This window comes from Falco punctatus (genome assembly GCF_963210335.1).
Source record: "Falco punctatus genome assembly, chromosome: 11".
Classification (NCBI taxonomy): Eukaryota; Metazoa; Chordata; class Aves; order Falconiformes; family Falconidae; genus Falco; species Falco punctatus.
This window is the reverse complement of record NC_137591.1, coordinates 23,732,849-24,230,333: the sequence shown is the minus strand read 5'-3', so window position 1 is coordinate 24,230,333 and position 497,485 is coordinate 23,732,849. Positions and strand designations below refer to the sequence as shown.

Genomic DNA, 497,485 nt, shown 5'->3' with positions numbered 1-497,485 from the left:
CTTAACCTTCACTGGCAACATGAAATCATGATTTCTTAATTTGTGGACTATATTTACCTGTATTACAGCACCAATCTTTCTGAATTAAGACATAATTTTTTCATGCTAAACCAGTCCAATGCTGTGTGCTAGAAAAGACAAGTACCTATAAAGAAAAACATATGAAAATAAAAGAACCTGGATTTACTGTAGCTTGTTACTATATGATAGTAAGATTCCAAAATATGTTTTTTAAGAATTATTTTATAATGATAATTTAAAACTGAGCTAATTACATTTATATAATAAATGAAATATTAATTTTACCCTAAATGAAGAAAAAACACTGATTTTTTCCTGTTGCCTTTTAAATATTTATTGCCTTTTTGTTTAATTATATCTCCTGTGTGTGTTCTGAAGATTGTTCCTTCAGGTAACATGGAATGTCTGGATGTACTTAACAGACAATTTTTAAACCGTGATACAGAACTGGATTTGATCTCATAATTTAAAAATTGGTCAACTTCACTGCAGTCCCTGGAGTTAAGCCAGAAATTACTTTTGGCTCATGCAGTAGACTATTTTCATAATTTTGAGATTATTATTAAGTGTTTCCTTGCTCACAGAAAAAGAGCTACGGTATCTAGAGCAGACACTGAATCATGCAATTCAGCTGAGTTATCTTTTAGTCTATTAATAAAATATATCAAGTCTGCTTCTAGCCTCTGAGGTTTTGTGATATTTATAGCACTTCCTCTGAGTGGATAGTATTGATGTAATTTAAACATTTATTGTACATCTATTGATATATATACTAATTAAAAGCTCTTGTTTTAGTAAGTAAAATGTATATATTTTTCTGACATATTTTTAATGTTCTGATACTAATCAGTGCTGATATCAGAAAGCCTTACAACGCTCAATACAAATAGTATAAATATTTAAGATTTTTTTAAAAAAATATTTCAGATGCATATCTTGGGCAAAGATATTTCTTGACTGACATGTCCTTTGTGACTATGCATTTCCTTCAAGCAAGGTAAAAACTGGAGAGCAAGCCTCTTCAAAACTCCTTTTTAACAAACAAGGACTCTATAAATGATACAGCCCCCAAATCTGTCATCTAAGACCATTTGTAGAACAAATTATAGTTTTGATATTTCTGGCTTTCAAATACTAGGAAAGACTTATTTTCTTGTTAGAGATGTAAATGAGGGAGAGCTCTGGGATTGTGTTTGTGATCACAGTCTCAAATGTCACTGCAGTAGGTCAATTGGGCCTCACTAATGTTGGTATCTTTCAACAAGGGCAATGGCTTCCTCAGGTCGTATCTAATGGTTCATCTATCAACATACGCAAAGTGTTTGAGACTCTTGCCTCCATTTCTTATCTGGTATCAGCTAATCATACCAAAGTCAACATAAACCTTCTGCACAGCTCTCTGCTACTTACTCCATTTTCAGGGAGACCAGTGCAGATCTGGACTGACTCAATGAAAAATGGGTTTCACTGTTGTCACCATCGTGGATAAACAGTTGGACCGCTGGAATACAACCTGTACTTCCAACCTGCTGCCACGCACGTAAGTCAGCACAGAATCTGTTTGCAAATATGAATTGTCTATCCATCAAGCTCTATCATCTGCCTGTTTTCTGAGGCCTGCTTTTCCTACACAACACCTTACAGTATGACACACACTATATAAATTGTAACTATGCAGGACGCACTTATGGAAACCAAACATGCCAGAACTAGCTTTTCTTGCTTCAGGAAGAACAAGTGCATCTCTTCCTCTTTCACTTTGATTTTTGGACTATTGACAATAACTTTTCACATGTGTTAATGACAAATGCAGAGTTTTTAGAAAAAATGTCAGTATTCTATTGAGGTTCTCTTCTTGTCTTGATCTTTTATTTATGTCACTTCTTTCTTTAGTCAGTCTTCCCCCCATTGGGCACTACTTTCAACCCACACTGCAGGTAAATTACAGCAGATGTGCAACCAATCCACAAACTTGTATCACCACTAAAGTAATAGTTATAAGTAATTGATAAAAAAGATATTTAAAGTGCGTGTATATATATAATATATACATATTCACTCTGAAGTGGTGTCTGTCATTATGCTGCCAAGAAAACTATTACCACTCAATGCCTGCAGGTTCCTGTGAGTGCTTGCATATAGCTTTATTGATCATGCAGAAATGATTAGCTGATGTTGAACATCTAAATGACATTACCACACAATATAGGGTAAAACTGCCTGATGTGAATTTAATTGTATGCTTCAGGTATTTGATATTATTTTTGGGTGGTTTCAGTTCATACGTGGTGGTAATATATAAGTATATATAATATATGTGTTTAGTATGATATTAATCATATAATAAAATAACTGTACTTCATCAAGACCTGAGACAATGGCAGTGCTGGATATTAGGAACCTAGCGATATGCCATGGGAGCCTAAGGTAGCACCATTTCATTCCCGCTTAGGTCATATTTCTTTATATTGTACCTAGTAACTAGTAGAGGTAGTTATAACTTGCATGTTCCAATTAGTGATAAAAGAGAATGCTGCACTTGCTGTACTTCATTAGATAAAGACATAAGGATGATGGTATGGGTAGAAAAACAGAATCGAAGGCCATGCTACTTAGCAGTATTACATTGCTGGGATGCAGTCACCTCAGCAACATTTGCTGTCCTTATTCCAGAAAGGGGTAAAGTATATTCAGACTCTGCCTATTTCAATACACAATGTTAGCTGTACTAACAAAGTAACATTTATATTTGGACCTGTCTTGTTTAACATATTTGTCAGTTAAGTGGAGGCAGCAGAGCACGCTCCTTGAGTTTCCAGATGACTCCAAACTGTGGGGGACCACCTGGTGCATTCAATTGCAGGGCTGCTATTCAGAGAGCCTGGCGGAATGGGGTGACAGGGACCTTATGAATTTCAACAAGGACAAACATGCAGTACTGCATGTAGAAAGGAATAGCTCTTTGCAGCTATACAGGCTGTAGGGAGCAGCTCTGCTGAGAAGGACCTGGGGTCTTGGCAAAGAGCAAGCTGAGCATGGCCCTGCAGTATGTCCTGGTAGTAAACTAGGCTGGCAGAATTCTGGGGTGTATTAACAGAAGCATGGCCAGCAGACGGAGAGAAGTGTTTATCCCCTTCTACTCTGCACAAGCTAGATTGTATTTAGACACTCTAGTCCAGTTCTGGGCTCCCCAATATCTGAGACATGGATAACCTGGAGAGTTCAGCAAAGGACCATCAAGGTGCCTAGGGGCTGGAGCACTTGCTCTGTGAGGAGAGGCTGAGGAAACTGAGCTTGCTCAGCAGGGAGAAAAGAAAGCTTTGTGGAGATGTAAAAGGAGGCCTCCACCTTCCTGGTACCCACAGAGAGTTCATAAAGAAAACAGGGTCAGGGTCGTTGTAGTGGGGCATGGTGGGACAGTAAGAGACACCAGGCACAAACTGAAATGAGAACAACTCTGAGTGGACCACAAGGGAAAAGATTCCTCCCTGTGAGGACAGCCAGGCTGTAGAGCAGGCTGTCTGGGGACGTTGTCCGGTCTCCATCCTTGGAGGCTTCAGGACTGAATAAAGACTTGAGTAACCAGGTCTGAGTTCATGGCTGAGCTCGCTTGGAGCAGAACCTTGGACTACAGACTCCCTGAGGTGCCTTCCCACCTTATTCTGAGATCCCACTTATTCTGACATTCAATGAACCTTCAACATAATCTGGTAGTCTTTATGTATGCACGTCATAGTAGTGTCAGGCCCCTTTTTCAAACACCAATTAGTCTATCGTCAGACAATGAAGCGTATTAGCTTTGTCAATTACTTTTTGAGCAAGGCTGCTAAGCTCCTGCTATAAGGCTGAAATGCGCTTTCCGTGGTTGTATATTGAATGAATATGCACCAGGAAAGCACGACTCAATTCAGTGGTTCGTGTTTTTACTGCAGCGCTGTCACAGACAGCCTATTTGCTGACATTTTCTATCCATTTGTTCTTATACCAGCTGTGTCCTTTTCAATTTACTCAACTGATTTATTTATGAAGCAATTAAGAAGCTACAAAATATTTCCTCTTCCAGTCTTTGTTCAGTTAGGCCAAGGGCTGCCCCTAGACAAGGGGCTTTTCACACAGCTTCAACCCAGACCTCAACCGCTGGTGACTAGAATGAGCCAAAGTGTCCAAATTAGGTCTTTTGCAGCGTTGTCGGTATTTCTGGACTTGTACTGGAAACGTTTAGCTGGATACAACCGTTGCGCGGCAGGGAGAGGCGAACGAGCCCGAGGGGCTGCGGCCCGCCCTTTTCCCTCAGCAGCTGCTTTCCCGCCCCAGCGGCCAGGAGGCGGAGGGAGGGCGGGGCGTGCCCCAGGGCCCTCCTCCCCCCCCCCGCCGCTGAGGCCGGGCCGGGCCGGCTCCTCCCCGAGCAGCTGCGGGCGTTGGCAGCGGCACGGGCGGCGCCTCCCGTCCGCGCCCAGCCCGCGAGAGCCGGGGGGCGAGCGTCCCGCTACCCGTACTGCACTGCTCCGCCATGTTCCAGCTCCTGCGAGGCCTCGCGTTGCCGGCAGCCGCCTGCGACGGCAGCAGGGATGGCGACTCCCGCTACGCTAACCTCTTCAGGAAGCTGGACCTCAACGAAGATGGGAGAGTGGACATCGCCGAGCTCCAGACGGGCCTCCGGGCCATGGGCATCCCCCTGGGAAAAGAGGCGGAGGAGGTAAGAGCGGGCCGGGGGCGCGGCGGCGGCCCTTCCCTGGTCTTCAGCGGTTTCGCGCCGGTGCCGTCTCCCGGAGGAGAAACCGGTGGCGAGCGGTGCCCCCCCGGCGGCCGTGGGGAGGGCGAGGCGCGGCCTGACCGCCCCAGCGCGCCGCTCGGCTCGTGAGGGACGGGGCGCTGCCCGGCCGCGGCTCGCCCGGACGGCCTCGCAGCTGGGGCGGCGTGTCGGGGCTGCGCCGGAGCCGGGAGCCGCTGCTGGGCGAAGCTTCCTCGGGCCTGCCTGCCTTCGTCCCTCCCGGGGCGCCGTGCCCGCTCCAGGGGCCGCGCTGTACGGGCACGCCGCGGGCGGGCGGCTGGGGGGTCCCAAGGGCGAGCGGTGCTGGCGGCGGTGCTGCTGCTGGCTGCGCACCGCCGGGTTTATCCATCGCGCGTCCACTTTTGACTTCCTTTGACTCAGTGTTGCATGATTTCGCATAGCGTTATTCCTCCTCCAGCATGATAAAGGATGGTAATTTACAACTTTTGGCTGTCACACCACCTTTGTGTAAACTAGGTCAGAGTACGTTAAGGTTTGCTTTGGGCAGCAGGTAAGTAAATCAGTGTAGCGGTAGTTTGTGGTGTCAGAGCTAGTTATTGAAGCTAGGTCTCCACAAACACACAGACATGGAAATGAATCTTCTTGGTGTGGGCTGTGTCAGATAAAGAGGCCCTTCTGTTTAAAAATGCACACCTGTAACAGCGGCCATCAAACGATGAAGCAGGCAGCATAGTCTCTTTGTGCTGTGGATTCTGCAGTGGTTGGGTTGGACTATTACATTCCTTTATCCCCTGTTATCAATGTTGTGACCTCACAAGTCAGTAAAACTTGAGTCATCAAGCATTCCAGTGCAATGCTGAGTTACACTAGCAAATCTGACCTGTACCCAAAAGCGAAACTTCTCCTTCCTAGCTGTTTTCAGCAATCCCCAGGGATCAGAATATAAAATTGTTTAATTTTATATTATATAATAGTTTATAAGCTCTATATAAATATAAGCTCAAATCTGTAGACATAAGTATTTGTGTGGTAAGGTGAATCTGCACTGAAAAAAGCACTCATAGGTTTGGTTAGGCACAACAGGTACAGCTGAGGTCTGTGCTAGACCTATAACCGTAACAGTCCTATTCTTTGTTTCCAGTATAAATGGTTGGATGGCATTCTGCTGCTGTGCCTGTACTAGCCATTGCATACTTTCTGAAAGAGGTTCAGGAAAGTGAACTTAAATTTTGACTGCAGTGTTAAGACAGGCAATAATTCAGTTTCAGTGACCTTGTAGTAATTGTGGAACACTGCTGGTTCTTTCCTGTGGACTCATTATTTGGTGTCTATTTTACCTCTGTCTCATATACTTAAGGGAGAAGTATCTGGTAGGCCTTTTGAGTTGAGTGATGCTTATGTGAGAGTATGAATGTAAGCACGCTTTCACTTCGGTCCTGCTTCTGGTCAAAATCATCTTTACAATAAATACATTTTGTGTTCTCAGTTTTTGGTGTATAAAGGAGGGACAGTTGTTAGTATTAAGAACATGCTAGTTACAAACTTCAGTCACACGTTATATACACATTGTTGAAAACCCGTTGTACCAGTTTGACTGTAACAGTTGGGGGGTTTTACTTACACTGGATGACAGGGGAACAGGTGACCAGTTCATTTTCTGGTGGTTAACGAGGGTGATCTTCCCATATAATTCACTGACAGCCCTGAGACACAAGTAGTGCGCCTCTTAAGTTTTGAGCAACGTGGAATTGAAGTTCCAAGTTCTTTCTTGAGATTGATGTGATGCCTTTCATTAATAGTGCACATCTGAGTATCTATGAAATTCTTCTCAGTTGCTACAGGATAAACTGGAAGTGAAACCTGTGAAATCAATAGAGATAAGCTAGCCTTACCTGGATGTAAGGGAGAACAGGAACTAGCTGCCTTAGCTGCCTAAGAAACACAGAGTAAACAAAATAAGCCATGAGTCATGTTGCATGTTTGAGAGGGGTGGAAGAATTGTTGGAGTGCACTGAAACTTCTAGGTACTCGCTATTTTAAAGTTAGTGGTGGGCACAGTTTGAACTAGAAACTAGATTGGTTATATATAACTGTTAATAACTAGACTTCTTATAATAAGAGAGCTTCAGTAAGATTTGTCTTTACCTAGCTTATCTGCTTCCTGTACTTTTTTCCAGCTTGAGGCTGCCTTCTCCCACTTCAAGCTCTAAAGTGATGTTGAATTCAATAAAATGTCTTTTTACTGTCTGTTTACAAGGTATTTCATTAATGAAGTCAGATATTGAATCATGATCCTTGTGTTCGGTGAGGCAGGAGTAGTCTTATAATTACTGTTAACTAATGAGATCAAGTATTACACGATGTGGCAGTGTTAGCTGCTGAACTGCTCAGCCCTGCCAACATAGTGGTACCGTGGGGTGGGCAGATCTTGGGATATCCTAAAGCGGAGTAAACTTTGGTGCCTCATGACTGGGCTGGGATCCCAGGCCTTGTGCTGTTGTTATGTTCTAGGTCCAGGTCTGGGTTAGGTTTCCAGAAATACTCTTGCAGGGATGAAATCCACGTACGTGGTAGTGTTGGTCACTGTACTTCTGGGGGGCACAGCTGCTTGCTGGCTAACTCCTGGTAAGGGACCATGTGAGTGTTACTGTGTTTTGCTGCAAAGTCAGTTGACTCCTCCTCAGTCCTCATCTTCAACAGTATAAATTAGTATATGTTCTACTAATATTACTTTCCTTTTTCTTTTCCTTGAAATGGAATTCCACTCTAGAAGGAACATGCATGCCTTTAAAAGACGCAAAGCTGCTATTTATTTGAGTAATAGACTACTCGTATGCTCTTTTTATTTCACCTTTCTCATAAGTTATTTTTGCGGTTTAATGTATGATGAGACACTCATTTTAGGTGAAGTAATTGTAGATTAGATGAGAATTGATGTGAAACCATGTAAGCTTTGGAGGTAGGTTGCATGTCCCTCTAAGGAAGACTCTTTTTTTCCTCATGGCAAGACATCACAGCACAATGTGACAGAAGCTCCTGACTTTGTGTTCTACTTGACCTGCCTTCTCTCAGTATCTGACAGACAAAAGTAAACCACTGGAAAATCCAAAATGTGTGCTGCTTGGAGGCTGCCAGGATAACTCCTGTTTTATATTGTAGTATATTCCTCGCCAGGAATGGGTGAGTTTGCAAAGCTTTACAGGACATTCCTGACATAATACGTCAACACCTGTGAAGAAGGAATTCAGTGTGGTGGCAATATCAAATGGCACTTTATGAGCGACACTAACAGTTATTGTATAGTCACTTTGATTGTCAGAGCTGTCCAGTAGAGACACAAAATAGATGCTGGGATCAGATCAAATGATCTCATCCTGTGTCTTCAGATTGCTGTGAGTCTCTTAGGCGGGAGTACCATAAATGGTGAGAGTGGTTATATGAAGTACTATTTTTGTTCACCCTTTTCTTCTGTTGCAATCAATCCTTAGAGTAAACCTGTAGGAGGCAAACTCTGCATTTCAAGCTTTGGTGTGCGGTAGGAACAGCCAAGCACGCAAATTCAGGTACTATTTATACAGTGAGTCCTGGAGCTAGGAGTAGAAATATGTTATTGAAATAGATAACTACATTCTGGAAACAGTGTAGTGATCTTATTTGGACTGACTCTCTGTCAGGTTTTGATATAAGTCTTTGGCTGTGTTAAGGCTCCTTTAGATAAAGAAACAATGTGATGAGACACCTCTGTGTGGTGGAAAAAGGGCCTAATGAGACTAAATTCTGAGCAATCAGAATACAGTCTGTTTAGAGTAATTGACTGTGTTTATGAAAATTTTAGTCCAACAAAGTCTAAAAATACTCAGAACACTTGAAGTGTGTTGCTGCATTGAAACCAAAGAAAATTCAGAATTCTGTCAGACAAGGCAGGCCCCTGTGCTGTGTTACAGGGCTGTGTCTCTGTGGGTGAGAACAGGGTCAGGTGTGTGTTTCCTTTTGTGCTTTTCTCTGGCCCCTAGAAACTACAGCTAGATAGTGCTTCAGAGCTTGAACTTACCGTAGCTGTTCTTAGTCCAGAAAGTCACTTGTTTAGTGACTGAGCTAAATATGTCCTTGACTGTTTCTCTGCTGTTTTAACAAGATGTTTGCACTTTTCTTAATTTTGGTAACTTCCCTTACGTGGAAGGCTAGTATACCAAGTTAACTGAACCCTCTTCATTATGTTGTAGCTTGGCCAGAAACATACAAAAAGTATTTTAGCAACTTCTTAGAAGAAACATGGGCATTTTCAATCACACAGTACCTACTCTTAGAAATCATTATACGTAATATCCAAATTCACAGTCTTATAAACTTCGGCACTTTCATGTCTGTATGTCATTCTTTGTGACATTAAGCTTTCTCTCACCTTAATAGTATGCCAAAAACTGGTACTGTAGATCTAGAGTAGACAATCATCTTCAGGTTATTTTTTTACTAAAACAGATGTCACCTCATGTGATTGTGGAAGACTGGAACCACTTAGTTCCTTTAAGCTTTGCTTTTCAGGTCATAATAGTGTTACAGTTATGTCTTATTATGGGGACTCAATTGTGAAATACCACAAACATCTTCAGTAATACATCTGACTTCAGTTGTAAGCAAATGTTTCTTGCTTATTTCATTTCAATGTGTACAACTTCAGAAGCTTTTAACTGGTATGTGCTGTAGTCTCCAAGTCTCCATATGAAAGCAAGATGAATGTAAGTTTGTTTTCATAACACTTTAAACATCCAAGGAAATAAAATGGACTTTTTTAATACTGACTTGATAGCTTTTTTTCCTGAACAGTGACAGGGCACAGTGAATGAATAATTCTTCCTCTTGTTGTTGCAAAGTGCAAGAATGCCAGGCACTAAATATGGGCACCTCTGCCTCTGGAAGATCTTTTAACTGCATGTTGAAATACTTTGCCAAATCCCTGTCTTGAGGCAGCAGTGTGTCCCAGGTAAACAAACAAGGTAAACTGGTAAATCTTTTAAGGTGACTGTAAGGTGAGGATGCCTCTAGCCGAGTAGTCTTATTTAATGGAAAAAGTCAGTCTACCAAGTATGTTCAAAGTCAAAAATACTGGTGTTAACTTGCAAGGAATGATGAATGAAGGTACAAAGGATAGTTTGTATCTCCCATTTGTGCTGTTTCAGATTCTTTGAATCTAATTCATAGCTGTGAGTTGAGAGAGTTTATCCCAGTTCTGAGCGAGCGGCTTCTGCAGGGCATATTGGAGAGCATACGCATGACTTGCATCTCTTCCTTTTTAGGCTCATTTTATAGAGATTCTATTACCTGAAATGGACTAGCGAGAAGATCGCTGCTAGTGCTTTCCTGTTGCAGGGAAGAGTGGTGCTCAGGACAAAGAACAGGAAGGGGAAGCTTTGCAGTTGACAGCAACGTCTTTGCTACTGCCAAGGGTGCAAGTCTGCTGTACTGGATTGGGTGACTCTTAATGTCTGTCCATCTGGAAGGTTTAAAGAGCCTGCTTGGGTACTGTTTACGTGTTGATAGTATCCTCTGGGAGGGAAGTGAGTAAATAGGAATGCAGCATTTGAACAAGTCGGGAGATCTTTGGAGGCAGTGCATATTATTTTTTTGCTCAACATGCAGTGTTGTGTTGGATTTCTGGAGGTAAAGTGGCAGTCTAGCTCGCTGATGTGTTATGTGGACTCACTGGTTGGGATCTAATGCCATGTAGATATATCCTCAGGCCCTTTCCCTTTATGCTGGCTTTATCTCCCAACTGATGCTGTTTGACAAGACTGACTTTAATCTTCACCACTGATTTCAGGGTTATCGTTGTATGTCATAAATTTGTGTAGTCTTGGCAGGTATGGGTAGGAAAAGGACAACATTAGGTTTTAGTTTTGTAGTGTATGTACCCAGTAAAGAGAGAAGAGTTGTGTATACTTGAGCTGTAACTGAATTTGGCTTCCAATAAGATTACAGTCTAATAACTTAAAATCGTAGAATGCAGAGCTGGGTGAATGACTGGCACTAATTATTTTGGAGGTGAAGGGGAAAAGGATAGAAAAAGGGGAGAAGAGGAGAAAGAAATACCATGATTTGTTTTATATGTAGTGCCTCTGGTTTTAAAAGAAAATGTGAAATTTGTGAATGTCTGGGGACAGAATGCTGTTCTTACTGTCGTGCTGGTGTTTTCTCTGTGCAAGATTTGTAACTGTGCCCTATGGAACTCTAGTCATAGATTGCAGAGTAAGGAATTGCTAATTGTACCAATTATGTATCTTTGGGTGTTGTTTTTTCACTTGTGTCTTGTAGATAGCATGATATGAAGCTAGAAACACCCAGTAACTTCTTGATGGATCACTTCCTTTTAAATATTCTTTGCATTACATTAATAAGCTGAAATAACAAGCTAGTGAATAAATTATTGGTAATAATTTGCACTGAGCAGACCCACCTTTCACATACAATTCAGTTTCGTAACCAGAATGTGAAGGCTTACGCACAATACACTTTAGTTTTTATATTACTTAGTATCATTATTTGTGTGAATTTAAAAGAAAAGTCTACATAAAAGCATTAAGATTTCTACTGTCTCACAGTCTCTGTCTTTACATTGTAGCTATGAATGTACTGAAGTTCATAACTTTGGCACAGAGTAATCTAATAATTCATCAGGCCACTTAGAGCATCATGATTTTTAGGTGTGTATAAAGCTTGTCTATAACTCTTCTGATTATTTTTTTTTGGTTTCTTTTGAACAGACCTGCTGGCTTCAGTTTCCACACCAAATAAAGAGGTCTTCTGGGAGAGCAGGAATTCAACACTGCAAAATGCTTTATATAATTCAGAAATTTAAAAATAAAATTCTTCAGTGTTTCGGTCTACTTGTGGCCTTTCACATTGGTGTTGCCTTGCTGTGCAGGACTTTGAAAGCAGCTGTATTAACAAAATACCCAGCAGAAAAAAAACCCAGAAGTAGCAGAATTTGAGGAAAAAAAAAAAAAAAAAAAAAAAGGTTAAAAAGGCAGCAGTGTCATGACCAAACAGGTCAGCACAGGAACACTGTAGTCAGTGTGTCTGAAAGCGGATGGCATTAAAAGGAAAGATCATCTAAACTGTCTTCCTGTATCTATCAGTAATTAGCAATTCTTTGTGTTCACCATTTCATTTTATCTAGTGAATTATCTTTATTGCTTGGGGTTAAAGTTTTTAGACAATGAGAACAAAAATGGCACGCCTTGAAAATAAACATTTTCCTCTTGGGGCTGGGCCTACATAAAGGTGAGGTGAGGTGATCCCACAGTAGGTCAGTAACAAGAAATGGCAGGTTTTACGTGGCAGGCACACTGAACATTGTTTCCCAGGACTTCCAAGCGAGGACTGGCATCTAGGTTGGTTCCTGCTCTATTGTTGTAAGCATGCCTATTTGAAAATGCATCTGGTTCTCCTCCATCAGCGAAGCTGGTGAACCAGGAAGTAGCACAGTGACAAGTGGTTGTAACTGCAAAAATTGGTGGTATATTAAATGCAGAACAGCAGAGTTGGATTCCTTGTTGAACTGAAGTGAGAGTGATTGAATGTTGGAACAGGTTGCCTGGGGAGGTTGTGGAATCTCCATCCTCGGAGATATCCAAGGCTCAGTTGGGTGTGATCCTGCACAACCGGATCTAATCAGACATGCTGTGAGCTGGGGTTGTGCTCAATGGCCTCCAGAGGTTCCTTCCAACATGATTTATTATTTGATGCTGTGAACGGGCTGTTTGTACCTGGGACTTACTGTGCCAGGCTCCCCAGAGAATCAAGTGCGTGTCTTCCTGCTGGCTATGTCCATGGAGTATATAACCTCCCACAAGGGAGTTTCTACCCTCCAAGTGGAAGACAAGCTCCTTTCAGCATTCCTGTTTGTTCTACAAACTTGCAAATTACTTGGGTTTACTCTGAAACTTTAACACTCGCGTAATTATACATTTCATAGACAGCAAGAAGCTTTTGTTTGTATGAACTTTTAGATCTGTAATGTGAGGAAAAAATGCATGTGCCTGCTGAGGCAAAGCATACGTTTTTGTTCCATGACGCTGCTGTCCTGCTGCACTGAGAGTGGCAGAGGCTGGCTTGAAGTCTAGAAAATAACTGTAAAAACAAAAGCAGGGAATGGAGAGTATGTTTGTGCTTACCCTTTTCTAGTTGTTGCAAATGAGCAAAATCTGCTCGTTTGGTGGACGAAATGAACAGTGCCCCCCTTCACAGACACACTAATTTCCAGCTCACTAAACCTCCTAGGAATTTCCGTTTTCTCTGGCTCACATCATCCTCAGCCATGGAGGTTTTGTAATTAGAATGTAGTTGAAATTTTGCCATGTCAGTAAGCCAGAACAACACTTGCTTTGTTCTACATTTTTCTTTCTGTAGTTCAGGTAACAGTAGGGAATAGTAACAATTTGTCTTGATCAGAATTCACTCAAAGGGTGTGTATGACTGCCACATAAATTACCTCTTGGATATTTATATTACCCGATGCTCGGATCCTGCTGTATGAGGTGCCGTGCATGGAGTACAAGATGGGTTGAGATTGCCATGCCTTTGAGGAGTAGACGTTTACAACTAGACTAATTTTTAATGGTGCCTTTTGGTTTGGGTTTTTCTTGTTTGGTTTTTGTTGTTGGGTTTGTTAATTGGTTTTTTTTTTTAATGATTAGTCTATTAGCCTTCTTAATTTCTTGTTAGAAGGTCATGGTTAGGAATGCATCCATAAACTTCAATAAATGTAAACTATTTTTTTTTTGTAATGGGAAATTCTGAACAGCCCTAACCCTATTGGCAAGGGCATGAAACTGAATTGATGAGTATATTTTTATTGAAAGGTTATTAATAGAAATGACAATCAAGCTGGACTCATGAGTATACTAAGAACAGTATTTTTCAAAGCTGATACCAAGCACCTCTATCTGAGTATGCGGTAACTTGATTTTATTGTGCATAACTTGCTGTATCATGAGAGTTGGATAATTTGCTTCTTATTTCGCTGTGGTGTACCACATCATATTCCTCCCTTCCATTGAGAAAGCTATGATAATCTTAACAGATTTTTGGGTTTTGATGTTAAACATTAAAGTACATTTCTTTTAGTAGAGAGATCGGAGGGGTAAAGGAGGCAACATAAATGTATTCAGTTGTCTTCATTTTTTTTTTCAGACACCTGCAACAAATACACCAGAGTTTTCAACTTCCTTTATGTTTAGTTTCTGTAGGTTAGAATTTGTTGGACTTTGGTCTTATGAGGACTTCTACAAATTATAGTGGAGTAAACAAAATGATTAAACCCAGATTTTGCAGATTAGAACAGCAGTGCAAATCTTGTTGAGAGTTATTTTATTCAGAAACTAGAGTTGCGCAAGGCGGTCTGCAAAATGGAAGATATTTGGAAGAATTTTTGGCACATGCTTTACGTGTGCCCTGAAGTGGCTCTGGGACTTAGGGCAAATTAATGGAGAGACTGTGCTGTCAGGTTGGTCTCCTGTCCGTCTGTACAGGGTGCTGCCCTGTAGGATTTCACACATTGAGGGGGGAACACAGAGACTGATGCCTGAAGGAAAAGATGAGCATAATTCCCTTTAAATCTTGTGTTCTAGAGCAGGGTTTTGGGGTGGGTTTCCCTGGCCGCATCCTGCCAGAGGAAGACCAGTGCTGTGGAAGGCGCCTGTGGCCGAGTGCTGTGGGCGCTGCCTCCCCTCGCCCCTGCTGCGCCCTGCAGCCCTCCCTGCGTGGAGCAGCCCTTGCTGTGGCATAAAGCCCAAGCTAATAAATCCTGCAGAGCTTGTTTAGCCTGTGCTTTGCTCTTCTAGGGGCTTTGCCTTTGAAGACAGGCCTCAGCAGTTACAGGCTGATTCTTGGTGGGGCTGGTCGTTTCCCTTTTTTAAACAGCATGTTTTCACACACAAAGATAGTTAAGTATTCTGGCCCTTTGTTGATGGAGAAGTGTATGCCTAGGCTCTATTTCAGACTTGTTGCCTGCAGTGCTGGTGATTGTATACCATGCATTCATCTCGTAGTTAATTTTGCAGGTAGATGTTTCTTATCTGCAGGATAGTTACTAGGAAAAGTGCAAAAATGGAAGCTAACTTCTGCTTCTATATTGGAAGCTAACAAGTCTGTTGCTGGTTGTTTTAAATTTTTGTCAGGGTTTCAGTTTGAAGCAGAAAGCTCTGCCTTCTCAAACCCTGGAGGGTAGAAGTGCTGGTCAGGCAAGGTCTCTGTATTTTTTTGGTCAGCAGTTAGATAGTTAATTGATATTTGTATTATTATCTTTATAATTAATAGAAAACTGGATTAAAGAGGATAGTTAAGATAGTACTTGTTTAATTTTACTGACATATTGAAAAATTTCATGTATAACCAGTAAAGTCACAAGCTTTAAGTTGTTCTCTTTCATGATTTTGTCTTGTCCCCCACCTCCTTCACAAATACTTGATATCTGTAGCTGTAACTTGCCAGTGCTGGTAAGAAATCTTAAAATCTTTGAATAGGAAAGTTATGTAAATAATAAATAATGCTTTCTTATATCTAATTTGCTGCCAAGTGTTTTCTCTCTTTATGAAAATACTGAGAATATGTTAAATTCTGAAAACAAATACAGCTCTGAAGTGTATGCTTAGATGCTTTCCTCGTCTGACTCCCAAAGTGACCAATATGATGCTTTTCTTAAAGCCAGGGCTGTGCTGTGCAGTGCTGCTGTTGCTTTGTGATTTGCTGTAATTTGGAAAAGTCAAATGTTGAATTTTTCCTCAACAGAAAATTTTTAAAGCTGGAGACACTAACCAGGATGGACAGCTAGATTTTGAAGAATTTATGCGGTATCTTAAAGATCATGAGAAAAAGATGAAGCTGGCATTTAAGAGCCTGGACAAAAACAATGATGGTATGCCTTGACTTATTTTATTTGTTCAAACATGGTTCGAAGAAACGGCATTAAAATTTATCTTCCATTATATTCTTTGTCCAAATTGGAGACAAATAGTTCTGAATATGGAGCTCTTGTTTCTTTTCCTTAATAGGTTCATAATTACAGTTTACTATAGATTGAAGTAATAAATTATTATAGTCTTGTTTTCCTTTTTATTATTTTCCAGGTCTGTTGATCTGGGGCTCTTCGTTCCCCAGATGAAGAAGCTGTAAGGAAGTTTCAAAGTATCTATTAAAGATAAAACAGTTTTTAGCTCACTGAATGTTTGCATCCCATTTGGTTGCGTGATTTTAATGTACTTATCTTCACTCAGTCCTTATAGTAGACAATCAAGCTGTATTGTCTGTGTTTAAATTGATTTTAAATTATCTTTGCTGTTATGTAGGTGTTACAATGGTACTTTGTGAGCTCCAAGGTGCTAAGTTTATTAAGCTCCATGTTTTAAATATGTATCATCTTTCTTTTAATGTCTGAAGGAAAAATTGAAGCATCAGAAGTTGTCCAGTCCCTCAAGATATTGGGTATAAGCATTTCAGAAAAACAGGCAGAAAAGATCCTGCAAAGGTCAGAAATCATAATTTCTGAAAGTTTTTTAAGCTGCTTTGTAATGTTTATTATTATATTTTTATAATTCAGAAAACAGGATAAACGCGATTATAAATTTGAAAGGTGTTGGTTCCTTCAGTGGTGCCTTTCTAAGGATTCTCACATTCAATCTGTTCTTGGGTGATAGTGTCTAATCACTATCTTAGCATCTGATTCTGGGAGGAGAATGTTACCTCATTTCCCTGTAAATGTTGTTCATAGAATGAAGCATTATATTATGTTTTTAAACGGAATATGCCGGATGCCCTTGGATAGGTAAAACCTAGTATTGAAAGGCCATGGCAGATTCAGCCTTGAAGTCTCCACGTGCAATTTAGTCAGTTGTCACTGATGTGATGGTGAATATTATTTAAAAAAAAAACAAGCAACAAAACAACAAAAACCTATCCCTGCTACGGTTTCCTTATATAGTTTTGTTCCATTTCTTTTCAGTATTGATGCTGATGGGACAATGACAGTTGACTGGAATGAGTGGAGAGATCATTTTATGTTTAACCCAGCTACAGACATTGAGGAAATAATTAGATATTGGAAACATTCCACTGTAAGTTCAACTTTTATTTTAACTTGGGGCAGCTTTTAAGCTCATCTCTGCTGTGTTAATTTGTGATATTAAGTATGACAGCTTCACAGTTGTTACATTTCAAGCATACGTGTATTTAAAATTGTTTGGGTTTCCTTTTCACTTCACACTCCCCCATTTACAAGCATGATAGTGTTGCGTGAGTTTCTTCTGAGCAAAGAACTTCATCTAAACTTTGCCAATAATTATCAGTAATTCTTAGGAAGCAGTCCTTTTCTTCCTTTGAAGATGTTCCACAGAAAGATAAATACAATATTTAATATTTTTCTTTTCAAATTTCAGTAAATTCTTACGTTCAGTGCTTTTGATGTGTTGAAACAAATTATTGAAGCATTTTAAGTTTATGTTGAAATTTGTTCAGTATTTGTATTTATATAGTAACTATTATTATCATAAAATCGCCGCTGTCATTAGCGATGATTTTCTGTGCATGTGTTCTCATACTCTTTTGTGCTATAGAATTTCATTTAAGAATGACAGAATATACAGCAATAGGCTGTAGATAAATTATTTTAGTTATTATTGAATGGAGTTCTTGCCAGCTCAGTGACTGACTTTTAAGAATAAATAATAAGGTAGTGTATACCAATAGTAATCCTTTTAGCTGAATATCCTTCCTGTAGGTTATAGGAGCAATCCATGAAGTTAGGTAAAGACAGATTTCTTTGAACATAGGGAGGCCATTTATGTCTTTGGGGATTAGTCAGCATTTCCATGATAAAAAACAGTTTATGAAATCTGAAAGCTTTGAGTGTTCCACACTGTACAACCTCAGTTCAGAAATGCTTGCCAAAAGGGACATAGCTCCCTGTTTGCTGAAGGAAACACTTAGAGTACTGCTATGATATCAAATAGTCCCGGTCCCAGATTACTTATGGAAGAAAACCCCTTTCTTTGCTTTATTAAAGTGCTTCATATTACTATCGTTAAACATAAGATATTTTTATTTTTTTTAATTATGGAATGTCATTATTACTCCCAAGAAATAATTTTAGAAGTCTCTTGTGATCTTTCAGTGTTACAGTCAGCTGATGACCCAGTTATCACAGCAAGCGAAATCCAGCTATACGGCAGCACAGCTGGTGTTTCAGATAAGAGCAGATGTGAGACATCACATGCCTGGCTGGCATTGACAGCTCTTTTAATTTTGTTTTTATTGTAAAATTTTAATTGCTGTCAGACTCTTCCAAGCAGATAGCTGCATTGGCATGGAATTACTATGAGTTGATAGCTATGGCCTTTCTGTTATAAACGCCCTCAAATTAACCTTTTTTTTGCAGTTGTGTCTAGGGCTCAGTAGACACAAGGTTTAAACCCTGGTAGATATGCATAATATCTCTTAAGAACACTGAATTTATATTTTGAGAATTCTGATTGATATTTTTTTTATGATTTCATAAAAAATGACTGCTGACACCTTAATTGTAAACCATAAATGTCAGAAAGATGGAAGGATTTTCCAATCAATCTGTTCTATGTTCAATATCCAGAATAGTTGGTACTTAGCCTGTTTTGTCCAGTGGCTATATCCATAATCTGTGTCCTCCTGTTCCTGGTTCCAAATGACCAAGACAGTATTCTGCCTACTTAACAGATAGGGAACACATTGTAAGTTAGAGCCGTAGTGTCTACAATTAAAATCAACAGTAATTAAAAAGAGTTCATCAGTTAACACACTTTCTGGTCAGTACTTACCAGTCATTAAAACATTCTTGCTTCTTTATAGGTTTAATTTATGCATAATATTGGTTTTGCATTATTTACAGTGTATTTGTTCTCATATATTTTGGTTATAAATTACATGAAGAGCAGAGACCATGTGTAAGTGGTATGTGAGATTTCATTGTCTTGTGTCTTGGACAGCTTTATCACTAAAGCCTACAGTCATGGTCGTCTTTGATCAAATTGAATAGTACATGCACCTCAATGAAATTTCAAACTTTTATAGCTGAAGAGTCGTCAGTATGTCTTTCATTATAACTGATGATAAGAAAATGTATAAAGCATTAGTCAAACTTGTCATTTTTTAAGATAATACACAGCAGTTAAAACAAGTAGAATATTCCAATCTATCACAATCTTATCAGCTATAAAAATGCTACTTTAAAATGTTGGGGCAGGAAGGGGATATCTCCCATATGTGTGAATGAATTACCATGAGAGAGAAATCTCTTTTTAGCATCCTTAGGAGATTACCAAACTAATCCCAGAACGCTGTCTGGTGAAAGGTTAGCTGCAACATATAAGCATTTAAGCTTTAGTGCTGACTGTAAAGGTCTACTGATCATGACAGAATGTCTTTGTTTGGGCCATACTCAAGGCGGAAATTTGTCATAATCTTTAATGATGATGGTGCAGTCTTTGAAATGGTGGGTCTGTGGTATTATTATTCAATATCTATGTAGAAGTCATTAAAAGTTGCTATTCTATGAATAGAAATAGCAATCCATAGCATGTTAATTATAGAACGTAAATTAGAGATTTTTTTATTTTTAATGAGCATTTTGTTTACATATTCTCAGGTTAATTTGTAATTAGAACTGTTGATAAAATTTAGATGATGGAATGAGATAGTTATTTGCACATCTTCACTTTGGATTTTAATAGGTGTTGGATATAGGAGATAGTTTGACTGTTCCAGATGAGTTCACGGAGGAAGAGAAAAAGACTGGACAGTGGTGGAAACAGCTGTTGGCAGGAGGAGTGGCTGGTGCTGTGTCTCGAACAGGTACAGCACCATTAGATCGCCTTAAAGTGATGATGCAGGTAGGTGCAGTGTTCAAGAACCTTTTAGTTTCCCATGTATCACTTGAGTTTTTAGAGAGCTGTTACAGAAAACTGGTGGCCAAATAAAATATCTAGATTTTGGAGGTCTAGTTATGTTTAGACAACTTCCATATTTTGTGTTCATAAAAATTGTCTTTTCCATAGTCATATTGGAAAAAGTGTAAACAAAATATTGTAATACTTGTGCCACTAAAATTTTTTTCAGTAGTGGATGTATTTTTGTCGATTTATATATTTAAGCAATTTTACAGTCTGATCAGAGCACTGTTCTTTACTGTGACTTTGGGTTTTTTTAGGTTCATGGTTCAAAATCAAACAAAATGAATATAGCCAGTGGTTTTAAGCAAATGTTGAAAGAAGGTGGTGTCCGATCCCTCTGGAGGGGAAATGGTGTAAATGTTGTGAAAATAGCTCCTGAAACAGCTATTAAGTTCTGGGCTTATGAACAGGTAGGAATGAAAGTAATGGTAAATAAAATACTATATCACTCTCACTGTTCATTATTTACACTGTTGTGTTATATAGGAGTTCTTACCATGGGTGGGCATTTTGTCATAGTAATTTAGTTGCTTTCAGATTGGAAATAGTCTATTCTGTTAATAGAGTACTTGGTATTATAAGCAGAGTAAGTCTGGAGGAAAGTTTAAAGCATATGGCAGCCTGCATAATAGCTTCATGTGGAGTAGTGCATTAATATCTAATCTGTTGCTTTGAACAGACAAGAACCAAAAAACTTTGCATGTTTTTTGCTGAACTTTTACAGGATTCTTTTTAAGTCAAATATCATGGTGCTATGTAAGATGCCCTCATCCTGGATTTCAGAGTTATATTTACCTCTGAATCAGCTTTAAGCATCATGTTAAGGACTAATCCTGCTCTGTAAAATGAACTCTCGTTCTGGTGTAGTTGAATGATCTTTATTCTTCCTCTGTGGGGCTTTCTAGTGCCTCAGGTAAGACTTAATGAACGTACTGCACACCTCTGTACAACTATGAAATAAAAGCAACAAAAATTCAAGTAAACTTTTGGATATTGCAAGACTGAATGGCAGATTTCGATGCCACAGAGTAACCTTGAGCACATTATTCCTTACTCTTGCTCTGCCTTTTGGGAGCTGATGGCCCATTCTTGCATGATGGTGTCTGTCTTGAATGACATGGTCTGTACAGCTCTCTAACTGTCTCTGTGAACATGCTAGTTGATCGATCTTTCTTTCTTTGATTGGCGAACTGGATCTGCAAGGGATTCCGGTTGGCCCCTCTGTCTGGGGGCCATGGTATGGGGTACCCTTGTGTTGGCTGTTTGTAGAATACCTGACAGTACTGATGTACCGGGTGGCTGAGGTGTTTAATGCAAAGAATTTTTGCAGGCTGGAGTATTTATTGTATTCTTGAGAATCTGTGTCCATAGAGTTGCAGTGAGTGTACTGCTAAATTTTTTAGGTTAGTAAATGTAACTGTGAATACATGAAATAGTGAGTACAGCTTGAAAAGACATTTTGTACTGTATTCCTGCCTCTTGTAGTAACTCTTTCCCTACTAAAAAGCATGTGATACTTATCTGTTTTAACTATACAGTATAAGAAGATACTCACTAAGGATGATGGAAAGTTAGGCACTGTTGAAAGATTTGTGTCTGGTTCTTTGGCTGGAGCAACAGCACAAACTTCTATTTATCCCATGGAGGTAAGTAACAGAGAATCTGCTTCCACTGGAGACTGCCAAATGTCTGGTTCCTTTCTAAAGTAAAACCCATTTTGCTCTTGAAAGTGTCGTAGGAATTCCTCTATATTCTTACATCCCAATTTATTACTTTATACTGCTAACAACAGTGGTCATCACAAAGGAAATTTAAAATGGAAAAATGCAAAGCAGTTCCAAAGGAATAAGCAGAGAGTTACTGTGTTTTCCCTTGTTTATAAAATACATTAATACGTATGTAACTAAGGCTACTATTTTTTCCCTTTAGGTTTTAAAGACCAGATTGGCTGTGGGTAAAACAGGCCAATATTCTGGGATGTTTGACTGTGCTAAGAAGATCTTAAAAAGAGAAGGTGTAAAGGCCTTCTACAAAGGCTATATTCCTAATATTTTGGGTATAATACCTTATGCTGGCATTGACCTTGCAGTTTATGAGGTGAGTTTAGATCACTGAATGCATGTAGCTTTCATGAATTAATTTACACAAAGGGTAGGTATTCTTTAGAGTACTGTATCGTTAGATTTGTAATGTGTTTGTAGTATTATGGTTGCCATCAATTTAGAGTAGACAAATGAGAAATTCCACTAACCTTACTAGACTTTTTTTTTTCTTTGTTTGCCCCTTGCCCCTCCTGGGGGAGTACCTGTACTGATGGGCCCTTACATGCAACAGCACCAAACAAGAAATCTCATACAGCAGGATTATATAGAACTTGGCGATACAGTGTGCTTGCATACTTAACTAACCCTGTTGGACTGGAATGTATGTGTTTTATAGCAAATATAGGTCTTAAAAACCTGGTATGATACTCATATTAAGTTACTTACCCTGCATTTATGATACTTAATCCATTTTTTTTGCCATTTTCTCTGATTTATAATTTGATTGTAGTAACTTCAATTCCTTGTGTGTCTGTGCATGTCACCAGAATTCTTTGTGGCTGACATATAGTTGTTCTGAGCAGTCTGAAACACTGCTGTCTTTCCTTTCAAGAGGAACTGGTACCTCTTACACCCATCAACAACTGAAATATTTTACCTATCTTAGGTGCTGTGTGTTCAAAGTGTGTTAAGTAGCCCAGATGCACAAAATCATTTTTTTTCTAGTCTAGACAAATCTTTTTTTGACACTGCAGTGCTGATCAGCAGAATTGCTTGAGCAAATGTTTTCAAAGCAGTATGGGTGTTCTTTTCTACAAGTTTGCATCCTTGCTTCTGCATGGGGTGATATGCACAGCTGTGCAAGGCTTTGTTGCACCCTGTGGGGTGCTGAGTTGTGTTTCCCTCCTCCTCCCCACAAAGTGTTAACAAGTCTAGAACATAGGCACTGTTCCTGCTGCTGGATCTTTTAAGATTTCTCTTCTAGGCACTAACTGCTGTAGTCTAGTTAAAGTCCTTACCTGTGTGCCGTGCCAAGGTGTTTACCTCTGCACTTCAAAAGTAAACATGCAGGACTGGCATAGTGAGGTCGGTGCTTTGCCGGATTGAGCCCATAAGATTTGTTATGAATGAAGATGTATTTACTTTCTTGAACGCAGATCTCTTGTCTTATCATTTAATTTTGTGTCTTGGCAGCTCTTAAAGAGTACATGGCTAGAACACTATGCATCAAGCTCTGCTAACCCAGGTGTTTTTGTATTGTTGGGATGTGGTACTGTTTCCAGTACATGTGGGCAGTTAGCCAGTTACCCTCTTGCTCTTATCCGAACACGCATGCAGGCTCAAGGTGAGTCCTGTTGTACTGAAAGTGTTTCTGTGTGGTCACATCAAAATTGTATCATTTGGGATAGCTGTAGCAGAGACATGGGAGTAAAAAAAACCCCAACTTGAAAAACCAAGAACTTATGTGGAAAATCCTTCTTAACGTTGGTCCCATTTTCCTATTACTCCCAACATTGTTCTTTAGCATACTCAATTCAAATGTAACATTTCAGATGCTAGTGCTCTGTGTGATCTGAGAGCCACATTCCATACAAGACTACCAGGCATAGAGTACCTGTCATAGTCTGGGAACACTTCTAAAATTTAGAATGTTTCCTAAATTTTAGAGGTAAAATGAAAAAGGCTTGCATCATCCTGTGAAGGTAGATGGCAATTTTTGCTCTAGAGGACATTTCGTAAAGACAATTTCACAGCTGAGATTTTTGCTTGATAGGTTTGTGCAGAGTCTTAAGGATAGGAGCCTAGGTTCCAAAGGAATGTAGTTGGATAAATCTTTTCAGTGGGATTTAGACACATCTCTCAAATGTCTGAATTTAAAGAGATCTCCTTTCTTTGAGGACTCGTTTTAATCAGTGGCCCTAGAGATGATAGTAGGCTTACCACCCAGGTGTTTGATACTTGCTTGAGAATTTTAATGTTACTAGAACTGTTGTATAACGCATTATCATTTTCTTCTAGCCTCAGTGGAAGGAGGTCCACAGCTAAACATGGTCGGTCTCTTTCAAAGAATTATTGCTTCAGAGGGAATCAGAGGACTTTATAGGGGCATAGCCCCTAATTTTATGAAAGTGCTTCCAGCTGTCAGCATCAGCTATGTTGTATATGAAAAAATGAAGCAGAATTTGGGAATAGCATGAAATGAAGGAAAAAGGTGAGATGCTTCTAATGTTGGAAACACCAAACAAAAATGATTTCTCAAGTAATCTGTTCTCCAAATTAGAGATGGATCTTTGTGGAGAGATGCTGCAGCTTCTATTTTTGCCCTGAAATGGGAAGAAACTTCCTTAAATTCTAGTTCACGATTTCTAAACAGATACCTATATTGCACTTTAAAATGTCACTGAGTTAAAAAAAAAAAAATCAAGAAACTGTCTTTAAATCAGCAATATGTTTATATTTTCAGGAAATCATGCATATTTTACTCATTGGCTTCTTTTTGTTTTTGTATTTGTCTTCTCTAAATGTGTATTTGGCTTGGATCAAACCAAAGGTAGGAGAAGTTTATGTTGCCTTGATACCGAATATATAAAAGTGACTTTTTGTTTTGTCACGCTGCCTATACTCAAGCAATTCACAGGCAACATTTTGCATGCCTAGAAGTAAGCACTTAATGTTGTTATTTTTGAAGACTTAATGTTACATTTGTAAGAAATAGGATTTTAGATACAGACATGGATGGAATAACACATGAAAATGTAGCCCATTGCCTTCATCTTCAGGCTAATTTTTTTGTTATTTTAAGTGTAAGAGCCTGAGAAACTGCTGTTCTGTGGTATCAGAATACCTCAAACAAATTTACATGGTATTTTTGTAATACAATCAGTGATTTTTTCATAACTTGCTTGACTAGACCTGCTTTTCACTACACTTTTAAATGTTAGCATCATTAACCGTGACCAGCTTTGGGTTACAGCTGCACGTTTTACAGGATCATAATACACAGAAGCAGAAGAAGCTTGGTTACTGGATCCATTCCATACAAGTGCAAGTTGCCATGTAAAAATGGGGTGGAGGATCCAGTATTAAGCTGATAGTGATTGTAATACAGCCGATAGCGGAGCTCATCATAGCTGTCTTGTGGAGCAAAACACTTCTCACTTTGGACTCTCCATTCTTTCCCTTACTCAGAGGGCTACAGTCCACTATGTTCTTTTAGCCAATGGAGGACTGCATTATTATGTAAAAGTTTTACATGTTTGTCATGTGAGATGAATCCTCTTTCCCTCAGTCTTCTGTGCACACTGGCTGTGTATGTGAAATTCAGATAGTAAAATGCTGAAGCGTTTTGTCCAGGTGACCAAACGGGACTGCTGATCTCAGGTGCCCATTAGATTGACGTTAAGAAGCAAGCAAAGCATGCACACAGAACTTGTTAGTGCTTGAGAAACAGCTCTTCCTCAAAAAACAAAGCAGCACTTCCTCAATGCAGAAAGTTAGGTATTTCCATGTACAGGTACTTGCAAAGTGACTTCTTTTTGGGGGCTGTGGCATGTGTGTGCGCCACATTTCAGTTGCCTTCAGGCCTGAACACTGAAATGGAGTAACAATTATTGCCGAACTCATTTGTTATGCTTTTTCTGCTTTCTGCAATGTGTGGTGTTTTAATCTTTGTAAATTTGAGATTATCCTTACCTTGACCTTCTAAAAGCAGCTGCTCTTAGGCCACTTCCTGAAATTGGGTTACTGAAGGAAGAATTTTGTTCCTATAAGGTTATTAAGGGTCTTTCCCCACCCTCTGTTAAGCAAACATGAATAGCTGTCTGAACCTCAGTGTTCCACATACTATTCGGGCCATATTTTTCAAACAGCAATCAGATGTAAATCTTGTGTTCAGTGCTTCCGTGGCTGGTGTTTATTCTCCATAAACTGATATATAACAACTCCATAACATTTGTATTAGAAAATGTTGTTTTAATAGACTTCAGAAAATGGCAGCTTTAGCTGTGTCTTTTGGCCTTCCCTTTAGGGAAACCTTGGACATCGCACCTTAAAAAAACCAAACAACTCCCCCCCCCACCCCCCACCCACCAAAAAGTCATTCTATCCATATCATTGATATGTACAATGCCTTTCTGATCTGAATGTTTCTTGGCTTTATCAAGATTCTTTTATCTTTGTGGGATTTGTGAGATCAGTTCCCAATCATTTTGTTTGACTGTGACCAACGAACAAATGTGAGTGTGTGTGTGTGATGCAGAGATGACTTCAGCAGTGTCTGTCTTGTAGACTTGCTCCATTTTGTTTATAGTGTACAAGTGCCATTGTGAGTATTGAAAATGATGGTAATAATGTTTTCAAAGGTTGAAAAGATGGGGTCTTTCAAATTTAATTTTTCATTATGTGCCTTTATGATGACTGTTCACTTGTGTATTCTTTGTCTCTTAAAAGTATGTTTACCTTCTTAGCTCTATAAAACTGCCAGTTTCTAATAAATCTTTGTTTCCTTATCTGGCTGAGTGTACTGATGTTTTTTTCATGGCCTGACAGACAGATAACACTTCTATGTATAATATTCAATGTAAAAACTAAAGGTAAGTTATCTAAAAAACTAGCGTATGCTTTTCTATTTGATATTTAAAAGCCTAGTTTGAGATGAGTCGATTGTCATTCTGTTTAAAACTTTAGCTGCCTCATCACTTAATGGAAGATCACATAATGTTTAACATTTTTGTTTGTTCATTGAACAGTATTACACCATGATTTGCTTCTGTGTATGCTGTGTGACAGAACTCTTAATAATCAGGACAAACATGCCTGTATATAGTGTTTATCTTGCTTTGATGTTAATCTTACTTTTTAGTCAAAAAATCAATATAAAATCCATTCAAGATAATTGACTTAATTTACTCTGCATGTGTAGCATGGCTGTCCTGCTAAAACCGTGCTCAGTAGTCAGCCTTGACAACTCCTTGGGAGTTTTTCACACCAATACTTCAGATGTTAAAGATAATTGTAACAAATGAGAGTGGCTTTTCTTGTCTCAGATTCCTGCAGAAACAGTTCTTGTAAGATTTAGAAGTTTCCTGTTAAATAACGGACGAGGTAGATGCTCTGTGTGTGATTCCTGACTAAATGAAGCATCTGAAATTCCACGTTACGCGAGGCAAGGATGTTTTTAACTGGAAGTACTCTGCAGTTGGAAAGGCTGAGCTGTGAATGATCTCTCTCATAGTGACCAAGTGGTAAGGTATGCTCTCAAAGATGTCCAAATGGTCATGTCCTGTTGTCCCCGTCCCGTGTCCTGTGTGTCCCATCCCCACCCCACCCCTGCCCTGCAAAAAGAAAATCTAAAGTGTTACACAATGTAGCACAGGTATTTAAAATACTGCTTTCAAGTTAGCCCGTTGGAAAACTGAATTCAACAGTCTTTTATCAGAGACTGGTCCTGATAAGATGCTTTTTTGATGTATAGGAGTTTTTACACGGGCAGCGCATATGGCTTTTGAAACAGCTCAGATCTGCAATGCATATAGTACAGTTATTTCTAACTGCTTGCAACTACGTGCAGCTTGTGTTAAAATAATACTGAGGCAGTAAAAACATACGGACAAACACTCTGGGACAGCATACATCTCTCCCTTACAAAAAATATTTTTACTATCATTTTGAAATTTGTTGTGTTGACTAAGGGAAATAGAATGCTAAGCAAGCATCTCAACCTTTCTTCAAGCTTGTTCCTTTAGGTTTTAGTGTATTCCGCCAATGTATTTCATAATCTGTTGAAATAGTGAGTTTCCATAGTGCATTCTGAGTTCTTAAATCAGTGGTGACAGATTTGTAGGTTGCTGACTACTTTTGTCCTTTGTCTGTTTAGCCTGAAACTTACTAAATTCTACAGTCCTGAAAAATCTTTCACATTTCCTCTGTATCTTATCTTTTTTTGCTAGGTATTTTAATATTTTTCAAAATGTATGCAAAGATGGTGCCTGTAGATATGAGAAAAATGTTGATGTACAACTTGCTACTGCCTCTTTAGTTAAAGAAACAAGAGACATGGAGAGGATGTAAATCATGTAGTGTCACCAGTAATTTAACAAAAGGAATTGTGCATCCATGTCCAAACTGATCCCCAACAAATCTTCGCTTTTCTTGGGTGTTCCCTGAGCAAATGATTTTTCCTGAGCATAGGCCTATACCTATGAGGCCCAGAAGGGGAAAGGAAAAGCTTACTTGCTTTCCCTTCAAGATATGTAGGGCATGACTACTATTCAGTAACATTAACACTGGAAAACACTGCAGAAATGGCTTGGAATGTAAAATAGCACTGCCAATGTGCGCCTTTCCCTCTTGACTGTGATGGGCTTCCTGGCAGCGTACGCCTGCCGCAGCAGTGCCATTCCTCACAATGGCACCAGCCCAGGCCCAAGCAGTCTTGCACACCTGCTAGTGGAAACGCCACCGTGAACGCTGTGTACTGAAACCCGCTCGGCAGCTTTCCTTTCTGCAAAAGAACACCGAACATGGGTGCTGCTGCACTACCCAGGTGAGGCTGGCTGTGGACCTGCCTGGGGACCCTGATTAGCTTTCAGAGGCCCTGGCTGAGGTGCCTTCTGTTCTTTACTGTCTTTTTCAGACCTCGGAGTGAGCTGCAGTTGTTGGTATGTGGCAGAAGGTATTGGCATCTTTATTTCCCTTCTAATATTTGAAGTTTAGATATGGTGTGGGCAAGAAGTGCATTGAGTATGTGATGCTGCTACACATAAAATACTAAAATACCAAAGATGTCTTAACCTGCAGGCTATTTGCCATGTAAGGAACTGTGGTTTTTAAATGCTTCCACTTCTGATGTCTGGATGGTCTTACGGATGGCTTTTAAGGCTTACATTAAAACAAGATAGTGATCTAAACTGTATGTTGTGGTGAACGTAATTGGTGAGAACTGGGTATTCAACACAGAATGATTTTTGTAATATTGGCAGTCTTGCTGTGTGAATTATGTGTAGCTTCTAAGCCATCCTGGTGTCTGAAAAAGGGTAGAAAAAATACTTCGGATATATTTGTGCAATCCAGACTAAATATTATTTGTGTTCTGGCAACTAACTAAACATGTGAGTATTGTGCACCTAAGCTCTTAGACTGTGAATCTGTTTTGCTAAAGGATTAATAAGGAGTCTAGTATGTACTTGTGGTTTAACCCCAGCCGGCAGCCAGCAACTAAGCACCACACAGCTGGCTGGCTCGCTCTCCACCACGTTGGGATGAGGGAGAGAATTAGAAGACTAAAAGCGAGAAAACTTGTGGGTTGAGATAAAGACAGTTGAATAGGTAAAGCAAAAGCCATGCACAAGCAAAGCAAAACAAAGGATTCATTCACCGCTTCCCATCGGCAGGCAGGTGCTCAGCCATCGCCAGGAAAGCAGGGCTGCAGCATGGGTGATGGTTACTTGGGAAGACAAACGCCGTTGCTCTGAACATCTCCCCCTTCCTTCTTTCTCCCCCAGCTTTATATACTCAGCATGACATTCAATGGTATGGATTATTCCTTTGGCCGCCCGGGTCAGCTGTCGTGGCCATGTCCCCTCCCAGTTTCTTGAGCCCCTCCAGCCCTCTCACTGGCAGGGCCTGAAAAACTGATAAGTCCTTGACTTGGTTGTTGCTAAGTGATGTTTATACTGAAAACATCAGTGTGTTATCAACATTATTCTCGTACTGAATCCAAAACACAGCACTGCACCACCTACTAAGAAGAAAAAATAACTATCCCAGTTGATACCAGGACAGTAACATATAGGTGTATAAACCCACCCATGGTGTGTATATGCATACATGCATATTCACATACATATAGATAGACATGTATAAAACCTTTCCTTCTTTGCAGCAAGCTTGTGCATTGCTTTTCTGCAGTAAAGAAGAATTTCATAAGCTGGAGCAGCTTCCAGAACGGTCTTTTAATTGAATACTCCTGAAAGCAGTGAAACTGCTGTCCCTGCAGACCTTTCTTCTGCAAGCTGAAAGTGTGGGGTTGAGAAGTAGCCAATAGGTTTGCTTAAATAAAGTGCCAGTAATACTGAAACTAAAATCCAGAATGTTTTTGTCTGCTGTAGGCTCATGTAAGGCAGAATATCTAGTATCTATCTCATTGCAGTAACTGTAGGCAAAAACCCACAAAGTTGGAAGGTTGGAGTATGGTAGATAAACTTCTGAATGGGTACTCCTGCCATCTTAAACAAAGCCTTTTGCTGACCTATTTGACCTGTAGTTTAGCTCTTGCTAATGCACTGATATGGAAGTTGCTTGCTGTCTTTCTTGCCCTCTGAAGCAAATGCCGGATGTTTTTTAGTCGTTACTCGCTTGGGTCACTCACGAACCAGTCTCTGGTGAGCCTTAACAGCCCCTCTGTCTTGGCCCTGGAGGAAATGTGCGGACTCAGCTTGAATTCGAGCAGTGCCATCTACTGTCACGTTGTGATTCCGATTTGTACGGGGGAATGGCTTTTCTAGGCTGAGCATTTGAGTTCATCCCTTGGCGTTATCTGTACAGCAAAGGAAAACCAGTTTGTAACAGTGCAGGATAAACCCAGCTGAGCCGTATGTTTAGTAGTGATTGTGGCAGTGTGACCTAACACAATGTGTGGGAGCAAGGCACTCAGGTGTGAATTATACAAAGCAAGAATTGTCATCTCTTGCTTTGGATACGCTACTGAAAAAAATCTATACGGCGTATCAATTGACATAGCTATTTTTAGTTTTAGTGAAGACCATTTGAAATAGAAGAAAGAGTCTCTGTAGTGTTGTTTCTTTTTGCTTTCATAAAATGATTTTTGTGTCAACTTCTTTTAGTTTCTCAGTAAGATACACTCGCATGGAGGATAAAGGTTCTTTAACCATTCTTACTTGCATACTACTACAAAATGGTTGGTATGAAACCTGATTTTCTGATTTTTCTTGAGGAGTGAAAATATTATTGTTTCAATATTTCTTAATTATGCTGGTATCAAGGTCTGCATTGAGAGCACCACGTTTGTATTTCACAGTGTTAAAACTCAATTTAACTGAGCGCAGTTTCTCATGTTGCTCACTAAATGTTACAGATTTCCCCACTATATGGTGGTGCAGCCACTGGTTTGTTTTGTGGACACAGCTGTTACGTACTTCCAAGCTGAGCCAGTGTGAACATTGTCAGGCTAGCTCCAGCACTGCAGCATTCATTTCTACCTTTGGGCTCCTTACCAAAGGCCCTTCTGTTTACCCTGCAACCTAACTGTGTGTTCGATGCACCTCCAGGCTCCTTATCCTTCATACACATCCTAATCTGATAATCTGAATCTGTTTTTTTGTAGGAATTAGGCTTGTGCCTTTTCTGCTGTGGAACCAAATACACTTCCTTCAGTATATTGGAGGATATTGGACAAGTTAGTGATCATCGTGAGTTTTGCCTCCCCCTAGACCAGGCTGTGTCCCGAAGGCAAAATTCCCAGTCAGGGTGAACCTTGTCAGCTCCCTTGGGAGATCTGGAAGTTGAGTAGGTTGTTTGTGTATGTTCGTTGTACTCTGTGAAGAAATATTTTGCGTCTACCATCAGAAGCAGCTGGCCAGTTTGTGCAGGCCCAGCTTTGTCCGAACGTCTCGAATTTTATACGCATTTGTGCTTAGCACCTTGACTTCCACGTTCAGTCCTTGGATATTGCTTTGCTCTTTTCAGTATCTTCAGTTATTTTTGGAAAGTAGAGATATGCTTGGGCAGGGTTCAAATAACACTTTGCTATGGGAACTATTGAATTGCTGTAACTGCTAGCAAAGGCTCTCTGTGGTGGCATGTTCCTGCAGCCTCCCCCATTCTTTGATATCATAATGTGTGATACAGGCCCGCAAAGGAGCCGTTTTACCTTTCCCTACTTAAACAAATCCCTCACCTTTAACTGGCTTGCTGTGTAGATACAATCGCCTCTGCCTCTTCCAGCTGTTCCCTGTGTTGCATTGATACTTCTTTTACTGCGGATTTGTGTATATTTGCATGGCTCTAGCTGGGCACCTACTAGGTTAACATAGCACGTAGTTTCATGGATTTTAAAGTTGCCACTCTTAGCTCATCCTCTGATAATTGTAGGCCAAATAGCTTCATCAGGTTACTGCAGTGTGTGCCTTATCTCTGTCCTGCCTCTTCCAGTGTAAAGACGCTAAGCAAACCTTTCAAATAATTTGGGCCTGACAATAATTTACTAAAGGAGAAGTTCAGAGGCCAGGTTACGGCAGGGATGTTTAATAGGACTTGGTTTGCAAACAAGATTCCTTAAAATAATCTTGGTGGTACAGATTACTGTCTCAATCCTGGTAGTATCTCTGGAGCCATCCTTCTGAAAACAGACGCATATAAAAAGTGTCACCTCTGTCCCATAAATACTAAAGCTAGCAATTCACATTTTGGATGGATCTCAGATGTAAATGTTTCTACTGTCAGCTGAAAGGTTGCCTGCCTATATAGGGAAGAGCTACATTTTAGAATTCCTTTCCCAAGTTTGTAGCTTGTTATTTCTCTCTAGCTGGACAGATTTTGCAAAGGTTTCACTAGCGAAGAAAGAATGAGATGTAATTGTAAATTTTGACAGTGATGAGGAAGGATATAGAATTCTGACTCATCTGTCGCCACAGTTTGCTACTTCTGTTATGAATGAGATGATATTACTCTTTACAGGTTAGGAAGAGGTGGTGCTATGTGGGTGGAAAACTCCTGGGTTCCCCAAAACTTCTTGACTTGCTCACACAAAGCCTTCTGTTTCTGGGATGGCAGCAATAATGGGCGCTCTGCTTGTAAACCCATCCAGCACACACATCTGATCCCTCTGGTGTGTAAATGTTTAATTTTGGTTTTACTAGTCAGCCAGAGCTTGGCCGAAAATTGGTTTCTGTGCAGCAGATAAAAAGATGCAAGTGTGGTGTTGCATTTCTCTACAGGGAATTGGAGCTGGAGTAGGAGCACTTCCGAATCAGTCATGACACTGCCATCCCCTTGAAGTTATTTTGGCTTAGACATCAAATATTGCTCACTAGTCCCTTAAGGAGTATCTGGTTTTAGTTTTCTTCTCCAGCCTTCTGTGCTTCCTCTACCCTAGAGAAAAAAGGGATAGAGGAGAAGGTTTACTCAGTATTCTCACTTGTTCCTGCAGATTCGTACTTAATGTCCATACCTTGCTGTGAGGCATTTGCCGGGCTGTAATCTAACGGCGCTCATCACTTCCACAGTATGACATTTCGTAAGGAAACTGTGGTCCTGTAGATAGGAGAGTGGCAGATGGGAGATTTTCATCTTGGTTCTGCTGTTGATGTTACATACGTCCTTTCTTGGTATCTCCGGTCCTTGTACTTTCTTGCCTGGTAGGTGCTGAGCTTTCTGGGACTGCCATTGTGCTGTGATGGTTCACTGTGTAGCCTGGGCTTGTGCTATGATATAAATAATAATCTGATTAAAAATTAGGACCTCGGCCTAGAAAAACACTTGTTAAAGTAATGCAAAATTTATCTGCAGAGATTCTCAGTTAGTTCAGTGCTTGAGTAATAGTGCAGTGTGAAAAGAAACCTGACAGGAGCAGGAAAACAATTGTATTCTAACAAATGTTGATTGCCAAAGTTGCTTGCTGGGGTAAATTCATATTGATCTTACAGTTAGCCTTTCATCTCTGAAAAGAAATTTGGCTTCCTGCTTTATTATTGTTTTTATCTGTTTCTCCTAGTTTATTTTTAAATATAGCAATCTCTAACACTGCAAGCTGATTGTGTACATCTCTTTCTGTCTCTTGAAGAATGCTGAGCCCACTGAGATGCCGTAGTAAGTTTTGCTTTTAAAGGAAAACCAAAGCACAAAACTACAGAGCCTAATTATTTAAAATATTTTGGTTACTTGATCTTCTGTCTTCTCCCTGTAAGTACCAAAACGGTGTGGCCAGCAGGGCTGGGGCAGTGACTGTCCCCCTGTGCTCGGCACTGGTGAGGCTGCACCTTGAATACCGTGTTCAGTTGTGGGCCCCTCGCTGCAGGAGGGACACAGAGAGGCTGGAGCGCGTCCAGAGAAGGACAATGAGGCTGGTGCAGGGTCTGGAGCACAAGTCTGATGAGGAGCAGCTGAGGGAGCTGGGGGTATTTAGTCAGGAGGAGACCTGGGGGATCTTACTGCTCTCTACAGCTGCCTGGCAGGGGGCTGTGGGCAGGTGGGGGTCGGTCTCTTCTCCCAGATAACAAGGGACAGGACAAGAGGGACAGGACGAGAGCATCCTCCAGTTGTGCCAGGGGAGGTTTAGATTGGATATTAGGAAAAATTTCTTCACCAAAAGGATTATCAAGCATCGGAACAGGCTGTGCAGAGAAGTGGTGGAATCGCCAACCCTGGAGGCTTTTAAAAACATGTAGGTGCAGTGCCTGGGGACGTGGTTTAGTAAATGGATTTGATGTTCCCAAAGGTCTTTTCCGACCTAAATGATTCCACGATTCTGTGCTTCTCTCTGCCCCCGGAGCATATGTGTAGACCGAGAGGCCTCGTTCCGCTCAGTGCGCTCACAGTAATAATATTCCGTTTTGCCACAGGGCAGGAGCCTCCCCGTGCCGAGGCAGCGCCGCCGGCCGCCGCTCCCCGGCTTTTTTTGCTTGTTTTCCCGCTGTTTTTTCGCGCTCCCGGGGGCGGGGACGGCCCAGCAGGGGGCGCTGCGGGGCGGGCCGGGCGGGCCACCTGCCCTGCGGGAGGCGGGAAGGGGGGGAGCCCCGGCGGGAGGGGCGGGAAGATGGCGGGCGGTGCCGGCTGGAGGCGGCGGGGGCGCCGCGGTGGGCCGCGCCGGGGCTGCGGCAGCGCGGGGGGAGCGGCCGGGGCCGGGCGGGTGGCACCGCAGCAGGCAAATGAAACGCGAGGCCGAAGGTCGAAAATTTTTCCCTGACAGTGCAGAAAACCTCCCCGAGGGATTGCTATGGGGCTGAAGGCACTGTTTAAAAATAGATTAAATCAAATCTGTTGCAACATGTACCACAGGCAGCCCTTTACCGCTGCAGGTCATTTAGGACTGAAACAACCGCAAAGACGAAAGATTTTTTAATTGCCCTTTAGCGGGCAGCATGACAATGTATTTTGTCACCAGAAAGTTGATTCTATTTCAGTTTTCTGTGTGAGTTCAAGCACCAGAGGTGCCTGCGCTACAGGGGCCAGAGCCTACCTGAAGGATGCAGGCTGGTGTAAAGGCCCAAATCAGCATCTCAGGCTGAAATCTGGTTTTCCAGGCCCACTGCCGTCACGTCTCATGAGAAATTTTCAGTCAATAATTTGATATTTCGTTCTTGTTAGTTAAATGCTAATATTAAGCCCTCCCCCCCGAAAATATGTGAATTATTTTTTAGTAATTCTGTACGTTCATCTCCCTTAATTTTCCATTGTGATATAAGAAAGAAATCAAATAATATTTCAGATCCTGAAAGTTCTGGAAATTTCCCAGATGCTAGAAGGTGACTTTCATGTGGTTTGCTCCATGTAAAGATACTAGGGCTGGAGTCTGCCATGAAAGCCAATGCTCTAGGCAGCTCTACCTCCAGAAGTTGTTGCTCTGTGGAACTGCTTGAAACTTGTAATTACAGGCTTTTTGTTTAACTTTCAAGTATATCTTATTAATACTTGAAATATAAACACTCAAGGGTTTTATAATGCAACTGTTGAGTATGTGCTTACTTAAAAAATGGCCAAAACTCGACAAAAGCCTTTCAGTCACACTCATGGGCTCACACAGGTGAGGGCTTCACCCCAGTGGTTCTGTCTGGAAGTTGCTTTCCAGAGGGTAGAAAGTTACCTCTAGAGCCCTTTCTAAGTATGCTTCGGTTTTGAAATCCTTAGTGTCTTGATGGCTTTCAGCTGAATAGCCAGCATGGGAGTAAGGGTCGTTATCCTGTATTCCTGAAGAGGTTTATCCACCAGTGCAGGCTGCTACATTAGACAGATGCTGCTCTCCTGGTTTCTTGAGCCATATGTGAAATTGCTTATACGGGATCAAAGTGTTCTTGTATTTGTACTTAACAGCAGGGGTTGGTGGTGCATGTACTTATACAGTGATCAATCCAGTACAAAATAAGAGAAACCGTTTGTAAGGGAATTTTACTTTTTGTCAGTTATACTTTTAAAGGTGTTTGATCTGCCAGAAAGTGTGTTTTCCACTTTTAGAGATTGCATATTTTGATTCATCGTCATCTGATTATAGAATTAAGCACAAGTGTAGTACAGCTTCAAAGAGGTTTCAAGGTTTAAATTGATAATAAATATTGCATTAAATTGTCTTTAAACTGGCAAAGCAAGGAAATTTTCAGTGTTCAGGATTAAACTTACAGCATATGTTGTTGAACCTCAGCTTGCAGTTGTGTATAAGTACCTAAATGTAAACAGTGAAGTTTAAGGTTTTAAACCCTTAGTTGAAAAACTTAAAACCTGCAATGGAGATGCAAAGAAAAGATGTAAAAATTTGGGGTGTTTTGAATAAGGTCTTATGCTTATGTTCTATATGGTTCCATAGGCAATCTCCTTTAAAAAATGTTCAGAAAACAAAAAAAAAAAAACAACCCAAAAAAAGAGATAGAAAATGAATGTCTGCCAGCAGATATCAAAGCTGAAAGACCAAAGCAGCCTTTGTTGTATTTGTGTACATACAGATGTTTCAATATTTGACTTCAGACTGCTTATCTCCTGTTAATTTCTAATAGCTTATTTCCTAAGAATGTCAGATGTTTTCCCTTTCTAGTGAAAAAGGCAATTTTCGTGTACTGTGTTTTAAAACTTACAAGGGACCTTTGGAAAAGATTTCAAGCACTAAAGCGGAATGTGTTCAGCACGCTATTTGTCCTCCAGTAGGCACTGGCCTTATGAAGCAACTTAACCTAACTCAACTAAAACTCCTTTTCACCAGTGCCTACAGTATGCTCGCCCTTGGGACAAATCCATGGGCTGAAAAGTCCTTTCTTTTCAGATTGTCTCTACTCAGATCGAGAGTCTGGATGGTTTCTGCATGCAGATTGGGTTTGTATATGAAAAATGCATGAATATTCCCTCAGGTGTTAATTAATGCAATTCTTAGTTATTGAGAACTTCAAGCAAAAAATCAGAAGGTTCTCAGGCAGCATTCAAATGCACTCCTTACATCTAATTATTCAGTTGCACTCCTTAAAAGTGTCCAGCCGAAACCCCATTCTCCCTCCCTGCTATATGCCCGTGACTGTACTGTACCTTTGTAATAGGGGGAGCTTTTTGCTTTTGGTTTTGCTTAGCTGGATATAAAGTAGGAGATATATTTTGTTTGTTTCCGTTCACAGTAACTGAGTTTTTGGTTTCTAATTTGTAGGGTTTTAGTAGCTGTAGTGGTAAGGTAAAGAAGAGCAGCTTGAACAACCCCCACTTGATCACACTTTCAATACTTTCTTTGATGATGCATTTCATCAGTAAACAGCAGGAGTCTGACACTTACTGGGAAGTTTCTCAAATGATAAAAACAGAGAATGAAGAGTTAGAACAAAGTGTTTCCCTCAGGACAGTATTAATGAGCCTACAGATTGGGTGGGATAACACGCAGCAGCTTTGTGCGATCATGCTCTACACAGAATACGTGATGTTCTGGAGTGAGGGAATGAGAAAAACAAGTGTCAATGAATAGGATTTTAATGCATGTGGGGGAAAAAGTAGATTAATTGCTTCTGGTTCTGATTTTCAGGTTGACCTCCACATAAGGAAGGCCACAGTAACATCTCAAATTGTGTCATGAAAACAACTCTTCTCCTTCATTAGTAACAATAGCTCATATTGTTGCATTGAAATAATTTCTGAAAGCTGGTTTTCTCTTCTAGTCTCCATATTTATTATTGGAGCTTCTGGAAGCTTAGAAAGTAGAAATCAACAGAATTATTCCATTAACAGCTTCCATAATCTTTCTGCACAGAGCTGACTTTTTGACATTGTGCTGCAGCAAATGGTCATACGTTGAACAAAGAAGTTTTCGCTGGAGGGAGTGACTAGCTTGAAAGCAATGCTGTTAGTACCAGTTTGGGTGAGAATGAACTTCATTTTTACATAGTCTGTATTTTCAGCCACACAACATGACAGTTCAACTTGCCTTTCCTCTCTTAGTGTGGAAGGAAATACAAAACTGTGTGCACGCTTGCTATTACTCAGGAGATACTGAATAACAAAATAGCATTGTAATTGTGTTACAATTTCAGAGAAACTGACCTCAGTAGCTTGTTCGTACTTGGAGATTTACTCTAATTCCCTCAGTATTTAGTGATGGTAGTATGGATCACAAAACCTGTTAACCTTCTGCACACCCAGCATACTCATGCTAGTAGTGCACATGGGACTTCCAGATAATTCTGTGCATGATGGGCTTGCGGGTGCAAAAGTTTTGCATAGTAGCTCCGTGAACAAACCCAGAATGACTATATTTGCAACAGATCTGGAATAATTTCAGTAGAAAATCTGGAATAATGCAAGGCAGCAGAATGTTTTAGATGGCAATTCCACCTTGCTTCTATCTGAAAAATTAAAATGTGAAAACAAACCTGTAATACACTGCTTAATAGCTTAATTTAATATGAACTATTTTGGAAACTGGAGGCAAGTCATAGATAATGGTGAGCAATACAGTACTTTTATGAAAAAAAAAACACCTCTGCAATTCTTTAGGGTGATGTCACATCTAGCATTGTTAGGGTAGCCCTTAAACTAGGGCTGGAAGAGAAAAGAGGATGACGTAAGGAAAAGGAATTAGATCTCTAACATTTTCTCTCTCTCAAAACTAAACAAAACCCAAACAAAATGAAACCACCAAAACTTCTGTGTTTCAGACTGAGCTTATTTCCATCTCTAGGTTTGGGTGAGCCACCTGAAATTTGTTCTATTAAGTTAGGATATGAACAGGAGACCTGAATTTAATTGCAAATTACAATTCAAGGCTGACTGATTATTTACTTAAAGTAACATTATTTTTTTCTTTCTTTAATGCCAAGATTAGAGAAATTTATTTACTCCTGGTTCACATAGCAGCTACCTTTGGCTTTATATCAAATACATAGGATTTGAGGACTCTCAGTGGAAGCCTCCCTGATGCCTCTGTCAATCTGTGGAATTCAAACTTTTCTTAAAACAATTGTTTCCAACCTGCAGAAAATATTTAAAAATGTAGCCAGTGTGCCATGTCCTTGTGCATAATTTTTCCAGCCAGCTTTCCAGGTGAGCACATCACAAAGGCTCTGCACATCGGTTGGCCTGCTGTCAAAGTCAATGCTATTGTTGGGAATTAGGAGTAAAGGTGTGTGTACCAACACAGCTGCTCCTTCATTTGAGCCATGTAACTTGTGTCACTTAGCTAAGGCACGTTATTATACTGCACAGTGCTGGTGGTATCTCGAGATACGTCTATTAGAATTAAATGAGCCAGACATCGAAAACTTTCAGTAATTGTTTGATATGGACTATTTGTCTGACAGCAGTTGCCTGGAGAGGGATTTACAAGAAACACATATGAATGGCATTGTTATCTTTTTTCTTGAAATTACCTTAACTATGAAGGTGAAGCAGGAGTGTGTTTGAGATGTGCTTCCTTTGGTTGTGTTTGCCGCATCCCTCTCTTAGGCGATAGAAAATAGGTATGTTAAATGGTTATCTCTCTGTGACTTCACACTGTAGATAATATTCAGAAATAAAGGCACTACACATCTGATGAAAATTTTTCTCTGTGAGGAGAACTAAAATGCCACCAAATAATACCACCATGAAAACAATAACATTTTGAACTCTTACACTGCTTTCCATCTATCCCAAGCCATTAAGTTTTCCAATAGTATTTACATTAAAGGGCAAAATTTAATTATATTGTTATGTTGTATAGCAGACAGATATTTTGGTGGATGGAGAAGTTAGGTAACTCTCCCAAAGTCACAAGAGAAGTCGGTGACCACCAGGAATAGAAGCCACACATGCTGACAGCCAAGTCTGTGTGAGCCACAAGACCGTCCTTCCTCCTGCACACAGAGAAGCATCAGCACGAAAGGGAAGTACTTTCTGTGGGTTTGGAGAGGCTGTTCTGGTGATTCTAACTTTATCAGCAGAAGGACATGATTTTTACATGAAGGGCTGGCTGCATGGCTCTTGCTGTGATTGTTTTGTACTTTCGGCTGCTCTGAAACTGGACTCTTTTTCTGAGGGCTGGCCAAATATTCCCCAGGCAGGAGCAAGGAAGAAGGCCAAAGATGAATCTGCCATTTTTTGAGAGAGGGTAATTGTTGAAAGGGATTGTGAGTAAAAAAAACAAACAAACAAACAAACTGAATTCGTCCTGGGGTGGGAAGTCCTTTGGTCTGCGTCATACCAGGCACTCTTGAGCAGAATACATGGGCAAAGAAAGAGTTTGTAAGACTGTTAAGAAGAAATGTTCTTTAGTGCCAGCTTTTAAATCTAGCCCTGGTGTAAGTCATGGAAACTATCACTATGTTCAGCTATCTGTTTTATTAGCAATTCTCAAATACACTCATTTTTTCCATGGTTAACACCAGTTCCCAATTTTCAGTAATCATCTGCCGAGCCATCTTGTGTCCCTCGATTCTCCCTTCAGTCTGCACTGATAGTAATTCCAGCAGCAACGACAGCATAATACCATGTCAACAAGACTGGAGAAATAACAATTAACACTTAGCAGCACTAGTTTGATAGTCAGCTGTCCACTAGCCGGGGTAATACTGAGTGGATGTGGCTGAACTCCTTAGGATGAGGAGGGAAAAGGCCGGGAACACAGCTCATCTTGCCCCACACATGCAAAGGATGCTGCCCTGTGGGGGGGGGGGGGGGGTGGTAGTTGCAGAGAAACTTTTTTTTTCCTGTGATAATTTCTCCAGGACTGGGGCTTAGATTGTAGAAACATCAGGGTGTCTTCTGCAGGGGCAAGTCACAGCCATATGCTAAGCTTTATCAATATTAAAAATTGCCTGGTCCATATTTCTGTAAGTAACAGAAAGACAATAATAAAATAGCTTTCTGTAGGAGTCATTGTTTATCCACAGGAGTGTTTGGGGAGGTGAAAGAGGTTATTTGCCATCTTGTAGTATATTAAATAAACAGTGTGATTCTGTAATTATTCTGTATTTTCATCTTGGAATAAGATAGGAATGATGAAAATAGGTTGCATTTAGTCATCTGTCAATTAACACGAACACGCTTTTCTGTTGCATATGCAACAGAAGGCAAAAACATTGTAAATTTAAAATCTCATGTAACATTAATATTGCAATAGTGAACAAAGGCCTCAGCTAGGTTGGAGGTCAAATAGCTTTAGGTATTGTGCAAACAGTAACTATTTCTGTCTCAAAAAGCTTACAAACCCTGGCAGTCTATTTTTCAGACAAGACTTTTGATAAGTGAAGAGAAAGTTCTTGCTCAGCTGTGGCTTAGTTATCTTGAAATTGTAAAGGAAGCACAAGGTAGAGTAAGTGCAAATGCAAGATGAAGAAAGTGAAAGAGAAAATGCATCTGTGGAATAAAAAGCCAAAGAGTATGAAAAAGTGCTGAGCCCAACTTGTTTCGGTGGAAATTTAACTTACGTAGCAGCCAGTAAGGGCTAGAGGCATTTGGGTTCCCAAATGTACGTCACGCTCTGGTTGGCACTGCAATTTCTGATGTGGGACTGCACGGAGCCTTTTCTGAAACAACCTGAGCACTTGGGTACCTAGTGAGTAGTACTTGGGCTCTGCCGTGGCTTTATTACAATGAGAGAAAAGAGACTCTCCTAAGTACTTAGGCCCAGATTTTTTGAGTGTTGGATCCCCGAGTCTTACTGAAATGAATTCTTGGGCTGAATTAATTTCTCAGTTCTCTCAATGCTTCAGCCTTCCAATACAGAGTTTTCAGCGTCTTACTACATTAAAGACAAAATCTGTACCTTACTGCAGCATCAGTATTGGGTTCATATTCACATATATTCCCTTCTGGCAGCTTTTTTTTCTGTTAATGTTGTGCTGATTAGCTGTAAAAGATTGAGGATATATTCTTGAAATAGGCTGTTCCTAAGGGCCACTCTGATGTTTATCCTTTTGTAGTATGGCACAGCCGGGAACGGCAATTTACTCTTCTAACAGGTTGACCAAGGATCAGCTGCAGTATTAAAAGATTAGTACGCAGTTAATTTCCAGCGAGCTGTTCTGTAATAAACTCGGCACGTTGATGTGGAGTTTCAGTGTTTGAATGTCTTTCTCATTTACATAACATTTTATTTGAAGTCTAGCTAAAAACCCAAATCTCTGTGTTCTATTAGTTTATACTATGCCATTAAGAAACACTTTGATTTAAAATTTATTATTTTTACATATATATATACACATCTGGACAATAGCTGTAACAAAGCAAACAAGCTGCTCTTAACTAATAGGTTGCAGTGCTGCCAACCAGAACAAATGAAAAATATGTGGACTCTGTAATAAAAACATCAATCAGTTAATTTGTTTTCAAGGAATATTAATATAATTCAATCTTACTTATTAATGACCTCTGTACCTACAAAATTGAATACAGCTGTTACAACAGTGTTTGTATTTACTTAGTGACCCTGCTGTAAAGAGCTATCACTGTAGCATTGCAGATCCACTTCTGTCTTATTTTCCAAGTGCTGAGCTGCTACATGATTAAACTGATTTCTAATAAACCCAAGACTGTATTATTCTGTCCCAGTCAAGAATTACCAAAGCTCAGAAAATGTTAAGAAGGCTGCATGTAGCCTAAGTGCAATGTCTCAAGGAATCCGAGAGAAAATGAACTTGGGTGAGCGTTTCCTGACTAAGCTTTCATACCGTCTCTGTAGCAGTTTTTAATCCTGCATTCTTCACGATATCACATATACTTAATGCAGCACAGTAATTAGTTTCAACCAGGTTTATGGGGCAACAACAGCAGCATTACAATTCTTAGCTTTTAATTCATTAGGTGTATCAGCACCCTCATTCCTTGCTGCTCTATCCATACCTCAGAGTTACGGAGACAAGCACTTGCACGGGGCTTACGTATCACGCAACAAACATTCTCTATGGGAAATGGTAGGCAGGACATTTGGCGGCAGTCTGCAATGGAAATTCTTTGTCCAGTGTCTTGAATTCTGCCGGATCTTTTCCTGCTGCCCTGGATACAACAGCGCTTTGACACTACTTTGGATTGTAGCCATGTTGGATGCTGCAACTCTGTTTTTCTCCTGTGAAAAGATGGTGTTTTCTGATCAGTTCTAGTCATGTGTTTAATGTTAAGTTTTATATGTAAAATCAGTTACACAAGAAAATTGAAAAATGCCTTTGCCCTTAGGGTGAGACTATCTTTCTTTAAGAGCAACATGAATAGGAATCATGGTGTTTGTCTTTTGGACCTGGGAGCTGTTATAAGATCAGCAAGAGTTATGAGATGCTTGCAATGACTTTGTACTGCGTCCACAGTATCTCTGTGCCCAGGACACTGTGGAGTGAATGATTACAGACTTTCTGTGGATGCTGTGGCAGCTTCTTTTGAACTGCAAAAAGTTATGCCAGATCTGCTTAACTTAAAGCGTGCTGGATTTGCTCACTTGTGCTGTGTCTGAACAACAGATGAAGCCAAGTGGGTGCCTTTCCTGCAAAACCTTGAAGATGCATTTGTTTTGAAGCACTGGACATTGTGCTCACAAAAGCCTATGTTTTTTCATCCTTTAAACAATAGCATCTCTGGCTTATGTATGATAGGAAGCGACACTATATGTAACCGTGTGCATTTGCTTGCTTTTCTATGGGTGGTTCAAAAAAATCTGTTCCTGAAGGGTTGTTTTCCTTGTTTGCATGGCTGGTTTGTGAGGGCTTTAGTTGCTTGGTTCAGGTTTGCTGATGCCCCACTTTGCATCTAAAACGTCTTGGCAAAGAGCATGAAGTGTTTTTGCTCTTCTCCCCCTGGAGGCTCTGCAGAAGCTTCTGCACTGGCTAAGCCTGCCTTTCACCATACGCTTAAAAAATAAAAAGCAATTACCCCTGTTGTCAAGCACCGGCAAATAAAGTGCCTCTTTGCCTTGGAATAGGTTCCCAGCCCCCGCAATGCTCCTTGTGTATGGAAGCTGGGCTCATAATATTGCAAAATAAAATCCAGGACGACGTCATCAGCCTGTGATTGGCTTTGGAGGTTGAAAAAGCAGGGAGTTTAATGGACTAAGCTCTAAAGTCGATAAAAAGACTGTGTTTTGCCCTTGCTAGTCTTGGCTTCAGATAAAAGTAACTGTGGATGATGTATTTGGTAGGAATTACATGCAGTGGAAAGCACATTACCATTTCAGATTTATAGTGTTTCTAGTCCAACACTATGTGTCAAATGATAGCCAGTAATTTCAGCAGCAAAAGGAAAAACCATGTAAAAAATTATTAAGCAACAATATGTCCAGGGGGCAAGATATTTTGAGTAAGTAGTTGGTCTTTGTCCTTCCGTAAATGTTTTTAACTTTTCCAGTGTTGTAAGTGGATTGTAGATATATTTATAATGAACGTTGGTATTTGCAGTCAAACAGAAATCTTGAGCTAGTGGTAGAACTTATTAAATAAGTTGCAGGAAAAGATGTATCACAATGGATATGTCTTTAACGTGAAAAATAGGTTTTGTTCATTGTATTTTAGAAGGAAAAAATCCCATATTGTCAAGATAAATAGATGAAAGTTAGTGCCGAGTTGCATAAAACTTAACTTCAAGTCATTACTGTTTAGTTGTAAGTATCTGAAATCAGAGCTTGATAACCAGAAGACCATTAAAATGTCAAGCATCCTGAGCAGTAGCCACTACTCTGAGGTTTACACTGTAGTGTAAAATTCAACCTCTCATGTTTCCTGTGTGGAGATGCAGTTGTTAAAAATATTTACTGTATTTAAATTTTACAACAATAACTTAACATACCTAACTGTTAATTACATTTTGCCACCCTGCTGCAACAGTGTACAAGGCCTTGTAACTGAACATCAAACTTAAAAGCCTTCACTGGGCTCAGCAGGAACTCTTCTCCCAACCTATTTTAATGGCAGCAGCTGCCTCTCTTCTGACAAATGTATTGTTGAGGAGGTGGCTTCACAAGGACGTTTCTCCCACCCTCCCCAGCGGAGCACATGGAGGACACTGAGCCCAGTGTAGGGGTCCCCCTTGGGGACATTGTAATGCAGAGAAAAATGAGACTTGTCCCGGTGACAAACCGGTACCTCTGAGAATTGCATCATGCTTCTGCACTTTGTAATCTGGAAGTGAGAGTAGAGGAATTGCCTCCTTCCTCGCAACTGGGTCAAATGAGTGCAGCAGAAGCTGGTTGCATTGCTTCCTTAACCGCCCATCTGCCTGCAAGCCTGCATCTTCAGTCTAAAGGAGCCTGTGGGGTATCTTAGGTCTTCTTTGCCTCACAGTAAGTCCTGTGTCTGCCAACAGACGTTCACAGCATCAGGGCTTAAGGTATTTATGTATCACTCAAAAGGGAAAAAAAAGTTCTGCAAATTTTTTGAGGAACCTGGAATCCTTCTTTCTCCTCAGCTTTTTCCAGTTCTGTGTTTCTCTGTCCCATAGGCTTATTTAAATATTTATTTTGTACAATGATGTTGTGAGATGATAGAAGTTAAAAATTTTGACCAGGACCGGAGCAGTTGTATGAAGAGTTACTAAAATAGAGGCCTTTAAACTGCTGTTGTCTTTCCCTCCTAAAATCGTGTGTTTACCCACCTCTGCCACTGCTGAAGTACTGAAAAAAGAACCAAAACTAAGTTTGCCTGCTCAGGCAGAGAAGTGAAAAAAAGAGAGTGAAGAAAATGTTGCTTTGTGCACCTGAAGCTACAGTGCTGAGAATCATGGAGATACTAAGACAGAAAGACATTGCTATATACATGAATTGCAAATTATTTGCAAGTATCAGCAAAAGACTTGATTGCAATTGAAATCGGGGAATTCCTGGTCTTTTTGTATACGCAAGAAGTGATTTAGGTTCACAGGTGTAAGTTGCTGATGGCTCTTCAGGGCTGCACCTGGCTTCCTCAGCAGAGCTATGTGGACAGCTGCTCTGAGGAAGCATCTCCCAAAGTTATTTTAGTCGCTGTCTCAACTTTCCAGGCTGTGTCTTTCCATCTATCTTTGCTAGAATTATAACAGTAGTGTAAGACAGAGGTGCATGCTGTTCCCCTGCAGCTGGGCCTCACAGACCTCAGGCTGGCCACCTGCATTGTACCTTCCTTTCTAGCTGGAGAGCTATCTGAATGCTAACCCAGCCTTCTCGTAAAGATGCACCATAGCTGTCCAGATTTCTCATGGAAGTTTCATGGAAATTAACGCCAAACAAGTGCATTGCAAAGCTGTATGTAATGCATGCTGTGCTTGATTCTCGCTTGCCTCAAACTGCATACTTTCATTGCCACAGGGGAGAGTAAGATGTAGGAGTGGAAATCGCCACCAACACAAAACCATCACAGTTTGCACATTGGTGGAAATGACTAAGCAAGGTGCACAGCAACAGCTTTCAGAATGTGGTCTGGAGTTATTAATAGAGCTGTGGTTTTGCTAGGTCAGGAATGGCACAGCTGTTTATTTTTTCTTGTGCTCCAGTGGACCAGTGGAAATAAATGTAGTTTATTCTTTTAATCTTTCTCATAACCTTGTTATTTTTTCACTAGCTGGCATGCATCTCAGGGCTGAACCCTGGGCTCTGCCTTGATACAGCTAATGAAAATTGCCACTCCTATCTGCATCATTAGCCTAATGTTAGTTAATAGTACTTAGTATTTTGCACAGTCACTTGTATCTTCAAAGCACTTAACAGTTATTAACTAATTAATCCTCACAACATGCCTGTGAGTTGGAAGGTAAATAAATATTAACATTCCCCTTTTAGCAAAGAGGGAACCAAATAGGAAGATTAAGTGATTTGCATCACTTAGTGGCCTTAGTGGCAGAGCTGGCAAGAGAACTCCTGTGCTTTAGTGCTTGTGCTTATCCTTCCAGCCACACTGCCTCAGTGTGAATTACAGCTTTTGCAATTATCCTGCGTAGCCATTCCGATGGCTTTAGTACCTTTTCAGATATAAAGTTTAGGTCACATCTGCAATCTAACTATCATACTGCAGGATGCCCACTGCTGCCAACCTTCCTGTATCACATCACACAAAACGTGGGCAATACCAGGAGGGAGGCTACAACTCCCTTGTACATCCCCCAATAAATCCATGCAAGGCCTATATTTAGAATGAGACTATTGAGAAGAAAAATCCTGAGCCTTCTGGCCAGGCCTGATTAAAATATATGTAGTACCTGGCCGTTGCTTTTACAGAACAATATTAATTATTTATGCTGCTGTTTCACTAGATGCTGAATCAAAGCTGCAGCACCTGAAAATGGTAAATCTTGCTGTGGAGATGATTCTGCCACTCACACCTGCAGTCTTCAAGGAATATTTGTGAAACTACGAGAATTCTGTCTGATATGCTTAAATATAGTGAATATTTTAAAATGCTGTAAATTATTTTAAGCTGTGTAAATGATTTTTCCTTTAACCAAGGCCCTATACTTTCCCTGGAGCTCCTGTGTTCTGCAAAAATTTCACATCTTAAATGTGATCTTAAGTTACATCTTACTCCAGAGGGCTCTGGGTAAGTTTTTACAACGCCAAAGCCTACAAACAAAACTGCGGTCTATATACAAAAAAATATTTATGATAGTGCACATAAAGAATGCCATTTTTAATGATGTGTAGTTCAAGGCTGAGTTTACACCTTGTCAGCCTGATCTGCTGGAAGAATCATTTCCATCCTTTTACCAGAAGGAAGGTCACTGTAAGGATGAAATGCCTTGGGAATAGCTTTGGCCACACAGTGTCAGGTGGAGCACGAGGATGTGCTCTGGGATCCACTTCAGCAGCTGTGAAGAGCTCGTGTGGCTCAGTCGTAGCCCTTCCCAACCTGAGATGTCCTTCTGTGATTTCCCCACTCTGTAGCCTTTGGAGGTGGTGAAGGCTCAACAATGGCAGCTCTCCGCCACCCAGGGACACCCTGACGGGGGTGACGCTGGAGCGCGATCCTCTTTGCTGTCCGCCTGCCTGACATGGGTACAAGAAATGGGGAAATGTGGCCTTGTCGACTTTCACATCTTTCACTGTGACAGCATTTGGTCTCTTCCTTTTACCTACTCTGAGACACACCCTGGGGCTCTTTCACAGTTGGGACAATTAATACCTTAATTCTGCTGAGCTTTTAAACCTGAATGCAGAGGTACTTGTGTCTTATTCCCCGTGTCCTCGCTGTTTGTACTGGTCTGCAGCGTACGGGCTGAAATGTTCATAGCTGCCATGATGCAGGAGAACCCCAAGCTGTGGGATGAGGAGGTGCCAGGTAGAGGATTCCCATGTCCTCCAGTGTCACCTTATCCTAGTCATCACCACCTGCCTTTACCTGAACTGCTCCTGCTTGTCTTTTTGACATCTGTGAGAGGAATGGCCAGAACAGAGTTCAACATTTTCTTGAGTTATTATCCCTATTTCACACTTGTTAATTGCCTATTAGAGCTGGGTGATCTGCCAGAAAATAGCTTATAGAGACTGGAAGCATGAATGATTTTATCTTGAGCTTAGCAAAACTTTCAACCAGAGACAAAAGGCAGAGTTAAGGTACTCAGAAAACTTTTTAGTGTCTTCTAAACACTTTATCCCTGTACTGGCACTGGTGAGGCTACACCTCAAATACCATGTTTGGTTTTGGGCCTCTCACTACAAAAAAGATGTAGAGCTGCTGGAGTATGTCCAGAGATGTGCAACGAGGCTGGTGAAGGGGCCGGAGCACGAGTCCTATGAGGAGCGGCTGAGGGAGCTGGGGCTGCTGAGCCTGGAGAGGAGGAGGCTCAGGGGGGACCTGACCGCTCTTTGCAGCCACCTGGAACGAGGCTTAGGCAGGGGGGTGTCCATCCCTTCTCCCAGATAACAAGCGATGGGACAAGGGGAAACAGCCTCCAGTTGCACCAGGGGAGGTTTAGATCGGATATTAGGAAAAATTTCTTTACCGAAAAGGTGGTCAAGCATTGGAACAGGCTGTCCAGGGAGGTGGTGGAATCATCATCCCTGCAGGTATTTAAAAAATGGGTAGATGGGGCACTTAAGGATGTAGTTTAGTGATGGACTCGGCAGTGTTAGGTAAGTGGTTGGACTTGATCTCAGAGGTTTTTTCTAACCTAAATGGTTCTCTGATTGTAAACAGAACATTCAGTGTCACACACTGAAAATTCAAACCCCCAAAATCATGATTTTGTTTTGAAAGTGACTACTTTGTTGTAAAAAAACCAACATGTAAGGTGTTTTTTATGAAATCCAAGACTTAAAACTTTTTGAGCAACATATTTACTTTAACTCAAAGTGGAATTTTGGGTATTTTTTCCTGTTCTTCTGATAGTAAGAGTACTTTGCATTGAATGAGAATGCTTTGGATCTTTTCATTCATCCCAACTTTTTGGTCATTCAGCCACTAGTCCAAAAACGGTTGCTTGTACATCTTGCCTCTTAGTCCAGTTCTAAGTTCATTTATCGTATGCATCTAGGTGGGATTATTCTGATCTTTTTTCCTCTAATGGTTGCTTTGCTGATGAGCTTTTTTGCTCAGAGCAGTAAAATACCCATCTATTGCTTGTGCCAAATGGTTTCTATATGGTGCCTGGCAAGCAAGCTTTAGGCTCCTTCCCCTGCTAGCTTGGAGATACCTGCCAAGAGCTGGAGGAGTGAGGGCCACGTGGTTCCCTCTGGCTGTCCAGAGAAACACTGGGACATACAGCATGTCTGTAGTGTGAGGCACCCACCGTCTTCTCCATGGGGATTCACTAACTATCGTCTGATGTTGCTCATAGAAACACTTGGAAAGCTAACAAAGCCTGGAAAGGTCCCATGGAATGGTACCTGTATTCCTCCACACAAACCAGAGTTTAAGTGGATATTCAGCTCTCACTGTTTAGACGGTAGTGTGCATTTTAAAATTGCGCTTCAGATCACCATTCCTGGGACTCCCACCGGCATCCTTTGATAGCAAGTGAACCTGTCTGTGCTGCCAGAGGCAGGACAAGGTGTAGAGAAAACAGAGTGGCTTTTTACAAAACATTCTCCTGATTTTCCACCCAGCTAACATCAGAAAATGCTTTTCTGGTTCAAATACATATTTAATATTCTATACTTAAAAATTCTTCCTGCTCTGTTAAGCCAGTGTCACATCTCAATGGAAGCAGGCTTTATGCTGTGTTTTAAGAGCCCACACAGCTGCACTTATAAATGACATTATTTTTCATGAGTAGGTGCTGCAGCAGGATCCTCAGAAACCATGAGCTGAACAGATCGCTTCGTTTTCAGCTTAATGAAACTCTTACTATAACTAATAAATTGTTTTTTGTGGATTTTCAGAGGAGCAAAGTGATCCCAATTATCTTTCTTAGCAAGTCATTCCTTTGCCTTAGCAAAGTAGGACAAGTATTTGGCAGGGGCAGCTACGGAGCTGCCGGCAGCTCAGGTCAGAGCTGGAGCTGACGAGCTGTGGACATGAGCCTGAAGCAAGATTAAAAAAAAAAAATGATTAAAAGGAGTTTTCAAATGTAGGCTTTTGTCTGGAGATTTCTAGGTATGAGAAAGGGGGTGGGAGTGAAGTGAGCCTTATGACAGATGACATGGCTGTGGTGTTCAGGTACAGCCGTGCTTTCTGGGACAAAGATTGTCTTTTTCTTGTGTGTTTTTCAGTCTCACGTGAAAAGTCCTCAGCATCAGTCATGGGTAACAAATAACAACAAATTTAGCAAGTGTGCAGTCTGTAGTCAGCACGACACAGCCAGTCTCACGTCGTGTTTGCCACAGGTGTTGCAAAACTGTGTTTCATGTGGCCATGGGAAGGTGCAGAGTTTCCAAAATGTTCTTTCACTTTTTCTACTTTGATTTTTGACTACATCTGGAAAGGTGAGTGGGTAAGATGCCCTCCACATATTTTGTCTTTATCACCTGTAGCGCCTGAAAGTGCGCGCGTGGTGGGCACTGCCTTACTGTTTTCCTCACACGAGCAATGGCTGGGGCTGTAATAATCTTTCTTTCACTCTGCCCAAACCCAACTGCTCTCCTTTCGCAGGCACACACTGTTTGGGTGATTATCTGCAGCCAGTCCTCCAGCTTTCCCCGGTTACTGGTATGTTTTGAACAAACACAGATGAGGGGAAGTATGAGACACCACGTTAAAACGCTTCCTGCCCAGTCCCTCAAAGAAAGGTCCTCGTACAAATGCTTGACATACAGATCATATTCGACCTTTGATCATCTGTCATTTTGTTGTAAAAAAGCATGCCATCATTTGCCACCGTTTAAAATAGACCCAAAGGAAGTCAGGGCTTAATCTTAACCTCAAACACATTGAGCCCTGTATTTCCTATCCAGCCATACACCACGCTATCTGGTTTCCTACACTTCAGGCCTGCTAAGTTTAGTTCCTCCCAGTCAGCTGCTAAGAAGGAAGGGAAACCATGTTCACCATGGATAAAGCATTCGTTGTTCACAGCTCTCCCAACCTTTACATATGAAGCAGTAGGCAATACAGTTGTGAGGTTTCTTAGTTTATAAAAAAATATATATATATTGAACTCTTTTTCCTCTTACTATTCATTTGTCCTGTAGGTTCACACATTTAAATCTTTGATGCCCTGCTTTCTTGGGCTTCTCCAGGAAGAATGTTATTACTTGCATGCTTAGGCATAATCATTTAGCGCTGAGGAACATCATGTGGTTAGACCTTTGCTAAATTCAACATTGGAGTGTTGCGCATTAATTAATATTGTATCAAATCCAGTGCAGTCACTCAGGTCTTTCATCTTAGAAAAGAAATGGATTAGTAGGAATGTATAACGTACCATATAGGAATTGAGATTGCCTCACCAGGCATCTTTATTTATCATAGAAAGTAGCTGCATAAAATAGCTGCAATGAAACTGACCTATTTTCCTTTTATATCAGTATGATTCCTTGTCCATTTACTTCAGGCAAACAGATTTTTATCACTGAAGGAACTGGCTTTATTTCTTTTTTGGCGGTAGTCTCAGGCCCTGCTATGAAAGCCACAGACTTCTTTCAGTAGCGTGTCTTCTGGGGACCTTAAATATTTATTAACTCAATTGCTTTCCCCCCATCATTTTTAGTAGAATTACAATAATTTTGACCTAACTGTACCCGCTGGGTTATTAGGCCACATCTGGCAGCCCCACACCACAACGTGTGGGTGGTTCAGCATCCAGGAGCTGAAGCTGGCCCTTCAATCCTGGAGGATTTGGTGAGTCCGTACCCTGCTGTACAGCGATCTATTTTCCCAGTGATAGCAGGGCATTTCCTGGCAGAATTTTGGTTTTGGATGATTTACAAAACAAAAGTCTTAGCAACATTAGTATCTTTGTGAAACCTAGAGGACTGAGAGAGCTCACTCTTTGTCTCACTCTGGTTCTGCTAACTACTGGTTAAATTCCTCCTTTCCCTTGTGTTCACACATCTCCAGCATTTCAAAGCATGGAATAAAAAAATCCTTCTGATGGAAAGGATTTATAACACTGTTACAAGAGGCAGAAGAGCCTATGGTTCCATTAGAAGAGGCAAGAGAGGCTGAAGACCTTCCTTTGGTGTGTGCATAGAGATGCTGTATCCCTTTTCTAGAGTTGCATACAGTTTTATCTGTGGTGTTCCGATGTTTCTGTAACATTATATCCTTCCATCCCTGCTTGGTCCTTGCTTTTGAATGGCAGCACTTGTAAATTCAGTTTTGAATTCGGTATCAGAATTCACTTCTCTTAGCAGCTGGGTGAATAAAAACATCCAAATGAACCAGAAGTACAATAGACTTCTTTAAAATAAAATATGACAAGGAAAGAAAGGTTAACTTCTTCAAACTCAAAACAGGGTAGGAAGCGCTACCCTGCATTTTTATTTTAATACATGGATGTATCTCATTCCTCCCTGCATAATTACCTAATTGTCTTTTCATTTTACCCATTTTAAAATGGGATAATTCATAAGCTTCAACATTCCCATTTTCAATTATAGGCAAATTGGTCCTGCTGTCTGCATATATTTTTAAAATGAAGCAATTAAATGTGTGAAGGAAAAAGCAAAATGTGAAGTTAGAACACAGCATTGTCCTAGAGATAAGGACAGAAAACGCACAGGACGCACATGTAAAGCAAGTGCTTACCAAAAAAATTGTCTGGAGCATGTAATTGAGTTTATGTAATCCAGTGATGGAGACAGAAGAGCCTGACTGTACTGCTGTATTAGTCTGCTCAGAGATGGCTGAAAATATAAGATGAAATACCTGGATGCTAATGGCTCCAGAAAACTTCTGTAACACGTTTTTGGTCAGTCAGGACTGGTTAATACAAAGGAGCCAAAGGAGACTTCTATGATGAGGCAGCTCCTAATACACTGAATAACCCTGGCAAGTAGTCACCAAACTGACTGTGATACCGAATGAGAGTGGGGTTATATTTGTCTGATTATTTGCACAAGTGTTGGGATTTGTTATCTGCCATCTTCAGCTGGTGTGCATGTAGCTCATCTCACTGGTTTTAAGGCAAAGTACATTAGTACTCCGCCTAGTGAAGGATGGGTAAGTAGCCTGCGTTAAGGAGCTTTAATAAATGTTTGCTCCAGGCCCAGCTGTGTTGGTAGCAACATCTTAATGATGCTTCCCAATTACTGTAGACTTGGAGAACCAAGCATAATTCCAAAGGTAACGTACTACGTGCAAATGTAAGTTTGCAGCAGTAAGACCTTTTTTTTTTTATATCAGGAACCTTAAAACTTTATTTGTATTTTACTTAATAGGTTCAGAAACAGACACCATTCTCTGGAAAAAAACAATCAGCAGGAAAGTCTAACTCCATCCTTTTGTCTGTCATGTGCTGAGCAAATGGTGCTGACACCAGGAAATGTGCAGCACTTGACACGTGCGTTTTGTAAGTGCATGGATGCAGCCAGCAGGCATTGCATACAGTCAGCGCTTTGGAGTGCTGACAGCATCCTGACAGATAGTCGTAGTGGACTGAAAAGAGGATAAATGACTATAAAAAGCATATAATTACATTTTTATGTGCATAAATATGTACATTAGTGAAGACTTCAAAAAATTACCATCTATCACAGGCTAATGTATTATTTAAGCAACTTTTTGAGGTGTAAATAAATTTTAAACTATTTTAAGAATGCAGTATTTTTTAGGATGATAGTTCAGACTTTGAAGGTACCCGTGGTTGGGTGGAGGAGCTGTGCAGGCTGGCTGGCAAGTTATTGCTTTTGCAACTGCTGTCCCCTTTGTAACAGGAGACCAGAGTGGTGTCCTCTGCCCACAAACGGAGGGGCAGTTTGGCAAAGTGGAGCAGAAAGAAACTCCTGGGCATGGCCACGAGTTATGTGACTCCCTGGAGAGGTGGGGTGAGGTGAGACAGTAATGAAGGGAAGGGGCTGGTGATTCACGGCCATCTAAGGAGACAGCCTGATGGCAGACAACGTATTGAAGGGAGATGCTAGGAATAGCCACGTAACATGGCAAGCTTAGCCTCATCCAGCTCAAGTGTGGGTGCGTGGCCAGCCAGGATGTGCAGACCCTTTGCTGTCAGAACCAGGCCGTGTTTACACGAATGCCCTGCTGCTCAGGTACTCCTGTAGGGAAAAATACAGGTGGAGACTGTAGAGTCCCCAGGACAGCATGTCCAGCAGCCACCCATGAGGCAGAGCAGCCTGGCCAGCGGGTGACCCAGGTGGTGGCAAAGTACCTGGTCTGGTTCCATGGGGAGGTGAGCACGCAGCAAGCTGGTATAAATACGGCTCTGGATGAGAGAACAGATTTCCAAAACGGCGTCTAGGAAAAATCTCTGTGTATAAATCAGTTTATCCAGGAGCTTTAGGAGAATGCTGAATGTTGGGTTTCTGGAGATATCAGCTCCTGCCTCTGCTCTTCTGCTCATGGCTCAGGTCTCACTCTTCTTCTCAGGTCCTTCAGCCATTCTCCACATTGCTCCACTATATGAGGAGAAGAAAATCCCATGTCAAGATGCCTTAACCATCATCTCATCATCTACACCCTCCTTGGGAACTTGACCTGGTTGTCTAATGCAGCTGCAGGTGGGCTGGAGTGAGCCGGGGCCTCTGCCCCACTGAGCCCCCTTCCAGTTTTGCCGCTGCCTGTGACCTTTATGCTTTGGTTGGGGTTTGCACCCTGCCTGTGGGCAGGAGTGAGCCAGGGCAGCAGCCAGCTCACCGCATGGGTGGCATGAGGATTCGCCTCTGGGACTCTAGCACTCAAGGGGATCCTTGCAGAGATCGCAAAGAGTAACCTTGAGAGGTGAAAAGAGCACGGTAAGAGTTTTTTGAGACCTCCATAGGGAGTGATGCGGAACATTTATGTGTGTAGAGCATCTAGCTATCCATTAGGAAAAAGAACATGAATGAACTTTGATGGCAGGGCAACATTCCCGACATTACACTGATGAGTTACTGTGCACATTGCATGACATCCGTGCAGAACCTTGAGCAATGGATGACTAAGTATCAACTGATTCTCTCTTATTATAAAGTAGGTGATGTGCGTGTTTCACTAAGGAAGGAAATGATGAAATTGGGGCTACATACGTGGAAAGAACTCCATTTCAAAACGCTTCTTTCCTTTTCAAGGCAAGGGAGTCACTGCTAACAACTTCAGGTGGGGCTGGAAAAAGCCAAAATGATAAGAAAGTTTTTTTTGCTTTAATGTTTTTTTGGACTTACGATAGTGAGATAGTGATAGAAATTTTATTGTGCGTGTTTCCAGGTTAAAGCTATGGAGCAGGCAGAAGATTTCTTGCTGCCTTTAGTAAGAATTGGGTAACTTCTTGAACTCAGACGCGTGCCAGGTTGTGCTCTGAATTTAGAAATCAAGCATTGCTCCCAGCAATGACTTTTTAAAAAATTGATTTTCTTAATGTAAATCATCTTCTAAGGTGACCTCGGGTGAGGCAAATCAATACAAGACTGCTGAAAGCAGCACTTGCTCTCAGCAGAAATCCCGACGCCACAGTTGGGTGGCCCTAGCCAACGCCAGCCCCGTGGCAGCCCTGCCCACACCCGAGCCCAGCCGCTCGTCCTGGCCCCAGGGAGCTGCTGGCCCCTGGCACCCTCATGTGCAAGTAGGTAACACGGAGGGTGATTTGGACCCACGGAGGTCCTTTGGTTCTACCAAAGCAGCAGTCTCTAAGGGAGACGCTGCTGATCTTCAGCTTGCTGGACTGTTTTGTGAGACGGGCTCACTGGGACCCCCTGGACAGGAATAATGGTCTTCAATTAGTCTGTAGCATCCCCGGAATCCAGGGGATTGCAGGCTGAGCAGTCTAGCTCAGGCAGTGCTCCGAGAACGAAGCACAGCCACTGCTCACTAGAGGTTACTGCTTTCTGTTGTTTTAAATATGCACAGGGAGAAGAGCAGCTTTTGCTACTTTAATGCTGTCTTGATCATATTTGCAGGCTTAACTTCTTCATGACTTTAAATATTCCTGTGAAAAGCACAGGAAATAACAGAAATGCAAAATAAACTCATGAAACTCGATAGCCTGTGCATCACTGTAATTTCCATTATTTCCTGGGTTTGACTAGCTGAGAAATACTGCAGGAAGTGCTTTTTCTTGTGGTATTTTTGCTTCTTCCCCCAGCAGAGTGGAAGCATTACACAACGGCACGTGAAAATGAGAGAGGGACCGCCGCCGCCGGTGGGCCAGGTCATGGGATTTCTGCTTTCCATAGCCATTCCCAGCTGAGCAGCAGAGCGGCGAGGGCCGGTGTGGCAGCGCTCGCCAGCTCTCGGCACCGGGAATGCCTGGTCCCCTTTGGGAAGGGTGGCAGGGGCGCTGGAGGGTGGGCTGTGGGCAGGCACACAGCTGGCAGCAGGGCACTGGCATCACTTCTCTCTCCTCGTTACTCAGTGCCTGCAGAGAAACTCATCAACCCGAGGTGTCGCTTTGCAGCTTTAGGCCAATTTTTGCTGTATCTGAATGAATCTGCCCCACACCCACATACAGCTTAATAACCACCCAGGAGGTTCAGCCAATTCCTTGTGCATACTTCATCATTTTGAGACATTTTGAGATCTCATTTAGAGATGTGAAATGCCTGCAACCTTCCTTCACCTAGGCTGCACGCTGGCCAGTCAACATTTGGTCTGGTGAACCAGAGAATATGCATTAGATCCTGCATTAAAGCTCTGCTGATAACATTATACTTATTAAATAATACAAACATTTTTCCTGTTTGCCAAACAGTGGGGATCCCTAGTGCACACTGGGGAGGCATGAACTATAAAAGCCTCTATTCTTTTTTAATTAGGCCATATCTAATTAAAATTATTGCCTGCCATTACTAGCATTTATAAAGTATTTTCCAACTCAGCATGACTCATGGGGCTGTATGGAGACAGATTGCACTGCAATCTATTTGGGATGTGTTTGCCCGTGCTGTGCAATTGTCCTTTATCATCATAGGCAGGCAGTGTTTGTCTGAATTATTATTTAGCGCGTCCTGCCAGCCATCCAGGCCTCTACCATTCCTCTTATAAATTAACTGATTAGCCTGTTTTGCATACATATGAAATCTGGGTTTGCAATCCAGTCTGGGGCTCTGAACAGACAAATTAATTTGAAGGTAGAAGCAGGGCTGTCCCTAGAAGTCGCTGACGGGGAGTTTAACAGCTTGAGATGGCAGGCTAGTTCAGTAGTCAGCAGTTGCCGTCAATGTGGAAACACTTGCCGTCTTTCTATCGATCTGGGTGGGAATGGGAACCATTGCACGTGCTTCCAGCAGCCCACTCAGGCTCGGCCCAGAAGGAGTGACTGTTTTGGAGGGAAGCAAAGACCTTGGCCATTAAATGGTGTAGGATGCCATAGGCAACCCCACTAAAATCAAAGTTAGCTGCAAAATCTGCTGGCGAGGAGCCAGGCATTCCCTCTGAGGACAGAGCAACCATAAGCCAGTCTGGAGTGATGGGCAGAGGTAATGGGCTCTGGTGGTCGGAGGTTTTACCCACATTTGCCTGAGGAATAGAAGCATGGCTGAAGAGAGCTTGAGGTGCAGCAAAGTGTGCCCTGGGGGGCAAGCAGCCCAGGGGGGGCACTGGCCCGGGGAGGAACTGGCTGGGCAGTTTGTGCAGGGCAGGGGGGCTTGCAGGGGCTGTGCTGGGGCCGGGGGGATGCCCAGCACTCAGGCGAGCGTGGGGATCTGCCCATGCAGCTGAGGGTGGTTGCTGTGAGTCATGCAGAGGGCCTGGAGACAGCGTGCTGGTTTGGAGGGATCTTGGCTTGAAACGTGCAAAGTAACGCTGGAGTGCGTGGAAACCCCAGATTTTCAGGCTGAGCGCTGAGCTCCCAGGCATGGAGGACTGAGGTTTTGTAGGCTGTAGGGTTTAGAGCAGCAGCTCAAAGGGGTCAGACATCTCTGCTCGGGAGGTACGTCCGCACTGGAAGGACAGCATGGAGTGGAGCAGGACAAGCCCCCATGAGAGCCCTTGCTCGTGAGGTGATGCAGGCAGCAAAGCAGTGCTTCTGCTGCGGGACGTGCAGGGCTGCTCCCCTTCCCTCCCAGGCCACTGCTTCATTCCTCTCCCTGTAACCCTCCAGCTTTTGGCTGCCTCGGTGGTGTTACAGCACAGTCGGTACCAAAGTTGGAAGATGTGAGGGATGAGAAGTGGGTGAGGACACAGCAGGATGCTGAGTGAGGAGATAAAATAGCAGTGGCGGTCGCCGAGGGAGCAACTTAAAGTAAAAGGCTCAGCTCTGCAAATTACAGCTTGTATGGGTGAGCTGAGCTGTTGCTGTTTCAGTGCAAGGTTTACAATCATATTTCAGCTCTTGTTCTCTTTCACTTTCACAGCTAGTATTTTTGGTAAGTTTTTCTCCCAAGGGTTATTATGGTGTGTAAAATATAGGTATGATGCTATCGTCTTTCCTCTAAGTCAGTACATCCCAAGTAAGACATAACACAACATGAAATGAGGTTAAAATTAAAATTTTGCCATATAAATTTAGGGGTTTAGAATAGGCTTGCCCATCTGAAATTATAGCAACTTTACTCTGAACACTGTATCTAATACAAAATAAGATGTAATACCTGCTCTGTGAACTGATAATCTAAAAGGCGTTGCCTTTAAAAAAATAGGTAATATTTTCAGCTGTACTTTATAGATGAGGAACTGGGGCACAGAGAATCAGATTACTCCCATGTCATGCAGACTAGGAATTAACACGTGTCTTGAATATCCAGTTTTGTCTTAACCACAAAAACAAATTTTCTCTCTGAGTAGGGATGGTTTGTTCTGGATTGTAAAACTCCTAAATGGAGTTCTAAAATAATTTAAAACTCTTGCTGGGTTATGGTTGCTCCCTAGATGCTTGGACAACTAGCTTTATGACTGCATCCTTTTCTGCTGCCACTGTGGATCAAAATAGAAATTTTCTTAACTCATGCAGAACGATCTTTGCTATGAGTACTTCTTTTCTTCATTGTACCTTGAAGAACAGTTGCATGCATGATCTGTATATGAGCTTTGCACTATTTCTGGTGGTAAACCAGCAATAATAAAACCACCTGGCTCTTTCTCCTGAAGAAAAACACTGTGGTAATTAATATGAATACAATTATTCATCAGCTGCCACTCCATTGACTTTTATGGGTCATTCTTGTGCTCTTTTTATTTCTTTTTAATTACGGCAGGGAAAGAAGCAGCTGAGGTCATGCATGGGACGGGGCTAGTGGTTGCCAGCTAACAGGGATGAGCTTTGGAGTCATCTTTTCCTGTCACAGAACACAAAACAAGTCAACGATCCCACAGCCAGGTTAGGTCCTGCTGCCGTGGCTGACAGGTCGTTTTCCTCCTTTGAGCTGCTGGAGCTGCAGTCGGAGGTGCTGCCGTGCTGAGCTCCTGCTGAGCCGTGGCTGAGCCATCAGGATTGCCGTGCTCATGTCCCACTGGAAGCCTGGTCTTCCTTCAAGTTTAGGAATGTGTTGAAGGCACCTCGAGAGCTGAAAGCGGCATCCTGGGCAGATTTACCAGCAGAAAGCATCAGGTCAGATTGCCTGGATCCCAGTGCCTTTTCAGCAATTTGTTTCTAATTTCCTAATATGACAGTATTATTCTGGATACTTGAACTTCTCACAGGAAAAGCTTTGGGAGGAGCGTGTTAAAATGAAATCAGAGGGTAACAAGTTTATACTCGTTTCTTCTGCTCTTTCCCCTGCACGGCTGGAAGAGACAGGAAATTGAGTGAGACAGACCTTTGGGCTGAGGTAAAACGGTCACTTGCCTCTTTGCATCTCAGAAAACCAAGTTCCCTCGTACCTGAAGCGGGGTAGCACTGCTTACCCTCCATCGCTCGCCCGCGTGGTGTCTGGGTTTGCTTTTCTTCCTGAGCTGAACGTGCAGGTTCAATGAGAGCTCATACACCAAAGCACAGCAGAGAATGGTAAACCTGCCTGTTTGGTTTCATCTGGTTTCACCGGTTTGCAGTTGGTTTAAAAACTCTTTTCAGCCTGAAACAGCACCTTATAGCAGAGAAGGTACTTTTCGGTGCCCTTGTACATGAAATGGTCACAGCTCTTCCAAAGGAAGAATCCCAGCTCACCTTTCCCCCAGCTCTGGTCTTCCCTGGCAGCACTGGAAAGATGGACCTGCCTTAGTCTGCCTGGGCTTTGGCCAAAACAATCTGCATCTGAAAGGGAAATACTGCCAGAGCAGTTAAATTTAGCCTTATTAATTATTCCTGGCAGCTCACACAGCATCAATTAAGCAAGAATTTACATTCCCCAACGATTTTAGCATAATTTTCACTTACAATCTGTTTTAAGTCCTAAATATGCAATCTGTCTATTAGAAGATGGTTGCTTCCTCAAATAATTTACATTCATATTATTTCATGAATGAAAGGAAAGGATTTCTTTACTGTAAGAAATCATCGTTGGTATATGTACTTTTAGCTTGTTTTTTTTCTCAGCTTTACACATGCTATCTTTTGTTTGGCTGCTTTTGTTTACCTACTGCCAAACTCTAGAGACCCTTTAACCTTAGCTGCCTATTTGTCAGAGTTAACACAGGAGAAAATGGGGGGTGGGGGGTGTTGTAGTTTTTTTTTGTTTTTCAAACTGAGGAGTACAGCTGGACTGCAGGCAGGTATTGCTGTGTAACCACTCTGTAGACTTGTACCAGGAGCAGGACAGCAATTGGAACGCGGGTAGGTAAGAGGAGCTTATGCAGAAGTGTAGTGCTGCCCTTGCTTGCTATTAACCCTGCTGGGAGATGAGTGCTGCGTGCATGACAAATGGTGTACCATGCAAAGCTGGTCAGCAGCAGAGCTGTGTTGTCACCTTGTCCTGTGGCATGGACCCGGGCTGTGTGTCAGCCTTATGCCCTGGGTGAGGGCAGGGGCCGCACCAGCTGTACGCTCAGGCAATGGCTTTTTCCACGTGTGAAAGATGCATGAGTGGCATTGCTGTGGTGGACATTTCCATTACATCTAATACCAGCGCTGAAGGAATTTCTGTAGTGGCATCCATAGCGGAACTGAGTGTTGGGGATCAATGAACGTACTGAAAGCAGGACTGGTGCTGTGTTATAGCATCACGACATTGTATTATTGCCATGGAAAGTAATGTGATGATCAATGAAAATAATTCAGGTAGCTAATTCTCCTTCCTTCCATGCACTGTCTTGTATTGAACTGATAGTAATAATATTAAGCTTCTATTCTTGTCAGTGATAAAAGCAGGTCTCTGTAAGCCGGTTCAGCCATAAAAAGGGTAAACGTCTGTGCGCAGTAACTGAGCAGATGAGTAAAAGGAGCCCTCTGAGCTCAAAGTCTAATAATAATGTTTAAGAGGGTTTTTCTACGGTCAGTGTTCAGAGCAGGATTGCTGCTGCGCTTGAAGTTAGGCACTCACATATGCTCTCTGTGTTTGCCAGCACATTAACGCAGGGACAGTATCAACTTGTGAAAAGCACCATATTCTTTATAGCATTTTATAAATCATCAGAATTTCCAGACATAGAAGGACTAACAATTTTTTATGAGATACAAAGAAAATTGCTATCCAGGGATCTGCTGGCTGAGGCGATGAGGCATGCAAACGTGTTCTGGAGACATCAAACCTATGGGCTTTTGCAAACACCAAATACCTTGTAGTATGGATGTAACACATTCCTGTGCTACAGTTTGTATCATAATTGCATTGGTAGCTGTAATAGCTCAGTGGGTGTAACTGTGAAGTAAATATAAATTTGTTTCTTCTGTGAATAGGTAAAGCATGCGTTGAAAGACAGAAGCAGATGTTTCACCTTGCTTAATAAACACATTCCAAGCTGCACTTCTTCAATCTCTACATCCACCCCAAGAGATTCAAAGTGTAATGTCTGTTTGTAAACATGATCAGGTAGGTGTCAGTCAGCGAAAGGAAAAGAGTGCAGTATGAAATAGTAAATTGCATATTTATATGCTCATCTACCATAATATACTGAGTCTGGGAAGAATTTTACCTAGAAAAATCATCACAATGTCTTACAAACGAGCATCATACCTCTTTCTGTTCATGACGAGCTCCTAGGTTATTTCTCTGTGGAAAATATACAAATGTAACACTCATTTCCTTTGTAGTCATACCTGCCACCCCTTATTCTTACTGATTATCTTTCTGATGGTAACTAACATAAAGTAAGAGCTGGTATCTCCCAAGAAGCACTTCCTTTGTCTTCATCAATAAATTCATTTAAATATCCAAAAATACTCACCATAACAGTAAATTATCTCCCTAAATTCAAACCAAGAACATTTTATTCCTAATGTTTTGAGTGCTCCTTTATGAAAGAAGCTGATTCTCTACTGGTGTAGCTGGTTTTGCTTGCGCAGAGGCTGTGTACACCGTTCTGCTCCCATTCTGCTTTAGCAGCCTGTGAAATGTCCAGTGGTACCCAGAGGGATGGGTTTCTAGGGTCAGAAGGGGCAGGAACTAAATTATCTTGAGAATTTGCAGCCTTGCTTCGAAACATTAACTAACTTTGGCAAATAAAGAGTGGCCAAAAAGAACCCCGCTTGCCTTTTTTGACCAGCACTTTAAAACTATGTGTGGTCAACATGGGGAAAGGCAGCTTTTAGCAGCAGTCTCCTTGAGCAATCCTTAGCACTGTAGCTGAAAATTTCATGGGAAGTTTTTTGTTGTTGTCTGCAACATTTGGTTGCGGGCTATTACCTAAGTTTGTTACTGTTGTTCCCACTGAATCAGTGGGCTTTTAGAGCTGAGGATTGCAGCAAGAAAAGGGAAAGTGATCCCCATTTCATACTCAACATTATACTTGGCAGGGCTGAACACTGCCAGAAACATACTGAATACACACAATGAGCAAGGGCTGGAAATAGGTTGTCACTCATGCTTCAGGCAGATCATGTGTCAAGGATGCAGTCAGCTCACGTGCAAAAGGACAAAAGCGTCCCTGGCTCCCCTGCAAATTCAGCTGAGGAAGGATGCTGTCACGCACCAGTAAAAACTGCCTGTGCCCTAACAGATAGTGGACAAACCCTTATCTCTGAGCTCATTGCCTGGTATTTCATTTAAATATTTTCAATTTCCATTTATTTACTTTACATTAGAATAAATATTTTAGGCATTGACTATCCAAATGGCATTTTACTTGAATGGAGTACACTTGCATGGCACTTTCAAGACTTCCCCTTCCACAGCTGTTTCCAGAGGTTTCTGTGTCTTTTGATTTTTGAGAAGTCCTGAGTTGAACTTCTCTATTTCATTTTTAAATAAATACCTGGTGGTCGTCATCCATTGTGTTTAGGACTCAAGGGCAATACTGCTGAAGTGAGATCACTGATCATTGAACACTGATTGGCTTCCAGACAGCACACACTGCACTGATGTGAGTTATGTAGCGCCTCACGCTAATCGTGTTCTTAGGCATAAAATGTGATCACTACAAGAATTCAAATAATCTTTTCTTTATTTTCAACATGAACTTTGATTCATAAGTGGAACTCTTCCCTGCGGCAATCCTGTAAAGCTGAAGAAGCCCTGCTGCGAACTCATATGATGAAAGCCATCGTATCCAGCAAGTTTGTTTATGCCTGGGCTGTAGGGTCTGGCTGGCCTTGCCGATCCCAGGAATGATGCAGGAGCCTCCAGGTGAGGTGCAACTGACATCCTGGCAAGGAAAGCCTTCCACTTAGAGACACTGTCTTTAAATAATGTGTCTTACTTCTGTAAACTTGCCACAACATTACATCAGATGCCTTTCTTTCTCAGAAAGTTGAAGGCAGTCAGCCTCTAAGACATACTGGGTAGTTCCCTGACACAGCTACAGCTTTGTGCTTTGCTCAGAGTCACCTGTATCAGATGTCTTTTGTTTGCCTGGCTGTGCCTTGCAGGGAATGCGGCTTGTCAGCTTTGGGATCTCTCTGGAAAGAATTCTCTGTGACTGTAAGGCATCAGGAATCCTCTTTTTTTTTTTTTTTTTTTTTTTTTTTTTTACTGTAGAAAGATGAGGGAATTTGGCAAACACTGAATAGCACGATCAGATCATTTACAAGTGTGACTTTGAGTTTGTTTCCTTTCCCTGAGCTATTTATGCAGCACACGTTTGAAGGCAAGCTGTGAGTATTATGCAAAGAAATCTGCTAGCATACAATCTCCAAGAGGAGATTTAAGATTTAATTTCAAGCAGGATCTGGCTAACAGCAGCTAATAGAAAGAACTGTTACACTACTCTGACAGCCACACTAAAAATGTAGTGTGTTTAATGCTTACATTTCCATGATATATATTTCTGCCATGGTGAGAGGCATGCATGGACTGAATGAAATACCCACTGATGTGAAATTATTTTTTGTCATTAGTTGCTGAAGCTGAGGTGAATGTAGGAGGGAACATGGAAGCTTCACCTCACCCACCAGTGTTTATTGCCATAAACCAGTGATCTGTGTGGTTCTGCTGGTGAGCTCCAGTGAAGGGGCTGCTCTCCCGCAGCAGCGATGCCCCAGGGCATCAGGGTCTCACTCCAGAGCTGAGAAGCAGCAGGGAAGGGAAAGGTCTGATTTCCATCTGCCCACCCTGCATGAACATGAGTGAATTTAACTTCTATTTCTCTGGTTACAAACCTTTAATATAGCAAGAGCACAAGCTTAATGTAGTATCCTGGGCTACGCTGGTAAGTTCTCGTAGTCCAGCAAAGCCACAAGAAGTGAACGATAATGGCTGTCACCTTCTTTTCCATTTTTGAGCAATAGTCCCCTGTTTTAAAAAAACAGTAACTTTGCATTAAAACCCCCTCAGTTGTGACCTCAGCTGTGGTAAAGAAATGCCAGCAGATCTCACCACTCAGTCATCAAACATTGTCAATATTATCTTTTCCCAGAAAACAGCTAGATTCCCCGAGATCCCAACGGCTGTTGCTGATGGGGATGCAAGCCCTGGCTGTGATGGAGACCGAGAGGCACAGGTTGAAGGTACTAGAGAGGCTCTGAGGAGCTGGCAGCTCCCCGCTCTGCCTACAAAGTGCGACTCTGTGGGTTTGCCTTCCCTCTTTCACTTTGCCTTTAATGCAAAGTTACTATTTTTTTTAAAAGAGGGGAGTATTGCTCAAAAATGGAAAAGAAATATACAGAGAATTTGACAACTGCTCAGAGTTTCTATTAGCACCGGGGCTGGACAAAACTCAATACTTTGTGACAAATAACATAGCTAAGTGCATTCGTTAAGAGAAAGTATGAAGTAGCAGCTTTCCCCTGATAACGCAGTGACCCTTTCTGATCGCACTCTGGTGCTCTGCTCGCCGCCTGCACTGCAGCCAGGCATTGACCCGCTGGTTTCAAATGTCCTTTCATGACCTGCCCCATCACTTTGTCTACATCAGTGTCTTTCAGCATGTGATAAGTTAGGGCTTAATTTCTTGTGCCTGTCTCTGACTACATCCTTTTCCTTCTCATTCTTTGGAAAACGCTTTTTTATCTCACTTTCTTCTTTTTTTCTGTTGTCTTAGCCTCCCAGATCCTACTTCTGTTATGAAATGTATGCAAGAATATAATGGCAATAGTTCATGGCAGTTGGTACTATAAGAAAAACTAAATGTTAGAATAATATCCCTGGAGTTAGAGCTGGTAGCATGATTTATTTTTTTAGTTCAGGTATATTTGAACATTTGCAATTAATGCATTGCAATACCTAAAAATAAAATTATTTCTGAGAAAACTCCCGCCTGTCTTGGTGTAAGCCAGCAGAAGGATACGATCCAATTAAAAGGCAGAACTCGTGGCATGTCATGTCTGCATGGCTGAAGTCAATCCCAAGGCTCCAGCTAACTTCAGTGGGGTCAGGATTTCTCTAATAAAGCTGTGCTGCGAAATCAAACTGCCTTGATTGCTTTCACTGGAAGCTCTGCTGATTAGGCACAACAGAATTTGTGCTGTGGAAAGAGATGAGGAGAAAGGGAGAGCACAACAGATATCAGCCCTGGGGAAAAAAATCTGATTGTGAGGTGACTGGAGCTCATGTGCACAAGGCCTGATTAAATGGAGACTATTCAATCACACAGATACAATGGCTATAACGGGGAAGGAGTTTTTCATTAATTATTCAACAGCAGAGAGATCTATATTTTGCTTCAGACTGACACTTTTTACCATCTGTTAAAACCTTACTGTCTCATAACAACTATTATCAACATAGGGGTTTTTTTCCTCCTCTTAGCATAAACGTTATGCTGAGCTTCCAGATTGTTTAAGGTATCTGAGGTCCAAGTATGAGCATGCTGTTACAAATAGCTAATACTTATAATTGCTATTCATTTTCATATGATTGATTGGCAGCTGGTCAGTACATTTGTTTTGCTCAGTTGTAATTGTGATCCAGCAATGGCCTTGATCTTGCTAACTGGTATATCTGAGCTTAACCGCATTCCTTTAACTAATCCCAATAGGCTCATTTTAAAAGGACATAGTGACTCGAATTCATGCCTAGCGTTGAAATTAGCACTTTTCACCAGGGATGAATGTATCTCAGAATCTAGAATTGCCCTTAACACATACAGAGGGATCATTAGCAGTGGGGCCTGAACATAATGCAATTACATGGCCGAGCAGCCAGCTACCTAACTGCCTGACTTGGAAGGTGTCGCTTAAATGAGTTTTTCTGAGTGTTCCCTCCAAGGCTTCCCACGCCCCTCCTAGGATAAAACCCCCAAACCAAACCCCTACAAAACCCACATGTGCTGGATAAGGTTGTTGAGGGGGAACTGAGACTGATGCTAAACTCCGTGAGCAGCTTATCCTGAAAATGGGAAGAAAAATTGGACACTTGCTTTCACAGGCACTGAGATTCCAACACAAATTCAAGCAGACACTTCTTATATGCCAAGAAATATTTTAACAGTCCAGTTAATTATAAATCAAACAGAAATTTGGGCCTCTTCTGTGGTGACTGTGGCAGCAGAGGACTACCAGCCTCCCCAGTCCTGCATTTTTTGTGTTTGCTGTTGGGAAATGTGACATCCCAAAGGCCAATATGGCTCTGCACTTTGGCTAATCCTTCATCACTCTGAATACCATCCTGCAGCATGCAGCCAAGGCAAGGATGAGACCGTCTTCAGAATATAATCCTGCACAACTGGAGGGTGACATCTGCTAAACTCTCTCCCTAAAGGCTACCCAGAGCTGGCAGAAAGCGGGCAGCAAGGAGCCATGCCCCTGTGCAGCTGTGGCTCCAGCCAGCTGTGGGCACACAGGCAGGTGGCTGCCGGCTGTGCCACAGGGCTTCGATCTGGGAGTGGCAAAGAAGACATTTAAAAAAGGGATGAAAGACCATGCTGAACATTTCCAACCTTGTTCCTATCCAGAAAGGCAGCTTGTTCACTTAGATCTATACAATTATTATGTTTTCCATGCTCTAAATTTGGAGAAGATGGTGGTAGACTGGTCATGCAATAGAAAATACTTACTTAATCTCCAGTTGCAGAGCAAAACAATACCGTAAGCATATAATTGTGTGCATTCATTTATTTTGTACCCTTTTCTCTCAGATTAGTGAGTTTGTAAATTCCCTCTCTCACCCTCACACACCCACCTGGGTTTCTGAGCACAGGTTGGGATCTCGTAATGAGAAGTTGCGGATGCAAGGCAAGGCAGTGTTCAGCCAGCTTAACAGTGGCTGAATAGCACCTTATCAGCTCTGCTAAAACACAACACATCTCACCACAGGGGTAGCTGAAACTTGCTTCTGTCTTTTCAGATTCATGGCAGACTCTCTGCATATGCATCACCTGCAAACAGCTCCATGAGTGTTTGCTGTCCTTATTTCTGCTGTCTTCTGCTGCAGGGAATTGTCACAGCTGGTAAAGTTAAAGGCATCGATTATCAGTGTAGTAGTACCTGTTAAAGGAAAAATTTATGCAGATGTGGATACCACTAGGTCTCCTTTAATCACAGCTCAGAGTTGGGCCACCACCCCAGTGAGTGGCAGGGAACAAAGGGATACAGCACAGCTTATATACACTTATCAAATCATTAGTCAATGTCCAAAGTTTTTAGAAGTTTCCTTTGGTCTTGTCAGTTCTGCAAATCCATCACCTGACTCTGTCCCAATTGATTAATCTATTTGGTTCCAGTTTCTGTCTCAGTTGCAAGGTCCTCCTTGGATCATGATCTTCCTTCTGCCTGCTTTAACTCACACAATCCTTCAAGCACACTTAGTCTTTGAACAAGCAGTTCCTATTCACATATACTAATTTTTTTCTAGAAACACCTGCATTTCTGAGAGCACCTGTGTACACAAATTGATCATCTATTGTTTCTCTGTTCTCCCGCTGATTAACTTGACTAAGTTTTAAAGCAGCCTTGGATTAGGGCTATACAAGGGACAAGGCCTGGTTCTGCCATTTAGTGGCTTCAGCACTTTAAATTTCTGAATTAAAAATACATTTTCTTTATCAGTACGCATCATTCCGAATAATTCTGGATCAGTACAAATCCTTGTCTAGTTACCTTTATAACACAAAAAGTATTTGAAAGAAAAAACAAAAACCCCTTTATTTCCATATGAATACAGTGTTGACAAACTAGCATGGCAGCCACATTTGTAGAAGACTTGCCAATCACCTTGATTAATGCAACTAATAATTTTGTGTGAGGTCAGTGAAGTCTCCCTCTCTCTGTATATTCCTTGCATTTGTTTACAGTATTTTCATGATTTATGCCTAAACCACTCCAAGAACAGCCTTCAGACAAGTTTAACCTGACTTGTATTCACTCAGACACCTAACAGGGACCTCTGTAAGCCCCCATGAATCCTGTTTGGGGAGGTTTGGCTTGGCATAACTAGCTGTTAGGGCCTCTGGAGCAGTTAAGCTCTGGCTGGGCCACCTGGCCACCATTAGTTTCCCAGGAGACTAAGGACTGGCTTTTGGGGCTGGCTGATGCTCTGCCTTGCATTGCTTGGGGGTGCGTGCTGCATGCCTGCGGGGGCTCCTCAGCAGTCAGCCTGGTGCTTGGCACTTCTGTCTGCTCAGACCTGGCTCCTGCCCCAGGACCTGGGTCCCAGCACAGCTTCTTTGCTGCCAGACCTTTGCCTGGCCCCTACCAACGCTTTGTCTGCCCTTTGGTACCTCCCTGGGAAAAAGGGAAGTAAAAGCCAACAAATCAAGGCCTGTAATTCAGCCTGCGTTAATTTGTATGTCCTGCTTGTAAATCCAATGTAGGAGGCAATATAACTGCAGCTATTTGAGAAAGGAGTTAGTAGGAACAACTCTCCCTTAGAGCGAGGGGAAATACCCTGTTTGCGATGGCAGCCTTGGATTCTGCTGCAGTGCATGCTGATGGGCTGGCTTTGGGGAAGAGTTTGTGCTGGTCATACTTCTGGTCATGCTTGTGTCTTGTGTTACTTACTGGCACGTTTTTACTCCTTTAAAAAAATACTTTGCATTAGTTTAATTAGGCTATGAAACCTTTTGATATTGTATAATCATTTATTGCTATTAAAATTGTGCCTATGGTATTTGCATTTTTGGGCTGTTTTGTCTGGTACACAGGTGTTTTAAGTTCAGGTTTGTTTTCTTTGGTTGAACCTTGTGTACAAATTGTGGTGATATAAGGTCTGATTGTAGGAAATGTGGAAGAAGAAACATGGGAGGAAGGTTAAGCAATGCTTGGACAGTGTGTTTTCTCTCAGTTTCGTCTGCTAAATCTGCTCTTTAGTAGACAGATCTGTTATGCTTCTGTCTTTGGGCAGTCATATCTTTGGCTTACAGTGATCTTAAGTTCATATTATCTTGGTAAAGCTCTTTAGGACAAGTTACGTTTATGTTATCCCTGTGTCTTCAATATCACCCGCATGCTATCGGAGAGCATTGCTTCTTTACTGTTCTGTGCCAAAGCCAGTTTTGGTTTCTTCAGTGAGCTACTGACTGGCAACTCTCACTCTCCCGTAGGTAAGATGATGGCCCACAGAGCACAATACAAGTTTATAGATAAGCCAGAGGTAGCTGTTGGACTTTATGCAGCCAGTAATGGAACTTCAGTCCTAGTGTGGTGTTGTAAGAAAAAAAGGTGGGAGGGTGAAATAGTTTTACAACTGGAGTTTGCCACACAGACCACTCTGACCTCAGCTGAACATAAACCTAAGCTGCAAGTACACCTTGCTTCTAAAGCAACTTCTGTCTTCTCCATAAAGGTTATTTTACTGGCTCTTTTGTCTTTTAAGGTGTAACATACCTTTAAATCAACCACGGAGTAACATCTTTGTGTGGCTATTTGTCTTTATTCAGATATTAGGAAGCCAGCTTTCCACTGCTGCAGGCAGGGGGACAGCCAGCCAAGCTGGTACTGCTGGAGGTGGTGGTACTGCTCACCTGTGGCACTTCCTACCTTCATGGGACGGGTAAACCTCAAATGCCTTAAACCAGCAGATGCCTACCACTATTTCTAATGCAGTGAGAGCAGCATATTTTGTTTCTGAAATTAATCTATATGGTAGATCTGAATGTAAATCTTTTTGTTTCTAAATCATCCTTTCACTCTGATAATTTAATCTCCAGAGTAGTATTTTTCAACCAGGATCAGGGAAGTTTTGATATCAGCATAGTGGGTGGGACTTGATGTCTCAAGACAGAAGATATTTTCTCTGTCATTGTCTTGCCTGTCAATGATCTGTGGTATATATGACTTAAGACACTACTAGTCACTATTTTAACAGCGTATTTAATGTGGATACACAGCTTTATAACCCAGTCTGGCAGCCACAGATACCACTGACTTCAGCTGAAGTGGGGATCCCAGGCATTAAAATTAAAGGTTTGGGGTGAAATCTGGTTTGCTTCAGAATGAAAAAAAAGTTCTTGGCACCCAGGGGAGTGGGATCTCACACTGTGTCTAAAACAGCCTGCAGAAGTGGAAGTGCACAATATTAGGAGGACTAATTCTGATAATTAGTGTCCTGTGTTTGTGATGGCTTATTTTTCTGAACTGAAGATGAGGGTTTATGTCTCCTGTTACTTTCAGGCCCTAATCCAAGCATCGTTGTCCCTGCCATTGCAAATTCAGTCCCAATGGGCTGAATAAAGAGCCACCTAACTCTTCAGCCTCTGCTGATCCGCGATCTAGCACTGGCCCAGTCTCACTACACAAGCAGTACCCTAGGACATTCTCTCACTTATGAAAAGTTAAAAAAAAAGTAGGTAGCAGAATGTTCTGAAATATTTATATTTTTTATTCTTAAGGTGAGATGAGTATGCATAACATTAGAGATGAAGGTGCACTGCCTGCTGAAGTGTTTAGAAATATTCTGCATGCTGAGCTCTCTAAAAACAAATTTGAATGTTTTGTTGTTAAAAATCATTAATAGTTTTGACTTGTAAGTCTAAAAGGAAAGTTTTATTTACCAAACTTAGATTAGTATGTAAGGGCAGTTGTAACATTGTAAGTGGAAAACTGGAACAGTGTTTCAAGATATGTGACTGCCCTGTTTATTGTAACAGTTAACATACTGTAAGACTAGAGACTGATAGTAAATTTTGTCTTTAGGTTTTGAAAAATTCAATTGCCTAATACTATTAATTTTGAAATAAATATTCTATCAGTAGTAGAGTTATTAAACATTACTCCAGACATCTATTCAAACAGTGAAAGAATATTTCATGCGTGGCACTTCTCAGTTTTTCCATACTTCGGGTAGAGCAGAGATATTTTTTTTTTATTATTTTAATGTGAAGTTTTTTTTCCCCCTGGATTTCCATATGGTCAGACCCCATCCAGTGCATAATGTTTTCTGCAAGTGTCATACTGTCAGCGATTGATCCTTTCTTCCAACAGTGCAGGAAAAACTTCTTGGATTCTTGGTTCTGGGTCCCGAACCGACTATGAAAACGTAAAAACATATTTTCCTCATTTTCGGGCTTACTTGTGCCAATTTCTAGCTTTTTGTGTCTTGGTTATATGCACTTGGATGCCTTGACTTTCATAAATATCACTTTCTTGCCAGCTGGGACCACAATTTTTTTTTTTTTTTTTTTGTCAACATCTTCTTTTCTTCTGTCTTGACTGAAGAGGGGAGTTTTTGCTATCTTGTAACCCTGTCATCTGGTCTGGTTTTGTGTTAAAAATTGTCATCAGACTGTTAAGAACAACCTATGGAAGATAAGAAATGGAGATGAATTGGGGGGAAAGGGGTATGAAACAGGTATTTTGCCTAAAGGTGTCAAAAAAGTCAAAGGGAAAATGAACAGGACCTTCTAAAGCATGAGGAAGGGTTTGATTTAACTCAGTGTTTTAGGTCACTTGGTTTCTTTAGAAACCAGCCTTTTTGATATTTTGATTAAAATACATAAAGAAGTACATGACAACTTGCTTTTCTTTTTTCTGACCTTAAATGCTATCTTAAATGGCACGGCTGCCTGCTGGCAGGAGGTGGGAGGCTGGCGGAGTCCTGCATCCCCTTTTTGTTCGGCACAAACAGGTGGTACATCATCGGCTTATTCCTCTTGTATGAATGGGGTTTAGAAAGCTGAAACCTGGGCTTCTGCAAAGCAAATATTCTATTTTAGGAGTTCCACATAGGATTCTGGACTTGGTAAAATGGGACAAGTTTCTGTTGACTTCAATGAAAAGGAGATTTCTGGCAGGGGAGATAAGCCAATGCCTTCAAGTCTGAAGGTGATGATTAGGTAGGTAGTTGTTAGAGCTAGGCAGTCTATTTGACTGCTTTAATGTCTTAATTTTGACATTGACTGGTCTAGATCAACCTTCCCTTTCAGTGTTGCTTGTCAAACATTCAAATGCATTTTATGCATTCGGGCAGTTTTATACTAAAAACAGTGTCTTTGTGTTCTTTTGGTGTGTTAGTATTCAGAATTCTTCCCGTTTTATAATTATGTATACGCTTATATATCATGTTGTCTCTCTGCATCTTTCAGGTCTCTATTAAAAAGTAAATTAAATACAAAGTCCTTGTTCCACTCAGTTCCATACATCTCCCAGCTTACATCTTTTTATATTTTTTCTTTTGTTTTCAGTGCTTCATTTAGATTTCAGGTGACTTGTCTATGACTTCTTCTGTGCAAGCTTGATATAGTTTTGTGAAGTAAAATACCATGCTTTGCTAAAATTCAGATAGGATTGTTATTTTAGATCGCCTGCTTTTTAAAAGTCTGTCTGATTTGTAGTACAGGACTTTTCACAATAACACTAACAAGTAACTAGTACGCGATCGATTAGAAGTAGCACTACTTTTGCACTTTCTGCCACAGAGTTCACGGAGTAAATCTGGAACTGGAGCCTGTAGCTATAGGATACAGCCAGATACATCTGGGAGATCTTGATCCATGTTGATACTCATATTCAGTGGCAGACAGAACTTACTGAAGAAGTCTGGTCAGTGATCTTACCCTCGTTTACTGCAAGATAAGCAGGCTACTTAAGAAATGCTGGACCCCAGTCATGTCCCTATTATTTCCATCCAGCCAAAAAACCCAGAGCAGCCTGAGGGAGGCTTCTGGCCACGAGCCATGGTAGCCCAACGCATTTCCAAACGGAAGGAAGATACAAATGGCTGAGATGCAAGACTGGGTGTTCCTGCTCACTTGCAGACCACGTGTAACTGAATTTTCTTACTGGTATAATTAAGTGGGTCTAATTGAGACACGCTGAGCATGATCTCAGGTCTGGCTTAGGCGAGACGCAGGCTTTTAGTGCCCGCAAATGAGGACAGTTCTTCACCTGGGCTTGCATCGCTTTGTCCCTGTAGCATTCAAAAATGCACTCAAGTGCAATCATCAGAATGCAGGAAAACTTTAAGCACCAGGACGGATGAACCCATTGGTGAATAAGGGAACAAGTAAGAAGAGGCAGTGAGAAGTGATGCTTTTTGGGAAGAGTTATACCATTTTGTTATTGTTTTGCACCTCGCACAAAGGAGGTCTGTGCCTAGAGCTCATGGGTGCTATTATAGCTGCAGGAGTAACTGAAAAAAAGGGAATGTGTGTACATTTGTGGGTTTGTTATTTTTAAAAACTATTTATTTATTTATTTTCCCTAACCTGAGCAATGTAAGTAATTTAAACACAGCAAGTGTGGTGACAGTAGGGAATAATTATTTCAGAAAGCTTGCAAATGTGCCCTTATAAAACAAATTTAGGTGGGGTTTTTTTTGAAGTAAAGCAACAAGAAAAGAGTTGGAAAGTCGCCACCTTCATAGGATGCAGCACAGGGTGAGACTAACGAAAACAAATTTATGATTATGTCTCCAGTAAGGAGACGGTTGTCTCCTGAAAGGAGAGGAAAACCATGCAGAAGCTATTTTTGGGTAACTTTTTGTGAACAAGTCTCCTTCAGACTTGCGGCTCTTTTAATAGAAATGTATTTATTTTTATTTATGTTGATGCTTTGCAGTAGTTTGAAAGTGCGAATGCATGTCCAAAATGCTACTGGTTTCTTTATAAAAAATGTGAAGATAAAAGTGCTTTGGTGAACGGATTAATGATGTGTTAAGAAAAAAAGTATGTGGTGTACACTGAACCTTTTGAGCAATCTAAACTGAGATAGATCTAGCTTCCAGGTCCATAGATGTCAGTCTGTCTGAGTGAAACTGGAGGAGATGGACTGAGGTGACTCTTAAACCGCTTCCTTTTCAATCCAGAGGATACTCCAATGAGACAGATCTAAAGCAATTTTTGGAGTATGAGAAGAACAGAATGGAAAGAGCTCAAACTTCCAGTAAGACTTCATCAGCTGGTTCTTTTTAAGTACTTGATATTTGAGCTATAGGGGTTTCTGATTTTTGCATCTATTAGCACAAAAAAATTAGTCAATGTAAAAGTAGCTCTTGAACACAAACAAATTCAGGGTGAAGGGAAAAACTGAACCCGTTCCAATAAATGGCTGTGGACAGTGTAGGAAGCTGAAGAAGGCTGTGAAGAGTGCTGCAGGAGAGGAGGAAAGCAAATGTGCATATTCCTGAACCTCAGTAGCTGCCAGCCTCCTGCTCTAGCAAGGCTGTGCTGACTGTCAATTTTGTTTATGAATCTATTTGCCCCTTCCCTTCTTTCAATCATGTAACTACTTGTAGAGACCTAGTTTTCTAGAATTTATGTGAATATATGGATTCTTCTCCATTTGGAGAAATGTCACTCAGATGATTGATTACAACAGATACAGTAGAGAAACAAACCCACGTATTTTGAATGAAATTTAGCTCTTATATTGCAGTGTAACAGCCTATGATTTATAAAGGATTTTAAACTGTAATGTAGGTTTTCCAGATATTTAGAATTCCAGCCACAATGCTTAAAGCATACATATTTGAATGTGAAGTTTGGATTAAGGAGCGCTGGATTGCTCCCATTAAACCATGTAAAAAGATTAGATCCATTTGACCAACTACTGAAGTGCCTTTTCTTTTTTTTTTTCTTCTTCTGTTTATGGATGAGAATGATGCTCATTATTCTGTATCGCCGCAAAGGCATCCCAACAGTTTATATTACTTTCAGGTGCTGTAGCACAGATCCTGGCTGGAGGCAACTGGAGCGGAGATGTGGATACTGTAGTGCAGATTTTTTCTGTTACTTTTTTTCCTGCCTTAGCGTCAGTGTTATGGTTGTCAGTCTGAGAGTGGATAGCTTGTGGGTGTGACTGAATTGTTACTCATTACTTCGTGTTTAACTTGTCACAGATAAAAATATATTTTTATGAGACAGTCTTTTATTGTGTTCTTGATCAAACTGCTCTGACATTCATTTTGATGGATGATGATATCCAAATGATCACAGTGCAGGCTGTTAATTTCAGTCCCGTTCGATTTAATTTAAGAATTCTCTCTAAATCTGCCTGGTTGTGGGCAGTCGAATACTTTGATAGCATGTTCCCATTGTAAACTTCCCTCTCCTCCAGCTGCTCAGGCATAAAACAATTGAAGTGTTGTCTTGAGTAGGACAACTCGGGTACTTGAGAGGTATCTGATAGTGATGACTAAGTGTTTGGGCTGAGGTGGTTAAATTGAGAATTCCCAGCTCTACTGAGACGCGGGAGCTGTGCAGGTAGGCCTGGAGCAGCAGGGACCTGCTGGGAGCAGGGCAGGAAGGGCTGCTGGGGCAGCTCAACCTGAAGCCGTGCTCTCCTGTGTAAGTTGTTTTGAAGCTCAGCTGCCCTGCCACCAATCCTTGGAAATAGGGTTCCCTCTTTTCATTAACGCAAAACCACTCACTGCTAATTGGAGTTTGTATTCTCTTAAAATGCATTTCTCCTCTGTCAGGCTGGGCCTGTGCAGAACAGCTTTGCGAGCTGCCCCTGCGCTCGGTCAGGGCTGGCAGCCTCTTCAGTCGGTGAGCCCAGCGAGCCCAGCTAACACAAGCAGAGGGCTGAACAGCGAACCGAGTGCTTGCAGCTTCGTGCGCCTTTAGTAGATCCAAACGCTGTTCCCAGATGACCTTGAGCAACATTCATGCCTTCTAATGAGGTAGTAAGTCACATCTGTCCCATCCCATCCCATCCCATCCCATCCCATCCCATCCCATCCCCTGCTGGGTGGTGGCACAGGTGTTACATGTGATGGAGCTGGATCCTACTTACTTTGAGGGCCACGTTTTCCTCCTTGGGTGAATGCGATGCAAAGCGGTGAGCTGTTTTGTGGCATGTTCTGCAGCCCTGCGCTCATGATTTGAAGTTAATACCGCTGTCTGCTCAGGAAAATACCTGGGATGGCAGACATATCACCTGTTAAAAAAAAATGAAAAAGGGAAGCACCATTTTAAGCTTACTGAAACATGCAAATCACTTGCTAGGCCCCAGTTTCTGCAATAAATTCCCAGAACTCCTGTATTAATTCTTTCAGAAATTATAAAAAGCATTTGTGGGATTATTCTGAGCTCAGAAAGCAGTAAATGTCAGGCTTTTAACAGAGGAGATGTGAAAACCGGGAACAGTTGTAGACTATCTTGAATAATTATGTTAAGTGTTTTGCTGTTAGGCAGCTTTCTCACCCTGGACTGTGGATCACCCCCCACCCCCCTTTACACATTAATAGTACTTCCAGTGTTCTCTGTTTTTTTTAAAAAAAGTATTTTAATGAGGAGAAAACCAGTTTTTATATCATTTTAAGTGACTTTTTAAAAATTTATTTCTGAGAAAGGAAGTTTTCAGCACTGTATCAGCAATCCAAAGGAAATGCTAGCTTTTGAGGTGCGGAAGGCATTGTGAACTTGGGTGTTTGTAGGGTTTATTTTTGGAGTTTGTCACCTTTAGAAATGTCAAATGACTTGCATATTTTTTATTTGAAGTTGCTTGAATGCATATTGGAAGGTATCACGTTATTATTTTTTTTTTCTTCAACGTTATTTAAAGCGCAGACAAAATTCAAGAGTTAATGCAGAAAGCTTCAGGGGAGAGCGGAGGGGACAGTGACCTGTGCCGTGGGGCGTTCTCTGTCATTTCCAGCAGGAGCTGGGGCACCTGTGCGGAGCCCGCGGCCGGGACCCCCGAGCACTCGCCCCCAGCGAACGGATCGAAGAGCGAAAATAAAGGGCCCGGCCCCGCCCCGGCGGCGCTGCGGGAGCCACCGGGCAGAGCCGCTCCGCGGGCGGGACGGGCCCGGCACGGCCGCCTCCGCAGGCGCTGAGCGAGGCGGGGGCGGCCGGGACCCGCCGGTGCCGCCTCCCGGGGCGGGGCGGGCGCGGACACGGGGCGGGGCGGGCCGGGCCGGCCGCGGCGGCGGCGGGAGGGCGCAGCAGGAGCCGCCGCGGCCGCAGCATCGCGGCGCGGTGGCGGGGATGGAGCCCTGGAAGCAGTGCGGGCAGTGGCTGATCAGCTGCAAGGTGCTGCCGCCCAACCACCGGGTGACCTGGGACACGGCCCAGGTCTTCGACCTGGCGCAGACGCTGCGCGACGGCGTCCTGCTCTGCCAGCTCCTCAACAACCTGCGCAGCCACTCCATCAACCTCAAGGAGATCAACCTGCGCCCGCAGATGTCCCAGGTGCGGCCCCTCTGCCCGCCCGGCGCGGGGTCTCCGCGCGCTTTGTCTGCGGGGTGCGGGCAGCGCGGGGTGCGGGCAGCGCGGAGCCCCCGCGCAGTCCCCGCCGCAGGTCCCCGCTGCCGCCGCGCGGGCGGGCCCGCTCCCGCTGGGCCGTGGGCTGAGCTGGGGCGGCCGCCGGTCTGAGCCCCGCCGGGCTCCTTCCCTTCGCCCGGCGGCCGCCCGGGCTCGGCGCCTCCCGGGCGGTGGGAGGGGGCGCGAGCGGAGCTCCGGGCTCTCGGCTCCCAAACCCCCGTGAGGGCTCGGAGCCCGCAGCGGGGGGCGGCTGGGGGGAGCTTGGCCGAGCCCCCGCCGGGAGCCGCTCGGGCCCCTCACGTCGGGGCGGCCGCGCTGAGGAGAAGGTCCCGGCAGCGGCAGCAGCTCCAGGGCCAGCAGCGCGGCGTCTCTCTGTGCGTTACGATCTGGTACGAGGAGTTTGGGATGGAGACTGACCTCTGGCTTCTAGTTTCTCTGGTTACACCTGGGTACGCGAGGGGGAGGGAGACCGGGAGGGCGAGGGCATCGGGAGCTGGGGAGCGCGGCGGGAGCGGAGCGGAGCCTGCCCCGACCGGCACAGGGGCGGCCCAGGGGGCTGCAGGGCGAGCGGGGCCCCGGCAGCACTGGCCAGCTGGCCTCCGCATCCCTGCGCGACCCGCGGGGCCGAGCGCTCAAGAGTGACCAGCGACGGAAAACCGCGCTCCTGAGAGCTGGTTGCCTGTGCTGTGCTAGCTCCTTTTGTTTGGACCCTTTTGTATTTACCTTTTTAAATTGCTGTTGTGGTTAACTGATAATGAAGCTTAATTCCAAACCAATCTCCTTTTAAATGCGGGTTTTTTTTAGTTGGGACAGATGTTTTGTCCCTGTGCCCTGCACAGCTGGTGTCAGATACTGAGATGAGATGAATAAGGCAAGTGAGAAGGGGCTGTATAGTCACACACACATCCGTGCATGGCTGCCTGTGGCTGCGCCGCGCACACCTACGGCTTCCCCGGGCAGATGGCGGGGGGACGCTGAACTTGTGAGCCTTTCGTGTGTTTTGCAGCGTTGAGAAACTGAAACATTGTAACGCCTCAGCCCCGGGATCATGCTTTGGCTTCGCAGGAATAAAAATCGCCGTTCACTCTCAGGACACCGGCGAAAAGCGGCAGTAGACAATTAGGCTTTTGGGAAGAACGTTCTTTGTCCATATTTACCTGCAAAGCCGGTTATTTCCTTTCTTTACAATTTCTTTATATATATATATAAAGCTATGTTTTACTACCACGGGGACGTTTTCTGTAAACCCTCCGTGCAAAAAAGGGAAAAAAGTGTCAGGTGTATTTCAGCTATCAGACCAAAAACTCGCAGACCCTTGTACTAGCCGTGGATGGTCTACAGGCTGTCCCCTGGGACCCGAGAGCTCCAGTGCCTGCTTGCATTGCACATGCGGAGGCAGTCCTGTATCTGAGCGATGGAGAGATGCAGAGGGTGGGCTTCTCCGAATGGAGGACATCTGGATAAGTTCTCTCTCTGCACCGTTCGGACGCAGTGAGTTTCAGGACTTGCTAAACTGTGCCGGAGCCCTGGTTTATATTTTCATTATAGTTAGACTGATTGCTTCCAAACTGACCTTTTTTTTTCAGTTGAGCTTGCAGTACTAAAAATACTTTGCACATGAACTGTTGGAAATGGTTTCTTGCCCTGCTTAGAATGGATATAAAGTATGAAAACATATTCTTTTTTTTTTAATGAACTAGAAAGGTGTCCTCATGATATCACACAGTATTTTCTGAATAGCTAACTCATTGAATCAACTTCAGTTAGAGATTATTGTTGCTTGTCTGGACCAGTATTACTTAATTTTATTTTTGATGAATTAAAACCGTGGTGGTCTCCTTCTGTCTACTGAAAATAAGTATCAAAACACTCTGCTGTCATCTTTCTTAGAGCAGGTTTGGGAATAGATTAATATTTATTTCTCACAGTGTGTTTGAACAATGATTATAACTGTAGATCTTGGATTACTTATAATGCGTATTTTGAACTCGAGCTTTATAAATGTCTGGTGTAGCTACTGGAATTGTTTCACAGCTATGACAATTGCCTCCTCCTCTGTGCCTGAGGAACCTGCTGCAGACTGTTCTGTCCACTGGTGCATTTCTGCCCTACACTGATTTCACCCTTGAAATTGAGGAAACTGTTGCTGGATCAAAACCTATAATGAATAACTCTCCACAGCATTAAGTTTACTGGGAATGTTACCTTTGTTTTCTGTGAGATCAAGAGTTGGCCATCCTAATGAGTTTCTGTGGGGTTTAATGAAAAGCCTCTTGGGGGAGATATTTCTGCTGGAGAGGATCACTCAGTGAAAATTTCAGATATTGTTATTAAAAATGCAGCAGGTTGAAATTCTGCAAGTTGCTTGTAGTTTGTTGCTAAGGCTGCAAAAAGCACTTAGCAATAATGCTGAAGTCTCAGAAGCCTGAAGATTATTATTTGGAGAAATCTACTTGGAGATGAACTCTAAATTGTGAGTTTTGTCAGAATAATACTTGTCAGTAAGCTAATAAGTTTGCTGCATGATAGGATCTCGGGGTCTCATAGAAACACTAGTTAACTCTCCTGTTCCTTGCGGGCTAGTGACCTGCAGACATCAGAGGCATGGGGTGCCAGAGCAGAGTGGGCCTTAGGATGGAAGTCATCTTGGCCACCAACTGCTTAGTCTGCCTCAATATGCTGCTGTGTCTGCGCTGGTTAGCTGAACCATTTGAACCTCATGTGGCCCTTATCTGTCATCTTCTAGAATAGAGCTGCAGCTCCTGTACTCCCTGATCTGATGTTGTGTTCTGCTGCAAAATCTTAGAATGGCTCAGGGGATTCTTACTGCACAGGTTTTTGAGCAATAAAACCAGAATGAAAAGGGTGGCTGAAGGTTTCACGAATGGGCCTTGTGGAAGGCAGACTGTGTGATTTTAGCTTTGTCTTGTACTGCCGTTGACATTTGTCAGGCCTTTATGAACAAAGTTTTCATGTCTTGGGGGTTAGTTATAAGTGTAGCAGTGCCAAAGAACAGGAAAGTGAGAGATGGTGCTTCAGGCAGACCTGGGAGTAGATGTCAGGCCTCTGACACTAAAGAGTAGTGTCTTTTCCATTTCGTTACATATTTATTTTTTTCAGAATGAATGTGGCACATCAGATGTCAGTGATGCTCATCAGCTTTGCTCAGTAGACTTTGGTAACCCCTTATAAACTACATCAGAAATGTAGAGGGATTGTGACTGATGCTGCTGCTTCAGATGCTGCTTTTTGGCGGAGCCTTGTTCAGTCAAACAGAAGCACTGTTGCTTTGCTTTGTAAGCACCCGGCTGCTGCTGGCCCTTGGGGGCAGGAATAGAAACTGAGACTGGTGGTGCTCAGCATTGCAGCACAGACACGTGCTTGGCCAAATGGCAGTGGGTATGTTGTTTTTTATGGCTAGCACGGGAACTGCGTGCCTTTGTCCCACCGCCGGCCACGCACCTTGTGTCACAGCTGTTCTTGTGTGTGGGCTGTTTTATGTATTTGAAATCTGTGGATTCAGCGCCCCTACCTTTTTGGAGATAACAATGCCTGTGTAAAAGAAGTGTCTTTGTGGTTTTAGATTACAAAACATTGGGTTTAGGAGCTATTTGAATGCTGGCTGTTTTCATCTGCATTACTGTGTGTTTATGAAAAATTTATATTTGGTTAGTGGAAGTTGTCCTTTGAAGAACAGAAGCCGATTCAGTCAGTTATGCTTTCCAGAAAGTAAGCCTCAGATGTGAAAGTATAAACCTTGCATATGTAAAGGGTGAGGAGTGTTGTTGCTTTGCCCTGATGAAGCTTAGACCTCCAGGTTGCCAGCTGAATGCTGCCTGGCTCCTGTCTGAGAAGCTGGCACGTCTCAGTGCTGGGTGCCCTGTGAAAAATTGCACATGGGCTTTGTATGAGGTTGGAAACGCTTGGGTTCAGGGACATTTATGTCCAGGTTCCCCCCCCCCCCCGGTGACTGAACAGAACAGGAGAGTGTTGCCTCTACTAATTGCTCTTGTGGCAAGGCCCAAAACCACTTTGCTGTTTGACCTCCTGTAAGGTGGTAACATTGATTGTTATTTTCAACCAGCGCATGTGCCACCAGAAAACGAAATTTGGAAATTGGATGAAATAATGTCATTTGGCCTTTAACTATAGGGGAGACTGCCTGTTTCAGGCTCGAGTGTTGCTGTTTTGAAAGTAGTCTTATTTGCAGGCACCATGTGAAGAAGCACTAAACCTTGCAGCTAGTGGGAATGGAGCTGAAGAGGGAATCTACTAAAGGAATTGCAGAGATGTAACTGGTATGCTAGTGATTTGTAGGGTTTCCCCTACCCCTGAAGTGTAACATCCGTGCTTGGTGACAGTGAGATGGAGGATGGAGAGTTGTAGCTCAGCATCTGCATCTTTCATGGGAGCTGTTCACTGTAGCAATTCACTTCCGTCAGATGCCTCCTCTTGGCTAGTTTAGGCTGGTGAAAATAATACAAATAGAAGTGATCCATAACAGAGATTACTGATCCTAATATTTAATCATAAACATACAAGAATTTAAGTAATTTATCACCAGAAGTATAAAGCCTAAACCAATGGATTACAATGGATTTGCAGAAGATGTCATCTGTTTAATGCTTATCTTTAGTACTTTGCAAACTGGTTTTGAAATGGTTTTTGCAAGGCATTTGGTTAACTTGTGAGAGATTGCTGAACAGGAAGACTGCGCTTAATTCAGTGCTGGCATGGGAGTTTACTAAAGGGGATGCTGACATAGATTAAATATTAAAAATAACTGTTTCCTATTATTCTAATAAAAATAAACAAAATATCCCTCACTTTTAATACAAAGTTCAAATGTTTTCTAATTTTAGGGAGTTACTTTTTTTGGAGTAGCCATGTAGTCTAAAGGAAGTTCATTATCTTTGTCATCCACATTATATTTTTGAGTGGCAACTGAGCTTTTGAGTGCGAGTTTATTTTTCTTGGTTACAGTGGTATCAGGTAGCCTCAGGATGTGGGTGTGCTGAAAGGCATACCTCTCCGTTTCCTCTTATCCTGCCCTTGGCTTGGAGCTTCCCCATCAAAGGGAACCATGATCTTCTGCTCCTAACTCGGTGAGCGTGCATCCCACCATCCTACCTATGCAAGCTTCCCGCAGGTGGGTACGTTTCCCTGTGCTTTCCCTCATGTGTGCCTCCCCACAGTCATGGCACTTTCACCCCCCACCCCCACCCCCCTTCCAAATTTTAGCTTAGCTCTCATGTGCCAAACGTCAGGGTATCAAACTTAATATGCCATGTGGCTCTGCAAAGGAGGAAATGGGAATTGCCTCTTGACTCGGCATCTTATCTAAAAGAGGAGTGGGATGTGAGTGGATGTGCTGAGCTCTGTGCATAATGATGTCATTTAGGCCTTGGATCTTAGGAGGGACCAGGTGAGCTAAATGAGAAAATGAAAGAGATTCAGATTGGTGTTTGTGGCCCTTCCCAGGAGTCATGGGATATCAGTAACCTGTTTTCCTTGGACAGAGAGATCTTTGAGAGAACTGGTGTGCAAAATAACTCTTACTCTGTGTTTGCTTGTTATGTTAGGTGCTAGGTTATTAAGTTAAGAAAGTACCAGAAAGATACATTTAGATTAATACATTTTTTTCTGAAACTGCAAAACTTTTTGGGCTTGAACAAGAGTTTGGGAACTGGTTCAGTTTTTATCAGTGTGTAGAAAGAAGAGATGTGTTCAAAAAAACCCCATCTTTTTGAATTTTTAAAACCTGAGTGTATATATTCCATATAATTATTTGTAAAATAATTTTTGAATTTTCAGTTATTTTCAATCTCTTTGCTTACTTGCTGGTACTTATTCCACTAAATGTCTTTACCACATTTAACTTCATTTCTGTTATTCATCTAAATGAAAACTGTGTTGGCTATAAGATATAGATAAATGTATCTTTTATGGATAATATATATATATGTTACGTGCACATGTGCATATCTTACACATGTTGGACTTGGTAAAATATTTTGAACAGACATTTGTTCAAAACAAACCCTTAATATGACCTCTATGTTTTGTGCTAAGAAAAGCAACTGATAAAATAGTGACCCAGTTTTTTTAGGTAATTCTTCCTGCCTTAAGAAGGTGGAGAAAATAGTATTTGAAAACTGATGTATTGATATTTTTTTTTAATTGATTCATATTGACTCTTTGGTTGGGGGGGGAAGGAAAACTGCAGTTGCACTGTACTGTAAAGCTTATTTTGCATGCTATATTTATCATACAGTTATTAAATGCAGCATATGTACCTTGCCAAGAATTGTCTCAAATGTCCCCTCCTGCACAAGCTCTTAGTATGCTGGAAGCTGTCTAATGCGTTATCAGGATAAATATTTATACTGGTTTCTCACAGAGGCTATAGTGTATGCCAGCAGTGGATAATTTAAATTAATGTCTGTGTATGGCATGCTGCTGTATCATGTGGGAGAAGCAGAGTTATTTTCTGAGGCTTGTCTGACAAAGGTGGGAGACCTGTGATACTGGCAAGTTGAAGGACTGCTTATGGAAAGAAACTAATAAATCAAGAGGGCTCAAGGGGAGAGAGAAGGATATATAAGAAGAATATATGGGAAGTAGGAGGAAACAATCAAACAAATATGAGGTAGAGTGAATGGTCAGAAGTTGGGAAGCTGGATTGAAGGGGGGAGGTCAGAAAGCAAGACACTTAAGGGTTTAGAGAGAGGGCAGGAAAAATCAATTTAAGATTTATCCCGAGGTAAGTACAGAAAACCAGTCTTGGATATGCTGTTATTCTGTAATGACAGTGGCATTGTTGTTTAATTCTGGCGTGTTGCTCTTAGTTACAACGTACTGTCTTGGGACGGTGAGGTCCAGGAGGCTATTTACCAGGCTGCAGCACTGCACATCTGGATGGGTTAGTGCAATACGCTGGTGCAATTTGCGCACTAGTGAGACAGAGGATCTTAGAATTTTTGCACACATTCTTTTCCCCCTCTCCTTTGAAGGTCAAAAGAGTTCATGAAATTGTCGGTGTAAAGATTGAATCTTAGGTGTAAAGAAGGAAGTACAGAGGGTAAGGCAAGGGCTGCAATGTACGAGGCAAGGCAGCTGCTGGTGGTTAAGGGGTGATGGGGAGGACCCCGGAGGAGCGTGGCGGAGCGTGGTGGTGTGTATGTCATGGCCATATCGGTGGGGACCTGGCAGGTCCTGGCGTAGCTGAGCCCGAGCTTGGCACGTGTGGCTGTTGGGGAGGAGGGTTAACTGGGAGCAGCAGCTAGCAGGATGGTGAGAGGCATGGGCAGGAAGGACTTTGAGAACACACTTTGAAAGTGGTAAAATAGAGACGGGCAGGGAAAGAGACTTCTGGTGAAGTGATGTTGGCTCCTTGACCAGTAGCTGACCTAGATGGGAATGGAACAAGTGCCTGTGGCTGCAAAGGAAACCTGCTGGAGCGTGCTCCCCTCTGTATGCCTGCCGTGTGCCCCGGGAGATCGCCTCCAGACCCAAGTGCATCACTGCCTGTCGCAGGCAGGGAAGTCCTGGCTCATGCCCTGCATTACATGGGTGTCTCTGCGTACAGAGGAAGATGTATTATTTTTAAAGTTCAGCTGTCTTGAATTGTACTACAATCTGAAATATTTTAGGCCTGTAAATTGCCTTTGCTTTCAATCAGAATTTTATTTTATAATTGGTTAGTAGAGATTCAGTTAATCTGTCATTACCTATTTTTCACTAGTTTTATCCCTCTAAAAATCACTTGAAAGTTATTTTGAATGATACATAAAATATGATTTCTTTGCAAAAGAAACAAAATGTGTATTTGACATTGTTATAATGGTTTCTGAAAAAAATGCAAAACAAAAAACATTTCTTAAGGCATTTTTTTAACTGGTGTAGTTTAGCGGGGCAAGATGATTCATATTTCCAAAATCCTTAGATGTGCCCTTTAATCCTTGATACCATCAAGTTTACCTGTTTGTTTCTGAGTTCTATAAGGGTATGTAATGTATAATCTATGTTTAGGATACTTTGTACCTCTGCTTATTCCTGCATTCACATAATTTCTACACAGAAAGGAGTCTTATAGTCAACTAAAGCAGAATGATTAAAGCTCAGCCCTTGAAAATTTTGTCTGTCAAAGCAGCCTCACTTCATTGTTGTGTAGGACATTTGATGCTAAAAAGAAATTTTAGCATTTGGGCATTATTTTGTATGCCCAAACTAAATTAATAGAGTAATAATGACAGCATTATTGTGGCCTGTGTAGTTCGTTATGCTTTGTTGGTAGTCAAGATTTAAATTATACTTACGTGTTCCAGTGACTGACTTCAAATTCCCACCAACTACTACCCCATGTAGCAGTGATGCCTTACATCAGTTGATACAAGGCCATGAGGGCCGTGTTGTTTTTCCCTCTGACTTCCTCAGGATCTGTAATTAAATATGTCTGATTCCAGTACAGAGATGGTAGATGGAGGAGCACACCTTCACTGCACGTAGGTACCTGTCAGATTTTAGGTGTCTCTGGATGGAAGTATGGTGATTGCATATAGCCCTACCATGTGAACTGTAAGTCAGGGTAAACACTTATCAGTTGTATTTAGCTCAAGCTTTAAATTTCTTTTTCCTGGAGAATAAGTAAAAAGTAGGAAACACCAGAGAGAATGTTTGAACAGTTGCTGTTGCCTGTACCTTCTTTTACTCTCAAAATAGAAAGGCTGAGACTCCCTGAAGTGCCCTTGCTGGTTGATGCCTTTGGGCTCATGGTCAGTTGATGTCTGGTTGGTTAAAAGGGGATTTCTGCCAAGCTTTAAAAAAACCACACTGGTATTTAGGCAGCTATTTTGAAAACCTGTTCACACTACTTGGCAGTTCAAGTTTTGCATTTCAGAGCAGTACTAGTTTTGCTAAATTGCACCAAGTTGTGTAAGGAAACATTTAAGTTTCACTTTCTTTTAGTGGTTTACCCTTTCAGTGTGTGCACAGAGCGATGTAGGGTTTGAGGTTGTATCTCATACTACTCTGAGCTGGCAATTGTTTATTTTTAAATATTGAAAATTCCTGCTGAGCTTTGATTTTCCCACCTTCCTTTTTTTTTTTTTTTTTTTTTTGCGGATCTTGCTTAGGTTTTGGGATGCTTGATATGAAGTAATGGTTTTTGGACTTTGTCTGGTGCAGAGGGCTTGTTTGGGATGTGAGTGTGTCCTCTTAGGGCTGTTTGATTCTAGGGAATTCCCAGAACATTTTTAAAAGTGGAGAATATGTTAAAACCTTAAGTGATCTTTACCAGGTGTGTAAATGTCCTGAGGTTTCATGTGAGTCCTGAATGGGTTTCACCCAAGCCTTTTGAGTTCTGCTTGTCCCTGTTGTGTCCTGATCTTCTTTTTATCCATCACAAAGGGCAGCATGAATTTGCCTACTGCTGTGGCTTGGTGTGAATCGCTACAAGTAGTCATGAGAAAGTTATTCAGGGTCTGTGTTCATTCAGTTTGCACTTGTGGCTGGCAACACTGAATATGGTGATGCATCTTCTATGTGGATTGTGCTGAGGCTGCTGATTTCACTGTAAAATATGCTGAACAGATGGCAATCTTTGTAAAACCTGAGATTTAACTCCACATTTGTTGTTCTCAGTGATGCCTTTAAGCAATATTGCTGGTTAGAAGGACTGTGCCTTAGAAAAGGCTTGTAGCTACTGTCTCTGTGCTGTTGCAGGTTTTATGAAGAGTTACAGAAATTACTCCAGTAATCCTATTGGAATGCCTCTATAGTTGTATCGGAGTCCTAAAGATTTCTCTTCCTGCGGAAGACCCTGGTAAATTGATTAGTTGAGATGAAAGCCTTTGCTGACTGGGACCTGTGATTTGCATGCGAATGCAGACATGGTGATGGGAGAGGGTGCGATGCAGGAATGGCTGAGCCATGCTGAGAACAGGGGGGCTGCTCTTCATGAGAAACTCTTGAGCAGCAGACTGGTGCATATTTCAAATTTGTGTGTCTTTCTAGCTATAATTGCTTAGATTCATGGGACCCTGGGGAATCTGCTTAATTTAAACTATCTGCATTCTCTTTTCTGAGAATTTGGGTTTTTGTAGCTTGTAAGTCCCATAGCATATCGCACTATTTCAAGAGCACAGAGCTCTAGCAGTAATAAATGTAATGTGAATTATTCTCTAGTGTTAAAAATTATTTAACTATATATAAATATTATATATAAAAATATGTAACTATTATGAAAAAAAATATCTTTTGCAGTTATCTGTGGTATTCCTGGTTATAATGACAAGTATCCTTGGAGGGTGGTGTTTTTTTTTTTTTTAAAAAAAAGAAATTGTAAATTGTTTGCCATGGCCAATGGGAGAAACATAAGAAAAAAACCCTGTTAATAAAAAAAAAAAACACCTTCTGAAACAGGAAGGAAATGTATTTTAGAACATTGTCTCTTAGGTCACCTCACTAGGAATAGGCCTGAGGAGTAGATCCTTCTTCCATCAGTAGTATAACAGTGGCCATGAATGCATGTGGCCTCTGACTAGCGGCGAAGGAAGGCTGAGATGTTCTCCTTTGGGGCAGAGCTGGTGTTCTGGTGGGGTTTCTCTGTGTAGGTTTCCTGATGGTGGTTATCATATTAATTAAGGACATGGTCTTTATGGCTTAGAACTCATCTCCATTTCCATGCTGTAGGAGGGCAGGTGTGGGGAATGGCTCTCTAAGTCTTAAAGGTAGTTTCAGAATTTGTGGTTCAACATGCAGGACCACAAATATGTTTTGCTAACCCACTTAAGTTTGGAAATAAGACTCCTAAGTGATGTCTCTTGTTCATTCCAGTGAGGAACAGTGTTTTTACCTCATGCTGTTTGTAAAATTCATGGTGGAGCAGTTATACAGGAAAACTATTCCTCAAAAGGTTTTGCAGGAACGCCATTCTTGGGAGATGTTCTTTAAAATGTTTGGAAAAGAAATGCAGTAGTATTTACCTTTTCCTGTTTTGTGCTGAATATTTTTAGAGTTTGACCTCAAAATCTGGTGTTTCAATAAAGTCATGTTAAAGTTTAATGAAATTAAAATGCCTTTCATCTTGATTTGAAAAAGCAGCAGATTTTGAAATGTTAGGATTTCTGTATGATATTACACTTTCCTGTCAGCTCTTTTCAAATGAGGTGACAACCTCTTTTCAGTTTTCCCTGTTTCTTACATTTTTCTGCCTTGACTTGTGTGGCTTGATCTTATTTATCTATCAGAAACCCAGGCTGCTCTCTGATTAGTAAGTATTGCTCTGACAGGTTTGGGCTCTCCCCTCCTCTTCTCTCCTTCTTGTCTCTACTTCTCCCTCATTTTGACTCATCTCAGTTCTGCAGCTTGTTCTGTGCTCGTGCTTTCTCCTCTCAGTCTGGACTATATTACTTTCACCTTCTCCATTTGCCTTCCCCCTCGCTCTGGTATTTTCTTCTCCCTCCAGTGCATCTGTTTCCTCTTTCACTTCTTTCCTGATGCTCTTTCTTCCTTTTGGCTGTTTTCCCTGCTCTGTTGTCTTCACTGTTCCTGTTGGCCTCATCCCTCTGCAGATCCTCTGAAATATGTTTCCTACATGGATGAGGGCACGTCTCCTCCGGAAGCTGCTTCCCGCCTAGGTGAGAGCGCTGGGCAGGAAGGCTTGAGTAGAAGTTACATTTTTAGGACCAGCAAACACAGGGATTTCAAGGGACCAGTCAGCACTTGAACAGCGATCGCATGTTGGTCTATTTTAAGCTGCTTTTAAGTCACAACTTTTTGTAAATGGTCATTGCTTTGCTTTTTGTCCATTATTATAAAAAATTATGTCTCCTTCCTATTGCAGTCAGAGGTTTCCAACATGTCCCCCCAAAAAACTGTTCTGCTGCTTGCTACAGGTGATGGGGCAGCTCACTCTAGTGGGAAGTGGTGAGGGTGAAAGCTAGTTCTGGGAGTCTGCAGGGTCAACCAGCCGCTGATGCTGGAAAACTTGTTCTTTTCAAAGGCAGTGTCACTTGATTCCTGCCCTTCCCACCAAACTCTGAAGGTTTGTGCCACCATGGCATTGCTTGAGCAATATTTTTCTAGGGTTGAGTCCTGAGGGAGAGCATGTGGGGATGGGAATGTTAGTTATTTTTAAGCACTTCACAGATTGATTATCTATGTTGCTTGCAAGGCGGAAATACCCAGCCCTGCTAGCCAGTGTGCTCATCATGCAGCTCCCTTGTGTTAGGCATCAGTCTCCATGGTTTCTTTCTTTATCCGCTGAGCTCCACTCACTGTTCAGGGGCTGATAGATGTCATAATTTTATTTCTGCTTCCCAGGCTGGAGGTGAGAGAACTATTTATATTCAAGGCAAAACAACCGCTACAATAAGTGTCTATGTTGTGAGATTTGCACTTGCAGTATCGTGGTGTCCCTGAGGGATTATGTTGGTAGCTAGTAGCAACTATAAATCAGGTTAGATGGAAATTAAAGAAAATTTTATCAGAGATTACTTAGAAACTCTATTTTATTCAGCTACAATTTGTTTCTTCGGGTTTCTGGAGTTTTACTTGCTTGCTTTCTGTGGACAGACAGTCTTTATAGGCATGGTATAATTCGTAAGCATTGCAGGCAGAGAAAGTGGCGATGTCCAGCTGGTGATTCCACTGAAGTCTGTGGATGTGCTGTAATTGAAAGCTCAGTAGAGTCAAGGTATAGATGGTCAGTAAATGTCCTGTAAACAAGCATCTATTGTCTTCATTGGTTCACATAATTTCTCCCCATGTGATGGTGAAGCATTCTCATGGGACTAAATCACAATTCTGTCATGCAGTTCCAGGCTTAATGGAGAACATGTATTTGAATAATTACTGTGATATTTATCCTACTATGCTGGCCAATTTCATGGTTTCATATAATTTGAAGCACTAGAGCAATTTTAAAGTATTTGTTTCATGATGAGATACTGATGAAAACTTAATCAGGGTCAGTGGTTATTTTACTTCAGTATTGGATCCTTTAACTTCAGAATAATTTTCCTCACATGTCCCTTCAGAACTGAAATATGCTTCTGGGAAGGAGGTGGCTTTTGCGTAGTTTTTTAGCTGCATTGATGCTTTCCATCATTAAAGTTTTCCACTCTGAAGTCTGGCCCACTCTTTTATGTTTCCTTCAACTTTACTCAGTTTTTGTAGTTGTGAGACTGATTTTCGACTAGGGAAATTCCTTTTAAAATTTGTTGTACTCTTCAATTTAGTCATATTATTTTCCAATTATTACCATGTCTCTGTATTCATTTATTGATGTGTTTAGTCTTATAAGTCTCTGTGCAGGACAGGAATGAATATGCTGTTTTCCTTCTCTTATGGGGATGCTGCCCCTCCTGTATCACCTACACATACGGCCTGTTTCAGTGAATTCCTGATGCTTGCTTCTGTGGAATTTTCTCATTTTTAGGAGTCCCTTTTCCTGTAAACAAACATGTTAGATGTGGTCTATGACATTGTGAAGGTATTTCTGCATGTTGGGAAGTAATGTTGTACCCTAGTCTGTGTCTGATTTTTTTTTTTTCTTTTTTGGAAATATTATTGATTGAAAGTTTGTTAATGTCCCGAGGGGAAAGTAAACTAGAGATCTTGGGCAGCTACAGATTCACTGGAAAGATGCATGATGACCAAATACTTTGTGGGTTTTTCTATCAACATTAGAAAAATTATTTCTGTTACGTCTGCTCCCCTAGTATTAATGATAACACGCTGTTAATTGCCTTAGGATGATTAAAACCTTCTTTGGAGGTAGAAGTCTTCCAAGAATTAGAAGGAACAAATAAATGAATGGCAGATGTTTCCTTCCCACCTCCCCTGCCCCTGGCCGGCTTTGAAATGGATATGAGTTTTTAATCATCAAACTTAAAGTTTTCAAAACAGGAGTGGCTGACAAAAAGGAGAAGTGATTTCTGTGTTGTTAGGAGGTCCTTGGATTTCCTATGCATGTTCTTCAACATCCTCTATTGCATTCAAGAAATTACCACATTTAACAGACTTGGCAGTAACTTGACTTGCTTTAATAGAGATGGAGATAGGACAACTTATTTTTTTACTAGTTCTCTGCTGCTGTCAAAAAAGAAATATCAGAAATACCCTCCAGTGGCAAGGCATACTGGTGTTAAAGAGGGAATTTCATTTGGACCAGAGCATCTAAGACTTGTTTTGTACTCTAACTCTCTGCTGACATTACAGGGTTGACCTCAAGTCCATTATTTTCAGTCTGCTTTTCAGTAGCAATCATGCTAATTGATCTCCCCCAAAAATGTGCTTTGAAGTTTAAAAGTTTAAAATCTGTTGAGGCTGAAATTACTTCCTGCTGGTTAGATCTAGTGATTTACAAAAAAATTAAGTTAAACTGTTGTTACATGAATCATTTATTGCTTACATAGACTGGTAAATATTACTCCTGATATCTAGTTGATGGTTTTGCTTGTTTTTTACTTAAAAAATAAATTGTGTGTGGAGTAGTTGCATCTCTTAATTGTGGTGTTGCTGTCGTAAGTGGATAGGGCAGACATAGTAAAAAGTAATACAGAAGGTGGACAGCTTTTTAGTCCCCCTGCCATCCTTCCAGAGCAATTTTCTCTGTGAATTACAGAGAACAGACTTCTATGAACTTCAGTTTGCATTGCTTATCGCTGGCAGTGTATGCATTTAGCAGGTGTTTGGATAACTTTTGCCTCCACAGGTTAGACTGCTACCCCTTGCTACCTGGAGGAGACTTCTGAAGCAGGTGGGAAGGCTTGAGCAGGGTGGCCGCCGTGGGAGGGTTTGCTGAGAATACACATGGAGATGCTCTCCTCCTGATGGGGTGGCCTCTGGCTGGTAGGGGATCTCAACAGAGGTTTGGTAGACCTGTGAGTCAAGTTCAGAGGATCAGTCAGTTTGGTCAGTCATGTGTGGCACGGCCATTCTCAGTTGGGGAACAATGAGTCACAAACTTAGGAGTTTCCAGTCCTTGGTATAGAAAACACCCACATAGCTGCTCTTGTGGTTCATTCAGAAACAAATGAGCAGTGCAAAAGTTAAATAATCGGGCTGTATACTTCAGATCCCTTCTTTATACTAACTTCTAGTATTTTTTTAAACATATTGAGAGGTAGCTTATTATTGTCACAATGGAAAAATGCTGGTTTCTGAAAAAAAAAAGCAAATATTAATACAAATATTTCCTGAAGAATATAGCCAGAAAACTAGTTGCAAGGGTCTATTCTAATTGTTTTGCCTATTTACACTCCTGCCTTTGTTTCACATAGTCTCACTTATTCTGATCCATTCAAAAGGATGTTGCTGAATAATTTTTCTGTCCAGTTGTTCAGACTATATTATCTTCTTTCAACAAATCGAATGAGTTTGGTTTTTTTGCTGCAGGGATTCCATGCTGCTCTTCTGCTTATCTGACTTAAAGGCAAGAGTCAGCCTTGCAGTATTATTGTGTCCACTTGTCTGAAAATCACTCCTATTACTTGTCCTGTGCTGAAAACCATCTCCATAGAGAGGCAGAGGAAGATCTGTCGTTGTTATAAATTCCCAGTTACAAATTGCATTTATATTGATTTTGTTATTCTTTCTAATCTCTACTTGCTTTGTTGTCTTACCAAACTATTATACCTTTTAGAAGACAGTAACTCGTCCAGGATCATATTGTATTTTTTTATTTCATTGTATTGTTCTACAGACTATTCAGCTAAAAATAATACTAAACAGAATCAGATGTAAAGCTAGGTTTCCTAGATAAAATCTGGGCTTCCTAGACATTCTTACAGCTTAGCTCCAATGTTTGTATTCAATGTTATTTAGAAAAAACACCTAAAGAATCATTTGTGTTGTAGTGATGTTCTGTTAGGCAATTTAGCAAGCTGATGTCTGTTCAGAGGTCTGAAAGTATGTTATAGCAGCTGTTCGTATTGCTTTTGTATGTGTTCTTTTGTATAATAGGTTTTAAAAAATATTTGCCTATGGCTTGCAGACAGGCAGATGCTTTCACTGTCCCTACATTATGTTGCTACTTTTCCTTTATGTATGCATCAGTGCCAAAACCAGTAATAGGTTACTGCTCATGCAGATGTTTCTTTAGCTATGACAAGAGTGGCTGCTGATTTTTTTTCTGATGTAGATTTATGCTAGTAGCCAGTATCTTGCTATGATTTTGGTGAACCTTTTTAAACTTAATTTTGTTGAGTCTATTAAATACAATAGGGATGTATTTATAAAACCAAGTTAAATTCTGCATCCTGCTAGCATGCACTGTTGCTAAAATAGTAAATATTTAATTGATCTGTTCTTTGTGTATGAGTACCTCATGATTTTAATAGGATTAATTTTATAAATAGAACAGGCAGGATCCAGCTGCCTTCACTAAGTTCAGAAGACCAGCAGAACACCGCATGAGGACTTCCTATGTTAGTGGTTCCCAGGTCCCCTCTATGGTAGAACATTTCCAGCACCGATGTGTATATAATTTGTAAATTTGAGAAATGAAAATATGAGCACGAAACTGACAGTAGCCATTTACGCAGTCCTTTCAGGGATGGGGAATAACTTCTGTAAGTGTTTTAAACAGTGGTTCAGGAAATTTGCTTTTCATGAGGTCACCAATATATGTGCACTGTCATTCTGAAGTTATTTAGCTGGAAGCTAGTAGCATAAAGACTGGGATGAGTTCTTTAAATGACTTTAAAATGATCCTTAACACAGTTCATCATCTACAGACACTTGGAATAATGCGGCAGAACTCAAAGCACATTGTACTTTTATAATTGGAATTATTATTTTGTTTAGATTATTCTGTAGACCTTTTCTCAAGGTGATCATACAGCAAAAGTGAAAATATCTGGTGGCAAGGTATTTGGCAGTAGAGTCTCCTGGGTAGTTATTTAAGTGGAGCTATCTTATACACAACAACTCATTCTGCCCCCTGCTCCTTACAGCTGTTTCACCAGCACCCCTTGATTTTGTAATCTATATTGCAGGAACTGCCAATAGACAATAATATAAAAGCTTTTTGTCAGTATGCTGGTTGCCTTTTGCACTGCTGGAGGGTTTAGTTATTGTGGGATCTGAGAAAACACTGGAGACTGTGTGGGGAGGCATTAAGCTTGCTCCACATCTTGAGCTCCATGCTGCTGTCTTGTTGAAAAGGTCGCTTTCACGTGTGGTCTTGTACGATCTCCCATGGACTTTACCTGCTGAAGACTGAGGACCAGATCTTTCAACAGTTATGTTGCGTTTTTTACTGAAACCTGCCTTTATGTACGTTATAATGAGCTGTTTGAAACAACCATCTATATTACAGTAACTTAAGAATAATTTTCTGTATTGAATTGTAGAAGAATGTGATACTTGTATCTGAAGACTCAGCACGTAGTATGGTTCAGTTATGCAGACTTCTCACTGGCGCCCACGTACTCCATTTAAAAACCTGATTGTACTGTAGCAAATTGGCTGAAAGTCCAGATAATTCTAAATTATATTCTGCTGCAGAGCTTTCATAGTATTCGGGTTTTTTTGCCATTTTATTGTTTTGGGCTATCTGATAAATACTGACTTGTGCTCTAGGATTTTAATTCTACATTTTTTTTTCTTTTCATAAATATCCTTCCTTCTCAGGAGACTGCACTCATAGTTACATTTTACTTTGTGATATTCCAAATTGACATCCTCTGAAATAAAGTTTTGGACCATTCATTGGTGTACCTCAAATGTTGCTGTGAGGCAAGGCATCAATATGAGTCAGCCATGATATCAAATGGGCCACATATAGAGGTGACAGTTGAATTTCCATGAGCATTCACTCATTTGCCTCTGCTGAGATGATCACAGCTGTTAATTCATGCTAGTGGAAGTAGGTGTTTATGTCATTTTGACACATCTCCCACACAAATTTGGGCTGCCTTTAATGATGCATTTCATTTTGGCAGACAGCTGGGGTGAGTGAATGCAGCCTTTTGGACAGCAAGGACCTATGATGATGCAGAGCTGAAACATTTTGTGTCAGGTTTACCTTTCATTTTTTGTCAGCCGCCTTAAGGAAGGAAACCTGCAGCTTCATAAGGAGTCACCTGATTTTAAGTTGATGTAGTAAATTAGTGTTGCTGATGGTAGAATTTGTTCTAAAACTTAAGTCTTGTATTATATCAATGTTTGTTTCACTTTGAATTCCTGAATTAGGAAGCTTACATGTCACTGAAGAAATGGTGTGCAGTTTGCCTAACACTGGCTGCGTTTCAGAGTGAGTCTGTGTGGAAAACAGTTTGTGGGTACAAAGACATTAGCCTCTATGTTTTTAGAATTGTATTTTAACTGATTTTCCCCTCACAATTTTTGGAAGTTGAGAACTATTAATGTTTCTGTGTCCTGATTATCACAGGAATTGCAGTCATGGATCAAACCACTCTTTCATCTACTTCAGTATCTCATCCTCATCTGGACCAGATTTTTCAGTACAGTAATTTGTTCCGATAGATATCTGTGGAAGATGTAGGACCCAAGGGTTTTTGCAAAGTGCCTTTGCAGAGGCTTGTTTTGCACCCAAAACATTCATTATGTTACTATACATTGTGGCTCGTTATACCATTGCAGTCTACTGCATAAGCTACAGTGCTCCCATATTGTCTAGTTGTGGTCTCCTGTTTTGACAAGGATGTAATAAAATGAGAAAGGTGCAGAGAAGGGCGGTAGAGGTTTTCAAAGGTATGAAACAATAAGGAACAGTTCAATCAAAAAAGAAGGGTTTTTCAGCTTTGAAAAGGGGCAACATTGAGGAAGAATATGAGAGGCCCAATAAAGAGAAAATTATTTGCTGTCCTTTCTAGTGCGGAAACAGAGTTATCCAATGCAAGTGGTAGATAACCTATGCAAAGTAAGCAAGGTGGGAGATACTTCCTGACTTAGAAAGTGTGTTCTGTGAGATTTGTGCCCCCACCCTTAAAAAGCCCCCAAAACTTCAATTTCTGTGTGGTCTGTGTAGTAGCTTTTAAGTATTTCCAAAAAGCCATGTCATTAATACTGGAAATCTTTTTAACTCTCATTAGAGGTAATGCAATACTACAAATGATTGGACCAAATTAAAATCTGTCCCAGAAATCATTGAAATACATCTTTCCTCTGAAAGACTTTCTGTAGCATGTAAGATAAAGCATCAGTTTTAAGTCTTGTAAGAATTTATGGAACAAATGGTATTAAACATTTTTCCTCGCTGTAGGTTGAAATATATATATATTTATTTCACTCGAATTATCTAAGTTTCTGTACTTAGTGTGGATCCTGCAGGTCCTGGGGTGACACCATCTGTTTGAGAACATGTTCTCAGAGGCGAGGCACGTGCTGGTTAAAAACACGGTCTGTGTGGGGTTGTGAATTTAAATCTCATTGACAAAACACACTGTAGTATAGTACCCACCTGTGTCTAATACTGCTTTACCTGGTCTGTGTTAGCTGGAAACATTAAACTTTTGTAGGATTGTAGCGCCTTAGGCTTCCCTTTCTCAACAAAGCCTCCTAAGGTGTAGGTGGTGCTGGCAGCAGGGTCTGGACTTGTGTGTCTGAGCATGAGTGTCTGGGCTGAGGCCTCTGGTGGTGAGGGGGCATGAACAGCCCTGTGGTTCCCCTCGCGGAGCCGGGTGTTTTGGAAGGTTATGGTTTGCGGATGTTTGGGATGGCCTTGTCTTGTCCCAGCCAATTTATTGGCTTCTCAGAAGTTGTTTCATAAACCTCTGAAGTACGAGGCCTGCTGGGGCGCTGGAGGATTTTGCATCCAGTCCAGTCTTTCATCTTGATTCTGGCTAGCGTTCAGCCTGTCTGTGCTGTATGGGTCCTGACAGGCTCGCCAGGAAGCAGTCAGAGAGGTTTGGCAGGGCGGGTGGCTGTGGGAAGGGCAGCGTGCGGCCTAAAGGCCGGCAGCCTGGGCGAGCAGCCATGGCGGAGGCCTCCATCCCTCCCCGCGGGCAACGGCTGCCCCGGGGCTGTCCCCAGCCGGTTCCTCCTGGGCCCTCTCTCGCCCAGCAGTGGCCGGTGTGCTGGCGGTGCCCCATCGTCACCATGCCAGTGCAGTGGCCTCATGGTTGGAAAAGATGGAGGCCCTGTTTCTGCTCCCCGCCCCGCCCCCCCCGCCCCCCCCCCCCCGGTGTTTGATGTGTTGGGGGGCGGTTTTTCTGCAGGTAGGTGGTTTGATGATAAATAAATTTTTATTGCTATGTAAATAAAGTCATTAGATTACTTAGTAATGATTTATTTATAACGTAGGGCAATCATTATTCCCTATTTTTAATCATACTTAGAATTTCTTTTGCTTTAATCTTTATATATGTGCTGAAAGTTTATAGTTTAAGACATTTTAGAGGTGAAATCGCCTGAATACATGTATTAAAAAACCTTTCAGATAACAAATGATTTTTCCATTAACAATGGAATGGCATGTAAGGGTAGCCGCTGCTTTTTCTATCAATTTACTGTATTTTATGTAGTTACAATAGTCATATTATAAAATTGTATGACCTTTTTTCCTTACTGTCATGATGGAGAGCGATACAGATTTTAGGGCCACCCTCTTCGTTTTCTTTAATAGAAGGCAATGAGGCAGAAAGCTCCTCCTATAGAGTGGGGCAAACCCACCTTGTTAAATAGTTAAAAGGGTTGAGCTGTTTTGCTTTCTGCCGTGGTTTATTTGGCTGTTAGAGGCAGTGCTTGGTCTGAGCCTTGGCTTCACTGAGGACAGAAATGCAGGTGGAACACCTGATGCTCGCTTGGTAGGTCAAGGCAAACTTTCTGACATGCTCTAGCGGGTCATTTTCTTTTACTACTGAGCAGAAAAAGAAGATATAACTGGTACCCATTGCTCTACTTAAAATTTTGTGAGCATCTGGGACCAGTAAAGCAAACTCTGAATTAACTTTTAATAGACTACTCGTTACTGGGAAATGCTCAGATGCATATATGTGGTGATAAAGATTTTAGAAGCATGTAACTTTCTCAGCCTGATAACAAAGATGAAGCTCCATGCAAGTGTATGTTTGACCAGTTAAAAGAGTTTAACATCATTCCTCAACTTTTGAGATCTGAACTGTATGACACATGGTGAACGAAAGATGAGATTTGGTGCCAGGTCAGTACGTTGATGCTCCAGAGAATATCGCAAAGTGTAAAAGCGTAGTCATTACACACTGTGACCACTGAGTTTTCACTTCCTATCCTGTAAAATTATTGTTGGAATCTGTTCTTCATTCATGACTATTCCCACTCGTTTGTGGTTTAGCCTTCTGGACTTAGCTGTTCTACTTACTTGACTTGCAATCCTTGAGAAGTGTTATCTGAATGTATCGGAAATCTCTGTCCTTGCCACAGAGCATGGTGTAATAAACTGCAAACCTGAAGTGACACACCAGAAAAAATAGAACAGTGGATTTTTAGAATAGGTAACTAGAGGACAGCTGTATTCGTATTTGGCAAGTTGTAGACAGCTGTATTTACATCCTTAAAGCCTTGCTAGGAATTTATTCCAGTATCGTAAGAGCTTGGGAAAGACTACTCATGTGCAATTCAAGAAAACATTTGAAGTATTTAATGAATCATGTATGTTAACACTAATGAATGTTAGTAAGAGTATTGTTCCTTCCTCTTGGAAATAACAGACGTAATACATGATCTCCTGTTAAGAAATAGAAGAGCACAGGGGTTATTTTGGTTAGGTTCCACTTTAATAGACATTGACTAATCCTATGAAGATTTCCTGCCTGCCCCCTGTTGTGTTGAATTTCCATGCAGGATTCAGTGTTGACAGCTTTTGAGACTTGGAAAAGTCTTAGAAGAGAACAAGCCAGTACATGCTAACTTGAAAAGTGACCTTAAAAAAATCCATACTGTAGATCTTCATGAAGGGGTTACACAGTTGAGATCCAGGTCTGGCCTTGCAAGGCCTGTGTCTGGGGCACTAGGGCCACAGTTTATTCACAAAGGAGATCCAGTTCAGATGATGAGATCAATAGTGCTTATTTCTAGGGGTGGGGTAGAAATAGTGAAAGGGATTGTGTTTCTGTAGTGGAACTGAAATAAAATGTGGATCCTTCAGGTGAATTCTGTATCTGTAGCCTATATGAAAGTCTTTTGCTATACCTTCATAAGGGTCCTTACACCCCAAAATTAATTTCCCTTGCACAGGTATAGGCAAAGTAAGATGCCTTCTTGCTTGTGTTATTATACCAACACTAGAGACTTGTAAAAAACAAGCTCAGTCACGAATAAAAGATACTAAGACAGAGTGGAAGCAGCAATTTAGTGTGCCAAGCTAACAATGTGAAACAAATGTGTTAGGTGTTCTCTTTAACACCAATGTGAAGATCTGTGTTTCATACTCTAGCTGTAAGTTTTTTTTATGGTTTGAGTGTGGATGTGATTTTTATTTTTTCTCTGGTTATGAAAACAGAGTGCTAATTTGATGCTTTCCATTTATATTGCTGTTTCAACATATCAGATAGGCTGTAGGCTTTAGGGTGTTCCTGTCGTGTCGTCGTCCCCCCCCCTTAAGTCTAAATACATTAGATAAGTGTAGGTTTTGAGGTTTCTGTGTCTATAAAACAGTTTCATACCCCTGCTAATATTTCACCAACTAAATTGAAATGTGAGTGGTTAGAAACCCTATGCTAGGACCAATGACAAAACATCAAGTAGAAAATTAGTATCCTTTACAGTTCTGACTCTTAGAAAAGCAGTATTCCATGTCACAACTGTGAATATAATTTACAGCACAGTGACTACTGTCTTACTTTAAATGACAGTTTCATAAATAGCTTAGCCTGAAGCATTTTAACATAAAAATGTTAACACATACTTTTCTTGTGTTTGGCTTTTATTTAATGTTTTCCCATAATGTAATCATTAGCTAGTCAAGTCTCTTTTTACTTCAGTGGCCTTTCCTCCAGGATCTTTCTCTTTGGTGGCCTATTTCGATTTTCTTTCCCAACTTTTTTTCCACTGTGTGCCTGTTCCTTTTCCTTTGGTGCTCTTTTTATTTCCTTGCTGCTGTCTTCCTCCTATTCTTGTTCTCCTCCAGGACTGTTTTCCAAGTTCCCTTTTGGAAACACTGAGGTCCTTAGCGAAAAACATTTTAGGGATGCAACTTTGGGATGTAAGACAGATAAAGCTAGCCATTTGAAAAGGTAACTAAGCACAGGAACCCCATAGCTAATCTTGGTCTCCTTTGTGTACTTAATACTATGTTCCAATTGCTGTTCTTTTTGAAGAGATACTGCAGAATAAACTTGTTGAGTCTTGCTAGTAGAGAACAAAGGGCTACCCAAAAACCAGCCCTTTGCAACAGGATGCTGTCCTGAGCTCCTACCCATGCCTTTTGCCATTTACACTTGGGGAATTCCTGTAGCTGGGGCTCTATGATATAAAAATTCCCATCTGTTTAGTGACTCTGTGCTTTGCTGAAGCTGTCTTTTATTTTTTGTCTTGCAGTAGGTAAAGTCCTTGCTGCTTCAGGCAGCCTAGTGACTCCTGTTCTGATGCACATGGTAGGACGTGGAAGGTGTTTGCTGAATGTATTTCAGTGACCATTGACTAGAAGTTGCCAGTTTCATGGCTTGTAGGAGTGCTTTGACTTAAGGGACAAAGAGAATTTAAGTGTTTCTTTGCCCTCACTGGCTTAACCAATGCTATAGTGTCAGCATAGCCAAGGAGAGAGTCAGCAATGCGTAACAAGCCCTGAGCTTCCCCCCCCCCCCCCCCCCCCCCCCCCTTCTGTTCACTCCATATCAGTACTAATCAAAACTGAGCATTCTTTGTGTTTTCTCAGCTTTTTTTCAAGTTTCAGTTTCCATTTTCTTCCTTTGAAGGACAGAGAAGAGCAAATGTACATAAACAAACCTTTCATACTCAAGCCAAAATGCAATAGGCACAATTGAATAGTAGTCAGGAATTTTAAGAAGAGCTTTTCCATGAATATTTAATTACTACATTAACTGAGCAAATAAAGAACATGCTATTAATAGTCATACTGTTAGCAGTGGTTCAAAGGAATTTAATATGTTTAATAGTTTGTGCAGCATCCTATGTGTTGTGTAGGCCTTCAAATAATGCCCACATCTAATAAGCTAATAGTGTTACAGATCTCCCTAGCTACTCCTTACTTCTCTGAATTAAGGAATGCCTGTTGTTCTTTGCATAGCATATTTCTTAGCAAAATTCTTCACAGTTATGTAATGGTACCAGTCTTGCATATTTTGTTACCCAAAACCGGTTCTTAAAGAGACTATACAAAGAACTAAGGGTATAGGCTGTAAGCTGCTGAGACACTAATAATAAGCCTGCCTCTTCCAGAGCTCAGTGTGCTGTCTCCTCCATCTTTATTAATGTATCTGCTTTTTAATCTTTTGGAAAGCAAGGATTATGAGGTATTTAATATTTGGCTGTTTACTTCTGCTTAGAGCTTTGGAAATATTGGTCATCTGAATAATGGAGATCATTTGCAGAACAGGAGGCCAAATGCAGAACCTAAAACTGAATTCCTTTGCTATGAGTGATGTGTTCTTCCTGTGTGCATTAGTTTATTTTTAAAATGTAATTTGCAATTTAGTACGTTTTATCTAAGAGTGAGAAGAAGAATAATACTTGCTTGTGGTGTTGTGACACTTGAAACCAAAAAATCTCTAGACAGCCTTGTAGCTTTCATTTGCTTACTGAAGACAGGAGTACTCATCCTCTTGCTTTGACTTGGTCTTTAATTTCTTCGTCGCCCTTTTGCATTGCCTACCCTCAGTAAGACTCTGGATTTAAAGATCCTTACAAGAAAGTTGTCACACATAGAAACATTAAAACTTCCATTCTTGACTCTGATATTGCTCTTTTCCCTCTTGCTGGCTTAGGAAAAGACAGTAATAGATGTTGAATTAAGACTTCATCAGCGGGTCAGTACTTCACTCACTTAGAAATCCTTACAGCTATTTTTTACTGCATGTAGTGATAATTACTCCTGTTAGCAGAGCAGAACTAATCTAATCTGCTTTGGCTGCTGAAATCTGTGAAGGAGCCAGGAATGATTTCTATGTTGAATTGTTAACCCTGAATGTAGAATTCTGCCAGTACTACAGTGGGCCTTTGCTTTGTCTGAGTACCTAGTAATCTGTTGTTAATGAACTTAGGTACATTTAAAAAAAAAAAAAAAGTGTCATCTAATAGCAGTATAACATGCTCTTATCTCAGTAACTCTGCTTTTGGGATTAGTCTGGCAAAGATGGCATGTGTCAGGGAACCATCCAGGCTGGGCTATGGAAAGAAGCCCTTGATATGAGCAGCTATTTCTGAAAGTACCTGATTTTCTTCCATCTCCTATTGGATGTGGCTGAAAAAATGTAAAGGAAGGAAATGTTTCGTGTGTGCACACATTATGTAGGAGCTGATGAAACCCTTGGGCATGTATTTCTAGTTACTGTTGCTTTTTTATGTACATAGGTTCAAGGTACAATTTTTGTCTTGCTGCTTCATAGCTTCATTATGGTCACAGTATCTTGACTTTGTGTCTAGAAGGTGCTGTTTGGTCACAAGACGGAGTTTTGGGATCTGTCTCTCAGATTTGGACTTAGTAGGATTCCAACAGTGTTAGTATGGAATTTAGGTTACTCCTGTCAACACAGTTACAACAAATACTGAAACAAGCAAGAAGGGAAAAATCTGTAACCTTCAGGGCATTAACCAACTCTTTAAAGGAAGGAAACTTTGAGGAGACAAGTTCTTCTGTTTCTGTGCTTTCTTACACTGAAACAACTTGCACATATCAATCTTGGTGACAGAATGTAGAAAAGCAATTCTACCAGTTAAATCCATTATAACAATTGTCGCATTTCTCCTCATGCTTAAGAGGTATTACTGCATTATTTTCCTTTTTACGTATATTCTCAGGAACAGAGTGGAAATCAAATCAAGATATTCCCAACTAATCTGTTCTCATGAGCCTCCCAGAAATGGGCAGGAGAGGTCAGGAGCCCATGTTTTGCAGTAAGTACTGAGGTGTAGGAAGAGCACATAAGTGTTACGGCAACGATCTGTTCCTCTTCTATTTTTCTGCCTCCAGTTCTTGTGTAATTCTGCTTTTCTAAGACCATAAATGACTAATAGAAAAATCTATCTTCACAACCCTGTATGCACCTCCTTGCATGTAATATCAGTATTTCACAAATTAAAAAAAGAAAGTGATTGTGCCTTCTGAGATGTGTGAATTGAAGTGAAATTTGCTCATCTGATTACTTTTATATACTTATTTCGAATGTCTGGCTTTTGCTCAACTATTTTTGTCATAAAATGCTTGCAGTTACATAAAACCTCACCATTTTTTTTTATGCCTATAAGATTTTAAAGACTAGACAAAGGTGAATAGCTCCAGCTGTGTAGTTTATAAAGTGGTGCCATTTGGAGGAGGAAGAGGAGGAGAAAGTTTCTGGACTTTGCCTAATTGACATGCCTTATTTCTCCCACAGGAGGCAAAGTGGACTTAGTGGACAGTTGGCTAAACAGAGTCCTTCTTTTTCTATGTTTTTACTCTTTTATCATAGCTTCTACATGATGGTGGCTAGGAGTGACTGGCCTCGGTTCTTGTGCAGTTATTGGGAACCCCCTGAAATCTACGCAGGGCCGTGAATGTGACATGCAAAAAAGCCTGGAAACTGTGGTGATGAAGGAATGGGTATGCAATGTCAGCAAAAGTGAATCACACTGGAAAAAGACAACCTTCCCTGACATAGTGACAGTGATCTATTGTTTTTAATACCCCTTTATAGCCTATTCAGACTGTCTCAGATGCTTGGGCTTCAGTATGTTCTCTGGTTTGTCCTAAATGCCCTATGCACATCTGTTCATCCAGATACAAATATTAAGAAAACCATGAGTTACCCAAGCTTCCTTCCTTGCTTGTGACTAAATCACTATAATGAAAAGGAGGTGGAAGTTGAAATAAATAGAAATAGCTGGTTTTTTCCCCACTATTGGTAATTAAAATAAAAGAAGAAAGCTGAATGTGGATTAGATCTCTGTGTTTCCTTAGTACTCATCATTTCTTAGCCTTTCAGTTTTCACTTGCCTGACTGATGTTGCTCTGTTAGAATTTCATATAAATGTCTCATGGCAAAATTTGATCTTCAGAGCTCTTTGTGTGGGTCTCTTAACACCCTTAGGAGTGCTTTTAGTACAAAAGATAAATCTAGATACTGAATATTATGGTCTGTATCAAATAGAACTTTATTCCATTGAAGTACTTCAGTGCTGAAATGTATTTCATAAGATAGTATGAATAGAGGATATATGAAATTGAGTTTTGGGTTTTTTTCTTTTTGCATTTCATCTTTCACTTCATTAGAGGCCTGGTTAGTTAAATCCCTCTTCCCTGTGGGCAGTTATAGTCCTGCCTGTGCTTTTTGTGTCTAATCAGTCATTTCTATTCAGTACCCTTTTGTAAAATATTTCTACACATTTCTGTCAGCACACATAACCATGTACTGTGTTTAAAAAGCCTCAAATAAATGTTTCTTTGTGTCTGAAGTAGCAAATGTTATGGTGGAAAGCAGCATGCTTTTTCAATGGAACTTAGTGTACTTTGGTTTGCCCACTCTATTCCAATTTAAGCTCAGACAAATGCAGTACCAATTATATAAACCATACCTGCTTTTTTAGGTGGTAGATTTTTTTTCCCCCAAACTTACTTTTCATTTCAGTCAATGCTGTGTTTGTGCCTCTTACAAAATTAAAGTCAGCGCAGAACGGACCAAAGCACAGCGGTTTATAACAAGAGTTGTACCATTTCAGCAGCTCTGACAATGACATTAAATTGGTTTGTAGTAGTGTAACAGCTTAGTGTAAAGCTGTGAAACATTAGGGTGCTTCAGAAATATTAGGGTGCTTCAGAAGTGATAATCTATAGACGTTAGTATTGAAAATAGGCATTGGGATTTTGAATCCCAGCGGGTTGTGATTTTTGCCAGTCTCTGTCTGGGTGCTGTGTGTGCTCTCCTCTCATGGTATACCTGGAGATGAGCGAGGTACAAGCCCTATTTTCTAAGAGTGTAAACTTTTTTTCAGACTCGTGTCTTACACTACCCTACTGCAATATTTTTACTGATATGTGTATTGAAAATTCTGGACTGCTGTCTCCTAATACAGCCATGCAATTAACAAAAAAAAAAAAAAAGGGCAGCATTAACTTTTTCAAGAGTACATTTTAAAGTTATATTATCTTTTAATGAAGAGAAACTGGTTCTTGTACTGAAAGATATTTTCTGTGGAGGAGACTTTTTGAGATCAGACCAAGTGAGAAATGTCTAGCTCTCCTTGCATCTCTAAGAGAACTGGGTACCCAACTGCTCTTTATGCCTTTAATGGTCTCCCTTGTGGTGTGCCAAAGTATAATGTTTTTCTTTGAAAAAGAAACACAATAATTTAGTAGGTTTCCAAATATCCTGAGGACTGTACTTACTAATGAGAGACTGCAGACTGATGGTGCCTTTTTCTTACTGCCAGTGAGGAGGGTTGCCTTTTATAGAACTTCCTAGTTTTAGGTATATGCTCTTTTTTAATTTGGAGGTTTCTTCTACTAATTTGTACTTCTTCATACAATAACTACAGAGATAAAAATCTTTGTTTTCATTGAGGAAAATTGTTTCTTTAGATGATTGCAATATAAAGTTTTGGAAATATTTCTGAAAGTTTTCTGGGTAATATAAACAAATAGCATTTCCAAAATATGAATAGCATATAATGCGGTTCTTTTTTTTAAAGTTTTGCCTCATACATTTTATTGCAAAATGAGTGCGTATAAATATGAACACATTGTTTGTTTTATCCTTGTAGCTACTGTGGTTAGCTTAATAGTTTAGTAATAAGCCTTTTGTTTTCACTTAAGAGAAAATCGATGGATACTGAATCATGAAATGCCCATCTGAACTCTCTACATCTTTGAACGAGCAGGGGGGTCAGACTGTTTGTCAGGAGGCCTGTTCTGCTAAAGGCACTGTTTGGTGCTTACTCACTGATGATGTCCCATCTCAAGTGCAGGCGGATTTGACAAATGCTTAATCTGTGGTTTCTAGAGCCTACAAGAAATGTAACTTTTGTGTTGTCATATGGTTATTGATTATTAGATTATAATTGTCAAGCCTGTTTAACACGTGATGCACGTTAACTGCACTTTACCATAATGAATCAGTGAGTATTTAAAAAAAAAAAAAAAAAAAAAAAAGCTGGAGGTGAGTGGTTAGATTGTTGTTTGGTCTCTATGTTAGAATATTCCAAAGAATTTATTACTTACCATGTAGGTACTTTAACATTTCCTTTTAAACATGTGGGCTAAAAGAAACTTAATTTCTTGTAATACATTCTCCCATCTATTTGCATATAATTCACAGTAATGGTAATTTAAACAGAAAAGACTGATGTCACAAAATTCCCTCCAGATTTGAAGTAACCGCTAAATCTTGTTGAAAAAATGCTGACAGCTTTATTTTTTATTGTAGGAGACCTCTGTTAAGAGTAATCAGAGAAATTCTGCAGAATGGGAAGGGCATTTTGTGCATAACTACTGATACATTAAATGGTTCTTTTAGCTATACTAAGTAGTTAAATGCAACTCACTAGAAGACTCTCTAGCAAATCTAAGCCAGATTTTAGGCTGTGATAGCTCCCTAACTTCTTTCTGTTTTTAGAGGCAAACAACTTAATGCAGCTGTAAGCTTTCTTGGCGCTGGCAGACTTCAGCACTAACTAATCTAAATTCCAAACTTAGGTTTTAAAAAGGCAGCTGAATTTTCCAGGGACGAAAAAAATTGTCAGTGGTTTTAAGAATTTCAGTGTAAGAAAGTAAATCTGTATTCAAGTTGATCAGTATTCTACATTGGACAAACCTAGAGGCTTTTGAGGCTTTTAAGAAAAATAATAAAAAACTCGGGAGGAAAAATATATCAGAAAACAGTAATCCTTTTGTATGTGCCATCTTGTTTTTAAAGCTGTGGACTTCCAAACCAGTTCATCTTCTGGTTCTTCCTGGCAGCATCTTGGTGGAAGAAGCACATAGATTTTATGCCTTTTAGTCTTCTAACCATGTAATTTTGACTTGCAAACTATAATGTTTGCAAAATCAGAGAAGCTTGTGGTATCGACTAAGAAAGCTAGGCTCATTTTCAAATTTCACTAGGCACAAAAGCAGTCTGGCATCAATGCCGTCTTGTCCTTGAGCAGCCCAGTACATAGTCCAGCAGTGGCTGCCCCATGTGAGCTGGGAGCATGTGCAGACAGGGCTGTGTGGAGGGGAAGGAAGGGTGGAGGCTACAGCTCCATCTGGTACATCGGTGGCATCTTACAGTTGATGTGGCAGTTGGTCGTAGATGCCTTCCTGGAAGCTTCGGCTTCTGCAGGGTTTGCTTTTGTGATGTTTTGCAATGAGTTTGTTGGCTGTTGTCTTGATTTCCCAAACTATTTACTAGAGTTGTCAGCTCTTGAAGTTTCTTTTGTTGAATTGGTGCTCTCACACATGTAACCTTGTAAATCTGACCTACCAGGTGCTCTGCCTTTTCTGTGTCTAGCTGGTTAGTTCTGTGTCGGATATGAAGTAGGGCTCCCTGCTGCACTGGTGTTTTGTTGTCTCATGCTGAAGGTATAGCAGGGAGATACTTTACCTGAGTGAGCAGTTTGGGTATTGATTACTTTGCACTCAGGAAAGGTATGGCTGTGATACTCAGTATTAATATAAAAACATGCTGCTTTTATAAACAACATTAAGTTGGAACATAGAAATTTTGTCATCTGTCCTAGTGTAAATGATCCTCATTCTTATGAATCCACTACAACATGGAGAACTCTAAGAACTCAGTTTTAATATGGAGTTGCTGTATCGGTGCTTTTAAAATGCATGTTCAGAGCACAGTTCTGGGTCATTTGAAATACTGTTGCTTAAAGATACCGTATTTTCTTTTGAACCGTACTGCATAGTGGTTCATAATGCTCCACAACAGCATCTTTATGGAGCTAATGTCCTCGTAAGATATTAGTACCTTATGGTGCTAATTATTATCAAGAATGGACATTGCACTCTTTAGATAGCCCTCTTTAGTTACTGCAGTGCTGTGGATAGTTACTATGCAGTGCTATGGATAGATGTCTTTTGTACTAGTAAGGTCTTACAAAAAAGTAGTCTACAGGAAAATGCATTAAAAGCCTTATAAGGACAGCATTGTGGCAGAAGCTCTATTCTTTTCCAGGCTCAGATGATCATTGATGCATGTGAGTAACTTCAAGGGAAATAGACTGATAGAGTACAGAAATCAAGGTGGTTTGAAGATCTTAAGTCTCCACTAGATGAATTGTAAATGACTTCTCAATTGCAATTTTCGTTCTGCCCCTGTGTTCCTGATGGAGAATATGTATTCGTAATGTCTTTAGTGTGTTAAAACAGTGCACATGTGTTCATTAAACATTAAACCTAGACTTTTATTTTAACAGCTGAAGACAATGTATGCATGAAGAATAACTTTCTCGTTAATATAATTTTATTAAGGTAACTTTGTTTTGTTCTATCATGTCTGTAGAGAACTGAAAAGTAAGTCTGTATGTAGACTGTATCTAGTAGGGTATTGTCATTTCTCTTTTTTACATAAAAAGAGAGAAAATAGTCTGTTCACAAAGTGTCTGCTCAGAATATGGGTTAATCCTTTTGAGTCTGAAGGGAACTTTTACGGCTGTATTAGAACCAGTGGAAGATCACAGCATAGTGGAAGTGTTTACTTACAAAAAACTGTATTGGTGAATTTTGTAATGTATTTGTGACCAAAGTGAACACACAACTTGCTAATTGGCACACCTGATGCTTAGTATTTTTGTTTTCTTTCCTCTAGTTTCTTTGCTTGAAGAATATAAGGACATTTCTTTCGGCATGTTGTGAAATATTTGGGATGAAGAAAAGTGAACTTTTCGAGGCATTTGATTTGTTTGATGTGAGAGATTTTGGAAAGGTAAGGTTCCTTTTATTTGTATCCTGAGTAACACCTGTGTTCTGCTGCTTGAGTATAGAGGACTTTTATGGTAGATGTGCTGTAGAAGTTGTGACTGATGGATGAGCATTCATTAGTGAAAAAACAGTGGGAAAGAATTAAGAAAGCAGAAGAATTAGATGTACACTGGAAGGGTTAATAAAGGGCAGAGAAAAATCCTGGTAGGAGAGTTCTGAAAGTGTGAGAAGCATAGATAAATTAAAAAAAAAAGAAAAAAAAGATTGAAAGTTACTGAATTAAAGGTAAATGAAATGTGTGAAGATGACAAACTGTGTGAGTGCTGTCTGGTGAAATCACTTTTGACATAAATAGTCTGGAATTGGAAACCCTGGGCCTATACATGGTAAGGCAGCATGACACAGAGCATGTTTCTTTAGTCTAGAGTACTTGAAATTCACCCATGTATCTGCCCTTGTAAATTTTTGTCAATTATTTTTTAAATCTGTTGTTTTTTCTAACCTCCTGTAAAGCTCAGGGAAGCTATGGTGGGTTAGTGTGACTATTCTGATTTACACAGCCTGAAGTATATTCTGTAAGTCTATGATTAGTTATTCTATATGTAAAAGCTTTTTCCAGTCTATTGTTCACAACCTCCTACGTATCTGTTTGATCTGTCATTGCTAGCATATGTTCAGTTCAACTTCAGTTTCTGCTTTTGAGTCATAGGGTACCATTACCCTGATTTCACAGGAAAAGGTCTAAAAATTACCTGAAGTAGCACCAAAACCAGTTATTTATGCAAATGTAGTATATTTCAAGCATTATTCCTTTTTTTTAAAGACATCATGATTTTAATACCTAACTTTATCCACTTCGCTTTTTATAAGTAGACACAGAGGTAATGTAAGAGTGTGCAAGTGAAACAGGGCTGCAGCGCGACTGAGAATTTGAAATGGTTCAGTGATTACTGTTGACCAAAATATCTAATTAGTATTCTAAATCTTTTGTCTTGTTTAAAGTGCTTTGAGTATAACTTAGATAAACCTGGTAATTCCACTTACCCTTTAATTATGCTGAACATCTTTTGTCCTCATAAATCATATTTAAGGCAAAGCTTTTGTGAAATATGTTTTTCTTTTACAAGTTTACTTTATTTATTATTAAAAATGAAATTTCTTTTTGATTGTGCAAGTAGAAGAGGAATTAAAACTGTTGGTGTGTTTTTTTTCTTTTTAATATGTTAGCAATGTCTTATTTAATAAACCGGGTATGCTTGCTTCAAATCTTTAATACCTATGCCTAACACACAGAATTTTTTTAATATTGTATGTTTGGCTTAATTGCTGAGGTTTTCATATTTTGTGTCACATAAACATAACCAGCCTGTTTTTTTAATACAGTCCAGTTTTGAAGAAGTATTTTGCAGTGCAAATTGTTATTGCTGCATCATTGAGTAGCCAGTAAACAAGTTCTAAATTAAGGCTGAATGTAACCCAACAAGTATGTTTCTGGCACTCTTTACATTCCGTTAAAATTACAGTTATTTTAGAATATGAATTTATATAAGTAGAATAATTGGTTAATGCGCCCCACCCCCCCATCCATCATATTTAGTATTTCTCTTCCCAAAGTAAAATTGGATGCAGATACATGGATCTTTTTTACTATGTTTGTTACCACAGTATAGCACAAATAGACTAATTATTCCTGGTACTGGTATTTGGTATTTCAGTTTTAGTGATGGCAATACTGCTTACAATCACTGGTTTCTCTAGTCTTGGCATCTTTATGCCCTTTGCCACCTTTCTTGGAAAGTTACCAGATAAAAATGCAGTGACAAATTTGAAAGACACTGGTGTGTGGGATTCTTTAATAAGGGGAACTATGTGCGTGTTAACAGCTGCTTGTGCAGAGGTGGAGATGCTAAATTGAACAAGCCCGTGCAATCCTGGCAATAGCTGTGTCAAGCATGCTTTTTTTTTTAGGTGCGTAGTGGCTCTGCTGTTCAGCTGTTTCCATTGCGTGCTTCTGTGGAAGCTTGCCACGCACAAGTGGAGGTTGCAGTATGCTGTATTTAGACAGTATATTTTGATCTGTATTTTTTACTAACCTCTGCAAGTGAGTGTGTGTAATCGGCTTCCTAAAGCAGTTGGTGAACTCGAGGCCATTAAGAAAGCAGAGGGGAAAATTACAACTGTATTAAAATGTATAGCTAACCTTATGCTGAGTTATTTCAGTAGTTTTAAGTGTATTGTTTGTATGGTTAACTGAGAGTATCTGTTAAGTGCATGGATTTCAATTACATATCTGATAACCTACTTATTACTTTGGAAATTCTGATTGCTTGTAGCAGTGTGAGAATTAAAAAAGCTTATATTTTTCAAGTTGTTCTTTGCTTTTCAGCTTTTCTCTTCATTATTTTTGTCCTATGAATAAGAACTCCAATACAGTCCTAAATCTCCAGCCTTCTTGAACTGAACTTGTATATGTGCAAATGGCCAAAAACAGTGCCACAGATTTTTCCTGCCACTACAACCAAGTCATTCTGCCATTTCTAAAAGAAGTCTTTGAACTGCTCTCCTTAAATGCATACAAAATATGAATGATATTAAAATGAGTATAGATGCAAACAAAAAGGATAATGTGGTTTAGAAATGCTCTGTTTTCCAAACTGTTGACCAAATAGGTGATGGAATTAGTGTGTGCAATATCTCAGCTTCTAACACATTTGAATGTACTGGAAGATGTCTTGTAATGTCAGAAGTTGGCAAGTACTTGTTACTGGTGAGGTGTAAATAAACTGTAGCCAAGGTGACTCCATAAGCCTTATATGTCCAGTACTTTTAAATGCTTCAGTTGAATTTATACAGAAATGGTTATTGAATTTTTTGTCTCACAGTGGAATGTTCTGCTTAATATGACAGATTTCAATGACTATTTAAGCATGCTAGTGGAGGGAACAGCAGAAACATGTCAACTGTAAATGAAGAATGTGTCTTCAAGGAAGTAAGATTGAAGGGAAAAATCAGATGAGAGACGTGGTGATGGAAATGGCAATTTTTTGGAAATATTCTGATGTTTTTGAACTCCTTAAAGAAAATGACAACAAAACCCTGTACATGGTACAAGTTACAGCTGTACACTGCCTATATAGTCACAAGACTTTTAACAGCTTTGTGAAATACTGATTACAAAATGTTTAAAGTAATGGTGAAACTTGCATTTAATAGCTGGGGGTAAATGAGCTGTTTTCAGATGCTTTGACATAGTTCAAGTCAAGTTTTCATACGTTTTGTGCTCCAGTTTGCAGAGACTCTTTGATCTCTCAGTGATTAGAGAAAAAGAGGGGTGTATGTGGCATGGATGGGAATCAGAGGTGAGGCTGAATAGCAACATGTAAATAAAGAACAGGGAAGCAAGTAACCCTGTGAGTATGTTTTTAATGTGTACATTGTATATGAATATTAATATCAGCTTTTACAGGATTTTCTTCTGTTTCAGATATAATGGCACAGATTTTCTTATTTTTACACTGACTGTGCTTGAAAGAAGAGGGACTACATTATATAGAGATAGGAAGGTTTTTAAATCATGCTTTCTAAAATGACTTAAAACTTGATTTTCCTTGAGTTCTGCAGTATTCAACCATCCCCACTCATTCACCTTTCTATCAGTAAATTTTATTGTTGCTGCATTGAGTTCCTGACGGAGCATGAAATGCCCTCCCACGCACACGGGGTGCCAGACAGTGTTTTCATTATGAATTCCATGCTGGAGAGTCATTTTTCATTACCGCAGGGTTGTCAGGTTCTTCCTTTCTACCTGTGTGCCAGAATCAACAAATAATGTTGATACTTGTTCTTTCAGCTCTGTAAGCCCTGCACACTCTTCAAACAGCAGTCTTTGCTGTTTGGTACTCTGCAAAAAATTGTTGCTGTCCCTATTCTCTGAAAGAAGTTTACAACTAATGTGTTGCAGAAATGTATGGAAATCTGAGGTCTAATTTCAGTGCCCGTTGATATCAGTAGATGCTCCCTGGCCTCAGAGAGTTGTGTTTGGGGTGCTGTGGGGGAAAATGGTGTCCAGATATTGTCAGGAAAAGAGCTTTGTGTACTCTGCTTTTAAATATTCTAAGCAATGTATAACTGAGCACGGAGTGTTTTTTATAACATAACAAATCTAATATGAACATAGCCATAGACCCCCGTGTAGGGATCCTGTAATAGATGTCTAGAAGTAACATACAATATTCAATCATGATTTTAAAAAAACAAACAAGGGGATCAAATATCAACTGCTACCAATCAAACAAGTATCTAATTGTTTAAAAGCATATAAAGTCTAGTGTAGCTAACTCTCAAGTGACACTTAAAAGGCTAGTTTGTGTAAAAACAAGCAACTGCTGTGAAAATACTGAGTACATACTCTAAGGTCATGTAGTTTGTGATCATTTTGGTCTTTCTCTTAGTGCAAAGGAAATCTGGGCTATGATGCAGCAGAAAGTCACGCTGAAGTTGAGGATCGTGGTGTGTTAGTATTCCCTCAGGTTTAACAGATTCCAGGAAGATTGCGCAGATGTGCATGAGATACACCAAAATCAACACAACAAAGAACAACAGTTATTATAAAGACTTATATACTTTTCCAGGAAGAGGGAGGAGGAAAAATGTTTAGGCAATTTTCAGTAAAACTGAAGCAGTTGAGTTAACCTCAGTTGTTTCATGTTTTATTTGGTGAATTTAATGTGAGTGAGGTAATAGAACAAAATATGAGCACTTTCACTAATATATTCATGTTAAAACTGCAGAACATTGGGGGATCATGCCAAGACATTAAAAATGGAGAAAGAGAAATGAAATGGTAAAAACAAGACTGTCATTAGAAACAGAGCTCTGTATCTTCATTCTGTGAGCTTTTTTAGTGGTAGGAACTAAAAAAAACCCAAAACCTAGCCATTTGCTCAAGAAACTAGCTGTACAATTGCTTTTAGAAGTAGCATATTAATGTTTGCCAGTGTTCCAGTGAGATGGACTGCTTTGAGATGAATGATGCTTGAACTCCTTCAAGGCATACCTGTGAATGTGGGAGAATGAAGAAACAGAAGATATGGACAGGTTTCAGCTTCCTTCTCCATGGAAATGCTTTGGACAAAATGAGCATGAAAACACTAGCCTGTTGCAAAATTGTTGAAATGCTGGGCAGATATGAAAGACCTTATTTGTTAGATATTATTTGTGTTTGTATAGAGTTACATAAAGATCAAATACTCAGTAACTTCCCTAAAAGCCTCCTCTGAATCATAACAAAAAATGCCTTCCAAGTACAAAGAGTGTAAATCATGGTTTTGGGCAAAGTGATGAGGTAGGTGAACAAGTGAGGTGAGTAATGGTATAGCTCAGCAAACACCTTTCTGAAAAGTCCTTGAAAATTTATAGAAATAGGTTGCCATAGTGTCACACTGGAAAGCATTGCAAACGGTAGATAAATTTAGTGTATTTATCTGCAATAAGTTGTTGCAGTAATCATCATCAAGGAGTCTGTACAAATTGCTAGGCATATAGCTTCAAAAAATCTAAAACCATTAGCATGAACTTACAGCTCCTACAAGAGCTTGTATATTTAAGCCTGAATATTTCAGGATTATGGTCTTGAATGTTCTTGTGACAGAATACTAGTGGACTGTCGCCATGCTGCTCTTTCCTAATGAAACTTTGTGAATTTCTTAAAGATTTGTCATAACTTTTCAAGTTATGTTTGCTTCCTGTAGGTGAAAATGGTAATAATCCTTGGTTTTGATCATGTCACAAAGTGTTGAATGTACCACAAGTATTTGATCACTAATGCAAAATTCTCAATCAGGGTGTGCTTTGGATGTTTTGGAAGTATTGGAAGACTTTTAGTCCTTAAATAATATAGGCTGTGTTGGGTTTTTCAGCAAAGGTGAAGATTTGGAAAGTCAAGGTTAATAAAAAACTGCTAATATGAGAGAATCAAACTGAGTTTCTGAGCACATTTCTCTATTGCTAAGATGATTGTGTCCAATTGTTAGGTGTATCCGATTCGTGTATCCTGGAGACACTGAACTTCATAGCGTTGAATTCCGGTAGCGTGTATTTATCTTTGAGGTGGAAGAAGTTTTGGAGGAAGAGGACAGTTGGAGCTTGAGTAGGTTTAACAGGGCTTAAGACTTATGTCTTCTCACATGTCTGTCTATAGAAATATTTTTAAACCTTGTTTTTAAATAAGGAATTAATTCCCTGCAATACTTGCAATACAAGCCTTTCAGTAACCAAAAGGTGATTGTGAAACTGATGACTAAACCGAGAACTCCCTGAATTTACAAATGTTGGTCAACGTAACATAAACATAAGCTATAAATAAAGCCAGAAGGCAATAAATGAGTGACTTGCAGATGAAGTCCATATGAACTTTGAATAGTTTTGTGTGTATATTTTTTTCTGTGATAGTGAAATTGTTCACCTTTAAGAAGGGCAGGAAACATGGGTTTTTGTTTGTGGTGTTCCCCTTTTTTGCAAAGTCTGGAGGCTTCCAAAGAGGAAGAGCGTGACAGTTTTCCTTTAGTACAGTGAATAGATGGAAGAGGGAGGGAAAGAGGAGAAGTTAAAGTACCATTTGTGTAAGCTACTCCATGCTCTCTTATGCTTGCACTCAAGCTAATTTCTAAGGCAATCCCTCTCCTGCTTTGACCTAGATTCCCCTGCTTGCTGCCTGGGTTCTATGCTTGTTCTTCTGTCTGTCTGCTCTGGGATTTAGAAATTCAAATGACATAGGCATATAATTACAATGACTCTACAAGCAAATGGTATATGGCTATTGCAGTTGCCTGGGCCTGTTGGTCATTTTGATATTTCCAGTTAGCACATGAAATGGGCTTGACATCAGCCTAAAGAGCTTGTTGCAAATTGTGTTTGAATTTCACATCTCGTTAAGGTGCGAGATTGTTTTTTTTCCATGGAATTTATAAAGGCATGGTTCTTAATTTTTGGACCAATGCACTTCTTTTTTTGTCATCAGTGGCGCAAATTAAGTATTCAAGTCAGAGATTGAAGTAGGACACAGTTGTAGAACTAGAGGATTTACTGTTTTTACTGACTTAATGATCCTCTGCCTCTTTTGAGTTGGGGGACCTTTGCCTTCTGTTCCTGTTCCTCATGTCTGCTTGTAGTTATTAGATTCTGCATTAAAAAAATGCCACTGCCATGTGACAAAGGACATTTTCGGGTTTTTTTTGTTTTGTTTTTGTTTGTTCATGTCCCCCCCCCCTTTGTTTTTATTCCTGTTAATTCCATTTTATATTTTGGGACTGAGAGTGACTGATGAAGGAAAGAAAGAGAACTTGGTGTTGCTGCATGGTCTCAGCTCTGGGGAAGATCATCCATTGCACACCAGCCTCTTATTTCCCTAGCCAGGAACTGGGTAAGCTCAGTGTAGTTGTTTGTCCTGGTTTCCTAACTAATTTCCCACCATCTGGGTAGGGAAGACTTGTTCTGGTCCATAGAGCTATAAGCTTTAAGGCTTATAGCAAAGTTACATTAACATCTGTGGCAACAATTAATGTTTTACCGTTAACTTTTATTACTACCCAAAGTACCTGGTTGTTTTTCTGATTTAATTAATATTACTTCATGGTAGTGTCAGACTGGACTTTGCTTTGAGCTCAGGGCTTGTTTTATGAGAGTGTATGTTTTTAAGGTGCTCCTCATTTCAGACCCAAATTTGTGTTCCTCCTTTATGTACTAATTTTCTGTAATGGTATGCTCTGGCACGGGAAAAGACTGACTTGTGCAAGTCATGTTCAGGCTTTGCTTTGTCTCTGTTTGGCATTTATATTAATATTTCTAGGGAGAGAATTAATGAGTGGTTTGGACTACAGTTTCTGTCTGCTTGTAACAGTCGTATTCAAATCTAATGTTTCATTAAACCATGTGGACTCAAGTATAGTCTTTTTACAGTGATGGGCGGGTTGTTTTGAACACTTGGCTACTCTTGTACCTGAAGGAATAAGCCACTGTTATTATTGGATGATGGTAAAAGAAGTGACAGAGCAGCTTTGGTTATCGTATTTAAATATAAGCAGGTCACGGACAGCCTGTGTACTTGTCAGCTGTATGGGAAATAATAAATATCTCCAGATTTGTAGGTAATAGGGGACAGCACGCTGTACAAGGTGCTTGGATTCTGACATGCGTCAGCACTATAGAATGGTTTGTGTTGGAAGGGACCTTTTAAAGGTCATCTAGTCCAATCCCCCTGCAATGAGCAGGGCCACCTTCCACTAGATCACATTGCTCAGAGCCCGTCCAACCTGACCTTGAATGTTTCCAGGGACGGGGCATCTATCACCTCTCCAGGCAACCTGTTCCAGTGTTTCCCCACCCTCATTGTAAAATTATTTTTCCTTACATCGAGTCTAAATCTATCCTCTTTTAGTTTAAAACTGTTATTCCTTGTCATATTGCAACAGGCCCTCCTTAAAAGTTTGTCCCCATCTTTCTTATAGGCCCCCTTTAAGTACTGAAAGGCTGCAGTGAGGTCTGCCAAGAGCCTTCTCTTCGTCAGGCTGAAACCCCAGCTCTCTCAGCCTGTCCTTACAGGAGAAGGTGCCATCTCGCCTCATGATTTTTGTGGCCCTCCTCTGGACTGCTCCAACAGGTCCATGTCTTTCCTGTGCAGGGGGCTCCAGACCTCAGTAGTCCAGGTGGGGTCTCACCAGAGCAGAGCAGAGAGGCGGAATCACCTCCCTTGACCTGCTGGATGTGCTTCTTTTGATGCATCCAGGATACGGTTGGCCGCCTGGGCTACAGGTGCACATTGCTCACTCATTCCCAGCTTTTCATCCACCAAGTACCCCCAAGTCTTTCTCTGCAGGGTGGCTCTCAATTCCTTCATCCCTCAGCTGGTACTGATACTGGGGGTTGCCCCAAGCCAGGTGCGGGACCTTGAATCTGGCATTGTTAAACCTCCTGAGGTTCACGTGGGATACTTCTTGAGCTTGTCCAGGTCCCTCTGGATGGCATCCTGTCCTTCAGGAGTCTCAAATCAATTAGCATGTGGAAAGTGATCTAGTATTCTTGTTGAAAAATGAGTGTCACCACATGCCTTTGGATTGAGGAACGTATATTCATTATTTGCTGTTTGATGCTCTGTTTACTGTAAAAGTATTAATTCAACTTTTTAATATATGGCTAATAATTTCTTATGTTTATTGGGCATTTATGCTTCTTCCTGGTTTTACTTGTTTATACCTTTTTTTCTTTGTGTTTTCTAGTTTTGGATCTATCTGAATCAACTCATTTGACATATTTCAGTTCTACTTGTCTTATTGAGGTCTTAGTAAAGTCTGTAGAAGAGAATCTGAGAAGGTTTTTGATTTTTAAAAAAATTAATTTGTCTTGAAATAAGCCATATGAGGTCATATTCAAGATACAGTTGGATGCTTATTCAAAAATAATAAACTGGGCACCCCGTTTAAAATGGGACATTATTTTGTGTGGGGTCTACATAATGAAGCATTCACTTTCTTACTGGTGTATCCCTGAAGAGTTTTGATTACAACAAACTTAGCTTAATTACTATGATACTGGTAAACTCTTCTGCCTAATGTTTGGTGTCGTTCCCCTGTGTCTGGCCTTTTGTCTGAGCAAGAGACTGATGCCAGCAATGCTATGAATTACCTAGAGCACATTTTTGCAGTATTACCTACTTTTCTTAGTGTTTCCTGCAGCTTGCTTGAATCTTAGCTGACTGCATCTTGGTAAAAATCAAAGATTAGGAGGCAAAGAAGCAGAAACAAACAAAAAGGATATTAAGAAGTGAGCAATGTGAAATAGTTACCAGTCACTGTGCTGCTTGCCAAATTTTGCATGCATTATTGATGACCACAGCAATTCAATTAACTTGATACATTATCTATACATTGCTTTAAAATAATAAATTTGGTGACTTTCTTTGCTCCATTCCAATATAAAAAAGTTAGATCAAGTGTAATACTAAGTTAGGTTTTCTTCCTTCTTATTTTTCCCTTGTAATGATTTGAAATAGCTAAACTTCTTTTCCTGGAAGGTGTCTCCTAGACTTTTTGTATGAATATAATGAGTTTAAAATATTATTGAAGGGTGTCTGTGCTAAACCTCCACCAGAGAGATTTGGGCCACTCTTGAACTGCACCGGAGACACACAAATTGCAAGCTAGGGAGATGGTGGCTTAAACCATCTCTTAGACAGTGTTGGGATTTCTTGTGAAAGGTTAGTCAAGCACGTGTAAGGATTCTCCAACACTAGGTGCCAATGACATCGTGGGCCAAACCTGGGAGATGTTAGTATGCTGGTGGAAAGTCGGTCTGTGATTTTTCTGCTTAGTCTGTAGAGTCCCCCTCTTCATGCAGACAAGGGGGAGAACCTGCCAGCTGTTTACAGTTGGTAGCTCTCCTGTGTAAAGCAGAAGTGTACTTGGGTGAAAAGTGCCAAATAATAACCGATTTTTAAAGACAGTCATTGCTGCTTATAAGTATTTAAAATTCAGGGTTTGTTTACACTGAAGAATGCTCTGGTAGTTAGTTTGGTTGTAATTTCATTCACTGCTTTTTTTTTTTTTGTCCCATTTCAATAGAAAGTGAAACCTGCTGTGAATGATTTGCAGCAGGAAACGACATTTGAGTATTTCATAAGAAGGAAATAGATGTGTGTTAATGAGGAATGTTTACAAAATGCATTAGAGGCCTTTTACTTAACATATTGGTGACAGGGCTAGAGAGGTGCTTGCTAACAAAGGATCCTGTTCTGCTGTTTTTCATTCTGACACAGTAGTTGTGTTATGAATAAATATCAGATGCACAGCTACTGCATGCCTTTGAAAAGCATGGATACCTGAATAGTTTGGTAATGGAAAAATAAGTCAGAAGAGTGTATTCCAACATATATAACTATAAATCTGAAAAGCTTATATCATCTGTAGGTGATTGAGATCATAAAGACTGTCTTTGCTGGGAAAATTAACATATCCTTCTGTGCCAACACTAAGCTGTTTAGGGAGATGGCTTTTTCTTTTGGTCAAAACACATTACAGCAGAAATGCTGGCTCTTAGGTTTTGGATCTCAAATTTTTTAACTGTAAGGCATGAGATGAGGTTTATTTGTTCTGTTAAACATTGTTTGCATTTTCATGGCTTTCTTGATGAGATTTCGAAGGTGAAACGTTGGTGGTTGAAAACTGAGGATTTAATTTCCAAAATAACCATTCAATAATTAAACCATTCAGTGTAAAATTTTATAATGAATTTATTAGCTGATAAACTTAGGAATTGTAAATAGTGACAGTTGCTAAGTAGAAAGTAATACTACAGAAGAAAAGTATTGTCAAAACCATTGACAAAAGTGAAATTACTTTACAAACTTCAGCTACTGCTAACCTCTACAAGTAAAACAGTTATTAGATTTGACCCAGTTACAGTTTAAAACTGTAGTATGCCAGCATATGCACAGACCTGCCCCTAAAGGGCTTTTGATATGAAGTATCAACATAGGTGCACCGCACAATGCAATGTGATGCTGAAGGGGCCGACAAAAGTATGTTATTTGAATTTTTGGAAGGTGCTATGCTGTGCATATTTTGGATGCAAATTTTAACCTTAATAAAATTACATTTGCAAATTAGATTTGTGTATAGGTCTGAATATATCTTCAGCTGAAAATAATTTTGTTATGTGAGCCTGTAAAGGACACTTGGCAGAATTGCTTAAGAAAACCAGTGGAGGCTGAGTTCTCATAAATATATTTCATTCCCCAAAAATCAACTTTAAGATGCTAAAAGGTTTAAAGTGTTTCTAGAGTAGAATTGATTTGAGCAAAAATATCAGTGACATTGTGTGAGCACATGATGTGTGTTTCCTGCAGCGGCTCTTTGATACTAGTTGAGTAATTCAATGCACTATATAATCCAGCTTTTACCAAAACATGTAAGTGACTTGAGGGAGGATTTACTGCCTCTGTGCCCTTGCAGGAGAGTAGAGAAAAAAAATGAACGTAGGTCACTGGTGTGATGGGGAGTTTTCCACAATTTTGCATTCAGCCTTCACTGGGGTAAACTGTGTCCAAAATTTACAGTGCAGTTTGAAGTGTCCAGCAGAGATGCTGTTGATATCACAGTGACTCAGTAGTACATTATGTAGCTTTTTCCTCCTCCAGTGCTAGGTAAAAGGAGAATAATCTTCCTGAGTAGTATGAGGCACAGCAGTATCTGTATGCCCTCTGACTGATGCACCTGAATATACCTTAGGAGTTGCTTCTGGGCTTAGGGAGATGACTAGGAGGTGAGATCACCCAGTACCTCACAGGAGATTTGCAAAGTAAATGTGGCATTAGGAGAGGAAACAATGCCAAGCTTGTGGCAGCCACTGTCCCTAAGGTTGACTCTACTTGTTGTCTAAATATTGTCACTATTAAAGTCCTGATAAGAGATTGCAGTTTGCATATGGTGTAATGATGCCATGCAATGTATTCTTGTCTTCAAAAGCTGAAAAGCTGTCCCTTCAAAAGCAGTGCAACAAGGAGTGTAACCAAATGTCTTAATTTACTTTTTTTTTTTTTTTTACCTGCAAGTTTTCTTTTTAACACTTTCCTCACTTGGATAGGTAACGAATATGAAATTTCATAGCTATTTGAAATTAATAGTGATCCAGGAAAAGTTTTTCTTGAGATAACTTATGTTTTTCTTGAGATAACTTCCTTTTGCTTTTAAGATATTTGTTGCGCTTTCTTACGATTTTTTCTTATCTCTTGGTCACCCAGTTTATTTGAAAAGTACAACGTATATCCATCTTTTGAGATTTAAGCACTTGTGTATATGTCAGTCTCTTACAACTTATTCTGGTATACTAAATATTGTTGAGTAACATAGTTCTAGGCTTATTTTGAGACTGACTTTTAATGTGTTTTGATTTGGGGAGGGGGAGGACCTCCCTTAGAGTTTTTCAGCTAACTAAAGAGAAAGGTTAAACAGCCTTAGTACCCTACGTAGTGAATGGACACAGACAGTCTGTGTGATCTGTGGGAAATAATCTGGGTATGGAAACAAGCTTCATAATGAAGCTTGAAGTATTAGCTTAGTGAAGTTAATGAAAATTCTTAAACCACCTGATTAGAAATGTCATCATACCATTTTTAAAGTGGTAAGGTCTACATTTTTGTATACGCTAACTTGGAGGCTGGATTTAGACTGGATAGAAGATGGTTTTTCTCAGTTGCATATTTTGTGGCAAAAAATGTTTGTTTAAAGCATGATTGTACCTTAAGTAGAAAACAAACAGGTTTTCTGTGGCCAAATCAGTACAAGGTTGCTTTAAATTAGGATAAATATTTTTATTTATATTAATGTTATTAACACAGGTTAGCATGTGGTTTGTAATTGAAAAAGTGGATTCTGGACCAGGTACCTGATTTTAAATAAATAAAAATCCCAATATTGTCTCACTTTCTACAGTGAAATTAAACAAAATTAAATATGAATACATTTTCCCCCTGAACATAGGAAAAGCGAAGTAATTTTCCTGTATCTAGAAAGCATTAGATAATATCACCCAAAACATTGTGAAAGAGCTCAAATACTAGGGACTTAAGCATAACATGCACTTTCTGAACTTTTACAGAGTAATTCACATGTACATTTTGGGGCTTTTTTTGATGGAGATTTGCCACCCAGTCGTGGGTGGCATAAATTTGAAACCTGTAGGAGCCAGAACCAGACTGATTTTAAATCTTGCCTTTGCATGTATTATGAATTAGATTAACCACTGGTTCAGCAGCACTAAGCATACTGATGCTGGACATGGAGTTAAATGGGAGTGCATGAGAACATTTCTATTCAAATTGTGGAGCTTTTGGATATTTCCTTACATCTGTTGCCTTTGTGGAAGTGAGCAGTCCACCTGTGCCTTGAATAGGCCCCTAAACATTAGGAAAAGGTGCTACTTATAAACATAATGTTACAAAGCAATAACCATACCAAGCTGCAGTGCATGTCTCCCCCATGGTACAAATTCCAAAGTATGGGACATGTATGGGGTAAAATGTTTTCATGCTTTGCAGTTATAGCTTCACTGGGATTTCTTAAAATTAGTTGGTTTTCAAGTAATGTAGACAATATTTTACCAGTGCATTTTAAAGTGAGAAGGAGGAGAGATGAAGCATGAGATACAGGAAGGTGGTGAAGTGGGAAAGCAGAAACAGCAGGCTCCGACTGCTTGCCGCAGGCTCTGGGCTGCAGGGCTGCCAGTTTCCTTCCTCTGTGCTTGGCTTTTGGTACTGGCCTGTGTTCTCCCTTTCCTCTAGCCTTACACCTGAAGAACACGAGCTGTGTGACCGTTTATACTTAATTATGCTCTCATCACATAATGTTTAAGCTCATTTTCCCTGGTTAGTTACTGTTTGCTCTTCATCGCTCCCTTGTCTCCTTCACCATCTTCATCCTTTGCCTCTCATTGCTTTGCTTTGCAGTCCGGTTTCTGGAGTTTCACTTTGTCTCTTGTTCTTTTACCAGAAGACCACTGCTGTTATTCCTGTGCTTATTTAAATAAATCTTCAAATTTTTCTACCTACTAGATAAGTACTTACTACTTGCAAGAGCAGAACTATAGTCCTATTGGAAATCCTGCAATTCATCTTCCTTTCCTCTTATACATTTGTTACAATTGGGAGTGTCTACCTTCATTTTGTCACATAAAGAAATTTTCAAGTGTGGTTTCATTTGCTTCCTCTTGCATCAGATTCAGAGCATGTTTTTATATGGTGAACAGCACAGTGAGACCAGTCTTTGGTGTTGTCTGACACCAGTAAACCTCTGGAAAGGAAAAAGAATTCTTAGTACTGATGTACAGATAAAGTTTATTTCCTCTCTCTAAACTGACACCACCACCCCCCCCCCCCCCCCCCCCCGAAACTTGGCACCAATGAATTGTTCAGTAAAATGATTTAAATAATTTAAAACTTGCAAGGCATAAAATATGTTTTCAGTATTTTGGAATAACTCAAACAGATGTTTTAGGTCTGAGCTGTATATTTTCCTTTAGAACCATGTTTCCTTCTCTTAATTTTAAAAAAAAGTTGACATTAAAAAACCCCCTCAGTTTGGTATGCAGTAGATAAGTGTTTAGGAGAGATCATTCATGTACTGGTGTCTATAACATTGACCAATGCATGCATTTATGAACAACTGTGTCTCAAGAGGTCACAAATGTGGACTTACACAAGATTTACTTTTCTTAGAGTTCATTTATCGAATTTCAAGATGCAGTATCTGCTCCTTATATAAAACTGAATTGCGGAACATGGAATCTGAGAGGAGGGTTTAGCTTTCTATTTCTAATCAGATCAGTACTCACAAATGTGTTTGTGAAAACTACTACTGGTGTATGAATACAGAAAACAAGGTTTGTGTCATAGGAGATAAGGCAATAAAAAGTACCAGAGTGATGGCACTTTTTAGAAGCCTGGATAATGAACACCAGAAACCAATCAAGATCTTTCTAGAGAAAATGCTACACAGAAATTGCAAGAGGGTCTTCTGCCAATGTGCAACCCTGGGCTGAACAGAAAACGCGGTGCAAGGCAGGGAAGCGTTGTGTGCTCTACGGGATGTTTATGCTTTTATGGTGAATTTCTACTTGTGTGTGTGTGTGTGTTTGCAGGAACAGACTCCATGTAGTGCTGGCAGTCTGAGGCATAGAAAGGAAAAAAAAAAAAAGGCATAGAAAGGCAGGGGGCAGGGAATTCTGAGACATTGTTAATGATGTACCAATTTTTGTGAGAGTAAAACTTTGGTGTGAATTCAGGCTGCAAGGCCATTGCAGCGACTTGAGTGAGTTACCTTCTCCCTTTGCATGGAGAAGGCCACAGCTTGGCTCTTCAGGCCCTCAGGTTACGATGGAAAGAAGACCCTGGCTTTCTTCACACTGCTGGTGTGAGTGCGTTCTGCTGCAGCAGCTTCTGCCAGCGAGGGCTGCCGTTCCCTGTGCCAGTCTTACAGCTGTTTTGTCCACTAGCAGGGATCTGGGCAGTGTTGGCAGGCAAAAGGCATATTAGGTGTGTTTCTGTTCAGGGCTAGTATGGTTTCAAATCTCTGCCTAGATTGGGGGGGGTTAAGATAAGTGCTTAAGATAATGATATTTGCTCCTTTGTGTAGAAGCTAATCTGGATGCTGATGCATTGATTTGTTTAATCTGGGCACCTGTGTATAGTAGGCAAGGTTTGATGCTAAAAGACAGGTCTTCAGCTCCTACCGCTGAAGTAGATGTAGTATGTGGAAGGAAGCCAACTGGGAGTGTAGTTGGGATGTTCCTGGTTATGGCTAAGATAAAAAAGGTGTCCTATTTAGGAGAGTGAATAAGAGTGAGCATAAGCTTTTTTCTCCTTAGACACGTTTTTCTGGGAGGCATGAAATATGCTTTATTGCAGTACTTTGCTGAGAAATAAAATCCAAAATGTTAAGTTATTTTCCAAGTGGTTTCCCAGAAATGGGAAGTGAAGATAAATCCAAGTGCTGGTTTAAAGGCAGTTATTTTCACAAGCATTTAATGTAAGCTCACGTAGAAGTTGAACTGCTTTCTATGTTGAGTCATGAGATTATATTAAAAACCTTTTCAGTCCCCTAATATAACGAAAAATATACTCATTAATAGTAGCTAGTAGATGAAGCTACTCAACTAAACTTACTGATATTATACCTTGCTCTGCTATTTGTGTGCATGCTGAAAACATGCTCAGACAGTGAAATTGGTTATTCACATAGGTATAGTATCTGAGTAACTTGTGTTTCCTCACATGTTTGCAAGTGCAGAGCTCTGGGTATGCAGGGGAATTCAGCCATAAATTTGTTTTATAATGTTAGGTAAAATGTTAAAAGCAAGGTCAACATTCTCAAAAAAGTGTTAAGACTTGGCACCTTTGTATCAAAGCTGCTCAGGCAGTAGAAAAGAGTCCATCTGACAGAGGGCCTCAGACCCGATGGTTTTAAATTGATCCATGTTAGTTCACTTGGCAGACTAAATTCTTAAGGGAAAAATCCTCTTGTTGTGAAGCTTCACATAGCCAGCGGAGCCTTGAGCTAGCAAGGCAGTGGTGAATCCTGTCAGAAGCCGTTTTTCCTTGCCTGCTCTGTTGGATGTTAATAAGTCACAGGAGGCTTCTGAAGATGGAGGTCATGTGGTGCATGTTCCAAGTGTCACAGCCAGTGGGAAACCTACAGAGTAACATCAGTAATCAAAAATCCACTGAAAAATTAAACGTGCAGTAGCCTGGCCTTTTTGTTACATATGTAACACTAAATTTTGACCGAGAACTAGACCTTCACCTTAATATAAATAGTTAACAATTTGTTGTAATGAAGGTCTGAAAAGCTTTTCTCCGTAGTCTGCAGTACAAGTGATACCAAAAAATACTGTATAAAAGTGGTTTTAAAGGTTTGTGTTTTTCTTGAACAGCAGTAATTAAAACTTTTAAAAACTTGAACTTCAGAACAAATGCTGTACCTTATACTGAGCTGATCCACATAGCACACAACAGATTTTGTGAGGTGTGCATGCTGTCAGTACCACAGCTACAGTAATGAACTAACAACACTAATACAGCTAACAAAGAGGATTCTTACGTTGATGTTTTTTGTTCCTTTTTTGTGGGAAACATGCAGCACCTTTCTTGGAGACAAATTACTGTTGAGGGAACTGAGACTTTATTCACATTTCGTATTTCGTTCGCTTTTCAGGTTTGGTTTCAGATTTCTTATCTTGCTTCCTAGTTTGAGATGACATCTTTGTCATCTCAAACCCCTTCAGAAGCTGACATTACTTTCCTAGAATGAGATTTCTCCTTTTCTTCCACTGCCTCACCCTCCCTCCTTCAACTTCTTTTCTTACATCTTTCTCCTGTTGACACCTCTCATCTTTCCCAAAACTTCTCTCGCTCCAAACTCTGTGACTTCGCAGCTGTCTGAAGATTGTTTCACACACCTGCCTCAGTTAAGCATTGCTTTATTTTTCTGTTTTTGATGCTGTCTCATCCCTGAAGCTACTATTTTTGGTATGAGTGCATCAAGGGGATTTCTGTGCTGTTGGAAATATCTGCAAGCAGTAAAGTTAGGGCTTGCCAAGTAAAAAGAGACGTATTGAAGGGGCACAATTTTAAGAACCATTATAGTTAGTGTAGGATAAAACTACAAGCACTAATGCTTAAGAGCTTCTTTGAAATTTTGGCAGTGAGATGGTTTCCATCACTTAGTTTAGTATTCATCAACTTGCATACATTTTAACTGATCTCTGTTTTGGATTTGAAGTTTGATATAAGAAATGGAGATGGTAGAGGTGTAACTTAAGGTAGATTGCTGCTGTCCCAACCAGTGCTTGTATGTGAAGCTTGTGAATTTTGTTGCCAATCTGAGGAGAGGTTTAGGTATTTAAAATTCTATGCCATGCTGCGCGCCCCCCCCCCCCCCCCCAACAGCTGACCCATGAAAATGTAACTTTCTACCACAAACATTGCCTTGCAATGAGACCATAATACAATATGAAAGATAAACCTTATGTGATACCAATATTGTATGTTAGATAAAATTGTATACAAGGTTGGTTGATTGCAATTTATTTTTGCCCAGTTTTATCTTCCCAAAATGACTTTGTGCGTTGACTGCAAAAGATGTGAGAGCCCATTATTGATAAAGCATGGCCTCTTCTGGTAGGTTATTCTTGTCTAGGACAAAGAATAGTTATCAGCATCACTCATGGTGTGTTATCTAGGTGCATCTACTTGTCTGCAGTTGATCTTGTGTTCCTTTCCTGTAAGGCTTCTGCTGAGATTGACTGTAGCGGGACTAAAGAAAACTCTGGATATTGTGTTTGGTTTGGACATACCATCTGAAATTGGACATACAGACTGAAATTCCCAGCTCAATTCATGTGAAGAGTTTCATTGGACTCTTATGTGCTACTAGTGTTTTTGTCATGAATAATTAGGACTGAAGTCGGCCTTACATGAAGTTTTATAACCTGTTACCTATGTGGGATGTGTTCAGTCCTATGCCCTTTCACAAATGTTTTTAAGCACAATTCCACACAATATATTTGGAAATGCCTATAAACCCTATAGAATATAAGAGAGGGATAATTCTATGCACTCATAAGAGGCAATATTAATGCCAGGAGTTACTGCCTCTCCTTTGCTCTGCTCTCTTTTGTCATGCTAGGGTACCTGTTGGTGTGGTGGCTGAGCTAGAAGTAAGCAGAAGAGCTAATCTACCCTTTAGAATAACATTTAAAAAAATCAGTGCCTCCTTCTCTCTCTGCATATCAGTTTTCTGATGTAATTTATGACACGACCTCACTAACAGTTGGGGTAGCACAGGTAAGACAGTAGCAAACTGAAGTGCAGGGCAGAAACAAATGGATGAAGAGCACAAGGCAGAGGACAGAAATTTGTGAAGTCAATAGTGCTGGTGAAATCCCAAGAGACACCTTAAATGTTAAATATAACTAAATGGCTAGTGATAGGTATCTGTGGCTTGCTCTTATTTATCACAGTATCTACATCTAAAACACATAATGTGATCCCTATCATGTAGTTGAAGAACTCAGAATCTTCTTTTAAAATCTCCAGACAAGTGGAAGCAAGTCGCTGTCTGAAGGACGTCTTATATGAGTCACATAATATTGTTAGATATATTCTAAAGCAATTCGATTCCTCTCTGTGATTTAGGTTTGGTGTTGTAGCTCTTAACATTGTTATTAACAGATGTGTTGGCTGCCATGCATCTTCAGATAGCGATACAACAGCAGTCTTCAAAAGAGTAATTAAAGCTTTTTTAAAATTTTAATTTCTTGTAAGAGAAATAGAGTGCCTGAACCCCCACAGTTGTATTAGAGCATCCACGAATACCATGAACCCCCTCACCGACCACCACTGCCCCCACAATGACAAGAAGAGGTGTAAAGCAAATCCTGTTTTCCTTAACTAGAGATGACATCATGTCCTAGAGCACAGAGTGCTTAAGATGTACCTCTGTTTTATACTTGGTGGGGAGAAGGACTCGGGGTGGGCCAGACTGGGGGTGTAAATTTTTTAAGAGATCTCATTCTAACTCTGTTTTTTAGTAATATGGGCATAACGCCTAATACAATGTTGTGCCTGGTACAGAGGTAAGGAGTTTTTGATCTTCTGCAATTATTCTCATGTTCAAATATTTTTGTTTTGCTTGTATTCAAATACTTGTAGGTTGTTTTACAATATTTATGTGGCTAGCTTGGGAAGAAACATTGACCTAAATAGATGTGCATTTTAGATAAAAATGAAAATGCAAAAATTAAGTAATTTCAAATGAGCTACATTTAAGTGTCTTGCTTGTCTGTCTTGTCTTCTAAATGATCTTTTAGATGCTAGCTCTTTGAGGTCTGGCTGGCTTAATTTTGTCATAGGCAGCATAAGGACAGCATCAGTGTCAGTGCAAAGGAGGGTATGATGTCAGACACAGATTAGCACAGGACTTGTGTTTTGTAGGTTATCACTGCTAACTACAAATATACTACAAACATTTAAAAACAGAAAGTGATCCTGCTTTCCTTTGGTTGTGCAGTTCTGCAGTGGTGTTTTGGAAGTGCAGTACTCTTTCTGGCGGGAAGATATATACATAGATAATAACAACGTGCAAGCTGCTGCATGTTCAAGGGAACAAAGTAAGAGAATAATTAAGTAGTAGCAAATAAAATTAGCAAGTTAGTTTCTCCTATTCATTTTTTAATTTTAAGTATAAGAATCCAGCTCAAGGAGAATTTTAGGTATAAACATAAGGAGGTTGTAAATTTCACTTTGTATTTTCTTTTCACTACAGTAAATGTAGCTGTTTGGTGGTTTATTTTTTTTTATTATTTTTTTAATTTAAATGAACATATGATTAGGGAAAAACCAAATCACTGGTCTTATCAGGTTTCTATAATATAATTTGATGGTATTGCCATTCCCATTGCAGAATATCTTCTCAAGTATGATGTTTTTATCCTGTATCAAAGATAACTTTTAAAATAAGAGTGGAAGACAGTGAAAGTGAGTTATGCCATCCTGTGTCTTTTTTTTTTGGTGGTGTTGAAGGTAAGTGCAATTCTTTTCCCATGGACTGAACCATTCCCTTGTCTCTGGATCTCTAGAGGATGAGGCTTGAAAGATAGCTTTGGGCTTTTGTAAACCACGGTGAGCGAGTTGAGGGGTAATCAAAGAGAACAGCTCACTTCCCTCTGCACAGCCCACTGTAGCAGGGGAAAAATTTTATTCTCACAGAGTAAGGAAACATACAGTATGTGCTTACCCTTATAAATATTCTTATCTTCAGTGATTGTGTACTGGAGTAAATTCAGTTCATGGTTCAAGTGTGACTTGGTACCATTCAGCAAAGCCATGGTCTAGTTGAATTTATATAGTCAATGGTTAAAGTAAATTCAGAAAAGGGAGAAGTGTGGCAGTGACTGGTTCACTCAAGACAGGAAGAGAAAGACCTTCCTCTGCTTTTAGCAGTGCAGAGGAAGAAAAGGTCCGTTGTGTAGCCTCCTCCAAACACGCTTCTTGCTAATACCGTGCTAAATAAAACGTGAAATAATGCAGTGGGAGTGAAGAAACCACGTCACTTAAACTCCAGGATGCATACCGAAAACAATATTTGAGATGCAATCAATAATGAATACGAAAGCAATCATTTCCTTCTAAAACATTTGTATGCTAATTTTAAACATCCAAGGTCAAGAAGATCCCAAACGTGTACATAGCGTACAAACTGGTCGTTGCAGTTTAGAGGATTTGCTTGTTCTTTTCAAACATGGGAGAAGAATCTTTTGAAGCCTGTTGAAGGCCAGGGGCAGAAGAAATGTAGCTTTGAAAAACACAAAGCATTGATCTATGTCCATTCCTATTTTATAAAAAAATACTGTTTGACGTCTTTAAGACCTCTGATAACTCACTGTTAGGTTATTAAAGATTTTAAAATGGATGGTTACATTTAGAAAAACAATTAAGAATGTATTAAAATGTGCTGTTTAAAATGCAGGGAAAAGCTGGTTTTTTCCTTGATTGGTTAGTGAGCCATATAAAATATGGTAAAAAAATTGTGGTATCATCAGTAAGAGTGTTTACAAAGTACTGAGAGCGAGCATTTGATCAAAGCTGAATACAGTTTGAAGACGCCATTTGGAAGCATAGGTTATCCTTACAAAGTTTTTTATGAAGGGAACTAGAATGATTTAACAGTAGCTAGGTTTTGCAGTACTGTCCCATATCCTTTTATGTTTCTTTGCCCTACGTGCAAAACCTGAAATGTAATAAATGCACCAGAAAGGACAAAATCCTATTTCATTCTTTGTCTTCTACAAGGATAATATGCTTCAAGGCAGTCTGCACTCATGCTATTAGCTGCAATGTTCAAGTGCTCTGTTTATATCATAGCAGTGCTTGAAGTAAGGTTGTCATTCTTTAAGCAACATCTTAAAAAAACCCAAAGCCCAAACCCAAACCCCTGAAGGCGTGGTGAGGGCTGGAAGGCATTTGTAGAACCCAAACCCCGAGCAGCAGACAGGAAGCTGCTGCTAAAACTCCCTTCCCCTGCGCGTGCGTTAGGGAGTCTCTCGGCCTTTTGGACAAAATGAACCAAGAGATTAACAAGGCACTGCTGCTTGTGGAATTTGGACTTTTTCAGTTCCTTCTAAGAGCAGAACTGTCTAGGGCATCTTTCATGCTTTTGGACTAGCCTCTTCACAGACCTAAAGTTTGAAAAAATGGGATTTTAAGCAGAGCTTTTGTTGAATGTGTGTATACACTGTGTCCATAATCAGATACTGTTTATTAAAGAGTTGGTCATTATAGTCCCAATAATATGGCATTGAGTTTTATGAATTCCTGGAGAGCATTAAGTTTTGCTTCTCCCTCTCTCCAGTAAGCAATGTTCAGGAGCTGTGTGTGCAGTCCTGTGTAGTAGGTCTGCCAGGCCTACTCTTCCAGTTCTGGAGTTTGTGTGATCGGAGGTATGTCTGCCTGTAAAAGGGACAAAATGTTAAAGATGTTCCGTGGGTGAAAGGGGTGGAGAAACGGTTTGGTTAGTGAGGGGTCCAACCTGCCCTTTGCTATTGCTGGAAACTACATTTATGCTTTTAACTACCGTCCTAGAGAAAACTTCTATAGATACTTCACATCTGTAATGTATACATATGATATTGAGTGTTGCTTGGCATAATTTAGAGATGTGAAAAGAAAACAACAACAGGACTCTTCAGTTTTGGATGTTTCTAACTTAACTGTCAGCTGTTTCATTTTTACTAAAAGGGGAAGATATGCCCAGCCTTAACCTGGCCTTTTGGACAACAGGTCATCTGTCCTTTTATGTCTTCCACAGTGTTTTTTTCAAAATTATGTTCTGTCTCTCTGGCTCTGCTTGCCTTCCTGGTGCCAAACTGCCTTCCTCCCTGCCTCACCTCTCCTTACAGGGCTTTGGAGAAAATGTTGCATCATTTCTAGTTGTTGATTGCCTAGGGCTTTTGAAGTGTCAGCAGTTTGCATCTCTGTAGGTAGCTTATCTACAAACAGAAAGAGGCAACATCCAGGAGGTTTTTTGTTTTGGCGCCTTTTTTTTTTCTTTTTCTTCTTTTTTTTTTTTTTTTTTAAGTCTGGAGAAAGACTTTCCTGCTACTTTATCGGTGAAGACACTGTGGAGACACCAGAGAAAATCGATTCAACATGAGACTTGCCGAGGGCAATGCATGTAGGGTATGGAGGTTTGCATGCCTGGAGCCAGCCAGGCTTCCCCCCCAGCTGCACAGCAGCACCTCTGAGGTCTCCTCCTGCAGCTGGGAGCTGGGGCTCAGTGTTCAGAGGAAACACGGATGACTGCCAAAACCAGCTTTTACAGCAGCCACGTTACCCCTGCTGCCTCTGCATAAAAGCATTTGGCACCTGGTTTCAAACTGTTTTTCGGAGTTGCTGTCAGGCTCCTGTCAGTCACAAAAAAACTTGGCTTTGGGTTGTGAATTTCTTTGCCATGGTTCCCTAGGACAGTGAGGGTATCTTCCTTGCTGCTGCTATGCCAGTGCTAAGCCTTGAAGAGAAAGAAGGATGGAGTAGTCCTCAGGTGTATTTCCTGAGGATTTAGTTCAGTGGAAATGGAAGAACAGACATGGATGACGAGGGATGCCATAATTGGGGTAGCTGAAAGTGATGTCAGTGAGGAAGGAAACAGGCAGCATCCTGCAGCTGGTGATTACCCTTCTGGAAAGTAAATTTACGACTTTCCCTTGGATTGCAGCTATTGGTGCTCTACATCTAAAGCTTGGATTTCATTATTTGAATGAGATGAAAATCGGTATTCAGCTATATGTCAAGCTTTGTGTAATCAAAACCAGGCTATTACATTTCTACCTGCTGGAGGCCTGTAGACTATAGTGTTCCTAAAGAAATGTCGTTGTGGGTGCCAAGGCTGTAAATTATCTTTCACGTTTGTTTCTGTATGACTTTGACACTTCAATGTATGCAATAGCAGCGTTTAGTAGAGGCATATTTGCATAGCTGGTATTTGAATGTTTTTCCGGTATGTTGGTTGTTTTTAAGGGCCAGAGGTGCCACTATGTGAAAAGAAGGGTTTGTTTTTAGGTCATCTCTTCTCTCCCTCCCTTCTTTCCTTTATAATGAGTTTTCATTCATTTTGTCTTTTTTGAAAAGCCCTCATCCTTTCTCCTTCCCCTAGAGGCTTGTGGTTTGATTAAAACTGACCTGAACCAACACAGGGTACGAATGCGATACCAGAACAAGGCAGATAGAGATAAAACGTTCCATTTAACTTACTAACACCCTTTACTTGGAATACAGTGTTCATTAGATCAGTAGCTGTCAGCCAAGTTAAATGTAAATGTAAGTTCCTAGAGGTCCTTTAGTTCAAAAGTTAATGATGGATTACATTAAAATATTAAGATATGTTCCCCCCTTCCCCCTCTTCTGTGCCAAATGAAGTATTGATCCAGGGTTGTCTGGGGCCTTGGTAAACTGCAGAGTAGGAAACGATCAACCTTCTTTCTTAATATAGGTCATTTGACAATATATTTATGTATAGCAATTCCATCTTATCTGAGTGACAGACGTGAAATCATGATTTTTCTTTTCTCTCCATGCCCCTTCCCCCCGCCCCCGCTTCCCCATTTTGATGTATGAGTGAAAACAGCTTAATGAAAACTCACTCAGCTTGTGGGCATGAGTAGCAGTTCTGGCTTTAAAGCATCGGGGATATGACATATTTGGAATTGGCCTCTTAAGAGCCTTACCCCAGTGATGCAGTGTGTATGTCTTTGTTTTCTCTAGGAACATGGGATTTCTCTTTGCATTAGCTTTTTGTTTTTCATAATCTTCCCAGAGCTCTGGGGCAGTGTATGTATATATCCAGAAAATTAATATGTGCACATACATATCTTAAGACTCCCTGCCTTAATTGGAGTCTTTAAAAGATTCTAGGGTTAATTTCTCGAACTAAATTAAACCCTTTGATATTTGTCATATCAAACCAAATATGCTCTTATTTCAATCAAAGTTTTCAGGTTATGAACTGAAGAAAAACACAGAAAACGTAATGTAGCCTTGATAAGTAGTCTAAAGTATGTGTAATAATTTCATATTCATGGTTGTCTAGCTGATAAATATTGCTTGGAAACCAGTTGGAAGCTCATGTAGAATGGAGTGTAGTATTTCTCTTGTATAACATCCTGTATTAAATGAGCAAATGCCACTTTTGCCAATGGAAATTTGACTCTCCTTGAGACAGATGTTTAAAGGCATTGATTCTTGAAATGGCAATGATTAATTATACTGGTACTACGTGTAAAAGGAAAGGATGCGAAGATTCTGTCATGCATGCGGAGAAAAACATCCTTCTTTCTGAATAAAAAAAAAATACAGGTATGCTTGCTTCTCTGAGAAAGCAAAGGAAACTACAGAGCTGCTATTTGAGATGGTGGTACCTAAACCAGTCTTATACAGCAATCAGGCTCTCTTAATGCATAGACCTTAGCTTGAGAGTAGTTACAACTACATATAAAACAGGTTTTATTATTTTTATATACTATTTACACTGCTATACTTCTCTATAACTGAAAGTCAGCCAGCCAACTGGAGCTATTTCAGTCCGTTGAAAAGGGAGCATGTTAGACTTGTAATTAGAGATCTAAAGTTTACTTGAACATTAGAGTGCTTGGGATAACTCTTCCTACCCAGGGACTGGAATGGAGACAGAACGTAGCCAAGGAGCTTATCAACTCTCTGAAGGATTAATTTTCCTTTATAATTTCCACCCTCCTCCTCCCCCCCCCCCCCCCCCCCCCCCCCCCAATTTGATCAAGTAAAAGACCTGTTTGAGAAGAAACCCATGTGCAGGCATCAAAAAGTAGCATGTCAGAAGGTAGGTTGGTATTGGAAATATTTTTCATTGGCAAATAACATGCTTTATGTTATACTAATCTGTTTCTATGTATCTGCTAAATAAATTCACTTGAAGGGAGGGAGTAAAGCTAAGTTTTTAACAAAATACAATGCTCAAATACTAAGCTAGATGCCCAGATTTTGGAAAAAAAAACTTTAGATGTAACATGATTGTGAATTCTTGGTGACTTTTACTGTGTGTTGGAAAAACATCCTATTTAACTGCATACATGCAAATAACTGCTTTGAAGATCTAACCCACAAATGAATCTTTCTAGGTTTTATTGGCATAAACTGTGAAACTGTTGCCATCAACATTTGTTGATCACTTCATATTTTCAGTTTAGATAAACATCAGAAAAATAAATATGGGCCTAGTCCTGACGGCAGCTGTTAAAAGCGAGGAAATGTTGCTTGTTCAGGGAGACCGTGAGTTGCAAAATGATTTACTCCCGTTTCTCCTAAAAGTGGAAAAGTACTTTTAAAATGTGCTTTGTCTGCTCGTGAACTGCATGGGTTTTAAGTTCTTTTTTAGGAAACAAGATTAGAAAGTGACCCCCAAAATACTTAATAAATAAGGCACATTTTAAACTCAGACACACCACTGCTATGGAAAGAAGTAAAACAGTCCCTCTAGTGTTCTGCTGCTGTAAGTATGCATAGGAATATCTGATGTAATTTACTGAGGAGTATGGCTGCAGGAAATTACAAAATAACATTTCTGCAAGGGATATGAAAGGGCTTACATAAACTGGAGAGTTTGACCTACATCAGTAAGTCAAGAGAAACAGTAATAAATACCAAGGAAAAAAAATATCTGCTGTTAGAGTAATTAGTGAAGTAAAAAGTTAGTATAGTGTGAAACCGTTGCTCTTGCCAGCTGCGCCCGAAACATGAATGAGAGCAGAACCATGCACTGGGGCATGGGCTGAGGTGCACTTCCTCTTGCAGGGCCGTACATTTGAATCTCATGTCATATTTTGCATAAACTGGCTATATATTGAAAAACAAACTTGGATGTTCACATCTTGTTGAAGAGAGGGTGGCTTTGATGTGACTTCTAAAGACTTGCTTAACCTCTGTCTGACTGCCTTAGTCAGTGCAAAGGAGCTCTATTGAGGCGGGTGCAGGTGGGGCTTCCTTTTATGCCTGAAAGTCTCTTGCCAACGTCTTCCAATTTCAGGTTCATTGCAGCAACGTCGTAGCTACTGAGTTTTCCAGTGTGAAGGCATGTAGTCATTGCAGGATGTTTTGGAATAGAAATGTTTTTTTTTCATGTGTCACAGTTAGCTAGCACATATATACGAATCTTTACTCATTACCTAGTTTTCATTGCCTGTTCCTGGTAACAGCATGTGTGCAAAAGCCCCGCACTGCAACCCTTTGTACATCTGTTTGTTGCAGAGCAGTGCCAGCCACGGAAGTTCTCTTGTTCTGGATTTCGCACAAGCAAGGAGCACTGCTTCTGCACTTAAGCTAAGAACTAGTTTTTGCCTCATTCAAAGGTACAGGAGCATCTGTGCGAGTCCTTGCTGTGGAAGAGAACTAAGCAATCATTTAGGGTTAAAAGGGTAAAAGAGATTAAAGCTCTGCTGAAAGGAAGAGAGCAAGACAAAAAAAGCACGTGGAAAGCATTAAATAGCAATGTTATGGACTTTAATGCGTATGGTGCACTGTAATTTTGGAGTTCAGAATTGCACTATATTATAGCTTCTCTCGTGTCAGCTGTACAGGGCTTCAAACCAGCACTGCTCTGAAAAACTCCCGAGTCCGTCAGTTTGTTAAAAGTGAGACACTTTGCTGGGTTTAGCTTGATTGTTTTGATGAATGTCTATTGAATCTCTGATTGTTTTCTGACAACTCATCCCATATGTAACTGTGACTTTCCCCGTGGACCTAGAAATTCAGGAACTCTTAAGAGTTCATGTAGTGGCTCAGAACCAAAGAAGTGAAATTTCACATGGAGGGAGAATCTTTGCCCCACTTCGTGTTGGAGCAAATACATTTACATGTATGTGATGCTGAAATTGTGTGTTGACCAGAAGGGATAGTTTCACATATGATTACTTGTGTAAGTATTCCTGACATTTTCTCAGAATTCGTTAAGGAAACCACAACAGCAAGAAAAAGACACCTCAGTATAAACCATTCTGTTTCTTGACAGATCACTGTTTTAAGCTGTGCTTTAATAGGCATGCTCAATGGGCAAGCATTACCTTTTATTTTGTGGAAGTTATATTTGTTTTCAGTTATGTGTTTTACTCTTAAATATTGAGGTGGTTATTTGCCTTAAGTTGTTAATTGCTTTGTTTTGAAATAGAAGAATAGTGATCTTTGCCCACCCATTACCCTTCCCCTTTCATGATGCCAGGGTGACCACATACTTCTGGAGAAGGCATTGTGTCTCTGAGATACTGACAGCTGCTGTGATGATTGCCATTTTCTTCTTATCCAGAATGTAGTTTCTGATAAAAATCTGCACATTAGCTTCTGAGCATGTTGGTTTGCTCTTCCTGCAGTGCCAGACCTTCTCCAGTCTAAGAGCAGTAGTTTTTAGTAGCTTTCTGTTGTCTCTAGCTGTATAGTTCCTTTCTCTCTCCTTTTCTCTGTGTGCATGTTCTTGAACAGTCTTCTGGCTTCCTCAGTGTGTGGAGGTTTTTCTTTCTCCACTCCTCCCCCCTGAAGGTTTCACATCAGTTCCTGAAAAAGTTTTTCTATTCCTCTTAATTAGTAATTCTTGCTTTTGTTTGTGTTAGTGTTGATAGCTGTAAAATGTCACCTGGTGGAACATTTTAGGAGTAACATTTGCTAGTTGTCTTCCTAAAATTCATAGTTTTTTGTTGTACAGATTTTTTTTGTGTTATCTTGAAGCAACCATAATTTGCTGTGAAGAGTAAGCCATACTTCTACTGGGTTTGATTATGCTAGATAAGTGAGAATCCTTCTAAGGAAAAGGGTTTGTGTGGGTGGAATAGTTTGCAAAAGGTTTTCTGTGTACTGGAAAATAACATGTTGAAACAAGAAAGGGATATTTCGTTCATGAGAATTGCCCCTCTCTGGTTTGAAAATCATTAAACCTTCTTTGCTGTGATTTTGCCAATCACTGTACACCCATGTGTCACGACAGATCATTTTCCCAGCTACTGTATTTTCAGTTAACTTCCCATGGTGTCTTGCCTCATGCAGTTTAGCAGCCCTTGCAGTCTTGCACTGGGATTCTCACAGGTGTGCAGATGCAGGTTCTTGTATGATACAGAAACCAGAACTCACCTGCGACAGCAAGACTTCTTAAAGGAGTCTTTTTTTTTCCCCTTTTTTGCCTTTTGACTAATGTGAAATAGTTTTTATTAACTTACTGTTTATTCAATCAATTTTTATTCAAAACTTCCAAAACTTATTCTAGGCTGTATTACAGTTCTCCTATTCATAGGGGAATGTATGTGCCCATACCTTTGATTATATTCCTAGCATATTTATCTGATTTTATTATTCTTCGACATTTCTGTAAGGCAAAACCAGATTTTCTGTGACATAAATTTTCACAGCAGCTTAAATGAACCCCAAATGTTCCTTTCACAGGAGTAGTATAACTTTAGTTCGTTCTGAGTTTTGCTTGCCTGCATATGAGACCTGAATCACTTTTGGAGGCTTTGTAACTTCAGTTTAAGCTCTGTAGTTGGTGACTATTCTCTGTGGTTTTTACTTTGTCATTCTCCTGCGTAAATATGTCAGTGTCATTCCTTTGAGAGATGTACTTTTAGCTGTGTGTTTTATGGTCTGGTTAGTCTTGTAATTAAACTTCAAGAATAAACAGTTTTAATTGTAGAGATTAGTAATTCTACATTCCATTGGCATTTGGGAATATACTGAATTTTGATACTACCGATTAAAAACCTCCTTTGGAGATTTCAGTTTGGCTTAATACGGATTTTAAGCTGCAAAGACCCAGCGTGAAACTTTTGGGAAGTTCAGGGGAGCCTTGGCATCGGAAGTATGGAAATTCAGATGGTGTAATTTTGTCTCTCCCCGCGGCCCCCCCCCCCCCCCCCCCCCAGCAAGTAAGGCTTGCCAATCTGATAGTGCTCAAAATAAGAGAAAATACTTGTGACAGAGGGGACATGCTAGGCAGAGTACAAACTGGTCTTGGATTATTACAGCTGACAGCAAAATAACTCCATCTCTGTGACTGTATGTACATGTGTTCTGCCCTCCCTAATGTTCTCCCTCTCCTGTTGCGTAACCATGAGCACTTACAGAAGGTATTTTCTTAGAATGAGATCTTCCAGACTGCTACTAGCTTCTGAAGATAAGCAAAGCTTATGGGCTCAAATGTACAGCATCTTAACTGTTGCCTACCAAGAGATTACTTCTCCTTTGCGAGGCAGCCCTGAAGAGGAAGGTGGCTCTCTGCTGATTTGGCATTTGGCTCCCTCCTCTGGCCAGTGTTAGGAAAAGCTCAAAATTAATACTTTCATATTTTCTTTCTGGAGCTCCAATAATAATAATAATAAAAAAGTCCTCAGAGCAGTCTGTAAGATAAAATTTGATCCCAGTTGCAAATTGATTGTCTAATTTTTGACATACATGATCTGGTTTTAAATCCACTTAAATTGGCTTTTACTTGTGCTAAAACTTGTAAATGCGAGATTTCCCTTCGCCTCTCTTTGCGCTCCCGTCATATTCCCCAGTTCAAAAGCACTAAACACCAGCTCCTGGGAAATCTGTGGAAGTTCAACGCACTCAGTGTTTGGCACAGCCAGTTTGGCACAGTCTATATAATTCCATGTGAGATAACTTTTCTGATAATTAAGCAATCGAGAACAAAATATTTTATTGCTTCTGTTCTACAACTAATCATGGTTCTTTCTTTTCCAGGTGATAGAAACGCTTTCAAAACTTTCTCGTACTCCTATTGCATTAGGCACAGGAATAAGGTATGTTATTGCTCTAGTAAGTAGTGGGAACAATGCTTTTTGCATGATGCTCCTTGGAAAAGTTGTTACAGACAGTATAGGCAGTGTCCCCTGGTTATAAACCAGATTGCCCAGTGGACAGCTAACCAAGGCTATGCACCTTTGAGGAGCTCTGAAAGGTATTTTCTACCTCTGGCATGCTTACTGAAGTGCCTGAACTGCCTTTACTTCTTGTGCTGAAACACAAGGTGAACAAATGAGCAGTTAGTATTTCAGAACTTGTGTGATAGTTGTGACACATGGATTGTAAGTCAGGCTAATGCAGTACTGATCTATGTAAAGACAAATGGGTTTTCTTTTCTCCATTCTAAAATTCAGCAAAACTGCCAAGTTTGTGAGATTCTCATTTTCCAAAAGAAACCAGAAGACCCCAACCAAACCAAACCTAACCTCAGAAACTGTAATTGTGGACTGTGAAAGCAGGTGAAAGATTTCATGTTTTTGTGTTTTCCATCTTTTTGAATGGTTTGATTACCATAAATGAATGGAGGATGCTTTTAAAACATAGACAAAATACCCTAACCAGTCCTGTAAACCATGTCTTGTGCTAAAGAGAGGAGTTAATATTCTCAGCTGAAAAAATGTCAATGATGTGTATTCGTGGTGATTTATAACAGCTCCATCTAGTAGGGTTTTTTATTATATTAAGTATCAATTCATATACAGAATTCAAAATACACAGATATTGGTCCTCAGAGAAAGTGGGGAAAATACAAATATATTAACATACAGTAATCTGTGTGAGAATTTTAGAAACAGAACAAAACCTCACTGTGATTAGACTAGTGCTGTCTATAATTCATGCTATTTTTCTTTCCACAGGCCCTTCCCTACAGAAGAAAGTGTTGATGATGAAGATGTTTACAAAGGTCTTCCTGATTTAATAGAGTATGTTGTAAATCCATAGTTAAATTAAAGATTTTGGCTTTCAGTTGCATGCTATTATTTATATGTTATGCAACACATACTTTTTATGAGAATTGGATATTTATTTGATTCTAAAAGATTTTGTTAGCCATTGTGCTGACCAGGAAGAATTAATAATGAAAGCTTATCTGAATGATTGTAATACATTCGTATATGTAAGGAAGCATGTTTCATAGAAGGTGTTGGTAGCAAAGTAAATAATGAATGAGTTTTTAAATTATTTGCCTGTACCATGAGAATGCTTTCATAGAATTACCATACTAGTTGTAAGGGACCCAAGGAAATAGTCTTGAACTTGAAAAGAAAATACACTTTGGATCATAATTCAAGTGAGTCATTTCCCTGAAGTCAATGAAATTCTTCATATGGAATGCCTTTACCTCTCTGTGTCAGTGTTTGTGGGATGATTAATTATTGGCAGTTTTCACTTCAGCTTTGAGGTACGAGTAAGATATACATGAATGTACTGTATAGTATTGAACGGTAGACTGCAGCTTTATTTTGCAGACTGGTGAGTTAAATTTATCCGGGCATAAAAAATTTCCAGGAAGAACTACTCTTGTATGCTGTGGCTAGGATCTCTCAGGACCCATTGGGAATCACGCTGAGTAAGAGCTAGGATCAGAGCTCACTGTCCCAAAGTTTACCAGTGCTTACCTCACTAGTGCTCATCTGGCTCTGTCTTGGCTCTGGCCGTGTTGTATGTCGCTTGCTGCAATGTGGTGAGGTAGCTGCCGTTCACATGGTGGATTTGTTTCTTTACTGCCTGTAAGGAGGGGAAACCCTACCATGGCTGGTGCTGCTCAGTTTATCACCTTCCCTGCAAAGCTCATCCTTGTCTTCTGCAGCTGACTGGCTGTCTCGTAGATAGCTGGTTTTCACTCTGTGTAGCTGCATGTGCAGAAGGTAGGAGTTGCAGACACCTCTGACACCCAAGTGCACTAGAGGTGATGTCCTCATCTCATAGATGTGGTGGGATTAGCATTGTTTGAAAATATTTCTATCATCAGTTCTTGAACAGGTATACAGATTCAGTACTGGGAGACAGTCCTTGATGTAAAAAAAAAAAAAAAAATTAACAAATCATACTAAAGAAATTGAGATTCGTAGCTCTTCTTTTGCATCAAAATACAAATGTTATTCACTGGAATTTGATAGTTACATGTCTCAATTGTGGAGGAAGCAATTAAAGAAGTACTCTTTGTAAGAAAAGAAAGTGCTAGTGAATGAAGCAGATGGCCCACATATTTTAGTTTCTTTTAATTAGTAAGTGTATTTGACTAAAATTAATTTAATTGTCCTTGAATTTAAACGGTGTCTAAAGAATTTAGAATGAATTTAAGGCTTTCTGTCAGAAAGAGCTGCAGTAGTTAAATGTTTCTATCCTTACTCTGCCTTTTTGTTCCCTGGAGCGTAGGTGGTCAAATGAAGTGTATCTGCTGCACCTGACACAGCTGCCAGCATTTAATGTAAAATGTGAACACACCATCATCACTGGTGCAAGCTGAAATGTTAGACTAACCTGGAGCACCTGAGTTTTCTAGCTCTCCTGGGGCATGGTATCTGGAAAAGGAAGGGATGTGAGGAATTTCTGTTGAATTTTATGTTGAATCCCCTAATACATTTTTTTAATCATTCCATCTACTGAAACTTCCAATTCTTCCTTATTTTATCCTTCTGATGTTCTCAATTAAAAAACCAAACCAAAACAAAAAAACAAACCAACAAAAACCAGCCAAACAAAAAAACCTCAAAACCCCAGTAAACTAAACACAAAAACCCAAACCCACCAACCAAAATAACCCCACATGAAAACCAAACCAACAAAACAACCCAAACAAACAAACAAGACTATATTTTATGAGAAATTAAAAATACATTGGCTTTTGTATATAGTCCTGATTATAGTCATAGTGATTTTGTCTGGCATTTCCAAGTAGTCCAGGTGACAGCTGAGTTGTAGCAATTCTCATTCATTCTGATTCCTTTGAAATGATTAGTCTCTGCCCATAGAGCTTCTGATGTCCTGTTCTTGAGTACTGACAATTCACTTACAGGAACGGCTGCCCTTCCTAGTTCTAGTGGACTGATCCTCAATTTTTCACTCTGAAGGACTTCCAGTAGTAGTAATCTCAAAATTATCTAAATAAAAAGAAGTTGTCTTCCAATAGTAATCTCAAAATTATCAGCACATCTCATCAAGTTTCTGTATTACGATGACCAGACTACTTTCAGTATCTTTTAGAGTCCTTTTGGAGACCTACCCTAAGAAATGTGGGTGAAAGAGACAATTACAGGCTTGCTATGGTCCTAGTGCAAAGCAGGCAAAACTCCAGCAGGACTGGCTAACGAAGTTGAATTAGCTGTGGGTAGAGTTGAGCATTGACTTCATGCTGAGGTATTCCTGTACTCTAGGGTGTAGGAGGACACTTCTTGTGCATACACTGTTTTGTTGAGCTGTCTGACTTTCAGTTTGAAAGGTTGCTATTTTCATTTTGGGGTAGCTGAAGGTTGCCACGAGGTGATCAAGATGCTGGCTTACGGTGTAGGTGTACGGAGTCTCAGCTGCTGGCTCTGCAGCCTTTCATGTATTTTACCCAGAAACTCCTTTCTTTAGGCAGGAAGCAGACCTGTAGCAGTGTCTCACGTACGGGTGCAGTGGAAGGCCAGACAGTGAGGAGGGGCATCTCCCTTTCACTGGATGTGGTGGGGAAAGGGATGAAGGGAGCAGCTGGGCAGCTCCTTGTGACCCAGCTGGCCTGACAAGCTGCTTTTGGTGCCTGATTTTGATCCTGTGTGGTTGTAAATTCATGCAGTCTTCAGTGTTGTGTTGATTTTGTACAACTGTATTTTAAATGCATTGGGGAAAGAAAATTAATGGACTTAATTTCCCTTAATGAGTTCTTTTCATTAGATAGTTCTAATAATTAGTCCGTTTGTTTACTGTAGAAATGTTTTCCTATGAGGAGTGGTCCCACATCAGCAGAGCTGATGGCAATTTGCCTGTTCTGCACAGCTTTTTTAAATTGTGTTTTCCTTTCAGTGAAACTGGTGTTGATGAAGATGAGGAGTTGTATGATTGTGTCTACGGAGAAGATGAAGGTGGGGAGGTTTATGAAGACCTAATGAAAGATGACGCAGCACAGCAACCTGTATGTTTTCCAATTTCTAGCTATTTTCAAACAATACTAGTTCTATTTTTGAAAGTTAATAGTTGTGAAATTATATCTTTATAGCTAGTTTCGCTGAAACTTCACTCGTGCTCAGTTGCGTCTGGACCTGTCATGTACAGTGCGTTATTTCCCGTGTAAGACTTTGCAGGTTGTTTTGGCAAGGGGTCAAACACTAACTATGGTAATTTTTAAAAGAAATGTAATTTTGAAATGAAATGCAATAGTTACCAATTTTGTTAAGTTTCCCAGTTATGAATAGTAAAATTTATCGGCTATTTTAAGAGCAATTAAGTTAACTGCTTACTTCTAACTGTCCTGCTTCCAAAATGGAGTTATGCTTTTGTGAAATGCTGTTGTTTCAGCCATAATTTGGACAACTAATTTGACAAAGACAACTGATAAAATTGTTTCATACCAATGAAATTCCTGCTTATTCAATAATGTAGTTTTTGTTGATTGTTAGGTTGTTCTTACTGAGAATAGGATAAGTAGCTTATTTACTTTATCATATAAAGGTACCGTGGTCACTTTTCAAAACTGGCTTGAAAAACCCCTAAACTTAGGCAATAAAATTTGCCTGCGAATTGGGAGAAGCCTTAATGTATATGTCTGACCTTCCTCAGAGGTGTGCTTTCTGATCTGGAAAAAGTTAGTCTTGTGGCCATGACAGGATGTTTTTTAGGACAGTTGTTTTCTTCCTCTACATTGACATGAATGTATGTTGTGTGTCCTGTTTTCTTAAGTTGGAAACTTGCCGGTACTGTTCTGTGTTGCTTTTTAATAATATAATTATGTGAAGAAACAAGAAATTCTGAAGATCTTAATCTTTTTTTTGGTTGTTTTTGGTTTGTTGTTGTTGTGCAATGGGTTGACTGTGGCTGGACGCCAGGTGCCCACCAAGCTGCTCTATCATTCCCCTTCTCAGCAGAACAGTGGGGGAGAAAATAAGATGAAAAAAACCACTTGTGGGTCAAGATAAAGGCAGTTTAATAAAGCTATAGCGAGTCATGCATGTGGAAGTGAAGGAAAACCAAAATATGCTATTCTCTACTTGCCATCAGCAGGTGATGTTTGGCCACTTCCCAGGAAGCAGGGCTTCAGCACGCGTAGCGGGTGCTCTGGAAGACAAACACCGTAAACGATGAGTGCCCCAGCCCCCTCTTCCTCCTTGTTTCCCTTAGCTTTTATATCTGACCAGACATCATATAGTATGGAATATTCCATCGGCCACTTTGGGTCAGCTGTCCTGACTATGTCCCCTCTCAGTATCTTGCCCACCCCCAGCCTACTGGTGGGGGGAAGGGAGGGAGGTTGTAGAGACAGCCTTGATGCTGTGTGAGCCCCGCTCAGCACAGCACTATGAGGGCTGCTGTGGGGCTCAGCCAGACCTGATACATACTGTTTTGGGTTTGTTCTTACCTTGTGTATCTCTTCAGTACAAGTATAGGAGATAGCTAATGTGATTGGTGATCTCTGCTTTTATGATAATTCCCCAAACTTACCACTATCTTGTCTTTGGGAAGATCACTGGTTGCTTTAATCTCTATTGTTTTGAGTATAACAACATTGTTTTCAAGCCTCTTTTTCTGTTAATACAAAATCCTGCAGGTAATGCATGTAAATCAAGGATGAGATAAGTAGAAAGTTATCTTAGTTTTTCACATTTTGCTTCATGTTGTTTACCTCCTAACATTTGAGTTATTCAATAAAAACCAAATTAAAAAAATGAGTTGAAAAAACACTGTTCTTTATCTAATGAAGTCACATTCACTTGCAGGCAGGATGTTTTAGAAAAGTGTTTGAATCATAGGAAATCTTTACTGTGATCATTTTGACTTTTTATACTGAAACTCAAAACGCATTAAGTTTTGGCTTTCACATAATGAGAGTGGGTGTTTTCCCCCCCCCCCCCCCCCCCCCTTCAACTGTAACAGTTGGTAATCTCTGGCAGTTGGTAGTGTCTAAACTTTCTCTGATTCTTTCCTGTTGCAAATGTCACTCTCGCATATCTGTGTTTCTAGCAAATGATTATTATAGCAATCAGAACTCTCACGTTCTAATTTTAGTTGTATCTTAGCCTAGATACTTCAGACTTTCACTTGTTTCTTATAGAAAATAAATGAAAACTGAAAACATGGTACAGCAAAATATTTTTTCCACAACATGTAATGAATGGAGGCATTGCAATTGTTTTGCTGTGTCAGCTTTCTTGAATGCGGTAATTATTTCTGATATGTGATAATTTCCTCTCAGGTTTATAAATACACTGTATGATGGCTTTGCGCAGTTCTTCCTTTTGAATCCTATGTGAGAATTCCTTGCATGTGAAAACACTAGCTCAGGACAGTCTCCAAGTAGATTTTTAGAAGAACCCAATGCTTTTCAGAGTCTCCATTAGAAGCCAAAATGCTTTATATCTCCCTTATCCTTGATTTATTGTCATTATCTTCTGATGTTAACTGTTCAGGTTACTTTTTCTGTAGCAGTAGCTAACCTTCAAAGGCATTTTTCCTCACTTGTACTGGTAGGCACATGATTTCTTATTTCCTGTCTCCTTTTGTTTATTGCACTCAAATTCTAGAAGTTTTTGGTACGGACAGAAAGTTGATATGTTAATTTCTGCCTGAAGTGCCTATGTGAATGATCGGCTTTGGTTAGGTGAGCGCAAAACTGAAGTGAGCGGTTTTAAATGAAATCCCAGGATTTTGTTTGCATCACCTATATGAGAGTTGGTAAACAACAAACCGGCACATTTTGCAAATGAATATCAACTCCTACTGGGCACAACAACTTCTGTATTGGTACAAATACTGCAAGTAATTTGAACAGTATTGGGCTTCCAATGGTAAATGTGAAAAATAACAAAAAGCCTGGATAATGTCAAATTCTAGTATGTTATTGAGATTAATTATCTATGGCTAACCGTGACAGTGCCTTCTTCCCCTGCTAAAGAATTTGGGAATAAATGGTAGATTTTGAGATGAGATTGATCAGATGCTCACAAAGTATGTTTTTACTGATAATGACAGACTATATTTTTGCAAAATGGTTACTTCTATCCCCAGCTGATAAGGCTGGCACTTTAATGTTTGTTATGGGGAAATTAAGAACTGCACTAACTGGGTTTTAAAGAGTAATTTCTGAGACAATGCAGCACCTGGTAGATGAGAGTCAGAAACCGAGTTCCAGTTGCGGGAGCTGCTTGTAGAGTCACATGGAGGCAGAGAAGGATAAGGAGATAGATCAAAACAGCAATCAAAGTGTGAGCAGTGTTGAAGCTTTACATGCCTGTATGATTCACAGCTTGGTGTCTAGTTTAGGCTGTAGGAATACATTTCCCACTCTTCATAGGTGGCCAAGCAATATCATGGGAGCTGTATGTCGCTCATGAAGAGTGTAAGTGCTGCTTGCTGTTGGCTGTGGCAGGCTTAGCAGGTGTGTCAAGTAGACTGCTAGCAGAGAAAGGGGGTAGAAGCAGTCTAGCTCTTGGACATGCTAAGAGCTAATTGTTAAAATTTCAGTCTAGAAGTTTTGCTGTTGCTGGAGGAGAGAAGCCTTTCTTTCAAAAGCTAAAAATCTTTTCCTGAACAGAAAGAGCTGCAGTACTAAATTTCTAGTCCTGACTACTCCTGTATTTGAGTAACACCTATAATCAGGCATATTATGTGCAGTATGTGAATTCCCTGCATTGGGTGGAATAAAGGTAAGATACAGTTAGGGATATGCTGAAGGATGCCTTGGAAGGGTGTTACAAACTGATAAATAGGCTTCAGACAGGATGTGATAGTACTGTTGCTTATTAAGCCACTGCTTATTGTTGTTTTTGGAGAAAACATTTTGGATAAATTATTGCTTTTAATTGTAAGAGCCTATCCAGTTACTGTGTCAGATCTCCAAGCTGACGTACATGACTCCAGATATTTTGAGTCTTGCTTGACATGAATGCTTCCATACCTTCTTCCAGGTATTTACTCTTATTTGAAATCAGGTTTAGAAGTTATTGAACCTGTAATACTGTAAATCTGATCTTCAGTAACAGTGCCTGTAAACTGATTTATAAAGTCCTGCGCTCATAGTTAGTCCAATTTCCTAGAAGTCTGGTGATTTACTTGGAAAAAACCCCAGGGTCTCGTTGAAGACACATACATACCTATGGGGGAGCTGAACTTTGAGGTCACTGCACTGACTGGAGAACATACTGGCATTGTGTCTGAAGAGAAAGCTTCCCTTGAGAAAAGGGGAAAACTGTAAATAAGTGCAGGGATTAGACTGAATCCAATATTTATGGCAATGCAAAGTTACTTACATGATTTAGCCCCATTAAGTTTAATGGAATTATTAACTGCCGAGTATTTCAAATAAGATTTCTCAGTCTGGATGTAAATTAAATGTGACCTTGTATTTCAGCTTCTGGAGTACATGCAGAGAGTTTAGCATTTTATGTCTAAACATTAACTTTTCATAATACTCCTTTGATGCTGAATTTTAGTAAAACTCTTAAAGCCATCAGCTAATTGAACATTAAAATATTCTTGGTTATTGCTGTCATCTTTGGCGACTGCAGTACTCAGAAAATTTCAGGAAGCAGTTATCCTAATTGCTTAATTCTAAACAAGTAAATACATTTATTATCTATTAGGTGCCTGTTATAGACTTTAAACTTGACTCCATTGTAATTGCAGAAATATACTGAAAATGACATAAGAAGCTGTTGTCTTGCTGAAATAAAGCAAACTGAAGAGAAATACACTGAAACTCTGGAATCGATAGAGAAAGTAAGATACTAATAGAATCACAACTTACGTATTTTTATAGCAGTCTAGAAAATGTAATGACATGGTCAAATATATATATAAAATTATTTTCTCCTTGCAGTTTTTCATGGTACCATTGAAAAGATTTCTGTCAGCATCAGAGTTTGATACTGTTTTCATCAACATTCCTGTAAGTAATTGCATATTTAATGAACAGATACAAGGTGATATCTTTGTGTTGTATGTCACTGCACAAAATGATTATTTGAAATATGATGTACAATGCATTTATGTAAATATTAGGGTAGTTGATAAAAAAGATGTGTATTTAATTTTTTTTTTCTGCTTGAGGGGAATAGGATAAGAGAAATAGTATTATCATGTCAGAGAGTCAGTAGTTATAAACTGGAGTATCTTTGACCCTTAGAAGCTAATAATTTATAGAAGATGGGTGATCTGCTAACATATGCTGGTATTGTAGCGATGATACGAAGTTGTACTGTTAGGTTGCCTACCACTGTATGCTGAGTGATGCTTTTGTAAGGATTTCTATAGACACTCTGCAAATCCTTTTATCTACCCTGGCTCTGTCATCATTGAAGAAGTTTTAAAGTTAAGATAATTCACAGTTTTGGATTCAGAATCTGGCACTGGAAAGGATAAGAAAATTCTCTGTGAAGTATCTGGGAGATCTCTTTATTTGACTGAAAGCGTAAATGTTTCTGTGATTATTACTTTGTTCCATTTATTTTTCGCCTAATCATAACACATGACAATTTAGGTAAATTTTTTAGTTTTCAGCAGATGTTTTTATCTGACTTAAAAGGAAGACATCAGACATGGTCTGAAGCCTCTCTTAACACAGGCAAATGAATGTTTTTCAGTGAGGTACACTGTAAAGAAAGGGTCCCCATAGTGTGGACCATGGGCTGCATCAAACCTTTATTACCTGTAAAAGATCACCTCTGTTTTGGCCATCTCTGGCACATCCCACAGGTTCTCAGGGCTGTAGGGAAGAGGTGTTGGGAATTTTTTTATTCTGTGGGAACCTGGCCTTTCAGAATGTTTTAGTTGCTGTTGCAGCAACTGTTTCAACCTGACAGAAGTAAAATTACGAGTTGTTACATTGATGATGATACTTGGTACACCTTGCCATATCTGTCCTGCTATTAAAATTTTCACCCTGAATCTCAGTTGCTGTGATTTCCTTCTCTTTTTGAATATTAGTCCAAAATACTGCTGCAGATATCAGTAACCTACTTGTCATCTTGAAGTATGTTAGCTGCCCATAGAGATATCTTTGCTTTTGAAAAAAAAATAATTCTGTCCTACATTGTTTTTTATTCATTACAAATAAGGCCCTAGTGTGCCCTACCTAAGTTACTGTAAACCTCTTTCCTAAGGATCAATGTGCCCAGGCATGTTGTTGGCTTACATATATTGGAAGACCTAAAGCTAGCCAACGTGGAACACTGCACAGAGGTATAAAAAAAGGGCTTATATGCTGTAAGCACGAACTGAGAGGTCAGTCTACTCACTGCTCATTAAAGAAATGTAAGGCGATCAGGTAACAGGAGTAAAAAGAACAAAACCTATTTATTTGAAACTAGGAAGGCATGTAGTAAATTGTTACATATAAATTGTTTTACTTTAATTTTCATTATCAGCATTCTGTATTTGGGTTTTACAGGATGGTGCTAATTTCTGACTCCACTAACATTTCATAGGCATACAAAAACATTAAAAGATTCCCAGGACTTGCCTAAACCAAAAATATGTGCAAACACTTTGTCTGCTGAGACCTTGTCTCTGCGGCAGTTCCTCAGCAGGAAGGCTGGAGGGCAGTGGAACCTTGTTTTAAACTAAAAATAGCTGTTGCACAGAGCTCTACAGCAAACTGTGACGTGAAGAGCAAGTGCGGTGTTCTTAGAACAGGATGGATTTGCTTCTGTTAAAGGGTTGTGGTGAAGGATCGGTGCTTTAGGGTGATGCTGCATTCCTTATATAGACTCTGAAAGATGCTTGCTGAACAGTCATCTGCTGATATCAAAATATATTTTATTTTTAAGAAAAAATACCAACAAATCAACCACCCCAAACTACTCAGCAGTCTAAGAGCGTGCCTTTCTTTAGGGCTCAGATTTCAGAGTTCTGTCCTGTGAAACGTATGTATAGTTCTATATTTGTGTGTGTAGCTGTGTGCATATATATCTGTGTATATATATATATGTACATATATATGCAGTTGTATGTACATCTGTGTATGTGTGCACACATATATAGATGCATTTGTATTTACACCTATGCATGCATTTGAATTGAGACATATGATGTGGACATATTTCCAGCTCTTTCATTCTGTATGTATGTGTAACAGATAACTGAAGTGTTGGAACTTTCATTAACTGTTAATGATGTTAACATCAGTTTAATTTAAAACTTTGAATTGGAGATAGAAGCTCAAAAAGACATTTTGCCCCATTAGCACTAAGCTGTTTTTCAGGGGGGTTGCTTAGTTGAGTCCCTGTGTGTTCCTGAGAAAATGTTCTCCTGTAATATATTAATTGGGAAGCATTTCTGTAATTGGAAAGCATTTGTCTAATAATGTCTTTGTCTGCCACAACTTAAGAATCTGAGGGTATAATGGAATTACAGAATGGTCAGGCTTGGAAGGGACCTCTGGAGATCATCTAGTCCAACTCCCTGCCGGGTCACCTAGAGCAGGTTGCACAGGGTTGTGTTCAGGCAGTTTTTGAATGTCTGCAGAGAAGGAGACTGCCCAGCCTCTCTGGGCAACCTGTTCCGGTGCTCTGTCACCCTCAAGGTAAAGAAGTTTTTTGCTCATATTCAGAACAAACTTCCTATGCTTCAGTTTGTGCCTGTTGCCCCTTGTCCTGTTGCTGGCCACCACTGAAAAGAGCCTGGCCCCGTCCTCTTAACACTCCTCCTTCAGGTATTTGTAGGCATTGGTAAGATCCCCTCTCAGCCTTCTCTTCCCCAGGCTAAACAGCCCCAGCTCTCTCAGCCTTTCCTCATAAGGGGGATGCTCCAGCCCCCTCATCCCCTTTGTAGCCCTCCGCTGCCTGCTGCCCCCTGCCCCCAGTAGTTCCCTGTCTCTCTTGAACTGGGGAGCCCAGAACTGGACACAGTGTTCCAGATAAGGCTTCACCAGGGCCAAGCAGAGGGGCAGGATCACCTCCCTTGACCTGCTGGCCACACTCCTCCTGATGCACCTCAGGATCCCATTTGCCTTATTGGCCACAAGGGTACACTGCTGGCTTGTGGGCAACCTGCTGTCCAACAGAACTCCCAGGTCCTTAAGGCTATACAATTGCTATCAACTGAATTTGATCTGGTTTAATTTTTTTCTCCCTCACCTGTGATGTGATTGACCTTGCGTGTACTCTTGTACTCCTACTTTTCATCAGTATAAATTGTTTTCACTTAGTTTGCAACTCAATGTTGCATACTATTTTTGTGGTATATAATTTGCTGCATTAAACCATCTTCAATGGCTTTTTTTTTTAATGTCCTCTATTTTTTCATTACAGTGGTCTGTACATCACTTAGTCAGTTATCATGGTTTCAAAACTTTAACCTGTTTTTACTTTTTCTTGTGAATTCTTTGACACTATCCATGCAGCATTAAGGCTGATGTAATCTGCTATAGTTGCTTACGGGTTTTTGTCTAGTAGTGAACAAGTAAGGTGAGTTGCTGCTATACTCAGGGAGCAAATCCTTCTGCAATATTCTTGCCTTTCATCCATTAGTTGCCTGCTGTATTGGGAAACTCATTATGATTGCAGTTAACTTGGCACTAGAACATCACTAATTGACCAATGTAATGTACAAAACTAATTTTTCACAGCTCAGGGACATGAATTATTACTTTATCTTGTCACTAAAGCATTTACTTGACTTACTTAATTTTAAAATTATCATTATAAAATGAAGATGAATTAACAGCGCACGTTCCAAGCTAGAATAAATTAGTCTCTAATAGGTAGTTCTTGGAGTTTAGTTTTTCTTGTCGCACTATATGGAAGATGTGGCAAACCTTGAAATTAGGTACTACTCTCAAATGATCGGTTTTCAATTTTATTGAAATTAATGGGTCTAACATGAAATAACGTATTGTTATATTCAAAGCTTTAAGTTTTTCTGTTTTGAAAAACCTGTCCCCCTCCCATTGCTTTTTTTTAAGGATTTGGTGAAAATTCACAGGAATCTAACACAGGACATCAATGATTCCATTGTTAACAAAAATGATCAGAACCTATATCAAATTTTTATTAACTACAAGGAAAGGTAAGTTTTATGCACTTTTACTAATTGTGATAATCTATGCTCAATTTGGTAAAGTATTTTTTATTATGTTTTTGCTTGAGTATTTCTGAAACAGGATTGAATTCAGTGTGAATATACTTGTTAAACTAGTATTTGGTGTTCTGAGCCTGGAAGTCAAAACATAACCTCTTGCTATGGAGAAGAGCCCTCCCTCTTCTTACCCCTAGTTTTGGCAATATTGTTACTAGGCAGGTAACATCTGTATTTTGAACAAAACTTAAGTAGCTTCTTGTGCACAGCATTTTTTTTAATGCAAAGAATCCCAGGTATTTCATAGCATGTATGTGTACTGTTTAACAGGGAAAATGTTATAAAACGGGAAGGGGCAAAATAAGGCAAGGATATGTATTACGGCTATTCCAGGCTAAAGAAAACAGAAGAGGTCATAACTTGAAAGAAGAGAAAGCAGGTGCAAAAGAGAACAGGAGACTAGGGTCTTACTGTACCCTGCAGTCAAAGGTGTGACAGTAAAGCAAACACACTCTGCCTTCAAACTGTGAAAAACAGCCAAGCTGATAACAGAATAGCTGTGGCAGCATGCCATGCCCTGTAGGCTAATTGCCATTTTTTTATCCACCTTTTCACATTGTTTTTTCTGCCAGCACTGAACAGCTGCTGGACTGTACAGATGAACTTTTATGCCTGTGGTATTTAGCTGAAAAACACTTGTACTGTGGACTGCCTTGAAATAACCCTTTTAACCTGGGTAAAAATTAGTTCCTTCTGGGACTGGAGTGGGAAAGACGTGAGGAAGCTAACTGGATTTGCTTGAGGTGATGGGGAAGGAGGATTGTTGCAGTAATAATAGGTTTGTGAGAAATTCGACAGCAGCATCTGGAAAACATTGGAGTGGAGAGTTGTTTTCTGAGGGAGGAGGGTGCCCCAGGCTGCCCATGAACAGTCTTGCCTTTTAAGACCCTCTGTCTCAGCTTTTTTTGGAGCAGGACGTAGTTATTTCCCAGGCTGTTAGACTTTCTGCTGCTGTAGGAGGGAATCAGGGGACAAAAAATTGTTCTGGAAAATGCTTGTCTTTCAAAAGTTTGTCTGAAATGTGTGCTAAAAAGGAAATGAAGGGCACTGAGAAGAAACCTCAGATTTGTATTATAAAAAGAGGAAACAGACAGAGGTAGACTCAGTGTCTTAACCATGTAGTGATTAAAAACAATCAGAATTGGTAAGTGTTAAATCAGTATTATCACTTTAATTGTGGAAAAAAAAATAGAAAAAGAAAAATGGCAAAGATTAGGTGAGAGAAAAAAAAATTTGAGACCTCAATGGAAAGCTCATAGGACACGGCCCCCCTCACCCCTCCCCCCCCCCCCCCCCCCCCAAAAAAAAAAAAAAAAAAAAGGGATTTGAAGCACACAGAAGGAATGACCTCAAGAAATATTTGAAAAAGAGAAAGGAAACAGTGCTCTTTGCATTTGGACTAGCAGAAAGAAGTACTCCAAACAGGGGCAAGAAACTCCTGTCATAAAAGATACTCCTTGATGAAGCATTGCTGGCCTTGATAACTACTGAACATTTCTTGAGTTTTCATACACTATTATTTTTATCTGAGAGTTCACAGGATATAACATTGTAGAAGCTGATGGAGATGGATCAGTTTGGGTAACCTACAAGTTCTGTAAAGGATAGTTGTAATTAATCCTGTTAGGACTGTGTTACAGAATTTATTCTTTACAACCTTGGAAATCTACAGTGTTATAAATGCTACAGACTGTTGTTCTATTAAACAACAGTCGTGCTGCTTTTTAATGAGTCCTATATTTATCAGAACATATACATGTGAATATTAAAGGAAATTGCAATGATTGTACAGCATTTTGAAGGTAGAGCAAAATTGTATTCTTCTAAATATTTTTCCTTGTTAGTCGTGCTGCCTATTGTAAGTCTGTGGCTAAATCCTATCCTTGCTTATTTAGGCACTGTGCCATTTAAAAGGAAGGTTGTTAACCATGTATTTGTGAAAAATGATCAAGGATTTTTGCTAAATAAACATATGTGCCTTTTATTCTTTATCTCTTGTTTTGATTTAGATTGGTTATTTATGGACAGTACTGCAGTCAAGTGGAGATAGCGATATCATGCTTGGACAACATCTCTAAGACAAAAGAAGATGTTAAATTGAAGTTAGAGGTATCAGTATTTTTTAACTTGTATATATACATTTTATATATATATATATTTATACACACACACACACATGTGAATGTGCTGCTGCTTCTTTCAATTTTTTGGAGCCTCTGATCAAATGAATATGTGAACTGTTGTGGTATACATCCTGGCACTAAAGTGAATCTTTGCCACTGACATTAGTAGGGTTAAGTTTTTTTTTTTCCGAGAAGTGATCGTCAGCCGTCCCCTTCTGTTAATCGTGACATCTCAGAATGCAGAATTGCAGAACTGCTCAGGTTGGGAGGGACCTCAAAGCTGAACAAGCCCTGGTTCCGCAGCCTCACAGGGCTTGCTGTCTGCCACGACCCCTGAGCTGGTCAGCCCTCAGGGTTAGTGTGTCTCTGGTTAGTGCATACTAGGAAGGACTCAGCCTTCACCTTGTTGCCTTCGTGTGAGGTTCCTTTTGGACATGCCCTGAAAAGTGTCACCTGTACCTCCAGTCTGGTGTTCCCTGCAGACTTGCTGTGGATGTCCTCTGTCTTTTCCTGCAGATCACTACTAAAGACATTAAAATGGAGGGGTCCCTGGATGGGCCTCTGAGGAGCTATGTTTGCAACTGTCCCTCAGGTAGTGTAGGAAACAGGCACTGCTCTTTCTGAGTCTCGGGATCTAGCCAGCTTTTCATACACCTGGTAGTTTATTCATCTGGAACATAGCATCCCAATGTGGATATCGGGATGCTGCAGGAGATGATGTTGACAGCCATGGAAAAATCAAGGTAGACTCTCCCGACCCATTTGGAGTTCTAGCCATTTCATTGGCACGGAAAGCAGATAAGTAGGTCAAGCATAGATTTACCTGTGGTAAATCCATGCTGGAAATTTCTAGTCACCTTCTTCATGTGCCCAGAAACTGCTTCCAAGAGGACTTTGTCTGTAATTTTTGCAGTGGCTGGAGTGAGACTGACTGGCTTACAGTTTCTAGGATTATAGAATAACTTTTGCTTTTTTTTTGAAGATAGTTGTAATATTTGCCACCTTTGCTGTGCTTATAGGCAATGTCCTTTTTTTAGTTCAATGGAACGCCCAATTGCTGTTGTCTGTGATGTTTATTCTGCCCTTATGCAGCTGAAATACATAAGAATGTGGCTCTAGACCCAGTCTTTTTTTGCTTAGCTATTGCCATATCAACTGTTTTCCTTCATTTTGTTGATATTCTTTATCTTAAGCTTAATATAGTTGCTTGGCCTATGTATTACTGAATTGTCATATATAACACTTGAATATTTTTATTTTCTAAGTCTCTTGTCTTATTGTTTCTTCTGCTTTGAACTAGGAATGTTCCAAGAGGGCCAATAATGGGAAGTTTACATTGCGGGATCTTTTAGTGGTTCCAATGCAGAGAGTGCTAAAATACCACCTACTGCTCCAGGTATTTTATTTTTGAAATTTAAGGGGGCCGAGAGCAAAACTATGATTGTTTGTCACCAGCGGATTGTAAGAACGAGAACTATAGGTTTTTATCAAAGGGAAGTGATTGACATTTCCATAGATTTGAGGATGATTTGTTATGAATAAAATCCAGTCAAGTCTGGATTTTCTTACAGAGATCATTCCTCAGAGCTGAAGCATATCTGGGGGAAAAAACCCTGAAACACAATTGCATCCTCAGTATCTGAACCTTTCATTCTTGGTACGTTTAAAATGGTTAGTAGTACCAAACTATAATCGTGTTACTTTGAAATGTGAATCATTACCCCCCAAAAGAGGAAGCCGGACCATACTTAAAACATTCTTTTAAGACGCTTCTTTGCTGTCATAAATTACAATAAAGCCATATTTGTTTTGAAATGCTTCTTGTTATAACCCACAAAGCATTAGCTTTTGCAGTTAGCCCTGTAATAAGAGTGGAGAGTCTTATAAATTTAATTTGATAGGTGTGCCAGGAGACTCATTAGTTCAGCTGCAAAGAAATATATTGCTGTATTAGACTGTCAACTCTGCTGATGCTTGTAAAATGTCATTTTAAAAAGATCTACTACTTGTATGTGAAGCATAATTTTGAATTTGCAGAGCAACATACATTCTGTAATATTACATTTTTTGAAATATTTCTATAAATGAGTCATCAATATTTTCATCAACGGAAAATTGAAAAAAAAAAACCAAACCCCAAAATGAATGGTCCAGCTGCTTTTAAGAAAAACACTTACGAGATCGGAGTCATGATTTTATAATCAACCTGTCTGTTATGAAAAGATGATACACAATGTGTCACTATGCTCTGTGTGACACTATAGTATACATTGTACAAGAAAGAAATATTTTATAGACTTTGAAAGAAAAAACTACCCCAGTAAATTATTAGAATTGTTCATTTCCTATGATTTTAGCGAGTTATTATGTTAGCTGAAATGTATAATTCTCTTCTCAAATTATAAAGAAGAAATAACTTGTTTCCCCAAAAGGTTACTTTTTCACTTCATTAACACCAAAAAAACCCCTTTATTTTCCGTATGGGAAGCGGCCAAAAAAATTCTTTAAACATTTACATTTGATTAAATATGTCTTCTGAGTCAGCTTTATCTTGGACGTAATGAGACAGTGACGACTTCTAAGCAGTGCACAGTTTAGCAGAGATTTTATTGCCAGGATACATCCCCCTCTGCACACAAATGCATATTTTGGGATGGGATGATGTACTGTATAGTAACGTGCAAACGAACTCAAGTGTTTACCTGTGCTTTCAGCATGCACATATAGTAATGATCTGATTCGGCAAGTTTTAAGTCCTAGATGGACCAAATTAGCTTCTAATGGTGGTTCATTATCAGCTAAAGTCAGTGTTTGGGATACACAACATTCTTACTAAAACACTTGCCGATTACCTGTTTGCAGTAGTCCCCAGTCGGTTGTAGGCTGCTCACTATGGGGATGAAAATGTGAATTACTGGGTAGTGATGACAGGTTTTGGCTTGTTTCTTTTATTGGGGTGGTGGTGTGGGGGTAAGAAATGACAACTTCAATTTATGAACTGATAAGACGGTGGGTGAAAAGTTTTAACTGCTCTGTCCACAGGAGCTGGTAAAGCACACTACTGATCCCATGGAGAAGGCAAATCTAAAACTGGCACTTGACGCAATGAAGGTAAATATTCATGACAATGAAGTATTTATGTCTTAGTTGGCAGTTAAAATGGTAGCTTAGAACTGCATTTCCTGGAGATGATAATGTTCTTCATAGCAGATCAAACATGTTTTCACGGGTCACTGAGCTTTGTGAGTATGTCAGGGCAAGTATATATTTGAGGGTTTTGCTCAAGGCTGGGAAACAAGTTCACTAGTTTTCTGAAGTGGAGCGTTTATGAAATGGAACTTCTGCATTTCAATTTATTTCTACGTCGTTTTGCTGCCATAGAATGAGATGAAAAACAGGTGTTTCAATAATGTTGGTCTCACTTCCAAAAATTTAGGAATATTTCTACCATGGTAAGTCAATTGTAATCAAGGTCAGTAGTTTCCCAGTGAGATTAAGACAGTTATATTTCTTTACAAGACTTCTATTCTGTCATTTTAATATGGTATCTGTGGTGTCTTTCTGGAGGTAGAGTATCTGTCACTGTACATTCACCTGCAAGTAGTACCAACAAACGCTTTGTAGAATAGCTGTGCTGCCTTATATATAAGGTATTATGTGTTCCTCTGCACAGCTTCAGAAGGGAAGCACAGTTCTGCTTCAGTTGCCTTCACAGCATGAATTGTGACATTCATGTGCTGAAACTGAAATTTTTTCTATCCTTTGTGGGGAAGGCACGACATAGGTCGTATCTCGTCCACAGAAGATGCTGGAGTCAGACTAAGTTTTGGGTCACATGGCTGTCTCATAGTATGTGATTATCTGCCTTGAATGCCTGCAATACAGACCAGCTCACAAATGAGATTTTTGGTTCCTCTTTTTTGTCACCCAGTTTTGTGCAGCGAATGCAGACAGCCACCATGGTAATCTCCCATGGAGAGATGCCCTAACGGGATGGCACCGTGTTGCTTCCATCTAGTGGCAAGCCATGCATCCTGGCTGCTGCTGTTTGCCCTGGTTTGTGTTCCCCCCTTCCCCTTTCTTTTTCTTTCCCATTTCCTGCCTTGCTTCATTGTTTTTAGAGGCTGTTGAACTGAAAACCAGTTAAGAAATCTCTTGCCAGAGTGGCTGTGGCAGTTACGTGCTGGCTGGCAGGACATAACCAGCCAATTAAAAAACTTGCCCCCCTCCCCTTTGCCACACCGGCTCCAACCCACAAAACCCTCTAGGTCTGACCACCTCTCATTAAGGCCACAGCATTATTTCCCTCCCATTTTACTGTATCTTCTTACAGTAACCCTTACCGGTGTAGTAGAAGTAACTGTGCAGCTTCAGTATGTTGCTTCTATAAACCCTGATGTGTCTGCTCAAAATGAAATGTCTTTGGAAATCTGCCAGCAAAGTGCTACTGCCCCCCCAAGAAAGAAAAAATTCTAGGAAGGATTATGCTGTCAGATTTTTTTAGCAGCAAGGAAAGAGGTTATTTAATTTCCATACTAACTCTCTTTTGAGACTGATGTGAATGTATCCTGCACAGATTGATTTGGGAAGCTAGCATAATGATTGCAGCTATTCTTAGATTCTGATTAAAAAGTCTTAGGAAGAAGATGTATCTTTCTCCCACCCTCCAAATTTGTGACCACGTTGAAGGGATACTGCGAAAGCAAGTTGTGAAGATCAGAATGCCTTTTCCAGCTGCTACTCTCGGTAGCCCTGACCCTACCAATTACTGCTCCTTCTCACACCTCATCCGTAGCCATAAACAGAGAAGCCCCGGGAAATTGTCACTGTTACTCATGTGTGCTCAGAGCATTTCAAAGACTTTAGTGAAATGTGTACGGTACATGTTCTGGTAAAGGGGACAATACTGATCTCAACCTGCCACTTCAGGTAGTATATACCATTAAAAGCCCCTTTTAAAATCTGCTGTGTTATGGCTTCATGGCTTCTCTCTGCTGTGCAACAGTAAGAGCAAGGTCCTACTACTGGGGCAGTAGCTTCTCTCCTAATAAACGCCCAGACTTATGATATATTTATGCCTTACATGCTTCTTTTGAGCTACCTTACATACATTTTCTACTATACACTCTATTTACCTTCTGTCTTATTCTCAGATATTGGTTGTTGTTGACTGCTTTTTTGGCAGTGGGCTGCATAAGTTATATTTCTATTTTTAATCTTGAAAATAAAATATTAATAAAATTCAGAAAAAATCAGCCCCTTTTTACCATTTATTACATGTTTTCCTCTTTCCTGCTACTAAATTTGTGTTTCAATACGTGTGATGAAGAAAGTTTGAAATAATATTGAACATATGCAGAGACTTTTTTTTCCTTCTTTCCACATACATATTGGTCATTCTTGAACACTAAATATATATGTATATATATTTAAATAACTAAATATGGAGATAAGCCAAAGACAGAATCAGAAATAAACTTGCTAAAATAATGTATTAATGTGGTCTGTTATAGAAGAGGTTTTTTCCCCCTCCTTTTTTCTGTTGGTGCTCTAGGACTTGGCTCAGTATGTAAATGAAGTGAAGAGAGATAATGAAACGCTCCGTGAAATTAGACAGTTTCAACTATCAATAGAGAATTTGGTATGTGGTATCTTTAGTTCATGTACAGTTTTTAAATAAGTTTTGATCAGAAATGTTGATAGATTTAACTTTTCCCCATTTCCTATGAGAGTATACTACTCATAATATTGAAGTATAAGTATGCTTTGCTTGGTTTAGAATGATGTGAATATTGAAGTACAGAAGTTTGCTCTTTTGAGGGTCTGTCTAGTTAAATGTATTTCTATAGTTAAAGGTTTGCATTTGTACAGTGACTTGGTTGTTTTTGTAATGGGAAAATTTCCCATTTGAAGATCAAAATGAAATGGACTGAATCTTTATTGTGTTTAGTTTAGATGATAATGAGCAAAAGATGTTGTTTTCAGGCCTGAAAAGTCCTTTTTTGGAGTAAAAGGAGTGAGTGGTCTAACATTTGAATGTGTCATCATCTTGACATTTTTGCTATATTGAATCATACATAATACTTCTGTTTCAGAATCATTCCCTCTTACAGTATGGAAGACCTCAAGGTGATGGGGAAATAAGGATAACTACATTAGACAAACGTGCAAGGCAGGACAGGTGAGGGCATGACTTCTGATGTTTGCTGTTAAAAAGCCTGTAAATAACTCTCTTTAGATTTGAGCTCAGCTCAGTGATTCTTGAAACTACTTTCCGTTTCACTGTGGGTTCACAGAGCCTATCACCAAGCGAATTTGCAGTGTTTCACAGGAAGTTAGCTGTTACGTTATCATCTAAAATCACCTAAGTCCCTTGCAAGTAATAGGTTTCCAGCAAGAAAACTTTCAGTGGTTTTTGTTTTGTTATTCAGTAGTTGAGTTCTTCATGTTCAAAATTTTCAATGCCACAGGCTAAGGTGTGTAAAATAAGACTTTTGGTGTTGGTTTTCTGGAGTGTTTTTAACCAAATTTATATTGTATTTTCATAGGCATATCTTCTTGTTTGATCTAGCTGTAATCGTTTGCAAACGGAGAGGTGATAATTATGAAATGAAGGAAATAATAGATCTTCAGAAATACAAAATTACAAATAACCCCACTACTGATAAAGAAAATAAGAAGGTAAATATTTGTTGCTAATGCAGATAAAATAGTATTTTTTTTTGGCAGCAATTTGAAACATTTTGGTGGCATTCAGAATGTATATGCAATTTATTTACAAAGTTTTATGTGTCAAATGTAAGCTGAAGTTAGGGATTTCAACTTTTGTTTATTATGATGTAATTAAAATGTTTGAGTAAGTCATTCCTAAGTGAACACAATAATGTGGTTGTGCTGTTCCCCAAATCAGGGGATTAAGGAACATACAAATGCTGCTTTCGCTGCTGCATGCACCCCACCCTTCTTCATAACTGATGACATTTGTTTTGCCAATCTTTTTATGCAGTGGTCTTATGGCTTCTACCTCATTCATATCCAAGGTCAAAATGGTTTAGAAGTTTATTGCAAAACTAAAGACTTGAAGAAAAAATGGCTTGAACAGTTTCAGATGGCTCTGTAAGTATATTTTTATTAAGGTAGAATCATGTTTATCACTAGTGTAAGGATATCACTTATCTGAGGCTGAACTGCTTTTGTGTTTAGATTTTTGTAACGCAGTCTAGTTATCTATTTTATTTGACTTTCTGAGAAACAACTGGCTAACATCATGAGCAGAATATTTCCCTGAAACTCCCCTTGGAAAAGAAAGAGGGCACTCTAGGCTATGCATTACCTTCCAACTTTGCTGCTAAAACTGTTTTTAGTAATGCTGTCTAAGCAACCAGGGGGAAATAGTAATTATTTTAACAATATATATCTAATATAATAGTGACATTTTTCCCCCCTCCCATTTTTAATTAATTGAAATACATTTTTTGAAAGGTGATGCTGTGATTTGAGGGGATCCTATCATCTTTCCTGGTGGCTTTAAACTAATTTATTGTTTGGTATTTGGATCAAGTTGCTTGGCTTATTAAATTTGGTTTCAAAAGGCTGATTTCCTTTATGTTTTCAAGTAAAAGAGGAGGTTGCTTTAGACTGCTTGAGAAGTTGTTCAGATGCAGTGCTGCAGATTACATTATTATTGTGCAGCATGAGCTTTATTTCCATTTCTGATTCTTGTCAGAAAGGCAAATGTGATTATTGACACCTCAGGTACTCTGATTAAATTTAAAACATGTGAACAAGGGAATTGGATGACAGGGCGATGCCTGCTTTATGGTAAAAAAAATAAATAAGTGTGAGGGGAGTGAGATAGTCCCAGTGAAAATAGAGAGACAACATTAATAAAGATTTTTTGGATGTGATTGTAAAGGTATGTGGATTCAGAAAAAAGGCTATTATGAGCTGATATGAGTGAAACTTGCTCATAAGCTATGTATACGTTTTTTTAAAACCTTAGTATGATGAGTGCTAATGATTTACATGAAAATATAAGGGAGGAGAGGCTGCAGTGGGCAGATATTGTAAGGCCTGCTGCCCACTAGGGTTCCCTTCTTGCTGACTTTCATTGAAGATGAAAAATAGCATGTGTTTTGGCAAAAATTTCTGGGTAGCATAGTAGGGTGTGGGAAGAAGTATTTATTTGTATGTGAGCAGAAAGCTGAGTACTTTGCCTCTTTCTGTCCCTGTGTTCTCCCTGCTGCATTTCCTGTAATGCCATTATTGATATTTACTTAAACATAGATAAAATGTGTATGAAAAGCACAAGGCACTCAGATTTATTAGCTTTACCATTGCAACTATCGATCCGCTCTTCAGGCATCCTGGCCCAATGCACAGAAACACCCAACCAAACAAAACAGCAGTCAGTCAGGTTGCTAAGGAAAGCAGGAAGAGAGATCCTCAGTTCTTCCCAAACGTTTTTACGGTTCTGTGCAGGACCCCCCTCCCCACTGCTGGGTGTGCGGTGAGCCTTGCGCTGTGTTAAGCACCAGCCAGTGCTCATCAGCTGCTCACGAGAGTGCCTTTGCCAACAAACGGCTTACTGCTGCTGGTTGCCCTGTGTGAGCAGAACAAATGGGACCTGAAGGGCTGACAGGTTAATGCACCGCTCTTTCCTCTTGGGCAGATGGAGTTGGTCGTTGAACGTGAGTGGTGGTGTCAGCCTTGTCTTGCATGGAGGTTTGTCCTTCTCGTAAACCCATAGCTCCAGCTTAACCTTTTCCTGTGTGATTAAAAGCTGTAACGCAGAGGCAGGGGAGCTGGAGCAGCAGGGTTGTTGCAGGTCAGGGCTGAGGTGCAACATGATATAGTGGCATTATTTGCACTGGGCAATGCTTTTGCTCCCTTCTATTTATAACCACTAGGACTGAAAACAATGGGGAGCTTTTATGCTTTCTGAAGTTTTTATACCTTTCTCCCAACTGTGTTACATGGGTTTGACTTCACAGCATATTTCCCTCAGCACCTCTCCCAAAACATACCTTGGTATGTAGCGATAATTACGTTCTAGCACATGCTGAGGCACAGGAGTTTGTATTTGGGAGAAAACTAAGCCAAGTGGTTTGAACAATTGGTCGGTTGCCTACTGTGTAGCTTGTCTGTTCTAGTGTGATTCTACTCTGAAAAGTAGCCATGAATGAAATTATGCTGTTATTCATCATACTCCATTATAATTGCTGCTTCTATGGGCAAAATACTTCTCATTACTTAAATTTGACTGAAACTGCAAAACCAGCACAGTTGAAGGGCTGAATTACATTCTTTTTTGATTATCAGAAATAATGTTGTTTACTGAGTTGCACACAGAAATTTTAATGCAGTTTTGTTGTCTTTGAGATAGCATTCTGTATGAAGTCGGGTCTGTACAAGCGTTAATCTAAGAACATAACAAGAGAACAAATTAAGATCTCTCTTATTATTTTTAAATTAAGAATTAACCTTGTTGCCACTAGAACAGTTTTATTGGCATAACTACGTTAGCTAGGCTGTAATTTTTTTATTGGTAGCCTAGATGTTTGTAACAGTGTTAATAGTTATATTGCTGAAAAGGCACCTACTGTCGAGATGCTTGTGTCATTGAGATGAGAATTTGTGTCCAGATATGGGAAGCTTCCGTTACTGATGAAGTATGAAATAGAGGAGAACACTGCTTTGCCAGCTGGACTTGTTTTAGGTTTGGAAGGCAGGAATACATTAGGCACACTTGATATGGAAAATCCTTAAAGGAAGGAAGGAAGGGTAAAATCCCAGTGCGGTTTCCAGAGCAGTACTTCTCAGACTGTATGTTTCTGTTAGAAAACTAGTTTCACAAGCCTGTGAAAATATTCTACCTCTTGGTTAGCTCTGTTACTGTGGTGTATGGTGAGTTGTTTTATCATGAGGGAGGTTGGGAATAATGGGTTACTGGTCATAGGAAACCGAGTAAGCTCGTTTTATTCATAAGGTAGTTCTGTTGCTACAGTATTTATTTGCTGTTTTTTGAGACTATTGCTTTATTTAGAAAATACCTAATACTAAAACACCTCAATTTTTACTTTTCCTAAGAATGTCACAGGGGTTATTGATGAAGCCTGTTCGTATACTACATCCTCAGCAACAATGATAATGTGGGACAGCTGCACTGAATCTGATCTGAATCTGATGCTGTTGACCTATTCACAGTATCTTTACAGCTGAGGCTGGGTCATCTCCTTTACTCTTCCCCCCCCCCCCCCCCCCAAAAAAAAAAAAAAAAAAAAAAAAAAAAAAAAAAAAATTGTTTTGTATACAACCTTCAAAATTCCTTGCTGGTTACTTGGGAGCACTGGATTTTCTAGATAAAAATGAAGTAAAACATGGGCAACACAACATTGCAGTCAAGCTTTTGAAGCTGAAGCTTTGGTTGGACTTAGATCTTATAAATTTGGGAGCTTTTCATAAAGCTAGCAGGCAGAGACCGGTGGAGGATGTTTTTAACAGGAGCGATCATATCAAAACCCGCTGAGTTGTCTCTTGGTGTGTCTGTTCCCTCACAGATGTGAGTGGAAGTTTTGCATGCACAGGGGGAGTGTAACCACTTATTGCCTCGGAAGAGATGTGGCGCTTAACAGTGATAGTTTGAGCAGTTGCTATTTTGTTCTTGGAACTCCATTCGTAGTAATGGATGAGCCTGTAGCTGTATGAGTGAGTAAGCACCTTTTAAAAGATGGTACTACAAAAACTTTACTAGGCGTGGAATGTATAAAATTAATCTAGCATGTCAAATAGCATTGGTTTTAAATGCAAAGTAATTCTGTATCCAAGATAACATTAATAGAAGTGTATGGCCAAATTACTGCACCAAATTACTCAGCCAAATTAGAGACATCATGTATTAAGTGGAAGTTTGTCAGCAATGTGATAATGTGCATGCTTTATTTGCTGTAACTAAGTCATTAAAAACCCCCAAAACTGATCATGACTGTTAGACACAATTGTTTCAGATTTTCTAGCAGAATATCCAGTCTAATCTCTTTGCTTCTGTATTAAAAACAACCAGAAGTATCAGAACAAATATATAATGCCTCATAATATACCTACAAACTACATAAAATATTTGATACTTTTGTTATTCAGCATATGCTAAAAGGTAGGAGCACTGATTGGTATTTTTGACCCCCTAGAAAGCTGTCCTACAGATGCTTTTCTTATTTGAAAAATGTTTGGTTTTAAGTGTAATTGACTAATATATATGTCAATTAATTTATGCTAACCATTCTTTATTAAAAGAAAAAACTCCTTGAAATTTGAAGCTGTCCTCCTTTATTTTATGTGTGTATATACCTCAGTTATATGACTTTGGAACTACTTAGCTGACTAATTATCAGGCTTAATTTCTTATTATGAGGCAACCACTTTTCTTGGCATTGCTTGATGAATTTAATTCTCTTTTGTTTCATCATGAGACGGTAGAATAAGTGCTGAAAGAAAATATGTTGATTATTACTACAGCTGTCTCATGTTGCCACTAAACATTTGCTTCCATCAACTAAATATTTCTTGGTGTGTAGTTTGTTTCTTGATCACAGTAGAGCATGGAGCAGGTGTGTGTTGTTTTCCTCACAATGGCAGAGACCTTTTCCATGAAAGGCCACATATTGTATTTCCCCACTGACTTCATATCTGAATCCATTAGTGTAATAAGGCATGCAGTGTCTTATGCTGGTTTGTGCTGAATTTATTTTGTCATCGTGATGTCAAGTTTGCTAATTTAATTAAGCCTTTCTGTGGTTTCTCAATTGTGCTTTTTAATCTACTCTAAAAATGGCCATCAGCAAACTTGTCTTCTGTATATATTCCTAGATAGGAACATGTTACACAAATACAGAGTTTAAAATTAAATCACAGAAGAATTTAGGTGGGAAGGAGTGTGTAGAGATTGTCTACTTTAGTCTCCTGCAGGGTTTAGGTTGCTCAAGGCTTAAACTTGGGTTTAGTACTGCTGGATTTCAAGATGCACAGAACCAATATTGCAAAGTCTCATGGAACAGTGTTGTAACATGCTTTTTAATTAGCCTTTACTCAACATCTCTCTTTCACAAACTGAGAAGTGCATGAAAACATCTTGCACACCAAGGAAAAGGCCTTTTTGTTTTTTAATGTACTTAGTTAAAATTTCACCTTCAGGAAACTACTATGACTGTAGTTTTCGCTTTGACATTGTTACTGAAATTGCAGTATTAATGTCACGGCTAATTAGTAATGCCTGAAAAATCAGTGGCAAATGCATCATTTTAGTGATTAGGGTACGCATTAAGTGCATGGAGTTAACAAATCTGATTATTTTTTTTTTTAAATATCCAAATAAAAGATATTTTAGACATGAAAGCTGTACAGCCCTCAAAATTAGTGGTTTTTGTTTTAAGTTTGTGCAGCCGCTCAGGTACAGTCTAATATGTTTTTGAAAAATTACTGTTTCAGTTAGACATAAATCCACACCATGTAGCTCAAGGGGTGCAGAACACATCACCTAATTGTAAGGAAATAATCCTGAGATACATTGATTCTCAAACCGGCTAGGTGTGTGCACAACAGTTTAGATTAGGCAAGCTGCATAGATTGTAGATAGAGCTTGTTGGTTTTCTAGACTTTAAAGAAAACTGGTGCAAGAAACAAGGTAAGTGAAAAATGTTCTCTTACCTATTACCATACCTGTTGCCAAATCTGCTTTGCACTCTGTGACTAATGACATCAGTCAGGTTGAGCTCAAATAGATCTGTTCCCTCAGATAGTGCATTAATAATGCATATGCCTTAAGACTTCTGAGAGAATATTTGAGCTCTGACATATTGAACAGTGACATATTAAATTAAAGCTTTCTTATCAGAGCACTTTAAAAGCCTTAGGTATCTGCTGCATTTTTCAAATAGCCTGTAAAGGTGTTCCACTTATACCAACATCGCATAGGTTACCAAAGCAATAAACAAATATGTCTGCCTGGGCTTTTCCATCAGTATAAATATTTCAGTACTGAAAAAAATGGATGCCAAGTTGATGTCTGCCAAAGAAGAATGGTTGCTTGTTCTTTGCTGTGACCTGTTGGTTTTGATCGAAAGTTTTTCAGAGTTATAAGCAACTGCTACCGAAATCTCGGAATGAAGATGTGATGTAGATGTAGATAAGCAGACACTTCTTTATTAACGGCCGGGTGCGAGGGGAAATCCTCTCACGATCAACGCACACCAAGCTTCAAAATCATACACCATATATAGAACTTATTCATACATATTCATTAATTATTCATGCATAATCATAATATTTCCCCAAAATCATTAACATACCCTCCTCCCAAATCCGATTCTGCACAGTAAAGGTTAGAAAAATCTAGAAATGGGTCTGGGGTACGATTTGGGTAGGTGGTATACGAGTTGGTGGTTGCAATCTCCCCCTGCCAGAATTACCTTTTACTAAAGTTCACGATTTCTTGGCAGGTAACTATAAGTTGTTCCAGTTGACTCTCCCCAGTTCCCATTAATTCTACATTCTGACATTTCAATACACTTTCTACATACAGAAGACCAGTCAAATACAAAGAAATCCTCTCCCAAGTTCCCATTAATTTTACATTCTGACATTTCAATGCATTCTCCTAGTCTACCCGTAAATACTGTATCCAATCATCTTCAATCATCTTAAATCTTAAGTCTATTATCTAAGTTCTAATCATTCCTACTAGGTGATTCTGACCTATTCTTTTGGCCTTAGTGCAGGGCTGTACAGAGGATTTCATAGCAGCTTTTGTTGTGCAACTACTAGTTTCATTAAAATATATTTCTTATTCCTCTATATTTCTATTAAAATGATTTTATAAAATCAAATAACGAATTAATTCTAACTTATTAGCAGATCTGTAACACAACCATTCACAACGTATTTATAGTTGTGCAATTTCTTTAGATTTTTTCCCAGGCACAGCAAGAACTGTGTGAAGTTTCTGTATGTGATTAAGAGCGCAGTGTAAGAACAGTGTAGAATGTGAAAGCAAAACAGAATTTATGAAAACAGTGTGTAAACACTTGGAGATGATAAATATACTTTGATATTATGTCTTCTGGTTCACAAATATTAAAGATGGCTCATTCTTTATGTTTTTACAACTTATAATATGTGAAGTATATTACTATGAAAATTAATGTTTGTCTTAAAATTGAGTGAAATAAATTTGTAGTGACACTACATCGTAAAAATAAAGTACCACCATGTAAATATTGATTTTTGTGCAAGGTGTTAGTTTCCTACAGTCTTTAAACGTGGAACATTGCATTACATGTTTGTTGTGATACTTTGGGTATACGAACAGATGTCCCAGTTTCTCCCTGCAAACCAATGCTACCTTTTTTCTTATCCGATTTAGGTTTTTGTCTGGTAATTCACAAGTTTATGGCTATGCATGTACTGTATTTTTACATTTTTTACTCCAAAATGTAGATCTTTGTCTTCAGTTAAGTGTAAACATACGATAAAATATTCAAAGCTTATCAAGACAAGCAACTTTGTGAATTTGGATTTGTAAGACTTGGAACTTTCACAAATAAGACTCAGCCAGTGAACACAAAAGTATATAAAGTATTGATGCTTTTGATTTACAAATACTGATGTGCAACAGAGCTTTGTTCCTATCAGGTGGTGTTTAAAATTTTTGTACAGAATAGACTGCTTTAAGCTGATCTATCTCCCATGCTTTTCAGGCTAGTAGGCTGATAAAGAAAAAGGAAAGCCATTATTTTGTTTGAAACAATGCAGTACGTTTCCAAAAAGTTAACAAGATAATTTCCTTGATCTCAAAAAAGCCACTCATCATATGATCAAATAAGCAAATTTCCTAGCAAAGCCTTAGAAGTTGTGTGTTCTTGATCAAAAGCACAATTTACTTGTGATATGGTTAATTTAATTATATAACATGTCTTCTTGATGGAGACTCTTTGATGTGGCAAACCAGAATGCTTGAGTATTAGCATATGGAGAATTGATTGATTGATTAATTCAGTAAATAGCATCTTCAAAGATGATTCTGAAATATAACGGCCTAGCTGGAACAGAGAAAATGAATTAGCTGTAAGTAATCAGCATTGATCCTAAGAAGGTAGGAAAGCTGAAAATCGTCCTTTGTGAAATGACATTGCCCACGTCTAGTGAGAATACCTCTTAAGAATGCCATTTTCTCACCCTTTTATAGCAAATAAGAAAATCCTTTTAAAGATTGAAAAAGCATTATTTAGTTGTGGTTTTGCCACTGTTATTTTATTACATAAATGCTTTTCTATTAGGTGACAGCATGTTTTATGAAGTGATGAGTTGAAATGGTGATTGTTGCACAGAGCCATAATGTTTTGTGTGGAAAGAAAGGATGGTGCAAATCTAAGGCTGGTTCTGCTGTTTGCAGGGAACAGAATTCTAAGGGAAGTCTGCACGTCAGAGCAGAGAGTGAGTTTGAACATCTTAGAACTGACTTTGCATGAAATTCATGTGAGCTTTGGCTCGAAGCTTTTTGTCTTGTTTGACAATAACATTTTTTTCTGTTTTTTAACTTCTGCTGTCCATGTTGTTACTCAAAACATTTGAACATGTGACAAGTGTTAGCTATATTTTATTGCCTAGGTAAATTTTCCAAAATTTTCTGAGATGCTTAGTACCAGTTGTCATGGCTAACATCTGAGGTGCTTAAAATTTTGAAAGGAGGTCACTGTGGCACCGAGAAGGAATTTTAATGTAGGATGTCTTCATTAATATTTTCTGTTAGCAATTAATAACTAGGAAATACTTATGGCAGATCTAGGTGTATTGATGCATTTTTTGCAGTGATGACAAATATTAATAAAATCAGTAAAACTGGAATGAAAATTTTCAGCGTCCTCTGGTATTAACCTGTGCTATTTGCTTTGTAGGCTATACTGCATGAATACAGCATCAGATTTCATGTCACATATGCTTTAAAATGTTCTTCAGCAGTTTGTGCTCGGGGTGTCCATAATTTTGAACAGTTCTGTATGGAGCATTTAAAATTATTATAAGCATAACATGCAGTGCAGAATAATAACAGCTCTAAAATGCAGAGGTCTAACTTGGGGTTGAGAGTTGAGGAGAGTTCAAGGTATTGAGTTTTATCAGAGCTCCCTGTAGTATTTCTTCTTTTAATACTTAAAACAGTTGCAGACTTCTTATCTGATACTTCATGCATCTGCTTATTTGTTATACCTCTGGGCTCACAGGTGGGCATACTATTAACTGTTCTCTAAAGCAAAGTTTTAATTGAGTTGAAATGGCTACTCAGTTTCAAATACAATACACTTTTTAAATGACAGGATATTTTGAAAATATCTATGTACAATTGAACCCTGAATAATTTCTTGTGACATGATTGCATTTCTTTAAGAGACCGATACTGGAAAAAGATCTTCAAAACCTGACCTAAATAGCATTTCTCCAAAAATGATCCAAAACCAAAAATAAGAAGTATCATTAGAACTTCCTAGCATGCTTTTCCCTTTTGGAGGCAAACTCTCAACTGCAAAAACAGGGCAGCTGTCTCACTGTACTATTATGCAGAACCTGTGACTCTCCTGGAGAGCCTTTTCCCAAGCCATGAGCATCCATAATTGGGCTCTTGCTGCTGCACTCAGAAAAAACGCATGTGGGATTGCTGCTGGGGGTAGAGACCGTTCCTCTTCTATCCAAGTTGGCAGTCCCACCGAGTTATGATGATCTGGAACAACATCTCTGGGCTGAAATGACACCTGTGACATTTCATCAGTCCCCTGAGAAGAATGGCATGATTCAGTCAGTGTTTACAATGCCTTTGCTTTATCTGTATTTAACAGAAGTGATCTACTCAACAGTGTCTAGGTCAGCACCTACTCTGGTCAATAGCCTGTATTATTTTGCACCTAATTCACTTTTGAAAGGAACTTTCTTGAGCCATTTGTACAGGGTTACTTTTACATTTCCCTTTGTGTGGTGTATTTGTTCTTTATTTTCCTGTATGTGCTGCAATTCCTGCAATTAAGCGTATGTGTGCTTCTTGTGGTGGAAAAATGATATGAATATATCCAAAGAATATAAAATATTTTTCAGGTTTTTATTTTCTTTGTCTTTTTTTTCTGTAATACATTTTTTCTTCCAGTTTAAGAAAGATAAATTTAGTTTTAAAATACTTGAAGTCAGGGAAGGAGAAGTTGAGTTGTTAATTAAATACTCCAGAGAAGCCTATTTTCAACATTAATTTAAATGTTTGTAATGGGTGTAAGAACACCTTCTCAGTGGCCTAGATCCAGGGGGGGGGGGGGCGTAATCTGCACAGGTCTTAATTACTGAAGTCAAGCAAGTATGGAAAAGCTGCCAAGGAAGCAGTTAAAAGAAATATCCATCAAAATGTGGCAACAAGGACAGAAGAACTGGTCACTAGTGGAGGAGAGCAGTGGACCTTGCAGGCAGGTTGTTCAAACTACAGTTTCTAAATGTTAGCATTAAAGATAATAGTAAATAGAAGTAGAATAAAAGAAGACATTTTTTCTTTGTGCTATGTTTCAAAGTCTTCTTTTAACTCCTTGCAGAATATGAAGCTGCAAGATGTTAGACCTCCAGTGTTCTCTGCTGCTGGATGCCTTGTTGCCAGGGCTGTGCTATGGGATTGACAGCCGTAACTGGGAGCCAAAGATTGGAAATTCTAGTTGTTTCTACTCTTAACATTTTTATACCACTTCCTCCTTCTCTTTTGTGTGTTGTTTTTCAGTAGAGGCAGTGTGATTTGCATTTCATTAATTTCTTATTTAAAATTTAAACTTGCTAAAAGAATTTAATCAATGTAATACTTTATCTCTTTATTATATTTTTGTTAGGCTTGTTGGCAGCCAGTAGGCTTTCAGTAATGTCATGCAAAACAAACTTGAGGCAATAGTTCTTGAAGTCTCTAAGGCTAATACTGAGACATCTGAAGGGCAAAAGATCCACAGGAAGATGTACTTAGTATTCTAAAATTTGTGTAATAAGGGTTTTTTCATTGTTTTTATCTTTAGAAATGTGGTCTTTCTGGAAATGAAGACTAGGATTTTAATGCGCTTGTTTTTCACATGGGAAAATAGGAGGAACGTCCTATAATGACCTATCTCTTAGCCTTTTGTTTATTCTCTTGGGACACATCTGTAGTAATTACATATTTAGTAGAGATATAAAGAGTTTTGGGGCTGAAAGTGTAGTAATTTTCAAGATGCATTTTATTTTGTAAGCCTTACATGTGTAGTTTAAACTGACAGTAAAAGAAAGCATATTTATGCCTAGCCCAGTGAAGAAATTGCAATTTGTCTGTTTAGTCCAACCTGTTGTGAAAGGTACTCGGTCTACTTTGTCTTGCTGGAAACAAATGTGAATGTAAGAATGGTGATAAAAATTGAAATTGTTGCTATAGGGTATTGTTGTTGCTATTGTTGTATGCTATTGCTATTCAGACATGTTCTGATCTCAATGTTTTCTCATATGAATATGGTTTTAAGTAAGGAAATGACAGTACCAGATCCCATCCTAAGCTGCTTGATATTGATTTTGTACACTTTACCATTGCAGTATGCATCTTAGAAAGACTGTAGACCCAAGATGATCAAAGTTCAGTTTTGTAAAATGAGGTATACAACTCACATTGTTGGATGTGTCAAGATTGCCAAAGTTCATTGCTTTATTTTAAGTATTAGTGTTTTGATTTTGACATGTTTGTGTCTTCAGGGTTAAGAATTACTTTTTTTTTTTTGCAAGTTTTTGACTCGTTATCCCAACTGCTATAGGAAAGTGTTAGAAAACTGTAGCTTAAACTGTTTCATTTTATTCATATGCACGATTCTTTTGGCATTTTGAGGCATTGGAGCAAATTTATTTCTTATTCTGTAAGCATAGGAATAGCCACCTAGATGTTTTATCTGGCAAGATAATTTTGGGCTATCTGCAGCATTACCCTGTGGTCAGCTGTGCCATTAATCTAGGTGAAGATTATTACTAGAATGAATACTGACTGCAAAAGCTTGTGGGGGACTGTTGGTCATGTGACACGTTCTGACACCATTTATAAAGATGTTATGTGGGTGGCTGAAGAGAGTTGGCCTATGATCAATTTACTCTTTTGAGAAGTAAGAGTTGATAGAGGGAAGTGGCACTACAAACGTGGAGAAGTATTTTTAAAAGGGGAATATTGCACACGCACAAGGTCAGCAAAAATGGATTGCTCCAAAGTATGATGATATCAAGGGCAATCGAATAAGACACCTGGATAACTCTTTTTCTACACTGAACTCTGCAAACTTTACAGACAAGATCTGTTCAGAGGTGCAGGATTGGCTGAAGAAGATGGTCAATTCTGCTCTTTGAACGGTGGCTCCCATGGCTGATGCAGAGAAAGGAACTGCATGTCCAAATGATGGAGGCTAGCAAAACAAGCATCTGCAGGTCTCTGGGTTGATGGTGTAACAGTGAATTGCTCCCAGTGGGACTAATATTCTGCAAGTAACTTGGAAAGAGTAAGCTCTACTCAAAAGGCTTAGGGGCAGCCCAAGGATGTTGCTGTAGTGACTGGAGTAAATCTGGTTATGGGGATCCAGCACTATGCAGGAGAGGGCACTCGCGGCTGTCCCTTACAAAAACTCTGCTGCTGAATCAAGGAGAGAATTGGAAAATTTTTCCTAATTACAGATTCACTCTGTTTTTGTATCCTGACATTTTGTCTCTGCTACAGTGTAGGAGTTAAAACAGCCTGGGGAAAAAGTAGAAGAGAGGAAGGGAAACTACTTTTGACTCCCCACATTGCTTATAAAAATAGGAATCAGAGCTTTACCGTAAAAGGAGGAACATGATCTCTGTCATTTTTTACTTCAGATTAAGTATTCCTAGTATGTGGGTGACTTCCTGCTCTGGCCATTCATCAAGATTGTTCGACGGTGGAAATAGATAAAACATTTCATTTGTGGTGAGCCTGGGGCACCCCATTGTAGAAACTGCTGTGGAAGGAAGACTAAAGGAGCCTGTGAGATGCCTTGGCTGGTGACTGTTCCGCTGTGGTGGGGAAGGAACTTAATTAAGTTCTAAATTAGATTTTCATAATGCTAGCCACATAAATGACTTCATGTTTGAATTTTTATAACTATCGCATACGGGGTTGTGCCCCTTCCCCATAATAAATCCTCCTGAAGAAGAAAATATTCTTAGCATTAAGCTTAAAATTAATATTGAGCTAATATTCAGGTGGTTTTTTTCTCTGTGTTAGAACATGCTCACATGCTTAGAAGTAGAGGAGAAAAGATTTGAGAAGGATGAAATGTTCTTTTCACTGTGTGTTGGCAGCTCTGGTTTGTGTTCTCAGGGCATCAGTGTAAGGCTTGAATGCTGTAACTGAAAGAACTTCTTTATGGTTGGGCATGACTATGAAAAGTCGTATGCTGTGCTGTGACTGCAGTTTTTCCATTGAAGTTACCAGGTTTATTTACTGTATTTAAAACATTGAAAAATAGTACTTGCTATTCAGTGGGAGAAGTTTTGTGGAAAAAAATTTGCTGTGGTACAGTCACAGATAAGTTGTGCTTAATCTCTCATTGGAGAGTTTTGGGGTGATACCAAGTTGGGTTATTTTTTCATTATTTTCAGTTTGTTGAAAACCAGTATATTGAAAATTAAAACATCAATCCACTAGATTCATTAAGTTTCAGACTACATTAAAAGACATGCTACTTGATATATACTGCTACAGTGCATCATCTCAGACTTGTCTGATGTGATGTGAAATATGACTGCAGAACTGGATTTGCCATAATGGAACATGACCGATCAGGTACTAGAATGTGCAAGAGTTGTCCTGTCCACAGTTAGTACAGCAACAAATATTTTTCTACAAAGCCTTCCTTGTTCCATCTCTACATTTACAGTAGAGAATACACATTACCTTTTTATTTTTGCTGTATTTTTTTCTGGTTTTTTTTTTTTGTCATTAATTATCTTTCTGTATTGTGCTTCACTTCAAAGTACTCTGTCTTCAGAGTAAACATATTATTTCTTAGTTTGCACTGCTCTCTTCTACTGCTTTTATCAAAATATTGATTACTAGAAACTGCATGAAATGCCTTCTCATCTAACATGAATCAACAGGTAACGATATATCTAAATATTAATATTTTTAATGGACTATTTCTTTATGAAGAGACTTATGAGATAATGGGTAAAATCTTGATCTTTCTGAAATGTGATGGACTCTGAATTTGAGAAGGTATTTTGCTGATGTGTAAACAGAAATTAAACACATGACATTTTCCCATTCCTGTTTGACCTCAAATCTGAGACAATTAGGGTGAAGGATTAGCAAAAGAAAGGAAGAGACAAAAGAAAACTTGAATGTTGATGCTCTTAGCGAATGCAATGGCATTGTTAGTTTTGAGACGACTGCTTGGGAGTATTTTCTAAGTCTCTGCAAAAAGAAAGACTGAGCAGCAGGTTAGATTTCTTCTCTTTTTGATTCCTGCTTTTTCTGCACGGGATCCTCTGTAATATTCTGAGGCTGTAGTCCCTTCCAGAATCATTTAATCTATGGGTGATGCTTCTGTGGTGTCTCCTCTGATTTACAAAAATTTTGTTGTTAGGGATTTTTAGTTTTTTCCTTCTGTGGTGATGTGGCTTTGGGGAAAAAATAGAGAAAAATGCTATCTTCGGAGAAGAAGAAGGAAGGGCTAGCAAAATTTAAAAGGTCCTTTTGGTTTATTGTGTTTGTAACCTATTTGGTTGCTGTGTGCCCGTAAAAGAGTTACTCGGGCTCATGTCTTTTGAAAAAAAATATCTTTGTGTTAGCTTGGCTTTAGCTAACAAGGAATTACATGAGGTTAGATGGTAGTGAAATGATAGGGAGTATGAAAGATGTATAGGTGGTGAAGAAAGAACAGGTTTTTAGATAGAAATTTATTGAAGTGATTGTTAGAACCTTACAGTCACTAAACTAAAACCTGGTGGGATTTAAAGAAATGGAGGGATTTACTCATGATACATTTTTATGATCCTTAAGAAATGACTAGTTCTTGGAACCAAACTAATTCCTCCTATAACTAATAGCGGACAAGATAAACTGAAGTTTGCATTATATTCTGAAGTTTATGTTGTGCTGTATGTTTTCAGTATTGTATTATTTTGCTTATACAATTAGGACAAAGGTATCAAAATTTTAGCACATAGTAGAGAGCTGAAGTTGTAAGTCTGTTTACCTGGATACTTCTGTCTTGTATAGGATGTTATAATGGGATGGTTTAGTCCATAGGTGCAGTAAAACAACTTCTGTTGAAAGAAGGTGGAGGGTCTTGTAACAGCTCTCTGTGAGGCACAGCTCTGTTCTTTCCCATTTTAGCACTATGCTTTTTTCCTCTCAAGAGTAACTTTTTCTATTAAGGACTGTAAAAGGAAACTGAATGGCTTTATAATATGTAAAGAAACTCAAATAGTGCTCTTAATATAAAGAAGAATGAACACAGTGTATCATCTTTGTTCTGTTAATAGGAGGTATATTTTCAATAGTTCATGTATTTCAGTTCTTGTGGAAGATAGCCTGAGAGGAGAATGGAAAAGATTTTTTACGTACAAAAGGAAGTTATATAATCATATGCTTGTGTTAAGCAACTGTCTATGAGGTTGTAATTTTTTTTTCTTTTCATCCACTGTGCTTAGTATTTTTGAAGATTGATCCTGTTCTAATTAAATGAATGGCATTTTTTCTTTCGTTTGTTCTTGAAAAATGGTCGGGTTGTTCGGATTAATTTGATATGCTTTCAAATCTGATGACTCTTTGCACATTAGGCTGATACTTTTGACATGGTTTTGCAAGCTAACCTGGTCTGAACCAAATGGTCAACAAAAAGTATCTTTTGTTTGGAGTGTAAGTATTGTAACTTGCTCTAGGGAGTTTTCAGGATTATCCAGTTAACTGTATAGCCTAAGAGATTTTAGCAGTTCCTTGGCAAACACGTTGTGAAATACAGGTCATGTTCTGCAGAGTTAACAGCCCCAAAATAATACATTGCTCTCCTGGTTTAAAAAATTCTTTACTTTTTTTGGAATTTAATTTTATTCTGATACCTGTACCATCCTGCTGCGAATGGGTAGTATCCTCCATGCCTGTTTTAGTAAGCAGGAGCTGTGGTGTTGACACCTTGCATATCATAGCAGAAACAGATAGTAGTGAGCTAGTTAAAACAGTACGGAGTGTAAGGTTATTCTCAGGCGTAAAAGCAAAATTCCATTTGCTTTGGAGTACAGTTGCATTTTCAGCACGTTCATTTGCAGGTGGCAGATTAGAAGACTGACCTTTCTGACACTAGGTACTTAAACAGATTCTTTGAATGTTTTTTTCATAAGCCTTTTCATTCAGTCCTAGAAAGATTGATGCTTGCATGGTTGCCTATATTTATGTTTCATTGCATTTTGTGGCTGCTCTATGTTTTAGTCTAGGAGTTATTTATAATACATAAAAATGAAACTTACCTAATAAGTACCTCCAACTTTAATGCATGAATTTGTAATTTTTTGTGTTGGAAAAGCTTCTGGTCTTTCCTTTGAATCTTGCAGATTCTTGCATTTCTAGCCATCAGGATTTTTTTCCTATTTTACTTAATGCATTCTTGTGTTTTTGCTAGAAATATGCCAGAATTTTATGGAATTTATCCTAAGCATTCCAATATAAACATTATTTAAAAATACATTAGCTCTTACTGTGTGTGTGTATATATATATATTTATATATATATTTTCTTGTCTGATACTGTCTACCTTAATATTAAATTACACACCTAGCATTTCAGGGTACTGGTTTTGGCAGTGTTTAAGCTAGTTGAGGGATGTTACTGAATTTTTTTAAAAATAAAGGATAACAAATCAATTGAAAATTCCTGTTCTCCTCCCCCAATCTTGGAAATGGGGAAGATGACAGAAATCAAATGGCTCACTTAATAAAAGCTTAATAAACCTGCAAACAGTCACCAATGCAACAAAATGAGAAGTGGGTAATTTTTAAATTATACTTCTGCTTTTAAAAGAAATCAGTAGGGAAGATAAAACACAGGTGCAGTAATGGACCAGTGCTTTGTACATATTTTTGATCTTTGGGAATAAGTCTGCCAGTAGTGTGTCGGTATCTTAGCAATGTGAATAGTGATTTTCTATGTTATTTGTTAAATTAAGTGTGTGTAGCAACTGCTGTAGGCATTGGGCAATGCATTTAAGAAAGACTAGCCAAACCCCAGTAAATATTTTCTAATTGTTTTTGAAATCACTCTTGTTATCCAGTGTATTGCTGCATAATTGTGACCTAATTGTGACCTGTCCCAAATGTGCTGCTCCTGTTTTCAAATGCGGTGGTTCTCATTATGAGCTTGTACATCCACTTAGCAAAATATTTGAGAGTGAAAAAGCAAGTGTTCTTTAGGTCCACAAAATGATCCTAGTTACTTGAACAGGAATAAAACCCAGATGTATGTTTTGATATGTAGTTTTCTAGTTATTGTGACAACTAAGGTAGTTACAAAGTGTATTTTAAGGACGAGGTCTTCATAATAACATAATTCAGATTTCATTCAAGGTGTGTGGTGAAGTCTGTATTTCTGGTTCACCTTAGTGAAAAACATTAAAGTGTAAATAGAACTAGTTGTTTGTGGATTCAGATTTCCTGCTGTGAATGCCGCATTATTTTCTAGAGTTCATCAGTTTAAAGCAGATTTTCAAATTTTTTTTAGGTCAAACATACGGCCGGACTATGCGGATACAAGCTTTCATGAGTTCAAAATGCATACCTTCAGTCGTGTAACATCTTGCAAAGTCTGTCAGATGCTTCTGAGGTAAGATTTTTAAGGTGTTTTGTTCTGTGTTCCCCCTCCCTCCCTGTGAAATATCTGAGTCAAAGAAGTATGTGGAAACACATTGCTAGCTGGTTACCTGTCCAAGACAGGCAAGCCATGATTAGTAGTATTTCTCGTTGTATTAGCGAGTTATGTTATAAGGAGTTGCAAGTATAATTATAAATATTACTATATATTTATTACTATTAGCAGGAGTACTGCTAAAAGCTCAAAACCTGAAGATGCTGCTCATTTATCAGAAGGCTGCTTTATTATGATTCTTTTATTGAAATTGCTATATTTAATACAGGTGCTTTTCTGTAAGAGCAAATGACAGCCATTCTGTACAGTTTTGACTACCATGGCTGTTCCACAGGGCCCGTTGCTGTACACCACCAGTCACAAGAACAGATGGAATATTTTTTCAGAAAATCAAGATGATGACGATGCTCAAAAATATTTGATATGGGGAGATTGCTTTGTCAGGCATTAACAGAAAAATTGAAGATAGGTATTGCAAAGCTAGATAAGAAATGCTAGCAGACAAGTAATGCTTTTGTGAACAAGGATTTGTAAGGCTAAATTAAGCTAAAAATTTCCCTGTTTTCTGCATCTTTCCTCTGAAACACACACATGCTTGCACATCTGTAGTTTCTCATTGATTATTTGACTTATCTTTTAAAGCTACCTTTTTTTTTTTTTGTAAATATGGGATGTGCAATGGTTACTATTGAACCTAAATTTCATACTGAATTTGCAGATGCAGAAGCTTTGTAAACTCTGATCAGTTCAACTGCTCGTAACAGGCTGCCCAGAGAAGCTGTGGATGCCCCGTCCCTGGAAGCGTTCAGCGCCAGGTTGGATGGGGCTTCAAGCAACCTGGTGTAGTGGAAGGTGTCCCTGCCCATGGAAGGGAGTTTGGAAGTAGATGATCTTTAAGGTCTCTTCCAACCCAAACCATTCTGTGATTCTGTGATATGATTTGATGTTGCATATTGTTGATCTGAAAAACATAGCCACAGCATTTTAGAAAGGGCATTTGAAGTGTATGGCTAGTGCTTCTGTTAAACACAGGCATGAAATAAAATAACCTCAGGTATGTTCCTCCCTGTTGTGTATTTTTTCTTTTAGCAAGCTTTTTTCCTGACGTTAGACTGACCTGGATTTTCAGAGATTTTTTTTTTTTTTTAGATTATTTTTTTCTCAATGCAATAAGGTCTAAGTGATTATGAAGAGTGGTGCAGATATCCTGAACTTAGAGATGGCAGGGCTAATTTCTGGATTTGAAGCAGTAGAGTTAAGTCCTTGTGTCTCTTCCACTGCACTAACTGCTGTTGCTGAGAAATGGCTGTCTTGCTTTCAGGATGCAGCCCACATGGTGCTGCACTGTTCTGCACAGGCATACCAATTTACTTGAAGATAGCTTGGGTATCCCCAAGTGCTGCCTGGTGGTATATAGGTATGTCCCTGGAAATCTAAGTTCCATTGAAAGCCTACTTGACTTCGCCTCATAAAGTGCCTAAATCACTTCTGAAAATGGATTGCTGTTTTAAGCTTCAAATGTATGCTAAGGTATAAATACTTGAAAAATATCTGAACCTTAGTGCCTAATCTTCAAGTGGGGATAGTCTTAGAAGCATCTGTAGTGAAGGGTAACGTCATGTCCTATACTTTTATCTAGACACTCTTGCATTCCTGTGTAGCAATAGGGAAAAAAATAAAAATGGAAGACTACATTAAAATATTTTTATACTTTCTACTTATTTGTCTTAAAGTTTGTGTATTCTGATACTTAAAAATACTGAGCTTCTGAATATAATTTAAAATGTATATCAACACTAACAGTCAAGAAATCAGTGTAGTTAATAGTTGCTGTTTTTTAAGGTTTAACTTGTTTAATTGTATGTTCCATATGAGACACCTGATTTTCCTTTTGAAGCTGAAGGTGTCACATTATACTAGGATGCATAATCAGTCCAAACTGGTCAGGATAATCTTGGAGACACACAAGTCTAGTGTGAAGAGTAAGCAGATACATCAGCAGATGGAACTCATATAATTGCTCAGAGGTACATGTAAAAAACCTGTTTCCCTGTTAGCCATTCAGTGAACTGTACTTAAGAGAAAATCCATGCACGAATCTGAAAATAAACTGGCTTCCTCAGAATCAAATTCAGATTCCAGTTGATTAAGGGGAATTGGAGAACATTTAGAGTAAGGAAAGTGACTCCTTATTTAGCAACTCTGAATGTTAACTAATGTGTACCTGGCTATATAACTATCTGCACTGAAAAAAACCCAAACGACAAATTTAAAGTTAATATATTTGCAGTATAGCCTGTGAACTCCTTAATGCTTAAATATATATTCAGAACTTACAGCTCTTAAAATAGATCTTACTCGTCATGGTGTCTAGGCAAATTCCCATTGAGATGAAACTAAGAGTAGATACATAATGGTACAGTATCAAGCGTACTGTGCCAAAGTTGCTTTGGGCTAAATTGAAATGTGAAATGGAGATTGTTATTCTATTAGTAGTCCAGAAGAACTATCTGGTTGTGATTTTTAAATGGCTAGTAGTGACGAAAAGCAGATGAGGTGCTTGTCAGTTGTCACTTTTTCTCGAGCCTTTTAAGGACTACCATTATGCAGAAAAGCAAATGACTTTAATACTTTCTGCCACGTCTCTTATTTCCTTTATGTGTGGAATTTATCACTTCTAATGTATCACTACCTAATTTTATTTTACAGGGGAACATTTTATCAAGGCTATTTATGTTCTAAGTGTGGAGCTGGAGCACACAAAGAATGTTTAGGAAGATTAGACAATTGTGGCAGAGCTAATTCAGGTGGTAAGTCATTTTTATTGTTAGAATACCATTTTTAATTAGGATATAAAACTTGCTAGATATAATTAAGGCTTAATTTACCTCTAATTTGTGTTTATTGTAACATACATACTTGTGAAACTACCGTTTATAAGCACAATTAGAATTGCATTTAGAATTCATAGGGATTTTTATTGCTACTAAATTGAAATGTTCAAAAGGAGGAGAGAACTGTTATAGGTCAAACCCAATTTCTTCAATGTCGTATACAACAAGGAATTGCTCTTGTTCTAATCGTAGGCTGCTCATATGTAACACCTACTGTACAGCATAGAATCTATCATCCTTGTAATTCTTCCTTTATGTCTCTGTCAATTTTCATATTTCCCTCTCAGCTCCTAAAGATGTATGTTTGTGTTGCCTCAGCTTCCTCTTTCATCTCTTTGGTCTCCATGGTTTCTGCCCACTCACAATATTCACAAAAAGGTGATTGATGGCTCTCTACTTCCCACATCTAAGGACCATTTCCCCCCCCTCTTTTAATCGATTGCTATACTCTGTGTTTCTTCCCTGGCCATTGTCACTTCACACTTCTCTATTCTTCTTCTGCTCTTTGGGACCTTAAGGACTCTTTTGACTTTAGCTACCATTTGGCCTCCCTCAGATGACTCCAAATTTGACCTCTTCCCTTGCTGTTCAGTATTGTATCTGTAATTCTCTCTGACATCTTTGGGATCTCCCACTGCTAATGCCAAACGTTGGCTCTTGTCGTCTGCCTCCCTTCTCTTCCCTGTACCTATTCCGTTGGTGGCAGTGAGTCTGTACATTCCAGCCAGCTGGTCACATAACTGTAGTGCCATTTTTGACTCTTCCTTCTGTCCAGGTTCATAAGTATTCTTTTTTCTTCCTAGAGATGATTTGGTGCTGATGGCGGGGGGCAACTGACAAACACCCTCATCCCACCCCTCAAATTTCAATTGTCATTAATATGTTTTAATTCCTGTTGTGTGAATGTGTTTGAAAGAGAAAAGCCACTGGAACATCATGATTTCTGGAAAGTATGGTTGTATATGTTGGGGAAGTCTTCTAATTAATAGTCCTTCTTGCTTCTCTAAAACCTGTACGTTGCTTTCCAGAATTATTTCATAAGTTTGTGAAAGTTTCTTGTCTCACACACATCTCATAAGCTACTGCAACCTCCTTCATTGGGTTATTTTCTTTTTGACATTACTATCTACAATCTTTGCAAAATGCTGTTGCAGAGATAATCTCTCTCCCACTGCCTGAATTGCATCATGGCTTCATCCACTGCTCTTCGCTTAGCTGCTACTCTGAGATTTTGGTTGTAGATTTTTGTTCCTTTCAAAACTGTATAAGCTTGTTTCTGCCTTTGTCCCTGTTTGCAAGGACTTCCTGACTTCCCCTTGGCTTTTGGCTATTTGCCTACCTCATGCTTTCATGAAATTATCAGGATGGCAGGTACTGACTTCTGCTGCAGTCCGTGAACTTTATTTCCTTGGTTGCTTTCCTGTATTGGAGGATAGTATGCAAGATCTCCAAGCCTGGAATTTTAAAAAATATTATGAAGATCTACATGTATGCATACTGCATACAAGCAATCACAGCATTTTTCATTGAAATCCTTTTTCGAACACAGGTTTTTCATAGAACCCTCCTACGGATATTCTGAAGAAGATAAATATTTGAAATTATGTTAAAATTTGAATATTTAAAAGCAATTCCATTTAAATTAATAGAGTGGGAAAACAAGCATACTGTTCTTCACAAGAGAGTTATCTTCTGTAGTATAAACCACCCCTACTTCTACATTTTTCTTTCTTTTGCACCTTCTGTTTTAATTGCTTTTGTAGTTTTTTATTTTAATTGGGTAGCTGGCACCACAGGAGGCATGAGCTTGTCTTTCTATTTCTCTGTAAAGATCTGCGAACACATATGGTGCAATGTGTATCAGTAAGAATGACCGTAAATGCCTAGATAACACAAGGCCTGATTTCTTGTGGTTTTTGTGCACTTGCTAGAGGGAACAAAATAAGAAAAAAACCCATCATATTTCTGATTCTTTGTAAGTGGAATAAATTATCTTTTTAAAACTTCAAAGGAGCAGAATGTTATTTTGGATTTTACTTTAAATAATTGCCCTGACTTTTGTAAAATAATACTGTACTGAGTCTTTCTTTAGTGAAATTGGAAACAACTGGATTGTTAAGATACTGTTTTGAGTTCTGTGTTCATCTTACACCCAGGGGTTCTGCTTTCTGTTCTCTCTTCAAACTTCTCTTTCTCTTTTCAGCCTGTTTTTCTTCTGTGCAAAGGCTCCCAGACTTCTGTAGCTCTAGTACAAACGAGAAGAGTTGTGTATCTTCCACCTGCTCATGAGGCGGAAAGCCAGGAGGTGCTAGGCTGTAGCTTCCTTACAGCCTGCTCTGAGAGTAGGTCATAGCTGCAAAAACAAACTCTAAATTACAGTTCTTGCCGTGCTCCCTGTTGCTCTATGCATGAACAAGTATGGAAAAGACAAATGGTTTTGCCCGCTTTGCTGAAAATGTGTCCTCTCTCCATCTGATGAGGGACTTCAGCCAATGAGTAGGAAGGGAAATCCTGACATTTTCCTCTACTCTTTTTCATTTTTAGTTTTTATTTGCCTTTTTAAAGAAAGAAGTGCTGATTGAGCAGGGCTGCCCATTCATAATGTGCACAGAGAAGGAAAGGTTTAAGGACGAGACTTAGCAGTTCCTGCTTCCCTATATGGTCTAGAAAGGGATGGGACAATATAGACTCTTCTAAATACTGTTTTCTGCGATTTAAGTATGAATGACTTTCTGGAGTCATGTTTTCATTTTCCAGAGCTATGCCGAGAAATGAGGTCTCCAATACATTATCTTCCATGCCTGCTAAGTTATGAAATGTGATTAAAGCAATGCAGACAAAAAGAGACTATGTAAAATTCAATATTTTCACTGCATATTGCAGAAAAAAGTATGCTCTACGTGCACAAAATTCTAACATACTTTTAATTTTGAAACTTTTCCTTTTGAAATATTTAAAGAAATTATTTTACGATAAATTTAATTTTTCTAGCACTGTCATTTGCTGCTCCTGTGGGAAGTTAGTAAAGGTGGCATGAGAGTGCTATTAGATAACAAGTTGTGGAGCGTAGTTGGAATGCTTCAATAGTAGCAAAATGCCTGGAACGTTCATTGTATTGCTATTTATTTCTTTCGTTTCTAGGGGGCTGTTACAGCCTTTTTCATAGGGTACAGTGGACATGAAACACAGTCACCCTTTTAGGAAACTGGACATTATTATTCCCCAGTCCCGTGGTATTAGTTACAGCTACAGACATGGGGAAGTATGTGTGTGTGTTTCTGTGTGTGTGGTCTGTTTAATCTGGAGTTCTGTCATTTGGGATTTCAGATGCTTCACAGGAAAGTGCAAATCCTCCATGTGATAGACAATGCCCAGGAATGATGCTACTTTCTTTATCCTGTTAAATTTTCTTTTTATCTTTTTGGTGTTGTAAGAGTTTTTACATCTTGTTAATGCTTTTGCATACCTTCCCTGTTTTTGTTGATTGAAATAATCTGACTCTGTTTCAGAAGTTTTGGACCAGTGAGTTCTGTAAAGGTTTTGTTTGGCTTTTGTGTGTGTGTGTGTGTTTTTTTTTTTTTTTTTTTATTTAGGTTGCGTATAATTTGGTTATGTTGGTTATGTTTGACCTTTTAACCTTTTTAATTCAACATGCTACTTTGTGGGTTTTGTGAGAACAAACAATGGAAGTCTTGACTGATTGCCCCTCTGAACTGAATAGTCTTAAATTTTTTTATCTCTTTATAAGTGGAACTCTTTCTATACCTCAAATAATTTTCATTCCCATTCTGTAGATCTCTTCTGTTTCTAGAGGTCTATCTGAAAACAGGTGATCCGAATTAAAAACAGTGCAACAAGAATAGACCACTGGGTTTCTTAAACACATCTGAATTTTCCTCAGCATTTTCTGGTTCTGTACAGTTTAGGATTTTTGTTTTCTTTTTGGACCACTGAGCAGCTGTTTTTGCTATCCTTCTGAAATGATGCTTAGAACCTCCCTGAGTGGATTAAATCTCCTTGTATTTCATCTCAAGTTAGTTTGTGAAAATTCAAAAGACAGACATCCAAAGATAGATTAAACCTTTAGAATGACAAATTTAATAAGTGTCAGATCTAGGTGATACACTTATGAGGAAACATTGACAAAATCTGAAGATAAGTTGCTGTGTTGTCATGCTATGCCTTATACACAAACATGCATCTCTTCAGATGTTTTGCTTCAAAGAAGGCCAGTTCAACAGACTATAGAAGTTGCAGCAATAAAAGATGCAGAGTCAATCAGTTGAATTAATAAATAGAACAAAATGCCTGTATTTAGACCTTGTTTTTTGTAGTGTGGTTTGTTTTTTTTTAATTGTTCCTGTCCTCGTTGTAAATTGGCAGTGCTGGTTAAGTCTTTTGTGCTAGTTTCTGTCATTATTGATTTAACATTTTCTTCCCTGAAATGCTGCCCTGTGCATGCTCGAGTACTCCTCTGTATTTTCATATATTTTACTTTTATGTCCTATCACTTATTAATTTTTTTGTGACTTGAAATCCTCCATGCTCACTCTTTTTTGTTAATGTTCTGATGAACTCCTTTGACTCTGTGCAGTCTGAAACACCAGGCCTTACAAAATCCTTAAACAAAAGGATTACAGAATGGATGTGCATACTTCTCTGACAGGCCTATTTATAAGGACGTATGTGGTGTTTTTTTTCTCCAGTGGCTGATGTGGGGATCTCCTCTTCCCATTATACTACCTCTTCTGGCTTCTCAACTGCATTCCTATGTCTTATTTCAAGGCACGGGACAATTCTACTTATCTGGTGGTGCTCTCTTACTAGTTGGAAGAGTTTATATTTGGGAATAGTTAAGAATGGGACCTTTAGTAAGTGAGCATGAGTAAAACACACCTTTAGCAAACAAAAAGGGAAGCTGTCTCCCTTATTATTGCCACTTTTATTGTATAGGTTGTTCTGCAGCCCTTGCAATTGCTGCAGAGGTCCTCAGGATTGACAACATGGTATTACTCTGCCCAGAACATACTGCACAACTCCAGTCTGTTTCCTACTCTGAAACAGCAGAATTAACAACCCATTTCTGTTGCTAGACTGGAATTTTTCCAAGTCCGTCCAATTATATTGAATTAAGTATTCTCAGGCAAATGTTTGCTGGTTCCACATTCTGTTGAATATTTCAATTAGATGAACCTCCAGCAATGGTTCTAGAATCTGAAAATGTTTTGAATATTTTAAATATGATGCCAAACCCACAAAATTTTCTTCTTTATATCACTGTTCCCAGGGAGTGTTAGAAGCACTTCTTGTCAGGGCATAAATGGATTAGAGAAACATTAACTGGACATGTTTATAGTAATTTTTAGTTAACTCATACATGATTCCTTTCTCCTTCAGATAATTCCATTTGAAAAAGTACTACATTTCCTTAGGCAGAAAAGAAGTTTCTTCAACTGTGTGATGAACTTGAAAGAAAGTGTTACAATATGAATGGGTTAAGTTTAGAGTTGCTTTTATGTGGTAATGGGTATGTGCAATAATATAGTCTACGCTGTTTATGTAGTAATTGCTTGCTACAGCACATTAGAGATTATTAATAAAAAGCATGTATTTTTGACATCTAAAAAGAAATGAGCAGCTTTCACTGTTTACCTTTTTGCTGGCTTGATCAATAGTTGCAAAATTGCTGGCTCTCCTCCAAACCTACCATTGTATTATTGTTTAACTAACCATCCTTGCTCAGCCTGAACAAAAGTCACTTAGGGGGCTTGATATTTTGTTGAGAGTCCTACACAGTGGTATTTCTAGGTCATGATTTCTTTTGTTCTGATTATGCAATGACAACCTAAATGACTGGAAAGGAGCAGGTGGTCCCACAGCCCCTTCAAAGTGCCTTACTTCATAGTTCCTGCATTTTAAATATTTTGAATTTTTTTTTGAAACAGGAAGGTGAGTAGCTTACTACTGTTGTGGTTTAACCACAGCTGGCAAATAAGCACCACACAGCTGCTCTCTCACTCCCCCCGCTGGGGTAGGGGATAGAATCAGAAGGGTAAAAGTAAGGAAACTCATGGGTTGAGATAGAGACAGTTTACTTGGTAAAGCAAAAGCTGCACATGCAAGCTTAAATAAAACAAGGAATTCATTTGATACTTCCTGTCGACAGGCAGGTGCTCAGCCATCGCCAGGAAAGCAGGGCTCCAGCATGTGTAACGGTTACTTGGGAAGACAAAGACCATCACTCCAAACATTTCCCCTTCCTTCTTCCTCCCCCAGCTTTATATGCTGTGTGTGATATCATATATTATGGAATATGCCTTTGGTCAGCTGGGGTCAGCTGTCCCAGCTGTGTCCTCTCCCAGCTCTTGTGCACCCCCAGCCTACTCACTGGTGGGGTGAGAAGCAGAAAAGCCCTTGGTGCTGTGTAAGCACTGCTCAGCAGTAACTAAACCATCCCTGCATTATCAATCCCGCTTCTAGCACAAATCCAAAACACAGTCTCATACTAGCTACTATGAAGAAAATTAACTCTATCCCAGCCAAAACCAGCACAACAACCTATCATTTTTATTTACTCTCCATTTAGTTAACATGTAAATCTAGCTGCTGTGTTGCATTCCTGAGGAGCAGCTTATTCCCATTTTCCAGTCTCTGCACTCTCCCTGATCGAGGCCAGCTGCCGCTCCTGTTGCTGTTGTAGTAAAAGATAATTATCAAAATGTGACTCGATGGTATCATGGCCTCAGTAAATAATCAAAAAACTTAAAAATTGTGCTGAGCTGTGGCAGTAAAAGTAGCTTGTCAGAACTGAGAACTCACTGACTTGGTAATTTCATTGGCACATTGGTGATGAGCAGGGACTTGAATTAAAATTGTCATGTGTAAAATATCTGCTGGTAGATATCCTCAGACATTCATTTTTTTCTATAAATGAAAATAAATAGAAATGAGTTTTTTTGGCTCTTATGTAACATTTGGAAAAATATCTCATGAGGAAGCAATTCACATAATACAGATTATTTTGAAATACAGGAATATTTAAAATGTAATGAAATAACAAAACGAGGATGAGTCTTATATTTTGAACAGGCTTTTATGTGGAAATATAGATGCTGTTTATTTTTCCTATTCCTGAAGTGTTAATACTGAATACACAAATTGCATTTTGGTCTGTCAGTCTTGGCAAAGTTTTTTGCTTTCTTTTTAATTCAATCCCCTCACCTCCTTTTTCATGAACTTTATTTTATGCACATTAACAGGAATATGTATTACCGTCCTGTGTAGTGATTCCTTGAATCCAATTATTTGAAAGTTAATCAAGGAATTTCTTAATTATTTGTTATGAAAAGTGTTAGGATGCTGCAATCATCAAATGGAACTTTCATCTAGTTGGGTTTGGGATGTTTCCTAGAGGTAAAAAAAAAATATTCAACAGCAACCATTAAAAATCAGATTCGTTCATTCTCATTGGAGGATAGAATGACATTTACATTTCAATTTTTTTGATAAGAGATCCGCAGAACTAAATATAGCCCATTTAAACAAATATAAAATTATAAAAAAACAATAAAACCCTCCTAAGTCCGGATTTGAAGTTTTGGCCTCTCCTGGAAGTACTTACTTAAATGTCTTCCCTTCATTTTGAGTAATTTATAATGCTGAGATGAAACATTCAAGAAAGGTGATTTTATTCAGATTTTGGCAAAAAATTCTGCAAGATGTATCAGATTGCTAAAGTAAATACCAAAATTATATTGAATTTCAGCAGCACTTAGGCAACTAGTTCCCTCAGGCTCCTTAAAAAACCTCAGTAGTCTACCTGCATCTCCTCCTCTGGGGGTGGGCTTATTTTTCTTCTCTTCGCTCACAATGCAAATGCAAATTAATACTTTTGGAAAGGTTATAATCATAAAAGTCTTTTCTGCGGATGACAAGATGATGCATCTTTGGCACACTGTATGGGAGAAGAAACAATGACTGCGAGCGTACGTGAGAAGAGAGCTCTGCCAGTGTGAAACAGGCTGTGCCTCCTCGGCCCGGCCCAGCGTCTTCTGCTGGTGTGCTCGGTCTCAGCATGCCTTATCATCTTTGCATAAAATGCTGGAAAGCCAAAGGCTTTTTTTCCCACACTTTAATGTAATTTTTTTTTTTTAGCAGAGCAAAATGTACTTGCAGTTAAAGCTTTTTAATTGATTCACTGTGAATATGGCTTACTGTTTATGAGATATTACAGTAAAAGTTTTCAAACGTGATGAAGTACAGACCAGGCATGTGCAGTTTGTGCTTTGCCTTGCAGCGTGTGCAGTGCGAGAGAGTGCACACAGGTAAATACAGCTGGGTGTACTTTGGTAAGGCACTCAACCAAAATCTAAAGTATACTGAAATACCTGTTATCAGATTAGACATTTAAAAAACCCTGTAAAGATATACCTTTTTTATGTTTTTTTGTGATGTGTGATGGTGTGTGTGTGCAAGAAGCGTTATTGTCTTGGTGCAGTCCTTCTGGTTGCCCACAGGACCACAATACACCCCCCCGCCCCCACACCCCCCCTATTTTTAAATAGTACAGGAAAATTCATAGCAAAAGAGGCAAATAAAACACCAGTGGCTTCAGAGTCTGTGGTATACTAATGCAATGCTGAATTGAACTCAAAAACATGACATCTAGAAAATGTTGAAGCTAAAGGTATAATGGTCTTGATATATATTGGTATGCTAGGAAAAGTCAGAGCCAAGAAAAGGTGTAAAATCGACTTGCGATGAAAGACGTGTAGTAGTTGAATTCCTGATGAGTCAATATTTATAAAGTATTTTTGAAATGTTCTAAAAGTGTATAAAGTTCACAGTGGAATGGATTGCTGTGCTGCTACGGGAGAGTGCCCCGTGAGCTGCAGGCAGGAGCCCTCGCTGGCTGGCGCGGTGGCGCAGGCAGGGCCGGTGCGCGGGGAGGAGCGCAGCGGGTTTGCACAACAGGACCTGGCGAGTGCCGGGGCGGCTGCAGGTATCGGGGAGCTGGAGAAGGCAGCGGTGTTTGCTGTAAGGCAACACAGCGCAGGCTGACATTGCTAGAGCAAAAGCGTACGATTTACAATCGCAATAATGCCAATTTTTACTTATGTTTCAGAACATGGGAACCTGAAACATGAGGTAAGGATTTGTTTTCCTTTGCATGTGATGTTTGTTTTGTTGGTGATATAAGAGCTCCTTATTTACTTTGTGTACATGCTGTTGTGTTTTTTCTGTGTTTAACAACAGATTTATTTAGTGGTGGGAAATAATAGAAGTTGTCTAAGAAACATAGCATTCACAATTAAATATGAATATATTCTGTTCAAAGCAAGCAAATTTTCAGTTGTATGGCTTAATTCTGAGAGCCCTGGAATGGGTGGAGATGTTTTTTTTTTGTTTTTTTTTTTTTAAGTTACAGGTTAAAAACATTGCTTCACAACTGATGTCCAGATACTTTACTTACTGTGTCTAGATGAAATCTGGCAGTAGAGCTAAAAGTAAATTTGTTGGGTTGTGGTGTGGTTGTTTTTTTTTTTTTGTTTTTTTTTTTTTTTGTTTAATGTTAGCATGTCCTACTGGAGTAATGTACATAGATACCGGTCCCTGACCACACCACACTGTGGGGCTATGAAGGATCAGCAGAGCCGTGTTTGCCTGCCTCTTAATGTAAAAAAACCCTTCAGTTGCAGAGCTATCCAGTGGTTATGGAGTTCATATAATCTGGAGAGTGGTGGAATGGGCGCTGTGCAGAGGAGCTGCCGTGGCGCACGTAGCATACCTTGCCGCCAGCCCAAGAAGGCTGCAAGCTGCCTGGGGTTATTTTCTCACCAGCCGCTGGTGCCTTTCCACTGAAGCGGGCACAGCAACTGGGTTTTGTTTGCCTATTCTGACAAAAGAGATGCAGCACTTTAAAAATAGGGTATAATTGTTTCTAGTGTCTGTTTTACATCAGAAGTTTATGGTAATTTAACAGCTTAAACGACACACCGGTTATAAACAACATACAAGCACGTATGTTATTTCTTTCCGTAAGTGTGTACGTGCTTGATGCTATCGCTCAGGCGGGTCATGGAGTCTGAAGGATGGTGCTGCTGACCCGACTGGCGCAGAGGGCAGCCATGTGTGGGGCTGACCGCACCTGTGCACTCCGCTTGAGCCGCCCTGGCATGGCTGCCACCCCGAGGGCAGTGGGCGCTGGGTGAGGGAGCCCCGGCCCCTCTGGCAGCTCGGTGACAGGGGGCCTGAGGCGGACCTGGCCCAGCAGGGGCACAGCCTGCCTTGGGGGCCTGGCAGGGGAAGGGTGAGGTGGCCTGGGGAGTGCTCGGGGTGAGGAGGGGGCTGCGCTGCCACAGGCCATGCCCGTGCCTGGGATGCTGCTGCCTGCCCGCTGTCCTCACTGCTCCCAGAGCCGTGCCTCCTGCCGTGTGCTGCCTGGATTTTCATGTCTCTGCCTAGAAAGACCCGCTAAGTACGGGCACTCTAAAATATGGAAACTACAGCACGGTCCCTTTGCTAGGCTGTTTCCCGGTGCTGCAGCTGGCAGGCGGTGCTGGGGAGCCGTAGGCAGACACTTACTGGGCTGTGTGGAGGAGGCTGCCAGGCTCATTAAAGCTAACTGTAGTGAGCTGCTGTGGATGGACAACGGGCATGTGCGCTGGTGGTTGAGTGACCCCGGCCACTCCTCCACTTCTCACCCCCTAGCGCTGTTCCAAAATCTTTTTTGTGAGGAAAAAATGGCTTCCTTTCTGGAGCTGTTGATGTCATTGACTATTATTGAGTTGATCCAAAACATCAGGATTGATTTAATTTTTACCAAGACTCTTGTTCAAGTGCCTGCTTTAATTCCTTGCGCAAAAGGAAACTTGAGCATAGATGAGGATCTGTCATTTTAGAAAGCATGGATTTAGCTTTCATACCAGTAATGTAATAAAATCTACTGATACTGCAGTATAGTTAAGGGTATTGAGCATGTTTTCATACAGCTCAAGAATTAGTTCCTTAAAATTGTTTTCCTTCTGGTCCTTTGGTGTATATGTCTTATGTTGTCACAGAATTATTGTATTTTTTTTTCTTCTTAGTTAAATATTTCTGTGCCTTCCTTCATGCTTGCTTTTCCTGCTCCTGCCCCTTTCCCTCTTCTGTGCAAATCTGCAGTTATTCAGCACTCTGCATCAATCCTTATCAGCAATACATCCTCCGTTTCAAAAAAAAAAAAAACTACATTAGAATTGAGCCTCTTGTTCTTACTCAATAATATTACCGTCATTGTAGCAGCAGTTTTAAATTTTTCTTCTTTCCACTGCCGATGAAACAAAACTTGCATTTCCTCTCTTTCTTTAGAGTCGTGGGTAGAGCAGATAGAGTATGTCCAAAAACTCAAGAGTCTGAAAGCTGTTTTTAAACCAAGCTTTTCATTTTGCCAGCTTGCTACAGGGCTTCGTAATTTGGTTCTGCCTCAGGTTACCGCTTTCTGGCTCGCCTTGGTGTGTGTCCTGCATCAACTTCTATCAACTGAAGTAAATCGGAGCAACCTAATTGTTGCCTTTGTTATGCAATGTGCTTTTCTCTGCTTGGTTTGATTAAAAAATAAATAAATGCATGAACCTTCATGCAAGCTACCAGTTAAAACAAGTTTGCAAAAGCAGATCAGTAGTTCACAGATATGTGTCATTTCACACTGAAATTTTCAAGGATCCATATTAAGTGTCTTGGAGTATAAAATATATAAATACTTTTTTTTTTTTTAAAAAGTCTCAGTCCTGTCAGAGAGTTTCTGATTTCTGTACACAGCTTTGGTTCATCCAAATTTAAAAGAAAGAGGGAGCCAAGTTACTAAATATACTTAAGTACTTGCCCAGAAAATAAGAATATTCAGAATTCCCTAAGAAAATCTGGCTACCTTAAAGTACAAAGTAGGAATAGTGAAAGTTTCTATCTTATTAAAGCAACACAAGCAGCTTTGATACTTTTGTGTTTGCGGTCATTATCTGGGGCTGATAACGTCAATCTGCATATTTTTCCACTATCCTATTTATAAATGATTAAAAATAAATTTGTCTTGGTATCGAAAGATGTTGATGTATGAACAAACTTTCTATGGACTAAGAATCTTTTGAGGCTAGTGTCAGAAAAAATGGGGTAAATGAAAAAACTATCCTTGTTACTAAGAATAATTTTCAAAGTATGATCTTTCTACAAGATAAAGATAATTGTGGTGGTGGTTGGGGGAAATAACTTAAGAAGATGAGTTTTGCCTAGTAGATTGTGGGAATTAAGGGAGTGCAAAGTGCCTACATGAAAACATGTTTATTCATACCCTTGATTTGTATTTTTGCTATGCAGAAACGAACAAACGGAATTAGAAGAAACTCTAGACACGTGGACCCAGGTTTGTGTCATGGCATTTTTAATAGTAAAATGTCAAATAGAAAGAGTGAGAAAGCTGTAACTCCCTTTATCAAGTTGCATTTTGAATGCTATTGTAATGCATGCCATTTTGAGAACTTTGTTGCTGAAGTTATGAAGGTCTAAGCCAATTGCTTTGTTTGTGATTTCAAAAATAGGGTCAGCTGACTGAACTCTTAATTTTTTTCCCTTGTTTTTTTTAAGCAGTGCTTTAATTCTATCTGAACAAAAAAATGCCTCTGGGCTTTTTGTTAACATGACCCACCCTACTGTACTCTGCAGTTTTAAAAGAAATAACTAAGTGATGAAAACCAGACAGTTGCTTATAAAGCTTAGGTTCTGATCTGCAAAGTTATGAGTATTCCCAACTGTAGTGGTGCTCAGTGCTTAGCTGTACTGAATAGGAATTGCTCTTCTAAAAGGCATAAAGCAATTGCAGTTTTATGTAGAATTTCGAAGTGATTTTATTCTCCATGTTAGTTTATAGTAGATACTTTCGTGGAATCATGGCAGCAGCAGCCCTTAAGAAAATTAAATGCTTGCTTATAGACTGTGTACTCAAGTGGGTGAACATTTCCTCTGGAGACCCATTATGTGTCTCTGTAAAGTAGTCAATGGTTTTCAGTGTAACTGTGTGATATTTTTAGTGTCATTTTTTACTGTAATTATATTTCTGTCATTTATGTTTCTTCTATAGTTTAATTACTGGAGATTTGTTATGCAGATATTATTTGGAATAATACTAAGCTGTGGATTATTAAATATTTCTTACGTGGACACCTGAGAATAGTTGGAGTCAAACATTAAACAGGATGGCAACTCTCTACACTACATTACAGCCTGGCAGAGCTAAGCACTTTTCAAAAAGTAGGAATGCTGGTTATGCCACTAGCATTGCAGCTGCCTTGGCTTTGAGACTCAAAATGTTGTAAGTAGCTGAAGCAGACCACACCTTTCTTAGTCAGGTACCTTTGACATGTTTTGAAACACGTATCGTCATTTTTTTCCCCCTAGCAAAAAAAAAAAAAAAAAAAAAAAAGGCAGCTTCACAATACTCCTAAATTCTTTTCTGTTGTTAACTGTGTTAACTGAAGTCATTAATGAAAAAAGAAAAAAATGAGCACCCCGTAACTCTGAGAATTGATACAGTCAGAGGGGGAAACATGAAGGATATCAATTAAACAAGGCAGAAGAGGATGAGAATTCTTCCAAGTGTGACAGTTTGAGTTCTTCCCATTCAGTGGTATATGTCGCAGTGAAGTATGATGTTTGCTTGCAGAATAGTCCTTACAGGTCCAGCTCTTTAAACACAGCTGTTTCATGTAGACTCCTAAAAGGTTAAATAATTTAGCTGCAAGAACCTTTTGGGTATACCTGTGGTTTTACTTGCTGTTGAAGTCTGATAGGATTATTTACATCATCTTTGTGTACAAGGATACCTTAAAGTTAATTTTTATTGACAATTAAGTATTATTTAAATCCCCAGAGTAATTTAATTAGGCTTTTAAAAGCTGTATGTACAAAATGTCTAAAATATAGTTCTGCTCCCACCCCAACCCTGTCTACTTACCTACACAGAACAGTTCTTTGAGTTGTTGAAGTAGTCTTATTGAGTACAGTTCTTGGTCCCCATTATATTTTTGAAAGTCAGTAGAGATGCAGAACATCTGCACTGTGTTTAGGTCCCTTTATTAGAGATACTGTTGCAGAAGACTCTCTTACAGAATTGCTTCTGACATATATTTTAATAAATAATAATAATACTACATACTAACGTGCTCTGTACATATACTCTGTCAGTTTTCAAATGAAGTGAGCTTTTTTGTTTGCATTTTGTCAGCATATGCATTCTGAGCCCTGCTATAACTTAGTGGAGATAATTTTTAAAGACACGAATGTCTTTGGTAAACTCTTGGCATACCTTTTGCATATTCTAAGTAATACTGCTCATCAGACTGCACATTGCCTTGAGAGACAGAAGATGTTATCCAGAGTGCAGCATTTGTAAAAGATCAGTTATTTCAGGAGTACATTACTGCATTGATCCTAAGATCCTTTTTAAGAACGTGGGCATATAAATCTCTGGGAATCTTAGCACCATGGAGTTCTTTTTGCTGAGAGAGGTAGTCAAAGTCAGAGACAACATTTAAAGCTTAATGTTCTGCCTTTAAAAAAAACAAACAAACACAAAAAGGTCCCCCAAACCCCAACAACCTCATGTCTGCTGCTCAACTGGTTTGTCTTTAGGTTTAGTATGCTGCCGCTACTTGTATATTAGGGTGCTGAAGCGTCAGGTGTTTGCTGTGAATCAATAACTGGTGGAGTCTAAACATTGATAGATTTTGATATCAGCAGTAAATATGTACAAAAACTATTTTGGGCTGCAAGTATTTTAGCACAAACTTTTCAACATCATGTTCTGTCTTGTCTCTTTCTGTTGTCTGTCTTTGGCTATTTTCGTAAAGAAGAATGAATGTGGAAGGAGTACCATAGTTAAATTGATTCTTTGTGCTTCTCTTTTTATACTTGTTAGGGCCAAATTCAGCTATTACTGACAGAGCTTAGCGTTTAATTGAAAAATCATTTAAGTTTGATGAGAAGTACTGTGGGTAGAGGGATAGTCTAAACAAAACAATTGAGGATTCTGGATTAAAGTATCTCTTGCCTTCTGGTGGTAAAGGTTGTTGATGGAGGAACCTATCTAGTTGAAGTACCCTAAAAGCAGTAAATTGTTTATGGTTGTTTCAATTGTTTCTTTTTTGAAGTTTGTTAAGAAGTTTTGACAGTGACTGCTTCCTCTTCAAGATTTGCTTTGTACTGAATGAGAAGGAAGGGTAGAAGGATGATGAGGCAGAGAAATTCCTTTGAAATGAAACATTAATGAGAAAAGAAATACGTGCAGAAAGCTTACAAGTGAAGAACAAATTGGAAATCAAAAGAGAATATGACTATCTTTTCTTTATGCTACGTACTGTGACTTCAACCTGTGGTCAGGTTGCAGATAGCCTCCTGAATTGGTTAATCTACTAAGTTTTAGGTGAAACAGGTTTTAGATAACCTTTCCTTGGATTAATCAGCAGATAATAAAAGCCACTGAGAGAATGAACCTGGAAATGCATCTGCACTTCTAAAGCCAGGAGGAATTTGGTCTAGAGTTTGCATTTTACTGTCAAATAACATGATTCTGCTTAAATGTATTTGAGAAGTGATTAGACTGGTGTCAGTTTTTGCCTAGAATGGGCATATGGAGTGATAATTAAATAACATTTTATTCATTGTGTAAGGAATATCATGAAGATCTTTATGCATGTGTTTAGTTTTAAGCATGTGGTTTGAACTATTGACTTAAGTGACACAGACCATTCATATGTATATTCATAAGCATAAATTAAGGCTTTGCATGTTTTCTTAAGAAGGATGATGCAATCCAACCAGTGCTTTTAATATAAATAATTTTTATGTCTTCTAATAAGACTAAAAGTTATTTTCTTTCTCAGCTATTGGAATAATACATTGTATGTTTGCGATCTTTTGGGTTTTTTTTGTATAAAGAGTCTAAACATGATAGATTTACAGCTTAGTGTTTTTAAACTAGTTCTACCTAAACATTTCTGCTAATATAAATATCAGAACTTTAATCTCTAAAAGTGTGAAAGTATATTTCATATCAGAAGCATAAACTTGGTAAAAATAGAACACTGGAAGCCTTATATTCAAGATTCATTGCAGATTACACTTAAAATCTGATATGTGGAAGAATGTCACTGAGCATGTTCTGACTTCTTGAATAGCTGATTTCTTTATAAGCATGGATTAAACCTTAGAAAACCTTAATTCTGAGCTAAGGGATAGAACCAACAGGTCTCTTCCCTTCAAAGACAGTAAAATATTGACCAGTTTTTTGGGGGGATGCACACACAATACTAACAAGTAATGTATGTAGTGCTGTAGCTTGGACAAAGTTATTTTTCAGCCTGGGAGTTCTAAGTTCAAATAGTAATTTTAAAAAGAGTGTGTTTGTATTTCGGGTTGGCATCTGGTCCATACTTACTTTGTGAAGTGATCCTGTAATATTGATTTTACACAGATTATTTAAAAAAGGAAGAGAATAACTAGGTTTATGGCCTGAAGTATACATGTTAAAAAAAATAATAAAATCTGTGTGGGGAGAAGTACAGTATTGGAGATTTTTATTTAATTAGACAGTGGGAAATGAGCTACTGTGTGCTTCATATTTTGTTGAAATTGGATTGTGGAATATTTTAATGACGTTGTATCATTGTGTGTGTCTGATTACTAAGCAGTGAAACAACATTCAGATGTTTTTTATTGTATTAATGATTACATGTCTTCTTTGTAGTAAAAATCAGGGAATAGCATAATAGTGGCAGTTTAAATTTCCTTTTCAGTTAAGAATGAGGTATATTAGACTGAGATATTTCAACAAATTCTGACACAGTGCTCTGTGATATGCAAGTCTAACTCTGATTTCCATTTCAGTACCACTCCAACCACGTGCCCAGCCAAAAGCAAAATTTGGCCCAAATTCAAATATTGGGGTATCCCAAGCTGCAGATAATTCTTTGCCAAGCATATAGTTGTTATAGATAACACTGGTCTCCTTAACTGAGAATACGAAGCATGTCTCATTTTCTTGTCCTATGAACTATCCAGGCAAGTCCATGATAGTGCTGATTGACTGTTGCCTTTCTTCTTCAGCCCAGTGTAGAGAATACCCAATTTCATGGATGAGAAAAGATAGCATTCTGCAACATGAAGCCCAGTGCTGAAAAACAGGCATTCAGGATTTTTGTTTTCCTCATTTCAGCAATGGGGGCAGCTATTTTGGCTGCATCTCTGATCATCCATTACTAACTACCTGCCAATATTATTCTTGAGAGCAAGACTTTATCTTGGTTTTAAGCCATGGAAAAAGGTCTACCAAAAATAAAAAGGCAGTATAGAAGTCCCCACTCTTTACTTAGGAGTATTTAGTGAGGAGGTGGCCCGTATCACTAATAGTATCTCCTTATTATGACTATTTTCATCAAGATGGATTAGACCAAGGGAGCCTTTTTTCTGTTAGTAAAGGAGTTTGTGTATAGAATCAAGAAATTCATTGACAGGTGTTTTTCTGAGACATTCAGTAGTGTTACTTAATTATTTTTCCTGTCAATAAAATGTAGGAGTGAATAGCAATCCCCTTCTAATAGTTCTTGTCTTTACTTTTGGACTAAGTAGAGCAAACCATTACAGGCCTTTTGCTTCTGCATCTTCCCTCAGGACCTTGCTCAGAGTCCCACAGGCTCGTTTCTTTCTCTGTTAAATATGTGTGAAAAGCTTCTGGGGCAGCTGATGTGACAACATGAACTGAAGTACAAGTGTATATGTAAGGCATTCTTTTCAGCTTTAGATACAGTTTACATGGAATATAACCATGGATTTTAATGGCTGGTCAAAATCAATGTGTACGTGAAGGAACAGCTGACTGTAAATTAAATCAGGGAAAGCCTGAAGGAATACTGGAGGAAAGAGAAATGTTTCACAAAACTTCCTCTAGTGATGAGTTTGTTGTTTGACAAGTTTGAGGTTTCTCCCACTGCTTACTGGTATGGGATAACCTAATAAGGTTCATAGTAGTAAAACATCCACTGCATTCAGTAACTGTCCAGGAGACTTGCTGCACGCAGACTAAGCTGAATGACCTGCTTTTTAATGTCCTTTTGATTAAGTTTTTGCAGTTTACTATTATAGATACAATGCAGCCGTAGCTGAAAAAATACAGCCTATATGGCTTAAAAAAAGAGAAATTACTATTTTAGAGACTTGAAGGAATTCAAATGTCTACTTCTCTTGGAAGTAAGTATGTCTAAATATTAACAATCGTAAAGCATATGCAGTTTTGTGTGTTTTCGTTAGCGATGGTTTTGTAATGTTTGTGGAGCGGTGGATTTTCTAAGTAGCTAAAGACATCTCTACACGGTAATGTATTAAGTTACAGAACCAGAAATGAGCTTTGATTAGGCCTATACATATATGTACAGATATATAACGCAGATGCTTAACTTTTCAGTGGGTTTTATTGGATTATGAATGCTTTTTCCTTCTCTACATAACATCTAAACACTTTTGTTCAAGGTGCATATAAAGTATACGGCACATGTCTCTAGGAATCTCTGTGAGCCATGTGAACTGCAGGTAGGAACTGGTTTAACAAGGCAGCTAGGAGTGCGCTTGCTGCAAAAGGAAGGCTCCTTAGCAGGATTGGAGCAGTACTGCTTGCTGACGTGCTGTGTAATTCTGAACATTCTGGAGTCCTTCAAGGACTTGGGTTGCAGCTGTAACCTGACCAGCTCTTAGTATTGACAGATGTGTTTTAACATGGTTTACATCATATGGCTGGGACAGTGTTGGCGTTTGAGACCAGAGTCAGTGAATTTCTTGCTGGTCACCACATTCTTAGGAGCAGTTAATGGGACAGCTTCTTTCAGGTGGACCTCAGCAACAGTGAATTCAGAGATACACTGAATTGTGTGGCCTAATTTGTGAGATCAAATTAATTTCTCTCACACTCTTATTAAAAATACATATTATATTCAGGATCTTTTGCTTTTTTTTTTTTAAACTACAGCTGTAATGCTGTGTGCTGAGCTATTGTTGCTTCCCAAAATAATGAATTCATCTTTGTTGTGATACAAGAAAGAACATGTCTAATGTTTTGCACCAAGAATTTTTCCACTGATGCATTTCTGGAAGGCAAAGCAGAGTTTTGTGTTCCAATGAAGCATTTCAAATGCAGTTTAATGATTTGTATTTGGGTTGTTGTATTTTAAATTAAAATTATTTTTACATTCCTGTTGGGGAGAGGTATTTTTGATAGGTGCCTGTCCCTTTGGCATCTCAGCAGTGAGCTAACATTCAGAGAAGAACATAGCCTTTAGTCTTTTCTTTTAATTAAACATCAGAAGACCCAGATGCCAAAGGGTGAAATATATTTATTTGATCAAACTCTTTCATCCCTGTCTGGTTGGATTGCAAGATTAGTTTGTAGTTGAGTAATTTAGGCTCTTTTGTCTTATAGGATGTGTTTTTGGGACTATTTCTACATCTTGAGCAATTAACATTTTGTTTTTCTCTTAGAGAAATAATAGTCTTTAATACATGCTCAGTGTATATTAGCATAATTTTTAAGGTGAGTTGGGTTAAGAATCCTTAGTATCTTTCTCATTTTTTCCACATAAAAAGACTCTCAGCATGGACTGTTCTAAGCAAAACGTCACTGTTTACAGATATCAACAAGGGAGTTGGCAGGCAGAAAAAAGGAAGAGATTAAGGTAAGAGGATATAATGGGCATACAAGTATGATGAATAAAACAAAAAAAAATACTGTTTTGTGTTTTACACACACACAAATACTACAGCAGTATTTAAAAAGAAAAAAAAAAAAAGAGAAAAAAGAAAAAAGCATCTGCAGAAACCATACGTCCCAAAGTTGCTTTTAGTTTCCATGGCAAGTAGAAGGGAATTACATAGTGTGTTGCTAAAGTTCATTGGGACTTATAAATCTCTTATTCATCTGCTAGAAGAGTATTGCATTTAACCATCTATTTTCATATCTGATTTTAATCTTCAGGGTGCTGTCATTCTCGGAAGGCAAAAGAAAGATAATAAGGCAATGAATGATTAAAAATAGTCAAAAGTTACTGAATTTTAACAGTACTCTAAAGCATATGGTTTGTTTTTTTGTGGCTCATTCATTTAACTAAATCAGTATTTGATCACTACTTCAAAGTAATTCTCACACAAAGAATTTGGGAAACATTGTAAAACTGAAAGCAGCCATCCCATGGGAGAAAAAGGACTGCTGAAAATTCACCGAAGAGAAGCTCCCAGAACTGCCTCTGCCTTCTGCCTGAGGAAAGTTTTACAGCTTGGTGGAAAAGTTTTACTTCCCTTGGTGGAAGGGGCCAGAGGCAAGAGCCTGAGAAACTGATGCTGCTTTTCAGGAGGGGTTTTAATCTGCTCACCTCTTTGAGCTTCCCAGAGAAGAGAACAACAAGGCTAAGATAGGCTGCAGGCCAAACTAGCTCAGGATCCCTTCAGTAGCCAATTAAATGGATGCTTAAGGATAGAATATGAAGCAAGATGTTGTGGTACTTCTCCCAGTACCTCGTGTTCTTTTTCCTTAGCTCTTAATCTTACTTCCATGTATCTTCATTACCACTTTTTGAGCCAACCTAAAATCTTGGTGTTCATGATATCCTTTAACTGTTACTTTCATAATTGGTTGTGTGAATCAAGTACTTATTTTTGTTTGTTTTAAACCTGCTGCCTACTACTTTGATGCCTCCTATTTTTTGAATCAAAGAAGTGAATAATAAATGAAGTAACAATGAATACTTTTTCTCTGGTTGCTGTCTGTATGCTACTCATGAGCTGTCTCTGTCAGATATGGAGTCATTCTCTTCTAGACTGAAGAGCCACTCTCTGCTTAATTCTTCTGACACAGGGTTTTCTTGTATGTCTGACTATCCTGCTTGCTTCTCTGCAGGCTTCTAGGTCCAAGAGTGGTCAGTCTTTCTAGTTCTGTGGCCTGCTTGGAGATATTTCTTAGTATCAGTACATAGCAGAAATAGATTATAATCTTAAAAACCTGATTTTAAAGAATACTTAGCAATTACTCTGAGATCTGTTGTCTATATGATAGTGGCTATTTCAGAGCCCGTCATCACATATGGATATTCAGCCCATGTGTTATGTTGTATTTGTTAAGTTACATTTTACATGAAGTTATTACTAAATGGCCTCCAAAGGTTCTTCCAGCCAAAGTTAATCTGTGATTTGTAATCCTATTGTACAGGAACTTCAGTTCATGAAATCTTCCTTTAATTCTTTGCAGGTAGTGTTCTTTTTAAAGAAATAGTTTTGTAGCTTCTACAAGACGTAATCCACTCTTACTCTCATTTCAATACTGCTTATTATTTTTTTTTGAAGAACGGAAGTCCAAGCACGGATTCTTTTGGGTGACTGTTTTGGAAACCACCTTCTATTTGAAAAAAAATATTACTGCTTCAACTTTATACTTCCTGTCTTTTTGCTGCTTATTTAGCTGGGCAGAGCTTTGCCTCTCATATTGTGAAAACTGGAAGAGAGCCTCATAGTGAGTCCTGTTAAAAACATTTTGCTATTCCATATTAATAAATAATCTTGATTCTCACGTTCACTGTCTACTTCAAAGAACTCTAGACATGTCCCCAGTTTTCCTTTAAAAAGTATTTCTAGTCTTTTTGTTACATTTATCCATATATTGGCAAAGTCTGTTTTTATCGTGAGCTTTACTAATCTGCCTCATACAAACATCAGATATCTAATGATTGCAACCGAGTTGCTTTAAAATACTGCTTTCACACTTAAACTCCTATTTCTATGGTGCTGAGGCTGTTTTAAGAAATAGCTTGCAGATCACAATTAAACAACCCAGCAATTTTCATATTTGAATTTATTTAGTACTTAGTTTTTTCCAAGTAGTGACAGCATAAAAATTGATCTGATTGATTTTTTCAGTAGAATCAATTCATTCAACCCAGCTGTCTTAACTGTTTGATGTGGTTTATCCAGGAGAAGAGGTAAGGTACCTTTGTAAGGGATTCGGAGAAAGCACTTGAGTTCAGCCTTCATTGCTGCTCTTGCTGACCTGCAAATAAATAGAAGACATGTTCAGTCTTGCACTTCCCATAACTTGTGTTTCTTAAGCTTTAGTGGGTAACAGGGAATTAAATAGTAACTTCATTATCTGATACCTTGAAAATGTGCCTCAGTTCCATTAACCTTCAAGGTTATTCTTTAACCAGCCCATTTGGAACAGGATATGTGGGGAGAGGAGACCATGAGGCACTATGCCTTTTACTTCAGATGATAAAGCAGCATGTTTACTGTTCTTGGATTTTTTTCCTTAATTGGGTTTGACAGCAACAAATCATATGAAATAAGGTACGACAACAAAAGCTGCATGTACAGATCATGGCTTTCCTTCCAGAATAACATCTCTCCCCTGGCAGCAGCAGTCTTCTTGCAACTAGCAGTTAGCGTTTTAGTTCAGTGGAATTCACTGAATACTACTACAACTTCTAACATTTGGTTGGTGTGGTTTTTGGTTTTGTGGCTTTTTTTCCTCCTTTCTTTTCTTTCCTGTAAGACCCTACAGGTTGCCCTATAGTTTTCTCCCTCCCCCCTTTTTGCTTGATCATGGGGAGAAGAGAGGATAAATAAGGAGAAAGGCTCAAAAGGAAAAGACTACGAGACTTAATGATGGAGACTTAAATCTCTCACTGCTTTTGTGTATTATGTGCTGATTTTGTTATTTGTCTGTTGCTGGTGCTATTGATTTAAATCCTGTAATTGTACACTGCTCTGCACATGGCTCAGCATCTGAAAAACATCAAATGATCAACTAAGCTCAAAGAGCTGATGCTGGGATTTAAGTGCGTGAGGGATATTCTTTGTCTGGGCAGTATTTTTGAGAGAAAGAAACCAACTCTGGGTGTTCTTCTGGTATCAGTTTGATCTCTGGTGATTCTTTAATATAGCTACAGGCTGCTGCCAGAAGCTGTGGTGCTTTTTCCCGCCCAGGTGTTCCCTCACTGCCCTTTCTTTTGAATCTAATGATCATCTGGTCACAGGGCTAAGTTGCTTTAGTGAGATAATGGAAAACTGGTCATGGGAGACAACAGTGGTGGTGGCAATAGGGAAATAAGTGGTTTTCTTTCTGATTGGATTGCTGAACCGTCCTGAGGCTGCACAGCTAGTGCGGGTGTGACAGAGTACATTCATCCTGGGTTAGATGGGACATCAACACATATCCTTGATTGCTTTCAGGTATGGTTTATGTCCTGACAAATTACCCACTGTTTGCTGCAGTACATAATCCACATTCAGACTGGAAACAGAAAGCAGAAGGAGAACCTTCACTACTGCTAAGATGAATATGTGAGTGTTTTCTTGGCAGAAAGGAAAGAAACAAAAAGATTTTAAGATGAAGCCTGATTTATTATGGCAGAACTGACATCTTGAGAGGGGACTGATCTTGGTTCCCATCTTTATTGCCTATGATAGTTCACCAATAACCTCTTGATTTTGCAACAAAGATCAAGTGATCATGGGTGATTTTATTATATGTTTTAATTTTTATCTTTAAAACAAGACCCTCTTACTGCTTATTATTTATTCATCCTGTGATGTATTTTCAAGTTAGGGACTTATTTGTATGTAAACATGGAAAATTAGGCCAGTTAATTTTTTTCAACAATTTTTAAAGTTTGTACTAAAACCTGAAAATATTTTTCTTTGATAAAAAGGGAGGAAGTTGCAGAAACTTCAGTGCATCAGAGTAGTGCCTAATTTTTGATATGTCAGTCCTGCTAAAAAAGCAAGGATAACTTCTAAATGAAGACAGTAAGGTCAGATAATATGAAGATAGATACATTTTTATACTCAGTTGATACTTTAAACGTGGTCTGTTAGTCTCCATATAGGTGCGCCAACTGAATGAGGCTAGGGATACTACAGATTTATGGAAAAGCTGGAGATACAACAAAATACTATGCCTTTTGGATTTCCTAGAAGTTGTTTTAGTAGATTGCCAATGCTTCAATATGCAAAGTATGCAGCATAAAAAACAAAATCACAAGTACATATTATTTAGGCATAAACAATTTTTACTACATTGCGGTAACAGTGAAATATGTACTTGCCCTTTTTTACTTTTATAACACAAATATTTTGTGATGAAAGCAAGTTTTAACATCAGTTATTTGCTGTAACAGACCAGAAATCAGTAGGCATACTTTCTGAAAGCAGGTTCGTTTCAGCCAAAGCAAAAGTGTCTTTTCATTGCTAATATAATGCCATAATTCTTGGCAATGTTCATCTAGAGATGATTCCATGCAAAGAAGGTCTTTATGGCCTGAAATTTTTTTGCATGTAGGTTAAGAACTGTCAGTTAAGAAGTGAAAGAGGTATCTGCCATAATCAGAGTAGAGGCCACAGAAAAGAAAAATTGCTCGAAGAGGAAGATCACAGGAGTGTTTAACTTGAAAAGCTGAAGGATTACGTGGCGTTATGAAGACGGTGCATGCAGGCAAGATTATTCTGTCGTTTGCTGGAACCTGCCTCTTTGCCAGGCATCAGCCGCTTCCCCTTCATGTTATATAATAGTTTATAACTCCTGTCTTGCCAGAGAATTTATTTCTTGTAAGTGGCAGAAATGGAGAGTAAGCTCTTTTATCTTACAGGCAGATGCTATTAGTCGATACAGAGCACAAAATAAATTGTATGAAAGATAATTTTCAGTTTTGCAATGCTTGATGAATAAAATCTCAGCATGTTTTCAGCAATGTGTGCTTTTAAATTTTGTTTGAGACCTGTGAAAGATTCTAGGTGGCACAGGTGTGTGTTTTCATGGGTAATATTGTGCACAGTTATCATCTTGCTGCCCATGATTATTATTTTAATGTATAGTAGCTGTACACTGAAGTGTACAGTGTATTCAGCAGGATGACTAATTCCATTTGTGCTGAATAGACTTGTTAAAAGGTAGGGCTGCCATGCTTTCAGGCACACTGGAATGAGATTTCACTGTCATGCTTTTTACTGCAGTATATTTATGTTTTAGAAAGGACAAGGTTTATGTTTGTTCATACTTAATTGACCAAGTTCTTTTCAAAATTATTCATGAATGCTTAACAACAGAAAAATGCCTAGGTCCTGTATAAGATACATGATACTTCACAGTATTCAATTCAGTTTCCAAAGTGGGGCTCTTGCTCTCAAGCCTTCTTCCTCTTACTGCTTGCTGCAGAATCATCCCTGGGCAGGCAGAAGGTAATATTAAAAATATAGCTCAAAGTAATTACTTCTGTGGAATGATGGGTTTTTATCTGACAAGATTTGTCCCTGTTTTTCAGAGCCTTTTGCTGCACATAATGTACTACTGTCTGGACACACCTTCATAGCTCATCTATAGTATCTGCCCAATGTAAGTTGTTAGCTCCTCAGGGCAGGTACTTGTTAGAACAAATACACTTTAGAATGCCATGCCTGTCTATGGCACCACATTAAAAGATGTGATAATTAACATTGGTTAATTTTCATACCTTGAGCTTTTATAAAAAGCAGCACCTCATGTATGACACTTTTTAATTCATATGCCAAAAATGTAGTTTGCTCAATTTTGAAGAAAATAATAAAGCATCTTAGTTTTGAGGGAACTTTATATTTTAAAATTATATCCCTGTTTCACCTACTAGACTACATTGAAATGATGAGTTTCCATTGCTTTGTCAAAACAAATGAAAACTGTATTTTTGAAACCGGATTATTCTTTGTTGTTTAGTCACATAATAAGACATTTAGCACTCAGCCATTTCTAAGAGTTGTTCAAAGTGCTGAGATTCTTCTCTATCTAGATGATTCCAAAATCCTTTACTCTGATAGCTGCCTGTGTCACTGCAAGTAAGGATTAGTTGCCTGAAGAAGCATTTGAAGTTGCACAAAATAAGAGAGCTTGTCCTTAAGACTTGTTTGGAGGAAGACATGTTATGAAAGGGAAACCAAGGTCTGTCAGTGAAAGAAGAGTTTTTGCTCTGACTTATCACAAAATGTGTGTGGCTGTGACCATTATAAAGTCAGTGGCCTTCCTTGCTCTCTTCCACATTCAATGGAGACCTGGAGAGAGCCCCTTTTTTGCGAGAGGACAAACCATAGACATAAAAGTTTTAAATTGCTAAGTACCTATTTTTGAGTATAAATAATAAGATGTGATGTTGGAATTGCTCATTAAATTTCTGTTACTTTAAACACCATTTCTTGCATTTGCAATCCAATGTTATTCATCTAGGGTGTGCCCAGGTTTTCTAAATTTATGTGCTAAAGTTTGTGTGAAGCTTAACAAAACTCCAAAATATTTCACAACTGCAGCTGGAGACAGTGGTACTTGAACTTTCCAGTACTTGGTATTCTCTGAAAATGGATTCCTTTATTGCTGCAGTTACATATGGATGTACAAAACCAAATGAATGTATTTTAAGAGAGGACTTGAGAGTGATGCCTTGGACAGCTTCTGAAAATGTTGCTGTGCAAACAAGAATCAGTTGTCATTTGTATGTCAGTGGATTCTTTCTTCAGTGTACTTAACTAATTTTCAGATTTCTTTTGCTCTGTTGTAACATTTTGTCCCCCAGCTTCCCAAAATCTTCACAGTTCCTTTTCTTTCTTTTCTGTTTTGAGGAAAAAAATATAAAAAAAATTAAACCTGAGGAGTGAATCTGTGAGAGTTGCAAGCAGAACCACCCTTAAGGGCATGAGAGACAAGTGGACATCGGTCATATAAATAATGATAGGTTCATTCCTTTCTCAAAAGGCAGCCTTTATGGCATTTATCTTCATAATTTTAAAAATATGGCTGTTCAGAAACGTTTCTGCAATGGCTGTTTTTTCTTGCACAGAGGCAAGCTTCCAGATTCCTTAGAATGAATGTCACGATGTGCCAAATGTCCCTGCTTAGGAGTTAAATAAGAAAATGCCTTCTGTTGGTCTTTCTTTTCTAAATAAAATAAATTCTGAAACTTCAGTTTGGATTCTGAATTTTCTTAGCTAAATTGCTTATTTTTCATCAAAACAAATGCCAGCTGTATTTATAGAAGCACAAAGCTGAGCATTAAGTTTGGCCTTGACTTGGAAGACCTGAAGACTTAAAGCTGCTACTGAGAGGGGACTGTCACCTCTGAGTGTCCACATTCCCATGCTGCTGATTTTACTAACGCTGCTCATATTGTCACTAAGCAGAAAGAGAGATTTATCTTCAAATACCTTTGCTGAAAGCACATTTGAGCTAAGTCAAATGCTGATGTTCAGAGCAGGGGAAGATGTCTGTTTGTCTATGCATTGTTCTTTAAGCAAAACAAACTACTGTAATGTAAAAAAGAAATAATCTGTGTAGAAATATTTCAGAAGTCACACAATTTCAAAAATGCAACCATGGAAATTGAATAATGGAGCTAGACTTGTTTATTTTCCTTGCAATGAACTCCTGATGTGATCTGCTATGTAGTTTGCGTGTATGATGTGAGGCAGTGGAAAATGGAGATACATCTACTTATCAGAGGAATTTTTGCTAATCAGGTCTACAAAACCCAAAGAAGCAAAAGGACTTCCTGACTTGTGCTGTTTTTCTGTTTCTGATAACAAGTTGTTGATCAGACTGTTAGCAGACAGATTTTTCCTCCCACGCATCTTCATTTTAGTTGATAGTTGACCATTTTTGCAGATGTCTCTGCCAAGAATACAACTTATATATGCAGCATCAAAGAGAAATGGTGGAAAATTTGAGTCTTGGAATAATTATAGAAGTTTTGACAGGTAGTAAAGGACTGGAGGGAACCCTGAATGCTGCTTCAATAAGGTTCTGAAGGAGAGGTACAGTGGTAGGAACAGCCAAAGGAGGACAATAGAAAGGAGGGCTGTAAAAAAAAAAAAAAGAAAAAAAAAATCTTCAGCAGATTTGTCCTGTAGGATGACAGTCTTTAAATTTTCTGTTTCTGTGGAAATGAAATGTGAATATTTATCAGATATGGTTTGGAGTGCATTACAAATTTGTCATCTGAATTACGAGATAATGAAGATCTTTGGCCTCACCTCTGGTGCTTGTGAGTTCTCTGTTTGTGGAATAAAGTCCTGCCAGGGCTGCTTCACTTGTATGCCTGTGTAAGCAGAAGCTTAAACAGTTAGTTGAGTAAGTCTTATGGTAACTATTAAATGTTTAATAATCAGCCTTCTGAATTATTTTTTTACTTAAAATTGAGTCAAACAGCAAACTTGGGAGTTATGGTTAGTCGTATGAAAAATATTGAGATATTATTGAACAGTACTCAAAGACAAAACAGCTAAAGAAAAGGCAAACAAGTGAAATATTCAAACTGATTCTTAGGCGCTGTCGGCATTTCAGTCCTCTTGCCTGAATGTAAGGCTTATAAGATATATCTAAAATTAGAAATTTAATTATGATGATATAGAAAAATAATGACTTGAGACTGGGAGAATTAAAAGCTCAATTAAAGTATCTTCTTTGAGGTATGTCTATGTACTTATTCATTGTATTAATTTTGTCCGATAGTAATTATTTAAATCATTGCCGCTCTGAAGAGTGCACTTAAAAAACTGTGCTGGCATGTTCCATGTACCTGAGTTCTGTAATCTGTGGCATAAGTACTCGTAAAAAAAAACCAACAACCAACCTGCTTATTTTCTTTCATGCTATTAAGAGACAGCCCCAGAAACTGAATGTGGTTTTTTGTAAGTGATTATGTAGTGTTGCTTTTCTTATGTCTCCTCACCATCTGAGAAGTCCTTCTAGACAAGTTCTACCTTTGGCAGTAACTGTACAAAGCTATTGACTTTCACTGGCTGTGGGATAGTGACATTGATTAGGAATTAAAAAGCAGCTCTCTTGATAAATGCGAGAGAGAACCCAGTTTACTCTTAATTCTGCAATAAAATCATTAGGAACAGGAATTTCAAACACTGGAGCTAGCAGAGCTGATTTGATGAACATGCAGAGAATGCCAAAGGACTTTATTTTCATATAGTCCATGCTCAGAATAGAGCTTCCCTTTAGGCTTTTAATAACACTAGTGTTGGACCAAGATGTTGCCAAAAAAGGTGGCAAATTGATATTTTTTTGTGACACAAGTGCTCAGATTGTGGATATAACTGTCTACCTGCTTATCACGCTGCTGTCTTTATCAACCCATCTGCTTTCCTATGTTTTTTTTTTTTTTTTTTAATCATAACTTCTTGTTACTTTATTATCTGCAGTTATGCTCCTTGGTCTGAGACCTTCACAATCTAACTTCACTTGCTGTGGTGTAATTATTAATTTTGGATTTCTTCACTTTTATTTAAATACAAGGTCTCCTTTGCCTGTGTCTTTAGTTTGGCCATGTTTAAATAATTCATGACGCTGTGGGTCACTGTTCAGACACTTAATCCAATGAGATACTGCTGTGGGTTACCTTGCTTTCATTTCCTGGTTTTGGAGGGGGATGATGGCTGGAGATGCATCTGCTCTGAGGTTTGAGGTGTAGTATTTCTTTTGGTCTTTGCTATGGAAGGCTTATCAATCACTAAATACCAGTCTGTTCCTCAGCAGAGCTGCATTCCCTATTTTTGTAGCTATGAAAATAGAAACCAAAAAAGTTTAAAGCAAGTTCACTGTCCAAACAGACACTCAAAATGCTCTGTTGGTGAAAGAAAGGACAGAATTAGTGTCCTTTACTATAGGAACAGCAAATGTCATTGTGTTGAGATTCTGGAAGTGCTAAGAAGTGGCCTTGTTAGTCTAGAATCCTGTTTCAGAGTCAAAGCCTCATGAAGTCAGGAGGCTTTCTTCCATTACATTATTGGTTTTTGGATCATGTTATAAATATTTGGTGACTAGGCTATATTTTCCCTAGAGGAAAAGAAAGTCATCTTTCAAGGCTCACATTAAGTAGGAATGGTTGTTTAATGCAGATAAAGCTGTTCTACATCTTGCTGCTAAAAATATATAGCATATCCACAAATTCCTCTTTGAATCTTCTCCTATACTCTATGTCATTATTCTGTATGTTCAAATGACCCCTGCCCAAAGCGTAAACCACGTTCTACGTTGCTTGGAAATAACAGATGCTGGAATAAATTTTGACAGATGGAGGTCATCATAGGGTGTGCATTATGCATGTTGTTAGCAAAAAATAACATTTTTGTATCTTTCCATGAAACTGAGGGTTATTCAGTACCATTCATAAATGCAGAGCTGCTATAAGGAATACAATTAGTTCTCTCATATAATGGGTGTTCTAACTTATTATGTACTATGCTATTTCTCAAGTGTAACCTTCTTCGTTGACTCATAACTATGAGATTAAATACCCAAATGTGTGGTATGGTTTATGAAAGGTTTTATTTTTCTGTAATGTAGCCAAATTGGTACTTTGCAAACCCTGACTCTAGCATGCTTTCTGCTTTTCTCATGAGCTACAATTTAGATCATCAATTTGTGTTAGGTCTGTGACCAGAGCTTGACTATGAAGACTTTTCTCGTAATCTGGGGTTTTCCCTGGCTTTCAAGTGAAGTAAATTTCAGCTGTTTATTGGTGGAATAACTGGATCAGTTTGCTATTTGATTTCAAGGTGGGAAACTGCCAGGCTGGTTTTGCATCTTTAAATCAGGAAGTTTCCTGACAAAATCTTTTAGTCATGTGAAAATCTGACCTCATGGAAGCCAATGGTATTTTTAACATTAATTATAATAATGCATGGCTGAAATCCTGACCTTGTCCTATGTGTCTTGAGTTTTCTGCTTTTAAACATAATCATGAGTAACATTTTTGTGCCAGATAAGTTTCCAGAAGTTTTCTGTAGTTATCAGATACTCTCAGTACTGCAGCTATGTGCATCACAATGGCAGTGTCTCTAATGCTTATAATATTTCATATTTTACTCATTAATGCATAATGTTTCTATCACAAAAAATCCAAATTACACTTAAAATATTTCAGGTTTCTGTAACATATTGCTTTTTCTTGTCTGCATTATTATACTAAAGCAAGTACTCAGGATTCTTAATGACTGTATTTGTGATGACTCCATGTGCCAGTTAAGAATGAAATGTCAGGATAGACAAGGAAAATAATCTAGATCTTGTCTGTCTGAACTTCAGTAAAGCAGTTATACTGCCTCAGATGGATTGATCTGTTATGAGGGGAGGCTAAAAGAACCTGGCTCATTTAACCTATCAAAATGAAGGTTAAAAGGGATACGATTGCTCTCTGTAACTACATTATGAAAATAAATGCAGACAAGGAAAAGAACTATTCAGACTTCTGCCTCTAGATGTATGTGAGTTGGCCATGAACTAATTCACACCAGAAAGCAGAAGATTCTAAATGTTCAGAGAGTAAAGTTCTAAAATGGACAGTAGGAACAAACAAAAAAGTTTTAGGAGAAGCTTGCTAAACAGCTGGAAGATTGTATAAGCTTGTTCCTGTGATAAAGGTGGATCGGACTTGATCCATCACACCCCAGTGCACTTTGTATGGATTAGGAGGGGAAGGGCTGACCAGATTCTGTCCAGTTAAATGCACACAATCTCAATGTTAATCTGCTAAACAGTTTCTGAGCTGCTATTATCAAATCTGTAACTACATGGTGAAATGTAAGTTTGATATTCTGTTTGGAGCTCCATGACTCTTTACCTCAATTTATTAACTTGTCTTTATCTCCTTCATTTCTTTTGTGCTTAATGGTTCTCTAAGGGTAGTTCTGTGAGAAGAACATTTATCCATGGAAAAATAGCTATTTCAGAATAGTATGTGCTTGTTTCTGAGTGATTAATTCAAAGATTTGATTTAGTCTTTTGTTCCTGAAAACAAAGATTATTTTTTTTAAAAAATGTTTGAAATCGTGTAACAAGGACAGGTCCTTTTGATGATATTTTCATACAATGAGTAAAATATTAGTTGTACATTCACTGCTTTTATGTCTTTGATCAGTACAGGCTGCCTACGCATGTCTGGTATTGCTGATTTTGAAATGAATGTATTCTCTGTGTCTTAGACACCCCTGTCGTTGGAGAGTGACTTTACCTTCAGTTGTTGTACTTCAAGGTACAAAGTACTTCTCAGAATCTGCGTTGAATTTAAGGCGTGCTTAAATAATTAGCACCAGAAAATAATTTCCCTTGTTTATAGGTGCATCTTTAATCAGTGGCCCTGAAGCTCACACACAGTATCATTACTAAAGTGGGTGAATTAAAGTAATACAGTAATGAATGAAATTACAATGTTCTTCTGTATTATTGCAATGTATGGGATTCCTAGCCATGTGTCCCTGTTATTCCATGTGCTGGTTTAGCTAGATCTGGTGATAGTGTGTGTACATTGTACTAGACAGTGTGTACTCATAGCAAAGGCAGTGCCAAGCACAGGGAACTCTTAAGTACAGTAGAGACAACAACTGGATAAAAGTAGCTAGTAAAACTACAGTAGAGGAATAAAATTTGTTTGTCACCATAGTAGAGAGCAGCTGTAGCACATCGCCGCCGTAGTTGTCACAGTTGCTGCAGGCATTACGGCAAAGAAGTTTTAAGAAGGGATCTGAAGCAAGATAATGAACTCTGTTAAGACTAAGACCCTAACCCAAAAGCCTATTTAAATGAATAGGATTATTTCTAGTGATGTCAAGAGGTGTTAGATCAAATCTTCCAACATTGTATCTGCCAAGGGAATTTTTTTGCTGTAGGGTTTTACAGAATTAAGCATAATGGATTATACACAAGTATTCTAGGCATGATATGTTTTAACATGATTAATTCTGTGTTACCTTTCAAATAATTCTGCTAGTTGACACAGCATGATATTTTTTCCTCTCTTGGCCTGTTTTGCAGAGATGCCAATAATCATAATTACCAGTAAAATACAAAAAAAGTCATTTTACATTTGTTTATGATTTTAGCAGTGTAGTATCTTTTAAAACCTGAGGATTTGCACTGAAAGTACATGAGAGTATTTATGTTATGATAAGATCAATACAAAGGTGGTGTTTTAAGTATATTGCATCTGCACACTGAAAATGTGATAAACTAAATCACCTGATACAAGAATTCACAATGTGAATATTTTTTTGTGCATTTGTTTCAACTTCCAAGTATGTCTCTGAGTGCATGCTTAGTTTGTTTGTCACATACGCAAAGCTCTCAGTTGTATTGTGATGAGGCAGATTCCTTGGGTTAAGACAAAGTTGTCAGCTTTGAGTAGGTGCTTGTACGCAGCATTGCTTCTATTAGCCATGCAATAGATGCAGAATTTGTTGATGTTGAATCAGTATTTGAAAGCTTGAAAGCCTTCAGCTGAGAAATAAAGCAAAGTCGGTATTTACCAAAGTGAAATAATTGCTTATTAATAATTAGGTGCTTATTTTAAGTATGCCAGATAACTTGAAGAAATAGTAAAAGTTATGGTGTCATTTGGGCTGAGTAATTTAAGAGCTGGTATTTATGTAATGTTTCATCAGCACTTTGGATTCGTGTTTATTCTTAAATACAGAGAGTAGTAATTACTGAAGGTGATCTCTTTCATGTTTCATACAATTTAGAGGAGATCATGTCTATTTGTATTTTTTGCCACCTAAATTATAGTAGTGATCTTGCAACAGAAATCAGGCTTTTCTAGGTCTGCTGATACTTTGCTGTTAGAATTAAGTTAATCATAACTCTCTAGCAAGACACTGGTTAAATATGGCAGCCCCGCTACCTTGATTTTGCACGCTTTCACTCTTTATTTGTATGTATTACTATAAATTCTTAGAAAATCTTACTTAACCAAAAACTTTCTGGATAAGATTCTAAATGGATGTGCCCACTTAATTGTAGCTGTTTTTAACATCCTATGTGCAGTTAAAACCAGGTGAATTGTTATAAAAAATTATTTAAACTTTTATTTAAAGTTAGAGGAATAGTGATTAAAAATAGATCTGATCTGTTAAAACGATGCTTTCCTTGGCAGTATAAAGAATGGAAAAAAATGCTTTTCTAAGAACTTTTAAGTCTTTACTATGTTTTTTATGGAGTGGGTGGTACTTCACTTGATTTCAAGTATCTCACAATATCACAGTATACTGTTATAGTGCCATACATTAGCTGTCCATAATGCTTTAAGTGTTTGAGTTTTTTAAAATGCCATTTTATAGTTGTAAGAACATGGAGTTACAGTACCCACAGTTTTCTTTTCTGGCTGAAGTCCTTCCTCCCATTTGATACTTCTAGAGGGCTTTTGAACTGTAGTTACAAACAGTGAATTAGTTCTTTGTACAGGCAGAGAAACTGATCTTTGGGGAAAATATTTTGTTTTTCAAGAAGTAGATTGCTCCCTTAAAAACCCCAAAAAACAACCAACACACAAAAAAAACCCCACCCAAAACAAAACAACCCCCCAAAAAACCCAACCAAACAAAATAAATCAGAGATCAGCTGTCTAGATGCAGCCGGTATTGATGTGGAAAGATTCGTGTGCAGCTAGAGTTCTTGTCTTGAAAATGAAACCTTAAATTGATCTAGGCTTTTCTATGTGCATCCAAAAATATTGTCAAAACCTGAAAACTTGGGGGGGAAGGTCTTACGAGAAGCCTAGAAGGGTTGTCATCCTTACTATCTTGGACATGTTCACATCAGCAGTATGCTTTTTGGTACTAATAATGTAAAGCTGATGAGATTATTCATATTAGTGTGTTTTAATACTAGTTCATCACAATTTTTGCCTTAAACTACAAAGATAGCCTTAATATTTGAACCTTATGCAGAGCTAGGAGTGCATCAGTAGAGGAAAGAGCCTCCATAGACACAAAATCAGCTTTACCCCAAGAAGAGAAGGGAAGAAAAAGTTGTTTTTTCCAAGTAGTTCTTTTCTATTAGGTTGTACATGGTATGGTACTAAGGCATTGCCTCAGTGCCTTAGTCAGGTACCTATTAAAGACATAGCGTCACTTTGTTGATTGATTGCTTTTGTGGCCTTCAGATGTTGTAAAGTGTCATTAACCAAAAACATGTGCAGACTTAAGTTTTGGTTTTTTCTGTTGTTTTGTTTTGTTGTTCAGGTTTACCAAAAATGCAAGTCATTAGAAACTATAACGGAATACCACAGCCAGCAACTCAAGATGGTCCACCATTGCATATCCAGATTGGAGACACTATTGAACTAATTAGAGGCGATGCACATAGCTTATTTTGGCAGGTATGGTATCATTTATCAAATGGCTATATTCCATTAATTCCAGACATTAAATTCTTATTGATCTATTGCACTTGCAACTTTTTTTCCTTTCTGAACAACAAAAGAGTATCTTCATGTTTTACCCCAAAACAAATGTCTAACACAACTATTTTTATTTCTAAATTGTCAATAGTTCCTGTATTCTGTAAAGCTTCATTCTTGCAGCCTTAGAATAAAAGTCCTGGTGAATAAATCTGCAAGAACGTGGCATTGATAGCAATACTTATTGTGAAATTATAAGAATTAAGGAGAGCACTTGGCACATAAACAGCAAAGTCCTATGAATTTTCAGTCACTGTTTCTCTAACATAGCAGAAATGAAAGCTATATTGGGAAAACCTAGTTAGGATTATTAGATTTATAGGGGAGAGAAATAGCTCTGCAAAACAGAACTACACCTAAACTTCTTTGTGACCTTTCAATTCAGCTAAACACAGGTTTTTATGTGCATGGAAAAGTATATTCTATTGATGGCAAAATTCAGTATCATGCAATTCACATCACTACTGTTACTGAAATTTCTTTTTAGTTGATAACTATAAACAGATTTGAAATGCTGTCTAGCATTCACTTTAAAGATAAATGCATTAAAGCATGTCTCATTTTTCTTGATTGTTGTCTAAATTGTTCATACTAGAATCCTACGTACTACTGATGTTATTAGATAAATGGAAATAGAGCTAAATAAAAGAACTTTCAGTGTATTAATAGAACAACAACTGGGAAGCATCTGTTTTCTTGAATTGTTGTTCCTGTATTTGTCTTTGTGACTTTCTTATTTTTTTTTGAGACTGAAATAAGCTAATGAATATATTTATAAAAATGGCTAGGTCTGTTACATGAGTTAGATCATACTTTTTTATTTTCTTTCTTTTTTTTCCTGATTGCAGTTAGGATTGAATCTTCTCCAGATTCTTCAGGAATGAATCAGTGAGCTTTTGTTCCTATGCCACTGCATCATCCTGAACAATATTCAACCAGGGGAAGTCAGAAATAATAGAATTGATTTATCTATTAAAAAATTAGGTAAATAACTGTAACCCCTTACCCCCTAGAAACCCAAATCCAACAAATCAACGAACCAACCTCTTCCCCCCCCCCCCCGATTTATTATTTGGCACACCATAGATATTTCACATCTTTACAAAATTTTTACAAACGTTGGTTGGCAGATTCTGACCTATATCGTTTTATATGTATGGTTTGGTTCTGCAAAGTCTTAAGTTCTGATCCAGAGAAGCATTTAAAGACACTCTTGATTTGGGACTGGCTAGGAGGTAATCGTGTGGCTAATACAATTAGTATAAGCCAGAATTATTGGCATCTTGTGGGACTGATTCTGTTGCCATGTTTGTATACATCTGTCGACTCAATCTACTGGGATTTTTCTTAGATGTTTTTTGTACCTACTATGCTGAAGATTTTAGCTAGAATCTCACTGTGTTTAAGTAGCAGAAACTGGAACATGTGTGAGGCTTCTTCCCCAGAACTCTTAGTAATAAATTTGAATCTTCAGGGAAATTGTCATCTCCATTTGCATCATTCAGGATTTTTTTTTTCTTACAAGCTGACTTGTCACAGACTGCTTACTACAGATTTTCATAAGTCTTGTAATGACATCTGCATTGTTAAAATGCATATTAAGAAAAAAACTTGCAAAACACAGTTTGTATTAAAATGTGCAAGTTTTACTCAAGAGGTGCTTTACAGTAATTTACAGCTGACCTGAAAGACTAATATTTGAACGGACTTTTAAGTTGACCATCGCTCAGTTTAGAAATTCAGGTGCTTGTAATAGGTAAGTATGTCTGGTTTAAATATAACTTTTTGTCATTCTTTACAGTACATCAGATAAACACCACAAGTTACTAAGCAATGCTTAAGCTATAGCTTAAATGCCATCAAATGTGTTTTGATAGATGTTAATATATTTTATTTAATGGCTGGTCTTATTGACTGTAATATCACTCACTACTCAGATGAGATTAGTACTGTAAATAAGTATCACTTAGGAGACTGTGCCAAAGCTCTGCGTTTCAGTTAAATCTGTCCTTCAGGGGGATTCATGTTTCAGGAGTAAATAGAATGTATGGATGCAAAGGATAGCGTGTATTCAAGCAGATAGTGGGAAAGAGCACAAGGAAGCTTTGCTGAACACAGGTCCAGATCTATAATACTGTCACTTGTTTGTGCATAATTCTTTTTTCAACATTATTGGTATTCAGGACATTATAACTTAAATACTGCTTAACTGCTTTGCTCTCTCCTCTGCTGCCTCTGTATTTCTCTGTGTATTTGGTAATGGTGGCAGTTGCTGGGGTTACTATCCGTGTGTGATAAATTGCATAATGATCTCCCTAGGAAAATGATGCACTTGTTTATTATGCTTAGGGTATTACAATCAAAGAATGTATTCATTTTTTCATAAACCCTCATTAATCCTTGCTTTTGCATTCAACTCCACCCTGTTTGAAATTGCTGAATTCTGTTTTGTGTGGTGGTATTAGGGTACAATTACACATTTAGTATTACAGAAACAAAATGAACTAAAACCCTAAAGAAATTCCACGTCTGTTTCTGAAGAATTTTTCCCCCCATCAAAAATAAAAAATGAAATGTAATTTTCAAAAATACAATGCTTGTGAAGTACTCGTTCTTACTCTCATTGCCAAATGTTGATAGTATATTCTGTTTACAGTCAGTTTATTAAATTTAATGGAGGTTAGGCATTTATGTGCTTTTAAAAATCTGTTACATGAAAAAATTTGCTTGATATTTTGATGCCTTGATTTCTGTGTTCTGAAATGTCAGCTGGTGCTCTATTCTGCTCTGGAAAGTGTGGTAAGCATGGTCCCAGCTCGATGTTTGCTAGGACTAGAAAGGTGGTTTTATTTTGCTGCTCTGCCGGCTTGAGGAGTTCTTCTTCAGGAGAGCTTGGTGGTGAGTTGTGAGCTGCTGAGGCATGGCTCTGTGATGATCAGGTCACTTCTGGCCCTTAGCATTCAACTCTGGTCTTGCAACTTGGGGCAGCAGTTGTGTTGCGTAAAAGGTTCAGTTTAGGCCATGCTGGATGCATTTCTGCAGCTGGTCCCCCAGTTGTGTGGGTGCATCTATAGCACCTTGTGACTATATTATAGACAGAGAGTTGATCTTTAATTCTATTAGTATTATTGTGCTCACCCAATTTCCAGTGATTTGCATCACTTGTGGAAACCCTTAAGTATAGAACTTTGTGTCTGAATTGGCTGATGGATTTATTTGCCGTAAATTTGCATTGTATTTAGCATGATTTTTCAGGTGCTGCAACTGCCGCTGTGTGGTTGGGTAGACATTTTGGGGATCTGTAATGTTGCAGTGTGGCAACTCTCACTAGAGTGATGCTAACTGAGGAGGAAATAACTTGGAAGGAGATAATTAACAGTAATGAAGATATCAGGCACTGGCAGACATTGACAGAACTGGGAATCACAACGAAGGCTCTGAGCCCCCTTCTGACATCTCATCTGTTAGAGCTTTCAGGTGTTTCAGCCACAATTATTACTTAATTATATAAATTATATAAAAAACCCAAACAACCCATAATAAAAAACCCCACACAACTGTTAAGTAACACTTTATTAGAACAGCACTTTATTTTAAAATTCTTTGGTATACTCTTATTGTCCTAAATCCCTGTGCATATATTATTATTTACTGTTAACCCCCATTATAGCTCAAAAGTGAAAAATTTGTTGTTGTGGTTTTGTTTTTTTTCTAGGGCAGAAATCTAACAACAGGAGAGCTTGGATTCTTCCCAAGTGATGCAGTAAAGCCTAGCCCATGTGTAAGTACAATTGTTTAATTCTGTTTGTCATCTTACAAAAAAACCTGCCTAGTTCATGCTACTGCTTTATTAATCTTACCTTACAAAAATTATATTTTTTATCGTTCCTTTGTGTTTTCATGGTATGGTCAATATTGCTTAAAACATAACATTGCAATGCTTTTTGGTTATCGGAATAAATAGGACATCTCAAGAAAACATGTTTGAGAAGCAGATTTCACCTTTGGGGGTATTAATAAATTGAACCATCTAAACAGTTTTCAGAGTATAGAACAAAGACAGTTTATGTGAAAGTGTGCTTCCTTCCTTCCCCAGCAGTAAGATGAGAATGCTGTGGTTCTAATCTTTTCCCCAGTCACTTTGGGTTAGAGAGAGGGATTACACCATATGCAGTGAGTTTAAAAATGTGTAAGAGTAAAACTGAAGTAAAACCTTGAATTCAGAATACTTGATAGATTTTCTCTTATCTGTCTTTATTTCACACAAGGAAGTTCTCAATCTAGAAAAGTTCAGGATAGCAATAAGAAAAATTATTTTATAATATGTACTCAGGTTTTGTATACAGATGTGATGATACATTATAATAGGCTGTATGCTTGCTCCTTGATTCTCTGCCCTCTATAACACTGTGCATCAGATTACTATATGTCCCTTTGTTGAGGTTAATTGATGTAAACCCATAAAACCAGTACTGAATCATATTCTTTACCTTGCTTTAAGATAACTTTAACTTAACTTGATTCACAAGTCTGACTTATTCATAGAATTGCTTTCATTACAGCAATCAAGATATGCCACTTAAATGGTTTATAAGTAGGTGGAATCAGCTGTTAGTGGCTGCATTTTAATATGCCTTTAAGGTTTATATTCTGCCTTAGTTTCTAAAACAAATATACATGTAAACCTAAAGAGTATAAATACATTAGTATATCTTGAGACCTCTTCATTACCCTGTATTTTCAGGATTTTGTTTGAAGAGGGATGCACAGAATACTTGTAAGTACAAGGTATTTAGATTAGGTAAGAGAAGAGATCTGGAATAAATAATGAAAACAGTATGTGAATTTAGCTTTCTTCCCTGCACCCCTTGCTTATTGTAAAAGTTGTGGATTTCCTGTACCGTGGCATCACTGTCCTGGACACAGGCAGTACCTGCTACATACTGGTGGTAGGTTCTTGGAGTCACTCAGTCAGTTATTGTACAGTCATTGACAGCAACTGTAGCAACATTTTAGGAACCGCCACTGTACTTTAAAACAGAAGCAGTAGGATGTCCAATGTTAGGAAAAACACTACTAGGGCATTGTGAAGATTGCTTTCTGCTAAATGTAAAATATACTATTTAGAGGAGTATTGAAAATAATACAGTTTTACAGAAAGAATAAATATTATTCATGAAATGTTACCAACGGGTGTGATGATAAGAACAAAAAGATAAATTGATGCTTTACCACTGCTAACTTGGAAGGGTGAAATATGAATATCTTATTATGATAAATGATGCAGTTAAAGATACTGAAATATCAATCAGGTTTTAAACATGCTATAACTTTTATTAAGTCTAACAGTCTTTACAACCAGCTGATATAAAAATGCCCAGAAACAGCATAAAATACATACATCAAAAGACTTTAGGAATGAATATTGAATGAAAAACTGCTGAGCTCCAGGATATCCATATTCCAGACTTTTCATAGATGTACCTATAAACAATTGTTTCCTCTTTGCAATAAGTGTTATATGTCAGCAGACATTTTTGGTACCATATGAATAATATCTGGTTCTTTCTAGTTTTCCTCCAGTTTTCTTATTTCTATACAGGCATTGAATAAATAGCACAGTATTTTACTCTGTTTCGTGACAATGAAGAACACTTGTTATATGTATCTATCAATCTGTCCAATCAAAATTTATGAAAAGGACTACTTATCTATTGTTTAACTGCTCTGGAGGTTGCACTTAAACCATCTTCGAATTTTTATACCCTTTCCAACATAGCAGGACTACTTGACAAATTATGAATGTTTATTTTTTAAAAACTGTTCTTTATTTTCCTGCTGCTGGTAGAATGCATGTTATTTAATTAGTCCTGTGGGGGATAGTACAAATCATTAAAGGTGCAGTTCTTCTGTAGATGGAATCTATTACTGAAATATCTCACGGCATGTAAAAACTCTGTAAGTGCCTAACTGGCCTTGAAAGATCTCATTTGGTTGCTTCACTAAAACATTTCTTGTAGGAATTCTATGTCAGCATATGCATGATATGTTAACTCTTTCCCAAATCTTACACTAGAAGCAGAGGTGCATGAGTAACACCATCAGTAGCTGGAGGGATAGAAGAGCCACTGCTGCTGCCAGTGGTAGTACCTGGCTGTGTTAGGCCTCCTACACTTCAAAGGAGTTTGCATACTACCAGCACTACAAATGCTACTGTTTGAGAGCCCTTTGTCTACGATATTTGGGAGTAATGCATGTTTCCTTTTTCACTCTCAAGAACTAGACCAACTTAATGACTGTTTTAACACCTGGATAGATTTACTGTTGTGTAAGCTGAACACGTGGTCCTGATTTTATCACAGAGAACATTAATGTGTTCTGCACTAGTGTCTGCTTTATTAATTAGAAAAAAATGTGAGGTTTGGACTGTCCTACAAAATTCAGAGTTTCATCATATGGATCTTAGGTTGAGAGGCATTTGAGTAAGTGGTTATGCATTTAGTCTGAGTGACCATTGTGTCAAAGGCAGTAAGCAGAGCTTTCTGAACTCTGCAAATTTTCATTCATGGAAATGAATCTTAATTGTGCAGGGATGGAAGTTACATCTTAAGTAAATTTAAAGTTAGCCAACCCCCATTGTATCACAACATTCTGAGGAGCTTTTGTTTAATTTCTGAGAAAGAGAAGTTAGGGCAGATACTGATTTAATTCCTAATCTAAGTTTGTTGGAAACTTTCTCAACTAAAAAAATGTTCTGAAGTTAACTAAGAACATACTTAGCCAGTGTTTTAAGTGAAGTGTCTGGAGTAAGTACAGTATATACATCTGGTGTTGAGGCTTCTTAGCATGAAGATGAGACCCTTAAAATGGTGAAATTGTAACAATTCTTACTTGTTTCAATAATTTAGTAATTTGGCATTCTGGTAACTGCTTTTTTGCGGAGGTTGCAAGATAATATGTTACCAACACAAGTGGTTGTAAATATATTCTCTGTACATTCTTTAAACTTAGACTATCTTCTGTCATCTAGTTTACAATATCCTGGTTCAGTAATTGCTTCATAGCTTCCTATTCTGCTTTTTTTTTTTATTCAGAAGCTGCCTTTTACTACTTTAGCAATACTGGTAGAATATACCATAGCATTTTGGACAGGTTAACACAAAAATTTTGCATTCCTTGACAATTGCAACTGTAACTGCTGAATACAGTGATTAAATACACAGGGAGGTGGATTTTTCTGTTGACAGTTTTGGGGTATTTTTGTTTGTTTGTGTGTGTGGTGTGGATTTTTTTTTTTTTTTTGGAGGGATATTTTTTCACAGGAAGGGGTTGTCCTATCACTGGAGTTTATTTAAAGATCAGGTCTAGAGAATAGATAGATACCTTGGTTGATACCTGAGGTCATCTTAGTAGGAGTTGTAATTGATTGTAATTTCAATTGAAGTTTGTAGGCCTGTATAATATCTTCCTGAATTGATCTGTGTTTGGAAGTCTCTGTTGAAGATATTTCATATATGATAAATAAAATTTGTGAGAAGACTGTTACTGTATTTTTTCCGCTATTAGATTCCAGAAAACAATAAAACATTCTTTGGTTTTACTGGAAGAAAAAAAATAAATCATTTGCTTATCTAAGAATATACAAATTTAGGTTATAATTCTGCAAGGCATATATTAAACTTCCACTAAAATAATTTTTTCAGCACTTTGCAAGTTTCACACGTTGTTTTACAAGAGTAGGGGAATACCAAAGTGCCATACAGCAATGAGATGGTCAAGATGAAAAGCTGATTTTCGTGGGGATTACTATACAGTGCATCTTGTGTGTGTATAAATGTTATCTATACATAAATTTGCGTATATTTATAAAGTCCATTTTGCAAAGTGACTGTAGTTTGTTTAATTTTTTAAATTGAATTTCAGAATTAAATTCCATGCTTATTAAAATAAAAAACAAGAGTTATCAAAGTCAAATACAAAGGTATGAATGCTGTCACACTACAATCTGTGGATTATCCTCAACTGTCTTGGAATATTATATACTGTATTTCCTAGTAGACAGTCTTTCTAAAGCTATACAATCATGAAAACATGAAGTAAATTTTATACATGTTACTGTAAATTTATTGCACATTTTAATGATACTTTTCAATAATATGTAGCATTGGGCTATTTTATGTATTAAATTTGAATGTAGGCACTGTCAGAAAAACTTCTAACAGTTCTATTAAGTAAAAAAAATAATCTGTCACAGCAGCAAAGAGTTAAAATATTCTGGACTATTTTCAGAATTATAACTTCAAAAGAAAATAGACTTGCAGACTAATTAGATCATCTGTTTCTTTTAACTTGTTTCATCTGGATATTGACTATTAGATCAATGCTATCTAATTTGTGTTGAGTAGGAAAAAACCTCGATCCTTATTCTCTTACATCTTTTTATGTTGTAGGTTCCTAAACCAGTAGACTACTCTTCACAACTGTGGTGAGTCCTTGTCTAGTCTATAAAGAATCTCTTTGAAAGAAGCATTCATAGAAAGACAATTGTGTTTATTACAATTTCATTTGTATTGGTTTAATCTTTGTAGGCTTCTGAAGAAAGCAATGTGTAATGGTTTGGGAAAGCAACACCACGTATTGCCTAAAAGCATTTCTGATGTAATAAAGTGCTTAATTTTGACATTTTGTTTACAATTCTGTAGCTGTGCAGCCTTAGTCCCAGAGGTCTGAAATAGAATAGCGAGAGATGAGTATACTGTGAAGCGTGCAAGCAGATCTTACATGTTAAGTGAATAAAGAGAAGCAATAATGTTAAATACATCTTGTCTTGTCAATAATTCAGCATCACCTTTCAAAAAAAAAAAAAAAAAGACTGTAGAGGTATAAAAGGACAATGTCTCAAAATTAAAACCACTGCTTGTCTGGGGCATATGTAGTGTGTGGACTCTTTACTGGAATTCAGCTCACTTGAAAAGACATGGTGGTTCTGAGAGACCACAGTAAGCATCACTTGTTTTCTTTTACTGTTTTTATGCTTTGTCATTTACATGTGAGTTCTGATTTCCTCTAGTTTGCTAAAAGTGAAATCAGAATCAGGTCTAAACAAATACTGATTTTTCTTAACAAGCCAAATAGAATGTTTAATATTTAAAATTTGTATTTTAAATTAAATTCTAACATTTGCTCTATTTATAATTTTGTTAGAAGAAAGCATTTCATTGGGATTAGTCTTTCTCTTCTAAGAAATTGTAATACTTACCTGAAAAATGACTTGAGGATGAAATTTACTGTAAAAAGTCGTGTGTTTTGTGATAAACTTCAAAATGCATGTTCTCTGATGTGTTTTATAAAATAATTATTTTTTATTTAAAGTTCTCTTCTAATTGGTAATGATGTATTTGTATGAAATTTTGCATACTAGTGATCTGTGATCTTGACTGCCTTTAGACCACTTTCTAAAATAGTTAAAGAAGCATAAATTCCCTGGAAGCTAGGTCTCTTTCCTCAGTTAACAGTTTAACCTCTAGTTTTGCAAACAGATGTCTGCTCACAGCCTCTCATGAATTTCCATCCAAACCAGTAAGGCAGAGCAAGGGCACAAATCTGCTTATGCAGTCAGACTGCAGAATCGGCGACTGACTTGTCTTAGCTTTCAACCCTTAGCAACAGCTCTTTCAAATTTGGACGTATTAGGGTGATATTTTTTTTTTTTTTTTGCTTGTGAATGTTTAGTTTATCCATTACACTTCAGCCTTTAATAGGTTATGAATAATTATGAAACCAAATAAAATAGTGTGTTTGTATAAATGCCAAATTTTTGTATAGGTCTTTTTTTGACATAATAGTTTACCGGTGGCTAATTCTCCGCTCTGTTAAGATAAAGCCCACTAGAACTCAGGGAGGTTCAAAGGTTCTCAACTACTGTTTTATTGTTTCACTTGCAACACATGATTCAGAAAAACATTTGGTTTTATGAGCCATTCAAACCAGTAGTCTTTCAGCTAATGCTAAGGCTTGAGTACTTTCCTTAACAGGCATTGTATTCTACATGTGCGCAAGTACTTTTCTATTTAACAACCCCCCCCGCCCAGTGCCTAGTGGAATTTTTCATGTTTTATTCTTCATTCAAAGATCTGGAAGTGCTATTCAGTTGCAGCTGGTGTATTTTTTTTAGGTCTCCATCATATGCAGAATATTGGGAACTCTGCATTGCATATTTAATAGACCTTTCTTTGTGGCATTGAAAAAAAACATAGGCAATTTTTATTGTTCTCTGTTACAGGTTTGCAGGAGCAATGGAAAGATTGCAAGCAGAGAGTGAACTTATTAACAGAGTAAATAGCACTTACCTGGTGCGGCACAGGACCAAAGAGTCAGGAGAATATGCAATTAGTATTAAGTAAGTGGAATAAGATCTCCTGCAGAAAGTTTTCCTGTTCTCGTGTCTAGATAATATTTGAAATAAACAAGGAAAAGAAAAACTTGTTTCAATTTACATAATCATACACAGCCTTTAAGAGACTCAATATAGGAAAACTGAAGTTGCTGACAGAAATACCCAGGATTTATATTAGGAAGGTAGCAATGTTGGTGTAGCAAATGGGTCTATAAAAATGATGGTCTAGTATATTAGGTAAGAGTAAGCAAGTGTAATTAGAGTGTAATGTGATCTGCTTCTCTGAAGTGAATAAGAATGTTTTCCAATTCAGAAATTTCAGTGAAATGTGGGTTTCTAAATTCTGTGGATGCAAATTATTGTGAGGGTCTTGATTGCTTTCATGTTGTTTATCAACGTGAGTATAACAGTAAGAAATACATGGGGATTCCCAATAAGAATGAGCAGTTAGTTGTGACTTGTTTTCTCAGTACAGATTACCTCTCCAGCTATACTTTAATATATTTGGTTAATTAGATGTCAACTTTGTTTTGGCACAGATATACATTTTGTCTTAAGAATTTATTTGTGTGGTGTTATTGGGGCATGCCCTCAGGTAAATATTGATTGTGTCTGATTAAAAACACATTTATATTCATAAGTTACTCATTGCCCACAGGTACAATAATGAAGTGAAACACATCAAGATTTTAACAAGAGATGGCTTTTTCCACATTGCAGAAAACAGAAAATTTAAAAATTTAATGGTAAGCATTTATTAGGTTTTTAACAATGTGTGATTTTCTATGTAGCTGTTGCTGTTAGTGAGAGCTACTTTGGTTGGTCAAATTACAGAAGGCTGTGAGAGTGAGAGATTTGAATTGCGTCCATACCTACTAATAGGATATTTTTTTGTATTTATGGTTTGTGCCCTAAGTGATGGTTGTATGTATTTAAAACTGCATATTTATATATAGGACTAGACTGTGTCCCCTGCAGTGATGTGGAAGACAGGAGGCATTTGAATCCCATGCATCAGCCCACTATGAAGTTAGGCTGAATCTTGAAAGGAGAATTTGATGTCTTCGGAAATCTTTCTCTATATAGTAATGATCCTTAAAAGTGGCTAGGTGAAGGTTCCTTGCAAGCCCAGCACATGTACACTTTTACTGCTGAACATAATGATGCCCAGTGATGTGTAAATTCAGAGGGAGAAGGATATAAGGTGCACCTGTGTCAGAGAGGCCAGAAGAACTCAGGAAAAGCTGGTCTTCCTGGTCCTGGTACATCAGGCAAGGAAGTGCAGCTCGAGAATGGGATGTCTAAAGTTCTAATAGCTCAGAAATCCTTGTTGAAATAATAGTAATCTCAAGTCAATATTGACTAGTCTAAATTAAAGCAACTTTGTGGCTACTTTGAACTCATACTGTGTGGCAGCAAAGCCCTCGCTAGCAAACTATAGTAATAACACACAAAACATAGGTGCTCTCATTAACTTTTGCTCCAACTGTAGGCATAGTTCATTCCCTGAAATAGGAGTTTGGTGTCAGAGCTGCCCAGATCAATGAGTTTTCAATGTTACGTCAGAGTAATCTTGTACTAGGAAGAAATTACTTTTTTTGAACTTTAATTTGAAAGAGTTTCTTGGTAGCTCATTTTGCTCATACAAGACTCATAAATACAAGGTGTCTGGATCAATTACCTTACTGCATGTGTAAAATTTTACTGCTTAAGCATTTTCTGATGCTTAAGAGAACCTCATTCCATACTTTATATTTAGTGCAATCAGTTGGTTTGAAACTTATGCTGCAGCCTTCCTGCATGTATATCCAAGTACTCTAAAACAGTAACAATGAAGGACAATACAAAACAAGAGTAGGGAGAGAAGCTTTAAAACCAGGAGGCCTTACAAATTATTTTAATTTAAGCACTGATACTCTGTAAAGCAAGAGCATCCTACCAGGGGTAAAAAAATCTAGCAGAAATCTGTGCCTTGCCTAACTCCATTTGAAATAAGTGCATATTAGAATGGCAAGAACATAAATTTCCTATTGAAGAATGCACCAAGCTGTTTCCGCACTCTAATGTCTTTGTTTGATGCTTGAAGAACAGTGAGTGTTCAGTGTTACAGCTGGTAACCCTGAAATCTTAACATTGGTAGCAACAGAAATCATGGCGTTCCTCAGATGCATGAGGGAGGTGGGTACTTAGTTTGCAGACACGAGAGATGATTCACTGGAAACTGATGAGAATGTCTGACTGCTCTCAGGATCCTGACAAAGCACATGAGCTGGAGTTGCTTGCTCCAGATACCTTCTTACGGTGATGATGCCATTTAATGCATTGATACAGGTTTTAAAATGGAGCTGAATGATCAGAGATATAAGTATAGGACACAGACTGGGATAAAAAGGAAACAAAAGGAGTATGCATTGTGTCAAAGAATTGAGAGGACAGAAGAAATTTCTAGTGTGAAGGCTTTATTGCTACGAAGTTAGCCTTGCTAACATTCAGTTAGGAAAAAGTCTGTCCTTGAGAGTTAAATAGACAAGTGGTAGTGTAAGTACTGTTTGCATATGCTGTGGAACAACTGCTTTGTTCCGGGTACGTGCACGAGAAAAGCAATGTCTGGAAGAAGAGAGGAACAAAAGTAGTCTGAGTAGAACGGGGAGCAGAAGAGAGAAAAAACCAACCAGCAGCCATGGAAACCTAAAGTAGCGATCTGCGTTGACACTGTGCTCTGTCCTACTTTGGAGGCAACAGAAGCAGAACAGCTCTTGTACATAGTTTTCATAGTACATTAGAAGAACTTTCACAAGAGCAATTAAAATGTGCTGAGTGTGTAAAGCAGGCCAAGGTACAGCGAAAGGTCAGCTGAGCTGCTGATGTGACAAGACTCCTGAGGAGCCCCATCCATGCTGGCAGGGGCTACTTACCTTATTTATCTGTTTGTAAGCTTGCTAGTGATTTGTGCAATGAATGCTTTGGAGGCCAGTTGTTTGCGGACTTTTTTTCATGGTATTAAAAACTCAGCTTTTAAAAGCAACTGAATCTTTGTGACGCAAGTAAATTTTTTTGCGGTTTGAAACCATTTTACTTATTTTGCTAACGAATACAGTCTGCCCACTTGAAATTTTTACCAAACAGTGTAATTCTTACAGACTTAGATGGTGCAAAAAGGTAACAAAAGTTTGAAACTATTTTTCCATTTATCCAGAAATCCTACTTTGAATGCTGCTTACTTACAAATCACCCTCTCTGTTGCCTTGGTAATTGGAATGTCTGGCTACTCAGTGATGATATATGACAGAAAATTTAGTTGCTGACATTGTAGCTTGTGTGCTGTGCTGATACCAGACAACAAAGCCCAAACAGTTCTTAATCTCCTGGCCTTTCTGCTTACTTGGAGTGCCTAGCAGGTCTGTGATTATGAACTGTTAAAAGTAGGTGTAGATTTTACTTAGCTTTGGACTCTGCCTTAGAAGCAGTTTCAGAGACATGCAACAGCTTGCAGTGTGGGGAGTGAAGTACTCCAGAGTTCAGAAGATAATCTTCGGATTATTACCAAGAACTTATGGTTTATGCACTAGATCTTGAACTAAAAAAAATTGAGAGTCATTTTGTTTGGCTGGAATTAATGTATCACTGATGTAGGCTATTGTAGGCTAATTTCGTTATTTTTTTTTAACTAGAAGGAAATGATTGAACATAGTACTATTTCCTTATTTTACCTAAGTTTGGCTTGGTCAACTTTGATTTTGGAAATCTAGAAGTAAATAGAATGGAATGACTGAGGTACTGGTAGGAGTGAAAGGTTTGCAGTTAAGTACATTGCTTTGTGCTTGCATTTCTGAAGAGTGAAATCTCACAGCTGAAGTATTGTTAATCGAATGAAATATGTTTGCTTTGAATTATCTGGTCACTTTAATCTTATTCTAGGCTTTGTGTACAAACTGTGATATTGACATTATTAGGGCTAATTCAGAAGTAAGACAGTGGCAGGGACTGAAGATCACAACATGATGTAACATGTCAGTTTTGATGGGTGTTACCTTCTTTAGTAGAAACGAAAGTTACTTATCTCCTTGTTACATAAACTATTTGAGGTAGTTTTTTAAAAATATTTTCATATATATGTGTATGCTTATATAGAAAACTTGTGTGTGCATATGTATGTTCATATATATATGCACACATATACATACACAAGCAGAGACAAATTTTTATATAGGGCGTAAAGAAAACGTGAAATGCTGGATTTTAGTCAGTTTGCACTACCTGAAAAAAAAAAAAGCCCAACCAAACCCCAAACCAAAAAACCAACAACCCCACCCACCCACAAATTTTAATGGCAGACTTGAAAGTTTTACATGGTCCGTGTATCTGCTCGTTATATTGTGCTGACTTATATGCAAGCCTTATGCTTTATTTTGGATCTGTGTACTTACAGATACGTTAATGGATAAACATAACTTATCATTGCAAAAGAAATTGGAGAAAACAAAGACAGTTACTGTTATATATATAACAAGCAAGTGACCTTGCTTTCTGCCTAACTTCAGACAAATACACGCTCCGCCTGGCTCTAAGAGGCAGTTAAGTGTTGACTCTGACAATAAGGCTTTATTTTAAAAAAATGGATAACCAGCAAACCTAAAACCCCCAGTTAAGTGGCACTGTAAAAGCAGTTCATATTTTGGATACTTGATTTTTTTAAAAATAAACATGTACTGTGGGTTGTTGTATTATAAAATAAGATTACTTGTAGGATAAAAGTGTCATTGACTGTACAATAGAATGTCGAAAAGGATGTGATTTCAATTTCCAATGACATAATATTTTTCCTTTCTGAAAGGAACTCGTGGAATATTATAGGCACCACTCTCTCAAAGAAGGCTTTCGAAGTTTGGATACTACTCTTCAATTTCCATACAAAGAATCTGAAAATTCAGTGGGACAAAGGAGTAGCAGAACAGGTGGCAACTGTGAGTATTTTAAATTACTGTATATTATTTTCTGTCATGTAAATACTAAAAGGACAAGGTACTTTGAACATCTTCATTTTCCATTTTTGACATATAACCAATTAATATGGTAATACTTTTAGCTAGGATTTTTTGAAGCTAAGCAGATTCGGATCTGCCAGGAGGTTTATAAACATGTCTAGCAAGTTTGTCTTGCTGCCAAACTTAAAATCTCCATGATACTCAAAAATCTATTAGGCGTGCTCGTGAGAGATTAAACTGCATCCTGCTGAGTTTTTTCAGACATTTGCATACACGCAGCTACAAGTGTTAATAATATCTGTGGCAATTTCTAATCCTTAAAAGGGGATTTAAATAAATCAGTCTTGTAGTGTGGCCATATGAAGTAGCATTTCAGTAACACCACATATATTTCTCAAAAAAGCACATTAGATTTACTGTATCATCATTATTTTTATGCCTGCCTTTTAACCTTAAATTTTTATTACCTGCCTCTAAGCTTCTGAAAGTTAATGAACTACTGTACAATATAAATACCAGTTAAAAAGTTTTGAAGTTTAGAAATAAACTGAGATTTACAGTGCATGTGATATTCTTTATTTAACTTATTACAATTTAAGTGGAAGTTAGCGTGATTTTTAGCACATGTACAAGTTCAATATTAATGATAAAAACAATCACATGGCTGGCCTCTGGAAACTATATAGTGTTTCTTTCAAAGAGCAAATATTAGATTTGCAGTTCTGCAGACAATGGCTGTATCTTTCTATTGCAACAGATAATAAGAGGAAAACAAAACTTAATGGAGATTTTAACAGTGTGAAGACTGCTGTGAAGGGCCACAGAGTGCAGTGTAGTCTTTGTGATGAAGCTGGCTGTATTACTTTCATTTGCTGTGTTTGTGAGCTTTTGTGTATTTGCTTGCCTCGGCTCCATAACATTTCTTTAACTTTGGAGACTTTTTTCCTCTCCTAATTAAAGTGAAGATACTTTAGGACAGATGATTTTAAGAAACCAGTGTGTGTCTGTGCATTTCATGTGCTCTGTCTCTATCTCCAAATTCCTCTTTATTCCTTGCGTTTCTGTTTTCTTTCACTGCTTCCCAGGACTCCTGTCAGTTGTCTCCCTGCTATGCTGTATCTCAGTACATCCCTGTTCTTGGTCAATTTATCTGTTCCATCCTTTCTCCTTTGTGTAGCTGGCAATCTCCCTTGGGTTCTCTCTTGTCATCTCTTCTGCTTTCCTCCTCCCTTGCCTCCTCACAGCACTGAGGCTTTAATTGTTGAGAAGATATACTCTGCTTAATTTACTTTGCATTTGTTTTGGTTATTATTGACTGTGAGCAGAACCAGTTTTTCTTTACTGTCTTAGGCCAGTTAGAATGTATCTATACTGTCCACCAACTTCCCAGTTTGCAAGAACATTAGCTTTATGGTTTCATTCTTTACAAGACAGAAGACGTATGATACATCCTCAGTACCTTCAATCCATGGACAAAAGAAAGCACCTCCTTTAGCAAGGTGTTTTAAGGCAGTGCATGGAAGAGCAAGAGGAACGAGTGCGGGATGCTCTTATTTGAACCAAGGGGATAAAAAAGTGCATCTTTGCTACAGTAAATACTAGACCTTTAGTGTTACAAACTGTGCAGGTGGGAACTGGCAGGTTTTGTCTTATACCAGACTGATCAAAAAAACCTCTCAGTTCTCAAACTCTTCATATAAAATCTGAAAGATTTCCACAGTTCTGCTAGCCTACTTAGATTGACTCTGGATGGCACTTTCACTTAATGTATTTGACAGTTTCTTTTAAAGTGTTAGCATGTCCCCATGAATGTGTGTGTTTTGTTGTGTTTTTTTTTCCTTTGAAAGCAAAATTTCCATGATTAACAGCCCATCTGTGAGTTGTGCTGCTCAGTTTTAAAGCTGTGCTGTTCATTCTTACCAAGTTGATGTTAGAATAGCTATATATCTAGGCTGTGTGAACACGGCTGGGCTAAATTTGGAAAGAAGCTGGTAAACTTTAGGCTGCGGTTTTGTTTAGTAGAGGAAGCAAATAAGTCATGGAGCAGTGGTTGGACAGTGAGTTTACTTCACAGCCACTCTTAATCTGAGTGCAAGAAAAAGAGTTGTTGAAATGAAGCCAGACAAGACAGCTGAAGAGAGAAGGGCACTTTCCTTCCCCTCTCCAGTTGTGCAACTACTTGGTGTCACATTCACCGTATTATAACAAATGTAGGGCTGAAGCTGGTGAATGCAAAGGACTATGGCAATTTGAAGCTGATTTTAAGGAGGTTTGGGATTTCAGCTCAGTATTTTGCGCTATACTATTCACATGACTGTATCTGGATTTTTAAATGAGGCCATTTTTTGAAAAGACATCAGCTTCTTACTCAAAATGGCTGGGCTTTAGTATATACAATTGACAGAATAACTAGGAAAAGTATTTCTGAAAAACATGAGTTGAACCACTGTAGACTTTGACAGAATTGTATCATCTGCTGCCAAAGTCTTTGAGCTGCTGTGAAACTGAATGGCAATACCAAATTAACTTCGCTTTCTAGAACAATGTGAGAAAAAATTATAATCATTATTTGTAATTGTCATGTTTTCATTTACCCATTGAAGGAGAGAAAACCAAGTGGCATTTCAGCTTACTTGCAATTTCTGATATGAATCATAATAAATCAATTGTAACTTCTTAAATTTTCAGGGAATTTGATTCTCCCTTCAGCAACTACTAGATTTTTAGAAGGAAAATCTTCATTTTATGGAGATAGTTAATTTGGCTTCCCACTTTAATTAGAACTTTGCTTTTTAGTCTCATGGTCTTGCAGAAGTCACCCATTCTGTTCTAATATTTATCATACACTTTAATGTAGTTGTAAAAGCTGTCAGACTTTTTATTTTTCTCAATATAGAAATTCAATTTAATTAGGAAGATTTCTGGGGAAATGGTGCATTCTTTCTTATTAATTTTTTAGTCCTAGGCTTTTCTAGACATAGCATGATCAAATTTTGGTTTGCTACACAGAAAAATTCCATGTCTTACATTAGAATAGTGGGGTGATTGACGAATTAATGAAATAAAGGCAAAAATTCAAGAAAAGTTGATGTTCTTCTGCAGAATGGTTTTTGGCACTTAATTCCAGCACAATCATGTTGAGAAATCTGAATCTTTTAGAAATCTAGATTTTAAAGTAACCTTAATTGCAAGGTCAAATACTATTTGAGTGACTGTCATCACCTGTAGATCAGGAGTAGGTACATTAACTAGTTATGTCATTCTACTACTTAATGCATTAACTGCATAAAAGTATCTGTTCATAAAGTAAAATAAACCAAGTGTCACTACAGCCCTTAAGGAAACAAAAGGACCCAGCCTTTCTCCTTCAAAGCGAATGCTAAAACCCTCATCAATGACATTTAAAAATAGACTAGTTATCTAGTGGGGTTTCTTTGCCCACATAAGTTTATTTGTCCAGTATTTCACATGTAAGACCAAACCTCCAGTTATATTGGACAGGAAAATTCTCAAAAAATTAAGACAATACACAGACAGGAAAGGACCACCCACCCCCTATATAGCACCTAACCAGTCTTTACTCCTGCATGCTGCTTTTGCACACTATCATTGTACTTCTGTAGAAATAAAGGCAGTTATTTGTCTCTAAGCATGGGCACACAAGTTCAGCCCAATTGCCCTTTCAGTTCATGTAACGTATTTCCACACAAAGCTGGTGCCGGGGGTTCCTCGTTCCACTATAAAGGTGTTCCCCAGTTAACCTCATGCATTCTCAGATAGTCCATGTAATATTAGAGGCAGAGAAAGGATCATCACTGTGAAAGTTCAGAAGGGAGTTTATAGTGTGCAGGAGACCTAAACTGCTGTTAGTCTGTGTTGTGGTTTTTTTTTTGGTTTTTTTGTTTGGGTTTTTTTTTTTTTTTTTTTTTTTTTAAATAAATAATCTGTAGCTTATGAATAGTAAAATAAAGTATTGGTCCTGTTTATTTTATTTATGCTAGCATTTTCATTGTCACAAATGTATCTATTCTCATCCAGGTAAGATGCACAAAACTGCATCATTACCTCCACCATGGATTCTTTGTTAATTCCTTGCCTAAAATAGTTGTAGTCATCATTCCTGCAACTAGCAATTTTGAAGCAAACTGATTCTATGTGTAGTCACAAGGATAAATTCAGGGAAGCACCTGTATGTGGTGAATATAACCCTGCTACATTTTGAAGGAACACTCTTGGTCAGTAATTATAGATATTATTAGGTATAATTTAAAGGCTACATTATCATTTATGCAGTTGAAGATAGACTTCCCTTTCCAAATCACAGCTGGGAGCAGAGATCCCAACTTTATTAGACTTTGCATGCTATATATATATTTTCATTGCCTCTACAAAACAAGGACAAAACGTGAGAACATGCCAACAAACTGTAGTTCGATTTGAAGCAATTTTAGTTCTTTTAATCTAATTTTGTATTGAAAAATACGTCAACCTTAGGTTTGCTGGCAGTAGAACAAGTGTACCTCTTATCTTTAACCTGAGGAAACTGGTAGAGGGACTAGGATGATATGCTGGTTCTGCCTAGGCCAAACTTGTTTTTGCTTGATATCAAGGGTTTTCTCTCAAGTTGGGGAAGACTGCAAAGATGAGCAATACAGTTTATCTGTGGAATTCCTATTGATATTAATGACTATCAGGGCAAAATGCATTCTTTTTCCCATGCATATTATGAGTTCCCAGTTCAATTGGTACTTAGACTATATTCCTAATTAAGAGTGTGTGACTAGTCTTCCTGGGCTCAAGAAGTTGTCTTATGCATGCGTGAGTTCCTGCTTTTGTACTGTTAAGAAGTGGGGCATACAAAATTAAAGAAGAAAAATTTCTGTTAAATCTGAAAATATTTGCAAGAGTCTGCAGTTTTAATTTGCTTCTCTGAAACCCTGAATGGGTGTCATCTTTCTACTTTACTCTTTGAAAAATGCAATTGTTAAAAATTAAGTCATAGATCCAAATTTTCTAGTTATTATAGTCAATTTCCTTCCAGACATCCTTAGTAGGGAACTTTAGTTTCCTTATTATCAATGAATTATATAGTTAAAAAACGATTATTTAAATCTTGTGCCAGTATTTCAATGTTCTTTTGCTTTTCTCTTTTTCTCTTTCTTTCTCTAAGCCCCTTCTTTGTTCTGTGGGTTTTCTTTTGTAACTCCTCCAGACTACAGCTTTGTTCCCCCTTCCTCCACTCCTTTCTGGTCAGGTACTGCTTTACTGCTTTTATATTTCTTCTAAATTTGCTTCTGTTGTTTCTGTGTGCAGCAAGCAAGGGAAGGGACGAATCTAATACTTCAGTTCTTCTTGGACTCCAAAACCTGAATTATTACATCTTATTCTTGGAGTGTAACAGAAATCAAACTCTTAATCTTTTGAAAAAGTGTATATTACAATAAGCAGTTTGAACAGGTGTTGCAAGGCTCAATAGTTGCAGCAGATTTAATCAATGATCACTTGACTGTTAATTTGCTATGCAGTTGATGTCTATGAGCTATATATATTTTAATGTATTTGTTCAAATGCACAATCCCGAAAATTTCATTGCTTGTAGATAAACAATATATTCGTCCCATCCCTGCAGCAAACCACACTGCAGCAGCGTCTTAGAATACAGTATTTTTGTAGAAAATGCTTTCTTTAAATTCTGCATTAACATTGTTAATTAATTTTACCCATCTGTTCTCTAAATATTGTTTTCTTTATTCTCATTTAACCATGTCTGGCTTTAATAGATGCAAACATTTTAAACTAAGAGACTGCATAAAAATGCTTACAGTAGCAGTGGTAGTCTCAGTTAGTGCTTCAGTATGGCTGTGACTTGCTCTGGTCTCTGAAGACCTAGTCTTCAAAGAGGTGAACTGCACCACTGGACAATTCCAGAAGAATTTTGCTTGTAGGAAGGTAAATGCCTTTGAGGAGCGTATGGAAGGAGCTACTACTGTTGAGAATGCTATGTAACTCATGTTACACTGACACACCTCCGTGTACAAAGGGTGGAGGACTTGGTCTCGGTTGTGCAGATCGGGACTGAGGCTGCCTTTTGCACCAGGGAGGGGGAGGTGCATGGCACGCGTGAATGCGAGCGCAGTCATAATCAAGAAATGACTAGGAGATCTGAGGAGGCAGTGTGTTTTACAGTTGTCCCACAGAAGTTGTCCACATTGCTTAGTGCTCCAAGATGGATTCTTAAGGCTTTCTATAGTTTGTAGAAGGGAAGAGGATGTAGGTGGCAGCTCAGTAGTAGAATGGTTAGTGTGCTTACTTGTGCTGAGTGTCTCTGATGAGCCCTCACATGATTCAGGCCAGGGATTTCGATCTCAATATCCTATACTGCTCTTGAATGCTTTGCTCCTTGGTGGTTCACTGTTCTGGGGTGTTTCTTCCATTTGTCTCAATTTACATACAGATTTTTTTGGGGGCAAGATACCTTTACTTCCAGTAACCAGAGAGTAGAGAATCTAAGCCTTAAGGCACTCTTCAAACTGACATTTATGTAAGGGGACACATCTGTAGAAGAGCTGAATAGAAAGCCATTCTGGTATAGTTGTTCACCCTGTGGTTGTGACATTCAGCTGGAATGTCTGAAGCACTCATATCATGTGAATCAGAGAATGCAAAGGAGTTAAGTTTTGGCCCTTTATTGTCCGTAAATACTGTAAGCTTCTATTTTTTGGGGCAAGGATAGAAGATGCTGCTTTTCATTCAACTGCACAGTACTTGATTATAAAGTCTGTTCTTAATGAAACTTGTATCTGTTCCATGAAAATGAAACTCTGAAGTTGCCTACAGTGATAGAAGAGCAATCAAGACTCAGCATTACTTTAAGCCTGTCACACATTCCCATATATTCCCGTATGTGATTTCAACACATTTATAATTACACTCCTTTTTTCCTGTGAAAAACTGCTTTACTAGAAAATTCTTAAGTTACTGTAACAATAGGTAAGGATTCAGTGTCCTGCATATTGCAGTATGCTGTGTATTTATTTATACTATATATAGTACAAAAATAAAGGAAAATGTTGATTAGTGATTCTTAATTTAAGCTTATTTATCTGTTGGAATGGGATTTCTTATCCTGATAGGTAGGCTACATTACTTCATATGATCTTAGTAAAGCCATCTTTTTTAAAATAGCCAAAAAAATCACTTATATTAAATGCACAAATACTTATTTCATGATATTACAAATATTTTTTTTGAAAGGATCTTCAGAGCTGGCTTAGTTGTGCTGATGTGGAAGTTGGTAACAGAGGAGAAGGGCTGGCTACAGAGCGCTACCGCTACCGGAGGTGCTGCCCGTGCTTGTGTTTGGTTAAGCAGTGCAAGTAAATGTGCATTGCTTCAAGGAGCGTGGAAACTAATACACAAGAGCAACCCTTAGGGGATATGGCTGCAGAATGATGAGGAGGCCATACCACAAGGAGAGTGTAAACAGCTACTCACAGCTTTTATAATAATGAGTTGGCCTTTAGGCTCAGGCAGAAATGTGAGCTAGACCAGCTTGCTGTGATCACATGGAGCCTCTTTTGTTTGCATCCCAGTTTCCTTCATCAGTGGTCTAAACTAGTATTAAAATTCATTTGCAGCACATCTATCTCACTGTCAACGAGCAACTTTTCCAGTGTACTTTAGTGTAAATCAAAGCTGACTAATTCCCTGTCTCTTCTTAGCCTCCTGTTTGCAGAAGGAAAGGCTAGGTTAAGCAAAGGTATATTTTTCTCATTCACACACTTACCTTTTATTTACCTCCCTCAGATTTCTCACTATTTCCTGTTAATCCTCTGAGTATCTCCCTCCTAATAAACAAGATCTATTTATTACTGATTTCTCAACAGCTTCTTTCATTTCCCCCCCTCTTTAATTTCTCATTCTCATTCTCCTGTTGGGCAGTTCCTTTCCGTCAACCTCTGTTAATCCCATTCTCTCCTCATTCTCCCTGTAGCTATCCTCTTTCTTTCCTTCACCCAGTGTTTCTTCTCTCTCCCATCTGTGCAGATGTCCTTTCCGCATGCTGACTGTCTTCCTTCAAGTTTTGTTTATCCTGGGAGAGCTGTGATTGGGAATTCAGGGATGATAGTCTCTGTTCAAGTTGGTTTTATAACTATGTCACTATAGAGATATGGTTAATGTTTCCTCCAAAATTAAGCACTGTCATTTTCCTGTATTCCCTCACTCATCTGGCTTCCTTTTATATATTTCCTAGAATGAGCATCACTCTTGTTTGGAAATATGGATGTTGGATTCTAAATTAATCTCAATTCTGCCATGTTGTGCCTCAAGACTTTTGATATACATGGTTTTGATTTCTCTTGCTGCTTTCTCCTTTTCCTCTCTGGCTTTACAACTTGAAAAGGAGTTAAAGTCCTCTTTTTTCCCAGATGTGCCCCCCTCTCTATCCTAATTTTCCTCAGCATTTTCCCTCATTATTATTTTTCCATGCATTTCTTCCCTCCTTAGTTCTTTTCTTTCATGTTTTCCCAAATTTATTCATATTTGCCTCATGTAATCTTCTTCCTTGCCCCTTTATCTCCTTTCTAGAATCTGAAATGATACCATGCTCCCTCCTTCCATCCTGTGATGCTTCCCCAAATCTGCCAGTGATATTGCTGCACACCTATAAATGGTTACTGACCTTACAATCAATAACTGCTCTTCTTGTTTTTTTCTTTCTCCAAAACAATTGCTGTCCATGAATTTTCTTTCCCTGTAAAATTGATTACTGCAATGCTGATAAGGTATAGGGCATTTCACGTCAGGATCTAAACAAGTAGCATCTACATCTGACTTGCTTAGAGGGGAAAAAAGTATGTTTGAACTACAACATCTTTATATAGTAAATATAAGCAATAAATTGAGATGCTGATTCTCTTTTATATGGCATCTTGTATGTCTTGTATCAAGTATCTGATAAGCAACTATACATAAGCAGTGTGAAAGGTTGGACTAAGCTTTAATGGCATGATATAAAAGAGGGCATAATCTGTTGCCAAAAATAGATTTTTAGGCATTCCATTTTTGTGATACATCTAATAGTATTTTAAACATAGTATTTATTATTATTTTAAAGTAGATTTTTTGAATTGCCACTGTAAGATAAAAATATTTGACTATGATTTTCATATATTTTATACTATTATGCAAAAGCCTCCATTTCTATAAATGTCCCCAGTGAGGTCAGGAGAAATCTTAAATACAAGCACAACTGAAACTGTCAAGATTTTCTAGCCCATTTGCCATATTTTGTGTTCCTGATTTAATGTAAAGGCAACTAGCTATGAACTTTCCGTGTTACATTGTTGAAGCAATTGCATTGCAAAACTAGAACCTTAACGGTATTTCCTAAAGATGATAGGGAATTTCTAAGAAATTGGAAAGGGTTCTGAGAAAAAGGATTATTATATGTACATTCTGTCAAGTCATCCGTCATGCTCATATGATGAAATCTTCTGAAAGCTTTTCAGTAGGAAGCTTGCTTCTGCTTGTAAACTCCTGTCTGGACTGACTTACATAGGAAAACAATGGTACTGATGGAAAAAAAATACGAATGCTTTAGCCAGATTGGATTAGCATTCCAACTACAAAGTGCAATAGAGTAGTAGATGTCTTTTCTAAACTGCTCAAGTCAAAGGCCTTTATCTCTTAGGTGCTATGCCCACCTGTCATTAGAGGAGTTGAGAATTCCTTTTTGCAGTTTATATATTCTACATCAGGCTTGAAAACATAATTTCGTATAAAATTATTTGGTAGAAGGGGATTGGTTTTTGAAACGAGGCTTTTTTCACATTTGGTTTTTAAAAATATTTCACAACTTTTTATTGCTTAGAACGTCTGAGCTTTGCATTGGCATTTACGTTGATGTAGCTTTTAAGTATTAATTTCACTGAAACTTGGGAAAAAATCTGTAAGGATTTTTTTCTTCATGAAAAGTTTTGTAGAACAAATTCATGGGTGATTTACGGAATAATCTCCTGAAAAGAGTAGATTTACATCAGCCAATGTTCATGCAATTTGTAACAAATGATCCATACAAATTTTCTGTGGAAACTTCTACTTTTTTGCTCATGATGATGTTAGTTTCCAATTTTAAGTGCATTAATGTTTAACTTGGGAGTTGTTTTTGAAAGAACAGCACCTTATTCTGTTTGTTTTGCTTCATTAGAGGTTTAAAGTTAAATCAACTGTAAATGCTAATAATTCTTTTGGAAAGAAACTAGTGACCTGTAAAATATGTTGATGCACGTTAACAGGCAGCAAGTTTTATTATGAAGCATAAAAAAATATAATCATTTTAAATGTATGTAGAAATTTTGGGATGGGGGATATTTTATTTATGGTTCATCTAGTTTTGACTCTTTTCTAAATAAAAATGACTATTAAAAAAAAATTACATAAAATCCCTTCAACTTTTATACCATTCACCTATGTTTAAACCTTCTTGATCTCTGTGGTGTAGATGCTTTCACATTTATATAAAATTAATGCCAGTGTATGTTGTGAAATAATTTTTTTTATATTTTACAGTACTGCTATTTACATTACTTGAGTAGCCTTCAATTAACAAATGCTAAGACTATCAATGTCTGTTTCATTTCAGTGCTAAGCCCGAAGGTGATAGGCATTGCCATAGCCAGGTATGACTTCTGTGCAAGAGACATGAGAGAACTGTCCTTATTGAAAGGGGATGTTGTAAAAATTTATACAAAGATGAGTGCAAATGGCTGGTGGAGAGGTGAAGTAAATGGAAGGGTAAGGTGGTTTTGTGTTTTTTTTTTTTTTTCTTTGTCTCATTTCTGCCTTCACTGACAGTGATTTTGTAAAAAAAAAATATGTGTTCCTACATCATAAACCTTCTTTGTATATTTAAATCCACAACATACAATGTGTTCTCCTCTGTGTTTCATAGGAGCCGGGCAGAACACTTGCCAGGCAGCTTTCCCAGCATCTAAATTAATTGGTTATTTAACGTGACCTACAAGGCTGAATATTTGGGTGAGATTATAAGGTTGGAAAGTAACCAGGGTTAATAGTGCAGCTACAGATGAACTTTTTTGAAATGTGGTGTGCACAAATATTTGTGATGAAAACCTCAGGTTACTGGTGCTGTGGAAATCTGTTCAGCAGTTTAACAAAGAATGATTTCCACACCTTTCTGCCAGACTACAATGCAATGGCATTAGCAACCTTATAGAAAGCTGCTTCTTTGGTTTCTAAACATGTGTCTCATATGAAGTGGCATATTCAGCAGGGATTTTTACAAAGTCACTTTACACTGCACTCTGAGACTTGCACTGAAGTGAAGTTTCAGTTTTGACCTATAAAGCCTATATTGTTTCAAACTTAGTATATTGCTCTTTAATGCAGATCAGTCAGAAGTATTTGAGCTGCTGTTTCCATGTTTTCATGGGCTGAGATGCAGGGTCAAGGAATGCAAAGTGGAAGAAAGGAAATCTGCTGGAAGCTGGAAATGAAAGTTGCAGGCCCAGTTGAAGTAGATGTCCAGATTTACTGCTTTGTGCAATTTGGAGAACATTTTTTAAATTTTTTTTTTTAAATGTACATGAGCCTGGTTGTGCTCTTGAAGTGGAACTATCAATTAGGCAAGAAGAAATAGTGGTCATCCTATATACATTTTACATGTAAGAAAACTGAACGTCTCATTCTAATGCAAAATATCCTAAAGGATGTCCTGTTAACTGTGTTAGCATTCTTTCTGATGGCTTTCATAGCCTGGACTTGAGATCATAAGCTCATCTCTGGAGATATTTTGGCAAGGTAGTCTAAAACAAAATTTATGCAGTTACTCCTTCCAATCATGCTCTAGGTTTGGTTTTGAGGTCTTTCATGAGTGCTAAATTGACTTAGGTATGAAGAAGTCTGAGTGAAAAACCTGAAACAAATAGATAAGACAATAAGAAATATATTACGTTGCTTCCCTGTGTGTCTTATATAATCTTAGGCATATCATTAATTTCAGAATGGAGATAACATTATAACTTACGACATGTGAAACACCGGACTCTGCCTTCTGGTGCTGACATATTTAAAACTCCTGTTGGTGGCAGTGGAATTTAGCTCCATGTAATGCAACAAATCAGGCACTCTTTCCTTTGTAAGAGGATTCCCTGAACCTCATGAAAGCCTGTTAAATATTTAATGGCGTATTTAAAAAAAATAGCAGCAGCATCCCACCTTTTATAAAACTACTTCTGGTTTTGGTATTTCTAGACTTTTTTTTGTCCTGAATGACTTTTTTTTTCCTGAATGCTTAGACTTCTCATTTGGGCAAAAGTGGATTTCTGTTTGTGGGTTGGGTGGGTTTTTTTTTTTTGTGTGTGTGTGTTTTTGGAGGGGTGGGGAGTGGGGAGAGGGGGGAGGGCATGGGCGGGCAGGCGGGAAGGGAAAGGGAGAGGTGTTTAGTTTCCAGATTATAGTATCTGCAAGTTTTTCTTTGTTTAGGGTACTTACTCGAACTGTGACAAGTCAGTCAAGTTAATCTTTTAAATGTTATATGTACTGAGCAGAGCCATTCTTGTATTGCCTAGTTCAGCCATTTAAAAAGTAACTGTGCATCTCATGTGTTATTTTGTTCTGCTTTTCCCCTTTTTAGGTGGGCTGGTTTCCATCAACTTATGTTGAAGAGGACGAATGAATTAAAATCTTTCCTCTGCTGACCAGCAGTTTCAGGGATTGTAAAAATCTAATATCTTCAAAGTGTTACTGGTCTTGTTAAGTATTTAAACAGCAGCATTTTTGTCTGTCTAAACCTTCCAGTCTTAATGTTGGGATTTATACAGAAGTTTGTGCTGACAGATTATTACCTTGCTCAGAGCTGTGCAAGAAACAACCTGCCAGTTTGCCATCACTGGGGTTCAGTACAAAGCCCAACCTTCACCTTCCCAGAAGATTTCGGGAAAAAAATTGCTTTATGCTCCTTTTCATTTCACCCTGTACTACACCATGAATACTAGCAATGGCTGAATATTTAATAAGTCTCTTTTCTTCTAGCTAACATCTGTGATGGTACAAGGAGATGAAGGCTTATTATTCCTCCTTATCACTGCATTCAGAAAGCAGAGTTCAGTCATTCCAGTGGGCCTAAAGTATAGTCAGTAGACTTGTCTTGAAACATCAGACCACTTATCACCTTACAGCTCCACTCACAAACACTTTTTGAAGAAAATACATAGTAAACATGAGTAGCATTCATGCATATATAATTTGTTAACTGACTGCTTTGAGGTCCTGCTTAAATCTTCTAACGATTTGTTTTAAGACAACATTTGGAAAAGGTGTAGTGATGTGGTATGGCTTGAAAAAGCATCCAGAAAGTGGAATTGTGGGATCCGTTTTTGTCATCCCAGGTCTTTTTGTGTGAGGTTTTTTTCATTTAAGCAGCTGACCATAAAAGTGCAACTGAGTCATGGCCAGTTTTAAAGTTTTCAGCCTTAACATCAAATAAGTATTGTGGACCTATTCTGTGGGAGAATATACTAATGCAAGGTGATGTCAATTCTCAAGAAAAAAACCTGTTTATCTTCTTGATTGATTCAGAAGAACTTTGACACTTCCAACTCTAAACTGTCTTTTCCTAGTTAGAGAGGAGTTTCTATCACCTTTTGTGCTCTTATAAGGTAATACAAAGGCAACTTGCAGAATTCTTGGTGCCCTGTCCTCTCTTGTTCTCTGGGACGCTAAACAGCAGTGAGTGAGTGGTCTTGTTTCAGTGTTATGAACATCTGCAAGGAAAAATTAGTCTAGGTTAGACAGCTTGAAACATCAAGCCTTGTAAAGTGGTGTCCTCCCATTGGTGAGGCAGTCTTTAAATATATTTATGGAGGGTCAGAAGCGCTGTAGTTATATGTTAAAATAAATGTGGGTGGTATCTTTGTATGTGAACTTTTAAGTATTTAGATAATGTCTAACCTGACTTGAAAACTTCTAAGAAAATAAAGCTCTTTCTTTTTCTTTGCATTTTCTTTCTAGAATAATGTTGACCAATCAAGAAAGTTAATTCAACCTGTCCCACATCCTCTTTTTTGCTTTTCCCTTTTCTCTTTTCACATAGTCATCTTGCAATTAGTGTGCATAGACACTGTGTGATTTAACACTGCAGTTTTTCCCACTCTACAAGCAACATAATTAATGTTGACCAATCAAGAAAGTTAATTCAACCTGTCCCACATCCTCTCTTTTGCTTTTTCCTTTCCTCTTTTCACATAGTCATCCTGCAATTAGTGTGCATAGACACTGCGTGATTTAACACTGCAGGTTTTCCCACTCTACAAGCAACATAATATCCACTGTTCGTCCACGGAGCAGAATCTGCTAGTACATATTTCAGATTGTTTTTGGCTGTCCCCAGTGTTCTTTGCTTCTTTCTGGCCTCCTTCTGGCCATCAGAAAGAGCCATGCACAGCACAGAGGATTCATAATAATCCCCTGTCTCTGCAACCATCCTACCCATCTGCTACACCTAGCATGCACTGCTGTGTGACCAGGTAAAGAGAGGATCTTCCAATTAGAAATCCTCCACTTGTGAGATTCAGCCTTGCAGATGAAACTCTGCTGATGCTCTAACTTTTCAAGGATTTACCTCAAAATTATGTAAACTGTGATTGTGTTGAGTACATTACTTGTTGGAACAATTGAGAACATTTGTAAATATGTAGATTACGCATAAAACACATTTTGTAAATTATGTGTATAGCAGTGTAGACTAGAGTATGCCATCTTTGATCATGTTTTGCCATGCAGTTTTATTGTCCGTTGTGAGCTCGATCCTATATTCCTTAAGTAGACAAAGTTGATTCTTGCACAGTTTTGCCTGCTCAAGGGGTAGAGGAATAGGCTCTAGGCCTGTGAGGTGTTTAGTGCTTTGCTGTCAGGTAGTTCTGAGAAGAGGCAGTTTAATTCAGTAAGAGTTGAGAAATATATCAGTCATTTTCAACAGCTTGGTTTTAGAATAATTTTGAGTTGTTTTTCCATCCTAAAGTCACTGTAAAGCTTTTAAGCAATTGTTGAGTCCAATAATCAGCCTTTGAGAAGAATGGAAGCCATAGCTGAACTGACACTTGTGGCATAAATCTACATATCGTTGTCTGTGTTTAATGCCCTGTATTGATTGAGTTAATGCTGCATCTTAAACTATATTTTGAGTACCAAAGACTTCCTATCTATTCTGGAGTGTCTCTTTCATGTGCTGCTTTTGCCTGTATGGAGGTTTTGTTGTCATGCAATAATGGTTACAGTACTTTAATTTGTACTATTTTGTAAATATGTTATATATAATAAACTGGTTAAATTTTTGTTTAATGGTATGTGTCAAAATGCGTAGTTGGCTAGTATGAAGGTTGTGCTTCGTTTGTCGAACCACTTTCTCATTGTGAGCAGAAGTTGATAATGTTCTGTTTTGGTTTCCCAGATTTGTATAATCCTTGTTTAGCTGTAAAACTCAGCTGTCAATGTAAATGGGATAGTATAGCTTTCCTAGAGAGTTTTTTTTTTTGTTGGGATAATTTGCCTTCTGCCTCATCCAGGAAGGTGGTGGTTTTTTTTGTTTTGTTTTTAGCTATACAGGACATAGTGGAATCACTCATATACTATTGATTGTTGTCTGTCAAAGATGATGCTTGAAGATTTTTGTTTGAAAAGCTGTTCTTACAAGGTTTCCTTTTATGTGTCATGTTTCATAGCAATGTCCTTTCTCTTCCACCTTCTGCTTTCTTCCTCTGTCATATGTGAATTAACACAGAAATTCAGGTTGAATTGAGCTCAAGTCTTAAAATATAGTCTGTGTCTTATTTCATGGGCTACTTGATAACCTTTTTGTGGTGTAACCCATTCATGCATTTTTTATGATACAATGTTCGTTATTAATATGTTTATAAAAATATTTCTGGAGAGGTGGTTTAATTCAGCAAGGTCAGTGATAAAACAATTGCAATGTTGTTTCATTGTGTCCCTTCTATTTTTCAGTAGCAGAGAGATTCTTGTGGAACTGCCCTTCTAACAGATAATTATTAAACTTAATGAGGCATTTACACATCTCTACAGATGTAAGGCATAATTTTCCTGTCACCCATGAACATATCACATAACTAAGAGTCACACCTAATGTGAGATGCAAAAATGTTTCTCAATTAAATTCTCTTGTTAACAATATCACAGTCAGTCACAGACATTCTCCTTCCCCTTATATGTGAGATGTGTGTCCTCTGATGGGTGAGAAATTGAGAAAGCACTGTAATTAGGGCATAAGAACCACTTGTGACTGTGCTCTGAATATTTTTTTTCAGTTGTAAGGCTTGGAAGATTATTTGAAAATCTCATCCTGAAAAAAAATACTAATAAAATCTAACCTTGAACAATGAAAATTATGTCAACCAGGATATCTTTCTCCTTTACCTCACAGGCAATCTCTAGGTGCTCTATAAAGGAGAAGAAAAGGTTGATTCTCAAGGTTTAGCAGTTCATAAAGGCTAGAGTGTTGTTTAGGAAAACGTGGAGCTTGTTTATACAAAATACCCAACCTCGGACCCAGGTTTGTTCTGTTGACTTTGATGTTCACCACAAAAACGTTTGTTTTTATTTCATGGTCAGTATTGCCAACATTTTGGAAAAAGAGCTGCAACGGCTGATATAATTTAGGCACTGGCACTGTTGTGCAGTTCACCAACTGTATTGACACTACAGGAAATTAACTCTTGTCTCTGCTATGGACTGGGCTGCTGAGAGCTTTACATTAGTAATTTATCTGAAATCCAAGCTGTTCTGGTCAGAGCGCACTGCTTATTTGATTTGAGCAACAGAGGAAGCACTCCCCTCTCTCCATTTATTGCTGAGCATGACATTATATGACATGGAGTATTTCTTTGGCTAGTTTGGATCATCTACCTGGTTGTGTCCCGTCCCAACTTCTGTTCACTGCAGGGGAGGGCACAGAGTAAGGAACGGAGAAGGCCTTGATGCTAGGCAGCACCGTTCGACAGTAGGTGAAACATCAGTGTGTTGTCAGCACTGTTTTAGTTGCAAATGTGAAACAGCACTGTAGGAGCTGGTGTGAAGATAGCTAATGCCATCTCGCCCAGACAGTACAGCAGGCATAAAGGTCAAATGACAGGCAGAGATGCTGTGTGTATATGTAATGGACCGTGCTTTAGCAAGCCACAGTAATATCTGTTCTCATCAATTTCAGGTGAGGTCATCACTGGCATACAACTTTGAATCTTGGAATGTATTCATTTAAGAGAAAGAAGTTCATACATTCCTTAGCTTTTCTTGAAATGTGCCATGGAATTTTAGTTCTTACCTATATGTCCACTATATGGAGGAAGGGTAGTTTTGAGGAATTTAACTTCATAAAGTGTGGGATAAGATGTTAATGATATCCACTTTTTCACAAAATACTGAAATGTATGATTCATGTATAATTACCTAATAGAAATACAGAAAAGATTAAGCATTAGAAATTGTCTGCAGAAGGGTGCTTTGTTGCATTATCTTAGCAACTTCCTTTTCAAGAACAAAGAACCATTTGTTTTTATAGCAAATGAGATTTGGGTTTCTAATTTAGTTTTATAATTTCTGATCTGCTGTAGTGTATTCTGCCCATTCATTATAAAGATCTCTGCTGCTTACATGACTATGAAGCTAGATTTTATTTAATAAGGCCTTTGAAATGTTTGACTTATTGGTGACTTTATTCAGAGTTATAATTTTTTTACCTGGTAGCGTGCCTTTCAGAAAATATGTGAGTTCATTTTAAAATGTTGCAATCTGATCTTAAGTAAACTCATAGTTACCACAAATGGCAGCTTCAGAGGTGGCTGATTCCCCAGGGGCATTGAGGCTGGTTTGCTTTCTTCAGATTTATTTATTTATTACTTTTTTAATATTAGTAGTGTAATACGTGGCTTTAGGAAGAACAAAAATAGAGAAGATCAGAGAAGAAGTAAAAAGTTGATACCATACCATATGTATTAGAAGCAACCTAGTGCGTGATAACTTTTCTAAAGGATTGCCCCAAATATCAAATGTTTATTGATAGCATTGGATTGGAAACAGAAATTCTGTAATGCTTTTGTATGGGAAAAGTTTACTAATGTGGTAGAGGGGTCAAGGACCCTTGGACTTAGTCCCAGTCTTACCAGATAACTCAATAAGTCTGTCTTCAATTAGTTGTGTATTTTCCCAAAGCAATTAAAAGGTTTCATCAAGGACATGCAATATTATTCCTAGGATTATAATTCTTACTCATGCATAAGGCTAATGGAAATATGTGTAACTGAAGGAACCTTCTTCTCTGGTAGTTTTATAGTCAGTGTTCCTATAGCTTGTAAGCTATTAATAATGTGGAATGTGCCAGGAGTTCCTCACCCTACCAAGTTACTGAGTGACGTACAAACACCTTTCCTACCTCTTCTTACAGAATTTTGTTTTTTGAATCCTGAGTTTGTTTTCCCTTCCCCTTCCTGTCAAGTGTTATTTAAAGTTGGTATCTCAGAAAGGCCAGTTATTCAAATACATTTGGAATGCAGTGGCTTGAGAGCTTTTTCTCTTTTGCTTCCCTACTGCTCGAGATAGACTCAGAATGGCTATAAGGATGGTATTGACAACTTTTTGTTTTACTGTTAGAGAGGGGAATGCTTACCTCAGAGGAGTTTGTAGACCAGTTTGATGTATCTTTGAATATAGTTTCATTAAACTTGGACTCCCTTGTGTTTGTGATGGATGAAAAATTAAATTCCCTGGAACTGTGTGTTCTGTAACATTTCGGGTGTCGCTTTTTGGTGACATCTAATTTGAGTGTTTTGGTTGAAAAAACACTTGAATGTACTATGTGCTGAAGGGGAGGCTTGTTTTCATTCATTCTCCCCCACTTCCCCCCCAGTCACAAAGACTGTTATAAAATTCAGCTGAGGTGTGGTACGAGTCAACATGCCCAATTCCATAAGTCATCAGGAATATTAAAATGGAGAGAAGAATAATACAAGCAGATCACAAAAGCAACCATATCTGATTTTTGTTTTGGTAATACTAATTTTTATTGTTGAAGGAATGGTGGGACAGGGACTTTCTTTACCTATTATATCAACTGCTCTATTTCCACGCACAACTTTAAGTAGAGGATGCAATAGTGTACTCATATTTTATTTTAAAGAGAGAGATGTATCGGGTAAAGACAGGAATTAGAAAATTAAAGGGCAGAATGCTCTGCAAATGAGTACTTCACTAAGACTTATGACTTTTTCCAGACAGTAAGTTGTAGAAAATCAGGCCGCAGCAATCTAATCAAAATCTAGATACATCTTTTCACTCTTTGCGACTTTGATTCATGCTTTGGGGGAACATACCTTTTTTTCTACATTGTTCTGAGCATGGGAATGCAAGCTTAGTCACCAGAGTCTGATTGCAACTCCTCAGATTTATACAGTAAGACCAGATGCACAAAAACCTTCTTATTTTGCATCTTCTGGGACATGCTAGTTAATGCTCATGGAAACTATTTCTGATCACATGATTTCTTTTGTCTACTATCCCAAAGAGACGCGTGGCTTTAGAAAAAACAAACTTCCAAAAGCAGTGGTTCCCTGCTTGGACATTCTTTACTTGTAAATCTTTGAGGGTCTCAGTCTGTCTATAGGGAGTTAAGTTTTATACTGTGCTGAAGGATGTCTATTTCAAACTTGACCTTCTCTCAACAAAAGAATTCTTGACAAACCTACTTTCATGTCTAGAAAATATATTTAAATTAATTTCAGATGATGTCATGCAAGCATGGGCTGTGAGTGGGCTGGAGGGTAGGATTTTAACTTGCCTAGATAGTGATAAATTGGTTATTTAGAAAAGGAGATGCAATTAAACAACATTATTTATGAAGTTATTTTTACAGGTGGAAATTGTGTACACCAGTTAAGATGGGGCAAGTTCTGGCTAAGCAGTAGAACTGTATTAAAGGACTCAAAAGTAAAAACAAATCATGGACAGAATATAAGTTAACAGGATTTTACTGTGAAGGAAGGGTAAATATTGATATAGTAATGGGAACATCATCTATAAAATGTATGTAATAATTTCATTCATTTCTTGTAAGGCTTCAGCTGAAGTACTTTGTCCAGCTTTGGGCACTAGATTTTGATTAAAATACAATCTCATTGAAAATATTCCAGAAAAGACTAACAAAGAAGCATAAAGAAACAAGTTACTTGAACCATATTGTAGAACAGGCTAAGGGAGGTATTGATAATAGTGTCCAATTAAGTGAAAGGTTTTATGTAATTTAAGAGACTGAAGTATTCTCCGTAGTCGGTGTAATCTGGTAAATAGTACCAGAAAAAATCAAGGTTGAACTGGAGCAAGGAGATTTAGTCTTTAGGGGAATTTCTCTGAATATTGCTGCATTGTTTGGGTAAATTGTGGAATCTCCAACACTGGAGGTTTTTAAGATATGGTTAGCTAAACATACATTAGGGATAGTTTATATATAGTTAAAAATGCCCAAGATAGGTACCAGATGTTCTTTTGGAGATCCTGCTGTACTGCCTTTCTGTGATTGCCTTTCAGCTCTGCAGTGCTTCAGTCAACTGCTGGTGTTTGCCAAAATCCCATAGAAATGTTATACCAATGTATAGAGGAAAATATATATGACAGGTAATAAGGTGAACATCCAATGTAGAACTATCAGATTTCTAAATATGCAAAGAGTTTGAACTTTTATAAATTAAAACAGTTCACTCAGGAGATGCAGTTAGCTTACATTTAGCTCATGGTAGTGTAAAAAAGGTGTAAACCCACAGACCTAAAGAGTTGATTCACAGTGGGAAGCATGAACTAAATGGCATTATTACAGTTCATAAGCTTATTTTTGATAAACATATTGTTGTTGCAACATATGCAGTGTTGTCAAAATCAAAACTTTTCTGAAATATGCATTGATTTCAGGGAAGGTTAACAAGGAAGGCAGCTCAGGTGCCACGTCTTCCTACTGTGTTCCAAACAGATGGAAAATGAAAGATGTGAGAAGGAGATTACTTGACTTCAAGCATTCTTCCCTCAAATCATCAGAAACTACATTGTTGTAAAACAAAACCAGTTGATTTAGTTTTTATGCAGAATTTGAAAAAGTACTATAATATTAAAATTTTTCCATAAAAGAGAGAACAGCAAACAAGCTATCAGCTTGACTGTGATATTTTTTTAACATCACATGATTGAATACTAGTGCTAAGATTAATTCTACCTGGTGTCTGAGTGCATCTTTTTCTTGTTTGACTTTTTCTAAATTAATAACAAATAGCAGTGCTAGCTTTTGGCATGGCATCCTTTCTCTCTGTTCTAAATGTGTATAAAGTGATGCAGTGGTTTGTCTTACATGTAGCTGAATTTAGTCTCAGTTTTTGGATTGTCAAGAGTATTTGGTAGTTACCAGTGAAATAAATCAACAAGCATAGAAAAGAGCTGTAGTCCAAATAAAGTGCATCTAGTCAGTAAGACTAATAAACCTGGGTGTTTTCTTTTTCTGGCTCGTCATCAGGAATGCTCTGTGAAAAGTTTTATTTGAGTGTCACTGCACAAACATTTCTAATTACTAACAGAATTCATGAAACCATTTAGTAGTGCAGTGACATTAAGTAATAATTAATAGACGGTGTGATGTGTGGCTGCATGAAGTGACAATGATTAACCTGTGACACAACAATGTAACTGGAGAACAAGTGGCATGTGATGTGACACTGTTTGTTCTTCCATGTGTCACTGGAGTCTGGTGTGTCTCCACACACAAAACAAAACCGGGTTCAAAATCCAGAACCTGTTAACGTGACACAAACGTGGTGTTTGGAGCATATGCATGGTTCACTGCACATCAGCCTGAGCTTTGACCTGGTGGTTCAACCTCTTGTCATTTGGGCTGCTTATTTTGGAGCTGATACTGATGGGTCCTTGTGTGGCTCCACCCTGCCCTCAAAGAGTTGGCAAAATGTCAGGATTTGCTCTACCAATGTATTGATTTTTTAATAAATTCTAAACCCCGTATTACCTAGATACTGAAGTTACAGCTGTATCTGTACGGTAACATTGTTACATAGTACGCATTCAGATACTGCTTGTGGTATAGTTAGCCAGTGTTCAGAATCTTGCTGCATTTAGTAGAAGAAATTGGGTGTGGGGGGAAATGTATTTCATTAGCACAGCCAGTATACTTACAAAGTCTCTACATTTTTTTTTCCATTTTCCTGACCAAGAATTGGTTTCCTTTCCAGACATCAAGGTTTCTGGTGAATACTTTGTTAAAAAAACCCTGCTCTTTTAATTTCGTTAGTGGCTTTCTTCTCTGCCTGTATTATTGCTTCTCTGATTTCTCACACTTTGTTTCCTTTCTCCTTCTCCCTCTCCTCTAATGACATGAAAAAAAGAACACTTCAGTCACCCCCTTGTCCCTGTTTTAGGAAGCGATACCCAGAGAGGCCTTTTGTGAGCCTATGCTAAGTTTCTCAAGGAATACCTTGCGTTGGGCAGTGGTTTCTTATTATACTTGCCAGTGCAAGAAGCATTTAATGTTGGTGTTTCCCCCCTCCCCTTCCCCATATAGTCAGTGTAAAAAATGCTTAGTAAAGCATTAACCTCAACTTGTTGAAATATACGTACCAAAGCAGCTTGGAATACTTTCTAACACAGTAACACAGCATGATGCATATATATATATATATATATATATATAATATAAGAAATCCTATGGAAATATGGGAAGCAAATTCAGTGGCAAAACACACAATCAAGTATAATCAACATTTCCTCTGGGTTTTTTTTTCCTTTTTTTTTTAAATATTTCTTGTAGATACTGTATTTTTCATTTCTTTCTTTGGAAAAATATTAACATTCTATATTGAATGTTTTGGTAGAAACAGAACCCAAAATAGAATCACCGTATCACCTATTCAATGGTGGCATTTTCTTATACAAGAGTTTATAGGACACTCAGGGTTTGGCTTCTTGGTAGGCTGGGACGAAGTTTGTTGTAAGAGGGAACTGAACACTTGTTTTAACAACATTCTGTCAAGTAATGGAACTTTCTGGAGATTTGATATTATTTCCAGATAGTTTTTACAGTTCTAATTAAGTGATCTATTGTGATCATGCAACAAAAGAGCTTGTTGTAAGGAGGCGGAAAACTAAACTGAAATGTCCTTTAAGTGTATCGGGTTACTTTCAAGAACAGAATTCACTGTTACACTTTGTAGCATAACACTCGTATTTTCTTTTAAGAAAAAATGTCTGAAGCATGACCACATGAGATGTAGAACATAGCCAACAACCTCAGAAGCAACTCAAACTTGACCAGAACTGATAAGTTCAGTTGTAACTGTGGACCTTTCATGGTCAGAATGACACAAACTGGTGCAAACTGAAGCCATATGGATCAGTCAGGATGTGCGCGTCTGAGAATTATTCAGCTGCATGAGTTTTAGCAGTGATGGTGCCTGAGGCCATGCCTTATAGTAAGTCATAGTTCTCTGGCAATCACATAAAATAACTGTCCAGAAAATTATATTCCAGCTGCATCTCAAGCAAACTGATCATCAGTGTATAGGGGGGAACGCATCAGCATCCTTGTATCACATGCATGAAAGCTGAGGTTAAAGACATAACCCCAAAGTTGTGCAGAGGCCTCGACGTCAGCTGCTGCCGTGGGACCGAAGCATCCCTAAGCATGAGCCTAAAAGCTGCAGTAATCCTAAAGTGTCAGAAATAAAGTAGACCAAAAATCAAGATCTGTTGCTTTTACCCAGCTCTGTTGTCCATTAAAGGAAATGCTTTGAGAACAGCTTTTTGAAATTTGGATGCCTGATATTTTGGACAAAATTCTCTAGGATGAAGAATCTGCAGAAAAAAGTTTGATAAGCATTAAATGTGACTGCCTCCTCCCTGTTTAGTATTACTTGCTTGGGGTTTCTGATTCCAACAGTAAATGCAGAAAAAACCCAAGTATTTCCATATTTGACTGCTTTGTCTCTCCTTGAATTCTTGAGACTGAGAAACTAGTGTCATTCTTACTAAATGTGTTTGTTTTATGAATTAAAAACAAAACCCAAACAATCCTCCACCTATCTACTTCCACAACAATAAAAGATGGCCAACAGCTGTCTGCATGTAACAGTCAGGAGGTTCAAATTAAGCTTACACATCAATTCAAACATACTAAAATGAAAAATACAGTTACCAGTACTAAAGAGCTATAGTTCTATTTGTAGAAATGTTCTGCATTAGCCAAGTATGAAACCTGACATCTGAAATCTACAGGTGTGCAGGCAATTTGCTGACTTGAATGGAACCAGGATTTCATGATGATACTGCAGTTCCGGCAGTCTCAGACAAGACTTACATTCACTTTTAAAGACAACAAATGTTGCTGGGAATTTGTAACTTATGGGTATTTTAGGAAAGGTCAACAAGGATTCTAAGATGCTCTTTAAATCCCATAGAGAAAAGGTTGTAAACTGTCCGTGGGTGATGGCTGTGACAAAGATTCCACTCGCATTGGCTGTTTCCTTCCTCTGGTATGGGCAGAAATGGTGAAGGGCAGACTATTCTTTCAGTGGCAGAAAGCTTTTGACTAGTGAGTGCTGCTCCCGGGAGTTCCTCGGACCAGTGAGTGCTCACTGGTTAGTAGTTAAATAAGTGCTTTTGGATTTTTCAAGCAGAGAGGGCAACATAGCAGAAAGCTGCCTGAATGGTAAGTGATCACGTTTACCAAATTCCTTTTATTTTCCTCTTCTTTTATTTCTCCTTCCTTCATCTTCCTCTTAGGAGCTATTGAACAGCATGCGTTCTTTTGTGTTATTTTTATAGTCAGACTTGGAAAGTTCCTTAACTGGACAAAGAAAGTGGCTTAGTGGTTCCTGTGTGCTATATAAAGTGTTGATTTGTTCAGCTTGCTTCCTTTGAGGCGTGCTGATATGTCACGCTGGAGTCAGGTGACTGTTTACAGATACTATTCACAGTAACCATGAATCCCTTGTAAACAGCCAGTACTTTTGCCTGGTTTTACATACAAATCAATAGTCTTTTTTCAGTTGAGCAGATCATGTAATTTCTAATATAAACAAGCAGCAGCATGAAGATATTATTGCCTAAAACCAGGAACTAGAACTGAACAAATGGTTTTATTGATTCTCTTAGGTTTAATTAAAATTTCAGAAAATCCGCACCCTGTCTCTTTGGCCTTGTGAATTATCAATACGGTGTAGGCATGGTTTCCTTATTAGTTTCTGGTACGTAAAGAACAAGTAACATAGACTTAAGGATACATTCTTGCAATGTTTATACGTGGGAAAAATAGATCCTTGTAATGAAGAGATTACTATCCCAAAGGCTTTTTCTTTTTCAAGGTCTCCCTTTTCATAATAATGTTGGAAATTGATTGATTTTGAGAATTTGAGAATTCTGTTGCTGAAGAAAAGGATAATATTTGTGAGGAGTGGGGTGAGGGCTCTTGTGCAATGACAAAGCAATGGGTCTGAATGACAGAGTATTTTGAAGGCTGGGAAGAATGCAAAGGGATATTTTAAATTCACTTTTAGGAAAACACCTAATTCTCCAACTACTGCGAAACAAATAACAGTTGATCAGTAAGGCGATGTGTTAGTCAGTGGGTTTTGAAGAGCTGCTCTGATGTTTCCATCACCCATTTTTCCCACAGCGGGCACAAGGATCTTCTGACTTGTTTGGCAATGGTTAGTGGCCAGCATAAAAAGACCGCTTCCAAAACCTGGATTGCTCAGTGCTACAGATTCGTGGGCCAAGTCCACCCAGGATTTGTGTCCATTATTCCTCAGAGAGAGACAAGGACTACAACCAGTGCATTTGAATGTAGGAAATCAGACACTACAATGTTACAAATGCATGCTGGAAGATGTTTAAGTCTGTTAACTTGTTATGCTTAGTGCAGTCTTAGAGAGACAAGATTCAGGGGAAGCTTTTGATCAATATTCTAATAATTGCTGTGGTGAAAAACCTGTTAGTCAGAGAAGCAGGAGATCTCTGCTAGGACCAGGGAGAGATTAGTTCAGGGACCCCCTACAGGGTACAGCCTAAATTTCTACCTGAAGGAAAGAGACGTTTTAAAAGAATGACATACAATTCTAGCACGCAATGTCCCTGTGGGAAATACAAGTCAAAGTGCACCAATAACTGAAGGGGGAAAATGCCATGGAAGGCAGTAAATCAAAAAGTAATTGATTGGAATATTTAGAGAGCTTCATTTCAATTACTGAAAGTGAGACAATGGCTTACTGCAAAAGTCTGAGGTTTGCAAGGAGAGACTTGCAGTACTTACTGTTCAGCCCTCTTCATTACTTCCAAGAAAAGGGTTGCTGAAGGAGAACAGCAGCTGCTTCTGGAAGACACGGCTTTATTCCTCATTTTGGTACACAGTATAGCTTCAGGTGTTTTCAATAGCTTGACAGTTTCAAATTAGTGTAAAACTGAAGAATTAGGCCATTAAGCACGAGATTTGGTGGGAACAGAAGCTCCCTAGGAGCGCTGCTGTTCTCTGGTGAGCACTGAAGCTCCTTGGGCACTGAGGGCACCCTAGTCTCAAAGCGCAGTGACTATCGTTGCCGTTTGCTTTTGTGGATTGTACTGCATGGAACACTTATTAGGGCTATATTAAGGTCAGTCAAGCTACTGATAATTCCAGTGTAGTTATGCACTTCTGTCATCTTTCCTACATTTTTCACTAATAATTTCATGTTTGATTTCAGTTATATTTTAACATTCTCAATTGAAATGGCAATTATTCTTTGTCAGAACACAGCTATTACTCTTGTCAAAAAGACATATGATGCATTAGCTTAAGGGCAATTGCTAATAACTACGTAGGTGACATTCGGTTACATAGGATGGGCAGGTCTACATATATCTTTGTCAAGTGGTCAGGGTTTGCATACCCTGTAGTTTACACTGTTTGGGAGTGCTGCTGAACTAATCATGCAAAACCAAACCAAAACAAATTTCCTTTTGGCTTTGATACCATTTTGCTATAATTAACATCTGCTGTCTCCTGGGTTCATTGAAGTCTTTTTATGTTCGTGGTTTGTAGCTGCAATTGAAATGAGCTTGCTGAAAGGGGTAGGAGGGGGAGCATTTGGTTGTCATATCGTCTTTAAGCATTTGTGATGACAAAGCTTTCTGATTATTGGGAGGAAGGGACTGAGTGATATTTTCTTGTGCTCTTTCACCTTCTGCAAGGTATCCTTTGCTTTGCTAGACCCTACTATGCTGCTTGTGTTATGTTTGCTTTCACTTGTTACCTCTCAAGAATGTTTTGGAACATGATAAAACATCGTCTGTCTTGTTTCATTGCCAGTGGACCTGGGGGCCAGATTTTAGAGTATTTGTATGCATTGGGGAATCCCATGTCATATCTGCATCTTTGGTGCTTTAAAAATCAGGTTCCACTAATACAGCTGGAACAGGCCCAGCTGTTTCCTCTGTTATAACAAAAAGAGTGGGAGTTTGCATCAGCTGTGCATGAGGGAGGAGAATAAGTTAAGCTACTGTGCTGGTATAATGCAAATATATTTTGTTTCCCTGTGAAGAGAAAAATTCTCATGGCAAAGATTTATTTATTTATTTATTTATTTATTTGAAGACTGAGGTATGCAATGTTCTTCACATCTTAACACACTGGCAGGCCTCCATTTTCTCACAGAGTTCGACTTGATACATTTTCTGGATAGAATTGTGGCTACGCTGAAGTCACTGGCAGAACTCGGGAAAGTTCAGGAAACAGCATCTCACGTACTAAATACAAATGCCTGTTTTTGTTAGTTCTTCTTTCAATGATTAGTATACAGACATTGTTAGCCATTTAATTTGCCTTCAATTTGCTGCTTTGCCCTTCTTAACCTCATTCACCAAGGAGAAGGAATACCATGGATTATTTTGCTTTACTTTGTGGTTCCTTTTCATTTTATGCCTAGTTTTACAGCAGACTTTTATACTGGAGCAGCAGTCACCGGAGGAGAGCATTTAAACATTGTGACATTTCACGTCCAAACCAGCAATGAACAGTATGACCAATTTACATCTAATTATCTGGGCAAGTTTTACCTATACCTTTCCTTTAAGGATTCAGGAAATGCATATGATGCCCACTGCCCTCTTTATTCTGAAGAGATCCTTTCCATATCAGCTTGACCCTTTCTGAGCAAGAGGGTGGGGTTTGCTAATCTTCCTTTCTGCATCTCCCTATGCTGCTTGAGGGAATCCCAGACCCCTCTGACTATTTATCAGTATGTCCTGATATTAATGTACCTTCCTGCTTCCCAGTAGTGCTTGCCCAGGCCATGCTGTCCTTTGAGAGTCTGTCGTCAGCCTAATAGTGTTGATGTAGTGCAGTGTTGCGTCTTGCCTCTTCACAGGGACTCCAGGGGTACGTGTAGACCACTCCTTCTTCTTAGTCACATACTTCTTACTGACCAGTTCATGCAATCACTTGCCTTCTAAAAGCAGTGTTTCTTATCTATGCTTTTAATTATCTGAAGTAATCTAGCTAACCTGGCACTTAAACATTTAAAATGTCCCTTTTGGAAAGTAGCAGCTTTCACCGGATAACCAGAGCCCTTCAGTCATCTTTAAGATTATTTTCCAAGTGATCTTCCACATGGAAAAAACTGGTCTTCGGATGCACACACTGAGAACCTAGTGGCAAAAAAATCTCCATGGACAGCACTGAGGGTGTACAGGTTGATTTCTTCCCAGCTGTTACTGCAGTGCTTCCACCAGCATGTTTCTACCTCAGATCACCTCTAATTTGCATCAAGAAAGCATAAATCGTTCATGAAAGAATCCCACGTGTGTGTCTTCCGCAACAAGACCCAGAGGTTGTGAAGACAAACTGGCTGCAAAATTTGCAGATACTGAGTTCCTAGAAATGCAAGTGTACATAACCTTATAATTGCCTTTTTAATAAAATATGAAGGGGTAGTAATTTTTTCCTTTCTGCATCTTACAGTAAACCGCTTACTTGCAACCAAAGCATTTAGAGCTCTGAGATTATGGCATTTCTGTCAATATTAAGAAAACACCCTTTTTTATTTTAAAATGAACAGGGGCTGATCTAGTAATTTAGAATTTCTTGTAATGTGGCCATCTGAAAGCTGGGGAGTTGGTTTTCTAGCCAGTACTTGCTCTGGGGAAGTCTGGCTGAACCCATGGCTGTTGTTTTCATCTGGGAACAATCATGTCCATCTTTTGAGGTTTAATCAGTCGCTGGTACACTAATGAGGTGCAACTTTATAGTTGCCATTTCAAGAAATCTATGGTCATTAAAACTTTATTAACAAATGCAATAGTTCTTATCTGTTGTGATTCTTGTAAAAATTGTTTTGCCATTGGAATCTACTTAACAAAGAATGAAACCCCGGAGCCGGTCAGTGAATGGCTGCAGTGCCTTACAGTACCGGCAAGAAAATGAAATGGAAATCATAGGCTGGAAGAGGTGAAAGCACAGGTTTGTAACTGAGTAGTAAAAAATTTTCCAGCAACGTTTTCTGGCTGTCTCTGAAAACAGTGAGTGTGATGATGCCTTAACTTCAGTGGGAACAGGAGCAGGCCCCCAGGGAAGAGTGGTGGGATCCATAATGTAACCCCCCTTGCTAATAGCTCTGTTAAATAGCTTTGGTGTACAGAAGTACCAGCTGCACATACTCTTGGCTGGAAAAAAAGAGTTGAGGAGGTGTGAATATATGTGGGAACATCTGGTGTGGAAACTAATCAAACCACACAGATTATTTTCTCTGTGTTATTGCTTGATTGTTCTTTTCTATGCCAAAAAGGAGAACAGGAGGTGAATGTCAAACCTCTTCTGACAGTGCAGCAAATCCTCCTAAAAGAAAGAATCTTTTTCTTCCCCTGAGATTCAAGGTATTTTCCCTGAAAATTAATCAATAGACAATTTTTTTAGGAAAAAGAAAAGCATCTACTTTCATAGGGTGGGCATTTCCCCTTTCCCTGCCACACACGTACCCATGCTATGCCTGTGTATACAGGCAAACCCACTCCTCTTTGTCAGCCGCTAAATGTCTTCTCAGACAGGAAGATAATTTTCCCCATATAGTCTCTGCACTCATGTTCTGCTCTTGCAGCAGGAATGGTTTGGTTCCTGTGACAAAAATGAAAGTAATATTTAGCATGGCAATATCAGAATGATAACTGCACACATCTTGGCAATACTTATTTCAGATTAGATAGGCATATAGTTTTGAGCAAAATATTGCCTGCTGTAGTCTGGTTAACCAAAGCTCTGCATTATTTGTAACTGTGGTTTGCCTTTACAATTCTATCCCAGCTTGTCTTATCAGGACACAATGCTGACACCACGGCGCATCTAATTAAGTGAAGTAATTGTCTTGCATTGCTCAAGAGCTGTTTTGTATTTGCCTGAATTATATAGGCATTAGTATGCATCTGTACATCCGGCTGGTACTCAGAAATCTGGTTAAACGGCACGTTATGTTCCTTATAGCCACAAGATGTCAGGCTAATCTGCGTCAGGAGCAACCGAGTACCACGTGTGTATGTATGGGTCTGTACGTGTGTGAGTATATACGCATTTAAAAGTAAATGATGCTGAAGGATAACAATTAAATCTTGGATTTTAGAAGGCATCTAAAGAAGCCAGACAATCAGTTCTTTTTAGAGCCCAAAGACTTTGATACTTACTTTCCTTAGAATGATTCAAAAGTCTCAGCCCTTCGTGTTCTGTGCTAAAACACGATTAGGGAGTTCTGTGCAGTGAATGCAAGGATTCTGAGTTTGGGCTGTTGTCCTTCGGCTCAGTGGCCCCAGTGATTTCACTTGGGAGTGGAGGTAGGTGACTAATGAGTCTGAAAATGCAACCAACACATGGTTCTAAGAAGGCTTTATAAACATCACCCTCCTTCTCCACCCCCTGCTTGCTCAGCATTGTTGTAAGAAGCTTAGAAATTTCTTAGTTGTATTAAAAACAAGATGTGTATTTCAAGATTGTAGGGGGGTGGGGGGGAGGAGGCTGTTCTTTGTTTTTTTTGGGTTGGTTTTTTTTTTTGAGTTTTTGTAAGACCTGCTCCACAGCTTTTCTAATTTAGCAGAGAAACATTAAGAAAGCAGGTCTTATTAATCAGCAATCTGACCTGCTCTCAGGAGTAGCGGTGCGCAATGAAAAATTTTAATTGGGGGCTAAACTAGAAAATTTCTATGTAAGTCAATGATGCTTGTGATGTTTTTGAAAAGTATACTTGTTTCCCCTCTTGACCTGCCAGTAACCTTTATTTCTGCTGTCCACATCGCTGATCCTTTCACCTGCCCTCTGCCTATGTGTTTGCTCTCCCTGCCTCCCCCCCCCCGCCTTGCCCCGCTGCAGGTGGTGATCCCTGCGGTCCCTGGCTGAGAGGTGATGCAGCAGCTCCTCTGCAATGCACAGGTTTAGCCTCTGAGGAGTGCAGCTTTGGCTGCACAGATTGGCACCCCTTTCTCTCTCTGTTTTAATTAACATGGGTAACTATAGTCAAGGGACAGGCTCGGAGTGACAGAGACATCAGTTCATAAAACTGTCACAGACCGTGGGTACGTGCTCAGGTTTTGCACAGCATTTCATCCTATACTTGCTGCCATCATGCTTTTATGTGCTGCAGCTATCATTTTGGGTGGAAAAGAATGTTTGGTGACTCTTATATTTTAATATTCCCAGGCTGCATTGCTTTTTTTTGCTGCGAAGGACCATATCGATGCAACAGATTCTGTTGGTGAGGGACTCCAGAAGGTCTCTAAATCTTCTGTACTAAGAAGCAGATAATGGGCAGAAAACGTCCTTTAGCTGAGAAACAGTACAGAGGGTAAGACTGATTTAACTTAGGAAGTCATTTGCAAATGAGCAGGTGGGTGGATACTCAAACACAGTTATTACCCGTGTATGTTCACATAATATGCAAATACTTTCCTTTGTAACAGAATTGAAATATTTGAAAAGCCCTATAAAATCTTTGGTTAGCAAATACGATTAGCACATGAGCATGTATGTATATCCACCTGCATAATTCCAATGTATATAAGTATCTATTACTTAAATAATACACCTACAGCTAAGTCCATCTTTAAAGGTCGCCTTTGTCCTGCTGACAAACGTCTGTGCCTTCAATTTCTCCCAGTTTTTGCCTTTTTGCTCCTTTTGACTTGAGCCTTTTCTTGAGCCTTTTTGCAGAGCCTGTCCTTTCTGTATCTGAAAAATTTAGCCCAGTGTGAGAAGATTCAAGAATATGTCAGTTAATAATAACTGATAGGTGCTATGTCTTAAGCTGTCTCACATAGTTTGAGGACATGCATGCACTAAAGAGGCTTGCACTTTAAGACAAAGATCATACAGAAAGAGCAGTGGGAAACCTACAGGTAGACACACTAAAATCTTTATATATTGATCAAAGTACAGACTGTGGATGGAACAGGATCTGCAGAGATGTGGGAGACTGCCAGTCCTGATCTGGTGCGGAGCAGTGATTTAAATTGATGACACATTACAACTTCTAGTGTCATTCATGAAACAGATGTAGGTCTCCAGGTCCTTTTGTATATGGATATGTGCTGCTAACTGATGAAGCGAGAGGGAATTTGAGGGTATTTGCTTCTTGGGCACTTCTAGTAATTTTGATTTATACTATTTCTTCCTTCCTAATTCCGCCTCAGTCACGAAGCAGCCTGGGGGGCACCACGACCTCCAACACAGATTATTTGGTGTTAGCTCGCTTCGTGCATGTTTGGGTACTGGTTTCCTGACAACCCACTGACTTGTTCCTACGTTGGCAAAGATACAGAGAACGTGAATGAAAGCAGCTCTTGATTTGTGCCATTTTATATTGGGTCCATTTAGTTCATTTAGTCATGGAGTCATGACAAAGTGGACTGAAAAGGACAAAGTTTCATATATCAGCCTAACAACCTGAAATGTCACTGTTTTCCTCCTGTTCTGAACACTTGCTGATTTTGTACTGCTGCATGTGTCTGTCCTTGTGCCTTGTTCTCAGTGGATACCAAAGACATGCCAGGAAGCCTTTTACCAAATTTTAGATGTTTCTATAAGAAAAATGATGCAGGTTTAACAACATGTGTAGGTATTTGTAGAAAAGCAAATGTGTTTCCCTCTTGGCTGTTTAGTTGTCTGTAACAATAATGTCATAAATAAATAATGTTTCCGTGAGGGGAAAGAGGAGATGTTTATCAGATAGAATACATGCCAGTTAGGATAACTCTGAACAAAATGTTAACATGGATTAAACAGGAAAACATGCTGCTGGCAAACAAATTGTTGGTGAAAACAGCTTCAGCTAGGGAGTTCCTTTCTCTGTTGGATAGAAATGGTGCCTGCCATGCAGACCAGCTTTTAAAATTAAGACATTTGTCACAAGAACTGCTGGGTCTGTGGAAACATTCAAATGATAATAATTTAAGTGCTGCAATAGGATAATGCACAATAAATAGTACATGGAACTGTACAAATGTTGCAAATTATAGTAGGATCAGAGAGATAATGCCTAAGGGATTACTTTTTCCTTTCCTGAAATTATTTTTCAACTGAATTTAAAACCTGAATCTGTTTTGTTGAAATCAAGGTGAGGCTTTCCTTTGTGTTTAATGGATTCTGGAGCAGGTCATTAACGAAGACGAACTGGTCAGTCCTTGGAGAATGAATCCTAGTTGTCCAGAGAATAGATGCATCATGTACACTGAAGTTCTGTGGTTTTTTAATACTGTTTTGTCAATCTATTTCCTGCTCCTTGTTTTGAGACATGCAAGGCTAGCTCATCATCGTTCCACTTCCACTTGGCTTCCTTTGCTAAGATTGTCAGTTAGGAGAAAAAACAGTGATAGCTTTTGTTAATCAGTGTGCACTTCTCCATTAGCAGCTGTACTAAGACCGTCAACTAATTGCTGCACAAGAATTACCACTCAGAAATGTGAGTCAGCAGAAATAATGGCAAAGCCATGCCTGTCTAATTGTTGTGTTTTTTTTTTTTTTTTTTTTTTTTTTTTTTTCTGTTGTTTTATTTGTTAAAGTTGTAGAGGGCTGGATGACTAGTGCAACTCACAAGTGATGCTGCCTCAGAACAGTCCTACCTCTTTGTAGCCATTGCAAGCTCTTTGAGGAAAATAAAGTGGGCATTATAGATTAAGAAGGAAAAAATATACTAGTAAGCGGGCTTTGGTGTTATTAAAGTACATGCTCCAAGTTCAACATGTGCTTATGCTTTTTTTTAAATTATTATTCTTTAAGAATATGATTGCCATCCTGAATTGACTTCTTAATTAGTCTTTGGCATCTGTTAAAGGAATTGTACATTTGTAGTTTTCTTCTCCCTTCTTTTAGAGACACGTATTTGCTTGAGACTTGGCATATTTTTAATATCAGTAAATGGCCCTAATAAATAATGTGAAAATGGAAATCATGTAAAAATTTCTACTCCAGCATCAAACTGATTAATCTATGATTATCTGGTTATTGTTTATTTATGTACTTCATCAGCCCACTGTACTTCGTTCAAAAGACAGGAAAAATCTGGTGTTTAATAGCAAGTATGCTTATTGGTTAAACTGGGGTACATTTGAAGAATGGGAAGAGAGAAAAAAGCAGCAAGGCAAGGTTTGAAAGCTGCAGAAGAAAATGTAGAGACATTAGAGATAGCTGAATTATGAAGAAGGTAAGTGCATTCAATCAGTTGCTTTCTGTTGGCTTGAGGGTAATCTCTGCCACATTACAATGTACTGATTTATGGACTAATTAGTTGTACAAAACAAAAATATTTATAGAAAATATTTCTCTCAAGCCGCCACCAAACCAACCAAACAATAGAAGAACGGATTTTGTGTATTAAAAGATTAAATTCAATATATATTTATGAGCCCATTCAAAATGTCGAGTCTTTTTGCTACCAGATTTCCAGTAAGCAGAAATATCTATGTATCAAAAGCTAATTGTGTCAGTATCTAGACATCTATGAAAGACATGAAATGCCTAAGCTATAGGTATTTCAAACTATAAAAGATATTATGTATTAATTTATAAAGTCATAATGTTGTTATTGTATGAGATTAAACATATCCAATAAAGTCAGATAAGGAAGGGAAAAACACCCCATAGCCATCTTTTTCTTTTGGGCAAGGATTTCAGTGTTTTATTGTTTTCTCTGTATGCACATCTTTTTAATTTCTCAGACTGTTAGGATGCTTCCAATTACTTTGACTCACACATAACATTGCTTCAAAAAACAGTAGTTGTGGTTTCCTTCTAGCCTTAGACTGAAGTGCAAAAGAGAAAAACCAAAAACAGGAAAATCAAATGTGTGAGTTACATATCACAACATTGAAACTCCAAGCATGGTAGGCAAAGACAATGTTTTGGGAGATGTAATGTAAAATAGTCTTGGATAAGATAATTTGAAGTAAGTGGGTGGCAAATACATGCAGATGGAAGACTATTTAACTTCAGATTTGTGTAATTTGGATGGAGTAGGGAACTGTAGGTCTCGGTACTTATTGCGGTGGATGAGGTGTCAGAATTCATCTTTCTTTCTGTAATTGACTTTGTAAGTGTTTCAGCATCTTCAAGCTTCGGTCCCCAGGAATGAAATGGATTAGTATGTCTCTCTGCTTTGCAGTAAGAGTCATGAGGCTAACCTCAATAAAGTCTGGGAGATACTCAGATACTAGATATTGCCAGTAACCAAGAAACCTGTCAAAAAATTGTTCACCACTAAATCTACATAGTTTAGTCATCGTTCCTTACATCCTACTCAATGAGAGAATTATAAAAGGAGTTGTGACTCTCTACCAGATCTAGGGAGGCAAAAGAGCACTGTCAAGACTAATTCATAGGTACCAATCCACCTACTTTTTGCCTGTGGGAGATCTCTAGAGCTAAGTAATAAATATACTTTATGAGGGCATAGAAAAAAACTGACATGAGGAAAGAAAGCAAGCTGTAGAATGGCAAAAGAAAGCAGTATAATAAATGTAGTTACTGGAGTGCTCTACATGCGGTTCTCCCATCCTACTAAACAACAGTAATTAAAGGTAAGAGAAGTTAACAAGAAATGTATTAAATGAGTCAGTGTAGTCGTTCAGACCCTAGTTCAGTCCTGTGTTGAACATGGTGACAGCAGATGCTAGTAGAAGGTCTAGGGGGAAAATGTTCGCTTCTGAACACATTTAATATTCTATCTCCTTATAAGAACTACATGTAATGATTTAGGAGGTGTGTGGTGAAGAGCAGATGTAACTGCTTTGGTCTGAGGGAGGCCTGTGATGTGGTTTGTCAAAGGTTGTTGAAAAGCAGCTGCTTTGTGAACACCTGGACTAGATGGCCAGGCTAGTACTGCTAAATTCACAGCTGGAGCCAAAGACAAAGCAGAGGTGGTGCTGATGGGCTTAGGCTCTCCCAGAAGATAGGTGAGCAGTGTCTCACCTAGACAGGAGGTGAAATGCTGAAATCCTCGGGCGGTGAGTGTCCTGTCTGTGCAAGGCTGAAGTCCTGCAGTTTTCACGTCAGGGAGTACAATGCTAAATACTGCGTCTACAGATTTATGCATATGTACGTAGTATCCAGATTGGATTTTTCCCTGAGCTCCTGGTATATTTTTAGCCTGGGGACAACTTAAGTTCTCTTTCTTTTCACTTTCCCTGTATTGGGTTTCCCCTAAATGTTGTAACTCTTGAAAAACAGTGGATTTTTTGCTTTGTTTCCCTCTGGATTCCAATGTCTTTCATATACACTTCTGCTTTGGACTAGGGTAAAATTTGTGTCTGACTGGTAGTGAGAACAGAATTGTTAATTCTACTTTGTCTTGTTCTTGCTAGTCTACATTTTCTTTTCAGTAACCTCTGCTCCCACTGTGTGGGCTCCAACCTTTGTTTCTGTATTCAAGCTTTTACGTTCCTGCACTGGAGCTGAAGACGCTGTGTTAGCATTTGAATCCCATCTCCTGTGAATGCTTTTTAGCTCTATTAGGTGAGCAAATCTCAACTTACAAATGTGATTGGTATCATGTTTTAGCTTACTGTCTTTTGGCATATGTGCCAGCTTTGATCTGGGAATGTATTTAGCAGGCATCTTTTGCAGGAAGAATTTAATAGAGTTCTTATCCAGAAGGTCAGTAAAACTAGCAAAAAGTAAATAATAAACAAATTTATTTTAGTGGATGAGGTCCAAATTTGTTAGTGCATTTTTGTAAAGAACTTATTCTCCTGTCATTAAAATGACTTCTATTAAGATTTAGGAAATTATTTATGAGATAATATGATAGTTGAAAACTTGATTGCTATCTTTAATTTACCACCCACTATATGTTACTAATTGTCATTAAAAAATAAGTGTAGAAAAACGAACTTCTTTATTACCCTGTTGTTCATAAGCCTTAATGAAGCGTCACAGCTACCTGTTCAGGCAAGGGATAATTTCACACCATTTGGGATGCATCCATTTCGGATGCATATCACTTGTGAGAACACATATTGGTTTGATTTCCATTCTGAAATGATGTGTGAAGTAATATTTTGAAAATTGTCATATACCTTATGCATAATAATATTACAGGTCATATATATAATACTGTGTGTAGTGGTAATTATAACCAAAGCTACTAAGGAGTTTTCAGTACTCTGTAGTGTAATACTGTTCCTACTCAGTGTGATGTGGAGCTTGGGTGTAATGAACTTTGCCACTTGCTTTTTGGGTTGTTTCTGGCAACTTCATCTCTGATAAAAGATAAATGATACAGAATTTCTCTGCAAAGTATCTGAACATTTATAGGTTGTAGAGAATAATAATCTAGCCTGTTGTGTCTTCCTTGAAGGGTTTTTGAAGTATCTCAGTTGTGATAAATGGAAGTTCTTCGACATTTTGAGTATCATAAGAATCTTGTAAGGATGATTTTGCCTTGTGTTTTATTTAGTTACAGTAAGCAAATACATCTTTTAGTTCAACATGTTTACAGAACCTAGTCTAAGAGAGCCCAAGTTGTTGAGTGGGATCCCTCAGTACTGTCAGTTATAAACAACAATTATTGACAGCAGCCACTGATTTTGCATCCATGTTTTTTTGCAGGTGAGAAGTGAACCATGTTCTCAGTGGATGTACAAGGATTGAAATGTTTTCATTTACATATTCAGGTAACATTGAAAATGGTCATTGAGAGATGTGAAAGCATCAGCTAGATAGAGGCCTCTTAAAATCGGGGAACTTGAAATATGGCTTGCACAAACTGGAAGAGTAAGGGCCTGAATGAGTGTGCATCTCATAACGTGTGTTTGGTGGTTCTGTGGAGGAGTGGTGTTGCACTTCTGAACGTAGAGCATGCATTCATCTAAAAACAACTGATATCCCAACCAGAAAATTTTCTAAAAAAAAATAAATCCATTCATGCTATGGAGCTGAATCAGAATTTGGAGAACATGCAGAACTATTAAATTTTTAAAAAGATTTGTACTGATCTTCACATTACAGGCAGTATTATCCTCCAAATGTATCCTGCTGCACTACGTTAATGAACTTTGCATCTAGCGTAGTATTTGTGAGCCACCTTTATGAATGATGTATGAACATTATTCTGTCGGGATCACACAGGAATCTCTCTGACTTTCAACTGACTGTATGTAAAGCGGTTTGTGATATCACAAGTGGGTAAATAACCCCTTTTAGACTTGCTAAATAGAAAATCTTTGCTAAGATATTTTGCATAGTGGTATGCAGCAAAATGGTTTGAAGGGATTTTATACTAATTTTTGTCAATTTTGTTTCAAAGAGATTAATGCAAATACATATTTTTTTAAATGTTGTGGTTTGTTAATGTTACCTTCCACAACATAGCTAGAGAAGATTTTGTTTTGGGCATTACATTGAAGGACTAGAAAATACTAAAATTTCTGCAGAATAGGTGAGGGAACTAGGTTTGGATGCCACTGAAAACGGAGGGGATGAAAGAAAGAAAATATCACTTGTGCTATGACTTGAGTTGGGATTTACTTCTGCATTAATGAAGAACAAAAATATGTAAGATGTGTAGATGTGGCACTTTAGGAACATGGTTTAATGGTGGACTGGGTAGTGTTAACCTAACAGCTGGAATCAGTCTTTTACAACCTCAATGATTCTATGATCCTGTGTACAGGATGATGTTAACCTTTCCCATCTATTACCTAATTAATGTTAGAATCTGAAAAGAGAGAATTACTATGGCATTGTCACAAGTGTCTGATTACAGATTGAATAAAATCGATGGCTTCATTTTAAGGTTATAAAATAATTTTTGGAGTTACAGCGGTCCCAGAAATTGCATTTTGGAACACATGTGACTGGACAACTAAAGAGAACTTCACGGAATTTAAAAAGCCTCACTGTAATCATTACAGAGACTCAAACTTTGTTGGCCAATAATCTGAGTTCTCAAAGCTTGTTGAATTTTTAGCGATGTTTACAAACTTAACAGTTCAGCAAGCCTGCTAGATCAGGAGTGCTCATAGCACTTTCAGATCTAGGCTGCAGTGATGGTGCTGGAATTCAGTTTTGCTCTATTGGATGTGACTTGTGAACTTGCAATATTTCTTCTGGAGAAGAAATTTAAGCTTAAGCTCCTTTCAGAGTTCTGTCTTAAGGTTGCAGCTGTGGGCTCTGTAAATTCCATCACTTGGATTAGGTTAGTAATGAATAAAATCTTATTTTTATTTATATTTAGGCTTTTCCAAATAATAGAATGTTATTTTTTTTTGTAACTTTGTGTTTGAAGAATATTACACTTGAGATTTCTATCATAAACTTTGCATAACTCTTCTATATATTAAAGATTGCACTGATTTAATAGGTCATCATGTAAGTTGCTTTGCAAATTACAGCATGATGAGGAAAGACTTTCATTCACTCTTCCACTAAAGCAGAGAAGAGCCTACTTCACTGTATATTTGTTGTAATAACAGTAAGGGACAATCTCTGGGACTTGTGAACGTGGAGTAGTGAAAATCAGGCAGTTTCTATTTAGAATGCCAAGGCATCCAAGTTACAGAGATTTTGGCTTCAGTGTCGGGGTGTGTGTGTGTATATATATGCATATACACATGTTTAACTTTTTACACTTCAATGTAGGACTTCTCAAGTCCCTTTCACCCCTAGAAATCCTCTAATATTTCTTCTCTTTGAAGATGAGTGCTCTGTCTTGAGCCTACCTTGCAGTCTTGAACTGTAAAGACTGCTAGTGTATAGGATTGAACTGACGTCATTATTCTTGAGAGGTCCTGTTCAGGCATATCAAAGTCAGAATTAACTTAATAGTAATTTGTTTCTTGGATGTCACAAAGACATGCACAGAGTACTCGAGTGAAAATTACACTATCTGGGAAACAGAAAATGCTCATCCAGACCCAGTCTCATTTTCTCAAAATAAACAAGCAATAGTCCCAAACCCACTCTTGACCCCTTTTTCCCAGTATGCACCGTTACTACTTCCATTTCTTGACAATGGCTCACGTCTAGTACAAAAATTGTATTTCTGGTGACAACAGTACACTTGAACACCTGAACAACAATTCCATTGAGCAGCTTTGTGTAAGCAGCAGGTGTCTTAGCAACTGTAACTAGAACATGCGTATCTGTAAACGCAGACACAAGAATTTTGCTGGGGGAGTGATGCCCGGGGACGTCCCAGGGTGGGATTTGGTTGCCCCTGCTGACAGATGCAGGACCAACACCATCCTGTTGTGCTTTCCCTAACTAGGCTGCCACTTTGGTTCTACCGACTGCCGTGAAACTCTGATTCGGTGCACTTCGATACTGTGATCTTTATCCTGGTCCTTCTCAGAAATGAGTATTAGCCAGCAATGTATGCAGGAATTCAACCCCAAAGCCTTTACAATCCCTTTAGGTCTACAGGTTGCATAATATTAGTCATCTCTGTGTTCTTTGAAGCTGTAGAATTTTTGAGCAGTATTTCATTATGTATATGTGTGGGTCTGTTTTGATAATGACAGCCAGAAAAAAAAAGCGAGGGAAACGTACACTTTGTACTGGAATTTTATCTATTGCATATTGTGGCAAAAATGGTGTCTTGGTGAACATACTGTACCAGTGATAAACTTCAATTTCATTAAATGAAATGCACCATATGGTGCAAATTGCTGCTGTTTTACTTGTTTGTTTCGCATACACTTCTTACATCCTTTTCTTTCTGATGCTGTACAATGGTGGGAAATGCATTAAGTTAGTTAATATAAAATTTCTGATTTATAACGCCAGACATGCATTTTGGCGGATAAATGCTTGCTTCCATAAATAATTAAACTTACAGTTTTTCTTAGGAATGAATTGATTGACTATGTCTTAATACTTACATCTGTAATTTTGAATTTGCAAGGACAAATGTGAAAGCTGGGCTGGAGGTTAGCTGAAAATCTGGTCCTGCATAATCTATGAAAAATATTACTCTAATTTCTCACAGGTGAACAAACTGCATGCATGGATGAAGCTAGTTAATTCAATAGTTTAATAAACCTAGAATCCCAATGAGGCTATAACAAATCCCCCTGGTGTCTTGGAGTTATGAGAAAGATGTATAAAATTATATGCAAGCAGAAGAGGTCTTTCTAAATTTGAGGAATCTTTTGCACATTTTTTTTTTTTTTCTGATCAGTACACGAAATAACTTCTTATTTGTGGCTCAGTCATGATAAAGTACTAGCATTGACCAATTATTGGGCAACATCTGGGGTCAATTTGCATCTCAGAAGATTTTTTTTCTCCTTTGCATAGATTGTTTTTGAAACAGTTGCGCTGCACTAAGACAGATGCCTCTGTCTTAGTGTCCCTTTGAGAAAGGTGGCTATCTTGAAGTGGAAATTTCTGCAGCATCCTTGTCAGAGAGCAGCACATTGTCATAAGCTGCTCCATTTTCAGATGTTAAATATGTGGATCCTGGATCAGAACCAATTCCCTAGTTAGGAACACAGGAATTGCAAGCTGACTAGGACTGACTGATTTAGCAAATTGACTGGAACTAATAGAACTGCTTAAATTGAATTACGAATGCTAGGTTTAAGGTCATTGCAAACCGAACTGTAATCTGGACAACTAAGCAATGTGAAGCCTGGGCACTTCTTGGATGCTAAACCTTACAGAAAAGAAATCTTATACAGGAAATAGTAATTCCGCAGCAGGTTTGTTTTTTGGTGTTTTGATACAGAATCAAAATCCTAAGTTAGTGAGTGTGTTACTCTTGTTATTTTTTTTCAGTATCATGTATGTGTTTTTTATTTTACAGGCATTCACAAGGACAGGACACCCACTCCAAGAAACATAGACTATGTTGGAATATGTGTAGATATTTTCAGGTGGAAAATGAAGCAGATACTGCAGCTACATGTTATAATGCAAGGATCCTACCATATCTTCAGGAAAAGGAATCATTCTTCACAGCTTCTGAAATGGGGAACAGGTTTTGCCTTCATTTTCCACTGAATTAAAATAAAAAATCAGGTAAAGCAGTGATGAGTGATGTAAATCTCCTCTCTCAGAGATGCACACATAATTTTACAAATATACTTGGAATGCAGTAGTAGAAACTTATATTAAAAATTTTCAATTAGTGAAGTTCTGTGGAGTTCAGAGGAAAAAATAATGAAGCTGAAGAAAAGGATGATTGGTAAGAAAACTTTCCACTGAATGTACTCCTGTATAAAATTGTAATTTTATTAATAGGTGAGGGAGAATAAAATGCATGAAATGGTAGCTAAATATGTGGAAAGCCATATACTCTGCCCTGGTTTAGAAATCATAAGTATATGAAATTGAAATCCAGCTGAATTGATTGTGATCCGATATTCATTATACTTCAGCACTGCTGGTAGAATCCCTTCTAACCAGAAGTGCATAACATGCTTTCTTAGCACTTTCTCAAAGCCTTGAGCTTGTAATGACAATAAAATGCATCTTTTCCAGTAATTACACAATCTGAATTTGGTCTGTGCTAATAAGCTTTGAGAAAACTTAAATTTCACATTTTAATATCAGAAATCTACTTAAGCTCTGCATGTCACCTGTATTAGCATTTATATTCCTCATTGAGTTGCAATGTAATTTTCGGTTTATTGTTTTGAGCATCCTTCTAGTATATACCTGCCATCTCATGTAAGCCACGGCAGGCAACCAGGCAAGCTCTTTATTTATCTTTGCCTTATCTTATTTAGTCCACCAAAAGACATTGGCAGTGTGAATAGTAAACCTTCTACATGTAGGGCCAAGGTGAGAGCCTGAACAAGCAACCACCAGCTTGATGTCTTCATCGTCCCCATCTTCATAGGATTCTGCTAAAAATGAGGACCTGACCTGCCTGCCCATTTCCTAAGGCTGGGCACTGGCCTGCAAAGCTGCTTTTCTCAGCGTAAAGAGCTCACCCAAGAAGGTAGTGCTCTAAATTCTGCTCTGCTCACCACTTGGAAGAAGCAGCCAGGTAGAATTTATTTCCCTCAGGAATTTGTCTTTTGCTGATTAATTGTTTTCCATACCAGGCTATTATGTTGGTAAAATATTTATAGGCATTATGATGAAAATTGCCAGGAAATGAATTCACAGTCTTGCTACCTTTTGATATTTTTTTTTTTTTTTTAATTTTCCCAGGACAACACTGCTTTGGTTTTGGCTTGTCTCTATTCTCGCTCTCCTTTTCTGTCACACTCAGTAATTGGCCTAATAACAGGCAGAAACAAGAATTTATTACACCTTGGGCAGTATTTGAAACAAACTTTATTTGCTGGAGCAGCACTTTTTTTCTACTTGCTGCTGTGTACTTTGACGTTCCTTCTAAATATGAAATTTGACTTTACTGAAAGTTAAATCTGGTCCTTTTTTTTTAATTTATTTGTGATTGCTGCTATTTTTGCAGTTTCTTAAGACAGGCTAGTACATATATAAACATATCATTTTAATGAAGGTTTTGGAGAAACAATATAAACTGTGGCTATACTACTTCATTACTGCCAGAATCCACAAAACTGGTATGAATTAAGTACTAGCTTCTGTAATAGCTTGTAAATCAGTTTTGGAATAATTTCTGTGATAAGCTGAGAGAACAAAGATGAGAACTATTTAACTATTCCAAGCTTGGGATTTGATGAAATCTTCCTCAAATGATGCCCTTTACATTTAAAATTCTTTGCAAAGATAACGTCAGTAATGAAAATTAAACCGGGTTAGATTGTTATGATGTGATTTCCACTGTTAAGTCTGTTTTTTTTCCGCACGCTAGGTGGTAAAATAATCAAAATTTTTTTGGATTCTAAAAAGGCCTTAAAAAATAGCAATACGTCATCCTGGAACTGTTTATGCAGGAATTTTTATTCTTTGAAACCTTCCAGTGTTAAAGCAACAAGAAAACATTTAGAATGTCCTTTGGTGGAATCTTATTACACTCGTTATATATGTAAACTGATATTCTTTGATGCCAGCACGTTGCCCATACAGAGAAATCTCTGCACAATTAAATGAAAGGAAAAAGAAAAGGACTAAATAAAAAGTAATATTTTTTTCTGATCTGATTAGAATTAAATATGTTAACAAATTGTCTGGTAACACAAATAGGCAATAATACAAAAAATCTACATTGTACATTATTTCAAGAAAAATAACTTCATTTGAATACAAAAGGATAAATACACTTTTTTTCCTATAGCCACTCTTGTACAGTAGGTGAACACAGCATCTTACTGATGCAGTGCTGCTAAGGTATACAAGGATATGACTGGCTTGAGTTTTATCGAGGGGGCTGTTACACATGTGCATCACTAACATCAGACAAATCTTTCAACCAACAAGGGTTACAGAGCAACGTTCACTAAAGCACAGGTTGGAAAGGATTCGGGGACTGAAGCAGGCCAATATGGCAGCTTTTACAGATTTCCTTATACCCACAATGCACTGACAGCAAAGAATGCCTTCATTTGGTCGGCCCACGCGCCGGCGGAGGTACGGTAGCGCGCCGCATAGGAGTAGCAAATGTGTTTTAAATTCTCTTCCCGTTCTGGGGGCGGTCAAAGCTGTTTGAGTCCTGTGTAGGCTTTGCAGCTAGCATCGGTTTGACGGGATATGCCAGCTTGTCCCGAGTCAGAGGTGAACAGTCTTGACTTGCAGCCCTGTCCGTTACTGATTTATATGGCTTAGTTCAGTTCAGCCGTCTTCGATTGTATGTGTGGTTTTTTTTCACTTGTTTTCCCATTTAAATTTCGGTAGCAAATGCTACGACTGTTTTGTTGTCACGTGGCACATTCGTCTGAAGCAGTCCAATGCCATCGACCATATGGAGCCTAGCATATGCACAGTCCGGTTGCTCCTAGTAGAGCAGTCAGCAGCAACAGCAGCCTGTGTGCTATTGCCCCCTGGCCGGAGCTGTGGCTGCAGCCTCCCGGATCCCTTTCACACTTCAGCTTCTCGCATAAAATGCCAGTGTAAGCCGGAGGGCACTGGCATCGCACATTGTTGATGCACGTTCCTCCATTCTGGCAATGCAGTAGTTCATTGTCACATACGTTTGCTGCAAGATAGCGAGGGAGGGAGGGAAAGAAAAGCAGAATAAATATAAGTTCATCTACAGGAGAAACTCTGCACTGAAACCACTTAAAACACTACCTCCCGCCTCTTCCTGAGACACATAAACAGGGGACGTGGTTTTCTGAAACACTTCAGGTTTGAATTTTTTATTTTATTTGATATTTTCTCATGTCTTTTTTTTTTTTTTTTTTTCCCCCCACCCCCCACCCCCTTCAGGCTGTAGTCTTGGAGAGCTATATTGTTCACTTCAGACCACTGACTGATGATATTAATTAATGTATTAACACGAATAGTGATTAATAACGAAATAATATGAATATTAATACCTGCCTTGTGCCAGTGTTCTAGTTTTTGTAGTTACAACTGAACTGGAACTGTAGGTGGGTATGTTATTATTTGAAAGGGGCAACGTATCTAGAGCTGTGGGAAAGCATGAACAGTGGTCAAGAATGCAACATGACTTGGCTGAAGTAAAAAGATCTGTATGAGAAAGCAGGGTTTTATACTCAAGAACCGCATGTGTTAATGATCTGAAAAAATTATGTGAAAAAGATAAGGCAAGCGCAGGCAGGAAATTCAGCATGCCGCTCGATGGGGGTTACGTGGTATATACATATGGAAATAAAAGGTAATGTTATTTCTATTACAGATCGAATATTTCTTCTTAATTACATTTGCCACTTCAGTACGAGGGTAACTGCCATCTGAAAACTATCTTAGTTAGGTGGGGTAGCCTGGTATAATAACTTCAGAAGTCAGATTTCACAGAAGAGTTAAGAGAACATAAAGGCAAAAGTTTTAGAGCTGCATAATATTATCATATTTGAAAAATTGATGGCTTTACTTTGTATTACTTAATATCAATTGAAATATTTCACTGGGTAAATACGTAGAGATATGAAGAATATACTACTTAAACGTGTCAATCTGTGTGTCATTCCAGATGATATCACTAGTAGAATATGTCCTAGACTACAGCTCTGTCTTCCATCGGAAAGGCTATTTTATTAAAGATCTTGCACCTACTACCAGGGCAGAATGTAACAGTCAGAATTTACTTGAGAATTTTTCACTCGGATAATTAGGGAAAAGATTATCTGGTTTAGAAGCAGACTCAACATTACACACTGTTCATGCATACCTTAGCCTGGAAATACCCTAAATAATTCAGAACAGGGAAAATATTGTTACTCTTATTTTAAACACTGCTACTTATTGCTACAAAAATAGTACGGTTTGATAAGTGTTAGTTTACTGATTTTTAAAAGCAACCCAAATATTCTGAGAACTAAAACTGAAACAGTCCAAGTTCTTAAGTGATGCAATTCTACATAAATCTCTACAATTTTGTGCACTAGCAACCTCACCGGTAATTTTACCTGTCCCGGCTTGATTTCAGAAAAATAATATTGTCACTCTAGAAAGACTCTCTGACAGATGGTTTCTAATGTTCTGCATTCAAGTGGGCCAGATAATAATGCAGTGTGTTAGAAACTCATAGATGCAATTGAGAGAAAACAGTAAAATAGTTTTTTTCAGTGATTCCTTTAGTAATCAAAGATTTTTATTAAAAGCTATGGTTTTAATGCTGTTGTGCACTGTCTGAATTGTAATGTCAAAATTTCAGTATTAAGGTACAACACATTGATGACAGCCATATATCTGAATTTTAATGTTCTATATATACATTACAAAAAAGTTGCATTTACGTTATGTACAAGGGACAGTAAATCACCACCAAATAAATGTGATGAGATTAACAACCCAGGAAAATAGAACAGGCCAAAAAATTGAACTGGATTTTAAAAGCCAATCTCTTATAACTGAGGCTATGTATCTCTAAAGATGACTTTATTATTCATATTGTATATATTTAGCCATATCAATACGCAAACCCAAAATACTTTTTCTGATGGTACAGCTACTGAACCTGCTTTTTCTAGACTGCTCATTGTTGGGATGCTTCCCACAGTTCAGACAATGAAATGGTGAAATATTTGTCCCATCAGTACTGACCATTCTTCACATTAAGTAATTGAGTGGAATTCAGTAGTTAAATACTACTTCTTAAAAAGCAGATGAGATATTACACTTTGTTTTTGGCCAAGAATACATTATCCAAATTTTCCCAAGTATTCAATAAAACAGATTTATTTTTCCAAAAGCTTTCCTATTTGAAAACTTATTTTGACAACTATGGCTTGTTATTTTAAGAGGCCGTCAGTCGCGGTTCGGATCCGTAGTGACAGATGGCTGGTGATGGGTGGCTGAAGTGGTGCTTTGCTACAGGCTGGCTGCCCAGCCCGCTGCACTGCTGCAGGCTGCTACCAAACATCTCCAATCATTGCTGTCTACGCCAACTCCGGATACGACGCTATAGATGCTGGTTTTTAAAGCAAACCATTTATTTCTCGTTAGGAAGTTTTACAAATGTACTCAAAGAAGGGATGGGTCAGAAGCTTCTCCTTCATTATTCCTGCATGCTTTTAAAAGTTTGCCCACAGAAACATGTTAAAGTAAAACCGGGTAGACTTTGATGTTCTCCGCAAACGACTATGTAGCTGAATATTCTAGAGTTGTTAAGTCTCGTACTGTTACAGCTTGCTTTCCCTTAGTTTCATCCTTGTATCTCTTTCTCTTACACACACACATGTACACACATATATGTATCATGTAGATAGCAACTGTGGTGATTTGGAAGTTAAATAAAACAATTCTGAAAATGTTATGAAATCCCATTATTTACTTTTTGCCAGTTTTGTTTTAATCTTATCCTGACCAACTCTAATAGCATTTTGACCTTTCTGAAAGCATGGTTAGGATTACTTTTCAAACTTTAGTATTAATTATGTTTGATCAGTTTATGAATTGGATTAGCTACAACTAACGAGGTAGCACATCACCAGCATAAGTACTTTCACTGGAGCACTGTCACTGCACTTTAAAAGAAAATTTATGCCTTAAACGAAAGTAGTTGACATGCTGCCAAGACCAAAGCAAGGCAAGTATATTAATTATTATGAAAATCAACAATGTTTCTAATGTTAACACAGTATTTCTCTAGGATACATGTTATACCACCTTTTCTTTCAGACGATGCTCTAGGCTTTACTCGGAGCAGGCAGCGACTCGGGGGCTACTGAGCAGGGCAGGAGGGGCCAGGACCTTGCAGACCCCTTGCTCTGCATGGAAGCCCACAGCTGGTGCTGGTGGGTGCAGGTGGGGCTGGTGGAGCCCCAGCGTGTGCCTGGCCCTTGGCCTTTTTTTATTTCTCCAAGCAGCAGGAGCAGTGAGCCTGTCAATAGAGGGCTTTCCTGCCTGTTGTACCCCTCCTATCTTCTCCTATCTGCCATGCCCTTCGCCCCTTCTTATACTCCAAGCAGTGAAATGTTGCATCCACTGCTGAGAGGTGTTGGATGAGCTCTACCTTAGCTTCATCGTTAAAAGCAATAATAATGAAAAATTACTTTGAATTAATCTGAAAGGCATCAGGTATTGAGTTCTCATCAAAGAATGAGACGTGGAGAAGTGATGCAAGTAAAAAGACTAATTCTGAAGTAATCGCGTGTGATACTAAGGCTTGTATGGCTGAACCAGCCACGAGTTTGCTGGCAGATCTTCCTTAATTAGAAGACCGGACATCAAACTGATCATTTGAGAAACAAAAGAGAGGTATCTGATTTGCTGTGAAAGCTTTGCAGGCCTTTTGGGGGAATATTTCTGACCAAAGAGATTTCCGAGTCTCCGGATCTATGCTATTGCAGGAAGTGAAAGATTTAAAGTAAAATAAAGGAATTTTTTAGATGTTATTTTCATTTACATTTACATCCATTTACAAAGTCAGCTGAAGTCAGATTACAGGATCTTTAAAATGCTATACAAAGGAGACGGGGAAAAGCTACGAGTAGATAGACATAGAGAGCTATTTGAAGCTTTTCTGCCTTCGGGGCTAACCCCTCACCCCCTCCAAACCAACAAACAGCTGCAATTAGTAAGAGATGATGTTATTTTTAATTAAAATGTAAACATATTTTCTAAAATAATCACTAATAAAATACTGAAGCCTCTTTTTTAGGAGAAGAGTTCTATGAATGGTGATGAGAGATGCCTTGCCACAAGTCACACTGGAAACAGAATAAAGAAGGAAAACAAGGGGAAAATATTCAGTCTTTCAACTAGCTCAGGCAGCTCAAGGGGTAAGTGATGTGCTAGTATTTAATAGAATTTATATTGTGTATTTAATGAAATGTATTGAGAGTAGCACAGTTGTTTGACCAACGTCTACTTTCCCCTTAAATGTTCAAATCTGAGTAATACATAAAAATTTTGTAGTCTGTCCGAAACTCAACTCTACCTTCTTTGCAGCTTCTTGAAAGAAGGGAGATAGACATCTGTGGCTGATTTTTGTTCTGAAGCAGCAATATAGACACAGTAATAGAAATGCAAGTCTCATTGCCTTCAAATCTGGAGGGCCACCTCAGGCACAGCATTGTGCTCTTGGCTTATGTTCTTTCTGGTTACTGAGTGGGGAGCTTCAGAGAGCATGCACAGGGCTTTTGGTCTGCCTACTGCGCAGACAGAAAAACAATACACTGTTGGCCTTAAAACACAATTTCTTTTAGCCTCCTGTCTTTCCCCAAGGCCATCCAAGAGGGCAGAAAACACATTCTGTACTTTTCTTTGTGCTACCTTAATTTTTGTGCAGCTCACCTACAGTAGCATTTTAGTCAGGCAGGTCAGCCACATAAAATATAAGAAAGGACAGGCTGTTGACTTAAGCAAAAGAAATGAAGATATTCAAAAGGACACCTTTTTTGATCTGGGATCAATGGTGTTCACTTTCTGCACCAAAATCTGGGTTTACTATGAAATTTTCATTGCTTGTGGGAACAGCATAAAGACTATTAACGATGAAGCCACAGAAAGCAAACTTCTTAGTAGAGGTTCTTGCTTCCTTTCTTGAATTCTGGAGTCTTTAATTTCAAGTGTGTGATCTCTCCCCTCACTATTTTTCTTCAGCGTGCTCTTTTTGTACTGTCATTTTTTACAGCCTTCTCTCTCCCTCGCTCTCTTTTTAAAGCCATCTCTTCGCTTTTCTCCTTTTTGTCTCCCAGATCATGAGTATCATAGTCCCTGGACAGGTTGGTGGGTTGACAACTCTGAATATATTACACAACATTTTGGTCTATTCTAAAGTACTGATGCAAGCTTTGACCCTGCTTCTGCTGCAGTGAATTTTCTGTACTGTTTGTCAGTAATTTGTGTGGATAGCACTACTGAAAGCATGAGAATTTTCTGACCTTAGTTTCCACCTATTGTTCATAACTTTGAAAGCATGCAGGTCTGGTGGCTGAAGAAATTATTCTTGGCTGTTTTGTAATGCATCTGTTTCCTTGGTACTTCTTATCTAGTATAGAATGTTACTTGAATACATTTATGAGGAAGTTTTCAGCACACATGCCAACGGAATAGTCTGTCTCTGCATATTAAGTGAATAAAAACCCAAGCATGGTGAAACCCACATTTTCAGTAATGATGTTTATAGGTAGCTTCAATATATGCAGTGGTTGTCTGTCTATAGCGAGTTGTGAACAGCATATTGAAATGCTGTGAAAAAATTAGGAGGGTTCATCTCACTACATAAGTTCAGTAAATTGAAGCTAAGCACAAGCAATTTCTCATTAAATACAGAATTAGTTCCTATGAATACTATAAGGATTTGGTAACCAACATGCATTATTCTCTGAAAATGTGATCATTTAATCAATAAACAGTAAAAACAATCACAGAATATAAAAGAAATTACAACAAATGAGGAAGCTTGTGTGTATGCCTAAGAATAATACTGGCATCTACACGTACATATAGTATGTGTATTTGCATCCACAAGAAAAGCTCTGCAGTTGTGAAGGTATTAGTAATATTTTTCCCACACTTTGTCAAATAGACATTAATGGAATTGGGGAATGCAAAACACTTAATCTCATTCAAATGCAGATGTTTAAAACTGTTTCCAGTTGTATCAGAATATGTGACCATGATTGAAAAATTTTCAAATTGCCAGAGTTAGCAACAACAAATTATTTCCATTGTTTGGAAATGATCCTAAAAATGCAATATATACTTGTGAAAGATCTCTATGTGGAGCTCCACTGACTCATGAGATTTTACTCATCTAAAGTAAATATTAGGAATAAGGATATAAGGGCATGGGGAAAACTTAAAAGTAGTCAGGCTTCTTCTGAAATGTTACCACTATTGCTGTTACAGTCAGTGTTGCACAGCACATGACAAAACCTCGAATTTTTATAACTTAAGTATATTATTCCTTTGAATAACCAGTGGCTAATAACTAACTTGGAGGTTTTGTCACTTAGCTTTCTCCCCCTTCTAATTAGATCTATTAACAGAATTTATTATTCTATTACTGTACTTCTATTCTAACAATAAAATCTATTAATAAAAATCTGTTGGATTATTATTAGAATTTATTGCTACCAGATACAGTTACTGCCAAATCATTTCTAAATGTTTTGCTACCACGAATACACGTGCCAGTGTTGATCAGGTTTCTTCAGTGGTTTTAAATCACAGGCATACCTGATATGAAAACCAGCTACTGCTCTTTTAAATGAAATATTCATATTGATTTGTTTTTTTGAAGTGATGCCAATTCAGCATTTGCTGTAGTGGGATCAGTAAAACTGTACTGGGATACTGTCAAGTCAAGACAAGGTAGATGCTTTGATAGCATGAAAAGAAAAGTGGTTTGTGCTTATCTACCAAGGCACATTTGGAAGTTAAGACCAAATAAATCAGTGTAGACAAGTACAAGCCTAAAGCGTATCTTACTGTGTCAAAACCATGGTCATAAAATGACAAACATTAATACAAAGATCTCTGGTGCAAAGTTGAAACAATGTTGTGATTAATTATATTGCCAGCAATACAAGGAAATAAACATTGACCAAGTGAGAGTAGTTTCTGAAGGCAGACATCTCCATCTTGACTTGTCTTAGAAATGCCTGTAAAGGTACAATTGAAGTGACACTTGATTTTTTATCAAACTGGTTTTACTAAGTTATCGGAGAGTGAATGAATAGGTGGGTAATGGAGGTACTGAATTTGCTGAAAATTTCCACTAGAATTTTTGGATTGTTTTACTATGAGTAATTTCTGTTCTTTCTGCACAATTCTTACTTCAAAGCTAAGCCAGTTCTAACTGAACTGCAGGAAAAGCCTTCAGAGTTTCTACAAGAAGATGCAGCTACTTTTCAGAGTTCTCCCCAGTGCACAGCCACAAAACGGATGGTGATCTCTGTCTCCCGTAAAGAGGTACTAATTTATCCTGGCATCCACCTGGGTAAGCTTAGTTGATTATGTTTCACTACTGGAAATGCAAAACCCTCTACAGAACAAATTTTATTTAAACCATGGAATAAGGATAGCAGAGGTAGAAAGTTACTCAGTTTCACAAGTTGTGTCTGTGCTTTCTCATTTTCCATCTCTATCTTTGTCTAAAATCCTTGGATTTAATTAGTAAAAGATAATGAGAATACATACATCAAATCTGTCAAAAGGACAAAGGGGGAGAACTGGGTTTTGGAACTGATACTCTTGCGTGATAGAGAAGCCACAGTAGCTTTGGCAGAAACAACACTGGATTGCCTGTTAAAATGGCAGAAAACAAATCCAGATGTAGTTAACTAAGAGTTATGGTTATACCTTCCAATCCTCCTTGGCTTCAGGAAGTGATGGATTAACCTTTCTATTTTCTGATTTTGATGGTTCCAATGTTATACTTCTCAAAAAAAGGATGATTCCCAAAGCAGGGGAAGAACTTTTTCCCCACTCTTTTTATTGCTTTGCTTATGGAGGAGCATTGCTGAATTGGTATGACCCTTATCCTATTTGAGGATAATCTCAGGACAGCAATAAGCTACAGCATTGCTTCAGTTGCTCAAAAGGGACTACATACCCCTATCATTCATATCCCACTTACAAAGCTGTAAACTGCAGTGCCATTATTTCCAGCTTCCTGGAGATAAATGAACATCCTTACATGATCTGTCTTCTCTCTCCTTAACTAGGAAGAGAAGCAATTGAAACTACAGGGTTTTGGTGGTGTGTGTGTGGTTTTTTTTTTTGTTTTTTTTTTTTTTTTTTTTCATCCAGTGCCAACAGCAAGGTCAGAGTTTGGATGTAACCACTATCAATAAAAACCAGTGAAGCACAAAAACTCCTCAGGTCCAGAAGATGAAGTGGTCATCAAAAGGCCCTGTGAGCAGTTGGAGGGTGGGATTTGGTTCCGTAAATACAAGCAGCTACTGCCATTAGAGGTGCCGGAGGGCACTTCAGACATTTACATGAAGCTGGTAGATAGGTACGTTGAAAGACCTGTGAGAGAGTGAGGACTGTGGGAGTGGGGCAGGAGGGCTGCTAGGGGGATGCCCGTCCCCCTCGGGGTGTGCTGGCTGCTGTGGGCAGGGTGCACCCCCCTGCCTGCAGGCGCTCTGCCCAGCGCACCGCTTCCCGGCCTGTGCTCCACAGCTGCTCTGACCCGCTGCGGCCCTGCGACAGTGGACGCGGCTCCTGTGGAAGGCCCCGGGTTGTGAGCAGGAGCTGTGAAAAGCCTCACGCGAGCACCCTCTGCCCACCAGGCTGGGAGTGCCTTTGAACTCAGGCCCTCGCCTTGGTCCTTGTCAGGGTGACCCGGTGGGCTCAGCCCACCCTGGCCTGGCATGTTGGACCTCCTGGTGCGAACCCCAGACCGGCCTCACCACCAGAGGCTCGTCTGGCAGCCTGCAGGCTGGGACTGACCCGGTTACTGCCACCAGAGCTCCTCTGCTCTTGGCTTGGGCGCTGCCGGAGGGACTGGGGGCTGGGGAGCTCCCTGCCCTGCTGCCCCACCATCCCCCTTCCCCACACCGTCCCCTCCTGGTCCTGGCTTGCTGCCTCTCTAGGGAACCACCAGCTGCCATCGCTCCTCAGCAGTGGCACCAGGCATCTACGGTCAGGCAGTGCAATCCTCTCCAAAAAGCCAGCAGGATGGCTTTGCCTGAACAGCAGCATTTTCGGCTTCATGCATGACAGCAGCATTTTCTTAACAGTTTCCAAGAACTACTAAACAGACCTGCACAAATACGCTTTTAGAGAGCACAAAAAGGCAGAAGAGGAAACCAAAGCAGGAGCATGCAAAAGTCAGCAATTCAAATACATGATCATGAATTTTATAAAAGACTGATTCCTTAGCTGCTAGGGTGTCTGATTTGCAGTAATGTTTTGGGCATAAAAGAATACAAATAATCTCTCTTTGTTTCCAGACAAAAGTTTCTTTTCCTGCCATTCTTCCTTTTCCTGCCATTCTTCCCTACGAATGCTGCACTGAAGACTTTCAAAACCTGTGAAACAGCCCCACACACATTACTTTATTTGGCATCAAAAGCAGAGAAGATAATTGCATCTGAAAAAACTTCTTAATGATTTGGGGGATTACAATTATTCCAACAATTATTTTCCTAAATTCTTTTAGTAAAGGGGAGAGGGAGAGGGAGAGAATGTGTTGGTGGTTTCTCTCGATAATACTATTAATTCCACAACAGTACTAATCTAAGGACAAATACTGGGTGTACTGGTATTCCTCAAAACATCCACTTTGCCCTCGATCCTGAAGTTCTTCATTAGATGAAACTTCAAATCCTCTTGGAGAGCCGCTGAGTGAGAACTTTAAATCGTAATCTTATGTTATTTAATGACAGTATTTAAAAAATAACCATTCTCTTCTAATTTTTTGCTCACTGAACACACGATACATTTCTGCATGTGTCTGTATTCCCTGGCAATTTCAGCAAAAGTGTTCATGAGGTGTTTGATAAAGAAGAGGAGACCAATGAGTTTTTATTGCCCAAAGCAGCATAGTGGTTGCAGATTATTAACATATGTCCTATTTTTGGTGTTAGACACAGCTAAATTTTTGATATTCAGTTTATCACTCAAGATGAAGTAAGGTTGCTTCTGCAAATTTTATTTTACGATACCTGCTGTATACAGGAAACACTGTGTAGAAAATTTGTTTGAATTCAAAGTAATAATTTTGCATTGTAATGACTAGTTTTTTAAAGCTGTAAAGACTTAGTTGTATTTATTGTTTTTATACAGAAGATGTCATATACATATCAAATTAAATTTCAAACACTTCTGAAGTTATTTGTGATCTAAAATAATTTGAATATTGCAAACTTTCTTCTTGTTACTTTGGCTTAAAGCCAACTGCATGGGGCATTTTAAAAAAGTAGTAGCAAAACCTACTGGGAATGCATGTTTTGATCAACTTCTAAACAGCTTAAAATAGTGTTTGTAATAGGAACATCATCAATCTTTAATGACACTATTATAAAAGATATTAAAATGGAATGGGTATGCAACTAAAAAAAGGGAGTCCCACTTAGTAAGTGGGACTTAGTCAGCTATGTTACAGTGGCCACAGGTAAAGGTAAACCCAAGTTTCTATTTACATGGCATTATGTATTCCTCCTGCGTGCATTTTTCAAAACCAAGAGTTGTAAGATACTAGGATATTACTCTACTATAGGAGAGCAAAACAGCAACGTGCAAAGTAATTGGTGTAGAATCTCTCAGGAGATGAACATTCAGAGTTCATGTGAACGTAAGTTACAATGCAAAGGTAAAAAGGTAAAACACTTATATAGCTCCTACAAAACATGAAACATGAGAGTTGGGGTTTTTTTTTAGATTTTTTTTTTTTTAAGACAATGATGCTGGGCATCGGGAGATGTTTCTGAATCTACATTGATTTATTGTTTTGAATGTGGATGAAATACTTCAGGGTGCTCTTGTTGAGCTAGCTCTAGAATGGGCATAAAATCGCTGCCCTGTAGGTGTCTCAAAGCTCTTCAGAGCAAGAGTTGTTATTGCCAGTGAAGAATGGAGAACTTGATGCCAAGGAAAGTCAAATGATTTGCCTATGCTACAGAAGGAGGGAATGAACACCAGTCCTGTGAATTCCAGTTCTATTTACTAGATTGCACTGTTAATTAGATAAATGCAACTGCAGAGCTGATTACTGTTTCCGGGGGAGTCTGGAGACTCTCAACTATAAAAAGCCTTATAACTTATGAAGTTTAAAAAAGGAATATGCAGTCTTGTCCACTTAAGTGTCATGTGCAATTGCATAAGATGTTTAAATATTCTGACAACTAGAAATACCTCCTTCTAATCACAGCAGTCAGAGCTTTAGCAGCTTCATATTCATATATTGGGACCATGGTAAAGATTTGCAAAAGTTTATCCCCTCTGATTTATCTTGACCTTAAAAAATATTATCTATTATTGTCTAATTTTAATTATTGTAATAAAATTAAAAACTGACACTCCACAGCAGATTCTTATGTCATAATTCCTTTCTGAGATATACTGGATGATAACATGCTCTCCTGTAAGTGGGGTTTTAATTAGTGTAATGCTTTACTTTCCTACTCTTTTAATCAGAATATTAATAAGATGACTCAAACAGCTGGCATGTAGCACTCAGCAAAAATGAGAACTAATAAATTAATGTATCAAATAATTAAAGCTATTAGCTGCTTTGTGATAGTTTTCATCAACAATATTTATTGCTACGCACAGAGTTGCTCTAGGTATCATTGTGCATTTATCTTCATGACAGAGCAGCCATTAGATGGGAAAACACAGATAATAGATGCTCATTTTCCAACACAATCCTTGTCAGGCACACTAGATTTTCTGCAATGTGCTATGCAGGCATAACCAATGTGACAGATTTAGCCAGTGTTCTAGCTGAAAACACTTTTTAAACTGATTTATACTATCGCATCATTCAGCGAAAATGTCCAAAAGATGTTCACACCAAAACACAAAATAACTGTATTTGTTTATCTATCACCTCTTTTCAAGGCTCTGATTATTTATTTGTCTTTTCAAAAGTGATATTTTGATAAATACAGCATTAGAATTCATAATTCATTATTACACAATGACCAATACAGCTTAAGATTTCATGCAGGCAACCTACATATTTTTCAGGATATTACTATGCAGGCTACTACTAATAAGTTATTGCAACAGTAATAGGATTGCACTTTTAATCAACTTTACAGTTTTGCTACGATGTAGAAAACATTTGAATAACAGTAGACCTGCCTTAGACTTACAAAGAGAGCATACAACCCGTGTGTTTGGGTCTGAAAAGTTCTTTCTACACACGTATGAACTGAAGATAGTGCCTCTAAACATGGATGGTGATATTAATTACTATGACAAAACATTAAGACAATTCAGGATATTAAAAAGTCCAGAGTTAAAAGACTCTCATGAATGAGAACTTTTTCCCTCCATGCTTTGTGTGTTTTTTGCATTACTTTTGACATGCTGATTAACATACTTTTATTTCTGTTTATCAATCCTGATGCACAAAGGTGTTAAAATTTAATTATTAGTGAAGACTGAAATAACCTGAGCTCCTCAAGGAATAGATAACTGGAAAATATGATTTCACTTCAAAGTACTTGCTTTCTTTCATTTAAAATTATTTTCTCCAATTTTTAGATTGTCAGGTCATGCCAGAGTTGAAAAATAACAAAGATAGCTCCATTAATCTAGACATAATAATTTACTTTATAATCAGTGTGTTATATATTTCTAAAGATATATTGTATCAGTGCCCTTAAACTTCATGATGAAGAGAACAAGCTGTGCTACTCAGAAAGTCTGCTCACACCTAAGGCTGAAAAGCCAAGATCTTGGTCCTTTTCTCATGCTCCAGAGAAGTTGTACGTGTCACAATATTGCAAACTCATATACTCACCTCTGGCTTTTAGAGATGGAAGGGTCACACAAGAAATGCTCAGTTTTATGAAAATGTACTTCCAGAATGTTGTATATTCTTCAAAAAAGTAATGTCTGGCTATGTTTTAAAACTTGTTTATTTCTCTCCCCGCGTACCCCACCTTGCCTAACCTGAACCCTCACAGCTCCTACCACATGCTTGTCCTCGCTCAGCAGCCTTGGCAGCGATGGCCATGGACATCTGACTTCCCATCACAACTCCTCCAGAACCGCCTGTATTCCTCGACACCACCTCCTGTGATGGGAGCCGGCATGTGCCACGCGCCTGTGCAGTGTGCGCGTGACCGGAGGGCGAGAAAAAGCTGGAACTCCAGGTGGGATGACTTTTTGTGGGACTGGTCTATGCCTGGACCCTTGAGAGTGTCCAAACGCTGCGGCTAAACACCTAAAGCCTCCTCCTGCTCCGTGAAGCCGCGTGGCCAGCACAGGTGCTGGCAGGCGAGGCCAGCCTCTACAGAGGCACGTGGCCCCGGGCAGCCACCGCCTGCTGAAGTGAGCCCAGTGTGACCTGCCAAGGTGTGATGCTGCCTGTGTGAGACGGCGTTTCCTAAGCGGTAGCATGGCAGATCCGAGTGGGATGGTGGCTTTCTGAAAACTGCAGGAAAACTACAGGATGAGTAGCTGTTTAAGCTGAAAGACAGAAAGATGAGTGCTGGAGGGAAGTGGTTGGCACTGGGACAGAGGGGTTTGGGCCCCAGCCAGGGTGGGTGGGAGGAGGTGAGGGAGGTGCTCAGCACAGCTTAGCTGGCTCAGTGATTTGTATTTGCAAAACAGTCAAGGTCTTCTAATGGTGCAGAGCAGCGTGGGCTGCATCATCATCACTAAGTTGTCATGTTACTGCTGAATAAAAGAGATGATCTAACTAGAGTACATTTTTGCGAGGATCTTTTCAGTTGTGTTTGACATCGGTAATGGTTTTGCATGAACTAGCAAAGCTCTCAGGTTGTTGCAGAAAAAAAATTACAGCAGTGTATGGCTTTATTTTGGTAGGTGGTGCAAAGCTTGACCCAAATTTTCGAACCTTTGCAGAAGTTATGCTGTTTACATGCAGCCTTTCATGTTTCTCCCCAGTTGTGTACCAAATGGCATGTGTGCATATGTAATCTGAGGCATTTAAAAACATCTGGCTCAATTTCTGAGACATCTGTGTCGTAATCTGTCTGTAAAGAGAGGTGGAAGGGGATGCTTTTTTTTCTGAGACCTGAAGCCTCCTTGCAGGGAGCTGCACTTTGCTGCATAATGGTGCTGATTTAAGGATGCTTTTTGCTCTCAATACGAATTTCCTTGCACAATCTCCCCAGTTTAAATCTCATAGTGGGTTTCTCCTGTTCTTGAAATCAGTATGAAATAAGCCAGGTTTTTGAACCTTGTGAGAGTAGCTTGTTCTCCTTGGACGCTAGTCAGTGCTTATTGCCTCACTATCAAAATGCAGCTTCAGCTTTTTCTTTAAAGAGCTACATGTGGTGAAACACTCTTTACTCTCCTTGGAAATGAAATTCTAAACCCTTCAAAGTAAGAGTCCTATTTCAAGGATCTCCTGGCTTAAAAATGAGGTTCATTTCCCATTTAAAGTATGTGCAACATTCAGAGCTCAGCGATGCAGCATCTCATTAACAGAACACCCCGCTGAATTGTCTTCTATGGGCAACTACTTCTATACTGAGGATACTGGAGGTGTTTGTTCCTCCTACACCTCTCAGCGTGTATGGGGACTGGTTAGCTCATGTGGGTAACAAAGCTGGTAGCTCTTTTGATTGTAGCCCTTGTATCCCTGACCTATAGCTGCTTGGTGCTATTTCTTAAGGCTAACCTAAATAACTATTCAAGGAAGACTCCTCCTCCAAAGAGATTACTGCTGAGCTCCTTATAACCTAGTCGATTTGAAGTGCAAGAATAGTCTTTGTCCATTTGAAAAGCTGTTTAAGCAGGAAAAAAGAGTAAGGACAGGGACTAGCAGACTGGTGTCATGGAAAGAGGAAGGTGTCTTTGGCTGTTCAGAGGTGCCCAATATACAGCTCAGCCACTGGTTCCATAAACTGGAGTATTATTTTGGTTTACCCACAGGCAGACTTTCTTATGATTTATTCTTTGTACATCTGAAAAAAATACACAGTGTTTTCATAAATAGCTGAAAAGTGTGAAAGATTTGGAAAGTTACTCCACTCAGATTTCTAGAAAGGGAATGAAGTGAGTAAACTGGTCCATGAATAGAAGTACAAATCAAAATATCATCTCTAGACTCAGCCAGTGCCATCAGTGCAATTGTTATTACATGTTTTTTCCACTTCCACCTGGACAAAATGACAGATATTCATTGGAAAGAAAAGAAATAGCATATGAAGAAGTACTTGTCCAAGCTGTAGTTATAAAAATAAAAAATAGTTTTGAGCATAATGATCTAATCATTGTGGGCCCCAGCTGTATATTGAAATCAGTGATGTCAAAGAACATATTCTCTTGAATGTAATTATTTCAAGTTAATTTCAGTTTTAACTAATCTTCTACAGACATTAATTACCAACAACTGAATTACGATCAAACTCTTTCCCCTTTTCTGTAGAAATCTTTACACTTCCAGCACTGTCACGTCTTTCTCTTCACACCTGATGATTATAGGTAAAAGTTTTATTAACAATTTAATTATTCTCTTTAGAAGCCAAGATAATTATAATGGGCTTGACTTGGCTTCCATTAAAAGTCTCTTTTAATGATTTTGCCATTGACTATAGTCCAGTGTGAGAGAACAGTTTGTAATCAACAAAATAGTATCTCAGAATTGTGCAGGGATGAAAGAAATTGAAAGAACACTTAATACTTTTACAGAACATCATGGTACTTTTGTATGGGCTATCAGTCCCCTCTAAATATATATCGCCTGAATCCTGTAAAGCTGTATTCACTTCCATAGTTGTTGTTCATGTGAATAGCTTGACTAAAATTTGTGCTGTAAAGGGTAGTGGTCAAAGATATGACACAAAGCTGGACTGATGTTTCTAAGATCAAGCTTTTGTTCCTAACTTTATCATACCCATGTTCCTTGTCAGAATATTTACTTGCATGCTTCACTTAGAGATGAATTTGAAGTTACTGGATGGGCTAGTATGTATCTCAGGGGTATGGATCTAGAGGAAGAGGAGATGATCATGTAGGCACTTATTAGACAGAAAAGCCAGGAGAAGCTAAAGGGGCAGAAAGCTTGCAGATGATTTGGTGAGCTGGTCCTATTAGAGACGCAGAGTAAAGTCAGTATCCAAAAAAAGACCGCTATTTAAAAGGATTTGTATAAAAACTGCATTGTTAGCAGCACAGAAAAAGAAAACTTTATAAAGAAAACATTTACAAACTTTAAACAAAAATGCTGAAATTATGATGAAATGAAAGAAAAAAAAAAAAAAAAGAGTATAGACTTTCAGAATTTAGCTATAACAACATGCTAAAATACCAAGGAAGGCCAGTAATGATTGAGCAATGTACTAAAGTAATAATTGTTTTTTTTCTTCCTTCTAAACACATCAGAAGCAGAAACTTTCTAGGAAGTCTCTAGGGCAAATGCATGAGGTGGAAGGTAGGGGAGGGAAAAATATATGAAGTATTAACTATGGAAGAGCTTTAGGAGGTTACTAGGCTACCGCCTATGTTGATGGGGACGTGCTCTGGAAGTGTGTCTCAAAGTTTATACAGACATTCTTAAAAAATAGGAGATAGCCTGTTGCCTTAGATCACCAGAAGCAATTAATATTGATCTAAGAGTTTTGAAAAATTGCAGAAACAAATATCTGACTGTTACCTGTGTTTTTACTAATTTAATTGCCAAGACAGGCTTGATTAACCATAAGAAGAGACTATGGCAGATGTGATTTTTATAAAGAGCTACAAGGAACTAAAGACTAGCAAGTAAAACTTCTGCAGCAAGAAAGTGGATGTAAATTGTAATGAAGAATAGAATTAGCAGATAGATGAATGAGCATGGTTATCACGGAAGAGTGAACTTTTTGTAAGGGAAATAATGGTGTACAAACCTAGTAATGATTTTTTTAAGGGATAAGTAAGCATATGGATGCAAATGATCACATTAATAACATATCTGAATGTCCGAAAAGTATTCCATAAGATCCCTCAGCAGATCCCTCTTTTTCAAAGAAGCCACTAAGAGAGTTTTTTGGGTGTTTTTTTTTTCTTTTTGTTTGTTTGGTTTTGTTTTGTTTTTTTAATGGAATAATCATGGATTAAATAGTAGGAAACAGGGCAAGAATAAATATCAGAGACTACTAGTCAGCCCTGTAAGAACTGCTTCAAGACATTGCAGAAGTGCTAGAAAGGCAAGTGAAGAGTAATGTAATAAAGTTTGCTCACTTTACAAAAGTATTGTGGCTGTAAAGACCTTCAGCAGTATTTCCAAGGTACTGGATGACAGCACAATAAAATGGTAGATGAAATTCATTGTTCAAGAGTAATGCACACCTATAGATGCTTGGCTTTTACCATTTAGAAAAGGGACCTTAAGAGTAGTTCAGGGTATTTTATTGAAAATGTTGACTTAATGCTCTTCATCAGTCAAAAAGACAAATAGATTCTTGAATTTTTTTGGACAGGAAAAGAAGAATGAAACGGCAAACACCACAATGTCACCATAAAACTTCATGATGCGCCCATCTCTTGAACGCTGCATGAAGTCTTGCATATTGAAAAGGTATATAGTACTATCAAGAAAGGTAGAATGAAGAGCGGTCATAGATACAAGTAGTTCCTGTAAAAGGAGAGATTAAATAGATTAGGTTTCTTCAGCATACGAAAGGGAAGATGAATTGAATGAAAATAAAAATAGCCATCTACAAAAATCACAAATGTTATGGAAGTGATTGTTTATTTATTCTTATTATCTCTTCCTCCCCAAAACTAGGAAGTACCAAATGTAATTGTCAGCCAGCTAGTTAAAACAGAGAAATAATAGTAATTATTATTACATTTTACATAATTGTTAACTTGTGCCCAGGACATTTGGATAACAAGAGTATGCATGTCTCAAGAAGCGATTAGGCAAATTAGTGGATGAAAGGCTCATTGAGACCAACTAAATATGAAGATACTGATGAACTCTTTGGCTAAGAAAACTGGTAAGCTGTGGCTTTGTAGAGTTTGGATGCCTGTACTGAATGAAATACCACTGAAGCCCACTACTGTCAAATAGAGGACACGGGGGTATATTGATCCCTGGTTTAACTCAGTACAGGCTTGCTAATTTTCTACTGTCAATAAGCATGCAAACATGAAGATAAACACAGGACTCACAGGAGTGAAAAGGTTGTGAAGACCAGACCTAAAATGGGCTAGGTAAGATGGTCAGAAAGCAATAGCGTGAAGTGGGAACTGGGGAATGTAAAAAGGCACTTCTGCTAGGTGTTTTAATTAAAACCCCAGATCTTGAAAGGTCTTGATTGTTTTCAGAAATTCATTGCTGAAGTACTCAGCCTATTGATACTAAATAATAACTCCTTTAGTTCAACAAAATTTCTTTAAAACCTTTGGTCTAAGATATTTTTTTTTTCAACTCTATAGATTACTTATAACAAATAAAGTCAATGAATAAAGACATCTCAAATCTTTTGGAAAGTACCTCAAATACTAGTAGCATGTAATTAAAAATCCTTGAGTTCATTAGCTGTTAGATATTACAGTACTCGGCTCTGTAGGAATACAAACTTAGAAATCCCGATTACTTTAGGATTACATCCTTTCAGCATGTTCAAATTTAGGGCAGAAACAAACCTTAATATCAGGTGTGCTCCTATACTTAGAATAACTCTGAAATCCATTCAAGGTGGAAACTACTACTTTGAAATTTAAATTTACAGGTAGACCGAATCTTGGTATACCTACTTCCATGGCATCCATTTATTAACGCATATTATTAAAAGACTTTTTGTTTTGTTTTTGTTTTACTTTTAGTCACAATGGGGGAGCTTAGCTTTTGTTAGGGGAGGCAGTCAGTACCTTGCAAATTAAAACCTATCAGTTCCTTCTAAACTAAACTTTGGGTTTTGTATCACTATTGCTGTGATCAAAAATCTCTTGGGAGAGTTTTATTTGCACGTGTGCAAAGGAAGTTAAAAAAATAACTACTGAAGTCTTAATCAGCATGTGCTGGTGTCAGCCATGCCATCAGCTGCACCAATGTCAAGATAGGTGTTGACTATTTTTAATTACCTCAGGTCAGTAGTTTTTATCTGCAGTTAAGTAGGATGGAGATTACTTTACTTACTCCTAAACGATCCTTTTAAGGCCCCTTCATAAAAACATCCCATCTGGGCAGGTCTCTGGTGCTACTGGTCTCTTCATTTCTGTCCTCATAAAAAAGGCAGCGAGCAGGCAAATTGCATCGAAGTTATGGCCACTGAGCAGGCTTAAAAGGGAAATGTGACATATTTCTCAGAGGAAAAGCAGTCCTGCTCATCACTGTTCAAATGAACATTTAATAATTCATAACAACTGAGTTATAAGTTTCCCCTTCAATACGTTTCCAAATGTGAATAGATTAAATGGTAATTGCTATCAAGCTTTATGTTCTATTTCATGTACCTAATAAAAGTTTATCTAGTGGAGCTTACTTTGTATCTTTTTGATCTATTCCCAACTGACTGCAATATACTGTATTAAAATATTTATCATTGTGCTATCAAATATTAACCATTTTTAAATCATCTGGCTAAAGAAAACAAATAATGTTTCTTGTTTAACTTTTCATGAATTTCCTAATATTTAGTTGTTCAGAACTCTCCCATGATATAGCACTGAAGACACTGAAGATCCTAGAAATTGTATTCACTCTTTTTAAATAGGCTTGTTTCGAAATTCACTCTGCTCACATCAGCCATCACTGCTCGTGTTGGCTCTGCAGGCAGAATCCTAGCTTTGATTCTGTAAAAAGTTATGATTCTGCTCCAGTACAAGAGAATCTTTGAGAGTTGTTTGTTTTTCTGTAGGTTAGTGGCTGTTTAAAGTATTTTTGGGAGAGTACAGAACCTTTTTTTTTTTTTAAATTTAGGAAAAAGTTTTTAGGAAGCTTCCCTAATTATCCACCTACTTATCCATCTGAAATTATATGGCTTTGTCTTGTAAAAATACCAGCAACTTTCTAAACTATAATGTGAATGATCCAACAATGGAAAGAGGAGAATGCTGATCCCCCAGATGTGCTGCAGCTGCACAGCAGCCTAGCCCAGCCCTCCTGCTGGCTGCCAGGGGCACATCACCCCCCAGCCCAGGGGGTTATGCTCTCCCAGGGTGCTCCTGCTTCTCAGCCTGTTGCTGATTCCTATCACAGGACTAACACAGCAGAAAACTATTCTTTCTTGGTTAGTGTCCTGCTGAGTTAGCTCTGAAATGGTTCAATGAAAGGTCAAACCAGTGCCTGAGAGATTGCTAGGGGTGTGGGACTAAATAGCTGGGAATTGGGAGAAGAGGGATTGCAGCACTTGCAATTAGAGCGTTTTAGACAGCCATAGAATAACAGCTTTGAAGCTGACACCTAGGCAAGATCAAGAGGAGAACAACCTCTTTGCTCCTACCCAATCCTTCACCTTGCTGGGGAAAAATTGTTCTGTTAAAGGCCATGTGTATAAATGTTGCTACTGAACCATTTCTTTTCACTTTGGAGAAAGCAAGTCTGATCACCTTCAGGAGTAAATCTCCTGAAGTGAAGAGCTGCAGTCTGGTGCAGTTCCTGGTGCCCCTTCATAATATGTAAACTGCGCTAACTAGCCCGCCTTTCTGTGCCCCATTCTCTGGTTGTTTCATGACCCATTACTTTCTTGGCTTCCTCACACACAGGTGTTACCTAATTCACAATCCACATCCCGTTCACAGAAGCCTTCCTTCCAGCACAGAGACCCCGAGGGGATGTCCTTGAGCCCCTCTATATTCCTTCTGCAGGCTCTTCCATTTCCAAAGTATTCCGCTTACTTTGTAGGCAGCAGTACTAAAAGCAGCTTGAGACTCGATCCCCAACCTAGGCACGCTCCAGTAACTATGCAGATCTGCGTACAACTATCGAGAGAAAGCTTCTGATGTGTTCATCTTCTCCTCTGTGTTCTTCATAGAGAAGAGATGCTTCACTTAATAATTTTTATTAAATACAGTGTTTGTATTCTGACATGTTTATTCTGAGCAAAATATCCTCTTCCCAGAGAGATATCAGCCTTCTTTTTTCCCTCAAATCCACTATCTCATTAAATATTAATATCATTCCATGATATTCATACTTTGGTGTACATTTTCTATGTATCCCTGTATCTGTATGGTTATTCTGTGGATCACATATTTTGGAAGAAATGCGTTAATATGCACATTCTGTTTTTTCGCAGGTTTAAAAGACCCAGGATATCAGTATAGCTTTACACACGTAAGTCATCAGCATGCTTTCCCTAACTAGAGTGGAATCGGTGTTTTGCATCATCTGATGAATCAGGCCTGACGATGCTGTAATTTTTGTTTGAAATCTTGCCTTGCTTGTCTCACATATGTAAGCCGTACTTTGCCTGGAGTTTCAGCAGTGGGTTCTGGATTAAGGAGAATTATTCTGGGTTTAAATCTGGAGCCATTTGAAGCGGAGCCTGTTCCTCTTACATGCAAACCCCTATACACACATACATTTCTTTAGTCCGCATAACAATCATGCAAGACAGCCATTATGAAGCCAGTATTTCATGTATAAAGACCAGGGGCAGATTGTTCCTTGGGGACAGCAATGTTCAGCCCCATAAGAACAGTACCCTTTTTAATAAATGCTTTTTACATTTCACTTCCCTCCAGCTCCAAGCGTCACAGTGCACTTATTAGAACCAGTCCTGGTACCAGAACATACCAGGAGTGAAAGTACATACAGAACCTGTGCAGAGGGGAAATCCCGCTGTACCCTGGCCAGCTAAAAGCATTAAAACTGCTACTGGTAAAAAGATGTAAAAAGGTATAGATGGGTTGTCTGTGGTTCCCCACACAGGCAGTTGCAAAGGTGAACTGGAAGGCAGGGCATCCCAGTTCTGAATTTCTGGTTTTTACAGTGTACAGTTTCCCAGGCACACGTTCAATGTATAGGTATTGAAGGACTCACAGGGTACATCTGTGCACAAACATGTATAAAAGATTTCTAACTTTCAATGGGGGAGACAGGTACATTTATGTATTTAATCTGTCTAGAAAGAAGTACACGATGTGTTTCTTCAAGAAAGATTCTTTTTTTTTTTTGGTTGTTGTTAGAAGTGAATGGTAATATATCTTTTCTTGCTGAGCTGTAAACACAAACTTCCAAAAGCAGATGTTAATGTAAGTTCCAGGGCTACAATTTCAGGTTTGATTTTCTTTGGCAATTCAATCTGCATGATGATTTTGATCAAATGCCTTGGTTTCTAACATTTGTAACACATGACAAAATGCACACAAAAAAAAGCTTATATTTAAATCTTATGATAAGTTGAATGCACACTGTGACGGAATATGAATTATCTAACAGGCTGCAGAGTAACGCAACTTCAGTCTGGAAGATGGATACAAGCACTGAGCGCCATTTGAATATTGAAGATAAGAGTGCAATCCTTTGCCTGCTTTAATAAAAACTATTTAAAATGAATGAAAAAGGGTAAACTAGACTATTCAGAGCTTGACATAAGGCATCTGGCTGCAACCCCATTTGTTAATTGTTTAAGATTTATGCCACTGAACCTAGATGATTTAAACCAGTGACTCACAATAAATAACACAGCGAATTTAACTCGGGTACAAGCTACCACTGGTAACTCTTCTACGCAGTCCTGGCCTTTGTGGGGCTGCAGGCTCAATTGCTCATAGACTATATGAAGTGATATAGTGAATAATATTAATCATCGGACCTTCCCTCACCTTTTCCCCTGTGGGGTGATCATGCCTAATGAAAATTCGAGCTGTGCTGGTAAACAGATTGGCAAAAGAGTCACTTTGTCTTTGCCTGACTGGATAAATATGCAGCTGGTTTTGGAATCAATTCTTGTGTGCGTGAAATTAAAAGGTGTTAATTTTTAAATGCTCCTATATATATGCAACAGAACTTAGTCACCTGAAACATCACGACCGAGAAATACAAAAGATGTAAGACTATGAGCAGTACACTTGGAAAATCAAACGACTGTTCCTGCTTAATATTTTGCCTTCAAACATTTTTTTTTTTTTAACTCAGGCAGGACTTTTGTGTGTAAATGTTTCTGCCTTTTGTTACAGGTTCCTCTTATCACAAAGCACTATGTTTAAAGACTGGCTCAAAACAGCTGTAGCTGCTGCTTAAATTTCTTGCCAGGCTTGGAGCTTTCTCTTCTTTTTTAATGTTCATTTTAAAGGAAATAATTTAATTTTGATAAAATAGAAAAATGAAATACAGTGATGTATTTTCTCATGTTTCTGGAATTCTAAAAGGGTTTCAGGACCAGGCTGTTCTGTTCCTAATTCATTCCTTGTGCTTTGATCTATGTGCACATGCTGGTGAGAAAACCATGGTGGGTATCTGGGAGGCAGGTGGAGAGCTCAGCCCCAGCAGCTTCCCTGCACGCACACCGCCTGCAGCACGAACAGCTCTGGTGGGGGATGTGGGGGGGCTCAGAAGTAGTGCAATGCACAGTAGCATCAAATGTGCCTCTTTTTCTGAGGGCAGCAAACCTTCCTGTACCAACCAGACCCTGCTGACCGCCACGTCTATGCAGCGTAAACCTTGAATTTAAAAGATAACAGCTGTTATCACAGTGCTTTTTATCTGGGAGGCAAAGTCTAAAATTGCATCCGACCTCTGTGTGCACGGAGAAACCAAGTGATGAGCGTTCTGCTCGCATCCTCAGAGCTTTTAAATGAAATTAACAAGTGAGGTGCCTAAATGAATACTTCTGAGGATAACAGCTCTGTTTCTTTTGCCCAGGTGTGGTACAAGGTAGACTCCGAACAGTAATTTATCAAATGATAGAAAACACAACAGGACTTCAGCGCTGTTTTTTCCCACAGAGGATTAGTAATATATAAAACTAAGCCGCTCCATTTACTAATACAATCATATGAGTAATTAAACTAGCTATGGTATAGATTTAACTTACTTACTTATAGGTCAAGCTTCTTGTTGCCCTAGGTCAATGACCTTTAGCAACAAAGGTCCATAAAATTAAATTTTCTTAATAATGCCAACAGTCTATGTATAACAAAAAGTAAACACATATATATTGCTCTGTTGAGTGTGTGTGTATCCATCTTTGCATATATACATTTCTGTACAGCAGCTCGGGGAAACAGATCAAAACCACATGCTGCATGTCCAGGCAAATAACATTTCTGAGCTTTCCTAAGGCAGCAGAATCAGTTCTTATTTTTCTTGTATATTGAGGTCTGCTTGCTTGCCCAGTCATTTTTGTTTAGATTTTGATGGGAAAATAACAAAGCTAAAATTGCCACACTACAAAATTAAATGAATTGGAGTTCTGTTCCTCTATGAAAAGACTTGAAATAACATTTAAATCAGTGTGTGCTTGGCAAAATGTGGCGATTTGATGTCTGTTCCATAAAACTGACAACAGCACCTAGTTGTTTTTCTCCTGAATTTGATCAGGTAATTTGGTCATAGAACCTCAGAATGGTTTGGGTTGGAAGGGACCTTAAAGATCACCTAGTTCCAACCCCCCTGCCATGGGCAGGGACACCTTCCACTAGACCAGGTTGCTCTAAGCCCCATCCAGCCTGGCCCTAAGCCCTGCCAGGGATGGGGCATCCACAGCTTCTCTGGGCAACCTGTGCCAGTGGCTCACCACCCTTGCAGAGAAATTTAGAAAACATCTAACAGTTACATGGACCGAGGTTCGTTCAGAAAATTACAACACAGTGAGGCAAAATTAATCAGTTTTGACAGCAAATATAAAGGCACTAGCTAGCATTTCCAGAAACTGTCTAAAGCTTTTACAAATACTCTGATTCAGCTAAAATCAGGCTAATTGTATGTTGGGCTCAAAAATCCTCATTAAAAGAACATTATTGGGGTTATAATATCCAAACCTGAAAAGATATGAACTACTGCAATTAATAAGCAATTGGTTTGACAAGCTGGTCTAGATATTATTGTAATAATTATAAGACTGTAAAATTTGCTCCACAGACCTCCAGCCCTTTTCAATATCATGGCTACTTAATAGCTTTTTTAGACCCACTGTGTGGACATGGTGTTTACTGTACTTTATTCAAATTCTACAGAGAATATACAAATTCTCTGCAGAGAATCAAATTGATTTATTTTTTCATTTTTTCCCTGTGGTTCCTGTCACTACAGTATCTCAATGCTTCACAAATTCTAATGCTTATTTTGCCAGTACCAATGGTTAGGTACAGGGGTGGTGACAACCTCTTCCTACACAAGGGGTGCAAGGCAGAGGGAGATTCCATGATTTCTGACTGCTTTTTCTTTCTGAGATACCTAACATCTGATTTTTCAAAATATTAATAGAGAACTCTGAGATTTGAAACACTATTTTCCTGCTTTCTGCTGCAACTGTAAGTGCTCAATAATTTTGTGAATTAAAAGTCAAGTACAAGCATGCAGAAAATGAGAATACAGTTACCAACTACATGTGAAAAGCATGGTTTAAATAACCTGTCAAACACAAACAGGAGCTTTCTAGCAGAAGCTGAGGAAGTCCAGGTTCCATGCAAACTTCCTTTTTCTTCATATACTACCTTTAATGTTAATTGGTTAATTATCACAGTAGTTTCTGAAAAAAATTATTTATTGGTTTTCTTTCCAGACGTTTGCTGAATTGTCACAAGTCCAGGTACTCATTGCTTGGTGGAGAGGCAGCAGTAATCTCTAGCTTTGTTTGGGATTTTTTTTGTGGGTTTTTTGTTTTTGTTTGAGTTTGTTGTTGTTTGTTTTGTGTTTTTTTTTTTTTTTTTAATTTATGATGTAAGATTTGCATTTGTTTTAGAGCATTTTTAGTATTTGTGTGGCTACATGGCCAGTTTTACAATATTTGGCTAATTGGTGTCAGCAGTTACATTCTCTCTTGTGTTTCGCAGTGTTAAAAATCAAAAGCAGCCTTTCGTAGAAATCTGTCTTTAATGTGTGTGTGTAAGAACACAGAGAGGCAGGGAGAAAAGGTCAAAGAAAAACATGAGAGGACTTTCCAGAGTTTCTGAAAGTAGATGATCAAACCAGTCATAAAGAATAAACCTTAAGAATTTACTACAAAAGAAGTTTGCAATAAAGTCTAATCCTGTATGTACCGATGTGGTATTTCCAGTCACTTGTTTACAAGATCTGTTAACCAGAAGAGAAGCTAAATATACAACTAAGCATTGAAACATCTGGTCTAGCATGATCTACGCAAAAATTCAGCTGTTATTTTTAAGGATGTTAAAGTACACCTTCATTTTTTTTAACCTTTGGCTATTGTCTAGTTTTCACTAATTATAACAGGTAATGAGCCAGTGTTTTGCAGTTTCATTGTCTAGGGACATAGTTTGAAGATATAAAAGCATAGTTAAATTACTCAAGAAGCTGAAGTTTAATACAGAAAAAAGTGAACATGCAGAGAAATCACCTTTTGTCTTTTAGTAAGAATTTTAAATCTGGAGTTAACATGCTGATGCTTTAGTACACAAAACTTATTTCACAGTTGGCAAGACACAAATATTTACAGATTTCAGTGGGAGCTCCTCCAGGCGTTAGCAAGAAAGAGGACACTGAAAACATTGAAATAAATGGATGGCACTGTCAATTTTCTGTCCTCATCTGGGAGTCTTTGAAAAGGCTCAGGCAGTATGGCATTCCTACAGCTTGTAGAGTGGTTTGCTCATTTTCTGCTCTTAAGTAGCTGCACGTGATAGCATACAGATGCAGAGGCAGCAAAGTTGCGGGAGAAGGGCGACTCTCAGAGTTACTTACGTTGACAGCCCAAGCTGTGCCAGATATATCCCGGCAGACATTTATCACATTTAGGCCCTGATGTTCCCTCCTTACACTCACAAAATCCTCTGTCATTACAGCGATCATGGACTGAACCAAAAGGGTTACAATAACAGTCTGCAGAAACAAGACAACACATACACACTGGATTCAGGTCTACACGTGGTGACAATTCATTCAATACCAATAAAGGGTGCATTTCCAGTGCTAAAGGTAAAGGAAGACTGTCTGTTAAGGGTATCTAGAGTAGTGAATATAACTAGTATAGGTCCATTTGTTTGTTTGCATATGTCATTTCAGGAAGATACATTTTATGATGTGAAGAGAAAAAGTAAACAGGAAGATATAAAGGCAGAAGATACCATGGTCTTTGAGGATAAGTGATTGTAACAGATCCTCTTTTGGTAAGAATATTTTTGACAATTTAATGAACATTAGAAAAGCTTTGTATAGCATGGATATATCAATGTGCCATCAGGGTGAAATGGTTCGCATTATTAAAATAGACTTGTCTATATTACTCAATATTTCGGAAGTGCTGAATGCCTTTCAGGGCTATATAAATGCACTTTACTGATTTCCAAGATAGTCTTCCTTTATAGTTTTGAGCAGCAGCAAAATTTATGTGGATATCTGCTATTAAATTGATGAGATTGTATTTATCAGTGACGTTGTTAAACCTTTTACATATTCCACAATGAAAAGCTTGAGGTGAGCACTAATGTAATGCAAAACTTATCAGAACTGGCTTTATGCTGCCATTTTCATTTCTCTCACCTCCCAGTGGGCAGATGGAAAATGCAATGAGGCTCGTTACTTGCTGTATATTTTCCACATGTGTTCAACTAATTAAAAAATGACTAGGGTAACCCATTTCCTCCCACAACACTTACTGTGTTGTTCATTCACAGCCCTTTTTTTTTCAGATGTGATTACAGTATCTGTGTTCAGCTTTCAGCTAGCTGAACAAAGACAAGACAGTAGCTAGCAGAGCTCATTTTTGGCACTCCTGTTCTTCAGTTTTGGGTTGTTTGTGTTTTGTTTTGGCTTTTTTTTTTTTTTTTTTTTTTTGAAATTAAGGGCTGTATCTTATTTGTACATAGACCCACGTAGACCCAGAGTAACTCCACTGTCAACTGAGACCACAGACACATGTTGGCAGCATCTGCTCTCTGCTGTTATTGAAGGCTAAAGATAAACAAATCGATTCCTGAATCTGGGCAATCTGCTGTGAGTCTGGCTTTATATGTCTGTGAAGCAGTGCTACTTTGATGACTACCTTTGGCAATTGTTCCCTAGCATTAGGTTAAACCTCAGCGATACTGTAAACGACAACATGAAGTTGAACTGGGAAATAAAAGATAAAAAACAAATCCAATGGAAAAACTGTTAATAGGAAAAAAATTACCAGGAAGACATTTGTCATCTGTTGTCTCAGTGTTTATTAACTATAAATTACAGATGGCACTTTGAACATTTGGCATGCTGAAGAAGAATAGTTACCTTTGGCAAACGGAGTTCCTCAATAATAATAGTTAATTAGCTAGCAACATTCATTAATGAAGTTGAAAACTGACACGCCAAAAATACTGTGCAAGGCTGAGCAGAATTATAGCACAGTGAGTGCCTTTTGAAAAGCTGGCAATTCTGATGTTAATCAGATGGATGTAAACAGGCATAGAACTGACATAAATATTGGATGCAAGAAGTAAAATTTCCTTGAAGAGTTTTTATAGAAAACCTTGAAAGACAAAAAACTTGGAATTATGTTAGAAACAGAGGGCCCGATTCTTGTACATGAAAAAGAGCTTAGTTGGACATAATGGAGTTACAGTGATTTAAACCAAGTGTTTGCGAAAGAAACGTATGGACTATGATATTGAATGTTATAGATACACTATATTTACCAGAGAACAAGAAACTGACCCTGAATCAGTGGAAGCTTTCCTACTGAACTCTATCATAGACATACATAAGAAGTACTTGGCCCTTATTGTGCTGTTTAAGGGTGAGTAGGTAGTGGAAACAAAACTTTAAGCCAGGCCCTTTTACAAAAGTAGATGTTCAAATCAGAACACCAGACAGACCCAGTAACCTTTAGTAACTGAATCTAGCCTCCACCTTTCCCAATACACAGTTGATGCCACAGGCACATAGTCTACCGAGGTCCATTGAACATCCAGACTCATTGTCCAACACAGTATCACAAGTTTTGGAACTCTTCCCAAGACCTGCTAAATACTTAAGGCACTGAAAAGCTCAAAAGCAACAATTCCAGTGTACCGCAGGGAGGCAGTGAGTATCTCCAACGCCCTTACAACAAAAGGTTATTAAATAACATTAAATTAACATTCCAAATAAGCAGACCACACACCAGGTTCCAGGGCAAGGAAAAAAACCTCTGCAGATCTGAACTGCAAAGGAATTCTCCTCCTAATCTCCATCTGGTGACTGTCTGAAGGATGGGCAGATGACAGTAGTAGTCAACTGTTCACTGAGATTCACTGTATCAGTGTGATGCTGCCAACAAACCACAATGAAAATAAGTAAAAAAGAAGGTTAGGAAAATGGGCTGAAGCTTGCAGGCCTGCTACTTATCAGTCTGGGTTGACAGTGGCTACAGGACAACTCTTAGGGTTCATTTAACCATGTATCATTAGGGTTTCTAAAGGTCTCCTAGGCGTTAATTGAAGCTTAAGCCTAAGTGACTGCAAGGTTGGCTTATATGTGTGACAACAATTACCATTTCAGTATTTATGTAGTTAGGCAAAGGAAATGTTTTATTACTCTGGGTCTACTTGGTGGTTTCCATGCTATCCATGCTTGTCAGTGTGTGTATTCACTGAAATAAAGAGTTATTAAGACCTTGTAGAAATAAAAAGCTCTTCAAGTTGTTAAATTCTTTTTCACTGTAAGCATGTCGAGTGAACGATTTTTAACTTTAAAATACCTTGATTTATTTAGAAACTGTAGTTGCCCATATGAGGTAATTTTGCAGTTAACTGAGAAATCCACAGATTTTTGGTATTTCATTTTAGGGAATAAAATTTATTTAGCTTCTGAAGAAATTAAGGGCATAAAGTAATTAGATTTAAGCCCACTGTATAATGTGTTGCATTTAGTTCACTGGTAAAAACCTTCTCAGTACTTCAGTTCCTTGTAACTTGTTAGTTTTAAAACTGAAATATTCTAAATTTTCTCCGTTTAGTTAGCATCAGCTAAGATTCACAGATTTATTATCCATGTACTTACCATGTATCTTTACAAAAACTATATAAACAGTTCTGATAAATCAGAGACAAAGCCCTGTTAGCTGTCATTGAACTAGCTTACTCAAACATTCTTTACTTTCTACATATACGACTGAAGAGGAAAAAAATTAGCCTGGAAAAATTACTTTCATACAGGAATAAGATTTGCACAAGTCACTGGATATCTGCTTATTAAAATGTTCATGCCAACAGTTCACTTGTACTTAAACCCCCAAACACTGCTTTTAAACTCAGAGAAAAGAGAAATGAGCATTTCCAATAGAGCAAGACTCTTTGTGCTTGACCTAGAAGGGTGGTGAATCCATCAGCTCTCTCAGAGGTGAAAATACTCTACATTTTGCCCGATTAAACCTTAGGAGCCCCGATTCAGGAAAGCACGTTAAGCACAAACTTCTCTGTTTTCTGAAAAGTTCTTGGGTATCTGCTTCACTTCGCTGACTTCAAACAAGAAGTAGCAAGAGTCTTCTTAAGTTGGCAAATCAACTAGGATACATGCATTTTGTATGTAGGATGGTCACTATGATCCTGAAAACTTTTTTAGTCCAACGAGAATATTACTTATTTAAAACAAATTACCTAATATGTAGCAAATCAGGGTTTGATACTACAGCCATCTCACATGGTATAATTTTCATGGGAGCCCAAGAAGATTCTGTTTGCTTTAAGGTGGGAAAGTCAGCAAGTGAATTGTGTTACCATCTTTTTTTTTTTTTTTTTTCCTTCCTTTTTTTTAAAGGCTTTTGTTAAATTAAAGGTTTTTAGTTTTATTACTGTAGAGTCTGGGGATTTTCGAAGTGCACGGTTGTTTTTACCAAGACAGTTTAAATACATTACTTGCAAATTAATTTAAAATTTACTTATTTTTGACTCCTGGTTTATTAACAACCTTGCCTTATGTAGCTACAGCTGCTGTCTTAGCATTTCAGTGTACATGGGAAAACACTGAATGAGCTGATGAAAAATCCCAAATAGACTAATTTAGTGTCATATTCACTAGGCCTATTTAGGCGGCTGAAATTGTACAGCCCCGATGTCATATCAGTGATGTCAGTCACCTACATCACACAAATATGAAGGACAGCAGGTTTTTCCCAGGAACATTCGATTGGGTTACTCTCCTCTGCACAGTCATACAAAATCATGACTTGCTTACTGAAGTTCAGCTTAAACTAATTAATGTCAAAGGAGATCATGCATTTTCTGAATGTGTTGCCAAGCAAAGTTAAAAGGAGGACACGTGAAATGCAGTGCGTGGATGGATCTGGCTGTTTATCACGAAATAAAATGTAAATCTGTCAGGCTGCAGAATGAACCAAATAACAGCAACCTAAGCAGTTTCTAGCTTGAATCTCAGCAATGGATTATAAAGAATATTAAAATATAATTTATTCATCCATAGTCTGTTTTGGCATGAAAATATAACTACTCTTTCTTTCTGCTTCCTGGAAAATGGAAATAAAAGAAAAAAATCACAATGAAAATCCAGAACAGGTTCTACTGATGCTTAGGTCTATAGGAAACATCTAATGGAATTCTCCACCTCTGTTTGTTATTAGAATTGTGCCTTTTGTGGCTACGTATTAATTAGTGGCCATTGTATGAGGCTTCCTTTATTGTCTATGTTCGATCTTCACCTAGTGTCCTAACTTTTGCCATATACTGTCTGTCATGACATGAGAATAACGTGTATTCTCCTAGTGTGATAAAAATCTTTATTTTTTTCCTAATACGCTTTTCATATTATGTTCTGACATTTTCTTTAATTCTGCATTTTGGGTATGTAAAGCGGACGCTAGTTTTAAAGCACTGTTTTCACCTAGGAATCCCTTTTCTAAATTGACGTCATGTCAAACTGATTTGACAAATTCTTCTCCTAACCATGTGGGCATTGTTTCAGTTTCTCCTCTAAGGAGAGGGAAGGTAACGCTGCATTTATGGTCCTGTGCCTGGGAGGAGAACTAGCTGCAACATGTTTTAATGAAATTTAAGTGGATAAAAGGGGCTAATTAACACCACTCCTCATGTCCTACTGATGCAGTTGGCAACTTTTGTAGGTCTCCAGGCAAGTATTCAAGATTCTGTACTAATAATTCCGAAAGTTACAGTGGGAACAGGTATTTATGACTCAACCCTTCAGTTTTCACACGTGCAACTGCAGCGTGGCTCCCTCCTGTGGAAGGACAGCACGACCAACCTCGGGAGCTCCTGAGGAAAGCCTGCCCAGGACCCTCAGCCAGGGAGGTTCATCATCATACACAGGTTCAAAATACCTCCTCAGGGCTACAGGGGCAATGGAAATGAGGTGAAAAGTCTACACAGATGTTCTTATCCATTGAAAAAGCTCATTCTGGCTCAACTGGCAAGTAAGCAGCAGTGGTCCCTAGCAGCTGCCAGTAACTGAAAAGGCACAGAAGAAAAGCCGCAAGTATCCCGGGACTGACCTATGCACACATTTTCATCGTCCAGCTCTGCAGAAGCATTTCTGAAGTAGCCAAGCCTGCATAACTCACAGTGCTGACCTCTAGTGTTGTGCTTACAGCTCACGCAAATGACCGTATTGAGCAGCTCGATGTAACTGCACCGGTTGGAGTGCCCGAAGCATTCACAGTCTTTCAAGGAAGAACAGAAATGTATACAAAATGTATACAGCAGCAGAGTAATAGCACATTACATGCTTAGTAAAAATGAACCATGAGCAGAAGTATGAATGAATGGCACATACATGTTAATCAATGTGTAACATGGACAACAGCAGATGTTTATCTGCAATGAAAGTGAAGTTTGTTTCAGGCAGGTTAGCGTGACCTGACAACCATAGCATGACGTTGAAGGTTGGCTGTTGTTGGCAGACCTGATGGAACTGAAGCATTTGCAGTTGTAAACCTTTCAGGGGTACTGGAGGCTTGGTTTCCGCTGATAGAAATGCACGTCTTTTTGCACGTTTGAGATGAATATAAACCAAGACCCAGGAGAAACTTCCTCATATTAAAAATGTTAAATACAGTGGACAAAATTGTCAAACTTCATCATGCTTAAATCCACAACTCAAAGTAAAATAAAAGCTTTGTTCTGATGTAAATGGTGAGTATTAAAAAATACAGCTGAACTTGGGGTGCTGTAACTTGTAGAAACCTTGGGGACTTTGGTTTTAAGACTAAACAAATCTCTAGTTTGACAATTTTGGCCAGCACCTCCTAAAAAAAAAAAAATTAACAGAGAAGAATAGGAAGGAAAAGAGGGTGTTATTTGGGAGCTACTTCTACTGTACTTCTGAGGTAAGCATTAACCCATTTTTATACTCTGTGATGAAAAACAATTGGGCCAGACAAGATCACAACAATTCTGAAAAGTGTACTGAATAGAAAGCGTGCTTACTGCAGCCATCTGAAATGCAGCTGGCATGACAGTTGCTTTTTGAAAACCCCTTCATTAAGTGCAGAACGCTAGTGCCTTTTAGTCTTTAATGACAAGCAATGTTTGGGTTTATGCAGAAAGGAGAAACTAGAAATGTATCAATATCGTTATAGAAGGCACAGCTATGCTTTGTGTAGAAAGCCTGTGTAAGTCTGATCACTCAGCTCTGAGATTATGAGCCCAGAATGAATGCAGAAAAGGTTATTGGGATGATCAGAGAAGTAGAGAGCCTATTTAAAAAGTGAAGACTAGGATAATTTGGCTTGTTTAGTCTAGGAAACTGAAGACAGGGGATATCGCTGGGCTATAAATACATCAAGGAGATAGCCTTCTCCCATCCCAAGTGAGTATCTGCGCTAATGGACAATACTGGCACAAGAACAAATGGCTGTTAACTGGCCATTGAGAAATTTCAACTGGAAATTAGGAGATGGTATCTAGCTATTAGGGCACTGAGGTTCTGGAGCGCTCTTCCAATTCGTAGCAAAAACACTGATGCTTTAGAGATGTAGTTTGTTAACTGCTGAAAGAGATTACAGTGTGCTTCCTGCAGTAATGGAGTTCTGGATGCAGTGACTTGGAAGGGCTTCAAGGTCTTGAAGTTAACTTAGCCTGTAATTAGATAAGGCTGTAGCAGAGGGTATAAAATGTTTCCGTACATGACAGGGGCCAAGTTGCCCGTGCTGCCTTTCATATGGCACGCTGCCGATTATGCTGGGGCACCTAATGAGCCCACTGATTGTTGGCATAGGCATCAGATACAATATTTGTGCCTGTCTGTATTTTTATAAAGAAATAACAATACCAGGACACATTTATGAGTATGTTATACACGATACATATATATATTTTTTGGCTGTTGTCTGATGTAGTGGACTGTAAATAGATCACATCTTTTCTTATGCTGTACATCACTTAGCACAACATATGTTTCAATCTTGAGAGCTGCCTTTCTGCTGCCAGGAAACATTAATTCAGTTTATATATATACACATTGGGTTCACATATATGCATTCTTATTCTCTTCCATGTTATACTGCTAAACCAACATTTTGTGGTTCATGCCAATCTGATAGTTTTGATGTCTGTAACTGCTGGAGTACGGTAAAACATTTGGTGTATCAGTCTAAGTATGTTACCACTTGACATAACTGAGTGGGGAGGAAAAAAGTGTTAATGTTTGTTGTCTTTTGCAGCTGGTCAGTGTGATTCAGCATCTCAGCCAGCCACCCAGCAGCATTTCTTCCCTAGTATATCCATCTTGCTCGAGTAAAAACTGCCTGTGTGGGGCAGAGGCAACAGATCTAAAACTGGAAACTAGCACTAGCAAACAAGAGTCACAGGGAAAATTGTTACTATTTGTAAGTTTTTGTGTGTTTGGTTTTTAAAATAAGAAAGGCTGGTTAGTGATAAGCAATCTGATCCTTCTGAATCTCAGCCAGAAGCAAAGCTGTCTTCGTCTCTCTGGCAAAGGACTCGTCTTCTGTTACCATTAGGCAATTTGTTTTGGTGAGATGATACCATACTAGTGTGTTTGTCAGGCTTGCAGCTAAACATAATCATACTGTAGGTGAATTTAGAGGAAATAATCTACCTTGTTTTTCAAATCAGTAACAGGCTGCAGAATACTACATTTTTATGTTTCAAAAATATGCAGACTATAAAGAAGTGCCAGTAGATCAGACTATGCTACATCATCTTTTGTGTTTAAAGTAGCAGAAAGAAATTGAGAATGTTCTGTGAATGAATGGCACTACTTCCACTCTGAAATTGCGATATGACCTTCAGTAATATTACTGCTACACATAATTAGCCATTACAAAAGCACAGGAAACAAAGCTGCACATAAAGTAATTCACTCTGTAACAGGCCTTGTTACAAAGTTATGATTTGGACTCGAGAAACATCTATTAATTATGAAGGACTTAGTTTGATGTACACGCGTGCTCCTAACCATATGCAGAAGGACTAACCAAGTTCAGGTGTGGCTCATCAATGTTAAAGGTAAACAATGAGACCAGTTCTTATACTTGGCTGCATTCTTACTGGTCCTGCTCTTTTGTAACAACTGTGCTGAGTGAAAGAAAGCCTTAGTCTCCAAGTTAACTTATACTAAGATACAGGAAACGTCTATGAATCTTGATCATCTGACTGGTAAATGCTACATGGTGTAGAAAAAAAACCCAGTTAAGTGAAAAACAGTCTAACATCTGATCAAAGATTGGCAATGGTGCAAAGAAAAAAAAAAAAGCCATGGCAAGTAACGATTAAATCAAATTTTTAATAATTTTTGCTTCTCCCTACCTCTTCCCGCATTTTGCTAGTGCAGTAATATGAACCTGTTTTGCTTACTGCTCTTGGCCTGATAAGTGAATCATTTTTACATCCCTCTGTGTTTATTAAGAGAGCTATGTAAAGGGTCTTCATATGACTGAAATGGAATGATTTTTACCACTGGCTACATGAGTTGCCACACTAAACCAGTCAAACACAGTGTATAGATCTGCATTCAGCATTATGCCAGCTGGGATGCTGATACCTGTCAATGCTGTACGGCCCTTCTAGCTTTATCATGTGGCTCACCTTAACCAGCACACCAAGACCAGAAAAAGCCTGCTTATTAGAACTGTCAGAAACACAGCTTAAAGTTTTTGGGTATGTGCCTCTGGCGAGCAGCCCAAGCACCTTCATACACTGGCAAAGCCACACAATCACTGAGATGGGGGGAGAAGTATAAAAATCAGATGGTTTACCAACAATGAAACAACATGAGCTTACAGTGCTAGAAAATGCTGCTTTGAGTTTTGAGTACTGCATGTCAGAAAAGGCACAGATAAACCGGAGACGGTTTAAAGCTATTAACAATACGGAGTAAATGATTTGGCAAATAAAACCTCAGAGGAGAGGCAAAGTTAGTTAGATAGGTTTAACGTGAAGGAAAAAGGGAGAAGAGATAGCCACGTTAGATTTGAGAATTGGCTTTGGATGATCCAGGAATTGTCAACTTCCTTGTTGACTCACAGAAGGATTGGCTCTATGAGCCTGTAAAGACAATGCAGTGATTCTATTGCAACAATCTTGATCCCACTGTAAAAAGCCTGATAAAACTGCCCATTGAAGGAGGCTCATAAAGAGGTTGATCGTCTTAAGAGTTTTGTTTCTACAAATTCAGTACTTTTTTTTTCCCCCATTATAATGCTATGCATTTACATCTTTGAGGTGACATTCTATTGTGCTGTGGGGACAAGGTTCAGCTGAAGCTTCAGCTGCGACCAATAAAACACAAAACGTCATCACATGAAACAATGGTAAACACATACAGAAGGGAAGCATATTTTTTAAACTAAGACAGGTAATGCATGAGACATCTATCAGTGTCATTCTCTAATTAAAAGCACAAAGAGTGTTTCAAGAAAAGTGCATTCAGAAATCATTACAGTATTTTTCTTTTTCATTTTCCAGTAACTATGTGCTCCTCCCCTATACACTAACAAAAGGTAAACAAAGGAGATTTCACTGTAACCTTAGAAATGACCTGCTTCATAACAAACAGTATGGATCATCATCATGATCTCATCTAATGGGTCAAACTAAGTTCAATCATTTGTTAATATCCCTATTCCTTGTTAATATGTATTTCATGAATAATGAGATAACCACAATAGCTACAGAAAGACAAAACATCTGCATACATACTCTTTACAGATAAATTGATCAGGAAAAACAATGAGAGGATCTCAGGGTTCAGACTGTGAATGATAGATATGCAAATGAAACGGGTTGCCTGTAAGTCAGAGGGAATATTGGCATCCTTCATTATGCCTATATAATTCCATTATTTTAATAAACCACTGAAACATCAGTTCAAAATGTAATGCCTACGCTCTGAATTTGCACACTGTTACAATAAAATGAAGATGTAAGGCGCACTTACAATGCATTAAACGACATAACTATGCATTACACTCCATGGCATTTACAGACACTACTTGAGGATACGGACAATTGACGTTTTATGTATTGTTTGCCCTCAACAAATCTGCTTATGTATCCTCTTTTACAATTTATGCATATCAGTGAGGAAAACAAGACTCTAGCAAACATTTGCTTTCTAGTCAATGATCTGAATGGTCATATTCATACATTTAACTCCTTTAAAAACAAATGCCATGTCACTTCATATGCCAGCAGCAACTGTCTAAGAAGCGTATTTATTTTCCTTGTATGGCTTATGTTTATGCGACTTAATGCTTCTGTTGTTGTCAATGAAAATGCCTCACCAGTAAACTGATGGGTACACTTCACAGATATTCCAGATTCATACAGTGCAATGTTTTCACAACACAGAGCACTATGGAATCACTGTATGAATCCAAGAATTCCTACCTCTCTTGTGGTTTGCAACTTGAACAGAAGAAACAGTTGACATAGCTAATTTGGGAGCAACTGGACAGGTAATAAAATGAACAGTAAATTAGAAAAGGTATCATATAGAAACAAATCAAAAGATTAAAATAAACTTTTTTATTTTCTAACTTATAAAGTAACTTTAACCCTGGTTATTGTTTTATAAGGAAAGACTGAAAGTCAGGGAAAATGAGTTATGTACTATCTACTATTGAATCACTTGAGCTGTAATATCCAAGATAAAGAAAGGGAATGTAATTCACATCTATACACTTTGGCAGTTTTGTGTTAGAGGTTATTTGATGATTTCTCCCAATCCCTGACCAATGACTATATGGTAACCAGAGTGGTCTGCAAAGGGTTTTATTAAATTTGTAAACAAATTTATTCTGGCCTAATAGCATAAACAAAGAAAACACCATTAACAATATTAGGTATAGGCAGATTTCTGTAATTATTCTCTTCATATGCTATCCTTGACGGAAGTATTTTATCTACTATACATGTTAAACATTGTTACAATGTGCTGCAAACACAAAAACTGACTAGAAATGCTTGTAAGTTTTTGTGTTTTGTGCTCCCTCTTGAAACATCGGAACTAAATTTGCTATAACTCTTATTTTTGGGGAAGAAGGACTGAATAATTTTCTGTTCAAGACTCATTTTGTAATGAAGTTAAGTCTCAGATCACAAGCAGTATAATTAAGCTATGAAATCCATTAGAAGTGCTAAGTATCATTTAATTGGGAATGTTTTGATTTAAAATTCCTGTGAATAATGCAGGCTACTCCTTACAGAAAGCAGAGGAGCAGAGATCAATCTGTTGTTTTTTGTTTTGTTTAAGGAATACATGCAAAAGCTTGGAAAATGTACCATGAGCTAAATGCAGTTACTGAAAAGCTAAGCATAACTTCATCAGGGATATTTAATTTAAAATATATGTGAATAATGAGAACTAAAGTACATTGTTAATCCTTACAGAGAGCACAAATCAACTAGTATTTTCTGTTTTGTTGGGAACATAGAGATGTGCACATATAACATGGTAGATTTTATAAGTCTGTGCGTATGTTTTGATTTGGTCATGGTGATCAATGGCTTTAACTATGGCCCTTCCCATGTAATTCCCCCCCAGATTCCCAATACATCTTGTTCAGTTTAGCAGCTATTTTCTAGATCACCTTTTCATTAACATTATTCTCCAGTTGTATGTGTTATAGCACGGAAAGGACACCCTTTGAACAGTCAAAGCAAGCCACAGGCCAGATTTCTGCAGGGATTTTTTGGGGAGTAAAGGGCAGTAAATAAGGAGAACAAAAGGACATTTTTTTTGTAATGAACAATCATTTTGAAATGTGAAGTATAGGCGAACATAACTTCAAGTAACACAGAATCTTACTTTTATTAGTCTTCTGTCTCTTTCAATGCTAATAATCATGCCACAGTCTGTCAGTAATTGTTTGTGTGGCACTCCAGTTGTAGACTGCTATGAGTCTATCCTGCAGAGAACTTGCTTGTATTGTGGATGGCACAAAAGCTGAGAATGCTTCTCAGCTCACTTGGGAAAACAAAGTGGAAACGAGACATTAAAAATGGGTTTGATGTAGACAATGACAATCTTTCCCACTCAAAAATCTCAGAACTTAGAATACAGGCTGTGCTGTCTAAACAAGTCGAATGTTATCCAGGGCTTTCTGTATATCAGTACTTATAATCTGCACATCTACTTTTTCAGACTTTTTGCAGTAATGTGCACAATTTGAGTGTTGGAAGACTCCCTTTTCAGGTAAGGTCTCTTTTATGGTTATTTTCTCACAGAGTAGCATTACTTGGCACCAGAAGAAAAATGAGTTGGATTATTGTTGTTACTACTTTTGCCACCATGTGGGACTCCTTCAAAACAATTTCAGTAACTTTAGACCACTAGGAATTTTACAGCATCCTACCTTGGTTTGGTTTAGAAACCTCAAGGGAAGAAATATTCGGCCATATCCTATCAAACTTTGGAGGATCTGCATGCATCAGGAAAAATCAGGTTTTGTTATTTACATCTGTGATATTGTTCTAAACAGGCAAGCATATGGACAAAGACATAGAATACAAACATCCATTACTGGACTAGTCTAGGTTGCACTTGAACAGTACATGACTCCACAGTGAACAAGAAAACAAGCAATTGATGATTCCCAAAACACCAAACGGACATAAAATACTGTGCGTAACAATGTATCTTCTGTGGTTTAAAATACATTTTTTGGTGATAGAAGATATCCTAGACCAATATATATGGTTCTAACCACCAGGAACAAAACAGGAACATACTCTGGTAAAGCTGCTCTGCAGAGATAAAATGACAGTATCAGACAAATACGGATTTCTTACCAAAGACACATTATCTTACTGAAACATACTGTTTTAGGGCCTTTTGAGTGAATTATATATCTGTTATCAGAAGAAATACATTTACCAGTAGAGTGGGCCTTTTGCTTTCTTACTTCTGTGTGTTCTGTTTCCTGTCGTCTCTGCTGATGTATTTTACAGTTTGATTTTATTTTTTTTTTTTTTGGTAAAAACATTAAATGTCTACATTTCTTAAAAGTCCTACATAATGTGTTACTTCCATGAAACATTTTGCCTCTCAGTGAAAGAATTAGCTATGTCTCTTTAGAGCTTCATCTCCTCTGGTCGATGTGTTTTGGGGCTGGAGCAGTGGGCAGTGATAACCCTTAGCAGAATGGGGAGTAAGTGAAGGGGACGGGGTTGTGTGGGGGGAGGAAAGAAAACTTTCCCTGATCTGGGAAAAGGTATTTATATTCTCCTTATTTTTCTGTTATAATATTTTCTCCTTTTCCATCTGCCTAGCTTTGAACATCAGATTTGGGCCACATTTTTATCATCTTCTGTGAGTACTGCAGTGGTTGCATCCTTTCTGAGCTGAACAGAATTTTCCTGGACAGTCACATCAGCCTACACAGCCGTGATATTCATGGGGAGAGGAAGGTGTGTCTCACTGTTATGTCCATCTTACTGGAAGACCTTCAGGGGACCTACGACAAAAAAACATCTGATGTGGAAGGAGGGCATCCCATTCTGACCCACTTGTCAAAGGTGAAGACAAATTGGCTGAGTGAGGTTGGCTGTCCCCAAAGTGTTCCCACATAGAGAACCATTCAAGGAAAGGATGATGACCTGCACTGTGCCATTTACTGTTAGGTAGTCTTCTGAAAGTGAATCAGTCAAGTTGTGATACAATCACATCATTGCATCATATTCTTGCATTTTTGTGCTTTTCCCTATCAGTCAAGAAAACAGAAGGAAGAAAGACTGAGTCAGTTTGATAGATTCTCAAACTACGTATTGATTAAAAGATAACCTGCTTCTGCCGGTCAGATCCACCAATTCACACACATAGGAAGTGCAAACACATTAGTCAGAGTGTATGACAAAAGGCATCCAAAAGCCATACTTACGGAGGTGGCATGATAACCCTAGCCCACTGAAAGACACTAATTCCATGCACCTGAGAGACCACCTTCCTCCACCTCCTGAAACATTGGCTGGCAACAGTTTCAAGCATACGCAAATTACTCGCACAGTCAATTCACTGTTAAAATTTTGGTAGATTTAGGACACTTAAGCTACACGTAAAGATTGTAAAGGGACTGGACATTAGAGAATGCATGTAAAAGTCATCTGGTAAAAAATGAAAAGCAATCTTTATCGACTACATTGTCCTGCTGTCCCCTGAGCCTTTTTTTTCTTTTAGCCATTGTGCAACATTAGGGTTGTTGCAGAACACTTGTAATGTTTCAGACTGGAGCTTCCAGTATCCTACTTGTGTTGTTGAATACTGTGTAGGCATACTACACACCTACTACAAAATTTCACCTACTATAAAAATTCACATCCAGAATGGTCTTCAATTGAAATGGCCTAGGTATTAAGCAGAAGTAAAAGTAATAGCGTCAAAGCTTTGTAATGCCTTAGGACTAACCCTTGGAATAGCTGTATCGATAAACTGTAGGTCCCATATAGGAAATCAGATACTTTATATAATCTGATTCATATAATCAGTAACATTTCATATATAATCTTATTCTTATGGTGATTTCCCCAAGTAAACTTTTGTCCAAATAAAATAATTATTCGTATGACAGAAAAATCAGTGTTACATATTTCTTTGCAATCCTATAAATGCTATAGATCTGGGCTCATTTTAGCAAACTTACTTAAAACAAAGGTTGTGACTTACTGCAAAATAATTAAAAATTCCCTGACCCTTTAGATTAGATTGCATTCAGCTGAGTTTCTTAATGGGCACCCACAACAATAAAGAGCATATTTACAGTGCCTGAAGATTACCAATTAAGTATTATTACTAGCAATGATTACTAGTTACTAGTGATAATTATAGCCATCTTAGAATGGACTTCTGGAGGTCATTTTTTTCCACCTTTTGCTCATAGCAGGGTCAACTTCAAAGTTAGCTGAGGTGGTTCAGGGTCATAGCCAGCTGACACCAGCTGCTGTCGTCAGTGTCTCTGGGATGCCTGGTAATGTCGTTAACGCTCCCAGAGAATTAATGCTTCTCTTATGTGCTGCTGCCTTTTTTTTTTTTTTTTTTTTAAATCTTTGGTAAAAAGAGTATTTTTTTCTTATGTCCTTATTCATGAAATGTATTAACACCAAGATTACAGGTTTCTTGATAAAGGCCTTTCTTCTTATCTTTGAAATTTTCTGTTTTTTTAAATAATGAAGATGACTTCAGATGCTTTATCTGAAAAGGTATGTGAGACGTCCAAGTCAAAGAATGTTGACTGTCATTCCCACAAGAATATTGGAGCAGATGAGTCATCCTTTGAACAGGCACTGGGAAGATTCATTTAGCAGCTAGTTATTCTTTTATAGCAACTTGTGAAAATATTTCTAGTCCTCAATGATTGCCACTAAAGGTTTTATTTGTAAAGAAATTGACTAGTTAAACCAAGCTTTTCCAGAACAATTCCATGTATGGATACTGTACTGTGTAACTGAAGTCATTATTTGCCAGAGTAATTAATGAATTTTGGTATAGGTATTCTATAAGACATACTATGTAGATCTGCTGTAATATTATTCTATGACAGCTATTTTAGGTAAACAAGGGTACAGAAATGTGAAAGAGTTTCTAAAAGTGTATTTTAGTATTGTTATTTAGAAGTGAAGCTACTGTAGGCACCTGTGTCATATGACTGAGCAGAAAATTCCATGTAACATTTTAAATTTGCATTGGAAATTTCTGTATTTTTAGTTACTATCATTCCAAAGCCAATTGTATGCAGGAAATAACAAGTGGGGAAAAAAAGTAATAATCTTGCTTTTGTGAACTAAGGAGAAACTGATTGCATTATATTTACTAGGTGTATGATAATTTCCTTTGGTTTTGTTCCCCCCCCCCCCGCCCGGGGCCCCAATCCTTTTTTTGGATATACAGTATTGGAATTACCTATGGTATTAAATGAAGAAAATTTGCTCACATATTCACTGGAACTGCAGTCTGCACCGTGGGCTGCATCGTGGCTTCAGACTGGGGAACTAATGGAGATGAACGGGTAGTTCAGCCCGATGCCAGCCAGCCAGCTGCACGTGCAAAAGCCCTGTCATGGTGTTGGCAGAAATTAATCAGCACTTTGTTGGCTTCTCACTCCAACCAAGTACTGAGCTGGCAGTAAAATTAAAACGTATTCCCACCGGGAGGGGCTATCCCTTCACAAGGATGAAGAACGCAGGTGACGGAGTGTATGAGGTTGTGTCGCTGCCGGGGCACCTGCGCTCCACGGCAGACCAGCACATTGTCCTCTCCAAAACAGCTTCTGCTGACCCACTCCACGAAGAACGCATTTGCTGAAAATTGCTACTAATAAATCAGTAAGTCTTAAATAATGCTCACTAATGGCAGACAGGGAGCACTTGTGTTGACAACTATCATTACTTATTTAATTTATAATAACAATAAGGAACCCTAGTGAGAGATTCCGATTAATATTTTTTTTTAACTTTCTTTCAACTTCTATTTAAAACACAAAAAAGCATTTAAAAAACTGTCAGCATAAGCTTAATGATTCTAGCAGAAGTCCATGCTTCTAGTCACAGAAAAACTGGCCTTGGTACTGCCTATTTTAAACCACGAGTATTTGAGAGTAAATACCTACTCTAAAATACAAGTATATAATGAGCACAGTGCAGGTTTTATGACAGCATTTTTAGGTGTTGATATATGACAAAAAATTAGGAATAATAAAAAAATAATGCTCATTGAAATCAATAGCAGATTTAGTAACTGCTGGAATAATTGGTTGTGTTTATATGAGATGATATTCCATCACTTCTTGCAATGATCACACTACCATTATTACAGCATTTCTATCTCTTTACTTCTGTTAAGTCATGATAAACTACCTCACATAAAATTTTCCTTTCAGCACTTTTGTAACACTGCAAAATCTAACCCATCGAAAGAGAAGAAATGCTTAAAAAGTTTTTGTAAAAAATCACCCCTTTATTAAGTTAAAAAAAAAAATACATGGCCAATGTTAGGCAATCTGTTTTGGAGCAATGTAGGAAGTTTCATACCTGTTCCTTTGAAGAAAGGAGAATTCTGCATATTTGTGAAGATGTGGTTGTTTTATGGCAGCTCCTCAGCCATAACAGCTTTTATAACTGTTGGAAGAATTTAAATGCAATTAGTCCTTTATGTGTCCACTTGTCTTGGAGTAAAAGAAAGTGATTTTTTTAGAGGCTTTAAAAAAAAAAACAATCCAATGATCCAGCTTTTTTAGATATCAGAAAAAAATCCACTGATTTTAACAAATGTGTTGGCTAATTTTCAAACTAATGAGGTCTGAGGGAGTATTCCTCAATTGTGAGTATTTCCACTCAAATATTTGCAAAAGTGAACAATGAATTCAAGTAGTTTTGGAAGGAAATATTTAGATACTATCTCATGACAAAAAAAGTAAATTATTCTATTGATAGTTTCCAGGGGTTGTTCCTTTTTATTTTGATTGATTCTGCTTTTTCCTACAAAGATGCTGAAATTGGCTGGTTGATTAGGATTATTGTACAGTAATTCACAACGGAGAAAGAACAGTAAATCAAGATAATTTTTTAAAAATCAGAATGCTGATTTGGAAACCTTATTCATCCCTTATACTCTATGAAATGAACTGATTACATGCCTAAGGAACAGAAAGAAAAAGAGGAGAGAGTAAAATATAGAAGTGCATTTTTTGCTAGGAATTTCTCCCCAAGCTTTATTAGATTTTAAAATATCTTTATGGATCATGTCTGCTCTCTGTAAACTTCCTTGAGTAACTGCAGCTAAACTTGCATATTGCAGGTGCAGTGTTTTGCACGGGTACCATAGTACATATTGAAAAGTTGATATCTTGTCTTCTATAGTGTCCTATCACTTCATTGTTTATTAAATGGTTGAAACAAAGATAACTGTGAACTAAAGTAACTTCAGATATGTTACAGCAAATCAAAAAGGCATCAGAAAGACTGTTTGACTGATACACTGTTTCTAACTAACCCAAGATGATGCAGGTAAAGTGGGATAAGAAGGAGAAACAGTACGACACGGCCAGTGGCCATGTCTACTAGACTGGTGAGAATAGCTCTTCTTATCTGTTAAAATTGGTGGATCTGGCGAAACAAAAACTGAAACAAAGGCTCCCCCAAATTTCACCCCAACCCCCAACAACCTGTCAGTGCTCCCTGCAGCTGCGTTGGTCGTTTCTGACCCTGCACTAGAAATCACTGCACAAAGAGGTGGTCTCTGCTCAGTGCTGGGGCCAGCGTGGGTGCTTTGCTACTGAACTTCAAGGGTGAAATGCTAGCTATACAGAAGAAAATTGGCTTTGTTATGAATCCTACCTGGTAAAGAAACTACTCATAATTTTTTTTATGTGGAATATTAAATTTCTTTCAGATCCAGTATTCAAATGAGTGCCTTATACCGCATAGGCTAACAGTATTCTCTTTCAGCACAGTAATGTTTTAATATAATGGAAAATCTAATTGTTACAGTGAAGAATTCTGAGCGCTTCAAAGTATTAAAATAAAGGAGGGAAAACAAATACTGTTACTGGCTTGATCTTATAGTAAGTTACTTAGATAAGGTGATTGCCTTAGACTAGGAGCCTGATTAACAGTATTTATTAAAACGTCAGACTTGGATAAAATTGAATTTAAATGAGAACATTTGGCTACTATGTCTAAAATTATATATATAGTCTGAAGACAATTTTTAAGTGTTCTAAGAAGATACATATCTTAATGGTATCTAGACAGTACAGCTCTCTGTAAAACTTGACCTCAAATAATAATAGAAAAGTAATGTACAACCTAGTTATACATGTTTATATCCTACTGACACATGTGGATGTTGTGGATGTACTCTAGTCTAGAGCTTGGCATTGTAATGGCTTTGATCCCATGGCTGTAAATTTAATAAAAGCACTTCTCAGTTACCACAAGGGGGCAAAATCGGATCCAAAATACTTTGTGTTGTTATTAAAAAAATTAAAAAAATAAAAAAAAAATCCACTAGTATTTGCTCTCACAACCTTTTAAGACACATTAAAATTTCATAGCAAGTATGTAAAACAAATAAAGCTACACTCATCCTGACACTATTTTAGTTCCAGAAAAAAACCTACTAGATCTTTCAAGGTTAAGAAAACAATAAAATAAGAGTGCCCATTCAGTAGTTGGTGGTTATTTTTTACTTTTGCATCTTGCATTCGTTATGATTAAAAAAAAAAGTTCTCAATTTAAAATTGGCTGTAAAGAAGAATTAAAACATAGAGAACAAAGCAGAAAATACCATTTGATTATCGTGATTGCATCTTGCACTTGGGTGCATGGTCTGTCTCTAAACTCTGACTCATCTGCCACCAGCAGGCTTTAAGGTGATAATCACCCACACGGAGCTATTTGCACATCATGTCTATCCTATCCTGTATCTAATTATACCCTTTATAACAAACTGTTTAGCATAATTAGTTATAGAGTTATGCTTTACAGGAAAAAAGATGCAAGCTACAGTTTAGAAGATTCAACTTTTTGAAGGCACACACGTACAGTTTAGTAATTTTGGTATTTGATCACAACAATGAACATTTTGATGCATTGGTCTATGCAAAATTACACAATCATTATTTTAGCAAGTAAAATAATGTAATTTTCAGAATATTTACATACTGTATGTAAGCATTGTTTAAAATTATGAAATGGTTTTGGGACTCATTAATTGCTAACACTTTCACCAGTATTTTTCCAGACATGGCTGAAAAATGCTGAAAGGGCCAGCACTGGAATCAAGAATGCTGGAAATGATCAGAGAACCTATTATTCAATTGATAGACAACAGCAGGTACAAATGACCTTAATGGGAAAGCTCTCCCCCCCCCCCCCCTTCTAGATGATCCGAAAGGATGTTTACTTCATGACCACTCTCTGTGTTCAAACTTCAATGATGAGCTGCTTTAATATGAGATCCTTTGAGGTAAAAAAGGAATAGATAATGATACATATATGTGCACACAGGTAAATATGTTTTATTTTTCTTTGCTTGCTTTCATTGCAGTCTTAAAAGTGTTAAATGAATGTCGCCTGCAGTAGCATCTTTCTTGCAAGCTGGCAGTTTAGTCTTCACACCCCCTGCCCGAACCCCATCCTCCTTGTTTTAGAAAAAGCTTGAAGGACACAAAAGCCAATACCCCAGCCCCTGCCCTCCCCCCCAACCCTTCTCACCATCCCCTCCCCATCAGTGCTTGCTGCCAGGCAAAATAAACCCCAAACTGTATCTCCTGAGAGTACCTTCCTGGCCCCAGAAGGGGAAATACTCTGCTGATACGAACACAAACATTGTATTAGCCTAGACAAAGGAAGAAATCATGCAGAATCCATTAAAGCAGCCTCAAGTAATTAATCTGGTTAGTTTTTATGTGTTAATTGTACTTCTGTTAAATTCTCTTAGAGACCAGGAGAAGTTTATGGGTTCTATCCTCATTTAATGATAATTCTGCTATTCCTATCTTACAGGAAAGATGTTCAGAACATTGTGCAAGTGGAGCTATTTTCCCCGTGAGCTACTTAAGAAAAAACACATGAAAAAACCATGCAGAATATCAGTATTTACTTGTGCTCATGAAGAGGTGCTCATGCTTCATCCTTTCCAGCTAGGCAAAGAAATTTGTTGAATTCTACCACATATTATTCCAAGACATTTAGAGCAGATTAAAGGTAAAGCATAGACCTGTAGAAACTCATATTTCCTATGGAATGTTAAACAGAATTGTCTCCATTTGTAATAGATAAACTGTACTAAATCACCCTGGTGTAAAATACAAAGAGGTCAACAATGCATCCTTTCAGCTCACCATTATTTAAAAGGTGTTTGAGTTTCCCTATTAAGTTTTCAAAGGCCAACATCTGCTGATGCTCAGAAATGGAGGATGTGGTGAGGAAGGCTGTATGGAGTGTGAAGTGAAAACACAACCATATATTCCATGCAACACAGTACTAGGAAACTATAGCACAACCAGACTCCAAAGAGCTATTTTCCCATTCATCCCATTTCTGTTATTGATGGCAGGAATATTCCTGAGAACAGCGATGCAAACTTCTCTTTCATTTAGTTCATTTTTTGGTTACAAAATACATGTATAAACAGCAGATTTTGAAAACAGCATATCACTATGCATTTGCAGTCATGCAAACGCCAAAGGAGACACTACAGTGGGAAAATTACATTATTAAGATTGAAGGCTTTCATTTGCATGTTATTGTCCTTGCTGCTGTTTCACTGCTTAAAGCCACAAACCAGATGCCCTGGCACTCGGCTGCTAACGCCGCTCTTGTTTGCACGGAGGCTAGTTTTGACGGCATTTAACTTGCTGTCTACAGCTTAACAAATCAGCGCCATTCATGAGCTTAAGTAAACTGAGCTGATTTATAAATTGATAGACCTGACCCTGCATCATAAGAAGCGAGATAGTTTTACCCAAGTTACTAGAAGCTTTTCAGCTGGATATCAGGTATGGCAAATTGTGTTTTAGTACTGTGATATTTTATTATTGTGATAGTTCTGCATCACACAAGTTGCGTCTAAAGCCTCTGCAAAGCTGAGGCTGTGGGGAATATTTTTTCCGTCAGCCACAGCAGGATCCCATTTCCGTCTCCCTGCTTTATTTTTAATTAGCTAACATGCCATGACTATGGGCACTGCTCTGCTACGGAACTCAGCTGAGACTTACAGCTCAGCAACCTTGGTTCGTTCACGTGTTTTATTTAATTATTTACCTCTTTTTTTGATATAATAGTTCTTTACATAATGGTATTATGGTTTTGTTGTAGTTTAAGTGTAACATTTTGATGCTCTAATTGCACACAAGAAAGCAAGTTTTTGTGAAGGAACACAATTGTTTATTTTGTGGAGTAAAGCCCATTTCAAAGGTCGCTGGCGTTAAGGCAAATATTCCAGCAGGTACACTGCATTTGCTTAATGAAAACTCTTCCATTTATAAACTCTTCCGCTTGCTCTTTGAATTTACACACAGACATACATGGATGAAAATTAATGGTCGTATGCTTTCATTAGTAGCAAACACTTTTTTCTTCCTTTTTTTTTTTTTGAAAAGATACTCAACAAATATCTTCTGTGGAATAGTGTCTTAATTCTCTGTATCACACTCAGTTTTCATCTGCTGATCAGAACTGATCAGAAAATCTGTAGCTGAAGGCAGATGTGATGTCAGCAGTGACATTCTCTCTGACCACGTAATATGGTGACACGTTAATGCAACAGTGGAAGGGCAATACAGAGCCCCCCTGCACTACAGAGAACTTTTTCAGAGAAATATTATCTACAACAGAAAAGGGATGTTGGGAAATTAGATCCAAGAAGCTGAATGACAAAGCAAAACAACACCGGTTTTATTACTTACTACCAATACTGGAAATACTGGGTATACCTGTAGAGAAAGAAAACACAAAAAGCTATAGTTAACTGTTTGCTGCAGTTAGCTGAGCCATTACATCTAAGATTCTGAAAACAATCTTCTCCCACTTTTCAGAATATTTTATCAATACATAGTGAAACCCAAGCAACCGCCAGTATGTCTCCAGCCCTTTATAAATGCAGTCTTTAGATTTTTCAGTACGAGACTGCAGGGACCACTAAAATGTATTGACAGATGGGTATTTCTGGGACCTACACCAGCTCTCTGAACTTCATGAATTTGTTCAGAACAGTTTTGTATTTCAACTAACCAGCCATTAGGTTTAATGCTTTCGATAAAAATATCAGTCATGCATGTATTATGCAGATCTACAAGAATAATTTAACCAAGGGATAGATGCACTGCTAACTGCTTTGGCCAGCTGCTTAAATCAGTTGACACCTTCTGTTGCATTAACTGTATATAGCTATTTTTTTCCCCTCTTTTACCTGATGGTTATCTAAATTAAACTAGGGAAAAGGAATGTAATTGAGCGAAACAATCTAATGCATTAGGTTGGTCATATTGACTAAGCCTCTCATTGATTATTATTTTTTTTTTAATTGTGTCCCCCCTACTTTCATTTCAATTCCTAAGCTGAATTAATGCAAGGAAAGCATTCCAGAGGCAGGTGAGATTTACCAGAAGAGGTGGGGCTGCTGTGGAGTAAAGCTCCTCCGTTAGATTACCAATGCGGGATCTCATGTTGCATGATGCAGTCCCAACAAGTAACCTGCTGGTGGCTCTGTCTTGAAAGGTGTGTAGCACAAAAATATGGACATGGAATCTTTCCTGAAATGCTGTCTTGTTTAGATTAAATGTCATTGCTAATGGCAATATTGCGAGCCTATTTGGTTGAAGTCACAAATTGCAGATCAGTATTTAAATCCTGGATATTTGCATCTTCTCAGTTAAATACAGTTTGCCTTTTGGAAGTTCTATTGACTTCTAATGGCAAAGACTTTTACTGCAGAAATCTGTCTGTTTCTCCATTTAACATCTGCTATACTTCTTTCAACATCTATCTTGAAGTTCTGTCTTACACAGAGGTGGCATGGACTTCATTCTGCAGTTACGCAAACTGGAGCAAAGGAATGCCTTAAGTGTAGATGATACTCACTGTAAGCAAGGTTGTAGAGTCAAGGTGGGAACATTTCTAACTTGTGGCATGGCTAAGGCAATGCTGAAGTAATTGCATTTGCAGAATGGTGACCATAAACGGATCTTTTGTGTTTCACCCCATCAGTCCTGGAGCACACATCAGAACTGCAGCTCTCTGGTTTCATATCCTACAGAACCTGTGGTCTAGCAGAGCACCGGGCATCGCGCTGGAGGCAGCACCTGCTGCTAACCGAGCCCCAGGTGCCGTTTGCAAACTTGGTTATTTCTACTTCTGATGAGATAAACATGTACTTTTCAAAATTGTAGAATCACGAGGTATTAAAAGCTAAATAAAAATATCATTGTTCCAGAACAATGATGTTACAGTTCTGAAGGTAATGAAAAGTGCTTTTTTTCAGTTAGGATAATGTAAAAGGCCTTCTATCCCTTTTTCTTAAATGTCAAAAGGCAATCCATTTTCAAATAATTTCCCCTGAAGTTTCAATAGCAACTTGTTTACATTTTTGCAAGTCATTGTAATTGTTTTAAATTAGCAGGATTCGTTTTCCTTTATACATTGATGGAACCTGCACAAATATTAGCTAAAATACAGATACTGTGTTCTTGCATCAGACTTCCACTGTGAAATGGTATTTGTATTTCCTCTGGGTATACTCCCCCGCCTCAAACCTTCTTCTCTCCTACACACACATACAAATATCCTCTCCTTTCTCTCCTGAACAGATTGTAGCAAAGGGAGAGGTTTTCCTGCAAGTCTGCTTGCCTCATTTTGCTGTACTTCAAAAATTTCAATGAATTCACAGTGATAAATGTTTTCTGGGCAGAGAACAATGAAAGCGAGATGCCTGCTAGCCCGAAGGGCTCTGCATTAACCTTGCAAAGTTGTCTTCAGGTTCTGTTTGAGAAGCTCTTTTGTCATCGCTGTACAGGGTTTCTGGGTTGAAGTGATCTGTAACCAGCTTGATTTTTGCAATACCAGGTATCCATCCCTATGTGTGGCAACTGGCCTTGATAGTGCACTACTTTGTGTCCTTTCTGCTAAAGAAAGTGCGAATGGCACTTCTAAGTTTGTCTGGAAAGGAGCTGGTTATGTAGGGCCACAAAGCAGTATCTATTAACACTCTGTGAAAACTGCACATATGATGGGAAAATTATTCTTAGTACGAGTGTGTTTGTGAGATCTGGAGTTACATATTGAGACCAGCTCTTGAATTCAGCCGAGCAGTATTTGGTGCAAGCCCTTAGGTAACAGCACAGGAGGTGTATGTAACTTGTCGGCGGAGGCGTGCAGGGGCCGAGGGGGGTGGCTCCCGCCGTGGCAATGCCGCCGGGATGCTGGCAGGTGGTGGAAGCCATCCCACCGCTGCCGGCCCTTTGGATGAAAACCGGTATGTTGCATGATGGGGATCGTTTCCAGTCAGCCTTGTATTGAAATCTGAGTACTTTGCAGCATGAAATGATGTGAACAGGTTATAGACAGAAATGAAGAATCAGGCCCGTTACCTTCCCTTGATGCAGAACGCTATTTAGCTAGACATAAAGAGTAAATAAACCCAAGTGATTGCATTTATGTATATTCAGTTGTTAAACCAAAGCAATGTGCAGTCTAAATGATCTTCCGGTTGAAATCACTGGGATGGTTATTACTGGTAATAGTTTTATAGTGAGGAAACAGTGAGTAGAGTGTGCAAAGAAAGTTCAGGGGTAGCTACTGCCCCGGAAATGGCAAACATTGCAGAAGAAAGTCTCTAATACTTTTTATTATTTTTGACTTGACTTGAGGGTGGTGGTTTGGTGTATTACATGTTCCCTGTAAGTGCATCTAAATATACACGCATTACTTGAGAGAAAGAAATCTGGTGTTTTCCTTTTATAGGATCTTCTGCATCTGCCCTGTAATTTTCTCATTTCCCCTTTTTCCAGAAGCGGATTGTTTTAGCTGTTATCTACCATGGAGCTGACTATTGAGAATGGAGAGAAAAAAGCAAATCAGATGGTAGAAAAGAAAGCAAGTTTTCAGTTTCTCATATAGTTTGTGTCATTGGGAAATCCATAACACAAAGGAGGAGCATCAAGGTTTGGGTGAGAAGGGCCACACTGCTGCTTCCACTCTCAGGGTGGGTCATACCCTGCCGTTCCTCTTACCACCTCCATCGTCAATGCCTGCATGCGCTTCCCATCAGCAGCACAATTAATGCAGCCAGGACGCATCCCTTCCTGGGCAGGGAGTACATGTGGGGTGGAGGAATTACTCTGTCAACGCGTTCTTGGCTACCATCTTTCCCATGGTCTTCATTCCTCTTCTCCGTCACAAGTGGAATGTGCACCTGCCGTATGACAGGGAGCCAGGGACATGCTCCTGCTGCTATCCAGACGCTACGCTCAGCTCGCTCACATGCAGCGAAAGTGTCCCCAAGAGCACAGTGAGTGATCTGGTTTAGGTGAATGCAGCCCAGAAACTGAGGATTCGGACTGCCTCCTATGAAGGCATGGCAGGATATGATAGTAAATAATGCAGTACAAATCTGGATGCCTATTGATGGCTGAGCAAAACTGTGTGAGAGCTGTACTGGCAAAGGAGACATAATTGTACTCTGTACATCACATTTTAACTCTTAAACGAGAACAAAGTACAGAGCTTTCCATAGCAGGAGTCAGAGCTATGTAAAAGAGACAATTCTTAGGAAATTTCATGTGTTTCGCTGCAAGAGCCCTAGAACTTCTGCTACTGTTAATTTTGCAGTTGCTTGCTCTGTAAAGACTGAAAAATGTTTCATTCCCAGAAAATGAACTGCTTAGATTAAGTTTGTTATTATCCACTTTTGCTGTCCCAAGCAATACCACCACAAATAAATGGGACAGAGTTAACAGTTATTGGTTTACTGGGTTAACACCTTTTATAATCTGGACTTTTTCTCATGATGTTTTAGTGACTCCAAACCAGTACAGAAGAGTCTAGTAAACTCCCAGTGAGATAAAAATATTTTTCAAGGAATCATAATTTATTGATAAGAGTATTAGATATTAGAAAGTACAAAAAAAGCCTGAAACTCAGACAATTTTTAGAACTTTGAGTATCTTATAACAGACACTTGCCTTCCCATACTGCTGCTTATGGACTAGAACCCTCTTCCAGTGCTCGTCTTCACTGTATATGGTATAAAGAGAGTTGTCTGAGGCCAGTGATGGATGGAGGCAATTCATTTCCCAGCAACAGATGCCACTGTAACCAGCACAAACAACCAACTTGGCAGGGTCACGCAAGAGAGTAATATGCTGAAGAAGAATTTGTCAAGCCCCATTTTAAAAAAATACAGCACATGTTATTTGTAGTGCACCGTTTTTACATAGGTACCTGCAATGTTTTGCTGGCCATTGCACTGGATACCTAGCTGGAGTCTGACGTTTATCATTTGCAGGTTTTCCTGACACTTCTGTCTTCCCGAATGCTCTTGATGCACTGCAGTTTTGCTTCCACCACCAAGTTTCCCAGCCTGACACAGCTTTTGTGTGGCTTTTACATATTTTGTAAACTTCATGAGCCAAAACTGCTGTGTAATATAAAATAGGAACAGCAAGAAGCTTTGCTGTTTTGTAACTTACTCTTGCATTCATATCTTCCTTTTTCTCTACGGAAGGTGTTATCAAAATCATTGAGGAGCAACATTTTACATCTTAAACATGAGTAACCCATTCCTTCAGATCGAGATCATGTGGGATCACTTCATCTTCCGCAGTCATGCAAGTAGACACTGGAAAGCTCCTTCCATTTGTTTGGGGGAATTGGGCCCTTAGAAAATGGGACACCATGTACCTTATGCATCTGCTTTGACAGGACAGCAGGATGTGTGATCTTTGGAGTTACAGGGATCCATGCTGCTTGGATTCCTGAACAGAAAGCCTGCCATCGCACCACCCTTTGGCCAACTTCATTTACCCTGGTCCTTCAAGATGGCTTTGCGTTAGCAAATGCTTATGGGGAAAACAAAAAACACAGATGAAGGTAATCAATGCAATACTTCAGGTGCCACATTTTTTGCCAGAAACTGTGTGGCAGCTGTGCTGCAGTGATGCCTTGTAAGCCTTTTCCTATTTAGGGAGGATTAAGGCCATGCTGCTGAGACAGAGGCTGTACTGTCGGAGGAGGACCCGCTGCAGGAGAAATTCAGTGAAGTGATTTAGACTATCTGCCTAACTGTTGACTGAAAAGAACGACCGACGTTCCCCGTGTCCTGGTCAATCCTTTGTTTCATGTTAAACTACGAATTAGGAAAGTCATATAACAGTTGGGAGGTGGGTTTTGCTGAGTGTCAGGCACTTGTGGTACAGGTTATTGGTTGTGGAGGGACTGACAAAAAGTGAGCAGGCTTTGATGGATGGCAGCCCAGCAGTCTTAGACAGCTCTGTCTGATGGAGCAGAGAACATAAGTGCCAAAGATGATCTAAACAACAGGAGGAAGAAAAGGGCTAGTGCTGGCAGGCACATACGACTGCTGAAGAGAAAAGCTATCTTGTAATACCAAGTATAGAGAAATTTAGTTAAGTTCGCTCTGAGTGTCAAAACATATTGCAGAAAAAACTCTCCATAGAATGTGGCAGCACAAGGGAATAAATATAATCACAAAATAGCCAGTAAGATAGAATGAAAATACAAAATAAATGTGTGCAGGAGACGAATGCGGAGATATTGCTAGTGCCAGTAAACAACAGAGTACTCGGTGTCTTTCACAAGCAAAGCATGGAATAAACAATTTGTGTTTTCCTGAAAAACTCATGTAGAGTTAAAATGAGAAGGATACAGAAAATGGCTTTATATCAAGGTTTAGCCTATGTCTGGAGTACAATCTAGAACAGTGTTGTATTTCATGAGCTGTAGCTTGAAAAGCTACAATAAAGTCTTCTTGGCCACAAAAAAATGGCAGAAGCAGAACAGTGGAAACTACAGAAGCTTCAGCTGGGAAAGATTTGGAAACAGGCATTAGGCTTCTTGCTGGGTCAGAGGAAACTTCCCAAATTCAGAGAATATCAAGAAAAGGGATATTTTTGTTTTGTGGAAAAAAAAATATCTGTTTCATTTATACAACTATTTTTAGCTGTATCTTATTTAAGTATACTTATATAAAAAAACCCCAAACCTTCAAATCCATTTAAAATCTAAAATATTTTGGTCTCAGATGGAAAAGATAGTCTGAAAACTGCAGGAAGGAAGAGTATCAAAAGGACACTGTATTACCAGATTACACAAAGTGTCCCCAGGGAATTGAAGTAATATGTCAAGGGAAATTCAGGGTCAAACCAGGTAAGTTAATTCTATCAACATGTTCCAGCAACTATTTACAGAATTCATGCCTGACTGGGGAGTATAATGCTAGGGATGCATTGCTGGCCACACGATGGAGACGGTGACATAAATGCAAAGGGTAAGTGAAATTACATCGGCTATGCAGAGAGTTTACACAATAATGCAAAATTTCATATGCTCCAACACACGTGCCGTTAAATCAGCAAGTGACAAAAGAAATGGAGCTTTTACATGCCATAAATGATTGCTTCTTGGAGCAAGTGATCAGACAACCCACAAGAAGATAAGCTGATTTAGTTCTGAGTAGTACACAGGACCCGATTCAAGCAGTATCAGTTGACTTCTGGACTGAAAGTTAACATACTTCTTGAGAAGGAAAAGGATGAAAAAAAAAAATATCCACTGCAGTAATATTTAACTTCCACAGAACAAGCAGATAAAAATGAGGAAGTCAAAAGAAAAATGAAAAGAGCAGCTAAAAAGATTTAATGCAAACAGCGTCAAGGCAGGCTAGAGATAAAGTCTATGAGAGACTCAGAATAATCACATATAACCCATCAATTTCTAAAAAAAATATAAAAATCAGCTATCTTATAAACCAAAAAAACTGCCAACACCCAACCCAAAGCAGCTGAATGAAGATGATTTTGGAAAGACACCCTTCGAAAGTGTAAGTCATCTCAATGGAGAAAGACAGGAAAAAAACCCCACCATAAAATCTGTCAGGTTAAATATAAACCACAGTCTTTTGAAAATCAAGTTGCTACAGACATAAAAGTATAATAATTCTTTTTTGTTAAAATAACCACACTAGAAGCAGCAGGCCTCCCAGAGAGATGGTTGGGTAGATAGGCAATTAAGGTATAAAGGTACTGAATACTAAATAAATTGTTTTCACTAATGTTCACAAGAAAGAACGTTAGAGAGATTCTCACAATCCAAGGAAGTTGTTCTACATCTATCATCAGCTGAAGGTTTTTTAGAAGACGTAAATAATACCAAACAATAAGTATTGCCATAAGGTGATGTTACCCGAAAAATGTTATAAAAGAACTCAAATACGACATTTCTGAACTAACTACTGTAACATATAACCTGTCACATTTGTCAAGCATGATGCCAGAAGAAATGTTGTAACTGTGGCACAGGCTTTAAAAATGACTCAAGGGGTGATCCCTGTAATAACAAAATATAAGGCAGAAACATTTTTATGCTATTGTAAAAGATCAATGCTGTTCTTATGTCTAGAATATCGTGTGTAGTTTTAGCCCCACCAAATAAAAAAATGACACAGAACCAGAAGAGAACAAGAAAGCGCAGATGATCAGAGATGTGGCACGTTTTAGAAAGATAAGATTAAATAGATTAGGATTTGTCATTTATAAAATAGGTTGGGTGAGTGGACATATCAAGTCAATATAATCATAAACGGTATAATGGATGTAAGTGGGGATGCATTATTCTCTGTTTCTTTCTATCTAAGGAGGCACAGGCCTAACCGTATAAAAACATTTCAAGCAAACAAAAGGAAATACCTTTCTCTCATTGTGTCATTAAAATGTGAAATGCATTTGCCGTAAAATGTCACTGAGATTATGACAGCTGGGTCGGTCCCTGCGCTCAGCAGCTGGCAACCACTGTGGGGCTGATGGAGGGTCCGGCTCAGAAAGCCAGTTTATTGCTGGCAACTGGGAAGGCAAAGAAGAAATCCTTCATGCTTCTTCCTGTTTGCCATAAATTCCTGCTGCTGATCACTGCTGAAGCCAGGATCTGAGGGCAACTGGAGCATTTGTCAGCTCAAACGAGGTTATGTTTTCATGATGCTATCGTAATAACAGTAATAATAATAATAATAATCATAACAATAAAAGATTGCCTATAATTTGCAAAACGTTTTGTTGCTTGATGGGACTGTATATTTGATGGAATTCAATAATGTCAAAAGTTGTTTTAACAAGCTTCAGGCATCCTTTTGGTGGGCGCTAATTCCACTGTTCCGTCTGGTGTGTACTCAACTGATTGGAAATGATGTAACTGACACAGTAAGCTGCATTTAGAACGATCCCCGTTTTCATGTTCAGATGTATCTTGTCACTAGCTTAGATGATTGCTGGAATAGCAACTGCATTATATATATATGTGTATGTGTGTATATATACACAAGTATGTATGTGTATATATAGAAAATATAAATAAACCCAACCTGGTAAATCTCACCATTTTTCCTGAACGTAGGTTTAAAGTATTAATTCTGTGAGGCATGCTCACTTCTTATAACATGCAAAGAAGTAAAAACTCTTACAAAATGTTTTTCCCCTGCTTTTTGGAAGTTCATTTTTTTCTTCTCAGTAAGAATTTTATCATAATTTCATGCCCCCACACTTCATGGTTTGTTACTTGGTCTATTACGCTCACATTTAAACTTGATAAGGTCCTGCTTCCTATGATATTCATTTTTGAGTTTTGATTCTTCACAGCTGCTGCTTTGAAGTCTTAGATAACATTCTGAGCATTGCATATTGCTCCTGGTTTTAAACTTTTCATTCAACTGCAGTACATAGTTCTGTTTTCTCCCAAATAACTTTTCAGTAAATTTTTATATTCGAATATTCTAAAATGAATGTTTTGCTTTTAATCAGGGCAAAACTACGCACTCTTTTCTTAAAAGAATTTAGTAACTTCTGTCAACAGGTTTGGTGATTTCTCCTCATCTTCTTCAAAGGAATTTAAGTCTGGTACTCAGTTCAGGAGGATTCTAAATTATTGTGTGTTTCATACATGCACAAAAGGAAGAACTGATGCTCATGCTTGTCTTTGTGCCCTCTCTTTCAGCACCATGTTCTTTTTGACCCAGTCCTGCCCAGGACCAGGAATTGCAGCTGTCAATAACTTCCCTTGGAATATTGCGTCCTAGAATAGTGAAGCATGTGTGTCTGCCCTCGCTGTCCCCCTTCAACGTTTGCAGTGATCTACAAGAGCGCATGTGAATCTGGACCACAGGTCAATGTCAGGTAAAAACTTCCTGTAGCAACCTCAAGATCTTTAGTCATTAATTGGAAAAATTTGGTCCGAGATTTTTTTTTAGCTTTCTTAAATGTACAAAAAAGGAGCACGGACCTCATCACACACACTGAGCTGAGGTTATTTCGAATGTCAGGGCAACAGGATGTTTGAATGGAGAGCTGCCAGCACCACGGCTGGAGCAGGACTGCAGATATTGCCACCGGTTTCTCTCCTCTGTGTGTGCTTTTTATGTGAAGGGTCCTAATCTTTTCATATCTTGGCCCTTTCTTTGCAGTGGCTAGGGATTTGTCTATAGATACGAACATGCATTTCTCATGCAAGTTATTTACAACCATGTAAGAGCACAGATGAGGTATACTTGCAATTAACACAGTTTGACACCTCACCCAATTATATGCACTGGGTCATAAAGAAATGACAAACTTGCCAGCATTAATCTTCCTTCAGAATCATGATATGGGGCAGAATTCTAGTAATGAAATATCCTTATTATATGGAACTACTTACAGATATTAGCAGTGCCCTTAGGTATAGGCAGATAAGAACCAGGGCTCCACGGTCGGCCCTGGTAATTCTTCTTGCATTTTCCACAGTCTGGGCCAGTTGTGTTATGCTCACATTCACAAAGTAGTCTTTTGTTTTCTTCTTTACAGCCAGTAGCGTGAAGGTTGCACTTACACCTATTATCAAAAGGCAAAAATAAAAAAAGAAAAAGTGGGATATTATTTAAAGGTGAGTTTAAGTCTTAGTAAAGCATGTCCTATGACAATCATTCTATTTCTGTGTGTTCTGCCCATATCGTTTTAGCATGCTTGACTGGACATCACTTAAATAGCGTGTTGTAATATCTTCAGCTTCCACAGGTCTAAAAGCAGTAATTTCACCAAGACTCCAAGATGCTGAATTTTTTCTTGTTTTCACTAATGCAGCTCCACCGAGATCAACTAAATTATTCATAATTTTTACTACAGACAGGTCTATAATCTTGCAAAAACTCAGGAGTTACTCACTACTCCCAGGAACAAAACAAGTCCTCTGCTTATGTCCTTAGAGAATCTGGCCCAAATTAAGGTTGAAATTAGGCCCTGGAAGTCTAAGAAAAGAGACTTCCATTAAATATCCTCTGCAATGCCGCACTTCAATAGAAAGGATGCTCACTATAATGGTGTTTTGCCATTCTTGTTCAGCAAGTACTCCCTTGCTTAGAAAGGAATTTTTTTCTTTCTACTTTAATTTGATATAGTTGTAGTAGCTGAAGGTCTGAGGAAGTATTTTGGTAGGCACATTTATTTTTCCTTAAGAAAGAACACCTAATCAAACCTTGTGACAAAATCATTAGATAAACCATTCTGCATCTGGTCTTAGAACAATTGTATTTTCCTTAAATCTCCCCCTTTCCCTGAAACAAGGACACCTACAGAATGGGAAGCTAGTTTCATAAACAGTAAGGTATTGTCACCTCTTTCCATCTCTTTCCAATAGATGTCAAAACCAGCTAAAATCTGTTTCTGTTTGGGGCTGGAGTGAAAACTAGTATTTAACGACCCTGCCTGTTTGTTTTCCTAATGATTGTGCATCTAGTGATTTAAAGGGTTCTCGTGTGGGCATTTGTCACCTGTTCCATACAGTGACCAATAATGAGAGCAAAACAACACATCGAATGGCCAAGTGCAAATTAGCAGCTGTCAAGCTGACTTCCATTTGGAAGGAATATGACCTGAAGCAACTGGCCACATACTTATATATCCCCAGGGTAAAACATGCTTGCAGTTGTCATAAGTGGCTGCTGGAGAAAATCCACAAGAATCTGTAATACAGTAGATGGTGGAGCATTCTCCTCAATGTTACAAATGAGGCAGGTGAAACCGCTGTTATTTGAGCAATGCTCATCCTAAAGAAAAACAGGTTTGGCACCTTTTACGTTGAAATTACCAAAATGTCTTGAATATGCTAGAAAGTGTGATTCATTTTTTTATTGTTTCCAAAATATTGATGCTTAAAGACTGTATGAATTGCAAAGTAAATTTTCAAAGACTAGCCACTGCAGATTTTAAGATGCCTCTATCTGGGTGTCAGTGGATGATATATGCCTACTCATGTAGAGATTAAAGATTTTGGTAAATGGCACTGCTATTGAGACAAGTAATGGGTGGTTTTACTGTCTGCAGGAATATGAAAATGGAAGGCTCCCAAACAGTAGAGATACAATAATGACAAGACCAAGATGTAGAGTCAGAGGAGAAAGAAGCAGGAGAGTCTGTGGAGTCACTAGAATACATGAGAGAGAGAGGAACTGATTTGGTTTGTTTCAGGGGGAGATTTCTGTTTTGTTGGAGGGACTCATCAGTGTCAGAGGCAGCAAACTGATCTAGGCAGGAAGAAAAAGCCAGCTGATTCTGACGAAAAGCTCCTAGGGCTCTGAAAGGGTGCTGCAGGCTGCTGGGGGAGCTGAGGTGGGGGAAAATAAATGTAGGTACATCTGCTAATGGGTGTACATGTGCACAGCTCTTCCAATAAGCACTTGAAAATAAAGAATGGTCGCGTCAGAAAACCTTGTGCAAAGTCTGTCTGCACTTCTTAGATACGCTATACTTGTCCTACGTTCCTGAAGAGACAGACTGACCCTTCCTCAGTTTTGCTTGCACAGTTAAATGTCTTGGGCAGAGTCTGGCCATCTCCATCTCCCTCCGCTTCTATCCATCCTGTCCCATGCCTCTTCACGTATCTATATATATCTGTGTGTGTGTATATATATAATGTATCTATATTAAAACCACATGTATATATTTATATGTATGGAGATATATATATATTTACACACTAAGTTCTCATGCATATTGACTTCCTTTTATTGCCCGCATTTCCTAACTCCACTGTGATATACCTCTTCATAGGCTGCCTCCTCCTTTTCCTTATTTCCCAGGCAAGAGAGCATGGACAGTACAAAATATCTCCGTTGCCTGATCTGGTGCCCAGTTTTTTAATTTCTTAGGGCAAGATTGCTGCAGAGGAAGCGCCTCTCAGCCTAGAGCTGTGGCATCATGCCATGGTAGCTGTTCTGCAGTCCACATGGCAGGGCCCACGCCATTGGCAGGGTTTCTGCAGGAGGCATCTTTTGTGATTTTAGCCACCGAGCTCCAAAAGACAAAGTAAACCCAAAGATTTTGGAGGTCTGTGTTTGTACCAAGTATGTGCAGGTTTTCACAAAACCAGCAAAATGTATTTTCTTGTAGTTGGGAAGTAGTTGGGGACCTTCTTTCAAATTTTAAAACCTTGTTAACTGAGATTTAAAAAAATCATTGCTCATATGGGCATTCAGAACACACACACACAAACCAGATACTGTAGGACATCTTAGCCACTTAAGTGTCCTAAATGGAGGAAATGCTAAATGGTTCTTCCTGCCCTAAAACGGTAGAATAATCACAGATTCATTCAATCAGTGCCTCTCTGCAAATTAACTTATTTGGATGTTTTATATGCATTTTTGAAAGCTTTCCCAGAACAATCTCCCAGAATGCTGCATCCTGCCTTAAACAAAAATTCCAAATAATACCATCTTAAAGAGAATGGAGAGTAAGATTTCTACTCTCTCCAATTAAAAAAACCCAACAAAAAAACCCCACCCCAACACTTCCTGCCAACACCCCTCCCCCAAAATAAAAAAGAACAGGGAGAGAGGTGTAGCCTTTCACACGTAAGATTTAAAGTCAATGAGGGAAAACAACAAATTCAATCACTACAAAAAAAAAAAAAAAAAAAAAAAAAAGGTCTGATCTAAAACCTTTGTGGGCAGAGAATAGATAGTCAAAACCTAACATTAACAACAAGCCAAAAAAGAGACGACAATGCTGAATAATCCTAAAACCCCCCAGAATAAGTCAAACTTAGCTGTGCACAATTTTCAAGGAGAAGAAGGTAAGGAACAAATGTGGTCACTGTGGTTTTCTACAAGGCTAGCTAAAGATCAAAGATCAAGGTAAAAAAAGACATTTATATTAAAAATGTCAAATGTAGAGTTAATGAGAGCTAGTTAAAGCGGGCACAAAAAGAAATGTTTAGAAAAAAATAAACCCAGACCACAAAAGGTCAGACAATGTGTGACAAAAAAACATTACCTTTGTCTTCTTAGTGTGTAGGCAACATAAAAGTTGGGTTTGGTTCATGATCATTAGTGTTATACAAGTATGAAAAAATCTGAAGATTAATGAAATCTGAAGAGATTAAACTGGAGCTGTTGTTGGTGTCAGTAGCTATACACAGGGAGTAAAGGAGCAAGAGCAGAAAAAAGGATTCCGAAATGGAACCGCTGGGGCTCTGATTCTCCTCTCGCTGGCACCAATGTTTGCTGAGGTCACTTCACAGATCCCGGAGAGATTAATCATGATTTCCACAGCAAATCAAGGACATAGCTGAATACTGAATGAATGTAAAATGCAGACAGTGCTAAAACTGAAAGAGAACAGAAAGCAACTGTGGAAAGCAAACTGAACATAAGTTGGAGGGTACCAGGGCTGGGGAAAAACAAGCCAATGCCGAATTCTGTGTGGTATGTGGAGAGGCATTTTTACTGAAGCGGGGAAATAATATTTTGTGTACTTCTGGTGTTTCAGGAAGGTTGCACTAGGAACTTGGCAATCTGTCCCAGGGACCTCATCAGAGTGTATGTATGGAGAACCTCAGAGACTTCTGCAAAGAAGAGAAATGCCTGTTTTGCTTGAGGGACAGACTCCTCTGGATTAATGAAAGAGGTAAATGTGCGTAGCCAGGCTGAGAGATGACTAGAGTACAATAAACAACTACTTCTATTTGCGGGATAAGCAGTAAGGAAAATCGAAATATTTAAGATTACAGAAAGAAGACTATTTAGGTAAAAGTATTGTCCAGATGGACCATGTAAGAACCACTTTTGCGATGAGATATATTGTGAAAACAAAGCAGCAGAGCCTGGACCTCAGGCATTGCAGGTAACTGTGAAGCAGCCAAGCACCACTGATCTGGTAGCTGACGGGCTCCCAGCTGATCACCATCAGGATGTGGACAACAGCTTCCTATGGAAGACTGCTCAAGGTCAGAGTCCTCCATCTGTCTTGTATCTTTTTAAAGGAAGATTTCCTTTCTTTTCTACTCCAGAGGTAAGGAAATATTTTGTTACCTTATGTGAATATCCATGATGATAAATCATTACCGAAAATCCTAGGTACCATTTGTAATTTCTTTAAATGCTTGCTTTGAAAGGCTGTTCCTAGCTGTTCCTGCTTTAAATCTGAGATGATAACAAAACACTTAATTAGATTTACATACAAAAATTTTAAACACAAAATTTTGTATAGCCCTTGTAGATGCTTCCATTAGAAGAATGTGGTCACTTTGGCTGCATGTGTAAGAACAGAGAAATTCTGAAAACCTAAAAAACTGCTTCCACATCCTCTGTACTGAGTTCCAGGTGACAATATTTCATGCCTATATGGCTTCTTGAAATCGAAAGAAAAAAGTCAAAGTGCTTCACAAGGTATTATGTACACATGCCCAGAAATGCAATTACTGGGCAGCAGCTGTTTGGCACGTCAAGTGGGTTTGCATGTATACTGAGAAGGGATGATTGAGGGAGCTGTAATAAGTAGAGCAGGTTTGAGAGTACAGGTTAAGGTATGGCAAATGTAAGAGGATGTATGCTGCAGCCTTTGCACTACACCAGCAAACAGCCTAAGGGCAAAATCCCATGTAGGGATAAAGCAAATGTTAAGGGCAAAGTGCAGCTCCGAGATAACAGTATATGCTCACTGCAAATGGCACCACAGAGGTCTAATGCTTTGTATGTCTTTACAAAGAAACTCTGAATTCTGTGATTATAAATATCAACAACTCCACGAGCATTTAGGGTACGTACAGGGAGATGCAGGCCTTGGAACAGCTTTCTGCCTGCACAGAACAGCTGTCTGCCTGTTATAGCTGGTGACAGTTTTCCGAACTTTTTGTTGCTGATCATTGTGGGAACAGCTCTGCCAGCGCTGAGCTTGTGGAAGTGAACACTTGTGTCACCCCAACACTTGTCCGCATTTGGAAACTTCCGTCCTGATGTTCCCACAGCTCAGCTGATATCCATCTTCCCAGTGCAACCTGCCAGGACTCTTCCTGCTAAGCAGCCTGGTTACAGCACACGCAAGAACACATTTCCCTCCAATGTGCAAATTCAATTTTGAATCGCTGGAGATTGATATTGCTGTCCAACGCTATAAACTCTAATTGTGTGGGAGAACGAATTTGTTTTTCTGACCACTCATCTTTGACAGACTCATTATTTTGTCATAAAGCAACTGAGCCGACATCCTTGGCAGCTGCGCGAGGCGCAGGGAGCGCTCCGGCACGCTGAAGGAGCAGTGCTGCCGCAGGGGGAGCGGGAGCCCCCCACACGCTGCGTTCCTCGCAGACTATTTACATACAGACAACTGACATTAAAACGCTGTAAATATCACTAAGGTAATTGTTAATAGCGTGCTGATGCTCTTGCATGTGAGTGCCAACCAACAGACTGGGGGGCACATGAGGGGATCATTTACGTTGAAGAGATGGTTCATAAGACAGACAGACAAGAGAAGCTCCTTGATACATTTTTAACGACTAGCCATATGTTCCCTGCTCAAATACATCTTTGGATCATTCTAGGTCATCACCAAAGTTTAGAAACTTAAAACCAACTTGTAAGCCCCCCTGCACAGACTCTTCGCTTTCACATGCCAGAAGTCAGTGCTCTGCTCCCAGGTAAGCAAAGCCTGAACTTGCAGAGGAGTTGGTGTGTTTGCTCTTCGCATTACTGCCCACACAACGTGGTGCACATACAACACAAAATACCATCCCTGCACAGTTTTAATTAGGCATTTTAAAATGCTGTTAGCAATGTTAGGAGCCTTAGTCAGCTCTCCAGTGCTAGCAACTGCTTCTAGCACCTTGTTACAGTTGTCCTAAAGGACTTGGCTGTGTTCAGCGTGACATCAAACGTGTTAAGGCTGTCACCTACGTTACGGCTCTCAAGCTTACTAATGACCTTGAGGCAGCTTCACCAGTGAGATCTAGTTTTCTAATAAAATGTAGACAAAGATGAAAATTCCACATTGCAAATACATTTTAAGTGATACCTCAGACATGCAGGAAGAAGAGATTGTAGGTTGAGAAATTGAAAATATAAGCACCTTTAAAACATACCATGAAATCTTTGGGATAAAACCAGCTCTGGTTCTGAATCGCTCATTTTTGAGATGTAACTTTCTTCTTTTTTCTTTTTTCTTTTTTTTTTTTTTTTTGACACTTTATGAGACAAAGTCATTATAACTTGAGAAACTGTACAGGTAAGTGACAGAACTCTCACACCTTTGCATGTACAAGGTGTGAACATCACAAAAATATTTAGATAAGTCTGGTTTTCCTTTAAATTTCTCTCACAAGTGGAACATCTTTTCATAGAGGCTCACAGTCTCGGAAACATCACGTCTGCTGAATATTTTTATTCATTATATCATAGGATTTTTCCACATCATGTCAAAAAAACAAAGCATGCTGGTCCTTATCCTAATTTCCAAAGCGTAATAGATGTCTACACAGCTTTGCTATCGAAGATTTTGTGGGGATGAAAACAAGTAAAAAGGACACTGTTGTGAAGAAACAAAATGATTGCTGGCCAATTTATTTCTGCAAGGATGGAACAGACAGCGAGAACACACACATAAAAGAGGTAACAAGATAATTACTGCAATCTAGGCTACCAGTGCTCACTGCAGGGACTATCTGTCTGAAGAAGTTCTGAGCTAAAAGGGTCAAAAAAACTAAGGACAGCTGGCAATCAAAAAATGGCATGGGTTGCTGGCTGCAAGTAGGTCTGCTGAACAAATGTTCCAGCTCGTGTGAAGCAGAAAAGTAAATTCTGGTTATTATTCAGTATTTTTTGAGCCATATGAATGTCTTGAATCCATGTCGCTGTATGGAATCCAAGTCCAAAAAGGCACTACATCTTTTTTTCTGGAAGTTATGAATAAGACCCCTGTGGTCTGCTGGTAAAATGTAGCTACTGTAGTGAGAGTAATGAAATGTGAGTTCATTCTTTCATTTATTTATTTCTGGAAACGCATTTGGTCACCAGTCTTTCTCCCTGTCCCTTCCCCTGATTTTATCTAATACATCATAATCTCCCACTGAAAAAAAGAAAGAATAAACTCCTTTGTGGAATGGGGCTACATCAATAATGAAGGATAAAAAAAAATTTCAATAATAACAAATATAACTTTGTATAGGTAGATATATTATTCTTTCATTTGCAAAGCAAGGACTAATGTTGGATCAGGTTTTTAAGCTTCTTAAATCTGTAAGTAGCTTTGTGGCTAGAAAAGAAGTTTAACCTGCGCTCAGTAATCCTGCTGCACCTTAGTACCTTGGAATCCAGAGATTTACAGAAGCCTCTTCAACTTTATTCTTTACTGTTTAGTTTTCACTGCTAAATTTGGGAGGAAATTGAATTAGATTCCCACAGGCAGTATGGAAAATTGGGGAAAATAGCTTCTTATTCTCCTTCAGCTGAATATAATCTATCTAGTGGGGAACAGCAAAACTCAGGCACAGCGAGCATGTTTGCCTTGCTTTGCTTTCTCAGTGGCCTACTTCCAAGCAGTTTGGAGAGCTTGAAATTAAAGAAGAAAATAAAGTCCAAAAGGGCAGCATAATTCCCTTTGCAATGGAAGTAGGGACTTCCCAAGCCTCACAGAAAGCGTGCAGGGCACAGAACTGCCGCTGTTTGCACTAAGCCAGCCCAACAATAAGAGTATACAAGCGCTAAATTTAAATAAAAAAATGTTTATAACATCTATTGTGTTCACACACTAGCACGCATTTCTACATATTCTGATTATTTAAATGAGAACTACTGTCAAGTTACATGCTGGTCAATATGAACAAGAACTGCAGGATCACTACTGATCGATTTATGTCTCAATCTGTATTTGATTAGTGTGCTGCCTGACAGATCCATACTGTCTTCCTTCTGAAGCCAAGTGTTCGTGGGGCAAGTCCTTTCGGCTTCGCCGCTCCTTGCCCCCTGCCCCTTTCAAAGGGTGGGCCACGAGCAACCTTACCTTGCCAAATAAACTGCAAATGTTTCTGAAATGCAGTAGTTCAATAGATGACATCCTTTTGAACAAACAGAGGCAACCAAAATGTTTACAGGCTAGATCAGCAACACTCGGAACTCAAACATAGAAAGGAGGAGGCAGTAACCTACTAAACCTCTTACCAACACCTCATTTAAGCACTTGAAACTGTTCTCATTTTTTGGCTAGATAAAAAAATTTACAGACCAACAGATACGAAAATATTCAGACTTACTTCAGTCTCTTAGGTCCAAAGTCTAAAAACAATCCAATGATGCTTATGCCTAGTAGAACAGAACGGCTAATTCTAAGTCAGAGTAATTTCAGTTTACCACATTAAAAAAACCCACAACTTCCTTAATATTAAATACTTAAGATACACCTAGCCAAGTAGAATGGCCAAATACTTCTAATTTTAGTTTTGTATTCTTTAAGTGTTAAAGCTGAAATAAATGCCTGAAAATATAGCTGCTGTTAGCTGCTGTAGAGAGCTAAGTTCCATCTCCTTCCCAAATATTCATTTTTGCTTTTTCTTCAGAGATATTAGTTTTCATGGAAATGTGTCAATACAGAGACTGCCTATAAAATCTGCTGGAGTTTGCCAGCAGCATGTTCTGCAAATAATTTCACCCATGAACACGGTTTGCCAGATTCTTAGCTGATGTAAATCCATCTGGCTGCAGTAGAATCAATGAATTTATGTTAGTTCACACTGTCTGAAACGTGGTCTGATTTGTTTCCAGCTTTCATTCATATTATCCTAGGCTTGGTGGCTGTATTTTTAGGTAATGGCAGATAATCTTTTTATCGTTTTGAATGACAGGCCCAAGACCTTGAACAAGCATGGGATGGAAACTGGGAGTCAGTGGAGGCTAAGGAGCCCAGGCGTGATGTGCTTTTAGGGACACGACTGCTGAGAAGGTAGGATGCTGGTATTTTACATCATTTCCATGCATCTATTTTGCTCTGGTCTTTAACTTCAGAAATAGGAAGCTCTTCTGATCTACACGACAAATGCTGAAAGGGAACCATAGCAGTCATGTCTCTCCCAGAGAGGAAGCAAAGTCTCTTGCTAAGATGGAGATCAATAATGACAATTTCTTCCAGTGCTACCAGCTGATCATTTAACACTAGGGATTGTTTTGGTAGGTTCACAGACTACCACTGAAGAATGCAAAAAAAAAGCAGCAGACGTAAGCTTTAAGTACATCAGTGTTACAATCAGGTTTTCTTTCTCCTTCTCTCCCACTTGGAAATGTCCTTCTTTCTCACTGGATTCCCTCTGACCTCACTGACTACGTTGCTGTACTTCATGCAGCCATCAATGTCTTGATACATAGGTGGGATGAGATGGCAGAGTGGGAAGCACACCTGTTGCAGAGGTACCCAGCTTCGGCGGTCTGAGTTGCCGTGTTGTATCGTATGTGTTCTAATTGGTTTGTTCTAAATGCCAAGAAAAACTAGGAGATGTTAAAAAACCTGAATGTCCTCAGCTGCCCATACTGTTATGCATCAGAGAGAGAAGGGCTACTGGGACAAAAAAATGCAGTTCTCTCTCCACCAGCTGGAATAGTGCAATATGCTTGGCAGTACCCTGTCATTATCTGTTGATGGTGCAAAACAATTAAGGAGCGTGCTGGCTGAGATTTGACTACTCCTCATTGCCATCCGGATACTAAGGAAGCACAGCTTCTGTTATGTTTAAATTTTTGCTGCTGTCCAGTGTCCTGCTCAATCAGCCTTAGTTTGCCATTCACCTGCTGGGCAGTAAGTCATTACCAGGTCAATATGCACCAACAGACACCCTACAGCACACCTTCTCTTTTAATCACTGTAATACCACCAGGCAGAATTTAACCACTGTATCACAGCAGTTGTAAAAGTCTGTACCACAACCTGCTAGATCATTAAGAACGTGATATACAAACCTCAGATGAGAGGTGCAGCAATATATCACTGTGAAGGTTTATAGCTTGCAAATTTAAAAAGGAAAGTTAAAAAGTTTAGGAGTCACTGTTTCTTCTCTTTTCTCCTGATACAAACCTCAACATTAGATCTGAAATTCCTGGCACTGCATTAATGCGCATTACCACTTTTAAGTTTATTGAGAGACCAATTTTTCTGAGTTTAATTTAATTAATACCAGTTTTACATCTGCTCAGTAGCAATCCCAAGAAAGCTGCTCTAATATGCTAGTGATTACACCAAACTTCCTGCCTTTATTTGTAAGTAGTATTTCACAGTATCAGCTGCCAGCTGGTACCCTGAATTCTTCTTCCCAGCACAACACTGAAAAGGAACAATTTGTTGTGTGGGAGGTCTAAAATTGTGGTCATTAAATTACCATCCAAGTGGACATGCTTACAATACCATTCAAAAATGTTACTTAACTCTCTGCAATGGGAGAAATTTTATTCTCACATGCAGTGACACCCCAAGTAAGCTGTTACAAATTTGTGTCCACAATTAATGTTGCACAGACCTGGTCAAAGCAGAAATATCTTTACTTTAAACTTAGACAAAGACTCAGGGTGTAGCGCCTATTGCGTCACAGTAGGGAATAAGGTATTTTCATGAGCCATTGTCAGAGAAGCAGCCTTTCTGCCACACAAGAAACAAGCAAGGTTAATTTCATACTGATTTAGGTAACTTTTTGAGGACTATAATAGAGAAAAGCAGCATAAAAATATCCATGGTGCACACAGAATTCGACACCAGGGAAACCAGTTCTGTGAAGCAGTACATCTGCTGCTCTTTTCAAAAGATCTTAAAGCATTTCTGTTTAAGAGACCTCCTGTGGACTCATTTAAAGGCTGGAATGTGCCCCTAGTAGTTACTGCTGCAGGGACGCTGTATATGGAAGAGCAGGGTATGGGCTGCAGTGGGTTACCTCTGAGGGAGAGAAAATACACCTTGTGCTACTCTGAGCAATGCTCCTGGCAGGAGCAGTCGATGTAAGCCCTAAGTCTGGACAGGGGCACCCCGCCACTGTCATCACTGGCTGTCCCTTCGCATAGGGTGAGGGCTGGCCACCATGCGGCTACGGCAGCCAGTAGGGCAAGATCCCTGCCCAGGGGCACAGAAGAGATGCAGAACAGCCCACCCCACATATGCTTACTCTCGGACACCATGCTTCACTTGAAAAAGTGAGACCTCTCTGATGGCTTGAATGCAACAGATAGCTTGGTCCTGTTCCTACTGCAGTCAGTAGCAGGGAAGCCTTTCTGTGGCTCCTGGCATCATGATTTAGTGAGGAACCTTCTCCCCTGCACATTCTCTGACAGGCACCTGCTGCAACCAGCTCTGCTTTTAAGCCCTTTTGTTAAGTTTATGTCTGCAGTTGAGAGTATTTTACAAATCAAACAAAGCCCTGAGGAAACTTCCACCCCGCCTTCCAAACAAACACAGAGGCCAGGGAAAGATTTGTTTCCAAGAAAGCAATGAGTCATAACTCAGAGAAAATGCAAATGCAAAGCAGAATCACTTATGGAGGTTGGCTAACCCTGTCAGAGCAGCTGGTTCTACCTAACTCATGGTGGCTCTGACAGGCCACCTGGCTGGGCAGGCTCCGGCAGCAACAGGAGCCACGCAGGATGCGCCAGGGAAGCGGAGTCAGAGCAAGGGGCAGGAGATGGCAGGAAAGCTTTGGGCAGTTGATCAGGAGACCCCACTTATCTCTTCTAAAACTGCCAGAGTTTTCTCCAAAGAGAAAAGGAATATTGAGCACATCCTTGGGGTTTTTTGCTATGTATTTTGGCTACCCTTTGCTGCAGGTGTACCACCAGTACACACAACCCGCAATCGAGCACACGTAAAGAACTAAGGCTGAGTTTTCGTTCCAGTCAAGTTCTGTTAATAGATAGTTCCACACAACCTAACGGACCCTGAAAAGCCCAGGTCTTATGTGCTTTAAAAAGACATGTACTTCAATATCTGATTTTCTTTCTTTTATCTGTCATGTTTTATAAGGAAGTGTAGGGGAAAGGTAAAGAATTGTTGATAAAAGCACAATTTATTTCTCAGTATCACCCCGAGATGGCTAGGTGCTGACTGAACATGCAGGAAAACCACTGGGCTAAGCAAGGGCGCCACAGGTATGTCGTTCAGGTTGTTCTTCTGTGAGACAAGAAAACTTTTGGCATATGATTTAGTGGCCTGTCCTCTTGGTAGATACTATTAAATGATAAATATGTAAAATATTTTTGAATTGTGAAGACACAGCCTAGCCCAAACCTAACACTGAGAACTAGCTTAATATTCCTTTTTGCAGGCTGACACCTTGCTCCTTGCTCCTCATCCACACAGAAGCCACCGCCCAGGAATCATTACTGCAGCTGCTCTGAAGGGCACCTTTTTACACAGGTAAAGTGTGTCCTGCTGTTCCCTCCCAGCGTTTTGCTGTTCTGCTGGTTACTGCTGATATTACTTCTAGGTGTTGCTTGAATGTGAGGACACTGAATCACATCTCTCCCTCTGCGGCGTTGCTGTCGTTACCAGAGAGGAAGAAGCAGCGGGCAGGATGCTGCCAGCGCCAGCGTCCCAGCCACTGCCTGCACCGGGTCCTGACGTGCCTCTGCGTGATGCTACTCGCAAGGGCTAAGGAGAACGTGTGTCCTACGAGGGCAGGTTAATTGATCTCTTTCTGAAAAATCATGACGCTGAACTTTAAGGACAATTGTAAGGCATGAGGCAGCTGTATTCTTTTCTGGAGTGTGTTGCAATGTATTCATGATTAAACTATCAAAGTTGAGGGTGCATAATGAACAGTTCAGAGCAAACAAAGCTGACTAAACATTTCAAAAGTGGCTTTGTTCTGGTGTTTTCTTGTGTTTTAGTATGTTTGATTTTCAAAATGCTTAGGCTTCACAGATCTAACTAAAAAACTTGGGAATTGTCTGCTTCTTATTACCAAAACAGGCACTCAACATCTGCTTTAAAATATGTAATCTTTCTCTTTTTTTCCTTTTTCTCTTTTAGTTTTTATCTTGATTGGAGGTCATAATTTGAAAGTGAAAAGTGAAAAATCTGAATAGAACATTTCTTATTGTTTATCATGCTAGCCTCTATTTTTTAACTTTTAAATTCCATACAATATCAGCTCCTTGTCACAGAGTAATTCCCTCTGGAATTATTACGATAAGAACTGTTTGCCAGTAGAGCTGTGCGAATAATTGATTTTTCAGTTCACTGACTGAACTGAAAAAAACCCTGGGGGGTGGGGGGAAATAATTTGTGTCAAATGAAACGTGTAGTTTTATTTTCAGGTTTCAAATCCCTTTTTTGAAATTATTTTGGACAATTTTTTGAACAAAAATATTTCCAAAGGAAAAATCATGCCTTTTTTGAGTTTTCAAAAAAAATTAGTCAAAGTATTTATTAATGTGGGTTGAATTGTGAAGATACTTTTAGCTATCCCTGACAGAAGTTTCTTCTGTGAATAATGTATAGTTCAAAAATACTAATCCTTTCTCCTGCTGAAGAAAACTAGATGAAAAGTGAAAAGTTTGTGTCTGTGCATAACATTTGAAGTATGCCAAAAGCAACTTAGCATCCTACAGCTAACTTACTGGGAAAAAAGCTATTGGGTCATCTTATCACTAGCCCTGTTGGTATAACTACATAGCACAAAGAAATTATTTGCTGAGACTAATTTTAAATAGTTCAGGAAATAAAGTTCTAACTATCTTTTAAAGCTCGAAAAAAATTCTTTCTCCTACTGTATTTCAGTTGCTGACTTTGTGTAGAGAAAGCTTTTTTGCTTTTTCAAAAATACTATATGACTACTGTTTAATTATATACACTACTTACTGTTTTCTTGAAGCCATTAAACTGGCTAGATTCTGCAAACATTTTACTGTTTTATTAAAGTCAGTGGAATTATACAAAGGTGGGAAAATTACAAATGCTCTTTAGTATTAGAAAGCTTGAGATAGATGATACCATGGGTCAAATTTACTGGCTTTTTACCAATGAAAGATCTGAACACAGCAAATTGATAGATGGTCTATGGGTATGACTCCTAATGGTCTTCTCAGAGGTGGGTGGCCAGAGCTAGGCAGTCCTATTCACTTACCAGATGCAGCTGGAAAGGAGCTCTTAGATTTCAGATGGGGAAGGGGAGACCTGGCTTCTGGCATTGGCCTTGGAGCAGCAAGCAGGAGACACAGATGGACCTGCACCTATGTCTGCTCATCGCAGTGCCACCAACGCTGACTGGTTTTCTCCCAGTGCTGAAACAGGTCTGCCACTGGGTTTAATACTTGCCCTAGCCCCAAACTCACATGACATGGGACAAGAGACTTTGTGTACATCTCTCTCTGTGAAATGAGGCTGATGATACTGCTTTGATATTATTCTATAAGTTTAAGTGACAAAGGACTGGTAGTTTCACAGCAAAGTCTTAAGATTCTGACCCTAATGTCAGACTCAAATAAAATAGTGATTGCTTTTGGCCTTCACATGCACTGAAACATTTATTATTCACGTTAGTTTTTAACAAATATTGGGTACATCAAAGAATGGTCAGACAGGGGCTAGAGCTGAATTGCACTGTCCTCTGAGGGGTCAGGAACATTTTTTGTTGTCTATGAAAATAGACATGGTAGGAGGTTGAATTTGATCCAGTAACTATAATATTCTATGTACCAGAAGAACTAAACAACTTCATTTATATTTCAAATGTTTCAAATCAATACTTCCCTTCACATTCTTCAACCCCCACCAGGAAACTCTTATAACTGAAAAGTTAAGGAATAGACTGCAAGTTATGAATAATATAAGGCTGTCATAGGGGAAAAGAAATTATGAAATACTGCTGATAAAACCAATCAGTATATGTTTATACTAAAGAACAAACCTTTGCAATTTCATCTTGCACAACGTAGCTTTTAAACTCCTATACAAACTTTGCCGTTTTCCCTGAAATGTCAAGCAGGCTTCCTCAGCCTCAAACTCCAATGGAAAACGCACAGGCTGTTTCTGTTCTCAAAGAATGTTTGAGCTAATCTGGAAGTAAAATGTATGCATATATACATATATATATATATATAAAATAAATATATCACAAAGCTCTGTGAACAATACTAGAGAACTAATAGATGCAGGTAAAGAAAGAACCAGATTTGGGAAAGAATCCTTGTCATTACCGCGGGCATGCCTAGCCCCATCTACTTCTCAAGCAGCAGCATGTTACAAGGAATAGATCTAGCGGGATCGGACAGGATCCTGTTCAGGGCATGGACAGCCAGATGGTGAAGGACACCTTCCTTGCGCTAAAGCATTCTTCAGGGCAGGGACTTGAGGAGACTGCTGTTCAAAATGAATTGTTTTTTTGTTTGCATACTGCCATCAAAGGGAAAGAAGAGGGATTTGTCCTGAAGATCTGACTGGTAGGAAGAGACAAGGTGCCCTGAGAGGATCCTAACAAGAACTCTTACATGACATAGACCTTTATCATTAATGAACTTGGGCATAATTATCAGAAACCTCCCGAATTATATAAACAAAAAATCAAGAAAACAATAATGACTACTTTTTTGAAATATTTTCAAAAGTAATGCTTCTGGGGATAAAGGAGTTCATGTCTGTTATGTTTCAGTGCTGTGTTCTCTCTCAGACACTGGCAGAGTTGCAGAGGAGAGAGTTCCACTGGGACTTAGGATGGTGCCCACAGCCGTCATGACCTCCTGTCCCCACCATTACTGCTCATTGTCCTTCCTCATCTGTTCTCATGTCCTGCTCAGCATCTCCCCTCTTTATCTTCCCAAGCCAGGAGAGGAGCATCACACAGGACTCGGAAGTGGCCCCAGATCTTGTTAAAGCTGTTCTCTGCTTTCACGTTGGGCAGAAAACCTCAGGACAGGAAAAGGGCAGAACTTTGTGGATTTTCGGCTATATACAGATTTATCATGATATATAGCAAATTGACTGAACCAAATGACTTAGTGGCCATATAATCGTATCACAAAGGGAACAAGCTTCTGGCACCTGTCCAAGCTTCTTGTAACAGAAGTAGAATGTAACTTTCAGAATACAAAATTTCTATTCCTTCCCCCCCCACCCGCCACAACCCACAAATCACTTTTCTGTTTTGTCTGTTTTACCTCTTCATGATAATCTCTGGGTTTTCAGCTGCTGACCTACCTCTGAAGATTAAAAAAAATGATAAAATAAGGGAAAATAGCCTTACTCTGTAACAGACTTCTCTCGAGGTGCAGGCACTGCAGACTGCAAACCCCAGTAACATCAGTGACAAGACACTGGCCCTCTCTCAGTGGTGTTGGCACCCGCTCCTGCAGCTGCGGGGCAGGACAAGCACCCGGGGCTGCTGCCTACAGCTCTCCTAGGATGAAGTCTCCGCTGTGCCTCGCAGGAGTTCTCTCCCTTTCCTCTTTGCCTAATGTAGTTACAGCAGCTGAATTTTCAAACCTGGTTTCTTTTAAAACGTGCTAAGCTTATGAGGATATAAAAAAGCATGCATTTCTTGTGTTAGGAACTAGGGGGAAGCTCCTGCATACAGGGCATTGAGACTGCACTTTATGTTCTATTAATTGTGTTTGCATTGCAGCAGTATTTGCACAACAGTCCAAAAGGCCTCTCTCCTGTTACAGCTCAGCTCATTTTAAACTGCAGAAACTTTTCTCAGGGAGTAAGCTCTTCTTTTGGTGGTCGTAATATGTGAGAGAGATTTTCCAAAAGCCCTGGAATAATAAAACACAGTAAAAATTTACAACCCCCCCAATTTTTCAAAGAGCCAGCACTAATCCACGTGTAGGTGGTTTAATTTTGAATGCCAAATGCCTCTAAAAATCTAATGTGACGCATTTTGTATGAAATCTTTACACCATAGGTATCTCCTCTTCACAACTGACAGGCAGGCTGAACATCAGCCACATGCTAATTGCGCATTTGTTAGCCAAAACCTGGGTGTGACTGTACAGCGAGGAAACCAATGAACTACATTAAAAGTAGTATTTCACCTGCTTTTGGAATCAAGACACATAATCCTTTCTTATTCTGATGGTATTGCTCTCCTGCGTCTCTCCTATTTAGAGCATGTATATTTTATGAAGCATTAACAACAAACAAACATAGACCACAAAATCCAAAGTCTGCATTAGTCTCCAAAAGTAGCCACTGGAATGAAGAGAGATTTCAGAATCTGATCTCTCTGTAGCTGTAAAAACACAAAAGTCCAGATGTATATTTTAAGACATCAAGCCTAAAACACGAGCTATTTGTACATGTTGGAACTGAGGCTGTTGCTGTCATCCGCCTGAAAGGATGAATCTCAGAAAGAATCATCTACGTTGAGGGTTATTCCTGCAGTAACTAACTGACCTACCTGATCACAAGGTAAAACGATGCAAACTGGTTTGAGTACGGATTCTAAGCTGTTGAAACTTTCTTTTGAGGTATGTACAGTAAAGGAGAAATTTCACATTATTTTACTGTTCCCTATGTCTTTCATCCGACTGTTTCTCCACTCCCCATTCCCCATTCAGGAAAAAACACAAATGGAAAAGGGGGATTTTTTTTTTTTTTAATTTCTTTTTTCCCCTCAGATCTAGCTTGTGGAATGGGTTAAAAATTTTCAGGAGCAGAATATTAGGAGTTAATGACGCTCAGATTGTTTGTTCTTTACCTCATTAATAACTGCAACACACCATTGTTGGACCACAGCTTCCCATCTTTTAATTCTTCTCCTGTGTTGCAGAGGGGAAGGAGCTGCCCTTGCTGACAGACTGCAATTCCTACGGGACAGAAGCGATTAAAAATGTAACTGGCTCCTTACTGTTTTGCTGTCCTGCTGGAAGAATTATTTCAGGGGCATTTAAAGGAGGGGAGGCATGGTTTCATAAGCACAGTATCTTTAATGAAGCTTGTTAAATGAGAAGCAATTTTCTGCATTGAGAAAATATAATAGGTTTACTTTTTCGTTGTAAATTGAGATGTTCCTGCCAAAGGTTTCCATTCCTTCTTTGAGCCACATGGGCAGCGACTCCCCATGCGATACCACTGAAGGAGTGATGATCACCAAAAAGAGAAGACAAGACAGTGAGAAATGAGCAGCTGGAGGTATGCAGGGTGTGGGAGGGAAGGAGGATTTCCCAAAGCAGGTCACCGACAAAACAGACACCTTCTCCTATTGCAGCTCTGTCCCCTGTCCCAACTGTCACCGCTGCACCCTGCTCCCACCGGCTCTGCTCCCCTGGCAGTGTAGAGGGTGGTGGGACCTTCTGTGCTCTAACTGGGGGGACAGGAATGGTAAGTTTTTTAATTTTTTTTTTTTTGGCAATTCCTGGTTGGGCTTGCATGGCAAAATCAACACCTCTAGCTCTAAGTAAGGGAAGAGATGGCCACAGTTCAATAAATACAGTGAGAAGATCTGGAGCCAATTAAAATGTGATAAGGCTATAAAAATACAGCCAAGGTAAGTAAGGTTAAAAACTCCCAAACCTCTCAAATGACCCTTCCTCTCCCCCCCAAACAATGGATGGGAAGCATCCAACGGCCAGGACATTTGTGTTGCAGTGAATGCTAGCGTCATATATCAAATTAAAACCTAAAGGATCAGCTACTGAGGGAATGAATTCCATGTTCCCTCTCCTGCACAAAAGGCCACCAGAGGTTCCTGGGCTCCAGTTCACATTCACATGTCTTAGCCTGGCTTTTCTGACCAGGCCTGAAGAAAAGCACTGCAAAAGCGTTACCACATCAAAGAAGTTAACATTACTGTGTTTATGACAACTTCAGTAAACACCATCCCAAAGTCTAAAGATTCTCAATGCACGAGAGAGTTAAATGGGAAAATGAATAAAATCAGTTTTACCAAATATAACAGTCAGAAACAATAAACTCCTGCAACCGTCCTGTCTCTGGTAACTTGCATTAAAATATATATAAAGTGTTCTGGGAACTGAAGCAATGCTTCAGTTCAATAAAACTAATGCAATTAAAGAGAAAGAATCCTGTTTTTCCCCCGCTTGCAATTTCAAATGAGAGCTTCCTAAAACTTGTGACCATTGCTGGAATCCAATTCAGGACCCGAGCTTATCAAATTCCCAGCTCTGGCACCATGCCTTTGAGGTATTATAAAGTGCTGCTCATCACGCCAGCTCTGCCTATAAATGCTCCAGATAACTTCAAAGTGCAGACACCCCATTTTGAAACAAGTGTTCACTGTGAAGCAAAATGGAGTCACCAAATGTGTGCAGCCTTCAGCCGGTGCTTCTTTTCTCACAGGGCAACAAAGGAAAATGTGTTAGCGCAAAAACCTCTCCCTGTAACGTTTTTTTTTAAACTTGGGAAGCTTTGCAGAACAGCTCACCTAAACAAAGCCGCAGGTTCCTGAGACCCTGTAGAGCAAGCATCTTATTCTGTAATTCATCCCAGGGCTGAGAAACCGCCAAGCTAATGAGCTCTCCTGCAGCCTCTTCCCCTGCAGGTGCTTCCCTGGAAGCACAATCTTAAATCAGACACTGCCATGCCAGATGTAAACCCCCAAGCACCAACCCCTCCCTCCTAATGTGGCATAAGAAAGCCACGGCAGCACCAGCACCTGGCTCTGATGAAATCACAAACTTCTTTTCCATTCAGACAGTGGGAGGAGAATTAATTCCTCGGCTGCTTTAACGCTGATAGCCACATCTTGGGAATTCAGTACAGGAACATATTAATCTCTCTGATAGGTGATACTGCAGTATATTACTGGTGGGGGAGCCAGCACATCAGCACTGTGATGGTGACCCTGACCAGCAGACGACTGAATGGGTAAGGAGAGAAGGAGCTGCTCTAGCTTGAAGGCAGAGCCTCAACTTTGGCAGGCAGTCCTTCACTCTTGTCCCACTACTAATTTTCCAATGCATTACTTTGTCACTTGCGGATCCAGAAATGCTCATTAGGAAGGTATGTGACAGCCCCTGATAATACATGTCTGTGGCAAAATAACTGATCCCTCTTCGCAGCGCTGATCTTTAATGCTCACAGAGCACGGTAGGTTATTAGATGGAAGGCACCCTTTGACGGCCTCCAGCGCAATACGTTACCAGGCAGCAATGTGCCAAGTATCTATCACTTACAGAATAATGTTGTCCCTGAAAAAGGGCCTGGCAGCAGGGATTAGGGGAGGAAGAGAGTTTAATTATATTTGTGGACGAAAAGATGTCCCGAGCAGAGTGGGCAGCCTCATTATTTATTGGCTGTTCAAAAGCGCTCAACACAATCTGAGAAACAGATCAGGCTCTGCGATACAGTGGTTCACATTGTTGTTACAGACCCTAGCCTTGAACTCCAGTTCATGCTGAAGAACAAAATTACCTCTTAAAATATGTGGTTTACTTCTGAAAATGAAAAGGGTAAGAGATGTATTAGTAATGTTGCCATTAGTGAAGGCAGCTGTTTTTAGATATTTGGTATTTCAGGGATGTGAGTTCAGCATCGTTATTAGAAGTACAGCTTACCATATTCCTCTGCTAACTTTCCAACAGTGAGCAGATGGTTACCCTATTACCAACCATTTGCATTTAACATATTGTAATGATTTATATACCACATGTCACCCAGCAAAGGGAAAACAGTTGATGGCAACTAATTAGTTGAGTGTGAAGACGCATAGCTCAATGTATATATCCCTATTGTAGTAAAATTTTACCTTTTCTGTTGTTAACAGGTTTAATGAGCAGCGTAACAGAAATACTGACGGCAGTTAAGCGTGAACCACCTTGTCCCTCTGTCATCAGGACAGCGTCTCTACCATTAGCCTATATACCATTTATACATTACAACATTGATACCAATATTCCTGTTACATGCCCGTTTTATAAGTGATGGTGCAGGGAGGACAGATTATAACACTCCATGGTGCGTCTCCACCAATCTTTCTTAAGTGTATTTCAAAGTACTTTATACATGTTAATATATTGGATACATATTACAGGCCAAGATGCATCTAGAGAGGGTGGAAGCCGGGATACTGCATGGCAGAGGGGGAAGACGCTTTGTGTAGCTCCCATAAAGACAGAGATGGATTTAAGTGTGAAAATGAAAACGATCACAAAGTGTTCCAAGGAGTTTATAAGGAAGAAGCAGACAACTATTGACATATGCACAAACATCCAAGTCAGAGGACAGAATCAAGGTTTCACAGAAAGAGCATAAGTTTTAGTAAACTGCCCCCAGCACGGGGCATGTGTATGTACCATATGCATTTCACTATCCATAGTAAATCCCAAGGCCTGATCAGCCTTAACCTATGTTATGAAGCTATGGATTATCAGCCTCTTCCTGAAATGTTTTTGTTTGTTTCCAGGCTTATTTCAAAACAGTGGTCATCACCCCCAAAATTGCAAAATAATCACCAGTGAAGTACAGCTATGTCACTGCAGACTCCGGCAGCATGTCCTGCATAAAATCCATACCAATCATTCCTTTTTATTAATTGCTACCTGCTTAGAAGTCTGGATGAACTGTTGTGTGAGCAACCAGATGCTGTTCACAAACAGACTCTAAGGCTCCAAGGGTTCTGTGTGCTGCAAAAAGCTAAAGGTCTCGCACAGGAATGGTGGTATGTCAAGAAGTTCTCCAGTTCCTGCTCCCTCATAATGTCATTAGGACACCTCTTGCCATTCAGCACCCTTTCGTTTCTACCATGTCCCATGGATCTAACCAGGACACAGCTCGTTCTCCTGCAGAGGGCTGCAGCTAACGTTATGCCTTCCCGAATGCATCAGCAGCCAGGCTTCCTCTTGGGAATGCTACCTGCAGCATAACCCCTCGTCTCCTCTTCCCTGACCATAGCGCTGCCCACTAAATTCACAGCGCTGCTGTTTCTTTCTGTAGCGCTTTTCCTACTTTTCCATGATCAAGGTTATATTCTATGAGAACAGAATTAAAACCTACCCTGCTGTTCAGCCCAGTTAACAAGATGTTTTATTTGTGTTTTACCAAGGATTTCAGCTGCTGACTCACTGGCACAACAGCCTGCTGCAGTCAAGTAAGGACCACGGCGATCCCCTTTGTGCACGGGTCACTAGTACTGCTGACATCCATTAATCCTGGAGATGGACTCAACACTGAAGGAGGGGAAGGGTTCTCACAGACCCCAGGTAATGAGACTATTAGACCTTGACCTTTACTAATTCACTTCCCAGTTTTCTGAATAGGTGTCTCCATGTGACTGTACGACTGGACTTAGCAGAACTGCCCTGTTTCACATCAGCCTTATCATACAAGGAGAGAAGACGGACTGAGAGGTGTGGTTTTTTCTCACTTTTTCAAACAGAAGCTGGGACAGCCTTCTTACTTCTGTCCTCCCTCCCTCCCTTCCTCCCTTCCTTCCTTTCCATCACTTCTGTCCTCCCTCCCTCCTCCTACATGAACACATTTGAAACTCATTGGTTTAATATGGGTAACTTCACTGAAATTAGTCCCCGTTTGCAGGATGGCAGCTGAAACTAGTATCAGGTCTTGTCTCTTGTTTCAACACTTCTTGTCATGTATAGGGAGTGATACACAGGATTTACTATGGCACTGTAGTAGAGGGAAATAAAGAAGAAAGGCTGCAAAGTTAACTCTCTTAGTTTCAAGTATTTCCCTAAATCACAGCTGAAGGATGGCTCATTTATTACAACTAACAAAAAAGATTAACACAGAGAGAAACACCACCTGTGTCAAGAAAAAGTACATGGATATTCTGGGTTCAGCTGCTACCTTCTGAGGCACTTCACACGCTGAGGAGTATCCAGTAAAAATCAGCTTCTAAGCACATGTGATTAGGTATTGAGATGGAAGAAAAGAAATGTCAGGCGATCTCACAGTGCTGGTACTCCTGCAAGGGATCAGACTGTCAAATTAAAAATAAAAGAAAAAAAACCCAGCTACAAGCTGGTAGTTCCTATCACTTGTGAGATAGTTGGAAATGTTTAAACTTTTAACGTGATAATATGTTCTACCACTCCAGCTTTAACTTCAACATGAAGGACATCCCTGTGCCAGGAATCATTTGTATATGTGATCCAGGAGATCCTTAAGCTTATTTCAGTGTTTGCATAAAATTGAACTCTTTTGGAATGGAAAGCTTAAAGGAAAGAAAGTTTTTGCAAGATATTGGAATCACTGAATTTATTCAGAAAGACTCTTTGGATAACTTTTCAGCATAAAAAGCAATACAGGAAGAAAAATTCTCATTTCTTTCATCAGGAGTTTTATCTCTACTCCTTTAATGTTCAATGGCACAATGAATTATACTAAAAAAAGGTTTGGTGCCTCTTCTCAAACACCCTGATCCTGCACGATACTGAGCTTCCTTGAAAGTCAGCTGAGGGAGATCAGTATGGAAATGCTTGATGTCTTGCAAAACAGGCCAAGAAAAGATGATCAGATGCTAATGAGCAAAGGTGGCAAGTGAAACCTGGTGATTTAAACCCACCAGTTTCAAAAGTGAATAGCAGAATTAGAGACCTAGTGAGCCGCCCGGACTCCACTGCTCTGCTCCTCTTCCAGCCACTACAAGACTGAGACCACTCTGAGCTGACGGACAGCCCTTGTGTCACCAGGATGGAGGGTGGAAACCAGTATTATCTGAACATGGGCAGGAATAAAATCCAGCCAGGACACCTGTACTGAGTAAACCTTTGGAGACTACTCATGTGTGAATAAACACAGTGACCATTTAATTATTTCAATTCCTGATGATCCTAGATTTGTTTACAGAAAATGAAGGACCATTTTCCCTAGTGACATATTACAGTAGATATATTAAAAAAGCTAATTGCACTCGGGAGTTAAAGATAAATTGACATGGTCTTAAATACATATATTTCTTTTTATTTCCTGTTCTCTAATGAGTTCATAATTTAATTGGAGAAACCGCTAGATTCCCTCCAAGTACTAGTGAAAATCTCAAAGGAGAACAAGCTGCTTAGGCAAGTGTACTCATAAAACAAAGACTATCCAAGTATGGGAAATAAATACTAGAAACAGGAATGGTATTCAGTTGTCCTCTTAAAAGCTTGAAGCCTACATATCTTCATATTGATGATCTGGTTCTGAGCTGAACATTAATGAAAACATTGTCTATTATGAATAAAACTAAAGCACTTCTATATATTACTGCTTCCCTAGGGCAAAGTTCTGCTTTTGAGTAAATTGCAGAGGGATATTATCACAGCGCTGTCAAGTGTATGCCAGAGTAACATACAGATTTAATCCAATTAATCCATCCGTAGAAGAAACCAGAGGATGAAACCTGGTAGAACCCAGCCGCCACACTGACCACCTACCGACGGCAGCAGCGTGCGCCCCCGGCTCGGGGGCAGATCAGCCCTGGGGCAGAGCAGGGCTCTCCCCTGCCCCACATCCACCACAGCGGTACTGAGCGCCTGGCCCAGGGTCACAGCCAGCAGGAGACAAAAAAGCCCCAACTCCCTAAGCAGCAAACGTGCTTTCCTTCAGACTAATTTCTTCAGATGCTGAGATGGATTTAAATTTTGAAAAGAGAATGTGAGAGCAAGGATCTGTTAAAACTGAGGCTACTTTTCACTTGCATACTGTGAGTCAGAGGTTTCTATTGCTGCTGGAACTGCAACCGGAGCTGAGACAGGGTCAGAAAACCCTGGGGCTTAAATACAGAAGCTTCAAGGCGAGAGAGAGTATAAAAATAAATTCCAAAGGGCTTAATAACGTTGTACAGAGGCTGGATATTCTGGTGCCAGAAGGAAACTGGTGGCTCTTAGATCAAAACCTAATCACCCCAAAGCAATAAGATCCTTTGTTTTAGCCAGCTAGTCATTCTGTCACCCACTGGGGCAATGTTTTTTTACTAGCATCCCAACTTACTGTTAACTTACAGTCTATAAATGTACACGTCACTGACAGTACGGTTAAAGCAAAAAGACTTTGGAATAATGGTGGTTGAAACTTTAGCAGCCTGATCCAAAATTTGCTAGCAACCTTTTGATTGACTTCAAAGAAATTATTATCAGCATTTTAGTGAACTTCTCCCACCCCCCCAAAAAATGTTAAAACAGCGAGCTGTACCTCACAGCTTACTCCCAAGACTGTCCTTCACGTGGAATCAAAGGCAGAGCCCGCAGACAGCCCAGGCCACCTCTGCAGCAGCAAAGTGAGAGACACCTTCCTGATGTTACCACACAACACATTCTGATTCTCTGCAGCAAGGCCAGAGGAGGGGAAAAATGTCTGCTCTTTCTTAGTTTCCCACCCCAGAAGACTTTATTTATGCATTAGTCGACCTTTCTAGCCGTTAGGACCATCTTGCTTCAGCAGTTAATTAACACAAGTGCCATAATTTAATACAGTTAATGCTACTTTATGCCCTTTAATGTACCTTCCATTAGTGATATTATTGTAGTATTACCCTGTAAATTAAAACGAGATCAAGAGTAAGAGAGGCTCTCTTTAATTAAGGTACTGGCACACTACATCGTCCATTATTCACTAGAAAAAATCACCCTGATTTAGTGAAGCAGACCATCAGTAAGTCAGAATCAGTTCATGTGGATTATTAGGTTTCTTGAATAATGTGAGCACAATGGGGTTGCTGAAATTGCTAACAGCCACGTTTCCTTTTTTTCATCACCTTAATAAATACACAATGGAAGTGGTAAATTGAAGATGAATAAATGAGTGGTAATAGAGGAGGTAAGGCGCTCATCGAGGGTACACAGGTTTTCATCTCTAATGCTACATACATCAGGCTTATTTCACACCAAAATGCAAAGCAATGACAAAACAAATCCTATATTAAGTGGGCAAATCTCCTATCTATAATTCATTGTGAAATATTAACCACCCCAGCGTCCTGTATATTAAATATGGTGGCTTTAAGATAGATGCTTTTCACTGTCATTGATCCTTAAAATACAGCATGAAACAAACTGCAATTTATGCTGCCTTTAGAAATACACTATTATGAACTTTGGTGATTTGAAGTATAGTTAACAAACAGGTTTTTTTCAGTAAAAGGACTAACTTTGAGATGCGTCTGCTAGCATCACTCGTCTACCACATGTAAAGCTCCTCGGTAACATCCCTTTGTATCCCGTCCTCATGGAACAGTCCAGTCCAGCTTTACTAAATGTACACATACATCAGGTCTCAAAGCCCAGAATATGAAACATTGTAGGAAAAAAAAAATATTTAAATTGTAACTTAATTTCCAGTCAACATTCTAAATTAACGTGGAGCGGCTAGGAAGCTCAGCTGAATCAGAAACAGCAGCACAAAGCCCCTGGTGTAACCCTTGCTCCTCTCCACTGTGTTCCCATGCTCAGGGCACGCCAGGGTACATGACTATAATGCTGATTTGGAGACTCTTGCAGGGGGAAACCAATAGGGTTTCTGGTAGGAGACCAAAAATACCTAAAACCTATTGCAAGTTCCGTTTGGTGTGCCTAAATAGTCAGGGGCTGTGTGCTGCAGCCTTACAGCTCTGCAGCAGTAAGCAAGCCCATAAAGTCTTTAACAAGGAAGCCTCAGAACATATTGAAGGAAAGGCCACCAAATCCCTGAAGAGCTGTTCTTCTCATTAGCAGAAGACTGATAAGAATTCACACGAATCTAATCTAGTGAGATACTATTACACATCAGATATTTCTTTTAAAGCATGTGTCCAATTACTGCAGCATTTAGACAACAAGCATCAGCATCAGATAAGTACCCTGTACAGTCACACTTCATTTCTATAGATAATTTTTCACAAGATTGCCATGCCCCAGATGTGCTCAGAAAGTTTCTGGTTCTAATTTGCATGCAATTCACTCTTTTTTAATCCTTCAGATGCTTTCTTTGATAAAGTACTCATAGTCTAATTGATGTCAGATTAAGCACCAAATGGGTTTTCAGATGGGGAGCAGCTTTTCCTTAAAGTGTAACGACCTTCAAATCCTGAGCTTTGATATGATGCCTCTGTAGAGCTAAATATGGGGAGCCCAGTGGAGAAAGGATACACATTAAACAGAACATATGTGTTATTTTTTATATACTGCAGCTAACTTCACCGAACTATTTCAAACAGTATCTTAAGCTGCCCACGATCCACCTAGCCCTCCAAGAGGCTTCTAAAAAATAATTTACAATGTAACTATGAGAGTAACAATAAGAATTCTTAAAACAGCAGCATTTATCTTACACTTTCGCACGTTCAATTAGTGATTCTGTGTGCGTGAGTATGTGTTTGGTATGGACACAGAAGATTGTAACTACATGCTAAATCTACAGTCCTAAGAAATGTATTTTTGATGTCATATAAAAATATATCGGCACTGCAAAAGCACTTATGCATTCAAATCTCTGTGTGGCATCAATTCTTCCTTTATATAAAAGTTAGGGCAATATTTTTCAATAGATTACATCACAGTAATTTGATTCTATTTTGATTTCATGTATTGATTTTTGCAATATGGAAATGCTTATGAACATGAAGGTCTTGTATGAAAGAAGTAGAAAATGGCAAACGCACTACAGAAGTAATAAAAATACAGTAGCCAGTGTTCTAGATAATCACTGTCTCTTTTCTTTCACTCGGTCCTGAGTCTGCAAAAAACGCCCTGGTCTTCCAAGATATGTTAGCGTTTCTGTTCGTTTGGATACTTAGCTTCTCTTAAAAAAAAAAAAAAAAGTTTTTTTAAAAAGGAAGATCTGAACTCTTTACAGAAGAAACAGAGGAGAAGGAAAAGGTACATTAGAAAGGTGAGTGAATTGCAATAGAGAAGGTCTTATTTATTTCTTCCGAGCAAATTGGCATCCAAGACACATGTAAAGGGTATTACCCTCCTGCTTGAGGTCATCAGTCAATTGCTAGTTTGAGTTGGGAAGAAAATTTCCCGATAGGAATGTCATTGCACAGTTATTATTTCTGGGACTACGGCACCTGCTGCCAGCCACTGCTTGCCCTAGAGGGACTATTTGTCATGAACCCAGTTGAGTAATCATCTTTGTTATATTCAAATCAGTCTCTCTAAAAAACATTGTTGCTTTTTTCCATTTTACTTCAGCTTCACTGCTTTTCAGAGCTAATTAGAGTACAAGGAACAGACTCTAATCTCTGCCGCCTTCCTTGTTCACAGGCAGTTCATAGCCAGACCTAGCGGGAAGGGTCTGCGCAAGGGCTGCTGTATCAATCACAGCTCACATTAGCCTGAAAAAGTCAAATGACAAAACAGAATCTCTCTTTTTGGTTAACTGCCATGAGATCAGGCTCCAGCTATATAAAAGCAGACTGTCCTAATGCCAGGGTGAATTCCTGAGCCAGCGTAAGAAATGGTCAGCACCACACTGCTCACGAGATCTAGGGCTCAAGATCCCAGGCTCGTGACAGCGAACACGCAGGACTTTGTGCCGCTGAATCAGACACCTCTAGTACAACCAGAAACAGGCTTCAGCTGAGCCAGGCTTCCAATGCACACGTCTAGGCAGAAAATGTCAGCACGTTTGGGGAAATAAACCATTTGGAACAACCTCTAAAACGAAACACACACACTTGTGTCTAAAGGTGTACGTTCTCTTACCTTCCGTATACCCTTATGTCTGAAATTGCATAAAAGTAGCGTGCCAGGTGTTGCTCATCTACATATATTTCTCCAGTTGCTGGCCTAAGCAGTCTTATCCTCAGATCTGTGATGGTAAAGAAATCTCTTAACTTCTTGGTTGTGTCGAGCTGACCATAAAGAGAAGCCATGTTATGAAGCCGAGGTCCAGCAAAAAAAGCAAATCTATCTTTAATTTCAAAGTGGATTATTTTACTATTTGTCATGTACCCAGTAGAGTATTCCTCTGTGCAAATGATTTCTAGGACTGTGTGCTGTGATAAATCCCTCACTGATTTTGGATCCATGTGGAAAGCATCTAAGCAGTCCGTGGCATAGTATTGGTAGGGCTGCCATGTTCGTCCATAGTCGAGTGATTTCTCCAGGATCATTTGGTCTGGACGGCCAGATTCAAAAGTGATAACTATGTTATCTGTAAGCTCAATGGTTTTGTTCCAGGAGAGCGTGATATTAACATGAAGAGGCTTTGGATAATCCTTCCAAGTTGTGGACTGCCAAAATGTGGAGGGATGTCTTCCTTCAAGATCAAACATCAGTTCCGGGGGATGAGCCAGTTCTTGGGTACTCGCATCACATTCATTATTGCACATGTAGGGATTCCCCTGGAAAAGAGCAGAGCAGTGTTACAAGAGGCACGGTATAGGTGACTGTGACACATAAAGATGGTTTTTTTGGCACAAGAGAACTGCTGCTTTTTCTCCAGCAGTTAAACCAAGAAAGAAAAAACAAGTGCTTGCAAGGAATACCTTTATCTTAACAAGATTGATCCTGGCAGTTTTACCTGTTGAAGTAAATGTACAAACACACATACATAGCACCCTTGCTTCTGTAACATAAACATTTTTCTTAGCATGTCTTAGGGAAAGAAAAGCTTATTTACCCTGAACGACTCAGACCAGCGATCGAGTCACAGAAGACTGTGAACAGTAAGCAAGTCTGTTAATAGCTCAGTAACTCCAACTCTTCCTAGAAAGATGTAGCAGCTGAAGAGAATTTCTTTTTAAAACACGTATGTTCCTCAAGGGTTCTGCTCACGAAAGAAGTGATTTTTAGGGCAAGTGTTTTGAGGTCAGCAGTGCAGCTCACACGTACTCGGTATGAACCAGTACCCAGTATACCCTCAAGTTTCCTTTCACCCGGCTGTGAAATTTATCATGCTTAACTGGGCTCCTGGCTTAGTACCGGCTTGCCGTAAAACATTTACACTTGCCACCAAAAGCCATTAGAAAAACAGCACTCTGCCAGCTCTGGGGCTTGATTCAGACATCTGCCATCTTATTACAGGGTAGTGAAGTACTTCAGGAAAGACTTTTCACAAGGCACTGGCTCCAATTTATCAGAATGAGATAATCCAGCACTTGATTAGGTGGGAGATGTCAGCAGATCCAGCTGGAATGCTGCCGAGGTGGCTGGAGCTCTGAACTGGGGGGTGAGTTAAAAACAGCAACAAAAAAAGCTTGCCAATAGTGCACAGCTTTTACTGCTGCTTGTCCTCTGTAGCAAGGTGAAAGTGAATTATTTTCTTCCTGGCCTTTTGATGCATTAACTTGCACACTACGATCTTCTGCTTCTTCACAAAGGCTATTTTGTCTGCAGATTGGGGATATCTTGCAGCAGTTGCCAAGATATCAGACCCTGTAGGCTGTACTGAATCACATCTATCTAATTTCAGCTTTCAACAACACATTAGTATTTTGCTACTTGTTCATTCTTCATTTGTTCCAGATAGCAACGGCTGCTCTGTATCCTTCCCTCCGTCTCACACGCGGATGGTGGAAGAAGCCATGCCTCTTTTCACTGATGGTCAGCACTGATGGGGAAAACGATGCACATGCCTATACCTAGCAGCGCTTGACAGGGGCATAAGTGTAGCTGTTACTGTCATTAATCACCATTCCCCTCACCTACCCTGAAAACAGAACAAGCCCTTGTATGATAATCAACCTTTTCTTCTAATTACAGTTACGCTTCTCTCCATCGCAAAGCCTCAGGGCAGTGAAGCAATTCAATGCCATCCAGTGTGGGAAATGGGTTTCAAACATGAGTTTCCAACTTGGCTGCTGCTCTGCCCCTTGACATACGCCCACCAAGCACAAGCAAATGGGCTCCTGCACTCTGACCAGCAACCTCCTCTTACCTGGGCAGGGAAATACTATTTTCTTTCTCTCTCTTTCTTTCCCATTAATACAGCTGAATGCTAAAACTGACAACGATTCATTGGGACTTGAAGCTAGGAAAAAAACTGCACGACAACAAAAAGGGTTATTTGAAAGCAGCACACTGCTTGTTACACTGACAGCTTCAAAGCACGCAGCTGTAACTGGAAATACTCTGCAAAACGTGTCTGTAACTCCCTGTTACAGCTCTGATTTCAAGCTCACGGTTGCTATTTCTATGCCTTCCTTTTGAATAAAACAGTGAAAATCAAAAATAAGTTTCAAGCAGAACAGAGAAAACACCGAATTTTTAATTATTTAAGCTTCATTTAATATATCAGGCACAAATGCCAGAATTTGCTAACTTACTTAGGCCTTTTCCTTAGGGAAAATACACATTGTGAAATCTGTAAGGTTCCACACCCTTTGACTATATGTACATATCAGTTTTGCAGAAAATGCTCACAGTTGTGCAAATCACAGCTTTCTGAGGTTTACTAGAAAAATCTGGTCACTTCTGTACCTATCCCCACAAAGCAGCGTGCATACCTATAATGTATATGCTTCTGTCATTGTTGGAAAAAGCAACTTCACCGGGAGTTCGTGGGTGTTGAAACCCAGCAAATAAAAGCTCCTGGGTAGCCAGACAGGTGCATTAAGCTCTGCTGAGGGATGGCTTCGGCTTCCTGCTCCAAAGCACCCACTGAGTCTGTTGTCATTCTTCATGTTAAAAACTAAAGCCACTCTGATCCGCGAGTCCCTGCATGCTGGAGGAGGCACGCTTTGTGACTTCCAGTGGGTAATCCACATTGTGTAAGACATATTGTTTCTTTCTGAATGTCAGTGGATTTCTTTTGCTCCCTTTTTCTTTCATCTCTTCCTTTTTAGCAAAAGCTGAGGTGCCAATATAATCAGAGAATGCAGGGAGACGGGTCTCTAACAAAACACAAGCTAACGTGAACACAGTAAGATCATGAGAGCTGGTAGCAATAAGGTACCTACAAAATGGTGCAGTGAATGCTAAAAATCAGCCCTAGCTGGCTACTGAATGGTAGTCTACATCTCTGTGGGCACAAGGCTTTTTTTGGGGGGGAAAGATGAGGCTGTTCACATTAAATGGGTCAAAGTGCTGTCCTGCACCTCAAAGTCTTACCAGCAGTAACATCAGTGGCACAACCTGCCACTGAAACCCTGGGGTAAGGGTATCACTGCAAATGAGAATCCTAATAAAAAGCTTCAGGCATATCCTACCCAACAAATGGAATTATTCTTTTAATTTTATAGCATGAAATTCTCTTTTAAGACTCGAATGATTGGATGACACCAAAACAACCTGTGTGGAGTTCAGTATTCTAGAGAATATTAGGAGAAAAAAACCCCTAAGCTGATATAAGCTGATAAAATAAATGTCCTGAATTCTAACGCAGGGAGGGGGAGAGAAATGATGAGTTTAGGGAAGTTCCCCTCTGCCTGCTGACACGGACGTCACTGATGTAATTCTGAAGTACTTAACTTGGTTATTGCTTCAGAGGCTTGGAGTCAGATTCCCATTTTCTCTACCAGCATCTTGGCATTAAACTGCTTCTAATTAATCTTAAACATAATTAGCATGTTAAGTCATACTTACACTACCAAAACAGTGTACAGGGGTCTTACCCTACATGAACATCCCTTAGTACACATTAGTATGAAAACAATTAATTTAACTGGCATTAGTTGCCTATTTTAATGTCTTGATCTCTGTGATAATCCTTTTTAAGATCTATATCTCAGTAAAATGAATACAACGAAGAGAAACCTTTGCCAATTTGTGAAAAGTAAGGCCGTTCTGTGTCGGGGACACCTAAAGCATGGAACATTAGCAGCCGTAAGTAATTCTGTGACCAGCAGGCAGCCGTAAACTGATCTTCATTCAAGCCTTCCAAGCAGCAGCTCTTCAGCTGGACAGGGTGGAAAATATTTATAACTTTTCAAAATGGTATTTAAGCCATTAGGACATTTCTAAATAATTAAACCCTAATAAACACTTCTAAACACTTTACTGCCAATTAGCATAAAAGGTAGCTGAGGCTTTCCCAACACCATGACCATCCAGAAGAAACCCACTATCTTTCTGTACAGTAATTGGAGATGCATATTAAATAGCTCCTTGCAGGCAGGCAAATTAAGTTGCTATTTATTTTGTTTTAGGCCGCTCTTGGAACGAAAAATATTACCAAAACTACTGACATAGTCTACAAGCTCTGGCTTTAGGGCGAGGTACCCATTTTGCAAGCATGGCAAGGGCACCTGGCTGCATCACACGGTCTGGTCACGCTCGGTGCCCGTAACTCTCAAGCGGAGTTACTGCAGAAGCTGCTGACTAGGGCTGACTGGTACCAGTAGGGTTTCCCCTCAGTTGGCTGGATTTAGTTTGTTGTAGCACTCAGTGATGTCTGTTTGTGCCAGCCAGCTTGATAGTGGCTTCTTCACTTCATAGTGGTGTCTGAGGTGCTCTGCAAGTGTCCCCACCTGGGACGTCCCTAAACATCCCTCCCACTGGGCGGGAACATCGCCTTACCAAGTGCATCAAGAGGAACAACTTGGTGGCGGACAGGACAGTGACCCTAGAGCGAGGGTCTTGGCTAAAAACAGAGGTCTAGCAGTAGTACGACCTTTGAGCGTCAGCAGGGGAGCCAGCAGCCGCGCTGCAGCTGCTGTTCAAGGGTTAAAGTCCAAGCGCTGCTGCTCAGGCAAAGCCAGTCTCTCATCAGGACAGCTCCTCAGCGCATCCGCGCAGGCTTAGGGCTTGATTGAAGATGTTGCTTCTTTCAATCTGCTTCCTGTCCACTCTAACGCCTCATGGACTTTTTTACTCAGGAACAAAGACAGAGTGGCTTAACCCTTCTGCAGCATGAATATTGGAAGCTGTATCACAGATTACACGCTGTAATAGACACCTGGCTAAATCCCTATAGAGGATTATAACTTGCATTTTCAAACTGGTTAAGGCTGCTGAGGTCAAGCAGACCAAGATTTAAAAAAGGAGCAAAATAAATTTTCAGGAAGCAAGTCACAGCAGCTGATTTCTGTACCACTGCCTCAAGGTAGTTAGCTCAGATGTGCAAAACCAGAAATAAATACAGTCTGCCTCACGTTTGGCATGAGGTCGTGCAGTAAATTACCACATTTGAGTCACACTTTTGGCAATAATAGAGTATTTCTGTTTTCCTTTCCAAGAGATCATTACAAGCAGTTTGCTTGGTACTGTGCTGTACATTGTATATTACTAATTAGCCAGTAATAGCTAATAGCAGCAATTGCTCTAATGCTTACATTTTGCATGTGGCTTCTAACAAGGAATTACCTGTTTACCGTGACAGCGCCAGATTATGAAACCATTAATTGGGAGATACTACTCATTAGGCATTGTCCTACTAAGGGCAAAGAGTCAGAGTGGTGGAAGATTGGCAAGGCACAGAATCCGTCGCATGATAATTGATGTTATCAAACTGACTACATCCATTAGCTGGTTTGAGAGCATCTCGGTCAACGTCTGCGGAATTATTGTTGTGATGAAGACAGGGATGGTTGTAGACAGGAACATTTTACCATCAATAGCCTTTCATCACTGCAGTGACAGCATTTTAAGTTAAAGTGATTTAAGTTAAGAAAGAAAAAGTGCTAAAATCTCAGTGGAAGATTTGATGCTCTTTCACAGAGCTCCCAAGTGAGAGGCATCTGGATGACTAGACAAGCACTTTGAACTCTGAGCAAAACCAGTGAAAAGAAAATAAAAAGCATGTTTAAATCAATAACTTCTGGGGAGACTTAAAAAGATTAAACCAGGAAGGATCTGACTGGCCAAAAATAAATAATAATGCTTAACAACTTTGTGCACTTTTAAGCTTGGAAGTACATTGCAGATTATGGCCCTGACTCTGCAACAAACTCAGTGCAAGCAGGCCCTTAAAATTCAGATTTTTAAAAAGATATTTAAGCCTTTAAAGGCCTGGAACATAGCCTCATGGAACACAGACCTAGCTAATTAATCTTCACGACAACACCTCCATGAGATATGGGATCCTATCCCAAATTTACATACAGATGCAGAATTAGAGAGAAATGCTTTTGCGTGATGAACTCTGTAATCCCTGATTATATTGTCCTGTTTCTTCCAAAGCCTTTTGGTAGATCACGTGAAGGCATTCTGGGCACTCAGAGTAGCTCTCAGATTATTAGATCATGCCTCTCTCCAACACTGTGAACTGAAAATGTATAATAGGAAAAAAAATAATATTTCCAGCACCAAATGCATCGGTGCATTTGGCAAATGCACTTAGGTCAGCCCATCCATGAAAGCACTCCTTGGACAAGGCAGCAGAGGGTATCAATCTCCAGCGTAATGCTCAGCTCACGTCAGCACATTTTTGTCCAAGTTGCTTTTCTGGTCATCCTGCTGCCCTGCAGGACCTCTGGCAAGGAAGGCACGCGGGAGATACAGGGGGTCTCCTCAACCAGGAATAGCTTCTACTGTCAATAACAACCACCTCGGTGTCTCTACCTCATGTTTTGTGGTCTGATACAGATCTCATCTTGCTCACTTTCTGATTATTTTGGACATGAATTCAGTGTGGAAGCCACTGATGGGGTAGAGAAAGGAGAGGTCTAAAACACTACAGCTGAAAGGTGTCATCCCGGGGCAAGGGAAAGCCAGCACAAAGGCAGGTTGGTCTGTTATCACAGACAGATGGTCTCAATTATTGTGGTGATCACAGAGGGAACATGAGACCATCAAAAACCTGAGAAATCAAATCACCTTGGTGGTGACAGGGGGAATCAGGGTGCTGGAAACACTAAAAAACTACCTTTTCTTTTCTTTTCTTTTCTTTTTTTACTGTGGTTATAAATTATTGCGGTCAGACTTTCAGTTCACAAGGGAAATGTATGGATAGCAGAATGTCTGAGAAACGTGTGAGAGTGGGGAGTGCTTTAACAACCCTGACCAGCCCCACCTGGGCCCCTGGCCAGGCCCTATTTAGGCTCAGGCTGGGGCTTTCATCTGCCTCTTTTTCTTGAGTTGGGTTCAGTTTTCTTTTGTTTTGTCTCCTGCTGTGGCTTCCTTGATGACCCTGCTTGCTGTGTGTGGGGCTCTTGATGGACAGTTTGTGTCTCCTGGTTGTGCTCAGGTCATGTAGGATGGTGCCCACCGGTGAGGTTGTGGCTGGTGCTGGTGTGGTCCTGTGCCCTTGTGTTGCGTGACTCTGCTCCTGTTGCTCTTTGGTGCTCACTGAGGGATACGCAGCGAGCAAGGAGGTAAGACACAACAGAAATGCAAAGCTCCACATCTGGCCCCAGGCAACAGTGGAGTAGGTTTAGATTAGCCGAGTATGTGAGTATGAAATCAGATTGTGGGATGTGAAATCATGGGAGCATGGAAATTTTCTGTTGGATAAATTTCAGGAAGACTGATGGTGTGAGCAAATTAGAACACTGCAGTCTGGGTGGGCTCCGGCAGCATGCTGCGAGGGGTGGGCCAGCAGCCCCCCCCCCCCCCCCCCCCCCCCCCGGGATGGGCAGGGTGGTAGCTGTGAGCTGCATTTGGCTGGTGCTGCCTCGCAAGGGGTGGGATGTGTGGGACTGGCAGGAGGCTTTCTTCTAACAGATCACACAACTGAAAAAGTAAGTAAATGTAACTAGTCCCATTTTTCCTGCCTGCAGACAAACTGAAGAAATGTGCCTTGCCACAGTGGTGGAGGCAGGTAGGACATGATGGTTGTGGCTTCTGCAAAAAGTTGCTCTTGGAGCTTTCTAACTGGTGTCCAAGGAAGCTGCATCTTCTACCCCTGTGGCCCCTACCCCTACAATAAAGGTTTGCTTGCCCTCCTGGTGGGCAGCTGTTGAGTAGTATCTCTGGAGGCTCACGCGAAGTATTGATGCCCTAAGTCTTGGAAATTGAGTACCTTCAGATAGGCCAAAAATTCCAACCTGATTCCTGTGTCGACCAAGTGATGTGAGCAGAAGAGAGCACCCATGTGGTGTTTAATGGATGAGCTACAACAGTGTTCAGAACCCTATCTCATGCTAGTTTCAGTAAACGTGTCTTTCGTGGACAGCTCTTCAGGTAGACCATTCATTGCAGCCCAAAAAACCAGTCGCAGTCATGCGCATACAAACTCTCATGTGAGGCTAGAAATAAGCAGCGTAGAATGACAACTAAATGTTCTAAGGGTATCGAAAAATGAATCTAGTTTTGTAATGACTTAAATGAAAACTAGATGGGTCTGGATCTCTCCACTAAAGGACAGCATTATTGTGATTTTTTTGGTTTGTATTTTAAAGGGAGGTACAGTGAAAACTGTTTTTCACAAGGCTGTTACTGGTTAGCTAGATCTTAAAGTGGTAAAGATTTTGGAAGTAACAGGACGGGCTTATGCTGTAGTTTAAAAATCTTCTGTCCTTAATACATCTGGACTAAAACTTCCTGTCATCAAATTGCCACTTCAATAGTTTAATGATAATGTTGCATACACTGTTTATTTATTGAGAAAGATGCACAAACCCCTCTATTCTTTTTTTTCTCTTAGCCATAGTATTTTTTTAATCTGGAAGGTTTCTAAAACACTGTAGTTCCATTAATATTGCTTCAAGAGTTACCCAACTGTCGACCAAACAGTTAGAGCTTTTTAATAGCACAGCTATCCTACAGTGTCTAAATATTCAGAGTAGAACTGAAGACAGCTGTATTTGACTTGACATTGTAAAGTATTTCATATAAGCACATTCAAAAATGGACTGTGTAAAATAACAAACTATTACTAAACAAGCAAAGAGTTTTTTGTTTATTCCTACTGTATTTAAATGTAGAGTAATAAGAGAAGCCCACACTGGCACATGCAGTCACTAAAAAGCAAATAGTATGAAGAAAAAACACTTTTAAGATGGCATCCACTTAACCTCTGTGCAGGTTCCAACCAGGTAGTGGAAGTCCAAAATGCTAATGTCTCACTAGGAGTATGTAAAAACAGCCTCAGCACTTACACATGTGGTTCATGCAATAACTCAAGCTACTTGTTGGGCTTGGCTGACTGAACAACACTATAAGTAATAGGCTTTGTAATTTGTACTTAATTTGGGAATTTTCAGGTTCGGGGAAGCTCAATTTACGGTCACAGAGCAGTATTATATAGTTGCAAATGGGCATGTTTGTAAGGGTGGGTGTAAGGCTGCACGTATGCAGATGCACACAGGGTTCCTGTCCTGCTGGGGCTTTGCACCTGCTTGCTTGCTACCTTTTCCTCTGAGCACAGCAAAACAGATCAAGGGCTTCCAATCACTAAAACTAATTTTACACTAAATTAGAATGAGGCTACTCTTTAAAACAGCACAAACGTAACTCTTCTGGGTTTGGAGGGGGGCCTTGAAACATTTAGAAAAAACTTAAGAAATCCCATTGTGTCAGTTTTCCAGTTCAGCAACTTCCAGTGGATCTAATGGAAAATCCCTTTCCTTCAGAGCTGCACCTTTGCTGTGGGCTCAGCCCTGCCTCAAGCAAGCCTTAGCCTGCAATCTAGCAGTGTGCTGCTTGCACAGAGCAACACCCCTGCCCCCACACTCCTACTGGGGAGCGGGTGGTCTCTGAGCTGGCAGCTTCTCTAAGGACAAATTCCCTGCAAACTTGGGAGATCCCACCTCTGTACCTAGCAATTATGTTGCTGTGTGGTGAGCTGGATGACAGAGCTGATGTGTCTGGAAAGCAAGTACGTTTTCCCTGTCTTAGTTTTCCACTGACTCAAGTGCTGATACTGCCAGAAGGGATGCAACAGCTGGGGAAGCCAAGCGGTGCAGATAGATTGACTGGCTTAAGGGCAACATGAAAATGCACTCTAAATTGTGAACAAAGAGCTAAATTATGCCTGTGCTGTCATGCTCACGCTTATCTGTTAAAAGGTCATTTACGTATACAAATAGCTACTTGTATGTGCAAGTGTTTATGCTGTAAAAAAAATATTCTGGGGGTGTAAATGTGTACTGGATGTGGGCACAACCAGTTCTGTCCCAACAAAATGACTTTCGCTACATATGTCACCTCAAGGCATTTGTCACCCCAATGATTTTATTCTTACGAAGGGCAGCAGGATTTAGGACAAGACATTCAGATTATTTCCTTTCCTACAGATGTAAACACAGCACCTGCAAATGCTACTGGGGTCAGCACTGAGGGTATTTCTGTTGCAATCTCTACAATCTAAACTCAGGTACGAAGAATTTTTTTTTTCTACTGGCAGTATTTTTTTTCCTAGATATATATACATGGTAGCATGCTTCAGATTTTTTTCTTTGCTTCATCTGAAAATGCTATTCTTTCCTATGAGTAGAACTGTAGAATATGCTACACCAGCGAAGTACAGCTGAGTTTGATTGAAGGTTATATTATCTCATTGTGATTGTAGGTTTTGCTTTTAGCTCTGAATGCTGGCAGACCATCATGATGAAGACTGAGATACCAAAATGCACTGTATCAAGCTACTCTGATGGACACAAAATTTATACAAAACTTTTTTTCATGCACCAAAACACATAACTCCTGTACTAGGAAGTTAAAAGGGGAAATAACAAAACCAAACCCCAAACCTAACTGCCTTTGTAAAGACAAAGAGTCCTTGTTTAAGTATTCACCCTCAGGAAAAAGGTCTTACCATTTATTCCCTGCTTATAATTTCCACCAACTTAAAAGATGCTACCTGCTTGCCTAAATGTGCAGCTACAACAGACAGTCATTCTGCATGATATCTGTGGGATACCGAGTATGAAGCAGAGTAAGACAATGACCAGAAGGATACCAAATCCTCTGTGGTATTTATTAATGGTTGCCTGTGACAAACCACTGTTTCCTTTAATAGTTTTCCTGGGGCGATTCCTGCTTCCTCTGTGGGAGACTTTTAAGACTACTAGAGAGGATTCCTAAGTAGTAGTAGTTCAATAACTTTTGTCCAATGTGATGCAAAAAATAGTTGGAAAAATAGTATCTCAAATTTTGCTTTATTTTTTCCAAAAGGAACTAATCTTAGGACAGATGCTCTAATCAAATACCTATACAGCCTACAGAAATTAATGTGTATATTATTGAGAGCCGTACTAAAATAGTAAGTTGATGTTTTACTAATCAGAATGAGACAAACACTGAGTGCAATTCAATAAACAGTTAATTCCCTAAATCTGAACAATTTTTTACTGTGTTATCATTGTAGACAGCTTTGCTAAGCCAAGGCAGGTTGTCTTCCCCAGCTATGATAGTCCCTTATTTGGCATATTATCACACCAGTTTCAACAGGCTACCCATGTCATAGGATGTAGCAATGTAATGTACTTGCTATGAATAAGGATATCAAAACTGTCACTTCAAGCTATAAGAAAAACTTTATCAATCCATGTTTATGCAATATTGCATGTTTATGTAGTATTTTGCTTATTACTTTGTAAGCTGTAAATCTCCAGATGATTTACAAGCAGGCGTGTTCAGCTGCCCACAGAGTTATAGCTGGGGGTGATCAGACAAAGAGGTGAAGTAATTAGTGCTCAGACCAAGCTAAGCCTGGAACACACCCTTTTCCTTTCCCCACAGGCCTTTTTTTCAAAGAGTTTTTTTTTTTTTTTTAATTAATTACATGGCTAATGCCATAGAGAAAAGAAACTGCAGAGCCAGACAACAAATAAAAGGGACTGAAGTGACAAAAGAAATTCTTGGTGTTGGGGATATTTCAGCTGTACTTCTGGGACTGTTTGCATCTGTAGGCACTGTTTGTCCTATTCCTGTGTTATTGATTCTGTGCCCGTGGATTTCATACAAAATTATATTCCTACAATAACCATAATTTTATTTCTGATTCTTAACGTCAGTATTGGTTTTGACAAGTTCTGACCTGCTCCTGTATTAGCAATGTGCCTACTGCCATTTTTAATAAACTTTAGAGCCGATGGATTAACAGTGGGTGTCAAACATGACAATTAGAATTGGTGATGTTATGGAGAAACGCTGGTTTTAATATATATATATATATATAAAATCTTACTATTGCCACGGAATCTGCACTCATTTCTGTTGTGTTTGATCATTTTGTGCTACAGAATTCCCAGGCTCAGAGGACCCTTCCGTGTATGTGAACCACTTAAAGATGAATGAAAAGGAACATAAACAAAAATGACAATTGTAAGTGAAATCCAATTTCACCTCATTTCTCTTAAAAGGTGTGCTACATTGTTTTCCCTTCATTTGTGTTTGTCAGGGTGAGAAAATAAATATTTTTAATGAATCACAGTGTATACCTACATAATGTGGAATTGTTCCAGAAACAAAATCAAATGTTGGATTTTAATCTACAGCGAAGGGATGTCCTATTAGTATTCACAATGAATTGTGTGATGTCTGCACATTCAGATTATAGCACATAGTGCTTTGAAAGAGAACAAAGACACTCATCAAATCCACATTATGATACTCCATCAATGTAAGTAATTCAATCAAAAAAACATACAGTATCTTTTCAGGAAGGGCTGCAAACTTTGTGAAAAACTAGTAATTTGTTCAGTTCTGTGCCAGAAATTGTCAAGATTTTTCCTTTATTACCTATATCCATAATTAAAAACAAATAACTGCACGGCTCTGAAAAAATACACAATAATTTCCTACGCTAATTTGTACTATGACTATTGTCTGCAAATTTATAGTTCGGTATGGTACGTGATTCCACTGACTCCTAACAACCTTTCATTTTCAAAATTTATTTCATCACAGCATGTTGAAATATAGAGAATCCAAACTGGCTGGGTGGCAGGGCAGGGGGAAGGAGAGCAGCTGCTCCCCTGTCCCCTGCAGAGCAGGGGGCATAATGCCTGCAGGATCCCTACTGCTGCCCCTTGGGCACTGCTGCCTCGGGTGGGAGACTCAGAGCAATGGGAATCGGGGATAAAACCAGTCCCCAAAAATACTTCATGGCCTTAGTTACTGTCCCAAATGACATGGAATACTTCCTGAGTCTGAATGAGTGTTTTCTACCTGAAATAAAATATTGCACCTCTAAGTGCAAGAAAGCCTTATGATAATGTGTGTAATATTTCAGTTAACGCATCAGATGTGTAGCACATGAGCAACTCCCCTGAGCGGAGCCAAGCTTGCTTACTGAGCTGATCGTAGAGTTACTCCCACCCGGCGATGAAGAGGCTTCCTTCACCACAGAGCTGTGGCAAGACTGCTGCGGTACGGCTTCCACTCTGAACTCAGCTTGCCTCCTCTGTTACAAGGAACAGCTACCAGCACATCAACTGGGATAGCTCAGGCAACCCCGTTAGTAAGAACAGGGCAGCCTGCGCTGTGTAGCAGTGCTCGGCACCGATGCTTTTGCTTACATGGATGTTGTGCTGCCAATTTGTTATCTGTACTGTTAACACTCTTCTGAGGTTAAGCCTGGGTGTATATGCCAGGATGAGACAACTGTAACTCATGAAAACTGTAGAATGAATATACACTAAAAAATGTTTGACTTTTGGTAAGCATTAGGTGGGGAAGTTTCTCACAAGGAGAGACTGAATGTAAGTTTTCTATAGCGGAAAAAACAGTCTTTCTGCAATTGCCTGCTGGGATGCCTGAAGGTAAAGTTTAACGACAAGGATTCCTTTTACCCTAATACATTCCAATCTATTATACAGTAAGTTGATAAGAGAGGCTCTAAGTATGTTCCTTTCCACCGTACCACCCTGGGAAGCTGTAAATTACAGCATATTACGTTCACTATCAGTTCTACCTATCACAGGCTTGTCTTACAGAAGATGTGATAAAGAGAAACACCTTGGATAAAGTAATGCAATTAACTGCTGCCGTTTGAAATCTGAAAAATTACTTTTTCTTATCCCAGCCTGTCTAGCTGTTCAACCATTTTTGAGCAAAAATGCTGTTTAATGACTTGATGGCTGACTGGAGGACTACTTTCCAACAGATTCTGTTTCTTGTAGTGGTACAGGGCAGATCCAAATCTTGCACCAGCCACCAGCATCCTGGCTGTGCAGCCCAGAGGTCAGGGATGTTCAGGGGCAGGAGCATACCGGGACAGCCCAGCTCCATCTCCAGCTGCCTCAGTGAGGGGTACGATGGCGACATCACCTCCTTATCACTTGGCTGTGCTTGAGGTAAGATGCTCTGTGGCTGGGTAAGGCAGCACCCAAAGCTAGAACGGCTTGCAGTTGCCTTGCTACAATGATAGATACATCTCCGTGTGTTCCTACGGTTCCTCTGTAATTTAAACAACCTAGTGTTGTTCAACATTTATCTTTAAAGGGAGTTGTAGGTCGCCGTTTGTACTAAAGGAGCTATATGAAGTGCACTTATTAGAATGAGAAATACCTGTTTATAAAATGAGTCACTATTTGTAAGGGTACAAAAATAAAAGACCTGAGAGAAGGTGAGATATTCTTTCCTCCAACACAGAATTTTGGGCTATACTATGCTACAAACCAAACCATGTGCCTCTTTCTTTAAAGATATGCAGCATTTACATTTTTTATATTAAAACATTTTGCATATTCAATCTGAATATTTTTGGCCCCTAATAAAGTGTTTTAAGGATAAGAAGTGGCATTGCTTTGCTTATAACAATGTCTTTAGACAGCTTACAAAATCACCCTGTTCAACATGGCTGTGATATGGTAATGCAAAAATAACAATAAAAAAAACAAAGGAAAAGCAACTTGAAAAGATTTATGCCCATAGATTTATTAAATTTCATGTCTTCTAAATTTTGATTCGGTATTTACTGAAAGTCCTGCAGTGAAATCAATGGAAAATAACTCCAAATTTTAGCTGATAACTTAAGTCAACATAGGGCTCTAAATAATTTTAAATGGTTTTGAGATTATTTTTGTGAATTTGAATAATTGGTTAAATAATTCTTTACATGGGCACTGGAAATTCAAAACATTGGCCAACAATTAAAATGTACATAAGCAAGCAAGCAAGCCTGCTACATTAGCTTTGATTTCAATAACTCATAGTGACATACTAAGGTTATTTTAAATAATGTATTAGTATAATTTATTTGACAAGCAAGCTGAGAGGTACTTGGTTTTGCCATAGAAGCTATTTAAAAAAAAAATAATCTGCTGTCTACCTCTTGCTTCCTTGCAAACATTTGTGACTATCTGTATCTCTTTACTTATTTGTATATATTTTGGAACACAGTACTGTCTAGGTTTATATTATAAAAACAACTTCTCTACTTGACATTAAGCCCAGTAAACTTTCTTTTTAAAGTTCCAGTATCTTAGATTGCTTTTCTAGACTTATTTTTGTAAACATTATTTTGCAGATGTAAGAGGTGGAAACTTAGAATTACAATATATATGGATACGTGGAAGTTTGCGAACAGCTTTGACTCTGACTTAGGATTTTCTTGTAGGGTCTGTACTCCCCAAACCTGGAGAAACTGCTTGTATACATGTGGATGACTAGGAACTTGGCTGATGCCAAGATTTTGGATATGGTGCTCAAAAATAGAAACTTTGATATTTTTTTTTTTTTAATCTGCAAGCACATAAGAAAAGCATTTTAAACTCTATGTTGTATATCTGAAGGGATATTTAAATATTTATTATGTTATAAAATAACCTTATGCCACAGAAAAGATTTTATTAGGACTTTATGGTTTTATTGAAATGCTCTGAAGTTCCTCTCAATGAGGCAAATCCTATCCTGAGATTCTATTAATTTAATTCCTAGTCAAGAATGCACTGAAACCAACAGATGCTCAAACTGAATAAAACCTGAATAGCAATTGAATAAAAGCTCTGGGAGGTATCCCAGTACTTAAAAGGCCCCAGTTGATCCTGTCACTTCCCAGCAGTTTTTAGCTCCGCATACATCACGCTTCTCTGAAGCTGGCCTGCTTTGCCATCAGCCATTCTCCCGCAATGTCAGTGGAGGAAAGTGACTTGCACTAGTTTCTGAGTGAGAAAACCCAATGTCACTGCTCTGCTCCTGGAGCTCGGAGATGGGACAGGGCTGAGGATGGGAACCTTGCGGCACCCTGGGGCTGTGGGGAGCTTGCAGGCCTGGGGAGCAGAGGCCACAGCCCCACATGAAGGCAGGTAAAAAGGCCGTAAAACAAATGTCTGACTAGAGTAAATCTAAAGAGTAATTGTGTATCTCTGAGTAAGGCAAGCATGTTTCATAGCAGCGCTTGCCTTACCTTTTGTTAATTAAAGAAATGCTTCATAATACAATAGCTGTCATAGATGATATAATTGCTATCACTTTGATAACTTCATTAAATTACACCGCAGGATGTAAGTCCTTCAGGGCACCTTCATTTAAGATGCTTGATATTTGTCAGTCACCCTCATGAATGGGATTTTTTACTTTTTTTTTTAATACCACCTACAAATGCCTGGCTCTGTTAGCCGAGTCTAGACTAGCAGGGCAGTCAGGCATGGGCTGGTGTAACTACAAGACAGAAACAGGATGGAAGGCAGATTTGCTGAGATTTTGACTAGCTTATGCATAATAATGAAGGTTGTCATTCTGCAGAAGGGTTTAGGATAAGTTATGTAGTAATGGTGCTCAAATTGTGATGTTGTACTGGATAGCCAACATTTGCCATTAAAAAGCACATTATATTGTCAATGACGGATTCTACACCCAAGTGTTTCTCATCCTGCTATTCATTCCCATTCCCAGCTGAAGAGACAGCCAGTGTATTCTCAGCTTACCTTGTGGTCCAAGAGGCACAACTGTGTTGAATACCACAGGTCTGTGTAAAACGTTCAGTTTCATTAACAAGATTAATATAATGGCCTAAGCTAAACAGGAAAAAAAAAAAAAGAAAAAAGCTTTCTGCTGGGCTGCTGAATGTATTAATTACTGCTGCTTGTTTACACATTGGTATAGCAGCAGCATGTCACCGAGTGGTTTGAGCCCACAGCCTGCTGAGGGGCATTGTCCACACAGGGAAGAAGACAACCTCTGCCTGGAGGCATTCCCCATCCTGACAGCATTTTGATACATCTGATTGTCAGTTTCATTATTTTGGTGATGGCCAGCTGCTCATTTGTCACTGTTACAATGACATGCTGTCATGCACTGGTCTTAGCAAAGCTCAGGTGTTTGCTTCTTGTTGTGCCTTGGAGAAGAGGATGCAGAACAGCCACAGCCTATACTCCTGATTTACTCAGGAATAGGAAAACTTCAGGAAGCAGTGCAAAGAATAAGGTTAAGCCCTGTATGTGTTTGGTGCTGTTAGGCTGGCATTTGGGACGGACAGGTCCTTCACGTGTCCCTCAACTCCTGCTAAAGACTGCATGAATCTTTGCATGGATTTAAATTGAAGCAGACTTACTCTGAGACACTCAATTATATAAACAGCAGCAAGAGTCTATAAAACACAATTATCCCACAAGAAATAGTAGAAAAAAAAATATAAAAAGGGACACACTATGTTCAATAGGAGATACTGTGAGTAAAATATTTCTCTTAATGACAAACAATTGTGAAGGTTTAAAGAGTGACATTACTGTGACAAGCAATGTACCCCTCCAGTCATCTCAGATGAGGACTTCTCTCCCACTGTGTTTTATTGTTTGGGATTATTTTATTACTGGACTTCACTTAATGTAAAATTAATTACTCCTTATATCCATATTTTTTAAACCCCACCAATTATCAAGTGTAACACTTGAAATAATTCACCAAGTGAGTTTAATGAAATTACAAATAGACTAAGTTCTGCAAATAGAACTGCTGCTTTGAGAGCAGGCTGCAGCACGCCGCCTGTATGGTGTTAGTGGAACAGGCGGTAATGATGCATGCGTATGCTAGACTTTGGAAATGAAACTTTGCTGAACTGGTGAAATACCAAGAACGATAATTAAATATGAGAGTGGTCTTGTAACAAAATATACCTTTCATCCATAAAAGTAGCACCCCAGACTGCAGTCTCTGTAGGTGCTCTCATGCTTTGTATTTTTAAAATACTTGTTTAAAGGACAGCTGTAGTATAAGTCAAGTCAATGGTGAGAAGGCTAGATGAGGGACTTATTTGGGGTTTTGAATATTTAGTAGGATAGACAAGTAAGAAGGGCTGGAGAAGGCTTACTTAATTTTTGCAGTACTTGTAAGGACTTCTTTCAGTATAGTTGCTTTTTCAGTTTTAGACGAAACTTCTGTTTTCCCTGCTTTTACTTGACTTAATGCAGAAATCATTAGATACAAAGTAGATTCTGTGCTACATCCCTAAGCTACTCCAGAGCTTGAGGGGAGATCACCTTTAGCCTCCTGGGTGGTACCACTAAGGCTGAATAAAATCTCTGGAAAAATATAATTTACTTTTTAGTGCTGTGAAAATCTAGTTAAAATCTGGACTATATTGCTTATATTCCCATCATTAATGAAGTGTTAGGGGAAATCTGTCAGGATTAAAAAGTCAGGATAAAGTGGGAATAACTTTTGTGACTTCGTTAAAGCTGCAGTACACAAAACCCCCAAGGAAATTAAATCCTCAAACATGTATTAGGTTTTCCTGCAGTGTCTTTAACTGAAAACAATTTCCTCTGAAAAATGCATTAAGACTTCAGAAGCTGAAGATTTTGATACTCAGATATGTGTAAACTAAATTACATTTTGTTTCCCTGACCAATCACAATTGATGCTGGTACCATTATTGGGATTTTTACTTGTGAAAGTGCCACTGAATGGTTAACTGCTTCAGAAACGGGCAGTTATAGGGGCAGAGGGGCAGCATTCAAGGCAATGCTTTTCATGGGAAGAAGCATTTACTGACACATGCTATTGCAAACCTTCTGGCCAGAAAATGTGAATTCTTTAGTCACAGCTGAGAGCCTTTGCTCCCCAAAGGAGCCTCCCTGAAGTCACTGCAGCTGTATCTGAGAGCTGGCTGTGTGAACCACATACAACGCCGTATAAATGAGATTGGTAACCAGAGCATCGAGGGAGTGGCTGCTTACAAAAATCCAGCTCTAAGGCACAGCAGTCCTTACTCCTGTACTTCTACAGGTAGGCTTTGGGATGTGTCCTTGGTCAAAGAAGTAGTCTGAAAAGAAAGAAACTTGGGAGGGGAAAAAAAAAAAAAAAAGAAAGACTAGAACTAAATTCTGAAACAAGTCAGTGACAACTGTCGGCAACACTGGATAAAACTGAAATAGAGAGGTGATAATGGTATGAAACAGGGAAGGAGGAGTGTGAAGAACTGAGGTCGTCAGAAAAAAAAAAGGCAATAAACAACTGAAGTTTAAAAAAGGTAACTTCTTGTTACTTTTTTTCTTTAATCTTCAGGTCATTTCCCTGAATATAAAAGCCAGAAAGCCACAGCCAGGTCTGTCTTTCATAAATGGTAAGGCATACTGGTAGTCCTGCTGGTTCCTCTTGAAAACAGCTGATAGGGAAGGTCTGCTGTTAATGCAGCTCTGCTAATTTGTGATGAGTATGCAGAAGGTGCCACTCGCCAGGAATTATGAGCGACCCACCCAGAGGCAGTTTACTTATCAATGGGGCCAAGCATCTTTCCAGGCAAGGTTCTGACTAAAAAGTACCTTTTCCCCCCTTTGCCATTTAAGCCCTCTTCCTGGGTTTCTCAGGTATTTGGCTACGGTTCCTTTCCTTTTCCTAGAACATGATATTATAGCAAAAAGTACTTGTGCCAATCTCTCCTCATAACTCTGCTTCTGACCCATCATGCCCATAGTCACTATTTTAGTCATGGTCCCTGTTTCTTTATTCCAGTTGCTAACACTCTCAGAAGGGTAACCATTATAACAGCACCAAAACACACAGCATTTCACCCATCCTTAGTCCCAGCACAGTGGATATGCTCACATGGCAAAATCGGGGAGTAACTACAACACAAAAATGCCCATCTATGCCAGCACGACTCTATCCTGTGTTGGTAGCATTAGCACTGAAAGTGTAGGGTAACAGGATCACACATTACTTACGAGTTCCCAGAGGTCTTGGCTTCTCGTTCCTACCTTTTTTTTAATATGTCCTAACACAGTCCAAATAGCATAACTACATTCACACACATAAAATCACACCTTCATTTTGCTGTGCATGAGGCAAAGAGTCGAGTGTCTGATCTGAAGGCAGCAGACTATCTACAACGAGGAATTTTGCACGCAGAAGAAAAGCATAAGAAAATGAAAGGTCGCTGTCTCGAGGTGGGTAAAGAAGATGGGATGGAAAAGTGCTAGATTAGAAAAAAGTGAAAAAGTGAATTACCATTAAGTCATTTTCCCTGCTGTCTAATTTCCTCTCATTCCTCCATGTGGATGTTATGCTAAATGACAAAACAAGTGGTAAAAACCAGGACAAGAACTTCTCATGCAGAACAGCCACAAGTGCAACTTTGTAAGTCCTCTTTTTCCTCCTATCTTTTCCCCAAAAGTCTAAACATGCTCTTAAAAGGAGTGTATGTTTGTGAACCAGCAGTGGGCTGTTAATGGAACTTGACCATAATTTATTTTTATGGCTTGCAAAGTTAAGTGATTTTACTTAACATGCCATTTTTAAATCTAAATGCATGAGAATACAGAGAAGGAAAAGTATGAGATACAGCAAATGTACTAAGGAAAATGTATACATCTCCACTGAAAAATAAACTGGTGGTCTGGTTCACTGATACTGTATTTCTCCAGCATGAGGCAACTCTAGCAGGTAAGCCTCCTGCAGAGTTTGATAAATAAGTCTACCTGGTTCCTCTAAAATATTTATTCAAATGAGGGAGAGATCTCACAGTTTAATACCAATTCACTTAATGGACGGACCGCTGAGTGGGTGCACTAATTGCGTTAAGACAGGTATCGCACAGAATTTTGTTTGCTGGGTGCAAAGGTTTAGTGGCAGGTCAAAACTAATTTATGTTAATTGTTTGGAGCTACTATGTCATATTTGTCATCATCACACCTAGTACCCTCTACTTGACAGTTAATCTCAGCCTAGCTACTAAAAAGAAAAGGGTCCTCATATACTCGGGACCTCTAAACCATTTCTGACTAGAGCTGCTACTAGCTCCACTAGGAAAACTCTTCAGGAAACAAAGCTCCTGTTGGCGATACAATCATCCTGAATGCTTGGTAAGATCTTTTATCAGGCTCTAGTGATTATTTTGAATTTTAAAGTAAACATTTCAATTTTTTTTCCTGCTTTATTGACACCGCTGTAAGAAGTAAAGCAAGAAAAGTGAATTATACAAATGCACAAAGACAAACTTCGTGTCTGTTGTAAAGTTATACATGGTCTTATACCTTACTCTTACTATTATTTAAGTACTAGATTGGAAAGCAATCTTTAAAAAACATGTAAATCAGCTATGACTGCTATGATTTATTTGTTTTACATTATTTTGCCTTCTTTTCAGTACCTCACACTTTTGTTGTAAATAGCTATTTATGATCACCTGTTTGTTGTTCGGACAAAAAAGATGGACAGGTCAGTAAAGACGGACAGAGTGGCCATCTGGTTAAATAACGTATTTCAAGAGGGCTACAGGAGATAAAAGAAAATCTGACAGTTCACGTTTGCCTTTATCCTTCACCATGTCCAAGGATGCCCCCCAAATTTGACCTATACTTGAATATATTCTTGATTTTCTTTAAAGCTAATGTGCCTAAAAATACCCATAAAATCTTCCAGATACTAACTGGAACATTATGCCTTTTTTGCACAGGAAGCTTCATATTCCCACTTCTGCCTCAAACCAGCCAATTTCTAGGAGAAACATCAAGCAATTCACTGTGTGTGCCTGCAAAGCCTGGGTCATGCTGTTGTCAAATGATGAGATTCAAGGCATTGCAAACTACGTAACAGGTACAGCAAGGCTTCAGGTGGGCTCTTTTGTAAACTGCCTCATCTACACAGATCTGCCAACTGTCATTTTTCTGTAGGCTTTTTAATTTCTTTTCCCCTACTGTAATTATGAGAGGTACATCAGTGCCTAAGGCTATGTTACTATCTCTAGACTCAGGCGCTTTAAAGTAATGTCTGTTTTTTGCATCTTCTATTTTCTAGTTTGGTATTAACGCAGACGTATGTCGTGGCTTCTCAGTGTGGCAGCTGTAGGTATCCTCACTTCTCAGTGGCCCTGCCTGGCCTGAGTATGTTTGCATAAAGATAATGCATAAAAGATGTTTTCCCCACAGAAACCACAAAGTAAATGTAACAAGTAATCAATCGTCTGAACAGCAATCAGGAAACCTCTTAACGAACATCCTACACAAACACAATAATTAATCTCAGCTATGACCTGAATAGCAATTAATATAATCAGCTTCAAATGGTGTGCCTATTGTACTCATTTTTTGGCTGTCACAGTGAGGATGTTATATGCAATATAAACATATTGGTTTGTTTTGAAGAATACTAATTTCAGGAGGGAAAGGTGACACAAATGTTTTATGCAGATCAGGTTGTTTGTTCCTACGTGTTCAGACTAAAGCAAAACACAGTGTCAATGTCAAAGCAGAACAAAAAGGATATATACACTCAGAAACTACAAAAATAACCAAGCCACCAAACCTCACACAAAGCACCCAGCAAACCCAGTTCTCTAACCACAAAGCCTCACACAAGCAATCGCAGTCTGTGAACATTAAGTGGCAGAGAAAGAGATGTGTTTGGGCACAGGCTCAATGTAGGCAGTGTAAACTTAGCTCTCCTCTATTAATTAGTTGGACATGTAATTTTGAAAACCACAGGCTGATCCTCGTATGCTAGTATAAGTCTGCCAAATGCCATTTTACTCATTTAGTCCAGTTGAAGATAGCTAATGCAAATCTTTTGGGACAATACATTTCCTTCCCTGAATTAGTAAGTAACGCTTAAAAATTTCATAAAGTGAATTTTGAAAGTCTCATTCACTCTGCATTCATGTTGGGCAATAAAAGCAGGCAGGAAGGTTTCACTCCCCAGCAGGCAGGGTGGAGGCAGCCGGGCACGGTAACATTGATATTGCAGCACTGCAGAGGTGTTTTTAAAATATACGAGCAAAAGTGTTTTCCCTAAGGAATAAAATCATGCACCTATCTTCCAGTCACACTTCTAAGAATCTTTTCTTTTACACAGCTTTTCTTTTTACAGATCCTAACTACTAAAATTAATGTTGGAAATGCCAAAGGAAATGTGGCCGAAAACAAGCTCCTCCTTGGACAAATACAGGTAACTTACTGACTTTCAGTATCAAATATATTTAAGGATGGAATTTACTTCATACTGTTTATTTATTTAACTTGGCTGTCATTTCAAAATCATGGGGGAGGGAAAAAAGAGGAATTCCTTGTCTTTTCCCTAGTGGCAGCTCAAACTAGTTGAGATTGCACAGGTGCTCTCTAGGGATTGTTAAGAAACGCTCATCATGACATTTTTCTCAAATGACACTGAAATTGTCTTACGAGTCATTAGATCCATCACTTAGATTTAACTACGCATTATGCACATTATATCAGGCACATGAAAAGGTAGGGCTGGCCAAAGGATGGAAAATTCTGACAGGTAACCGCTGAACAGTTACATGTCAAGAAGAAAATAGGTTGTTAATAATAACCTCACTTACAAAGGAAAAGGATGAGGAGCAATGTAAAAAGAAGGGGGGAAAATCAGAAAAGTAATAGGGCTAGAGGAAGGAGTGGAATACAAGACAGGAATGTGCTAACAGTGGTTCAAGAAAGACCCCAGCACAACTAATAAAACTTAACATATATTTTATTGAAGATTTTTCCTCATCAATAATTATTTTCTGCTCTTGTGTGTGGTGTCTCCACAGACAGTTCTTGTTTTCACTTCCTCCACCATGCTTCAATGCACATGTATGTTTTCCTTCTACATATAGTGTGAAAGCAAAATAAGTGTTCCTAATTTCTCAGCCGCTGAAAGAACACCCATTGCCATTTCTACTGTGGCCTACACTTTCTTTCCCTTTGCCAAAGAAGGAATCAGCAACTCCCAAATTCCAGTTGTTTTGTCCTCCATTCCACAGAAAATGCCATTTTTAGAAAGCAAGCCTCCTCGTTCCCTCTGCCCTCCCTGTCTCACAAGGCATGGCCAGTTCCTTTGGATTCCTTTGTGGCTGCTCTTATCTGCGGGTACCAGCAAGGGCTCATTCTGCCTCCTGAGTCCCACGGGCACAGTTCACATCCAGGTCCTGCTGCTCCAGGGACCCCAGCAGCCGCGCTGTCCTCAGATAGCCTCTGGGATCTTCTCCTCTGCGCTCGCAGGCATAAGGCAGGCAGATGGGCTCTCAGATGGTGATGAGGACAGCAAGGCACAGGATGTGCAGTGTCCCTTGTAGAAAGTGAATAGGAACAGACTATGAAAGGGGGGTCAGGCGGTTTCCAGCCATGCTTTGAAGAGGACAAGAGATTGTAGCTCATGAAGAAGTTTGAGATTTCAAAGTCTGGGCTCAAACTCAAAATTTTTAAATTTTAAGATTTTACTTGAAAGAAAATTTACACTTACAATTATTTATGTATTTAGCATATATTGTTAAAATGACACAAAACACTGATATTTTTTTTTTTCTTGGGGGAGGGTAAAAAGAAAAGAAAAAGTCAGATACACAAAAGAGAGGAATGGCAGCACTACACTAGATAGACCATGACTTTTACTTGTGAGATTTTCATACTTGCAGTGAAATCAACCTTTTTATTTCAGTAGGTAACATCTTCTATTAAAAAAATGCCCCAAACCAAAACACCAAAATAAAACAAACAAAAAAACCCTAGCTCTACAGACCGTCTCTAGCCAGTTCAGTTGCTACGGTATAAATGAGTAGGTTAAGTATGTTAAGGGTATCCCTGCTGAAATGTAAAATGCGAGTGCTGAGTAGCCAGCCAAGCCGTATGAAAGCATACCAGCTGGGCTGGGACAGGAAAGGAGGAAGGTCAGGAACTCTGAAAAGAAAGAGGATCAATACAAAAGTCTTGAGAGGAATGAATTCGAGCCCAATGGAGAAACAGAACACTACCTTAGGTGAACTGTCAGAGGCAGCTGCCTGTTCTAAAAATAATAGTGCTTGCTCTTTTGCTCAAGTTTCTTTTTCTCTTTTTTTTTTTTTTTTTAATTTCCTTTCCTTTTCTGTTTTCTCTTGATTGATAACAGAAAAAATTGCTGTTTTCTTTTCTTCCTTTTTTTTTTTCCCCCCCTCTATATGCTATTTCAAAACTGCTGAAATCTGGCAAGAGCAAAAAGGTGAGAAAAATAAAAGATTAAAAACGTTAAAGTATATTCAGCAGCCGGGAAGCTGACCCAAAACTTCAGGTAACAAGTTCATGCAGGTGTCAACTTAAAGTTCAGATGGATCAACATTTCAAGTGAATTTTCTGCAGGGTTTTTAGAGAGGAAGGTAAGAAAGGTGGCAATAAAACCAGAAGAAAGCTTTCGAGCTTCCTTTGGGCATGCAGTCTGCTCCGCAGCTCAATTTAGCTGGAAGAGATATTCAAATAGTCCAGATTTTTCTTTCTGCATTTTCTCAGTTAGATATTGTTTATTAATTAAGGGGAATTAGTGAGAAACCACACTAACTAATACTCTTCCCCTCTGAAGAATGGCTTGCTTTCCCTAGACTTGGTATCAAGGGAGAGCTCCAGTATGGGTCCTGGGCAAGGTGCAAGGTGCAGAAGGAAGGAGAGGAAGCACAAAGCTCACTCCACGTCATCCCCCCGCTCTCCCATCTCTCTGCCCTTCCTGAAGCTAAATTTTGTCTAAAGGCTTTAATAACCCTTACCATGGTGGGGCCTGGATCACTGGGACCATGAGCAGTTTCTGAAAAATAGAAATGCTGATCGAGAACAAGACAGCAGGACTAACTCTGCTAAAGCCAATCACGTTAGTCTGGATTTAACTTGTGCAAACCAGAGCAGAGCATGGACCTGAACAGCTGGACAACAGTAATTACTGTACAGAAGGCAATGTTGTGTAAACCTTAGTCCTTCAGAGTCTCTTCATTCAAATCTTTAGCTTTAAGGAATCTTTGTATTTTCAACTTAGTTATACAGCTATGATGTACAATGGGATATGCTGCATGCTAAAGACCTCGGCTATCAATTAGTAATAGGCGGGAATGAAAAATTAATATCTAATGTATGACTGATACCGTCTCCAGTGAGAATGGCTGGGTATTTTACGTGCATGGCTGCATTTCTGGGGAAGACACAGTGAGCTGCTTGATGCCCACAGCAGTTGGCACTGAACAGTTGGCAGCTTCTTCATCTCCCTCTCAGGAGAGCGCGCGCTTTACACCAGGGCTTGGTTTCATGTTTAAATCTTGCAAAACCTGCCATGGAGAATGACACTGATGGTCGGTGAAGGGATGTTCAGCAAAGGCACCCATGTCAGACACGGTGAGAAAGAAATGTTGCCTGTGTGGTTTAAGTGACTGCTCCAAAATAGGTTAAACCTCCTGTGGTACAGTCACCAGAGGATTTGGTGGGGCCTGGGGGACATTTGCACTGGTGCAAGCTCCTGTCCCACCGGCAGGGCAGGAGGAGCCTGTCCCCACAGCTTGTCCCTGTCCCCACGGCCTTTCCCTGTCCCCACAGCTTGTCCAGGTGGCAGGGGCACAGTGAGTGGGGCCACTCCCCCCCACCTTTATTTCCAAATGCCTCTGTTCAGAGATAAAATGATATCTAAGGCAGCTTAATGCTCTGAACACGTCAATGCAAGTGTGTATCATAGACTTGTTGATAACCTAAACTCTCAGGTATATAGCTATCTTTTTCAATGAATGGCTTACATAATTTGTAGACACCTGAAATGGAGAATAACATTTCTTCTAGAAAAGTTGTTTTTGAGAAATATTTCATTACAAAAAGCCAAAAGCCAGCAAGACTGCTTTCCTTACGTGCATGGCAGCAGCTAACACATGCAGTGCAAATGTGTCTATTATTTACTAGCCACCTAAAGCTCGATCAGCACCAGTGGTGAACCAGACTGAATCTTATCAGAAAAAACATTCTGACACCAAGCTGCTTTTCTCACAGATAAAGTTTTCCTGGATTCTGCCAGGCTCCGCAATGAGAACTGGAGAAATGTGCAGGATGGCGGACAAGCTCTCCACAAACAAGCACACAGAAGCAGCCTGTGCTAATCATTGGGGCTGCTGGCACACTCTTAACCTTCTCACCAACAGCTGTGAAAACACTTTTTTCAGATCTGAAAAAAAAGAACTGCAGTTTTATTTTTTTCCTCAAAAAGTTCCAGAAACAGTAATATGACCTTTTGGGAAATAGTATAGAAAATGGGAGAGACAATGGGTCCTTTGAAACAAAGAATCAATGGGGGAAACGGAAAAAGAATTTGTCAGTGAAAAATTATCTTACATAATCCACCGCCCTCATAAAAATTGCACTTGCTGTGTTAGGGAATAAATTGGCTGTCGTTCTGTGGCAGGAGAGCGGCAGTAGTGTGTACTGCAGTCTTTAATGGGGACACACAACTTGGGATATTTTGGGCTTGGCAATTTACATAAGTGAAGAGCGTAATCCTGTGCGTGCCGGGCGCCGGAGCAACGGAGAAAGCAGGGAAGCAAAAGAAGGAACTGCCTGACTGCCATGTGTCCCCGTAGCTCCTGCGTAGAAAAGAAATGAATGGAAGGTGAACTGGCTGTGTGTATCACTGGCCAGGCAGCTGGCACAGTGGGCTTGCTAGGGCACTGCCACCTGGCTTTTCTGCTTGCTGGTCAAGTTAAAGACTCCAACAGTTATGAAGAAGACCTGAGCTTGTTGTTCCTCTCTTGACAGCCTATCACACCTTTTGAGAGATATTTTTGGAAACTGTCTATCACACAGTTGATTTTTAAGCATGGTTTGTGGAATTTGGTGGCAGTTAACAGAAACGCCAAAGGATAAACAGAGCTGAATTCATGTAGAGTGTCTCGGACTGCAGGTAATAGTCATACAATGGCACCAAAACCTGAAGAGTCAGACTTGGAAAATACCTAAATACTACAGGTACAGAGCATCAACAACAAAAGTAAAAACATTCTTTGTGAGTGGTGGAACACTATGAACCTCCACAACAGGGATTTAGCGAGCATGCACCTTGGTGGAGCATCAGCTCCAAAAAGCATTCTCTGCCTTCCTCTCCCAAGCGACCTAACCTCAGGAGAAGAAACCACCAGAGCCTGCCTTCACCCAGCAAAGTAGCTGCAACCCCACCACCCCGTTTGAAGCCCCTGTTATCCTTGGGGCATTAAGGGGCTGTTCCTATACCCTTTTGGTGCTAAGATCATTTGAGAAAGAAGTTCTAGTAAGATGTAGGTACACTGTGTATCAAAGGATTCAGTTAAAGCCCTTTGTCCTACACCTGGTGTGTTTTACCCTCTTAATACACAGATGAACACAGTCGAGACTATTCTATTTAATGTTCCACCATACACGAAAAGAGATCTCCAGTCCCCTGGGAACACTGTCTTTCATTTCAGCGTAGCCTGGATCACCACTTTTCTCTCAAATGGATGCAATTTCCATACCTAATACTGGTTACTCTTATTCACAATTTCTGGTTTTCTGCTGGGAAGTCTCAGTTGAGAGTGAAGTGTTATTATGTCAGACATTGTATAGATCCATTTAGCGCTGCAGAGACAGAGCCATAAAGCATCTATGAAAAACCCACCAGAGGCACTGGTGACGGGGAGACAGGGAAATACTACGCAGTTTGCTGAAAGCAGTTTGCAATCCAGCAAGAACAGGAAAAAAAAGAAATTTCCAGAGACCCAATGAGACTGCAATTCAGTCGTGAGGTTAAAATCAGAAGTCTCAGGAAATCTTAACTTTAATTAATGAAAAGCAAGGTATTAGCTGAACCTGTCATCTTGTGACTTGCTAGCTTCGCTCTGTAGGGATTATATTCTGCCTGGTGAGGTTTCTGTTATCTTTTTCATCACAGTTATTCAATCACTCACAAGGAATAAAATGTATTAATTAGAAAATTCATATTTAATAGAAAATGCACAAAGCCAGAAAGTATGTTTCTGTTTTTGAAATGCATTATTTCATTCTTTGTCTTGATTTCTTTAAGCAGCTGCAGTCTATTACTGTAATATCTGGTAGGTAAGTAGGTCTAAATGGAAAGCTCAAGAAGAAGAACCAGTAAGTAAATATGGTGAAAAGTATTTGATTTTGGAAAAGGGCTAGTAAGGTTTCAAATCTTTCCATACCATGCCTATTAAACATAGCTATATGTCCATGTGTATAAAATATAATGTAGAGAATTTGATCATTTTAATTAAGATGATGAGCATAGTAAATTAAGAAATAATATTCTTTCCCAATCTTGAGATAAAAAGATGCATCTGCTAAAAACTGGTAGAGCTTAGACTAATATAAAGTTTTCTGTATAGCCTTATAGCTGCCATTTTCCAGAAAAGCCAGAGTTCTTAGGGAATCAGAAATACTTTATGCTTTTAAAATCTTTATGAATCTACTACGAAAAGAAATCATAGCATGGCAGTATGCTTAGAAAAAAATCACAAAGCTAGTATTCTCTTTAAATGCTGATAAAATTTATCATTCATGGTAATAAAATTCAAATTCAGTAGACTTTTTTTTTGGTCCTTATGGTGACATTACTGAACAAGTAAGTAAAACACCTCTCAGATTTATCTGTGCTTGGTTATTTGAGTGAGATTTAGTCAATTACTGCTAAAGATAAAACCCCCAAATTACTACCCGTACAGAATGGAAAAGTACAGGATTTTTTTCCTCCATTCCCCCCGCTCCCCCTCCATAATCTAGACATAGGGTGGTACTTTGGATATAGCTAATTCCACTGCTGCCAGTACAGGTCTGCCCACTGGTTAGACAGTCCGCTTTTTTTGTGTGGGGTGTCAGAAACGAACATGAGTGAAATGAACACAGAGAAAAAAGTGCTTTACAGTTAGAGTCATGGGAATTGCTGGGAGGATTGGGCAGACACCACAGCTGAAACAATTTTTTCCTTTTTAAAAAGATAATGTTTCAATTTGATATTGTCACTTCAAAACAAACACAAGCAGCTAAAATTTCCTTAGAGGAAACATTACTTTCTTAAAAGACTGGTCTTAAAGTTTATTTAGATGCTGCTTTTTTGGAACCTGTATAACTCATAGCAGAGAGATAATGTGTTGAAAGGTGCATGGTTTGTTAGCAGAAAATAGTCATAAGTACAATCCCGCTCTCCCCACTCTGCCATTTATACAGTGGAGCTGGCTGGGCTGCCAGCTCTTCTATCCAAGAATACATTAGCAATTCATCAAAAGAGCAAATGTCATTATACACGGGAAGCCCACGGAATTATTTTGCATTTGATTTCCAGCTCTGATAACATTATTATTGATTTAAATATTCTCCAGCATAACATGTGCTAGACACAAAGGATCATTGTATTTTTTAACTTCCAATCACAGTAATCCTGAGTTGCCCAAATACCGATGGCTTTAATAAAACTGAATATATAAACCCCTCAAGTCATATTTCTAGGCTGTTAACTAATGAACTTCATCAGAAGCTCACAGACCAAAGTGTGATTTCTGAAATATCTAAGAATGCAGTCCTAAAATAGCTGTGCCTGTATACTGTATACCAAAAAAAGCTAGGAATCCTTTACGGCAAAAATCCATTTTAGGTAGAAGTCGTGCGAATCAGGAAGGAGACATCTCCTGTGTTGCCCGTCCCCAGCAGAGAAGGGCACAGCGAGGCCGGCACAGCTGTCACACAGCCCAGCCTCCCCCGGGAGCGAGGCCGGGCCTCCCTGGGAGCACAGACGGCTGCTGCCTCCATTAAAAACTTCCATTTTATGAGGAAAAACAGGAGAAGACCAAGCAGGTAGAGAAGAAACACGACCATTTTGTCTTAGAGCGAGAGGGTTTTTTTACTGTATTCCTTAGAAATTTAAGTTTGTGCTTTATTTAAAGCACAGAACTGCCTGGCTGCAGTGTTGGGTCTACAACTGGAGGTCACCCAGGTGCCACAAGAAGGGGGCTCCTCAGAATGTCTCCGACAGCCATTGTATGTCTCAGGGCCCACCTGACCTGACCATGTGTGTGTGTGGGGGGTGCCTGTGGTGCATGGCTGCATCTTTGCTACATCTTCGAGGACTGGCTGCTGTGGGTTCGGCAGCCTGGATGCACAACAGTTTCTGCCAGTATGAGTGGTCCAGAAGAAGGAATAAATTGCAAGTGCATAAAACAGACATCACGAGTTGCCTCAGGAAGCTTACAGTGTTGCAGAAAACAAGGACTTGTTGGCTAGCCTTTGGTCCTCTTGAAGGATAAACAGTGTAAGTCATCACCTGAATGTGAAAGAGACTTGGCAGGAGACTGAGGCACAAAGCAATTTTGACAGTGGTTAGCAAGATGTCCAAAAGAAAGATGGGGAGTTGTTTCTGCAGCTAGTGAAACACTATATTCTTCCGTGGTGGGACAGGCAGAGCTACAGCTTGCGGCAATTTAAGGCTGCATATGGATCTAAATCAACACAGCTGCTGAAGGAACTGGGGAAAGGAACCAAAAGATCTTGTGGCTCCACGTGGGCATGTCTGAGAGGGCCAGCTGGGATGTTGCCACAAGGCCAAGATAAAACAACAAGTGAGGGTGAGAACTTGGTATGAGAGAGCATGAGTCTACGATTCCGTGGTTAGTCTGTTTATAACTAGTATTGGATACACAGGAGAACTGATGCTGAAAGAATTCGATCCCTCTCTCTGTAAATGGCAAAACAACAGGCAAGCAAGCAAACAAACAACCAGAAAAAAAAAGAAAACAAAAAAACCAAAAAACACAGAGAAGGAGCTTTGTTTAGATAAATGCACCCATCCAAAACCAACAGACATGAAGAGCTGCTGGAGCCAGACACGATAACACTTCCAGCTCATGAAGGGCTTTGACATCTACTCCCTAGTGACTCTGGCTGGAGGGATGCAAGTCACGGCCCCCCCAAGAGGTCAGAGACCCACAGCAGAGCTGGCAGACTAGACTGGCTGCTCGCTTCAGTGAAAACTCATCAGCTTAGCTGACCACCGTCAGCTGCGGGTTAAGGCAAATCAAGAGACCTCAGGCTGAAGTGGTGGGGGAGTCCTCTCTGTGGTCTCTGCTGAGGGGAAGTGTGCAATAAACATAGAATCACAGAACCATTTAGGTTGGAAAAGACCTTTCAGATGAAGTCCAACTGTTAACCCAGGACTGCCAAGACCATCACTAAACCATGCCTGTAAGTGCCGCAACTACACATTTTTCAAACGCGTCCAGAAATTATGATTACACTACCTCCTTGGGCACTGTTCCAGTGCTTGACCACCCTTTCAGTGAAGATGTTTTTCCTAATATCCAATCTAAACCTTCCCTGGCACAACTGGAGGCTGTTTCCTCTTGTCCTGTCACTTGTTATCTGGGAGAAGAGACTGACACCCACCTTGCTACAGCCTCCTGCCAGGTAGCTGTAGAGAGCAACAAGATCCCCCCTGAGCCTCCTCTTCTTCAGGCTAAGCAGCCCCAGCTCCCTCAGCTGCTCCTCATCAGACTTGTGCTCCAGACCCTGCACCAGCCTCATTGTCCTTCTCTGGACGCGCTCCAGCCCCTCTGTGTCCCTCCTGCAGCGAGGGGCCCACAACTGAACACGGGATTCAAGATGCGGCCTCACCAGTGCCAAGGACAGGGGGGCAATCACTTTCCTTGTCCTGCTGGCCACCCTGTTTTGGATACAAGCCAGGATGCTGTCAGCCTCCTTGGCCGCCTGGGCACACTGCTGGCTCATGTTCAGCCAGCTGCTGACCAGCACCCCCAGGCCCTTTTCTGCCAGCCAGCTTTCCAGCCACTCCGCCCCAAGCCTGTAGCATTGTGTGGGGCTGGTGTGACCCAAGTGCAACCACAGCAAGGATGGAGAGGAGCAGCCATCAGCAAGGACGTGCTATCTTGATCCATGTGGTGAACACATTGAGGTTTTAAAGACACTTGAAACATCAGGCTCTGGGGAACTAGAAAACCTCCAGAGGTGGTGGCCAGTAGACACGCCAATAGCAACAAATATTCTAAGGTTACCACCTCTGCTCCAGATGCTTTACCAGATCAACTTCTGCTTTATTGAAGTGCATGTCTCGCTTCAGCCTCGATTACTGGAATGATGGAGTCTATCTCACCTTTATCAGCAACAAAGGAGGACTGTGATCCCAAGAGAAGAGAACATGGGGCATCTAACGAAATGCAGACTACTGTGTTTTCCAGTCCCTGCTGGCAAAGCTCAGCTTTATCACGTTTAGCCACAGACAGGTTACACTTATTTTCTGTTTTCTTTTATTCTCACTTAGTGAATTACAGTGGAAAAGTTTTGTTAATCAGAACTAACTTGCTTCTGCCACACTGGTAATTACATACATAACTGCCTACATGCTATATCAAAATTCAATGATCCCATACCTAGAAAAACACATGTATGTGGGCTAGGGAAAGAGTGGGCTGAGGACAGGTACAAATAGCGTGATTTAGTTAGCTTGTCTGAATGTTAAGCTTCATTTATTCTAAGATAGCTATTTATTTATGGGTTTTGTTTCTTACCATATAAAATATGCACTTTGTAATAAAATTAAAGTATCCTCTACTGAGAAAGCATCAAAATCCCACTCCAGATATCCAAGAATGACAGTGGATTTACTCTGCTTGATTTATTTCTTGAAGTTTTATCCACCCACATCTTTCTCAGGTGCTACCATTCTGCTTCTAGTTTCACATGTTAATGGGAGTATTAGCCTTCTAAAAAGAAGCATTCCTCAAATCCTATGTAATCTCAATGCTAGACTGTTACTTCTAAAAATGTCAAAAATGCAGTCCACAAACATATTTTTCATCATATAAAACCACAATATTGATGGAATGCTCCACTTCTGAATAACTAAAGTGAGAGTATCATAACATGTGTTTATTTTTTTCAACTCTTTTTTAGGTTCACTTTTTTTGAGCGCCATAGTACAAGCTTCTCCTCACTGTGGATCCAGCTTTCAGGAATGAGGAGATAATTAGGTGAGGATGAATTTTCTATTTGAAACTCCCCACAAATTTACCCAATTAAGGTCAGTGATGCTGATTGTCTGTTAACCAAGAGCTTAAGTGAGCTTGTCAAGGCTAACCTGTGGCTGTTTTTAAAGGTTTGGAAGGCTGCGGTGGCTCCTAGTCATTTCTGAGCAAGGTAAACTTCAGATCTCTTGAATAGGACTTGGATGGGTTTTTTGTTCTCCTAGATTTTTTGTGGATATTGATTATGCATAGCATTTTGTGGGTAGTCATTATGTTTGTTTCTAACCTTGTTGCTTACCTGTAGAAATTGTTGTGTGCTAACCTTTGCTGTGTGTGTGTTGCTGTGCATGTTCTTGCTGGAAGTACTATCAGCAAGTAGTGATGTGGGAGGCCAGAGGAGAAAATTGGTAGGAGAGAAACTGCTTGTTTAATGTCATGCTGTTGCTGGAGCTGGTGCTTATACTATGGGTCTGTTCTGGATGCCCTCGGTGGAAGTGCTTTGACTCGGTTATGCAGTAATGTTGGCTCTCAAGCTCTCAGAGCTGAAAGATCATGAGGTTGTGGTGCCCCCTTAGCTCACCAGTGAAGGCTGCAGTGCACTGTGAGACAGTAAGTCAAAAAGTCAAAGAGCAAGCCTGGCGTGTGGGGCAGCAAGCAGCAGCATGGCCAAAGTCCTACAGTACTCGCAATCAGAATTTCTCTTCCTATAATTTGATATGTACCCTGGAAGAAAACCAACTTTTAACAATATGTGGTTTTATAACTTGCTAATGAGACACTTAAAATTAAGTTTAAGTAACAAAGGACTCTGTATTAATCAAAGAATATCCTATTCCATAAAGGAATAGTAAGAGCCTGCCCTTGACATCAGATGCTCTAAAAGCACCTCTCTGCCATACCAACTGTTTTTCAAGCACTGTTACAAGCACATGCTACTTCTAATAAGTGATGTAAAATATCAGTTGCTAAAACTTTATCAGAAAAGCTTCTTCCTAGATAAATTTGAGAATGTCTATACTGTATTTCACTTAAAACTAACTTCTAAGTAGGTCTCCTTACACTTTGAGGAGTTCAGTGCCTACTAAAGCATTTTTGAAATATTTTCTGTGGTAAACCAAAGCCCATTCAAGTTAATAAAAGAACCACAGAGAAAACACAATGTATAGGGAGCAGAAACTTTCATGGGGAAAAAAAATACAATATTAGGATACAAAAGGAATAGGCTAGAGACACTGGAAATACTGAGATGCTGCTCCATAAATCACTGTTGTATCCTCTCTTAAAATATACTTTTGCTTACTTCACCTGCCATAGGGCATAGCAGAAATAGAAAAGACTCAAAATCAGGTGATGGAAGCAACTAGATGTCTGGGCTGACTTCTACAGGAGAAAAAATGAGACCTTGGTATCGTATAGGTATCGCATAGTGTGACTTGCACAGAAATAGTAAATGAAGTGCTCTATTTGTTCTTTTATATAACAAAATGAGACAAATCAGTGAAACGCAAAGGTAATATATTTAAAACTTATTACTGATGGAACTTGCTTCTATGACGTTTAACTGAAAGCCTGGCCACTGCAAAAAACATGACAAACACGCAAGGTAGAAATGGAAGGGAGCACCTTTTAGGTCAAGGCAGATTCTGGATTTATGTTGGTTGTTGCAGAAGGCAGAATTTAGTACTGCAAGAGTATAAAACAGCTATTTAAAACTTGAAAAGAAAAAAGTAACAACTCTGTTTCAAAAATAGTTTTGAACTCTCAAAAGGTCAAATTCAGCCCCAGAACAGCAGGTACAAAGTATACACAAGCTGAATTTGGTTCTAGAAGTGTATGACTTTATCTTTCATATCCAAGGTTTTACTGTGCGTATTTATTTATTTATTTATTATTAAAGCTTGGACTGAGTTGTTTTTCTCAGCACAGTCCCATATGCTTTAATGTGACTATCGTATTTTATTTGTGCATTTTAGTCAAATGCATTAGTCATGTATAAGACATGACCTTGTAAGGGATAACTTTGAAAGTGGGAGAATATGACAATATTATGAAAGGAAATCTAATTAAAATGATATAAAGTTAATAAAAACAGAGCGTTAAATAAAACCTAAGAAAAACATGCTCAGGGAGGGCACTAACTCTAAATGGAAGTATGCAGTGAATACTGTCATTCTGAATTATTTTTGCCCGAAGTATGTCTATTGCTATGGGCATTTGCAACTGAATACAGTTAGCATGTCCCACTCTGTCAAATACAGAGCCATCTATTTCACACTAACTCTTATTGCAGTATTAAAATAACCCACCCTGAAATAAAAAATGGACCATTAGAAAATACTTAATCAATAGCGATTGCAAAATCCAAACCAACTGAAATAAGAAATAAAATGACTACTTTCTCCTAAGTAAGAAAGCCTGGTGGACTGCATTATCCATTGACATCAGGGCTACAGGACTGCAGAAAACACGTACAACGCCAAAAAGTCGAAAAGGTACAACCTGTGATCCAATGCAGGCTCCAGCATTCTCTGGAATGTGGGATGGCAAACTTATTTCATGTGGCAGTAATGCTATTGGAGGTGCAGTGCAGCTGTGGTTATTGGTAATGCTGAACAGAGCAGTGGGGAACATGGGGTTAGTGTGGCTCTTCCGCCGTCCCTGCACGAGGGGCAATGGCATCGCCAATTTGTTCCTGGAGCACAATAGGCTCACTCTGTACAAGCCGATATAACGAGGTTAGCCCTGCCCTCAGTGCCAAAGATGTGCACTGCCACGTCTGAGCCCAGAAACCACCATGGATGCCATGACAGCCTGTTCCTTCCCTAGCCATGGCGTTGTAGACAGTGGATGAATGGAGGTTGTGCTTATGGTTCTGGAAGCCCCAAAAGAGTGAAGAGACATATTTATACCCACGCCAATGCAGAGAAGTAAAACATGTCAAATTCTGGCATCTAACTTGCACTGAAAACTCAGCAAATGCATCATTACAGCCAATATGTACAATATTGCCTGAGGATGTGACCATGGCAATTTGCACGTCCTCAGGAAAACTAGTGATTATTTCAACATGGCCAGAAGACAAACTCCTGACAAGATAGAAACAGAATGAAGAAAAAAAATCCTCCGTAACATAAACACCACCAACACATATGAATCTGATTAAATGCTGCCCTCACTGAGAAGAGCGGAGCTTTACATGCAGAAGCTGTGCCATACCTCGAATAAACACTCAAGCTATTTACCCCACACATGGTTAAACTGAAAATTGTGTTATCCCCTTTTCAGCCTAAATTATGGGCAGACCTTCGCATACGAAGCCTGCCTTTGGAAACGTGCCGACCATGTGTCACTGCCTCTTTGCAGTGATGATGTGATTTTGATTAGCGTGTGGCGGTGCAAGGGGGATGCTGATTGTAAAGAGCAATCCCATCACCTGACAATAGCTCCGTGATGAAATCTTCTTCACAGATTAAAGAGGGAAGGGCAATAACTCACCAGAAAAAGCAGAACTGTCTGCTTAATTACTTGAAAAATGTCTCAGCCACTACCTTTTATGACACCTGGCGGGTATAAACATGTCCACAGTTTTAATTAATTTTACCTCTTCTTTCATTGCACCTGTATAGCCTGGAGAAACAGAATTCTAATGAAATTGCAATCGACCATTTCTACTGGAGTTTGACACACACTTTGGCAATAACCAGAAATTGGGGCATTTCCATTAGTTTAATTAGGAAGAGAGAGTGTACTTGGAAAAATACTTCCCCACAATTATAATTATTCCAAATCAAGCCACAGTATAAACTCTTCTCTTAACTCTTATAACATTGCTTTTCAGTGTCCATTTTAATTTAAAAAGGTAACGGAGGAGGCTTTTTCTTGGGGCAAAGTGGAGTTACGGTGAAAATCTTTCTCTTGGCATTTTCAAAGCAGCAACAGCATAAGCTTGTACCTTTGACCTTGCAGTCCTGCAACTCTCATTTAAAATTGATGAGTGAGACCCTTGAATTTATTCTGCTGAAAACAACACTTTTTATAATGACATTTATCAACATACCACTAATTGTCCAGCACCCTAAAGTGCCAGCCCTGCAGAAAAATTAAAGGAGCAGAGGCCTTTCTCACTTCCTTTTTTTTGGGAGCCAGGGAGAACAGGTTTGTTTGTATTCTTTGGGGATGCTAGGTAGGAGTTGCTGTCTTGTCAAACACAGCCTGAGTTTGTGCCAAAGCTTAAGAAAAAGGTACCTTGCATATTCTGTCTTCCTCTTTGCTCTACAGAAGAGTCACATTCACGCTGGGCTAAAGCAGATAAAATGGAGATAAAACCCTAAATACAAATTCTAGATAGAAATCTAATGTTATCCAACACTTGCAATAGTCACTTCATGTAACCCTTCTGCAGCTGAAATCTCGTTTGTTCCTTTCTTACATTAATCGGTGAAGTTGTCAATCTTGTAAAGAAAGCAAGTGTTTTAGGGGGTTGAAATTCATGTGGGTGAAATTAGGAGAAATGAAGGAAGCAGGATAAATATTGGGGGAGACCGCATCCAAAATGTGTATTTATAGTGCAGTCACAGCAATGTATTATTGACATTTCTATCAAACCTCAAGCTCCACAGCTCGGGAGTTCAGGTTGGTGTAGGACCACCACCCAGGCACCAGCCAGTATTTTCAGTGTCCCATAGGACTGCTGATGAGTACAGCGCAGACCTCTGGCTTGGCTAATGCTGACCAGGACATTTTCCATGGGCCCCAGCTGTAAAAACATGAACCTTCTGAGCTGGTGAGGAATGGTTTGAAGCTAGCTACTAAATTTTACTCTTCTCTTAGTCATTAAATCTCTCATTCTGTGGACAGATACTGCATAGTGAATGTAGCTCTAGTTTCTTATAAACTCACTGACTGTTAACGCTGAACAAGATTGTACAGGCATTTAGATGTGCTTGATTGCATAAAATAAGACCAATTACATTTGTTTTAATTTTTTGTTTCAAAAGCTTAACATCTGTAAATTACAGAATTAACAACTTGCTGAAAATGTCATCCCAAGTATATGAAATATTTTTATTGTCACCTGGCCATTTAGAAAAAAATCAATATAATAGTCAAACACAAAGTACCACAGCAAGAATTTGCAAGGTTTTTGTGACTATTTCTAGGATCATTTTGGATTCCATCGTTTTTCCCTATCCATATTCCCTGTGTTTATCAATTAGCATCACTGGAAAGCTCTCAAACATTTTCATGCATATAAAATTCTTTATCACAAATACATTGAATGGTTGGGCCTATGATGGAAAGCAAGGAACCTGTACCAGTGCACCCTGGGACTGCCAAATGACTCCAAGGCAGGCATGTCTCAGAATGACTAGTGTATGCTTTGGAAAGTAGGTATCCGAAACCCTCATATGTCTAATTGCACTGAACGAAGCCATGGAAAACCTGCCATGCCGAGGCAAAAGAAATCACAATATGCTGCTTATCAGAAACATAGCAAAACAATGGATCCAAAAGATAGGTTATTCCTTTGAGTATGTCACTCCTTCCAGCACATGTCATCACTGACCATCCATTTTTTATCATGACAAAACACTGTTCCCCAACGAGGTGTAAGACAAAGTAGAACTTGACCCTCAGTTTTAAACACCAAGTGCTGGGGGAGGAAAAAGGGCTGTTGTAAGGCAGTTGATTAGCAACAGCAGAGAGGCTGTAAGTGACAGAAATTGAAAATGGAGAGTCAAAAGCAAGACTGCAAGCAAAGAAGGAAAATCAGAATTGCCGGAAACATTCTGCAAACAGTGACTCAAAGCTAGCAGGATCTGCTGTACCTCCTGCCTGTCAGGTGGATTAATTTGGAAAGTCACACTTAGGCTAAATATGTTTACACTGTATTTAGTTGTGCAGAGCAGAGATCCGAGCTAGCTATAAATCTGTTGTTTAGATGTTCCTGTGATAGTTGCAAACCTGATAGCTCGGGTAGCAGCAGCCTGGCTTTGGCAGCACAGTGCTCATCATGGGCTAATTGACCTTGCTGAGAGTGCACTGGCTCTGCCAGATGATTTATGGCTTCCACGCTACATCACTATCATATCTCTATGATACGGCCTTTCCTATCTGTCTTCCCAGTTAAAGTCTCATTCAGGCTCTCACCATACCGTGTCTTGATTACAGCAACAACCTTTTCTCTGGCCTTGACAAATGCAATCTTGCCCTGTTGATAACCATCCAGAAATGCGGCTGCAAAGATCATTTTTCTAGCTTGTTGCTTGGGCCACTGTGTGCTCCTACTGCACTCCACCAGCTCCCCCTTCTCCATGTCATCAACCTTCAGCTGTTTGCCTTCACTTTCAAAACCCTTCACAGTCTGCTCCTGCCCCACTCGTCATCTCCAGTTTGCTATCAGGAAGCCAACTCTTCCCTCATATTTACCTGGCGATAAGAGCCTTCGTTCCTTATCTGTTTGATTATTTTTTAAAAATTATTTATTTACTTATGTATTATGCAAACACCCTTGTGCAAACACCCAGCTTTCTCCTATGCTGCTTTTAGAACTTGGGAGGAGTTCTCATAAACGTCAGTGAAATGAGATCATGAATCTCCTTACCTCCATAAAAGCTTCTCCTTCGCAGTGGTGACTAGTGGAAATGTGATACTGAATATTAATAATATGCTGTATGATGGCTACTGTCTGTCACACTGACTAGCACTGACCCCTTACTACTTAGTGCTCCACAACTTGTTCATACCTGAAGTCCCCTTAAAACGAGAACTTGCCTTTGGGGTAAGGGATCATGCAGATGTTTGGACAGTACCTAGCTAGCACAAGAAGGGCTTGTAAACACAGGCATTCCTAAATAAAAAGGTTGTACAATAACTTTTATAGTGGCACTATAGCAACTGCTTACTCAGGAACCAACCAGTTAAACCCCTATCTTCTCCTAGTTTATGGAAATGATGTACCAATAAGTGTCACTGTACAGTGTAATATTACCCTCTGCCTGGCTTCCCCTGCAAACTCCTACAACTTTTCAGACGTTGCTCCTGCCAGTTATTCTCACACTATTTTGATGTTCAGAGAACTCAGATTCCCTTGTGACAAAAAAAGGATGAGAGGCATGGAAAAGTTTTTAGATAAAGAGAATATGAACAGGGTAGACTGCTTAGCTGAACCAGGAGATACGCAAGAAATAATAAACACAAAACCATGCAGGAAGCCTATTAAGTTGTTATAACAGCAGCATCAACTTTTCTTTTTGTAAACTTACTGGAATGCCTGAGTTGTAACAGTAATCTTTTAAGTTTAGCTGGCATGGCAAACAAAAGAGCTGTTCCTTGAAAGCTACCACAGTGACTGACTTTCAAGAATTCTGTACAAAAGCAGGAACTTTCATGCCCCAAGATATTGACTGTAGCCTCTAAAGCTCTAAAATACATGTAATTCTTTTGAAGGTATCTAAAATGAACAGTGAGACAGTAAAAGAAATATGAACTATGGTTTCCCATAACTTTCTTACATTGGTTTTCCTCTGGGAGGATCCTTAATCACAGTGTTCATTAGGACTTGCACACTAAAGCATTTAGAAGCAATGTGGTACCATGGGAAGTTGCCAGCTCCCCCATGGAACTGGTGTGAGATGAGGTGCAGGCATTGACTCCTGTTCATTGCACATTCCTGAAACTACAGGGATTGTCACTGGCACTTCAGATGACCTGAAAGATCATGGTATAATTGAGTAAGAGGTCTTCAAGTTTTAGAGAGTACCCCTATCGTGCATTTAATTTGCCCCACAAATATGAAGTGCAATGAAAGTCATCATGGACTGCGTATCTGCACTTCTCAGCAGCAGTTCCGCTTTGCTCTATGCTTTAGCTCAGGGTAAGAAGCTGTAGTGTGATCAGCCACCACTGTACATCTTCATTTCTGGCCCTTGTAATTTAGATTAGTTCATGCATCTATAGGATTTCTGTCAGCCACCCCAGTTACACATGAGTCATTGCTCTGGAGAAGGGACCAATTCCATGCGCTTGCAGTCTTCCACGTTTATTGCAGCAAGACACCTACAAATACGCTGGTCTGCCCCGAAGGGCAAGAAGCAGCACTGATTTGCATGCTACAAACTGAAAAGGAACATCAGTATTTTAAACTTAAGATAATGCTATTCTTAGCTGGCAAGACTTGTGGTTTTGATCCTTCTCAGATACACAGCTAACAGTGAGCTATCTGGCTGCACAAATCCCCCTGCTTTTCTCCTCTCAGTTAAATCTGCAATTTGAATGCACGCTCCAGTACTCAGGAACATTATGTGGATTTGCAAAACTTTCTGAAAGACTTCCTGTCCATTAGCCATTGGCTGCTTTACAAAAAGGCATAAAGATAGCATTTTCCTCCTGTAACAGATGTAATCTCCTTGCAGTGTTGTTCGTACTGTGTGAAGGAAAGCAATATTCCTTTTCTCTCGGATTTGCTGAAATAGTGGCATCTCTCAACACAAACTGAAAATATATTTGGAACTTAATTAGATTCAGCTTTCAGAATTTCACATGTGTGGGACGAACACATGAGGATCAGCTTTCTGTAATTAGTGAGGCGTGTTAGAAGGTCTGGATCCTGTAAGGTCACCTATGCAGCAAACAACTGTGCTGTCATAGTGCCAAGAAGCACCTAAGATCTGCTCTTGACATGACCCACTAGACTGACAGTTTTATTTCAGTTGTCAGTTTTGAAGCTTATATGAAACAGCCTCACATTTTAAATTTATGGATATATTGTAAAAATTGTTACCCACAGCGTGGAGTGAATTCCTGTATTTTGGTTTCCAGCTTATGCTCATCACAAATGAAGAGGGAGAAAAGTAGTCCTAAAAAGCATTTCATACTGATTAAGACTTGGAACAGCTCTAGGCATAATTCAGAGCATCCTAAAGGCTGCTCCAGCTCGTTTTGGTTACACAGGTTCCAGCGTATTTGCTGCACTGTCTGGAAGGGTTTTTCTCAGATCTGCTCCCCATCCTCCAGCTGCTGGCATGGTCCACTGTCTTCTGAAACAGGGGAAGGCTCAAAGACCAGATGGCACTGAGCTGGCTTTGCCAATCCTCTGCCACTAGAGCAATATTTCTGTGCCAGTAAAAATCCTCTGCTCCATCCTCAAGCCTGCTTTTCGGCTATTTTGCATTGCCAAGGCAGCACAGAGCATCCAAACCAGGGTCTAGGCACTTCAACAGTGACTTCAGTGGACTCGCTCCAAACTCTCCCAGGTGCAGCTTGAGGGTGTAGAGAAGCCCATGGCAGACAAAATAGGTGGTTTGTAATGAATGAGGCAGAGCAGTGCAGATCTGTCAGGGATACTGTGGCAAGCCCCAAAAGAGGCAGAGGTCTAATATCCATTGAAGACTGAAGATAAAAATAAATGTTGAACAGCTGCTCTCCTTGCTTTGCACTAGACAAGGACATTTTTAAAGGTAAATATTGTTTAGAATAATTCGTTGTCTGCAGGAGCCTTTGGGTTATCCACCACTTCCGTAACATGCTTCACAACAGCTACCCTGAGGTGTATCAAAGGACAAAAGCACAACCCTCTTCCTATCCTAAGAAAATCATTAGGAAACCCACTCTGTATTTCAAAATCTGAACAAACGACTTTAACAAACTTCACAGTGGAGCAGGAGCAAGCTGCTGGATGAGCGGTGACAAGGTGTTTCATAACCGAGGATCTGCAAACCCTTGCTGACAGCAAGATCAGCACAGCGGGACCAGTGTTCAAGGAAAGATATTTTAAGTCTGGCAGAAATTTTACGGCTCTTCTACAACCTGAATCATCACAGAATCAGTTAAGGTAATTTTTATTTCTGAAGGGCAGCATCTGGCCTACTTGGCACACTTAAAAATTTCATACGTGTATTTTTCAAAGCAAAAAGCATAACAAAAGTATGTAACTCAAACTGGCAGAACACTACACTTTGGATGACATTCTGTAGTTAATAACAATTTAACACAGCATAAACTCCACTTCTGCTGTGCTTCAGCCTGATGCAACCTAGAAAAGCATCACACGCAAATTAGAATAGAAATGCTCGAAGATCTTTCAAAAGCAGTGGTAGTACCAGGCTCTGCTGCTCTTACAGGAGCAGTAGTTTCTGCAGTGTTCTTAGTGACTGGTTTTAGAGTTTGATACTTATTATAAATGGACGAGATTCTGAAACCACAGGGGAATGTGAGGGGTAACGTTTTGGTCATGGCACTACAAAATTTATGCTATAGCTTTGTCTGTTCCCCAAACAAGAAAATAAAAAGGCTGTGCAAAATTTCAAAGACCTGTACCAAATGCACTGCAATTAGTGGGAGTTTGACTCGTGTCCCCATCCAAATGAAAAGCCCTCCCTTGTGCTGAACCCAGGCTTGCCCTGTGCAGGACTGCCTCCTGCTGCATTCACCCCAGGCGTCCCCCCCCTCAGTTAGCATTCAGTGTCCTTTATACTGTCTTTTCCTTTCACAAATTGCCCAAAGCTAATCCGGGCACGTCTTAGAGAGCTAAGCTGTGCCTGAGCAACGTGACCAAGTGCCAGCTGCCTTTGTTTGTCCTCAAGTACCATGATATTCCTCCACTTGGTATGTTCTGGAAAACTCTGGATAGCCCCCTCACTGTGCTTGGGAATGGCCAGACCCTAGAACGTGTATGCACACTGCGGGCTGGAGGAAAGCCAGATCAGCTAATTCCTCATTTGTGTTGATGCATTTAAGTTTCTTCCTCATAATATTTTGACCTGGGTAGAGACGAGGAGCCATATGGCATCTTCTGCCCCTGACAACAAGTGCTGTTAGTGCAATCAGCACATTACTTAGGTGGTTTGTTGAGATTCAGCTGTGCTACTAACTTGTGGCAAACTTAATTATAATTGTGTATTAGGCAGAGTCCTAGTATAAGCTTGTTTCATTTTCATATGCCATTTGCACTGCATTTTCTGCCGTAACGCTGTTTACAGATGAAGTGTCCTAACCAACTGCTGCTCAGGGCCGTCGCCTTCCCCGCTTTCTAATCTGAGCCCAACGTGAATTTGGCTGGTGTGGCACCCCCAAGAAATCATACAGCTACAGCATCAGCCATACAGCCATGCCATAATTACAATAAAAAAAGATAGAATGCGGAGTCATCAGCCTTAGCACCTCATCTTGCTAAACTTGGCTTTCAGATCCCACATTTTACTACTCTCTATACTTGTGTTTCAATGATACTGTCAGCTATTTAAACCGGGGACAAGGCCTTCCCTTATTTTTGTACGATATCCGGCCCAGTGAAGCACCAAGCTTAACTGAGGGCTTTGAGAGTCAGAATAAGCCACCGTTTGTTTTAGCCTTTTGCGGTCCTAGGAGGTAAATGATGGGTCAGGGAACGGCTGTGGGTTTCAGCAGTGTTTTCTAAGGTGTTTATCATGCGAATTTTCTCAAAAAGCATATAGGAAATAATGATACCTGTTTATGTCTTCTAGAATTCCTAATTTCCCCAGACAGTTCTCTGCATTTGGTAGCAAGATGAGAGCTCAACAGTGCCAAGTCCCCCCGCCCCCAATTAAGCATTCCCTCCCTGCAATGCACTGCGGTCAGAACAGTGATACCCCCTCCTTTTTACAGTATAGATTTCTGAATCAAATATTAATGTTAAGCATAATGTAAATTGGTTCATAAAGCTTAGAAAATAAGAACACAGTGTTGAAAGTTATCTAGGGCTATTACATTTCTCAACTTCAATGTGTTAACATTTTACTTAACAGAAGGTATACAGTTCTTAAAAGCTTACTGCTTAAGAATACAGAACAGAAAAAAAAATATTTGTAGATACTGTCACATCACATGTAATTATTGCAGCTGCTTTATGAGCTTTTGCTTTTGAAGCACAACCTCAGAACAACAGGGAAAAAGATCATAATAATCTAATTACAAATAATGACCAAGTATAGAATTATGGCTTTGATAAAAAATATTTTTAAAATTGCAATGACAAACAAATTAGCACCCTTTTGCTAGGCGGAAAATAGCTACAGTTCATTATAAATAAGGACAAAAGAATGTCATTTCTGTAGGTATTTAAGATAAGTGTGGGACAAAATACAGGGCAGCAGACAATGGAGACTTAATCCCAAATGAACACTATTAATACCATAAAAATTCAGCAGTTCTGTGAATTCTCTACATCCTCTGCTTGGAAATGGAGACGACCAAGATGAGATACAAATCAGTGCCTTTATCTAATGAATAATGCAAATGAGCACTTCTCTTATGGTGCGGCAGTCTGCAGGAATCCTCTCTGCCTCACCTCACATTTCTTGTGGATTTAAGCACCATGTGTCAGAAGAAATTAGAGAATGAAATTGCCAAGAAATGACAAAGCCTCAGAGCCCCAAGTCAGTGCAGACAGCAAGGTACATTAAGATGCACGGTAAAGAGGAGGAGAGAGCAGACATCTCACTAAAATGACAATGTTGCTATTTTTTCTTCACCTAGTTAATGGAGTTGTACAACACTGTAATCTGCAATTATTTGTGTGGCTACTAGTTGGAAACATCCTTTAGAATTATACCAAGGTGGGATCTCAAAAACTTTAGAAAATCTTCTGGTTTTTTTAAATGCTGGGGCTATTTTATCTATCAGCTAACTGCATCAGCATTTTTCTCATAGCATCACAGAGCATACTGCATCTTATCCATCAGTCACAAGCCTTGCTGTAACTTTCCCTTAGCATTTAACTTTACCCTCCAAAAATATTCTTAAGCAAATGAACCTGAAGGCATGCAAGCCCTGAAAATTAATTTTTTTTTCCATTTTTTTTCTTCTTTTGCCTGAATATATTTGTGACTCAGAATCCAGGACAGATTTCATCTCCTCCATTAAAACCTCTTAGCATGCAGACCAGCCGTGCTGCCCCAGCAACCATCAAGTCCCCCCTCTTTGCCATTGCATCTGGTCCCCAACCCAGGGATTTGAAACTTAATGCTTTTCTGACAGATAGCCTCTTAAAATACAGAGCAGGTAGACCCAATCTAACAAAGCCATTTGCTCCTCAGGCAATTCCTTAGTTATCAGGTACAGAGTGGTGAAGGAGCAGCAGCCCAACCGTGAAAGGGATCTCCTAAGGATTTGGGATGCTGGGAGGGGATCCCTCATCATTGAGATGCACAGGGAACACACAGGCACTATGGGTCTGAGTAAGCAATTCAGCCAGACAAGCACATTTTGGGGTGGAGGGAAATCTCCTCTCACTTGAAAAGGGAAGAGCACCTCAAAGTCCTGAACTGTAAAGCTGATATCTTAATGCAATCACTAAACTTTGGGGTGCCAATCATATATGACACAACCTTAAGGCAGAACAATCAATTCCTGTTGTTCACTGAGCTATGTTGTGAACCAGCAGGCAACAAATCTGTGTTTTGATTCAGTAACCCATCAAACAGTTAAATCTATGTGCTATGCAAAAGAAGAGATAAGAGATGTCTTACTGTATGTCTTTCCAGGAAATGTGGGGAGAAAAGAAACCCAACCCCTCTTTCTCACAAGCTGATGAAGACATCATTGCTATTTATAGTTGCACTTCAGTTCCTCAGTTGGAGGCATGCTGCAGAAGATGCTAAAGCACTAGTGACATCGCCACTAAATTAAGAGCTTACAGTTTCTTTTTAATAGTTGAAAGCAAAGCCATTTTTCTATTGGATATCTTGCTGCAAAATTCATAACAGTGCAAAAAAAAAAGTGTATTATTTTGGATGGATTTTCTCTCAGCTCAATCCTAGTGAGTCAAGGGGGAATTGCCTGCGATGCAGGTCTATAAGGAATTTGGTGTGTACTCCATAAAAATGTGACTTGCAATCAATATAGCATTTTCACTCTCTTAAATTAGAGGGACATGGATAGGTTCTCTGCTCCTGTTCCTGTTAGCAGTTACCATGCCAGGAATACAGAGAGTTTAGGTTTCTTACAGCAAGGGCCATGATAACTACAGAGAGAAAACTACTGTTAAAGCAAACTAAGCAGTTGATTTGAAGCAGGGAGACAATTAAAGCACAGCATTTCTAAAAGAGTAATAAAAATGTCCCCGCAAATGACAGATCGTTACAAGTCCTTGGCTTCTTCCTAGCACAGCAATAGTATAAGGTGTTAAATCAGTTCCAAGAGATTATTAGTGGTATGTTATTTTCGCAAACTCAAGGAATTGACTATCATTTCATAAATCACCTGCAGGTTAATTTATTTTTTTTACAACTTTAGTTCTGTGACCTTTACACATAAAATTAACAAAAATTTTTTAAAAAATAGTCGGAACATGACTCAAACTGAGCAAGGAAAAAAAAATTCCACTAAAACGCCAAACCAAGTTAGAAAATAGCTCTTTTCTATGGCTGCAGATCTGCTTGACACCTGTGAGGTTCACTGATTGCCAAACGTGTGAGCCACAGCCATGCAGAAACTCATTTCTCATTAGCTTAAGGCCCTGTAAAGTTACCTGTAAAGCATGTCTGTATTTTGTTTTATGTGTTAACTTTCTGTATAGCTTTTAGGCATAAAGCATCAAGAAACCTAGGTCAGAAAACTATAAATGATTAAAACCAACAATAACTGAACCCAGCTACCAGGCATGTGGAGATCTACGAAGAGCAACGCTGAAGCAGACAAACTTATTGTCAGACAAGCAGCGTTATAGGCTCAGTTAGAAGTTTCTCTGCTTCATGTGTTTATAGGCCAGATGATACCTTCTAACAAAGTCTGTGTGGCAATACTGTTGGAATATCACAAGCATTTCTTAATGGAGAAAAGCTGATTTCTCCTGCGAACAAATTATCTAAGATAATATCCAAGATCCACACAGAAATATGAGGGCTCTCTCTTGTCTTCTTCTAAGACACAACATTGCTATGTGCTTCTCCCCATGTGCATGAGTTGCTTAGGGGCTGCAGAAGCTCCTGGATGCTCTGGATGTGTGTAGGATCACAGGCCAGGGTCTGCCACCGAGACCAGCATTAACTTGTACATTGCCATTACTAGCTCAGTAAGGAGGTTTATCACGCCGTATTTCAGCTGCAGCCCTCTGCTATAGCTGTGCTGCCTAGGTGCACAGATTTCCCAGCAAAATGCTGTGAATCTGATCCCTGGTTAAGAGAGATACTTTGGAATTCCAAAGGCATCTCCAATTTATTATTTATTTCATCATTGTAAAAGTAAACATGTTCTGCTCTTCCTGCAAGGCTTTATACAGCTCATAATTATAAACAAACCAATTACTAATCCAAAGCAAAGGCTGTGACAGCAAAGGCTTGCTCAGCATTGCCCTTACATCTACTTTCTGAGGCCTTGGACGTTGGCTAGGAAGACAGCCAAAAAAACCCAACTGTGGCTGGCTTACGTGACGAGAATTTAGAGAAGCTCATGTAAGGTGGTGTCATTGAAAAAAAGTCTTAAAACAGGTCATCACAGGTGCCATTCATCTCTGCAATTAATTTGTGAAAAGCATTGTATTTTTTCTTGGTCAGCTCCTGTAAATCTTCTTTTGGGGTATCAGAAGCAACTGGTCTGGCAGGAGGAGGATGCTGACAGTTGCATTAGCATAGGTGCAGTGACCTTGAGAATGGGAACTGAAAAAAACCCCTGAGACTAAGGTTAAATTCAGTGGGGCCCTGCTGCTATCCGATTTTTGTTTCTGATCTTCTGCACAATTTTATCATTTCAAACCCATCACTTAACAGTACGAGGCCCTTGATGAGATACAATCATCAGAATGACATTTACTCCAAATTCTTAGTCATATTATTATTGATTAGGAGAGTCAAATGCTGCCTGTAAAAAGACCGTGCCTTCTTTCTCTGCACTCCTGCAATGTATTTACCCTCCTGGAGACTGCGTCTAGGAAAAGCAGCATGATGAAGGGGTCCTCATAAACTAATCCCCACTTCAGCACATGCTATCCTATTGCTGAACTCTTTAACCTTAAGCTTTCAAAAAGACTTGAAAAACGTTTCACTATTACCAGTCTAAGGTCCGCAGTGGAGGTCTGTATGGGTCTACACCATTTTAAAAAGAGACTGTTGCCCAAAAAAGGGTAGCAGAAGTGTAAGCGGGAATAAACCCATGAGCTCTGGTGGCTTCTCAAGTACAGAGCCCTTAAGGTGTGATGAGACAGGTATCCAGCCAGGAGGAAGGCAGGCTCTTGCGTTGTTTGGAGCAACTCCCCATTGTTCTCTTCAGTCTTCCTTTTCTCCACCATTTTCAAAAGCCTCCATTTCAATGAGGCTGGGTGAGGGGCTGGCCGCCAGGAGGGGTGGAGGGATGGCACAAGTGGCAGATGTATGGGAGTCACCCTCTCCATGGTGGTTGCGCCATTCTGTTCAATGCACATATGCCACTTTACACCAGCTGAGGACTTATGGAGGGAAAACAGATGTGTGTATTGCTTCAAAAAGCAAACAAAACCCCCGTGAATTCAAGATATCAAACATTTGTCCATTGTTTAATGTTTAAAAATGGCATACTTTGTGTTACTGCTTAAAATTTCACAAAATGTTATGCTGAAAACCCCATCTTTTCCGATTAATGATAAATGGGAACTGTTGAACTCTTGTTTGGAGGCTTGCTTTTAAACCTATAAAATCTAAAGTTCATAAATGATGCTTAGGTAATGTTGAGTGCTACAACCAACGATGGAACAATTACAGAGAACTATGGGAAAATTATTGAATAATAGTCTTCTGCCCTTTTTAATTATTTACAAATAAGCCAAGAGATGCATAAAGCTAAAATAATATATTTTAATATGCAAACCCTGATATGTATTCTATGCATGTATTCTACCTGGCACTTTCCAGCTAGATGGTCTAAAATGTGCTTTTGGTGCATTCTTGCATGCTCGGAAATTACCAAAACTGTAACCAAGAAAAAATGTATCCCACTGACCGAATCCTGTCCAGTCACCTGAAACAATCAGCCTTGCACTGAAGCTCACAGGAGTGAAATAATCTAAAACCAAGCACCAGTATAGTGAGTAAAAGATTTTGTAACTGGAAAAGGTTGGAAATAAATGTACTTCAGTGAAATTTTTTCTGACTAGAAAAAGATGGAAAGATAAAGGCATACTGTTAATTATGCTTTTACTTAGGATGGTTTTAAAGTTTCCAGTTGAGAGTTTCAAACTGGTATGGTACAGAGGATAATATGCACTACTAAGGAAGCAAGCAATATCTGGGCACGATCCATTGCTGTCAAGTCCTTCTGTTGACTTATACAGGGCACATTAATTTCAATGGAAGATCATATTTTAAATCCTGTTTATGAAAAGTCAAACACTGACTCTTAGACATGAAATACACATCATGATTTATCTCTACGTGTTTCTTCGTTACTGAAGGATACTTTTCTTTTTAAAAATCAAAGCCAGTGCTTAAGTTAGCAAAAAGCTTGTATGTGCTTAAGCTTTTATTTTCAAAAGCTTCTCTCAGGCCTGTTCCGGGAAAATGGGGACTTCAGGTCCAAAAATTTACTCTAAAATTTTAGTGAGGAAATCTACAATGCTTGCAACCCATTAAATCCAGCGCTTAATGTTTCTGGAAGTCTGAACAAACTCTTGCAAAGCATGACACCTTGCTGGGATATTTCTGCAGGCTATCCCTACAGTATTCATGCTGCTTGGCAGATCCATATGGTCAAGGAAGCCAAGAGGCATGTCAGAGTCTGGAAGGCTGCGATAAAAATAGATGAGGAAAATAGCACATGTAGAAAGAGTTGTTTTAGCAGTCAGAAAATTCTGTACTTTTTTTCTATAGCTGTACACGTTGCTTTTCAAAGATGAGGGCTTTTGTGTAGTTGTTTGCTGTTCCTTTCCTCTTTTTTAAACCTTTTTCTTCCCTCCAGTCATTTGTAAATGTCACCCACAAGTAGCTCTGTTTCTAGTTTTCACTGGAGTGCCTTATGAGCAGGTGTAGATAGTAAAAATCAAATTGATGATTTAAAATGATGGCTCCTGACAGTTTTACCGATAGAAATCTAAAATGCACCAGGATGCTGGAAAGACATAGTATGTACATGCAAGAAAATGCTCCTTTCATCATAATGGTGTCCTCTTTTAAAGGTTTTACAACTACTTAGTTATAAAAATTCTCTCTGGGCTGAAGCCTGACACAAAATCTCTCTGGTATAGTATGGTTTCTTGCTTGTAATACATATAATTAAAATTAATTTGTGGCCTTTTCTTTCCTCTCCTTTTTTATTCCTAAATTCCATATAAACAATCTGCTTAAAGAACTAGAAGATAAGAAATAAAACCATTTTACAGAAAACAGAATACAGCAAACATCAAAGCTATGTGAAATCACTTACGAGCGTTGCCAAGCCAGCTCAATGCCAAGGATTTTCATGTCCCTAGCTATACTTGTACTTGTAGATCAAGATGGTGTCACTGCAAGTGACCTGTGAAAACATAAACTTCCATACCTAAAATGTGTACCAACGGCCATTGTTGGTACAAGTAAATCAGGTACATAACTACTTCCTACTTTTCAGCTAGTGAGATTAGGGACATGCATCTTGTCAGTCAATGACCTTAATAATATCTGGGATTAATCTGGAGTTTTCAGATCCAGCCAGTACTTATAGGCCTTGAAAAAAAGTCAAGATATATTTGGTTTAACAGATCTCTTGCCTAGTTTTAGCTACTCTTAAATAGGTGGGGTTTTTATGCATCAGAAATTGCAGATTTGGCAATACAGTATCAGTATTGTGGTTTTTTTTTTAAAAAAGTAGCAGTGGTACTCATCTTAAATTCAGCAGCTCCCACAGACTCAGCCCTTGCTAAACCCTGTGGATAAAAACAAATGGCAGGTTTTCATTTTCATCCTTGAGTAAGGAGATGGGTAATTTCCATACTTTGTCAATGCTTGTCTGGATTTCTCCTTCTCTCCTCCACAGCATAGAGCAGAAGGGATGAGGGAGCCTGATTACCATATCAGTATGTACATGTATTTTTTTTCCTGAATGCTCTGACAGAACACTGTGGGCTTAAAGGTCTGCATGGGACAACTCAGGCTGTATATAGGGCTGGCTGCTTTATAAGTAACATAAATGTCTGAATGTTAAAGTCATTATTTGGGAGTCAACTTATTGACTTCTGCCTTCTCAAAGGACTCCAGGGGAGCCTGCTAACCAGAACAGTTATCCTGATGTACACAGGGTTTGCAGAACTCTTGGCCAAGTTCACTTGGCTTAGTTTCAACTAAGATGCTTACAAATGGAAATTTTAATATATGGAAGTGCCTCAGGAACTGCATTTGCTTTCCAGTGATTCTTAGCTGTCACGAAGTACAAACCCTGCAAGAAAGACACATGAAACTCTGGAGTTGAGAGACATACAGGTACTAAATGAAGGAGGAAAAATATGTTGGTCCAAATAATTTGGACAAACCTGAACAGCATAAAACTAGCTCTGTCAAGTAAATCCAAAATTTGCCCTCTGAGACTTTTCCGTCCATCACAGCGGGAGGAAATACAATATCACACTCCTTGTACACTGTCCTCAAAATGAGACAGCAGCCTGGAAAGCCTAATGCTGCACAGCTCACTTGGGACCATGGGGCATCACGCCCGTGACCAAAACGTGCGTAAGCAAACCAGCTGCTCCACTGCTCCTCCAGGCTGACTGTGTGACACCGGCAGGTCAGAAAACAAAGGTTGCTCTGCAGAAAGGTGAATTTACCCACCCTGGAAAAAAATCTCAGTTCAGGGTTTCTAGCAGATAAAGAGTGTGGCTACCTGCTGTCACCTGTCCTCAGCCTGAGGGTGGGGAGGAATGCACTGTCCTACCCTGGATGAGGAGCGCCGTCAGGATGCTGCTTTACTGCATTGTCTCCCTGCGCCCCAGCAAATCCTGTTAGGAGGGTCTCCCTGCAGTGAGCCACAGGCTTGAGATCACCTCTGCCTCACCAGAGAGGTTCAAATTACAATACCTTGCTAGTAAAGATTTTTTTTATATATTTTTTATAAAGTAGTATTGTTTTATTGCAGAAGATGGCACTAAAGGTGCCGCTGAGGGGACATTTCTGGTCCAGCCACACTGATGGCAAGCCATTCGGATTCCCCTGTGGATGTCAGGGTATCCATTTTGCAGTGAAAGCTGTTCATTTCTCTATAAAATTGCTGTTGCTGTTTCCACACCCAAACAAGACCAGAAGGCCAAGTTCTGGCAGAGTACTTGGGCAGCTCTCCCCAGGTACCAGCCCCGGCCAGTGGGGGAAGGCACCTGGGGGGGGGCAAAGGCAGCGGGGGGGACACCAGGTCAGGTATTTGTGAGAACTTCACCCTCGGAGCCACAATTGCCCCCAGCAATCTCTTGCTTTCTCAGATCAATTATTATTACAATAAATTGATTATTGTGTTAGCTACAAACGTCTAGTATTTCCAGCTAACTTCAAGGGGGAGAAACAAAATAGGAGAGCAAGTACCAAATGGAATAAAGGAAGTGTTAAAAGCAGTTGTTAAGCAGTTTCTATGAAGTATATTTAGAAAACATACATCTTGTTAGAAGGATGCATTTTTATACATAGTAGTGATATGTGCCTTAAAACTCTGCAACTGAAAATAAGCAGAAGCCCTTGACTTTATTTAGGAACCCTGTTTTACCCCCAGACATTTTTAACAACTTAAATACTTTGTGGGTGTGCTTTTGCTTTGTTTAATGTTTGAAAATATTCCAGCACCCAAAGTGTAACTGAGGAGGAAAAAGTAAGCAACTGGACAGAGTTTTATTGATGATTTACTGGGGAATCTTGATGTGTGATAATGAATAAAATGCAAATCTGTTTTCCTGGCAATCCTCAGTTTCAATTTATGAGAAATTATTAGCTTTCAGATTGCTTCCAGTTGGAAGAAAACAGAGATTTTTTTTTTTTTTTTTTACCAAGCCACTTTTTTTTTTTAATGTACTCCTGCTGTCATTAAGTATATCCATTTTCTCCTTTTTTATGAAAAAAAGAACTCCTTTCCCAAGTGTTCTGAGGAACAAGGTACCTTTAAAGTGTTTGTGGGCAGGCTGTGACCAAAGGCACAGGTAGGCTGTCACCTCCACGGCGGGGACAGCAGGAGAAAAGGGCATGGTGTGTGCTTCTGGCTTTTCTCTAGTCCTGCCAGCTGCTCTGGTCTAAGGCCGGCACAAGGGCCAAAGTAGTGCTTTGATGGGAACAGCCATATCGGTAGGGTGGTGGAGGTGTCCTGCCCTACACAGGGGAGAGAAGAAGGGGAGCGGGGGCTGCAGCTCACCAGATAGGTCTTGCGGTACTACAATGAAATGAAACATCCACTAACATAAGAGGAAACACCAAAATAAAAACTCCGCTCCCTGAAGGATAAGGTTCTTTCCAACAATGACAAAGCAAGACCCGTATTAATTAAACGTGCTCAAAAGAGTTCAAAATAGGTGAATGCAGGTATTGTAAATGAGGTCTGCAATAACTTTGAGCTGTATGTACTTTTAAAATACACAACTAAGAAAATCCCCATTAAACAGGCCAGTAACAATAGCCTCAGCTCCTGTTCTTGTTCTACCCCATGCGGACCAAAAATGAAGGACTGATGTCCTTATTCAGCCCATAAAAGAAAAGTTTTTTTCTTACCAGCATCTCTTAACGGTATCGTTCAACACTGTTTACAATTGTCGTACCCGAGAATGCACGTATGCATGCCAAAATGCTTCCAAAAATACATTTTTATTTCAAATTTTTACTTCTATGTTACTCAGAAGAATTATCGGTTCATTTAATTATTTCAGTAAACACAATAATGGTATTACTAACTACACTGTGGAGTATTTTCCCTTTTTTAAGGAGTATGAGCCTACTTGTAATTAAAGGAATGCTGTATTAATGATGCTGAAAGTCTCAGAGGGAAAAATTTAATGCCCACCTCATAATATTATGCCAGAATTACACGCACAGAAGACTTTTTAATAATCTTTGTTTCTTAATTTAGTTTTGATTGGCTATGAAATACAGAGTAGCACTCAAGGGCTCAAATTTCTACCATCATCAGCACTTCTGCTCTATAAATTGTACAAATGTACAGGACTCCCGTCTGTAGGCTTCTCTTCAAGCTTCTGTTTAACCTGTGAAGAAAATTAGCTGCAGGCAATGATAGCTGCCGATGAATTTGTCATTTTTTAGCCATTTTTGGGATGTGGGATGGTGTTGTGATAGCTAGGTCTAAACATAAGCAGAAAATTGTATTTTTATGTTGCTGTTTCAGCTGCAAACATAGGTTGGTAATGCGTTTGTCTCCAGTTTGCAAACTACAGTAATAGCCACTAGGAGTCTCCTGGTTAAAGTTGTGATGAATTGCCACACTAATCCCGGCTGAGGTTTGATTGCAAACCCCAGGCTACAGGTGGATTTCAGCACAGGGGCCAACCCATGTGATGGGCAGCTGCGACTTTGGGGGAATGGGACCCCTGAGCCATGAGCGGCATCGCGGGGGCTCCTGAAGCTTGTACCGAGGGCACAGCTGACACGTGTTTTAGAAATCAAGAAGTCAGAAGCTAGCTATGCGCTGTTCTTATAGGGCAAAAGATGGTGATGGTCATGAAAAGTCAGATATGTTTCTTTTTATAACTGGACAGAGTTTTGTGACCTCTCAACAAGCACTTACACAAAGGGAAGCAGAAGATTTCCTCAACTGTTAGTTACTTCCAGGGATTTAAAGCGGTTTTATTTTATAGACTGAAATGCTGCAGGCCACAAGAACTAGCACCCCCAGGTACTTAAAAATTTGCATATAGTATCTCTGCAAAGTGAATCCTGCAGTTCTGAAAACGTGAAGTAGCTTCTTCTCTCTTCTACTTCCCCTTCCCTCTCCTCCCAGGCCAGCTAACTGTAAGTGCATGGTGCCAGACACACTCTTACCCAACGCCAAATGTTCAAAGTTCATGAATTACAGATCCACAGGAACAGTCACGCTGGCTCAAATGCCATGACCATCCAGTTCAACTCTGTGACTGACAGTGAGATTTCCTTGAAGGAATGCCACAGAAAGCAGACGTGCATCACCTGCCAGCATGTGTGCTCACTCTGAGCAGTTAAAGATTGCTTTAAAACGTACAGGGAAGCTAGGGGTGACCAGTCAACCCACTCCACAGGGGGCTGGTTATCGTGCAGGCAGGAGGAGCATACCTGTCGGGGAAGGATGCTATCACATCCTCCTTACAGACACTAGCAACTCCATGGCCAGAAATTGTGAGCATTCACTATTCTAAGCCATTCATTTGTTTATGTTTCTTTCATGCATCTCTCCTCTCAAGTAAAATTATTTCCCAAGCCCTAAAATTCCTGAGTGACTTTAAAAACTATGCGATTTTAAACAAATAATAATTTGGAGGGCTATTTACTTGCCTTCTGCTTTTTGAGCTTCTCAGTTTCATTTTCAAACTTTTCTCTGCAACCAGAAGGACTAAAGAAAATAAAGGGGATGTTTTAAATGAAAGCTGAGAATCTCACATAATCACAGGACTCCAGAGGTTTGAGGCTTCAGAATAATATCACGAGTTGTCAATACTGAATGTCACCAGAAACTATAACGTTATTCTCAGGAAAGACTCCATAAAAGCATTTGTGGGAGAGTTTTCCTGCTGCGTCTTGCCTGTAATGTTGACAGATGTTGTCCTGGAGGGATGGCGCAAAGGTACTTAGGAGTGGCGAGCATCCACGTGCTGGGTTTAGCTACCAACAAGAGGGGTGTTTCGTTTTGCAACAAATCTGCATGTGCAAAACATTGTTACTGAGTCTGTCAACTAAACAAGCTCATCGAGTGAAAATTCATAATGGACTCCAAGAACATTTAGTTCCACAGGGAATATGCAGAAATAAGGACATGGCAAATTTTACCATTAACTGCCCAACTCCTCTGTACTGTACGTTTGCATGCATTGTAATGCACAATTGCATTCTGTGTTATTGCACACTATTATCATCTCCCTCTCACAGACGGCCTTAGATTTTACCATAAGATCCCAGCAGGACTTGGGTGAACCTCTTGGGCTGGCTGTGTTTCGGGGATGTAATCTATACTACACTGATAGCTGACACAGACTCAACAGCTAGTACCTTAGTCTGTATAGGCCGTGGTGAACAGAAAATTGCTAAGCCTGATCACAGAGAACTGATACGGAAACAAAACAGGAGGCTGCTTCAACCTCCTCCTCTTTCTGCAGAAGCTGGCTCGGCTGTTTGGTACCCTTGCTTATTGTTAGGATATCTGAAAGGACCCTGACCTCCTCCTCAGCAGTGTTAACCTGATTTCAATAACAAAACAGTGGTATGCAGGTTTAGCACACAAAAACCCAATTCTGACAACAATAAACCCAAGCATTTATGTAAGTCTGTTCAGCACTTCACCATGCTGAAAAGAAACCTTTGAATCTCTGTCATTTCAAATACGGGATTTTTTAGCACAGGAACATGCCTAACAGGAATGCACTCTTCCCCTGCCCACCTTCTCCAAGTATGTCAGTGCTATCTCCTTAACTCATTTTCTAAAACTAAAAATGAACACAAAAATAAAAGATCTTCCCATTGGGAAATGCCAAAGGGTCAGCCCTACAAATATCTAAAACCTCATTTTGAAGAAAATGTGTAATTTGTACATGTAGCTACAGTACAGATAGACATGAAGCAATTTTGAGCATGAGATGCTTTGCTGCTTGCTGTGCACTACCTCACAAACATCAAACATTTCTGTCATTTTCCTTACGTTTCAAGTAAGTCAAGCTGTTACCAATGTGTATCTGAATACAGTGTGTATGTGCAATATACATCTATACTGAAAGCAAATACAACAGTTTATCATGTAGGAGACAGCCACTCTACACTTACACCACTAAATACACACCCTTGTTGTGCACGCACTCTCTCCTTCTCCCCAGTTCTTCCTCTTTCTCTGCTTCTCCTGTCAGAATTCTGGTGGCTTTCTGCATCTCAAGGGCTTAAGCAGCAAGTGAGCTACAGCTGTCACCTCAGGTCATTCCCAAGCAAACTTTCATCCCCTATCACAGCATCAAGGACCTTGCAAGGTCAAACATTTTCGGGAGGAATTCTGGCACCAGTTTTAATACTGAGATTTAATCAAAATGTTGCTTGTATTTTGTTTAAAGTCATTATTTTAACTAGAGAGTAGACTGATAACAAAGGCCTTCAGAAACTCAGTCACTTAAGACAGGAATTGCTGCAACATTTGTGTGCACAAAAAAGGAAGAAACAAGTTTTGCTGTGCAGTTTCTTTTGCATTAAAAGACCAACTTTTCTTACTTGTTACATTATGAGTTACTAAACGTCATTGATTGAGGGCTAAATTTACAGCTATTGCTATTCTGAGAGAGAAAATACATTTCAAGACAAAGAAAAAATATCATATTACGTGGGGCATGATGTTTTTATTTGTTTTTAAACACTGGCTGCTTGAAGCTGCTTGGAGGTTTAGTGTCAAAGCCATGTCAGCAGAGATGGATTAGTGGGCAGAGAGCAAGTGGTGCAGTCAAAGGTTCACAGTGAATGTAATTTATTCACGTAGCTTCGCAATTTATCACGTGGCTATTACCATAATGTACGTGGGAAGCAGCTGTGTGCGTGCACATAATGCCCTAAATGTATGTGTGGTTGGACCCGAACTCCTTACAGAATAGCAGTGGTTGAAAACGATACCATAAGGCATTTAAAAGCATATTTCCTTCCTGTGGGGGTGCTGTCACACAGCACTGATGATTCCTACACAGGCAAATAAATAATCTTGTAGACTTCTCTCAGTTATGTTAACCTCACTTACCAGAACTCATTGGTTTTTCAAATCTAAATTATGTAGGTAATGTGATACGTGTTTCCAGTGCTTTTTTAACAGATGTAAGCACATATGTTTTGCATCTCAAAGTCACATTTTCTAGTCTAGGAATACACTGTTTTCCACTCCATATTTAACAGATATTCAGTGGCAAAGAATACTAATCCTCCATGTTTGTGAGGAGAAACAAGTTACCTACAAGCTGAAAATTTCCTTTTAACTCTAATGACCTCTTACAGCATGACCAATCAAACACTTGGGAGCAGCACAGCTGTAAGAGGTTGATGTCTTAGCGTCTGCCTGGTTTCTCATACCTGTACAATCATTTACCAAGCCAAATATTTCCCAAACTAGCCTCTAATTTTAAGAGCATCTAAAGTAGGGAGCTGGATTTTGGTCTCTTTGAGTTGGCTTAAATGCTTACAGTTTCAGTGAAAGAAGAAAGCTGTAGCTGGCAGAGCTGGCCCCCACCCCAAGGTATTTCCTGCTGCACTATCCATACATGCAGATACGGACCTGCTGGTATGCGCCTGCTGCACGTGGTAGCAAGGCTCCGGCAATGCTGCCCACAGCTGTGTGGGCTTGCTGGAAACACTCCAGCAGCCCAGCTCCCACTTTTTAAGCTTCTGCAGTTTGAGTTTCTAACAACAGTCTCATGTTTGGAAATTATGCTGAATTGTACCATGCTACGATGCTTGCAGGCGATCGTATTGGAACCAATTCACTCAAGCCTTTTGCGATCCAGGCAAACGCACCCCAGTCACGGGTTAGCACTGGGAGTTTTATGCTGCTTTCTTTTAAGTAATTAAAATATGACCTAGAGAGACAACGAATTCAGACCAAGTCAAGTCAGGTCCCCATAAGCAGCACATCTCATTGCTCAGATTAATGTATCATTCAGCGTTTGGTTCAGCAGAACCTCTCACATTTGGAGTATGATGCAGATTTTCTTGGCTAATTACATGTGCACTCTAGGGCTTCCATTTTGAAGCCATTGATCACATATATTTACTGACTAATTATGCAAAATGAAAGCTTGCCTTACCATTGCACAGAAAGTCTCGGGAGGATCTCCACATGTTATGTCTGGGGGATCCAGAGTCACTTTTACGTATTTGATCATGTCTCTGGCTTCCGGCTGGCAGGCCATGTAATCCCATATTTTTCCTTCTTCTGTGTAAATCTGAGTCTTACACACGTCATAGTGTCCCCACACAGAAGGGTAGTGCTGCATCACGGAGGATACAGTAACCCAGAGGGCGTGAAGTGACAGGAATCTTGACAAATACATTTCTAAATCCTTTTATGTCACCTTCGTAGGGATGCTCAGTACTGGTGTACGGGCAGTCTACAGATTATACATATATGTACATATACATGTATATATTTTATAAAATAGGTTCCAACTCAAACGTGAAGCATTAGGATAGAGTGTTTGTTTCACTAAGTTGAAGACTTTGGTAGAAGCCACCCAAACCCCGATGACAGCCTTTCACAGCAACGCGGCACTTGTCCTTTGTCTTATAACTTATCTGTCAGGGCTTCTTGTAAAGACGTCCAATAGCAGATAATAATTTGTGAAGTTGCAGGTCTTCAGCTACACTGTCGATAACCCTGAGTGATCCTCCGTGTTCAGGGCTCGCAGGGGATGCCCAGACGCACTGATAAATCAGTATCTGAAGCAAAAGGATGAGTGTCTACAGGCCGGTGTCTGTTTCCCATCAATCATTCTTTTCTTCTGGCACCTTTTAGAAACAATAAGAGTTAGAGTTATTGTCCAAGAATCAATGCATTACAAATATATGATATGTTGACATTTTGGAGGTTTGATGCAATACAAAGAAAATTGGTCTAATATGGATAACCTTTACCATGGGTGCTGTGCTAGAATGAACAAACTACCAAAACCATTCACAGTGAAAAGTATTTTGACATGAAGGATTTAACTCTTCTGCAACAAAGACATATTTATAACGTTCCAAGTGAGTTACAGGTTTCTGGCTTCTAAAACTATATTTTCATCCTAGCAAATCCTGAGAGTAAACTACAGAACTCAACCATTGCCCAGATTGTGCAGGCAGGCAGGCAGGGGAGCAGGCAGCCCAGTGCTGCAGAACAGCAGCATGAAGGCTCTTTTATTAAAGTGACACAGAGATGGGTATCAGGGCTACCAGGTGCAGACGGTCTCTTGGCCAGAGCACCGCAGTGAGCTCCAAAAGCCTTACAGGTTTCTTAGTGGGTTGGTTTTGTTTTGTTTTTATTTTGGAAGAGTAACAAAGTAACTGCAGGCACACTTCTGTTTCCTTGAAATTTCTCATCAGCATTGGAAGAGCTTTGTTCCTTTTTTTCCCTTTGAACTGTGATTTACTGACCACACTTGTGTTACGTTACTGATAAAGATAATGGTTCATTTGTAGCTTACAATAAGGAAGCTTTCCCCCTCTGTTATGTTAGTCTTAATCTCCTAGGTTTGCGGGTGGGGGTACCTGTGTACTCACATTTATTTCAGCAGATATATCCTCTCTTCAGAAAGCAACTAGAAATTCCATCAGTTTGTATCACCTCAGTCATATTATTACACGTATAAAATTCTATAACCTTATTACAATGATGTAAAATATACACTTGCTGAAAAATGCAGGAAAAAATACAAATTCTGTATGAGAGAAACTGCAAACTACCCTAAACATGGGCAAGGAAAACAAGGGCTGGGAACTCCAACTCATTTCTCTCAGCCTGCGCCTGGTGTCAGCCTGTGCCAGCTGAGGACGGGGAGCCTGGGCGCTGGGCTCTCTGCAGGAGGAGGATTTCAGGCAGCTGCCGCAGCACCTCCATGCTCTTTTTGTCTGAATGCTAAAACCTAAGCAGACCCGTCAGACAGATGTCAAGAAACAACCTTAAGACACCGCTTACTGCAGCCCACTTTGCTTGTTCCCGGTTTTAAATTATGCCCAGTGTCACGAACCCTCCTATACCCCAAACCCATGGGCAGCGGGATGTGACCCGGTGAGCTCCTCAGCACGTCACTTCGTTAATACGCGTTTCCAAAACTTATCTTCAAAGCTATTTGCAAACGGCCTCCCTATATTTAAATAATGCTGCATCTTAAACTGAACTAAACTACAGACACTACGAAATGCCAACAGATGGTTGAATTGTGTTTCCATAGCAAAGTAATTTACAATAATTGCCGTATGGACGTAAATGCAATTTTCCATTATATTCATTTTATCAAGTGTTACCATACAACTCATATATTTTATCAGAATATGCAGAGAATATATAATTTTTCCTGCAATAACAATTCTCAATTAGTTCAGATAGATTTAAGCTTCGAATCTGAATTTGACACAAAAGCAGAAATATTTCAGACCGAATTAAAACTATATCTTTTTAAGCGCACTGTGTAGTACCACTGTTTTTGTAGTGACTTTACTTTTTTTGTTGTTTTGGTTTTCAGTGGGAATGTTTACTTATTATTTTGGAATTCAGTAATTCAGGGAACACTTCCCACATCATTCTAAAGACACCTCATACTCTTTCCCTCTAGTCCTTTCTAATGTATTTTACTATTTTGCAGGGGGGAAAAAACACCTCCAAAACCCCATAGCTTCGAACAGTCATTACACAAAAGGGAAACTGCTAAAAAAGGAGCCAAATTATTTTAATATTGTGACAAATCAAAACATACTCTGTACTGGAGAAGACTTGGTCATAGCTGGAATAAACAGTAGGTAAATATCATGTTTCTGTGTAGCAATAAGAAGTTCCTGAGTTTAATTATTCTTAGACTGCAAGACTGTGTATTTAGGCAAAATTAGATTTTTTTTTTCTTTAATACTTTCCTTGCTAGCTCTTCAGCTACCCATAACCTCTTATAATGGCTAAGACTCAGATCCACTAATAAACAGGACTGGATAGAACTGAAGTAACGTGGAGCACGCCACTACCTTAACACACTGTGCTAAAATACTTCCCATATAACGAATTCTCATTAAAGTAAGCCCGAGTCATAATGATGGTCGTTACACAGAATTATAGACTATAACATCGATCGAATTTAGTGCAGTGACAAGGAAAAAGTGCAGAGGAGTGCAAGACATCTGAGCATTAGGCAGCTGTAGCAGTGTACAGCAGACATTCCTGACAAGAAGCAGCCAATTATAGCTTAAATTTCTGGCATATAACCAGTTCTGATTAATAGTTTTCCATTACATTACAGACATATTATTAATGTATTAAAAATGTCAAGCTTTGGCAAGAACTAATATGGCATGGCTCAGTTAGTCTGCAATATTTTCTTTTAATGAGCTTCCATTGATACAGAGAAAGATATTGACCAAAGCACATTAAGGATCATGTGCTGAGCTCTGCTGGGGTTTTTCTGACAGAGCTATACGATTTCTCTTGCTTATATTTATTCCTGCAGAGTCACGCATTATATACATTCCACATTTTGGTGCTCTACAACTAAGGACATATCCATTTGAATTACTCTGTCAAAAACCATTCAGAATAGCATTTCTGAAGTTTACAGCTGTACCAGTTGTGTAGCGCTATGCCTCTAGCTGTGGGCAACACAGAGCCATGGGGTTTTTTGTCCCCAGTAACGCCTGTGTATTTGACTTAAAAAAGCAATTTAACAAATCAGGAGTAACTAATGTCTGGTGCCCTGATCCCCTGCACACCGTGGTGCTCTGCTAGTTGCACACCCTGGGTGCTGGGGGCCCATGAGGGTGGCAAAGAAGGAGCAGCATCCCTGATGGCTGAGGATGAGGGAACGGCCAACTACTGGAAGGACATTAGCTAATGTATGCAAAGCCTCCTGGACATCTCCTTTGTGGGCAACAGTGATACGAACTGCAGGACGTTTTGGGCCTTGAATGTTCGTTCCCATGTGCCATAGCCCCTGCAATATGGAAAACACCGGCAGACAACGGTAGCGAAGGCCACTTCAGCTGTCTCTGCCTTCCCCCAGAGCACTGCTCCGTCTGCAAAGTGCTGGGTGTTCAGGCCACAGTGAGTATGTTACAGCCATCTGAGAAGAAGGGCACACAGCTCAGCTGAACCCCAGCCTACATTCAGCTGTGAAGGTGGCTCTGAGCTCACGCATCCCTCTCCGGGTGGGTAAGTCATACCTCACGCAGCATTTTAAGTCTGCAGCCTAAGCAGATACCCCCTTCACAAATGAGCTAAAATGCATCTCAGCAGAATCGGTGCTGGTGGAGAACTTCAGATCTCGTCAGGGGTTGTTAGCAAACACTCCTCCTCTGCCTCCTTCCATCACTGTGAAAATCCACCCCCTTTCCCAAATAATTCCCCTGCACAAACCACGTCAGCTGGATGCCCGGCACGAGCTCCCTGCCGGGAGTCGCTGTGCAAACCGTACGGGCAGGCTCCCAGCCTCTCTCTTTGGCAAACAGCAGGTACACAGAAGGTAATAAAATAAAAAGTGATCGCTTCTCTCACCAGACCATGCGTTTGGTAAAGCGTACACCACCACCGCACACAAGTAAGAATGAGAGCCCAAACCAGCTGTTGTAATGCACGGCAGCCTGAGGAGAACCGGCTAAAATCATGAAGTATGGCAAGGAGTGCTGGCTGTCACCTCCCAACACCGGCATCTGCTGAACAGTTTCTTCCAAAGGGAACATGTTTTAAGTTTGCATCCCTAACAGCTTCAGCTGATGAATGTGTCTGATCAAACCCAGCTAGAAAGATCCTTTGTGTCCCTTCCAGGTATTATTTAAAGGCAGTTTAGAACATACAAAATAATAGTGTATTCTGTAAAGCAGAACTAATCCTCATACTCGCAAACCCACATTTAATAAAACCCAAGAGTTTTATATCTTGCTAAACGTAGATGACTTACAACCTGGTACGTATAACGCTCCGATATTTTTTTAAAAAAACCCACAACCCACCCCCTTTTATAAATGCAAAATTATTCATCTATGCAAACAAGAAGGGAACCTGTATTTGACAATTTAATACGCACTTTCTGCTACTACTTCTATGAAATACAGTATATCCAAACAATTGCTGTGGTGCCTTTGGACTCATGCTGCTCCAAAGTAAGTTTAGGTTCTATTTCTATCCAGCTTATTTAACTATTTAGCAGAAAAAGATTTCTTTGCCTCAGGAGGAATTAAAAATATCAATACCTATTGGCTGAAGAAAATAAAATACAGTGTTCTGCTACCAAAAAACTGTAATTCAGCACTATAGTTACTATATTTCTGGTTTTTTTGCAAATCATTCTTTGCTGAGTGCCACCTCACACTACCGCTGCCATTACTTTGCTGGGTATCATTAGCCACCAGCATATAGAGTAAAAGCACTTCAGGTATTTAAATTTTAGAGCATTCGTATGTAACTGCTGTAAGTTTATCCTCTAGAATCTTTATAATCGTGGCTTATTGCCTTCAGTATCTCTGTAACTAGCATCAACCTGTTCTGCAAGTCTTTCCCTCTCAGAATTTAAGTTGGCATCTGGGGCAGTTGCAGGTTTTTTTGGTCATTATTTCTCACCCCTAACGAGGGTGCTCCTCGGGCAGTGTATCCAGGCTACCAAGCTCTCAGGTCCTGGAGTGAGCTAATGACTTGCTAAGGGTAAGCTCTTAACCTTGAAACTGAACAAAACTGAACGCCTACCGGACCCTGAGTTTGTTCTGTGCTATTGCCAGATTTTACATACGTAGCTAGAAAGTTGGTGCCACTTCTTATCAGTGTCACAGGGCCGAGGGTTGATGGCAAAGTCCGTGACTCCAAGAGAATATTGCCACTAACTGCTGGAAACTCTCTGGTAAACATCCTTTAAAGCTCCAAAAAATATGCCAGAAATCAACCTTTATTGTTTTCCAAACAAAAAGCCAAACCCAAACAAAAACCCCACACACCAAAGAAACAAGCGAGGGAAAGTTCTACTGTGGTTTCCTTCCCTTCGACGGGCTGCCCAGGCCACAGCCGATCCTGTTCAACTGCATTGTCCTCAGGCAAGACGGGGATTTATTCCCTCTTTGAAAGCATCTCCGCCGCTTGTTTCACGCACTGCCTCCGCTAACATCTCCGCAGGAGCGAGGCTGGCTGCTGGCCCACCAGATCCGGAATAAGCAAAAGTTGATTGCAGAACAATAAAAGTGCATGCAGCACAGGCCAGCCCCGCGCACGCACAAAGGCACCGCTCCTGCCGGGGCCGCGCTGCCCGGCGCCGTGCGGGGCTGCTCCGGGGCTCCGCGTGTGCGTGTGGCAGCGCGCGAGCCGCCGCGGCTTCCGATGCGAGGGAGGGAGCTGTCTCCAGGTCGAGCACCGGCGCCCTGCCCGCCGCTCCTCGGCCCGCGGGGCCGCCCCCGCCTCCCGCCCAGCGGGACCGGGGGTCCTCCTCGGCCCCCGCGCGGGAAAACCCGCGCAGCGCGCGGGAGCCGGGGGCGCCGGCCCCTCCCTCAGGGCTCCGCGCGCCTCGGAGCTCACCCACCGCCCTCGCGCCGCGGCCGCGCCCCTTCAGAGCCCGTCGCGGCCCGGGCCGAGCTCCGGCTCCCGCGGAGGAGGCAGCCGCGCAGGTACCGCCCCGCCCCGCCCCGCCCCGGCCCCGTCGCGCTCCGCTCCGCGCCGGCGGCAGGGGGCGCGCGGCCCGCGCCGATCCGCCCTGGGCCCGCGGCCCCGCGGGGGGGACGGACCCGCACCCGCGCCCCGGCACGCGCCCGGCCCGACCCCGCCGCGCGGCGCGGACCCCCGGCCCCATCCCGCCCCGGGGCGCGCGGGCGGTACTCACCGCGCGGGCGCGGGCTCGCCCTCGCCTCACCGCGGGGCGGCGCGGAGCCGCCGCGGCGCCGGGACGCGCTGGGGTTCCCTCGGCGGCGGCATGAGGAGCCGCGGGGCGGGGCGGGGGGGACGCTTCCCCCCGGGAAAGTTGCCGGCGGGGCGCGGGGTCCCGGCGGGGCGGGCGCGGGGCCGCCGCTGGCCCTAGGCACTTGGCGGCGTCGAAGTTTGGCGGCGCGCGGGCGGCGGGCGACGCGCGGCGGGGCGGGCGGGCGGGCGGGCGCTCTCCTCCGGCGCTCGGCGGGGCGGCTGGCGGTGCGCGCAGGTCATCGCCGCGGGCGCCGCGCAGGTGCTGCCCGCCGGGGCTCCCCGCCCGCCACCGCAGCTCTAGGGCGGGGGCGTCCCCGCGCGGGGCGCCGGCGGCCGCGGCATGGGGCGCGGGGCGAGCGGCGGGCGGAGCGCGACCCCGGCCGAGGCTGCGGCGCGGGGGTCTCCGGCGGCACGGCTGAACTTCGGGCGGCGGCACCTCCTTACTTCGGCGCGACCTCCCCGCGACTGCCGGCGAACGGGGCGGTGGCAGCTACCCCACCTCCGGGCCCGCGCGACGCGCGGCCCTAGCGCCGCCGCCGCCGCGCCCGCCCCCCCCCACCCCCCCGCCGCCGCGCTCCCCGCCCCGCCGCCCCCACCGGCGCCGCCTGCCCCGCGGGAGGGCCCCGCTGCCCTGCCGCCCGTCCGCAGCCCCGGCGGGGACGGGAGCCGCCCCAGCCGGGCAGCGCCGGGTCCGTGCCCGCTCGCTCCTTTTTCCTTTTTTATTTCGGCTCCCGCCCGATAGCGCACGGCCGGGGATGGCCGCCAGTGCTCCTGCTGCCCGAGCCCGGGGTCGGCCGGGCCGAGCCGAGCGCCCCGCCGCAGCGACGCTGGGGCTGGGGACAGGGCAGCGACCCGCCTGCCTCGCCGGAGGCTCCCCGCGCAGCGGCTGGGCGCGCCCGGTCCGGCCTCTGCCCGCACGCCGGGCGCCGCCGGCACGGGGTGGGGGTGTCGGTGGTGCCGCGGTGCTGCACTGGCTCGGGCCGGTCCTCCCGGGCCCCAGAAGGAGCCGAAAACTCCGGCCCCATGTTCTGCTCTGCCTGCCTGGGCCCCTCCTGCACCGGCTGCTGTCGTTTAAACGGGAGATGCACACAGTTCTCCCCTTCAGACTTCTTGAGGCTATAGAACGGTATCGGAAACTAACAACGATCCGCGGGGTCCCGTGTAGGAATTGCACTTACTCCTGGCAGCTACCTGATTACTGGATTTGACCGATTCCAGGTGCCAGCTCTGGGCAGTCAGACCCTCGCTGTATTGTGAACACTCAGGAGCTCTGTTATCGTTTGTTTGTGTGTTTTGCATGGTAAGAGCCATTAAATGCGTTTATGCAGGCAACAGTGCCATTGCATTCGGCTGACAAGGTTTGGTATTTTGCAATGCCAGAAAGTAACCGGCTGGAATGGGGCAGTGAGTGCCCGGTAGGGTAAGAGACTGACTTGTTCTCCGTTTGGGTGGTGGAATTTGGTAGGTCATGTAAATAACTGGCAGGAACCATTGAGAAGGACGTTTTACTTCTTTCACTTATGGCCAGCTAAACCAGCACAGGAAAAAAAGGTGCCTTCTAGTTCCTCCTGGCTTTTGCCCACTGCGCAGGCAGGGGTGTTGCTTCACTCTTTCCTTCTCTGGCATCTCTGCGGCTGTGTTGGTGCGGGTACCACATACGTGGAAAATCCATTTGTGTGGGAAAGCCAGGAACGATCAAAGGGGTGGGAAAACTTGGCTTCGGGGGTTTTCAGCCCCCAAAGCAGTTCTTGGTCTGTCTGCAGCCTCCTGGTGCAGGGAAATTGTCGCTGAGCTGATACAAAAGAAGACAAAAATAAGTAATTTTCTCTTTCTGCTTGAACTGAACGTGTGTCAGGTATCGAGGCTCCATAGGACCTGTTGTAAAGGAGAGGGGCAGGGTTTTACTGCAGTTGGAAGAAATGGGTTTTCTGCCTAATTACAAGACGGTTGACTGTATGGCACAGTGCAAGACACTGTATGCACCGAGCCAAGCCCCGTGATGGACCAGCCCTGCTGTCCCCGACAGCTGTTGTGGGCCTCTGCCTCGGAGGTGCTCCAGGCTTAGTGGCTTTGGCTGGCTCTGGGCAGGTCTGGGTTGGCTGTTTGCAGATGCTGCAAGGTGAACGTTTTGGGAGGGCTCTCTTGCTTTAGACTTGAATTGGGAGAGGAAGCCTCCTTTCCATGTGTGGAGAGCACAGCTCTTCATGTCACAATAATGCCAGTGGCAGTGGTGCACTTGGTGGAGAGCAGAGCTCCGTGTGCTGTATGCACTTGCTCTGCACCTTGTGCTGCCCAGGTGATGTGTCCTGAACCTAACATACAGGTCTGTTGGAAGTTTTCCATTCTCTGCACCAAGACTTTGGCCTGTCTGCTGAGACCATCGCTTGGCTGGTGGGACTGGCTGACCACAAAGATTAAAAGCAGGACCAAGCCATTTGATATGTCAAACATCACTAAATTCTTCCAATAATGATATTAGCCTCCTCTGTATCAAAGCTGGAGCAGCTGGTTTGAGTGCAGTGTCACCAGTTCTGAGATTAGATGTGCTGTACTGGTAAAAATGTGGCCAAAAAGCAAATCCAGTCAGAGAATGTGGCCAAACTTCACAGCCAAATTTTAAGCTCATCAGAAAAAAGGAATCTGATTTAAATTCTTTGTCAAAGGCTGTTGCAAGGATGGAAAAGCAGATGGAATTCGGCAGCTAGGGGAGACTTGCCTGTGTTGTTTTTGTTCTTGTTAGAGTCATAAGATGGAGTAAAATGGGGAAGGGATGATGCCTTTATAATCAAACTGAAAATATGGCACGTGAATGCCTGTATTGAATTTCTGACAGCTCCTTTAGTAGTGAGTAATGATTGTTCACATGTAAATGTACTGGGGAACTTGCTGCCACAGCACCTTGAGACTGGATTTTAGCAGGATTCCTAAAGCAGATTTGATATTTAGACAGCAAATAAGATTAAACAAAGTTTGAATGGAGTATCTTAAAAACGTACAGACTACTGTGGGTCCCACTACCACTACTGGGTTGGAAATTGGCTACAACTTAAGATTTACCCAGTTTTTGAATACCAAAGGTTTGAAAGTTGCAACACTGGGAACGCGTTATCTTGAAAGTGCTTCCAGCAATGTTTCTTATGTCTTCTCAGTAACAGCTGGTATTGGCCCTGAACGGAATCAGGGAAGGGATTAATTTTTGGTTACTGGCCTGAGCATGAGCACGCCTGTGCCTGTTAGGATACTCCTTGCTACAAGATGTAATTTCTACTGGAATCAGCATAAATTGCTGGTACAAAAGTGGTATCAGTGCTTGCAAACTTTTCTGTGAGACACTAGCTGAAATGCAAATTTTTAACCAAGTCCTAAATCTAATCAAGCTTTGCATGATTTCAAACTGCGGTTTGGATATTTAGTGCATCCTCTCATGTGCTATTATGAATCTTTTATTACCTGCTGTAGTCCAAGTTGACCTCTAATGATACAGCAGAATTATTCTATTAATGCATTTCCCCACAGCAGAGGATCGCTGCACTGGGCAGTAGCAGGGTGCCCGGCTTTGCCTGAAGTTGCAGGTGTCCCTGGAAATGCATCCAGAGGCTCCGGGCGCTTCCCTACCCAACATCCAGCGTTTCAGCCTAGCAGTATCTGAGGCCTGAAAATGCAAATGTGATGTGGTGCAGGGGCTGAGGCTTGACATCAAAACCAAGAAGCTGATCCTGGTAGGGCTGGTGCCCTGGCAGGGGTGCAGGTGCTCAGGGCTGAGCAGCGGCAGGGAAGGTCACGCTGTGCGGAGAGCAGCTCGGTGCCACTGTGCATCTGCGCTGTGGAGCTGCTGCCTGCTCCAAGTGCTGCTCTGCTCCTCTGGCATGCTACATATGCATTGCTGACCTCTTTTGCCACCAGCTGAAAGAGGTTTTATGAAGCAGCAGGCAAAAGGTGTGGGAGGCAGGAGCAGGAATAGCGCTAATTTGCCCCTGCCTCCCCCTGCTGAGCTGAGATGGGGGTAGAAATAGCCAAGAAACAGCAAACCCTCCCAGAGGCAGAGCTCATCTGTCCACTTTATTGCTGCTTTGCCCACAGTAGTTTAACCTCCTGTAAAGTCAAGTGGTTGGTGAGCATTTGAATGTTGGTCTGGACTTGCACCTTTAGTGCCTCCAGCAGCGTCATTTCCAGCAGAATGATTGGAAAACTGGATTGAGATAAATGACAAAATCAAAAGGTTTCTGCATTTTTGCAGGCAGGGGGACAAATCCCGACTGTTCAGTGAAGCAGCAAAAACGCAGGCATCCCCAAGCAGCGTTTTGCCACTGCTTGAGCTTCAACACAGCTCAGGGGCAGGGGACAGGGAGGCTACTGAAAAAAATGTCACCTCTTGCTCGGAAACCTCCATCACAGTACAGTTTGCAAGAGGTTTTCTCTGAGCAGGATGGATGGCAGAACAGAAAAATGCTGGCAGCTACAAGTGCCTTGTCTAGACCAGGGCTTCCATCACAGCGCTCCGCTCAGAGCGGACCCAGCTAGTAGCGCTGGGGAGTTTGCACAGAAAAGCTGGAGGCATGCAGCGTGCTCAAAGGCCCTGAGCTCCCGATGAAGGTAATCTGGGTGGCCAGCTGGGAGTATGATGTTGCACTGATGCGCACTATAGAAAGAGATATGCGAGTCTGACATCCTACTCCTGCCTCCATTTCCATATGGCTTGATAATGACTTTTTCTCCTCAGAGGGTAAGGAGATCTTTCCCAGTCATGTTTCAGGGTTTCTCTGAACAGGACATCTTGGTCTGCAATCTTGAAATTTGGTATGTATGAAATCTGGGAGAGAGGCCACCTCATCAGCAGGGTTTTTCATTTGGCCGGGATTGTTTCCTGCTGGCAGGGTGTGGTACCCCATCACTCATTCCCCAGGTCTAGGATAGAGAACGAACCATTTCAGGGATTCTGGGAGAAGCATTTTTTTAGTTCCCATGCAGTTCCCCAGGGAATGGGGACAAAGAAGTTCCATGAGGTGTGCCCTTGGTGAGAAAGCAAAGTCAGTTATTTGATATACAAAGGGTTATTCTTAAGTATCAGACTTGTTGATTCAGAGATGCATGTGAATTACAGCCTGGATTTCCGCTTGCAGGATGAAAAATGTTTTGTTCTAATAATAAATACTGAATCTCTGCTGTTTCCATTTACATAACACACATGACACAATGTGTAAATCCTTGACAATATTTTTTCAGAATTTAGCAGCTTGTTTTTCTGCAAACGTAAACATTTATTTTTGGTGTTAATAATTAATAATATGCCACATGCCCATAGTAAATGCAAAATCTAATCTTGTATAGACATAAATGTGTCTGCCAAAGTGGTCTTTCTGTGCTGTAAATGACTTTCACAAAGTGGTACCAATACATTCTATTTTCAGTCACTGGTGATTTGTTTTGTGAAGAGATAGGTTATTAAACTAAATGTTTTCCTTTGATAATAACAAATAATTCACACATTTTCTTTAAAAGAAAAATAGGTGATAATTATTAAAAAAAAAGGGAAGTGGCTAATATTAAAATCTTTGCAGCTGTATCCAAAGCAAAATATAGACAGGAATGTGGAAAATCCTAGCAACGCAGGGAAGGGAACATGAGATATGAGAGCATCATTCCTCACCTCTGCAGTGGAAAGAAGGAAATGACCTCCTTGGGGTCAAAGTCAGTCCTGCGGTTGGACAGAGAATGACTCTACGTGGTGCAGAACAAGATAGCAGCGTGGTGCAGGATAGCAGATCTAGGTACACCCTTGTCTCACCTATTGATTCCTCCCTTCAGAGCCCAGTATTTGTAGGTTTCATCATTTCGTAGAAACCAGCAGTAGCTGAGAAACCTCCTGACAAAGTCTTTGGGTTGTATTGCTCTTAATGGCCGTCCCACCTGGCAGCCAGCAGCGCGGCCGCTCTCAGTTACAGCAGGACTGCTCTTCCTTACTGTGCTAGCACAGCCGGCAGCAGCTGCTGGGCTGAAAGCTGTAGCTGTGCTCATGAACCCTGTGTAACAAACTGCATCATATGCTAACACTGATTTCTGGTATAAGGTGGGATGCAATTTTTCTCATCATCAGTGAAGCCACATCTAACTGTGGCTCGCTAAACTGTACTGGAAATAACTGTCTTTCCAGAGGAGGCTGAGCTGACTTTTGGGGAAAGGTAGTGATAAGCTAACACCAGAGGAGTAGCAAAATGCAAGATGTTTATCGATCTGTTTTGTACGGACTTCATAGTTTCTGTATTTTCTTCTGCTTTTATTTATACTGTTCCAACCAATTGATAACTCCCTCTTTAGATAACTCTCATTGTTGTTGAAGGTTTAGCTACTTGGTTCGTTGGCTGTGGCTAGCAGTGTGGATAACATGAGGGTCCTCAGAAATAGGTCAGATGTTCCAGAAAAGGTAAACCTGAATATTCTCTCATGAAATAAGAGGAAAGAGATGTATCTGGAGCATTTTCACGCTCTCATTTTGGGCTCTGCAGAAAGCAAAGATCGTAAAAATCCAACTGCTATTCATGGGCTTGCACCTATTAATCAAATGAAAAGAGGGTGCCCTAATAAGGCTGGGTTCAGAGTAACCGGGCTGACACAGACATTTTTACCAGGACAAACTCCCTGAATGATATTGTGTGAGGTGCTTTGGAGGAAAGTTTTCAAAATTCCCCATTTTCTGAATTTCCCTCTGATCAGTTCACCTGCTTGGGAGGTCATTCTGGTGGAAACTCACAGGCACATAGAGCTTCACAGAGGCTTACGTCACCGCAGCTGAGCTGAGTCCTGAGGAGGCCTACTTACCCGCGAGGGTGACCGTACAGCTGTCAATGCAATTGATCAAAAATATGCGCAGCAAAGTCGGGGCTTTTTTTGCATTTTCAAAAAGGCTTTTAAGGACTTAATGTTCTCTAAAAATGGCCAGCACCAATGCAAGCTTCAGCCACTTTTAAAACATAATAATAAGCATAATATATTATAAAAAGGAATAGATTATTTGTTCAAAAATATTGAAACTGTTTTTGAAATGAGGGTTTCATCTTTTAATTCTGTATTTTTGAAAATATTTCATTTGCATCGTTTTTCTTTAGCAGATAGACTTGCCAGGTCTTGGAGTCAGGGACTGTTTCTTACACTTGCGTAGAGAACTTAACACTGCTCTCATCTGAATTATGCGTCTAAGGTTGGTGTTGCTACATATAATACACATAGTAATTAACAGTAATTCATCATTTGTCATCAGATATGTTCTAGCTGTTAATGCTATCCTAAACACCTTTCTTTCTCAAACCAAGCTTTTAAAAGATGTGTGGCTCTTGTAGTATGTATGCGATAGCTAGCTGAAAGAGCCAGTCGCTCCAAGTTCAGCTCCCAAATGGAGCTCAGTGTTTGGGTGCAATGACAATTGTATTTGCTGTGTTAAAGAACCAGCTATATTCTGCTCCCTCAGCAGGGCAAAAGGCACATGTTGAGAACAACCAGTAATTTACCCAGTCCTAGATATATTCTTATCAAATGTGAATGTCAGCATCACTTTTAATCAGTCCAATATTTTAATATTAGAGTAGAAATGCTCCAGGGATGATTTTCATTGCTCTTTTTTGATTAATTTCTTTCATGGAGGAAAAGCATAATTTAACATTCAGGGATGAATTACAGTAGTGTTCTGACATGGGATAAAACCACAAGAACAATGGGCAGAGGTGGTATTTGAAATCGTTACCCCTCCCAAAGAAAAGGAGAAATATGTATATAAAAACATTTGCTGCTTGAAAACCTGGATTATGAAGAGGCATTTTTGGGTGTTCATTTGATAGGAGTGTGGAACTCCTAGAGACAGAAGTAGGGAAAACAGTTTTCATGTGGCTGAGCCATGCTTTTGTCAGGTAACCATTAGTTCTGTTTTGTGGTATACCATTACGAACCAGTGAAGGGCAGCACTAACCAACTGTTTTAGGTAACTAGAAAGATCACTAATTATGTTTTGAAGTTTAAGATGATGTAAACATTAATTGTTTGACTGGATTTGCTTTGAAATTGGTTGCGTTGCTGTATTACTGCGAAACAGTAACTTCAAGTGCATTCTGTAGTCATCAGAGTGGAATTCTGCAGCTACAAATTAACAGCTTGCTTGTAAAGGGTTTTAGGAAAGGGCATTTTGTTTATTGAAAAGCTGAACCTCTTGCTAAGAGTATGGTCAATTCAATTGCTTTATTGCGTTATAGCATAGGATCTACACATCAAAACAGGTTTTAGGAGATTGAATTACGGTTCATATCGGAAATATGTAAATAATAGATACATATTTGTAGTTCAAAACACTGGAGGTATGCTTTTCTACACAAATTGGTAGATGAGTTTAGCTCATTTATTTCTGAATTTTTCTTCAGCTTTTTTTTTTGGCAGGAAATGGTTTGCATGTCTGATAAACTTACATTTATACTGAATATAACAGGATATTGGAAAGAACTTTCATTGGCAATTTTGGGTTTTTTTCCTCATGTCTGAAAATGTAACTGTAAACTTGTACAAAATATTTTCTTATTTACAATGGTGTTTTGGAGGGAATAAATTAAAAGATGCTTTACTGTTCAGTCTCATTTTAATAGTCTTATGCCCATGTGCACATTTCAAAGTGACGTTAGCAACCTTCCCCCCCCCCCAAAAAAAAAAAATATCTTGACTTTCCATAGGAGGCTATGTTAGACTGCAAGTTCATGCAAACAATAGTTCATCTATTTACTTGTGAAAACAAAGCTGTACATCTTTCTGTATTTGAAGTATTTTTCATGGCTGTGACAAACAGATGAATCAGTCCTGTTAGATGATTAACTGAATACTCTGTAAATGAAAGTCTTCACTGTGATTTTATAGTAGAGAAATGTCTCTCCGTGTATATTCAAATACCTACCAACAATATTAATTTGCAGCATTGTTCGCTTTTACAGAGGAAATCATTATTCCAATACTAGGATGATTTTAGTGCTAAAGAGAACAGGTCTTGACTCAGCTCATAAAGGCGAGCGTGCTCGCATTCAGCCTTACTGTCTGCTTCACACCCGTGCCACCCACTGTAGCCTCTGGCTGCCCAGCCAGCCGCAGCGGGGTTGCACAGAGCTGGGGCTGTCCCCATGGCTGAAGAGAGATGGGGTCTCCAGGAGGGGTTCTGAGTGGAGTGACTTCTGCTGACCCTTTGGGCAGTACACTGCTGATGGGCTTTTTAGGCACATGATAAAGATTAGTGTAAAGCCCAGCTGTCGGGAAGGCCCTTGTTAATCCAAAAGCGTCTACTTTAACCTCAGAAGTTTTGGTGTGTGATATATGTATGAGTAATTTGTATGGCTCCCCTGTGAGCAAAAAGCAAGTTTGCGAGGAAGGTTTTAAATAGTTGCTAGAGTTAACAGAACTCCTTGCTTTATCTGAAATTGTTTTTGTTCTTGTTTTATCTGCTCTGAATATTTGAAGTACTAACGTGAATTCAGATTGTGCCACTTACTGTGTACTTGTAATGTTTTGCATGATGTGAATGCTTTAGGTTTTTGTTAATGATGTCTTTACAGAAGCCGTTGGGGTGTACAGCTGGCCTTCCTGCTAAGAAAGGCTCCAAGTGGTGGAGGACAGAGCAGGAATGGTATCTGTGTCACTTCAGGCACAGAAAAGTAGGCATTTGGTCTAAGCGAGTTGCCTCGGCTCCCTAGCATGAAGGGATGAGATAGGCAAGGATTCATCCCATGTAAGGAGCCGAATTAGGGAGGATTAATTACAGGGAGGACCCAGCTGGGAGCCTTAAGACTCAGTGGTAGGCTCCAGGTGAGTGAGCCCCTGGGCACTGTCTCTGCAGACCCATGGCTCTGCTGGCTTGCTTTTGGGACAGGTGCTGGTTTTGTTTCCTCGCCCTCTCTTTCACGCAGATGTGTGGTTCCTTCAGCCTTGTAGTAGTGCAGGAGGGATGTTGGGGCCAAGGTGACGCCAGTTGTTTTCTTTCTCCAGCAGACTTGTGTACTAACTAAACATAAATATCAGGATTTTCACATTCCTATAGTCAATAACGTTTATTTATATTTTAAATTTCACCTGCATTGCAAGACATTTATTACTATATTTAATGTGCAAGACTGTCCAATTAATTCATGAAAAATTCCCCTTCTCCTTTTAAGGGATTAAAATAATATTTTATGAGATGCGCCTGGTACACTGGTTACAAATTAAAATGGTGACATTTGCTGCAATAATGGTGTTTATGTTGGAGAACCAGACCAATAGATCAGATTACATAAAAGGCGAATGAATCAACAAGTGAAATGATTAAAAGCTTAAGCTGGCACTGAAGTTTATGTCTTTACTCTGATATGTAAAACATCTATTGATCTGAAGTTTGGTCAGTAGTATTTACAAATTTCTTCTCATATACATCTCAATTATTGTATTCTCTTTTATTAAAAGTATGCAGTTGCTCTGACACCTTGAGGAGTTCTGCTTTCCATGCATTGGTAGGGCTTCCATCCTTCCAGCTAAAAAAAAATAATTAATGTTTCCCCCAGGTGAGATTTTACTGTATAGGTGCATCAGTTCAGCAGCGGTGGCAGGCGTTGTGTGTGCCAGCAGGATGAGGATTGCTGGTGGGACTGCCCTGGGTGTGGGTGGTGCTGCCATGTGCCGGTGGCTGGAGAGGGACGAGAGCAGTCCGGGCACTTGGCGGTGCCTTTTCCCTCGGGACAGGATTGTCCTTCTGAGCGGGAACAGTGGAGCAGAGAAGGCCAAGGAGCAAAGACGGCATGAGTTTGTGGTTGGCATGAATAAGAGCTGGAGGAGAGTGAAGGCAGGAGGAGGTCAGACCCATCTGAAACACAGACCAGTGTCAGGCTTGTGAGCTCAGGCTGCAGGGTGCTGCGTCTCTGGAGATTTGTTTCCTCCAGGGCTTTTAAGAGTAAGGGTTTTGTGGGTAAGCTTTTCTTTTCCTAATCCCTTGTTCCTTGCTTTCTTGACGCATCCTCTGAGAAGGCATTATATTAGACATCACACACAGTTGTGACCTTGATGCCTCTGGGGAAGGGTGCATGTGTGCCCTCCCTTCCTCTGAATTTGGACCTTTTGAGAGGTGTGAGGACTGATTTCAGGACATGAGAGGATAGGTACTTGCTGTACCATGCTCCAAAAAGGCATGTACAGACAGCAAATGATGAGAACTTGAAGGTTTCTTTTATAAAATAAAGCTTGAAACGGACTGCTTACAATAGACAAGTAATTCCAGAAAAGCAAACCTGGATCAAGCTCAACCTGCAGTTTGTTAAGAGCAGAAAGCTGGGCAATGGACACGGTCTGCTGGTAAAAAAGTACAAAGGATCTCCAAAGGCAAATAGTTAAACAGAATTAATTTTTTTCAGACTTGTGCACAAACACAGAAAAAGGATTAGAAAGAAAAGTTTCTGAAATCAGAAGTTAAATGCCAAGGGGATGCATCTAGCATGCATAAAGCTGTAACTGCTTTTAGCAGGTGCAGGGCTCAGATTTGGCTCTTTCGAAGATGCCTGCAATGTGTCCTTTGGGCCATCTACCCTATTTGGCTCTTTGATCTCAGCAGCATTGTTTGCAGATCTGGGGCTGGGTTAATCGGGACTGAGACCTGGGAGAGCATGTTTTGGTATTAGCATCTGCCACTTGGGAATCTGGCCACTGGCTTCCAGCCCTGCCTAGCATTTCACACAGATCAGAATCAGCTAAAGCTGTAACTTTAAGTATAGGCCATGTGTATCCTTCTGACTGTCCAGTTTGCAGTGCCCCTCTATATCTTTTCCTGAACAGAAAAATGGTAATTAAAATTATACAAGGAACATACAATTGGATGTTGAAGCAGTAGAGCATGAAGTGCGTAGACAACATATGCAAGAACATAAACTGAAACACTTGTTCTCATTTTTCATATTCTTCACCTGATGGCTGAAATCACAGATTATATCCAGAATGAGAAACATTGTGTGCTTGACTAATATATATATTGCAACATTTAAAAAATGTATTATTTATATAGAGTCATAAATATATTATTTTACATTTGTAGCTATTTAGTGGCATGGATCTAAATGATATTTTTTACAGGAAATGTAAACATGCTGCTCTGATAGGAATCTGAAGTGACCCTGCTGGAACAACCCATAACGGGCACCACCAGCAGGCAAAACGGGGCAGGGGAGCCAGCAGGCAGACTGTGCTAAATACTCCTATGAGAGCTGAGGCAGTACAGCTTGTAACTGCAAATGCTGAAGCTTGTAGGTAACTCTGCTTAGGGGAATAATTTCATATTAGTTCTTAAGGGTTCTTTTTGTCTTTGTAATTACAGTCTCATGTAAATAAATATGCAGGATATCTTACCAAACAGAAAACACAAAATCTTTTACAATAGGGAATTGCAATATTTAGAGTCGTGTCATGTCACAAGTGTTACCTGAACACTTACTTCCTTCTGAGAAACTTAGTCCAGCTGCCCTGAAAATAGCTGCTTACTCCATTCAGATTCTTAGAAAAAAAATTCTAGTGAAACTGAGATCTGAACTAGGTTTTGGTATTTTTTTTTTTTTTTAAAGGCACTGATTTGCTCAGCCCAGCAATCTGAGAGTTCAAAAGATAAGCATTTCTTGACATGAACAACCTGAAATGTATTCTGAAAGCAAGGCATTAGAAACATTGCTTTCTAATACATTTTACAGTTTATTGATGCTGAGTAGCGCAAAAAATTATGAAGAAATACATCTAGAGTCATTATGTCACTGGACCATCATAGAAAGAGTGATTAGTCTCATAATGAGTAATAAACAACGGGCGGGTGGAACTGCAGGAAGAAAGCACGTGCATGACAGCAGCAGAGATCTCATGGACTAATTGTGGGTGTTAAGGTTCCCTCCCCCAAATGCAGGGACAAGCATCTAGCGGCAGGAGCAATTGCTCTTCTGTCATCTTCCATACACAGGCTGCTAACAGAGTATAGAAAGTGAACTGAGATGTGTGTCAAAAGTGACATTAACATGGAAAGTCTATTCCCTTGCTGTGGTGCTCTCTAGGATAACTTGTGTGTGGATGTCTCACTGCAGCTGTGGTCCTATCATTATCACCATCAGATGCATCCACTTGCTTATGTTTGCATTCTTTTACTCACAGCAGCTGAAAACCAGAAGTTCCATTTCAGCTGTATGCATGTTCCCCAATCAGTCCAATAACTTCATCTGTTTTCTCCTGCAGATAGGCTTCTTCACTTCCATCTGCCATGTAGGTTTAGATCTAAAGTATTGTCGGAATTGCTTAAGCAACATTGGTGTACCAGGTGAGAGAGGCATTTACTGTGGAATAGATAAAGAACTTTTCTCCCCTTTTTAACAGTTTTGAACCAATTAGTTCATAGATGGTTAGTGGCTCCGTGGCAGCTTCCTGGGAAGGCAGGAATCCTTGGATGGTGTTATTGCCCCATGGTGATGTAATGCATGTGACGACATCCTTTACCACACTGGTTGTTAGCAGGATGGAATTATTGCAGCCCCCTGGGGTTTTCTGGAGAAGCTATTGTAGTTTTGTCCTGGCAGATACTGAAAATAATAAGGGTACCAGTAGGATGAAGTTCTTGTTAATGCCAACTTTGCTGACCCTGTATAGTATATTAACCATACCTTAGTCATCTGTCTATATCTGCACCTCTCAATCCTGTTACCAATTACTGGAACCAGCCACTCTCCATATGTATTTTAGAAATTAGTCTCTGATTATTAAATCATGACTGCATGTTAACACCCATTATTTTTATAAACCCACTGCAGACTCCCATGCATTATAAATAAATTGTATTAACTCCAGTTCATATGAAATATTTATAAATATTATGGAAAGGGCTCACTTTCTGTGCATAGTTATTAGACATTTTAGAGTATAGAAGATTGCAAATGGTCAATTATGTAGAATTATGAGAATACAGACTTAAAACTAGGCTCATAATCCTACAACAAGAGAGACACAGAAAACCAAGATTCCAACTGGGTTCAAGAAGAGTGACATGCTTTATGTTTCTTAATTATCTTTATTTCCCAGTAGTATTGCTATTGCCAGAGCTCAATTTACTATGTGCCAATGAAAGACTAATAAGTTGCAGAGACACTCCTATATCAGATGAGAGAGTTTCATTCTCCTGTGTTGTCAGAACATAAACCCATGGAGGACAGATGATTTTAGCTATATTGTGTTTGACTTGGAGCAGTTTGGGAGTTTGGGCAAAATTCAGTTGTGAAGTAAATGGTTTTTACCAAAAACCGTGCTGGAGATGGGCAATGAGTCTGTTGATGTCACTGAATGCTAAGCAGCTAATAGGAATTACAAATCTAAATATTTTTGTAAATCTAGGTCATAACTCCTAACTGAGTCTTTGAAAATATCCCCTAATGTGGTAATAAAAAAACAGAAGCCACAGCAGAAATACTGAGGCTGCTGGTTTGCAGTGCTCTAGTTTATAAATTGGGGAAGGACATGGCTGAGCAACAGGAAGGAGTTTTTTAAAATACTCATTCAGGTTCCACTGAATCCAACGGAAAGCGTCTTCGCTTCTCTGGGAGAACCTGGGGAGACCAGTGACAAATACCTCCGAAACCCTTATCCCAGTGGTCCAAGCTGGACTGTCATACAGTTGACCGTTAGTTTCCCACCAGGGATACGAAGCCTTTGAGAAGTTTTATCTTCTTGTTTTGGCAAGGAAGCTCCTCTAAGTGGACTCGGTATGGTCTTTTACATAAACGTGATAAACCTGTTTACCTGACCTCCTCTCCTCCACAGCTTGCTTCTAACAAAATCTAGGTTATGTCCCTAGTTAGAAAATTTAATTAATAAATAAGTTAACTGGACAGCACCTTGAAGCTGTAAAGTGCTGTCTAAATCCTGAGTACTAGCAAGTTTCTCAATTATGATACAGCATGTTTATACCAATGTTTGATGTCCTCAGAACATTTGGACTAAGTGGAGCATATCTCCTGTTGAGAATAGATTTTGCTGGTTGGAAACCATGCCCTATGAAATACAGACTGCTGCCACAGCATCCAGTTCAGGAAAATAACAACATAAAGAAACATAATTTGCAACATTTAAACCACATTTTCTAAATATTTGGAAGCATGAGTAAAAGATTTCAGTGAATCCCCTCTTCCTTGCTTAATCTGAATCGTGTTGCTTTGCTGATTGTAAGAGCACCTGCAGATTTTGTTATAGTGGCATTGCATTTGACTGTAGTTAATGGTCTGACTGTTTTCATTATGTATTTTTATGAGTTTATCATTTGGGCATTTTAAATTGGAAACATAATGAAAATCATAATAGAATTAGGAAGCTTTTCTCTAGAACAACAATTTTCTCCATAGCCTGCTCCTACCAATACCATTTTTTCTCCTTGTAGTTAAGCAGAGGCGGCTGCTGGCTTTGGGAACACCGGGACTTGCTGTGAAGCCCAGGACTGCAGTCAGGGAGAAGGCTTGCCTCTGAACCAGTCTTCTGTCACTGTTCTTGCAGGAGAGATGTAATAAGATGCATGAAAAGACTAAGAGAAAATGTAGTCTAAGTCAGAGTCCTCTTCTATTTTCACACTTAAGACAATGACTTCTCCCTGTATATACCAGGCTGTACTTTATTACCATAAACTTTCTTTGACTTAAAATATCTTTAGCATTATGATTCTTGAGTGTTGAAGCTGTCAGGCAGTGCCTCAGCAAGCAGAATCTATTTTTTTCCAGCGAAATATTTCACATCATTATAATGCGTTTCAACCCCAACTAAGGATAGTTTATGAACTACAATGTCACTGCTAATGCCAATAAAGAGGTCAAATTTTGCTGTGATGGAGAAGAAAAATTGTGCCTAAGGACACCAGAGAATGCACGTACATTTTGGGTAAAGAGCTGTTAGACTTCTAACAGCCATGTCAGAATTCATATGCTTGTAATTGAAAACTTACACTGGATAATTAAGCCATGCCAGCAGATAGCCTCAAAGATATGCTACCAAGGATACAGCATGCTATTCATGGCATTAAAAAAAGCTTTAAGGTAGAGAACTCCGAATTGCTCACCATTAGGCTGGCTCTGCTGCCGCTGAAGTCAAAAGCAGAACTCCTGTCAGCCTCCATAGGAACCACACTGCACTACTGACACATGCGCCAGATAATTTCATCATTAATTGCATGACCAAATATCTTAATTGTAAATCTGACTCAGCCTCACTCATCAGTAACATATTAAAAGCATAAAAGGGCAAAGAGCAACTGTTCTTGCAATGACTATCAAGCCTTCAGCATTCTGTTTTGTTTTTTTTTTTGCCAGATGAAATTAAAGTTGAGAGGAGATAGAGAAAACCCCATTCAGAATAGTTGTCTGGTAAGAAATAGCTGCTTCCGCAGTGATTAGGAAGTCGCCTAAGTGATGGTGAAGAGAATAATTCCATGAACTTGAGCATTAGCCTGCTTATGCATTGCCTTCCCTCCACTCCCCGGGAGCCCCCGTGCTCCAGCAGGAGCCATGGAGCACAGCAGGCAGAGCTGCAGGAGCCTGCCTGGGTCCCCGCCTGCGCCCTCCCTCCCGCACTCTCGGGGTGCCCCGCTCCATCATGCCACCCGGGCCGCCCAGCCGGGGCTGCACCCGCGCTGCGCAGCTGCTCTCCTAGCTGGCCTAAAACTCCCCTTCGGTAGCTTTGTGATCTTTTGTCATGCTGCTCTCTGATACCATGATTACATCCCGTTTTATGTCAGCTGCTACGCTGAAAAACATTTCTGAATGGTGCTCATGTCCCTGGGAGCTTCCCCCTTCCAGGTGATGGCCGTTCAGTTCCTGCAGCTGCTCTTCGTAAGCCAAAGACACTTTTTTCTGCTGTTCTTGCTTTTAGCTCTGTTTTCTCTGATATTTTCTATCCTATGGAAATCGGATGACAGGCAGAAGTGCAGATTGAATTAAACTGACTAATCCTCAGATTCATTATTCCAGGCTTCTACCTATGTTTTGCATATCTGAAAGCTGGTAATGATTTTTCTGTGGATAATTTATCATTGGTGCAACCTTTTCTCATCTCACCTTTTCCCCTATCTTATCAAGCCAGACCAAGCCTGTAGAATAGAAGCATCCTCCACTTCTCTGCCTAATACTGTACTGAGACCTGCTGGTTTCTCTTGCCTGTGATCCCACACCTGCAGCCCTGCTCTGCATTACAGGACTTGCCTTAACTATGTCATGGGGTTTTTATTAAAGACATGCAAAGATGTCACAGACAGGTTAAGCTGTCTTCAGTATATGCTTTTTGCTCCTGTAACACAGCAGCCATGGGAATGGGCTGCTCTGCTTTAGTCTGCTCCTGCTTGTCGGGACACTTGGTACTCTGCCACAGCTTCACCACACACAGGACTTCAGTTTAGCCAGACCTGTTTAGTTCATCCCACACCTGATTAACCTAAATCTCTGATTTCCTGTTTACTTCAAATCTTGTCTTGCAGATGAATTTTTTGATATGTCATTTGGGTGTAGAAGCTTCTTTTCTTTTCCTTTGGATGTCTTTCAGTTGATGTAGCCCCTCGGTGCGGGCTCCCTGGTCCTCTGTGACCTCAAAGGACTTCTTGCCCACAGGAACTTCAAGTCAATATTTAAGCTGATTAGTAAAGGGCATTTACTATAGATACTAAACTCTTATGTAATCTTATATTAAAAAATATAAATGAATACTTAAGAGAACTTCACACTGCATAAGCTATTATGCAGCATTTACACTGTTCTTTTTTTTTTTTTTTTCCTGAGATAGTCATATAAGAAGTCTTAGAATTTCAGTTCTCACCGTGAGCAATTTCCAATGTTGGTCAAATGTTTTCTGGTGATTCCTGAAGCTTCCTGGCTGTTACCTGAGGTAGTGACCCAAACTGTATTTTTGGTGTGTGGAGCTTCCTTCTTGAGAATGATCAGGAATCCTAATACAGAGTTGGGAGATTGCTGTGTTTTGCTCCCAAGCACTGAGCTTTTTCACCCACCAGGCTGTCCAACTGGGCAAAGTTGCAACTAGTATCTAAAATATTTTTTGTTCAATGGGGAAGTGGGGGATGATCACAGTGTGGATTCTTTCCTTGTTTCTTCAGTAGATATTAGAGACTTTTTCATGCTTTACTGGGTGAAATCCTATACTCATTTACACGAATGTCCATTGGATTATATTGTTAAAACTGAGCAGAGTTTTATTTATTACATTTTCTTTAGTTAAATGCAACTTTTTATTAAAAAGTAGTATTTCTTATGATACTCTTTACATTCTTTGTAGCACATGTGCCTTTTAAAGAAACATACAGTATATAGTATGTAGAGTATATAACTGGCATGAGTGTGTCCAGAACAATTGCTTTAACTGAAATCTACCATAAAGAGAAGAATAAAAGCCATGGTAAATATAGGTAGCTTTATAGCTTCCCATGGCACAACAGGGAGTGCTACAGGAAAGCAGTCAGTTTCTATACAGACTTTATTTTTCAGCGCTGTTTTTCCAGTGGATATAGTGATCTGGAACTGAAAATGCTCAAAAATAGTTGCTTTCGTGTAAGCAAAATGCTTGCTGCAGCACTCCCGTCCAAGTGCCTGATCAGGAATTGGCAAGTGAGATGTGTAAGAGATCCCCAAGCTACAGCTCTGTCAGCCTGCTGAGGACCCCTTGGCATGTCTGTGGGACACTGTGTGGTCTGAAACCCCTGCCCACCCCAGCCAAGGCAGCGTGTCCTCAGCGCAAGGGGGGCAGCTCCCTGTGGGATGCAGGAGGGGCCAAGGGGCGCATTTCAGCCTCTTCCAGAGGTGCACACTGCCTCTCTTCTTGCCCCTTTGAGTTGTCCCAGCTAAGGAATCTCTAAAACCTTCCTTTATCTGGTTCCAGTTCTAGCTCTCCAGCTTTATTCTTCTGTACTATGAAGCACGTATATAAGTACAGAATGTTATCTGGATGTGACTTCATTAGGAGTTATAGTAAAAATGTGCATTAAAATACATGAATGATCTAGCTATTTAAATATTCTTAATTAAAAAATTAACAATATCCCTTTCATCAACCCCTGGAAGAAAGGAATCAAGCATGAGCAGGTGGAGTTGTTTATTTTGATGAGAAGTATGGGTTACACTTTCTTAAATCTGAGCGCTTCCCAGTTCCCCACCCCACTCTGAAATTCAGAATGCAGGGCCAGAAGGAGCTTCAGATCGGCCAGTTAAACCTTCTTTTTCTGTTAGACCATTCAGTTTCTCTCTGTTTGCTATCAGGCTCAATAACTCACTGAATTCATAATTAAAAATTTGTTCTTAATTTTTAATCTTTTAATCTGCCTTCAGCTTTCAGCCCTTGCTTCTTGTTATACTTTTTCCTGCTAGATTAAAGATCCCTTTAGTGCCTGGTATTTTCTCCCCACGAGGTGCTTATCTGTTGTAATCAACTCACCACTCAATCTTCTTCTTGATAAGATAAACAGATTGAGCTGTTCAGGTCTCTCACTGTAAGGTATTTCCTCCAGTCTAGAATAACGTATGTGAGCCTATTCTGCACATTCTTCATTTTTTGTTTTTAACATCCTCTGCCTTACATGGCTCCTCGTATGTAAAAGGAGCAATTTACCAAAAAAATTACTTTTTTTTTTTTTTTTTCCTTCCCCTAAGGAACAATCATCATATAATGACCCTACACAAGCCTCGAAATAACAAGAACTGGATTTTTTTGACAGCATTCATTTATTAGGCAGCGAGGCCAGCTGAACAAATCTGAATCTTACTACTTCACTTTTGCATGAACCGAATTGCAGTAAAATCCCCTGGTTCCTCAGGGGGGAGGTGAACAGTGGCACCTGTCACCAGGAGGGGCCACCTAGCCATGTCACAGCTGCTGACGGGTTGGACTTAAACCTGGAAGCTTTGCGGAGGTGAGAGGAATTGTGCCCAGCACTGGGACAAAGCTAGGGATCATGCTGTGAGCAGCTTGCTATGCCAAACCTGGGAGCATGCTAATTCCGTAGAAATTTGGTGATTTTAAGTGTATCTGATATCAAGCGGAGCAAGCATACTGTGGGTGCGGAGCGCTCTGGGGAGGAAGGCACGTCAGATGAGTCCCACGGGTGCTGCAGCCTTTGCGGGGGGGGGAGGTGCGTGGGTGGGTGGGAAGGGAAGGTCTATCCTGGCTGTACGGGGGGGGGGGGAGGCTAAGAGCAGAAAGAAATTGCCTCCTCACTTGCAAATGCCAAGCAAACCCCTTGTTTACTCCTCTTGGATACTCACTGGTACCGTTGATGATGTGGTCCAAGAACTGAATGGTATCAGCCACTGTAAGCTTAAAATAATTGTGATTTGCCCAAATTTGGTAATTGCCTCACTTTACAGAGTAAGCTGTACATAATTTAAAATGCAGCTTTAGGGCTAGTAAAAAAAGTAGAAGAATAAAAGACATACTAATGAAATTTCTGTCTAATCTATATACCTGGTAGAATCAAACTGCCTTTTAGAAGTCAAAGTGAATTACAGGCAGGTTCCTCCTGGTGCTGTCTTACAGAACCTGGCTTTTCTGCTGTCCATACCTGCAAACCTCCATGTCAGTGCAGGGAAACTGCCCTCAGAGACTTCACTGTGTTGCCAGGGTCTAAATAACCAAAAATTCCTGCCCTCTTACATAGGAGTGCTATATATGGTGAAACACGTGGCCTTCATGCCTTCAGCTGCTGAAGGACCAAGGAGATGATGTGCTGGGATTTCAGTAGTTGTCTATGAACGAACAGTCATGGTTCAATAGTTTTTCCATGCTGTTTAAAAAAAGCTATTTAAGAAATTGCTAATATCTCATTTAAAACCTTGATCCTTTTGATGTGATGACAGGGGGTCAAGCTCGGAGGCGGTGTCACAAGCAGAAAGATATGAATGTTCAGCATATAGAAGTATTCATTAATGACTCATAAGCAAGTATGCCTGGCTACTAATTGGAGAATTTTGTGCAGAAGGATTGTATTTATGGGCTCCATACAATCTAACTTATTTTCATTCTGCTGCTTGCGAGGCTATCTTTTTGGCAGGAAGAACTCATTAATCAAAACTTTTCCCTTCGTAAATGACAGGGTATTAGGAGGGTGGGGAGAGAGGAGGGCAGGTAGAACATGCATCTGAAATGCCAGAGAGATGCTGCGCTGATACAGCTCATACCGCCAGACAGTAAAAGGGATGTCAGAAAAGTGGGAAGCCTCTGTTCTGGTGCTCCTTATGTCAGTGCCTCATTGAGGACACCCAGCTTTACTTCTGCCTGTGAAATCTGAAGTTACACTTTTATGATCCTTTTATATCTGTTAATTTTTTAAAAGCAATGCAGCTAAAATCCAGTCTGCTTACCATCAAAGTATTTGAATTAACGTTTTATGCTCTTGGCTTATGCAATTTTCTCATTGTCTTGGGGTTCCTATTGGAGACAGGGTTTGTTGGGGAGCTGTGGGGCTTGGGCAGGGAGCCTGATCCTGCCCCTGCCAGGTGCAGGGTACCCCCTTTCTGCCCAAGTGCAGCAGTTGCTCTCCAGCTCCCAGAGGCAGCACAGCCCGGACAGAGAGCAGGCTGCGCAGAACAGCGGTGGAGTGCACGGGGTACCTAGGAACAGGGAACTGCTGCGTGTGTGTGGGGGAAGACTTCAGATGTTTCCTTGGCTTGCTTCCCCTCAGGCTAAGGCCTCTGCTGTTTTCATATTTTATTGTTCTTGAGCAAGAAACAGATATAATTTAAACGGATAAAAAAGGAATCTCTACCCTTTTAAAGGACTGAATTATGCATTCTCTGCAACAGTTTTCTTGGCACAGAAAACTTGGTATTTAAGTTTCTTGCTTACTATCTATCACAGGCTAACAAATAGGGATTTGACATGTTTCTGCTGGCAGAACCACCTTCTATCCTGTTCTAGCAAGGCCAGATTGATCTATTTTTAAAGATAATAAATACGTCATTGACCCTGTCTGCTAGTGTACTTTAGGAATTCATTAACACTTTCCTGTATTGTATTATTTACTGTCCTGTACGACCATGCAGAGAGAGCTCCAGCCATTGTATTGTAAATCACTAATACACAGACCGAAAGCAGTTGCTGTTAATGCTGTTAATGCTCATCTACCACTTGCACGTCAGAGATGTTATTAAAAGCAGTATGATGTGTACAACTGTGGTGGAGGCTGAACTAGTGTCTGTAACAAATGGAGGAAAAATGGACAGGATGGGTGGCCACACACCTGAGCAGACTGTCTGTGGCACCAGTGCTTTGCAAAGAACATTAGAGAAATTAACTCAGATGTCCTTCTGATTAACCAGCTTTTCAAAGTCTAGCATAAGCTCTTTACTCTTTGGAAGGAAATACTTCCAAGGAGGATAGAGAATTGTTTTTAATGAAGGTAATCTTCTAATGAATTACTTCTGACCAAGGGGAGACTTGGAGGGGCAAGGTAATCCCAGAGTAAAGTTGATTTAACTTCTCCATTATCCTCAGGAAGGCTCTGGGATTGGAGCTTTGAAATTCTGTGTGTGACATTTTTAAAAGGTTTCAGCAGAGGCTTAAACTCCTGTAATGTTAAATATGTTTTCTGAAGCAATGAGATGCTCATACCAGGGGCAAGACATGAGCAACATTTTTGTGTGTTCACTAAAGCGGGTGACATTGGCTTTTTGACAATGTTACAAGATGCAAGAATACATTTTTTTTATTTTCTTCCAAGTACAGTCTTATTACTTTCCCAATTAGCAACAAGCAGCAGTTTTACATTTTTCTCCAGAATTCAGCAATTTATGCATAGGGAACTTGTGTTTCGGTTTGGTTCCTAGCTGACAGGGCTGTGCATCAGAGCTGCACCTGATGCAACGTCTGCCCACACGCCCTAGGTCTGCAGTGGAACATGCTGGCAGGGGACACTGGCAGGGCTCTGAGGGTAGCTAGCTGCCCTCGCTGGCCTGTGTGTAAGGAGAAGGTGACTGCAGGTCTTGAGAACTGGTGCCTTTTTCATTTGGATATGAGGAGGAAACCTGAAATTGTAATTTTTCAACAGTACGTACTGATTTGCATTACAAGGCTGGGAAGAAAACATAAGTTTCACCTGCTTTGGCAGGTGGCCTTCTGCATTACAGTTACTGGCCATATTAGCCCAGCGGCTTTTGGCAGCAGAGGAGCAGGGGCTGGTAGCATTGCTCTTGCTGACCAGGGGCAATGCACAGCTCCGATTTCTGCATTCCCTTTGGCACTTCAGTGGCATTTATAAATGTGACAGCTGCGAATTAGCTCAGCTATTTACAGGCTGGATTGCACATGGCTTACTGACAGAGGAGGCGCAATAGATTTTTTTTTCTTCCCTTCACTTAGTGTTTGATATCCACCAGGAAAGCTGCAGCAGCCAAATATAATAGCGGTCACAAGCCTCAGTAAGGCTCTGCTGATCTATTTGCCTTGCTAATTTCTGTAGACAGTTATGTTTGCATCTGCGGTCGGTCTCGGCAGGAGCATCTTCCTTTTACAACTCTATGCGGTTGTGTTATGGGATAATGAAGACGGAGGAGGTGATGCACCTGAATTTCTGCCCTCACAGAGGACTGTTAGTTGTTGTTCGGGTGCTAATGGTGCTTCTGCCTTTCACATGGCCTGTTTGATTGGTGTTCCCTGCTGGATGGGGCTCTGTAATGAACAGTAACACACGGCGAGAGGTTCACAGAACCTCTGCACCACTACTTCGTCTTTCTTAGTAGGTGTAGGGGGAAAAATAACCCCCCACAACCACTCGGCTTTTCTTTTCAGAGCTTTCTCTCTATATTCAGACAGAAGTGAGCTTTTCCTTCAACTGTACTGGCATATCTGTGTAGGAGGGTGTGCAGAAAGCACGCTGTGGGGTGGGAGGAGAGGGGAGGGGAGCACAGCTGGAAAAGCAGGGGGACAGAGAGCAGCCACCACCCCAAATCCACCCAGGATGGAGGACAGAGGAGGCTCATAAAGCCCTGTTTTGCCTTGCATCAGGCTGTGTGCTGGCGGGGTTGAGGCTGGGCATTCATCCAGACTGGGCCACTCTATGAGTGGCCAGCAGGTGCTTGCCAGCGTCCCCTTCCCTTGGTCCTGCAAACCACCAAGGGGTTAAACAGGGGAGACACATTCCTGCCTCCAGACACTAACAAGTCTCACTGCTGCCTTCTCTATCAGCCAGGAAGATCTCTGTGTCCTTATTGATGGTGAGGTTGCCCGATGCATCACAAACAGTGTGTAAGGGTCTTAGAACAGGGAGATGCTTTCCCCACCTCAGCTGCAGGGGAAACCTGGACTTCTCTTGTCCTTGTCAGACCTCACTCCTTGCAACACTTTGTTGTATAGGCTCACTCATATGGCTGTCTTACATTGTATACCATGGGTTCATAGCACAAAGTGGAGGTTTGGTGTGGAAAACTATTTTCTGCCTTATAAGAGTTTTTTCTGTGATAAAAGCATGTTTACACACACACACCCCTTCAGACTGTTAAGAGTGATCGCTTTTAATCTCTTCAATACCTCCCATACAATTCTGCACAGTCACCACCAAAATCGGTTATTGTGGAAAATCCTTCCCCTTCTGCCCCCTCACATTGCTAGAAACCAATTTTAGCTTGGGAAAAAATGATTTAAAGGATTCATACAGGCAGGGCGAATTTTGTGACAGGCTGGTCCAGAGCCCCATCGTGGAAGCAGTCCTACCTGTCAGCTGAGCCACTGCAGTATTTGTAATTTTTATGTATTAGTCTTCTGGCCCCTTTCTCCGGCATCTTATGCCATACAAAATTAGACCAGCATATGGGTAGTGTGAATTGGAGGACATAGCTTTGAGTAATGAACAAACAATGACTATGCTAATTGGCTTAATGGGCACAGAATTCAGTGTATGTAGAATAGAATCACCTCAGCTAATTTACAATAAATAAATAATAAAAATAAGAGTCCCTGGTTTACGTGGGGTTTTTTTGTTTTTGTTTTTGGCAATGGCAGGTATTTCCAGTCTCCTACTTATTGTGATTAGAGTTTGTGTGCAGCCCAGTTCTGTGCATATTGTAATGAATGGCTCTTACAAACAGGTGAGCCAACATCTTATTCCTTTGAGTTTTTAATGTAGCTGTGGTTGATAATAAAGATCGATGCATCCAAAGGTGTTCATCAAGTTCTAACATCAAAACAGTAAGGAAAGCAGGAATCGCTGTGCTCTTAAGAGCTGTAAATATCTTGCAAGACTGAATATCAATTTTCAAAAAATAAAGCTTGCTATAAAAAGAAAACCCCAGAAAGATAGATTTTTACAATAAGATTTATTTTACAAATTTCTACTGACTACAGCAGTTTCCAAGCTTGCCAGGCTGATTTTTTTTTATTATTATTTTTTTTAGCTGCAGTTGTTTTAATGACCCTCATTCTTTCTCTGCCTGATCCTAATTCTGGAGCCCATGGTCACTGCTGGGTTCTGCACCAGAGTGACCTACTGCACTGGCAAACGCTGAGTCAGCAGCATGCCCTTGCCCAGCCCTGTTCCTAAATCCTGGCTGGCAGAAGCACCCAATCGCCGCAGAGCTCAGCATATTCTTTGTCCTTCCAAAAGTCCTGGGCCCTGCCAGGTAGGGAAGGCGGATCCGGCACGGAGTGGGAAGCTGGGATGCATTTGGGAAGCTGTTTGCTGCTGTTCAGGTCCCTGTTCTCAGTGCAGCTCTTGCCAAACGGTAGTGTTGGGATTTATGCTCTTACTCTTTGTTACTTTAATGCAGACTGAACTTGTGCAAAGTGAGTGCAAGTAATGTCAGTTGTCCTTTCACTGCAAAAAAGAAGGGTGGGGGAGAGAGAAGAGATTACTTTGCTTTGTGAAAGATAGTTCCCTGTGAGCAGGTATGCTTTTTCCTCAGTGCTGTTCCAACACACCTCAGTCCTCACATTAAATTTTACCATCTGCGTCTTGGGGAACATAGAAAGTGATCTCCCAGATGAGGTGTTTTGGATTTTGGCTGTGGCTTCTTGGGGTTACAGAGGCATTCAGAAATGGAGAAGCATGATCTAAGTGCAGTTTATGGAGGACTTCTTAAGCTGCTTTGTTCCTGGGGCTGGTTTTGAACATCAAGTACCTGCATTTTAGGTGCTTGTCCTATAGTTTTACCTGTGAATAAATGAAGGAATTTGATAGCTATGTCTGTCCTGGATGAGAGGTAGCTGCTATAGCTGTAACTTAAACATTTTCCCCAGCTGGTCATAAATCATAATTCATAAGGATAGATCATTATTCATGGTAAATGAGCTTGATAAATTCTCCTTTCTGTCGTGCCCCTCCTTGATAACACGATGATCATTACTCTGCTAAAAACTTAAGAAATATTCTAAATAATCTGTTTATCAATACAAGCCTTAGTAATGGAGATATGTGTATATGTATGTGTTAAGAGCCTTATAGTATTATTATTGTAGTGGTGATGTTCTAAGGATTTAAATGGGCAAGGTTTATAGAAGGATAACGTCTTTGTTGGATCAGCAGTTTTAGTTGAAAAACTAGCAAATTTTGGCCTTAGTTCTCTGTCAGCCTTGCCACAGTACTACCTCTCCAATGCAATGGTCACACTCTTTGCCTGTTGTTATTTATGCTGCTGCTTGGGTTCTCCCTCTAATCATGACCGATTAAAAGAACATTTTTGTGCTTCAAATTGCACCTCTGTGTAATTATCTGTGGGAATAAAGTCCTGACAGTGGCTCCTCTAGCCAGTGGCATGCTCACAGTATAGGTTGTTTAGAGATTTCCTATTTATGGCTGTCCACAATTCTCCTCGGTTATTTTTCAGGCATACTGCCTTTTCTTAAAATTGGATTGCAGAGCACTCCTCATCTCACAATTCATACAATAGGATCAGGACAGCAGCAAATGCTGTAACTCCTAGCCAGTGTTTTATATCACCAGCTGATCTGTTCTTCGTTAGAAGAGTGTCTGTTTATTACTGTCCATGTGCCTCCATTGGTGAGCAATGACTTCATCTGCTGGGGATGCAAGTAACCTAATTTTGAGTAATTTTTAGAAGAGTCAGGGCTACAATGTCCTGTTGGCTTTGATATCTGCAAGATTTAATGAAGTAAAAGAGCTAGGACTACTCCCCCTCCCATATATTAACCTCTGTCTTGATAGCAATTGGAGGATTATGAGAAGAGTCAGATGGGTAATGCCACAGTAATGAAAAGTTTATCTAAACATGAACACAGACCTTAAAAGGAAAAAAAAAACACCCCATGATCTACACTTATTGTTTTGGCTCTCGCATAAGTTTCATGAATACTTACATACAGCGCACGCACCAATAATGTGTTCTTGGTACTCTGATAGATGACTATAAGAACAGCCGCTCATTCTGAAACTTGAGCATCAAACACTTTCACCCTTTCTAGTGCATAATTTTTAATTCTTCCCAAACAAAGCAGTGCAATTCAGGCAGTGCAAAGCTTGGCAGGTAGCATGATGATGAAGACTGAGCAACTTAATTGTGTTCTAGATAGAAAGTGTCAAAAGAAATCAATGATACAGGAGCCTATAAGAAGCACAACTCGAGCAGTCACACTCTCTCGCTTTCTATCAGAGAATAGTGTGGTTTGTAATTTAGTATTCCTGCATCAAATATTTTTTTCTCTTTCTTTCACACAGATGTTCATAGGAGAAATTCACAGACCTTTACAAATATTTAAATTGTTTCAGCTTCCCCTTATTATTATTCTGTTTGTATAGGTTTATCAAGTGAAGCACCTTTTTTCTTTTTTCAAGTTGATCAGACTTTGGTCCAATGCGTAAAATATATGTGAAATGCCTCATTCAATTTAATAGCTGCCCACAGATTCCAAAAGAAAATCACAAGTAAAACTAACTGTGTTTTGCAGGCCACAAGCAGAAGCTTGGTGAAAAGCATTTCCCAATTCTAATGTTTTTACCTGCTTTGTTTTACATAGAGAAATTAAGCACATGCATTGTAAGTGTGTTTAGTAACATAATAGCTAGCAATTTCATGTAGACGGTAAGGAAGTAGCTTACCACCCTTAAAAACAAATAGGAGCATAACCATTAGGTTACCTGCTCGATGTGATCCATTGAATGTCAAGGGTTAGAGTGGCAAATGTACAAGAAAATAAACAACAATGAAGACAAAAATCCTTGAAAAAGAGAGATACAAGTTTCCAGCTGGAGAATATTTTAGAATATAATGGTTTTACTCATCCCAGAGCTGAGCTGACAGTCACCCCCACACAAGTACTGTTAGAAATAGAGTATACCATAACAGCACTTCAGTCTTACGCATTATTGCTTTAATTGTATACAAAATAGAGTGAATAGGTATCATATTGCTACTTCTAGTTTTCAATTTTAGCTGCTCTGTGAGTTATCCAAAAAAAGAGAGAAAGAGAGTGAAAGAGAGAGAATGAAAAAACACTTTTCATCCCAAGGCAGGAATCATTTCATCTGCTTCTGGTCTGGGGCTCAGTAGCTCAGGAATACCACAGAACAATTTGGCAGAAAAAGAAAAAATAATTCTGCATCTGACTGTATATCTAGCAGTAATTTTTTTTATCCAAATTGAAATTTCTCCCAGATACTGTTACATTTAACACTCCCAAGCTTGCAGAAGGTGTCACGGGCTCTTTAGCAATCGCTGTCCCCGGGACCCTGGCTGTACATCCCCCCCCCTGAAGCAGGGTTCCTGGCAGCACAGCCACCCCCCCCTCCCCCCACCCCCCCTACCCCCCGCACAGGCACTGGGGTTGCTCCTGAAAGAGTATGTTGGATCTCTGACTCTTCCTCTCACAGACTTTTTTACTGGGGGGGAGTAACAGGAGTGTCTCTGCTGGAGCTGAAACATCTTGACATGCGTTTTGTTGGTGATGTCACCATTCTTGGAGGTGACAGCCAGGGTCCCTGCGTGGGAGCAGGGCAGGAGCTGGGGCCAAGGGCAGCTGCCCTCCCAGCATGGGTGCCCACAGACACCCCTGTGCATCGCCTGCCCCGTCGGCAGCTCTGCTTTTATAAATGCTCTGCTGCTCTCTGGCCAGGCCATATAGCTATGAATTGGCCCTTGGAGGGCCGTGTTTGACCGGTACCACCTTCCCTCTTCCTACATCTTTCTGAAGCTTAACAAGAAGAAGGTTGGAGTGATGCAGAGTGCCAGCTGCCCACTCCTCCCCTCCTCCCCAGGGCTTTAGCTGTTCTGATGAAACACTAATGCTGTGGCAGAGCCTGTTCCTGGAAGAAGCTGCCTTTCCTGGTGGCTCAGCGACATAGTGTTCAGGAGCTGTTTGCATGGTCGCTCCTCTGCCTTGTGAATCAGTGAGCTTCAGGTGTGGTTTGCCAGCCCTTGTGTTGCTGGCGACGCTTGCCGTGCCTCTCTGTCAGATGTGTTTTGAACATGATGGGGTACGTAGCCAGCCTGGGCACATGTCTTCCTGCAGGCGTTGTAGGGCATTGCTAATTCTTCCACTTTATTTCCCCAGACTAATTAGATGCAAAATGGAAACCTGTGCCTTTAAATGCTGAGTATAAAACCTGCATTAGTCTGGAACTGGAATAAACTGTGTACATAATTCTCATTAAAAGAGGCAGTCTGCTCAGGTAAAACATGCAGTTGAGTATATATGGCAGTAAAAAGCAAAAAAAAAAAAAAAAAAATCAGAAATGCGTGAGCAATTCCTAGGCTCATTCACGGCAGCAATTTATTGCTCCCTCCCTGCTGCCACCTCATGTCTGAGACCAAATTGTCCTTTCATGGGAGAATAGTTATAATTTGGTACTACCCCAGGTTCAAACTAGAATGAAAGTTCATAGTTTCAAAAGTTCCAGAAGAGAAAAATCTTCTTAAAAATTTTTGGTTAAAACTGCCAAAGCAGGAGGTGTTGACTGCGCCATCAGTCAGAAACAATTTCACAGGTTAAAATCAAATTTCCCACTTAGAATCAGCAAGTAAAAATAAAAATCATTGGTTTAAATTTTTATTTGAAACGGGCTATTTTGAAATGTTACTTTGAAGCAATTGTTCTTCAGCTGTCCTGCTGGAAGACAAAGATCTTTAAACAACAGTGAGTTATTTCTGCAGAGAAATAATATATTGACAATGCTGTGTTTTCCAAAGGAAGAATCTTTCAGCCAAAAAGATGTGAAATCAGAACAAGAACTAAAGTTACATTGTTAGACCATCTTAAAATACATTTGAAAGTGCTAGTGTATGAAACCCGAAGTGGCAGTCTGCCCACCCTTTCTGAAAATGTAATGTACCAATGGCAAACCACAGCTAGCAGTGTGAATTCAGATGCAGGTGGAGATTTGGTGTCGTGCAGGGGCAAGATGCAATGGTGTTCATCCAAGTGACCTTGTCCCCAGCTGGTGAATAGCTCCCCTGTCTCTGCTGGTAGCACTCATCCTGGAGTCCCCCTGAAACCAAGACAGCAGCTCCGGCTGGCCCAGCTCCAGCCTCTCTAGCAGACGGCTGGAGGGACAGGTTTAAGGGGCTCTGCCCTCAGATGCCAGCCCAGTGCCCAGTGTGCCCTACCCAGGTCTGAGCTTCCTGTGGGGAAGAATCAATGCGACCTGGGAAAACTTGGGTTTCTTTAATTACCAAAATGCATTGGTTGATACATTTTATATGCTTCCTACTAATTTACTAACACATCATGGTGAGGAAAACTTCTTGCAAAGCTGCAGAGTGTGCTGGCTGACATTACTTTGCTTTGGCTTACTAGAAGCAGCACCGACTCACTCACTTATGACAAAAAATCTGAATTATATTTTAGCAAGTAGTAGGGCTCCCTTGGGCAAAAATCTCACTCAAGGAGCGTAAAGGGACAGGAAGATGCCAGCTCCCCTGGGTAATCATACAAGGAGCTAAATTCAAAACAGTTGTAATTTAGCAAAAAAAGATAGATTCATTGTGACAGTTTATTGTTTGGAGTTTTTAAAATGGGGAGAGTAAGAGGCCAAGAGAACAGCTAGGGGAAGGACAAGAGCAACTTTTATAGAACATACCCATAAATTATTTCCCCCAGTACACACATATGCTGTGCCTGTAATTTCATCTTCGAGTTTTGGTTACATAAAGTAAAGTCTTGAGTATCACTGCCAGGGTTGCTGCTCTCACTGGAATCCCAAGCAGGGATTAGAGACTTGTGCAGGAATGAGCACATATTCCTGCTTGTGTTCTCTCAACTTTTTTATAGGAGTCTGGATTAAATGCAGATTTAACATTTCCATGTATTAATAGAATGCATAAAAAAGAGAATTTATGTTGTTGCCTGTGTTGTTTGCACTGCACTGTCCCAGGAAAGGTGTCAATATCAGGATTATACATAACTGGAATCCCTTTCCTGATGTGTGGTTATTAAAACAAGTGTAGGCCCACACAGGCTGAAAGAGGAAGTGTTTCTTTAAAATACAGTGACTGATCCTACATTTTAATGCTTCCTACTATATATATACTTGTTTTTATTACAGCATAAAGTACTTTCCCATGGTACAATACATGGAAATACAACATGTGCATGTGTATTTATCACATGTGTGGCTGTTATACTTCTGGTGAAAATTAGGAATAGAAATAGGACTATGAATATTAGGTCAATGTGACAAGTAAATTTAGAACAAGATAGCAGGTTGCTATCTGGGACCAAACTTTGTACAAGGATTTTCTTTGTAAGGATGTAAGAATAAATCTGAAACAACTGCACAGGATTTATTAAGGTGAAAAACAAATATAAAATTTAGGCAAATAAAGCCCTGACTCTGAGTCCTCTCCAGTCTGGGGGAGAATTTTGGAGACTGCAGTTTAGGCCTAATTCTCTTTAGAATGCATATTCAGGTATAACTGTTAATAGCTGAAGTCCAAGCCCAGGAATAAAAACAGTGTGTGGCCTGATTTTATATGAAATCATTAATTATATCTGTAGTTATAAAAAAAATTGGAAATAGTGTAAATTTTGAGGAAAACAACTATTATTCAAATCCCACTTTAATGTAGTGCTTGCCAATTTGCCTTCCATAACAGATGTTACTTCTCTTGACAGTTTATGGTGGCCAAACCATTTATATTCTAGCCAGAAAACTGAATAAATCATAAAAGACTAAAGGGAGGAAGATGCCTATTAGTGTCAGTGCAAAGGCCTACTTTTTCCCTCAGGGTGATGTTGTTTGTGCAGGAGGTTGACTGTGTACCCACGTGCACATGCAGACACGCGCGTGCATTTGCCTTGTTCTTCACACATGTTCATTAGTTTAGGATTTGCTGGTTCATATTTTTACTCTTCTAGTTTATTTCCTTTTTTTTGTGTCCTCAAAAGTCTTTTTTTTTTTTTTTTTTTTTTTTTTTCACTCTGTCCTTTCTGTTCTGCTCCAGGGGAATCCTTTTGGCCAGTTCAGAATATTTTGTCTGTGTTTGATCTGATGGACCCTTCTGCCCTCCTGCATCCACGGGCGACTACATCTCCATTCTTAGCGCTTCTATATGCTGTGCAGCTTCTTTCGTAGACTGAATGGTGCACCCTGCTCTGTAGGGCAGAGTTCTTTGAAACCTGAAGTCCTACTTTTGGAAGATAATTATCAGACTCTTCCACTCAACATCAAAATACCTTTAATAAGAACTTTTTACTAAACCAGCGTCATCGTCTGCTAAAAGTACCATTGTTTGGAGGAGATGGAAAATTGTAATTACATAATGATTTGCTAATTCTCTCTCAGAGGTTCTAAGCAGGTAATTACACAGCTTCATTTGTGACAGCAGCAAGAATTTTGGCATGGTATAATAATTCACGGAAGTAAGCGAAATTGCCACATAATGTTGTGTTTTATTAGGGTATAAAGTTATCACAGCCAACTACAGAGATAAGCACTTACTTTTAGTGGACAATAGTTGAATTAAAAAAAGTCATAAAGTCTGAAGGAATGTTCTTGAGGGAGTCCTGTTGCCACACCAGTGTACCCAAATGTCTCTCTGCTATTGAAAGTATAACAGGTCCAGATGTATTTCACTCTTAAATCAGGAAAAGGGTCCATGACCTGTCCTCATAAAGCTTGCCTTCTCTGAGCCAATAGTCTGTCTATCCATCTCTTCCACTGTCCTTTTCACAGATACAAGAACTGTACAGAGGCTGAAAGCATCTTGACCACAGTTCCACAGGAAGACCTAAGATTTCAGCAGCAGTGCCAAGGAGTTGAGATATTTTTCCAGAAGCCTCTGGGAGATGGGTAAGGTGGGAGGTAAAGCATTTTTCAGATGTAAAGGTAGGAGCAAATTTCAGATCTCAGACTCACAGAGAGGATGTGACTTTCATCATGATGATTTCTTCATCTGTGCTGAGCTGCCAGGATTCTTCTGCCGGGCTCTGCACATGCAGGCACAGGCAAGCACTGGGGCTGAAAGCTGCCTTGAGGGTCTGAGAACAAGATGCTGCCAGTGGTTTGCAAGAGTGACTAGGAACCCTTCTGGACTAAATGATCTGCGTAAAAGTAAGACATTATTCTTACTAGTAATACTTTTCATATCCCCTTTGTTGCAATTACTTTCACAACATGACTGAAGAGACATGCTGCTAAGAATAAACTTGATACTTGCACTGCATTATAATAAAATTGAAGATAATTTTCCACAGAAAAAGAGTAAAAAGAAACAGTCTTTTCTTTACCGATGGCATAGCAAACTACCAGCTGTTCAGGCTGCCACCAGCCCTACGTTGCTGCTTTACATGGGAAGGAGGCAAAGGTTTCATGCGCTTTGAAATCTGTAATTTCTCTAAGAGGCCCATTTTGCATTATTTGTAATTTTACACATTTCCTGGCTTGTCACAACCTTAACTGCATTTGAATGCAGCTTCTGTGTGTGTTAAATACAGCCTTTTAAAATAAGTGACATTTCCCATATTTTATGCAGGACAAATTGCAATTGTCAAAGTAAGGATCTTAAAAATATTAAATGACATGCATGGTAGGCCAGTGAAAACAGGTATCTTGATATTTCACTTCTTCAAAGGGGTTCAAGTAGTATGTAGTCCATATGCAAGGTGTCAGCAAAACCACCACAGGATGTCATGTAAGAGGCATAATTGCGTTATTCCTCTTTGTGCCAGTTCCTAGAAGTTGGAGTCATGACTTGGGTTCAGTGTGTCTTGGATACCATATGAGAAGGGAGTCTTTGCCCCAAAGGGTTTGTCATCGAAGCCATTCTTACTCTGATTTTTAATTTTATTTTTTTCTGCAACATTATACATAAGAACAAATTCTACTGCCAATGATGCAAATCGTTTCTCTTGACTTCACTGGATAAGCACTGAGCATATAAAGTGAACAATTTTTTTTCAAGTTTTGAAGCATTTAACCCTAAATTGTCTTATTCTATCCTACAGCTACACATACAAAGAACCTCCAACAACTTCAGTATCTTACAATATTATAGTTTAGGAGCTGATGAACCAAGTTTTTCCTTCAATATGCCAAGGGAACAGATTTAACTTTCTCTGGCTTGGGAAAGATTAAGGGAAAACTTTGTTCGAAATTTGTTAGAAAAAATCACTGACCATCACTAACAACATAGATAGGTGTGCATTAAATAGAAACCAAACCAACTCAGACTTGCACACAATTATGCTCAAAGATGATTCTAAGTAGTATAGCACATCTCTGTTGCATATTGCCTTATCTTGTTAATGTCAGCCTGAAAGCGTTCCAGGAAAATCTGTTCAGAAAAAGAGCACAGTATGTATGAACCTCTAATCTAAACAAGATAGGATGCTTCTTACAGGTACGTGGTTTACAAGGCATGGAACATATGCTGAATGAGGGAAACAAAAGAAATTCACCAGCATGTAGCAGTCAACCATCTGAATAAACAAGGATGCTGTGGACAAAAGTCTTTCATCACTTAAATGATCACAAAGAGTGCGAATTAAGCTTGCACTTTCAAAAGGTTTTATTAATGTGTTTTGGTGACTTTCTAACCTCTAATGCCATTGTTTTATATTCAACGGAAGTACTGTTTAGGGGGACATGAGACAGTGTAGCTGATGGAGACAACAAGAAAAAGTGTTTGTTAATAAACTAATAAAAGGGTCTTAATAGACTGTGATTGTAATGAGGTATCTTGATTAAAAAACTCCAACACCCCTAACCCCCAAATCCAATCTGATTGTAATAGTACATTTGCCAGCTGTTCACATGGGAATGGGCCAGGATTCATCATTTAAAGTAATACCTAATTAACGCTGTTTTACAACAGATGTCAAGCTTTTTTTCTAGTCTTGTGTGCATGTAACTTTTATCTTGTATTAAACGTGTCCTCCAAATCCCATTTTTGACCTCTCTTTTGGTGCAGCCCAACCAGAACTTGCCATAAAGGAATAGCTGAGGATTGCCATGATGTTCAGGTGCACAAAAGTCAGAGCAGACAGTAGCATAGCGGGGACCAGAACTGATCTCCGGGGCTGCCACGGGGTATGTAATACACGATTCGGGTCACAGCCGGTCGCTTGCTTCTGCTGCACTAATTTAGCTCTGTGGCCTCCTGGGGTCTTAGAACAGCAGGAGGCCAAGGGCATAAGACTGTGATGATCGTTTTTCCTTGATTTTGTCCATTTATGGGCCAGTCAGTTCTGCCTGTACACTCCTATGGCTTTTATGCCACTCATGTTCCTGATAGGTGCCTGCAGAGAGGCTGTTTGGGACAAACCCCTGGTTTGGCCAGGCAAAGCAAAGTGAGTCAGCCGTAGCCTGCATGGCAGCGCTGAGCTGTGTCTCAGCAGAGCTAGGAACGTGTCCCAGCCCTCCCACTGCAGGTAATTTTGTTCTGCGGTCAAGAGAATCTTCTACAATTTGCCTGCCACCCAGTAATTTCCCTCTGCTGCCCCAACTGCCTGTGCCATGCTGCTGCGGGGGCTGCCTGGGGCTGGCACTTGCAGTGATGCTCGTGAGCAGCTTCAGGGGGTTTGATTGTGCTGTGCTTGCCAGGGACCATTACGTTGCCAGCACGGGCATGCCATCACGCACCTTTCTACCAAAGCCACATTCATACAATGTGCACGGGGAATTTTTCATATGGGTGTTTGAGGAATTTTACAGAGAAGCCCCATTTTACAGATTCAGACAGAAAGAAACCAACCCCAACCATAGGAAATATGACAAGGAGCATGAAGGAGATGGAAACTGGAGAGACAGCAGAGAGTGCAATGGTAAGGGAGGCAGCTCTGAAATGCTGCATAGTTTTATTTTCTCTCTCATCTGATCTGCTGTCTAACCTGCAGCGCTTCCAGAAAGAAATAACACACAGCTTAGATTGTGGAATTAAGTAAGTTTTGAGGTGACTATGGCCCTATACATCTTACTTTGCGTAGGGCCCCCAAAATCATCTAAGGATAATAATGGTGTAAGCCACAGAGGAGACAGTGTGGAATTAAACACAGAGACAGGCAAAAAGGCTCAAGGGAAGACTCATACCTTCCTTCTCCAGACCTTATTCTGCTTCTGTTTTCACCTGTGAAAGGGAAGTGAAACAAAAGTGGAGTCAACCCAGCTTATAGCAAGATGATGCTTCTACAGCCTGACAGCACTATCTAAGGCTGATATTAATGAACACTTTCTGTGTTTTTTGTGGTTTTTATTATTATTATTATTATTATTGCTGCTTTTAAATATCCTAAGGGCAGAGACTAAAGTATTCAAAACTGGCAGATGACATGGAGAAAACAAACATTGGGGTACACAATGTATATGGATATTTTACAAGTCTGATTTCTGGATTCTAAAGTCACTCCAATTCAGATGTTAAAAAAAAAAAACAAAAAACTTTGGTCAAGAAAGAGTATTGTTCTTTATTTTGTGCTTTTCTTGGCTTATAACATTCATAAGCATAATAAAAAACTATTTGGCATGTATTATACTTCTTTAAAATTTGACATAAAAATACTAAGTATTTATGTTCTTTAGAGGATGGACTTGTTTTTAGAACCTCTCCCTTCCCTCTTCCCCCAGTTTATATGAATGCATGCAGAAAATTTTAAAAATGAAAACTTTATGATGATAGGATGTCTTGCTTGACATTTCTCCACAAAAACTGAGTTCTAGGTTTCAGGCTGTTTTTCTAGCTTGAATGAATTTTTATGGTTACATCATAAACCCTTGAAACACATAGTTTATAGGGAAAAGAATGACACAACCTTAGTTATGATATATCATAGTTATGATATATTATGAGCTGCCATTCTAAAAAAAATATATTTTTAACTCCCTTTGGGAACCTGAGAATATATTGTGATGTTTGTGCACCATCTGTTTGATTATATTCCAAAAAACGTGATGGTGAAACATGTATAGTCTAAGCGTCCCTCTAGATTAATTTATCAGCTCTATAAACTACACACATGGACACATACCTGTGCCACTAACCAATCTATACTTCATTTGTCAGTACGATGTATTTCATTTGGAGGGTAGAGGACAAATGCATATGTTTAGGGTAGTTAACTTGGGACTGAAAAGGGTTTTCCTGGGCTATAATTCCACTTTGGTGACAAAATTTGAAAGTGGTGAGTCAAACTCTCAGGAATTCTGATGTCGGCTTAGCAATCATGACTTTCCAAATGTAAAGCTTTGAAAAATTTTTTAATTAGTCCCTAGACTTTGAGGCTTTATGATTTCTGTCTCAAAATCAAAATAAAACACACCCCCCTTAAAATAATAGCTATGATTTTCACAAATTAGCAGCTCTCCAGGGGCTGAAGCTTTGAACAAGTTCTAACAATTAGTGGTTATTTTAACAAACAAACATTTTCAGAAGTTAGATAATCTGGGTCTGTGTGCCCTCCAACATCACTGGTGTGTATCAGATACTAGCTAGAATTGTGGTATTGTTAACCATCTTTCACTACTACACTTCCACTGCGCACACACTGAACACTTGTGGGTTGCAGTGCTGATGAGACTGCAGATACAAGGAAATTTTATTGTTTTAATACAGCTATCAAAAGTTATTGACCAAAGAAATCTCAGCAGCTGAGGATGGATCTGTTAGTAGAACTGCTGGATGGAAAAAACAAAAAGGATCTCTCTCCCCCAGCTCTGCAGACATGGAATGAGTGAAGCATAGGAATTTCAGTTAAAGTTAATGCCATGCCGGCTGATGCACTGGCAACTTCAATTCTCTTTAATTAGTTTGGAGTTAAGTGACAAAGTATTTAATCAGTAAGCTAACAAGTACAGCAGCTGATTGCTCTCTGCATGCGCTTGTGTGGGGGTGTGACTGAAAAAAGTAAATAAAATTACTTCCCTTGCTTTAAATGAAATGGGATCCCTAATTTTATTACAGCTGCAATTGGTTTAGAGGCATGATAGAGCAATAAAAATTGATTCTATCCTGTTCTATTCCTTTAACAAAGTATTTAATTTAAGAAGATAATATTGTAATTTAACTGTTTGGCTTCTCAAGGTATGAATTTAGGCCTTATTTCCACAGCATCTCTGTGAAGGGAATGATCCAACAGGCTTATCTTGATGCCGTACTGTTGTATTTAAAGCACACCTATTTCTGTTTGTCACTGATCAGATTGAAGACTGAGCCCTCTTTTCTTAGATCTAGAAATCATGATCCACATATGTAAGCTCATTAACTTTCAGTATTGCAATTCATTACATCAAGGTCTTAAGATAAATACTGTGAAAACCCTCTAACTGCTGCAAGCCACTTACCAGCTTGGTAATGCAGATTACCATCAACACATCACCTTGCGCTACACTGCCTGCCTGGGTTCCTGTTGAGTAAGGTCCAGGTCATGATTTCTGTCTTAGATCCAAAGCCCTCTGCATAGAGCCTGCAGTTGCCTGCGTGATTGTCACTCTAATGCACTGAACCGAAAACATGTCAGCCGGCAGAGGATGGCATACATGGTCCTTTATTGGCACCAAGCTTGTGGATCTCACACGTGTGAGGTGGAAACGGCCTGTGGTCCTGTTTGCTTTCAGAGTTATTAGTTCCAAGCTGAATTATTGCTGTACCTGGAGCTGCAGGCACAGAGGGGACTCTGTGCGTTAGGTACACATAGGACAGAAAGACAAACCTTGTTTGAAGGGATTTCCGAAACTAAATCAGACAGGAAGCAATGGAGTTAGGTGGAGGAGCTCAGAGAAGTACTGATGCTATATCAATTAGTATGGGCAGTGGGCTGGGAACAGTAGGAGCTGAAATGGGCTTTGAAATAAATGAACTTACTGCTTTAGTAGTAGCTAACTACTTTATCTAATCAAGAACTTCCTTTATAAGTCTCTACAGAAGGAGAAAAGAGACTTTTCAATTAATTGGTAAAAAATATGGCTTAGAAATGCAAAGTGCCCCTTCCTAGCTGGGTGGCAAAAATCCTGAAAATTCACTGAGATTTTTGTCATTGGCTTCAAAAAGACCACAATTTCATCCATAATCGATAATGTATAGTAGGAGCCACCCCAGAAACAGTTTGATGTCAGCAAGAGGGGCTGAAATAACTCAGATGACAGGGCTGAAACAGCTCAGAAGTGAATAGCTGCTTTATGGAGGGGAGTGGTGAAGAGCGCAGTGCCACACAGCCCTGGGAGTGGTAGAGAGGGACACGTCCCCACAGCTCTTCCTAACTGCCCATGGAAGTCCATGCCTGAGGCAGTGAAAGTCATCAAAAATTTTAGTATTGTCTCCGCTCTTGAGCAACAGCCACACTCCTGGGAACTTTGTTTTTTTAATTTACAGTACAGTGCTGAGAGAGTTTAGCTTGAGAAGACAGACATGGAAAACAGACCCTTGAATATGAAGCTGACAGGTTTTATTTAGAAAGCCAGCATATGCACTGGCTGCATTCATATCTGCAGTGTTCCCCAGCTTGACAGGCAATCTAGAGTATGGTGTATATTAGAGAGAAGTAATTTTGGATTCAGATTTTGGTTCCCTTCATACAATTTCTGTAACACTGAACATTTTTAGACAAGTACTTGTTTTGTTTTTTAATAAAGACTACAGATTCTTTTTCTCTCATGGCTTTTTATTTAACAGCTCACTGAAAAAAAATGTGTTTTAGCATATGTCTGGCTGCCTAGTTAGGCAAGTTTACTTGGATTTTTTCTATGCAAGTAAAATACCATCAAAGTTGATCATAAAGCCCTGAGAGAAGAGAATATAGGAATGCATGACAAAGTTTTTTATGGTTTTAATTTAATCTCAGAAATAATATCCAGCAAGCAGAATGCTCTACATAGCTACACAAACAATATACTCATATTCAGAATTCCTTTGAATTTCTCAGTGACTTAGGAGGATGGGTTGATACTGCAAGTTTTCTCAGGCTAATGCTACTCCTCTGAGATGACAAAGTAAACAGCCTGTTCACAGGAGCTGATCTTGAGTTATATCATCTCAGTCACAAAGAAATGTTTGTGTAAGAAATATATGATTGAAAACCATGTGCTGTGGATCTCAGTTCAAGTCCTGACTCAAGGAAACATCGTTAGGCGAGCACTTAAACACAATGCATGTGTTTACATGCTTCACTGAGAGGAGGTGGGCTGCAGAACACGTGCAAGTTCTTTCTTGAACTAAGCTAGAAGAAAGCGTATGTAGAAACTGTTTGTTTCCTAGAACTGGAAGAATAAGGAAACCTTAAAAAAAAAAAAAAAAAAAAAAGCCAGATAATTGTTGTAGTGTAGTGGTCCAGAGTCAAGGTGTTGTTAGATCTGTGAAATCTGTGTAATAAATAGTACCAGCTAAGGAGTAAGACCATGAAAGTGGGGAACTGATTTAACTTGTCTTGAATCAATATTCTGTGAAAGGTATAGATAAAGCACTCTGTTTACAGAATACTTCTTTAAAGATAAGAACAGCCATAAATGTTGTACTTCAAAAAGTTTCTCTCAAAGGTGGTTCCCACACAAACCTTCTCTTGTGTGTAGAAGTGTTACTAAAGGCCTCTATCAGATAATTTCGTAACCTGGTGAGTAAATACATGTGCAAAATCTGATTGCACACAGAGCACACCAACACTGATGTGGTGCTTCTTCATGATCCTGGAACCAGATGAGCAGCTGCTTCTGCCCTGCTCTGCCTCTGCTACACATGGAGTTAACCCACACTAGCTACCTTTGCACAGGGAGCTGGGCCAGATGCTGGGAAAGATGTAGATCCTAGGAAAGCAGCCAGGAAGGTCTGTAGATTCAATTGGTCCCAATTATTAAACATTATTAACTATTTTAGTTGCCATGAGTTGACTTTTGTAAAGCAGCAAACAGAGAAGCCTTCTGCAACTTTAAACAACCAAAACTCAGAGATGGCTAAAAATCAAATGGAAATAAACAGAAATGAAAATTTTATTGTGAAAGTTACATCAATTTAGGTTCCCTGTTAGATTCTGTAATATTTTCTTTCTTTGACCTGTACTGACTTATCAATATATCCCATGATTTTTACAGCTCTCTTACAGATCTTCGTTACATTGATTCAGTGAGTGCAAGTATGAAAAGAACAGAAAATAAGAATATGGCAAAAATGAACTATTAAGATTTCCCCAAAGTGGAGGCTTAATGTATGTAAGTACTCTGATATGGAAATAGTCCCAGGTGGTAAAGGCTGGTTAGCCTGTGAGAATACAAGGCACAAGCCTGGCAGCTGATTGACTCACCTGATCCTTATCAACCTGCAGATGGGGGTGATTTTGCTGTGGCCAATCAGACCCTTTCCTAAGTGGTATCGGAGAGCCCTCAAGGCAGTTTTGCCAAGTAAGAGATTTTAAGAATAGGTTTTAGAAACAAAAGTTTTTAAAAATAGTAGTGGGGTTATGTAGCTCCTGGGAGTGTAAACTGTTTTAACTTTTGGATGTAGCTATGAAGCCTGCACAGCTGGAGGAGTTACAGAAAGATGATTGTTTAACTGACAGGTAAGTGAAATGAATGGGTGATTTTAATCCAGACTCCACAAGTGTGTGTGTTCAGATAACAAATCCTGCAGCTGTTACTACCTGTGTTTTGGTAATCCTAAAAGAAGGTTCCCTAGAACTGTATTTTAGGGCTGAGGCTAGAATACAAACAATAAGGGGTAATAATCACACTGTCAAGAAGGTGTCCACTTTGGTTTGTCCACTAGGTGCTATTTCTGTTTGTAGCTGGTGATTGCTTGTAATAAGACAAAAGGATTGCCTTTCTGTGGTGAAGCATGCTACTGCCCGGTCTGAAAGCTCTTATTTAAATGAGCATCTAGGCACATGAGGAATTATTCCTTGGCAGGAGAGCAGAGCTTCTGGAGAGCCCTGGACTAGGAAAGGACATGTTAACGGTGCTTTGCCTTGCTACAATATCTTTTGTGGACTGAGTGATTTCTGGCTGGACTAGCTATGCAGGTGTATGGTATCTTCGTGTTTTCATGATACTGCCTGCTGTGCAAACCCTGGAGCTGGTTTCCACTGAAATCTGAGTACAGCAACACAGTGAACATAGCTGTATATAGAAGTGAGAAGTACAAACAGAAACAATAATTTTTGAGTGATGTTTCCCTAGATTTTTAAGTCTCTTACTGTACTGTATTGGAATACCACTGGTGTGTAGGAAATATTGTTAATAGGTGCTTGTTTTTCCAGGGTTGAAATGAAATACTACACCTAACATGTTAATCTGTGTATGTGGACAAAAAGAAATAAATAAAGAGGGACAAGGACAGGGAAAGGGGAGAAAAAAGAATATCTGATGAGCTTTCTGAACAAATAGTATCCGCTACTTTGTGGCTAAACTGATTAGCTCTCTTATAATCACATCTCAGCTGATGAACTTTGTGATCTTCCTCTGTAAGAGCCCTCTATGGCTGTTCTCTTTCATTCTTTAAGAAGATTAAGTGGGTAATCCTGAAGCTCCACAAAACCACCTGTTGTTTGGGCCCCTGTGTAATACAGCTTTTGAGGCAATCCTTTGACAGTTCACTAGTAGGACTGTGAATAGGCTTACTTACTTGTGTACCTGCTAGTTTCCAGCCTGCATGCGTGGTGCGGCACAGTGTGCTAGATTTCTAGCAGTGTAAGCAGCTGACCCTTAGGAAAACCGGGCGAAATCAACCTATCCTCTCTCCTGCCTTCCCCTCCCACAGGGCAGTTTCTGTCTGCAGGAACACTGCTTTCATTGCTATCACAGCATTTGCAGAGAGCCTGTCTCTTCACCATCTGGCTGTTCCAGGGTTTAAAATGCACCAGGTGTTGTTGAATGCATCCACTTAATCAGGAAGGGTCCCCTGCAGCATGCCTAGAACAGAAATCCCTATTAAAAAACCACCACCAAACACAAAAAAGATAAATGCATTGGAAAGGGAAAGAGGTAAAACCAGGAAAGCCAGTCAGGTGCAAGTTGAGTTTGAAGCAACAGGCATGACAGAACAGGATCAAAATCCTTGTTTTACATAATCTGTTGGGACACAATGGCAGCCGTTCAGGCTGGGATGTATTCCTGTAAACAACACTGACCATCCTACTCAAATGTCATTACTCCAAGTGAAATTCCTACTTTTAAACCCACAAACTTCACTCCAGAGGAACATAGGAACTCTTTCTTTCTGAACAGTTCAGAATCCTGCTATGATATTTGTAAGATATGATTTAAATATTCTGGATTTCCTGCCTTTCTGCCCTGCCAATGTTAAGGCCACAATCCAACAGTATGTTAAGCCTGTGCTTAATTCTAAGCATCTTAATGATCCCGTGGTAGTAGCCAGTAGTGTGGCTGTTTGTCTGCTTTGATTTAAAGGCTTCCTTAAATGCATTGCTGACTTTGGCTTTCTGTACCACAGGTTAATACGTTATGATTAAAAATGAATAAATTCAGTTGTGTCATCATCCACAAAACTGTCTCTGTCAATTGACTAATATAAGGTTCTTCTCATCAGTATGTTTATTCTTCCCCATCTCCTCCTTAAATGAAGGCGGGGGGGGGGGGGGGGGGGAATAATTTTCAAGTTATAAAACTTATTATAAATGGTAGATATATTTCAGTCAAAGGTCTTACATGAAGAATATCTTACACTTAGTGACTTTTCCTGTGAAAATATAGGCCTAACATGGGTGCTCTTAAAGTAGTTTTCTGATGTCTTGCTTAAACATCTGCCTTTCTGTCATACTCCGAGTCATAGAATCATAGAACCATTTAGGTTGGAAAAGACCTCTGAGATCATAAAGTCTGTCCATTAACGCAGGACTCCCAAGTCCATCACTAAACTGTGGCCCTAAGCACTGCATCTATGCATTTTTTTAAACACCTCCAGGAGTTGTGATTCCACCACCTCCCTGGGCAGCCTGGTCCAATGCTTGACCAACCTTTCAGTGAAGACATTTTTCCTGATATCTGATCTAAACCTCCCCTGGTGCAACTGGAGGCTGTTTCCTCTTGTCCTGTCCCTTGTTATCTGGGAGAAGAGACCAAACCCCACCTGCCTACAGCCTCCTGCCAGGTAGTTACAGAAAGCAGTAAGATCCCCCAGGTCTCCTCCTGACTAAACACCCCCATCTCCCTCAGCTGCTCCTCATCAGACTTGTGCTCCAGACCCTGCACCAGCCTCATTGTCCTTCTCTGGACGCGCTCCAGCCCCTCTGTGTCCCTCCAGCAGTGAGGAGCCCACAACTGAACACGGTATTCAAGGTGCAGCCTCACCAGTGCTGAGCACAGGGGGACAGTCACTGCCCCAGCCCTGCTGGCCACACCGTTTCTGATACAAGCCAGGATGCTGTTGGCCACCTGGCCACACTGCTGACTCATGTCCACCTGGCTTTCAGCCAGCACCCCTGGTCCTTCTCTGCCAGGCGGCTTTCCAGCCACTCTGCCCCAAGCCTGTAGTGCTGCCTGGGGTGTTGTGACCCAAGTGCAGGACCTGGCACTTCTCCGTGTTGAACCTCATACATCTGGCCTCAGCCCATCAGTACAGATCCCTCTGCAGAGCCTTCCCACCCTCAATCAGATCAACACTCCCCCCAGCTCGATGTTGTCTGCAAACTCACTAAGGGTGCACTCAATTCCCTTGTCCAGATCATTGATGAAGATACTGATCCCTGAGGAACACCCCTTGTGACTGGTTGCCAGCCAGGTGTAACTCCACTCGCCACCACTCTTTGGGCCCAGCTGTTCCACCAGCTCTTAACCCAGTGTAGAGTGCACTCTTCCAAGCCATGAGCAGCCAGTTTCTCCAGGAGAATGCTATGGGATATGATGTCAAAAGCTTTACTAAGGTCCAGGTAGATGCCATCCACAGCCTTTCACTCACTTTGTTGCAGAAGATCAGGTTCGTCAGACAGGACCTGCCTTTCATACACCCATGCTGGCTGGGCCTGTTTCCCTGGTTGTCTCGCATGTGCCGTGTGATGGCACTCAGGATGATCTGCTCCATGACCTTCCCTGGCAGCGAGGTCAGGCTGACAGACCTGTTGCTCCCCGGATCCTCCTTCCTGCCCTTCTTGTAGATGGGCATTGCACTGGCTAACCTCTGGTCTGCTGGGACCTTCCCAGTTTGCCAGGACTGTTGATAAACGATGGAGAGTGACTTGGCAAACTCCTCTGCCAGCTCCCTCAGTACCCTCTGGTGGATCCCGTCCAGCCCCATAGACTTGTGCATGTGTAAGCGGAGCAGCAGGTCTCTAACCGTTTCCTCCTGGTCTGTGGGGACCTCATTCTGCTCCTCATCCTCCCTGTCTTCCAGCTCAGGGGGATGAGAACCCAAATGATAACTGGTCTTACCATTACAGACTGAGGCAAGAAAGCATTAAATACCTCAGCCTTTTCCTCATCCTTTGTGGCAATGTTGCCCGCCACATCCAATAAAGTATGCAGATTCTCCTTGTCCCTCCTTTTGTTTCTCATGTACTTGTAAAAACATTTTTTTGTTAGCTTTTATGGCAGTTGCAAAGTCCAGCAACCCTAAATCAGTGTGTTTTGGTCAGAATATTTTCCAGCACCAGGGGAGTACATCCTGGAAGTAATAGTTGCACGCTGTTCATGTCCTCCCTTTGAGCCATGGTTACAGGTAGAGCTACAGCTATTTGCTGCAGTTTGATTACAAACAAAAGATTTTGTGAGCCACATGCCAAGAAAATTACGCATCGACTTGTCAGTGCTTTTCTGACTGTGGAAGTCTGATTGCTTAAAAAAAAAATAAATTAAAAATTTGTAAACATATGGTCATTGTGTTTGATTAATCAGTTCCTTCACGTTCCCTGGCAAGGAATGAAGGGGGTCACCAAACTTGAGCATAGATAAGTCACTTCTGGTTGCCCTTTGCTTTGTTCTCTAGTAATCACCATTAATGTTGTATGCAACCTAATTGAATGTTTTATACTGCAAAATGGATCAGTATGATTAGCACTTATCATGCTAGAAATGGCTCAGTAGAAAAAGAATCATCTGAAGAATGTTTTTGACAGGGTGTCTTAAATGGCAGAGTGAGGGACTAAAAAGATGGCTGTTGTGAGAATCTATTTGATCAGTGGTGCTAAGGGTAGATGGAAAATGGATTAATCATCCCATTCCTGACACTGCAGTGCAGGTAGGGTTAATAACGGGAGTTTTCTTTCACAGTGCTCTTCTGGCTGAGGAAGCTCAGGGTAACCACATGTAGGGATATGCTTTGATTGACAGTTTATTCATCAAGGCATTGATTGTTTCATGCCATTCAGCTTGAAGATAGGTTGTTGTGTAAAGGAGAAGTGTCTAATTAAAATTCCTTTGTGGTGTGATTCCCATAGAAAGGCATGAAACCAACAGCTGAGATAGCAGGAGAGTTTAAAAATTCTGTTTTCCAGGATTTCAAAGTACCTGTTTTGCATGATCAGTTTAGAAAACTAATTCTGGGGGTTTGTCCTTCAGTGTAGTTACCTAGGTGTTCCTGCCCTGTGAAGTTTCAAGGCAGACATGTGCAGCAGCTTTCTTTTTGGCTTTTGGCTAATGGCTTTGTATTTTCTAGTGGCAACCTGCCAGGGGAGAGCAGTGATAAACCTGACCTTCTCTCAAGATAAAGAGTAAACAAACCAGGGAATTTACTCTGGTTTTGGTTGAGGAGGTGAATTTGAATTCGTGGTGGTGGTTCATTTTCTTCCCCAGAAATTCACCTTAGGAGTGGAAGAGAGCTTAGCTGTTGTAGCTGTCTGAAGGGTATCGGCTGTGATATAGGAAGACAGCTGTTTCTCTTGTAGCAGTTTTGTGAACAGCAGCGTTTGTGAAATGTTAATAAACACTGGAAACTCTCCCACTCCAACAAGTGGCATGCTATATAGCTCAGCCTTGCTGTGGCTGCTCCCTTCGTGGACTGGATTGCTAGTTATTTTGGGTCCAATATTCCCTGTAAGCCCAATATTCTGTATATTGGATGTCTCTCCCAGTGTTACTCAAAAAAGAATTACAGTACCTGTTTCCCAGCCTTCCCATCTCCCAAAGTAAGTGTTATACTAACTAGGCTGTCACAAGGGTAGTAAAATCCCAAATGTTTTGTTATGAAGAGAGCTTTTAAAACATAAACTAATGCTGAGCAAGCACAACTTTTTATCCTTTGTTAGCCTGTATTGCTTATTTTGTAATCTCCTGTAAGTCAGTAAATAAAACCTCTTCCTAGTAAGAACTATAAATTGTATCTAGAAGAACTGCACAACAGTTGAGTGGCATTATATTCCGAAGTTTCTCAGTATACCCTCACAGGAGAGAGAGAAAGAGCTGTAGCTTCCATAAAGAGCGCTGAAGAAAAGTTGACTTTTTTTCCCCGTGAAATACTAGTTCCTATTCTTTAGCTGGCAATGGCCATATTTTTTGTTGCAGTGAAATATAAGGATACAGACCCATGAGAACAAAAGTGATTGTAACTATATTTAATACAGGTATTTGCATATTCCAGATGATAAAAGGATCAAATGAGACTTCTTTTAGATCAGTATAAAAGGATTTTTCAATATTGTGGTCATTAATTCTCGATTTTACATAAAATACTCAGACATCAAGCAATTTTTCTTCATGTCTACATATTTCTGGAAGTTGGCTGCAGCTTCATTGAAGTGTTTATTGGAAATAAGGGGGAAATAAGAGCTGTATGGCTTAAGAGTGTGAGAATAGTCTAAAAGACACCCTTTAAAGAAACAAGGCCTGGACAGATCAGGAAAATAAGTTACTGGTTATTTATTTCTCATTAAAGTATTTGGCTGTGGAGAATCCATACTCTTTGGCAGATCATTTCTGAATTTTTGTTGTAACACTTTCATAAGGATGAAAGCTGACCTCAAACAGCAATTTTTCTAGCTGCACAGGGTCTCTGGTACAAAGCAGCAGATACAGCCACCTTAACTGGCAGGCAATGACACATACCTGCTGTTAAGTCTTCTTTTACCTAAAGAAGATGTAGAAGTCCTCCCTTGGAGGGTAAGCAGAATGGGGCACAACAAATCATAGAAAGATCTGGAGTTATCAGAGTATCTAGAAGTATTTTCTTCTAATTTTCTATTTCCTTAATGGAAGGTGGACTTCAGTCACAAATGTGGCAGACAAATCATTTCAATACATTTGGGAACAATGTGAACAATTCTGTGCTGTGATTTATTAAGTGCCTTTGAAAGCAATTTTGGTTTAATCAGAAATCATAGTAAATATGTAATTAAAAAGTTCTCAAAATGTATGGGTTAAAAATGTCAAATAGTATTGGTTGGTAACAGCTTCATTTGTCTACTTCTGTACTTAGGAGTTGTATGGCAGGGCACAATCACATGTACAGCTCAGTGATTTATAGAACTGAGAGCAGACACTAATGAGAAAAAGCTTTTAAAATAAAGACTTCTATTATATCATTTATGTAGCTATGCCTATAAAGGTAAAAAAAAAAAAAAGAAAAACTGAACAGATAGTTTCTAGGCCTGAACTTGTAAGTGTCCAAGCTTATACCCTTATGGACATAAGAAATACAGAAGGAAAGAGTCGGCAATAAATTTAGAGGAAAGATATATCTTGCTAAGTAGCACTTCAAAACTGGTATTAATTCTAAAAGCTAATGCCAAACTTGCCTTTCCCCTCCCTCCTTTAACTAATGAGTTTGGTCTTCATCTGGTATTTGGTTTAGTTTGTGTTTTAGATGAACAAAATCACTTGCATGTATTATAGAGGCACTGGTCAGGGAGAAGGCTATGTTATTTAATACAATAAAAGCAGCAAAGTTTTTAATAAATAATTTATCTAAAGTATTTTTGTGGTAGTGGAGGCAATGCCTAGCTCTGACGAGTACAAATCGGTGCAGCAATGTTGATATTGAAAGAAGGGGGCTGACTTGCATCTGCTGCAGAGGTAATGCAGCCCGTCATCTGAGTTGTAGCATCAGCTCTTGCTCCTGTCTAGTCATTGGGTGGTATAGCGGCGTAGTAACACGGGCACTGGCAAGCTGCTGGTACCCAGCTCTGCAGGCAAGTGGGGAACAACTGGCGAGGGAACACTGCCATGCCTGTCTGCTGGGAGTGAACCATACCAGATGTCTGTGCTGCCATCAGCAGCTGTGTCTCTTATCAAAGTCCTGCTTATGCTTTTGAGGTGGAAAAGGTTTTGCTAATGACAAAAGGAAAAGTAGGGAAGCAAGAATTACAAATAACACTTCTAGTGGACAACTCCTGCAGGAAGCAGAATCTTACAAGAGACTCAGGTGATCTATTGTCTAGGTACTTTCATGCATAAATAAATACCCAGTTCTTTAATCTCAATATACCAAGGCATGAAAGGCTATGCACGTTTTTTTTGCTGACTGACATCTAGCAACTGACTCAGTAATACTGTACTGTTAGCAGATAACTGTTCCCAAGAGTACTGCAGGACACACTACGCATTTAATATGGTTTCCATGAGTAATGTTAAAAACGTTACATTACTAGTCCAACTGCTAGCGCAAAGCAGGGCAACCTCAAAAGGAGGGTCCCCTTCCAAGAGGAACTGGTAGGTAAATATGTATTACAGAAACTAAATAAGCTTCTACCATACTTTCTTCCAAATACTACAAAAACAAACTGAAAAAGAAGAGCTGTGTTTGAGGACTGGTGGACTCTGGAACATGTATTTTAATTGGGAAGGAATAGGAGAGGGATTTTTGCTTTTTTTAATTGCTTTTGGCAGCAATATTGTGTAGGAGGCTATCTGAGAAACTGCAGTAAACCTCATCCTAAAGCAGGAATGGGACAGACTTATAAACCTAGCTTCTGTCTGTGGCTTTATGGGAGGAGTCAGAGGAATTGGTGGAAAGCCTATGGGTGGATGGCTTTCCACTTGGTTTAATGCTTCCTTTTGCTAGAAACTCTGTAGTAGGAAGAAGACTCTAGGCCCAGTTAAATTGATGAGTGTTGCCTCACCACCTGGGAAAGACCTTGCCTGCCTCCCCAGGTAAATTCCTTGGGGAAATTACCGCTAAGGGAGAGAAACAGCCAAGCCTCTTGCCCAGCCGAGGAGCCTGAGCTGGGCTGGAAGCTGGCGCTGGCTGCTGTGCAGTGCAGCATGCTGAACGGCTGCCCCTCAGCTAGTAAAACCGTTGCCTTGGTCAGGTGTCCAAAGATACAGTTTTATTTTGGCACTATTTCTGATGCAAGTAGTTAGGAAGAATGGTCAGAAACAGCCTTTCTGAGCCATCATATGAGGAGGAGCTATAGCATTCCTAAGTACAACCTCTACATTTTCCGAACCCCAGGAGCTACTTCAGCCATGGGGACCATTTTGTGTGGCATAAAGCCCAGCACGATTCCCTTGAATAATGTACAATGGGTGGGCTGGTACAAGGTGTATTTGTAGAAATATTGGTACTAATATACCTGTTAGTTCTCATACATGATGAGTTACAAGTTATGCTAATTATAAAGCAATTTATCTTTCTTATTTAGATATATTTATTCCTAAGCAATAGTGAGTCTTAGAGCAAGCTACCAGGAGACTTCTTTTTTTTTTTTTTTTTTTTTTTCAGCAAGCTACCAGGAGAATTCTTTCTTTTCAGCTAATTAATAAAAAATGCAGTATTTCCAGAATGTATGTTCTTTGCTTGGCTTTTGTTAGATTAATAATTTAGCAAATATAGTTGAGTGTGTTTAATGCAATTTTCTCCTCTTTAACTTCAAAATGTTGATCCGGTATGTAAAAGAAAAATCACTTTTATTTGTGTTTTTGTAAAATGAATCCTACTTTACGCCACTTCTGGATGATCTAATGCTGCAGCAAAATGGGGTGGGGGGGAAGGCTTGAGCAGCCAGGTTATTCAAGCATTGCTGTCAGGTTTGAATGGCCAATGCAAATTAATTGCTTTTCATAGCTTATATCTTTGTAAGTACTTTGCATACTACAATAAACTTTAACTGAAAAAAAACCTTGGCAACAGTACTGTGGAAAAACAGACAGTAGGTCTGGATGGGCTTGCTCTGGAAGTAGTGGTGAGACACGAGGACAGCTGGAGAAGCAGAGCCTGCTCTTGCTTTGCCTGTCCCCACACAGGCACAGCAGAACTACAGTGTTTCATGGGCTGGGATCTGCTCTTGTGCCACTGTGGATACAGCATGGGTCCGAAGTGGTTCAGTGCACTGGCAGGTAGAGGCATCTGTGACTCTTACTGGATTTTCCTGGCCTGCTGCCCTTGTCCTCTTCCACATGGTGCTTCTTCACTGTTTGCTGAATACTATTGGCTGCATAAAAAAGGGAAAGTCCCTAGCTGCTCCGGTCACTGCCCCAGAGGCTACGGAGGCTATGTGCCGTTGTGCTGTCAGCAGGTGACCCTCCCGTACATGCCTGATGGGCTCCAGAGCAGATGGTGTCCCTAAAAAGATAAGGGAGGAAGGATATGGCCACCCTCCCACCAGCAGCTGGGCTGAATTAAACATTATGTAAAATGGGTCTACTGCTTTCCGCTGGAAATAGAAACAAACAGTAAGCAGGAGAATAACGTGGTGGCTAGTTTTAGCATTAGTGGTGGTTTGTAGCAGAGGACAACTTTTCTTTTCCCCTAGAGACTGTCCAGCATGTGATCAGCTGCTGTGGGCTGTATCCTCAGGGGCCAATAACTGTTGTCCTGGGCAAAGAGGTATTAAGTATTTTTTCCCCAATTCTCCAAAAGTCCTATTGGAAACTAGATCAGGAATTACACTGTCTGGTATGTAAATTTTATGTTAAATAGTTAAAATGTTGAATCCAAAAAAAAACCCCAACAAAACCCTCACCCTTTCGCAACATGGATACAGAGCAGAATATTCAGGTAAAAATAATTTATGATAGTAATTATGGTATAAACCAGCTTGTCAGCAGCTAGTTGTTCTAAATTCCTTCCTTCCCCACTCCGAGCTGCTTAAACCTGTAGGGAAATCATTGTAAGAAATACCCCTTCTGCCTGCTTTGTTCATCAGAAATAGGATGCTGTATGTGAACACTTAACTGTGTAATGAAAGAAGGATCTCATTTGCAATGATCTGGAGTTTCAAGAGGTCAACCAGTGTTCTGATAACTAAGCTTAATCTTTACTGGCAACATCTAATATTAATTACTAATGCTTACACCTTTCACCATTAAAATCTGAACGTTTATGCACATAATTATGAGTCATTTAATGGCTCAACAGCTTTAATTTTTTTCACTGTATGCATTTAGTTTTCTTTAACCGTGAGAGAATTGGACTTCTATTTATTATGGGCAAAGGTGATTCAGAATAAATTCTGACAGTTTGAGTTACTCCTGAGCTTTTGCACTTAATGGAAACGGTGTGAAAGCCCTTTCTGTGCTCCCTGTGTGGGAAGGGGAGATCTGGTGGGACAGGCGCTTGCTGCGTAGCTTTTTGCATCAGGAACCCTTGACCAGCAGGAAAATACGGGTACCCTCACAGCATATTCTTGTTTTAAGTACAGCTCTAGCCTGGATGCCTTATCACTTATAAACTAAGAGCAGCTCCAATGGGCAACATTAGCTGTTCTGATAAGTGTGCGAGGTTGCTGGTATTACTGGCTTTACATCAGGGGTTTCTGCAGACAAGATACAGTCAAGAGATGATCAGGCATCTCTTCCCCTTCTCATCTGTTGGTATCTCCAGGCAAACTGAAGTCTGTATGGTAGACACAGATGCTGCATTTGGGAAACAAGCACAGTTTGGTTGAGCTCTTCTTCTTTGCCACAACAACTTCACAGAGCACCCCCTGAGGTCTGGTACTTTCTAGACTTTAGATGGAATGCTCAGTCTGTTGGAACAGACATGGATGCCAACTGGGATACTGGATTTATTGCTGCAAAACTGGAAAGTGGTCAGCAACTCATTTCGCATAGGCTACTGGACAAATGCTAGCTGGATAGAATGGTATGAACTTTGTTTGGGATTTGGAAACATAAGTAAATGCCAGTTTGTAACCATTGAGAAACAAAGCATAAATGCAATGCTGGCCACTGAAGAAGGCTAGTGGAGGACAGTGCAATGCCCCAGGGAGTTCCTTATGGGAGAAAAGTTATTGCAGCAGAGCTCAGAGATGGTAGGAAGATGCTCAGCAGCAGGGAGATGGAAAGTGTAGATGAACAGTCCTTGATAGGATTGTGACTATTAAATAGCAACTGCTGCCATTGCTTGTTTGTCTGCCTTGTTTTTTCACCATGACTCGGCATGAATAGTAGCTTAATAACTACTTGCATATAGGTAGTCCCCTGAAGCTGGAGTACTGTTAGGCTGGAAAATTTGGGAGAAATTCTGGAGTCCTGAATGCAGAGATGGCTTTATCCTCAGGTGATGAAGATTGCTCCCTGCCCTGATGTAGCTAATCATTCCTGCTGTCAGTGCCAAGGCAAAGATTTCTCCTCATCAGTTCTCTGACAGTTTTCAGTCTTTAAGATAGTTTTGTAAAACATGGATGTTATGAGTGTCACATCTAAAGATGTCTGGAGCTCAGGCTCTTGTGCAAGGAGACCGCTTGACAGGGGGAGCAATTCTTTGTAGTCCTTACCCCTGCAATAGCATAAGATAGCGAGGAGGAAATGGTCTGATAGCTAATGGTCTGATGGTTTCTCATCAAAAGCCTTCTGTGGCTTGTATTCTCTGTAATTTTTTTAGTGAGACAAACCAGCCTTCCTCATATGACAACTTCATTGCTGTGCCTTGTATGCTGCCACATATACTAATTTTATGTTGTAAGAACATAAGTATGGGAACATACTGGTAAAGCAAAAAAGTCAACATTGCTAAGGTTTGAGAGATGATTTTTTTTTGGACATAAATGACTGCCAATAGAGGGAAGTAATTTATAAAAGCTTGCAGAGAATAACAGCATGAAAATATAGATAGACATGTTCCTGCTTCTGATTTTTACATATGCGCCATGAGCTAATGCAGTTGCTAAGAGTATTCTCCAAAAGGGTTGATCTACGTCTATGTGATTTGTAAATGACAACAGCAAGGGGAAAAATAATGAAGACAAACTTATTCCAGAAGACTGTGCTAACAGGGTTTAGAGCCTGAAAACACGGTGCATTGAAATGAATGCAGAGCGCTAGTGTTAGTAAAGGCCAGAGACAGCTGCCAGCAGAGGGCTATGGAGCTGGGAGCTGTCGGAGCAGCCTGGTCTTGCTGGGGGGGCGAGGAGGTGGGGACGCACCTGACCTTGCTGAGGTCAGGAGGAACTGAGCTAAGGGAAGGAGGAACACTTCTGCCTTTCCTCTGAAGGCAGTATAAGGCAGGAGCACACGGATTCATACTGTCTTCTCCTGTAGGGTACCACAGCTCTGTGTAAATCAGAGGTGAAAATATGGTAATAGGTTTCTTTTAGGCCATACTGACCTCCATTGAATATATCCAAAAGTTTCAGATTAGAGCCTGAGTGGACATTGAGGTCTGTCTTCCTACAGTGTGATCAACAATGTCTGTCTACAATGCCTTTTACCAGGAAGTATTCACAATAGTACCAGATTAGATTCATGTTTTGTCTGTAGAGTTCTCCTTTTGGAGTGATTTGAGGTCCCTGAAGGTCAAAGTACATGGACTAAAACTAATATTTATAATCATCCATAATCATTCAGAAACAATCTCTGGGAATGGATTTGTTAATTACCTGCCTTCACCATATTCATTTCTGGGGTAGAATAAGAATTCTGAAGTGATTGTGCATCTGTCATTCACATTTAAACTCTACATGACTGAACTCATTCATTTTAATTGCATATGTTTGCATGGACTCTTATTTTGGGTAGGAGTTTAAGGTGAAATCTAATCTGCCCTGTTGGGATATATACAATCCAAAGATAATGCAGTTAATGGGGTCAACTCTTTTTCACTTTTAAGACTGCATATTTGAAATCAGTTCAAGAATTTCAATGATGGCAAACAAAAATTCAATTAGAGCTGTGTGGTTCTTTTTTTCACAATGTCAGTTAACCCGGCACATGGGAAGCATTCAGTATAACCGTGTGTAGAAGCTGAGCATTGGCTTCTCTGTGCAAAGGACTAAGAAGGAACTGGATTGCAATCTGCACAGTTTCAGATTGTTTAAATTTTTTTTTCAATGCCATAACATTGGCAATAAAGACAACTAATTTGGTCTGGTGCCTTAATCTGTTTTTGTTGCAGATGTGTACTAAGAAGGATCGACTACATGAAATGCTATAGTTAATCTCCAAGCAAAGCATGGTCTTGTAGCCATGCCTACTTGTAAAAGAAGCCATGGCGTCTAATCATGAGAGCTCTGGATATCCATATTCTAAAAGTTTGTTAGGTATATTCTATGACCCTCCAAAAAGGAGGAATATTGGTGTTGAACTGTTTGTATCTCAAAGCTGTTTATATATAATTGGATAATGTCTGGAAAGCAAAAGACAACCTGCATGTAACAATAATCAATTAAATATTATTTTGAATATTACAACTGGGAAGGAAAGCAAAATATTCTGACCTTGAAGATCAATGCATGATTTTTATAGAGTTGTGCTAATAGCTGTAGTGTGTCAATTACCTTAAGGTAACTTTTCTATCTTAAGTATACTCAAACACCTAACTGTAAGTATCTCTTCTGGGGCAGTGAATCTGTTGGAATGGTTCTCAGCCCAATTTGTTTTGTAGTCTTTCTGTCAGTCCACCATCTCATTATTGACCTTTCCATATTGTTAATTACATTTTTAAACCAATCTTTGTCAAATTATATTTGATTTCCAATAGTCTGCAAGAAATTTGGTGTTGGAGTAGCTCCTTGGGAAGAACGTGGTTCTTCTGAGACTGAGAACCTCAGGGTGAGACCTTGCCACCACACATCTGTCTGTAGGACTCCATGAAAGTGCATGTTCCTGTCCTGCTGCAGGTCACCTGCTTCTCTGAGTGTTCATCAGGAACACAAGGAGTGATATTAACACATTCTTCTCCTGAGATGGGTGGGGGGGAAGTGCCTTGTCTCCTGCTTTAGTGCCAGTGTCACTGTTTCTCTGCAGTAGTTGGGCCTGGCAGCAAAATGTCACCTGGTCTCACTCCCTGCTCACCTGAAGTACCTTGGCCTGGATCAATTTTCTCCCCTGCTCCCAGGTCCTGGCACAGCAGTCAGGAGAAGGTCACATCCTCCCCTCTGCCTGCTCACACTGATGTTTTCTAGACAGAACAGTACTTGCACACATGCTGTTGACATGACAGTAATCTAGATAATGCCCACCACAAAGGGACAGAAGTTTTTAGAAGGAAAAAAAAACCCTGATGTATAGTGAGGGTCAAATATTTCCTGAAACATTTTTGGAATTAAACCCCTGTGAGGACATTCATAATCATGCTTGACCACTCTGAATAAAAAAGGTAGGAAGAAGATAACTGGTCCCGATATAAAGGTAGAGGCTGTATTCAAGCACATTAATGCAGAAAGACCAAAAATGGGCATTTGGAATGAGTCTTTATAGCATCCATATAAAAACATATACCTCTGAGGAACTGCTTGTGTCCCTCCTCACAATTTTTTGTTCACCATTTAAAAAATGAACCTTCTCTCAAATTCTGAAAGCAATGATTTTTCTCAAGGCACACTGCAGTTTCTCAAGACCTTCAGTTACTTGGCCCTGCAGTAGGGCTCTAAATGACAAATTGATGACATCATAATAATTTTTTTTTATGTAATAAATGGTGAAGCTATTAACACAGGACCATATGACTTAACTGCAGACCAAAGTGAATGAACAGCTGGCTTCTCAAAGAATAAAGCTCTTATTCAAACACATATATCTTCAATAGTAGCAGGGGAAATACAGAAAATTACTGTCAAAGTAAATTGCATTTTGTATGAATGCCATCTCCTTTCAAGTTTGCCCCAGCATTATAATCCTTCTTTATTTAGTGGGATTGCCCTTTTCTCGTTAGAGACCTTTAGTGAAGTCTTCTTTTATATTTCATGTATCATTAAAGGGACTTAAATGATCAGGAATGTGGTAGGCCTGACACTTATTTTTAATTACTAGCATAAATAAAGGGGCATCTATAGTCCATACCTGCTGCAATTATAAAAATATATTTTCTTCATTTATAAAACAAATTTTGTGCTTCAGGGAGTCAACCAGAGAGATGAAAGGCAGTTCTTTTTGTTAATCTCTCTATATTCTCAATGCTTATTAGATCTGACCATAAAGGACAGATGATGGGGTTTTGATGTCGCTCAATTCATGGCTTTTGTGCAGTTTCTGGGAGGGGTATCTGCATAGTATTGAAAACAGAATTGTGGAAGAAAAATAATCCAGAAGTGTTTTATCACAGCCTCGTATCTACACTGCTGGGAAGTGTATCTTTTCAGTACACTGAAACAAGCAGTTTGGTGAGAAATGCTGTATTGGTCACCAAGAAGTCAAGCTAGAAGAAACAGCAAACAGGCCCCTTCAGCCATTTAGACGCCATCTAGAAAAGCACTTGAGTTTAGATTTTGGATGACTTCAAAAGCTGAAGGTTTCACATGAATTCAAAAAGCTGAGCTATATTTTGCTAGAGTGTTGCTTTCCGTTTTTCATTCCATTTGTATGTGTAAATCAGCATTACTTATAACATGTATACATAATTACACTTTAAAAAATACAATCATTGCAATTAATCTAATCTGAAACTTCATTTGTCAAAGTACTCTGCCTTATTATTTTATACTCCTTTCTCCTGCAGGCTGTCCTATTTCTTTTTCCTTACTGAAAAATGTATCTTGAAATAATGCTGGTATTTTAACACTCTTTGCAAGACTGGCTACACCACAACAGTGGAATGAGCTGGTCACAGCTAAATTATTCCTCTTTCAACTGTAATGCAGTAGGTTAAACACCCTCAGCTAACAAGGCTGAGAGAAGCTTTTTGTCCTTTTCCCCATTTGGTGGAAGAGAGAAACTATCTGGGGTAATATAAAGGAGGCTATTTTCCGAGCTCTTCCTCTTCTTCAACAATTAACTGATTTCATTGAATTGTGGTATACCATAGTGCAAGTGAAGATGATGACTGACTTTTGGATGTTTTTCATCTGGAGTTTTCTTGTGTTCCCCTTAGACATAAGGGAGCTAAACTCTAAGTCTGCTGAAGTCCACGTGGCTTTTGATCTCTTCTGAGGCTTCTCCATCTTAGCATGTCACAGCTCTTCAGACTTGTAAAGGTTTTCATGGTACTGGCTGTCTAATTGGACATATTGGCCTCTCATGACACACCTAGATTGTCTGTAGCATTGGCAGAATCCAAAATATTAGCTAAATACCTATTGATAAGGTATGATGCTAATTTGGTAATTTAGTGTAAATTCATAAAATTGTTGTTTAAAACTTCAAGTGATTAGTTAAAAGCTTTCTGATTAATAGTAGCTAACAGCTTGTATGTATGAATATTATAGTGCTGAGTGGCTGAATTCCAGGTGAAGTGATTGATTGTGTTCTGGGGGTGCACATATGTTCCTGGGTGCATATAAATTATTGTTAGTCACGCAGTTTCGGCAATAGGATTATTTTCAGTGATATCTCTTCCATTTTAATGTCTTAGCTTTTCAGTCTGATTCTAGACATCCAAGATTGCCCTGTTTTGCATCACTCCCTTTGTAGTTATTCCCTTGTTTTCTTTCATGTAATTGTCATACCTCAAGGACAAGGACAAGAAGAGGAATGAAAAGAA

The 497,485-nt window shown here is 39.7% G+C and overlaps 3 protein-coding genes and 2 long non-coding RNA genes across 13 annotated transcripts; 3 read left to right on the top strand and 2 right to left on the bottom strand.

The window, feature by feature from the left end:
- The first annotated feature begins 4,397 nt into the window (after positions 1–4,397).
- Positions 4,398–27,114, top strand: SLC25A24 (solute carrier family 25 member 24). 3 transcript variants are annotated; one of them, XM_080407215.1, is made up of 11 exons: positions 4,398–4,717; positions 15,539–15,665; positions 16,187–16,274; positions 16,749–16,860; positions 19,507–19,665; positions 19,983–20,135; positions 21,264–21,371; positions 21,655–21,822; positions 22,962–23,112; positions 23,787–23,979; positions 26,813–27,114. In XM_080407215.1, exons 1-10 carry the CDS (start codon positions 4,532–4,534, stop codon positions 23,963–23,965), a joined length of 1,431 nt encoding a protein of 476 aa, XP_080263341.1. In that variant the 5' UTR covers positions 4,398–4,531; the 3' UTR covers positions 23,966–23,979; positions 26,813–27,114. The 3 variants fall into 3 exon arrangements, with proteins under 3 accessions (XP_080263341.1, XP_080263340.1, XP_080263339.1); XM_080407214.1 differs by lacking the exon at positions 26,813–27,114 and adding an exon at positions 24,319–26,275; XM_080407213.1 differs by lacking the exon at positions 26,813–27,114 and having other exon boundaries at positions 4,399–4,717; positions 23,787–26,275.
- Positions 27,115–77,991: 50,877 nt separating this feature from the next.
- Positions 77,992–251,093, top strand: VAV3 (vav guanine nucleotide exchange factor 3). Of its 2 annotated transcripts, none has more exons than XM_080407185.1 (27): positions 77,992–78,322; positions 110,293–110,409; positions 141,751–141,809; positions 142,671–142,736; positions 145,819–145,927; positions 150,631–150,723; positions 150,824–150,892; positions 154,907–155,010; positions 157,089–157,188; positions 158,503–158,598; positions 160,245–160,313; positions 162,757–162,843; positions 163,298–163,383; positions 163,751–163,883; positions 164,209–164,318; positions 181,997–182,098; positions 184,850–184,947; positions 194,159–194,181; positions 197,386–197,431; positions 220,132–220,268; positions 224,065–224,130; positions 228,800–228,834; positions 230,632–230,748; positions 231,404–231,491; positions 235,580–235,709; positions 246,376–246,527; positions 248,389–251,093. In XM_080407185.1, exons 1-27 carry the CDS (start codon positions 78,119–78,121, stop codon positions 248,428–248,430), a joined length of 2,538 nt encoding a protein of 845 aa, XP_080263311.1. In that variant the 5' UTR covers positions 77,992–78,118; the 3' UTR covers positions 248,431–251,093. The 2 variants fall into 2 exon arrangements, with proteins under 2 accessions (XP_080263311.1, XP_080263310.1); XM_080407184.1 differs by having other exon boundaries at positions 78,003–78,322; positions 184,850–184,950.
- Positions 249,056–261,263, bottom strand: LOC308071592. Its single transcript, XR_013931251.1, has 2 exons — positions 249,954–261,263; positions 249,056–249,798 (listed from the first exon to the last, which is right to left on the bottom strand). It is a non-coding gene; the product is annotated as an uncharacterized lncRNA (long non-coding RNA).
- Positions 261,264–272,678: 11,415 nt separating this feature from the next.
- Positions 272,679–313,842, top strand: LOC308071591. 2 transcript variants are annotated; one of them, XR_013931249.1, is made up of 5 exons: positions 272,679–272,814; positions 273,910–273,974; positions 278,108–279,295; positions 285,452–308,437; positions 308,525–313,842. It is a non-coding gene; the product is annotated as an uncharacterized lncRNA (long non-coding RNA). The 2 variants fall into 2 exon arrangements; XR_013931250.1 differs by lacking the exons at positions 272,679–272,814; positions 273,910–273,974 and having other exon boundaries at positions 279,176–279,295; positions 285,464–308,437.
- On the bottom strand, positions 280,160–438,420 carry NTNG1 (netrin G1). 5 transcript variants are annotated; one of them, XM_080407212.1, is made up of 10 exons: positions 438,286–438,420; positions 431,560–432,259; positions 370,475–371,115; positions 341,320–341,492; positions 331,311–331,337; positions 321,264–321,329; positions 319,297–319,356; positions 313,938–314,105; positions 308,204–308,341; positions 280,160–281,371 (listed from the first exon to the last, which is right to left on the bottom strand). In XM_080407212.1, the coding sequence occupies exons 2-10, from the start codon at positions 431,803–431,805 to the stop codon at positions 281,145–281,147; spliced, it is 1,746 nt and encodes a 581-aa protein (XP_080263338.1). In that variant the 5' UTR covers positions 431,806–432,259; positions 438,286–438,420; the 3' UTR covers positions 280,160–281,144. The 5 variants fall into 5 exon arrangements, with proteins under 5 accessions (XP_080263338.1, XP_080263334.1, XP_080263335.1 ...); XM_080407208.1 differs by lacking the exons at positions 308,204–308,341; positions 313,938–314,105; XM_080407209.1 differs by lacking the exons at positions 308,204–308,341; positions 313,938–314,105; positions 438,286–438,420 and adding an exon at positions 437,414–437,549.
- Positions 438,421–497,485: the final 59,065 nt, after the last annotated feature.

Bases quoted from the DNA above. Each gene is read 5' to 3' on its own strand.
- SLC25A24 (XM_080407215.1), top strand. From the start codon at position 4,532: ATGTTCCAGCTCCTGCGAGGCCTCGCGTTGCCGGCAGCCGCCTGCGAC. The intron at 16,275-16,748 runs GTCAGAAATCAT...ATTTCTTTTCAG, and splicing joins GCAGAAAAGATCCTGCAAAG to TATTGATGCTGATGGGACAA. The intron at 21,372-21,654 runs GTAAGTAACAGA...TTTTCCCTTTAG, and splicing joins CTTCTATTTATCCCATGGAG to GTTTTAAAGACCAGATTGGC.
- VAV3 (XM_080407184.1), top strand. From the start codon at position 78,119: ATGGAGCCCTGGAAGCAGTGCGGGCAGTGGCTGATCAGCTGCAAGGTG. The intron at 142,737-145,818 runs GTATGTTGTAAA...TTTTCCTTTCAG, and splicing joins GGTCTTCCTGATTTAATAGA to TGAAACTGGTGTTGATGAAG. The intron at 163,384-163,750 runs GTGAGGGCATGA...GTATTTTCATAG, and splicing joins AAACGTGCAAGGCAGGACAG to GCATATCTTCTTGTTTGATC.
- NTNG1 (XM_080407212.1), bottom strand. From the start codon at position 431,805: ATGTATTTGTCAAGATTCCTGTCACTTCACGCCCTCTGGGTTACTGTA. The intron at 341,493-370,474 runs GTAAGAGAACGT...TTTTGATAATAG, and splicing joins GACATAAGGGTATACGGAAG to GTGTAAGTGCAACCTTCACG. The intron at 281,372-308,203 runs GTAAGTAACTCT...GCTATCTTGCAG, and splicing joins GCACAGCTTGGGCTGTCAAC to CAAACGTATGTGACAATGAA.